The sequence below is a fragment of the Apis mellifera genome, linkage group LG9, assembly GCF_003254395.2.
Source record: "Apis mellifera strain DH4 linkage group LG9, Amel_HAv3.1, whole genome shotgun sequence".
In the NCBI taxonomy this organism is placed as follows: Eukaryota; Metazoa; Arthropoda; class Insecta; order Hymenoptera; family Apidae; genus Apis; species Apis mellifera.
The window spans coordinates 4,432,277-5,000,865 of NC_037646.1; the positions used below are offsets into that span (position 1 = coordinate 4,432,277).

The 568,589-nt window shown below is 34.2% G+C and overlaps 1 protein-coding gene and 4 long non-coding RNA genes across 15 annotated transcripts; 1 reads left to right on the forward strand and 4 right to left on the reverse strand.

The window, feature by feature from the left end:
* Nucleotides 1-32,155: 32,155 nt before the first annotated feature.
* LOC100576813 lies at nt 32,156-38,328 on the reverse strand. Its single transcript, XR_003305358.1, has 2 exons — nt 38,053-38,328; nt 32,156-34,315 (listed from the first exon to the last, which is right to left on the reverse strand). It is a non-coding gene; the product is annotated as an uncharacterized LOC100576813 (long non-coding RNA).
* Nucleotides 38,329-43,909: 5,581 nt separating this feature from the next.
* LOC411345 (neurotrimin) lies at nt 43,910-486,719 on the forward strand. Of its 11 annotated transcripts, none has more exons than XM_026443081.1 (12): nt 43,910-44,164; nt 229,715-229,896; nt 373,739-373,831; nt 394,059-394,162; nt 399,059-399,266; nt 400,615-400,770; nt 414,745-414,873; nt 417,634-417,771; nt 418,718-418,888; nt 419,715-419,786; nt 420,257-420,325; nt 428,505-433,149. In XM_026443081.1, exons 3-12 carry the CDS (start codon nt 373,810-373,812, stop codon nt 428,654-428,656), a joined length of 1,221 nt encoding a protein of 406 aa, XP_026298866.1. In that variant the 5' UTR covers nt 43,910-44,164; nt 229,715-229,896; nt 373,739-373,809; the 3' UTR covers nt 428,657-433,149. The 11 variants fall into 11 exon arrangements, with proteins under 11 accessions (XP_026298866.1, XP_026298865.1, XP_026298864.1 ...); XM_026443080.1 differs by lacking the exon at nt 43,910-44,164 and adding an exon at nt 44,383-44,623; XM_026443079.1 differs by lacking the exon at nt 43,910-44,164 and adding an exon at nt 44,838-45,082.
* On the reverse strand, nt 298,795-303,538 carry LOC113219020. The gene is made up of 3 exons (XR_003305374.1): nt 301,657-303,538; nt 299,914-301,347; nt 298,795-299,799 (listed from the first exon to the last, which is right to left on the reverse strand). It is a non-coding gene; the product is annotated as an uncharacterized LOC113219020 (long non-coding RNA).
* LOC102656350 lies at nt 307,705-310,779 on the reverse strand. The gene is made up of 5 exons (XR_003305373.1): nt 309,739-310,779; nt 309,485-309,658; nt 308,833-309,341; nt 308,493-308,747; nt 307,705-308,414 (listed from the first exon to the last, which is right to left on the reverse strand). It is a non-coding gene; the product is annotated as an uncharacterized LOC102656350 (long non-coding RNA).
* LOC102656483 lies at nt 419,105-421,052 on the reverse strand. The gene is made up of 3 exons (XR_003305375.1): nt 420,361-421,052; nt 419,676-419,861; nt 419,105-419,392 (listed from the first exon to the last, which is right to left on the reverse strand). It is a non-coding gene; the product is annotated as an uncharacterized LOC102656483 (long non-coding RNA).
* Nucleotides 486,720-568,589: the final 81,870 nt, after the last annotated feature.

Genomic DNA, 568,589 nt, shown 5'->3' on the forward strand with positions numbered 1-568,589 from the left:
GAATCGCAAGTGCGATCGATAAGGGAACGATAAGGCTATACGGAAACAAAGGAAAGGATTATACATACCTTATATATATATATATACACGTAAACGTAGAGTTGGGCGGAGAGTGGACTCGGCAACTGATTTAAATATCGATGATATCAATTCGGTTTGAAATGTACAAGTGGCCACTCCACGGGTAATCAAATTAATCAATTGTTCCTGAGACCTTTGAGGCCAAGAGTTGGTCGCAACAGATACACCGTCGTGTTCCACGGTAATAAATTCCTGGCTGGAGATGTCCACGGACGTTGTCGTATCTCTCTAAATATCAAAAGCCAATATTGGCGTGCTGCCTTCGGCTTGTATTCGTTTTTCCTTGGCGATTGCGGGGGCTTTTGTGTTTGAACAGCGGCGGCCAATCCTTCTAACCGGAAAAATTGATAACAAAAGTTAATTGACGATGCGATACAACACAAAAGATCCCCTCCCCTCCCAAGTGCACGGTTGCAGACTGAAAAGAATTGTAAGAATCGTGGAATATGAAACGCTTTATGCACTTCTCTTATCGGTTCCGTAATATCGATGCCTGATGTTTTACGCGTGTTGCTGTAGCTGATGTTTCGAAATGAAAGAAAGACAAAAAGAAGGAAGATGAAATTGGAATATCGTTATTCGATTAAAGTTGCAACTCGACACGACAACTCTTCTCTGTTTTCGAAACGATAAAATGGCTACCAATTTAATCTTTGCACGATTATTCTTACATTTCGAAATCACTTTGAATCGCTAAGAGTTGATGTTTAATTATTTGGATATAAATTTTTCAAACTGCTGTTATTTGATTAGATTAAGAATGGAATTTTTCAAAATAATAACATGTTCTTTCTCAATTCTTCAATTCTTTATTTAAACGAATTTTAATAATGTTTCCATGGAAATGATTTTTAATCGTAAATGAAACTTAATTTTCTCACTATTTTACATTGAGAATATTGAAATTTCTTTCAGGTTATGCGTTATCACTGCACTGTTTCTCTTGTTTCACTATTTTTCAAGTTTGTATCAATCAAATTTTAAAATCAATCGCGTAAATCCATCAATCCATTAGAAATCTTTCTATCACACATTCCGTTTATATTTCAGACATAATTTCTATCTGACCAAAAAAGTGAAATCTTTGAAATTCAATTTGATCCTTTTGGAAATCGTACAATTGAATCCTATGGAAAATTAAATTTCTTAATCCTCCACGTATGGTAGGTACGTAAGTACGTTCAAAATTGATATTGATGTGTGTAATATCGAGAAATCGATTAAAATTGTTTATATAAATCATTGCATTTATACGACATTGCATTTACGGATACAATTCGATAGACCTGTGCCAATATCGCGATATTACGGTACAATGAATACGTTTCGACGTTGATATCGAAGTTGCATAGCTTCTTCGATACTCGTCCTATAATTTCCAGACTCCGCAACTATGTTATCCACATTACAAATTTACATATCAAATAAATTATATCGAATAAGAGATGTTACGTCATTTATTAAACATAACAATTGAACGTTTAACGAGTTCAATGAGGAGAAATAATTAAAATTAGGAAAAACTTCAATGTAACCAGAGATTAAATTAATGTAGCAACTGTCTCTGCTAATTATTGTTCGATTAATATCATTTTCCATTTGCAATGACGATTGAAAATACGTCTTTCTTGAATCCAAATCATCCGAAAATATCCCAACGTCTTCACAATTTCGATTCCGTATCCTCAAATCCATACCTTGAACTTGATCCATGGAAGGAAGATAAGTTTAAATAATTAATGCCGTTTCTCGAATCTTGTAGTTTCGTTTCTGAATTGCATTCTCTATTTATGAAGCTCGAGTTACGCTCTCGGTACAGTTTCAATGTTTAAATCGCGGTACATAAGTAAACGTCGAACTTTTCTCGCGTGAAAACAAGAAGATATACGTTCGATAGAATCAATTCTCATTCTGAGTTAGATATCTATGCTGTTGGAAACAATTGGTACTCAATTCGCGAGTAGATTATCTTCTCATGATAATTTCTTGCAATTAATAAACGATTTGAACAATTTTGAAAGTTATTTTTATTCTCTGAAGCGCTGTAGAGATTCATTCGTTGTCGAGGCTCATATTTATTGCATATATGAAAGAAGAGACAGATATTTAGAAAATTTCTAATATTAAACGAATTTTAATTTTTTTTCTTCTTACCTTTTTCACAGATTGTATGCAGTAACGTTAACAATTTCACCACACTACTGTTTTCCAGTCTGAAATACTTCCCGAGAAGAAAAGAATTTACTTTGGATGAAGATAACGATGAACGAAAGTTTCGAAGCACTATATACCTAAAAAAAATTTGAAACAATCGTTAATTTCTTTTTCGCGTTACAAATAAAATACACTTGGAACGTGATATCGCAGCCATCCCTCGAAACAATAACGAGCTCGAGCTAGGAGGTGAAAGACGAATGATAATAAAAGGATGGGATGGAAAGGAGGGTGGGTGGAGGGAGAGGGAGCGGATGAGAAAATAGTAGTCCGTAATTTTCGAGGAAAGAAGATCGGTCAAAGGGTTCTCCAAGCCTGTGTTCTTCCGAGAGCTACGAGAAGCACGGCGATAGGGTCGTGAATCGACCGAGTCGGAGACTTGATGACACACGATTTGCTGCGACAGACCTCTAAACCGCGCATTCCTCCCTCTATCCCTGTGCGAGTTGAATCGAGAATTCGAAGATCGTCCACCCTTTTGTCTCTCTTCCTACATTGGTTTCCTTTCTTCCCGTTAGATCAGGACTCCTCCCTTCCCCCCGCCTCTAATGATAACGTTTCTTTCGTTTGGATACGTTTCGACTCGTGCGAATACAGGGTGATCAATCTTGAGTTGGCGATTCATTCTTTGCTCGAGATGTTCCTTGGATATTAAATACTATTCGAATTCTTTCTTTCTTTATTTTGGGAAATGTATAATATAAATTATCATAATAACGTACGGGAAACGGATGAATAGGAGGATCAAGTTCCATCTCTTTCGATGAGAATTCGCGTGTTTCTCCTCGGCGACAAATTTATTTCGAAAACAATATAAGTGAGTGAAACGTTCGTTCACACTCGAATCACGAAACTACCATTCCGTTAAAATTAATACAAGCTGCAATGAACCGGAGTTGTACACATAAATCGTCATGTATGCACACTTGACACTACTTAATTCCCGGTTGAATAATTCGTCTCCGTATCCTTGTAGTCGAAAACAGGAATAATTAATCGCTAAACAGTCGTTCCTCGGCCATCCCATTCATTCCACCACCCTCCTTCAAGAAGAAATAACACGAGGAGTCACATGACAACGAAATTATACAATACAGTTCCAAGATCTCTTTCGTCCTTCGTCTCCAGTTTTCTCGATCTTTCGAATTTCGCCCATTTCGAACTCCTTTCCCTCCCTCCCCCTCGTATTAAGCGTTAAGTAGACGACACGTAGCTACGTAATGGCTCGTACGTCGTTTCCAACCGTGGCCCCTCTCAAAGGAAGCCTTTTCTAGATCGTTGCAAGAAGATTGACAGTTGGAGGGGTGGTTGGTGGCGGAGGAGCGCACGATCGACCGTACGAAGAAACATAGATAGAAGGATATGGGTGGATCCAGATACTGGGAGGGGGCGACGAAGCTCGATCGCGTCGTCGATGAAGCGGCGAACCGACGTCGCGTTGTTCCCATTGATCGAATCTACGGGACCATGGCGCGCACACGATCCTCTCCTTCTGTACCCGCGGGGATTTGGCACTTTGACGAGTTCGCATCGAGCAAACCACGTCTGTCTTCCTCTCCTTCTCGCGTGCACGCGCGCACACGTGCACAGGGCGCAGGATCCAGGATGCATCGGATACGTGTAAAGGGTGCAGGATACTTCTTAAGAGGCACATTCGGTATTTTGGAGAGGAAGACGTCTTGAGGGAGAAATACGTGATAGGACACGCACGCCCTCTGTTTTTCCAGAGATATTTTCCATCCTCGAGGTGTATGAGAATCGCTATTCCTTTTTCCCCTTTTTTGGATTTCTCTTAATCCGATCCCTTTGACTCGTGGCGAGATGTCGAGGGACCAATTTTAAGTCAGTTTTAAGGAAATTTAGTTTAAATTGATGTATTGTAGAAATATTGTTAAATTACGAATAATCGGACGAAATCGTATGACGTTATGCCAATACTTTCATATGAATTTTTTATGGAATAAGTTTTACAAATTACCCGCACTTAAAAAAATGAAAAAAGAAAAAGAGAAACGATCGATTCCTTTCATCCCCATAAATTCCCCTCAAACCAAGAAAATTTCCCAACTCCTACAACAAATCACCTCAACAAATTCCAACTCGATAAGTGGATTTCGCCAGGAATCAAAGTTCTCCTGAAAGCAGAGGCAAAAAAAGGCGGAAAAAGAAAGAAAGAAGGGAAGAAAGAAAGGAAGAAAGAAAGAAAAATAAAACACGGGTATTAAACACGGGCAGACTAATAAGAAAAGTGAAAGATAGGAGCGAGAGAAGGCCGGCCAAAACAAATTTTTTTCGTCCACAATAGGAAATTAGTTCTGCGGGCGGGGGTTGGACGGGAAGGCAGGGGGATGTTGGAGGCCGCTCGACGTTTGGCCGGGCACAAGTAGATTTTCCCTGTGGTGGTTTGTCGTCCGGTCCGCAGGGAGAATCGTCGCAATTAGAGCGTTGGTTGCCACCGATGGAAAACCGGGTCGGTCTTTTCGAGGTTAGAGGACAGCAACGTTTCGCTGTTACGGGCGGATAACGATAGAAGAAGGGGTATCCAACTTGTGGACAATGCGAAACGATTTCCATCCCCGCGCCACAGCCTTCACCTCTCGTGGATCCAGAGGAATTCAGTCGTTCTCAATTCATTCGACATCCACGCCGGGGGATCGGCTACGCGGGGGATGAAAAAGGAAAAAGTTGGGCGCAGACGCGTTTCGAACCGAAGAGCTCGAGAAAATCGTAAAGGGGGAGAGCGTATATATTATTATTATGAGGAGGGATATAGGTTGATGATCGCTTGGATCACGCGCGTTTTTCCAATAACTATTGTTGGAGGAGTGTTGCATGCGTTGTTTATCTGTTTTTTACAGAGCGTGTGCGAAAAAGTATTTTGTTTTCTGAAAAAAAGTTTTTTGTAAAAATTTATTCGTCGCGTGGAAATATTATGTTGAAATTTAATATAAAAATTTAATATAGCTGGATTTAATACGACAATAGACACAATAGTAGTGTGTACAATAAAAAAAAATATATATATATATTAGACTCAATGAAATGTGATTTTTAAATAATTATATTTTTATGTGAAAGCAATTCGATTAAATTATTCGATAAAAGAGATATTCGCGCATTTATGAAAAATTTAATAATATACGTGAACGATATGTAAAAATATATTTCAATGGCCTGGATATCTTTTTTTTTTTTTTTCCCCCAATACGATCGTATTTTATTATACGTATAAGAAAAGTATTATATGATATTTCTTCTGAAAAGGATCAATCATTATATAAGGGTCAAATACGAATTAAAATACGAGAAATAGAAATTTGTATAAAAATCGGTAGTCTGCTTATAAACGGTGAATATATTCCTCGAATAGAGCAAAGTTTTCACGAGAAAGGTAACTCGTAGGGTAAATTTTTATTTGATGTGAAAGTACACGTCTGTTCAAGAAACGTATACGTAACAATGGGTGTATACGTTCGCCCTCAGGATATTTAATATCGCTTTTCTCGAATACGAAATATTGCACGTGGGTAGCTCCTTCGATGCTTTTAAATTTCCAATTTCTTATAACTTTAACCTAGTAGCTAGTAGTGAAATCACATAACGTTTAGTTACACAAATTCGGCATAGATTAAAAAAGCTTTCCAAGTATAATTTTGGAGACGTGTTACATTTGGCACGAGTATAAATTAAAAATGTTTTAAGAATAAGTATGAAGTTTTCAAGAAACTTGAGAAAGGATCGTGAGGCATTTTAAATCGTACATTTAAAATTTTCCTTACATTTGTCGACCTTCTAACAAAGCTTCCCAGGTGCAAAGGATTAAGACCTTGTTCGTACCAAAGAATACCACTTTTAGAAATACGGAAACTTCTTTAATCCCTTTATTTCCTTCGCACCGCGGTTATTATGCCTTTTCTGTAAAATGAAGGAATATTAACACGAATTTCTTTAAGAATTCTAACCCGTTAAAAATGAAATTTTCATAAATTCATATTCGAGATTCATTTCTTTTAATCGTCATATTTATTAATAAATAAATAAATCCAAGTGTATTTTTGTGATAAAAAAAAATCGATATTATGAAAATCGAATATAAATTGAAATCCTATAAAGAAACTTTCATTGCATTGTGATATTTTTAAATATCATACACAATTTTTCCATTTATAAGTGTATAAATAATTTTGAAAATATTTTCGCCAAAAATCTGGAAACATTATTCATTCATTCATTTATAAATCTGCTTTACTGCAATGTGAAAATATTTCTAAAGAATAATACAAAATTGGAGCACTTAATGGCGTTTGCAGAACGCTTTTCAATACAAGGGGACGCAAACACCAAAATATTTTAAAACGAAAAATAGATATTCGATCCACTTTTGCGACTCTCGTTGTACTCCACGCGAAAAAAATCTTGTATTCGTGCTGAAATAATTCAGATAATCGATATTTCTCAAAAATTTTTTACCAAAATTTCCTCCATTCTACGAAAACGACTTGTCTATGCTCAACACATCGTTATTCGAGACTTCTTATAATTTTCGTCATGCAGCCAGAAAAGAAGAGAGAATCTAGAAAAAGAACGCGTTAGAAATAATTGGAAATTTTCGTTTATATGAAAAAATTGATTTGTGGCAATAATGTATAAATACGAGAGTTGTATGTATAAATATTCTGCAACTATCGAACGGTTTATGTAATTTCATGAACAGCTCCTGTTAAAGTTTTCATTTTACCCGAGGTTTATGGACGGAAGAAGGCTGGAATCCAGCGAACGATAACGCGACGAATTCATGAGAGATTTATAGAAGCTATTGGCGAAAGGTGTGTACCGATACGGAAGAAAATATTTTAAGGATAAATAGGATGGATTGAAACCAAGGCGATATATCGTATAATTTCATCCACGAACTCTAAAATTAGAAAATAATAATTGTTATAAATAAATCATTCGTGTTGGTATAATGATGAATCGATAAACAAATATAAGAAAGGATTAAAAATAGAAAAATAATGTAAATATACTGACTTTTAAATCTTATAGCATTATAGCTAATGATTTAATCTTGTTGTAAAATATATATACTTTATCTTTGATAAATTTATCAAACATATCAAAGATACTTTACAATGATACGAGGAAAACAAGTAATTTTTCACATCGTTAACTCAAATCTCCCAAGGTACCGAATTTATCAGACAGAACTGTATCCATCATTATAAAATATCGCCATAATTTGCTCTTAATTATGTTTCCTCTGGGAGAACAAACTGTCGTCTTCAACTTTAATCACCCTAAAAAAAAAAAAAAAGATAGAGTATATCATTCGAAGACGAGGGTAGAATCGATAAGATTTCACGTTAAATACAACTTTTTCCCGCGAGACAGTCAATAGACATTCCCTATGTTTAATCTGGTCTTATCGTTGCGCGAAGTGAAATCGTGAAACCAGCTGAGATATCGTTGTCCAAGATTATAATTGGGCTTTTTTTGTTCTTTCAAAGCGGTCGATTCTATCGCCTTTGCAGTGGATCTCCTCGTCTGGATCTTCTTTGACCCGGCCTAACCTGCCGAGCTAATTCATCTGTCTTCTCTTCACGACGTTTCGAAACGTTGGAAAGGAACGATCAAGCGGCGGTGGCTAAGGTCGAGAGCTTTGAAGAGGTTTTCGAGCGTACATACTCGTCCGTATTGTGTAACGCTCGAGCGTCGTTGAAATTAGCAAATTTGGAGGAGGAAAAGTTGGTTGGAGTGTCGTCGTTTGTCGGTTGTTCGATCGTAGATTGAAAACTGAAAAATAATCATTGAAGGATGAAATTGGAAATTTCGAAAGTTGGAGAAACTGTAACGCGATTGTCGCCATTTCATATTGGAATACGATATTTGTGACAGTTAAACTCTTCTACGAGTTTTAAGATATTTATCTATGGAAAATTAAGAGAAATATTTTTGAACGATAAAAATTATGGTTCGAAAATATCGAGAAAAGACATCGTTACGTATATGTTGATCGAGATGTTGCAAGCAATAACGCGATTCATTTTCATTTTAGAGTTTATTACGTACATAGTTCGATCGGTTTTGGTTATCCTCCAAGAAAAACTGGCGTGCGAGTTTCGCGTGCAAGAAAGTTTTATTGCCACAAAAGGAGTTGAACGGCCGCAAACTGTGCACGTACGGGGTTTAAGTCGACAGTGGTTGCTGGTCAACTTGCTGTCAAGGATAGCGCCTTCGACGTTTTAGATTTATGATGTAATCCGCGCCGTTAGAAAGTTCCTTTCGTTACGGTAAAGTGTCATGCGATTGGTTAATACTTGAAGTCCTAACAATTGTGAACTTTCTAAACCGAAGTGGTGCATTGATGAAAATTTATGATTCTAGAAAGTTGTTTACTTGTCGCATTATTTAAATCTTGATGTTCCTCGAGCTGAAATTGAAATTATCTCTTTAGAATTGAATGAAGTTACAACGTAATTCATTCACGTTATTTATCGCGTAACGTAAGTTTGATTAAAGTTATTGAACGTAATTTAATTTGTTCCGATATATTATATGAAATAATCATCGAATTAATTATGGTAAAGGAATAATAAATACGCGATTATAATTTATTATTATTCCATCTCCCCGATGAATTATTTCTCGTAATATTCGGAATAAATAAATTGTCATATAACATAATCTGTACTCTTGCCATTTTATTGGCAAATATTATTTGAAACGAATAGATTCGAACGAATAGATTTAATGTATTAAGAAAATTATGGTATCATAGATTATTGATTTCATAATAATTGTTGCATGTTCATTGTTATCTTATGTAAAATATGTAATTATATTTCGTTTATGGAATTAAACGTCTAATTTAATGCTCGTTAATTAAATAGATTTTCAAAGTAGCAATATGTTAATCCGTGTTGATATAAAACACGGAATCAATGAATCAATGTGCTTATGATTTTCATTGTGCTTGATGATTAAACGTTAATTTTTGACATAAAAGGATTGAAATTGTTACCGGTTTTGGGATAATGACCGATCCAATTTATAAATCACGATTATTCGTAGAAATTCGCGCGTGTGTTCCATTGTACATGTACATTTACAATGTTTACGCCGGCGATTAAATTTCATTATATAATATTAATCGTTTTGCGGTATTAATATTTAATTCTAGACTGATTATTTATTATTTTATAATAAAATCTGTTTGAAATTATATATTATATATTGATCACTCGATAATTCATAATTTATCCTTCCTTATCGTAAATAAAATATTTAAATAATTCGTGAATCTAATTTTTAATTTGATATAACGCGTCTTTCTTTTTTATTTTTTTGCACAATGCATTTCTATCAATATAAATTTGCTTTTAAATAATATGATTTGATTTGATTGATGATTGATATGATTTGCTTATGATTTGATATCGTTATATCAATAATATGTAAAATATTTTCTAATCCGTAATAGATTTTAAATTTGTTATTAATCTGTTTTATAGTTGAATAAACAAACTGATTAATTCTCTATTTAATCAATCGATTGTTTAATCGTTTATTTAACTGTGAAAAACGGAAAAGAATATTTACTCGAAATGCAACAAGTAAAATATTTATAGATAAATATCCAGTTTATACTGTCTTACGTACAAAATCTCTATTCCATTCATATAATATTGGTAATAATACTTATTACCTTAGATATTTATCGAATTAAATAAAACAAATCTTTCGATACAAGATACAATTCTTCTCCACGGAAAAACTCAAACAATAAAAACCTTCCACCGTTGAAATAAAAATTCAATCCCACAAAACTTTCTCTAAAGAAACTTCTATGTAGAAAAGAGCATCCCCTATCCTCGGCTCAGCTCCCAGCTCAGAACCCATAGCCTCGAGTTCCCCCTCAAGTTCGAGGACACGAGATGATACTTTACTGCCTACCGTAACGCACAGGATTTCTTTTCCCTATTGATTCGTCAAGGATTAGGGGAATTGATCGAGTGGAACGAACGAAGGGGTGGAAGGCGAGGAATCGAAACGTCGGGTAAGGGGAAAGAAGTTAATTCGTCGATGGATGCCCCCGAAATAGCTCATAACCGCGTGGCGCGGCCGCGGATGAGGAGATCGGAGAAAACTGTTGGAAAATGTACGCGAAATCTTTAGCGAGCGATCGTAAATACCGCGTGGAAAATTCCTTCGGACGACAGCATTCGCCAATGTTGCTAATGTTACTCGATTGTGAATCCACCCTGCCGCGTCGAACACGTATCTTCTCCACGGCGTGCGGCCAACCTCTGACGAGCTATTGTACAGCAAGAAGGAAGGGAAAGGAGCAGGAAGAGGAGGAGAAACCGAGAAGTCGCGAACTCGATTGAATTCTTCGTCTCTCTCTCTCTGGTTAAATCTAATTTTTACAGCTACCGGTACCGAGCCGCCACCGTGTCCAAGCTCCGAAAGCTTCTCCCTTCCATCCCTCGCAAGATTGGTGAGAATCACGGAGATCCTGCAAGGTAGAAGATTGCCAGCCTTCCGAGGATCGGCCGGGAGGCGAGTTGGGAGTTATCGAATATCGAAGTTTTGAAAATTCCGCGTTGCCAGGAAAGTTCACTTGAAAACATAACTTATAAGTAAGTTGGGGAGACGCTTGGGGTGGGAAGAGTCGAGGAGAGGGGATAAGGGTGAAAAAGCAGAAGCGCGGAAGTCGGTTGGAAATGGAGATGGAAAAAGGGGGGGAGGGTTGGATCATTCGTCTACGCGAGACGGAAGTTAGGCCGGGCCGGGTACGAGGACAAAGTTTGGTCAGAGTCCAAGTTGCTAAAAGGAAGAAAATTTCGGAAAATGGGGATGGGGGCGAGGCGCGTGTCCCCCCCCCCTCTCTCTCTCTCTTTGGGTGACTGAGGGCGAGCCATTGAAGAAATTTAACGGGAACAGTGCACGATGCAACCGAATTCGCCAACTCGCGAAACACTTTTAAACGAACTAACGGGGCGAGGAGCGAGCTTCTCTACTTCCACTCGCTGACCTGCGAGGAGACAAAAGAGAGACAAGGTAAAAGGCTGTTCTGCAAGATGGACTCGCGCCGCAGTGCCGGGCGCCATTCGGGGATGGCTTTTTCCACGACTGGCAACCGTGTTAGGTAAGATGCCCCCTTTCCCCCAGTCATCTGTTTTCTGTTATGGGATGCGCGTCGTGTCACAGGGCGATGCATCGTAGTGTGGGAAGAGTTAAAGTTAAATCCTCTTGGTAGAGATTATTTAGATCGCGGATATACGCGTTTTATTAATTTAAGATGAGAAGAAGACGAAGAAGAAAGGGTATGATAATTGTCGCCCTATTAATTTTATTACATTAATCAATTTTATTATTTTAAAATACCGTCAAAATATAATTTATTTGCACGAATTGAGATTAAAGTTTCACAATTTTGATTGGAATGAATTGATAAACGTAACTTTAACAATTTTAATCGAGTTGAAAATTGAAGTTGCAAAGGAACAGATTGAATCGAGAATTGATTTAAACCAATTTTTGCGTATTCTTTCTAATAATATTTCGAACACTCGATATCATTCAATTTCCATGTAATAATCTTTTTTCGTGCATAATTTTTTTAAATAATAAAATTTGATCGATACGCTTTGAAAAATAATAAATTATATTTAAAACTTGATAAGAGGAATTTAAAAATTCCTTTTTTAAAAAATTTCATTTCCCTAAGTACGAGTACTCACGTAGCGAAATCAAGTGGGAATTATTTCAACGGGGAATGGAATGCAAACCGTGGGTGAAAATTCTGCAATCACATTTCACCAGATCTATTCAACGCCCGTAACTTTGTATAGCGAGGGGCAGTGTTCTATAGGAAATTCGCACGGACCTTTACTTTTTACGATAACGGGTATAGGAAAGTGGTTCCTTAACGAAGTACTCTATCGGGTTCCGTCCTTACTCGCGCCTTTACACGTAATACGGGACAAAACTTCGAAATTGCAGAGTTATCCCTCGTGTACGGATACATCTTTGGGAAAATCGACTTTGGGAACTGAAAGTCGAAGCGGTCGTTTCAGAGCTTACGCAAATGACTTCTCCCTAGTTAAATAATCCCACCGCTTTCGGGTGAAAATTTGGCTGAGAATTTCTTTCACGAGGGTGGCATATGTGGACATATCCGTCGAGTTCATAGGTGGTCATTTGCTGCAATAGTTTTTGGATTATGAATACGGAATGATGACTTTTCTTGTTATATTATTACTTTATAAAAATCTTGCTACAGATTTAGAATTAATTTAATTTATGAAGATAATTCGAAATATAAATAATGCAAAGGAATTATAAAGAATTTCTGAAGTTGTATTACTAAGTTATTTAATTGGATTTTAATTTGTGTCATAGATGAATTATTTCAGATATTATTCTTATTATATTCTCGATATTTTCTTCAAAAAGTTTTAAAATTAAAGAGTTAAGTGCACGTATCATAGTACTTAGAAAATTGATATTAAACTTCTTATTACCTCTTCTTATACAACTTTATTACAATACTTTGAAATCGATCGACCAAAAATCCTCGAAATACTCTGAAAGTAGCTTCAAGTATCGAACACTTTTCATCTTCTCTTTCTTTTCAGATAAAAAGGAATCTTATCGCGAATTTACGTCTTTCAAATCATTACAAATTCGTGTTCCATCCTTTCTCTCTTTCCCTTTTCCTATTCATCGATAAACATTCGACTCGAACGAATGCACATTGCACTTCGTTGCACTAACCGATAAAAATTTTATCAATCTGGTAGCAGCTTTTGAACTTTCCAAGCTCGGCAAGGATGTATATTTTCTTGATTTTGAAAATTCAAAGATTCCAAATTTTTAACACGTTTTAAAACTTACAAAAATCCCAACAATCCTTACAACTGAAAACGGACACGCTGCAATCTACTTGTTCTCGTTACTCTATCGCCAAATATCTATCGCAACGAAACCAAAAAAAAGAAGAAGGAAAAAATAGAAAAAAAAAAAAAGGATATCGATACTGCACCGATCGTGACGAGACTTCGCATGGGCGCAGCAATCCGCGAAATAGCGGCCACCGAGGTGGACATCGGTATCGGCTGTGTCGATTGACATCGTTGTACATCCACAACGATCGACCCGACACGGGTTACGGGATCCCAGATATTTACCTTTCATCGCGTTCACACGCCAATATTCATATCGAGCGTAACTGGCTGACCTATCGTTATTTCGGAAGAGTGGCGACCGGCCGACGCGGCCTCGAGTAATCTGGCCAACTCAACCAACTCAAACCCTCTCCCTCTCCTCCCCAACCGGTCACCGTTCCAGCCATCCGAGTGGCCACCATCCAACCGGTGCACGCGTGCACCACCACCACCACGTGTACAGCCCATCGGGCCAATGTTTTTCCCGGCCAGTCATAAATTGAATACTAATTGACACATGGGGATCGTGCTCGTTGTATTTCATCGTTGTGCAACTTTCGTCGCGGCCGGGCAGCGACGACCCATTGTGTTTAAACGCCGGCACATATGTACCGGGGATATAAATTTGCGGATAAATACGTACGACAGCCGGTTAATGCGAGCCGAGTGTGGGTGTAGGCCCTCCCTCCATCGTAATCCGAAACTCCACCTTTCCCATCTGAATCAATACCTACTTGTTTACTGGACCGTTGCCAACAGGATTTCATCGAAGCCCCCGATCGTCCCATCCTAATTAATTCCATCTTTTGTTATTGCTTGTTTCGAAACTGCGCCCTCGGTTACCTTCTGACGGAATGTAGGTGTAGATATACTCTGGAACGGACGTCGACTAATTATCAAAGTCTTCCTGTCTTTCTTCGACGTCTATGTCTCTCTTTCTCTCTCTCTCTCTCTCTCTCTATCTCTCCGGAACTCTGGCCCCGGTGTTTCCCCTTTGTTGGGTCAAGTAAATGAAAACGATAATCGAGAAGACCTCGCGAGAAGGCAAGTTGGCAAGTTGGTCCTCTTCGTGAACGATTGTACAGGGGATAATAATTGATATTCGAGATCGACGTGACAGCGGTTTTGAACGGTTCTCGAGGATACGAACGAAACGAACGATGGATGCGTGAATGATGATTTAATATCGTGGATTTAATGCGTTCGGGAAAAAGTTTTCGAATGGCGTTTCACGGATTGACGGGAGCCGCCACCGTAAAACTTTGAACGTTTTAAATGCAAATTAAATTATTCGGTTCCGGTTATTTCATAGAGCGTGGCGGTAAGAATGGACGTTTGAAATATTCAATTTTACTTTTAGTTTTAGAATAATTTGTTTCGAGTACTGTTTAAAGTACTGTTTAAAGATGCAGTAATTTATTATGGAAGTTTTTCTTTTCTGTATTATTTGAGAATGAACGATGGACACAGTTTTTTTCAAAAGAAAGAAAAAGAATATCCGTTTCTTCAAATTAATTGTAACGTCATAACATGAATAAATATCTCTATAGTTTGATTTTTATTCAAAATTTATTTATTCAATTCGAAAATTAAAGTTTCACGATTAGTATAATTCTTTTAAACGAATGTAAATAAACATCGATTGTGCTGCGTATATTATTTCTTCGATTTTCGAGGAAATTGAGAATATAATAACACGTCTTTAATCTCGAACTTATGAAAGAAAACATTATGATTTCACTATAATTAACTATAAACAGTTTTAGAATCCTATTACGTATTCGTCATATTTCATAGAAAAATAAATTGGAGAAAGATTAAAGACTTATAACTTTTTTTTTCACATGTAACTTCCATTTATTATTAATTGATAAATCGTTTCAGAATTCATATTATTAACGTTTAATTTACAATTAATCGAAGCTTTTAAATTTCATTTTTCGAACATGAATCATATTTTTCGTTTCATGTTATTTATCTTTTTCTTTCTTTTTTTTTTCTTTTTTACTAAAAAATATAACATAACGATGAAATACTGGCGATACGTTAAACCAATCCATACATCCACCTATATCGGAATATACTTTTAAAACCGTTTTTCCTAGAATTTGACAAAAAAAAAAAAATTGATTACATCTTCAATCTGTTTTCCTACACAGATATAACACTCTTCTCTCTTTTTTTCTCTTTCAAACGATTTATTCCATCGAAATTGTTACTTTTTAAGAGCTCGAGAAATAAATTTAAAATATATATATTCAACGATTAATACATGATATCCCTTTAAATGCAATCACACGTTATATTTAATACTCGACACTTCCCCATCCTGAAATGTTTAAATTATATTTACTTGCTCAAAATATTTACACGATCTCCAATCCATCGATTTCATTTCCCAAACCATACCTACCATATCGTCACGACAAGGTATTCAATTTTCCAATCGTTTCCACCAATCAATTATTTCACTTATCCCGGAAATCTTGTTTCTTCGAATCAATCCGCCGCGACACGATAGCCGTGTTAAACATTGTTAAACACCGGATCGATTTGCGCATCGAGATCTCGTTAGAACGTGGAGGTTAGGGGTCGCTAACGACGTCGTATCCCGGGAGGAAAAATATATAGGGGAAAGAGTGAAATTCCACGTCATTAAACCGTTTCGGCCGATACTATGATTCATGCGGTGGTTTCGAGGCAACCGTCAATCACGCAAGTGCAGCTTATCATTTAACTTTTCCAAGTTATCGATTTCCAATGATTCCGTACGGCTCCCCCGTAGGAAAGTTCCTGCCGCGTTTGTGTATCTAGCCTGGAAGGTCCATTGAAAGGAGCTTCAAACGAATCGACGATCAGAGGGAGGAGAAGCGTGGTCCACGAAATAAATCGCGATGTACGGGGTGTTTCATTCGTAGCTGCGGATGCAGTGTGAATTACAGCGGATACAATTCCTACGATAAAATAACTTTATGAAATATTTCCTCAAACGTTCAAAATAATTTTGAATTTATTTATCCGGGATACATATTCTGTCGTATATTACTCGTTGATCAGTGTGTAATTAATTAGGGAAGTACTGGAAGAAATTATAATATTTACTGTTACTACAATTATACAGCTCTCAATAATCTCTTTTTGAATCCAATCATCATCCAATATCTCATATTCAGACATATGTATCTTTATTTTTCTACGAGAAACAATTTCTTCAATTATCATTTCTCGTTGAATTCAATAAATATTTTTGATTCAAGGATACGGAACACCGTATACATATCGTATATACCATAGGCGAGGTCGGTTTGGAATTCGGATTGGGATTATAGGATTCAGGGCTGGCCGGCCTGTTGGTACGGATCACTTTAACCAGCGATAGGGATAATCGAACCGCAAAAGCGGGATGACGAGTGTACCTACCAGTAACGAGTTTGTCATGTCGCTTCCGCTCCGCGAGATCGGTTACAATTCTTTCTATTTTACATGGCCGGTTATCTATCTTCCGCATGGCGATCGCGCGTTTACCGCGTCGGTTAATTAAATCGTTTTTTTCGCCACTGAAATTGCGCAGTTCTGAAAATCATCGACCGGCTCCCGTCAACGTTACATGCTGCCGTTTATCACGTTCCAACAGAATGACACGTGTCACCGGCAAACGCTCGTCTTCGCTACAACAACAGGGAAGATATCGATTCGCGATCTTGTTGAAGGATTAAATAAAGTTAATTGGATGGAAGAAGTTGGATTTTGTTAAGAAAGACGTTAATAATGTAATCTTCCTCTACTTTGGGAAATTAATTAAGATTACTTAATTAAGATTGTAATGATTTATAGAAATTAATGGTGTCTGCTTTTCACGAGAAAATAATTTCTCTTTTCTTTTCTTGTTTTTAATAAAAATATACGCTCCTCCTCGACTTTCTTCCAGTTGTTCTTTTTTTGCGCAGTTTCCTTTATTGCCATTGTCGAGTACTAAAAAAACTTGAACTAAGAAACTAGCTTTACTCCACTCGTTTCGAAAAATTTGTATCCTATTGACTTTCTTCTAATTACCCATTAATGCGAGTTTGTGCTTAAATTTGAGACAATGTGTGATCTTAACGCCTCAATGATTCATTAGTGAAAGTGGCACGAACTTCTCATCATTGTTCTTATGTTACAGTTAATATTTTGGGATTAAATCGTTCTCTTATTTGCAGATGATTTGCGCAAATTCGATTGAGTGAGATATAAGCGCATCTGAATCTGAAATTTTTGATATTGAATAATTTATCAAATGCTTTTGTTTTTTAATTTTTGCAAGGAAATTATCTAAATATTAATAGGATCATTAGTAGTTACATCATAGTGTGATACCGTTAAAATGGACATGTTAGAACCGTTATAGGTACATACATCTTCCAAAGTAATTCAGTAATATCAGGAAGCTGAGAATATGTAATTTAGATCTGTCCGAACTTCAGAAGTCAAATTCATTCTCTTACACCGCCTTCCTTCTACCTTCAACATAAGAACATTAGTCGGTCCATGAAGTGGATAATTAATACATGTGTAAGTAACTTTATAATTAAATCATCGCAGGATAGATATATCGAGGAATAAAATTTTTTCATTAAAATTTACATTAAAATTAATGTAAATTTATAATATGTATCGTATTATTATTAAAGGAATATTTCGTAACAATATACGCCATTTTCGACGAATACTCTTCGTGAAATAGTCCATCAAAGAATATTTGACACGTTCTTGTTTTATCGGCAAATCATCGATATATGGGAAGGGTGAAAACAGCCCTCAAAGTTTGGGATTGAAAACATGTTTTTTTTGGAATATCCAGCGCTACTAGGCGGAAGGAAAAAACAATTTTTCCAAATTATATTCTCCTAAATAAAAAAAATCCAATCAGAAAGAGAATTTGAAAAAAAAATTTATTAATCTCAATATCATATGAAGAATTTGAATCTTTTTTTTATTTTTTTATTTATTTATTTATTTTTTTTTTTTTTTTGGTCTGTGCTACGTTAATTGATTTTCATAGAAATTTGTTTCCGTTATTCTTTTATTTTTCATTTAACTCTTTGATGCGCAATTCTCTTGCAATCTCCGCAAAATATAGTGTACTCGAACGTACACTGTGTAAAAGAATATTTATAAAATAAAAAAATGATGTTGTTTCAATCAAAACTAAATAATATATCGAAATTCCATTCAGATTAATCTTTCTCATATATATATATATATACAATACTCGAATATTTACATTTAATTATCGAACCTATAAAAATTTTCCTTCTCACAAATGGTGCATATCAAATAAAAATTAAAATTTTATTTTTTACTTATTTTTTTGGACGAGGTATTTTTAACGAGATCACAAATTCCTCTCCATTCTTCACTCCAGCACGTCTCAACATGGACGCATTTTCCTTTTCACCACGGTCCACATAACAACCAACGAAATAACGTTATTAAGAGCCGTTTTTCCGCAGGGTCGGACATACCGTTTCAGATGGTCGGCAGCCCAGCCTCCACTCCATTCACCGGAGAGTTATGATATTGGTTTGGTCGCTCGATTCCGGGACCAAAGCGTTTTCCATTACATTTACCTGCGCCAGGAACTTGGTCGGTTGTGCGCCTCCCGTTAGCGCATTACCTATCTTCTGGCGCGGGAGTAAACGGCCATAGTCGAGCGAGAAATCAAGAAAGCATTAAACTATTAGCTGGCAATTGGTGTGGGCGCTTCTGCCGTTCCAAACCATTTCGAGGATCGGCCTTTCGAATGCGATGTTTAATATCTAAAGCTCGAAACGAGAATTTCCAGCTGTCTGCCAAAATAGATCTGCAAAAGCGAGAAATCAACAGTTAGTAAAAATCGGTTGGCGGGAGGGAGGTAGTGATGGATATAAGTAAATTCGAACGTTCGCTTGTACGTATGCTTTTTCGAGTAAATTTGAATCTTCTATGAGTACTTTCTGAGGCGAAGGAGATACTTTAAAAGTAGAATGGAATATTGAATAGATTCGAAAACTTGATAAGTATGTTATCTTTCTTCAGTTTCTCTAGAAACATCTTCTCATAGTTCTGAAATTATATTGTGAATTATTATTAATTTAGAAATTAAAAAATTCTGTTTATTGTCTATGATATTGTTTAAATTTATGGAAACATTTATTTTTCCACGATTCTCCACACGATTATTATAAGAGGTTTGATTTATTCCGATATTTCTCGCTATTAATATTCGAGTCTTGCTGTTCTTTTCTCTCTTTCACTTATTAAATTTAATAAGAGATTGATCTTGGCAATTTTCTTTTCCTCAAAGGGAAATCCCTTTGGAAATCCTTTTCCTCACGATTGCCAACCAACCTCGATTCTGTTCCACTCTTGTTATGGATCCAGTCACGAACTACTCTTGCCCTGTTTGCTGGGGAATGCGCGGCCCTTCGTGCACGCGTCGCGATAAAGACGCCAGGAATCTCATGAATTACGAGTATCGTGGTGACAACTGTATCGGTGTTATTGTCCATCGAATGACACGATGCTTAAATCTTTGCGCGTGAATAGGCGTTGGGTGCAGGTGTTTGGTATTCGAGTTGAATCACGTGGAGGAGCCAATCGATAGAATTTCTTCTTCGGAATGCCGAAGGAATAATATCCTCGTGCTCTTCAAGGAGTGATCCCTGTTTTTGATATCGATCTGTGTACTTGTGAAATATATGTAAATGCGTGAGAAAAATATATTTTGAAACGCGGAATTGTTTGATTTATTGTTCGTTGTGTGAAATAAATACATTTATTTTTACTTTTCCATCGATGATCTGGAATTATTGTTTGATTGAATAAATACGTGATATTTAGGATAATTTAAGTTTGATAGATTTTTCTATTTTTCTTTTTCTTTTGAATACCTTTCTATCTTTGTCACTTGTGAGGAGAATACATTTCAATTTGGAAAATTGAAATAATGGAAAGTCTGTTTTGTGACAAAAAGATATTCTTTCAAATGATATAGCTATAAAATATAATTTCATATTATTATATTTTTATAAGTATAATAATATTGAACATTTGAATTTATATCTTTTAGGTAATAATAATGTGCTAGAATTTCATTGTATTTGCAATAAAAATTTTTTATCACTTATATTCTTTTATGATAATACGTATATTATAAACGTAGAAATGATTATATTTATTACATAAATTTATTACATAAAAAATATTTGTTGTATAAAAATAAAGAAAGTAGTTAGACGGTGCAATAGACATAAAATTGTATTATAAGAATATAACAAGTTATATAGAGATACTACATCATAAAGATTTGAAGATTAAAAATCTTCAAACGTTTTTTCTTCTTTTTTTTTTTTTCCAAAGATTTTCCTCTGGTGTAAAAATGAATTCTAACTTATATATCTCTTGAAATAATCATTTTCTGTACCTGTTCGAAATATATAATGCCAGATACCTTCCTCTTTTTAAATTAAAATGAATTGAAATATATTATAACATTTCTCGTGTTTCGTTATATAAAATGTTTCATATTCATTAACGTACAATTTATGTTTTTCACCTGATATATTTTTAATACTGTCATTTTAAATGATAAATCGTTGTCAAAAATTCGAGTATCGTATTCGATAAATTATTACGTCCTGATACTTATTTATATGTACGAATAACCAATGTAAAATGGTAATATTATTATTGGCAATTTATTTCGCCTCATTCTCTGCTCTGTATTGTATTTTCTATTCCGATCTTCTGTGCGGTAACGCAGATGTTTTTGGCATAATAATTTTACAATATCTTTTTCATAAATTTTCGCTTAAATTTCCCGGTGAATTGTATTCCGGTTATTTATACGAGCATTGTGATATTTTATATACATTCTTCCATCATCTCTCAATTTCTTTCTTTTTTTTTTTTTTTAATTTCTATATTTTAATTTCAACGCGAAATGATAAATTTGCCAATAAAAATATAATTTTGGTATAAAAATAATGTATCGATTATCTTCACTGAAAATTTTTAGAATTTTACGATAACTTTATGAAATTAAGGTAAATTGAGGTACGTAATATGTATGGAAAATATATTGGGATAATAAGGTTAATTTAGGAACGAGATTATGCATTAAAATTAACTTTAAAATTGTTCAAATACCGTCGTGAAATAAGATTGATTCGAAGTGTCAGAATTAATCGGAAAAGTGTTTCGAATAATTGTTCCTAATATCGAATAATTTAAAATGATATTACGAATTATTTTTATATAATTTTGATAATTATGCAAATCCTAGATAATTTGATAAACTGGATTTATAATAATAATATTTATGAAATATATACGATATATGGGTGATCTCACGTTTAATATCAATATTTTACCACGGGAAATTATTCCGTAAAATTCGCAAAATCACCAAGCTTCGGGATTTTTTGAAAAATCACTGTTTATCATAATCGTCCATCGATACACGGTTAGTGTTCTTGCTTTATCTCGACTGGGGGTGAAGTACATACATCAAAAATGTATACACGCGTTTGATGTAATGCACATAGCGGCTGTTTGAATATTCATGTTGCACGGTATGGAAATTGATGATCGTAAAATAGATAATATGCTTCTAGGCTTCGTTCCAATCCGATAGTTTAAATTGCATTCACGTCGGTGTGCACATTTTAAATTTGATAATTTTATCGCTCGTTCAATAATCCGTGATATTTATCCGGGACGCAAATATATTTCGCGTCACGTGTGAATTTTAACGTGTTAAAAATCCATAAAAAAAATTTGGCCACGTCCAGTTGGAAAAGTATTCGTTCCATCGAGATTTCACTGTCAATCAAATATTTGAAATCAATTGGTGTTTAAACCCCGATGATAAACGTTAAATAAAATATGAACACGTATCGGACGATGTTATAGAAACTAATGTATTGCTTTATACGTTTCAAGATTTATGCAAATATATAGTTTTTAACGTGTACGATCTTTGATCAAATATGATTTAAAATATTTATGTTCATTTGTCGGATATTGTAAAAAATATCGTACGTTTAAAATGAAATTCATGTATTCCGATATTAATGTTGTATATAAAAATTATTATTATCAGCTTTTAGCATTAATTTTATTAGGTTGATAAACTTTATTTTATTTTATTTTATTTTCACAAACAATATATTTTTTTTCACGAAACGAAATATTTCTCTATGAGATTTATCTGAATTGTCAAAAATAAAATAATTAAAAAATATTAAATCAATATTCGTGTGTATTGTTTCCAATAATTTTCAATTACCCGTTAAAAATATTTGGACCGTTAAAAATATTTTTCTCGTAATTTTTAATTTGTCGAAAAATAATAAATAAGTATCGTTTCATCAAAAGTAAGAATTTCATAAATTAATATTATCTCGCGCTTCTCGTCAAAATCGGTGCAACATTAATTTCTGAAGAGTTTTTAATTTTTCATGGGGGGAGAAAAGTAACGAGCGAGGAAAACATCGAAAGTAAAACCTGAACTTTTAAACTTTTGTTATATATAGCTTAATCACCCTTTGTTTACGTTAGTCCTTCTCTCCGGGAACCCTCGAAACAAAGTCTTAAAAGATGAAGTTGGGAGCTCAACAAATTTGGTGATACCTTCGCGAAGAAGTTCGTCGGGGCTCTAATTATTTGAACTCGTTTCGTGAGATACTCGAGATACCTAGATAAATTAAATAACCATAGATGAGAATCACGTGACTCGTGAAATCTTTCTTTCTTCTTTTCCTAATTTTTTTAAATTACACAAATATATATCATTTATGAAAAAAATATATAATCTATAAAAGTAATGTAACGATCTCGTTTAAATATCGTTTCACCTGGTTCACCTGCGTTTGAAAAAACTCATTAAAATCGGAGGGATATATGCTAACGTGATTCTTTTTTCTTCTTTCTTTTTCCTTTCCTCCTGTCTGATAATAATCCTACAATCAACATGCAGCCGTAGGTGAATTGAAACGTGAAGCTGCTTTGATTTCAAAGACCTCGTTTCATTTTTAACTTTTATCAAATCGTTCGATCTCTAACCAAATATATCCCGAAAAAAAGAAATCAAGAAATGATATTTCAAATAGTGGTTATAGCGTGGAAACTTATTCCGTTCTATTTCTTTTCTCTTTGGCAAATTATTTTCGAGTAAATGATTAAAGGAACGTTTTAAAAATATCCCATCCATTGATATTTATTTATAAGAAATATCGAAAATATTAAGAAGATTGAATAAACAGGCTTTGTCTTTCTTCTTAAGAAATCCTTAAGGATCCTCGTTATTAAAATTATTAATTTCTATTCATCATCCACGTTGAAAATTGCTACGTATAAAATAGATCAAAACGTTGTACTAAGTTTCACAAAAAAGAAAAAAAAAATGGGAATAAATCTTGGAATGATAGAACGAAAAAAGGAACATCCTGTATCCGCACTTGATACTCGTCTATGTAGTCTCGGTTTTGTCGTCGTTAGGTGTTCATCGCAGGCTTTATCCCGGAGAGGGGAAAGAAAAGGACGAAGTAGTACGTGGGCGGGGAGGCGATACGAGATACTCAAGATCTCGGCGGAGGTGCTGATGTCGGTGCGCTCAGATTTATCGTTTTCCTGAATCATGGCGACGTGGCTGTCGGAGGCAGTCTAATTGATTTTTCTGTCCTCTGCTCCCGCGCCGTTCAGAATTTTATAGCCTGGCGTGAAGCTTTTCGTTCGGCACGCCTCCCAGGAATACTCTGTAACCCTTCTGGGACCATCCTTCTCGTTGCCAAAGAAATTCAACCAACCGGGTGCCGATTTCTACCGGATGAAATATCGAACGTTACAGAAATGGATCGTTACTCGTGAAACGCCTTTTATTTCTACCAGACGAAGAACGAACTCCTTTGTTGTCGATAAGTAAAAATTAAGCATTCTTCCCTTTCGTGGGAAGAAAAATAAAAATAATTCTTAGATAGATCACTGATGTTGCAGATACATTTTCAAAATGATACATGTATTCCTTTTTTTATTTGGAAATGTGTATACTTTATGTGAAATCCTATATCTTAGTGAAGTGTATTCTTTCTGTTATACAGAAAAAATTTTTTGAGATTTGTTTGAGTAGAGTTATATATATATATTTTTTTTTTCAGGAGGTACTTGAGAAGAAGAATTAGACTGAATGGAAAAAAAGAACGGAAGATTTGAATGAGTATTTGAATATTAAAATCTGATTTATGATATTAAATCATAATTTTATTATGGGATAATTTGTGAAAATTTAAATATTGCACTATTTTATTTAGCCTTTTCTGACATTCAAGGAGATACCATATGGACGCGTCATCACTGATCTGTTCTTTATCAGTGTTAGCCATGTGATCCTTGCTGGTAATAACGTGACAGTTCCATGAATCATGGCTTTCGTCTCATGAATCGTTTCAAGAGGATTGTAGTAAGTACCTCTTTATTTAGACATGTAATGATTGATCGCAGATGATCGTAAGTTGCGTTCTATGTTATTTCTGAATAATCATTTATCCTTTTTTTAGAAAACATATTTCCACGATTTTCAAGTTTCTTCTTATCAAAGTAAACTAAATTAAATATATAATCGAATGGAAATTACTAGAACGGGGAAGGATACGAAACGTAAAAATTTTAAATTGGAAATTTTAAACACCAATGACATTATCAAATATCGATTAATTAAAACAAATGTCGATGAAAATCAAATCAGCCAAAATTCTTTGATTTACCAATCGTATAATTTTCGATCAAGTTGTACATTTAGTCCGTTCTTATATTAAACCTGCCATCGGTAATTGGATAGTCAGAAATCCAGCGGAACGTCATTCGTTTCAAAATCGAATCCTTTTGAAAACACCTCACGCGTAATAAACAGCACGAGCCAGTAATTCTTTTATGCATATGTCGCCACACCGGTTATCCCCGACACACGCGCCACGGCACACACACACACACACACACACGTAAATTCGCTTGCGCGTCTGCGTGTTGGCCTCCCCGACACCGATCCCAGGAATCGTCGGTGTACGATACACCACAACCTCGCATGCAAATTGAACGCGGCCTTCTGCAAATGTCGTGGTACTCTTGGACCGTTCGTTACACACGAGCGGAACGGCGTCGATTCGACGCGCTCTTTTTAGAAAACGCCATTGAAAATAATGGGGTAGGCAGACCGAACGAGCCGAAATGACGCAGCGTCAACGTTGTGCCCGATGCCGGGGACCGGCAACCGGAAACGGCAGCGTCGAAAACAACACGGACCGGTTCCGTTCGAATACGGTGAATGCCTCGGTGCACGTCACAGTCCTTTCGACAAAGGAGAAACTTGTCTTCGATTGTTGCTACTGAAGCGACAAATTGATATTTCAATCGGGGAATTTATTCCGGAGGAATTTCTGATTGGTATTTTCGAAAGGAATGGAAAATTTATCTTTGGATTCATTGTTTTTATATTTGAACTTCTCCATTTGTGGCAATTTTTTGAGAAAGAAGAAATTTTGACAGTTTAATATTAGCGTAATAAAGCGTAAAATAAATATTCTTGCTTCCTTTTTTTCGTTCTGGTTCTTTTTTAATTATAATAGAATTGATCGAGCGATCAGATGATAGTCGAATCATTCGTGTTAAATTTCATTATATTTAATTCCTTTCAGTTATATACAATATTCCTTTGTTTCGTAATAATTTAATTTAATTGAAACATCTATGATTCGTTATTGATCAATGATTTATGTTTGTTTTTGGAAATAGCTTGATATTGATCATGATAAAATGTTGCTCAGCCCGCAAAGCGTTAACCTCGGTTTGATGAAGTGGAAAATGAATACCGCACATCAACGATGACTGGAAATATTCCCATCAATTTCGATCGAACATTTGATACGAGGTAGTACCGTAATTGAGCTATAATTCAGTATAATTCATCATAATTTAGTATATAATTGCTTTAAAGAAGAGACGTATTATTTTGTATGATTACTTTAATCTGCATCAATTTTCCAATTGTATGAATGACAAAATCTAATCTATTATGGCCAAATTACGTTTCTTTTCCTTACATTTTTATCAAAATTCGAATTTTTATTTTTTTTTCTTTCCAATTAAAATTTAATTTCATTGATAATAAATACTTGTATAATAATAAAGTATTTTTAGCATCGATAAAGTTTGGTCCTTTCATCTTCTCGATTAAAATCAATTGCTTTTCCACGAATTCTGTATTACGTAGTTGTAGCATTCTGAAACCTAATAATTTGGACTTAAACTTCAAACTAATACCGCAGACGAAGGATTAACAAGTTCCCGTTTCAAATGCTCCTACAAGATGTTAAGTAGTTATAGAATTAAAGTCGTTTTATCCCTATTCGAAGTAATACATTGAACGATACAAGGAAATAAAAAATAAAAATCAGACATCGATTTCTTTTCGATTATTAAACACGTATTTATCTTCTCGTCTCTAAGCAATATCTCAAAATCTCTAAATAATATTATATCTAACTTAGATATAATCTTACGATCACGTAAACTTTCTACTCGAATCTTTGCAATCTACAGATTTATCGCCCTCGTTTTCCCCAAGGAATTTTCAGTAAATAGAAAATTCGTGTACACGAAAGAGAAATCGGTATACACGCATACCTAAAAAGTACAGAGCAAGTGTCAGAATCTTTTTGGATCACAAATTTAATTCTCAATTGATTGTAATTGTAGATCAGGTCACGGACATATTTCTCTTCATATTTTTTCCTGCAAGAACATTCCATTTCCAACAGCTTCGAGATGTGACACTAATTGTCATTTTCTTTTTCCCTTCACTATCGCGAAATTTACACTCCACCATAAAAAAAAAGAGGTGAAAATTCGATCCGCGTCACGCCACTTATGCGACACAAATCCATCAGTCAAGCGTTAAATTCAAATTTACCGCTCCTTAAAAATTCATCAATTTACACTCACACACGCTCATCAACCTTAGAAAGAATTTAATTTCACTTAATACAATTTACAAAATGCTTACTCGGCCAGACAATCCCTTCCATTAACCTAAAATTTTCCTTGAAATTCAATCTACGCTCGGAATAAAGGGTTGCCTACATTTTTCATGCGTCATGCACCGTTCGATTAATTAGTACCATGAAAGAGCACCTTTTTTCCCCCTCCTCTCTCTCTTTCTCTCTCCCTCTCTCTTTCTCTCCACTCAATGACTGGCCGTTCGACTTATTTTTCGTTAAGCTAATGTGACTCATGAAATCCCTGGAATTAGCGTATATAAGCTGGGACACGTATAGCCATCGTGCGCCTCCGCCCGATGAGGCCAGGAGATATACATACGTGCATCAGCTTTTGACGCGCATCGGTGTAAGCAGCAACCCTGATGGGTAATCGATTTTCATTAATGGACGTCGCTCGCGTAACACAGAATTTCAGCGGACACAGTCTCGACCTCGGCCTCGGTCCAAGGGAAAGAGACGGGGAAGTTCTGTCGCAGCGCGTGTCCTCGTTCAAGTCGATGGTGCATCATCGTATATAGGGTGGTCGCTTAACCTCATTTTTATTTTTTTCTTCTTTTTTCTTTTTCTTTTTTTTTTTTTTTAATCCTTGAAACATCGGAAAAAATATTATTCTTGGTTAATATATACCGTTCAGAATATTTATTCGTTTCTCTGGATATATTGGAATTTTTGAAAGCTATATTTTTTTTTTATTTTTCGAAGGAAATTGAAAAGTGTGAAGTTCGTAGATATCTAGAAGTTTATTTGTATGGAGAAGTATGGGTTGGATTATTTTGATTGAAGAGTAAATAAATTTGTATGATGATCGATTCTAAGAAAAATAATTATTGGATGCTAAAGATTAAGAGCTAGAAGTGATATGTGGTGAGAAATACTTGTTGGTTTGAGATTACTTCCACTACATTAAATATTTTCGAACGAGCAGGGTGAAAATAGGGAGGGTAGAATTCAGCAGAAGATTGTCCTCCATGGAAAAATAGTTTGAAAGTGCAGAATAAATATTTTCCTTGGTAACTTTACCTTCAAGGAAATCAAGTTTGAAAATTTGCCAGGTACACATACTCTTAATGAAGATACGGCTCGTGGAAAGATGTTGTAAAATGCAACTGCATTTACGTAATGTGTATTTCAAAATAGAAAGGAACTTGAGTGTAATTCAGTAATTAAGAGAGAAGACTTAATGCAAAATATAATGAACATTGCACTAAATATGAAAATGTCTTCTCTCTATAATTTCCTTTCGTGTGTTTGTTTTTTCCATTCATCATTGATAATTCTTTGTATTCAGTAATCATTACATGACTTTTTCGTAACCAATTGCAAGAAAATTAGAAATTTAACAATTGAATACTTTGGATCAAGAACTTAAGAGGATCCTCTTAAGTTTACATCCTCTAACGAAGATTTAATTAAAACGAAAGCTTTTGAAAAACTGGAAAAAACATACTGATAAATACTAAATATACAACTAAACGTTCCTACAATTTTTACAACGATTTCCACAATTTAGACATCAAATTCGACACGTGAATTTTTAGAGAGAAGTAACTGCACCCTGTTGGCACGTTACCATTGGTACCGTTGATATCGAGCACGTCAAAACTTCGTTTAACACTGCGGTAATTGAAAAACATTGTAAAAATGCATTGATAACTGGAGTTTGCCGTGAAACACCAACGACTTTTCGACTTTATCGATTTTTTGCCACGTCCATTTAATTTGTTATGGCCATAACTGCGGTGAACCCGTTAACATCGTGTATAACGAATTCAGAATGCAATATCGATTATCCGACAAGCTATCTGAAATCATTCCTATCCAAATAGTTATTTTGTATTTATGAAAGGTTTTACAATATCAAATTATTACTTGAGCGTGTTTTTCTTGTTTTTCTTGTCGTTGAAGCGTTATACAAATTTACTTCTTTTATGAGAAAGTGATATTAAACTTCTATAATGATGTATTATTATTTTCTTTTTTGTTAATATATTATTACATCCCTAGAGAATTATTTGGCTATAAAATTTTCAAAAATGACTGCAATAAGAATGAAATCTTCTGTGAATCTTTTTGACTTCATAAAATTAAATTTAACTCCTAACTAGTGTAATGAATTTGAGATAAAGGCACATTATTCTTTGATGAAAGTTTTACAATAAAGACAAAAATGTGGAATTACATAAGTTATAATAGTTATAGATTTCAATCTTATCAAAGAATATATTTACTAATATATTTACTAATGTATGATATAATATTCCATATTAATAAAAAGTTTATGAATTATTCGATTTTTAAACCTTAAATCTCAAACCATCAAGAATTAAAATAAATTTAAAATATCTAATTTCCCATATTAACATTTACAATTTACATTACATTTGAATTTTCCGTATATAAATATAACACCCAACTAAACGTATTCCTCGTCTTCTCGTTAATCATCGGATCGGATTGTTAAAACAAAAAAAAGAAAAAAAACTCGGATAAAAATGGACTTATCCTGTTTTCCACGAGGTATCCAACTTACAGACACGTTTCCACGTCTGTCGTCCCATTGAGTCTCGGCGCGGAATCGATTCCCGAACGTTTTCGCCACGATAAGCAAAATTATTCCAGCTCATGAAATTTTTCCTCGTTCGGATCCTGTCGCGATAATCCTTAAAGCGGAACTCGCGTTTGTCAGCCGGCAGATTTTGTTTGGCGGAGGGGGAGGACGGGGGGCCACGATGAAATTGCGGTTCCCGCCTAATCAGATTTTCGGAAAGGCGCGGATCCCCGCAGTCCGACCAATTATTCCCGACGTTTATAAAGTCGGGCAAGATCCAATTACGCGACTTACGATGCCCACGCCTTCAAGAAACCTGTCTTAAAGCAGATGTACCTGGCCTACAGGAATATTACATTAAATTTACTTCGGCAACTCTTCGATGTTTCACGCGAATTAAAATTTTGCGAATCTTGTGATTAATTGAGGAAACAGAGACCTTGTAAGGATGTAAGGGTGATGACGATTGGTTTCAATTTCGCGAAGAAACGGAAGCGACGAAAGTGCGAACGTAAATTAAAATGTATAGATAAATTACAGGTTTCAAATTTTGAAATAAATTTTAACATATATATATAGAACTTTGCTACAAATTGAAAATATTATTCACTTATGAATTTATGAATAATTTGCAGGAAAGTTTCAAATAATTTATCGCGCGATTCGAACAACGATGGATTATTAAGCAAACAATAATAGAGAGCATATGTAGAGGATAACAGGAAGAGGATCTTCAACGAAAAGGTCTGTTTTTCCGCATTGAAAAATCGAATATGTAAATGAGATAAACAGAACAGAGCAGCAAATATATAATGTAGCGCGGTCTGATGTTCGAAACGATAGATATCAAGTTTGGACGAAAAATCAAAATAAAAGGAAAGAGTTGAAGGGAATCTAGGACTACCTTTTTCGCGAAATAGGTTAAGTATCTTCTGTATCAGCGCTTTCTACCCTATTAATTTTTTTCCATAAATAAAACATTCGTTCTAAAAAAAAAAAAGAATCTTACCAACGTTGAATTGCCTCATTGTCCAGAAACGTGTGTCCAATTTTTAATTTAGAATGCAATCGCATCGTCGCTCTACCTCCCTATGTGTGTCTATGGACGTTCCTCTCTTTCCCCGGTCTTTTTGCAACTCTCCTCTTTTTTTTCTATCCTGGCCGTGTGCATGTAGCGAAAAGTGAAATGCCGCCATTTCAGAGAACGATACCTCTTTACGGTAGCCGGAACATTTGGGTCGCTTGGTTGGCTAGGCTTGATTTTCCTTCTTTTTCCTTTTTTCCCTCCCTCCCCCTCCCCCTTTTTTTGGCTCAGCTTTTATGATCCATCGAAAAAAAAAAACAGCACGCATATCTACGATGTCAACGAGGAATGCGCGTGTCGAGATTTCCAATTTCCCTTGATTCGTTAAATACGGATAATCCGGATACACGAATCGCTTTAAATTGAAGTCTAATTTATGTAGAAAGGAGAAATTTCTTCCGTGTTGCGCAAAATTTTCGAGAATCTTTTCTACAATTCGAGAGATTAATATTTAAAATTTGTAATTAATATTATTAAAGAATTAATAAATTTTATCGTTGAATAAATGTAATTAAAAATAATAAATATATGGATAGATACACGTTGTTTTAGCTACAATCTTATTTGTTTAATTCTAAATAATTATTTTGCGCGCGATGATGTATGCGTGTATTTATTTTAAATTAAAATAATTCAACAAGAAATATGATTTTTAATCGCGCTTCAAATTCTTCGAATTGGTTAGATTCTTAAATACACGTCCTTCCGATTATGTCTTGTACAATCCCGATAATGAGAGATCGAGTCTGAATGAAAATTTCATCCACTTGATTGACTATCCAATTTAGATTTAACCGATCAAATGCATCAAGCAACGTTGCAATCTATATCACGAAGCTTAATTAATCTAACACAGTAATTATTTAAACTGGAGCTTAAACTAAAACCATCGCATTTCCGAGACTGAACTGAGATCTAATAGAGATTAAACGAGATTTAGATCTCTCTTATTCTTTATCTATGCTGATAGTATTTAATGATACGATTTCTTTCAAATTGAAATATTCTCTAAGGAAAATTCTATTCGATCCTTAGCTTAATTTTCATTAGTTTCATAAAATGTTTAAAACTAACTACTAAAATTTTGAAAGTATTTAATACTAAAATAAAATAATTCTACATGGAAAAAAAAAATTTACTGCAAAATATTCAATTGTTTGAGAATCTAAATTTCTGTGTTATACAAGATAAAAAAAATGTATTCTTACCTGTATTATTATACTTCTGTACTAGCATATTTTATCTATTCCGAATAAAACAGATTAAAATTACTCCAATAGCCAATATCTTGATAAAAACTCGGATCTGGATAACTTCTCCCTTCCCCGATATCCCATAAAATCGATGAATTTTATTCCCATAAAATACATCTTATGCAACGAAACTTCAATTTCTCCAAGTTGCAAAGATATTTCAACGACCGTAACCCTTTCGTGTATACAACACGAGCCATCAAAAGGGATTGTTTTCCATTCTGACGCCGTTTAGTTTGCAAGTTGGCGAATAACCGGTGCGTGTGCCAACAGGGATGCGCGGAAATATTTCGCATTCGACGAGAAGTAATTTTTGAACGGTGGAGAAAGTTCGATTCGAGGGGGAAGAATTTCCGTTTGTTGCAGAATAGGAAGTTTGACCGATGGCTCACTGAATGGAAAATCGCGAGTCGATATTATGCCCGGGGAAGTCGTGATGCTTGGTGGACTATTTATGCAGCCGAATGTTCGAACATCGGCCGGGCAACGGTATTAGTGGACGCATAATACGTCCATGGATTCTCATTTCCCCCGTAGATGAGAGTTACACAAATTCGAGACTGCCTTTCATTGTTACTGGCAAAATGCCGAGCGCAAATAATGACTGAACATCAGCGGGGTTGCGTTTCACTCGACACTTCGTTCCTTTAATATCATCATCGTTATTATTATTACGAGGGGAAACGACATCCTCCCGAGATACTTCCGTAATGTATGTTTCATCGTTCCTTTAAGAAACTCTCTCTTTCTCTCGTCTTTGCTGAAAAATTGTTTAGATTTAATCCTTTAGAAGCTTTACTCGTTTGTTTGAAAATCTTGGAAGAATCTTTCTTTCTTATTGTATATTGGATGTCGTTCGTTATATAAAAAATATCGCGATTTTTTCCTAATTTTTGTTCGTTTCGTGCATCATAAAATTCTCTTAATCTTACGTCTATTTCTTATTGCTGTAATTGTACTTAATTCAGGCTTAATGTATAGAGGACCTAAAAAAGTGACGCCAACACCGTTTGACCCGATTTATCGAGAGGTCTAACAAAATTAGATCTATCGAAGGATCTCCGTTCAATTAACGACATGTAACTCCACAATTTATCACGTTCGATTCAAACAAATTTCCATTGGCAAATTAGCGAGAGTATTCCGTGATGTCTGGTCGAATTCTACGCATAATATCTTCCATATCTTCCTGGAAGATATCTCGGACGTGCAAGCAGAATAATTATCCTCGTGAAATTCTCAAAGCCCGGTGGTTTCGCTACGTCGAGTTCACTAATTATCCATATAACTGTTTTCGCATTAAGGTCGTAAACGTAGCGATTCTGAAATTTTCACGACGAACGCGATGACCATGATCCTTTGAAAAATTATCGGGCAAAGTAATTGTCGTGGCAGCATAGTCGAAAATAAGAGAGAGAGGGAGGAGGAGGAAGATAATAGGTTGGCGTGGAATGGGCCACGATGTCGCCTTATATTATAAACGATTCACAATTATTCCCTTTCTCGTCGTTGTCGGGAGAAACATCCGAACAATTTCTCGTTTGGACCTTTGCACAGCAAGCAGAGTCGACACCGCGAGTAACCAAGTCGGTTGGTATTTCTGCTCGAGATGATGCTGTCGAGGAAGGTCGTTAGACATTAACCCGGAACAATTATTTTATCGTGTTGGCTGGGTGCTTCATGCACTTTGATAAGTTGCTTAACGAGACGACGAATTAAAGTTCGTCTTTGTCCTTTGGCGCTTTTCGCTTCGGAAGCCACGGAGATGAGGAGAGCAATAAACGTGGCTTAAATGCGATGGAGTAACCTTTTGGAAGGGATGTTGTCGAAGAAGTGATAGCGAGACTGTTGTATTTCAAAGTGTACGTTTAATAATATTGAAAAAGGTATAACTGGATTTGGATACTTCTTAGCTACGATGAAATAATTTCACTTCTCATGATTGAATATCGATTGACTGCTGATCGTTGAATGATTATTGACTGATTATTATACCGACAAGTGACTGAATCACTCGGATTGATCACACGTTAACCATTCATTGATCAATAACTAATCGCTCACCGACCATTGAAGCTTGTAAACATCGGGCAATCACTTGTATAGAAAGCATCCTGAAATAAAAATCACAGATATTAATACAAATATGAAAAATTATTTGAATTAAATTGAAATACATCAATATTTTAATATTTATAATATGTTTCGTAGATTATTTTAATTCATTGTTAATAAAATATTGCATTTAATTTCATAATCTTACAAATGTATTGAAAAATAATACACACGATATATAATGTATAATCTACGATACATTTCTTTTTTTTTTTTTTGTATTATATTTAGCTTGTTCTCGACGTCATTTCGAAGAAATAAATAGAGAAACACATAACATAACAAAAGCTGTCATTCGACGGTTTCGTATCCGTGGTAAACGAGTACTCGCGAGTAGAAGTTTCGCGGACAAGAAGTGTACGCCGACTTCCTGCGCGAATCGGAAGCTACCACAACCGACTGCATTCCGCAGTTCTTTTTCTTAACGTAGACGCCGAGTTTCGACCGGCAGTGAATCGCCCGAGTATGTTTTGCGCGGCTTTGCGTTTTCGAACTACTTTAGATTTGGCAGACTCGACTATAGCGAGCAACTTTGAAGACCGCGAAACTTAGGAACAAAAGGTATTGCAAAATTTTTCGGTCCCGGAGCTTTTATACGGAAGAACCGTTACACTTCCTTTGTACAATCTCCAAGTATCCTTCGTTTCCAACTATTATGTGTTCTCGTGTACTTTTTATTTGTGTGTTTGTTTATTTTATTCGTCAAAACAAAGTGATTCGCCCAAATAACTTTGGTAGTGATTTTATTGAATTTTTGCAATCCATCTGAAAAATATTTTTCTCGGTCTATTATAGCTAATGAAAAAAAAAATTCATATTGTAATTGAAGTTAAGAGTTAACGATGGGTTTATTTTTGTTGATTTTGTGAAAAATTGTGAAAATCATTTATCGAACAGTTTAATGTTTTAATGAAATATAATTGTTAATAATAGATATATTTCTTTATTTTAATTGTATGTGAAGATTATACTTGAATCGCGGAAAATAGTAATCAATTAAAAATTATCTCTTTATAAATTAAAAAACACGAAAGTTACATAATAATACTAAATATTAGAATATTTAAAATGAAGTAAAATTTTGGTAAATATTCAACTCAAAATAGCTGACAAATTAGATATTGGTTAAATAAAATAATCCATCATTAGATATCATAATATCTAACAAATGTACAAAAATAATTTCACATCCCTTAAGATAAAAGATGCAGCATCTGACGTTTATTTGCAAAAATTCAATAAACTTTGTCTCGAAAATCATATCATCTGTGAATTATATTCAATGATATTTGATGAAAATTCATGGTTAAATATTTGCATACAAAGTAATTTGAAAAATGAAAATTACACACATCTGTTATGATCAAAGGAAAATTAATTCATTTAATTAAGCAATAATGAAACATCAAGAGCAGAAAGACAAGCGCTTTTAGAATCTATTGTACGCATTTGAAATCGATTTAGCATTACTTGGCCAGTCAAAGTCATTTGTCGATAACGAAACATTGAAAGTAACCTCCTTTTATAATCTCGTTACATATTTCAACTGTATTCAGTTACATTTGAGACAAAGAGAGTGTGCCTGCAGGTTTGCGCTTTCTGCCTTTAAAACAAACAATAGAGTAGATCAAACGTGCTGTGTAAACACAAGAGATAGAGTGACAGCGTTATAGCGGGAATTTATCCTTCAATGGCCTTGAGCTATCAGTTGATTTTACAGAAACTAAAGTTACCTGATAGAATATCAGCTCTGTCAGTTTGTTTTGCATTACAATGATCATGCATGAAATGAAAGTTTAGAAAATAGGAAATAAAAATTTTTATTTTTGAAAGCTGATTTTAGACAATGGTATTTGCACTCTATCTATGAAAATGAATTCTCTAATATCTCTAAATCTATATGAATATGGAATTTTATTCTTGAATACTTTGATTGATAATAAGTAACGTTGAAACTTTTTTTAAATTTTAAAAAGTTGTGAAAAATGAATAAAGAAGTTAGAGAGAAAATATTCAAAATAAATAATTATTAATTATATGCTGCAATATTACTATTATATATTTTATTTCTATGTTAAAATTCGATTAATGAAGAATTTATTATTCTCTTAACTATAAGAATTAAATAAGAATTTTGAAGCTAATTTGTAAATTTTTATTAACAGAACTTTTATATAATTATTATGTATATATTATTACGCAAATATATTTATTTAAATCATTTCAAATATTTCCATAATATCATAAAAAATTTAAACAGATTTATATTGCTCGAATTATTCTTTCCTCTATCCCGGAAATTCTAAAATATTTTTCTTCGTCCAATTTCGATTCCAATTTCTCTTTTTTCGCGTTGAGTTGTAATAAATAGGCAAAAGAGTAAATGATACATATCACATATTAATCATTGTTCAAGAAGGAAATGATTAAGGAGTAATCCTCGCGTGAAACGTTATATGAGAATTATTACTGAGAATTAATGATAGAAACTCAGTCAAATCGACCACGATTAGAAGATTCGGAAATTACGAGTCGGATAGCAATCGTTAACAATAGCGTGGATAATTGGATTAAGCGAAATATAATCACGGGAAACAAATATTCGAACACGAACGGGAAATGGTAGATGGAAGGACGTTACAATACTATTTCAGCAACGTGTAAAGGATTGTTACTGCAGAAAGGGGACAAGTAGCTGGATAGAATGCACGCTAAGCAAGATAGAAGGTAAGTTTGAAGTTCTCCATCCTCTCAGAGCTTGAGGAGAAACGACATGACTGGAACTCTACAGTATGTTCTGCAAACCCTATGGTGAATTTGTCTACTCAAGTCAGCTGAATTGAATGCAATCCGTTGTTTCTATTATTCTTGTTCATGAGATAGAGTGCTAGAATTAATGATTATTCATAAGTAACTTGTGATTCCTTTCCATGGATCCAATCGATTTTATAACTAAAATAAGCTTCGATCACATACAAAACACAATAATTAAACAAATTTAACTCTAATATATAAAATGCAGCAAAATAATGATGAAAATACTACTGAATTGAAATGACGCACTAACACCTGCCACAGAAATTTTTCGTACTAATATGGCGGCTATCTATTGAAAATTAGGCATCTTCGATTGGATAAAACATCGCGATATAACCAATATGGCGACCGTGCTATGACGTAGCAATCAAATGTACCTACGAACGAATTTTCGCCAAATTTCTTCGACTAACCCCTATACTACATAAAAAAACATTAAAAATTCGATGCAAATATACAAACCTAAGTTGAATTAGGACGATGCAGACAATGAAACTCCAAATTTTGAAATACGAAATACGAGCAGTCGCGATATCGAAAGTACGTACTCAAGAAAAAGAAGGAGAAGACGGAGAAATCACTGAATTCTAACGAAATATATAATTAACTATGGTCGAAAAACACAATAATTAAAGAAGTTTAACTATAATATACAATATGCAGCAAAATAACGACAAAAATATTACTGAATTGAAGTGACGCACTACCACCTGTCACAGAAATTTTTCGTACTAACATGGCGGCTACCTATTGAAAACTAGACATATTCGATTGGATAAAACATCGCGATATAACCAATATGGCGACCGTGCTATGACGTAGGAATCAAATGTACCTACGAACGAATTTTCGCCAAATTTCTTCGACTAACCCATATATTACATAAAAAACACTAAAAATTCGATGGAAATATACATACCTAAGTTGAATTAGCACGATGCAGACAATGAAACTCCAAATTTCGAAACACGAAAAACGAGCAGTCGTGATATCGAAAGTATGGAATCAAGGAAAAGAAGAAAAGAGACCGAGAAATCATTGAATTCTAACGAAATATATAATTAATTACGGACAAAAAACACACTAATTAAAGAAGTTTGACTATAATATACAATATGCAGCAAAATAACGACAAAAATATTATTGAATTGAAGTGACGCACTACCACCTGTCACAGAAATTTTTCGTACTAACATGGCGGCTATCTATTGAAAACTAAGCATCTTCGATTGGATAAAACATCGCTATATAACCAATATGGCTACCATGCTATGACGTAGCAATCAAATGTACCTACGAACGAATTTTCGCCAAATTTCTTCGACTAACCCATATATTACATAAAAAACACTAAAAATTCGATGGAAATATACATACCTAAGTTGAATTAGCACGATGCAGACAATGAAACTCCAAATTTCGAAATACGAAATACGAGCAGTCGCGATATCGAAAGTACGTAATCAAGAAAAAGAAGGAAAGAGACCGAGAAATCACTGAATTTTAACGAAATATATAATTAACTATGGACAAAAAACACAATAATTGAAGAAGTTTGACTATAATATACAATATGCAGCAAAATAACGACAAAAATATTACTGAATTGAAGTGACGCACTACCACCTGTCACAGAAATTTTTCGTACTAACATGGCGGCTACCTATTGAAAACTAGACATATTCGATTGGATAAAACATCGCGATATAACCAATATGGCGACCGTGCTACGACGTAGCAATCAAATGTACCTACGAACGAATTTTCGCCAAATTTCTTCGACTAACCCATATATTACATAAAAAACACTAAAAATTCGATGGAAATATACATACCTAAGTTGAATTAGCACGATGCAGACAATGAAACTCCAAATTTCGAAATACGAAATACGAGCAGTTGCGACATCGAAAGTATGTACTCAAGAAAAAGAAGGAAAGAGACGGAGAAATCACTGAATTCTAACGAAATATATAATTAACTATGGTCTAAAAACACGATAATTAAAGAAGTTTGACTATAATATACAATATGCAGCAAAATAACGACAAAAATATTACTGAATTGAAGTGACGCACTATCACCTGTCACAGAAATTTTTCGTACTAACATGGCGGCTACCTATTGAAAACTAGACATATTCGATTGGATAAAACATCGCGATATACCAATATGGCGACCGTGCTACGACGTAGCAATCAAATGTACCTACGAACGAATTTTCGCCAAATTTCTTCGACTAACCCATATATTACATAAAAAACACTAAAAATTCGATGGAAATATACATACCTAAGTTGAATTAGCACGATGCAGACAATGAAACTCCAAATTTCGAAATACGAAATACGAGCAGTTGCGACATCGAAAGTATGTACTCAAGAAAAAGAAGGAAAGAGACCGAGAAATCACTGAATTTTAACGAAATATATAATTAATTACGGACGAAAATCACACTAATTAAAGAAGTTTGACTATAATATACAATATGCAGCAAAATAACGACAAAAATATTACTGAATTGAAGTGACGCACTACCACCTGTCACAGAAATTTTTCGTACTAACATGGCGGCTACCTATTGAAAACTAGACATATTCGATTGGATAAAACATCGCGATATACCAATATGGCGACCGTGCTATGACGTAGCAATCAAATGTACCAACGAAAGAATTTTTGCAAAATTTCTTCGACTAACCCCTATACTACATAAAAAAACATTAAAAATTCGATGGAAATATACAAACCTAAGTTGAATTAGTACGATGCAGATAATGAAACTCCAAATTTCGAAACACGAAATACGAGCATTCGCGATATCGAAAGTATGGAATCAAGAAAAAGAAGGAAAGAGACCGAGAAATCTGAATTTTAACGAAATATATAATTAATTACGGACAAAAAACACACTAATTAAAGAAGTTTGACTATAATATACAATATGCAGCAAAATAACGACAAAAATATTACTGAATTGAAGTGACGCACTACCACCTGTCACAGAAATTTTTCGTACTAACATGGCGGCTACCTATTGAAAACTAGACATATTCGATTGGATAAAACATCGCGATATACCAATATGGCGACCGTGCTATGACGTAGCAATCAAATGTACCACCGAAAGAATTTTTGCAAAATTTCTTCGACTAACCCCTATACTACATAAAAAAACATTAAAAATTCGATGGAAATATACAAACCTAAGTTGAATTAGTACGATGCAGATAATGAAACTCCAAATTTCGAAACATGAAATACGAGCATTCGCGATATCGAAAGTATGGAATCAAGAAAAAGAAGGAAAGAGACCGAGAAATCACTGAATTTTAACGAAATATATAATTAATTACGGACGAAAATCACACTAATTAAAGAAGTTTGACTATAATATACAATATGCAGCAAAATAACGACAAAAATATTACTGAATTGAAGTGACGCACTACCACCTGTCACAGAAATTTTTCGTACTAACATGGCGGCTATCTATTGAAAACTAGGCATCTTCGATTGGATAAAACATCGCGATATAACCAATATGGCGACCGTGCTATGACGTAGCAATCAAATGTATCTTCGAACGAATTTTCGCGAAATTTCTTCGACTAATCCGTAGACTATATAAAAAAATATTAAAAGTTCGATGGAAATATACAAACCTAAGTTGAATTAGTACGATGCAGACAATTAAACTCTAAATTTCCAAACACGAAATACGAGCAGTCGCGATATCGAAAATATAGAAACAAGGAAAAAAATCGGAGGACCACTGAATTCTGATAAAATATATAATTATTCATATACAAGAAACAAACTAATTAATTAAATTTGACCGTAATATATAATATATATCAAAATAATGATAAAAATACTATTGAATTGAGGTTACACACCATCACGTGTCACAGTAACTTTTCATACTACAGTATAATAAGAAAGGCTATGGACATAAAGGTAAGAGTTTTTGATTGGTTGAAATATCATACTGACGAATAGTAAACATGAGTGACGTAACACTCATACATACTTTCAAACGAATTTTCGTGATATTTCCAGGGCTAGTGTTCTTCAGGAAAATATATTTAAGATTCGATGAAAATATACAAAACTAAGTTGAATAATTATAATAGGTATATATAGTAGGCCAGGAAACTTAAATTTTCGAAACACGAAATACGAGCAGTCGCAATTTCGGAAATATAAAATCAAGGATAAGAAGCAAAAAGTTCGAGGAACCACTGAATTCTGACGAACTATATAATTAATTATACAGAAGATATATTAATTAAAGAAGTTTGACTATAATATATAATATGTACCAAAATAATGAAGAAAATGTTACTGAATTGAGGTTGCATTATAACCTCTCACGGTAGTTTTTCGCACTACAGTGACATTGCGTATAGAAAGATCAACGTCTTCGATTAATTGATATATCGAAGTTTGGATAAATAAAACCGCACGAAGAATTGAAATTTTAAACATTTTTTCCTATTTATGCATTAAAATTATTAAAATATAATTAAACATACTTTATTCCCATAGCATTACAAAACATTATATTTTTATTATCATTTTTTTTTCTCTATAATATATTACATCAAAATTGAGTAATACCTCGATCTTTTTTTTTCTTTCTTCTTTTCCTTGATTCCATACTTTCGATATTTCGATTGCACGTATTCGTGTTTTGAAAATTTAGTCCTCGTGATCCACATTATAATTCAACTTAGATTTGTATATTTCCATCGAATCTTAAATGTTTTTTCATGTAGTATACGGGTTAGTCGAAGAAATTTGGCAAAAATTCGTCGGAGTTACATTTCATTCTTACATCATAGTACGATCGCCATGTTGATTATATCGATGTTTTATCCAATCGAAGATGTCTAGTTTTCTGCAGGTAGCTGCTACATTAGTACGGTAAATTATTGTTACAGGTGGTAGTACGTCACTTCAATTCAGTAGTATTTTTGTCGTTATTTTGCGGCATATTGTATATTATAGTCAAAATTCTTTAATTATTGTGTTTTTTGTCCATAGTTAATGATATATTTCGTTAAAATTCAGTGATTTCTCGGTCTCTTTCCTTCTTTTTCTTGATTACGTACTTTCGATATCGCGACTGCTCGTATTTCGTGTTTCGCAATTTGGAGTTTCATTGTCTGCATCGTACTAATTCAACTTAGGTATGTATATTTCCATCGAATTTTTAATGTTTTTTTATGTAGTATACGGGTTAGTCGAAGAAATTTGGCGAAAATTTATTCGTAGGTACATTTGATTGCTACGTCATAGCACGATCGCCATATTGGTTATATTGCGATGTTTTATCCAGTCGAAGATGCCTCGTTTTCAATACATAGCCGCCATGTTAGTAGGAATAATTTCTGTGGCAGGTGGTAGTGCGTCACTTCAATTCAGTAATATTTTTGTCGTTATTTTGCGGCATATTGTATATTATAGTCAAAATTCTTCAATTATTGTGTTTTTTGTCCATAGTTAATTATATATTTCGTTAAAATTCAGTGATTTCTCGGTCTCTTTCCTTCTTTTTCTTGATTATGTACTTTCGATATCGCGACTGCTCGTATTTCGTGTTTCGAAATTTGGAGTTTCATTGTCTGCATCATACTAATTCAACGTAGGTATGTATATTTCCATCGAATTTTTAATGTTTTTTTATGTAGTATACGGGTTAGTCGAAGAAATTTGGCGAAAATTCGTTTGTAGGTACATTTGATTGCTACGTCATAGCACGATCGCCATATTGGTTATATCGCGTTGTTTTATCCAATCGAAGATGCCTAGTTTTCAATAGATAGCCGCCATGTTAGTACGAAAAATTTCTGTAACAGGTGGTAGTGCGTCACTTCAATTCAGTAATATTTTTGTCGTTATTTTGCGGCATATTGTATATTATAGTCAAAATTCTTTAATTATTGTGTTTTTTGTCCATAGTTAATTATATATTTCGTTAAAATTCAGTGATTTCTCGGTCTCTTTCCTTCTTTTTCTTGATTACGTACTTTCGATATCGCGACTGCTCGTATTTCGTGTTTCGCAATTTGGAGTTTCATTGTCTGCATCGTACTAATTCAACTTAGGTATGTATATTTCCATCGAATTTTTAATGTTTTTTTATGTAGTATACGGGTTAGTCGAAGAAATTTGGCGAAAATTTATTCGTAGGTACATTTGATTGCTACGTCATAGCACGATCGCCATATTGGTTATATTGCGATGTTTTATCCAGTCGAAGATGCCTCGTTTTCAATACATAGCCGCCATGTTAGTATGAATAATTTCTGTGGCAGGTGGTAGTGCGTCACTTCAATTCAGTAATATTTTTGTCGTTATTTTGCGGCATATTGTATATTATAGTCAAAATTCTTCAATTATTGTGTTTTTTGTCCATAGTTAATTATATATTTCGTTAAAATTCAGTGATTTCTCGGTCTCTTTCCTTCTTTTTCTTGATTATGTACTTTCGATATCGCGACTGCTCGTATTTCGTGTTTCGAAATTTGGAGTTTCATTGTCTGCATCATACTAATTCAACGTAGGTATGTATATTTCCATCGAATTTTTAATGTTTTTTTATGTAGTATACGGGTTAGTCGAAGAAATTTGGCGAAAATTCGTTTGTAGGTACATTTGATTGCTACGTCATAGCACGATCGCCATATTGGTTATATCGCGTTGTTTTATCCAATCGAAGATGCCTAGTTTTCAATAGATAGCCGCCATGTTAGTACGAAAAATTTCTGTAACAGGTGGTAGTGCGTCACTTCAATTCAGTAATATTTTTGTCGTTATTTTGCGGCATATTGTATATTATAGTCAAAATTCTTTAATTATTGTGTTTTTTGTCCATAGTTAATTATATATTTCGTTAAAATTCAGTGATTTCTCGGTCTCTTTCCTTCTTTTTCTTGATTACGTACTTTCGATATCGCGACTGCTCGTATTTCGTGTTTCGCAATTTGGAGTTTCATTGTCTGCATCGTACTAATTCAACTTAGGTATGTATATTTCCATCGAATTTTTAATGTTTTTTTATGTAGTATACGGGTTAGTCGAAGAAATTTGGCGAAAATTTATTCGTAGGTACATTTGATTGCTACGTCATAGCACTGTCGCCATATTGGTTATATTGCGATGTTTTATCCAGTCGAAGATGCCTCGTTTTCAATACATAGCCGCCATGTTAGTATGAATAATTTCTGTGGCAGGTGGTAGTGCGTCACTTCAATTCAGTAATATTTTTGTCGTTATTTTGCGGCATATTGTATATTATAGTCAAAATTCTTCAATTATTGTGTTTTTTGTCCATAGTTAATTATATATTTCGTTAAAATTCAGTGATTTCTCGGTCTCTTTCCTTCTTTTTCTTGATTACGTACTTTCGATATCGCGACTGCTCGTATTTCGTGTTTCGAAATTTGGAGTTTCATTGTCTGCATCGTACTAATTCAAATTAGGTATGTATATTTCCATCGAATTTTTAATGTTTTTTTATGTAGTATACGGGTTAGTCTATGAAATTTGGCGAAAATTCGTTCGTAGGTACATTTGATTGCTACGTCATAGCACGATCGCCATATTGGTTATATCGCGTTGTTTTATCCAATCGAAGATGCCTAGTTTTCAATAGATAGCCGCCATGTTAGTACGAAAAATTTCTGTAACAGGTGGTAGTGCGTCACTTCAATTCAGTAATATTTTTGTCGTTATTTTGCGGCATATTGTGTATTATAGTCAAAATTCTTTAATTATTGTGTTTTTTGTCCATAGTTAATTATATATTTCGTTAAAATTCAGTGATTTCTCGGTCTCTTTCCTTCTTTTTCTTGATTACGTACTTTCGATATCGCGACTGCTCGTATTTCGTGTTTCGAAATTTGGAGTTTCATTGTCTGCATCATACTAATTCAACGTAGGTATGTATATTTCCATCGAATTTTTAATGTTTTTTTATGTAGTATACGGGTTAGTCGAAGAAATTTGGCGAAAATTCGTTTGTAGGTACATTTGATTGCTACGTCATAGCACGGTCGCCATATTGGTTATATCGCGATACTTTATCCAATCGAATATGCCTAGTTTTCAATAGATAGCCGCTATATATATATATATATTTGTGTATGTATTATTAAATAAATTTAATTAAAATATAAATTTTTAATTAAAAATATAATTTATATTGATATTGTTGAATTAAAATATATTAAAATTAATATAAATTTAATTAAAATCAATATTGTATATTAATATATCATAATATAATTAAAAGTTAAAATTAATATAAATTTGAAACTTTTTTAAATCTTAATTTATATTTTAATCAAATTTATCGTATAAATTTTGTTTTAGAATATTAATTTTGTTTTACAATATTGTATTATTATATTATAATATTATATTATAATTTTCTAATATAATATTATTATAAAAATAATATTATATTATAATATTATATTATAATTTTACAATGTAATATTATTGTAAAAATAATATTATGTTATAATATTATATTATAATTTTATAATGTAATATTATTGTAAAAATAATATTATGTTATAATATTATATTATAATTTTATAATGTAATATTATATTAAAAATAATAGAAAGATAAATTCTTTTATTTATATTTTATAATTTAATTGAAATTACGATCCGTCTCTTACGAAAGTTCAATACGAAATGATTTCTCGCCGCGATTTGGATTTGTATATATGTATAAGGTCGCAGTCGTCGCTTTGTATTGTATTGTATTGTATCGTGTCGCGTCGCGTCGTGTCGTATCGTGTCGTGTCGCGTCGCGTCGTATCGTGTCGTGTCGCGTCGCGTCGTATCGAGTCGCATCGTATATTTTTATGGTACGTCATTTAAAAAAAATTTACTCTTTGACGAAGTTGACGGTATCTTAATAAATAATTCATTCAAAATTAATATTATATATATTATAGCATTGAGGATTATTGCGAATATTTTTAAAAATTGATCTGGAATGAATTATTTGTGCGAAATATTATTATTTAACTGATATAAATTCAAGCATATATAGATTAACAAAATTTACAAAACGATCGATTCTATCGCGAGCGAATTCGAACAAACAAATAAAATAAGCTTTGCAAGCTAGTTATTGACGACTAACAAAATTAATCGGGTCACATTTGATTCTGAAAATTATCGCGATAATATTTATAACCATTGTTTGACATGTGAGTACATGGTCAAACAATCATATGTAATTTAAAGTGTTAAAGTTAAGTTTGGTCACTTATAGATGTGTTGTCTTGTATTGTGGCCTTTTAGATCGTAACATGTCGTCTGTAATATGGCATATACATAAATTCGACCGTACTTGAACCCTTCGGCTGCAAGTGTTACGAGTAGCCCGTGCTACGTGCCCATGAACACACATGTCGTAAGTTCTCCTCTGTCTTAAGTGGACCAAGTCGACCCATTATCTCAGTTTATGTCACCGTCTTTTATAGTTCAATATAGAAAATCCCTGTAGGATATAATCGAAACCATAGTGGATTTACTAATTGTACGCATGGAACTCAATAATCTTAAGCAACGATTGTATGTATATTTCTTCTAGATCATTTAATTTATAAGTCCTCTTTCTTATGATAAAATTATTGATTATTATGAAACTAAAAAACAAGAAAATAGAGATCAACTTTTTCATTCAATTATTCAGTATTCTGGCAGTCGATTTTTAACCTGAGATTTTATTCATTTTATCGTTTATGATAAAATGAATATCTTTAAGATTCTTCTTGAAATCTAGAAGAAATTGGAAATTTGGATAAAAAATTAGAGGTGTGTGATAAATGAAGTTGAATTTCAACTTGTGAACATTGAAAATTAATAAAAATTTACTGATAGCAAACGTGTAAAGTGAAAAAACAAAATGAATCTAATAATTTTAGTGCATGAATATAGATTTCCTCGTTTTCAAATTATATGTATTACTTTTCATTATTCATTATAGATATTATAGATTATAATCATTCATTATAGATATCGCGTTATAGGATGAAGTTTATGAATTAGATTTTTAATATTAGATTTCTAAAATTAAATTTATTTTAGATTTAATTAACTTCCAATTATGAGAAAATTAATTTACAATAATCCATTCCATTATTATGCATCCATTTATTATGAAATAAATATATAGATATTAATTAATTTGAGTTACATATTCTTGTAACAGAATATTAAAGTATAAAGTTCTTCTTTGTCCATATTATTCCATGATTTTTCTTCATTCTTGAAAAATCTGCATTTCTATCTAATTGTAAGTGCATAGATACGATATAATCTTGTGTTATTGGGTCGAGTAAAATTTGGAGTGACGTTGGAATATGTATCTGTTAAACAAATTATTTTATTCCACTTATACTGAAACTGTGCCACGACTAATTGAGAAGTTGGCGATGCGGACAATCGAATTTTTCAGCTAACGATTGCTTTGTTGGTCGTTTTCGACTGAATATGACGGAACATTTTGTTATGACGTAGAGATTTTATAATTTTACGAAGAGCTTTCGAACCATAATTGAGGATATTAAAAAGTATCAGCATAAAAATATTTATTTAAAATATCGCTATAACAAACAGACTATTCAAGGAAACATTGAATAATTTACAATCAAAAAGAGTTTCTCCTGATTATTAAAATCGATTTTCATTTGTAATCGAAGTTAATTTTCTCTTACATATTTTTAAATATAAAAATCAAAAACTTTTTGCCTGGAAAAAATTTATTATTAATTATTTAAATTAGACATACTGAAAAAATATTTAAATAACAAAAATAAGTAAATTTTATTAAATATTATTATATGATTTAAATTGAAAACATCGTAAATTGATATCGATTAATTAATACAAATTTCAATTAATTTCTTTCCTTTTAAAGAGAAAAAAAAAGGAAAGAATAAAATTCTGAATATTACGTTTATAAAAGAACTCATCAACGAAATATGAAAGAGTTAATTTTTTACCTTTGAATGCTCGTTCCCCCTTCCAAATATCCTTAATTCCACCGTTTTTGCAAAACATTTTCAAATTAGAATTTTGCACTCATCGTTAAAATTCATAACGTGTACGGCCTAAGGGTAGAGAAACTGTTCATAGTACAAGTGCAACAACTTGTTAATTTTCATTTATCTTTCGACTACGTTCCCCGTTGCTAATGAATGTTCCATGTCTGAACGGTAAGAATAAATTGGAACCATATGAAATTGGCACATACATTCCACAAAGGCAAAAGCTCGCGCCTCGGCTATAAACAAATCAATGGCTGACGGTTGTGTTGCATTACACGATGCCGGAATTGCCATCTCGAACAGTTTCTGTATTTACCGGTTACACGCGTCCTAATTATTTACACACCTGTGATTCACCGCGATATATTTTGTAATAAAACGCCAACACACCCTCCAATATATTTTCAAAAATAATGCGAGCACGGAATCTGCTTTGGGGGACCCATTGTATCGTTCGAGAAATCGATATCGATATTCTCCGCGTTTCCTTTTTTTTTCTCTCTTTCTCTCTTGCTTCATCCTTCTCTTGTACTTCATTTCGTACGTTACCCGAGGACATGTGCACGGTAAATTTTTTTATGAATTACTCGATTTGCGCTCAAGTGGCTATTGATATCCGATACGAGCTGCAGAACCCATTAAGACTTGAATCGAGCGTTAAGCACAGTTCATCGATTATGGTTGCTCGAATTGGATCGTAATGGGTTTGTCTTTTCACTTTCGATAAAGTTTTACAGATTTACGACAGAAGATAAATTGTATTCCGCGATTAAAGATTGCTTTATGATAATATTAGTTAATTTAGTTTAAAGTATCTTAGACTTTCATCATATTTGATCAGTATATTATATAAAGGAAATTTAGTATCGAGGAAATGGCAAGGGAAAATTTTATTTTTCTGTTTTGTCATTTCTTTTTACATTTGACAATATTTGTTGAGTGTACATATTTGTTGTACATGTTTGAATTTATGGGATCGATACTAATTTTGTTTAATCAACACAAATTCGTAGAAATTACTTTATGGCCAATCGTTATGTAATTTGGGAATGAATATGGCTGTTGGTTCCAAGAAATTAGCTACGCTTAATTAATTCGAGTACTTCTGGACAAGCTCCAATTTCTTATGAGACAAAAACATCTAGATTTATAATTCGACTTTACAACCGTCTCCTAATTTTCTTTTGTTATCGAGGACAAATCTAAGAGACTTCCAATTTAGAATTACGTAACGCGTTTGTCACAATGAAATATTTATACTGTTATCAAGCAGTTTCGTGTCTTGTCATTAGTCAACGTGTCGTGGAAAAAAAAATTCTCGTATTAATTTCTAAATTTTTAATTCAACACGCAACGTTTTATTATTATTTTTTCTTTATCTCTATTCTCTATTCTGTAACAACAAGAAATTATCTGATTGAACTTGAACGATATCTTGCTTAATGGAGTATGGACAGGACAGTGACAGGACTTGTTTTGATGACCGCCTCTCGTCACGCTGGCTGCACTTGAAGCTGCAAACGATGCATCAGCAGTGGCCATAATTCATTGGCTCCAGCAGGTGCATCCTCGTTTCCTGGCCTCTTCTCACCACGCATACACGGATCTCGCGACGTGGATCAACGCCGATATTCGCGGCGAGCTGAAAACTAATCGCGATCGAAGGTAACGGATGAGGATCCCTCGATATGCTGAATCATCCGGGATGACGTAGAAAGCTATCGGGCATATTATACATAGACCTCTTTCAACATCGAAGCTGGGATGACCGATGATATCCCTCTGAATTTTGATAACGCTTTGGAGATTTATTTTTCTGCATTCAGTTAAATGGGAGGGGGAGAGGGAGGGAGGGGGATCCATTTTAATTAGGATGGAAATTATAATGAACGAGGATTACATTTGTGTAATTGTAATCGATTTTTCAACGAGTTTGAGGAATTTATTTTTGGAATAAAAGTGTAGATTAATTAAAGAAATATATGATATTTTATTACAACGATACTCGCAGAAAGATATATAAGATTTTTTACGAATTGACGCGATATCGACATAATTAGATTGAAATTAATAATAAAAGAAATAATTATTCCATTCAAGTAATAAATGATCGGTGATATATAAACGTTTATATTTCATACGCAAATTGGATCCATTGAAGTAACGCGAAAAAAATATTTTATAAAGCTTGAAATGACATTTTAAATCGGTTGAAGTTTACTCGTATAATTATATATTTCATTGGAAAGTTTCAATATAATAAATCAATATTAATTTGTGAATTATTATAAAATTTACACATATTGAATCAATACTTCAAAAATTTCACGATTGATTTTTGAAATTATAGGTAAATAAATAAAACGGGGGGAAAAATAATAAATAAAAATTTTGTCATATTAATTATAAATTCATACTCCATTCACTGGATTTCTATTTTCAAATTTCTATTTCTATTTCTCAAACATTTTCCATCCGCTATAACGATTTAACGCGAAGAGGCAAATTAAATTGAGAAGACGAGGGAAGGATTAATGTAAATCGAAAATCGAATATTCCTGTGTTAGCCGCATTACAGGTAGAGGATGTGGGTTACGGTATTCAGTTCGTTACATTCGACCTCTTCCCATCGGCGAAGAACTATCGAACACGAAGGACTGTGTATACGAATTCCTCGCTTCTTAGAGATTTACTTTGTCTCTTCCTCTGCTAGTTCCAAGGCCGTTCATCTTGTTCAGTGGTCGTTCTTTCAGCGGAACCACCCCTCGAACCCGCCCTTCCCGTCGAGAACGTTCTTTAAACTTTCCTCTGCCTCTGCTAGCATTCACTTCGCATCGATTTCGACGTTCACGCCTCGATGCGTCTTCCTCGCCCAGGGATGTTACCTATCGTTCTGCCCTCGTATCCAACGTCTACGCGGTCGCGCCTCCAAAATGCCACCGTTCCAGGCCGTATCCCCCTTTCCACGGGAAAACTTGAAAAATGGCTCTGCTTACCGCGAAACTTTTCGACTACCATCGAATATGTTCTCGTATAAAGGTTACGTTCTTCGTGACAGCCAATAAGTATATACTCCGGAGTGATATGTGACTTAGATTTTGAGGCAATTAATTGTGCAGTCGATGAATTTAAAATCCAAATATTTATATCGTTTTTCCAGAAATTGTAGAATTGATATATGTGGTTGTCTAAAGTTTGTTTTGTAAATGGTCTATCATAGATTGAATTATAACGCGGAAATTTTCGAAATTATATTTTATAAGAGAAAACTTTATCTTGAAAAAAATTGCACAAATTCGAAGAATTAGTTAGAATTTTATTGTCAAAACGTGTAAATTAATATACGTAGTTATTTTAATAATTTAATTTGATTCTATTCTAATTTCTGTTTTCTCTTTCACGTAACCAGATTATAACGGTATTTCGAATGGAATTGTTTCCAAGATTTAACAATTTCGCGGAGAATTGCAAAATTATGAGCACGGTTAAAAGTAAAGCTCGTGCAGTTTCTTCCTTCAACACGCAAGGGAGTTATATCAAAGAAATGTAGGATTCCGGTGAACAGAATAGCACGTCGTATCCTCTATCGCCAATACTTGTAACTCCCTATACTTGTATAACTGTTAAATCTGTTCCTTCCTAATCTTTTTTCGTTCTTTCAAAAATTATTTGAAATAGCGAACAACACAAATCCGGATAAATTCTTCCTCAAACTTTCCATTTTCTTCTTCATCGCACAGCGCGATACTCGAGTACGAATGTACCCGAGGTTTGCTTACTTTTTATCGCAGAAACATTCCATCCAACACTTATTCACAGAGCTTATAGCAGTTCTTACGAGTAGCCATTATCACGGTATTCGCTATTGTAAATCGCGCGACGCGCGATTTATCGTCCCCAGACAGAACAATCGGTTTTTAACCTAGGGCAACCTAGCAGATATTTCAACGAGATAATTGAAACAATTTATAAGTAGTAGCGGGCTCTCGATTAATTCTCTCGTTTGTCAGGAACGCGGTAATAGTTCTAGAGGGGAAGCGTTTCGTTAAATCGGCAGAACGATCATTTCTCGACCTGGGTTGGGACGATAATAAGCCCTCCATTGTGCCGATCAATCGGTGGAGTCGCGGCCTCGTAAATCTCGCGCTCGCGTTATCACGAGTTTCACGATGTGGAGGAACGCGTGGGCGTTTACGGCAGGGACGTCGTCATTTTTTTGCTCCACGTGGATTTCTTTATGTGGCAGCATCGTAGCCCGGCTTCCAGGGGAATTACCGTGAACGGGAATAAAACGTAGAAAACTCGAGGCTTCATTTTTTCCCCCCTCCTTTCATCTTTTTCAGTCTTCTTCCTTTATCCTTTAACAACGTTCCACGTAGGTTTTCTACTTGTAAAGATAAAGTGTTTACGATTGCTTCGCTCTTATTGGTCTTTCTCTTCGAGAAAGAAAGAAACTTGGCTGGTGTAGAGATTTTGATGGTACAAGGGTGATGAATGATCGTGTTGATCTTTGATTGATATTAATATTAATGGTTCGTTGTTTTGAAAGATATTTTATACGGGGAAGAATATTAATTTTGTACGAATACGTGTAAGATAGATCTTCGTAGTAGAATAGAATTTTAAATAAATGTAAATTTGAAATCGTTTTATTAGTAAATAAAATTGATTTTTATTCATATTAGGACGTATATGAAAATGTAATTACTTCATGCTAAAGATTTAAATTCTCAACTTATTTCACAACACAACACAATTTACTTCATTCAACGATTTAACAATAATAAATTTTTATTATCTTCTATCTCGTGCAACACTTACGTTATAATGTATTATATACGTGTTTGAAGTTTGATGATAATGCAAATTGATTGCACAAGTTTTACCGTTATACATTCGGTGTACAAACTATCGTGTACAAAGATTATGTACCTACGCATTCGAGCGCGTTCTATGCTCTCAAAGTTTTATCGAAATCAAGATTCTCCGTGAACTAGCTTGAAAGACACTTTTACCTGACTTCCTGCTTTGGAACAGTATCACTTTGAAACGGTATTACGTTATGCATTTTCACGCGGAATTTCTAGCGATCTATTAAATTTATTTTTTAATATTCTCCAAAATTTGCTACATGTTTCTATTTTTTCTTCTCAAATTTTACCTCTAATATTCTTCAAACTTTTTTAAATTCTTTCAATTTCAGAGTAAAAAATTGTAATAACTTTTTAGATTGTGTGTGCATGTGCATAAAATGTTATACATTTATAGAAAATAAATTTCACATCATGTTATATATATTTTGTTCAATGTAATCGTATGTAGCTTTCACAATAGCTTTCTTGAAGAACTCTATGAATTAAAAATTATTGTACATAGATTGAATAGAAGTTGATTTTTTTTCAATATTTCATGCAATATTTTAAATATATACATATCAAATACAAAAGCAGCAAAATTTCATATGCACCAATCTAAACGCAATTATTTAAATTAAAATTCGGTCCAAATACCTTCACTTCATTATATCTTCTCGTTTATTTGTTAGATTATCACGATTCAAACTATTTGCAAGCTCTCGTTACGATCCGTATCTAATGCTTAATGGCGATTCGTTTCGTTTGCGATCCATCGCCTTCGCAATCTCTGCATAAGCGATTTGGGGGACATTTCCGCGCGATACGTTTTATTCGCACTGACTTTCCATCTGGCTTAACCGCTCGCAAACGCTTCATCGTAGAGCGCGCAATAAAGAACGGTTATAGTACTGGCACGTAACGCTTCTCTGTAACGATTCCAGCGGTTTGCTTGTCATCCGGCGTCTGCTTCGGCGGAAGCGGAACTGCGTTGAATGATGAGCGCGCGTTACAGGCGATCGTTGCGCCGCAACGGAAGATCCATAAAGTTGGCGGATATCGTTGTTCATCCCTGGAAATTGGAATCATTGTTTCGAGCAATGCGGTTTATTTATGGTATATAAATGATTCTAATTTTATAGAGTGTTATTGGATGGTAGATGATGTTTCTTAGGTTTGTAGTTGGCTAATTTACGGGTTTAATCTTTTAGAAAATACGCTAGGCGAAGTTTATGCATTTAAATTTAAATTATTAATGTATGTAGAATGATAATTATTTTTATTATTTATTTCCTTTGTCAATTCGCTCGTTTTCCTAAAGAGATATTCGTGAATTTTATTCTTTTTAGTAAATGTTTAGTGAAACTCCTTAAAAAATATTTACGAACTTTATATAATATTCATTCCTTATTTCCTTTATGGATTATGCTGTCGTAGTTTGTCCGGAAAAAATCAGAAACATTCTGTTCTTAACAAGTTTTAGAGAAGGGGAGAACGTTGCATTATTTTTATTCCATTAAAAATTTAAATAAAAATATTCAAAAATTGAAAAATGATATTTCTATTTATATATTTACACGTCGAATAATGGAAATTACACAAATATAATTTTCAACAAAATTAATAGGCAATAGTTTTTATTCAATTAACCCATCAGTTTAACTTTTACAGTTTATAACTTTTCTTTAACACCAATCGGTTTAAAATTCAACCTTCTTCAAACTCTCTTTAAATATGTATTTCACATCTTTTTTTCAAAAACAAATTCCCCAAAGTGTTATAAACGAAACTGCTTTCACCTACGGAGCGTTCTAAATTAATTTCCACCTACCCCCTCGTTTAAAATTCCTCAGGCTGTTTAAGAAAAAATTCTCTACCTCGTTCTCTTCCTTGTTCATCGAATTACGATTAAAATCAACGGCCTCGATCGTTTTTTTCTCTTTTCCGGCTTACTTGGCCATCCTCTCGGATCGAGAGGTTTCTTCTCCACCCTTTCTTGCATAAATCCTACCCTGGGAAGGATCTAAATTACCCCGCGTGCACGGTAATTACCGCAGGATTCGGCACCGACGCTGTGCTCACGTTGGTACACGGGTATAGTATAGGGGCTAATAACCGATCCTGTCCTCTTCTCCCCCACTGAAACTCCCGCTTGTTGGATCGTCTCCGATTTCTCACCCCCTTGCGGTCGCCTGTCTCTCTCTCTCCCACTTCTCCCACCCGCCCAAATCCCTCTTTCTCCCTTCCTCCGGCTGACTGAACGTGGTCAGGATCGTGATGACCCGCGGTTTCGAAGCTAACCGATGGCGATAACTCTAGGAAAAGGCCACGATAGATTTTCTTCCTGGTCCTCACCCGTGTCGTCATTATTCCCGCACCTCGTCGTGGTCAATATGCTCGCGTTACGGGCCAACTTTGACCCCTCCTTTCTCCCCCTCGACCTCCGCCTCCCTCCGGATAATCCTCGAAACTTTTATCGGATTCCCCGACATCGAGACACATGGACAACGAGAAAGTGTTTTTCGGTGTAAGGGGACGACTTGGAAGAACGATTGGAGATGTAGGAGATCGGTGTATCGTGGATAGTAGTCGTGGAATCAATTGGGGAAATTCAATACTATTGGCTTAAATGTAGAATTTTTGCAATTTATCATTGATTGGTATATTGATTGTAAATTTGAAGTGAAAGGAATTTTAAAAAAGTTAGAAAATCAGAAAGTTGAAAAGTAAGATACATTGAATTTTTTTGCAACAAATACAGGAAAATTATATAGAATTATATAAATAAAATTCATTATTAATTGTTTAAAAGTGATATTTGATTTATTATAAAATTTAAAAATATATAATGTTTTTAAATAAATTAAGCAAGAATAACATTAATAATATTAGATATCTATTAATAAACAATTAACTAACAGAGAATTACAACATAATAAAATTTCTTTTAAGAATTAGTTTCAAATCAATGATAAATTCTCAATTAATTCAATTCTATTTGAAAATTTCCCCATTTCTATCAATACTCGTACTCATAAGATTCGAATCTGGTTTAATTCGTTTGCTTGAAAATATCTCTTTCTTTTCTCTTCTTTGAAATACAAAAGGATTCGAATCTAATCTCCCAATGTTTGAATCTATTTGGTTGCATCACCAATTCTACCAATCCTTTCAGTCTCACCCATAAAAGTCACCTATTTTCCTGTTTACGAAAATCTCTTCGCGGTTATCCTTTTATTAATCCCCGTGACTGAAAGATCGGTCACGATCCGAGCCATTGAAATTCGATCACGCGATATATTCTTCACCACGGCGGGATTGGAAACACGACGCGGTTGTTTGAGTTAAGGCCGATCCCTTGAGGATGGATTATAAGCGCACGGGGAACAATGTTCATAGTTGTAGCACACCTTTGTCAACTAATTTATGCGGCAAGCTATGTGGCGCGATTTTCTTTCCATGTCGCTCCCGGTTCTCATTTGCTTTTTGAACTTGTTCCTTCCTTAATATCGTGGATAAGTATTCGTCGCGTTGTTAGACTTGTTGCATTCTTGTTTTCCTAGAAATTTATCACCATGGTAGCGAGATGGATGGGATATTGGATGCTTGTTGCCTTTGCGTGGAAAATTATTTGAATGAATGAACTCTTGCAAGCTGAAATATTCAGAATGTATAATAATATTGATTCGTGGTAAAAGTTGTCGATTGTAATTAAGTGATATATAATTATCAATGGAGTGGAAGAAAAATTATATTAAAGTTTTCATTATGTTTTTCATGTATTATTATTATTTCTTTTGAAATGTGTAAATATTTACGTTTTAATAAAAATGTATATTGATGGTTCGTTACAGGGTAAAAATTAATAATTGCAAGTAGATTTTATCTGTATATATAACGATAAAGCGCGTTAACAAAGGATACAGGTTCCATTAAGGAAGAACCTAAAACGAGCATGAACTTTCAAAGAAAAAGGGACTTTGAGTAAATTTTTTTCCTGCCGCAGCACTTACTCCTTTAACAATATTTCCACAGCTTTGAAAGAGAACAGAGATATCTAAGTGCATCCTTTTAACCTGCACATTTTATCCTGCGCGTCGTGTAAAAAGATACGTCGCCATTGTTGACGAGAACTCGTTCCAAACTTTTAATACCGATCAATCGAAATTTTATTGGAAAAAGAGAAAAAAAATTCGTAAGTTTGTACGATTTTTCAAATCGAAAAATATCAGCACAATTTCCATTTCGTGATGCCGATGATCGATCGATGATTTTAACGCGCGACAAATTTAAAATTATAAAAATATCATCGTTAAATATGATTTCTTTTCTCGAAAAATTAGAAATTCAAGTTTCATAAATTGAAGATTCGTGGGTTTTTAAAAAGTTTAACTTTAAAATTCGAAAAATTATTAATCTCGGAGCGCAGAATCAAATACTTTTTCTTCGTTCGACATCGAGATAACATTTTAATTTTCCGATTTCTCGCATCCAGCATCACCGTGACTAATCCGATATTAATGGATGCGAGGATTCAGAACGTCAAAGGGCAAATGAACGCAGGAAAGAGATATGTCACAGGATCTATGTAGGCATCAGGGCGAAAGGCGAATATAGAACTTGGCTTTCTGATTGCAGACAGCCCTGTGTATTAGACTCTTTCCACTTCTGTCTCAGATTCACCGGCAAAGCGTTATTCCGAGAGGAAATAGCTTCGTCTGTTCCCTTTCTTGCACTCAATTCATTCGACTCTCTCTTCTCCCTTCTTTGTCCTTCCTCCTCCTTTGTTTGTTCCTTCCTCTTCTTCCATCGCCCTGTCCTTCTTTGAATATCCTCCAAGATACAATAGGCCGTTATAATTAATACGAACAATGAGCCGTGAGAGATTCGCCTGTAAATAATTTAGCTACGTTCAAGTCTTCTTCCAATATCGACCGTATCGAGAGAGAGAATGTAAGCTGTTAATAAGATAAAGTATTTACGTAGCTATCGTGGAACGAAACGAGGAACTGTTCATTTTTCGATTTAATACTTCGAACAGATTGTTTTCGGCGTTGACGAGCTAACAATGATCTTGGATAGTATTCATTTTACACGACGTACTTACACGATCGTGTATTAAAAAGTTAATTCCACGAAATCTCCCTTTGAGAGCGCTCTCTAATGCTAATGAATGCATTAATGCAATATGCTCAATAAGCTTGCACAGTTACGTGCAATTGTCTAAATATTAGATCAGTTATAGATCAAGTAACCATGAATTTTTAATACATGAATTTTAATATTTGTCATTTTATAAAAATCTGATAGACGCGTAAGTGTACATTGTTCATATTTTTCTTTTATAATATATTCGATAGTAAAATGAATTCATAGTTACTTTTTTTATTACTTTATATATATCTTCTTTAAACTTTGTTTAAAAATTCTTATACAATAATAATTTCAATATCTTTTCGGATGAAAGAAAAATAGCAAATTGTAGGACGATTAAAACATCGAAATATCTGTCAACAATAATACCAAACTTATCAAAAGTTTGATTCAGCAAAAGTCATAACATTCGCAAAAAGGGTGCAGAATTCTGGAATAGAATTATATTAAATCCGGTTTATCGCGCGCGTTTTCAGACCTCTTCCCCTCTTTTCCTCTCAATTTAAAATTGATCAGACTCTCTCTCTCTCTCTTTCTTTCTCTCCTTTGAAACTCCCCCCTCGTTGTCTCGTTTTCGTTTCATCCGCCGCAAGAATAGCGGTGATGGAAACCTGCCGAGAAGGCGGCGCGATTACTTATTCCGTCGCATTTCTGTTGATTCTCCGCAGAATCGTGCCGGTATTCGGCAAAAGCAAGGGCAAAACAAATTGTATGGAAAGATGTAACAGTCCTTAATGGACTCGAAGGAAGAAGGGGGAGGGTGAAATTGCGCGAGAATCGAGGGACGGTGGTGACTTTAAAGTGAAACGTTTCTTTGGAAACGTTGCTGGTTGGGCAACGTTCCTGCTTTTCTGGATCGGCTGTTTTGCAAAATATTATTTAAGACGATGGCAGGTGGATGAAATAAAGGTCGCTGTGGATGATGGGGAGAGAAGGGTGGGATTGCAGGTGACAAATACACACCGTGAATCGGCTATAGAATCTTTGCTACAACCTCCGACCGCGCCACCCCTTTCAATCCCTCGATTTCCTTTCCGCCAGCCAGGGATTCTCTATCCAACCGCTAACTTCATTTAAGTTTTGATCCTTTTACAGGCTGCTCCACGCTAACTTTCCATATCGAGCATTGGGGAGAATACTTGGAGATCTTGAAAGGATCCTTCTTCTAGGAAGGGCGTGGCTGATGCTTTCTAGTGTGATGGGATATTGTAGGGATGGAGGGGGTTGAGAGGCGTGACAAGCTCGATAAATTATTAGGGATAGTATAGTTTGGAAGTTGTATATTTTTGTGAATTCGAAGTTTGAATAATTGTGCACGTTGAAATGGAAGTATGATTTTTGAGAAAATTAACTTGAAAAGTTGATATAGCGTATAATTTATCAGTGGTATGTAAATCGGATATGTATAATAATTGTAGAGATGTTGAATAACAAAAATTTCGAACTTCTTTTATTTTTTTTAATTAAAAAAGATATACACCATGGATTTAATTATTTTTACTTTAAATTAAAATATATTATTAGATTAAAATTTTGAAAAGATTTTTACAATGATTCGTATAAAGAAAAATTTTACAATGTAGATTACGTATAAGTTATTTTTATTAACGTAATTGTTAGTTTATCTGATTATCTTAAAAAATTCATATATATTGAGAGAGAATGGCCCAATGAGATTCGTAATAAAAATATTAAAACTTCATTGCAGATGTCACGAATAATCAGAATATTCATGTGATTACTTTACGTGGAATTTAAACTTGGAAAACGTGTCGCAAAGTTGCCGAAATTGTAACTCTAGTACTCGGGGAAGGTTATGTAAATGGTAGGATGGTTCATAGCTGGTTCTCGAAATTCAAGCATGATAACTTTTCATTAGAAACTGAACCAAAAAGAAAGATGTCGACAATGAAATGTTTTTAAGAAATATTTCTCTTGATGTTCAAATTCAATTACCGGGATCATTATTGAAAATAAAATTCATGACTTTGAAACATGAATTTTATAAACGAATTTATAAACATTATTGTTCGTACACAATTCATTAATTATTCCTCTAAGACTAATTTAATTTCGAAATCAAATTTGATCAAGTATACCTCCTTCTATTCTTCTCTCCCCTCTAAGTAAATAAATAATGAACAAATGTGACAACCTCCTGGAATCATTTGTTAAGCAGCCATTCGAATAAGTTACTTCTCACTTCTCACGAGCACAGGTTTTCAATACGATCGCTTCTAAAGTTGAACGATATTCGTGAAAGCGACTGCACACGGCGGGTGCTGTGGAAATGCAAACAGCTTGAATACCGTTTTCCTTAGAAGTTTTCATTGCAAATATTTCCTACGTTCGATATCTAGATTGACGTACTTCAATTGTATTTGCTTCGGATTCTGGCTACTTATTTATATTTTTACGTAAAAAGCGGGTAATCGAGAGTCGAGAAGAAAATAAGAAAAATAATGTTCTTGAATTTCTCTCTATATCGATCTAAATTATTTAAATCTTAAATTCTCTGTCATGCTTGCTTCTTCCTTTCTTCTTTTAATTTCCACTTATCATTTTCTACAATTAATTTATATTAAGCTTCGATATGAATATCCTATTTCTTTAGGAATAATAGTTCATATCATTTGAATTTTTGTATCTTTTCTTAACACAATTCTTCAAATTGTCACTTTATTTCGTAAAATACTTTTCTGTTTCTTTCAAATTTAAGAATTAATTTAATAACGAGGAAAATTCATTTTCGTTGAAATCAATTCAAAAATATATATTACGTCTATCAAAGCACACGTATTTCGTATTTCGTAAATGATAAAAAGCACAAAATCGAGTAAGAAGAAAGTGTAAAGAGGAGGAGAGAAAAAGAAACAAAACGCTGCATCTCGTTTCGACTAACCGGAATAAGTTATATTTGGAACAATTGCTTGTTCGATAGCCTGTTACCTCCTTTTCTTTTTTTCCTCTTTCTTCTTTTCTCTCCCCAACAGAAGAAACGTCGCGTCGTTCGTTCGCATCCATCGTCTGGGGTATACAAATTTCCCTAGCACTCACTTCTGAAATTCGCCAGCAGCGGTGCCCAAGTAACGTAATACAGAATCGCGGAAGTATCGGATTCTCTTTCCCCCAGGAGAGTTTAAGTTACAAATATTCTCTGTGTTCCGGCCCGGTTTCTTCACTGTCTTTTTACCGTTTCGCGTTTGAATCGAAGTAAATCGTCTCTGGTGCGCGAACAAAAGGGAAAACCGGCGCCTCCTGGATGGAAACGACGTTGTTTCGCCGGATGGATCGATAGGATTGAAACGCCCGTCGATGAAAGTCGACAAATTTTGTCCAAAAATAAAAAAAAGAAAGACAAAAAAAGATGAAGAAAAAAAAAATGAGGAAGAAAGAGAAAGCCGTGTAACACGATTGTCTCTGTATTCACCGATTATACTTTTGCTCCATATTTGCCTCGCGTGCATAAAGCATTTTGTAAACAAGGCGGCCAATACGGCGGGCCACTGTAGCCACTGTACATGAAAAAACAAGTTGCGTTTCATTGTTGGCGAAATAGTCGAAGGCTTTGAAATATGCGATGCACGTAGCATCGTTCGTTTATCCAACGTGTGCCGAGTGTCCCTCTCTCCCCCCCTTCCTTCTCCCTCCCCCCACCCCTTGTATCGATTTTCTTCGACGAATAGTCCTGTTTGCGGAAAATACCGATGGGATCAACCCCGACGCCCACGAGTATCAACCTGTAGGGTGCGCGTACGTGAAGAATTGACGCCGGAGTTTTGCACGCTTCCGATTTGCTTTGATATGCACGCCGCGTGGTGATTTGCAAAGTGATTCAAAATTTGAGAAAGAGAAATTTTTTGAAACGAAACTAAATATATATATATATATATATATATATATATATATATATATATATATATATATATATATATATATATATATATAAGATCTTTTTTTCGATATTATTTTCGAGCAACGTTTCTTTAAGATCGGTTTTAGCGAAGTAATATGATGAAGCAAAAAATGGTCGGATAGAAAGTATATATTAATTTTTGAAATTTATTTTTTTCTTTTTTTTTTTGGAAACGAAGGTATAAAAAAGAATATTACTTTATCATCTCGATGGAATTAAATCAGTTTGGGCTATCTAAAAATCTCTCGTATCATGCTTGTATTACGAAGTGTAACTCGTCTTGTTTATGTGTCGAGGATATTGGTAGATATAATAATTGAAAATGCAAAAGCAGAATTGAATAGATATACGATTATGAATTGTGAATTGTATGATAAACGATATTCACATGTTATTGGCAATAGATAAATAAAATTTTGCGTACACGTCGACATAGTTGTTCGCAACAGTTATTTCGTGCATTATTCCGATATAAAATTGATATTTTCAGAGAATTTGGAAAATTGGAAAAATTTTTTGTCCATTCGTTGAATTGTTTTAAAGTTCTTCCTGCAAATTCCGTGAAAAATTAATTTAGGAAAAAAAAAAAAAGAAAAAAAAAAAGTAAAACTACATTTAGGAAAAATAGATTTTCGTTGTCTCTGGATTTCTTTTCAGACTTTGTCCGAATGTTCTATTTATTTTCTGAGAGAACGTTCTCAAAGTCCTCGGTTTCCTTTTTAAACTTCGTTTTAGCTCAGTTTCCATAAATTGAGAAAAAAACTTGTTACGAATGAGAGCTGGTTGTTTGAAGAATAAGTCGAAAATGTGAGATACGCATCTTTCTTGACGTGAAGTCTCTTTTTACGAAACAAAGTATAAAAATCTTGAAAATTTCAAAAACAAGCGTGAAGTTTGCACAAAACATCGCTTCGTTGTAATTTCTCTTTTAAAAAGAAACTATGAAAATTTTGCATATTTCTATATTTTTTTCATGTTTTATATAAAACGTGTACATATATTTGAAAGTAATGAAAATAATTTGCACCTATAAAAAATAAATAAAAATATTTAATTTATTAATTTACATACAACGAATAAATACGAATTTATATTAAAAATTGGTTATTCGCGAGGTTGAAATTTATTTTCGACAATTATTTGATTTAGAGAAATGGAGAGAAGTTAAAATATAATTGCAGCAAACGAATAGATATTCATAATAAATGTATGCATAATTTTCACAGAAGCACAATATTCTCTAACAAAAGAATATAGAATGATTCCTTTGATTTTATCGTTTTTAATAATAGGATAAGCAATTGAATTTTAATTACAGAATCTATGTGTCGTTATTTATCGTATGAAACTATAATCATTATCATAAAAAAGTTGAAAGAAATAAACAAGCATTTTAAAACGCGCTGTGCTTTATTGGACGAAACGAGGAAAGTTTCGCGACAATAATAGTAGAAAAATACTTTCATCAAGTTTAAAATCATCTGTGTAAAACACATTGATGTTTCTCAGTGATAAAAAGAGATAATATACAAGCATAGTTTTTATTTCAAGTTTATAATACTATTAACGAGATGTGTTTGTCTAATTAAAATTTTTATTTTTGTATAAATATTATTAAATATTTTTGATCATTTAAACTTGAATAAGAAAAGCTCAAATTTAAAATTTTGATATATAACATATTGATTTTGATATTAAAATAATTGGTTATGTATTTTTATAGTTTCGATTCCATCTGTATTGAGAAGAAGACAGACAAAAATTATGCAGGAATCCGTGTCGCAGAGATAGTTCAAAGTGTTTCCATAGTTGGAATAGTTCAATTACTGAATGAAATATATTTAAACCTGCTGTATTAATTCCTTGTCTCTCATATTCAATAGTTTCTAAAACGAATGAATATTTATATAAATTTAGTGCTTCATTTTGATTTTTCTCTGCAATAAATAGAAAACTTAGAAGAAGAAATATATAATATATTTAATAAAAGAAAAGATTTCTTTCTGATTTTCTAATTTTTAAAAATTCGCAAATGAATTTTAATCGATTAATAAATCTGTAGAGTATTGATTTTCTTTTGTACGGTATTGAAAATTAACATTGTATAAAAATAAGAAAAAAAATAGATTCGGGTAGGATGCGATCGATTCTTCTCTCTTCCTACAAAATTTCCATAATTAAATTTGTAGGCAAATGCTGTGTCAACAATAATTTATACAGCAGATTCAAAATGCAGAATCCTTCTTCTGATAACTACCATGAATTAATGATACGAACACTCTGCAGGGACTAGCTAATGAAATCAAAAGATAGAACATGATCCCATGATCCTGCTCAATCTAAAATTTACAGAAATATATTTGGTAATATTATAGGTAGTGTTTATTAAATTATTATACGTGAAATTAATCGTTATCCTTACTTTATACGAATATAAAATTAATTTAACGCGACTTATTTTAAAATGATAGGCAATAAAATTAAAATGAAAAAATAGATAAATAACAATTCGAGAACTCTTCTTGAACTTGATTTAAAAATTAGGTTACAATGAAAATTTCTTATATTATATTTGAATGGAAATTCCATTTGGAAAATTTATATCGATTGTAAATCTAATTTCATCGTTCGAAAATATTATTCTCTATTATTATTCTCTATTTCAAAGATAAACAAAAATTAGTTCTTCAAAGAATGAAAACACACGTATGAAAACCAACAACATTTACAATCATCTCGCTAGATTAATATCGATAAAAGTATTTATTTTTATAAAATAAATTTTATTCTACACGTCATGGTCTAATACCTCAACGTTAAATTCAAATAAAAGACATGCCTCCACCAGAATAACAATTTTTCCTTCAAAAGTGGAGCTTCGAATTCTCGTTCGAAACGTGAAATTCGATTCATATCTCGTACCTCTTTGAAAATTCCGTGTTCGTTTCCTTTCATCAACCGCCGATTTTTTCGGCCGATTCGAAGGGATCGCACGAGATGCGTGACTTCTTTTCGCCCTTACGCTCACCTGCCATTAATCAACGATATATCAGATCGCGGTTTCTAAGGTGATAACAATTTGAAGAAGAAAAGAAAAAAAAAATATAACCCTTGAGCGAAACGCAAATATCGAATCGATACACCCCTCGATTGCGCGCGCATACGATATAGCCTTTCTCATTTACGCGTACGCACACGCACACGCCTTTATTACGCTTAAATATCGATAAATACTCGAATATATCATATTCCTCTGTTTACGCTTCGAAAGGACAACGAGCGTTACATCCATCCTTCGAAATCGATGAGGATCAGCCGGATGCTGTATCCGTGATACGTTTCTTGTTGTTAACAACAAACTCGATCGATATATGTGTCCATTATGCTCGCCCATTACGTCGAAGAATGTCAAACTGTCGATTATCCGAACTAATTGGGATTCGTTCGAACGCACGATTGTTTTGGGATAATTGGTCAGGAGGAATTGAATTTGTGATTATATTATAAGAATAAATAAAGGTTAGTTTTTTAGAAAATATTTTTTGATTTATATTAAATAAATCATCGATTGTGTATCTTCTTTTAGATATTTATATAGTAGATAATAGGATTTTAAAAAATACAATTGTTTCAAACACTTTATGAAAACAAGATTGGCATTAATACATTATGAAAATGAAGAAAAAATATATTAGATATGATATATATTATATATTAGATATGTTACAAACATCGTATCGTATATTAATATCGTAAAATCCCATAAAATATTTTGTTATTTCCATCATTGTTATTCCTCCTTTCGCCCAATTAACGATAGCTGATATTTCATCCTTCTAGGCGGCTAACACGAGGGGTTAAATCACCTCTCCCGTCAAACCCTCTCCATACCATCCCAACCTTTTTAACGAAGAAATACATACCGCGGCTAAATTCTAAAGTCACCGGCCGCCGCAACTTTCAACATGGATTACCATTAACACCCCCATTGTTCCACTTTATAAAACTCGTAGACGACTCTTTCAAACCGGTACAAAACAAGTATTCCATTTCCCATTCCCGCAATTTACCTCGATTCAATTTACCCCGCAATTTTTCATACAATAAACAGCAGGAGTGGGGAATTTAACGCGATGCACAATGACGTTGCGCCGTGGTCCGATTGTGAGACGTTCTCCATCTTCGTGGCCGTTCGCCCTGTTGTAATTCCGCGCCGCGATTAACAGGGCTCGCGTGTTTTTCGCGCCTCAAATAAATAAACTAATACGTAATTCACCGGTGTGCCGGCGGAGTGAATTATATTCTGAAAATAACACCGTGCTAACGATACCGACGAAAACCGCGCGGAATGGCCACAAAGGATTGTAATTTTAATTACAACCGGTGGGCTCTTTTCGCGTTGGATGTATGTAACGTGGAGGGACGTGACACAAAGCGGGCTCGCGCTGTCATCAGGCCGTCTATCGAATGTGCAGCGACGCGCGAGAGACCTGTCGGCTCTGGCTTTTTGAAATGCAAATTTTACGCCTATGCCCGGATATTTGCCCGTGTTTCGCGATAAACGCGCGTTGCCCGGCGCGTGCGCACACGCATCTTTTTAATGGATATGACTGGGCGCGGGAAACCACCTCGTATCCATTTTCTGCACGCTATCGGTTTCAACGTAAATCTTTGATTTTTTTTTCTTTTTTTTTTTTTTTGAAAACTATTTAGAGGGCTGCGCCGCGAAAAGCTAGCTATGGAATCATAGCGCTCGACGTGGATTTGCGTTTGAGTCAAATTTGACGACGAGTTATTTTACGAGAATTTATTTCACAGGATTTGAACACTGTACGTAATAATTCGTTGACTTGAAATTGAAAGAGAATTACTTTCGAAGAAAATATAATATTTTTTTCCACTTCTGAACTCGCGAATATCTCAAATTTAGATTCTATTTAAAAATATTATTTTCTTTTCATGTTTAAAATATTTATCATTCAATAAAACCTTTTTTAATTATATTTTATACATATTTCGTGATATTTTTACAATATGAAATGTAGCAATATCTGCATCTAATTAAATATATAAATATGTTCCGAATATAAAGGATTCTGATTCGTCAATATATATACTTGTTTGTACTCGCGATATATTTGATCCCATCGCTATCGAAAACCAATATCTATTTGCTATATTACCGATTTATTTTGGCTGATCAAACATACGAGGCTTGTTGATTTACAAGAAGCGATTCGTTAAACCCTCGGAATCACCATTAGGGAAAGAATGTCGAAGATAATTCGACGTTCGACGATTAATTGAACGACTTGTCACTGGGAAACAAAGATGAATGATTAATGAAGTATGTAAGCGAAAAAGTTGTAAAGAGGTGAGAAAAGTTTCAAGGGTCGCCTAAAAATTAAGATACGTGGCGTTAAGTAGAGCGTGATGAAAATTATGGGCTACTAAAAAAGAGTAAAAAGGTTCGTTCGAGATGCGAGTATATAAAAATATCGTTTTCATTGTTGATATTGCGTGATTAATACCTTTTTAATGAAATGTTTGAACGTGAAATTGTTTTTCTGTGGGATTTTGTGCGCTTGTATTATTTGAAATTTGAGATGATATGTATTTTATTACTTTTTTTATTTTTCAAGAATCATCAAACGTGAATCAAATTGAATAAAATATTTACAGACGTATAAACGTCAAATATTTAATTAATGCGTAAATAATATTTACAACTATACATGTAACGCGTTAAAAATGTGTAATTTTGTAAAAAAAAAATTGCTTACAATATTATATTGATCGTTTCAGTATATATATTCAAACATTTCATTAAATATATATAATGTCGATAACAAATTGTTGTTAAAATTGTAGGAACTATATTTGATTCAAACATTTTTCGTTTCTATTTTATTTGTTCTTTATTTTAGAAAAGTTTTTTGCCACTCAGATTTTCCGTTCTTAAATTTCTAAATAGAATTATCTCTATATATCTCTTTGTCGATTTCTTCTTTTCGAAAGATCTACAAGTTCAAATATTAACTTTTTTCTTCGTTATTAAGAAGAAGTAGATATGGATATGTATGGATGATTTAAATTTGAACCGCACCTGCGAATAAGAAATCTTTTTATCAATTACAGAGTATTCGTAAGATTTAAACCGATCAATGAGAATATTTCCAAATGTTACCACAAGTAGGGGAACTTTCGAGAAGTTTGATTTACTCGATTACAAAGCAAGAGGGATCTTTCTTTCCGATTTAAAATCTTGGGGATTTTCAATAAAGTAAATTTGTATTTTATAGATTTGATTTAACTTCTGTTGAAAAAAATGAAAATGAATATTTCTTTTCTTTTCATCTCTTCTTTTTATTTGCTTTTGGTATTAAATAGTTAATAGTTATAGAACTTCATATTATGTCTTAAAACTTCATACTATCATACTTAACTACTTATCACACTTTATATCACGTCACAAAACTTCATATTATCGTACTTATTTTATTTATATTCAATATTATTCAAATTTGCTTACGTTATTATCTAAAATTCTTAAATAAAATTTCTTCTTTCTTCTAAATCTCAATTGCATTAAATTTTTCCACGTAATTGTTACATGATCGTTCCCTAATTTAAATTAATTTAATTATCATTTGATTGATTGTTAGAAATTCCCTAATTCTCCAGCTAGTAAGTAGTCTAATAGAAATTTAGTGGAGTGAATTTCAAACGATTTAGAACCTAAATTTCAGGCAATATCAGCTTAGGAAAAGCTTTGAATCCCCTTAAATATACTTTAGTTGATTTGTGATTAGAAATTGAGCGAGTTTAATAGGTAATTATTGATAGAAGATGGGAAACTGATTAAAAACTAGCTGAAAACTTCTTTTGAAGCGAACGGGCATCAAAAGAAGAGATGTTATCTGAGTGGTTATTGATTAGAGATCGATTTTCTAAAAGTTATGAGTACTTTAGGGATGTATTCATTCGACGAAGACTAACGACCGATTGAAATCTTTCGAAAAATTTTATTATTTGATAAAAAAAGCGAATAAGCTGATATGAAAATTAATTTTTAATTGTGGAATTTTTGCTTGAAATTAAAGTGTGATGATTAATTGATAGAAACATCGTGAAAATTTCGAATATTGAAAATTGTTGGTTTTGAACAGAAAATTGAACTATTGGATTTTAGAAAGGAATCAATTTTCGAATAAATTTTTGTACAATATTTTTTATTCATATACTGTTCCAAAAAATAGAACAGTAATCTGGATACAATTGAATCAATATTATAAATATTTCATAACTATTGAATAAAACAAATGAAATTATAAAGATAAATTGTATCGATTACGAGCCATTATTCTATTTAAAATTGTAACATTTCTAAATTACCGATATCGTTGATAAATTATTTTGGAAAAGCTTCGATCAAAAAATCTGATGAAGCAAAATAGCTCTATCAATTTAAAAAAAAAAGAAAGAATTAATTTCAAAAACGAATTCGTCGAAATTGCGTATCACAAATATAATAATTACTTTCAATATTATTACTACAGTATCAGACGTAACATCACGATACATAAACCTATACAAATAAACATTTGTTGTTGTCATCGAACCATTCCTATTAAACCGATCGAATAAATAAATTATATACTCTCGTTTAACCATTGATTGGGACACGTGAAAATCAATACAACAAAAATATCAAAGTGTGCACATTGTGTATCTTCCTTCGTTTCAAACGTGTCCAAAACATCGTCGATGTCAAAGAGAAACTAAAACCGGACGTGAAAGTTCGAAGGTCGTATATATATCCGGCAAATCCGTTTGTCACGCGTCGCGATATATATATATATCCCACGTTTATCGTTAATTCGTTTGAAGGTGTATAGTGTATTCAATTATAAAGAACGTCGATTCGCCGGATCGGCGCAAAACCGTTAAGAGTCGGCGGGAGAAGTCGCACAGATTGTTTGGACGTATCGTATATCTCTGAATATAAATCCCTGATTTCCACCGGGGAAAGAAAAACAAGGCGAAAGGGGAGGAGAAGAGGGGAGAGAGAAAGAGAGAGAGAGAGAGGAGTAAAAGAGTACAGAGCCAGGACAGCTGGAAAGTTTTCCAATTAAAGTACTCGCTATCCGGTAGAACGATCGGCAGGCTCTCTCTACAAGGACCGTGTGCTCGGTCTCATTAACGCTTTTCCAAAGTGGATACAGTGGACCGAACGAAAATGGCGAAAAAAGGAAACGAGAGAGAGAGAGAGAATAGGGGGAGCGGTGACAAAGAGAAAGGAATCGAATCGGGTTTCACCATTTTTCTTGGCCGCAGCCATAAACTCTCAGATGGGATGACAACAAGTTCCCAACGTTCCCCCTTCCGCCTTCGAGATGGTTGGTAAACGTTTCGATTCCCATTGACGATCGGTTTGTATCGCGAGATCATTGATAGCTGGGGAAGGGGGGGGAGAAGGGAGGAGGTGGATAGGATCGGCCAACGGCCTACGAGCAATTTTATTCGAAATCGTCCGAGTGTTAAACTATGCCCGATTGAAAATCGATATTTCATTCTGGCCGAGCTCTCTGCCGTTCTACGGGACGATGGAGAAGATCGACAGATTTTTCTATGGAGTGGGTCAGCCCAGCGAAAAAATTTCTACCAAACGTGTACAGTTTCGTCTATCATTTCGGACGGGAGGGGAAGGAGGGGATTATGTTCGATCCGCGCGGGTCGAAAGGTCGGGGCGCTTCTCGCGGACACGTGAACGGTTTGGTTAGTTTTTCCGGCCAAGGAAAATGGCCCATGTCGTTCGGGGTAATCGATGGTGATGCATGGAATGCGATTCGACACGCTCCATAATCGTGTGCCTCGTCAAACTTGGAGCGTCGTTTATTAAAAGCGACGCGGAAAAGGGTAGGGAAAGGGGAGGGTGGAGGGGTGGTGGTGGCTCGTTCGGGCCAACTGGCGAGTAAACGAAACTTTCATCGAGGTTGAATGGGCGAACGGGGTGAAAAGAGAAACGAGTTTAAGTGATTTCAGTGATTTTACAAGTCGATGAGTTTGATCACCGATTGATCTTTCATTAAGGAAAGTGGATGGTGTTTCTGCGATATTTGATATTTATTTGAAATCGATGGAAGTGGAGTAGTTTCTTCTTTTTTTTCTTGCATCATTATTACTGATTACTTTTTAAATTTTACTCTATTAGTTCGAATTATTGTTTTTTTTTTTTTATTATATGAAGCAAATTGTTCAAATATGATGGAAAAAATATAAAAAGTTGTACGTGAAATAGGTAGTGTCAGTTGATAAATTTTTATAAGAGATTAGGGGAGGGGGTATACAAGTTTCTAAGATAATTTACATAGATATTTTGAGAGGCGAATTCTTTTCGATGCATAGGAAATGGGGCATATTTCTTCTTATGCTCTTCGATATATATGTACGTCTCTTGAAAACATAAGGTGATTTATTGTATCATATATCGATTATTCTTTGCCAATTTTATAATATGTGTTTGCTTGAAAATATTTAAAAAAAGGTGCAAATGTATATTAATTATTTGGAATTTATTTCATATTCTAGATAGTTCTTCAATTAAAATAAATTATTTTAAATCGTAAGATTGATAATTCTTATAGATGAATCTTATAAAATGATTAAATCATTAAAAAATTTGCATAGATTTATCTAGGAAATTCTTTGGTTAAACATCTCATTGTCATCTAGATTTAATTCAATTTCAATCAATCGAAGAATAGTAATAATATTTTGAAGAAATTTTGAAACAAGCTTTAAATATTTTCTAAATAGTTGAAAAAGTTGCACAACAAACATATGCTTTCTTCGAAATTCTTATTCGTATCCATATTTACAACTTACTTATAATACAATATAATGTTTCGAAGAAACTATGTTCGAGGAAACGACACATCTATCCAATTCTTACAAACTCGTGTATAACGTTCATTACAAACGTATTCATTACAAACAATATAATTGTATCTCGCATTAGCTTTACTACTCGAAAACGTTGTGTATAGAGCGCGTGTTTCGAGTAAACTTGAAACAATTGCGCATAACATATCAAATGAAACGTAACATTACATATGGAAACGTATTCAGCTAATATTTACAGTCCATGTGGAATCAAGCGTAACAGGTATTCGAATTTTCCGTGCTTTGTTTGATGACAAAACTACCCGGCTCGGTTGTCGACGTTACATTTTAACTTCGTAATGATCCTGCTTCCGTGTAAAAGCGTGGGTTAAAAAGCCTTTCACGATGAGCAACAAAACACGATAGAAAAAGACCTAATAGCAGATTATCCGATTATACAACGATACTTGATTGTTGATAGATTTACATTCTGTTTGCCGAGCCTCGTTTCTTCGAATTTCTTTGCACTTTGAATCTGCAACGTTTGCTCATAGCGATCGACTTTATATCAAAAGAAAAAAAAAGAAAGAAATTTATCTTCAATCGCGGTCAGCAATTTCTGGAACAAATTTTTACCAGGAGAAATCACGTGTTTACGAAATTTAAATAAAATTTCATCAAAAAAATTTAGCAATTTTGTCGACAATTTGTTACAATAAACAAGATGTGAGAATTAAACGAAGATGATGAAAGAAAATTCTTAAGAAAATTTATTCATAGAGTTTAAAATACATATATATATATATATATATATATCTACGTCGTGTATTATCACTTCCTTCGCAAGTATTATGAAACAATCTACTAGCAACTACGTCAGCGAGATCTCGACATTATCCGAAATAAAATCACGATTACATCTTCATACGGTTTTCTCGCGGTTACCGTGCATTTACAACTTCTCGCAGTTTCAATTCGCCAAGAATATCGTGGAAAAAGCACGGATCTTTCACAGCGAATTCCGCCGTTTTTCCATCCCCGTATCGGGCAAAAGAAACGGTTGGCCGTACGCCAGACTCGGCGTTTTTGAAGAACTCCAACCGTATATGTTAATTTAATACGTGAGATGCGATTACGCTTGATACGTATTTTGCGTGGCCGCGAAACACAGACGATCGTTTGAAAGTAAAATTCCACGTGAGAAAGATAGTGGATTTCCATTTACCTGAGTCGTCCAAAAAGATTAGGAATCTGATTTCAAAATCTTGGGGAAAAAATTCACTTTTTCGATACGCGTGAAAGAAGAATCGAATACGAGAAGAAATAAATATAATATTGATCATGGAATATTCTTTATGATTGAGAAAATAAATTGCCATTATGTATCAATCTCGAACGAAAAGAAAAAAAAAATTGAAATTTTTCCAACATTTTCTGGGCCACTGTGGGTCCATCATGAATATCGCGGCGCCATAAATCGAGCAGAATTTCAGCTGTAATTACGAATCTTCTACTCGTGCACTCCATCGTAAGATATTAACAACGCTGCCAGTCGTAATTTTTATTCGGGCGTATTTCCCGCCGGATGTATTATTGTCTGGCGCTCTTGTGCCAGGAAAATAGTGGCGGGCCAGGAGAGGAATTTACATGGTTTAACCGGTTTGTCCAGGCTGGCCGGTAATTTTCTTAATTTCGAGGTTAATGCAGCCACCTTATAACGTGTCACCCCTTCCACGAATAATATTTCAAGCTGGTTTTTCGAGCCTTGTCCCTCGACATTGCCTCGTGCAATCAATTATCTTCGTTACAGGCGCTCGTTATCGTTGAGGAGTCAAGATTCTGTGAACAACACAGTAAATTGTCGTATCTAATGTACGAGAAGGTGTTATTTTGAGATATCTTGTTATTTTATATTTGTTATTTTCACTTGATTTTTTTATAATTTTGCATTTTTTAAATGTTTGATATAAGGAATATATAATATAAATATTCAAAAAATTTTCTCATGTATTTTGAAAATTATTTTAAATGGAACTAAAGTTCAGAATAAATCTGACTAGATAATATGTAAAATCATCATTACGATAAATTAAGAAAGGACTCGTACAATAGAATGAGCAATGGGATTATAATTATTACCGCGTCAATATTACAAATATAATTATATATTTGTTAAAATATTTGGGCCAATATATCGCGTTTATTTATTTAAAAACGATACATCAATGTTAAACGACGCAGAACTTGGAAGACTTAATTAATGTCAAATTATTCAACGCGAAACAGGGCCGGTGTCTTGAAACTCGTTGTGGTCATATGATCGATAGGCCTTTCTACCTACGGGCACGTCAGTACGAGGTTGGTTGATGAGATTCCAACAGCCATCGCGGCCGTATCAGTGTCGAACCGCAACGTGACACGATGACTGGCAAAGAGGTGCGAGTAATTAGCTCCCTGCAAGGTATCTAATCCACCGCATGACTAATTAATTGTCAGAAGCTCTGTAATTTTCCCCAGTTTGCCATCCGTGTTTTTAAGCAGTTTCCTCTTAATCGTGTTCATCTTGCCACTTGCGTGCAACTTCTCTCGTTTATCTTGCTATCAATATCATGCTTCGATATACCTCTAAGAAGTTAATTCTCGGCTTAATGTTTTGGCGGTTAGCAAACTTTGGTGTAATTTTTTGCTATAATAATAAAGTAATCGCGTGGAACAGAATAGTTCTTTGATGTAATTGTATAATTGTTGGAAATAGTGGAATTTTTTGTAACCACAGTTCTGGGAAGAAATACGGAGAGAGATATTAATTTTTTAATAACGTATAGAGAAGAAAGTAGAAAAGTTTCAAAGATATTTCATCGAATATTTTATAATCTGTTCGATCTTTTGTATCGTACACGTTCTGGCAAGACCAGCAAATCAGATAATGCAAATCAAGCGAATCAGATGAACGAAATGAATCATGTTACGTGGATTGAGCATTTCAAGCCTAGGTTGGACACATCTGATATGTCAAGTGCATTAGATGCATCACGTGATCGGGTACAAGAGATACATAAGGTACAACAGGTACGTGAAGGATATTAGGCTACAATAGATGCATCTGCCTCTGAAATTCATCGGACATGTTGGCTTGAAATGAACTTTTAAGTATATAAATTGACGAAGCGTATTCCTTTAATTTCTTTTCTCTTTTTCTTTCAATATCGTGTCATTGTTTCGTATAACATTTTGTAATTTCTCTGTCATATAAATATTTATTTGCTAGTCATCAACTCTTCACTAATTTTCTTTCTAATTTTCGAATAGAATAACAAATATTCTTACAGTTGTAAAAATATTTAACATATTCCGTACATATTTTTCTATTAAGTTTTATAAATTGACGTAACGTAATTTATAACTTCAAACAATCAACAACAAACAAGTAGCATAACTTGTACTCGTAATTTACGTGAACAAGTTTCGAGAAGATAATTCAAAAACTTTTGAATATGTGTCTGCCCTATATATGGAGAAGTGACTTCTAAACTGCATATACGTTCTGAAAGATGCATTAAAATCTTTACAACTACAATTCCTCCCTCATTTTACAATGTATATATATATATATATATTAACGCGTTCCATTTATTTATAACAATAATCAAAATAATAAAATATAGCGAAACAAATGATTCATCCATAAATTTATCCACGAAATATATACAACGTTACACTCTCACTACGGCACGCGTGTAATATTTGTTCAGCGGATAGTTTCAATAGAATTATTCTTCTCTGCGCTGGGTCAGAGTAATCCCCAAAGGGACTGCGATGCAGCAGATTACGTCGATGGAAAAGAATTCTATTCAGCACGAGTAAAACAATTCATCAAAATACTGGGGAACAATAGATTGCGAATCGAAAAAAAAAAGGAGGAGGAGGAGGGAGGGGAGGGATCGCAAAATAAAGGCGACACGTTGGTGGCAGGTGAAAAAAGGGATTTTATTAACGCGCTGGGAAACAATTAGAATGGCTTCTCTTTTCCATTCTATTTAAAATTGGAAATAATGGTTTTTAACGTTTAGCTAAGATTCGGTATCTTTGTGTCGATAATTATAATTCGTTGAACGTTTCAAGAATGGAAACACTCGACGATATTTATTATGCGCGGTTTTTTTTTCATTTTTACGAAAAGATTTCGAAAAATTAAAGAAACGAAAATAAAATGTGAGACGTGTCGTTCAATTGTTGCTTTAACAATGATTAAATTTCAAATGAATTCTGTTCATTGAGATTTATTTTCTCATTCGTGGAATTTTTTTAATTACTCATAATAAAAGTAACACGAAAAAATTCTTAAATCGCGTCATTAAAATAGAAATTAAAATAGATTAACAATGGAAATAAAAGAGAGAATAGAAAATATGAATTTCTAAATACGTTCAGTTGATTTAATTTTTGTTTCCTCTAAGCAAAGCAATTAAATATATGCGTAATAAAATAGAAAATCTTTATTAAAAGATTGTGAGGAATTGCAAAACATGCATTAAAATATGCAAGTTAATAATATCTTGCTAATAAATATAAATAAATAGCATAAATAAATCATATTTTATATTCTCTATAAAAAATACATATTATATATCTTATACATGCATGAATCAACCCAGGATCTGAATATCTTAAAATTATTGACACTTATGCAAATTCACAAGCGTTTCATTAAAATAATTTTCTTAAAATCCTCAAAATCACTCGCGCATCGATACCTGTAATCATGTCTAGAACTCCCTAGTGATAAAAATTTACATTCAATCTACCGCAGAATCCACTCAAAAAAAGAATCTCTTTATTTTCCGCGTTCGAAATAGAAAATTTAATTTATCATAAAACGATAGACAGTGTCCGCGAGCCGTGTCCTCACGAACATCCATAAAAAAAAAAAAGAAAGTCTTATCAATGGAATCGAGTGGATGGACAAAAACGAGAATCACAACGCGGCGAGCGTGTATCGAATCTATACACCATCCGGTACGATCGAGGGGGGAGGGAAGGGAGGGAGAAATACCAGAGTTAGGGAGGGCCGTGCGCGCGTTCTACATCGGCTACGTGCTTGGAACGTCTCATGAGCCCAATCGGCCGGCTCGATTACCGTTGCATCCGAAGGAGGAGCGCCACGGTGGCCCTTAAATTGCGCCGATGAAAACGGCAAATCGTCGATATGATCGGTCGGCAGACAAACGAGCCACCCCATTTTCGTGTCCCCGATCCTGGCCACTGTGCCCTCCCTCTGGGGACGCGTCGCGGCACAAAAAAAAAAGAAGAAACACAGACACGTAACCGACGGGTTGAAAACGACGGTCGGAATGTTGACGGATCAAGCGCAGAAGAAATCCTTAATATCCTATTCATAGAGAGGCAAGCGAAGTTGACCCAGGCCCCGGGGGTGGTGGTGGTGGTGGATCGACACGGATCATCTCAATGCGTCCCCAGACAAACGTGGACGAGGAATGGCGGGGGTATCGGGGGGGTTCATCGGTGGAATTCAACGCCGTGCATCCGATGTAGGCGGAAAGCAGTCGACGTGCTCGAACGGGGGCAGAGGCACGCCGTCGCACTCCTATTCATGTTTATGGAAACTGGTCCATTTGCCGAGATCGCTGCTGGAAACTATCTGGCATAAGGCTTGAAACGTCCAGCCTCCGCCTCCGCGGTTCTACCCACGACTCGAGAACCAGCGTGACATCTCGTTTGGGGGAGGGAAAGAAGCTTACGAAGGTTGAATGGTGCTTGGCCGGATCTGTGCATTTGTTAGCTCATCCCTAGGGGATAATATCGTTCCTTTTTTTACTTGGGGAATATCTTGTTCGAGCGTGGCTTGATTTCCGCGTGGATGACTCGTTCAATGCGTCTTTTATCCGATGTTGCTGTTTGCCCGTCCGTCCGCTTGAATCGCGTGGTTGGAAGATGCTTGTCGATGGTTCGGGGGATGATAGGGAACACCTGTTTTTTTCGAATTACGAGCATACTATCTCGAAATTCTTTCGAAGACGCGGTGAAAATGCGGCTGGGAAGAATATATGTTGTTCTCTTTAAATTTAAAAAAAAATTATAGATAGAAAACAAGTGCTTTGATTTATTATTAATTTGAAATATTTAAATATATTGTAAAAATGGATAGATGATTAGAATCAAGATAAGGGTATGTAATAGTGACAAGGGATAGTATAATTTTATAATTACAATAATAAAAGTAGATGTATTGTTCACTTTTTTTTTATAAATTCATATATTTTTAACATTATTAATTTTGTTTTATAAATCGATACAATTTTTTACAATTTAAGCCAAACTATTCAGCTATTTAATTCGCAAATTACATTTGTCGAGTAGTTGAACGCCGATACGTAAGAGAATCAAGGTTAAATGAGGTCGAAGGTAGCAGCTACATCGAGATCATCGACGTAAATTATCCAAATGTTAGTTCGGTCTAAGAATCGATCGGTAGTAGCTATCGGGACCGCGATTACAAAGCTATATAGTCTCTTCCGAGTGGAAGTTGGGCCAGTGTGAGGCAACATTGCGGTCATAGGTTGTCTACTGGCTCTCTCGACGGTCTAATTAACACGACTAATTGACAAAGTCCCCTTAGATCTATCGTCTTCTCGACCATGTGGCCATAATTAGAAGAACATTTCGACATTAAATCGATATCGTGCCATCGAGTTTTATGCACTCTTGAACGTATGCTTTGCCATTGTGCTTTAATTAAGGGCTGAAAGAAGGATATGCAACGTGGAATTTTGATGAAAAATATTTCACTACCATGTGATTCTTCTGGTAAAAATATTTAGGTCATTCGTTTTATTATATCTACTGCTTTTTAAATTATCTTCTATATTGAGTATACTTATTTCAGAGATAATGAGTAGAAAACAAAATTAATGTTTAGATATTAATACTTCTTGAATGTTAGATATTTTGTTTCAATATGTGAACGAAAAACTTTTAAATCAAAAACTTTTATCAAAATAGATTACATATTATTTTATAGTTGGACTTTGAAGTGAGATTAATTATGCTTGTAAATTCAAATCTCTAAAATGAATTTATATGGGTATATCTTCAAACAATTTCTTCAATAATATCGGTTTTTATCTTAACTGCTTTCTCACAAATTTTTATATATTACAGCATGATATTATATATTGAATTCTCTGTGCGAGTTTTATGCATAATTAATTTTAATCTTAATTTGATATTATTACGTATAAAGAATATTGAGAGAAAATTTGTTTGTATTTCATTACATATTTCTTATTTCGCAAAGTTAATTATCTACGTTGCAAAGTTAATTATCTTTTCTATCTTTTATAAGATACTTTTACTACCATCTATATTACTCGAAATAACTTTATTTGATTCCGAGTTTTTCTACAGCAATCGTGGTAATTGCTTTTGAATAAAAAAATTCGAAATTATATTAAATTACAAACAAGAATTTTTATATATTTTAAAGATTTATAAATGATAATCATTTAAATTAAGAGTCAAGTAGAGCAGGATCATAGTTTACGTAATTTTTATTAGTCACGATAGATTAAATTTATACGCAACTTATAAAGTATTCCGAACTTCAAAGTTGCAAAGATTCCGAATAATTCCATTATAATATTTGCATTTACATATTAATGAAAATTTCTAATTATGGAATTCGAATATTCTTCGATTAATTAAATGCAAATCAAAATTTTAAAAATTTTATATCGTGAAACTTTAAATAAAAAAATTTACAATTAATCTTTCTTTTTTTTTTTCGATATTTACTAGTAGAATTTAATGGAATTTTATGTAATGGAATTTTTTAAAGACAAATTTTATTTATAAATTTTACATCTCGTGTAGAAATTTTGCATAGAATATGGTATTTCTAGATTCGTTTTAATTTACAAAATATTCGACATATTCTATTAATATTCTCGTGTCTTTAAACCAGTAGTTCTCAACTTTTGCTGCTTCAAAATCCAAAATCTAAAATCCACTTCTCGATATCCTTAAATTTTCTACAAATTTTAATGAGAATTACTAGTCTTATTATTTTTGGTATTACAATTTTAGCTATTTTTGAATGCTCTGAAAATTTGTTTTACGATAAAAAAAGATTTTTTTGATGAGAAGGTTAAGAACCATTATTCCATCTTCAGTTTTTTCAGTGCAGGATACGTATGCGAACTGCAGTCAACATTTCTGGTATAATTTCAGTACAAGAGGAGAAGAGAAGAGTTCTGTTTTTCATAACTTCGTGCGTTGTTGGCGACGCTTCTATTATCGCGCCCCCTAACAAAGCCGTAGGAAAAGAAATTTAATCACGCTGGTTTAGGCGGATTCACTCAAAAAGAATAAGCTCGCGTATTTGTCTTATCTGCTTATTATACAATTGTATAAAAGGAAAATGAAAAATGATATTCGTAAAAATTCTATCGTTTATTAAATTTACTTAATACGTTTTTTAATACACTGAGAATATATAGTGAAAAATAGTTTTGAAAAAATATTTTTAACCTTTAATTATTTTAATACGTATCCTTCTACGTATAATGTTTAATTATATTAATAAATTTGATAAAATAGAGTTTCGTATAATTAAAAGATATCGCAATCTTTTAAATACGTGCGTGACAGATATTTTGAAATATACGTATTTTAAGCAGAGTTTTTTAAACGAAAAATAAACCATTTATTTTTATTCAGATACAATTCTTTGCAAAATTAATTACTAATGAATCGATTGAGGTTATTTTTATAAATGGTCGAATTTAATAATACAGTTCCTGTATTTTCGAGGCACAAAATTATTATCTTATATTTTTCATCTACGTTTCACACCTCCTCCCTCTTCCTTACCACCCTTATTGCATTTTTACTTACACGTCAATCAATCGTCAGCTAATCATCACGACTTACTCGCACGCTCCTTCATTTCCGCTCACAGTTTATGCAGAATTACACTATATTTTCACGATTTTTATCGCGTACATTACAATAATTCTCACCTTTCACGCGAACTTCATTTTACGCGACTATATAGTGAAAATTGCGCGATAATAACGTCTTAATCAATGATTCTTGACGTTAACGTATATGCTTCTCATAATTTGCAGCAAAAATTTCACGTATATAAAACACGTCCCATATTCCACCATCAATTTATTACTAAAAATTTCTCGTTTCTTTATCTTGATGTACACGCTTAATTCGCTCATTTTCATATTTTTCTCTTACGTTTATTTAAAACGTAACTCGCTACTTATCCACTTGACGCGACGCGATTCAATTGTACTCAATTGTTGATTATTGAAATATCATTTCTCATCGAATCGTGGCAAACGCTCGTTCCTTCTGTCAATGAAGATTTTTTTTTAATGACTCGTATCATACGAATCATCGTGAAAGGGAGAAAGAAATAAGAATCGTCGCATATTTGTGGTGGTTCAAGGGGAATTTGGATTCGCGCCACGCCAGCCTGAAAGAATAAAGCTGTTCGCCTCTGATACGTACACGAGAATCCATTGTAGGAGTGAACGCTATTGACAAAATGAATGATGGTTATATGGCGCCAAACATCCCGTCGCCCCTTACTAACGCTATAAATCGTCTCACGCTGAACTACCGACTATTTTCAACCCTTGCCACGCGAATATGTTCCGCACTCCCTCCCTCCCTCCCTTGTCGCGTTATCTTCCACTCCGTTTAGATACCGATCCCACTGATCTTGCGATTTTCGAGTCTTTAACCGTGAGACGAAGAAGGGGTTGATACTTGGAGGAATAATCTTTTCGTACCTGACGCCATTCGTTTCCTTCGTTGACGGCCATTGCATTTTATAGGGCAATTTTATAGGATTCAATTATTGGTATTAATCCTTTTTCAATTCGGTTTTTCAAAAAGGTAGTACGTGTAGAAAAATTTAAAAAAATTTTCGAACTTTCATTCGTTTTCAATTTGATAGATGTGCACGTGAATGATTGATGAAAGTTTTTTTTTTTTAGGGAATAATGAATTTTATTTAATTTAATTTAATACAAAAATCAATCATTTTGACCGGTTTAATAGTTTTTAGTGATTTTTATACGTGAAACTTGACGTTTAAAAATTTTCCTGGTAATGCATATCGTATTTAGAATGAGTAAATGTGTAAAAGAAATTGAAAGAAACATATAAATAAGAGAAGAATATTAAGGAAGATATGAAAAACTGTAAAAGAGTCTAGTTTTATTAAAAAAAAAAGGGGGAATCCACAAATAAAGATTTATTAATATTTTAAAACTATTGAATATATTTATTATGAATATATTTATATTATTTATATCATGTCGTAGAAAATTTTTCACATCTCGCATCGTTGTTAATTTATTATTCGAAATTCCTGCAGGGAGCAGAATGCATTACCGCTTTAATAAATCCTACTTTTCCACAGAATTAAAATCTTAAATCTCTCTTCTATAATCTTCTTGAATTTAAATAATTTTGTGATAATTTATAATAACTTGGCCTAAATTTTCTAAACGATGTTACAAATAAATTTGAACAAACATTACACGGAACGAGCATACGGATTCAATTTATCACTCTTATTTCTTATTCGTTTATTACGATTAAATAGCTCGCGAAATAACTACAACAATAATAACATTTCGCTCGCCAGTAAGACTTTCTCACGCCACGTCGCTCCACGTTTATATCAAAGTCGAGACTTTGTTTGGAAACAAAGTCGTGGCACGCAGATTTCCCCTTATTGTTGCGCGTTATATTAACAATCGTACACACGGCAAAAGTACGTGGCCGTGGACGCATCGAACGCGTTCCGCTCTCGAATTAATCATCACCGCGGTATCGTGCGCGAAATATGCATCCATCTTGCACGCAAATCACCTTAATTGAACGTAAACAATATTCTCCGCCCCCGCTCATCCCGCGCGGCTCGCGGAGAAAAAGCAACGTGGCCGAAACTTGGCTATTCCGAGATTGGAAGCGTCGAGCTCGCCGATTTTCGCCCGCCGCGCAAGACATCCGGGGGAAATTGATCGAAAACGTTCCAAGTGGTATGTACTCGGCCAACCATACCCTCGATAAAACGGTAAACTCCGCCGATTGTTTAATTTGCACACTCTGTAGGCTCGGAGGAACGAGATTATTGAAATCATCGAAACGACCACGCAACTTTCGCGATATGTGTGTGTGTATGAGGGGAGAGACGGATCGATACACAGCGAAGAGGCAAAGCAAATACTAATCCCTAAGGAATTGCCAAGCGTATCGTCTGTTGCCGATGTTTGCCCCGTGGTAATCCTATACGTACGTAATATTTATTTATATCTCTATGCATATGTCGGAAAGTAACCTTGTACGCCGCGTTAACGTATTTTTATCACGGTTTCGAAACACTCCTCCTCCTCCTTTTCCATTAATATTTCTTTCTCTTCGTGTTTCTCTTCCCCCCTCCTCTAATTTTTCTCGCCGATGATCTCTCGTCGACTCTGTTCTCCGCCAAAGCGGTGTTTTAATACCGAAAGAAATCTGCCGCGTCCCTATCCATCTGCCAGATTTTTTTTTTTTTTGTATTCCCTCGCGGATGCGACGAGTACAGCGATAAAGCTACATTTTCTGGTGTATAATGCGCTTTCGAGTTGCGCAGGTGTGAAACGTGCATAATGACTCGACAACGACGGTGTACTTATAGTTGGACGACGAACGGGGGGGTGAAAGAGGATATATATATTTATGTTTTTGGAACATGGCGGTGTGTATCATTTCTTTCCTCTTCTTTTTCTGCAATAATATCGGTTTTTTGTTACTCGGAAGATATATGGTGAATACGGCCGCGTGAAAGGTGGGTCGCGAAAAAGTTTGAGCGAAGGTTTTTGTTGCTCTTTCTCTCGTTACTCTTTATTTCCTTTTCTTTTCGAATTGTTGTTCAAGTTTGAGTGAAAAATTTTTGTTCCCTTTTTGGTTTATTGCTTCCTTTTTCGATTTATTTTATTTGTTTTTTTTGTTTCCTTTTTCTTTTCAATTTGGATATCTCGATATTGAATGTGATTATCGTAACGAATTCAGGAATAATATATAATTATCGAGTATTAATATTTGTATAACTCTATGCGGGAATCTCGTTTTTCCAAACCGTGGTAAAATGCTAAATTCTAACAATAAAATTGGGAACAAAAGCTGAAGTAGAAATTTTATGAATAAATTTTTTTAAACGAATATGTTACACAAATAGCGTGTTTCATTCAATCGTTGTATATGCAATGCCGCTGCATTAAATGTTTTCGTTTATTCTATATCGTTTCGTGTATACCGCGATATAAAATATTGTTAACGCTTGTTTTATTATTTCGCTAGATTATTATATTCCGTTTTTTAATGGAACGTTATTGTGTTATAACTTCGATCGGAGATACATTGAAAAATACGTTGAAAAGCAATTATTTTTTTCAATTATTCCTGCAATTTTTAAATAATTATTACGAAATATCACTAAAAATTTTATCTATCGTCGAAAGCAGCATAATCGGCGTATAATATAGCAAGGTGTACCCTTAAATTATACGATACTTGATGCGGAAGACGATTCGTAGAGCTATCGATGTTTCCGGTTCGAGCGATCGAAACTGGGACAAAGAGTTTCAAAGTTCAGAAATTCTCACTGTACAGGAACCAATAGAAAAGCAAGCGAGTAATCAGAAGTTTATATAAGTTTTCTCGAATATTTGAGAATGGAAAACAAATTAATATTTGAAATTCTTCGAGAAATTCTCTTTAAACTGAAATTGAAATTTCAAAATTTCTCTTATACGTTTCACTCGATTCTTTAAGAAACAGATAGTCGAAGTAGATTTCATATTTTTCTGTCCTCTTTTCAAATCGTATCAATACTTTCACTCGAATACAAAAATTGTTAACGAAGATTTGATACTTTTACTATTTCTAAATTTACAATTTTCAATACTCTTTGATTAATTTTATTTTCTTCTGTAGCACTTTTAAAACAAGATTGATACGCGCGGTGTGGAATAAGTCTGGAAATATTCATAACGAGTAAATTATTTCATTTTTCCGTTAAAAAAGAAGTAAAGGGAGGGAAAAAGTATAATGCATACGTGTAATGGCACTCTCATCACTCTGTATCTTCCCATCGAAGGATGAAATACATTCGGATATTGGATAGGGGGGAAAAAAACGATCAGAGTTATCGAATATCGTGTACCATCGAAGGATGAAACGAATTGAAAAAGCTTTGCTGAATACGCGCTGACGCGTCTTAAAAGTATCACGATATATCAACATCAAGGATGCCAAAAACTTTGAATACACCAGCCACTCCGCAAGACGCGGGTAGAGCAGAAGTTTTCCTCACTTTCCGCCACCTATCCGCGCAAGAATTATTCTCTCCATTTTTCCTCGGGGAGCCGCGACGATAACGAAATAAATAAGCTAATTTTATCGTAACAACGGGGCCATTACTTTGGAAATATTGCGGCAGGGGCGGAGAGAAATGGCATTTAGCGAAAACACTTTACTCTTTTTTTCGAAATGTTCAAACTCTTTAACATTGATCAACCGGTGAGAAAGCAATATATCTTTGTGTTTAAGGACTCGTGAATACTCGTTGAAGTACGAATGAGAAAAGTTTGATTATTAATTTAAAAAAGATTGTTGAGTTGAGAATAATTTGATGGAAGAAAAAATTTTTACACGAATGTTAAGATCTAATGACTTTTTTATCTTATTGAAAAAGGAAATCGTGAATCTGACAAAATCATTTATCTTGATTAAACACAAGTTCCAAAGAATAATTTTATTCAAAAGAGCAAAATTTAATAACGCATCGACCATTAAATTTCCATTTCTTCGCTTATGTTAATTACACGGCGCTATCAGACTATGCTTAAAAATAATCTTCATTGAAGCTCTTCGCGGTAATCGACGATGCATATCTCCTCTCGACGTTGCATTGTGTCAAAAGCTTATCTATCCGACTCTTCTCTCGCGCCTGCATCGCACAAAAATTAAAAAAAGAGACAGGCTTTTCGCCTCTGAGAGTATGGAAAAATTGTAAAGAAAGAAAGAGGAAAGAAGAAAGAAATGGAAGAAAACGAAGCAAGAAAGAAAAATGTAGTGCATCCATCTACAACGCGTAGAAATAAATTTGATCGCCCGATTCGGCCGGTTGAACCGGAATTCTATCTTGGAAATAGCGATCAAACAGCCTCGTGCCAACTCGACCGTGTCCCCCCTTTAAAAAAAAGATCAGAGTCTAAGTGTTTACCTCGTAGCGCGTACGATAATGCGAAAGATTCGTCGGAGAAGAGAAAGAAGGGTTGGAAAAGCGTTCAAAGATTTTGACGTGGGCCCCTGTCAAAGCGCCAAGCTTTCTCGCGCACTCGTTCGAGGAACAATTTTCCATCTTCTTCGAATCCCAAAGTCCTCCCTGCACTCGATTCTTTCGAGACAATGGTTCGGTAATCTCGGAGAGGTCTTTCGCTTGCGAAACACAAGCGTTCTCGAGAGTTTGTTCGTCAAAGGAGTCCAAGGTCCGCCTTGCTCGCGCGTATTAATCGCGCCTTTGGTGCTTTTATGCTCATTAAGTTAGCGGAGCAGTCGTCACGGAGCTGTTAAACCAACGACCATCGCCAAGCACATCCACGGAACACGGGTTTCTCCCTTGTGCCGGGGTAAGACGATCGAGGCGAAACCGGATTCCCCGCCCGAGTTTCCTCGAGCCTACACATCGTTGGGCAAAGTTTATGCAGAGTATAAGGCTTCAAACCGAGACGCGGTTCTCCGTTGAATTACATTCGAGAGAAGAGAGAACAGAACTCGATTCCGTGAGAGTGTGCAACGGGGGAAAAAGGGAACTATCGTTGTTTTCTCGATGCTCGTTTGGGGAAGCGTATTCCTCGTTTGGGAATGATAACTAATTTAACGCCGGTATTGGCGTTCGTTTGCTCGCGCAAACCGTGAATACGTTTGAGGGTAAACTCTCTCCAGAGTTGCGTTCGAAGAGTAGTAAAATTTTTGGGGGTTTCTCTGGAGAGGGATATTATCGAAAGTTAACTTCTCTGGAGAGGGTGAAGGAACTATCGTTGTTTTCGATGTTCATTCGGGGGATGTCTCGTTTGGGAAATGATAACTAATTTAATTAGCATCGGTGTTTATTCCACGAACGAATGTATTTAGAGAGTGAAATTATCGAGAGTTGCCCCTGAGGATAGAAACAATTTTTTTTTCTTCAAAGTTTCACCCAAAGGGGTGTGAAACTCTTCAGAGTCAGCTTTAGAGGGGTAAAATTTTGAGGAGGGATTTCTCACGAGAGGAGTGAAACTATCGAGGGCTTTTGCTCTGGAGACTAAAATTTTTGGAGGTTTCTCCAGGGAATGAAACTCTATCGAGAGTTGTTGCTCTCCCGTCCATTTTAAACACGCTGATTATTATTTCTCTACACGTTGAAAATACGAAGAAAAATAATATAATAGAAATATACGAAAGTTTGATTTCACGGATGAAACACAATGGAATATTTAAACATATTGCGTACATGAACAATATGTTTGAACAATAATTTATTGAAACGCAGCTTAAAGTTTAAAACATTCGTTTCATGGACCTCAATGTACTCATAAATCGTCGAATAATTTTTCGTACATATTCCGTAGTAGAGAGTAATTCCGAAGAAGAGTGAAAATATAAAAAGATATTTTAATAAGAAAATTAGAAAAAAGGGGAAAAGGGGATCTCAGATTTCAACGTTAAAATTTTTATGAAAAATAATATTCAAAAAATTTATATTTTACTAAGAGCTTTCTTCTCCTCAACTTACACAATTTTTATACTTAAAAAGAAAACTCCTCCAAAAATATGCAGAAATAATAATATTTTCTATAATCTAAACACACTCTATCTCGGCATATACCGTGTTTAAAAATACAAATAGCTTCAAATTGAATACCGCATCGCTTTGCGTTGTTTTCTCGTGTTAAATGCGCACGTTAATCCGGATTATCGTTAAAAACAGAAAAATCCCCGTAATAAAATAAACCTGCATTCCGTGTAATTAGAGGAGAATAAAGTAAAATCATTGAGAGTGCAATGCAATCAAACTTTCCACCCCGATGCCGGCGATTCAGCTAAGCCTCTGACGAATAGAGGCAGATCTCTGTTTCTGTATTACTCTCTCGAAGTACTGTACGCCAGTCAGCCTCGTTCGAGCGTGAAACACGTCGCATCTGTAATTTCCGTGCAGGAACTCTGAACCTTCTCCTCACAATGTCCCCTTCTCGCGTTCGTTCCTTCCATCTGCTCGTCCTATTCTCCTGTTAACTCTCTCACGATTCCACGATTCGCTTGAGACACACGTTTCCCAAAATCGATAACGAATAGCCTCGTTTCTTTCGATTTTTCTTTTATTCGAGTCGATGCCTTCCTTGATCGTGATACCGGTGATCTCGAGTTTTTGATAAATCTGAGTTTGTACAGTAAGTAGAATTATGATATTAGAAATATTACGTACAACACGTTCAACTCGATGAATGGAAATATTTTCTGGAAAATTTAATTCTTGTCGACTTATTTGTAAAATTATATCGTGATAGTAAATTCGTTACTTTCTTTTTATAAGTAGATTATACATAATTATACGGTAAAGAAAGATTAAAAAAAAAAACAAGTTACGAATGCAAGGAACGAATTCTAAAAATTTTTATTTGGATATAATATTGTTGGTATATACGTATGAATTTTTTTTTCAAGTTACTCTTGAAAAATAGAGTCAGCATACCTTTGTAAAAGGGTATGTAACAACGATTTTTTTTTTTTTTTTTTTATTTGGTGGCAGACATAGTTAACTGAAAATTTATTATGCAATTTTAAAACAATTTGGCCCGGGTGCGTGAATAGCGGCTCGTTTACTATAATTGCGTGCTCTCAAACGAACAATAAATTCAAAGTGACGGGAGGTGGGTGGGCGGCCGATGTTTTTTAAACCTGCACCCGTTTAAAATGTAATTTGAAAGGGATTTGCGCGGAACGATCGTTCGAAACGCAGCTAATAATTCTTCGGATTTGTTGTTCTCGTGGATAGCTACAAAATTTTAGGATTTCAACTACTACATGCCAAATGTACGGGGTATTCAAATATTTGCCCCGATTATTTGGAAATAGTATTTTAATCGGTATTTAGTAGTGTGAACCGTTGCCTCTGGTACGTGTCATCATTCTCTCACGATATTCCACATTTGTGCTGGTCCCGACGTATAAAGTGTTATGAAAATGCGTGAAATTTTTGAATTGAAGAAAAGAAAAGGAAAAAAACATTATCCTTCGTTTAAAGAACATTGGAAAAATAACAAAATAATAAAATGTTCCTTTTTCTTTTTGATTTATCTTTCGACGAAACGGTATAATATTATTATTAAAATGAAGTGGTGTTAAAATTTATAGTTAGGAAAGTTAGGAAAGGGATGAAAGTATAGTTCTTTTGGTTTCGAATTTGTTTGAACAATATTAATAGCAGGATTAAATTTTCAACAACTTTTATCTATTCAATATCGAATGAAAACCAAGTTGAAAGTGGAATTGAATAAAACTACCAGTGAGTTTTGATTTGCTCCGAGACTTACTGATTATTTAAAATCCCGTACAAAATTGAATCTACCATAGAGAGGAAAGTCACGTTTAAAGTAACGCACGTAAACTCACTCCATTATTGCTGTTCGTAACAATAAAAAATGTTGGTATCTTAGATAAAGGGTAACAGACCTCGTGCTCTTTTCTACGTGGATTTTCCACAGTATTTAATACTGTCTTAAAACCAATTTATGACATCGTACACGTACCAGCATTGCGCCACTTTCATTTCAATGTATATGATATCGTTTTCCACTCAACGCGCGAATATTTTAAAATAATCGGATCTAATTTACAATTCTCGAAATGTAAACGAAGGATGAAAATTTGCAAATTCGTTGAAATGGTAAAAATATTACGGGGATAAAAATTTGCGAATAGAATGCGATGATAACACGAATGAACGAAATACGTAAACAAGCAAACGAATTAAAAGAGCGAAAATTTTGTAAAATTTAGCGAGACGAAGGTAAACGTATTAAAGGGGAAATATTTGCAAATTTGATAAAACGAAAGTAAACAAAGGAAAGGGAATTTTCGTCAAATTTAACCATGGTCGGACAAATGTTCCATTCGATTTCCTTAAATTAATGCGCCCTGGATCAAGTGTACGTATTGTACACACGCCACGAAAACCACGCATCCGTAACTTGTTTCCGGTCTACGTGTACTGTTTGGACTTCCTCGAAGGTACGATGAAGACGTCAAACGAAACGATGTGGTTTCACTACAATTGGAATTCCTAGGATCGTCTACCGCCCCATCTAACGCACCATCCACGCAAAAGGATCGTGGAATACAACTCTTTCTTTTCAGACTTTTGAATTTTATTCGAGTAAATTTTCTGTTATCTGTGAAGCGTTGTCGTGATTTTATATTTAGTTATTTAAACATTTTGTTAAAAATATATATAACGTGAAAAAATAATTTATCGAAGGTTTTGAAAGATCTATGACGATACGTTATAATCGATGTAGAAAATGTCACGAATATCTTTGTTGGGCTGGATTGATTTTCTCTAGCAGATTTTCCCATATAAAAGTATCCGCAGAGGCAAAATCCTTTAGCAATTTTTAACACTACACGAGATGTTTCAAATTCCTTAATAGAGCATATCGATCAATGTCTGTAAGGAATATATTAATGGAATATTTGAACACCTTCGATAAAATGTATACTTTATTAAAAAATTCGTATTATATTCTAAAATATTCCCGTGTATCTTCTTTTCGTGCAATAAAATATAGTACATTTTCGTAATAAAACAACAATAAAAAAAAATACATTAGTTTCTCAACTTCAATGGCGAAATACAATTTTTTAAAATTGTATATTGTCAAAATTGGGAAAAATTATCAAACATTTAAAAATAATAAAAACTATACCAGTGGTTTAATCGATATCGATAACAGCTCAATCCTGCATATGTGATGTATCCGATAACTTGCTCCTCACAACTTTGCTTCCAACTATTGTAAAGTCCTAAAGCTTGATCAACGTATTTTACCTTATCACTATACGAGCTATTTTATCGTATTAAATCGTCTTATGATAAGTGGTTCCTCCGAGGAAAAATTTGAAAAATTTCATCGAATCTTTGTGGATGAGAAAAAAAATATTTTAAATATTTTAAGTTTTCGTATATTGAATAGACATTAAAAACTTAATAAATACGTGGGATATCGATAGATTAAAATTATAATTACGATTACAGGATTAATTGAATTAATTAAAAAAATTGCGAGTGATCGATCGATGAAATTAATAGATAGATTAAAAAAAAAGAAAACGTAATTGATTTAATTAGTTGAATATATGTGGCTACTTTAATCGTCAATCGCGATCAACGATTAAATCCTACTTCGCAAATCACGATTAAATAAATCCTATTCTAAATCTGCTTTAATGCAATTAACGATAAAATATCTACCTCGATAGTTAATTGCAATTGAAAATTCAATTGTAATCGTTAATTATACATTGTTTAATTAATAGGTGTATTTAATGCAAAAAAGGAATAGATGAGTACAAATCTTTGATTTTAGACTTGGTGCAAAATGAATTATTTTACAACTTTTGAGTGTAGAAATTTGCACATTCGAATGATATGTTGAATTAAGAAAGCTCACAATTAGTAAAAGAGGGAAATATGGCAAACATATGGTCAAAGGATTAATTAAAAACTATGTGCGACATAATTGAACGTGTTAGAGATATAAATTAAAATTTGAGAGGGTATGTTTATACGTGTATAAAGTATGAGTCGTACGTGAGAGCGCACGAGTGTTTTAGTTAGCCCACTTGCCATGCGTCCAGTGTTTGTAGAATTAAAAATAGAGAGTTCGTGAAGAATAAAGAGAAAGAGCGTGTAATGTGTAATATAACCTGAGTCATTAGCGAAATGTACTTAAATTTATTAATTTATAATTTGGTAGATTAAAAAATTTCAATTATTAAATGAAGCAATAGAAATATTTGTATATTAACAATTTATTTTTTCAATTTTTTTTTATACAAATGAATATACAAATCATTTCTCAATCAACATTTCATTTCGTGATTCTGTATGTCAGATTCGTTTGTACGCTGAGTTTAAGTACTTTGGAAGTTGAGTAATTATTGATAAAATTATTTATAAGTCTAATAAACAATTAATCGAAGTAATTCAATAGCTTTTTAAATCAACTAATTCGAATTCATTAATATTGAAGCAAAAAATTAGTTTTTAGAGATTTATTTGAGTAAACAGTAGCTTCATAGTTGTAAAAATCTGTAAATAATGTTTAGCAGTATATAATCGTTAGCTTATATACAAGATATATCTGCTGGAAGAAAGAAACTGACAAAGAAGAAATATGGATTAGTAGAATATTTATATATTTCGCGAGAAAACTAATAATAGAAAATAATCTAGTACATTCAAAAAGTAGGAATTTATTTTTGCAGAATAAATGTTAGTAAAAAAATAAGAAAAATACAAAAGGATCCATTTAAAAATAAAATTTACTTTTAAAAATCTGCAAGAAACTAATTATAAATATAAAAATTAATAACAAATAATTTGAACGCTCGATGAAATATTTATATAAAACAATTATATAAAAAAATAAAATATTTTTAAAAATTCTTGGTGACGTTCATACGGTTGATAAATGAAGGTTTACAACAAAAAAAAAAAAAGAATCTTCAACGATCTAAGTTCATACACTTCATCAAAGTGTGTGGCTTATTCTCTAGCTTTTTTATTTTATTAATTGAAGAAGCGCTGAAAATACTTGAGTTAAGAACCCACGAACTTTTTCCAAGATACCTCGAGTATTGAAACCTTCAAACTCTTGAACAATTCTTTCCCTAGTCTTCTCTAAAGGGGATCTTTAATATTTTCTCAAGTAAATGATATTTCTCGTTGTTATTCACGTACAACTTTCATATATCCTATTATCATCTTAATATCGAACTTGCTACGAATTGAATTTTTATTTCGAAAAGGATAAATTTTCGATCTTAAACAAATTTATTCAATCAAAAGAGATCATAAGATCTCAGCATGAGGGTTCAGAAATTATACTGAACATCACAAAACGTGTCGTTGTTTTCGAGAAAAATTTTTCTACGTGCAATTAATAGTTTTTTCGTCTTCGTCCACGTAGTACACCATCGTGTCTCTCTATTTAAAGAATCGATTCAATGGTTGATACAAGAAATCTCTGTTCAAATCTAATTTCTCGACGTTCACATCGATAATTTACCGTAATGAAATCACATTATGTAGATCGTATATTATATGATGTATTACCATGGAAGATTGCCATCAGGATGCAGCGAGATGTAAAACAGTAATTTACGCCGATCAAATCAGAATGATCGATCGATGTTCCATCGTGTCATATTGGGGCATATAATTAACAGGGAGAACATAAGAGCAACGAGAATCCATTGACATTCCACTTGTTCAAATTCTGGGCTACGTAATTCGCGTATCTTGATTTCGATGCGAAATTGTCGTTATCATGAAATTATTGTATACATATATATATATATACGAATAATAATCGAATGATATAATAGATGCATAATTTCATTTTAATAATTCATGTGCAAGTAAAAATTGTTAATATCAAAATATGTATACACTACTTTCTTAAATATTATTAGGTATCAGAAATAAATTTAAAGTCTATATAAAAATTATTATTAGATCGTAACACATAATAACAGAAACTAAGATCCATAGAAAAATTCTACAAAGATTAGACTCGAAATGATTAGAAATCAACCCATTCCATCCATTCACGTATCTTAGCTTAAGAAAGAACAACAAATCCTCTTCGCCTCACCAAGCATCTAACAGAGGGGGATGGAAGGAAGTACCAATCCATCCATTTTACCAAGCATGGCTTACACACACGAGTTTCCGCATCGTTGAACGGGGGTATTAAAAGTCAGGCGACCGCGAACAGGGTGCTGCATCTGTCTGCCGTGCACCGCAAACAGGTAATCGACGCTGAATCCATGGCGGTCGATTGAAACACCCCTTTCTCTTTTTCTCTCTCTCTCTCTTTTCTTCTCTCTTCGCCCTCTCTCTCTCACTTTCGCCTATTGACCTCGTATTAAGCGAATTGCCGTATTTAGAGAATAGAGCGCGAAAGAAGCGAGGATTGAAAAGCAGAATATTTTGTCCGGTTGAACATCAGCCTCGATGAGCGCGCTTCCGCGTGGAAACTCGGTGGAACGAGAAGAGGCGAAGGTTGTTCTCATTGAGAATGACCACAAAACCTACACGATACACGTCGTTCCAGCTCCGTGGCTGTTTCCACGGTGTGCAAGTTTGCAGCTTTGTCTCGTTTCGAATTTCGCTCCGCCGTTGCTGATTGCCTGATGCGCTTGAAAGTGAAGTCTTGAAGTTACTTCTCTCTCCCCTCGATCGATGTAGTAATTCTGATTTTCGTGGGTATAATGGATATTGTGCAAGTGTTTTTTATTGTATGTGTGTGATATGTATGATTCGAATGGATATTGGAAAGTATTGTCGAATGATGGGAGGGAGATGGAAATGACTCAATGATTTATTTTAGATTAAAAGGAGAGTATTGATTTGAAAACGAAGCGAATGAAATTATTTAATAGATTCAATCAATAGGGAGATATTTTTCAAAGTAAACGGTTTAGATTGGTCATAGATATCGAATCGAATGATAAAACTTTTCATTTGGAAATATTTCAATGTGCAGTTTTCGTATACATAACATATCTAGAATATTTTAATATATAAAATAGTTTCGCGCACAAGTATTGTTCAAAATATTCTAGGAATTTTTACTATATATTACTAATATTTGCTACTCTTCGTGTAGCATTTGACATTCTATGAAATAAAGAAATTTTTTTTTTTTAATTTTGAACTTCTCTCTCCTACTATCAGATAGTCGTACAGGAATTCGCGTGTACATATTTAATTGTTACCACATGAAAAATTCGACAACGATATATCATAAATTTTCACCAATTTACCTTTTATTTTTGAACGCAATCTTTATTTTCCACATTACATCCGCGATATTTACTTTAAAAAAGTATCAAGTCGGAAAAAATCGAATATTTTTACAAGATTCGGGAGAATCTCGTTCAAATAAATACATTTCGTTCGAGTTCGAGAGTCGAATCCAATCGCACAGGGCACAATGCTCATAACGAAAACAATATTCGCGAATAATCTTTCAATCAGAAGATGAAAGAATCGACGCAAGCGTAAACCAGTTATACCAATTTGATTAAAAAAAAAAAAAAGAGAGAGAAAGCTTCGATTCGCGAGCGAACGCGTGATGCATGAAATAAAACGTTGCTGACCTCGAAAGTGGGGGAAAATAGGAAAAATGTCATGACCTCGACTATGAAACTAACGACACACGTTCTTCCTCGAATCGAGGCTTTGATACGAATGGATTAATTCGCCCTCTACCGTTGCTCTACGTTCGACAGGATTGATTTTAAATCTGATATGGAATCGGGAATCAATAGAATCTAATTTAAAGTAACGTGAATCGAGTTATTCGATGGGTTTGTATTATACTTATGTCGTGCTGGGGATACGTCACGGGCATTGTGCACGGACCGGATTAAAAAAGATTCGATATTTGGATATCGGTGGTCGTTGGTGGAATATGGTCGTTGATGCGACCGATACGATCCTCCCCTCCGTGTCTTCTCCACCGATGAGAAAGTGCGAGCCACGGCTTCTTGACCGCCGAGTTTTCTTGGCAAGCGTGCGCATCGTCCTCGATCGTTGGTCTGGAGTATTCTTGTGACTTATTCGGAATATCGCCAAGTGGATTGCGAACGATGTAGATTTATTCCGGGAAATGAGAAGAGAATCTTCTTTCCAAGCTTTTATCAGCGGTTTATCATCCTTTCTTTTTTTTCTTTTCTTTTTTCTTTCGACGTTGATGATGTCGTGTTCTATCTATTAGTATTTTAAAAATATTCTGTAAAATTATCTTATATAAATATTGTAATATTTTCTTAATCCTCTTAGAGGAGGAGGAAAAGGAGGAGGAGGAGGAGGAAATATTTTCGTATGCGAGCCGCTTGTGCAAATTGATTAATTCTGATAAACTTCTTCAATTATTTAAAAATAAAATAAATATCATAATACAAGGTATGCATTAAATTTAATTAAATATTGAAATTTTTCGTCTGTTTGGTTTAATTATCTTCCAAGACGTAGAGAAAAATAGACGAGTTTAATTTAACTTGTTAAACACAATTGACTTATCTAACGCGATACATCTCTATATTTCCTCGCGAATCCTTCCTTTCCCCAAGAATTAACAATTAAATTAAGAAAAAGATCTCAAGAGCAAGATTCTTAAAAAAAAAAGAAAACTTTCAATCTGTAAAAAAATTCCATTCCAACGTTCTTTTCAAAATCAAGGAACAAAAGCGTTTCACAAGCGTGGATGGCACACCGGTTGATAAAAAAGAAAAAGAAAGAAAGAAAAAAAAAGGGAGGGAAACATCCGCACTGGCTATGAATATTTTCCAATGGCGTAAAAACGAACGTATCCGTGCGCTGAATCATCGATGCGAATAAACGGGTCATCATCATCGGTGTTTCCACGCGTGCCCCTCCTCCCCCACCCGATCGATAGGATTAACCCCTTACGAGTCGAACTTTATTCCGCGTGTAATCAAGCTTGATTAACGATTACCGGCGATTAGTTCACATTAGTTGATTAACTCTTGTAGAGCATGGACGACTAAACGTGTACCGAGAATGTATCAGATGTATACAATTGTAAGCATCGCCGATTATCCGCACGCGTTTAGCAATTTCTCCCTGGACACATCTAAATCTTCGTGAGAATCGGCTATGAAACTATGCGTATAACTGTTAAACCATCGCGATGATGTATCGATTGTGACCACTTTCATCGGATCGGAATGGGGTCGTGTAATCATGATGATTTATTCGGCGAAGTTTATTCAACTATTTGTTGAAAATCTTCGTCGGTTTCTCCTCTTGGTTTGATTTCTTTTATCATATTCGTGGCTTTGGTTTTTCTTTTTTAAATTGGAATGTTTTTTAATTAGAAAGGATAGAAATTTTATTTTTCTACTTCTGTAGGAAAATTTTGATCAGATAGGATCGTGTGACGATCTCATTGTCAATATTTCAACTAACTGAAGTTTGTCGATATCGTGGAAAATTAGTTTTGTAAATTTGATCTTAATATGGGTGAGTTTTAATGTTGAATCGACTAATCGAGAATATTTTGAATGTTTGAGTTAATTAAAGTAATGAATTAAAGTAAAGAAATGAAAATTTAAAAATTAGTTTTTACAATGGGCGGAGAAATTTTAATTAAATTAAATGGAATATGTATTTAAATACGTGTATAGTAAAAATGTAATAACTGTAAGAATGAATGTTTGGATTGAAAAGAGAGATTTTAATTCACTTACGCAAGTTATGAACGAGAAAAAAAAAAGAAAATTGATTAATTGCTCTTTAACATCCTTTACCCATTATTACGTTCAAAATTTTACAATTATCATCAAAGAATCACAAAACTTCAACAACTCGTCTTTCGAAACAATTTGCATATAAAAATTAAAATATTGAAAGATTCAACCAATGGCAATATAAAAAAAAAACTACGTGGGAATCGCGCGATGCGAGGAACGATTGAATTTTCTTCTGGTAATGGCTCATTGAGCAGAAACTGTTAAGCTAATTCCACGATACCGGAAGCGGGGTATGATGGTGGAGCGAGAGGGACACAGGGCGAGAGAAAGTAGGAGGGCGAAGATATGAACGAGCCTCGGGCGTGAACTCGCAGGGAAAGCTTAGTGCCCGTGGAACGAAGTTAGAATCTGATACGAGGCGATCTAATTTCGCGATAGGATGGAAGTTCCGGCAATCATTATCGTGTTATACCGCGAATGTTTGATTGTGTACGGTCGGATCCTCTTGGGCCGCCTTCGCACCCGATCAACCCCTCTCTTTTGCGCGCGTGCGCGTGTACACGCGCGTGAGAATCGAAGGATCCAAGCGACAACTCAATTTGCACGCGTGCACAACGATAATAGTTTTAGTTGGCAACGTTTGGCAACGGCTCGCGACGTTGTTAATGGGTTAAATGGGGAAAGCGTATCGATTGAAAGTTGAAAGTTGACGTGACGTTGGGCGGGAAGAGGACGAAGAGTTGGAAGGTGGAGGTTGAGGGGGCCGTTTAGGTGTTGTGTATCGGTTCCCGATGGAACCGATTACAACAGGCGATCGAAGTTAGACTCGATGGGAGGAAGTTGCGTTTCGAGAGCGTAGAGGACAATGGTGTCGAAGAGATAACGAGCATTTGGGAAATGAAGGCTGGTGCAAGCGAACCGTGATTGATTTTGATCAAAGAAACGAAAAGGAGGGTTTTTTGTAAGAAGAGGATGCTTCGAAGACGAAAAATATATTTGAATTTTTTATTTGATACGAGGAACGAATGATTATTTTATTAATTTTAAACAGTAATAAAATATTGTTATCAGGATACGAGATGACTTATTAAATAATTCGAACTCTAAAATTTTTTTATTTCCAAGTATTTGCACAATTTATTTTAATCATGATGGATTATCTGGTTTCAGGATACGAGTAACATTCTAACAATTTAGTGTATTTGCCTAAATGTAGATAAACGTAAATTGTGCTGACATCACGTAAAGTGATGTTAACAATAAGTCGCTGCCTGCGGGGGGTGATCATTGGATACAATGCAATTGTTTGTGGTACTCAAAGGATGGAACGTAAAAGCAGCTTTGTGTTGTGAATTCGTAGTTTAAAGCAAACAGATCAGAACAACTGGTTTAGCGCAAAACACAAATATGTATTATAAGCCTAATACAGTGCGGGAATCATAGAAATCGTATAATTAGATTTCCTCAATTAAATTTGATCAATAATTTTGCTATTTTTGTTTTTTACGAAGAGAAGCGAGGAAAATATGGAAAGTTTACGAATGCTATTCAATGAGAAAGATACTTATATGAAATTATATGTTGAGCAGAAGTTGAATAGAATTCAGATATGAAATATTTAATCAAACGTAAAATCATTTTTTGCTTTTTGATTGAAATTTTATTCGACACCTTCTTATTACTTCACTTTAGAGTTCCTTTCAAAGAAAACCATCATGCTGATCGTATTTAAGAACTTTTAAATGAAAAAAAGAAAGTGTTTGTCAGAACTTTGATCAGATGGAGTGAAAAGACAAATAATAATCACAAATATACATACATTCCGATTTTGAAAACGCAACACAAAATTATTTAAAAATATAGATGGCAAAAAATACACACACAATATAGACTATTAAATTTAAAATTTCATCGCAAATAAATATTAATTCTTATACAATTTTTTTCCACAATAGTTTTCAAAAATTAATAATTAGTGATCATCAATTTTCATCAACAACGAAACAAAATCCTTATCGTATCGAACAAATCAAATCTTGAGAAGAAAAACTGATTGTTTAGAGTCCAAATGGAGATAAGATCGTAGATAAAAGGGAGGAGGGTTAATTTTCACAAGGAGCGAGAAAGTTTCGCGATCGTTTCAGAGTCTCGGCTCGTTTCCATATTCGAGAGTGAAATTCGAGAGAGGATAGCGGTGGTAGGATAGCGTAACTCAATTTATCTTGCTTCGTCTCTGACGACGAACAAAAGTTCTTCAATAATGGAGGCCAAATATCGAAATATTCGATCGATCATGGAAAAACAATAACTAATTTCTTCCTTTTTTTTTCACTCTTCCCCTTTTCTCTCTATCTTTCTCTTTCTCTCCCCCTCGATATTCCCACATCCCCAGGAAGTCCATTAGTCCCTCGAATCGTCGCCGCTTGTAATTCAATTTCACCTCGTCTTTTCGTGGCGAGGCACTAAAAATATCGGCCAAGAAACCATCCGTGGAAAGGAAAAACGGACGAGGAAAGTTTTGGGGGGAAGAGGAACGAAATCACGCGAGAGAGCGACCCATCTTCCTTGATACGTTTCGCGGGCACGCTCCTTTCCTTTCAATCTTCCCAATTAATTCACCTCCTGGGAGGTGGGGCGAGAGGAAGGTTAGAAGAATGCCTGACGGTCGTTGGAAAATGGAGAACTCAATTATTCGAGCCTCGGCGAAAATTCTTGCACCCTCGAAACTCTTCTCCCCTCTTCCGACTTTTCTCTTTCACGGGTGTACGCTGGTACCGCGCGGCGGTGGCATAGTAAACCGCGAGTTTCCCTTCGTTAGTCAAACGTTAATAGCCGCAAAAACCATTACTTGCTCTTCTTGGCCGGCCATTGAATGGGGCCGTAATGCACAGTCGTATCTAATGCGAAAGCCTTCGTGGATGGTGGCGGAGTTTGAACAAGGAGAAGGAGGAAGTGGAAGGAAGGGAAGGGGGCGGGGGTGGAGGAGAGACGTTTGGAGAAGGGACGGAGCTTTCCTCGGTTCATTGATTCGAGCCTCTCCGGACCAACTTTGTCCCCTTTCTCTAATGGTTAAACGGATAAATACGTGGGCGAAAATTGGAAATCGTCGAACTTCGGAAACGGGGGGAACAGGACGAGGGAGGCGAGCGGAGCGGCGACGAGCCGTTGATTTACGTGGAACTCGGAAGAAAGAGGAATTACGTGGCGATTCAAAAGAGGGGAGGGAGGGGGTGGAAGAAGGTATATTACAAGCTCAAGAAGCGAATCAACCGCGCGCGTGTGTGTGTGTGTGTGCTGCCAGAGGGGGAGGGGAGGGAGAGGTTGATGCTCGAGCTCACGTAGAGGCAATCGGTGTACCGTGCTGAAACAGCTATTTTCACGTGGGTACGCTTGATTGGATGAACCATAGTGACATCGAAACGTTTGGACGTCGTCCACTTGGCAAGAATGAAGGATCATAACAATTTTACTTCGCGATTAAAAAGGGTATCTCTTCCTCTCCCTCTCTGCCTTCTTCCTCATCAGGAGGGGAGGGGGATGAAGGGAGAAAGAATGGTGTCATCGATCTTTGCTCTAGCGGAGGCGGAGGCCGATGGGTGGGCAAAGGTGAGGTACATCGCCGATCAAAAGTTTTCGTACATCGATACCCCGTTTCCTTGGGAGAAATGGAGCATGGAACATTTGCTCGTTCTAAATAAGGGGGTGGAAAGAGGATCGTGCATACTTTGGGAAGATTATTATGATTCAGTTATATTTGCGTTGAATGGGGATATTGAAATAACGTTATCAAGTTTATTTGACAGGAAATATTTATATACTGATTTTTTTTTATTTTTTTTTAGGAATAATTTATATCGCAAAAATAGAATTTAATTTTACAAATCAACTTATCGATTAAAATATTCTCAGAAGAAATACGTGTGTTAAAATTTTCTGGACGTTACAGGGGATATATCATCGTTACTGATAAATAATTTTAATTTTTAATCACCGAATAAATACACGGTTAATTAAGTGAAATCTGGCAGATTATTCGTTCGTCAATTAATCCATTGATAAGTTCATGTTTCCATTACCGAATTAATAATCGAATGATTACAGCTGGTTATCCACATAATCGATAATCTATAGGTCAAAGTCAAAGTTAATACGCGTAAATGCCATTATTACACGCTGTAATTTCGCAGAAAGACGAAGAAAGAAACTATTAAAAATTATAAATTACCAAACTTTCGTCAATTGTCGATCTAACCGATCGTTTCCCCATAATTCTCCAAATTATATTCAACAATCGCGCAGCATGAAGCCATGAAACAAGACTTAAAAACAAGACGCAAAATTTAATTACGCGTTCTAATCCATCAAAGGCGAGGCAACGATATTTCACGCATAAAATTCCCGACATTTTTCATTTCGCCTCGCCATTTCGTATCTCCCATCCAGCAGGTAGCCAATAAAAAAAAAGAAGAAAAAAAAAAAGAAAGAGAAAGAGAGAGAGAGATCGCAAGACGACCAGTTAATTCGACCGCGCGCAGCTGGCAACCAACGTTCCACATAAATATCCGTTCGCGCGAAATTTCATATAACCGCTGAGATATTGTTTTAAAGATGGACACGAGGGTGTCCCGTGATCCATCATTTCTTGGAAAAATGCCTGGCCGCAATGGATACGATATCGCGCACGGTTATCTCTCAGACAATTTGCCAATTCGATGCATCGTCGTCGCGAGGCGTTAGTCTTCGCTTTCGCCGCTCGCTCGCAAATCTTCACGGCCCGTTCTTCCGTCTTCTCCTTCGTTTCCTTCTCTTTTCTCCCTATTTTCTCTCTATCCCCTCTCCTTCTCTACACTCCCCCGCTGGTACAACCGCTGCTGCTGACCCGTGCGGTTTCTCGCCTTAAAGATTTATTCCCTTTATAAATGAAATCCGATGTCCCGTGCTCCGCGGCCTCTCCTCCGTGATTCATGTCGTATCGCCTCGTGCGCACTCTCATGCTGTGTGTACTGTTTTCGAGTGCTGCGGAATATAATAGCCGCGACGAGTTGAATAGCCGTTTCGAGCCAAGGCCGCTTCGAAGTTGGACGGAAATCGTGGAGGAACTATATCGACACTCGCATCGGACACTCCCCGTTAACGAATAGAGAAATTTAATGTTCTATGTAGGAGAGGAAGCAGAGGCTTGGTGATCTACGACCTGTGGCCGTCGTGGTTACGATATATCGGGATGTGCTACTGTATTAATAGAACCGTGGGCTTTGATATACGCTCTGTAAGTTTCGCTTTATAAATTTTGAGGGTAAATTTTTTTTAATGTTGATTTTTTAGTTGTATAGCTAAGGGATAATTGGAAATAGATATGCAAATTGGAAAGAGTCCAATAATTATCAACTTTTGGGATGGGATAGTTAAATTTTTGACGTTTCTTATAATTTTGATAAAAAGGATAATCTATGATATATATATATATATATATATATATATATATATATATATATATATATATATATAGATAGTTATATCTTGAAATTAAGTATTTTTTTACATATTTGTTTAATAATATCGGTATCTATTCGACATTACTATAACATTATTATAACATAGGCAGGACACGAATCAGTCACTTGTCGATGAATATGTTAATCACCAGCTGCGAAATGCATAAATTTATTATCCACGGCCTGTACCGTCAGCGTGTCGCCATGGCAATTCCGGACATATTGCGTTGTTACAAAGTGTGACACCTTGTACCAGTGAGTGAGCTCATCAAGGGTGTGAACAACATGTTAGTTTGGTAAGCGATAGGCGTCACTCATTGATGTTGTAGTATCGTACAGTTAACGCCAAATGTCGATATCTGTCAATCGTTCATCGGTTACGCACACCTATCCACTGTAAACCACTTCGTATGACATGTAATTTCTTCCGTCGATCCGGATGATACCACCATTTTCCTTTACATAGTTACGAGTGTACGTAGTGGTTTCCATACATCAACGTGAATCACTAATTTTATCAAATAATAGTTGCTTGATCTTCTTATGATGATTTTTTTATTGACGTTCAAAAATATTATCAACTATTAGACTTAGATATATATATATTGTTTTCTAATTTATTTTTCCTTTTTTTCTATATTTTTCTTTTTTCTTATAAATTATTTAATCGTAGGGAGATTTATTTCATAGTGATGAGAACTAATGGCGAGAATACATTTTTAAAAAAAGTTTTACTCTCATTTGCATCCCTAATGCACGAGTTTATTTGAGAGTGAAAGTTATACCATACCCTCGAGAGTTGCATTGAAGAGTGTTTTTTTTTTTTTTTTTTTTTATAAGTCTTTCGTGTTAAAATTACCGTTGAATAGTCATTTTCAACGCGGTGAATCTGTGAAAAGAAGAGCAAGCAACTCTCCAAACTTTTATTCTCAAATGTATTCGCAGTATTATTCGAATGAATTATTATAACATTATTGAAAATTTGCATTTTTAACGCGATTTTCGTTCACCTCTGTTAGCGAATTAATCACAATTTAATTTATCATGGGTTCGTTATTGCAATTACAATTCAATATTTCTTTCTTTATTTCCTTCATACACTTCATAAAATCTGTTATACAGTTTTATTGTTTGAACTCATTTTAATAAGATCGAATTTGTATCCGAGCAAAATGGAAATTGAGTAAGCGTTAGTGTTAGATTAAGTTTAAGATATATAAATGGCATGATAAAATGTGGATTCAACTTGGTCAAGTAGTTTACATCGGGGTTAGATCTGGATCAACTCTACTACCTTAGTCTAAAGGGTTACATCTTTGGTTAAGACTAGATTAAACTTGGATTACGTTAGCTTCATTTTCTCTTTAAATAAATTAAATTCTACTCGGATTAAAATTTAAATTAATTTAACAGGTATTAATTGTTACTATTTATTGCTAGGGATATTCAATGATTATTCTAATTGTATGTTGATTATTATATATAAAGAATTGTGTAAGGTTTAGAGATTCAAATTTATCGCAAACGTTGAATAATTTCTTTGAAAATTATTTTGAAAGAAAAATTAATCGAAATAATACATATAGTATATTTTCATTTTATGTGCAATTTAACTTCACTATTTCATGTAGAAATATCCAATGATATTTCATCACAAAAACAGAGGAAACTGAAAATTGAAATAGAAGATTTCAAAGCTTTTTTCATAAATTGTCTCTTTGCAAGTTTTCAGTTTCTTTTTAAGCTTTTTTTTTTCCCTCTCTTTATCAAGCTTCGAGATTAATTCTAAAAGTTTATAAAAGTGCGTATGTTGTAAAAATCCCTGTACAAATTCCTTTTTGAATATTTAATTCCACTCTATATTTTTCGTTTTTCGAATACTTTCGAAACATATATTTTTTAACTATATTTTTGAGTTAAAATATAGACAACGTTTTAAAAAAATATCCTAGTGTAGATTTGTTACGTTTATTTTACGTTTTTATTATAAATCATGTTTACCGTTAGAATAAACATCATCCTTATAAATCATTATTAAAATATCCATTAATCTTCAATGTAAACAAATAATTTTCTTATAGGATAGATTTCAAACAACAAAATGTCAGAATAAAAAAAATTGTTTTAAATAAGCCAAAATATTTATATCATAAAGTTATCAAACAAGAGGAATATATTACAAAATGATAAATTCATATTGTTCTACAAATTTTATAGTTGAAATATTTTATAAAAGGGATGTGAAATATGAAATATGCGATAGAAAATGACAGAATATTAGTAGATTTATACGTTATATTAAAAATTCCAAAAAGTTTAAATTTCCATTGTACAAACAATTCGTTGTTAATTAAATTCTCGCTACATACAAATAATTTCTTATTTCACAACAAAATAAATATGCATGCTTGTGCATATTACGACAATTATATTCGAAAGGAATCTTTCTTCGAATCCTTATTTCCACTCTTTCGATAATTTTCATCCAGAGCTTGGCAACGACGAAATTAACGTTGTTTAAACGGTGATAATCCAGCTGGACATCTGACACGCGATCCAAATATATTCCATTTCCCCCTTCGACTCGGCGAAAAAAGTTTTATGACTAATATGCGATAATGTGCCATCCAATACATATATATCTCCCCCCCAAGTCTGATAGAATTGGAGACCCGTCAATACCAGCCGCCGCAGATGCCGAGTCGCCTTCATCCACCCTTCCAACCTCCCTCGCAGCCAACTTTCTTCCCTCTTCCCCAGAGCCGACCAAAACTTTCCTCCTTAGTTAAAGTATCAATATTTTTCGATGACGCGACTCACCCCTTATACCTGAGATGTTATTTTACCGAACGTTATCGATTTTCTTCATTTGTTGGGTGCCGCCATCCCCCTTGTCGCGCGCCCAATAAATCTGCGTGAAAATGGATACGGTTGTCGCGGTTTCGAAAATAAAAATATCGGGGCGAGAAGTAAACAAAAATATCTGTAACTGGGTCTGGTGGGAAGGCTAACTTTCTATCGCGTGCTCGGTATAATCGGTCCATTTTTCGCTCGAGAAACGCCACCCCCTTGGTGGCGCGACACTTACACAATCGTGCGCCTCAATTTGAGCAAAGGGGAATAAGAAGTGCGTATCGTAATAGGTGGACGTATTTTTGAATAACGCGTCTCGAGATTTATTTATTTCTTTTTCTTTTTTTTTTTTTTTTTTTCGTCGCGATGAAGTTTCGAGTCGAGGTTTTCCTCCTCGTTGGATATTCGTGGAAATGGAATATTTTTGGGTGTAGGGATGATTATAATGGCTTAAGGAAATAAAGTGGTGGAGTGGTGTTACGGATGAGTAATGTTGGAGTGGAATAAAGTAGAAAAATTTTTTAGCTTAGAAATTGGAAAATTGAATTCAACAGTTTTCGTTTAAGCATTTCTTTTCTTTTTTTATAATTTCGGTTTTGAATCATTAGCTTGTAATTTTTTTAAAGATAGAATAATATTTGTCTTGAAAAGTTAACGAGCTTTTAGAGAATAAAACGAAGAGAAACGATTTTTAAGCGGTTTCTGAATTTAACATACATATGCATAGATATAAATGCAGTTATGCAACTTGTGAAAGTGTATTATGCGAACTAGTTGCAATGTGTCTCCAATGTTGGAAATCGTGGGAAATACTGTTTTGAAGTTAGAATATTCATGGGAATTTGTAACGCTAGTTAATAATAATAAAAAAAAGAAGATATTATATTAAATTATTCGAATTATTGATTAGAGAAATGGAATGAAAGGACTCTAATTTTTATCATAAAGAAGATATAAAAAAGAAAAATATCAAAGCAATAACAAAAGATTCCCGATTTTGAAAAATAGCAAATCTCACGCAAATCTCATCATAAACCTAATTCAAGCATACTGTTCTTAACGTTCCACTCGATAAAATCAGGATAACGTTGCTTTCAAAAGACGTAAAACTTTAAAAAAAAATAACCCATCTCTTGTGAAACATATCTTTATAAAAAAAAAAAATGTAATCTTGGAAAAGTAATCAATTCATTTCAAATAAAGATTTTATTATAATATGATCTTCAGAGATTTAAATAAAAAATTTTGAAGATGATAAATAAACAATTTTTGAACAATTTTTATTTCAATTAGACAATGATCCAACATGAATATCATTATTAGTTACCTTGTCATCGATATTGAACATTTTTTTATCATTTTCCATTCATCTTCGAAAACAAATTCCAAACAAGATACCAGAACAATTTTATTCAAAATCGTGTCTCAAAACATTTTCGCCCTTTCAAAAATCCATCACGTTTTCGTTTTCCTTGAACGAGCTTATGGGTCAAGAGTTTCGTACGAGAAATTGTTCGCGGGGGAGAATTCGACGAATTTACAGCTCGATACGACAAAACAAGAGCGGAAAGGAGGAGTTCGTTGGCCGCGCGGATATACGTTGGAAGTAAACCAATTAATCGGCGGGAACTTCCGTGGAAAATCAGGAAACTTAACTCTCTCCTGCGTCTGTTCCGCCGAATCGCGAAGAGAGACCCCTCCCCCTCCTCGACTGCCAACGGTGGAAACAAAAATACCTTTGGCCTGAGTGAGGGGGAGGGAGAGAAATAAAGAAGAAGAAGAAGAAGAAGAAGAAGGGTGTGGGTGGTGAGGGTGGATCGAAGAATCGGGGGGTGGAGGAAGGACGACGATTGCCGTCGACATCCGGGCGTCGTTTGGGGGACGACGACGTCGGAAGACGGCGGGAATCGTAGCCGTGGACGACGATTCGAGTGGTGCAAACGAATTACGGCCGGGCAAAAACAACAAATCCGGTAATCTTGTTTCAGAGTCACCGGTGGAACTGTCGTAAGGAGAGCAAACGTTCCTACTACTTCTAATTAATTTCTGTTTGCCTGGTCTGGAAAGGATAGAGAGGCGTCAGAGGGCGCGAGCCGCGTTGGACCCTTTTGGGGAGGGGGGGATCGTTGAAGGGAATTGACGCGACCTTTGTTCTACGTTTTTCTACGAACCCTCCTCTTAATGCTCTGATGCGAATTATACGGATAGCCTCGTAAGATTCGTGGCACATTGCCGTGTGCATTTACCAAGGTTTTCTTTAGGAAACGGAGTCCTTCTGAATTTTGTGCCGTGTTCAGTTCTTTTTTTTTTTTTTTTTGCATTGAGGGGATTCGACGAGTAAGGGAATAGATGAGAAATTTTTGGAAAGTTTATATTTGTGTTGATTTAGATGCATTGTTGATCAAATTTTTTTTGGAAAACTGTTGATTAGAAGAGATTAGTCCATTCATGGGTCATATTTTTAAACAATGATATTAATTTTATTTTATTAAATTATATCGGGAAATGTGAGTTATATGAGTCTCAGAATCGATAAAAAAATTAGTATAAAGCGGTTGAAGAAATATAAATTTAGAATTTAATATTTCTTGGATCGATAATTAATTAGTATTGTAATTAATTAGTATTGTAGAATTTAACAAATTTTTAAAATTTTAAAACTGATCATTAAAGCACCATATTAAAAGACACATTGGAAGGATTAAACGTGTGACACCGGTATTAAAATATATAATTTATTTCATCCATTTTATATTAACTAGAAACGGGGTGTTGTACTTTATTGATAATTTGATATCAAATTTCCCGATGTCAGCGGAAAAATTTTATTGCGAAACATAGAGGAGCAGGAAGAAAGAAAATAACATCGCGTTTTTTTCTCCTCCCCGAAATATTTTACCGTATAATCGATGAAAAATTACGGAATCCAGTCATTGAATCAGTTAACCTTATTCAAAGCATTGAAAATGTCACATCAATGGAGGCTGTTTCACGCGAATACGCTTTTATGAACATGACATTTGATTTTTTCACATCCGATCATGCACCATCGTCGATGCAAAATGTGTCGCGACCAATTATTATTGATATTTTTATTCGCCGTTTAAAATATCGCTCTATCACATTTAAACAATTATGTATATATATATGATATGAACTTCGGCTTGTGTTTTAAACAGGAGGAAATTTTAACCGAAGTTTTAATGTTGTTCAATGAATATTGCTTTGATATATTCTGAAACATATTGATAAATTAGATAAACGCATAATTTTGTATTCCTTTACTCTTCGACGGCTTCTAAATGGGAATTTCATTTGAAAATAATCAATATATTATAAAATGATGTTTCATATTCGAGCATTATTCATTTTAATTGACGTCAGAAACATTTTATACAACAATATAAAAATTTCACTTACATAAGAGTTATTTCTTTTTTTTTTTTTTTGTATAATTCATCTTTGCATTTTTATACGATTATTATATTAAAGTTTACGACAATTTGCATTAACTTTTGTTTTAAATTACATTATATTCGATATATGATTATTCGAATATAAAAGTGGAGAACAATTGTCAAAAGAGACATCAATTCAAAGGTGCTCCTTTTTTTTTTTTTTTTTTTTTTTTTGCGAGTTATTCTACATTTGCAATGTGTACTTGCACAAACCTGGCAATTTCGGTCTGTTCTTTATGGAACAACTATCGATCAATCCAACAGAGCTCTTCATGTGTCGTTTGTGTTTGATAAAACGATTTAGAATTGTTCGATTCAAGCGTTTTACGTTGCAAATTTGAAAAACTGTCTATGAAAAAGAATGCATCGAATAATAACCGTGTATTCTCTCTAATATATTTAGATTTTTTGAAAAATGAACTATAGGTAAGAATGATCATTACATCGTTATTAATAATTGAAATAAATTATTCATTTATCATGTTCAATAATTAATCCTTTTCTATACTTTGAATAATAAATAATTTTAACTGAATTTTTCTTCCATTAAATTTCCATTTAATTTTTTTTTCCATAAAAAAAATTTAAATCTTCATGGAAAAGATTATTTCGTAGAATGTCTTAATTATATTTTAATCATATATTATGTGTATCTAGCAAACTGATATAATTTTCAATTATTTTAGAGAGAAACAAAAGAAGCTTTTACTGAGAATAGAGAAAATGTATGTCCCGCAATTTTCGTTTTTCCTTTAGTTTTTAAAACACGTGAAATTTGTAGCTTTCTATAGTGATATAGTATGTCATTTTTGTCATAGTTTTAAAATTTTAATTTTATGCTTACGTCCCGTCCATTGAAATACGAAACTTGAATACGTGATACTTTTCAACGAAATGTTAGAAGAAATAAATGAAATAAAAATTAAATCTTAAAATATTTCAACAATGTATTAAAATGTGTAATAAAATATATAAAATAACATAATATTATAAACAAGAGATATTTTGAAAATTTCTTTTTATCAAACGTAATACTACTTTTAAAATTTTCCAAATTCACATCATTTATTATAGAACAGTATCGAAAATATTCTAAAATCGATCTCTCAAAATTTTATCTGGAATATCTCTATGCAAAATATAATTCACAAGGAATTGGATTTCGATATTTAACATTTTAAAAAGAGAAAGATTATTAATTATACAAAGAAGAATAATATAAAAGATATATATTTCGAATATATATATCTATAAAGTAGTATTAATGCATTCTACGAATTTTAATTTTTCCACTTTCGCATAAATTTTATTTCATTTACGAATTCTTGTTAACAGAATATATTTCTTTCGAGAGAAACAAATGTACTTATTAAATATAGGTGTCATTGATAATAAAATATAATTTGAAATAATTGTCAAACAACCCATGGCGTGTAAAATGAACTCTTTTATTTTCTATAATATGTAGATGATAATTTAAAATTTTTTTGAAAACACAACATATTTTTACATATATGCTCTTCATTCACACACAATTGTTATGTTGTTTATTCGACCCAGTTAGTATTCGGATTCATCAACTTTTCTTGGAAATTCCAAATTTAAACAACTGACAGCGTTTGCTTTCTCAACAATAATTTGAATTTGATCAAATCGATATTCCTCTTTCAAGATCATTTTTAAATATCACTTCAAAATAAAATTTATCAATTTCGAAGCACGCACATCCTCTCGAAACTTTGGCTGTCAAAATTCTTCTCGTTCGTCTTCAAATCCTTTCCTCTTTTTTTTTTTGTACCGTGTCAATTTGTCGTATTACTTGCGACGTGCTTGATCCCATCGCTACAAGTCGCAGTCAGGATTTATCGGATGTCCCGCGTAACATATGAATGGCAAACTGCTCGTTGTATCATAGGGCTTCCCCGATAGAACGCTGTCAACAAAATGGAGGATGCAATTCGCGGTTGGGTATCTTTAATTTGTCGAGCACAACGTGACGCAACAACACGTGTACACGCTCGCAATCCCTACGTTATTGTAGAAACGAAAGCGCCCGATCCACCATACACCAGCTTGAATATTTACAGCAATGCAAAAACATTTTCGGCTTTTCACCGAGCTTTCCCTGCATGGACCGCCCCGTGCACATGGAAAACCATCCATCCAATCCTTCAATTTTTTTCCTCCGTATTCCTGATTCATCCGTTGGTAGGATGGAAATTCATTCTTACCAATTTTCCAGTTTCCATCCAGTTGCGCGATGTTAATTTTAAAAAAGTTGAAAAGGAAAGTGTGTTATTCTTTTCACAGAATTTACCACGTATCGTATAACATTAATCGATTAATCAAATTTAAATTCGGTTGAGTAAGAAAGTTTTTGATTTTTGATCAAAGAATCGACAAAGAGTGTTTCAAAAGAGAAATGAATAAATATCATCGTCTATTCCTAACCGACTTCGTTGTTTGTGCAATATTTATAGAAGAAATCCTGAGAATAAAAGTTAATTTTAATTCCAATAATTATTTCTCACTCTCGAAATTAATTAAAAACTTTTGAAAAGATTGTTTGACAGGTGAATGAAAAAAATAAACGTAAGAAATCAAGCGACTTCGTTACGCGTGTTGTTTGCATTATTTCTAATTACACATGCGGAATTAACCCCCCCTCCTCCCCCCGACAAAGATGTAAGCGAAGTAGTACGTGTTCGCAATTAAGCACAACTGTTGATCGTTTGATTTCCCGCTCGTAGGAAGTCAACACTCCTGTTCCGCGCTCGCAGATTGTCGTCGTTGAATTTTCAAAGGCAATTTACACAGCCGCTGGAAATCTCCAGGATTCACGAGCAAATTTGTGGAAGGATATTACGCGCCACCCGATAAGAAAGTTCAATAGGAACGATGAAACCTCGTGGAACGTTGTTAACCTTCGTTGTTTTTTCACCGCGTCGCCGCCGGAGAGTCGTTCCAAGATACTTTATGGAATTTTAAACGAACTCGATAGAAGTTGGATTCGAAAATGGAATGCTACACTGCCGTTACAGTGCGAGACATTGAGCATGTTGATTAATTCTGAGTTTTTAAATTTTTCTTTTTTCTTTTCTTCAACGCAGAGAAGTATCAGAAATCAAAATCGACGATTTAAAAATTGATCAAATGAATATTAAAAGAAAGAAAAACTCGGTAGAAAGAGGTTGCTCGAAATTTGCTCTTCGATAAAATTAAATCACAATAATTCTCGCAATATCGTCCAATAAATCACAACACAACGAGTATCTATTATTATCATCCACGAAAATTCCCATTCATTCGAATAATTAATAATTTCAAAGTTACCAGTTGTTTCGTAATAAATTCCCATTGTAATAATTTAATATTCATCGTGGAATCACGGAAACCGAGCCAAGATGATGCAATATTAAATATTTTCGACATGTTTCATTCAAGGAGAACAAAAGAAGGGAAAAAGAAAAAAAAAAAAAAAAGTCTCGAAACGAGACCGTCGTTCCCGTATTATAATCAATGGAATTGTCTCCACTTTTTTTATCACCCCCCATCTTTATGGAGTACTCGCGTTTAGCCGCGCCCCGAATATCGCATTTACAAGCATAATGAGACACCGTGGTAGGGATGAGATACAACCTCTCGTTTAACTCTCCATGGTTAAGGTTGGAAATATCGTTCGTTCCCGTATTTTCGATACGCGGCGCATCGGCAACGACGTCAAAAACTTGTAACTTGTCCTGGTAATGAGTTTCGATCCTGACAGGGGGAGGGGGGGGGATAATATCCTATTTATAATCGTTTGCCGAAAACAAATTAGCATGCCGTGATCGGTTAATCATGCCTTAGACAATTAATAATCGATATTCACAAAGTGACAAAGCGGTGTCGCGTCAGCCGGTGCAGGGTGCGCTGATGCGTTGACCAGAAATCACGTTGCACGACGATGTACTAGACGTTTGATGAATAATTAGCAATGGATGCGAGTAAATAAAGCTGGAGAGGCAATTAGCGGTTTTATATTAAATTGTACACCGCTATATATATTTATATTTAACGAATTATTTCGTTGTTTCGTTTTATACTTTTTTTTTTTTTTTGATTGGATTAATTTTTAGTAAGGGTCTCGCATTGAGAATGATAGTTTTAATCGAGATTTTACTTTTAATCCGACGAGTAACGAACGACAAGTCATTGGCACGTTATGAGCTACGTGTTATTGGAGATGAACGTCATTTCTAGAGCAGGCTCATCATCGAAGCTGCTTATCGTAATAATGTTATCTATAACATCCTTGTAATTAATTGTTTACTTAAAAATTTTACGTAAAAGTAATTTATTTCAAAGGAATGATTTCATATTTTCCAAATATATATTCTATATTTTTGGAAATATATAAATATATTAACTTCACTCATTGTCCTTTTAAATTAAGTAAACATATAACACTTGAAACATTGTCTTTAATTTAAATATAAATAAATATACATAGGTAAACTTTAAATTAAATTTTACCATTCATATCATTTTCCATTACAGGGGTACAATTATTAGAATCCCAACCGATGAAAATATCACGCGAAAATTAATTTAAAACGAAAGAAATGAAAAAGAAGAAGAAAAAATGGGGAATATCATTCGTGTTATCGTAATATTCATCTCGGTTATCTTTCCCTTTTAACACAGTTATAAAGAAAATTAACAGAGTAATATTCTTCATAATACATGGGAGAGGAATGGCGTTAATGAGTTACTTGCTCTTCTTCCGTTGTCATGGGCAAGCGACTTCGTTTCCTTGGTGGCCCGTGGAACCATTTTTTTTAAATGCATAAGCACATTAAACGGTGTACTCTCTCTTTCTCTCTGAACGATTAAAATCTTCCTTCGCTTTGAAACTTGAAACTGAGCTACGGAGAGATGAAAGTACGTGTTTCTTTTTTCACTCCGCTTCCGTTTTAATTGAAGATGTGAAATCGTTTTTAAAGAGCTGTCACGTACACGCGCGATCCGTGTGCTTAATTAAACACAACGTAAAATGTAATCCGGTCAAAAGTAATTTACGAAGAAAAAAAAAAAAATTAACAATATTTCATGTGATCAGACGTTAAAAAGTAGGGAGAGAGGATTAAATTTCCGGAAAATTTTAATACAATTGTTAAAAATCTTGTTGTCCAGCAACTCAAAGATTTAATATTCGTCTTAAGTCGAAATTCCCAAGTATTTTGAATATTCTCGAACAACTTTTAGTTAACTAATTGCGTGAAAAGTATCTTTAATATTGTGATATAACTAATGTAATCACTAAGGATTCATTCAAATTCATTTCTCTCTTTTCTTCTTCTTTTTTTACACCTCGAATCTTGTTGTCCAGCAACTCAAAGATTTAATATTCGTCTTAAATCAAAATTCCCAAGTATTTTGGATACTCTTGAACAACTTTTAATTAACTAGTTGCGTGAAAAGTATCTTTAATACTGTGATATAACTAATATAATCGCTATTCAATTGGATTCATTCAAATTTATTTCTCTTTCTTTCTTCTTTTTTTACGCCTCGAATATTCTATTTCAATCGAATCTCAAAACTTTATTTGAAATATTTATAAATAAACAAAATTGGGCCAGCAACGAAGCATCGAAACTGCAATATCCTCGACACTGTTTTTCATTTTCTTCCTGTGTGCTTTGCACGGAACAGGGAGAGGCGGATGAGCGAGCGCAAATTGCGATTTCCGTTTCTTGCGACGAGGGGACCGCCTCCCTCCCTCCCTCGCCTCACCCTCCGGGGTGGAAGCGGGGGCGTGAATTTTTTACCGATGGAACCGATACACGTGGATCGATAACGAAATCACGGGCGTGATAAGGGGGAGCAAGAGAGGGCGAGTTACGAAGGTTTATTGCCGTTTAATAGCCGGGCAATTAATTTACACTCGATGGTCGTTAGCCACGTCCTAGGAGGAATATTAACTTCAGACACTCTTGATACATGCACGTCCCGCCAGACATGATGAAAGACGCGCAATCTGCCGCCACATTAATGCTACTGTCAGATGGCCAGGTGCCGCTTGACCCGTGTAAATCGATCTCGGACTAAATTGCATCGTTAGCCACTCCATCGCGCAACTGCGTTTCGCAGAACGGATCATTTCGCTCGATTTATCCCCGTGATATTATAGTTTACCCGTTGTCATGTTGCTACGCGAGGTTATAACGACGACGCGAGGAGAATGGAACTCGATAGGCGTTGCCCCCTCCTTTTTTTCCTTTCCTTTTTTTTTTTTCGCGAAATACAGCGGTAAACGGTTAACCGCCACGCGGACAATGGAGGTTTATCGATTTAACAGTGAAATTTATCGTGTTGATGATTGCGTTGATAGTGCGAATGTACTTTTTTTTTTTTAATCGGGTTGGTAACAGGAGAAGGTTTGTTTGTGCTATTGCGCATTCGAATGGAATTGGTGGAGAAAGATTGAAATTGTCTTCTTGCGTCAGCAGATGTAACGAGATCGTGTTAATAAATTCTATTGTACGATTGTGAGTGATGTTTTATGGTTATGATGATCATTAAGGAAATATATAGAGTAAGAATTTTACATTATACATTATTATTATTCGTACAATCTTATTTTCACGAATCTTGGTTATGAGGTATACATATAGCTATCTGTTTAAATATTTTAAAAAATGAATAATTTTTACTTGATAACGATTAATAACGATTCACTGTACATTTGTTTCCAGAATGAAAGAGCAAAAGAACATTGGTCGTGTCGTATAACTTTTGCAAGCTTGAAAAGGTTTTAAAGTAAAACGAGACGAGATTGTTCGGCCGATACTTTGGTCGAATAGTTTGCATGTTTTGAATCGAGGATGGGATTGCGTTAAAGAAAAAAAAAAAGGAAAGAAAAGAAAATGGATCGGGCAGCGGGAAATTAGTAGCCATTCAAGCCGAGTTGGCACGTCATCCTCTTCGAGCCAATTGAAACGAATTATCGCGTGAACTTCCAATTGGAAATTCAAACCGGTGCTCAAGCAGGTTTTAACTTCCGTGTACTGTTCGTAGATTTCCCATCACGTAAGCCGGGCCGTAATTGAAAGGTTAAATGTACTGCCTGCAAAAAAAAAAAAAGAGGAAGAAAAATGGAGATCTCTATCTCTTTGTGCTTTGTCTTATCGATTATAAAGTTGTGCAGATGCTCTTGAAGATTCTTGAAGCTCGTCGAGATCGGATTATGGATGATTTCTTTTTTTTTTCTCCTTTGATTCTTTCTTCTCCCGCGATTTCTCTTTGTATTTCAAATTGTTTTTATCAATCTTCCGAATTTACATCTCGATTCATCATATAAAGATTGATTTTGTTAAGATGATTTAGGATTCGATTGATAAAAGATAAAAATATCATTGATAAATATTATTAATTGTCATGTATGCTTTCAACATTTTTTCAATAATCATTAGAAATCAAATGAATAATTTTTTCTCTTTTCTATGTACAAAAATTTTCGACGATTCAAATTCAGTCTCGAACTCGTTCGATTCACTCTTTTTTGCGAGAAAAAGAAATAACGAAAATACCAATGTAATTGCAATGAATGGGAAATAACAATGTATCCTTCTTTCTGGAAAATTTTTATATACGATTATGTTCTTGACCTGCAAATCGTTCAAAATTGTTCATACATGGAGGAAAAAGAATTCCTCCAGACTCGAGACTGTCATTGCTCTCTCACAATACACTTCTCCACGTTATTTTGCCGTAAAATATTCTCGATATCGGGGGGAGGGATGGCTCACCTCTTCACGGTTACTCTCTACTCGCTCAAATATTATTTCGAAACATCTACGTTGAATGTGAGTAGATTGAATCATGGCGACTTTCTTCCTGCACTTTTCTGCGTTTTACTACGACGTTTTCCTTCTCGAATATCGAATAACATTCGAGCTTCTTTTTGAATGGCACTGACGAGAGTTTCCGATTGCTGTTTCCTCAATTAAATTGATACTGTTCTTGGTCTTATTCAGAATTTTTCTTTTTATTTTTTTCTTCCCTTTCGAGAACTTCCTTTCGAAAATAGATCAAATATAGAGAGAATTCGAAAATTTTGGTAGATTTGGCACGATAGAATTGGATTGGAGTTAAAATGTCAGGGAAAAATACGAACCGTGATTAAATATAATTTTTTTTATAACATTTGTTCAAAGAATCGATGATTCAGTTGATTCGTAAACTGAAGATTAATTTCCAATTATTACTTTGACGAATATGACTAAGAGAAATAAATTGAAATTTCTTTTAAATATTGTGATGGATAGTTTATCTTCGATATTTTGTCAATTTTTGTGCGTTCTGTATGTTTAATCTCCTTGAATGTATTTCGCAATCTATGATGCAATTGGATATTGGATAAATGTAAAGATTACGAACTTTGTTTGATATTTCAAGCGCATATGTATAGATTAAAAAGAATAACGTATCTATACGTGTAATATTGTGACAAATTAAAATACGTTGAACAAAAATAATAAATTCAAATAAATACATTTGGCTCTCTCTTCGTGCAATAGATGCACACCATGAAAAAAGAAACGTGGAAAAATGGACCATGTAAAATAGAAAGCAAACACAGTTACTGCACGGTACATTGAGGAAAAAAAAAAAAAAATAGATTTAAAATGCTCGTGCAGGATACGCGTGATTTTCGCGACACTTCCTGCGAATTAATTAATATGTAAAATGTTTGTGCAACCGTGTTAAAGTAAGTAAAGCGTGTAAAAAAAAATAAATAAATAAATAAAACGCGTTTGAATAAAAATTCCATTTTTTTCATAGAAATTTCTTTCTCTAACGTGTAATTTATATTTATTGTGTGTGGATTTTTCTTTTTCATCTCACGAAACATGGTAACAAAAATAAGGAAATCTGTTGGAGGGCATGTATATTCAGATTACGAATTACATCCAGCTCCCAAGAAATTTCTTTTACAAGCGCTTCTAAGAAAAGAATTATGAAAACAGTTGAATTTAAATTGCATAACTATGCGTACAACTTAAAACTTTCCTTTTTTTTTTTTCTCACTTTTTCTCCATCCTTCTGCGAGGTCCAATAAAAAGTTAAAATCATATTTCAATGACCTACATGCAAAGAGGTTTAGAGCGAGTGTAAAAGACTTCCAGAAAGTATTTGGAAGATTATTCCAAGCAGAAAATGTCACATGAACATAGATCTTGTCCTCGGTACTTAGATAGTTGCTTAAAGTTTTAATGCCCTTATTTAAAGATCAGGAATTTCTTTCGTTACCTGTATTCAAGCTTAAATGAAAGCTTAAACTCGTTGTACACGAGTTGGAATTTCATGTTCCTCTACTTTTTTCTACTTCTTTCACTCAAATATTATATCGTCCTTAAAAATTATAATTATAATTATTCGATATTCATTACCTAAAATAAATATCCTTTATTAAATGTTAATAGGATTATTCGATTTCAAGTTTATAGTATTCAAATTCGATCATTCTCGAAATCTTGGAACACTTATAAGAGTTATACTTTTGATTCTTGATTCTTTCCAATGATAAAAATTTCCACTCAACGCCTAAGTTTTAAATCTTCTTTCATATTTCTTTATCTTCTTCTTCTTTTCACTCAAAACTCAAAATTTTGCAATTGCAGTGTACACGTTCCCTCCCATCACTTGCGACTATCGGCCAATCTTCCGGATAAAATATACCTTCCAACGGATACGGTGGTGGCCGGTTATTTATTTTTCGAGTAACAGTAATTTTTCAAACGCGTAGCAAGGCCGTCGGATAAACGCGCCAGCCTGTTTTTGACGCGGAAAGAAAAATACGACGTCGGCCTCGGACGTTTCTCGAGATCCACTCCAAGGAAACGGCGATAAGGATCTCGCAATTGATTTTTCTTCATCGGCGGAGTGGAGAGGATCCCGCTGTTTCGCCGTTTGCACCCCCATCGACGATGATGGCCTCGGGTTTTGAGGGTGGCGGATATCGGCCAATTCGGTGGCTGAGCCATTCTCTCGTTAGAATCTTGTTAGCAAATCGGTTTGAGTGTCGTTAGTCGGCCAGATATCTGAATCTATAATGATTAGATACGAGCAAGTGGGTTCGCGAGTTTCTCCTTCGCCGTGCATTGATTCGGCGAATCCGATGTTCGAGTTTTATTACAATGCTCCCCTTGGATCGTGGAAGTTAGTCGGTAATTGGATGATAGATAACAATGTGTTTGTTCTTTTCCAGGAAGATTGTGAAGAGGTTTGGCGAGAGTTAATGAGGGTTTGATAATTGAGAGCGAATTTACCGTGGAATTTATATAACTAGGTTATTATTATGCTTATATTTATATTTGTGCGTATATATATATTTCAGTTCTCAATGAGAATGCTCATAAGAGCATCGAATTAAAATATTAAATTGGAAATTCATATTTAAAAGCTCACTTATCTCGTTATCATAAATTTTGAATAATTTTTTAATGATATATTTGTGTTGTGTTTTTCAGTCATTGAGAATCGTTCATATTTCTCAAGCAAGAAGAAGTATTTCATGTTTTAATTAAATATAGACACGTTATTGTCAGATATATAATAATAGAATGATTGTGTGGAGACAGAGGCAGTCACGATATCATACTTTTATTTGTTTAATTTAATCTGAATCCATCTTAATCGATAATGCAATGATTATCCTCGCTAATCCCCACTCTGTCACGAGTAATGCGATTCGTCTTCGTCGGATCAGAAGCATAATCCGCGTGACGAGGCTCGATATTATATTATGAAGGAAACCAGATGGACAGAGAGGTTATATACATATATATATCTTCACGAGCGGATCGAGAAAGATCGATAAATCGGCCGGTCGCGCTTGAAACTTCCAAATTGGCCGAACTTGAATTTTACGATTTTATAGGAAACGCGTATGTCGAGATATCGAGCGTAACGTTTCCTCGATTTTCCTTTGCACTTCGTTTGAGAAATAGATCCGCCTGGCGAACGATGCAATTATCGGGATTGTTTAAAAGGGGCGCCATTTCACTCAGTGCCAAATTGCTGGCGTTATAAAACATGGAAATTCGAAGATCGCATAAGTTTTCCGCTCCAACTTGTACTGTAATCGGTTCGAAAGTGTTGAGAGGGTTCGTGAAAATTTCAAATTTATTCACTGGCCCGGAAATTGGTAGGAATTTGTAGGAATTTTAATATTTAATTTATTTACATTCAAGTAATATCGATTATTAAATAAAATTGTAAGATCGGTGGATGTATAATAATTTTATTTCAAGATTAAAAGAAACTTATCGTTCAATTATGTAATTGCAAATGAAATATTTTCAAATTCGAATGAATCAATCGTTTCTTTCTTAATTTAATCGATTAGTGTGAGAAAATGACTCGAAAATTTTAATTTTTATTCGACATTTGATAATTTACGAATTTTCTCTCGATACTATTGAATAATTCTGAAATGCAACTCCGCTTGAAGCAATAAAAATCATCGAATAAATAAAGTCTTTGCAATAAATGAATTTAATTTCAAGCATGCGCGTAACGCGATATTCTAAATTAATCAAAAATCAGAGATCAGGCAAAACAAATCGTTTCCATCGAGGAAAAAGACGATACGATCTCTCACGAAAAAGAAAAAAGAAAACATATATAGAAGAAGAATAAAAAGACGGGCAGAGCAATCGTGAAGAGATATTAATTAAACAGGAAAAAAGAAAGACAGAGAGAAATTATCTCAATTAAAACCATGTTTAAATAAAAATCTTTGAAATTGAAAGGAATAAACTCGTGGAAGAGAAGTTGCAAGTCCAACATTGGTTAAAAGAGTGAAGGAATAATATGGAACGCAGTGGGGAAAAATCCATTTCGATGGAAGATATCGCTTGAAGGAATTATTAAAATGGACAGGCTATAGGATATAGGGAAAAGGTTCGACTTGTATATCTTAAGGAAAGGATGAGCGCAGATACGTGGCGATATATCTCGAAGATTACGTGAATACATTGGCGGCGACATGGACGACAAGTAGACATATTGAAATATGTCAAACCTGCTGGATCGAAACGCACATTGTACAAAGTAAATTTTCAATAATGTCGGCTTAAGGAAGCTTCACTTAGCTTTCGATGAAAGGTAGGGTCAGCCTGGCAGACACGGTTAGATTATAGAGATGAAGTTCGTCTCGATAATTTATATATATATTTTTGGATAAATTGTTTTATTATATCGATCGTGGAAAGATCATGTAAAATTGATTAAATGTTTGAAGGAAGTAGAAGATTTATATTGGCGATTATTTTGCAAAATACTCACGACGAAGGATCTTGCTGGCGGCCATAAGAGATCTCGGTGTGCTATTCTAAAGTTAATGAGAAAGTTTTTAGATGTTATGGATGTTTTTACGAAAACGATTCATGAAGAGAAATGGAACTTAAATAGAAATTATTTCTTCGTTTCTCTTTAAGAGCAATTTAAATCTCTATAAAGATTTACTAAGACTACTTTATGGTAAAAGTACAATTCCAAGAAAAATTGCAAATTATAAATATATTATATTCTCTTAATTCTCCACAAGCAATCGTCGAGGGAAGAAAAGTTCCATTGTTAAATTTCTTCCAAAGAAACTTTCATTTTTATTCCAGAAAGTTTCAAACGTTTCATTTAATGATCGCTTTATTTACCAGTTTATTTAATATTTTATCATTTAAATGTTACAGGAATTGTTTTTAATGTCTACTTTCTTTTTTTCATATGCATATTAATTTTAACTAATTTAAATTTTTCTACAAACAGCGAACAACAGCGATTAATATATTAACATATCGAATTTTTCCTGCTTTATCGTTAATTTCATGGCTGTTAACCATTGTTGAATTGTTAATACGATTTCGAGAGACTTCTCTAGCGCTGTGTACGGTTTCAAGATAAATACCGTTTGAAATAACACGTAAGCTATCGATTTCATAAAATAACATTAGCGGGAAAGCTTTGTATATTTTTCTCCTAGAATATAATGAAAAGAAGTTTAAAGAGAAGAATCTTTCTTCGAAATATTTTTGCGGCCAATATTTTCATTGTAAATTCATCATGTAGGAAAATTCAGTGCAAGGAAAAACATCTTATTTAGAAACACATCTTATAAATAAATTTACGTTGTTTACTCCTTGAAATTGATTTTTGAAAAGGATATTAAGAATAAATATATATTTATTTATTAAAATTGTATATTAATAATTTAGAAAATATCTCGTTCGTAAATGACAAAGAATTAAAATATAAATATACAATTTTATATTTACAAGTGAAAAAAAATCAAACGTTTTTTCAGACAACGTTTCATCACACACGTCCCCTTTAATTTCTAATTCTCTCTTCAACTATCGAAATAATTAATCATATCAAAGTTCGTTCGATTATCATACGAAACAGCTATTAAATTCATTGCTCTTTCAGCAACTTCCTCTTCTCTTCTCGTTAGATTAATAGCGTTATTACTTTCGAATTAATCCCCCGCGAATAATGCTCGGCAACGATTAAAACTTTAAAGGCAATTGTGCATCCTTTTTCTTTATTTCGAAAATTGAATTTATCAAATTCTGACACGCAATTTAGCCCGGTTAAATTGATTTATCATCGGGCGCCGTGAAATACCGATACCCACCCGATTTTATGATGCTTTAACCCGGTGATTTTGCTTACATCGGGCTCAGATTGACGGACGGTTGAAAAATAATGGAAAAGTTTTTACCTATCTTTGTTTAAAAAAATAAACGTTTGGTAAATGGTCGAGATTATTTTTCGCGAAATTGCCACGGATACGGAAGGAAATATTTACCAGGAAAGAGGACAGAGAACGATGCGCATCGATGGGCTCGAAAAGGGGATGAAAGAAAAGAGGGGGAGGAAAAAAGTTTCATTTACACGGAAAAAAAAAAAAAAGGAAAAAAGAAAAATACGATGAATGGCGAGTTGGAAAAATTACTTTCGATTCGAATTATAACGTTTGGTACGTTTATGGTGATAACAGATGGACCCCTCCCTCCTTTATATTTTTTCAACCTTTACATTTAAAGTTCTTCCAGTAAAGAGAAATTTGCATAAAAAAGAGATCGTGTCTCCGGTTTTAAAGGGGGCTCTGTGTTATTTTACACTTTACGCGGCACTGTTTTACTCATTTCAAAATTTGCATTCGCCGACTTTATTCTCACCTCGGCTATGAACGATAAATATAAACGTTAATGCGGCAAGATGAAAGTGGATATTGTCTTTCGTTGACCGAGTTTCTCTCGTTCCCCTGTTTTAAATGTAAAATCGTTCTAGTTTTCTGAAACGGCGCAACGAGTTAATCGAGAGAATTTTGAAAAATAAAATGTTTTCGTTTCATTATATCGAATAATCTATCTATCTCCTTTTCTATCTATATTAAACTTAACCATCCCCCCCAGTTTCTCGTTGGAGTGGTATCAATTAAAATTTCTGAACGATGTCCTCGAAATTAAAGGAAATTCACGTTCACGAAGATTTTAACGACCAGCAAAATATGTTTGCAGAAAAATTTTCCAAAAGCAGGAAGAGAGCAAATATCATCGAACGCCAATTTAAATAAACGTAATATAACCCACTATATAACCCGCCATTTCTCGAATTGAAAATCGAGTCGAAGAATTAAACATTTTCTCCACTCCACAATTATCATTCCAAGCATATCCGATTCGTTCCTCTTCTAGTGTTCCCGAAAACTGGGTTCCCTCCGACATAATTGGCCCAAGTTTGCCGGGAAACATCGGACAATCCGAATTTAAGCTTGCCTGATCCCTGTAATAAACTTACGCTCGCATTCGTCACCGTGGCGCACGAGCCGTGGCGAAGGGTTAGGGTATTACCATAAGGGCGGCGCGAGGTATTTGTCTACGATGTGTAAACTGTGGATCGCGGTATGTGCTCGATGATCAACCACCCTTCTGAAAGTCTAATAGGTCTTTGTCGTTGCAGGTAGCCGGTTGCCAATGGCGACCGGATAGACACGAACGCCGCAGTTCCTTCATCCTCTGCCTACTCGAATTCGGTCTAGCTGTAGCGCATAGGAATGTTAGCGTGTCTCTGGTTTACCCTAGAATTCCCTTCCTCTCAACTGACAATGGGATTCGCTCGTATTATTCACCGGCTATCATCGAATCGAGCATCTTCTTTCTTTTCGAGTAGTTGTCGTGTCAAAAAGTTTCCAAATAGTTTGTTCAAGTTTGATTTTCGATCGAGTAGTTTAGATATATTGCCAAGGTAATATTTGAATTTTTCTTGTATCTTTGATTTTAATGAGTATCGAGTTTTATTGAGTGTAAATCAAAGATGGGAAATATGGAAAATCAAAGAATATGCAATTGAAAATATTTCAATTTTTTTACTAGAACAGTAATTAAAATCGTGTAGATTTTAAAATATATATATTTTATGGCTTGATAATGTTTCATTATATGAAGAATAGAATCATTGTATATCTTTCATAATTACGTATTTGGAAATTGAAATATATTCAAAAAAAAAAAAAAAAAAAAGTAAACACGTTGATGCTTTTGACGATATCGAAATTGATAACCAAGGGAAAAGAATTCTTTATTCTTCTTTTTCTTTTGTGATATTCGCATCTAGTCCATCTATATTAAAATTTTTATAAATTGAAATTGCTCTCAGATCTCAGGTCCCTGGAATTACGTATGTTACTTAAAGGCAAAAGTCTGTTTATCACAACCATTAATAACGTTCCGTGCTGTTCTCCTCAATTCCGAGAAGTTCCATTGTGTTCAAGAATTAATGTTTGATAGTAGGTCACTGATTGTTCGGATGAAAAGTGATTGCGAATTCAAAAAGAGACTTCCAAGAAATTGAGATGCTTCCTTCTTCCAAGATTCAGATGCTTTTAGAGATCGTGCCTTTTTGGTAAGACATGTCAGTTTAATCTTTCTTTATGAAAAGAATTTGTAAGAAAGTTTTGTTGTATGAAATTTTAATATCTGCTAATTATTATTATTAGAATATAAGTATAAAATATATATACTTCTTTTTATGGTGTCAAATCCATATAAAGTTATTTCTAAATTCTTTCTATGGAAAGGCTCTTTTTGTACAAATATTTGGAAGGAAAATTACCAATGTTATCGGAAGGAATATAAAGTTTTAATTATTAAATATGCGTTATAATTTAATAACTCACGATTCTAATAAGAAAATAAATTACACAGTTTCTATACAGAAGAACAGATTAATGCTCGCAATATGTTTTCAACGTTTTACTTATAAATTGCAATAAATGCTCACAATTACGTTTGTTCAAACGGCAAATTGCCAAAATTTTCATTGTACACTGGCAAATATCGAAACATATCGGCCACACGTGTTAGCCAGTGTAACCATTGCATTATTTCTTTTTCGCGTGGCGTGTAATTAACCTACTCAGTCGCTGCATTCATTGATAAATGAAAGCCATTTCTGTTTGCAAAACTAGCATTATTCAAAGTGCGCATTGTACCAGACGCTTGCCAAACTTCCAAGCAAATTCACGTTTTACATATTGTTCTATTTAAAATACGTTGTGCGTGTATCTTTTTTTTTTTTCCTTTTCTTTTCGAAAACGCAACAATAAATTAAGCTCAACGAGTGTACAGCATATTAACCGTACTTTAGACTTGTCGAATCGTTTATATCAGGGTTTTGCGATAAAATGAAAATTCGTATATATTTATATGTTATTTATATTCAGAAATATTTGATGTTTTAAAAATTTTTATTCAGAATTGATCATTGTTGAAGAGAGGAAGACAATGAATTTTATATTTCGATTGTGTAAAAACGAATGGTGTAAAATATATAAAGTTATTTAGGTAAAAAATCGAGCAATATTATATTTTTTTATTCTTCAATTTTAATGTATCCACAAAAATCATTGCAGTGATGATAAAAACAAGATAGATCCGATTATGATATTATGAATTCGAGTAATATTATATTATAGAAATTGCATATTGTAATATAATATCGAAATATTCGTATATTTTCCTCGTGATTAATAATTTATTTGCATGTTTGATTAACAATTGGAAAAAGTAATCGTATCAAGTTTACATATTATATTTAAACAGGCAAAAATTAATACATACAATAATTCAAAAGTATACAAATTCACGAAAGCTAATACAATTTGCTATTTTCTTCCATTCAGAAACAATTCAACCTCGTCTTCGTGGACCAAACAAATTATCTCAAACGTATCATAACACGATAAAGAACCAAGTCACGCAGAAAAGAAAATATAATTAATTTACAGAGAGACAAAAATCCAAAAATAATCCTTTAGAAATCTTCAGAGAATAATTCAAAGCGAAGACTAACAATCACATTCTCTCTACATCCGCAACCTTTCCACCTTTTTGTCTAAAAATCCGATTGATTATCAAAGCTCTCCAACGGAATTGAAGAATTGAAACAAAGAGAGAGAGAGAGAGACAAAGTTCTTGGATGAATAACAAAAAAGATCATTCATCCAACGAACACTGCGAAAGAAAGCAACGCGAGTGGAAATCTCCGATTGCTAATGAGAAGACTCCACAGTTTTTCCACGGTTAACACGAGCATTTAGGATCGGTTAACCTTAGACACTTTGGGATCTTGGTGTTGGATCTTCTTTAGAAAGCGAAGATGGAAGAATTTTGCATTGAAATTCAAATAAAGTGGCGGCACAACGATATTCAAGCTCGTTGCTGGGCCACTGCCTTCACCAACGATTTACCATGAATCTGTCCTGTACTCGAGCTCGTATTAACTGCGCGAAACATAAAGAGAGAGAGAAGGGTTGAATGGAGAACAAATGGATGGTTGCTCGTTGAATACGGTTGAATATCCTTAGACCCTTGACTGATCGCGCGACCAAAGAAATAAGGACTTTCGTTAAAACATTTCAATGGCAATTACATCTTTGTGATTATTAAACCGAACGAAAGAGGGAACGCATTGAGTGCGGTGGAAACGATGAATTAAGAAATCAAATTAAATGTGGAATCGTAAATCTATGTTAAGATTGATTTTATCAGAATATTATTAATAAGGTACGTGGTTCATTACGTTTCAGTATATTGAAATATTTTATAAGAAATTTAAGAAGTTTCTATAATTTTATTTTTATTACATTTATTTTCGGTTTGTAATGTGATTACTTTCAAGAAAATTAAACGAAGAATTTCTATGAGAGCATTTACTATGTTTCAAATTTATCCGGCCAATTGATTTCACTTTGAAGTACGTTTTTCCACTGCGAGAAGTATTCATGAAGAGTTCGAAACTTTCGCGTTTAGATTCGAGTCTGGTTAAAATTTAAAGGTACCGTTTCGTTTCTTCGAGCTGTTAGATTAGCCAAAAGTATTCCCTTTTCGATTTTTAATCTAATCTACTACGAATTTCTTAATCATTTAAAGATAGTCTTCATATGTATGTCCTATAATTATTAACACGAATCATTTTCAGATTCAGTCCTTGTCCATCACACTTGACAGAATTTGACACAAATAAATAAACGAATGCAAGAAACTTGAAAAAATATCTAAGACTTTATCACGATTTCAAAAAGCGATTTATCAAATCCAATAGTTATCAAATAGTTTCGAATCTGAAAATGTTCAGAAAATGTTGGAGGCCTTCTTTCCCTAGTGTTCCCTAGTACAAACGGGACGAGTTGCCGGATATAATGCTAACAACCGATGAAACGGACCATTACCAGACCACGATCCACTTTTTTTTCTCCCTTTGCCGAAAGAAAAGCGCATCCTGTGCACAGGTATTCCGCCACAACTTCGATCATACTCTACTCCGGAACGGTTGTGTGTCGGCTCTCGAAAGGGAGGTGGTCCGGGGTAGTAGTAGTAGTGGTAAAGTGGGACGTGACGTGCAACCAATAACTCGTCATGCGACCGTTCATAAAATGTAAATTGCACTCCGTTTCTACGCCCGGTCGAGTGATATTTACAATGGCAACAGAGACGCTTTTAAAGCTGGCCGTTGTTCGTGTTCCCTGGATTCTATATCCCCCATTTCTGTATCTCCCCGTGTTTGCTACGCCCCTTTCACGTGTATTGTTTACTGTTGCTCCAGCCACATTTCCTTGTGTAAATGAGTAACGATACCGCGTAACTGTCTCGTAATTGATCCTTTTTCAAAGAATTTTTTTTTCAAACGGGGTCGAAATTGGGATCAGAATTTTATGTGGGTATATATTTTTATAGGTATTCGACGAGTAGATAGGTCTGTAAATTTGAATTAATTATAAGGAAATAACTTTACGATTTGGAATGGAAAGAGATGTTATTTGTTTGAGAATTTTTTTTCAAGTTTAAGTCAAGTTATAATATATATATATATCTTCGAACGTAACTACGAAAGATTAAAATTCGGGGGATTAAAAGTTTTTAGGTCAGTCTTATGGAGACATCAATGACGTAAGGTGCTTAAAAACTTTGAGAAGCGAATCGAAGATCTTCTCTCGCTGTGAAAGCTTGAATTCTCGGGAAAAGAAACGTAGGAATTTCGATTTTTATGTGGTTAAATATTTAAAATCTGATGAATTAAGTTATAAAAATATAGAAGTTCGAATTGCGTATAATTTTATGCATTACTTAGATTCGAGATGAATTACAGATTTTCAAGATATCGAAACATGCCCATAAATTTGAAAACTTTTAACACTGTGATGTACTCCGACTCCACATCTTTTAAAATTTTTCCACAGGCCATTTGTCTAGTTTACTGGCACCGTTATCCATTAATCAATATTTTCAAAGCCTTCAAACTGAATGCATCATTTTCAAGTCAGTTTATAATCGTAAATTTGATCTTATGGCAAGATCAAAAGATGTAAGATAATAAAATGGACAAAGAGAGTGTCTTAAATTTAACCAAAAATTCTAGTATCTATCAAGCAAATATTTAATCTCAAGATATTATTACTTTGAAAAATAATTTTCAAAATAATAACAATCGAATAGATTTTAATCAAGAGGGGGAAAATGATGAAGAAATAATAAGAATAAAATATAAATATCTCGAAATATTGAACGAAATCAAATATTTCAAGAATTAATATTATTTTCCTTTTACCAATTCACGAATAACATATAAATTTTTCCAGAAACTTGCGTCGAAAATTTTTCGCCAGATTTGACTGGCCGAAACTTTATCATTTATCCAATAACCTCTAATTTGGATCTATTCTACAAAAGAGTAAACCCAATATTTTTCCCTCGACAACGGGGAGGGAACGTTTCCACAATTGGCAATTTGCAATTAACAATTTCCTTTGCGACGGGCGAAACTTTCGAGTGAAATTTTTATTTCGTAAAACCCGCCCCGGTTTGTTTATTACAAACGCTTATCGAACAGACACGCGTTTGAGTTGCAGTCTCCTCGAGCATGAAGAGAGGCAGAAAGAATCATGGCTCTCTCGCGATATACCTATCTGTACGTAACGTTGCTCCCTGCCTTTTCCTCTTTTTTACGACCGCTTTTAACGTCGTCTGCCGCTGATTGTACGAGAAAATGACGAGAACGTTTAGACTGCAATTATACCCCTTTATTTCTCGAGCTTGTATCTTACACACGCGCAAGATACTTCCAAACAGTTATTCTCGATTTTTATCCGCGGATATTTTACACACAGGAAGTGATTCGAGAGCGAAATTGTTTTTCAAAATGTTTTCCTCAATGTCCCCGCCCCCCCAAGTGGCGCACAAAGGCCTTTAGAAATATTGGCCGCGATATTTTATCGCGATCTCTCGGTTGCTTAAACGGAAAGTTCTTCTCCCGAAGAGTTATTCAAATGGCATGGCGAAGTTTGGAAGTTGTAGGTATTTCTTGTAAAGCGCTTGTAAATTACTGCGCCGCCGAGTATTTTACAGGAAATGCAAGAAATTGAAGAACGAGAATCTTCTTTTTAGAGAAGGGGAGGGGATGCAAATGTTCCTATTTGAATAATCGTTTATCAGGCTTCGAAGCTTTTACGTCAATTTTCCGTTTCAATTCGACGTTTAGTAATTTTTACTTGTTTCAATAATTCTCAGGTAATTGGATGATGGAAATTTCATTGATTTCTTTTTTTTCTTTTCCCTTTTTATTTCGACGATGAGTAATAACAGCTTCGATCTTTGTGTTCCGCGTTTCATTACAGCTTTATAAACCTACTCTTTTTTTCATTTTTTTTTCGAATTCATCTCGAAGAAGTTTTCAAAGACAATGAAGAAATTCCTCCTTAATACGCAAAGCGTTAATGAAAGAATTATCGTACTTGGAACGGTTCAATTATGAGATCCATGGATTCATGATTTTTTGTGTTGATTAAAAGATTATATATTTTTCTTTATATATATTTCTCAACTCTTGAGAAATTAAACTAATTACTCATCGATAAAAATATATTTCTCTCACTATTCTGTTTTCAACGAATCGGAATAAACAATTGTTCGCGTGGAATGGATGCATTAAACATTGCAAATATTGACTACACGATCAGTTTTGCTCCATCGGGTTTCTCAACGCTTCCTCCCTGCTCAAATAATAGGGGTCGTTTTTGAAACGGATAGATATGAAATAACACGGGCATCGATCACTGTCAAAATAAAAGGAGAGGTTCTTATAGAGCCGGTAAGAATGGCGGAACAACGTTTAATATAACTTGGACTTTCTTATCGAATTCCTTTCCTTGGAATGTGTGCACTGGAAACTGGTGTAAATTTATTTTGAATAGTTTTATCGTCGTTCGATATGGCCGCGTAATAGATTAGACTGTGGTCCGAAATTGACTTTCAAATCGGCTTCTTCCCATCGAGAGCCGCATAATTCAATCAAAACATGAATTTTGATCGATACGAATTCATTAAAATCCCTCCTTTCTTCCCGATGTACTTTGCGTACATCGTGTAGAATCACGCGATGGAGATCTATGCGATATTTATTTAAAGGTGCGTTTTATTGCTGTTCAGCTTTGATATATATATATATATATATATATATATATATATATATATATATATATATATATATAAATATTACTGGAGAGAGGGAGAATATTGAAATTCGAAGAGAAACTTTTAAATAAATAATTTGCAAACTCATACGTTCATGAATAAATGATGGAAATTTTCATATTTGGCAAGTATAAGCTATTTTTTACTCGTATCGAAATATATCGAGCTTCTGTCTGTGCGTTAGAGGGAAAATTTTGAAATTGTGGGAAACCAGAGTCGCGAGAAAGAAGAAAGTAGAGAAATATCGTATAAAGTTGCAAACTCTTAAAAGCTATCATCGAACGAAGTTATATGAAAATGGCAAATTTTGTTTCGGCTGAAATTTGAAATTCACGATAACCCTTTAAACGATAAAATAGAAAACTATCGAGTTCTTAATATCCTTTGGAAGTGGATAATAATATTTATTTTCTTTATTTTAATCCGAACAACCTTTCAAACAAACAAAACAAGATGGATCTATCATTCCTCTTAGCTCAACAAAATTTCAAACGAGAATTCTTCAACAAATTCTCGAAATTTCTCACATTTTTCTATAAATATTCTAATATTCTACTTGCCAATGCTGAAATTTAATTGTCACGCTTTCGTCAAAAATTATCCACCCTCCACAACTTAACAACACACACGATCGCGTTCTCTGCTTTGCTCGTCGTCTCATTTCCCTGCAAATATCCCAATACTTCTCACTCATCGGTTTAAATTTAACCTATCAAAAATTGTTTCGCGTCTGCAACTTCTCACATTCAATAATTAACTGGCATTTGACCGCGGACCCGTGTAAAATTATCGTGAAAATCACGATGTAGAGTTCATTGGCCTCTCGACACACACACATAGAGAAGTTTGAAATCGTGAAATCGTGAAATTCGTCTGGCTCCCGCGAGACCCACGGGGATATTCGTCCGTTTCTTCGACGCATCGCCAAGCGATATTCCCGTATAATATCTCCCCGATAGCCGATGATTCCGCTTCAGACGAAAATTAATGCAATGTATCACGGTGAAACCGAGTGGAACGTTGAAAAGTGCAAAAAGGAAGATGGGACGAGAGGAATCATCCGATCGTTCGCCGATTAAACTGAAAAACTCGTTGAATAAGTTTCGCGTTATATACGGGAGGAAATGGTAGCGGGGATATATAATGGATATGCAGATTGTGTCGAATATATAGAAAGAAGATGCGTACAAGTATGTGTCAGAACAGACGGATTTCAAATTTTTATTAATTTTCTTCTATTTTTTACTTCGAGAAGAAGATGTCGAGGATAATTGTACAGGAACTTGTATAAATTTCATTTGTTTAAAATTCAATGATGTATATCGAAAATCTTGACGATGAAGGAATAATTATTTTATTTCGTTGGGATTTATGTTTGGGATATTTATTTAATTGGAAATATTCTATTGTTTAATTTTAGTCGTTTAAATATATATATAATAATAAAGAGATAAAACTATGACAATGAAATATCATTATTATAATATTCGAAAACATCCTATTATTCTTCCTGATAATTAATCGAAAGTTCAATAGGATATTATAATATCGCGTTTAATTGCTTTTAATCGGAACGTTTCCTGGACAACGTTTGAATTTTATTTTAATACTTACGATTTAATAATGAATGGAAAAATATTATAATATTGAAGGTGTTTCGATCGGAATTTTAACATGTTAGCATCGAGTAAAGTGTTTTAATTATCAATGTATTTATAACATTTGTTCAAGAACAAATATAAGGATACATCTACAGGATGATGATTTATCCTATGCAAAAAGTAAATTAGAAATTATAGAATTGCAATTACGTTGTATGTATCTTGCAATCTTCATTTTTCAACATACATCTCTTAACTTTTCCACTTAATTTATCGATGGAAAACATTCGATATATATTAAAAAAATTTTCCTTAATATATAAAATGTAATGTAGAAATTACAAACTCGACAACGAAGAAATATTCGACACATAGGACAAATTGACCACGTTGAAAATCAGAGAAATCTATATAATACACACCCATCCGATAAATTTCACGGATACAATTCTTCTCATTCTCGGGTAATTAACAACTCACTCTTGTCGCAATTTTTCTCACGAAGAGAATGCAGAAGAACGTGACCGTGGAATCGAAGGGAGACAAATACTCTGATCCCGTTGACGATCAATTTCATCCCTCTCCTTTATCCACCGATCTCATCCGCCGATTTCTGCGGCAATAATAACTTCTCTCCAACTTTTAATAAACCTATTCCACACAGCCCAGTGTAAATACAAACTCGACTCGAGCGATTAGCGATCATTTTCCAGCTCGACCCAATCGATACAAACTCGTGGAACGATATCCAATTTAATAACTCGCGGCGTCGCGACGTGTATGTGTATATGTGCGCGCGTGTATGTGTGTGTACGACGGCTTTTATACCGCTCTGCAAAGTAATCGTTCGACAGTTTGCCGTGAGAAAGGTATTGTTCCAATTACGCGTATATCGATTATACACCAAGACAATTTCCACGACGGGGAAGAGGGGAGCGCGTGGAGCTTTGCGCGCGATAATTACGACCGAGTGTTCGTACGCTGTGAAATATGTTTAACTGGTCTGGTGGTGGGTGAGATACAAGGGGTGAAATAATTCCTCTCTCGAGCGCGCGGGATCGCCGTCGTTCCACGGCCAAATCTCTTGTCCCCTAGCCTCGTCACGACGACGATATGATTTCGCAGTGAAATGACCCACATTTGTGCAAAGAGGGAGCACGTATGTATACACGGGGGTGTTGGAAGAAAACTGGTGGGTGTTCAAGATTGAAAGAGGTAGGATTGAAGAAGCAAGTTTCAGTAGATCGAAAATCGTGTAATCATTTTGCGCGTGATTTCATCGTGTTTCATTCCCAAGCGTGATTCGAATCTTGTAAAAATGAAAACATCAAAAAAATAATAAATAATAATATTAAATACCGGCGAAACAAAATTAAACAAAATGTTTTTCTTTGCATCCATCGACGTCAATATACATGATCAATATAAATATAGAAATTTCGAGGCTTTTTACACCAATCGTCTTCCAAAAATACGGTTCAACGTATGTACGAGTCCTCGAGTTCGATATTTTCTTTCCTCTTCTCATCCCTTAGGGCAGAGATATGGTGGCAAATGGTCGTCGTGATTGCCGGCGTCGATAGGATATCCTTGAGCACGGGAATGAAATTAATGGCGCGCGAATGATACGGACACGCGAGGCACCCGGCGAAATTTCACGATAGTGTTATGCGACGAGAACCCTTCGGAGCACGTCCTCCACGCTTCCGGTATATTCCTGGCATCACATACCGACCGTTTCGTCGCACCTCGATGTCAGCTACGCAGCTACGGATACCGTGTATCTGGTTACGTTGTATCGCGTGCATGTATACCCTTCGTCGTGGAGAATTATTCGAACGATATAGGGAGGGGGAGGGAGGATACAATGGTGAATGCCAGATTTCCCGCGCAATTGTGCTCGCCTATTTTTCTTCTCTGTTTATGGGCGGTGGAGGATTCGTTCTGGTGAAATTGTTTGGTTAATTGTATTGGTTTTAGATGAAATAATTACATCGCGTGGTTGGGATCGAAATTATAGAGAGAAATTATATATATAGGAATATTGTTAATAAAGATGTGTTATTTGATGTATTAGACATCATTAGAGACTGAAAAAAGTTAATTAAAAGCGTAGATCGAGGTGTATTTTCAAGTTGAATCAAGTTGTTTTAATATAAGATGTTTGAGATTTTATCAAACTTGATCGATAAGTCCTCGTATAAACTTTCTTATCGTCACAATAATCTTTTCAAAATTAGAATTTCGTCGATGATGAGTCGTGTATGTTTCTTGTGTGTGTGCCCTTTTCTTGGCTCTTTTGTTAGTTTATGGAGGGGAGGGAGGGATGAGGCTCGACACCAGAAGGGTCCATATTCATGAAGGAAACACGGCCAAATAAGCATCCTACGGATGGAAATTTTCGACTAATTTCTGCTTCAACTATGATGCTATTTTATCGTCTCTTTTCCGTTAAATTAAAATTGTAGTTAACGACAAAATACTCGAAATTATTGTGTAATGGAATTAATTATTGTTCTACAGAGGATATTAATTAAAAATTGTTACTTTAAATTGTGCTCTAAATTGTTTTGCCAACGGTTATTAAGAATTCATTAATTACTCGAAATTGCTCGATGAATGCAGTCGTGGTTACGCTTTTCTAATTTAAATATAAACTTGAGCCTTGGGCGGAGGAGTTTCTTTGAATTAGATTTCATTCGCTTCGAACAAAATTAATATAGCGCGTCGATCGATAAAAATAAAAGAGAAATTTAATAGAAAATTAAAACCGAGTTTTTATTTGGAATTCGTGAGTTTTTCCAATTCTTTTTTTTTTTTCAACCAACTTTGAAATTCTCTCTCTCTCTCTGAGAGAAATAACGTTTGCTCGAGGACACGAAGATTTATCAATCAAATCAAGATAAATTTATTTTCTCTCATTTTATTGTTTCTCATTGCGACAAAGTGAAAGTTGCATTCTTTATTGGATTCTTTCACGTTCGGTCGATTAAATGCGAGATACAACTATTACAGTACTCTGTGTAATCTGATTGCTTTTAAATATTCCTCGTATACCGATTGATCGTCTTCGTAGCAATTTTACAATACAATTTCCTATCATTGAAAATAACAATTTCACGGGAAAAACGGGCTTTTACATTGAATCATACAGTAAAGGGATTATAAGTTGTCTTTTCTTTCTTTCAGCTTTTATTATTCACGTGTAATATTCTTTTTTGAACAATTATAACATTAATTCTTATCTTATTTAATGTATACATCTTTTATAATTCAATAAGATAAAATTTCATATTGTTCTTGTCCATGATATACTCCTCTTATAAATTATTTAGAAAATGCATTTTTGTTAAACAATCTTGATTGTACAATTTTTCTGTTAAAATCTATTTTCTTTCAAAATTAGATTACTTTTAACTATGAATACATTTCATAATATCCTTGTTTATAAATTTATCGTTCAATCATGATCTTTCTTTAGCCATTATCCATGACTTTTTTCCCTTTTTTTTCTTCTTTTTTGGTTAAAGAATTGGATAACGTTTAATTGAAATGTCAAAATCCTCTTTCCTCGAAAGATGAATCCCCCGTAACGAGTGTCTTTTTTGTCCTCGAGCAACTAATCGGGCTAACAGGCTCGTTCTGCGTTTGATAGATGTAATTACGGAACTTCCGAGTGTCGCGAACATTGTTTCCATCTTACTTCTGACATTTATCGCGTTGCTGTCGCGATGACTTTATCGAAGATTAAAAACTATTCGTCGTGTTTCGATTACAGGATTAACTTCGATTTACAAATATCACGAGTGAAGCGATTTGCTCGAATAATCAACAGAAAATGTCACGAGTATACAATACTTGTTCAATTTATATCAAAGTAGAGATTGCCAATCTTTTATTGTAGAATTCTAAATTTATCTTCGAATTTCTCTTTTTATTTTCATTGAAAAAAATAAAACCAAACACGGTATATTCATTAGAATATCAAAAAATCCCCTAATAAAATGATTGATCCAATTTTTTCCCGTGCAATTTCCGCTCTGCAAGAGGAGCTGACAAAGAGGATCACTTCTTGCATAGCTGAGGAAAAAAAAAAAGAAAGAAACTAAAGAATCGCCACAGTTTCTTACCTGATTGCATTCGCTCGACTATGAGTTCTTGTCGCTGGTGGGACGCAATCGTAGGCGAAATATATATATATATATATATATATATATATATATATATAAATATATATATATATAATAATATATATATAAAATATATATATATGCTTCACCCTCACAATCCCCATTTCCAAGGTTGAAACACGATATTCCGTATCAACGACGGGACCATTCACAAGATTGGCAAGTACGTTGTCGCATCGGCCGACACGAGGAGAAAGCTGAATGGCCGGGTGTGGGTTGGTGTAGTGGTGATAGTGGAGCATGCTCGAGGGGTGGTGTTATTGCGCAAAAATGGTCCGCCCCTGTCTTCGAACGACGCGTATCCGTCTAGTATTTTACGAGGAAATCGTGAGCACCTTTTATATCGGTTTACTTAGAGCCACGGTTGTTTTCGTTCCCACTTGCTGTCTCTTTCTCTCTCTCTCTCTTTCTTTCTCTCTCCCTTTTATGATTCGAACGCGATCGCTTTGATAATAAGTCGGATTTTCAAGTATGGGGATTTTGTTTCAGCTTAGAAATGGTTGGAGACGTTGTTTCGTAGTTATTGGATCAGATTCGAGTGATATGTATAGACGTTTCAATTATTTTGTTTGGTATTATTAGAGAATTTTAATTGTCAATTGTTAATTGTAGAAATTTATGATGTAAGGAGGTTGAGGATGAGAGTAATTTTATTCGATTATCGTTTGACGATGGATCATTGTTTTAAATTCGAATGAAATATCGAATGATTGTTTTCGAATCGTTGTAGAATTTTTTTAGTGTTTAAAGGAAGAAATCAGTTTTTTTTGTCAGTTTTCAGAATTTCAAGTATTTATCTTGTTCTCTTTGAATTTTAAATATTTAATTATTCATTAATTTTTACTCCTCAGTTTCAAAGGAAATCGTTCTGCTTACTTTCCAACATTTCTACTTCAAGAATTTCTTTCGTTTTCAATTTTCTTCTCGGTTCAACTCTTTTTCATAAACTATTATTGCGTAATCTTATTATTCCGTATACACGTAATTTCATTTATAAAACAACGAGGCTGAATCCAAGTGCAAATAGCTATTTCAAGCAACTCGTTACATGTTTTAACCCCTTCCCGATATGTACGAAACAACGTGTATCTACTTTACTTTCTGGGAAACGAGCAACAGGGCGGAGAAAACATAAAGGAAGAAACCGGGAACAAACCAAGGCAAGCAGTTGTAATCGTGCACGAAAATTCTACCTCTTCTTTGTTCAAATCGTCCAATTCAACGAGGAATATACACGCAAAATTAACTTGTCCCTTAACGAGTGAATTATATCAAGAATTGGATATCTTTAAGCTCGGGGGATTGTACAGAAGAAAAGTGGAATGGAATTATCAAAAATTTCGGATGGATAACAGTGAATGACTGTTTAAAAATATTTTTAAGAATATTTTATTCTTCCATTTATTCCAATTCAATAATCGATTTCTATTATATACATCGATTTATCTCAATTTTTTCCTCAGCTCCTAATTTTCTTCGTAAAGGATAACTGCATACGTAGACGCAATTAGATTAGAGACACAATAGGAGATTCCTATAATGTAAGCTTTGCATTACCATGTGGGAATGTGTTAATTAATTTTCGGACGGCCGATCCTGTGATTCATTTGTGAACCGTGCCACAATGTGTTTCGAAAATGGTTTCCCTGGCAAAATTCTACGATTAATAAAGTCATAAAAGAATTAAAATATTTGAAAGAAGAGAATAAATTAAAAAATATATTTAATTAATCTATGATCCGATCATTTGAAGATCAATTTTTATCCAACAATTAACTTTTGGCAAATATTTAACGATTAGAAAATTTTTCATCAATTTAATCTTTTATTTTTATTTCTAAAGGGTTGGAAATAATCGATTATTGATCTGACATTCATTATCTTTTTCAAATTATTAAAAAGTAATATTAATCAAGATGTTCGATATTTTATCTTAAAAGTATAATTAAAATAATCTAATTACCACTTAGTTATCTTTCTTTCCTAATTCTTAAAACATTAATAACAATTGAAGAATAATTCACGAGGAACGAGAATCATTTTACCTAATTCTAAGGTAATTTAAGTTAGAAATTCCTCGACTAGATTTCACACTCCCGTACAAACACTATCATTACACCCCGCTCCATCCCTAGATTCTCATCCACCCTTTCCTATTCCTCGTCCTTTATCGCCCCCCTTCTTTTCACACTGCCCTCCACTTCATCTCGACCCCTCCTCCCGACTCGAAGAGCCAAAAGTCTCCCGTGCCTTCATCCGTTTCCTTACACTGGCCGACATTTTATCACCAGCCCCATTACTCCACGAACGAGGCTTATCCACCTTTGGACGATTCGCGCGACTTCATCCCCGGATCCGCCCACGCCATTGTGTCTCACTGCTTGTTTACGGCCGAGCATGTAATTATTACGCGTGTTCCTGCGGTGTCTTACTTCGCCACGATGGTCATTGGCGGCATTTGTTCAATCAAGATTGCGGTCTGCTAACCCTTGCCTATGGATTGAATATGAACGGATGAGTATATACGAACGTGGGTGTACGTGTTTGTGTGTGACAGGTGTGGGCCAGGTTGTCTGGAATAATGTCATTGCTCTCAGGAGACGTATGTGGGTGTTCTATGACGCGTACAGTGGTTTACATCGCGTATAAAGGGTGTGTAGAAGTAGATTACGGTTTGGTTTGGTAAATACGAGGATTCATGATAGCGTTGATACGATAAATTCTCTAATGAGTTTGAGGACGTATTTTTTTTCTATTTTCTTAGCTTCTCATCCTCTTTATCTCTTCTCGTTTTATCATCAGTGTTATGATAGGATTAAGATAATAAGGAATCAATAAGAGAATAAAAGAGAAATGATGTGAGCATGGTGGATAATTTACCCTGCATGTATGATTTTATTATAATAAGGATGTGGTGATAACCTTTGAAAGATCAAGACGAGGTTCATGCATTTCGAATGGAAGGATAACAATAGCAGTTCCGGTAAAGAGAACCCTTGAATAAGACGGTACTTGTATTACATGAAAGATTCACATAACAAGGACAAAAATTGTGGCGATCCTCGTATAACACGTTGGGTCAATTGTGCGATTTCTATACATACGGTTTCCTCCTTTCACAATTCTTGAGGATATTATCATTGGCAAGTTGCGCATGATGTAAGAAGTAAAATATGGAAGTTATAATAAAAAAATAAATAAGAATGGCAAAGGAAATAGGCGAAGCTTACGATATAACGTTTATCAGAAGAAAATTTTATGTTATGTAACGATTATAATACGAATCCTTGTTGTTTCGAGGAAAAATTATTAAATAGATATAAATGAAAATTGATTTATTAATCTTTTAAATAATATCGCACACGTACGTTCGATCTTTCTACGATTTAATTTAAAAGAAAAAAAAAAAGAAGGTGAAAATGATTCTTTCCTGAAGTATGAAGAAATAATAATTTCTACTTTTTCTTAGCTTTAACAAATTCAAAGTCTACAAAGAGGAATAAAAAGGATATGTAATTACCTGGCAACTGCTTTTCAAATAACCTCTTTTCAACTTTATATTTTAAACTTCATTTCTTCTTGAATACACTTCTCAAAAGCAGACGTTTTAATCTAATCGTAACCAAGGTAAAATTAAAATATTTACTCCATACACACAATTACAACAATACAAAATTTAAATTAATTAACAAAACTCACTTTCTTCTTAAACGATTATAAAAAAGATATAAATGCAAATTAATTTGTTCTCTCCAAAAAAAAAAAGACACTTTCCAACGATACGAAAGAATCACAATCAAAACCCGATCTATCCTAAACTAACCATCGATCATTCAAAATTTCTTCATCGATACCGTCAATCCTAAAGCCAATAAAATTCGATCAATCCGACATCGACAACTCCGGAGACATCCCCGCGTGTAGTAGAAACAAATCAATGTAAAATTACATCACCAACATCCCCCTCCTCCCCAACAATTTATAGCTGGAAATCGACCGCCGATCCAATGTTTATGATACGAATAAATCTCGGCTTACGATCATTTCGTTTCCCCGAAAATTCTTCCCCGCCAATTCCCCGAGTTATTTCACGCCGATTCGCGTCGAAAGTGAAATAGGGACAGATTTGGAAGAGGAGGAGGAGGAGGTGGAGGTGAGTGACGCGTTTCGAAGGGTGGTGATAAGGATGGTGAGTCGAAATCGAGCGAGGAAAAAGCCCTTCCGAGGTGAAAATTTCCGACTGACTCCTGCTTTCCAGAGAGGGAGGGGTGGGAAAAGCTCTCTTTGACGCGATGGTGGTGGCATTGCGATTCGTGGCTATTTACGATAAAATATCGGGGATGCGAAGCCGCGGATGCGAAGCGGGCAAATGAGTGGCGGGCATTCGATTGAAAGCTCGATGCTTCACATGGGGATGAGGGGGTGAGGGTTTCGAACTCGGTCGGGCTTTAAGACGGGATCTGTGAAGCGTGGATTCGACCGATTCGACCATCTCCAATTACTAGGTATAGAGGAAGCCACGGTGGTAGGTAACACGGTGCTTCATTGATGCGAGGCTTTTATTTGCACGTAAATTGTGAAGTTTCTTTGATCGGGGTAACTGGTTGGAGAGGTATGAAACGTTCCGGTGATTTCGAATTTAGGAACGTGAAAGCTGGAACGAAAGTTGGAGGTTAGATCGTAGGTTTGATGATGCGTGACGTGGAATAATGGTGTAATATAAATTTCAATCGAGTTTCGTTTATTACAATTTTATCTTTATCACGGATTAATTATTAATCGTCGTAAATTCGTAATACAAATCGATTGACCATGAATGTAATATCACAATATAAATCATATTTGTACGCTCTTTATCATCTAGCAATAATATTTATCTTTTTTTTACGAATTACGTATAACCAAAATAAACGAATACGTAGAAAAATTTCTTCCTCCCCGAATATCGAACAGATAAAAACGCGCGTGCACGTTAATTTCTCAAACGGCGGAAAAATGAAATTTCATATGCTCTTGGTTACATATTCCGAGTATATGTATCCCGGGGGTGGAAAAAAAAAAAGGCCAACAAAAATTTCATTTGCATATTACAACCACCTAACCATACAGCGAATAATTTAATAGTAATTCGAGGCTGTCTAGTTTAGTGACCCTGGCTTGTACGCGAATTGTCGGAGTCGAGGGCGAAATAGCCGGCGATATGGTGGAGAAGGCAGGAATAATTCGGCGATTTGGGTGATCGCGCAAAAAGCGTCGGAACCGGCGAATACGAATAATGCGGGGGCGTCGACATTACAGTCGATATGAGATTGTTGAGCGTGAGCCAAGAATGGTAATTCTACGGGGGGGTTGGGCTAAGGAAAAGATTATTTCATCCCGCGAACGATTAGGATAATAATACGTCGCGGCGAGGGCTCCTCTCGTCCAATTTTTCCAATTGCCCTCGACAAATAAATTTCAATCGGCCGATATCGTAATTTTCTTCGTTCGATTATTAAGAAGACGCGCGTGTAACGTGTGTAGACAGTTCTTTTTCTTCTCTTTCTCATTGTATTTCCAATTTAACTCATTGGAAAGTTTTCTTATATTTCTCTCTTCTCAACTCTCGGATTCTTTTAATCTGAGTAATCTTCTAATGATTTTATATCTTTGATATAATTTAATCCAACCATTTCTTGTGTATCTTATTAACGTTATCTATTGAAATTAAATAACTTGTAATTTCGTGATTAACGTTAATAAATAATAATATAACGACGATGACGAATAATTCAAATGATACAGTTTGACGGTATAAATTTTGGAATGGAAAAATTTCGTTCTTTGTAAATTGATCTTGCACGAGTTGTATATATATACTTAGAAATATCAAGCAATGTTCGCACGTGTTAAATTGAACGTGACTTCTTGCACATGGTGGCGTGCAATCTTGCCGCCCGTTTCTCTGTCCATCCTTCATCCGAAATCCTGGAAAAGTGAGAAGCACGTTTTCCCACGTTAGATCTTGACAGGCTCAGTTTTTTAAGCTCCACGAGTCGTTCGGCTATTCCTTCTCGGAAGGCAGCTCTGCATAAAGCATCGAGAAACAGTTGGAAGGTGAAGGAGAGAAGACAAGCGAAAGTCTTAAAGCCTCGCACTATATACGGTTGGCCTTTTCAAATGACACGGCTTAAGCTACTCCTTTCCCCCTGGCAAAAAGAAATATTGCGATTATGCCTTTTCTTTTCCCTGTTTCTATCTTTCTTCTGAAAAGAAATTTATTAAATATTTTCCCCTATTATTGTAGATCATTCAGAAGAAGAAGATAAAATTTAAATGTCATTTTACTCGGTACGAATTACGGCAGAAATTAATATACGGATAAATTAAAATTTCAAAATCGAATAGAATGTAAAAGAGATGAATATTAATAACTTGGAACAATCGAAGAACTAAGCAAAAGATCGTATGAAGAAGGAGAAGAGAAAATGCAGTTGATGAAAAAGAGAATTTTTCTTCCTTCTCAATTTGATTCATGTTTGTTTTTGTTTTATTGATCGGTTGTATGTGTTCCACCTACGTCCACGAGAGAATCGTAAAAGAAAGTGAGGATCGGTGGTGAAGAAAGAATGTATCGAGCATGAAATGCCTGGAAGAATTCGTTGAAAGGCACAAATGGAAACCTCAACCTGATACGGTGAAAGGTAACGACATTCTGGCGAGATGTACCTCGACAATGTGCCTCGATACAATCTATAACGTGTATATACGTTCGATAACAGCGATAAAAGTCGAGCAATGGCTCAGGAAGACGGTGTATGGTAGGTATTCTAACCTCAAATCGTTTGAGTGTACCTAAACGTGTCACGGCGATAACGTAAAAAAACAAGATTGATATTCTCGTTTAAAGAGAAGCTTATAAATGCACTCATTGCGCTTATTTTACAAACTGTACTCTCTTGCGTTTTATTCCTGGAATGGAATAACTTGGAAGGGTTTCAAGGGAATATTCTTCCAAGAATTTTAGATTCATTACATTTATTGTATTATACGAAAAGAAAATATTAACTCTTTCGCGCTCGATTCAACTATTCTCGTAAAAATCTCCCAGGAAAGTAGAAAATAGAATAATCTTCTATTTCTTCCCCAATATTTCTATCGATGATAAATACAAAATTTGGAAAGATTTAATTTTATCTAAATTTTTCTTTGTAAAATTTCTCAATTTTGGGAAATATATGAAAGAATAAATCGTTTCTAATATAAATAAAATATTTCTCGAAATAGCGAATTTCTTTTTTTTTTATATTGAAATAAAAATACTTGATCGAATTGTAAAAATTCCGATTTAAATCTGTAAGCTTATTGGAATCGTACGTAACTTCAATACTTTTATTCTAATTTGTATAGAAAAAGATTTGCGAGAACGTGGAACACGCGACTAGAAAGATTAGGCGTGATCGGTGAAATTAAAAAAAAAATCATTCTTCCCTGTTCTTGTATCCGTGCGCAAACGTGGCTTCAAATAAACCACATTTACAAGAACAATTCAACGACGTTTTGAAAAATATTTTTCAATACCGGCAGAAATTCCAATTTTCCCCCCTCCCAAAAAAAAAAAAGTTCTCCGCGCGCTATCCATCTTTTGTTACGAATATTTTCCAATTTCTAAAGCCTGCTTTTTTTTTTTTTTTTTTTTTTTAATCAAAACAGGACAGAGATAGTTAAACGAGAATACCTCTACGCTTTTTCCTCATAAATTCGAAATTAACGTCGAACGTGTTCGATAGGACACGACACGCCGTCCAGAAAATCGAGGAAAATTAACGGGTAGTTACCAATTAGTCTCTTTAGAAGAGGGGCTCCATTAATATCAGCGTGTAAGGTTAAGCCGCAAAACCACGATCAGTGACCCACGATTATATCCGTCGTGGATGGTGCTCAAACAGATCTGGACAAAAGTTTCCACATTATTACAGAGTTTCACGATGTATAATTACAACATAATTATCCTTTTTATCGAGTTAAAAGAAACTAGCACAATGAAGATTCGAAACAAGAGAGGAACGTTTCATTATTCCATCATATACAGCCAGCTTAGAAATTTCTCTTTGACTATTCGTCGAATATCTGTGTGATTTTCGACGATTAAAGTAATAATTCCGAAAGTTTAATGGGAATAAATAAGATATTTCTTTATTTCGAATAATTTTTTTTTTTTTATATATTTTTGGAATTTATCTCGCGACTACGATCTCTCGTAATTTTGCATGACTTTTTCGCCGCTGCTCGATTCCGATAACTGGTTACCAGTATATCTTGCTACAGCGCAGGATATAGTGCACGGCCGTAAAAATCTGAAAACTGTCCTGGTAAAATGTTTGCGCAAGCATTATACCTCGTATCCATAGATACCTTTCCGCTCTATAGCATTGAACATTTAAATGTGTCTGGGTATAATAAAGTCTCTATCCTTCAGGAGGAATCGTGAATATCAGTTATGAAATATAATTGATACATTGTTGATAAATCATTGGATAAGAATGGACAAAGAAGAAAAATATAGCCGATTGAATGAAGTTGGACGAAAAGGAATAAGAATAAAAAATAAAATTTTCTTTAGATATTTAAATTAGATGGTCGACCAATCAGAACATCATTGTGTGAATGAAAATCTAATGATCTATGATATTCACGTGATTTTGGATACGAAAATTCATAGGAATAATTATTTTTCAAAAAAATATTTTGTAGATATCAGCTTATTTCGTTTTTGTTGTGAAATTTAAAACGATTTCTACAAGATCCTGTCGACGAGACAGCTCAATCGAATTGATCGCAGATTGAAATTGACATGTCTATTAACAAGGGATAAAAAAGAGAAAGTAAGACATTTCTTTCAAGACGTTCGGAAGCATTGAAAGAATTAAATTGTCGGCGACAAGTGTTTCTGTTTTATTCTCATCGACAGAAAATATCAACAAATATTAACAATCTTCCTCAAAAACTAAGATTAATCGCGTAGGATTCTAAATATAATAAAATCTCTATATTTGGTTATCGTATAACTGTTACAAATTTGATTAATTTAATTATTTATTATCGTTACAAAATTCCATAAAATACAATTGGCGAAACAAAATTAAAAATTTACTTTCAAACTTCAAGCTCAACAAATACATCCGTCAATTTTTAGTTTCACATGGAACAATCGAATGTTTCCTTTCGATCCGTGCTTTTCCCTCAGAAATATAAAAAATATAAAAAATACGGGAAAAGTGGCAGTATAATGGTACATTAAAATCAATTCCCGTGTTTTTATTCAACACCGACAACCTTTCCCTCAAAGGGGTTTAAGGTATACGAAATCGATTTCTCGACGGCACTCGTCGGGGAACCGCGTTGAATATACATGTTCGACGGCACCCGATCGACCTCATCCGCATTCTAATCAGCTCTTACTTCACACGGCCAGAAACAGCTTGCTGAACTTTAACTCGTTATCCTGGTCGACCGCGCAAATGCCGTGGCTGGTTTGGCAGCGTCGACCATTTCATCCGAACTCGATCGAGAATGCTTTTGTGACGCTGTCGAGAGAGAGAGAGAGAAAGAGAGAAAAGAAGGAAAAGAAGAAATATCTATATACCGATATCCATTTTAATTCTGAGGCATTTGCATAAACAAAGAGTGAGAAAGAGAGAGACAGAGAGTTTCTCTTAGAAGAGAAGGGGAATTTCGAGAGTAAAGAAGCGACGTTTGTCGATTCCCTCATCGTTATTACTCGAAGTGCGCCGTTTCGAATCGATGGATCGTGATATTTAGAGAGTTCGAGATTGTTGGAGAGACGTTATTGGAATTGTGCTTTGTGGAGGAGAGAAGGAGAAAGAGTAAAGAAAAAAAAGATGTCACAAAGGTAGTTTACTTTCCAACTTTTTGATCGATGCATTGTTGCATACCCGTTTCATAAATGTATCCTCTTAATCTTATAGAGATTGATTGCAATTGTACGTTATAAAAGAGGAGGAAAAAGAAAGAAATTAACTCGTCCAACTTCCAAAAATCGAATTGCCAAACGATTGATCCTCGCGTTTTCTTACCAACAAAATGTCCCAATCACGCAAGACACACTCGGCTACCATCTGAATACACGCGTTCATCGTGATCATCGATAATATCGTCAAACTTTGTCAGTTCGACTGACAGTTAGAGTAACTACGTTACGCGACGTAATAGACTCCGGTCGCTAATTCGACGGACTTTGATGAGTCTCTATGAAATTAGGAGGGGCTTTGAAAGCTAAGAGTAATTCCGCCCGGTTGCCCACTCCGCCCTCCCTCTCCCCCTCTCACGCTGCTGATGGAGAACTCGGCCGTTTCTCCCTTGGATTTCTGAAACTATCCAAAATCAACTGCTGCGACTGCGATCGCAAGAGGGTTGTTGGCTCTTCCTTCACCTCTTTCTTCTTCTCCTCCTCCTCTCTCCCTTCTTGGCGAAAGGAGAACGCGTCGTTAACAGCGGCCACGGTTTGAAACGCGCGGTTAAAACGGTTATCCAAACACCGTAAATGGCCGAGCAAGTAAATGGGGAGGCAGGCTACTGGTGTCGCGATATCACACCGCGTTATGACACCGTTGTTATAATCGTCACACCGGATGATAACCGGCGTCCGGTGGTTTAATTCAAATTGGGTTCAATTTTTCATGTCATCGAGATGGATGGTGTTATCGTAGAAATTGTTGGCCACGTTTGTTACGAGAATAATCCATCCCAGTTCATATTTCTCCCGCTAATCACGTTATTGCGGGTTTAATTTGCTCTTGCATCTTCGAATCGTATATAAGTTGTTCGAGTCTGAGGTGTTTTTTTGAAGTTTCGAATGAAGTTATTTCATAATTTATCGTTTCATAATTTTTTTTTTTACAAGTTTTCATAGTTTTTGGATCGTTGGGTTATTTATTTATTTATTTTTTTTTTTTTCGTTTGTTTCGTAGATCGGATTTTCAATCTGTGGTTGTAGTTAGTTTTTTAAAAATAAAATTTTTGGGATTGTCAGATTTATTTATTTCGATATATCGTATAGGATATTGGAATATTCTAGAATTTTTGATTTGCATTCGAATGTGAGGGAAAGGCTACTCGATTATAATTTTCTGAAATTAAAATAATTTGTTGCGGATCACTTAATCGATTCTCGAATAGTATTGATTTCTTTTTTTTTTTTTAAGCTTTTCAACATCCTTGATTATGTGATTTTTAATTGCTACGTATATTCCTGTGAATCTGTACATGTATTGTATGTAGTGTATTGTAAAGCAAACCGATCAACTTCATCAGATACAAACAACGTGTGTTACAAGCAAACATGGAATAGTGTCGGTGAAACGCGTAACAGGTATAAATCTATGTTTCTGTTTTCCAACAATTTAAAACAAGATGGATGGAAGTAAATAAACAATTCGTATTAATTTTTGCAATGTATTATTACGGTTCATTAAACTTGCGTAGTTTCTCTCACTCCTTTTTCCATACAATTTCGTTTCATATTAATTTTTTCTTTTTTAAACAAGTTTCTCCTCTTTTTTATTTAGATTAAAACACATATCACTTCGTCTGGAATCTCTGCAACAAATCCAAAATTTAAATATATTTCAATGATGACAAGACATGCTTGAAATATTCGTACAAAATTTTCATATACTTTCTTAAATACAGTGTCCAATATACTTTTATTATTAGTTATTTTGCGAGATCGAATTAAATTTAAACTCGTCGAACAATCGAATTGAACGAGCGTAGCGATGACATTTCGCATGCACGCCTAACATTTCCATATAAATAATCGGTGACAGCCGTTCAATCCCCAACTCGGAATCCTCATGCAGATCCCATAATTATTATTCCTCGCTGGTTTCTTTGGCCACTTACCAAGGAACAACTGCTAATTAATGCGACAACTTTGTAACACCTTGTCATCGTCACCGACAAACTTGTTCACGAGGTTTAATCTCGCCTCTTGAATATCTTTCCCGCTTCCCCTCATCGCGCCGATTATAAATCGAACCGAATTTCCCGCCGTGAAAATAGATCCCTCTCTCTCTTCCTCTCTCTCTCTCTCTCTCGCATGCAGTTGATCCCTTTGAGAAAGAATGATCATCGTCGAGAGTGGGTGGTCTCGAGTCGCCTTATATCGCGGCAATTACGCGTCTCATAAAAGTCCATTTCTGTTCTCGCCCCGGCGAGGAAACAGCGAGGAAAGTCACGCGCGCAATCGAGGTGGAAATGGGGCAAAGGAGATGTCACTGATTGCGAAACGGCACGGGAACGGGATAATAAGAACGAGAAAAGATCGTGTGACCTGATTTAAATTTGCGTCTTAAACTTGCGCTTATTACGTTCTTCAAGTGTACACTTTTGTTCGTAAATATTGGATCATCCCCCGCGTTTCTGAGGATTTTATTAAAATGATACGATTTCTTTTCTTAATTTAGTTAATAACGTTTTTATCAAGTTGAATGGTATATATATAGTTAATATTTTAGAGGAATTTCGTTTCAGTCAATTTCTCGATTCATTGAAGTGATCGAAATTGTGATGATCTTTAATGCTTGGAAAGTAAAGAGGAAGAAATGAACTTTCTATTTTGACTCGTTCTATTTTTGTAATGATAATTTTCGGTATATTTAAATTTTAATTTTTTGCTGACACGTTTCACGCCAATTAATTTGTCGATTTTATTTTCTTATAATTTGACGGCTAACTTTTGAGAAATGAAAGAAGACTGATTGCGAAACTTCACGTTCATCGCTGAGAGACAGAAAAATAACGAATGAAAATAACATTAACAAATTGAAAAGTTAAAATTAAAAGTTTAAACGGAAATCGAATTAATATTTTTCGAACGAACATTACGTTTCACGTATACGATCATTTCCAATTCTCTACCATTTCTAATTCTTCCTTCTCTTGCACAAAATATAATAACATAAATAAGTTTCCTAAATCCCGCTATTTTTCCGAAAAATCTTTCGTTATCGAGGTTGTTGTTACACTTTGTACGCACCCACACCTTCGAAACTGGAATACCACGATTCCACAAATCCATGTTTATGTATTTTCATTCGATTCCAAAAAAAAAAAAAGAAATCCAATTAAAGAAAGAGAGAGAGATTGTTCCATGGCGAGGACACGCACTAATACATGTATACACGAGTTTAATGGAACTTTAAACGAAAGAATCGAATTGCATAAATAACGAGACATCGCGTTTCAAAGCAATTAGAAACGTAATTCGCATTTTTGGATATATTTTTGAAAAAGTTAGTTTGTTATATCGTAAATCACTAAGCCAATATACAGAATGTTTCTCAAATAGAATAATTTCTAAAGGGTTAATAATTATATCCAAAAGAATTTCAAACAAAATTTAAATGATTTGGAAAACGACATAATTTGAAACGAATACGTACGAAGATCAATTTTATTTTTTTTTTAATTCATAAATTAATTTGATTCATCATGTTTTACAACTGAATCTTATAATAAGTAAAAATCTTTCTTTCAAGAAACGAATTATAAATGCATAGCTCTTCGAAACTATTTAACGTGAATTAAACAGTTTCAAATCTTTTTCTCATAGTTGAACGAAGAAGAAAATAATTTTATTTTCTTATTTTAAATAAAATATCTTGTACAATTTGCTCGCAAGAGATGCAATAATGTATTCAAGAGAGATGTAAGGTATCGATGTCTTCCTCTTCCTCCTTCGACTTCCGTCTACCCTTTTCTGGCCGAAAAATAACTGTGTCGTTGGCTTCGGATCGGGGCAGAGAGAAAGGGTGGCCATTTGGGAGCATGGAGGGAAGGAGAAATGAAACTACGTGGCAGGGAATTCGTACTTTTGGGAAGCCGCAAGCAAAAGGACTGGTGGGAATATCGGGAGAAAGGAATAGAAATGGGAATTTAGTTCAATCGAAAGGATTCTTATTAATAGTGGCCTCCACCCAGAGAGAAGGGTGGATCGCCACCAAAATGGAAAATTGCTGGCAAGTGGAACGCCGAGCGCGCGTTTAATTCCACGCGTTCAATCGATAAAAAACATAAATATATTTATTATATATTTTGAATTTCCCGCCACTAATGGGATACGTGATAGAAATTTTGGAACATTTGTGAAATTTGGATCTTTTACTTATCTTATACTTATCCTATTACTATTGGAAGTTTTGGAACACATTTTAATCATAGTATTTCAGTTATTTCGAAATTATCTCTTCTCTGTAAAATATTAAATATTAAAAAATATAATCTGTTAATTTTAAGGAAACATTTTCACTTCGTGTATTAATTTTTGTTTATTGCAATGATTTTGAATATTTATCAATTTTACACGACGAAATTTGTTAAGATTTATAGCGAAATACAATTTTCCTAAGACCGTAGAGATGTATCTATTCCACGTATGATGATAATATTTATATTCCCCTATATAGTTTATTCAGAATACGTAATACGTTCGATCAGATAATTTCATTTCATTTTGCCAGTTCGCCAGAATCATGTTCGCGCAGTGTCACGCGATTAAACGAAAAGCTCGCCAACTGCTAATATAAGTTGGGTGTAATTATTCTCTCTGTGGATGGAGATTGAAAGGACCGTCAAAATGAAATTTCACATCTATCATACCTATGTAAACAACGTGTGTATAATGAATTCCGCTTTCGCGACATATTTGCGCGCAATATAATTATACCGCTACATTGCCCGACTGTTAGTGATTAATTACTAGTTACCAACTCGTTATATTTAATTGTTCGTTTATTATTCACCGTTCTTAAACCGTTTAAATATTCGCATATACATATATATTATATATATAATATATATATATATATATATAATATATATATATTATATACGATATAACTTTCGTTTATTAATTTAAATCCATTTGCATCGCGGCCCTCCGCTATTAAACAACCCCCGGCGCTCGATAAAATTCTCATCGTACCGTCGAGACCTTCTCTCAAACTGTCCATACACGAGCCTTCATGAAAATTTGCCCTTCCCTCTGGAGAAACTATCTCTCTTTCCCTTTCTCGGAAAAAAAAAAAAATCTGCAAAATATGATAACAATATTCAAAAATAATGCAGCCAACACAGACAGACCACGTACACACACGTCCAGGCAACATATATCATAAAAAGTAGAAAAAAAAAAAAAAAAAGAGTCCATCGTGAGCGCGAAATAAATGCTGGCCAGTTTGTTTTTTTCCCATGGAACGTGCCAATATGAAAAAAAGAGGGGGGAGGCAGGCAGAGAGATGGCCGGTGGCAGGAATACTTAACTGCATCCGTTGAATATTCGCAGACACACACGGAGGGTTACCTGAATACTCTCGCATACCCGTCGCATTCGATATAGAATGCCGTATATAATATATGTGTGTCCGTGCACATACATACACACGCACACACACATACATCCACCGTATCCGGAGCTGTTCGGAAAAGGGACAGCGCACGGCTGTTTAAATTACTAAACTTTAAACTTTCACTCACGTATGCAAACTAATGCAAACTGGAGGCTTGTGGAAGGAACTGCAAACAGCTCACTCGGGAGTCCCTACTACCATCCACACTCTCGACACCCAGTCCCTCTCCAACCGGTGTGGTCCACCTTCTCTCCACCCCCTTGCTTCGCCGCCCAGTTCCTCCTAAAAAGCCTCTCCAGCCCTCTCCTGTGCGTCGCCTCCCCCCTCCCCCTCCTTCCGGCTGAGCCTCCGTTATCTATATATCGGGTGTCCTAATTTTCCTCCGTGTCGGGATCGAGCTTTCAACCCTTTCCTTGTGCTCGGCTCCCAACAGAGTTCTCGCGAGCGTTCTCGCTTAAGCCAAATGAAGAGCCGGGCAAAGCACGTCATTAAGAACGCGGAGTGGTATTCATTTCTACGGCAGGCTTTAAGGCGGCAGGTGAGACATATTCCTCGTTCCTTTGTCGTGCGTAAACAATCTGCTTGACTTTCCAGCTGGCGGTCGTTACGAACGTCATTAAACGGGGGGAGGGGGAGGGAGGAAAGGTCAACGATTCGCCCCAACGTGTCGCAGGCGTTCAACGTTAGAACGAAGAATTTCGCGATGGAGATGGAAACGGGGGATGATGATGATGGTAGAAGGATGGTGGATGCGAGCCACGATTTCGGCCACGATGCGAGCGGAATTTGGTGTGTTAACGAAGGTTGTTCGTGGTGTAGTTTGATTAAAGCGTGTGTGTGTGTGCGTGTCTTTTTTCTTTTTTTTCTTTTTTTCGGTTGAAACGCGTTACGAATTCAGTATGTGGAGGTTGTCGGGTAATTCGTATGAGAGATGTTCCCTGGGAATTTTATGATGTTTGTCATGAAAGTATATTGGATGGCGCGTCTTTTGATTATAGATTGATTTTTGCGTTAATTCTTTATGATTCGAGCAGCTTTCGTCGTAGATTGCTCGATGATGGAATCTTTTTGTAGAAAAGAAATTTTAAACAATTTCGAAGTGAAGAAAATGATAAATGATAGCTGTTTTAAAATTTTATTACATATATATATTTTGTTACATAGGTTATATTTATTTGATTGAATATTTTCTACTGTAATTCTTCTTTACTACAATTCTTATATACTCTGTTTCCAGAAGAGATCTTCGTGTTAATTTTTTTCAAATATCGATTAGTGTTTCTAACGTATCCTAACATTTTGGATATATTGAAAACGATATCGTGGTTTAAACGATAAAAATACAAAACTACATCCCAAACCCTTATCGTGGTGCTGCTTACGGACGTGAAAACGTAATAAAGACTTTTTACGTACATATAAATATAGATACAAATATTCACAAACATATGATAAAACGCGCAGATAGGTATCTTCACTTTTTCAGGCATCTTAAATACGAAACTTCTAACGGCAATCTTTACGAACTTGGAATAAAAAAAAGAGAAGAAGAAGAAAAAAGAAGAAAAGAAAAATAAAGATCCCCCGTTTCTTGAATCCAAAACAACTCTCGACAACGGTTCAATCCAGAGTTCAAAGATTCAAAGGATTCGCACAATCACCGGGAAAATCTTTCGAGCGATAAAACAGGGAACGAGAAAGCGCTTGGCGAGACTTCATTGCTTAAAACACAATCGAGCATCTTCTCGCGTATTCCACGCCGACTTAACGAACGTGAACGTCGAGGTCTGAATGCGCCGTGTCACCTTTCAACCTCGTTCCTCTCCCCGCATTAAGAAAACTTGGCTCTCCAAGGCAATTTGCTTCTTTCCTATTGTTTCCACTTTCACCGGTGTCTTCTAATCGTCTCGACAACCATCACTGATCATTGCCTCGCTTCTCGATCATCCCAATCCACTCCCCTCACTTCCATTCTCCCAGATGAACTTCCAGGGATCAACGAGGGTCAAAAATTCACCGTCCTGGCTCGATCGAGACGAGATTCAATCTCTCTGTCGATTCTTCTTCCTCCTCGACGAATAATAATCCGAGTTTATGATCGTGATCTTCTTGTACAATCGATCAACAGTGGAGAGAGAAAGAGAGGGAGAGAGGAAGAGGGTATGCAAAATAGGTATGCAACGCGGTGTACACGCGGTTGGCAATCTGCGGCGGCGACGATAAGTCAGCGAAATTATCGAGATTGTCTTTCGAAGTTGGTGCGCGGCTGGTTGCTTTGCCGGATAATTTACTGGAGACCGTAAGTAATAATCGATGCCAACCCTACTACTAGACGCTAATAAGGACGTACATACGTATATATGTACATATATATGTATATGCGTACACATCTATGCATAATACACAATACAGGCCCTGTTGCGTAATAGATGCCAGTTGTAATTCATTCTCGAAAGCATAAACGTCCTTATCTGCTATTACCGGCGAGATTTATCCGGGGCTGTTTTGAAAATTAAACGAGACTGCGGGCCTTCGTTTAGCCGGAGCTTACCAGTCTCTCTCGATATCTGAGCGCTCGTGGTAATCGAGAAACAGGGATCGCGAGTTTTGATTCGAAAAAATTTGTCGACGGTGCGGTAAATCTTTGGGTTTGAAGAGGAGAGGGGAGAATGATTCTGTCTGAGCGGAGTTGCTCGGTTAGGGTAAAGTAATTGGTTTTATTAAGTGGTGCTTCAGATTGGTATTTTGTTAATTAACAACACTGGAGGATTGAAAGATATTCTTGCGTTAATTTGGAATGATGAAACTGTACTTGAAATACATTTAAAATTTGGTTTAATTTGTTATTTGAGTTTTTAATATTATGTAAAGGAATTTTAGAAGATTGGAAATTTTATTATTTATATTGATTATGCAAAGACAATGTGTTAATTTATATTAACAATAATATATTTAATTTCCTGTTTCAGAAAATAATTTGTTTAGTTGAATCATTATTGGTTTCAGTAAGAAAATATTTAAAAATTGTTAACACGACATTTCGAATTTAATTTCTCTTATTAGAAAAATCATTGAAATCAAGAATTGAATATCAAGTCAAAATTTTAAAGATTGACACAAGAATTAACGATAGATTTTCAGCAATTTTAATTTAATTATACTTATCGTTACCACGTGACGATGCGAATCATGAAAGGGAGAGAGAGAGTGACTCTGGTACAACGCGAAATGAAAAGTTTTTTCGGTCGATGGAACACAGTTTGTCAGATAAAAAGTACGAATGCGGAAACGTGTAGTCCAAAAGCACGAGCAGAACTTTTTTGAACGGAAAACAACAGCCGTTTCGTAACAGGACCCAATATCGACATCATAGACGCGCATTGTAGAAACAGAGAGGAAGAGAGGCTGTATTTTTCTGAAACTACGCGTTGCTGCCATAAAGTGATCTTTATTGTCAGCTAGAAAAAAAAAAAAGAAGAAAAAAAAAGAAAGAAGGAAACGACAGAGAACTTTTAATTTAATACCAAACCGTTCCATTGGGTCTTATATCTGTTTCTAATGTTGTCTCGTTTGTTTTAATTAATTGAATTTATATGGTCGTGCTTCGTATTTTATATGGGAGTGTCCTTCGTTTATTTTTTTCTCAATTTTCCTAGAAATTTCTTACACACAAAAATAAAATTGGATGAAGCAATATTTTGAAATGGAAGGAGGAAACAACAGAAACGATTATTGGAGAATAGAAAAGGAATAGTTTCTATTAGAAAAATTCAGGGAAAATGTAGGAAAAATAATGATATTGTAAAATTGGAAATTTTAAAATTAAATACGTAATTGATTTTATAAATTCTTAATTCTTTTTTTAATTATTTATTTTTTTAACAATTTAATAGTAGTAAAATTTGAGTATTATGTGCATAGAAAATTACATAATTGACATAAGTCAAAAGACAGAAGATATTAATCATCATTAATACAAATTAAAAATGGGATACAATAAATATTTCTTTATTCCAAATTTATTCAACGTCATCAGACTTACTTTAATTAAACTTAGACTCAATTTTAAAAGAAAGATTGATAAATCTATGCATGAAATTATTAGTCTGTATCACTTGCAGATTCGTAATTATTTAAAATATATGGATACATTTGTTTCCAAGCTATATAAATATTGGAAAGGCTGTTATTAAACAAAGATTCAAACGCCCAACGTCGTTTCTCACAGAAGGACACGACGATACAAATTTGATATTCCAGAATTAATCATTTACCTTAGACGTTAGCTGCCATTCGAGAGAAGGAAACGAAAATAGCGTAGAAATTAATTTCAGGCCAAGGTATGCGAGTTGATCCTCGTTTCGAATAGAAGCCACGTACCTCGCGAATCCCGTGGCACGCGACATGGATAGATTAATGGCATCAACATTAATAATAAGGCCGTAAACTATTCATATGCATTACCGCCTCCGTTTCATTTCGTTCGTCACCATTTTAATTATGTTAATGAATCTTGCACCTTCCGAATACCCAGCTTGGCTCACCCATCGACGTAGGATTTTTTTAATATTCTGTTAAACGATTTAGAGTGAATTTTCACTTAAAATTGGAGGGGAGGAATTCATTCTGTTTCTAGTTCAATGCTGAAACATTTATTCAAAATGTTTAGTGAAAAGCAATTTTATTTAAATGTGAAGGAGGAGATTAATGAGGTATTAAGAAGGATTGTTGACCATTAGAAATATTATAATTTGTCAAATCAATTCTAATATCAATTGTGTTAATTATATAATTCAATATAGTATCTTTAGATTTATACTTTTGATTGTATACTTTAATTATGACAACTTTGAAGGGAAAAGTATTAAAATATTTTTTATTTATTTAAGATTTTTTGTATGAAATATGTTTGATATATTTTTCTTGATTAATTAATGTTCCCTCTTCTCTTTATTATATATCATTGTTAAATAAAATCTTCTATTGACATTCATTGGTATGAAAATTAACTATCTAATATTAAAATAATTAATAATATACATTTATAATTTATACATCCATTGGTATGGAAGTTTTCAAAGTTAAGAACGTTATTAAGATAGATTTTATAGTGAAGAAGTTCACAAACAGGAATCCCCTGAACGATCCTACATTTTGTTTTCCTACATACGTGTATTCCAGTGAAAATTATGATTAATAACCAGAACGAATTCCTGATAAATACAGGTGGTAATTTTTCGAAATGATTCACATTTCCATCGTTATATAATATAATATAAAAATTCAAACTTTTTACAAAATAATTCAACATAAAACAAATTCATTTTTGTATTTGAATCTAAGTTAATGCACAATAATTATAGACAATCTATTAATATAATCATATTTAAAAATAGTACAGAAATTTCAACATATATATTTTCCAAAAAAAAAAATTATACACCAAATAAATTGATAATTGATTGATCAAAATACGAAAATTAAATTGGAAAATTGTTTTACAAAGAAATTCGATATTAAGAAGTGATAAACGAAGATTCGAAGAAAAAATGTTTCGAGTTGAAAATTTTCCATCCCCTCCACGACAATGGCGCATAATTTTACATTTCACTTTTACCACATCCTATTCAGAATTTTAAACTACACGCCATGCATCTTCGGTCAGATGCTCCCTAAATCTCGGTTTTTGCCAAGGATGAGGTAAGTGAAAAATACCAGGCTAAACGGGCCACCCTGTTTCCAAAGGGCTAAGGGAACGTGCACACGGTGCAGGTTTAAAGTACCGGCCAAAATCTCGTTGGATAACACCTTCATAAATCACTTGACTAAGGTAAATCAAGTGATCCTTATAGATCGGCATCTTACATGCGAACTAGGTTAATCGATGGAAACGAATCATGGACTGTGTGCATCTCTTTTCCTTCTTTTTTTCACTCTTTCTCTCTCTTTCAGTGAATCAATCCACTGATTCATTTCCTGTAATTATCGTATCACTTTTAAAATGGATTGAGCTAGTATTAGTTAACAATATACTCATTAATTGTGCACTCATTAATGTATACTTTAAATAAACATTAAAATTACATTAGATATTAGAGACGTAATCTTTTAATTAGAATTTAGAGGTAAAGTTAAATTGTTATTTGAAATAATAAGAAAATAATTATCATTATAAAAATATGTATAGAAGGTTCTCTCATATGGTGATTTAAATTTAAAATTTGTTTTAATATATTTAAAATTAAAGTTATTCCATGTTACTCAATAATATTTTCCAGTGAAATCCTTAGTGAAGGGAAAAAATAAATTCAATAGAAATCTAACTTCTGACGAGTTATTAAAATTATCGCATCTCAATCTTTTTTTTTTTTCATTGAAATTAAAAATCTCTGTTTAAGAAATACGTGTTCACTAACTAACTTTGAGACTTTTGAAAGGAATAAATTTTTTTCTTTTAAATTATCGTATTCCGCGCGAAAAACACGTTATAAAAAAGACAAATTATGTAAAAATTATCTGAAACGACTATTGTAAATGTCGCCTTCCTTTTAATTGATAATCTACGAGTGTAAAAACCCGGTATTAAAAACCAAGAGATGAGAACTGTTTTTTTTTTCAACCGTACCTTTCATTATAAATCAATTTTATTCGTACAAAATTATTATTATTTTTTTAATTATTTCGTCTCTTATTCTCCCTCGCACAATATTAAAGTAAATTCATTCTCAAATTAAAATAATCTACAATATACATGACCGATAATTTAACGAATATCAATATTATAGGATCTCGTTATTTCAAGAACAAATCGAATTTCTCTTCTTTCTTCGTTCATTTAAATTTAAAAACAAAAGATTATTATTTACTAATCATTATCGTTGATTAATAAATAAATTAATATATATATTAATGTATATTTCGTCATTCTCGACGAAAACCGCAACACATAATCAGGAAACTTTTTCTTCCACTATCATTGCTTTCCTCTTTAGTTTCATCCTCCCTCCCCTCCCCATCCCACCTATCTCTCGCCAATATTTTGTGCAACTTTTCCTTTTTACCTGGCGGAACAAGTTGCCGATTATTTCCTCGCGAGGGAGTAAAGTCACGTAACGTAACCGATGAACCGAACTATTATCAATTTGAAGTTAAACGGAAACGGGGTGCAACGGCGGGGAATGCTCACGGCTGGCAATGAAAGTGGTTGAATTAAATGGCGGGCGTGAGGGGGTTGAATGGCACGAATTAAGATCGGTTACCGTGGAATATTTTCGAGGATAGCTCTCTCTCTCTCCCTCTCTTTCTATCTCTTTTCCGAATGAATTATTCATGACCTCAATGGCTGATTAATTGCACCCTTAAGCTCGAGGATTATCAAGATAAATGACGTCTGTAAAAAACACTTGTGGTATTAACGAATTCGATGAGATATATCCCCCTTGCGACAGTTTTCATCATTTTGTTTCAGGGGAAATTATTTACTCGATTATTGAGATTGAAAGGCTAAGTGGGAGGGGGAGGTGGTGATCGTACGATAATGGGAAATGATATATAGTGTATGTATACTCGTGGAGTGATAGGGCTCTTTAACGAAATTTAATTAAATTGATTGAAATTGAACCTAATATATAATAAGAATTTGAAAAGGGAGATTTGTGATTAAATTGACGTCCGCTCGTTTCGTTGTCTTTGTTATAATTTAATTCCTTCCTTTTTGTATCGAAATTTGCGAGGCAAAAAAGATTTCAAGAATACGTTTTACAAATTTAATTTAATTTATTCTTGATTGTTAGTTTTATCTTTTACGCGTATTACACGGAAAATTTCAGGCATGTTACGTCAATATTAAAAAAAATATTCAGATTATATATTAGATATTTAACAAATGATTCTAAAATATTCCAGGTCTTGGAAAAATAAAAAGGAATTCAATGATGATTGATCCTATGCGATAATTTGATGATAAACTCAACATCGAATTATCAGAAAGCATAGACGTAACATATTAACGTCACGAAATAACGTCTTAAAATATTCTTTAAATAATTCTAACGCTATATCTTTTTTCCTTACGATGTAACATTTATTAATTATATTCGAAAAGGTTATCTATCGACACGCGTATATATATATATATATACACGTCTTCTGATGATTCGTGTTCCGTGGTATTCAATTAGCAAGCAGTTTTTGCAGACAGTAATCAAATCGCAATTAAAACAGCGCTCGGAGCGAGAACTGCAACGCCAGAATTCAGGACGATTAAATGCTTACGAGCAGTATCTCACGGTGATTAACTTTTGATCCGCATCGAGTGTTGATTACAGCGCAGTGAGCATTGGTACAAAACGTTCATAAACGGGATAGAGCTCAATTATCGACAGCTTACCATCGGATTTCTACGTAGAATCGATATTTGTTTACGTTTGATACTTACATCGTACGGTAACAAATGTTATTTGTTGGAGAAAGGGAAAATTGGCCAACTTGTCGAAACAATATTCTGGATTTTCCAAATGTGAACGGCTTCAGATAACAGAGCGGGAATATCTCGTGATGAAATAATCGAATCCGGTAACGCAATATCGTAGTAATGCAAAATAAATTCGGATCATTTTCGATTAATATTCTTCGTGCACGTACAATGATTCACGTGTTTATTCTGAATTAGAAGAAGGAATAGAAGAGTCATTCAGTGTAACGATTAAATTACATAATATTCGTATTTGTAAATATGAGATAGGTATATAAGAGATGTATTTGAACTTATGAATTTATTGATATTTTCTTTCTTCACATATATCCTTAAATATTATCATTAATTTTATGTATATTTTCTTATATATATAAATACTTGTTTTATAAGTTTTTTCAAACCTGCTAAAAATTCAAGGTTAATATTAAATTACCTGGCAAATTATACGAAACCAAAGATAGATCGATTCCGCTATTATTAAATGTAAAATACAATGATCATTATCAATGAGTAATACAAGGCTAAATGTGATACAAGAAAATTGTGATAAAAAAAAAAATTTATTCGAATTGCCAATATTATCCGATTACAATTTACATTTTTATCACGAAAAAGATAAATAAATAATTAGTAATGTTGTATAATTCCAATATATTCCAGAATTCACTAATATTTTAAATAACACAAACTTTCCTTCATCGAGATTTAATCATTTCCTCCCTGATTTCCCATTTTCGTCGTCTTAATTGGTTTTCATAAAAGAATAATTACATTTTGTGTAATATATATTTCACAGCATGGTACACGGTTATCAGAATATATTCAGAAAAAGATTGTACCGTTATTTCAGAATAATCCGATTGTTTTTCCCTTAATTTCAGGTGGCACTGTACGGAATCGATCAAATAGAATAGATTTGATACATGTCAAATACGATAAAAAAAAAATATATATACATTATTCCAGATCCGTTTAATTTTCTGGACCAGGCTAGTCGTCAACGTCCACCCCTGTTTCTATTTAACTTTTATAGCCACTTAACCACGAAAACCTATAAACGACAGAGTAATTTTCCATTTGTTTCGGACAACCAATTGATGAGTCCCAGATTCTTCTTTGCGGTCCATTCTTTTATCTCGTACAGAAATTCATCGTATCGCATTGATTGCGGAAAAAAACTTGGTGACGAGACCATGATCTGTTTAAAGAATCGTTTGCCTCTCGTCACACATTTGAAATCGGTTATATAACAACTGTTTGTATAATTAAACTAAATTATCTTTATCGTAATTGCTCAATAAATTGATATCTAATGTACAATTGATTGGAATAAATTTATCAGATATTTATTCCACTTAGGATGATTAAAAATAAATAATTAAAGGTAAAAAAATGGATATTTATAAGAAATTTCGAAATTTGAAATTGATTAAATGTTAAAATATCATCAAAAATCTTTCGAAATATTATTTACATTGATGCGGAAATTGTATTGCATAATTTATTGAGCGAATACATTAAACTTGTTTGAGCGTATAATTATCTTCGTGCATACTTTTAAGATTTTTTTAGAAGAATCGAGTATTTTATGCAACATTATCTACGTCATCTCATCAAGGTTACAGGACAACGAACCATATATTTGTACAGTGATGAATACACGTATATCTAAAATAAATCTTTCGTTGAACGATGTTAAACGATATTTAAAATCATTCAATAATTTCATTTCGCACAATGGACATCAATTTCACTCGATTCGATTGCAAAAGTCAATTTATCATAATAACACACGTGTGTGATACACACAGCAGATTTGCAATTCCGTGAAAAATTATTTGGTTCACGTTTGACATGACATTGATTACTTGTTGTTACACCATCAATTTTAGTTTCGCCTATACAACACCGTACACGTGAACGTATTGTTCATTATACCTAATGATTTCTCTGAAATAGCGAGCTGCGTTCTGATTCAGTGAATCGATCAGAATTTCACGATGCAATTATGACCATTGATTGCAATTTTGCAGAAAAGATAGGAAATATATTTTCTCTGCGTAACGTGAGACACAGTCCTTGGAAATCCCCAGAACAGCCAACACGTCAGAGTCTTGACACGTCATCTCGAGACGTTCAAGGGGAATATAATTATATAGAGATCAAACTGGTTATCGAGATGTTTAAGAAACTTTTTATTAACTTCAAATTCGTGATCGATTATATCGTAAACGTAACTTCAACGTGGCTTTTAAAAATTCGTAAACAATTGTTGAAAATAATATTTTTCTTTTTTTCTTTTTTTTTTTTGATAAGCATATTTTCCGGTCACGTTAAACGTGTTTTATGCTAATTTTTCGATAATACTTTTTTTGAATATTATCACTTAATAGTTAAACGTAAATACTGAACGATATAATGAAATTTATGATACGCGTATCTATTTACGAGGAAATTATTTAAATTTCCTTTTACAATCTCCAAGTAGATTATTATAAGAATTTAATAAAAACACGCTAAAAATAGATAATTTAATAAAAAGTTTCAGTTCCTCGTGCCTGCTTTTAATTGAATTAATACGAAATTGATTGATCAAAAAAAGCTAATCTTATTTCTATTTCTAGATAAATTGCCTTCGATAGAATCGAATCGGTATGTGCTTATCATCCCTTTTATAAATACAATAACGTTTAATCAAACCATTCGAGCCATTTCATCCTTCCAATTCTTTCAAACTTCCTATCAACCTTCTATCTTTATCCATCCTTCACCTTAAATCGCCAACACGCTAATGATCCGAAACTTTTCCCCATCGCCAAGATATCTGGCATTAAAGTTCGAAAGTTGATAATCACTTCCTATCTACCGGCTGAGAAACCAAACCGAACCAACCAAAGAAACACATACACACACATAGACACGAGAATATCGACGCATCCGTTGTGAAAATTCAAGACAAAGGAAGATCCAAGACAAACGGAAAAAAAATATTAACACGTCTCTATACACTTCTTCATTAAAATCTAAAATCAAAATCTCGTCAAAGATATCCCTTTCGACTTCTCAACCTTCCTATCTTCCATCATTAATCGCATAAATTCTCAACAAAACAGGGTTGTCAGAGATTCTATTTATCGGCGAGAGAGCATAAATACGTTCTTTTATTTCCCCGAGGAGAAGGTTGGGGGAGGAATATCCCGGAAACCTCCATTCGGAAACGTAGTCCTCTCACGATCGGACCCGGCTTGGTGATCACCGTCTGCCTCGGATTAATCCCTTCCTCCCCCTGTCACTCCCCCTCGTCCAACGGAAGCTGATGACATGCCTACGGCCAGACGATGCCTCTCCATCGCCCATCCTCTCCATAACGCTTCTCCTCCTCCTCCTCCTCCTTTGCCTGCCACGATCCTTAAACGTTGGCCGCCGTAGATTAACTTTTGATACGCGACCCGCGAGCGCCTAGTCTCCGTCTGGCCGAGCCTCGATTCGCACGAGTTTGGGGGGGCCGTCGATCTCCTTGCGCCCCGTCGATTATCAAATTTCTATTAGCGAAGGGGAGAATTATTCGTTGGGGGGTCGTCGTGCAAGTTGGCAAGTTGGCAAAAGGCGGCTCTGACAGCTGCAGGTAGCTGGATAGAACAAAAGATCGGGCGCGAACGGAGGAGGAGGGAGAATAAACGAGGAGACGTGAGTGCCAAGTAATCGTTAATCTTGTTGCCGTGGAGCAAAGAGAGAGCGAGAGAGAGCCCTGCTGGGTGTAGATTTAATTTGAATTATGTAAAAAGTGTATCTTTCGAAATGGCTGGATTTTACGATTGATTATTTGATGGTGTAAATCGATATTGAATAATAGAGGGATTATTCGTCTTGAAGGGGATGTGAATTTTGGTTTTAGAATTTTTGTAATGAATGGGTTGTAGGTTTCTTTGATTCTTGCATACGAAATGAAGTTATCTTCTCTGTAAATACGAGATGATTATATTTCCCGGAAAAATTGTTGTTTGATGAATAGTTGAAAGATGAATGAGAATGTAAATGATAGGGAAAGTATAATATACAGAATCATGTGATCAAAATTAACGTGATCAATGGAATGTACGATACATGTTCAAATGACTTCACGGAAAAGCAGAGTTCTTCGTCTTTCGTCATGCATATTATTATTACAAATTAACAAAAACTTTTAAATTACTTCAACGAGAGAACGTATTATCTCTTTCATTACTTGTTCCTTTGGAAATTAAACGTTTATTTTTTTAATTTCAATAAAGAAGAATTTTTTACATAAGACGATGCATAAATAATCGGAATTACAAATCGTTTAATTCGTTATTCATTATTCATCAATTTGAATTTTTTTTTTTCTTTTCATGAAAAATTTCCACCAAGTAAATCTTAATCAAAATTTATAGAGATAACTCGTTCGCTTTGATTAATCGGTGTCATTAATTGAAATTCGAATGACGACTCTCTTCGACGATGCGGCGAAAGAAGGTTGATCGATGAAACGTTGCGAAACCGGTTCAGATTACATTCGAACGGAGAGAATACACGGTAACAAGTGCGATAAATTATTCGTGGTTTGCGTGAATTTTAGATCGGATTACTTTCTATTGTAACCCCATCAGAGTTTTAATTTCTTGATTTCTCCAGCTAATTTATGAGTGTCCTGGTGGCCATTGAAAATTTATGCGATCTCGCGTGACGATACAATGAGAGGCGAGTGACGCGTGAAAGAAGATAATTAATGCTCGTGTTTCTTTCTCATGTTCGTTATTATTTTCCCATTTTCCAACGAAATGGATCGAGATCCTTTAACAAACAATTACGACGAACAGAATTTAATTAACAGGATTTGATTCTCTTTAAATATCGTGCAACTTATTTTGCGATATTTTTTTCTTACGTTTAAAGAAGAGTTTGGAAATGTCTATAAAATTTTCCCTTTTGAACGTTAATTCTTCATTTATTCAAATTTGTTATTTCGATATATTGATAATCTTTTGGTAATGATAAATTTTAACTTAATTTTAACACGTAATACTTCTCTTCAATATTGACGAAAAATCTTCAATAAAAGGAAAATCGTTAAAAATATATATTTTAATGCGAAAATAATCCCTAATTTTAAACAATTTACAAATTATTAAATTTCAAAGAATGAACAACATTTTTACCTTTTTGGAATCGCAAAAGGACCGCCAAAACCATCTGCTCGCTTTTGATAAAATTAACATTGAAATAGGGAGATTATTATTAAATTACAAGTAGCTTGTTTATTTTCGTAATAACATCAATTGAATTATAATTAATTAACGTACCATGTATGTGATATCTGCAAAATTATAATTAAAAGCAAAGTCAAAGCATTAATTTTATCATAACAATACACCTAACTTAAACCTCTCATTTCCCCCTTTTTTTTTTTTTTTAATAATTCTAACCCGTGCTACTTCATCGCGCTCACAAAAGTCGGCGAGTTTCAAAAATTACGATAGGTGTACATTTAAACAGAGAGAAATTCGCGAAGGGGGGGGATGAATTGTTGCGGGTTTTGCGCGTTGCGTGGAGGAGATTTTTCGTCGCGGGGAATCGGCGAGAAAGGGCGCGGAGAATGATCGTCCTCTCGTGCCTTCGTGCAGCCTTCGTTACGATTAATTGCTATCTACACGCGATAAATCGCTGGGTTGGAGGGAAGAGCGGCGCAATGATAATGTAAAAGCACGGGAGGATTCCAGTTTCTCGTTGGGGGAGGGAGGCGTCGGTCATTGTATCGTCCAGGAAAGTTGAAAATTCTTTAAAATTATTGCCACCTGCCCTAACACCTGAGCGAGTATACAGCCAGATATACACGCCTCCGTCTCTCGAATTTCAGATTTTTAAGAGAGATATCCTCGTGTCCTATCCTTTGTTGAAAGTTTTGCGAAGTGGTAGTTTGTGCTCGTACTTCGTTTCGATAACGTCACGTAATGCAGCCAAGTTATTTTCTTTTTCTTTTTTTTTTTTGTCTGTTTTCTCGTTGCAGTTTTGAAAAAAAGATCGCGTTGGAGATACAAGAAGATTTTGAAAAATTAGTTGGACATTAGTTAAATGAGGTAATTTCAAAAATTGAAAACATTGGGGTTAATAATAGTTATTAGAGCAAATTATTTCAAAAAGAATTCATATTAATCGATGTTCGAGGATAGAAAGTTAGATAGTTTTGTTATAAAGTTTAATTGGATGTTTTCTCCAAAAGATTACTCATCTGAAAAGAAAAATTTCAAATTATATACACTTATTTTATGATCATTCTGTAAAAATTAAGATAAATAATGAAATATCAATATTTAAAAACCCAAAATTACACTACTTTCAGATTAATTCATACGTATAAAGTATCCATTAAATCACACACAAAAAGAAAAAAAGAATTTAAGCACGAGATCGTGTAAATGTTTCTTGACTCTTGAATGTTTCTTCATGTAAACGAACAAACTTCTCATACGCGTTAAACTCGCGCAGAGAGAAAGAGAGAAACAGAGAGAGAGAGAGGGAGTGAGAGGCGGTGAAAAGACGGAGATTACACAGTTTTGGAAAAGCGTGGGTGAATAAGGAGATCGTATTTGTTTCTTTGTTATCACGATTCGCGAAATTTTCTTCTTGGCCGGTGGTTGGATTATTCGTCCCGCGGAAAGTTTGAATTTAATTTCCCATCTGGAACAATGGCCCTGCGCCGCGTAATGGCGTTCGAGATTCGTGTGCTCGATTCTGTCGCGCCACACGATTCGAGGCTTTGTATTCTCCCCTGACTCGTATCCGCGATAAAAATGATATTGTCCTCGTGCTTTCGTCGGTGACCAGAGTTTTCGGGGAAAAAAAAAAAAAAAAAAGAAAGAAAGAAAAGAAAAAAAATTCACCATAGAATCCGAATTCAACGAGAAACTGCACCTTCGACGTAAATTTTTATAGCGAATCGTAAAAGCAAGAACTTTGAGGCGACCTTTATTGCAACACTATAACGGAGATTAAATCTTTCGTTGCACGACTATACGCATGCAGTTTGCTGTGCTGTGAAAGTTGAACAGAACTCGAAAATATCCTTGAATCATAATATTCGTTCGTTTAATGTGGTAATGAGAATTTGCTTGTAAATTCGCCTTAATGCGTATAGTGGATTCGAACATGGCGGATCTAGGGAGATGCATCGTACCAACTGTGGGATCGTAAATAACTCGTTTAGAAATTATGCGATGATGGGAAAAGGAAACGAATTTCGTGACGTTTTCCATCAAAATATATATTATCGAAAAGAGTATTAAATGTTGGAAAAGTTTAATTTTCGATGAATTTCAATCTCGCGAGCTAGTAATTTGATAAATATAAATTCGAATTGATTCTAGGAAATCGTTTTGTAAATGGATACGTGGATTTTGCGCGCAATTGCTTCCCGTTTAAAAAATAATTAAAAACTGATCCGCAACTGATGCGTTATGAATCTATTTTAATTATGGTGAACGTATCGTTGCGTATCGTGGCCGTGTTTTCGGCTTCCAAATAGTAGTACGCAGCCATTGTTGGTGCAATTTATGATCATGGTTTTCATTTTAGTCGGAATTAAATTTTCAATCGACTTCCCCGATTTCGACTGATAAATTATTGAATTATAAAGTAAGCGTTTTATCAGGCTTGCAGTGTTACCGTATAAACGATATACATACATATATTTAATATCCTTTCTCGTTGATGTTGAGTAAAATAAATTGCATGGAATATTCATGTTTGGATAATACTCAGATGAAGTTAATGCTGATGATTAAATTTCCATGATAAATTTGCAAGAATAATGCTTTTTCTTGAATGATTTTTATGATTTCGAAATTTGTATTTCGAATAATTAAAGGATTCATCCAGTAAAAAAGTAATTCCAATTTTTCATTTTCTTCAACAAAGTAATCAACTCGTGAAGTTGTTTTATATTTTTATGCTTGAAATCGGATCTGCGAACGTTTCAATCTCTCATTTTTACAAAATTAATATTACTTTAACGATTGCGAGAAAAACGTTATATCATTAGCTCAACATTCATTGTATTTCTGTGTTTAACATTTATTAATTTCTGCATCGTCGTGAAAATTGCATAAATTATCATAGCATGAATATGAAATCATATGATGCAAAACACTCGCTTAAACAAATGTAAATATGATGTATCAGCAGTATTATATTTTTTTTTTACTTTTTCATTATTTAATAGTTATCAATCATAGTTAACAGATGATGTGTGTCATCGATATTTCAAACTTAAAAAAACAATTGCCCCAAAAAAATTGATTTGATTTGAATGAAAGAGGTTAAACAAGGAATAATTTAAAGCTATAAACGATATTTTGACTTCTTGAAAAAGTGAATATAAAATATATAAAATAATATAAATTAAATAAATATAAAATATAAAATAATTATATCCTTTTGAAACAACTTACAGCAAGATAGAAATGCAATAACATTCTCGATTGTTCGTTTCGCGAGATACACTGGTCCTGTAATCCTTTGAATTTTCAATCATACTTTGCTCATCAGTGATATTTGAGAGAAATTCTATACAAAGGATAAAAATCTTTTAAATAGAAATTTAAAATATACAGAAATTAAATAAATGTTTCAAAGAAAGCTTTTTAAATCTCGATTTGAAATCTATTGTAGGCTTTAAGAATTAGAACAATTGTTTCTTACATGATAATTTCATTAACACATTAGTTGTAATTGATCCACCAAGCATGCTCTCTCTCACTTTTCGCATAATGATAGAATTATAAATCGTTGCAACGATCTAAAATATATTATTTCATATCCAATTTTAATCCTGCTGATCCAATAATAAAAAATGTTGATAAATATTAATGCAACGACAAATCCAATCGATAATTTTATTTCTTTCAGAATCCACGGAATAGCGAACAATTTATTAACCAAGAATGCGTTTTCTACTTATGATCACAAGCTTTAGCTTTCTTTGGATTTTGTCCATCCATACCTATCCAACAAATGGTATGAATATGATCTTGAATAGAGATTCCTTATTCTTTCCCGACCAAGCAGAATATGTAAAGCTCGCCATCAAATGTCCTGAGAACATGATCCTATGGCCAGGAACTCGTCGATGTTACAGAGAGGGTGAACAAGGTCCCTGCAATATCGATAAAGTTTTAACCTTTGACCGGAAACTGTGGAGACCTGTTTGTTCATATGCGGTATTAAGGGAATAAGTAGCAAGATTCATCGTAAAATAAAGTGTATTACAGATAACTGTTGTTACCAACTGGACAGAATTCTTCAAAAGATGGCAGCATATATCCGGATGTCTTCCATGAGATATTTTGAAAGATATATCTTAATCTAAGGATATAAACTTTTCATTATAATTTTATATTATAAAATACAAATAATATTTAAGGATTGTTAGTTTTTATTTTTATTGTTAGAAAATCGTTCTGTGATATGTCGAATTAAATAATCAATATATCATTAAGTCTACGTATAATGTTTATCGAATTTAAGAAATTTGTTTTGCTATATGATAATTAAATTAAATTGGATCATTTAGAAAATTAGATAGTTAATTGTTTATGGAATTCTGGCTTTACTTAATTTCAATTTGTTAAAGCTAGAACGTATCAGCTCAAACTTAAGCTTTGATTATTGGAAGAACTACTCAAATCCTAAAATTTGGGAAAGTATGAATCTTCTGATTGAGACTGATTAAGAGAATAGATCTTAAAAGGAGTGAATTTTAAATGAAATGATCATTTTTAACTAGGGATATTGTTTAACTTTAAACTTACATAGTGATACCATAATTATCGTTAATTTCCAAATATTTATATAACATTATGCCATATATTTTAAATAGTTTTTATGATGCATATAACTCATCTTGGAATGTTGTTAATCAGTTTGATTAGTTTTTATGATATAATTGAATTAAATTGAATTGAATTTTTGACAAGAACGATAAAAAAAGAAAACATATTATAGTTTAATATATTTTGCATTGTAATTTTAAATTATAATAAAAAAAATTGCAAATATCACATATATAAATTATGATCAGTATTAATTGCAATTAATAATTCATTTCTATATCTGATATAATTAATAAAATATTGGTATATTTATATTATATAATTAATTATGAAGTAAAAGAGCATATTACTTTTACGAATTTTTTGCTATTTATTTTTTCTAAAACTGTATTCTGAATAAGAGGAAAAAAAAATTACAAAACTAACAAAACTAAACAACCAGATAAAATTACAATCGATTATTTTGCACTCAAAAGAATTAAATGATATAGAGAGATGTATTGGATAACAAACAATAGTAATTTTTTTTTTATTTTTTTTCTAATCAATTTTTATTTAATCCATCAAAGTACATCAAAAGCACGTTTCAGATAGGTACAAAAGTGACGAATCGATCAAACTTTTAATGGGAAAATTCTAGAATTTATATTCTTCCTTTTTTTTTTTTTTTTCAGTTTTTTGTAAAATTGTGTTTAAATTGAGATTATTGAAAGTTAATTCTTTTATATAATTGACATAAATAGTTAATGAAATTCACACGAACAAATTTGAAGTCCTTGTATCTTGGCAATGATTGAAATATTAATAATTATTTCCTCTATTTTCTGAATATTTTAATAACATATAACATATTTCTGCATAAAAATCAACAGCCTAATAGTGATATTATTTTATTAAATATTTTTTAAAAAATGCATCATTATATATAATATAAATTTAGTTATTATTTTTATAATTAAATACATTTTTATAATTATGGAAAAATTTTACACGTGTGAATAATTTTTCGAATAAAAAGATATTTATTATTTCAATTGTTTTTTTCTAGATGTTCCTCATTTAAAACGTGCCACTTGTGATTAACATTAAAAGGAGAAAATTATCACAACATCGATGTACTCGTAAATGTGAATATCTTATTAATGTCAATCCTTTTCCATGAATTTATATTAAAACGTTTCACGGTGGTCTCGTTATTTTATATCGAAATATTTTATATCAAATATATGTCAAAAATGTAATTTTTATTTTTTCACTTTATTTTTCATCATTTATCAAAAAATGAATACAATCAAGCATAAAATATATAATTGATCCATAGAAAATTATCAGGAAATTATACAATTATAATTATAAATATCTTTATTATTTTTTTTCAGATATTTTAAAAATTTTATTTTTATTTTATTATCATGCCTGGTCCTCTATCCCTCTAATCAAATATTATCTCACTCGAATTTGACGCTTTACAATTTCTTTCCCTCTTATTTCATTATCGGACTACGCGTCCCGAATAACGAGATGTCTACGATTAACCTTATTTTAAGAATGATTGCTGCCGGATAATAGGCTCGATAATCTCATCGGGCTTTCGATCTTGAGTGTGGTGCGCGTACAAACAAGATACAATCGAGTTTACTCTGCACGATCCCCTGGCGCATTTCTATCTAGAGACAGCAATACCCCCGGTGTGATATAGTCTGATCGAAATGTACTTTCTTCCCTGGTACGATTAATTGTTTGCTTATTTTGTCCCTCGATCGAAAAATTAAGGGTAATAAATCAACGAATCGTTGTATGGAATCGCATTAACGGTATATATCGCATGACAGTTAATACCAAATGGGATAAATGTTTCTTTATTTTCTTTTTATTTCGCGTATTCATTTCATTTAATTCGATATAGGTACTAGTTCAATTTTTTTTTTCTGTGCAACGAGTTGAATTTTGAAACAACGAATTTGTTTAAATTTACACCGTTTAATGGAAAATTTTGTACGTGAATAATTTAACGAAAATAAATTCTTTGGGATTATTTAGAAATATAATTTAAAAAAAGGAAAATTTCTATTTTTACTGAAAAATTAATTATTGATTCGTTTTTTAAGAAGGAAGGATAGGGAATTTAATATTAATTATTTGCAGTAATTCAATTTAATTGCAATCTTTCTCTTCTAATTACTTTGCCATCGTTATGGTTTTAGAAAGTGAATGTGACGTATACGAGCTGTCAGTCAACGTGCGCACCTCATATTAAACCACGAGAATTCATGTAAAGGGTTAAGCTGCCACAATATTAGGTTTTATGAAAGGAAATCTTGAAACGAAAACGTGTTATATTGAATTATCTTAAACTGTTTATAATTAAATTATTGTATTTTTTTCTGTACTAAATTATAGATGTATTCGTTTAAATTTTTATCGTTCGAATGAAAGTATCTTCTTATTTACATCGTTTTATTAGACCATATATTCATACGTTTCATATTTTCACATATCAAAGGATATATTCGCCTCCACAAAATTATTAATTCGAGAGGCTACTATATTAAGGTATTAAAGCCAGAATTCTCTGTTATTTGAGCAACTACGGTTGGTACTCTATTTTATTGAAATTGACGTATTTACCGTTATTAAAATGAAGTAAATACTGCTTATTCAAATTATCGCATCACTTGTCATCAAATTTTCTCATCTTATAGTTTACATTTTAAATATATATTTGCAATTATTTTACAAATTGCATTTGAACGTCTATTTAAATACAAATTTATCCATTACTTAATTACATTACAAGTTGTTGTTGAACTTTACTGCTTTAGATTAGAATACTTTTAAATATTCTCTCAAGAATTTTTTTCATTTTAATTTTAAAATAGTATACCAATTTTAATTCTCAATTTTAATTCTTACCCAACAAAAGTAATATTTTCACTTTTGAAACGAAACTTTCTTTCACTCAAATTCCTATTATTTCTCATTTTTACTACCCGCGCTAAGAAAGATTTTTGAGGCAAATTCTAGATAGAAGACGCACAACTTCCCCTCGAGATCCGTATAATTCACGTATCGTGTGCACTCCTTAAATCACGCACTCCTCTCCACTCCTCGTTCGGCCTGCTGAATTCTCGGGATCCGAGCTTACAATCGGACTTTTCGCTTCGGGGACGCGGCGCTTTTTTCCGCCGCGGCGAGATTTAAATCTTTGGATTAAAAGGGAACGGCAAGAAATGTATGGAGATGTTCCTTCTGGCACGAGCTACCATCTCTACACCTGCTTATCCATTTGACTTGGTTTGCAGCCGGTCCATGATGGAATTTGTTTTCCGGAGGGAGCTAAATCGTGTGCAGATTCCGCCGGCCTGTGTTACGACCTGAAACAAATGTAAGCCATTGGATTACCGAAAAGCGGCGGTCGGACGAGGCACGAGGTGTTGCCTCGTGTTGAACCAGCCACTCCTTACCCGTTAACTCCTTCTCCTACACGGATGTACACTTGTCTCAATGATTCCAGAAAAATCTCGCCACCACGTTTTCAAAGTAACAATCAGCAGAATTTGTTTTTTCAATAATTGATAAATTAACTTGTTAACTTGTTAACTTGTTACTTTTGTATTTTTTTTGTAAACAGATTCAATTTGATAAAATCATATATTTTTTGTAACTTAGTAATTACAATTAACGATTACTTTTTCAATTTTCATTTTATAGAACATCAACAACAAATATATTATATCATTGACGTAAAAAAAAAATAGATTTTGTATTTAAGGAATTGAAATTGATTAAACGAAATTAATGTAATTTCATATCTGGAGAATTAGCACGTATAATCACGCGTTCGAATTCGTTTATTAAGCCGTTAAAGTCGGGGCGAATCTCCGCTCCGTACAAGGATTTATGCGGGGGAGGAAAGAAGTAGGGCGCTCACAATGCGATCGTTTGTCACGGAGTGCTGTCGTCGGGGCGGTTTTTATATCCTCGCATTGGCGACGACAACACGCGGCTCAACTCGTGGGAGGGGAGGCAGAGTTAACGACGGAAACTTAGTCGATTCCTTGCGCGAAACCTGTGCACTCTGCGAGATATCCCCCGTTTGACTAATACGATACAGGGATTCTAAGATTTATGGGACGTCTGGTCGCCGGATCATCCGATCGAGCGACCATCTGGATTGGAAAATGGATTTCGCAGAAGGTAACATTTCTTCTATTTTTTTTTCTTTTTTTTTTTTGTATTCTCAGCATTAAATTCAATAAATACTTGATGTTATATTACGGTATTTTAGATATCGTATTTTATATTTTTTGCGTGGCAAATATTTATTTTAGCGAGATTAAGTTAGAATTAAGTGGAAGCCAGTAATTGAAGCTTTCACAATATGGGTTTAATTCAGTATTATTTCAATGGCTATTAAAAACACAACGAACCTTTCTTTTGTTCAATATTCTTAGATATATATATATATACTTTATACAATTATCTATTATATCTGATCAATTCCTGTCATCCTGATCATTGACCTTCTTTTCTCACTTATCTTCTTCAAACAAATATTCCTTCAAACCAAATCAAACAATATCCTAAATTCCTCAAACGTTTGAACATCTCATTTTTTTTTACTTCGAATTGGTAGAAGGAAGGCGGGAGAGGTATCACCCCTTACATTTTCATCTTCTTTCAATCCGTATCGGCCATCACACGTTTCTCAACATTATAAGCACCGGTGGCAGAGACAGTTGGGCACACGGGCAAGTTAGGGCAGGCTGGCGCGCGAGGAGGGCCGCCTACAAAACGGTTGTCCGTGTCAAGTACTTATGCGCTTCTTTTTTGCTAAATACATTTCAATATCCGACGAGGGTGCGAGCAGTCCTTTCGAACGCTTTGTACCATCTTCAACAGCGACAAAGATACACGTATATATATATATATATATATACACGCGAGACGCGGGGGTGGATGAAGGAAAAGTGGGCGGAAAGGGGTAAAAAGGGCGACAGGAGCTGCAATATTCTTGGCTCGCATTGTACGTGTCCCATAAGTTGGCAGCCGAGCTCCCTCTCAGCGACAGCTTGACAGAACATACGCTCCTTCCCGCTCGAGAAACGTTCCGTCCTCCTTCCTTTCTAACCCCAACTTTCACCTCTTCCTTCCCTCCTCCTCCACGCGAGCTTCCTTTCGTCGAGCCTTCCTTTCGTGCTCGAAAATAAAAGTTTATAAGGTGCCGCCTGTACGTGTGCACGCGTCTGTGCGTGTATATGAGAAACATATACAAGCTCGCATGTATACATGTATGGAAAACGCGCGGAAAACTCGATATATATATATATATGTATCTTCGAAAACGGTTGGGTTGACAAGGAATGATCGTGGAGGAGAGGGATGAAGGGGGAGGGAGTGCACAGAATTGGGTGGATCAGGTTTGCGCAGAATGTGTGAGAGGGGAAGGAGAAGAGGAGGAGACCACGTGCAGAAATAACGTTCGTGTTTTTGATTTGAGGCACGTAACCGAACCACATTGAAATCAGATAGGGGCGCGAGAGAGGACGCTAAACTGGCTCCGGGGGTGGCTACGGCAAGCTTACTACGAAGGGAATACCTAAACCGGTCGCGGGGCTGGAAGGGGGGAGGCGTTAGACGGCCAGACACCGAACTGTGCGCGGAGGTGTGGGCGGAGAAGAAGGTGCGAGCGAAGACAGGCATGCGAAGGACGGGGAGAGGGTGGGTTAGACGGTTCTCACAACGGGTGAAACGTGCCACTTTCCACGGATTTTTCGAATAAATCGGCGGCGCGCGGAGTCCTCCTCCGCTATAACCGGGACTCTCACCGCTTTGACTCTCCCTCTCTTCCCCTTCCTCTCCTTTGGATTCGTGTTCCGTAATCCGGATGGGCCTGGCTCTCTGGGAAGCGAATGGAGTTTGGAGCAGTGAGAATCGCGGTGAGAATCGCGTATCCCGTGAATCAAACTGTTCCTTCGACAGATTATTTTGTATTCGTTCATCGAGTTCTTTTTTCCCTTTCTTCTCCTCTGCTTCCTTCCTCCTCCTCCTCCTCCTCCTCTTCTTTTTCTTCGTTTTGTTCGGAGAGGGGAGGGAAGGTTTCGAGGGATTGGTACTTCGACGATAACGTTTCAGTTCCGAGAAAGATTCTTCCCTTCTCCTCGGTGGATATCCACTCACCGAGGAAGAAATTGCTTCTCGGAATTTTCGCGCGTTTACGGGATCTTTTTAAATGGTAATAAAAATTGTTCGCGAATTCCTCGAAGCTCTACTTGGAATCTGTATTCGATGCTCGATTCAGTGAGTTATCCTATTTTTCTTTTCTCATTTTAATACCAGTCATTTCTAAAGATCATCCATAAATTTCGTAATAATTTTTCATGATTTAAAAATTGATCTTTATATACATATCTGAAATGTTTTTTAATATCTTCAAAAAATCGGGCGAACAAGATCATAATTCCGTTTAACAACAAAGTCGGAAAGGTAGACAGAGAATCTCTAGCTAGCGAAATTCGTAGAGGGGGCAATACCTTACCTTTCTTTCCGGGTCCGTTTCTCTCGCTCCGCTTCAACACCTTTTCCCCCATGTTCAATTCCGCCTCTTTTCTTCCCCTTCCCTTCGAACGCGCTTTGCGCCATATTTCAAACGTCATATTAGCAAGGACCATGCGTCTTCCACGGGTAAAATGTCTATGCTAGCGGCAGGCTTGCCGCCACTACATCACACTGGCTGGCCTCCCCCTCGGCGTATCGTGTCACCTTGCCAGCTCGCCACCAATTACACATTAATGCGACGTCGCGTTATCCGGAGACGATGTGCGAAACGGAAGGGGATAGGAGGGAGGAGAGGATCTCCAGAGACGATCTCCTCCCCCTCCCCCCTCCTACGATCTATATTAGTCAATTAACCTACTTTCGCCGGCGTCGGAACGATTCGATCAGGGTGGAAAGATAACACAACGTTTCCTATGATTCCACCCTCATCTCCGATCCGTGCAACCATCGGACGCCACGAGTTTCATTAGAAACGATATCTTGGCCCGTGGAAAATCTGTACGTGTCGCGTCGGTGAACCGTCGGATCGGTAAATTCCTTCCAATGTATTTTGCACGAGGGGAGGATATGTATTAACCCTTCCCGGATTGGATGCAAGAGATATAGGCGTTTGAAGAAATTTTTGTTCGTAGGCTTGCTTGAAACTATTCTTTTTTTTTTTTTTTTTTAAGAAAAATGTATTTTTATTTATTTAAGATGGAAGTTTGAAACGAAGGATGATATTCGAAACTTGAATAATTTTATATTCGGTTGTCTGGATCTTAATAGAATCGATTTTAGATACTTTATATGGAACGAAGCTTAAATCGTGATTCGTAATTCATAAGGGAAAGGGATTGCTCTCCTTTTTTTCCTCCTCGATACGCGAAGCAAATGTTGCGATTTACGTTTTACAATTTTTCTCGGGAAAGTAAAAGAATACGAAGATAAAGGAATGAAGATGAAGACGGATAAACAGCAAAGTGACAAGAAACTTCCTTTCTTACGTAGTGAATTTGCAGTTGGTTGAACGGTTTGAAAAATATCGCTTTGTCCCGTGGAATAGAAATATCGTTCTTCGCGGAAGAAGACTGGAATGAAGTTCATGGAATGATATAACAAAATGTCGTCAGAATCAAAATTAACTATGAAAGTTTTGTTTCATTTACTAAATCTCGCTTTGTGACAAATTCGAGATAAGTCGATATAATTCTTTCCCGTCGGCTCAGCAAAGATAATACAGAAGGAATAAAAGACAGGATTCTTGAAAACAGGATTTTAAAAATCGATCGACGAATCATTTCGTTTCAACAAATTATACGATAAATAAACAACATATCTATTTACCGATCTACCGATAATACTCTTTTGTCATCAATTTATAAACTTTTTTTAAAGTTATCTTTTTACAAAATCGATGACGTGGAAAAATCTGATATCCTGCAATGAAAGAAGAGAGAAGCGCAGGGGGGCCATTTTATTCTGCACCCATTCTACTGAACTCAGTAGAAATAGGCTTTGCTTTAGACGACGGATGGAGGTTAAACGTATTACGTGTATTTGTAGAAAAGTTAGGTCACTGCTTCCAAGAATTATTTCCCAATATGAATTCTCCCTTCTATTACACAAACTACCCTTATACTTGTTTCCCAAAATATCCATCGTATAATCGCCACTCTAACGATCATTGTAAGTAAAAAAAAATCTTCTAAATCAAAGTATCCCGTACGCGAAATTCTTCATGATTGTTCCCAAATCAATCGAAACTTTCAATAAACTCTTCATACATCAACGTACTCGAGTCGTTGCGGTCTATTCAGTGTCCATGATCGAGGAGGTAATTAACGTCAATCCACGTAACACCTCTCCCATTCCCCCGCCAAAGGGGTTAATCGAAACGATCCCTTCGAGGCAAGGGAGGGCTTTCCAACCCTCGAACGAAAACCCACTTTATCCGCGTTCACCTTTGATCGCGGGCGAGAGAGGAAAGAATATCGCTGTTTATACATCCCTCCCCCTCTCGTCGGGCCTGTCATTACGAGACATTAATATTATCGCGCGTGTAAACGTGATACATACGTGTAGTCGGCCGGGTACGTGTCAGTTACGTGTGTACCACGCACGTCACGAGCATCCAGGTGGAAACCAGGAGGGTGTCCGCGGGAGGGGGAGGGTGTATAGGGGAAAACTCTTCTCGCAGTAAATATTGTAACATCTGGCGCGACTCATACGAGTTCCGAGTCACGCCTCCCAGCCTCCTTCTACATTTCACACGTTTCACTTCTTAGATACTTCGTTGAAATACTGTCGAGGATCCACTGGGCTGCTTGCCGCTTCTTGGTGTGCACGGTCGATGGGGTGAAAGAAAGGGGAGGAGGGTGGGTGGGGATGCTTGTGTTTGTTCCGGTAGCTTCTTGGATTTGCACGAACGACCCTCTCCTCTCCTCTCCTCTCCTCTGCCTCCCCCCTTCACTAATCTCTACACGTGTGTCTGTGATCTTGGGATCACGTACGTGTGCGGACGATGCACGTTCCTTGCACCGGAGTTGCACAGCCGGGGGGGATGTTTGGGGTTTCAGAAAGACGGATCGTTATGTTAGTTTCGGATTACGGTATAAGATAAAAGGGCTTTCTCATTCTCGTCACGAGGAGAGGGAAGGAAAGAGAGAAAGAGCGAGGAGGACTCGGAGAGAAGGAAAATACGATCTGTCTTCTGGTGTAATTTTTAATGCCCTCGATCAATTTATAGTGGGATAGTGGGATTTTTTTTATTTTTCTTTCTCTCTTTTTTTCTTTTTTGGGGGGAGGAAAGGGAGGTGAAACAATTTATTCCACGCGCGCTGAGTTATCGATTCGATCGCGAGGCGCTCGAACGCACGTGGACGCCTATTTTCATCGCCGCCAATTATTGGTCCGCCCAAAAATTCTTAACCGTTTCCGCCGGTGTAACCTCGATTGGCGGATTGTATGCTTTTTTCTTTCTTTTTTTTTTTTGGTCACAGTTTGTACGAAACGTGCTTTATTGCGAAGAATTGCGATTGATTTGATAAAGGAAAACTATTATATTTTCAGTATTTCTCACATATGTTATTAATTTGCACAATTTTTATGCAAAAATAAGAATAATGAATTTCCTTTCCTTTTACTTGGATCAAATGTTCGAATCTCTTGATTTAATAAATAAGAATCGTATATTGTTATTGTAAATATTATAATCGAGCTCGAGTATAATAATTTGCGTTATTTTCGGACGAGGCGAGCGACGAATTTCGAGCGAGAAAATACATCTCGATACGTGGAATATTTTTCTATTTTCTGTTTGACAGCCGGCGGAGGTGGGATGCTGATAGCATGACCAAAGGCAAAGGGTAATTTACGTTTGCGTATTATTTCGGCATCGACGCTTCGAACGAATGAAATCTAGCCTCTCACCTCTCGGCGTCACGTCCAACCGTATCGAATGTTTGAATTTAATCTATCAATGAACGTATCCTTAAAACCAAGTTAAATATAGACAATTGGATACGCGGAATGGTATGTATGAGTTAAAACTAGCTAAGCAAATTAAGAGATGTACAGTTTTATCGTAATAATCGTCGATTCTACGATCGAATTTAACAAAATCTAATTTTTATTCGTGTAATTTGAATGAAAAATTTTGAAATCAACAATTTATTGTAAACTTACTTGTATAAATAAATAGGAAAGAATAAATAGGAAAATAATAAGAATACGCGGAAAACTATATAAATAGCTGTATTATATAGAAATTTTTCCAGATACAAGAATTAAATATACAAAGTGGTCTGCATGAATATGTAAGTCTCTACATATTCATCTCAACAGCTTCGTCAAACGCTACACAGTGTGCCAAACAGCCGTTACCGCCACAGAAACTCCAACTTTCTGTCCAAAGGATCGACGTTTTTCAGTTGTGGATTACGCGTTGAAAAAAAAAAAAAAAGAAAGAAAAAAAAATCACAGAGATTTAGCGAGAAAAAATTCGTCGACGAGTTGGATCGTCAAATTGATAGAATCAGCCGTCCACGAGTGATTTTTTCATGCTGATGGATCGGTTCTTTTTCATCCCTGCAAAATATGAACGATTAAAAAAGTGGAATGTTCTGTACACATCTCTCTATTTATGAATCCTGTCGTCTGCTTCTTTTGGTCAATAAGCAGAAAGCTCGAGACCGATATCGACACGTCGCCACTCATTGCAGACGAATTTTTCTTCTTCGATCCATGAAATGATCGATACTTGATCCTAATCAACATCAAAATCGAAGAAAAACTATCCAGAATATGAGCATATTCAATAGAAATTTTACATCAGAAGTTTTACAATCAATCGATCCTCTATTATTCCTCTATTGATAATTGATCAAGTATAAATCCTAGTAAATGATTTATCTCGTTAATTCTATATTTCCAATGACAAGCTTTCATTGTACAACTATACACATTCACTGTATCATTTATTGGAATGACACGTATCACGATTTCAGGGAGAACGAGTCTCTATTTCCCAATCCTTAATAAGGATATCACATTAAACATTGAAATTGGAAGCTCGAAAGTTTATATTTTGAGTAGCTATCGGCACTGTTCCGGGAAATGAACAGCCAAAACTACCAAGTTATTAGCCCACCAACCATTGAATGGCGACAATTCTGAATCGTTCATCCGTTCGTTTTCAGGTTCCTGTTTACAATGAGTAGGACACACCGCGTGAAAGTTCGTGACAACGCTTTTTTTCCCGCGCTCACGTTCCGTTGACAAAGCTCCACGCGCCCCCGTGGAAATTTATATTTACCCCGTGTTGACCGATGTTCCGCGCGAAGGGGCACGCGTTGTTTGCGTAAACGCAATTGGAATCTGCAGATGCGAACCACCTGCTCGAGAAACGAGAAAGATGATTATAAATCTGCCTCCTTGTTTGTTTTCGAACGTGTAAACAGAGGCGATGAAACGCGAACCCGCTCGATAGACACGCGTGCCTCTACACTCGTTTATTATTATTCCAGATCCAACGCGAGTTTGCTTGTTAGATAGAAATTTTGCGAGCTGGATAATATCGTGTCCAGGGGATGAATAACCGCGGGAAACTAATGTATATTCCTGTATATTCCTCCTTTCCTTCGAAATTTTATTATTTAACGATGAATCGATGTATTCGTCGGCCATCTTTCAAGATTCGACTCGATTTTAAATTCTTACAAAGTTCAAGTTTTGAGGATATATTCAATCAGCTTTAAGATACGTTTATCTTGGATAATTTCGATCAATTAATTTGTATAAAGTTATTGAATTATTATGAAATAATAGAAAATCATAATTAAAATTGATCGAGTCAATGGATAAGGTAAGGAATAAGCGAAGGAAAGTAGATTAAGGCGGTCGTGGTCAGTGAAATATGACAGCTGAGGTCAGACAGAATAATGCGAGAGTAGTTTAAGTGGAATGAGACAGTTGTTGGACAAGTAGAATAGTAATGGGTAATAGGATAGTGACATATACATTCTGGAAGTTAGACAAATAGATTAAAACAGTCGTGGTCAGACAAGTGGAATAGAAAAGTTACGGATATGTTAGTTGTAATTATATGGACAAGAAATATAAACCAACTGCAATCAGATATAATATATCATTGATATATGCATAAATTCTTAATTTTATAAAATTATGAAATACAGTATTAAATCATAATCGATAGAATTTTAATAAAGAAAATTTACTTTTGCTAAAGGCATGCTCTTTCTTCTATTGGCGAGCGAAAATTGAATTTTAATTAATTGTTCTGATTGCATTGGCGTTTAAACACCTTCGTAATAGCCGGAAATGCACATCGTAACGAAAACATTGTATTTAATTTCGCGGAGGTATAATGTTCAAATTACAAATTACGTATCGCAACAATCTACTTGCAACGCGTACACGTTTCCAATTGTTAACTTTTGTCCTGTGATATTTGATTTTCATCGCCCGATCCATACTCCTCTCTCGATTTATTAAACCTCCCTCACGCCTGATTCGCTCACGTATCACAATTACTCGTCCCATTTGAATGAAACGCTTTTAACAGCTGTTTTAACCGTGCTCAGGCCAACTTGCAAAACGTTTCGAACTCCATCGATTGTAATCTTTCCGTGTAATTAGCCGACTATATCTCGCTCTCTTACGAATGAAATATTTCGATTTCGGCCGAGAATTCGGGATTTCCCCGCTAATACTAATTTTAAGTACGCCCCATCTACGGAGAACTCTTAATGGACACGCATAAATCAGGGAAGACGTTCCCATTCCTCTGAAGAATATGCAGGATCGGGATTTCTCTCTTTAATTTCAATCGTTCCACGGAATTATGCGATCTGCCAACGTCCACGAAATTTCAGCAGGGAAGATTAAACGCCTCGGATAAAGATTGTAATTTCGATAATTCATTAACCACTTGTTTCGTTATCCTCTTCCCTATTTTCATAATTTTCGTAATATCTATTTTTGTAAGATACCTCATCATCGTGCTAAAAATATATACATTTTTCTTAAAAGAATATTATCCTTTTGAAAGAAGCTTCAAAGTCTAAGCACGTTCCTCTTGTTACATCTGAACCAATCAATGATTCATTAATTCCAACATTTTAAATATTACCCTCGTATTTATTTTCTTACAAAAAATAAATCCAAGATATAGATTTTACTCGACAAAAAGTTTTCACTCGAAATTTCTTTAATCCAGAGAATATTGGCGTACAATATATTTGCTCGCATAAGTATAACTCCGTTCAAATACAAATACGTTATCCTTCATATTCGAATCGATTGATATCGGCTAAATATTGCCACAGCAAACACGCAGCGTGCCTTTCCGTTAATTATACAGACTCGTATATACAATATATATATATATGAAGCCCACTTCCTAGAGGGTTGAATCTTGTAACCGTTTCCGGGACGGTTCACCCCGCGACTAAATGGCTCGATGCCTTCCAAAGAAGAAGAGAGGGGCCACTACACGGCCACGAGTGCACTCGAGTGAGGGTTCGGTTATCGAGGAGGGGAGGAGGAGGACAGGACAACGGGGGATGGAAACATGGGGTGATGGTAAATTGAAGAAAGATGGAACTCCTAACGAACGAGGCACGAGGCAAGGCGCATGAAGTGCCACTTGTACGCGCAATCAAGGGAGAAGTTTGCGGTGAACTGCATTCGGGGTATGTGCGTACAAATGAAGGCCAGAAATTCAAGGGATAATTTCCAGCATCCCTTCTAGGCAGCTCGCTCTGCAACAGGATCGCGGTAGCCAACTGGCGATGTTGTTCTCGTGACGTTTATCATTTGCCAGTTGAATAAACGGTCAGTGAATATATTAATTTGGAATATATTAGTCGATGGAATATATGTATCAAATGAGAAGCGATCGAAAAAGTTACAGGATGATGATCACTTGTTTTGAGATAAAATGATTGAAAGTTATTCAATCAGAAGAATTCGTCAAGAATTTTTTTTAGTAAAAAAAATAGTTATTTTAATTGGAAACGTGTAAATTCGAAGCCTTATTATATCTTACGATTAGAATCAAAGCTTTGAAACATAACAAAAGGATTATCTTTAAAGGATTTCCTTTATCAACTTCGATTGTGCTCGAAATTGTGTAATTCCTACCTAAATCTAAATCACACCAGAGGAATTCGTTCTTCGCGAGACGTAAGAACCTAAGTTGTACCTCTTCCGGGATTATGTCCACGTGTCGGTTGTTCATTAAAGAATTATAAAGGCCATTTCCTAGTTGTTCCATGGCCGCGATCCAACCGGGCACGCCCCATATGGGATTTATTAGAATTAGAAATCTGATGCTCCACGTGTGACTGCACGTTGTATATTAACATTAACGGGGCGGAAGACTACGAGGGCCATTTGTACGCGGGCCAGTGAATTACGTAGAACGTGAGAGGCTTCCCCAGGCGAATTATTAGTCTCATTATTACCTAGTTTCGCCGGGACAACATCTTCAATCGGCCGATTCTTTTGCAAAAAAAAAAAAAAGGACGAAATTACACGGTTGGTGTCACCTAACGATAAAACGTATTGAAAAAAAGGATTGTGTGAGAGAGGATTGGTATTTTATCGTTAAATACGAGGTGGCAAGATAATATTGGATCAAGTTGGAAAAATATATCGTAAAGATTTATTTAAAAAAAAAATCATGTCAGTTAATTGATAATCCTGTGATAACTGTTTCGATATTTGCACGATAATATCTATTAAATATAATTGATTGGAGATATAATTGTGCTCATTGAATAAGCAATATGTACATAATAATGGATTAAGATTTGAACTCGATGTTCAGTGTAATTTTTTTTTTTTTTTTGAAGAAAAGAAATATTTATTCGAAATGACACGACCTGTTTTCAGAAAATATTCAACCGTGAATATTGCACGTGTACTCGATAATTAAGATCGATGGTTGTTGCATAGAACATAAATGATGTTTGCAGTGCATCTGTAAATATAATCTAAATCTCAAAACGTGTATTTTCACATTTCTATCGGAACGCGTGCTTGTAAATTATCATCGTATTATCATGTTTACAGATTTACGTTACATTATGCAACTCATTTTGCGTAAAATTGGATGAAACAACCGGATTTCGGAGGAAAAGTGCTTTTATCTTTATAACACAATATGACTGCGCGCGAAACAACGAATTTTGAACATGTTGAATTTTTTTTCCCATATTTTTTTTTTTTTAACGTTAACGGAATAATTTGGAACGAAATATTAAAATTAAAAATGATTAAATTTTTTGGCCGAATCGATACGAAATTTAAAATTTTTTTTTCTTGATTTCTCTGTTGATTTCCATCACTTTAAAATAACGAGTTTTAGTTTTACTATATTTCTAAATCCGTGACATATTATTCACGATGATTTCCTATTTATATATATATATTTTTTTATAAAAATTCAATAGATTCAATGCTTTATTCGTATATCATAAAATATCGACTTCTTGCTTATATAATACCCATTTTTCAATATACCCTTGTATGTGCCGGTCGAATATACATTTTACATTATTCCGATATAATAATAATTTTGAGGAGCATAAATATTAAATAAATATCAGACAAATTATAATATTTTTAAAAAATTTTTAAATCAATAATATTTAAATATATTTTAATATTGTATATTCTTTCAGCAATATTCTTCCCTTGTTAAATCATTATCCAAATATGAGAGCTCGTAAATTAAACATACATGGATTTAATACCATACATATACAACTTGATAAATCCAATTCAGGTCGGAAAAATTCTTTCTGGGCGAAAAAAAAAAAATAAAAAAATAAAAAATAAAAGCGTAATTAGTTAGAACTAGTTTTTCTGGTTTCCCAATTATTTATTGTTTCACCTCCATTTAGCCACGATATTAGTCATGATCTCGCTAATTCACCCATTCTTTCCACACAGAGAATTTTACTTCACCAATTATACAACTTTCTCCCATTCTTTCCGAGCAAAGAATTATCCTGACAACAAGCCTGGTCCAACTCTAAATCTACCCTCATGTATAAACGTTATACAGAAACGTGACTCGTTGAAATTTTCCCTCCAAGAACTTGAACACATGAAATCTTACGAAATCACATCCGCCAATTACGAGTTAACAATCGAACTTGCCAATTTTCTTGAATCCAGTCGAGCAATCCACTTCGTCAACAAGAAAATGAAACACCAATCCACACGATTGAAATAAAGGTTACGAGATCGACGAAGTTCACGATTAATTTGATAGATAATACTGTCTTTGCAGATTTCGATAAGGGAGAGAGGACTTGTGTCGTGGTTGAACAAGCTCGAACATCAAGTCGAACAATTCTGTCATTCCCTTTCGTGATAGGACCCACGAAAGTCCTTGCCATCGACCATTGTGGAAAGAGAGAGAGAGAGAGAGAGAGAGAGGACACGAAATTCACAAGGGAATTATCGGTACTTGATTGCGCTTAATCCACAAAGTTTTCTCGTTTGACTTCGCCTCGACCTAAGACCCACGTCACCGGTTTTCACCGGTGCACGATTTTCCTTGTCGGGATCCCCCTAAACGAAGAATAAGGCCGAAAAAGGAGAAAAATCTATATGAAAAAGCGAAAGGCTGGCTAGAACCTCTTGCTAACGATGCTCGTTTGGTGGAATGTGTTTGCACACTTGTTACACCGAGTCTTCTCCACTCGTTTCCTCCACGTCCTCCTTCGCCTCCCCTCCCCTTACTTTCCTCCTCCTCCCGATTTATTTTTATGATTTCTTAACTGTGTTTTCTTAACGCGAGAAATATACTTCAACGATGAATTTTGATAGGGTATTTTAACAGGGAATAGCTGTGGTAATATCGAAAGAAGGGTGTTTCTTTGTATAATTAAGAGAATTGAAAGTATAATTCTTGGATGCGAATGATAATTATTTTCTGGATGTAGAAATAAGTAAAGAAATATAGATATATAACAAAATTTTCTCGGATTAAATCGAATTAAAAAGTATTTAATAATTCATTCGAAGATTTTGAAAAAGATGTTGTCATAGAGCAAGATTAATTATAATTTTATATTATCCGATATATTTCGAATGAATTATATTTTATTGTTTCCTAATTATATTATTTTCATTTGTCATCATGTTAGAAAATATTTATATTTAGTCTCGAATATCGGCTTGTTAGCGCTATTTCGAAATATCAAGATTCTCTGTGTACAGGTATTATAATAATCCCAATTGTCTGAACAGCCTACCAAATTAATTCCATTCTGTTTCACGATTTTAGTGCATTTCGTGACGTCTATTTCTGGGGTTTGCCTCCCTCTCTCTGTTTCCTCCTCTCCTCCTCCTTCCACCCTCTCAATTCATAACGCACGTATACGGCTCAAACTAATTTCAGGCAGAGAAGCAATGCTTCTTGCGACATAATTCCTACAGTTTAAATCCTTCGAGCGATATTTATAGGATAGAATGCACGTCGTACAAAATTTAAAGCAATCTTCGTTATTATTATTATTATTATAGCTTCAGGAATTTCTATCGTTGAAAGCAATAGACACATACATATATATATTTATTTTCGAATTAATTGTATTTGAAAGAAATTGATTTATTCTCTAATATCTTGTAAAAATATAATATAATAATTTTCTTTCTATTATTATTTTATTAATACGGTATTATCATTCCATAGTTAAATAAAATATAATTTTCATTCTTATTGATACGATAATTAACATCTAATTTGAACTCGTATCACATAGCTCAATTATCACATAAATAATGTCAAAAATTTCATTGAATTTCTCCAATTTCTGAACTTTCAAACTCTCATATACGATATTATCCAAGAAACTAAAAAAAATCTTACGAATTACCATACTATACGTTTCCATTTTAAAGAAACTCCTTTTCGATAATCTACGTAAGAGAGGAAAATCTTAAAAGGGAAAGAATTACGAGGATTAACCGCACTGCTAACACCCAGACCCCATACATCGATTATAAAAGATCCTGGAGATTCCTTCTGCATAAAATTCCCTTGAATCGCTCTTAAAGCCGATCTTACTACTCTTTTTTTCTTCTTCTTCTTTTTTTTTTACAATCCGTTCTACAAATATCCGAAATCTTCTTTACACGATGGCAAAGGAAGGAGGCGGCTTTAACACAGCCAAGAGTGTCCCTCGTAAGTAGTAAAGACACGAAAGAGAGAGGCACGTGGAAGGCAGGACGCATGCGTGTCGTGTTGCTCCTGCAGGACTTCGCACGACAAGTCAGTCTGCATCTGGACTCCGGCTCGCGTACATTTTCCGGCTGTGCATGTGAGTGACTGTAAACCAACTGTAATATCCTGGTGGACGACTATGAGGGTAATCACGCTGAATCAGCTGATGTTGTGGAGCTCGTTGATCGTCATCGTTGGAGCCGTTCATCGATCAGAAGGTGAGCGTTCGAAGAAGCCTGGAAAAAAATAAATTTCGAATAAAAATATTCGTCGTGTTTTGGATATAACAAGAAGAGACAGATCCTTAGAGATATCGTGAATGAGGTGAAACGAACGTGACAATCTTCTGATGTTTCCTTCTGGTATTTCGAGACGATTCAAGAGACGTTACATAATTCTGTGACGACGCGTGCTATTCGTGAATCACTTGCATCGTGTAATGGGAAAAACGGATGCAAGAATTGTGGATTAAGGATACTTTTGTTGTGCGCGTGCCGCCTGCACGCCATTCATTACGATTATGTAAATCCCCGGCCCGGCGTGCCGCTTTGAAAATCTTGGCGTGGAAAAGGATATTACAATTAATTTTCTTCCCGCGTTCCCCGTTGATGGCCTCCTCCACTATCTTGATTCATTTTGTTGAAGTGAGAGATGTAACTGCGTGAATGATGACGTGGCTCGCGTATTACGGTTTATTCCCCTTTGAATTTTGGTTGGAATTTGGACTTGGCACGATTGGATGCAAATATGAATCGTAGAGATATCGTTTTATTCTGTAATGTAATATTTAATATCGATGGATCAAGTTTGTTGATTTTATTTCATTTTTCCTTTTTATGAAATAATTGAAGAAAGGAAAAGATGTTTTCGAAATTTTGCTTCTTCGAATCGTAATAGAATTTGTGATTTTTTTTTTCTCTCTTCAAATAACGAGAGAGTGATTTTTTTTTTAATTCTGTAATAATTTATTCCATTTTATAAATTATGAGATTCTTTTATGAAAATTTTCTTTCATCAAAATTATACTTTAAAGTGAAGAATTATTTAATGCATATTGAGAAGCGGAAAAGTTCTTTCTGAATCTTTCACGTGGCCATTTGAAACTCCGAGTCAAAGTAAACTTTGACGTCCTGAAGAACTTTTTGCAAAGAACTTTCCACGAGGCTAGAACGAGGAGTCGTTCTAAATAACAACAAATATACTAGGCTGCTTGTACATGTAGGAAATTATGTATGATGTTTGAAGAAACATTTAATTTCATTTAATATATAGAAATTTTATTTACATTGGAATATACTTGAAATATATGTAACGTTCAATGTGATATAAATTCACAGAATGAAGTATAAATAAGAAGTTATTAAATGGAGATAGAAGAGTAAATTTATTATGATTATATAAGAAATATCTGGAAGCTAGATTAATTGATTTACCAAGACTATATTTTTTGATATACAAAATTCTTTCCTTCTCTACTGTATTATACGTGTAATTGAGATTCATTCGACTCAATAATTAATCCGACAGTTTGATTATCTTCATTTGTTCTATCAATAATACATAAATAGGCGAATAAATATTAGTCAAAATCATTTTACTATTAAAATTATATTATAATATCTATAAATTTATATTCCTAAAATTATATTACCATATGAACAATAATACAATCGAAATTAATTATAATAGATGCCATTAATTAAAATTAGGAACATATATCTAACATGATTAATTAACATAGGAATATATTTGCATAAAAATTTTTAGATACAAAATTATGATAATCAAGTGTACTCGTATTGCCATTGTTACGAATACATTCGATCAAATAATAAATATTAAGATAAGAAAAAAATATATTAATCAAATAAAAAATCCTTGATATTTTATACATTTTATCCAAACAACAGGAGCAATGGATTTAACAGCAACTTAGTTATGTCGAAGAGGAATAAAGATGTGAAATTTTGTAACAAAGTGGGAATGTAAAGAGGGGAAAACACTCACGAGAAGTCAGTCTATAACTTTGTGCCACAGTGGAAGTAGGACTTTCTGCGCCGTTGAACGGAATGGGTTTCCTAAAATTGCTATGAATGACGAATAGAATAATGCCAATAGAATTACAAGCTTGCAAGCATTCGTATTAAAAATTTCTCATTCTGATATCGAAATTAAAAATTAATTTATAATTCAAAATCAGAGATATTGGTTTATTAATATCTACTTAAGATATATTTATTGATATTATCAGTATTGAAAGCTATAATAATTTTGTCAATGTATATATATCAATTATATGATTATTGATCTGAGAAAAGAAGTAAGGGATTCAAACTGTTGCCATTTCTACAACAAATACAGAAAAATTACATCCATAACAGATATGGATGGTTAGTGCTACATTGTTCTTCGAAATTGGTCGTGATTTCTCTCCGGGGTAGCAACCCTCTGGAGAGTCAATGATTTGTGGTACACAAAGCTAGCATTGATTGACCGTAGTAACAGTGTTGTCAAAATGATCGAGAAATATAATTCTTTGTATAAGCAGCAATGCGTGTTATATATTTGTACAAACATATTAACAAATAAAACGTAAAATTTAATTACTTGTAATGTTACATTTGATGTTTCAATCAATTCTGAACTGGAAGTTTCTTAATTAAAAGAAATATCTGTTGAACGAGTAATAGCTATTCGAACAATTTGTAATTAAAATCTCTTTATACGTGTAAGAATAATGTAAAAAGTTTGAAATATTCTATTCGCGTAATGTACAATGTATTGTCTTTTGAATCTTAGATATAAAATATTTTAAAAATTTAAATGGAATGTGTGGCATTGTGATATAATTAACATAAAGAATAGATATGAATAAAATTTATCTAATCAACAATATTATTTTGAATAATGAATATTAAAATATGAAGACAAAGACGATGTACCACAACACCTTAAAATATTTAAAGCTTTAGAGAAATGGAGATAAAATGGTGCGAATCTCTAAAAAGAACGTGATAAAATGTACGAAAGAATGTAAAAAAAAAACAATTTGCATAATTTAGTGGCTAAAATATTCATAATTCATAAATCTTTAATTAAAATTCATGTAAATGTATTATCCATTTTTATTGGAATTTATTTGCATTCTTTTTCTCGTATTAATATGACAAATTTAATCGTTCAATTTTTTTGCAAAACATTGATTCGCATGATTCAATAATCATTCTTTCTTTAAAGAAATGATATTACTTTCTCCTCTTCCCTCCCTTAACTGAGTTTAAGACAAATTCATTTTTTCCTACATACTTTTATATCTCCTATTCCAATAAATAATTCAAATACCCATTACCATTCATCTTCAAATCTTTCAATTCTGAATAATCCTTTCTTAACATTTCAAACAACATTTTTAAACGAAAACTTGAACGAATGATTCCACGATTATCGATGCCTTTCATCAACTCTATCGAAAATTGAATCAAGATCCAAAAAAAAAAAAAAAAGAGAGAGAGAAAAAAATCCCAACAATTTCGAAAACTATATATTTCGAACGGCACGTTCACGGCCATAACAGTTTGCATCGAAACGATGAACAATTATACGAACGCCCACACTTTTTGGAAAACATCATTGTCCAGGATCGCGAATTATTATTTAGGTCACGTTTCGTTCGTTCGTTCGTTCGTTCGTAATGTTTTCAACAAACCCCCCCTCTTCCACCCCAACCCCTTTATCGGGGACGGGTTACAGGTTTCAAAGGAGCGTGAAAAAACAAAGTGCAATTTGTACGAGGATCGTTGGTCCCGTACATTGAAATTCATCGGTCCGAATTCTCCCCCAAACTTTTAAATTAAACCCTACCCCCCTTAAAAATTTCTCCTAATCCCTGTTTAAATACAACGTAGCCAAGAGATTTGCATAAATTAACGCCCTCTGCACGATCCTTTCCCCGAAACTTTTCGATCAACGTTAATCGATCGCGAGAAAGTTTCGAGGGTGAATCGTTCTTCCACGTTGTCCTTCCGCGTTGTTGAAGGGGAGAGGGAGGGGATGGGGGGAAGAAGGGTGCTCCTTTTGAAATATATAGTTCATAGGTAGGGACAACAGACTCGAAAAACAACGCTTTTTTGAGTTATCACCGGGAGAAAATTGAGACATGGGAGGAGTATCAATGCGGTATTTTTTTCGTGCGGTGCAATATGAATTATTGATATGACTTTTCTGTGTTCAATTGCGGGATATAATGACGTTTAGGAAAGCGTGAGAATTTTCGTATGAATAATGCATGAATAAGTATAAAAAAAAATAAGAATTATGGTAGAAAATATAAAATATGAGGAGTAAATGATGTAAATGGAGGGAAGATATAAAAAAGAAATTTGAAATGAAAGTAAATGGTAGGAGTATATTGTTTCGTGGCTTTCGAATATATATTTTTATATGATAGAGGAGAAAGAAATATTATTTTGAAAATATTAGAATTTCTGCTGTATTGTTTAACTTGTATAATTTTCTTAGAAGAATAGAATAAGTCTATGTAAAATTTTATTTTATCAATCTTTATCTTTTTCTACTGATAAATTTAATTATCCAAGTGATGGGTTATATAAATAGTAGCTTTTTGAAAATTTAAAAACAACAATCTGTGAAATATGGAACAGCTTATAAAATATATAAAATTCTCTTGATTATTATTTATTAAAACTTGTGACTATCCAATTCATCAAACGATTCTCTCAATTAACAAAAAATAATGAATGAAACGAGGAGAATGAAAAATAAATATATTTTACGTGTCATTGTCAATTTATATGCATCTTTTGAAAAGCTAATTTTTTTTTTTTCGAAGCAACGAAACATACAGTCAATTCGATCCGGATAAATAAAGAATTTATGCAAATTTCCGGAAAGAAAGTAAAAGATACGCGGCTAAGATAATTTCATCGTTGAACGAATGTCCCATGATTAATTAATATTCCGCTTTTATCAATGATCGAGTAAAACTGAAAGGGAAGGAAGAATGACTTAAATGGACGTCGCGAGCATAAAGCGGCGGAAGGATGTAATTAAAATTGGAACTCATAGAGACATAACGTGCGGAATTCTTTTCTTCGAAGGAAAAATTCGTTTCTTCGCGATCAATTAAACATCCTTTATAAATATACGTTGATTCATTCATTTGTCAGTTTCGTGACGTACAAAATAATTGACATTCTTATTATAGATTGTGTACACGGGATGATATATTTATCTATGATCAAATTGTATTTCATACAATATCGTTTGTAATTAATTTAAATTAAAAAGAGAAATTTGTTAAGTAAAATTTTGAAGAATACTTTGTATTTATAATAAAAAGAGATGATATTTTAATAATTGAAAAATAATAATTTGGATTAGAAAAATGTAAAATAATAATTGATATTTATTAATTATCTTCTAGTTTTTATAAATTTTTAGAATGGACGTAATATATATTGGATATTCTAGTTTATTTGAATGAACGAATGATCCATGTGTAATTATAATTTAAAAATATCTTATATAAAAAATTGTATCGTTATTCCGCGAATTATTTTGAAAATTCGGTAGCATTAAATTCGTAATTAAGCTGTCAAATATTCAGAAATAGGTCACATCAAAATAAAGCAGAAACCATCCAATGCAGTGCAATATCGATAATGCTGCAACTATAAATAGAAAGTTATAGAACCCTCTTCGAAAAAATACGGACGATCTAAAACTCTTACAAATAATCTAAAATTTCTTTCCTTCCCCACGAGTATTAAAGTATATATACATCGATAAATAGGAAAAATATTTAGATAACAAAACAAATTTCTGAATAAATAAATTTCACGTCTCGTCCTTATATTATACGTTTGATATACTCAGAGATTTATGAACAGTAGTACAACCGTACGATTGAGTCGTACGATCGAAAAATATATCCCTTCGATGAAAAATAAATTGTCTTTACTGTCTCAACATTAAAATTGTCAATAAAAACTTTACACAAGAAAATTATTAAAACTGCTATTACGAAAATAATTAAATACATGTAATTCATTATAAAAATTAATGTTATTCTTTCAGACAAAGTTCAAACAGGACAAAATCCATAGATAGATAGTTAATATAACTATAAGTTTATTAATTCTAATGTCATAAGTTAATTACTTCATTTCGCGAGAAGTCCTCCAATCTTCCAATTTATCACTCTGCGAACATATTATCCAACATTTTCGTCTCCATGGCGCGCTTAAATCCTTCGTAAAATCAACTAAAATAAATCAAAACAATCGTCGCGATAATTTCTTACTTTACATGGGGAAACTGGAATCCCTTAATTCTGCGAGTATCTTCTTCAATTTCTCTCTTCCCGCGCAAGTTTTCATCCCCGAGCATCTCTCTCTCTTGGCCAAAGGTTTCGGTGAAATCGGGATTAAAAGAAAGCCAACCTAATTTCACAACCTAATTCCCGGGGACACGACAATGCGAAAAGACTTTGAAACGGGGGAGAAACAATAAAACACGGCGGTGCTCGAGAGAAGGCCAGTCAACGCCAGTTTGAAACTTCATGTCACGGCCAGACCCGCTAATTATTCGCGAGCACGCGAATGAGAGAAATTCCTTTCTCTTTCACCATGAGCTCTAGATGTATACAAACGAGAGTCCAGGTATGCGGGGGTGTTATACAACGTACAGGCCAATTTCCATTGTAACACGCGCTTCTGTTATGCAAATAGAGACGCGTGTCGAGAGGGGGCTTCTTGCACGATGTTCGGCATCCCAGTTTTTCTGAACTGAATCGAAAAAGACGGGCAATGTCGCACGTTGACAGGCCTCGTCTTGATCCAATACAGTGTCCATTTCAACCCTTTCTTCTATAATTTGATTCGTTGTGATAATTGTTGTAGCTTGGATTTGTCTTTTGGATATTCTTTAATTCGAAAAGATAGATTTATTAAAAATTTATTTCCTTTTTTATCAGATTTTGAAATAGAAAATTGTGATTGAAATTTGAGGGAGAAAATTTCAGTGTTATGCTCACGTTTTAAAAGATATTGTAAAACATTTATTCATATTTCGCCTCGGTTATTTTTTATCTGAAATGTGAATCGTATAAACGTAATAAAAGTTACGTTTTTTTTAAAAGATACTCGAAAATCTATCAAATATGCAGGACCACTTTCCACTTTACGCACAGAGTTTAAAAATTGATACTTAAATGTTACGAAAATAGTCGTGGAGGAAAAAAAACGCTATTTATTGGTAGACGTGGTGCAATTTAATCGAAGACAACGTCAACATTTCGACTGTTGAGTTAATGGACAGAGAGGGAAAGAGAGAGGAAAAATGGAATGGAATGCATACGAAAATATTGGTCCATTTCGTTCGATTGATGGACCGATGGTAGAGAACGGTACAAATAGATTGATATAAAAATTTCCTTGGTGAAATTTGGTTAGCAAGGTGGTTTGGTCATCCTTGTGTGTATCGAAACGAGTAAAATTCAATTATCCTTAGAATTTACCCTGCAAATTTCTATCCATCCAGCTTCATGATTCATAGCGTTCGCAAATATTTGCCCGATATAACTGTTACTTTCCTCGGTGTGACTGCATTTTTGTCGAAACCCTGCTTTAATTGTTTGCATGCGGCCAATACGCCGTCGAATTCCAGATCCCAGAGCATCCGAACAAATAAATCTTGAAGAGAACGGTTAAATGGACAACGCTATTCAAACATATATGTGTGCAATATATTTTTCATCCAAATATAAATAAGTATCCTCTATGAGAGAAAAATATAATGCTTGTTAATAAACGTGAAAAAAATATTAAAACGAAGATAAGAATAATTTAGAAAAATTAATTTTTCCGTCGTATCTTTGTTTATTAATTATAAATTAATTTTGTAAAATCGATCGACATATCATATTCGTCAATTTATTAATTTTTAACTATAGATATTTTAATTTGAAGTGAATTCTTATAAAAAAAAAAAATTGAACATATATATATACATTCATGCAGTATTTAAATGATATTATACAAAAGCATTCGATCGATTACGATTGCACGGAATTCGAGCTTATCCCAATTGAAAAACAATTTACTGCAACTATTCCGGGGCTTTGATGTCGTGTCAGATACAAGACTCGATGGTTCGATAAAAATTTCATCGATTCGTTGATCCGTTTAAATGCGATGAACGCGACCGCATCGGTGCGCTGCTATTTTCGAAGCCGCTTAGAGATATAAAATACGGATCGAGCGAAATTCCCTAGAATTTGATTCATTCTCGTTAAGATATCCCCATCGCTTTCGTGTTTGATTTATAATAAAAAGATATAGGTTCGTTAGCTTTAATTTTACGTTATTATTTGAATCGCGGTATGAATAACAATTTAAAAATTCCTTCGAAAATAGAGAAGAATTGGAAAGATTTGCTCGTGAATCGTCAATCCCTTCGAATGTATTTTCTACGATTTATTATTTATTTAATATATCGTTCTTCTCTTTCCTCTTTTTTTTTCTATGAAGTCAAATATTAATAATAACGTACGGAAAAGATAAAGTTTAAGTTTAATCGTGGAATGTAACATTCAGAAATGAGATTTATTTCATAGGAAAAACTTCGTTATAAAATATAAAACTAATAAATACTTTTTTTCTATTTCATATCCAATATTTTACCTTTTGAATATTTTTTCAATCTTTTAATATAAAATTCTTGCGTAATAAATTTTAACGATTAAGATTAATCCAAAAAATAAAGAAATTAAAAGAATTTCTTCCAATGAAACTAACTCTAAGGAATGATTATTACTAGATATATCGAATTAGTAAATTTCTTTCAAAAAACCTTACGATCCCACGTAACACCATTCGTTCGTCCAAACGTTTTTCCAAATCGTTGCAATTATCTTCGAAAACACGTGCAACGTATGCGCAAGAAACATATTTCTATTTTCTCGAAAAAAAAAAGAAAGAAAAGGCATCCATAACTTTCCAGAGACGGAAAGTTTCGAAGGGAGAAACCGCATTGGATTTTTCTTTTTCATTCGTCGTCAAGATCAACAGGCGACTAAAAGAAAAACGAACACGACGAAACCAACTTTCTTAATAGACACGTAACCACGAAACGTTCGACGAAAATCATTATCAAGGTATACACATCGTGGATGAAAGTCTGGCGCGAATCGAACGGTCGTTAAAGTTAAATTGGCTCGCTAATTAATTTCCACGTGGACTCCCCCTCGTTTCTCCTCTCGGCTACAGACTATCTCGCCTTGTTTTTAACATCAGCTGTTAATCGCTGTTTTATAACTGCAATGAAGTGTTTATTGCGCGGGACATCGATCTCGGCCGGAAGTCGATTCGAATGTCACGGATGGGTCAGATAGGGGTTGTACGAGTCGTTGTTCCGTTCCTTTTTTTATCGTCTTGCAGAGTTTAAGGCCAGGCCGTGGACGCTTTCACGTGGAAATTAATTTCTGTTTTCACTGCGATGCTTGATAACGTGGCAATAACGATTAAACGAGGAAAATTTCCCGTTTTATGTCGACGGGGAGAAAAGACGGTGTTTCTTCGAGGGTGGTTCCTTTGTGAAAGTCATTGATGGGTCTTTATATTTTTTTTTTTTTCGTCTCGTTGATTCATAGATAAAAGATTTTTCTGACGGATAAATAAAGTATTTTTAATTTTTATTGATTTTAAGGGAATGTCCCTTAAATGTTATTTATCTTTGATTTGTATTTTTTTTCAAATATGCAGAGTCTTTAATCTGTCTCGTTTTATAATATCGTGTAACGGAGCAATGCTTTATGACGATTTATTGAACGTTCATCAATTTGTTTTTGGCGGAAAAAGAAAAAAATTCAATGACCGCGATCAACACGATCAGAATACAAAAAGGGGAAATTGCATCAAAGAATCTATTCAACACCACAATCAGCCACCGAAAAGTGTAAAAAACGTCAGTTGCAAGCATTGTTTTACGCGTTCCAGAATATCGACATAGTTACACGTTTCACGTCGAGTCCATTGAAACTTCACTAGAGGAGAGGTATTATTAGAATTTTTGTGTATTAAATAAACCGAGATTGAGATATTAACAAATTAAGTCATACCACAAAACATTTTTGAATGCCATCGATGCAATCTATTATATGAATAAAAATTAATAACAAAATTATACAAAGATATTTTAGGCTATATTTATTATTATTAATTTTTGTAAAATCGAGAGCATTAATAGAATCCAGAATGATCAATGTTTTATTATTTTTTTTTTAAACGTTAAACATGCTGTAGAAATCATAAATACAGGGGGCAATGCATGATAATCTAAGAAAATTATGTATGCACGTAATTATCGAGGTATTAATTTCATTATAATGGACATCGACTCTATGTCAGATACATATATATATGTATATATATTAAATATAAAGTGCAGAATAATCAAATGGGAATATTTACACCATCGCTCAATTTAATTACCCAATTTAAACTAAATTTAATTGACATAAATAAATTGATATCGGTTAACAAAATTTATAGCAATGTAGCAAAGGTTACGATATTTAAATATATTCAATATTTGGGAATTTCGATTATTGAATTACGATTACGTGGGACGAATAATATATTATTATTGCAATTATGTGTGGAATAACCTTATTCCGATATGCTTTTTATAAATAAATAATTCACTTATATCGCTGCTCGATATTTATTCACTTCGATTTAATTATCCAGAAATAATTCAGAATGATAATTTTATTTCGACTTTGATCGTTTCCATGAATAACAGATTTTTTTTTTTTCTTTTTTCAATTCATAAAACTAAATTTCGTAAACGTAAACATGCGTTTCTCTTTATTTTACCAGAGTTTATTTAAATTTTCTTCGCGATTCTTATTCAGAGAGGAAATCTTAAGAATTCTAATTAAGAGGGGAGATTCGTGGTCTAACTAACTCTGACTTTTTTTTTACTCAGTTGTTCTGATTCCTTGAAAAATTTCAAAACGACTTTATTAGTTATTCCTGGGTCACAGGAATGTTACTTTTATTTAGTAATAAAGTCGAAAAAAAAAAGAAAGAAAGGACTTGCAGTTTCATTAGACGATGAACGTAATTACATTTTATATTTGAATCGACAAATTTGCAGAAGGGTATGATTCTAAGACAATATAAATTTAATTATTAATTTTCTTTATATGAAGAGCAACAATTTATTTTAAAATCTATATTCTTTACACTGATCACACCATTATCTTAAATTAAATGACTTCTGAAGAAACAAATGAAAGCAGAAAGCATACTTATTTTCATATTTATTTTTCATTTTCAAGCAAATAATTTCCCAAATACTCATTTGCAAAAATAAGATTCTGAGCAAAGAAAAGCTTAATAATTTTAATCATTATTCCATTAACTATTAAATATCTATTATTATTATAAATTAAACTCAACAGCATTTATAATATTGACTCGTAATGAAATTGTAAAAAATGAAGTAATTATTAGATATTTTATACGATATCATATTAACACTAAATAATGTTTGCAATTAAAATTCATCAAATAGTGTCACATATCGTAGTGATAACAATTGCAAAAAAAGACTTGAATATAATTAAAAATAATAAAAATTACAAATGGCACGATAAATTATCACACTCGGTTTATCTGTCCAAGATTTCCCTTTCCATAAAAGGCAAACAGAACATATCCCTCGAAAAGACAAGACAGATTATCCGTTCGTAGCAATTGAGGAATCACGCATAATAACTCACACACGGCGGGACGTAGATACGAAGATCTGAAAGGGCGGGCCATCCGTTGCACCGGAACCGGATGCTCTTTGGTTAGTTTCTCGCTTTTGCCGTCTATAGTACCGGCCTATTGTTCTGTGAACGAAAGGCGACACGCAAACAGTACAAATCCTGGGTGAGCTCCAACAGTGGAAGAATGTCTTAAACTTCGACAATCAGCGGAAAGAACAGTCGAGTGAAAATATCGTTCTCACTTGGGAATAAAGAAATGGCAGCAAGTGGAAAAGATATAGATTTTAAATATCGAACAAACCTTTCGTTTTTAATCGTATTCAGTTTGTGGAAAATTAAATTTTTATGACGAATTTATGATTGATGAAAAAAGAAATGAAATTTAACAAAAATGAAACGTGAAATGAAACAATGATTTATTTAATAATTTCAAAAATTAAAATTAAAATTTCACGAGTGGATTTTGGATCACAAAATTGTTCTCCAAATTTGATTTTCGTTATTTTTGAGTCAAATTTGATCGGATTTTCAATCTAGATTCAACGTTCGTCAACTTGATCTCGGTTAAGATAAATCTAAATGTTTCACTCCTCTGATAGGCATTTAAATCGAACTTGAACACAATGGGCCATTTCTAACCTAATGATCTAATCCTGCAGACAATTCGTAATTTAGATTTAATGACTGTACCGTGGCTCAACCCTCTTGACAACCTAATGTGCCTAATACGAATTTAACGCTATATCATGTCCAACTAAATCTGGTACAGACTCAGCACCTTAGCATAAACTCAACAGGAGTTTAACACCTTAACCTCGACATGATTCTGGTATAATGTGCATCCTGCGTCTATCCTTACCTGTCTGTCATAGGTTTAACACCTCAACTAGTATAATGTATTCCAACACCTCAAACTCAAACATGACGTGGCTTAACACTCTCACTTCTAACGTTACAACTTTGAATATTAGTATTATATGACCATATCTATTCAACAACAAATTAACATTGTTATTATATGTTGACCAAAGACAATTGCAAACAAACCAAACATACATACAGAATAAATTTTCACTGCTTAAACATTTGTTCATTATTGCGATAACGAAACCACGTTGTTCAAGAATCTTCAATATTATTTAAACACCATTTTTATCTATTTTTTTATAAATATATGATAAATTTTATTTTTCCAAGTTATTCAAAACTTTTATCGAATTGATAAATTCCATTTTCATCGCTACGTTTCAATTACAATCAATGTTCAGAATTTAGATAAGAGATACAACACTATATAAAAGAAATTCCTTTTAATTCCATTCAATTAATCGCTTATAAACGCACATACCTCTCAACAACAATTATCTCAAAATCAAATGATAAATCCATCAAAACTATCCATCGTTTACAATCGCAGGCAAACGAGGCAACAACACCATCTCGAATAATTCCAAACTAATAATAGTCCCTTCTCCTTGTATCCGCCAATAGACAGATCAATCAATCACTCACGATTCAATCGATCCGGGCCAGACCTCGCCTCAATTAAATACAACTCCAGTACCGTTCTCTCCATTTATCAACAAAACTAAATATCCAACCGCGAGAACGAGAGAGGCCGCAAAAACCACTGTTAACTCTCTCCCTCTCTCTCTCTCCCCTGTTGCTTCCTCTTTCAATAAAACCATCGAGCCCAGGGTGTCTTCATTCCCGCCTCCGTTTAATCTCCAAGCAGCTCCAACCACGGGTACAAAATCTGATAACACACGGCTCAACCGAATCCTGGAAAGGGATCTTTATATAAAGCTCGTTACGCAGATGCGTGTATGCGTGTCTCGAGCAGAACGTGAACACACGTGGCCGAATATACGTACAGATATACGTGGTGGAAAGAAAGAAAGAAAAGAAAAGAAAAAAAAAAAAAGAAAGAGCCGTCACGTCCCTTTCGACGACGGGAGAAGAAGCGAAGGCAGTGAAATTTAAAGTGCGCAACCTTCTTCCTCCAGTGGTGGAAACTCGGGCGGGTGTAAAAGCGCCTCCCTCCAAGTCTCTTCTCGACGAGGTTTCTCGAGGGTTCTTCGTTCCACCGCCTTCCTCCACGCCACGTTCCTCGTCTTCGTTATAGTCGTCGTCGTCGTCGTCGTTATGGTGGCGAAGGCATAAGGCGCCGCTGTACTAACGTGACGTGTGTGACTGCTGTTTCACGATGAGAAGCGTTCAAAGTTTCCCCTCTCCCTCCCCTACGTGACACGTGACGTAGCTATGCAACCGCAACGCGCGTATTCATTATGACTTTGGGCGGGGGGGAGGAGCCGCAACACCCGCCCAGGCCGGGTGGAAATTATGCCCGCGTGTGTCTCTCCTTATGCCCCAATACCTTCGCTCTCTGCTCGCATAGTTACGTGACACGTTGAAGACGAATAACTGTTACGACGATAATCAGCCACAGTGAATTATCGGGGAATTAACGGGGTGGGATCTTGAATTTTCGTTCGAATTCGAAAGAAATGGGAGAGGATTCGTTCGAGGTTTTCGTAAGTTTTTCGAATTCGAAGGAGGAGGATAATTTTGACCTTCGCTCGCTTGCTCCCTGCTCGCATAGTTACGTGACACGTTGAAGACGAATAACTGTTACGACGATAATCAGCCACCAATGAATTATCGGGGAATTAACGGAGTGGGATCTTGAATTTTCGTTCGAATTCGAAAGAAATGGGAGAGGATTCGTTCGAGGTTTTCGTAAGTTTTTCGAATTCGGAAGAAGAGGATAATTTTGACCTTCGCTCGTTTGCTCCCTGCTCGCATAGTTACGTGACACGTTGAAGACGAATAACTGTTACGACGATAATCAGCCACCAGTGAATTATCGGGGAATTAACGGGGTGGGATATTGAATTTTCGTTCGAATTCGAAAGAAATGAGAGGGGAGGTTTTCGCAAGTTTTTCGAATTCGGAGAAGGAGGATAATTTTGACCTTTGCGGTTGTGGGATAGGAGGACGGCGGGGGTGGATGAGTTTGATCGATGACTGGCGGTGGGTTCGAATTTCTGGGGAACTCTGTTTGAGGAGAGTGATGAATAGTGATGGAATTGGATTACCTTTGTTTCGGGCCGTGTTGTTGTGGATTGTTTGTTGTAATGTTTTTTTGAGAGTTTTTTTTTTAAAGGAAGTGACAAACAGCGGTAGATTTGGATTGTTTTCGTCGCTGGAAATTTTCCGTTGTTATACTTTTCGAGAGATTTTTTTTTTTAATTTCCTTCTTTCGAATTCTTCATGAATTGGATCTTCAATAGTTCTTTTTATTTATATACTTTTTAAGAAGAAACGAATTTCTATTCCAGTTTTAAATTGATATCTCAAAGTAACCATTTATTTATTATACGTGTAATGGCAAAAATTTATATCTCTAATTATTTTTAAAAATAGAAATTCCTTTATTTAAAGAAAAAAAAAATAGAAAATTTTTCATAGATTAAGGAAATCTTGCACGCAAAGACATGTTTGAGAATATACGAGAAAATGGATGAAAAAATTCAAAATTTCCCCAGTATTTGCTTAGTTATCGTCGTATCAGGAAATAGCATACTCTCGGTTCGCCACGTTCGCCATACCTTCCCTCTAACTATCGCTTTTCGAGTTTGCCACAATACCTTTCGGAATTCACCAGTTATCCACGTTGTAGGATCTCATAACGTACATGTTCCTGCTCGCTCTACCATACGCGTAACATTCCCCTCTGCCAATGTAAATTCAGTTTTGCCACGGTTGGAGCAGCTTGTCATAGCTTACTACAACCTTGTACAACCATAACAAATAACACCGGTGTATTAAATCTTGACAACGGGGTTGTCAGTATAGCGAGCCATATGCGCGTTATTTTAACAACGTTTCCCTCTTCCAATCTACCGATCGCTTTGTCCCGACTCGTTTCGCTTCTTCCTTTATTTCTCTCTACGTGTGAATCCATCGGCGATATATCCGTGAAAATGAAACAATCGACGAATAAATAAAATTATTATAAAATTTTCACGTTATAAGAATGTATTTTCCTTTTGAAATTAATCTCAATCGAACGTTATAAAGAAATTTGATCGCTCTTCGAATAAAATATCTGATTACTGGTATTATATATTGAGAAGTGAAAGAATTCTGAATGATTTATCATCTACAGATATAATATACCGAAACGATATACGTATTATATCCTTCATCAATTTTTCAGACAAGCAAATAAATAATTGTTAACTATATTTGTATAATTTCTTTATATAAATACCATTATTAAATAAACATTAAATACAAGAGTATCGCTCTTCCAAATTTTTCGATCAAAACTCGATTCACTCGATCGTTGCTCTTTTCATTAACCAAATCTACAAATCTATCTGTCCGGGTTCAGAGAACTCGGCTGTCTCATGCATTTCCCCTCTTTTCCCTCCTCTATTTTTACGCCCAATTGTCTTTTTCACTCTTGAATCGTTTTCTCTTCATCTTCACGGACGTAGCCTCCTCCCCCTCTTCCCTTCTCTTCCCTTCGACGGTGCTGAACGTTAATCACCCAGCAAGAAGATCGATCAGCGATTAATGAGAAACGTCGACGGGTTGGAGGTGGAAATTTACACGGTTCGCGGTGGTGAAAAACCGGTTCTTCCCCTCCTCCTCTCCCTCCTCCTCCGCTCTATCTTCTTATTCTTCCTCCTCTTCTTCTCCCCCCACGTCTACTTCAATTGATCGATCCAGAATCCTTGCCACCTTTTGAATCTATCACCGGTTGGTAATGGGGCGTTAGAAGTCGGTGTATAGAGGAGGATTAGCGCGAAACCCGACTGGTTTCTCTGTAATTCACATTAATCTTTGGGGCTGTTGCCGATCGAGTCGTTTAATAATGCAGCCGGCAGGATTATCGTGTCATCGAAATTGCATTCTGGGAAGAGATGTGTTCGAATCGACGACCGAGCTTGAACGAGAAATATTCGGATAAATGTAGTTCGTTTATTTTAAAGTAATGATGCGCTGGTTAAATTTTACGATAATTCCCCTTTGAGTTTTGAACGAATTAAGTGAATTATTGGTAAATTTTTAAAAAACTGGAATGTTTCATTTGTCTGAACGCTTGTTAAAATTATTATTGTTAAATTCAAAATAATTTCACCGATTCTTATGGATTATTCTTAAGGTAATAAATCAAAAATATTTTTTATCATAGATTATATACATTACATACTTTGTTTCTATGTAAAGTTTTTTTAAAAAAAGAATCCTTAGAAAATTGAATTGGAATCTTTACTTAAATTTATCGCAGGAAGGCTAATGATCGTGTAATAATCGCATTGTCGAAGTTATGAAACGCATTGTCATTCCAAACTGTCATTCCACACTATTAACCGTATCACTGAAATTGTCCGATGAACTGTTATTTGTGCACGATCAAATGAGCAGCCTGTATCAACTTTGCTGGAAAACATATGCCATCCATTGACGTTATCGTTTGCATCAAAAGCCAGTAAACCAATCGATTTATAGGAACTAAGTTCCAATAATAAAATTTATCGCAATTAGGATATGATTTAACGCCAATAAACGAAGTTATATTCGATTGTGAGATAATCCTATATATCTGTCAATTCATATAGCTTTCCAACCCATCATAAACTAACTATAATATAGTCGTACGTTTGAGTTTAGTTTCGAAATTGATCGTGTTTGAAAAAAAAAGTTTTTTTTATCGGCAAGTAATACTCAAAAAAATTAAATATCAATTGATATTAATTTACGTTTTGATATTCGATCGTGTGTTTATAAAGAAAAGTAATAAATCCGATGAAATATTCATTAAACTTTTTAATTAAAAGCTATTTCCATGTACTTTAATAAATTTTCTTTCAAACTTCTTTCCTGCTTGATAAGTGCCGTGCACAAGTTCTTACACAAGCGATCTTATATATACAAGTTTACAAAATTTTAATTTAAACATACTTCCTCCGCAACCACGAATAATTTTCCATAGTTGTTTCTTCGATTGTGAATTGTAGTTGTTTTTTTTTTTTTATCAAACAACTTAATTCCAAAGTTTGCTAGAAATTTATTCATTATTAACCGGGATTCTTTCGTTCCTTCGAGATGAAATTTTCGCATAAATCAAATCAAATGGTATCGTAATAAACATTTTGTATACAAAATTCAGAATAGAATATAATGTTAAAAAATTAATATAAATAATGATGCACATTAATATTTACACATATTTAATTGACAGATTATTTGGATTAAAAAAAAAGAATATATTTTATCATCCATTCGAATGATTGCTCGTTCAATCCTTCATCGATTTTGGGATCGATGATCATCTACAAAATATATTTGAGAAATTTCAAGCATTTTAATCTTGCTCGTTTTATCCGACGAGGTGATTCAGATTTGCTCGTGATCCACGATTAAAGGCGAACGGTCTAGCAACGATCTTGAAGAGAAACTTAGCAAAGGTATCTCCTTTCTTCGGCAAAACCGGGAATTCTCTCCAATCGAATCGATCCAGAATTCGCGCCACTATCGAGATCCAGTAGATTTCGCACGATTCTCTTGTCTTAAATGGCTTCCTGAATGGGAGACAGAAGCATGCATTTCCTAAGATTCGCGTTGAATGACGTGCCAAAGACGTTCATAGACATCTGACGCGTTTATTATAGTCTCTTAATAGATGAGCAGCTTAACGATTCTGAAATAACTTGTAACTCCTTTGGATCGATTAATGCATAATTATTGATTCTGAAGTTTTATTCTTCTTCAATCGAACAAGTTTCTTTAACAAAATTTAAAAAGATTAGTTTAAATTAAATTAGAATAACTGAATTAGTGTAAAATGTATCGAAAAATAAAATTTGCCAATTTAAGATTATTAAATGAGCAATGTAAATTTTCTTTCGAAATGTATATATTAAAAAGATAGAAAGAAACTGAAATAATATAATTTTTCAATCTCTCCATACATCTCACAACATATCCAAACTCGGAGAAGAATCAATCCAGCATCCTGGAAGCAACGACAAACTTGGCAAACAACCCGTCTACTCCTTCTCCCTTCGTCTCTTCGTTACAAATATTTCACCGATCCGAGAGTTTGATATCCCCGTTGTCCAGACAGGAATCTAAGACACGCGTATTCACATTCCCCACCTGTCTCGATACCGGAGAGACACATATACCCTCCACTGCCTTCTCTCTCTCTCTCTCTCTCTTTCGAGCACAAACGTATAAATCTATTACCGCACGACGACATTCGCGTGGTTCACGAGAGAGTAGGGTGATCACAGGAGGAAGAAGGATACGAGGAGAGGGACGGAGAAGGGGAGGAGGACGGGTGGATGCAAGAGAAACCGATTTGGAACGGGGCAAAGCGGGACCGAAAGAGATAGGAAGGGAGGGAATTCATAGGGAGAAAGGGAAGGAGAGGGAAGCGGAAGGAGTACACACGGTACACACAGAGAGTCGGGTCTCGGTTTTCCATGTTGGCTGTTGTTCAAATGGTCTATCCGACGATAAAAAGCGATGCACGTCTTCCCCTGGAAATCCTCTACTTCCGCGAGATTCAAACGCGCACAAGCCCGAACGTGTGGGCGGGGAGGGGTGTGCGGAGTGAATAGAAAGCTCGACGACCCATCGTCGAAGCTTTTCGCCCTCTCTCTCTCTCTCTCTCTCCGTTTGTCCGTCTCGCGCACACGCGCACCCCTTCCGTATCCATTCGAATGCCGCGTCCTCGGCCGCGTTTCTCTTTCTTTTCCTCGAGCTTGAATCCTCGAGCGCGGCTATCTCTCGATCCGTCTCACCCTCCCCCAAAAACCGCCCTCCTTATCTTCGCGTCCGATGCACCCAGAAGAAATGTGTTTGTATTTGGATTCCGGCCAGATAATCTGCGGCAATAAATTTCTGTGTGTACAGTGCTATGTGATTGGTTTTATCTCTCTTCCAACCGGTATATATATATAAAACTGAGGTGTATATAGTATCGTGTAGCAAAGCGTGGCGCTGTAACCCTTTATTTCCACCCGATCCCGGTGCCGATAGATAGAGGCGACACGGAGTGGACACGGAGTGGCACGTGGCCGTGTTCTGTGCGGTTCTGGTCGGGAACGACTCGAGCCACCTAGCCGAGAAATCAACCCCTTAATTCGTTTACCGCGTGAGAATCCACCGGATCTCCCCTTCCGTCCGTGCAACGGGGGTATGTCTGGAATCGTAAACGTGCAATCTCTCTCGCGCTCTCTCCACGGTTCAACTCTCAACGATTTGTCCCGCGCTTTGGATAGAATGGAACGATATCCTGGCCCTGTTTCGTTTCTATTTTTCTTTTTTTTTTTATATATATATATTGATTTATATATAACATTGAAGATATAGTAATAAAATTTACAAGTATCTTTAAAAGGAAAGGAAGGAAAGTAGAATCTAATTAAGTATTTTGCAGATCAAAGTCGAAAAGCCACACTCCTTAAGAATTTATTCATCCTCGAAAGCAATCTGTCGTTCCATCATCTCACCCTCAATCACGCTTTACTCGAATCTTCCGCGAAGAAAAGCGACCGGAAGACAGGCTGAAGATAGTTCCGTTTAATAAACATGTAAATGAGCGGTAAGAAAAAGGCGTATTTCGCCGATAACAAATTAGGAGAGGCTCTGTGCGCAGTATCTACTCTATCTTTTATTTCATAAGCTGCTCGAAATTGCACTAGTCTCTTTTGAAATGACTGGCGCGTGCACAGGATCCGCGAATAATTGAACAGCGATTGCTTTTCGAATCGATCTATAGTTTTTTAAAAATAGCATGGCACATTTGTTGATTGGATATAAACGGGCTCTTAAAATTTTAAAATATAGTAATTGCTTACCGATATATGAACCAGTGATAGTACGAATAATTATTGTGAAATATCGATTTTGTAAAATAAAAAATTGATAGAATAGCAAAAATAATTACAGGATAAATATGCTTAATAAAAACAGAATTTAATTATTCTTTATTATTGGAATACTAAATTAAAATATATCTACACATTGTGAACAATGTAATCCTTCAAAGACAAAGATTTCAAATTTCGTTTATCCAATTATTTTACCAACTTTACTCTAACTGACGTATTAAAATCAAAATAGCAACTTTCAACAGGAATTCGCAAAATCGTGAAAAATTGTTTGGAAAAAAAAAAAATTCCAAATTCTTTCCGATAAAGGACATCGGAACGGCGACTGTTATTATACCATAGGGGGTTATCGATCCCGTGTCACCGACGGGACAACCGGAAACCGGTACAATGATCTCTCGGTGAGGCGGGCATAGTTCGAGTTCTCCCTGTTTGCAGATGGGTTGCGGGGAAATCGCATTATTTACGAGCTGCACAATATATATATAAACACGCAACACTGTTCACTTGGATTATTCGCATTCTCGCGGCGTGGTTCAGGCTGCTTATCGTCTAGCACGGCCCGGCCTAGCCAAGGGACCACATTGAGGTAAACGCGAAGGCGGATTTACCGAGGCATGCTGTGATCGTTAAGCCCTTTTCGGCGGAAGCTGCTTATGCAGCTTCTCTAAAGGTACCGAGCTAATATTTCTTTAGACTCCCTCCCTCCAAAGACGTTCATTTTTAACGTACACTCGATAGAGGGGAGGCTTAACGAGAGTTTACATGTTGGCACGCGTATAAACGCGAGGCGAAACAGGAGGGGTGGTTTCAATGTTGGGGGTTTAGTGCGTTTTATTTGAAATTGTGGAGAGATGAAGGGATAAATGATGTAACGAAGTATACGATTTTGAATTTGAATGGAATCTAAACGTGTTATTTTTATTGATTGCACGATAGATTTTAAAATTATTAAAGAAGAATAAGAAGGGTTGGAATTTTTTTTTAGAAAAATTATTAATTTAGCAGAGTGTATTTTAATTAGAAGGCAGAGATTCGCATTCGTGGAATATTTTTAATTTTCCTTTGCATCCCGTTGATAATTTAACGTGTGGTACGATTCGAAGGTTTAATATTTCCGCGTGAATTTCAAGTAATACAAAGGATATAACTGTAGCAAAATTGTAGTAAAACATGCCTGATACGTGCAACTGGAAACCGAGAAAAGAAACAGGTAGAAACAAGTGAGACGAGACCGTATTCCTATTCAGACACGTATATGGCAATGCAGTGGGAATTATTTCTTCTGAATTTTTAATAAGAAAATTTTATGAAATATATATTTATATATATCATAAAAAATTTGTTGTATTAAAAAATACATTTCATTTATATTTTTTATGGATGTTATAAATTAAAGTTTATTTATTTCCTTTAATATTGATTTTTAAGATTTTAACGTGATTCTTCAATTTTAATTCCTTTTATTTATGCACATCACAGAAATATCTCCTCGTTTATTAAAAAATCTTCTAATGCAAAATACGTTTTCCCAATTAATTTTCATCTTCGTGTTTTCAAGTTCATTCAATTCCTTTCAATCAGTAAACTTTCATTTAAATTGAAAATAACAATGCATAAAAATCAGAAAGAACAGAATCAAAGTCTGTCTTACGACACAATAACTATTTTTAACCAATTTGCACAACTTTCGTTCATTCTGAACTAAAATAAAAACATTCGTCATTCACCCAGCATAAAACCTAGCAAAAAAAAAAAAAAAAGAAAAGAAAAAAACGAACAAATTACCAACAATAAACGAACCAAGGATAAAACCTTCCTCTAACCTAATCAAACAACTTCTTCCATCAGCGTAAAAGCAACAAACGCGATGAAGCCGAGCGACAATCGGACGAATCGTCGAGACACTCGGTAAATTTTCCAACTTTCCCAGTACTTTTTTTTCCTCTTTTTTCGAATTTCCGCGTTAAGCAGAATCCCTCCCATCAAACAACCCCTCCCTCCTTCCAGGATGTTCCTTGGACATCCCTTGGATCTCCCTTCCCCTCGAGAGAAGCGCAGAAGCGTCTGCAGAATGCAACTGCCTTTACATGCTTACGGGAAACGCGTAGGCAACAACACTTACCGTGGATATATATCTGGATGAAACTCGAAGCGTTTTAGGCAAAGTGTATTCAAAGTGGCCCGGGTGAAGAAGTTCCTCCCCAATTCCTATCTTGTTCGTTCTTACGCCGCGATCTGTAGGCGCCGGCGGATGTTGGTATAGCCGGAAACGTTCGCTCGTCGAACCGGCGGGTTACACGATGGAGCCGGGGAAAATTGATGCCTCGGATCGACCCGATGTCAGGATCCAAAGGAAATCGCCCCTCTCTCTCTCTCTGTCTCTATCTCTATCTCTTTCTCTCCTTCTCTCTTCCGCTCGAGTTCCGCAACGTCTCGATGCATACAGCGATTTCTCGCGCGATTATTCTTGTTTTCCTCTTCACTTATTTTTATCTTGTTGTTAATACGATAAGATGAATGCGTTAAAGATTATGTAACACGTGGAGGTATATAAGAGGTTTTCGTTCAATTTTTGTTTGAACGATAAATCGTTGAGATGGATTGTAAATTTTTAATTGCATTTTTGTTTTTTGAAAAAATTATAATTATGCCGTATTTACGTTAATCTTTCGGGAAAAGGAAATTGATGCGTGAAATCAATTGGCATCGCAGATACGATCGAGTTTCGCTGTCACGATGAAACATATCTAATGGAAGATATGTCATATAAGTAAAAGAATATTTCCACGACGAGACAATTATGAACGAAATCAGTGGAATTATAGAGGTAATTCCGTTTTATGGCCCATTCCTCGCGTAAATATACAAAATGACGGTGTCGCGATAGCAGACACTTTGAGTTGTTGGCCACCATCCAGTCTCGAGTCGAAATTACATTCTTGGATCCGAAAAAACGGAAAATAGACACGCGCCACTAACTTCTCTATTAAGTGGATTCCTAACGTGGAGCATAATAGTAACATAATGCCAACTTTACTCTCCTCGATTTTACATTCTCTTGGAAGATGTTTAACGCGCATTCATCATAATTATTACGAGACGCGATATATACACAAACGAAGCGAAATTGCGTCCTCCTTGGATTTACTCTTGGTTCCTTCGCGTGAACAATGATTCAACCGTTGGCTGCACTGTTATTAAATGTATTATCCACGCGTAAATCCGTAATTTATTTCGTTTCGAAAATAGCAAGAGATATATCGTAAATATTCCTTTATTCATATACATAAGCTGGGAAGAAAGTGGATTAATCTTACTATTCAGACTGTAAACAGTATTATTTAAAATTGATTTATATCAATCGATTATTGAATAACATTTATTAAAGATATTCAATGTATGATCTAATTTCATTCAAAGATGTACAATGAATCACTGATCCTCGCGATCAATTAAAAAAAGGAAAAGAAATAAATATTAAAAATTTACGGAACGGAAAGATTAAACAAAGATACCGTTACCATAAAACACACGAACGAGCCGTGTTTCTTAAATCCTTTGGTCCGAGGAAAAATGGTCGAGATCTATGTTTTACCCCCCCCTCTTCCATTATTATTTTACCGTTCGACGTACACACGTACGCGGTACGTGAGGGAGCAAACCCTTTTACGTTTCCCCTTTCAAGCTCGATTCAAGCCTTCCCCATCTCGCGCTTGGACAACCGCGCGTTTCCCGCGCCAATAATGGCCAAGGACAAATCATTTTCGCCCCACAGCCATTATCGCCATGGGATGGAGCGTCGACATTCGCCGATATCATCGTCTTCGACTGGGACTTCCGGCCGTCGGTAAAGAGGCTTTACCCCCTGATTGAACAAGCTCTAAATCGAGCCCTCCTCCCTTCTCCCCGGTCGAAACGAATTTCTGCAATGGGTTCGAGAACGCGGCGGCTTCAATTTCGTGCCGTATTATACATATATATATATATATATATATATTCGCTTGTGTTGCCAGATTACTCGTTTCCAGGGCAAGATATAAGTCAAGGGGAATTACGTGTACCCACGTTGCTCGCGGGGCAATCGAGACAAATATAAGGAACGTCGAGATTAGAGGAAACGTATGGGCCGGTGGTCTCGCGAGCTAGTTTCGCCTCCCCCGATAGCGAAATAAATTTTTCCGGCCGCGGGTTAACGCGGTATGGGTAATAAGCTACTTTTCATCTCTCTCGCGGTGTCCACGTGTAATATTTTTCGTGCGAGTGGGCAGTTACCGGTCGCTCTCGATTACAGATTACGTTTCCGCGATATTGATGCTGGAAAATGGGGTGGAAGCGTAGTTTATCTTTGCGAATTTTTTTTTTTCAATTTATTGAAGTTGTTTGAAGCGTTTTATAAAAGTAGAAGATATACGACGCATTTTTACGCGTCTAAATTATAGTTTGAAGTTGTTTGAAATATAGTTTATTACGTGAATGTATGATTCATGCATATTTTGTGAATTTTTACATCTTACGTAGATCGAAGATATACGATATTTGTGTGTGAGTTATGATGTTTGAAGTGAATTATTGCGTGAACGATTCTTTTGTATTTTTTGTGAATTATTATTGAAATTTTACGATATCGTTTAATGTTGTTTTTCAGGAGAGAAGGAAAGGAGAGCATTTTTATTATTGGATTTAGAGAATTATCAATCCATAATGCACGTTTTATCAATCGCCTGCGATAATAAATATATCGGTAAAATGTACGATTACGTTTAATATTAATTGAAAAATTAAAACGTATGGATTTCATAGAATCGTAATTAAACGCGAATCGCTAAAAAATATCATATCTTTTTATCGTTGCAATATTAAATAACAAACTCATGTTTCCAAGATAAATTGTGCAGGAAAGCGAACAGTAATCTTGCTGTACCTTTTACCGCACAACGTACGATGTACATTTCTTATTCCTTAAAGTAGAAATCGCAGCAAACATATTAAATTTCGCTCTCGGAAGGGAGTACAATTTCATTGCGACTTTTGCATTCTCTCCTCCGTACATTCTTTATCAAAATCCTAGAGTAAAATTTAAACCACCTCGTTTCACCCATTCAAGTCACATGTAACGCAATAATACCCTTATTGCAATTTTCGCGTCGATATTAGATCGAAACAGTCGATAGTCGTGGCTCAGATTTATATGGACGATAAATCCTCGTTTATGGCACGAATAAACGTCGTATCACGATTGAATAAGATACCGAAATGCAAAAATAAAAATCGATATTGTTACGTGTGATTTATCGCTATTCAAAAATGAAGCGGATCGTATAATTTCCTTTATGAATCACGGAGAAAAAAAGAAAGAAAGAAAGAAAAGTTTGGAAATATTAAAAAACATTCGAAATAATAGAGCATAAATACACGACGTAAAGATGAATAACGAGGCTAACAAATTTAGATGAAATTTTCGACTGTAATGTGATGATGAAATAACCTCGTAAAATGTAACGCGGTTTACATTTCATTCGAGGACGGGTGCATCAGTGTTTCATATTCACCGATGTTTTCCTCTCAATTTGGCGCATTCAAATTTCATATGTTCAAGTATTCAACCCATCCAAGTGTTGATATTCAGATATTTACGTGTCTTTCGAAAATATATATATTATTCCATTAAATATTAAATTTCGAAAATATTCTTCCCCAATTAAAATAAAATATATATTTCGTATCCAGTTAGTCAGTTGTTGCAAGATAATTTATTACGAGATTGTTAGCAATTGATCACTCGAAGCAACCGTTTTCTCCGCTTCGAAAATTATGCAGATCCGCCAGATCGTTCTCTTGGCTTGATGGTCCAAGGAGGACAAATCCTTAGTCGATTACCACCCTTACTTAGGGTGGTTGGCCAAGAACGGGGACCGAAATAGATATCCAATCAGCATTAAGTAGACTACTAACTAACTACGCTTTATTTAGAAGGAATACGTATAAAACAAATCAATTTTATATTAAAACTATTACAAACGTATTCTTCTTTTCCTTCTATCTTTCTTGCTTTCAAAATCATCGAAAGCAATCCATTAATAATTCAATAACCAAAAATTTCTCTTACCAAGAGTTTCCACATTCTCATTTAACAAACATTTCCTTGAGACACGCCTAGATAACTAATTAATTTTTCCCTCATTCAAGGAAAAGAATCTTCCTCCTCCCTCTTCTTCTTTCTCCCAAAAGCCTCTCTGCCTCGATGTATCAACGTACTCTCGAATTCTGAAAAATTTCTTCGACTATCTTGTCAACAAGATATCTATCTCAGGATGAAATTACACGGTCGACTTAGAGGACTGCTTAGGAGGGAAAGGAGACTCGTTCGGACGAAAGGTCATGGGGGATGCACGAGGTGTTAAAGGGGAGGGAAGATGGAGGTGGTAAGGAAAAGGTGAAGTGGTTGACGGCGGGGGATGGACGAGCAAAGGGGTACGCGCGCTCGATTAATCTCGCAATCTGGATGGAGTGGCTATGATAGACTCCCATGAATAACTCATGAGCGGCGGGGTACCTGCTTCCCATAGGGACATTCGCGTATAATTCAGCCACTTCATTTGTCCTCATTACTATGCCCGATCGTTACATAGAGCACGATTTACGGAGAAGAGCTTCGCTCTCCTCTCCCCTCCCCCGATCTTCTTCCCAGCTATCTTCTCGAGAGATACACAAGATGCTTGCACGTACACAGGCACACGTGAACAAAGACAAGCGCTATTGGCAGAAGGGAGGGCACGAGTTGTGTGCGGCAACTAATGAGGTAGCGATCATCGGGAAGGGTTTTGTAAGAACGGATTAGAAGTAGTAATCGGATCAGGCGGAAATCAGCTTAAACCTCTTGGCGATGTATATCGCCGTGATCGGGTAATGATAGTAGATTAGGGGAAGCGCTAGCTGGAAAAGGCTGATGCCTTTGGAACCAACGCATTTTTGTCGAATAACGATCTGTGATCTTTAAATTCGCGGAAATAATTCACAATACTTCACTGAATATTAAAATTTTACATTGAACATTGAAGAATAGGAAAAAAATGAAGTATATTTTTGGAGATTCTTTTTTCTCTCTCTCTTTCTTAATACATCGATATATCTTCACGATCGACGATATTATTCCGATTTGCTCGCTTAAAAAAAAGAAAAAAGAAAAAAAAGAGAGAGAGAGAAACGTTTCCCGGATGACAGATGAAGAGGTTTGGCGAGTGGCAAATGAGAACGTATCGGCCTCCAGGGTGGTATAAAGAAATTTTGCACGGCTATCCCTGCATGGAAAAACGGGGGGAGGAAGAGGGGGGCGGATGGAGGAAGAGAATCGATGGGTTCCCGATAAATGGGGATATCAAGCCTGGGGAAATACGCATGGGAGATAATCCTGAAAATGAATTTTCTCGGCCGGCCGGATAACATCGGCGAAGACATTGTACGGTTTGTCGCTGGAATGGGAACGTGGGAGCTCTCGTTTCCGACCAGAAAGGAGGGAGAGGGGGAGGGGAAGGGAGGAGGGAGGAGGGGAGAGGGTGAACAACTTCAGGAAATTACCACTTCGTAGCTACTTTCTCATTAAACGCAATGAGATTTTAAACTTCATAATTTCTTTACAGCGGTATGAACTTTTTTACCTTGTTTGCGATCTACCGTTGCTTCTCGATATATACAGAGAGAGAGAGAGAGAGAGAGAGAGAGAGAGAGAGAGAGAGAGAGAGAGAGAGGCGCCGCAATAAATGGCATAAACGAAGGGAAAATGATTTTTCCAGGGGAAATAAATCGGGAAACCGTTCCCCCGATATTCCGTTTGATTAAACGTAAAATATATTTTTATCTTAACGTAACTTGTAACACCGTTCTCTTCGGTTTTTAATTCAATACCGATTTAAACACCGTGAAAACGATCGAGTTTCGAATCTTTTTGAATTCGATGATTATTAAAAACGTAATGATAAGCGATAAATTATATATAAGTGTGTAATTTTAAAAGATATTAGAAGAAATTACGTTTTAAAGCGAGCATCTTTTCGTTGAAATTTGTCCAAAAATCAGAATTTTCTAATCTCTGTTCCCTCGAGAATACAATCTTCTCCTATATTTAATTGTCATAATTTTCGAAAATCGTTGTCTCCATTTAACCAGTTTTCTCACAATATTCTCACGCTGGACGTAGTTTTTGCACGCGCAAAAGCGCAATATTACCGCCAATGCGGTTCTCGCTCGACAAAGTATTGAATATGTAGCACGGGAGAGCAACATGGTTGCGGTTTGACGTAATTTGCGCGTCGTGTCCGCAAACGTGGCTTCAAAGAGTTCAGATATTACGGGGTAAATTACCATGTAAAACCTGTCCGGGCCAAGGAGCTGCGTAGCTGGAGCAATTACACCAAGACGGCAACAAGATAGAAATTCCCTTGTTAATCGGTGAAGAAATCGCTGGAAGATATGAAGAGATGAAAGTTTTTCTCCTTCCCATGTTATAATTTTTTGGAACGAACTCGATGAGAGAGAAATTCTATGGAACCGTAACGTTGACTTTTATCCACGGCTTGGTTCACGGTTTATCGAACGGACGTGTTCGATTCAATCGACTGTTTCTATCGATTAACCGTTTCATTTGGAAGCGCGCACACTGTACAACAGATGCAAGAGATATTACTTTGAGTTTTTTTTCCTTTTTTCTTTTTTTTTTTTTTTTTTTTAGAAAAAAAATTGAAACGAAATCGCAGCAGCGCATTTTCCTTTTCTCCCTTTTTCCCCCATTTTTCCCCCCTTTTTTTCGATTCTTTTTTTTTCTTCTTTTTTTTTTTTTTTTCGATTCTACCAGTTTCTCTCTTTACTTTCTGCCGTTATCGAAGGCATCACAGATCTATTTGCGGTGCCTGCAGCGAAATACAATGTACAGCTTCGCTCTTCAGAGACAAAATGGATTTCGCCTATAGTGGAAACGATAGGAATCAATATTGTTCTTCTTTCTTTTTTTTCTTTTTTTTTTTTTTTTTTTTTTTTAGAATGATGATACATCGATATCCAAATATTTCCAGATAGTTTAGTTCGATGTTGATATTCCCCGCGTTTTGCGTACAGATCTATGCCGGGCTGTTAATACCATCGGCTGCTGGCGGCGGCTGACAGGGATAAATTACTATAGAACTGTAGAAAAATATGAATCCATCGATGCCTCTCCCTATAACTATTTTTCTATCGATATTTAAACCGACGCGACGTAAAAATCTTCAACTAAATCGAAATTAATTGGATCGAGTTATTTATAAGTTCGTCGAGAGGTGATAAATTTATATAATATTTTTAGCATTTAGTACGAAGCGTGTAATTTTTATTATAAATTAATATAACGTTCAAATAAGGAAGAAAGGATGGTCTCTCAATCTGAAGCAACTATGAAACTGCGATTTATAGAAAGATGTAATGGAAATGTGAGAGAAAGATAACAAAAATAATATGAAAATTATCAAATTAAAAATGTGTAATAAAAATAAACGCAAAAAATTTACAAAAATAATTAAACTTTATCTCTAAAGTCGAAATAACAAAGTGTATAATTAAATAAGAATGAAATCTTGAATTTTCATGTAATGAACGCGAAAAGAAATTAAAAATTTTATCATCAAAATCTATTCAGGAACTAGAGGAAGTCATGCCATTGAAGTCACTTTTTGATTTATCCCGATATCTCAATCCGTTGCCGAGATATAAGGATTCAAAGTGTCCATAGCGATTGACGTAGAGCAGAAAAACTGAATGGTGGCGCCATCTATTGACCGATATATTTTTTCTCAGCGTAGTACGCATTTCCAGGAATCGCGTCTGCCGCTTATCTGGAATTTGGTGTAGGTCAGTTAGGCGAGGTGCGAGCGAGAGGTCCGAATAAGCGACAAGGATGGAGATAGTAAGCGATTAAAAATTACTCTTTCCTTTACACGACGATATCTCGGCAACCGGAAATCGTATCGGAAAAAATCAAAAAGCATTTCAAAGAGCAAGCTTCCGCGCTTCTAACGATCTCTGATTCATTAACCGGAAGTCGTTGCTTTCGGAGTTATAGCGGTTCAAAGTTCTCCTAATTTTAATAGGGTTTAAACCCGTTTAAAACGAATGGTTAGAAATCACCTCTTTCTTTACACGATGATATCTTGGGAACCGGAAATCAAATCGGGATAAATGAAAAGGCGTTTTAAAGAGTAAGATTCCACGATTCTAGTGATCTTTCATTCATTCATTGAAAGTCACTATTTTCGGAGATATAACGGTTTAAAAACTTCCTACTTTTTAATCGAATAATAATGTTAGAAAGATCGATTTTTAAGTTTGGATAAATCATTTCTTAAACTTTTAAACCTTGCATAACATATATAATCAATTAATAAAATTACAATAATTTTCTACGTTGAAAAGACAAGAACAATTACACCTTTTAATGCAAGGTGTTAGATTCGAAGGTGTACAAAGCAAATGTAATTACGACACAAGATATACATGATGTACAGAATATAGAAAAATAAGATAAAACAGATAATATTCAATATATAATGCCAGATATTACAATTTATCTTACATAAACTCAATCGAACCATTATCTAACGTATAAATATATTTATATATGTTACTAATACTATACTAATTATATTTCGAAATATATATATTCGTGTAATATCATATACGTATAATAATACATCGAAGAATGACTGATACAAATAACATTGCTAAATCATCCGAGGAACCAAACTTTCGCCGCTGATTTTTGGGCATTTATTATTAGAGCTTAAAGCGTCGACAATGCCACCAGGTATTACGGAAAATTCCTTCTGAGCATCGATGATCGATTACTTCGCGAACATGCAAACGAAGCGGAGAAATTGTCCTGAAAAGAGGAGAAGAAAAGGAAGAAGAAGAAAGAAGAAAGGAAAGATGCGTGTATGGGATGCGATATGCAAATGGTGTCATCTACGTGGCGATAATACCATAGTTAAGGGAAGTTTTTGCTAAAATAAATTGAAATAATCAATTATTTGAACTTGGAAAAATGATGGAACAGGAAAAGATCTTTTTTTTTTATACTTTCTTTTTTCATTTATACTTTAAAAAACGCATTATTATCAAAACACGACAATGACGATAATAATTGAATTCCTGCATGAAAAAGAATATTATTCGATCTTCATTGATTTTAATTTGATGAATTAATATCAGACAAACATTCAGAGGAAAGAAATTTTGTTTTCTCTTATTATTATTGTTATCATTTTCCCCTCCACTTATGTGTTATCAACGTTTATTTCCTCGATTAAATTTCTAATAATATCATCAATATGTGTTAATTTATGGAATCAAAGGATGACTTTAAATTTTGAAGTACAATAATATATACAGAAATATATTTTCACACTTGAATAATTATCCTATTAAATTAAAGGCAAGTGTTTACAGTTTGCTCGTTTCAAGTTTACTTGCTTTCAATGGTTAATTCCATTAACGATTTTACTTTTAAATTAATCAACTCGATAATTTCAACGTTTTAAAAGTTACAGCCGGTGGTTATTTTAAATTTTCAGCGAACCACTTCAAACAAACAGATGCGCGCGAAATGTTTCCTATTGAAATATACTTGAATATTTTTACGAATCGCTAAAACACAAGTTTGTTGCAATTTGCTTGTAAAACACTAATGGCTGAAGCGAATTTTTTCGCAAAAATGTACTTACAGTTTTTCGATACTTTTTTTTTTGAACATCATTAACATTAAAATTCTACAATTATCTACAATCGCTAGTGAACAATTGCGTGTTATTAAAATTCTTTTGGAACTCGTAATAAAATTACAAGGAACAATATTGAAATATTCGATAAATAGAAAAATAAATCTTTAAACGAAGTTCATTGCACGTTTAAAAATAAAACGAATAATTGCATAAATAACATTCAACTCAACTTTTCATAATCTGTAATCCCTGTGAGACGATTTGAATCGAGATAAACTTGCTATGCTTCGAGCAAATAGAAAGATGGAATGGAATTTGAGGGGAAAAGTGCAAATATGTTCGAAGAACATACTTCAAATTGTAATTAAATTAATTAATCAATCATCCTTATTATTAGTTGATTAGTGGCCGATAAATATTTAATTAGCTGTCGATCATCCTGCCATGGCCGCCTCGATTTAAACTTTGAAACTAACATCGAGGATTGGTCGAGTGTACTAATGAATAATGTATATTTAATCCGTGGAAAATTAAATTTTGTATGCTGATGCACGCGTTTAGCCGTGAATCATTTCAAATTCATAATTCTCTAATACACAAAAGATTTCAAATTTGAAAGGAAATTTTTAATTAATTACACGTATAATTATAAACAAATTATCATAACAATAGGAAACCAGAAACAATTCGTGAACTTTCTATTCGTATTTTAGAAAAGCTACTATTTTAAGAAGAACGAAACGAAGAATAGAATTTTACCACTAATATTAACGTTCCCTCAAAATTATTTAAAAGTTATTCCTTCCCTCGTCTATTTATCCTAGACGCGTATAAATGAAAAATAAATATTGATCGATCGAAAAATTTCAAACGAAAAAAACTTTAATCCATCGAGTAAAAATTAAAAATATATATCAGAATATCCTTCTTCTCTTTTGAGGAGAAAAAAAAAAAGAATTAATAATATAAAATATGGGCGAGAATTTAAAATTTTCGAAACTCGTGAATATATCACGATCAACTGCACACTTTTAAAATATCCAGGGTGGAAATAACTTACACGTTCGAATAATACGGGGCACGCGGTATAAACGATAGGATAACGGCGGGCTAACGCCATTAGCGATCACTCCACACCGCAACAGCTTGCAACAGATGATCCTGGCCGCTCTTCTAGATTAGCAAACAAGGGGATTGCAGCGCTGCCACTTATCTCTGTGTAAGTGCACCATCTATTCGTCCGTCAGTCCACCGTGACTCGGTCGATTTTCGCTCCCCTGGAGCTAAATTAAACGGTGGGCCGAGCAAGGAGGGAAGGAGGGGAAACGAGAGGAAGCCGTTCGTTTCTTCCGTGGCTAGTTAAAAAAGGAACGTTTTCTTCCCGTCACCTTTCCCTCTCTTCTTCGCCCTTTTACCGTCCTCCTCTTTTCTCCTCCCAGATTTCAAGCCTCGAGGTCCTTCGAGGGAACAACAGCAGGCATGGCAAAACGATGTTTTTACCCGTGGAAATGTCACAGTCGAGGCTCATGCCCTTTGATAAAACGCCACTTTTAACTGGCTGCTTTTATTTCCCTTGGTTTTCCGACTCTTTGCTCTCACTCACCCTCTTTTGTGGAATTTTGATGGAACCCGAGAAGATTTACGAGAAGCTTCTTTCACCTTGGCATTGGATTCTTGGCAATCGAGTTTCTAGAAGTTTTTAAGAAATCTCGAAAATGTTTTTTCTTTTCTTTTTTTCTTTTCTTCTTCTTTTTGAGAAACAACGTTCCATAACACGGAACGCGTTCTTTATTACCACAGTTTTTACAGTTTATACAAGCCTCTGAAAGCCTTGGATCGCGTTTGATGCATTGGTTTCATTTTGGGATTGGATTGACGTGAATGATAAACGAGAGAGAATGGAGAATGGTTCTACCGGGGACAAAGAGAAAGATGGATGTAAGGATGTTATATTGTGGAAATATTTTCAACGAGAGAAGAATTTCATCGGGGGGAGGGGGCTTCGAGTAAAAATGAAATTTTTAATCCAAGATATCATATTATATATTTTATCATTTTCTTCGTCCGTGTATAATAATCAACATTTAAATTCCTTCACCCTATCAAATTACCATTAAGAATCCCTCTCGTTTCCATTTTATTTATTATTATATGATATCAAACAAATGGATTGAATTCAATGACCGTGTCTCCTCCCGTGACTCGAGCAATCATCTCCGCAACACCTCCTAGAGAACGATCCACGATTTAATAATAATAATAATAACAACAATAAGAAAAAAAGAATTCATCCCGATAATTGGATTCTGTGTACGCGACGATATAATGAGGTTACATTGATAAAGCTGCCGCGAGCTAGGAGAGGCGAGGAAGCGAGAAAGGAGAGACTCGTCATAGCAGAGGGATGCGAGAGGGAGCGAGAAAAGAGGGACGAGACCGCACACAAGGCGGAAGGGGTTATCGAGAGTGGCGCGGTGATCCAATCATCCCAAGACGCTGTCATGAAATTGCCTCTGAGCTCTATTCTATCCGCGTGGCACGGCCAATTGCCCGCCCCTCCACAACTCTCGAAGAAACTTTGCTGCATTTCGGATTAAGTCGGCCGGGCTTAAACCTCTCTCTCTCTCTCTCGCTTTAGATCTAGACATATATCTCTCTCTCTCTCTCTTAAGAACGTAACAGTCCTCGAGGAGAGTCTTCGAGTCTTCGCGAACTGAACTGAAAAGAATCGTCCACCTCCGCCATCGAATCGACGGCCATTAAACACTGAAACTTGTATCGTCGCCCACCAAGGAAAAACCTTAAACCCCGCATAAGAAATTCTTCGTGCCTTTCCTACGAATCCTTGGATATTCGAAACTTGTCGTCGAAAATGCTCGTCGATGAATTATCGTCCGGACGAACGTCTGTTTCCGTTTAACGCGCGATGAATCTTGAGATTTATTATCACGGGAGGGGATGAAGATTCTGTCCCGTTTAAATTCCGAAGAAATAATCCATTCTCTGAACTTGGATAGAAAATTATCGGAACGAATTTGTTTGCTCTCGTCGAAAATTAAAAAAAAAAAAAAAAGAAAAATTCCACGCCGTATAAATTTTTAAATTTTTATACACGTTTTGATTGCAAACACGAAAGATAAACACGAATATTGATCAAATCAACTTTTACACAATTTTTATATCGATCCATCCCATCGGCTATACAACACGCGTCCATTCTTCCTCCCCAGCGTTCGAATAAAATCGATCGCTGCACGAGTCGGGCTGAAAATAAACCACTAATAGATCATCCGAGTTATTAATTTTCAACTAACCAAGCCGCCGGGGCTCCCTCGCCTTCCCGACGTGATTTTCCGCGCGGAAAAGGGCGCGGGATATTTCCTCCGGTCGTCATTTTTTCCGGCTGATCGAATTTCTCGTTGGCCCCGCAGCTCGTTGCAGAATAACGAAAACGTTATCAATTACGGGGGAGAATCGGGGAGCTGTTCTCATAGAAAATGCTTCAAAAGGAAAAAGAGGGGGAAAAAATGAGATGGATCGACTCTGATCAGACATCAAAAAGAGAAGGGGGTTGTTCAATGGAGTAGTGGTCGATCGAAATTAACTGATTCGAGATCGAGTGATAATTCAGTTTCGAGGAGTGGCGACCAGTCTTTTCGATTCGCCAGCGATGACAATAATTATGCTGTCATCCTGTCTCGAAATTTGTGGCTGCACGCGTTATGGAATGACTGTGGTTCTAATAATGTGGGGACGATTGCGTGTTATAACTCTGATGGATTTGTTGCCGATTAGATTTTTATTATTTATATAGTGAGCGATTAAAGTTATGAATATTAGTATGGAATAGTACGAGTTTGCTTTATTTTATTTATAATTATAATTATCTTTCGTTGGAACTTATTCGTAAACAGAATTTTAATTAAAATTATATGATAATTATATGAATTATAATCTGTTGATTGAAATTTGAAACAATAATGCTGAACGAGATTATTATTAATTTTTTTTCTTTCTTCAAATGAATCACAATACTTGTAATAATTATCCGATCCTGTTAACAAGTTTATGGGTCGGAGGGTGAAAATGGCGAGATCTTCGAGCAAAGTGTTATACTTGGAAGAATGGAATGGGGGAAAAATACGCGTGCAAGGGTTAAAATGGTTGAACACTTACACGAGAATGTGTTTATGCATCGAGAAGAGAGGTATACTTAAGTAGTACTTAAGGTGAACAGAGCGCGTTGAGAGTGGAATTTTAGAGAGAATAACGTGTGCAGTAAGATAAAACGAACACTCTGGAAATATGTATAGAGAGATGATGAAGTGTGTTTGAGAGTCGTTTCATTGAAAGTGCAAAGAAAGAAAGTGAAATATATTTCAATTATCCGGTAAATTAAAAATGGATACCAAATTTCTATTGAAATTACAATTATAATATCTTACAGACATAGTATTATTACTTAAAAATAGTTTAAGAAATATTCGTTTATCAACGATTAAAGAATATTTAAATCTTGAAATATATATTTCTAATTTTACAATTTATGAAAAATCAATCTATCATCTCTATCTGTTTATATCTTTATAAAGCCAACTTAAGATATATGTGTATTAAAATTGTACAACAATATATATTTATATTATACCTACTATAACGTTTCATAATTTTTTATATTTTTATATTTTCTTTTCAAAAGTCACAAAAATTATAGCTCCATATTTCTTATCGTCAACGTTTACAAGCCCTAGATCTTAACGTCGATTACCAAGCAAAAAACCACCCCCAACACTCATCCAGCAACCTGACCGATTCAGTTATCACACGAATGTAAACAGAGACAAATTATAAATAAGGCGAATACGATGAACGACGAGAAATCAAGTCGGTGAATATTATTTACACGATATTCCGTTTTCGTGACTGATTGCAGACACTTTTCTACTCGGTTCCCATCGCGTGTATCTTTATGGCAGCTGTGAAAAACGATCGTAAACGGTGAAACATACGATTGCACGGAATAAACGCAATGAACAGTTGGAATGGTCGATACGACGATCTCTTTTCCATCGAATTTATTTCGAATTTTCCTTTTCCTTTTTTTTTTTTTTTTTTTTTTAATCTTTGGAAACTACGTTTTCGCGTAAACATTTCGATATTAAGTTCACGATACATGCGAGATACACGGGACTTTTATAGTTAGCATAAAACGTGGAAACAATTTATTGGTCATTGTAGAGTGACACGTTCTCTGTGGTAATTCTGGAAACATTAATTGCCAGATATCGATAACGAGCATTTCGATTTATCGTGTTTACTCTGTTTTCTCTGATATGGTTAAATATATGATTAATGTTACGGATTAAAGGATATTTAGTAATGATTTTTAAGAAAAATGATACGTAAAATAATCTTTTTTCAAAAATGAATTAAACAATAATTAGTAGTAGCAAAAAGATTTTCAAATTTTTTTATTTAATATTTTGATGTTTAGTTCTTTATGTATGGGAATTTAAAGTTGCTTTCTTTAAAATTATCAACAAATGTGAAAATATAAGAGTTTGTTTTGATTTTACGATTATTTATATTTTTTATTCGAGTAAAAATATCATTTATAAGAGAAAAGTTTTGTATAACAAAAAATTACGTGGTTTGCAGAAACAATGAACATAATAGAAATTAAATATTTTTGCAAAATTATAATGTTTCATTCTGGTCGTTCTTCAAAACTTTCATACAGAATAAAAAAAAAAAAAAAATTACAGAACTGCAAAAATATAATGTATTTCCTATTCGTCATTCGTTCACAATTTTCAATTCAAAATTTTTCCTAAATGAATCCTTTATCATAAATTAAATATTTCACGTTCTAATAGAAAATTCACGAAATATCTCATTCATAGCATTAAATATGACATTGTAAAACCGAAATATCTTATTTTCAGCAACGAAATGGTTAAATTTAAAAATTGTTAGAATTATTGAAATAGGAAAAATTCTCTGCTAGAAAATATTACGCTTTTGAAATACAGTGGAAAGGAATTTCCAAATCTCTTTTGTCACGTTCATGCCCAAGAGAAAACTCTTCCCGATGTAAAACGTTCCAAAGATATTCACACCATTTCCGAATATTAGATTCACACTTTATTCGATGTTTTTCTCAATTTTCCATCACATTACATTACACTTTCGAATTCTACAACTTGTTTATTTACCAGACATTTTAATATATAAATATTAGATAATAATCTGTCTGAAATCAAAATATACACGTTCAAAAATTAGCAATCTATAAATTTATCATTATAATAAATTGTTATGATAAATACAAAGATTAAAAATTATATTAATCGTAACAAGTTACGTTGTATTAATACAAAATTAAAGTGATCGAAGTTTGTGTTGCAAACATTATAACGAGAACTAATCCGTTATTCAATTTACCAAGTTGGTGAAATTCATAAATTATTCTTCTTCTGTTTAAATATTTCAATTTGCAATTGTTTGGATATCAAGAGACCTATTTGAGACATAATTGTGGTCTTCTAGGGATGTAAAACGTACTTGCCACTTCATATTCCCAAGGGTATCGTGTTACACAGCATTTAAGCATAACTCAAGCACCTCGTTAAATTCTTTCTACCGTGTATAACATTTTGGAATTGCTGGAATTAAATGTTATTCGTGCGAGTAAATGTTGCGTTGACTATACCAATCTAACGCATGACACATTGAGTTAATTTTGTATGATTAATGCACGAAACACGCACGCGATAAATGAACAACCAGCGTCCGTGGGTTATCCTCGTCAAATTTGTTATTAACCAGCCCATTTGTAAAATCCTTTGTATATCAAAATTCTATTAAATTTTAAACAATAAGAAGCGAGAGCAAAATTACGAAACGCTTTGCAATCTCTTTTTTCTTTTTGTAAATTTTAAACAGATCTAAAAGGAAAAGGAGGAAGAAAGTAAGGATTGTGGAGTGATATAAAAATTGAATTGTCATTGAAAATTGATATGCTCAAAAATAATGCATGGAAGTTATGGAAAGCAGTTCCAACTTTATCAAGGCCCAACTAAATTTCGGCTATAAATTATCAACTTGAATAGAAGATCTATCCAAGCCCTGTGAAAATTCGCTCGAAACTTTTTCAATTACTTTACTTGTGCATTAAGCAACTGGTTGTTGTAAACGTTATCATCGGTTTCATAAGTTGTATAGGCTTATCAATTCGTGACAGAACTATTTTACAGAAGTTTTGTCTGTCACAGTTAAGAAACAATTCTCCAATAGTTGATCGTTCGAATATAATTATTTAAGAATTGTCCCTTATATAATAAACGATTCACGAATGATATATTTTCCTCTTTTTTAAAATCGTAACATTTTAGAAAAATAAAAAATTCAATACAAAATTGTACAAATGTGTTATTCATAAAAATGGAGAATATTTTGAAATTGAATTTTAACATGGAATCTATATTTTATCAAATGCCATTTCATTTTTATTCTACATTTATAGTGAAAGTATTTTTATTGAAAAATAAAAAATATATATATATATACCTTTTAAATCAAGAAAAATGCTCCACGTGTAAAATCATGAATAATATAAAATCATATAAAAATAGATGAATTTCAGAATGAAATTTATATTTTTGTTTTATCAAATCCAGGCATCGATTTCACATTTCTAACAAAAGAATTCCATTCCAAACTTACTTGATTTCATGCAAAAAAAAAATTTACATAATCGATCGGTACACACGTTGAGATTCTAAACCGAAATAAAATACGATAAAATCGATGCGTTTCTAAATTAATCAACATATTCACGAGAACTACTGGAAACTTCACGAAACAAAATATTCATATTTTTCAGGTAACGCACAGATGATACATTCGGGACGATACAAGTTGGCCAGTTGCCTCTCGCCGAACAGGGTAAAGAGAGAGCAAAGTGCCAATCCTCGATCGACCCGCACGCCCATTTACCATCGATAATATAAGACGAAGAAACCGAATGGACACGATTAAACAATCATCGATATATCATCGCACACGGTACGATATATCAGCCGTTCAAACAACCACCTTGGAACAGCAGATTTGGCAAAAAAAAAAAAAAAGAAGGCCAGGAAATAGATTTTCATTGCCCGCCACGGAACGTGGACGTGCCGTGCATCGTTGAATTCTCCAGCGAAATAATTAACTTAACTAAACGCCATTATGTAGAGTACAATGCTAAATAGTATAATTGACTTAAGCGAGAGAGAGAGAATGGAGGAGGAAGTGAGACGATGGAGGAACGTGGACGATGGGGGAGGGAAAGAACGAGCCAAAAAGGGGAAGGGAGACGGGTACTGAGTGTTACTTTTTCACTTTACTTTCATAACTGAAACCGTTGAATATTAATGCCCACGGCCACGGCGGTACTTGGGAGCTTCTTAGCGCGGCGAGAAGCGGCCGCCCCTGTGAAATGGAAATGAGAAAATTATAAAAGTAACTAGATAAATTGTGAATAAAGACCATTATTGATACGCGATAGCCGGCCTCTTCTCGAGGCCGGTGATATTAAACGGTTGATTTATCGCAAGGGTGGATCCACACCCCTCGGCGAAAAATATCGACGCACGCACGTGAATCGTTCGCGGATAGGTTTAGATTCAATTTTAGATTGCTCTATGAAAATCATAATCTGGTGGTGGGTGTGCCGAGACTGTTACATTTCCTCCCCCGTTCGTGGAAGATAAGGAGCTTCAGGATCGGTGACGACGATTCGATTAACGGGGATGCTAATTTTAATTTGCACGATGGTTGATTGATATCCGGTATCGGGGGGGGATTAACGAGTTCGCGGCAGAGGATAATTGGTGTTAAACGTCTTTGAACGGAAGAGAGATGTTGGAATTTCACGTTTTTTTCTTATTGTCGAAAGGAAATGAAGGTAACGTTAAAAGTATGTAATTGTAATTGTGAAGATATAAAGTAATTGAAAAGAAGAATAATTTATTTATAAGGAATAAATAAGTTGTAATTTTAGAATTCAATTTTGTTCAAAAATAAGTCACTTTAGTTTACTATCGATAGTTTTTTATTGGAGAGATTGGAAATTGTTTTCTTATTACGATAAAGTATGAAATTGGTGTGTTTTGCAGTTACATAATTTGCGTTTTTTAATCGTAGAAGAATTTCATTATTTCAGTTCCACGAAAAATAATATTTTTTTGCCGGAATGTATTAACCGGTTACGTATTATTAACGTGAAATCCAATTCGAGTCACTTGTACGTATAATTATTTTGCAAACCATTTTTCTTCAATTAACGAGCTCCACGGATGGAGAAGTGATATTTATCACAAAATTTTAATTCACTTTTTTTTTTCGAGACCAATTTCAAAATCCTATTTCGTGGTAGAAACATTAATTTAGGATAAACACTGTGTATTGTTCATTTAAATTCAATCCGTTTAATCTATACGTTTGTAAAATCTTGTTAAAGAATTAATCGAAATAAAATTGCGAAATTAAAAAACTGGCACGATATATTTTCTAAAATATCATACATTATTCATACTAACTTAACAAAATTATTAAAACGTATATTAATAATAATATCGAGAAGTGTTTTTTCGAAATTTGTCGAACAATTACAAGAATCGTAAGAAATCAGCTCCGAACACTACTTCAACAATTAAGCTCTCCCCTAAAATATTCCTGACCAGTCTTCGAGACTAATATATTCAGGAAAAATAAGAGTGGTAGGTTAAATCAGGATCTTGAACAACGTTAATCCTCAAACAAACGTGCCACTGTTTGCTTTGTCCAGAAAAGAACAATCACTACCCATTTTCCTCTTCCACAGGATCCAACACTTGAGCAAATACACTCGATCTTGATGCATCGATCCTAAGCTGAAAACTTAACCCAACTTTTCCTCCCTTCCTTTATCACATCCAAGGTATATCAAGTTTCACGAAACAACTTACTTAACTTATACGTACCGCAAGGCTCGATAACCTTCAACGTCGTCCATTCTCTTCCCAGAAATAATCACTTTCATAGAGAATCCTTTATCCTTTTTCATTTATTGATCAACAACGGCTCGTATCTCGCGTCACATTCAACAACTTTCAACATCCAACTATTAAAACAATCCATCCAATTCTTGCATCCTCAACATTCACCATTTTGTTTCCAATAATCACTTTCATAGAGAATCCTTTATCCTTTTTCATTTATTGATCAACAACGGCTCGTATCTCGCGTCACATTCAACAACTTTCAACATCCAACTATTAAAACAATCCATCCAATTCTTGCATCCTCAACATTCACCATTTTGTTTCCAATAATCACTTTCATAGAGAATCCTTTATCCTTTTTCATTTATTGATCAACAACGGCTCGTATCTTACGTCACATTCAACAACTTTCAACATCCAACTATTAAAACAATTCATCCAACTCTTGCATCCTCAACATTCACCATTTTGTTTCCAAGATCACTCTCATCTTCACGAAGAAAATTTTTTTCTTACTCTTCTTAGTTCAAAATCTTCAGATCTGCAGAAAGAAGAGAATTTTTCTTAATCTCTTTTCAAAGTCATCGATAGAAGAAGGACGATGCGAAAAAGGTTATGAAATGCTAGATCGAAAGAAGGGAGTGGACGTTTGCACGCCAAGTTTTCAAAAAAAAAGTTTGAAAAAGGGGGCTAAGAAAGCGTCGTTTCATTGGTCGAGTAAAGACCGTGACACGGTGGCACAAGCCGCCGCTATTACCAGGTCGAGGAACGATGCGGTTCCGCCTTAATGTGCGGCCTGGATTTATCTGGTAGTAATCAATCGTGCGGGTGGGAAACGAGCGGATTACAAGGGCGCAATATTTATCACGTCAAACGGTTCATTTGCATGATTTATGCCTCGTCGAACGGCGGAAATGTCGGATTATTTATGCGGAATTCGTGGCCGCATACCTCTTTCCGCGCCGCATAATGATCCTGAATACCGCGACGATGGAATTCCCTCGTTAGATCCACTTCGAGACGTTCGAGGACTCTTTCGACGGATTTTTTATGAATTGGATTAAAATTTCGCCGAGAAGAATTGTCTCGAGGGGGTGCATTGTTGATGCGTTAGATTTGATAATAATAATTATGTGCTTTTATGTTGAAATTTCAAATTTTCTTACTCATAATTCAATATTTTTAATATTGCGTCAAGTTAATATTCCTTGAAAGTGAAGGTTTGTTTCTTAAGAATTATTAATTGAATCGTTATTGATCAAGTTTTATAGTTTCTTTTAATTATAAATTTTTTATGAATTGTAATTATTTAAATGTTTTTTTCATATTCTTCCTATAAAATTATTATTGGAAAATTTAGAAATTGAAAGGTTTGATTCAAAGTTTCATTTCTTTCTGCCAAAATTGATCTTGCATCATGTTGAAAATTCCTTTTTTTTGAGTTCTTAAACTTGTTCAAGCAGCAGGTAGAAGCTTCTTTCGGATAACATTCAGTTTTCTGAATGTTGCATGCGTTTACACAAACATGGCACGTACATAGCTCTACGATGCAAAGATATTGCAGCATAAAAAACCAACTTAGAATCTAGTACTTCTTATCAGAAATTTAACACATCGTCACATCGTTAAAAAAAAAAATCCAAATCTTCTACCTTTGGATGAAACGTTTAATTTTTTGTTTATGGATGAATGGAAAAAGTTAGTAAAATATTAATAATAACAATTCTTCAAATAAATTTTTTTTCAATAAAGAAAAATCTTCGTTACGTAAATATATTACAAATAAAATTAATTTCTCTAATAGAACGTATTCATCTGTAGCGAGAAATGTTCATATAAAACATAAAATATTTTTCTAATCCTGCAAAATTTTAAAAAAACTCGTTTCTATATTGCTCTTTAAAAGCATGATATTTCACTTGTAACACGATCCATAAAAAGAAACAAAATTGACTAAAAATAAAGATAAAATATTGATCATATCGAGTAATACTTTTTTCTTATTCGCCAGTATTTTAAAGCTGGGTCACATTCCTCTTCGGGAATTCCAAATTTGAATCAAAACTCTTTCAGTCCGAATCGAATTTAAAGGAATCGAGGAATGATTAAAGCCGTACATCTTTATTTTTGATACATTTATATTCGTCCAATGGTCGAAACCTCGTACTGATTCCGTAACGCTAATTACATCAAAGATAATTCAACAGGGGAGATTAAAATAGAGCATCGTGGATATATGATAATGATCCGATGAACGATTACGCTAATAATTACACTCGCATAAATCGAAAAGTAAATTGGAAACGCGTACTGATTTTGCGTGGGGGAGTTAATTCCGCCTGAATAATCGGAGATTAATTATGATGTCACGTATGTGTATCATTTGCAACAGATTTCGCGCGCATTAAGTTGGTAATTTACCGATATATTAACCGGTATTCCCAATCTGTTAATTTCATCTGGACGAGGGCGTAATTAAATCGAGTATCCTTCATTTTTTCGAAGATCGAAGAGAAGAGAAGAGTGAAAAACGAGATAACAAGGGCCAAAGTAATTGCACAGAGGACATCTAAGTTAGGAGATTGAATTTGGCCAATGCCGCTTCATAGACAAAGATGTTCGACTTGAACGACTTCAGAATTTGATAACGACCGTGCAGAACTTCACGAAGATCTCTAATGTATGCATTTATTGAATATTCCTATCCGAAATCGAATCACCTAGCTGGTAAAAGAGAAATACGAAATTAGTTTATTATTATAAAAATGATTTTGCAATCCAATAAACTAATATTATTGATACAATTTAATACTAATGAAAGAATATTTAAAAAATTTGCAAAAATTGTTTTGATAGTAATAGTACGAAGCGTGTAATTTTTGTTATAAATTAATATAACATTCAAACAAAAAAGAAAGGATGAAGCAATCTGAAGGAACTATGAAACCGCGATTTATAGAAAAATGTAGTGGAAAAGATAACAAAAATAATATGAAAATTATCAAATTAAAAATGTATAATAAAAATAAACGCAAAAAATTTACAAAAATAATTAAACTTTAGTCTTTAAAGTCGAAATAACAAACTGTATAATTATGCACGAATGAAATCTTGAATTTTCATGTAATGAACGCGAAAAAAAATTAAAAATTTTATCATCAAAATCTATTCAGGAACTAGAGGAAGTCATGCCATTGAAGTCACTTTTTGATTTATCCCGATATCTCAATCCGTTGCCGAGATATAAGGATTCAAAGTGTCTATAGCGATTGACGTAGAGCAGAAAAACTGAATGGTGGCGCCATCTATTGACCGATATATTTTTTCTCAGCGTAGTACGCATTTCCAGGAATCGCGTCTGTCGCTTGTCTGGAATTTGGTATAGGTCAGTTAGGCGAGGTGCGAGCGAGAGGTCCGAATAAGCGACAAGGATGGAGATAGTAAGCGATTAAAAATTACCCTTTCCTTTACACGACGATATCTCGGCAACCGGAAGTCGTATCGGAAAAAATCAAAAAGCATTTCAAAGGGCAAGGTTCCGCGCTTCTAACGATCTCTGATTCATTAACCGGAAGTCGTTGCTTTCGGAGTTATAGCGGTTCAAAGTTCTCCTAATTTTAATAGGATTTAAACCCGTTTAAAACGAATGGTTAGAAATCACTTCTTTCTTTAAGATGATATCTTGGGAACCGGAAGTCGTATCGGGATAAATGAAAGGGCGTTTTAAAGGGTAAGATTCCATGATTCTAGTGGTCTTTCATTCATTGATCGGAAGTGATTATTTCCGAAGTTATAGAGGTTTAAATTTTGTCTAAATTTTGATCGAGTTTTATTCTTTATTTTATCATATGATCTTTGAAATTAATGATACGTGAATATCAACGAGATCTCATATAAAGTGTAGTTTCGCGCAACGAAGCGGAACGTATTTTATCGCTTCGAATGTCCAACTTATTTGACGTTGACACTCGAGATTGTGAAACAGCTATAGCATTAATCTGTAATACAATGTGGTTGAAATCCGAATCTAGTTACGACCACTGTGTAGTGCGTGCTGCATATAACACTGTCTAGAAATTAGTAATAGAACCACGCAGATACTATGTTTCAGGTGTGACGCGTAAAATTAGCCGAGTAGCCCGCTAGCTTTAGGAGATTTTTCATTCTTACCTCGAATATAAATCCCCTTTCAACTAAACCTCTTGCCTCGGAGGCTCCTCCATATTTTTTTTTCTCTTTTTTTTCCTTTTTGCTATTTTTTTTTTTTTTGGACAATTTATATCGTTGAATTTATGACATACATACGTCTACCTGCCTCCCACGCAACATTAAATCTTAACTGCTATTTTTGAAAATTTATTTGAGAAACTCTAAATTGAAACATCAAGATCCATTGAATTGTCCGAAAAAGATATATTTCTACATTTTTATGGATAAAAATATATCTTTCGATTGATAATTTGTGATTGGGAAGTGATATTGGTAATCAATTAAATAATATATTGAAAAAGCAAAAGAATAGAAGAATATAAAAGATAAAGTATTTTTATAATAAAATATTTAAAAACAAATATATATAAATATTTTAATCAATCCGTTATAAAATAATATTTATTACTATAAAATAATATTTAAAAAAATCTACAAATATCCCAATTTTATGATGCATATTTCACATCCAATACATTTCCTCATACATTTATGGATTAAATATGCGACAGGAATAAATACCGCGTTTAATGTAAAAAAAATAAAATATATCAATAAAACAATCTATAAAAATATCCCTTTTATCCGTTTTAAAACCTGTAATTAATCCTCATACCTCAAAATCTCTCAGAAACGTACAATTCGCCAATAAAAAAAAAAAAAATAAATTACATCTCCCTTCCTTTCACACGATTCACGTTCATTCACATCCGTCTATATCTTCCTTCTATATATAATAAAATCGAAGAAACGCCTCTCTTTATTTTTTCTTTTTCTTCACGAAACAAAGAAGAAATCGAAGCTTGCAGCAGAATGATCGATGCAACTCGACAGCGATCGTCCATCAGCGAACCCTCATTAAACCACCTCTCCGATAATAAGCTACGAAGCCACGATCGCTTATCTCAGATTTAGTGTGTCCTCTGGCCCCGGTACAGAGGCTTATCGAGGAACCATCGAGCCTTTCTCCCCGTCGAATTCCCTCTTTGAACAGTCTTTTCTCCAGTCTTCCTCCTCCCCTATCGCGAAATCGTGGAATCTCGATCGTCTTCTCCCGCCCTCCTCGATCCTTTTTCGATGACTACCCCCAAAATGGAGGGGGGCTGCAACGATTCGCCCAGAAACAGAGATAACAAGGGGCTGAGAGGGCCAAAACATCTTCCTCCGCGGCCTTCTTGGCGCTTCGTTATAACGTCGTAACGACACGTTTCGTGTCGACACGAGGGCTTGAAGATTCCTCGTAGACCGCGGCACCGTTTCCTTCCTTCCTTCTCTCACCCCCTCCTCTTATCACACCCCCGTGCCCTAAATTCCGCGCTACAATTCCGCTCCTCCGTTAAGTAATTTGCTTTCGTGATTGATGCATCCATCGATGGAGCATTGGGCTGCTTCCTTTCTCGTATATTGGGGATGCGATAGAGGAGGCTTTGTTTGGCATATCTGACGATAGAGTTTGAGGAATATATTATCCTTTTCTTTTCTAAAATTTATTCATTTTAGAAAAATCGTTGTGAATCATTGTGATCGTCAAGAATAAAGCAAATTTAGAAGCAAATTGTAGATTTAATTATTGTTTGATGAACTATACAATGATTATTGTACGAATTTTTTCATCATTATTGTATATTTAATACAATCACAATAGAATTAATTCAAATTGAAATAATTATTCTTAGAAACACTCTTCCATCCCAATTCCACCGAATTTTCTTCTTTCCTCTCGCATAGTATGCGTCTCTCATATTGTTAAGCAGTCCACGCAGTCATCCTTCGGAATAATTCACGGAGATTGGGTTAATCTGTGTGCCTAAGTGATGAGGCAGGTACACGTCGGTGTCGAAACCTGATTTCAGAAAGAGAGATGATAACCGCCCCTGCTGGTGGTTGTACACACTCGAGTTGGAACACACTGGATTCGTTAAGCAACGGATACGTGACCACCCGGATGCACCACCTTTTGGGGAAAAAAGGGGAGAGACGAAACAAGAGAGAGAGAGAGAAGGGGCAGAGCGTGGAAAGCAGAATGCCACAAAATGCCACAAAAGCGCGTAAAATATTATATGGGCCCGGTGGCACTGATTGGACAGGTCCGATGGCACACGGGCAGAGAGGCACTGTAACGCGAGATACGTGCGTGGATCAAAGAATGCGAGTATTTCGGGGCGTAGTATGCTTAAACGCGGTTATGTCTCTCGTTATAAATATGTACCTGTGTGTGTATGTGTGCGTGTGTATACATATTCGTGGGGAGGGTGAGGAGGAAAGGATATATCGACGTCCAATTATAATCCACTCTCGTGACACGGGATTCGGTTACTCTGACGAGCAGACATCCGTGACGCGGCCGGCTTTGCTCGCCCACTCGTTTCCCCGCGCAATGACATAACGATGAATAATACATATTATACGGACGCGCGATAACGCACGTCGTATTTGGGATTTCGAGGAAGGTGGGGGGGAAATTTGTTTTCTTTCTTTGAATTTTGTGGATTTTTTTTTTGAGAAGGATAGTTGGTTTTGTAAGATAGAGGGATGTTGAGTTAGAATTTGAGAGATTTGATATTTGATTGTCTTTGAATTTTGTTTGTTTGTTTGTTCTTTGACAAGATGATGAGTATTTGAATGAGATGTTCAATTTTCTTTTTCGTTTCTCGAGAGAAATTTTTATTATTATTATTATTGTTATTATTGTTATTATCATTGAAGCTTCTTGATTGATTACGGGGTAGACGAAGGTGATCGGTTTCTGTCGCATGCGTGCACAAGAGACGCGATAGATAATATTGTATTAAAGTAGCCCCATCATGTTTGTCAATTTAATACTGCTATGCCGTGTATGATGACTTGATCGATGAGCGCACGATACGTTGAGTTGTATTACTTTACGTAATAACACTCGAAGATATGTATAAGGGATCATCTTTGATGGAAGTAATATCCAATTGAGATAAAAAGAAAAGAAAGATCGTATATAAAAATTTATTCTGTATCCTAACTTTTATCCTACAATGAAAACGAAATTGCAAGAATTCTCCAAAATTATGTAACGAGTTAACAATACTTGAAAAAGAGAGGAAAAAAGAAAGAAGGAATGGAAAAAAAATTCTTTTGAAAAAGTCGACAAAAATTGAAAACATCGGCCAATTTTTAAACAAAAGAGACGCGTTACCCGATGTCGACTCGGCGATGGATTTCACTCCATTTTATTTTCATTTCAGATGTAATTTTAAAAAAGTTTCCGCCATCCGAAGTCGCGGAAAAATTGCGAAATGGCAACAAGCGGGGAGCAACGTTATCCGATAAAATAATATAAAACGCGGCTGCCATGTTGAGTGCAACGTGCATAGTTGGCGCGTTTTTTAATGCATCCAAACCCCTTCCCTTTGTTGCATCGCGACGTACCGTTCAATTCGTATTAATGGGATAAGATAATGCGTTTAAAAGATGGCCAAAACGTTCCACGTAGGGCGATAAATTTCAACTGCAATCGCGCACGATGTAAATGGACCGGCGGTGGGCCATGGAAGTCGATGGAACTGTTCCTTAATCGCTCCTGAGGAAGTTGCGATTTAAAAGATCGAAGTAAGTTGCAATCGTGAAGATGAGACGCGAATACGTAAACAGTGAAGCTCATTGTTATAAAGAGAGAGAGAGAGAGAGGGGAGAGAGATAGAGAAAGGGAGTAGTTCCTTCAAATTCTGCTCGAAGACCGTTTATTTCGGTTACGTTCGTTGCATTATTCAGAAAACAAAAAAAGGAGGAAGTGGCGAATTGAAGTTTACGAATTTGCGAGGAGGATTAATAAAATGAGGGAAGCGATGTTTCTGGATTAATATTGATTAATTGGACGAAGGAGAAGAGGGATTTTTAAATGTTCTATTTACTTAATGACGAATATGGGGAGTAATGGAAAGAGAGGAAAAAGTTTGTGCTGCATTTCTTCGTGAGTTCTGTTTTATTGCAATTAGATTTTTTATCATACGCATTTTTTTTTATATGCATGGATATAAAATTAATGTTTCTGCTTTATATAATATTATTTAATCCATAGTTCTTTCTTTCAAGCAATGAATTCGGGAAATAAAAAATTCGAAGTTCGGATAATATCATTAAAAATTAAAGCATGGGAACTGGGCTCGACATTTTCTTGAATGCTTTTAACCTTTTTGGATAAAAACATCGTTTTTTGGGATGACAAAGCCTCTACTTTCTTTGCAAAAATAAATATTTTTCTTTCTAAATCGACGTGATCTTTGCAGTCAGAGTTCAAAAGACAAACAACTCAGAATAGAACGGACAAGAATAACGCATCCGCGATCCTGTTTCTACAAAAAAAAGAAAAGAAAAAAATCACTCTTTACTCCCTTCTCCGGTGAAGGGAAATTCTATTAGGCGAAGAACACAGAATTCCTCGTGCTTTTAATTTTTCATACCGCAACTGGTACTTTAGATTGAAGTATCTTATCGCTTTTTAACGTGCTAATGGTGTTAATATTTATATTTTAAAATGTTTATTTTTCATTAAAGTTTCACTGTTTCTTTGAATTAATTTTTCATTTTAAAGAAGAGAAAAGAATACTGTTAAGAGAAAATTTACAGAAAGATTTGGGTGTACTGGATTTGTTGTAATATAATTCAGACGAAACTACTGTATTTGATACATAACCCAGAAAACAATCGCGAATACAATGGCAGTCGATAAAACACACAACACATACATATTCAACATTCTTTTTTCATGTTTTATCTGAATAAAAACTCCTCCACTTTTTTTTCTTTTTTTTAATGCATATTGAATATTGAAAATAAAGGCATCGTTGACTTTGAAAGGCAGTCATGTATCAATTTCAAAAATTCATATCCATATAACAATAAGTATCAGTTCTTTTGTATATTTTTTCAACACACTTTAATCGTTAAAAATAAAGGCTTTCAAAGATTCAAGGATATCGATCCTTATTTAAAATACACTAAAAATTTTAAATCTCCAATTATTCTTAAAAAATAAAGATATTTTCTCAAAATTTTAAAATACTTTTCTATACAATAAACCAACGAATGATAATAAAATAATAAATTCCTATCGTTCAAACATCAAAAAAAAAAAAAAAAATTTCTATATTTACTCATCCCCACGATTCTTCACCCCTTTTATCGAATTCAACGTCAATCGTGGTATTTACAGTAAATCTGCACCAAGATAAAGGAAGGGGTGAATTCGTTTTATCTGCATCTCTTCGTTCCTTTCGTTCCTAGTGGTAACATCCGATTGTTGTATTATTCCTGTGTCGCTTATCGACGTGCTCACCCTTCTCGTTCCCTATCCTTTGCGAGGTAAGAAGCTGAGGGTTGCGTGGATTAGAGACAGTGTGTATGCGGGCCCAATCTCGGTGGAAATTCAAGACGAGAGATTCCGGATCGGCTTTGCCATAGTTGGAAATTACATTGGTGTAATCAGGCTTACCCTTCGATACGATCTTGAAATGTATGCCGTGTTCCTTGGATTAATGCAACGTTTACGAATATAATAAAAATCGTATTTTATTTATTATATCTATAATATTAATGGATAAATTTAATACAATTTTCCCGAATAAAAATAATCTCATTTCAACTTCATTGAAAAGCCAAATACTTCATTCAATCGAATAAAATAAAATTAAAAAAATAATAATAAGAAACTGGTATAAAATAAAGAGACCTGTCCTCTCTTTCTCTCTTCTTGCCCTTATTGTTAGCCATGTTTACAGCCAAGTTCGCGTTTCAAGAGCGCGAACAGGCCGGCACCGGCGTTGGCTCGACGTAAAATGCGAAATAGGCTGGCCCCAGGCGGTACGGTGACGTGAATCGCGTGACTCCGCTCGGTTCGCTACGCTCGCTCGCGAGAAAACCAAGCGGACGGATCCCTCCGCGCACACAGAACACTCACTCGAGGACTTTCTTCGAGTTTACTTTCTTTCTTTCTTTATTTTTTTCCTTTCTTTCTTTTCCATGAAAAACTATCCCTCGCTGCCCCTTGTAGTCTCTAGATATTTATACCGTCAGCGCCTACCGGCGAGCGTTATCGAGACAGCGCACGCAATTCCGCTGGGACGAACAGGTTGGGAACGCTAACAAGGTACCCGCCAGTTGTATCGATACGGAGGGATGCTCATTTGTCGCGGTGCCTACACGAACTGTGTCGCTAATTCCACGTGAATCTCCTTCGAAGACAGGAGATTTTCTTCAACTCGAAGATGAAGGGAGTTGATAGGGAATCGCTCGAACTGAGCTTTCCTCCTGTTGATTTAAGTGGTATTGTTGTTTTTATATATTATTATATATTTTATCATGATTTAGAATGTTGATAGATTAAGAGAAAGTGTGTTTCTTTATGAAACTGTGTGAATTTTTGTATTTTAAGGATCGATTGTTTATGTAATTGCTTATTTAACTTAAATTTGTATTCGTATGAGTTATCTAGCTTGGATTAATATATTTTATTGGGAAAAAAATAGAAATTCAAATTGAAATATTTTATATTAACAATAAGTAAGTTGAATTAATGTTTGGACTTGGATAAATAAGATAATTTGAATTATCTTATTCGTGTTATATGAATAATTGAATACAGCATAAGGTAATGTTATTTTTTTGAAATAAAGATAGAATAAGATGATAAAAATTAGACGGTTAAACTTAGAAATTTCGTACAATTCGCCTCACAATATATTCGTATTCGTTACTCACTTATATCTACATGAATATATAAGAGTTGAAGATTCGGAGGCTTTGAGAGTTGAAAGTCTATTCCGCTTCTCAATAGCGATTGACGTATCATAAACTTACAAGGGAACGTCAAACTGAAACTTAAGACAATGTTCCTTCATGGTATATACTTGCTCGTGCCCTGTAGCGAGCTTGTAGGGGATATATGTAAAATTCAGACGATGTCTCAGAGTTTCTCGTTAACGTTTTCATCTTTTCGATATATCCAATGAAGGAGACTATTATAATCACGAAAATTTCAATGTTTCTCTTGTCAATTAATTTACAGATGAAATTATTTGTTATATCCTTTATAAGATGATTAAAAAATTTGCAAAATTTGTTTCGATTTTTAATTTTTTCATCTTTGAAAAGATATTAAACAACAATTAATTTTTTATTAAGATATATTCCATCCACATATTTATACCAATTATGTCAATTAAAATCTTGAATTCAACAGATAAAAATCTCTTGGAGCATAAAATCCAACAAAAAAGATCACGATCAATAAACAAAAATTAAACTAGAATTTTACACTATCCACATTTTAAATCTTAAAAAAAGTCATTTTTCCTTAACAATATTTGAAAAATAGAAAACTATTAAAAAAGTCATTGTACAACGAAATCCTCGTGCAAAGTTTATTTTAACGAAAGTCTCTTCTCTTTTCAACAAACTGCCTCCTTTTGATCGCGGATCCTTCTGTTTCGAAATTTTTTTCTCGGCACAAGCGAGGTGATTAATGCGCCGATGAGGAACATTTTTAAAAAACATAAGGTCGAATTAGCGACGTCTTGGCAATAGCCGAGGAAATTCCTTTTTTTTTGCAGGAAGTCGACGTTCCGTGCGCGACGGAAAGCAAGGCGTGGTACCGATTGCGTTTCCTTTTTTCTGCAATTAAACTCCCCTTGTTTCCATTCCCTGCTGGGGCCCATTAAGGTGTGGTACGACTTAAGCACACACTTACATTCCATTCTCCTCTCCCTCTTTCTGTCCGTTCCGCCTCGCTTCCTCCATCCATCCCTCGCCATTCTTTTCCATCCCTCTTTTCGGTATTCTTTTCTCGTCGAAGGAAACATCGATCTGCATTTATTAAGATGTGATTTGCATTGAAAGCATAGATCCTTATGGAGCTGTCGGAACATCGAATCCTCCTTCTCCTTTTCTCCTCCTCTTCTTTCTCGCTTCTATCCATCTCCCCCGCTTTTATAATTCTTGAATGTTGTTGGATGTAAGTTGCGTTTCCGAGCAAACGAGTTGGAATAGTTTTGTGTAACGCGGATGAATTGTACGGTTTTCAAATTGAAACGAGGAAACTTGGGATGTATCTAGGTCGGCCTGATATCTTTCCCCCCTTTCCTCCATTTTTTCTTTATTATTTTCTTTTTTTTTTTTATTTGTTCCCTTATTTTTGTAATTCGATTTCAAACCGAGATGATATGCTATGCATAGTTGATTATGCATTGTTTGTTTCGGGATATTCGAAATGAAATCGACGATGTTCCAAGAATTATTATATCGTTAAAATGTAAATGTATATCGTGAGATACATCGAATAAGAAATTCGATAATATTTTAAATGCAAGTGATTAGAAATTTTGATGTGGCTCAAAATATATTAGAGCTGAATAATTAAAATATAAAGATATATAAATATAAATCATAAAATGATGAAATGAAATTATATATATCTATTATTCTTATAATACATTAACATAAGAAAATACTTATATATAGAGAGAATCTTTATTTAAATTTTGTAAAAATTTTAACTTGCTAATTAACAATTACAATTTTATTTAATTTCGACATTCTTTGAAATCACGTTTTTCAAATTTTTTTCCTGATGAAAGCGCTATTTGTCTCGCCAAAAAATGATTGAACATTACAAAGCACGACGAATTGAAACGAAGGGAAATCGAAACACAAGAGAGCTGACACTTGGGGGCATCGTAAACGGCATTTTAATATTCTACAAACTGAGTGAATATCGATGAGATTCTCGACAGGGTCTTACAATATTCAGGTTAAGGGGATTCGATCTTGTAGGCAACTTAAAGTCGTTCCAAAGAAATACAGTCGTTTAAGCGTAAGATGGATCCTTGTCCGGGAAAATCGAAAAGATCCTTGGATCAGCTCGTCAAGACATTCTAATCTTTCTTCATGTGTACGATATCATTGATTATAATAATATAATGTTATTTTCATTGAAAATAATATTAAATAAAAACTAGATCGAGTTCTTATTATTATTGTATTTATAAAGAGAAGAGAGTTCTTTATAACTCAAAAAATTGTAAGGAAATAAAAGAAAAGAACATTTATTCTGTTCACAAGCGATTTCAGAATAGCATTAAGGCGAGTAATTAACTGCACAAAAGTTGGAATTCTTCTTGTCACAGACTTCACGGCATATAAAGTGAAATGTACGTACAAAAATGTAATTTAATGTTTGTCAAAGTTCATTCCTATGCTATCGCGACAATTTTCTAAAAAAAGAAAATTTATTAAGCTAGAAATATAATTGAAAATTAAATTTTTAATAATGAAATTACTAAACTAGAGATTAAAAGTTTTTTTTTTATAATTTTTCTTTAATTAAATAAATTACCAATTATTTATAAAAATAGTATAGATCTTTTGAAATTTGTATTTATATTTACAAAAAAAAAAACTCCTACTCTTTTTCACTTTTTCATTTATTCATACAAAATAGTATCATTAAAAAGTTTCGATTAAACGTTTAAACATTATGGACTTGTTTCCTTCTTAATTTCTCAGTCGATTTTAACGCGTCTTGCAGAATAATTCTAAACTGCTTTCCATATCTACATACAAAATGCAAACACGATCAACTTCAAAGTACAGACAAGGCATTTAATTTACTTAATCTCCATTTGATCTCCGTCTATGTTTTATTTACGATTTTACTTTAAGAAACAATTCTATTCATTCGTACATCGACTATACTGACATTTTCATTGCAATTTTCTTGTCATCGAATGAGTATACTCCAAATAATCCAAACCCAAACTTGAATCTGAATTATTCTAACATCGAAATTTAAATTTAAATCCAGATTCTTATTTCCTTACATGATTGAATTTAGACTTGAAATTAAATTCATTAACTCGGATCTAAATCTAACCTAATTATCCGTATATTGGAATTAGAATTAAAAAAATAGCTCTGAAAGGGCGAAAATAAAGGACGAAGAAGAAAATAACAAGAAGGAGAATTAACAAAAAGGAGAAAATCGGCGAGAAATTAATTCCACCAAGAAACTTGACACCAACCCGAGACCGCAAATAACGCTGGAAGCCAATAAAGCATCAACCTACATATATATATATATATATATATATATATATATATCTTCCTCCATCTGAAAACATTTCACGAAGCCCGTCTAATAATTTTTGGTCTCCTGTCTTCCCGAACGTGTTTTCCTGGACGAGATGACTCTGTCCCACGACGAACCGACCACGCGATAATGACGTGCTCCTTAACAAAGGAGGATGGTTTTCTTTTTCTCGCGCCTCTGGCCGCTCGAAATGGAGGGGAGGAAGAGGGAGAGAGAGAGGAAGGATCCAACAGATCGATTGTCAGACCGCAGGCTGTTAGAAGTTTAACTAGGGCGTGTATAAACTCTGCTCACGCAGTCGTCAAGCCGCGCACCGAGACCCTCCACAATGAATAAAAGATGCCACTGTTAAAGGCAATCCAACAGCTCTTCCCGAAGAAGCTGGCCATCTATCCTCTATCCCCTCCCCCTTTCCTCGTCGATACCCTCGAGGGACGGCCCTTCATACTCGAGAAATACCGGAACCCCCTTCGATCCCTTCGATCCTAGCTCGATGCCTGGTCCACTGAAAATCGCATGCCACGAGGAACAATTCTCGGCAACAATTCCAACTTTTCTAAACGAGTTACATCCCCCTTTAATGAGGAAACGAACTTTTTTAATGAGAACCGCCTTTTTCGCCGTCTTCTTCCACTCCCACTTGTCCGGCCCCTTTCCACTTTTATCGAGAACGAACGGGGGAAGGGGCATTCTTTTGAGGGAAGGGGCGAGGAACAAAGGCGAGAGGAATTTCGTTCGATGATTCCAATTAGCGTTAAACCGTCCTGACAGCTATCTTTTATCGATTCCGTTACCATTCCACGATCACGCGATAGAATGCAGGGCTTCCGTCCGTTCTTGGGAGATGACGATGATCTGACGGGGGGGAGGAGAGATGATTGAATCGATTGAAGTGATTGGAAAAAGGGTTATTTAGAATCGAAAAGGAAATGTTGCGTACAATAAATTAATTTTGAAATCTTTTCAGATATTGGAATACGATATAAATTTGGTAATTTTCTAAAATTATTTCGATACGGTATTATTATATTCGTAGTTTAAATACATATACGATCGGTATACGATCAATCACCAATTATATATATTATTGCATGTTTACGTTACGAGAAGTTCACTTCAAATTGACTTTAACGGAAATTCAATCGCGTTTTCGATAAGGATATATTTGGAATTAAACCCTCTCCTCACAACGATACTTGTGATTATATATAAACATTTATTTATTCGTATCGTATCGGGTAACGCAAAGAAGAAAAAAATGATTTAAAAACAAAATATATACGTAAGTGATACGCGTTGAAATTCTCTCTGCGAATTTTCAAGAGTAATTTGAACGGAATCATCGCCAGTGAGCTATTTGTTCCGTTGGATTTACACTATCGACGTAATCAAAATTTCCTGAAAACGGTCCGATCCGTTCAAATTATCGAGTCGTAACAAATTTCACGAGTAAACATTTTACCGATGCGTTAAAACAATGCGTCCACTGTAATACCTGGATTGCTATTATCGAGAGAGGAATAGATGTATATCGTCCGCGAAACTTTTTTACTCGTATCACGTTTTCTCCTACCGCAATTTGTTTACCGCCCGATAAAAAAAAAAAAGAAAAATCTTTTGTTCACGCGCGTTTCACTCCGCGAAGAAAATGAATATTGAATATTGAATTGTTTGGAAAACTCGATATCGAAATCCAAGGAAAAATTGGAAAGTAATACTAATCTTTGGAACTAGAATTCGATCCTATCTTCCTCCAGATATTCTCTCTCATTGATTTTTCCAACAATGAATATCCTCGAGTAATTTGATTTTTAAAAATTTGGGATCGTTTGGAAAATTCGATATCGAAGTTTAGAATAAAAAAAAGAAAGAATTATTTATTTTTTTGACTTTAACAAATTTTTAAGTACTTGCTTTTATCATACAGAAGATTTTGGACTCGTATAACATTTTCTCGATCGAATGAAAATTCAGCAACGATCGTAAAGATTTCCGTGTTTCAGGTGACTCTTGCGATTCGCGGAGTGAATTATAGGCTCGTTAATCTTAATAAATTGCTCGTAGCAATTGGGGAAACGAAGAATTGAGTAATTGGGCCACAGGCATCGATCATTTTCACTCAATTTCATCGAAAAACGAAGAAAACGTTTCTATTCATGAGCGGCGGGGATATAGCAACTAGGTCACGCGCTGAAATTTTCTAAGCTGGAATCTCCGCCATGTAAAGTCTGCTTAAGCTTTAATCCCATTTTCTCTAATGTCTGGAGGAATGGTGGTTAAATAATTGCGCGTCTTTTACCATAATATACATTTATTAATCCACCTAATCTTTCGTTCTGATAATTCTTCCAATAAAAAAAAAAAAAAGAGGAGACGAAGAGAATCAAAGAATAAATATTCCAAAAGTGAAAATAAATTTCCCTTCCCACGAAACCTCGCCTAATTTAAATAACAAAAAATAAAAAAAACATTACCTCGAACGATAAAGTCGGGGCAGCTGCATCCAAGACAAATCGGCGATCGATCGAAGGATACGCATTCCGCCGCATTACAACGAGGAGGGAATCGAAGAGTTAATAGCGTCGGTAAATTATTCCAATCACTCGATAGATCCCATAGTAGCCGGTTGAACGATCGCGCGGCAATCGGGCCGGCATTAATAACCCGATTGATTTGTCTATCGGGAAGAAAAGCCCTGAATCAACGTCTCCGCGCTTTTTATCTTCCTCGTCCCGGTATCCTCCCCCTCCCCCTTCGTGAAAAACGTGAAGGAACGATGGAGAGGAGGGGGGAGAGGGGATGGACGGAGCGGGGAACGACGCGCGGAAGGTGGAAAATGGTATAGATCGATTTGGTCAGGGGAAGGGTCAAACCAATAAAATCAAACGCGGCTAATTCGTTTAATGGCCGTGACCCAAAGCTGGCTATTTATTTAGAGGGATGTATATATATATATATATATATATATATATATATATATATATATATACTATATCGAACGATCCTCGAGATACCCAAGAGCTTGGCCTCGGGCTGGCTAACTGATGATCCGCAGTCACGTTCACGCAAACACGATTGCCGCGCCGATTTAATCTACTCAGATCCTCGAAGGAATCTTTTATGCTTGCTCCGCTCGCTTGCTTCCCCAACGATGACCGAATTGCCTCGAATTCTTGCCACGGGACGGGAGAAAAGGAGTGGATGGGAAGAGAAGATTCGATTTTGCGAATCACGGTGAACAATCCCCTCTCCTCTCTCTCTTTCTCCCCTCCCATTCTCCCCTATCCTTAAAAAAGTATCTCGGGAATTATGCGGAATCGAAATGTGGGGACCGTAACAGCTCGATTCCGAGCAATCGAGTCCCTGGCTTCGGTTGACACGCCAACGATTGTGCGTGTCTCCGTTTGATCGTGCCACATAAGTCTTTGTGACGAGAGGAAGGGAGGGAGGGGAGTGGTATGGTCAAGTTAAACGGGGACACCCCGTGCCATCCTTGCCTCGGGATTGATGACCGGGGCGGAGATGTTTGTTTCTGGGGGGGGAGTAAATATTATGATTAGAGGAGAAATCTTTTCCAGGGATCGTATTTCTTCCCGACGTTTCGACCACGTTTTTCGAAATGTTTTCTCTCTTTTAATGGGTGGAGGGAGGGAAGGATACATATTTTTGGCATTCTGTTCGAACGAATATGATGTTCCTTTGGTTGGTGGAATTCGATAGGGTTGATTTTTGTAATGGAGGAAGATATGTATTTACGGAGGGAAAGGATTTAATTTTGTGATATGGTATTGATAAATTTTTCCATATTTTCTCTTTTATTGTAATATCGATAAGGATATATGTTATTTGAATCATTTTTATAATTTTTGAACGTTTGTAGCTAGTGTAATATAAATTGTAGAATTTCGTTTCTCGAAAAAAGAAATAATAATAATAATAATTTATGCAAATCTGAGTTAAGTTCATCATTTCGAAACAAGGGCGCATAACATTTGAAATTTAAAATAATACATCCCTCCCCTACGGATATTTCTTTCTCGTTTCTCGACGATGAAAAATACGATGCACGAAACGCGAAAACGAAAAAGTTTGGAAAATTAAGCATTTGAACGTGCACGAGTATAGTTCAGCTTTCCAGATTATTTGCATCAACCGAGTTTAAAAAAAACCTGGCAGCCCGAACACTTTATATATACGCTCGTCGCATAATGGTTGCACGCTTGAATTTTGTTTCGCATTTCGTCATTCTATTTAAATGCTCGAAAGAATGTGTATGCATAAAGAAGAAAAGGAAAAAAGCATTCGCTCGAAGGATTATTTTTATATTCGTGCAAATATACGTTTCCAAGGAAACGAAATTCGATAAAAAAATCCCTCGACTTTCCTTCGATCTATCTTATTCTCTCGTTGAAGACACTTCCAGAACTGTCTTCTGGAATATGATAACAATTCTAAAAATATCCCAAATAATAATTTCCCTCGAATTCAGAATTTTTATTCCCTCCATATCTTATCATCCCTATTAATCCAAGAAATCCGATTGAATTTAAATTCTTCCCCTCCCCAATTTATTACGAACTACTTCACGAACTCGTATATATTTCCTACGCTTTGCTCCATCAATTCTAAAGTTGCCTGGCAATAATGGGTGCAAGTTAAGAAAAAAATTTTTCAGCCTGTCCGCTCGACGAGGCCCCCCTTCCAACCTTGTGGAAGCGCATTATCGTCAAGGGTTCAACCAGTGTAAACTCCTGGGGTTGCACGTGCAAATTGAGCACGACTTGTTTAACATGGTCATAGGACCTGGCCGGGGTCGTGCTCGGATAAGTCGTGCCCCTTGTTGCACCCTGCGTGTATATACGTATACGTACACATCTCCTTCAACAAGTCCCGTACAAGTCACGTCTGCGGAAATACAATCGTTGATTTAATCTTGTGGATTTGGCTAGGTGTCTTGTGTATCCAACGTACCAAAGATCGCGCGCCTCTTGCTCCTCCACGGCTCATTAGTCGACTTGTATATCTACCCGCGCAAAATACATATTAATTTTATAAATTGTAACTCTATAAATTGTTTTATATTAGATATATTATTGTGTTGATTAATTCAAATGTGTTAAATATATATTAAATATGTCAATTATTTATATAAATGTATCGCGATATAATTTTTTTCATATAATATATATTTCAATTGTACTGTTAGGTTTGTAATATTATGCATTATTTATTTACATGTAAATATATCAATTCTATAAATTTTCTTCCTCAACTGATTTGATGATGATTATCTAGTCTGCATAATTATAGAATAATTTCGAGAAGAACGAAGCTGTTAACTTTATCAAGATTCCGAAACAAGGAACAATCGTGGGAAACGAAGAACAGAGGCGAGTCTGTTAATCAACTCGGTACAACGTCGATCGCGTTCACGTTTAACGGTTGAAACGCCAAAATTGTTTCCGCTCAAGTATCAAAAGGCTATACACGGTATCGCCGCGTTATATCGGCGGCATAAACGATGATCGTGTTTAGAAATAAAGCAGTTGCTCTGTTCCGCTTCTCTCCGCTTCATTTTGTGGTCGAGCGATTCAACCGTTGAGAACAGAAAAGATATTCGATTCTTCCAGATCGTCTGGCATCACAGCAATTGTCATTAAATTATTCTGCGCCTTTACTTTGGTGAAATATCCGGTATCGATGTTGTCGTGCTTCGTTTTCCGAACCACGGCAAAAAGAGATATTATTCTCAATGCTTTCTCTCCCTCTCTCTCTCTCCTCTCTCTTTCTCTCTTGCCGTTGTTTGCAGGAACAACCGCTACGAGCGTTCGTGATCATCGAGAGTTGACTAGGCGTAAACTAACGGGGGTTGTTCGTGCAAATTGAGCACGTTTAACCTGCTGAGAACGCAATACCTACTCACTACAGAAATGTTCTTTCTTCCATTTATTACTGCTACTTTGGTTTTGAATAAATCTCGAGCAGTTCTCAGTATTTTTACGTTTTATCATAAGTTTCGAGGCTGAAATACTTGAAGAAAGGGGTTTTTTTTTTTCTTTAACGCGAGAGAAAGAGTGATTTCGGTAAGCAGGCATCGAGCTGGACAAAAATTCAAGCCGTTGTGTTTGAAATAATTATATTTCGAAGTTGGGAATGTATTCGGTATTTTAAATATTGCAAATGTAATGGAAATCCTTTATGTTTGAAACTTCGCGAGCCGAGAATTGGACCTTTCTCAAGAGGGATGTTTAAGATAGCTTCTCGATTCGAGAGATTAAATCTCGAGCTTTATGAATTATGGATATCGAATGAATGTTTTATTTGCCATCGTCTTGCTCGACCTGCCGTCACGTTTGTACGGCAAATATAATATTTCAATCATCGAAGATTAATTGTAAAAATATAGACAAGGCGGAAAAAAAAGGATTAGAATCGTAGAAGGTAAATTTAAATGGTCGAAAGGTTACGCTTCTTCTCGAAATCTTAGTTTAAACAACAACGTCCGCATCGAAGATTCTCCTTCCACCCTCCCGTGGATAGCCCAGATTTCCTCTTTCCTTGGCGAAACTGTACAAAGTAAGTTCGAACATTCCGCGGCCAACCGATGCCTGATGAGTTTCCAATTTATCTCGTGATCCATTCGACAGGTTTTTGGCGACACGGATCACCGTGAACAGAAACTCCATTAAGAGACGTGCCGTCCCCGTCCCAGAATCTAATGTATTTTAATGGAATTCTTGGTCCGGTCGTTTCTCTTACGCCACGCTTGCCCCCCTCCACGTTTGCCGAGGGGATGAGCATTAGCGGAAAAGTTAGCCAAAGTACCGCGACCCGGGGTGCAGCTGTGGCCGGTTCGCACGCGGTTTTTCCTTCGAACCAGCGGGTTAACGCTTTTACTTAGCTTAACGTTCGTTAAGGGAACAGCTGCCGCTCGCCACCGCTGGAAAACGTCGTCGATGTTTTCTTTTTCGCGTACCAGCTTCTCTCATTTGGAGGGGATCTTCCTCTTTCTTCCTCTTTCCATAAATATAACCCCGTTGCCGCGATCCGTCGCTTTAATCCGGCACGAATAAGAAGAGCGTGATGGAAATGTTACGGACGTTTGCCGAGATTTTTGCAAAAAATGTGGCAAAAAAAAAAAACAACCGTTAATGACAATTATCGTCCTTTTATCGTCTGTTGAATTTTGGAAAATTTAAAGAAGCTTGAAAACTTTAAAAGCTTTTTAAAGGGAAGGATTTGAGGAGGACGTAAAGCGTGATAATGTTTTGATTTTTAGTTTTTTAAATAACGATAAAAAGATAACGACAATCCTCGTATTTCGTAAAATGGAGATTTAATGAAAGAAGTGTGGTACTTTTTTTTTTTTTTTTTTAGAAAGCTTTTTAATTTTGATGATATACACGGGAAAAGAATTTTAATATTATACATAAAATACAGTCGAATCTCTCTGAAACGGTTGAATATTAATTATTTCAACACATATTTTTCCCTTTAAATCTGATAAAATATTAACACCGATCGTCTCTTTCGCAATGTCTCTACCCACTTATAATAAATTCCATGAATTAACAAGTTAAAATTTTTACATTATAGACTAATGTATTAAAGTTAAGACATTTCATTGAATTATAATTTATAGATCAATTTGCAGAAACGATTCTCGAATAAAAATAAATTTCGAACGAAATTTAAAACAATTCCTCGATAGAATAAGCCCTCCGCTTAAATCCATGTCGGCTCGTTTCGTTGAAAACCTTTTCCAGATTAACCCTATACGTTACACCGCCGAGCCGACGGTTGTCCGGATTTCCACGTCCGGCCTGTCTCTCGGGCCTGCATTATTTAACCGACTCCCTCTCTAATTAACGAATCCGCGGTTGTTTAATTTCACCGGCGCGTCATAAACGCGCGCCATGTTTAGCGCGTGCACGCGCCACTAACCGCCGAGCATTCCGATAAATTTTGGCCGCGATTAACTTCCACGTTATCAACTATTGTTCCGCGCAAATTGATTTTGATATTTTGAGCCTGCATATCGTCTTTACGCGGGAGTATCGAGTCATCGAACCGAGGCGATCACTCGTTCATCAATCGACAAAGACTTTGGAGAAGATATTTCGTCAATTTTTTTTCTTTTAAAATAACGGAGAAAGTAGTAGGAATTTTTGTGAATCTTAGGAAATTATGATGTTTGTTATGTATTGTGTATATGGATGGTGATCAATTAGTTTTGAAGGTATATGTAACGATTATTGAGATACGATATAATTTTATACTCGATACTATAAGGATTAATTTTAAATTCATGGGGGAGGAAAAAAGAAAATGAGACGAATTCATGTGAATTTTGGAAAGCACATTTAGCTGGTTTTGGAATTTAAAATCCTTGAAGAAAAAATGTAATTGCAGTTACTTCTTTCGCGCTTGCAACCTAACCCCGGATTTAACTCAGGCGTGAAGCCCTAATTGGGGTCTGAATTTAAACAGATTGGAAAGAAATTGGTGAGATAAATTTTGCAAGTTTGTATAATAGAGAAAGGATTTTAAGCAAATTTGGAAAGCTAACATTTTCAAGTTATAATTTTCAAGTATATATTTTACATTGTATCTTTGAAAAAATTGATATCTCTTTTACTTTATTAATATCAAAATATACTGAGTATTCTTTCTCTCTTTTTTTATATATGTTAAAATTTAATCAATTTAACAAACATTTGTTTTTTTTATAATAAATATTCCTATAATAATAACAACATAAATATTAAAAAATAAAAGAAGGATATAATACAATTTAAATAATTATAAAATACTGAAAATTTTGCAAAGCAGTTATTAATTAAAACATTTATCTAATAAATAAATAGTTCATAAGTAGATAATCATTAAGCAAGTAAGTTTGAGACAGATGGCTGTCATTAATTACCTGACGATAGTCCATGATATTGACCTGGAGGTTAATTACTCTTAAGGTTGATTAACTGCTCTTCTATTGACTAATGCTGAAAGCTTAATTGCGCCTCAAGTGTTTGACATTTAGATGATTATTGACAGGTGATAACTAATCTTGAAGTCGAATGATTAAATCTGAGAATTGATCGATTCACTCACAATATAAGTTTCTGTAACTTTATTTTTTTAAATAAAATAAAAAGAAATAAAAATGATTTTCATCAATACGAAACGAATAAAACTTTAGTCTACAATATTTACATGGAATATTCTTCAAACATTTAATTAACATAAATTAATTTCTATTTTGATTAAGAAACTTTCGAGTTTCTGACACAGTTATTTGTATTGAAGAGAAAAGGGAATATTCTGAATGTTCAAGTCCTTGTAAGTTATGATCTAATAAAATAATATCAATTATAGAAAAGGTATTTAAATTTGTCAATTAAAAAATAATTATGTTCTATTTATTTTCTAATAAATGTTTCAAATTATTTCATAAAAAAGTTTTGCGAATTTTTTGGAAATTGATAGTAGAATAGCAAATAATTGCGTCGATGAGAAATGAGAAATATTGATAATGAACAATAGTAATTTATCATCTAATATATTTAAACTTTTTAAATTTTTAAATAATTAGAAATAAATACAATGTTCTTGAATTATTCTAAAATTAGAAATTATGTACAATTTATAAAACATATATTTTATAAGAGAAGGGTCAATATTAATATCATTAACAGTAATGAAGATTTGTATTTATTCGTGGAATAAACAATATAAATATATAATTATTATATATAAATATATAATATATATTAATATTATATATAATATATATTATATATAAATATGTATTAATATTATATATAATATATATTATATATAAATATATAATAATTATTTACTTTTCAATATAAATTTCTTATTTTTTCATTTGTATTCTTTTTAAAAAATGCGCCATTACAATCGAAACTGCTCGCGATAGACAACTCGAATATATCGATAATCAGCGCCACCACTCATGGCGTCACGTCGATGAGAACTTCGCGGATTTAGTGCACAATTCAAAATGGTGACCTGTAGACGAAATTGGTGTTTATAACAGTGAAACGTAGTGAAACGAGCGGCATTAACGGTTATAAGCGATTCAAATTACACCAGTATATAGATGGGCACCTACTACAATCAGTGTGCATCATGTACAATTACATGTGACTCTGGCGTGTGCAACCACCGATTAATTTATCGTTCCATTATGAAATATTAACCTTCCAATCGGCTACTTTATTAGAGTTTATCGCGTCGACAGGGCTTCGTAACTTTACACCTCGAGAATAATAATAGTGCATTATAATTTGGTGAAAGAGAGATAGAGAAGGATTGTAAACAGGACATTTCAAAGATATTTTGAGCAAGTATGCATGAGTAAATGAATTGAATGCATGGGTGAGTGAATTGAAATATTAATTCTTTTATTTCTATAATGGCTGATATTATACTATATTATGTATATTATATTATATTATCATATTAGCTGTCAGATTATGAGGTTATGTTTGAACTATCATTATATTTAATCTATTATATATCTATCTACTGTTTCTATCTTGTAAGATAGAAATGATATGAAAAGAACATTTTTGTTTTAAACAATATATTTAAAAAGTTAGAAGACTATTTCTTTTAATCGATAACATTGGAAAATTATCAATTATGTATAGCTTATAAATGTACATGGTACTATTAACCTTCTATATTTATGTATCTTTTTTATTCATTTTTCTTTCATAAATAGATTATATTGAATGAAACATCAATATTTATGAATGGGTTAACGTAATAAAAGAGAATAACATGATAAATTTCTTTAATTATTATTTTTTCAGATGTTCGGAATCATAATAAAGTTTTGAAAGAGATATCATAAATTTGACGAGTAAATTGGAAACTAAATTAACAATTGTAATATTAAATAAAAGATACAAATAGTTTATTATTTGTATCTTTCTATTTCTATTTCTTGAATAAGTACTTGTTCAAATATATATAATATATCTCAAAATGTTTCGTGAAATACTGTTATTATTCTAATTTCTTTCTTACTTATTATCAGAAATTTTACTTTTGATTTATGAAGAAATTGAATTATATTGTATCATGCTTAATATGAAAATGATTCAAAATAAATGTAAATGTAGTAAAATGTTATTACAAAATAATATATCATAGATAGATTTTGCATCTTCAGGAAATTTATAATGTCTCTTTCAATTTCTTTCCTTCAAGTATTTTATAATATGTCCTTCAATTCCTCTTCATGCTATTCGTACTCTCTTCAATTTCAATTCCATTTAACATTTAAATCATATATTGATGCTTATTTTTTCTATATGTTTTTTACACTTCTACATCTTTATTATTATATTACTTCCTCCTTAATTCCTTTGGATATTAATTTGTTAATTCTATCTCGTCGTTCTTCCAATCATATCTTTCCAATTATCTACTAATTGATCCAAAAATTCAAGACACGTGGAAATCTGATACATAAGCAAAAGGATACACCGTACACGCAAACAAAATGATATTTTTTTCACAGATCAATATCTCGGCCAGCAGCTATCCCGACTAAGCGAATATTTAAGAATTCATTATTCCTTCTTGCCAGAGGTTTACGGGAGTGAAAGCTAAGGCTCGTCCGGGATCGAAAATCTCGAATAAGACGAGCCATGCATTATAGATACCCATTCAGAGCACCGGTGGATAGTTCGTAACCACGTTGGCACCGGAAGAGCCTAGTTTGGTATACCCTCAGCCGGTCGAAAAAGGAGAGAGAGATCGAACCTATCTTCCACAAATAGAAGTGATACGGAAAATCGGTAAAATGGGAGAAGAAAAGAGAGATTAGACTTTCATGAGTAAAAGTGACGAATCGAAGTAAACGAAGAATAGAATGAAACAGTAGAAAGAGAGGGGAATGTAACAGAGAAATCGAGGAAAGGCGAGATTAGATCACTTTCTACAAATGAAAGTGGATACCGAGAATCGAGAAAATTGAAAGAATGGTGAAATGAAGAGGCGAAAAGAACGCACAAATAATTGAATGATCGAAAAATGAAAAAGGAAAGGAAGGGAAGGGGAACAGGATCGAAAAAAGATAGAAAAGGACGAGAAGGGAGGAGAAATACCTACGGTGGTATGGATGGTGAGAAAAGATGGTGTGGCATGGCAAAAAGAGAGCGGAAACGTTGGGTGGGGGTAGGGTAGAGGGTTCAAATGATTTAGCCCCGCCGTGGGGTTAGATCCGCAATTTCGTTTGAAACATTCATGAGAAATATCCCTCGTCTAGTACCGCAGCTGCACCGTTTAAAGAATTGCGCCACGCGGTCGCGACCGTTTACTTATCTGGATGGCTTCCTCCTCGGGGCTTCCACCCACTCTTGAAGAAACCAGGGAAGAATGTTTCGCCCGCATAACCGGATCTTTCTCCGCGGCCAGGCCTTACGAACTGAAAAAAGAAAAAAAGAAAAAAAGAAAAAAAAGAAAGAAACGAAAAAACGCTCCCGGCACTCTGTGGATGCTGGCGATCTCGCGGAGGGAAACAAAAATAAAACAAGCCTTGCCGGATTTCACGGTCTTCTCACGGCCCAGAGAAATTCCACGCGCGACTTCTCCTTTCAGCAATCCCTCTCTCTGTGTATTTCCTCCTTTACTTTCTATTCCATCTTCATTCTCAGTCCCTCGACGAGCTTTAACGAGATTATGGATCAACGTCAATTTCTTAATCGAGTGACACGATCTTTGATCGTTTAATGCTATTTAACTTCTTTTTTTTTTTCTTTGTCATACACAAATAGATTATCATTGGAGTTGATACACTTCGCGCATAAACTTATAAGGCGATATATCTTCATCCTCCCGGTTGGATTAATAAAAGTTTTAACGAAAGATGCTTTTTGTTTTAAAAACTTTCGTTTTTCTCTTCCATGTTTTGCTAAAACTCTCGTATATTTTTCTTCGTAGAATTTTTTTTCATAAAATTGACGTTCTTAACAAAGTATTTCAAGGTTATATATAAATTGGGGTAAAATATATTTTTTTTGACAGATTAAAAATCACATTGACATTCTTCTTTTTTTATTCGCAAAATAAGATATCATCCTGCGATTCTGCGCCAACCATCGCTGACAATTCACGAGCCATATCGTTTATCGGATTTGAATAATCGGCGAACTGTTCGTTGCCAGCCCTCTGTTAGCATGCAGACGGTCAAACTGATTATTCCATTCCGTATGCCGGTCGAATAATGCTAATACGTCCGGTGTACCTGTATGTAATTGTTACCAAATATTTGCCCCGGAATATTGGAACTTCCTGCCGGTTTAATGGGGGAACGATCGTTACAGTTTCCTTGACGAAACTTTAAGGTTGCGCACCAGGACGGAAATTGCGTCCCGCTCGTTCTTCTCGATCGAAAATGGGCTTATTAGCGTGAAGTGTTCCCCAAGTATTTTCGTCCTTAGGATTGGTAATTGGTTTCATAAATATAGAGGAAACTTTTCCACCCTCCTCGTTTCTTCTTCAGCCTATTTTGAGCGTATTCGTAGGATAGTAGAGTAGTAACATAAATATCGAATGTAAAGGAGTTTGTCTTGATTCTTCTTTCTTTTTTAATTCTATTTTTAAACATTTTTGCGTGAAAAATCATTGAATTGGAAGAAAATGTATAAAAGTATCTTGTAATAGTTTTTAATTTTCTAAGAACTTCTTTTATTCTTCGTTGAGGAAACTTGATAAAGGCAAGATTGAATTCTTAAATAAAATATATATATATTGTTCCAGAGTAATAAGTTTTCTTTATCTTTGAAAAGTTTGATATTATTCCAATATTTGACGTAAATTCGCTGAAAATTAATTTTTTTAACATTTTGAAAAATTTTTGTTGAAATAACACGTTTCATTTTTGTAATTCGAGTATTTTTTTACGTATTTTATACGATTGTGCGGGGTAAACGAATGTATTTGGTTCTTCTCTTAGTGAAGTTTCAGGAGGAAAGATTACTTCGATCCGGCTTAGGTGATTGAGATGACCAAGACCGGAAGGCTCCAAGGTTGCAGCCATTTTTCTTATCAAATTACCCTTAAACCCTTCGTTTATCCCGAGAAATTATTCTTTTTTCGATGAGTTTACTTGTTGCCTATATATACTCTAACGAAAGGAACCGATTTATCGCAGGTAAGAGTTCTATTTAAAACGGAGAGGAGATACATAATAGCAGTTAAAGGGAAATGAATTCTTAAGGAAAGAAAAGTCTCGTAATGTCGTTCGATCTTCCACTGTAAACTTTCTTCAAATTTAAGTAAGAAGATAAACTTATTGGATCTAAAATCTATTTGCATTTCCTTCATATTATTACACTATTCTTGATATACAAAATTACAAATTAAAATATTTCTCTTCTTTTCTTCATTTATAATTTCTATTAATATCTCTTCTTTTACAAATTATAATAGTAATTTTTCTTTTTTTATAACTTCAGAGTAATCGTTTGCAAAGAAAATTAATTACACAGACTTTTGTTTCCTTTATCGATTAATATTCTTATTGCAAATAATTCACAAAATCACATCTACCTATTGCATTCAAATTCTTCCTCGTCGATCGCATCGATCCTCCCGAAAACGAATACTATCCATTTCGAAAAAATCCCGATTCCCCGATAAACAACGATCTCGATCTTGGAAATCGGTTGGTGTCGATTTCACGGTCGGCACGTGTGGTTGAACCCGGCCGAAATTGGGCGAGGCGGAACTTGCGGAATTTTCGATGAACTGTTGGAGTGGGCGGCCGAGCGGAAACGAAAGATATTCGTCTATTCGAAGAAGAAGGAGACCGTTGTCGACATCGGCGACGACAGGATCCATCGAGTTCCGCTGAATAACGATAGCGCGCGGGTGTAACGGGAAAAGGACCTTAACATCGCCGGTCGTTGGCGTGCTGGCCTCGTCCATACCGTCCTCTATTCAATTATCGGTCGTTCAGCACTCTCCGCTCGTGCGCGCTCGTACAACCCTCGTGTTACTTGGAAAACGCTCGAATCCTCTCGTCTCGCCTCGAACGAAAACGACGTCGTTATTTTTTTCCAAGCCCCCCGAACCGTAAACAGTAAGCTCATTTTTCTATTCCAGATTTCGATTGCTTCTCCTAATAATTTGTTTTGCCAGCTTGAAGATTGCTCGAGATCGACAGAGTGATAATATCAGGTAGTTTAAATTTTCTTTCAAATATTAGAAAATATTAGATCAAACATCTGTTTGAGAAGTTAAGATAACCTAGTTTTATTAAGTTTTACTTCTCCGTTTCAAAGAAAACATTTCAATTTTATGATATAGATTTACAAAAAAAAAAAAAAAAAAGATTCCTAATTTAAGAATCTAGTTTACTTATACTTAATCAAATATTAATTCAAAATGCAAAGGATGTTTGCTGTTATCTCGCGCACGTCACAAATTAATCATCAAAGTCCCATCACTTAAGAGTAATGAATAAATTATTCAAACACGCATTCGATCCTTTCCAAGGCAAGTATTTCGCCGTATTCCTCCCCGTGAAACGTTATTCCTATCCTCAAGAAATTCTCCTTTACGCAAAGTTCCCCCCCTCCTTCTCTCATCGTGCGACAATTGAATTTCTTCGAGCTCGAATTACATCGACGCTCATCACATCGAAGAACAATCCTTTCGGAACAGGTTTCCGCAAATTCTGTCGCGCCAATACGAAAAAAAATCCTACGATGTTTTCCGCGACGAGACCATCCTCCCCGAGAATCCTCCCCTGTCTACGTGGGGGTGGCTTCTCCAGTGGCCAGGATCGCCGTCCATATACAACAGCGAGCCAGACGAGCGCAATAAAACGAGAGAGGAGGGGTGTTAAACTTTATTGCGGAAGGGGGGAAGCTTGTTGTCCCCTCTCGAAAAAGGCTGTTATAACTTTATCGTAACGCGATGCGATCGAATTCTTTCTCGCGGACAGCTTTTTCGAGCCGCGAGACGCGATTTATTCGTGAGACGCGCGCAGAAAGAAAAATTGTCGCCACGATGATGAACGTAAGAATCTCGTGGAAGGATCGTCTTAATGGTTACGTCGATACGCGTCTTCAATTTGATTGAATATAGCGAGGCTAATAATCGAGAGGATGTGCATTAGTGTATAATTGAATCGGTAAGTGCTTTCATTTAGTCATTGTTACGCCGGCAAAATTGGAAAAGCTCTGGAAACTTGTGTAATCGTTGTCGTTCGAAACTGATGGGCTTTTTTTTTTCCTCCCTCTTGTGCGTAGTGTTTTTTTTTTATTTTTTTCTTTTTTTTTTATTGGGAATAATAGGCGGTATCGATCGATGCGTTGAGAGATACGTGATTTCGTTGCAAAAAATGGGATTTAAAATCTCGCGAAAAATTATTTTAACAATGAAAATTGTTGTGCATATACATCGTTATACGTATACCGACAATTTAATCTCGCTGAAGTTTTTTTTTCTATAAACTTATCAAGTTTATGAAAACTTGAATTTCTCTTTCGAAGTTTAGTGCAAAAATGTATAATTATATCAGATCAGATTTGACGATGAAATCAAGTTAATTAGGTCAATTATTTATATTGCATATCGATTGTTTTGTAGAGTAATAATTGGTCAAAGATACGTGTTATAGAAATTTACAATATGCAATTTAAATATCTTCGTGCTCTCTTCCAGTTCCATTCCGCTTATTTTATCGTAATAAAGAGTATTTTTGATTTTTGCAAATTAAAAGAAAAAGAAAGTACGCTCTTCCTATTGAATTCGATCTCATTGAATTAAAAATTATACAATAGGATGTTATTTTCTCTGCTTTGGCTTTTGTCTCATCTGATAAAACGTATGTTTGTAATTTTTTTTTTTTTTCTCCTTTTTTACGTCCGAATGAAGCAGTATTATTGCAGTAACGTTGTTACATGAATAGAGATTGGAAATGGAACGCGAATAAAGGAGAGAAATATTGTGAGAAAAGTAATTCTGATATAAAAACGTTTCTTGTAATATTGTATCCTTTGAAAGTTTTATAACACCAAAAGCCAATGATATTCGTCCCAGGGAATATGTTAAAAAACAATTCTGCCCGATCGATATTACAAATTGTAGAATTGTAAATTGTAAAATCGTTGCATAATAATGGAACAAATCGATCGTGTTATTTTTTTTTTTCTTTTATAAAGAAATAATGCTTTTCATAATCGGGATATACATTGTTTTCCAAGTGTGAATAAAAATAAAATTTTTGTAAATTATTTTGCACAATTTTTAAAAATTGAATTCTAATTTGTATTGTAATGCAATTTTAACTTCATTTGCATGATAAGATACAATTCCATAAATGCGGAAATCTAATCAAAATATGTTATTACACAATTTGCCTTGTCGAGACTCCTAATTGAATCTAAAATAATTTCATTTAAGAGAAACAGAAAACATTTCCTTTTTACATGTCCATCATCTATTATCATATCCTCTTATCTCTTTGTTGAAACTTTTAAAACTTCCTAAGCATTTTCTTATTTTTTTTCAAAATATTTAAAGTTTATGCAAGCTTGAAAAAATCTTATATTATAATTTTATAGAAATTCACAGACATTTTATTTTAATTCATTTAAAATATTACTTACAAGGGAAAAAGAAACTTCAGTTTTCTTCAGAGAAAGAGATCACTACAAGAATATAGCAAAAGGAGTTCGATCGTTCGAAATAATTTTTATTTATTTCATCGTTTTCATAAAAAAAATCCTCGTGAGTACAAAATTTAATTACAAGATCCAAAACTATCGACTTGCTTCATGACCATTAACTAATTGCATTTTGCTAATTACTCGCAAATCCTTCCGTTTCCACTTTCGCAACTCTGTATATACCGAATACACGATCGTAAATACCTCCACTTTCGAAGTGCCTTCGGCTCTTCTCGTCTTTTCCATCCTCTTCGCCATCCCTTCCTTTGGCTATTTCTGTCTTCACTTGTCAGGAACACAAATAAAGACTTTGGAATGGTTAACTGGCGAGGAAGATAGCGAAGAACGAGTACGCAAGAACGATCATCGCCATTTCTCCGCGGATCTTCCAGCTTGAAGCTTTAATGATTTGTAACTTTTATTAGGGAAGCTCTTCTTATCGGGTTTTTTCGTAAAAAACAGAGACGAGATTTTGTTTTGAGAAAAAAAAGGTTTGAAATTTGATAGACAGTCGCGAGGCCTTTCGACATCTTGAAAATGAAACGATTCTTTGAGTTGAGTTTAAACTATGTAACAAGTTGTACATACAATTTGTTAAAAGAATAAAAAGGAAAATTTTATGCAAGCTTGCTATATTTTATTTAAATATTTTTTGAGGAAATTTTATGAAATTCTATATATTCGTGAAGGTGTAAAAGGATATATCATGTAATATTAATAATTCTTTTTGTGATTGACAAATTTGAAGAGGTTAGAATGCAAAGAACAATTTTCACGTTAATGTATCTTAATATTTATGAATTATGGAAGAAGTTAATTAGATAAAAACATCTGTGATTAATGTTATTAATATTTGATACACAATAATGCTTGCTAGGATTACGGATAAATGATTTTAAAAATGATATATGGATTATATGGGATAAAATTAATTTATTTTAGTCGAATAATTATATTCGTTTATAAATAGGGGATATCGGAATAAACGAAGATAAATGATCGTATTAGCAAAAAGTTTATAATTGCTTTGTCGATTAATATCGTCCATTTATATAATGTACGATATGGCTACATTGTAATTTTATAATGCTCCCTTCATTAACGTCCATTAAACAACGGATGCAAAATGGGGAATGCTGCAAAATTATTAAATAACGCATAAAGTCGGAAATTAGATTTCCTTTTGAATATATATCGGGTTATCTCTTTAAAAACAAAATGTTTTAAACATTCACTACATAATACTTCGCGTATTATTCCTGAAACAATATGAACACATTCCAATTTCATAACTCCTCTTTCATTCTCTCTTCCAACAAGTATCGATAAATTTTTAGTCTCCTATCAAGATTTCCAATCAAAATTCTCATCCTCAAAAGATCAGCAAATCATCCTTTAAAAAAAAAGAAAAGAACCCATAATTATTATTACCCCATTCTGTTTCTTCCGAAACAAATCCGAATCTCCTCTTTTCCTCCACCCCCTCCATCATCGAGCAAAACTTGATGGACGTGGGAACGTGACCTTTCGCGGTGTGGTTTTAGCTCGATTCGAAATAAAATGCATTGGGAATTACCCCGTATATCCCCGTGTGCTCGCCCAAGTGAAATATTTCCTATCGTTCCACGAGATTCGCGGCGTTCTCTCGCGCGCGTGTTACCTCGTGGGAGCGAAAGTTTCGCTAAAACGTTCCCTCTGATAAATCTTGTTTACAGATGGGCAGGCTCAGGTGATGCGTGCACTTGGACTCGTCAAAACTTAAAGTACGAGCCGGGATAGAACTTTCGAAATACACGGGAGACCGTTGCGGGTACGTGGTTGCCTCCGAGGCTGCCTCCTCTCTTCCCTCCCCCAATAATTGTCAAAAACTGGCGCGAGGGATGCGTTGGGAATAGTAACACCTGTATATCGGTAGGCTGTCGCCGATTCTCCGTGGAAATTATCCCCATTATTCGATATACATTGTACAGGGTTTCTCGTTGGATCGTTAACGAGATGTGGGAGGGTTAATTCATCGTTTGATTGATGCGTTGCGCCGGTTGGTTGTAAATTCCGTTATACGGATTTTGCGGAAGGGTTAACTTTATTATTGATGTCTCGATGTCTCCCTCCACCTTGATTTCCGGGTCAAACTGTTGAGCTCGAGTTTTGACAAGTCGTGAAAGCGGCGATGGCGCGGGGAAAGTGGGAAAGAAAGGATAGATATGGAAATGAATGGTAAGGGAGAGAGGTGAATTTTGGAAAAAATTGGGATTGGATGAATCGAAGATGGAAGAGAGTTATATATAAGTTTATATCCATTGATTGATATAGTATTAATAATTATAAAATTCATTGGAAAATCAGAATTATTTTTATTTTAGATTGATAGATTAATAAAGTGATGAAAACTGAATCAATTAGAGATTATTATTTGTCCAAACGAGTAATTAGATTTTAACGTTTGCATATTATCGATGCTCTCAAGAAATTTCAAGAAACGAGGGTTGAAATTACTTTCCGTAGAACGCGAATGTAATTTCATCATGTAATAGCCGTGAAAAGACACAGTGAATAATTTTAGTAGTCACCAGGGTATTCTGCTCTTCTGAGCATTTCCACGACGAGAGGAACGAACGAGTGGCCACTCATAACTTGAACGTAAATGACCTCGTTGTTGAAAATATCGATTCTACTTACGACCTGTACCCGTCTATTCTCACGATGACATTTTTTTCCTGAAAAAAAAAAAAGAAAGAAAGAAAAGGAAAGAAAAAATGGTCGAAAAGATTCATAGCCACGCGTATCACCCATTTTCGTTTCAATTCGTGTTACGATTAACTTCGTTTCTCGCAAAGTGGTCTGCTTCAGACAAATTATAGCTCTTTTGATTTTCGAAAAAAAAAAAAAATGCCTTTATTATATAAATTTTAGGGAATTGTCCAACGAGAATTTTATTCACTTCGTGTGAAATATTTGCTCTAAAAATAAAAATAATATTCGATTAATATAATTAAATTACTAATTATTCATTAAATTTAAAACAAAAGAAAAGGCGTATTGAAAATAAAAAAATTTTTAATAAAAATGTTTATATAACGATAAATCATTTGACAATTATCTTCACGAAGGAAAGGTTAAGAAATAAATTTTTAATTATAGAAACGATTTATCAATAATAATTTGCATAAGGGAAGATTGGTGGACTTGCTAATAACACGACGAAATGCATTTGCAATATTGAGGAAACATATCGTCAAAGATATTATTGATGAATGCAGATGGTAGATATTTCAAATTGAAACACTTGATTTCTGGAAAGCTTATAACAAAGTAAAACAAATTAGAGAAATGATGTGTATTGAAAATCGATCCTTCTAGATTTGCTCGAGTTAAAAAAGAAGCAATCTGTTTTATTAATTTCTTTTTATCCCCGAATAGCGAACGGAAATAACTTTGATCATCGAACTTGTTCTTCGTTAAACATTTTCTTCTGTTCTTTAAAAGCAGATACGTGTTGCGAATACTTTAAATTTCATGGTCGCAATGAAAGGAAACATAGAAAAGCGATAAGATACTGGCAAAAATTGAAATATTTTGGAATAAATATCTACAAAGAAATTTGTAAGTTGAGAAGAAATTATGAAAGATATGGGATAGAATTTATTTCCGTTTCAAAAGGCTCTAAACAATTTTCATTTTCCTTATTCGAATTCGAACAAGAAATTTTAATTCGTTAGAATTAACAATGACAAACAATTAGCAGAAGTTAGGAAAAATTAGAATCAAATGAATTGGTTACTTAAAATGGCGAGCAGATTCATTATTGCGAATACATAGATTCTCTCTTCGAAATAACTGCTTGATATACAAATTGCTATTTTTTTGTTTCGCGTTTCTCTTTCTACGTATCCTAAAAAAAAAAAAAAAAGAATCAGATTCATGTTTGTACTTTGGTAAATATTTTATACATTCTTTTTCGCTTCCCGTATAATAACGGTGCATTATTGCGAAATTTCCGCCATGCCAACGATGATTTATGTGCTTTTAGAAGTAATTCTCTTCTGAAGTTATATCAATAACATAATTCGGCGCGATATTGCAACCAATTTTTTATATTTCGTGACAGGTGACCGCGTGTCACGAGCACACAGATTTATTTTCTTCTTCTTCTTATTATTCACAATAAGTATCATTCTTACGAATTCTCTAAATATAATACTTGAATAAACGCACCAACATCCATCAACCATAATAATTTCCGCGTTATTTAACACCAATCCGATAAAAGGAACACCTTTGCTTTCGAACAATATATTTCCAACATCGTTCCCAAGTTTTCCAAAGTTCAGCGCGATATTTATAATATATATGTCCATAAATCAATTTCCACGCATTTCACTCTCACTCGACCTTCCATACATCACATTCAATATATTTTCATCCGTACTCAAAAAAAAATACGTGTATTCCTTTCCTTCGAGACTTAATATCTCTCCTTAAAATTGCACGCACGCGCCCTTTATTCTCAGCAATAAGCCGGAAACTTATATCCTAACACAGTGAAAATCTTGCTCCTTAAGCCTTGTATTCCAAACCCAACAAACTTGGCGACAATATCGCCCCATCCCGATACAACTTCGCCTTGAAAAGTCTTCGCCCTCTTCGCCTATCCATTAAGATGTTTCTTTTTGTCTTTTGTGAAATTTCGTTAGGGGACGTTTCGTGTCACGAACTTCGTGTAACGAACGGTCGAGAAGTCGGGAATCGAGAAAAATAAGGGGTGGAAAAGTTGGGAGGGTGGAAGGAGGAGAGGAGAGGAGAGGATGTCGAGAATGTCCATCTCTCAATTTGCATTTTCAGCGTTTCGCCTGGCAAATAACGAGTTCATTACGCCCCTCATCAGATATAAATGACATATTTGATTTTCGTCGTCGCCGCCGGCATCGTTTATAAGGCGAGAGCGTCGCCTTCCACCGTTCCATCCCCTTAATGAGAGGCTCGAGAAGAGAAGGATCGAGGATCCTTTTGTGATCCGTGATCTATCCGTAAATCGAGAGACATCTTGTGCATTAACCACCTGCGAACGTTAATCCTATCCACGACTCAGCCGGATCTCAAACCGTTCGAGAGATAATTTTCATCAGTTCCACCCCAAGATTTCGACCCGTTTGACGACTTAGACGTCACGTGAATTGGAACGTATCGCGGTGACGGGGCGTATGATTGTAATTCACTTGTGAACCGATGGATTATATTCGATTATTTCTTGGGAACTTCTTGATTGTTTTTGGATAAATGAGTTGTGATGGGTTTTTTTACTTTTTTTAATGGAATTCATATGGATAATCATTTATTTGAAATTTTGTTGAAATTGGTTGTGTGGAAGGAAATGAATTAGATTCTTTTTTTTTTTTTTTATTGAAATTTTAGAGTTTAGGAAACTGCATATAAATTTCTGTATTTTTTATTTATCGCGGAATACGAAGAAAACTGTGATTCATCGTAGCGAAAGATTTAATTTTCATTTTTCGGAAGTATTTTGAACATCTGCATGTTTATTGATTAATTTTGTAATTTTATTAAATAATCTGGGTCTGTTTTCGCGATATATTCTTCCATTTTTATTAATTTATTATTGTAAATATTTTGAATATATGCATATAAAGAAATTTGCGATTCACTTCGGTGGAAAATTATATATTTAATTATTTTCGTAAATTTTTGAATATTTCAATGTTTGTTCATTTAAAATATGACGCGATATAATAAATTATATTATGTCCTGGTAATAGTGACGAATTTAACGAAGATTGGCGTATAAGGTGTATACGTATTTCTTTTCTTCTCCTCTAATTTGACTTATTTGTTTTAAATAATTAAAAAATTTCAATTTTTCATTTATATCAAACGCAATATTCTATTTCTATTATCTAAAACTTACGAAATTAGTACAAAGATATTAAAAATGCACGAACGGATGCGTTTTAATATGAACATTTTCACCCTCTAGAGTATTTTAGAGGAAAAAAAAGAATACTTTTTCCCCAGTAGCCTACATATTACGCGCTTATCGTATAAAGGCGATGCACACTGGAAGCGTTAGCCCCCTTTTCAACTAAGTTCGTACTCGAGTTGGTGAAAAAAATCATAGAGAGAAAGAGAGAGAGAGAGGAAGGTTCATCGACCTGTGAACGTTTGAATAACTTCAATACGTACATACCGTGGCAGACAATAAAAACCGAATACGTCGAAAACTGAACGGGCAAACAAGGAAATAAATATTCAACTGCATTTTGCATGAAATTACAAAGGGACCGTTTCGTGTATCGCGCAGCAAACCGCCGTACAACAGAAAATATGACGCGATAAATATTTACGGGGTGATCTTTAAAAAATTTACGAGTCATTTTCACACCCAACGAAATATTCCTTTTATCGTTTTCAACCCCTTTTCCTTCTTCTTCTTCTTCTTCTTCGCACTTTCCTCTTTTCTTTCCTTTTTCTATTTCTCAAAATTCACAGAGTAAATTGATCGATGTGGATTTATGCGCGTAACTTAAATTTTTTAAGAATACACGTTCAGGACGATTCCGTTCTCCGGAATATATCCTATTCGTGCTCCTTTGGATCGAGTGTTCTCATCGTCTCTCTCTTGATTTTTACTTTATTTCTCTCTTTATCTCTCTCTCTCTCTCTCTGTCTCTTTCCACACCCTCGCCCCCTTTCTTTCCGGGCTGCTCATTTTCGTTCTCACCCAGTTGGTCGACAGGACGTGCTTTCATCGTTCCACCACTGTTGAAAGAAGAGTAATGACTCAGCGAGATTCTCAACGATCTAAAAGATTTTCGTTCGGATTGGCATCATGAAAATTCGTTCCATCGCTAATGACGAGCACTTCACCGATTGCTATTATCTTCCATCCGTGTACGCGTACGTACGTGACGCATTATTACTAGCCTCTCTCTCTTCTTCTATTTTTTTCAAGTAATATGTTTCAGCTAGTGAGAATTATGAGGTCGGGGGAGAGAAGGGAAGGAAAGAATTCTCTTTGCGAGAATTGAATTTTCGAAACGAGATATAAATGTAATGATGAATCCTGGAGATCGGGATGCTATATTTCACTTATACTCTTTGAAATTTGGAACACTTTTTCATAAAATGTAGGTCTAGAGAAAGAGGAAGAGAATTCAAATTGAAAAGAATGAATATTGAAAGGATTAAGGGAACATTTTGCCCATAAAATTGATGAAATTTTATCTTAAATTCTTTAAGCAATCATTTAAAACAATAATTAGGGTAATAAGTATAAAAGAATTATGTGAATGTAGTATAACAATGCTATAATAATTTAATGTAAAAATGATGGAAGATTCGAGCCAGTGAATAGTGAATCTTTTAATAATGAAAAATAATTTTTAAGGGATTAAGAATAGTAGGAAATATAAAGATATTCTTGTATTGAAATTTTTCAAAATTTTTCTCATAAATGTATACAGGATGTATTTAATAAAAGGAAATTAAGATTATTAACAGATATTTATTAATCATCATGTTAATATTCTTCGAGTTTCAAACGAATGTAAATATTTTTATTAACTAGACTTTGGATATTTCGTGCCTTTTTGCATTCTCTGGATCTTTTAAATTTCACATAATCTATTTAATTTTCCATAAATTTCCACGAACTTTCTTTCTCAATCATCAGAAGAGATATTAACGAGCAAAATTCAATTCACCTTGTAATAAAAAGTATTCCCATTTATCATCATTCAAAAAACCCATCCGTCGACAATAAGAATCGAAGAACTTTCTCCTCCCCTTCTCCTCTCGAAAAGAAGGGGGTGAGAAAGGAGGAAAAATTGTTAACTGGAACGTAATGGAGTGAACAAAGAGGGACGGAATAAGAAGTAATTCCACTACTTTCTCCCCCGTTACGCGTGGCAAAGCGCAACGTTAGCATCGGCGAAACAATGGAGTGGCTTTTCGAAATAACCGTTCCGCCGTGGAAAATGGGATAGAGTGAAATTCTCCCGGCGATTTTTCACCGCTTAACGTCACACTCATGCGAGCTCGTGCATTAATCCGGGCCCATCCCCCTTCAGGGGATGGTGATAGTTAACCGGAAGTGACCACGAGTGACATCGTGGATCCTGTTATGATCCTTTCTCTCTCTCTCTCTCTATCTTTCTATCTCTCTTTACCTGTTTTCAACTCGGAGGTCAGCCTTGATCCGAGCTGACGAAATGGAATACGTGATGAGCGTTCCGTTCGCTTGCGTCGTCTCTCTCTCTCTCCTCTCCGAGCTGACCAAACCGGTCGATTATTGGAAATCGATGGTATTGCGAGAATGACGGGCAAAGTGAGTGTACAATGTAGAAAAAAGTCAAAATCGTTCGAAAGAGTTGGAGAAAAGGGGGAGGGAGAAATCGGTTGACGGAGAAATCGAGGGGAGGGGGAGTGTATCTCAAAAGTCTTGGAGATGGAAAGTTGAAGAAGGTTAGTCGTTTCGTTGGAAGAAGAGACTTTTGTGTACCTGTATGTGTGTGGAAATACGAGGAATCGTATGGACGGGTTTGACAGAAGTCATAAAATCGAGTAAATGAATTTTAAGATGGGATATGCTAGTGAAAATATTACATGTATTCTACTTCGAGGAATTATTCGATTTTCAGGATTTCAGGTGAAGGAATCACAATTATTTTTATATCTATGGATATTTGAATCTTTCTTAAAAAATTATAATTTCACGTGCCTCGTTTCTCAACTTAATTGTAAAATTGCAAATAATTTTTATCATGTATCTACGTATTATAAGATAATCACTATTATAAGATAATAACCTAAGCAACATTTTACATTTATTCATATAATTGCTCGTAATTAATCTAGGATTTTTACAGAAAAAAGAAATCGCAAAAAAAAAAGGAAAAAAGGATACCTTCACGAATAGAATTATCAACGAAGAACGATTGATTTTCCAAATTTCTACCGGTCGAATACGCAAGCCAACAATTCTGAGACACCCAATAGAGAGGGTTCCCACTTTGGTTAAACCTCGATTGAGGATAAAGCGAAAAAGGGGTGGGACGAGAGAGGAAGGGGGAGGTTTGAACCGAGGTGGATGGTTGCCGGGCTCGACGTCAGCCGATATACATCTTCGAGATCCGATAAGACAGGATAGATATGTTTCACGGCATCTTACCTCTTTACCCGCATTAAATCGAATGCCAGGGTATTCTCATGCATGCCAATTCCAACCCTTGGCCTGCCACGTAACCCCGCCACCTCCGCTTTTCTATCTCGACTCCGGCCGTGATTTATGCGTTAACGTAAATATTGTTGCCGGCGAGATTCGAGTGGCCGTGTGAAACTGCTGTACACGATCAGCGCAGACGCTGTTCCCACCTGTTTGCCAATGCTACCGAACGTTTATCTCGGCCAAAGAACATTTCTCTGGAAAGGGAGTGGCTCTTCACGCTTCCGATCGAATCGATTTGTATCGGGAATTAGGTATTTTTTTTTATGGATTTATTTGGCGAGGGAGCAATATTCGAGAAAATTATCATACTATGATATGTAAATTAAGGCAACAAACAATATGGTTAGAATAAGGGTAGCAAATTTTGAATATAAATTATTTAGATGGATAGATATTAGATATGTTACTTATTCGAGGTTTTTAATGCATTATCTTGGTCCAATTTTATAAATATTTGAATGAATTCCGAATGAATTTTTAAGTATTCGTATTTTATACTGTGGTTGCTATATTGGCTGGAATAGGGTTTGTCGAGTGGTACTACATATTACTGGCGGTATGTGGATAATTCGTGTTATGCATTCTATGAAATTTCTTCGTTCCAAACTTTATTTCTCTCAATTCTGAGTTAGTACGAGATAGTCCAAGTGAAATGTGGACAGGAATTATTTTTTGAGAAACGAATACAGATACCATAACTATTTTCTTTAATTTTTTTATATATTATAGGAAGATTAATCTTTTGATAATAAATCTTTTATTATTAGGAATAAAGAATTGATCTATTTATTTTTTAAATTCTTATGTACACGATGATATTAAAATTTGTTAATTTTGATCAAAGATTGAAAACTATTGTACTAGTATGCATGACAGAGAATTGAATCGAGATTTATTCGCGAAGAATGTATCCATTTCGAATATTTTGGAAACAAATTGTACGACCTTGATACAAATTTCCTGCTATTGAAAACGAGCTTTCTGTTATACCTGTGAATAGTCATCTTCTATAAAGCTATTCAGTCAGCAGAGAATTCTCGTTGAATGAACTTATGCATTGTGCATTGATAGTGACTGAGCAAGTAGATCAGCAAATCTGCATCAGCTTTTGTCTTAAATTGCGAATTTTGGCAAACTGTTACGTCATTCGTGTTCCTCTCTATAAAATTCAAATGTAACTCTTCTGAAATTTTCCTTGAAAGTTTTCATTAAAAAAAAAACCGAATTGATTTGAATATTAATTTCAAAATTAAGAATGATTAATAAAAATTTTATCAAAATTCTAAGGAAAACAATTTAAACAAATTTACATATCATTATTGAGTGCTACATGGAACTTTTCTTGATAGTTTTAAATTCAGATTGATTTAATTTATTTAATTCATATATATATGTATAGTTAAATGTATGTTCAGACATTTAATATTTTTTAATGTGGCTTATATATTCCTGGAATTGTATACTGCTAGAAGTGTGACACTTGTGGTTGTTACATTGGCCGTTTCTTGCGGAAATTCCATTTGTCTCTTTCATTAATGGGAACATTTCGAATTTTTAGCTAGTTTTCGCTTGGTTACCTTGCCTCCATAATTCAAATTATATGTATGCATGCATATTACGTAGAAATACTGAAAGTCTTTATACTTAATCCTCGAGTTATATAATCCATGAATTTAATCTTCTGCGAACATTTAAATGTTTTAAATAAAAGTTCCAGCTTGTAAACAAAATTTATATGAGGAATTATTGTTTTTTGTTTTTTTTAATAATATTTCATATTATTTCATTTTAATTTCTAATGATAGATACATATTTACTTTTTTTCTTTGTAATTAGAATCTTTTCTTTTTGCTAAAATAAAAAATAATATTTATGCAAATATGTAATTTTATAGGAGATGTACAATTTCTTACTTCCTTTTATTAATTATACATTTTTTTTTTAATGATCTTAATTTTCAAAGTTATTTATTTATTAATTTAAACGTTAATTAATTATTTTTATAGGAATAATTTTATCATCAATGCTTTTCTTGAATAAAATTGTAGCTAGAGCTAATTTCCTTAGACGTTTAATTTGTTGTTGCTAATCTGCTATTTTCTTGAGTCGTTTAATTACAAAAACTCTTCGTCCAATCGATTATTATTTCATGGGATTGACATTTCAAACATAGCTTCATATAATAACAAAATTGAAATTTCAACGAAGAACATAGAATTTTTTTAAAATAATATAATAGTATATTAACTCATTTGTTTTCTACATAATCATATCAACGAATATTCTCACGAATAATATTATTAAACTACAATCCTATTTTCCAATTTTACACAATCGGTATCCATTATTTAAATAAACATTTAAAATTTAAAAACGTGCATACATACTTTCAACTTTCTGTCTTTCAATTTCTGACGATATCCACTATCAGAGAAATTCTTTTCCAAGACACCTCCTCCTCCTCCTTCTCCTCCTCCTCTTCCAAAGGTATTCGAAGCGGCTGTAACAATCGTCGGCGAAGAGCGCAGAGAGTGCAGAAAGGGGTGGAAGAGGAATCAATCGAGTCGAGCTCTCTGCAGGCACAGGCGGAGGCGTCCGGGTAATGGTTTTCTCATTCGAGGAATTTAAGTCACGTAGAAAAAGTATTTGAACGGTGTGAATTAGCATTCCGTAGGGTGTCCGGCCTGGGCGGGCGTTTCGACAGCCGGAGACAATAGAAAAATCAGTCGGTGCAAATCGATTGGCAAATAATGTCCGTGGTGCTTTTACATCAGGAATTAACCGGGGAGGTGGACGCCAGAGGCCGCCAGAGTCCTCTCGAGAGAATTCCCTTCCACGTGTTAAAAACTCATCTCTTTATTATTTTTCTCCCTTTCTTTCTTTTCCACTCTTCCTCCCTTTCTTCTCTCTCTCTCTCTCTCTCTCAAACGTATGCACGAAGTCGATTTCGAGCCGATCGTAAGCTGCTCCTCCTCGGATATTCGGGAGCAGCCATCAGTCGTTCCCCAGATCTTCAAATCGGCGATAAACTCGAGGAAATTAACCGGGCCATCAAATTGTACTTTGTAGAGAAGTTCTCATTGGCTTCGGGACTTTAAATGTCCAACCTCGCGAATTACGAGCCTCACGGGTCTTTAACTTCCAAGTAATTCGTAAATTTCTATCGCTTCACCCTCTGTCCAAACTTCATTGCGCATGGGCCCATCGTCAGCCTCCTTTCTCTTCTTCTTCTTCTTTTTTTTCTTCTTTTTTTTTTGGAGGGGTGTTAGCTTAATTTATATTATGGCACACAGTTTTAATCTATAACGGAATGCCGGCTATAAGCGGCGTCGACTTAAATGTGGTAATGGATTTCAAGCGACGATTTATGGTACGATCGGTGGTTAATTGCTACCATTTGCACAGGATTAATCGTTCCACCGGTAAACATTTATAGTCTCGATTTAAATTTACAGATTCGATGGCGCGAATTGGTTTCTTTCTTTTTTTTTTCATGCATGATGAGAGATCGAAAATCCTCCTATGCTCTTATGGATATGGAGCTATTTTTTTTTAATGGAATACTTACTTCGAGGGAATGAAATTAATTCTTGCTGAAAAAAAATATTTAATTTAATTTTTCAACTCTTAAAGTAATATTCTTATTAAAAAAATAAACTAGCATGTATAATTTTAATACAATCAATTAAAATCATGATCCATTTTTAAGATATTTACGATTTTTGTTTCTCATTCTACAAGAAAATTTGGTAGATTATTGGATTAAAAATTCAAGAAGAGATTTATGAGACGATTAATTTTTATAGAATCGATCATATTTGTTCGACAACGTCATAAAATTTACAAGATTCAAAGACTTTATCTTTTTAAAAGATGGATCGGGATGAAGAGCGCAAAAGTATCGATAAATTTAAACGTAGCGAAGTTTATAGTTTGTAAATCCTTGCATAGCATAGCTGAAGGCTGTTTAAAAATTTACCATAATGAGGCTTAATCACGCAGCATGTCGTAAACTTGTTGAGACTCGTATACCAGGGAATAATGCATCAAGGGGGGGTCCCACTGCATGCTAACAGCCTTCTTACTTAACAACCAGTTTACCAAGCATGTTCTAAAAACATCTTCCTGATGTTACGAAATTGTTTTTCTACATACATAGGCATTAAAGAAAAATACTTACACACGTAATAATCCTTTTTCCTTGTAAGAAACATTGCCTTATATACTAACAATAAATAGAAATATTGTGTGAATACGATTAAATTTTATTGTATAATTAAATATTACTGAAACAAAGGAATTGTGAATTAATTATAAAAGTTTTGGAAATGTGATTCAATTAATCGTAGTAATCGTTACAATTGTTAATCGGGATGGAAATTAAGGGAAGCAATTGCAATTTGAAAATCTCAGTGACAAGCCCTATTATTATTACGTTACATAAGTACATATACACGTGTTGTAATCAATCTATGCGCAGATTAGAATGATAGATAATAGCTTTGAACATCTATGATCCATTATTGTTCATATTCGCCCGTCCTATCCAAATTCATTCGCATTGTCAACATTTACATATGCCGGTATTGTATTTATCTTTTGTTCTGCAAATAATGTCGTAAATCTTTGTGCCTGATTCAATAATACGCCTGTCACGAGGAAATTAGGTTATCACCCATTCAAGAATAATAATACACACTGATAATATAAGTAATAATTTTTCTATTCGTAACTTTCGATTTATATCTTTCTAATTCATCAATTTTATGAATGAAGAATCAAAAGTGTAATATAAATTTTCGATATCTGATTATTAATTTCATCATCGACTGTAAAAATTGATTAATAAGAGTGAAAATAAATTCAGTATTTTTAGACTTCTATTTCTTCTTTATTTTAGATTTTCAAATATTCTGAAATTGAATGATTCATTGTAGAATTTTTATCCGAATCATTATATATAATTCATAAAATTTGAATTTTCTTTAAGATATAATCGAATTAATATATTTTTGCATGAAGAAACGTTGGAATAAACAGTTTCTGGATATGTTTCTTAGCAATCGTGTAAAATCGAACCTTGGCTCGTGCATTTACTGCATAGTATTTGATGTTTCAAATCGATTCGTTGATTACTATACCGCTTTGTATATCTCTCTGTGTATTTGAAACTACAATTGGCTTTAAGCCAACCAAGGATCCCCAGGATGTGTGTGTTGTACAGGCATGTATCCGGCGATTGTTTGTGTTTCTTTTAAATTTCGGATGAAAGTAGCCCTGTTTGACGACTACACGAATACTTTATGCTTAACAAGGTGAATGAAAAAAGTTACAAAAGTAGATATTCATCCTGTAAAAAAAAAAAAAAACTACGATGAACCTCTTTTTATACGTATAAAATGCAATGTTCGTATGAAGAGCCATTGAAACTTCTTGTATAAATTGTATGCTCACTTGACGAGTCTCAAAGTTTCTACTTTTCCATAGAAAATGAAAAGTTGGGGCAACGAAGTCTTTTTTTTTTTTTCTACATTTAGTTTCAAGTATAGCTTAAACTTTTAGTTTCATTATAAATTAAATTTTCACTTTGTACGTAAAGAAAGATGATAAATGCAATATGAATTAACTCGTGGGACAGATCGTTAAGATATTGCCATACCATATTGATATTTTTATTTGTTGAAAATCTCTGAAGGAAAATATTATCTTCAAAGTATAACGTGGGAAATATAATTGTAATACGATAACTGTACGACGAGTTGAGAAAAGATACACCACGGTATCGTTGGATAATTGATGGAGAATGGAACAATGTACCGTAATAAGTCGAATGGGTAAGCTCGATTTACTCGGAACAGAAGTTCGCATTTAATATAAATATCCGACATAACATTCTTTACATTGTAAAAGATAAATTCCTTCCCGCTCGAGAAATTCCGAGGGTAAAGCTTTTTCTGTTTGCATTTAATTTCTTGAGCAATTCATTTGACTGCATAACTTCCAATTCGATAACTTGTGCCGGTTTGTTTAAAAAATCATCCCGGTATTCACGAAATAGAGAATATTGAATGATGAAAATGTGCTTTCAAAAGAAATATAAGGAATATACATTTTTTCGTATAAAAATAACCTTAAGATCGATGGAAAAAATATTTATTTTTATACGTGTATAAAATACTTTACCAACGATAAGATTCGTGCTTCACATATTACTCAAAATTACAAATAACTTCACTTATTATCTAAAAATTTAAACACGATCTTTCTACTGATATTTATACGTACGTCAAAGTATTTCCATCCAGTGTAAGATTCAAGAGGAGCGAGATAAAAATTTCAATCTTCTATACGGATTACTTGGATTCCATCTGAAAAAGATTCGATTTTTAATCGAAGCGAAAAGTCCAGGCGAATTAGCGCCTGAAATTTTATTTTTCATTTCATTCGTTGATGGGGCGTCTTTAACACGGGCCATCAATTATCGCCACCAGCCTTGCACCCGTTCCACGAGGTGTAACCATACAATTATCGAGGGATTTGTCGAACGTTTAACGCGCGGACATCCCGTAATCCGCGCCCCAACGGCGTAAAAAATTAACCGGCGGTAATTCGCATTTATTTTACACGCTGCCGAACGAAATCGAAGCCCCCCGAAATCGTGCATCGTCAAGTCTCGCTGTGCATTCGAAAATAAAACAGTGGAACGGATGGGGGCGCGATCGGGCGAATTTTCGATACCGCTTTTATCTCTTCAATCGCCGCCATTGTCGGCCGTTTGTTTCACAGGTTTTTTTCCTCCCTCTTTACGTCCTCTCTTTGTTTCCCCGTTGTCGTTTACAATTTATATTTACACCGTTATCGCATTTATTGCTTAATTTGTATTTATGTTAATCCATCATTAAGGAGGTGGCTTTTGGCTCCTTTTTAATCCGGCAGATTTATTAATTATCGTGGGATAGAGTAGAGGTGATGATGATTCGATTTTGAAATGGATTGGAATGGAATGGTTTTGTGTAACGTGGGCTTTATTGAGTGGCATTGGTATGCGGTCTATGTTTGCGCGGGGTTGATATGAATATAAAATTTACTCGCTGATGAATATCCTACGTATATGGATCCAGGTATATGCTATCTGTTTTTGAAGTTATGTATGCCAAATTCCTGTAAACGATCCGCCTTTTTAATATACATATATTTCGTTAACGTTGACGAAGTTTACGTGATTGATCAGTGGGGATTATAAAATCAACTTGCACAATAATTTTAAGGTTACGTTAATATACTTCATTCCGTGATCCAATATAATATTTCTGTTGCAACGACATCTATGGAAAATCTATTTTCAAGTCTTTAAGAATTGAAAGTAAAGAAGTGAAACATTCACCCTTAAACCCCATTTCCAAACGTAAAAAATTCCAACGTCCACGGAGACTTGACGACCGTAATCTTATTCACGCACAACGTCATCAAAAATTCAAGCATCGGGAGAGAGGCAAATAACGAGCAATGAAAATTGAAGGAGATTAAAAGAAAGCCTGTGACAGGGGCGGGGGCCTGAGAAGAACGTGAAAATTCGTCTGCTGATTTCCGCAATGTCCCGGGGGATTATCGCCATTGCCGTGGCTAGGATGGTGCCTGCGGTGATTACGTCGAATGGATATGGGAAGGAACGAGTCCAATCTCAGCATCGCGCTTCGATGGGCAATATCAGTGGCTTATCATCCACCCCTCCCCTCCTCCTCATGTGCGCGCGCGCGCGTGAACGTTCCATAATATAAATTCGCATACTCGTTTGACGAGACGGCGGATAAAACAAGCCGAGACACCGGTTTTACGTCCTCTCGTGAAAGGGAGGAATTAATTATTCGCGATCTGGGGTTGAAATATTTCTCTTGCTGAATTTTTCCTCTTTGGTTATCGTATTAGGATATTTTTTCTTTTTTCTTTTTGTCAAAGATTAGGATGGAAAAATGCGAAGAGGAGATCTTTTCACTCGATCGTTTTACTCAGGTTCTCCGATTTCGATGGTATTTGCAAGATGAAAGGGAGGATTTTTTTTGTTAATTTTTTTATGTTAATTTTACATCCTTTTATCACTTGTGCTTTTCTTTATTAAAAATTATTCGTTATTATCTTCTTATTATAATTACAAATTCTTCTCTTTCGTTTCGTCATTTTGGCGATGAAAAAATATTGAAGTATTTCTATCTCGAAAGATAGATACAGAAATTCTATTTCAAACAGAGTTCTATTCTTGGATAAAATAATAGTTCTGTAATCTTTTTGACACCGTGTAACAAATGAATGGTGGATAACAAGGAAATAACGTTTTTTTCGTTAAAATTTTAATTACAACTTTGCCTCTCAAAGGATCGCAATAACTCGTCCTTTTTCGCGAAATTTTATTTTCCACTCCCAAGCCGCCATATTTTTTTCCCTTCTTCTCTCCTTCCTTCCCTCCCCTTCCTCGCTCGTTTCTTTTATTCATCGCGATGGAAACCGATGAAACGTCGTTTCTCTTTCTGATTTCGTCCCAGCGAACAAACAAGCTCGTTTTTTTGTCTTTGGTCACGATAAGCTCTGACGAACGTGCTGAAACATTTTAAACGATTTCATGGGAACCGTACGAACGTCGCTTTACTACTCTCATTCCGTTTTCTCTCCGAGTGAAATAGACCTTCCATGGATTTTTTCTTCTTTTTTCTTTTCTCTCTCTCTCTCTCTCTCTTTCTCTTTCTTTTTTTTCAGTTTTAAGGATCAAACGCTTCGACAAGTGCGCGTATTCCGATTGTAAGTCGATGCGAATTTATAAGTTGATCCTCCCAGACAAATGGTCGTAAATAAGCGCGCCAGATCTTCAACTACCGCCTCGTTTTCTCCTCCTTTATATCGAAACTTTGCCAACTTTCGATCGCGCAGCTTAGTCAAAGGCGATAGTCGTCGCTACCTTTTCGGTTTTTATTCAAAACTTGTTAGTTATTACATCAGAAACTCTTGTTCAAAGAAACAAGAGTGTGATACTTTGGGATCTGTCATGTATCTGCAAATTTATTCAGATATTTATCTTCTCTGTTGTGTCTCCTATTTTTGACTCAATCTTATTTTTCTGTGTATAGTTTAGAAAAGATTTATTAAGGGAGAAGCATTGAAAAGTATTTATTTTTTCAAGTTTCGTGTGAAGCATACATTCTTATTTTCTTCCTCCTCTATTCCTAAAGTTTCTTATTCGTGAGATTATAATCTTTGAATGTTGCAGCAACGTTTCTCTCTTACATTTAACTTGAAAAAATTGAACTTTGTGCTTTTGAGTTGTTCGAAGAAATTTTTCTTTCATAATTTTTCTTCCAGCTTCGCTCAATAGATTTGTTATTCAGTTTGTCTTAAAGTATTTTCTTGCAGCTTCTTCTGAATAATGTACTGACATTCTCGTTGGGATACGATCAATAAGTTTTGAATAAATGCATTCTTCAATAAAGTATTTCAAATTATGTGAAAGACAAATTATAGATTGAAAGTGATTCAAACTGAATGCAATATTATATTGTATTGCATTATTGTTTCTTTGGTCTTTCTTTGTTGTTTATTAAATTAAGAATCGAATAGTCGATTCTTCGATCTTCGTTTGATCTGTCATATTATTTATATGAATCGTACAATATAACGTAATAATAGTATTGCTTCGATACATCCAGGTACACAATGTACTTTTTACAATACATTTATCAATTATTTATGGATAAATTTTCATTAAATTACGAATTAAATCACGAATATTCTTTTTTCCCTCGAAATTAAATATGCAAATGTGTACATTTATCTAAAATGTATTAAAATTATCATTCGCGTTCTTCTTTATTCTGAGTGATGGTTCGTTAATAATTGAGTTATACTACTGCGCCTGTCGCGCACGTTTCGTTTTTCTTCGAATCACTTAGAGTCATTTTAACTCTCGTTGAATGTTGGTGAATGTTAAGTGTTTGGTAATGTGCTTCTTGAGACGTTTCATAGAATTACATGACATCACACACGAATGTGAACGTGAAACGTGTAGTAGTCGAATACTCGAGGAGGAATTCCAAATTGCTTAATTTAACGACCTAAGTTTGTATCACCCTATATAACGGTGAATCGTTATTGAGTTAAGGCTTTCATTCCATTTTAGAATCAGCATTAAAGGCAAGCGTAACTGTGTTCTTAGTCTTTTCTATTTGCATGATTTTCCTCTTCCTATTTCCGGATACATTCAAATTCGATTAAGAATATTCGATTGTTAGATAATGTTTATTTTATTTGACGAAATTTTTTAATCTTATCATGATAATCGGATTGTATTTTTCTTATGAATTTATATTATTTGTACGTGTAAATATAGATGAGTATTTCATAAATTTTTATACATACGATTCGTAAATTTTTATAATTTTTAAATTCCAATAAATAAATATTCACTATTCATAACATTAATCTTCAAAATATATACACATGTTTTAACTTTGATTTAGTTACAATTTTTCTACAACATATTTATTACAAATTTAAATTTTATTGAACCGTAAATTTATAGTTAATTAACGATAGAAAATATGAGAGAAATATCGAATTCATCGAATTTTATTTTTTTGTTTCAAATTTCAAAATAATTGAAAATCTTCAATTACGTATTTTATTTATCGCAAAAATTATATTTACTATAAGAATTTCATAATAATCAACAATTCATTTTCTTTCTGTCCATCAATTATATTCTATCGAAAATTAAAATTTGAACAGATTCAAAATTAATTTCTTTCCATTCTTCTCGTGTATTTTATTCATCGTTTCGAAATTAAATAAATTTCTATCGTTTAAAATTTTTAAAGTAGTATTTCACACTTTTCCTAATTATATTAAAAAAAAAGTTATCTCTTCAATTCAATTAAATTGTCTTTGAAATAATAATTTCGATATCATATTTTAATTCCAATCGTTTCGATTTTTACTTCATTTTATAAATTCCATCAGAAACGTTTCCTCTTTAATTCTATCGAAACGAAATCACTTCGCATACGTTATAATCGTGATGGAAGATAATGACGAGCGGAAAGTAGATCGCTTAAAATGGTGTCTAGATGTTATGAACGAACGATATATCGATGGATTTCACATCGAGCTTGTCGAGATACCCGCCACGTACAGTTCTTTCCTATCCTGCGCCGATACGAAAAGCTCGTGGATTCCGAGAGTTCGCTTCATAAGGTTCGACGAAGACATTTGCGTTCCGCTTCGTTGCCCTCTTCCCGCTTCAATCGACGAGCAGAAAGGGTCGAAGAAGATCTTGGATGCTTATAACCTCGAACCTTGGAGATGCGCGCATCAAAAAGCGGCCGGTTCCTCTATCTCTCTATCCGTTGTCTGCGTAAAGAGAAAACACAGATGATCGCGTTGAATTCGTTTTGTCAAGTAGTTGTTCTCCGGGATATCGATGCTTTTGAGAAAAATACAGCGAGACGATCTCGAATGTTTGCAGATTCCGTTCCTACAAAAAATCAGAAAGAGAGAGAGAGGAAGGAATAAGAAATATTTTTTCTAGTTTTTTTAGGATCTCGTTTTGGCTAAATTAAATTTGGAAATATTTCATACAATACAAGTGATTACGATGAATTGTCGGTAAGAGGTTTATATTTTTCGAGTATATTTTTAATTGGATAATTGGATGGTTTTTTAATTAATAATTATAGAAACTATTGAATCTAACGATGGTAAATTTTTAAAAATCCAGGATGTCGAGATATTGGATGATTGGGAATTACCTTAATAATTATTGGAGATTTCGATACATTTTCTTATAAAGATCATTTTTATAATATAATAAATAATAATAAATGATCAAGTTCCTCAAGTCTCGTTTATTAGAAAATTCTCCTGCAAAAATGAAAATTTATTTTTATCATGGTCGTCTTTTAATTAGGACTAGTAATTTCATCTACCTTAAGCTCTTTCGTTACCTTAATAAATATTTCAATCCGGTGACAGAATCCATGTATTCTTTATTCGAATTTGTCTTTTTATGCGTGTATAAACTTTTAACATTGTTATTTAAATCTAAATCAGTGTCAATTCTACGCTACGCGATGAATATTGAAATAATACGAAAACAATAAATTAAAGCAATTTCAAGACAAAGTATACGCAACAATTAAAATATACATTGAGATAATTGTATTCTTTTTCATTCGAATTTACAATTTATGTAGAATAAAATGAAACGTAATGCGACATACTGTACGTTTTTCACGTTAATGAATACTATATGCATTAAATTCTTAAGTTTTATCTTCGTATACACGGAGAAAACTCGGTTTGCGGAAGGATAAAGCTCATTAAACTGCACAAAGCTTTGCTCTCTCATTTCTTTTGCATCCATGTAAATAAGATACAATTTGTCCTCATCCCGTGCAGTTCGATATTTTCAACAACGCTCTCTAAAATCCATATTTTGAATTTACTCGATCGAATAATTCCTTTTGTAAGAAGGAGGGATGAATCTTTTATCCAATAATTCCTAAAAATAATATCAATTTCTAAAATTCTAAAATTATTATTTTTGAACGTATCTATCTTTAGAATATCGAAGAATCTTTATTTGTTTCACCTTGTTCGAGTTTATATTTTATTTTTCTTCCATGTACATTGATTTTTTTTATAGTAAAATGTAAATATTTAATCAATTATTTTAATAGAAATCTTTCGAATGAATCTCATTTTCTATAATTATACTATTTCCATCATTGATTAATAGAACGAACCAAAATTAATTACTTACGATAATTAGTAATTACATATTAGTAATTACACATTATGACAGTCAGCATCTAAATTAAATTAATTATATCTCTTTTTATATACTCCATAATTGCGAAACATTATAACAGGATCAAATGGAATCATTCGTTATATTTTTTAATTCTCAATTCCATTCAACAGAAAATATACTAATGGAAAGTGTACTAATTGAAACATAATCACTCCTACTATATCCAACAATTCAAAGCACCAATTGGAATTATTTCAACTTTTTTGTGTACACTTTTGAATTTTCCTTTATTAAATTCTACAAAATTCTAAAATAAATCTCATTTTTTCGAAACATTTGTCATAGGTCATTCAATTTTGATTCGGATAAGACAATTGAAAAACCTTCGAGGTTTTGAAAATTCTCTTCCTTTAAAAATCATTTCATCAGAGAAATCCCTTCTCCGTTCATTTATCACCTTCAATCATCAATCCTCATCGAATCCTCCGACAACCTTAAATCTCCATTTTTTTTTATGACTTTTAACTACTTCCCTCACTCGTTTCCCTCCGTTGATCGAGGATTCGTTCGTTGTTAACCAGCGAGTTTTCGCATTTTCTGCAATCTTCTGTCCCCGCTCAGAAAGTTCTCTATATCCTATCCTCCGTTGACGGAGGAGAGGGAGGAGGGGAGGGAAAGGTTTTAAAGGATTCGAAATAGGATTACGCTCATCGATCATCACGCGCACCTGTATCTGCCTTAAGCGGCAATATTGGAAGCGGATTTTAACGTCGGTTTTAACGGTACGTATCGCGTAATATTATCCCGGTATTAATAATACCGATAAATCAACCGTCGTGAGAATAACGTTCGACTTCGGGCAACGATATTCCGTTGGTAATTCGACAGGATCGAATTGTGCGCAGTGGCACTCTTGGGATACCGTGTATACGGTGTATAGGTGTATCCACACCGTCGTGAATGCTATATTTATATAGAATAATACACGTGGAAATCGGTTGTGTGTAATTAAGCTTGTTACGAATGCATATATTTCTGGAATTGCTGAGGATAGAGTTTAGAGTATTGTATATTTCTAACGTTGGTTCACCTGTGTTGCTTCGATTTGCATACGTCGAGTGTCACGATGAGAGTATTGGTTTGCGATCGTTTGGGATTGTTTCTGGAAAAAATATGTAAGTAAGAGAGTGTTTAATTTGGGAAATTAAAGTTTAATGGGGAAAATTTGTTTGATTTGTTTCAAGTTTTATCATTCTCTTCGCAACGTGCTGGTTAGAAGAAGAGTAAGTGTAAATTAGGCTACGTAAATCTTGGCAATGTTTCAGCTTTGTGAGTTTCATTTGAAAGAAGAAAGATACCTGAAAGTTGAAATATTTCAATGTATCTTATGTGAGAAAAGAGACAGATAAAAAGTGAATTACGTTACGAAAATTTCTTAAACAAGAAATAATAAAGAAGGAATACATACTAGCAATTATAATAAAAATATCAATCAAATCCATTTTTTAAAACTTTTTCGGATAATCGTATCCTCTCAACCTTAGATTTTAAAAAATTCTCTCTCAATCGTTCTGAAACTCATTTGAGACAACTTTTTATAATATAATTTCCACGATACATTTGTTACGCATCATCCCTTTTCGCATTATTACCTTGCAAATCATCACACCTTCCTTGTTATTATATCTCTTTTTACATCATTACACGGAAAATCGTCTTTCAACCAAATAATGAACATCCCTCCCTCCCCCTCTTCTGTCTAAAAGCAGCCTGTATTGGCGTTTACCAGTGTCTGACGCGCATCGAGACACGAAATGCTCTTCGTGGAGGATATGACATCGGGATGAAAAGAGACGAAATTGCGAGAGGGTGAACGTGGGCTATAATGATGTACTTGCAGGATACGCTCGACAAGGAGATTTAGAGCTGCGGTAACACTTGCACGGTGGTCGTCGACTCGAGACGTCGCTTCTGCAAGAACGCAATCTGTCCCCACGATAGTTTCTCCACGAATATCGTGGCGGAGTTGTCATAGTTGGGCTGCGCATACAGGGGTATCGACAGTTGGGAAAACCAGTTAATTACTACTTAAATGTACTTAAACTTGGCCAGGAGTTCGGTTTCAACCACCACCTACGAGAAACTGTTTTCCTCGTTCGATTGTAACTCGATAGACGTGTTACGACCGTGTTATTTCCATCGTCGCGCGAACTATGAAGTTCATGGATTGATTAATTTGGAACGTGGCTAATTGATTGGTCGTTTGTCGAATTATCGGGTTTATTTATTTCTTGGAGGTATCGATTCTTGTGCTGATTTTTCTTCAGGGATCATCAACAGTCTTCTTAGGCATCTGTCGAACATCCATTATCTAAATATCTTAATATCTGAACATTCTATTGTTTGAATTGTATGTTTATACTTACAATGTAGAATAAAGGAAGCTTTCACTTCGTGAACAAAACAGACGTAGAAGAATCTATTGTGATATCGTGTAAAGTAGATTTCGAATATAGATGTGGAAAGTGTAAGTAGATAGCATTGAGACGTCGTAGAGTGGTTTCAATTCGAGAAAAACTGAAACAAAAAGGATATTGTTAATAATATTTTAAATTTTAAAATATTAGATACATAGTTGATCTAAGAAAAAAAGAAATGTATGATAAATCAAGGATATATATCAATAAAATTGATATTGTATATAAAAAAGAATTTGAATTGACTCCAAGTTTATACGATCTTCGAGGATGAAACTTCAATTTCATTCGACGAATTACTATTTAATCTTTGCTCGAGATTCGTGTTTATTTCAGAATTATAATTTTTAACACGAATTTTTCACCCATTTCAATTCTCCTTTCCATTTACAACCGAGAGAATACGTTTCACGTTGCGCTAATATATGTACGTACACTGCATTAATCTAGAGTTAATAGCTCGAAACAGCGAAAGAACATAATAAAAGCACATGAAAAAGTACATTGATCGAAGCGTTTAATTGCAATCAGAGCCGGTCACGTTACGACTACGACTGCACACCGGGGCACGAAATTATTCACCATGGAATTCGAATAAACGGTTGACGAATACGCATGACTATTTTCCATTGTGATTCCGGTAATTGTTCGCCAGTTCCATTGAACACATTTAACTTTTCAAGACATTATTATGGCCAAAATGGCGATACCGATAAAACAGCCGTCAGAATTTTTCTCCAACTTCTCGAATTCGAATATTTCCTATCGTATTTCTCCTTTTCTCTCATTTCAACAGCTTAATTCCGCGCACAGTTTGACAATAGTTCAGGCATCATTATGTCCAATATTTTTATCCTAAACGTAATTCATTGAATTAAATGTCGTATCTTGCCTACTTGTACCGTTCTAAGGGAGTAATTATTATAAATTAAAAATGGCACACTCTTTAATAGTATTTTGAAAATATTCAATCAGAAAATTACATGTCCTTCATAGAAACATAGTTACGTTCGATGTATCTTTTCCTTATTCGAATTCAATGTTCATCGGAAATTATAAATTATAAATTATAAATTCTACCCTCACATTTCCATAATTTATACTCCTCTTCGTTCATCGTGAGTAAGTAAATTAATTAATATTCTCATTTTCAGCGAGACTACATACATCCACGTATACATAAGTATGAAAACGAACTTATCAATTCCTTCATCGATAAATAAAAATTGAACAAAATATACACACAAGAACTTTAAAACTTTATACTTTTTCAATTATATCTGTAAAATTCGAATGGAATAATTATAACCCAAACATTTAACAAATCTTCTGCGTTCGATTTAAATTTACAAGTATAATACATACCCCTCCTCTATCACGTTCTCATTTTTTACCTTTCCTCCCCCGAAAGGTATATCCCACCGAGATCCATTCTCAGACAACTCCTAGGAATCTACTTACCAGACTTCCGACTTCCGTCTGTTTAGATCGAGCCACCCCTCTCAGGGGGTAGGCGATTTACATATCCTTTGCCCCTCCCTCGTTTTCCTCCCTTATATTATTCGAATAGATACACCATTAGCTCCCTGTTCGCACCCCTTGCACACGTGCTACCCGTAACTACAACCCGTACAAACCCGTTTCCGGCTCGCTTTGTGTCAACCGAGCCGAGGCGTCGATATCGCGGGCCTCGACGTCAAGTTTCTGGGCAAATTGCAGTCTCTTACCTAAATCATGGGCCGAAACAATGGCTAATTCCAGGCCACGCTTTCAACCCCGCTTCCGAATCTATCGGCCCACTTAGCCGCATTGCGGATCTTCCATTTAGGGTTAGGCTGGTTACGTGTTCGCGGGAGCCTCATTCACGCGCCATATATATATATATGTATATGTATATGTGTATGTATATGTACATATACACTGGAAAATCCTTGATTTATCTTCCTACGCAACTGTAATCCTGGGAGGCGCAGCAAACCGTCCAACGCAACGAGGCTTCCTTATCTTTCGCCCACTGTTCCTGGCTTATTTCCCTGGCTTTAAATCAAAAGTATTGGCCGGACACCCTTCCCCCCCCTCCGTTGATCGGGACACCTCTTTGGGTATTATGGACCCTTTAATAGTCGTAATGGCACGAGAGTTATTTTTCATTTGAATGGAAAGGGATGACGTTGGATCGTTGGATTGGAATTTTTTTATTAGATTGGAAAAATTGTTGAGATAAATAAAGGGATTAATTTGGTTGTTTTGGATTGATTTTAGGTTGAAATTTTGATGGAATTGGAAAAATGGATCGTTTGGATCTTGTACATATTTTATTTCGTGTGTAATATTCAATACGATAATCCTTATTGTGAATATATTGTATCGTGGAATATGTAATACTTGAGATATTATCTGTGTGATTTAGAAAGTATGTAAAATATGTTATATCAAATCGTGTTATATAATCAACTTGGGATCCAATGTGCTAATTGACTGGATGTCTGAGGAGGAATTTAGATTACATTTTAAGGGATGTAAATTAAAGAAATTTAAATAGATTTTAAACATCGTAATGTTTAAATATAGAAAATGATGTTTGGAAAGTGAACGGAGCCCGGAGTTTAACTGACAAGACAAAGATGATGAACGTAACTTTTCCTTGGGAGCTCATTTTTCTTCGGAATTATCAGAGGCTAAGAATTCAAAGAGGCATAAAGTAACTTCGCCGTTTTCATATTCAACGTTTAATACCCTGTTCTCCAGGCAGCGAGTTATTTAAAATATAAAGGATCGCAATTTCCTCGAAACGATTTCCACGTTAACTGTTGTCCGATCCTTAATTATTCCCGTTCTTTCATATTTTGCGGAATCTGTAGCTAGTTGTTTGTGATAAACGAGTTTCATGATTGACTTTTAGCTTTCTGGATGGAAGAAAAATATAATGAAGGGAGAGTTGATTGGGGTTAATTCAATAAATTTAGAAATCGATAATATTAAAAATAAATGGCAAATGAAATAAGATCCAATAATAATTTGATAATTATAAAATAGTAAAAAAGAAAATCGTTGATACCATGAAAGAGAAAGAAAATAAATAATGATATTCATTTATTTTGTCAAAACTTCATATCTCTAATCATTTTTCTTCCTTTCTCTGATGAGCAAAATTTTTAAACAGGACGAACATTTAATTTATCAACATATAAAAATGAACGAATATATGTAAATCAAAGTATCATCTTGTAAAATGCGATTACATGCAATTCTTGGAAATTTATTTGATCTCTGATTCAGAGCTTGGATAATTTTTCTTTCTCTTTCCTTTATTTTTAATACATGGTGAACAGTGATTAGCGATGCAAACAACTTTGAGCAAAATATTTTCCCTCGAAGCTGTTTTAATAAGAAATATAAATAAGTATCAGGGGATTCAGGTTTTTTAGAATGGTTATGAGCGGCGTATAAAATTACAGTTTACTTGCTCGCGATTGATTGATTGAATCCATTGTGGCACGATGACGTAAGAAGTATCCATGTACCAGAATTTCTCGATATACTGGTATATTATCATCCATTGTGCGAGCTCTTAGCATTTTTATTATGAAGATATTGTATAGAATTCATTCATCTTCCCTGATACATTCAAGTCATACAATTTCTATAATGCAGTTTTCTTATTTAAAAATTGTATTCACCATCCGTTTTTTGAAAGTAATTTAATCAAAATAAAATTTAAAAATGGGAGGAGGAATACTCGAGGAAAATTCGATCAAGATTTTATTTAACAATTTTTCGATGAAAAAACTGTTTTCAAAGAAATAAAAACGGTTTTCCAGAACAATAATTCATTAGGCCTTTACATTATACAGACCACATCACAACCACAAAATAGTGTTTGCCTCATGAATTAATATGGAACCCCATAACGGTACTTACACGGACCACTAACTGAAATCAATTTCGATGATCATCACGAATATCAGCCGCAAAATTCATCATAGCTCGATGATACACTGTCCACTACTACCAAAAATTTCTATTCCTACGTTATTTTTATTTTTTTGTTCTCGAAAATTTTGTTATCGAAATTGATACAGTTTTCACGTAAATCTATTAAAAAATAGCGTGCGAATAAAGAAAATCTACAACGATTCTATTGTATTAAACCTCATTCAAAAATATATTAAATTTCAACACTGCTTGACGATTGATAAAAAGCTAGTCGAATAACAGTGGGCGTTGATACAAATGCAAAAAAAAAAAAAACACAAAGAAAGAAGACTTTTTTGTCTTCGATCTTCTTCTTTTACAGATGACGTGGTGGTCTTTTACAGATAAGTGGTCAGGTTTATAAAAAAGTTGGCAAATATTTAATAATTGGATAAAAGTGGACGAAAATTAAAATTCGTTAAATCTCTCATTTCATAAAACACGATAAAACATCCCTAAAACTCCGAATCAAAACTTTCGATCGAAAAAAATAAAGAATCGTTCCGTTAAAATAACCAATTTCTTAAAATAACCTAGCAATAAATTTAACACATGTTAACGTTTTAAGAATTTTACGAAACCAAATTTTTGTTTCGAAGACCAACTTCGATTTTCCATTACGATTGTGAAAAAAAAATAACAAATTTTAAAAAGCGACGACGGTGTACAAATTCGACGTCCCAGTTAAAATTTGAGGGAGGCACAGACGAATCAACAATTTAACAGAGGGAGAGAGAGAGAAAAAGAGAGAAAGTAAAAAAAAAAGAACGAGAAGAAATTCCAATTTCACAGTTAGTTATCATTCACGCGCGCCTCGTTTCAATTTCCAACCCTCCTCCCTTTGCGGGAATCATTCGCGGGAATAACCGATCCGACTATTTGGCAACGATGGTTAGATTTAATGTCGCGAATATATAGAAACGAAATTATGGAGTGGACCTCTCCTCTCCCCCTCCCCTCTTCTCTCGGATAACAAACAACGGCGGCATCGTGGGTGGAATTGAAAATCGCGATAGACACCCACCATAGGCACGCCATATCCATACGTACGTGGACGCCCGACGTCCAACTCGTCACCGCGAATTTTTTGCATTCGTGTGTGCAAGTGGGCCATTACGGTGTCGCGTAAATGAAGCTGCACCGGGCGGCGGATTAACTTTTATTTTGCGTGAAATAAACGGGGGGAAGAGGGGCGAGAGCGGAAACACGGGTAAAAGTTTCCAAGTTCCCTTTCGCCTTTCTCTCTCTCTCTTTATCTGTCTATCTGTCTATCTATCTATCTATCTCTGCGCGCACGCTATCCCCCGCGATCGATGAATTTTTCAACTGGCAACAGTCGTACGAGTTTAGTATATGGCCGTGCGCGCTCATGGGGCATTAACTTCAAAAGGGTCATTCGCGCGAGCTAAACAAGCACTAAAAAAACTCGAGGCTCGTTCAACACCGCGTTCAACCGGTCGTCCCGGAAAACGCGTGGAATTTTCACCGTGAAACTTTTCCCGCGTGGGCCTCTACCGTCTTTCTCCACCCGCGTCGTTCCTCTTTCTCTCTCTGTTCTACGTGTATATAGGCATATATGTATATGTGTATATATATATATATATACGTAGGCGCATTGGTCGTGGGTGCGGATGCAGATGGGCGTTCCGCATTTTGTCGTCCAGCCGCGAAATCGTTTCGCTTTAATACCCCGTTCAAAATTCGAGGCTGTCGGTTCCCTGGAAAGTACGTCGCTTTAGATGGGACGCGGAGCATAATATATGCGGACAAATGCGACGAAATCTAATGTTTTCCCCTCCCCTCCTATTTCGCATTGAACCCGAAACAAATGGTAACGCGAAACTGGAATGATGGAAACTTTTAATGGGACGTACCGTGGTCGATCGATGTGCTTCCTCTTGGTTTCTATATTACGCGATTTCTTTTTATCCTCGTTGGAAACGGTTATGGAAATTTCGTCGCTGTTTTTGTAATTTGCGCCATTCATTATTGTACTTCTTATTACGTAATACTTTGCGCTATGCCAGTTTTATGTTAATCGTGAGTTTATCTATAGATCAATGTAGTCATTTTATAATTATTTTTTCAACAGTTTCATTTTTTTTTCTTCCAAGAATCTAAAACAGAAATCAATATATTCGTTATAATCAATAATTCCTCTTAATCAATAATAATTCATCAATGAAGAATGTAAGATGAAAATCAATACGTATTTCTATCCTCCCCTTAACTCCAATTAATAATTCCCTCGCAATTTTTTTCCTTCTAAGATGAAAATCGATACTTCTTTTCCCTGTCTAACACAATCGATAAACCCTTTCCAATAAAAACGAAAACCCAGAAGCCAGCAGGGAGGGGAAAAGAAGTGTGGCCAAACTTGAGACAACAATGGCCGCGCGAGATCACGGGACAATGAGAAGGTTGGATGTTCGAGTTAATAAGGAAAAATCGTGTGCACGGTGAACGGGCCAGGTGTCGACGACGTCGCGGCATTACTCGAGAACTAATTGCCCTCGTATTATCTCCATCCCCTACCGGTTCAGCCTCGTAATCAACCAGCCGCAAGACCTGTCTATCACAGTCCTCCAGGTGGCAGTGTTGTAATTTGCAAGCCGATATCGCAACAACACCGTGTTTACCGTTACATCTGTCAGGCTAATGGACCCAGATTAAGGCTTAGCCCGTTATCGTTACCCCCGAAGCGTATCAATGTCTTTCTAGCCACCGTTGTCGCGGTTACCCTCCCTACTTGTCCACGTGAAATCCTGACTGACCTGTTAATTGTAAGCCCGCGAGCCAACACCGATAATGGTGCTGTTTCTACCGACGTCCCTGTTAATACGTTCCTTGCTACTGTATCAGCGTTGCGCCACCTAACACCCCACTCTCCCGCTGATTTTCAGTTTGGCAAGGAACTGCACTGGCTTTCTGAATAATGGGGGGTGGAGCGAGTGGCGACAGGACGGATCGAACGAGGGTATTTTGATATTTGGGAATGTGATCGCGCTGTGTGTGTTCGCGTACAACCGTAGGTTTTTAATAAATGTAGAAATGTCTTAGCGTCTTTATTATTTTCTTTCCTTTTTTTTAAATAGAAAAGATTAGAAGATATATATATTTAAGAATTGGAAGATGGAATTCTCTTGTGAGTAGTATAATTCAAAAGATTGATATATTCATATATCAATTATGTCGTTTATTACAATTAATATTATCTTTGTTCGAATCGAATGCAATTCTTAATTCTTCTATTTTTATTATTTTCTTTCCTTTTTTTTTAAATAGAAAAGATTAGAAGATATATATATTTAAGAATTGGAAGATGGAATTCTCTTGTGAGTATAATTCAAAAGATTGATATATTCATATATCAATTATGTCGTTTATTACAATTAATATTATCTTTGTTCGAATCGAATTCTTAATTCTTCTATCTTTATTATTTTCTTTCCTTTTTTTTAAATAGAAAAGATTAGAAAATATATATTTATATATATATTTAAGAATTGGAAGAATTCTCTAGTATAATTCAAAAGATATATTCATATATCAATTATGTTGTTTATTACAATTAATATTATCTTTGTTTCGAATCGAACGCAATTCTTAACTCATAAAATATCCACACGTCAATTGCCCGAAGCGAAATCAAAGTTTGCTACGTGAAGGTAATATACAGGTATGTGGCCGGCATACTACTTCTTCGGATCCAAAGAATCCAACAATAATATTTTATTTGCCGAGAAAAAAGAAGGACAAAACAATTTCCACAATTTAAGCGTCACAAAGTTATTGGTTTACTGGATATTCTCCGGGGATAGAAATGTATACAGGCTAGTTCTACGAAGTATAAAATAAATTTATCGAGCTGTTTTCCTTTTTTTGATATTGGCTCATTTATAATGATTTATTACACTAATTTAAATATACGAAATATTAAATATCTTTATTATTTCTTCGTAAATTTATCGAAGATAGAAAATTCTAATTGATCTTTCATTTCTCGATTACATTCTTGAGAAAGATAATACATTGGGCATTACGTGCACGTATCTCTACATTGTTTAAAATAACTGTAAATGATATATTTATCTCGTTAATTTAAATTTACCATAAATTTCGCGAATCGACAAAGCTCGAGGAATATTATTTGAAATTCGACAAAAACAATACACTCTTGTATTCGATATTTCTTCAAAGAAGTTCAAAACAAGCACTTGCAACGAAATCAATACAACCATTATTTGATCCTTGATCATAATATTTGCTCTGTCGAAATAAAGAAAAAATATTTGGAAAGTATCAAGGACCATACCGATAAAATTAATTCTGTGACGTAAACCCACATAACGAACCATTTTAACCATTTCTTTCGAGAACGTTTTACCCATCGCGAAAAAAGTATGGCACGACGATGGAAAATATCGGGTTATCATCGACGCACCATCGATCCATACAGGCGTCGTAAAAGTGATATCACCTTCAGCCTTATTACGTCTGTTATCCTTCGATGCGAAGGGATGAGAGGCAAGGGATGGTGGCCGCCCCGATTCCTCTCGATCGTTTCTACGTGTGCATCGAGAAATTCCCATTCTATCTATCTTCCTTCCGCGTGTTTGCCTCGATTTTGTCTCGCGATACGTGCATGAGTAGCTGACAATGTCGGATCTTATCTCGATGCAGTGGGAAAATTGATAATGTCACAGCAGATTTTTGTAAAATATTGGCATTGCGCCGCGTTTAAATTCCGAAGAGCCACTCGTTTTTTCAATCAATCATATAGAAATCTTCAACGCCCCGGTAATCTTGATCCTCTGGAGATCGAGCTTTGTGGGAAAAGTTAAATGTGGATATTATCGATGAAGATAAATTCTCACTGTTGTATCGATTGTTAAAATTGTACTTTTTAACAAGTACAATTTCCCGATAATTTCGAACGTTTTATCCGAGCGTAATTCATTAAAAAGTATTCATTTCTTGAAAATATAAGTTTTGCAAAAACAATCAGGCTCGGAAACAATCTGTTTTCAATCGAGTGGAATATTAAAATTCATTAAAATTTCATAATACGAACACGCACAGCGCTAAAACGGAATAATCCGTGACACAAGTTACGTGCCATCGAGCCTCGAAATTTTCATTAATTAGGATAATCTAATATCCGGCAAGCGTTTGTATTAATTATACGAAATTTGAATTAGGAACTATTCGTATCAATTTTCGAGGAAATTACGATTCAATCGCGAGTTCAAACGCGGTTATTGGATGAGTATAACGATAAATATTGCGATATTAACTTAAACGTAAATAGACAGTTCCGATTAAATCCGGAAAAATTGTTATTATTCGCAACGAAATAATATTAACAATTCCCAATTACTTTGCACGTGAAATAATTAAAATTTATCTCGCGATGAAGAAGACAGAAAGTTAGATTTACACCCCCGTGGAAAACTCTGTGCGTCTCTGCGAGTGTGGAATATTTCTACAAATATATATATATATTTCTCGCGTGTGTGTCTGAGAGCAATTTGCGATAACACCGTTTTAATACCCCGGAGGCGCAATCTGTGAACTCAAACAACCGCGGTTACATCTAATCGATGGAAGACGAGTACGGACATGCTATCTGTTTACAGTCAAACAGAACTTAAATTCCTGGCCACGATTTCCGGGATATTCGTTTATAAGGGCTTAATAAGTGCTCGACCCATCTAATTATGCATTGGGTATCCAAACGAAAATGGATTCGTCCAGCCCGGTTAAAAGAGAATTGATAAAAGGGGCGAACGTATAAACAGGGGAAAAGTTCTCTTCGCCAGATTTAGATTACGAGGAGGATTTCGAGAATGATGTTAAACTTTTTTCAATCGATCAAAGGGTCGAAGAGTCAAATCGTGCAGATTAAATCGTGCATCGATCGAGAAATGTATTTCATTGCGAGTGTAATATCTTTCTTTATTACGAATTTAAATATCGAAGAAATTTAAAAAGTAACGAGGCAATTTATGCTCGAACGTTTATAATTTTTTTGAGAGAAAAATTCGATCGCCAAATGCTTCTTTGATATGAATAAATGTACGAAAAAGAAGAGATAAAAGAACTGAAAGTATCATTTACTTATGTAATATAATATTTTGCATGCTAATTGAGACTGACTCTTGATATATAGATTCTAATTGCTTTTTACAATTCTTCAAAACTCTAATTTAACTCTGATAAAGAATCGATAAAGAACGATCATAAAGTCCGACAAATAATCGAAGAAATTTTATTTGCATCTTCCATTATGAAATTTTCTTTTCGAAACGTTTGGGTTTGCAAAAGCAACACACGCGGCGTGGAATAATCACGTTTACAACGAGAACCTTCGGGCGACAACAACCGTAGCCCGGTTACGTTGTGTTTGCACTCAATGTTTGGCGTTTGATTAAAAGTGTCGTCGATAAATCTCAATTATCGCGGGGAGCGCGAACACCAACGTCCGGCGAATTTCTGATTAAATTGTCGTGGGAAATATGCGAAATTAGCATTAAATGCACTACACCCTCCCCGTAATTGGTATGAAAACCAAAAATATACGATCGGCCGCGCCGATGCGAGCATTAATGAAGTCTGCGAATTATTGCGTTTTGTCACGTCCACGTTCAATTGTCATTGCGATAAAACGAAATATATTTATTTATCATCGCTTCATTAACCACGGTCACGTATATAATACAAGTAAGTTGAATGGGGGAAGAGGGACACGCGATACGATCGTTGCCCTTTTTAGGACGATGTAATAATAGGCAAATTGTATAGGAATTTGTTATATCTGGAAATCACTTTATTTTATTCTCTTATTGTGCTTGGAAGACGTTGATACGTACAAATGGTATTTTTAAAGTAAAATAGGTTTTCGAATAAAGAGCTTTACGGATGGATAATATGAATTTGATTGACGCAAGAGAATATGCATAGTGATTATGATTAATCGTAGAAAATGTTTTAATATCCGTCGCCATTTCTTTTTTGAAGATGCGAATTTATGAATAATAATAATAATAATTTGTCACATCGGTGGGATTTCGTGCGATAGAATAGTTATTGCTCATCTTGTAAAAATTTAATTTAAAATTTAATCTATCAAAATGTATTATTTTGTCGTAAAATTGCACGTTCGTTATTTCGAAGAATTATGTATTCTGAAAAATCTGTCAAAGTCCCTTTTTTTCCCTTTTTTCATCTATTTTTTTATTTACCAGAACGCTCTTTCCCGTTATTTTGTTATACAATTGACATTCAGCTTTAAAGATTACGTAGTAAACGTAATCTTCTTAACGTAGTTTCGTGTTCCTTTTCATTTTGTTGTTTTCAATAAATTATGAATGTACGAAAATTGAATTATTCCTCGTAAAAGGAACGATAGTGAATCTGTAATAAATAATTTGAACAAAAGATAAAGTAAAAAATATATATTCGTCTTCGAGAAAAATAACGCGTCAGTAAAAATTTTGAGAGTAAATTACTATATATTTTGTTGCTTACTTAACAACTTGGATATCTAGGAAGCTTTTAAAGTCTTAAAATTCCTCAGAGCGTCGAAGATCTTGCACATCTTTAAGACGACGTAAAGTTTGAGATATTCCAAGTTTAAGATTCTTACTCTATTAAGCAGGATAATTTTCTTCCCCTCCTACATATATACAGAAAAAAACTCGAATATATATCTCTCTGATAAATTCTCTCACACGCGAGAATTTCGCAAATTTCATAATTTTAATGAATTTTAAAAAAATAAACATTGATCAAATAATATTATTTATATTTCGAATCTTTTTTTTTTTTTTTTAAATATCAATGCGATGTGATCCGTCGAACAAAAGTTTTTGCGAAGGGGTTGTCAATCCTCAACGAGATCAATTACCATCAAAAATATCGGGAAAATATTTTTACGTCATGGTCAATCAGGCTCATTGTAACTCTATTTTTGAAACAATATTATTCTTCCAGCTGCTGAGCGTGACGTGACGCTCGAATATGCTACCACTGTACGAGAATTAAAATACATTATTAATATTTACATCTGCGTATAGTTGTAAATCCATTATTCAACAGTGTTCTCCCGTCAATCTACTATATCTCGCGTAATAAGATTTCATTATTCGAGATCATATCAATAATCAACCTCTGTCACTTTGACAATTTCGTTAATTTTATTCACAAAATCAAACATCTTTGCTTTCCAATACTTTTCATCCCTCTGTTCGCATACCATTTGCAAAATTGAAACGTCAATTGTTGTCGAAAAAACCAAATATTCTAGAAATTTTAATTTTTTTAAAATTCGACTCCTTCTCTTTCGCCTCAGGGATGATATCTCACAGTATCAGCCTATTATTCCTTTCCATACAGCGACGCTGCAATATAAAACACGGATAAAAAGAAAAAAAAAAAGGATAGGATTAGCCGAGGCACTCGACGCGAGTATATACGGGTATCCTCGTTATTCGGACGACTGCGTCACAATGGCCGCAAGGCGATTATAAACTAAAGCAATTAATTATAAGTGGTCTCGCAGTATAACGACTTCATGCTGGAAATTCCGGCCTCGAACGGTGGAGAATACCGCGAATATTTGGTTTCCCATGAAACGCTTCAAGAACGGCCGCGCCTTCGTCTTCCGGTATGCGGTGAAACTGCAGTTCCCTCCCTTTTCCAACCCACCCCCGCGCGTTCTTTTCATCCTCCCGTCTTTCTTTCTCTCTCTTTTCCTCCTTCTTTTTAGATCTCCATTTATCAATTACAACGAGCCGGGAGAAGGCGGGAATAAACCGGTGAAAAATCCTATTATCGTGGAATCCTTCGTCTCTGCATTTATTTTGTTTCCATTTAACTTGCCGCGATGTCTTACCGCCAATCAGATGTATCTGGAATATCGATGTCTGTGGTGTGCTGAGTTCGCAATCTTTCTCAATCAACCTGGAAAAAAAATAATAAGTTGTAGTCCAAAGTTTATTACACACAGTGTTTGTTTGATTAGTCGAAAGTTAAGCGATCGAATGGCGATCCGGATAGATTTTGAAGGGAAGAAGTTGATGCGCTGGAAAGGAAACGAATTGAAATATCAAATTTGACCGGTTCAACTTTCCAACGAAACTTTTTCGAACGAAATAAACGAGCGATTTTTACCAGAGAGCAAAATTCCCGTCTGGAAAAATCAACTCCGTTGAAAAAAAAAAATGTTTAAATATTTAACGTGGAGATCCATCAACCGCCAGTAGAACAAACCTATCAAGAAAAACATTGTCCTCCTCCGGTTCCGCAGAGTTTTACATAAATAATGAGAAAAGTAGTGAAGCACTTTGCTCGACACTCGTCCCGCAGAGAAGGCCGCAATTTCTAAGGTGACAGTTCCAGTCCATCGAACAGAGTCGAAAGCAACTCTGTCCCTTCGTAATCGAGCCATTATCCTCGAACATCCGATTAAGAAAACGCACGTTTATCTCTCTCTCTTCTCTGGAACATTCGTGGAAAAATTATGTTTTGTCGTTATTAAGTTTTCAGGATTGGGGGAGGATTGGATTCCTCCTCTATCCCTTCTATAAACGAATTTCCTCTCGACAATGGCCTCTTTATAAATCTTGGTATACTATTGCGAGATTGACGACGATAGGGATGTTCGTAAGGAAAGGAAATGGAGATGGTGAAACGTTGGATAACCGAGATCCCATTCAAACCTTTGATTCGGTTGTTTCTACGATTATCTTACGGTGCACGTTGAATTTTATCCGGGTTTTCGGAATAATAACTTGGAATTCGAACAACACAGCGAATATTTATTATCGATTTTGTAATTTATTATAATTATTTTGGTATGGATATACTGTTAATTAATTTGACTGTTAATATTTTCGGTCACATGGGAAGATATGCCATTTCTATTCATGCAAATTATTCAAATAACAAAAGTGTACATTTCCAAAGTCCATTTCACTCCCCAACGAAGAGGAGAGAAGCGTTTCGACGAATCCAAAAATCACCCTTCCCTGCATTAGCAATACTCGCAAACAGAAAAATCGCATAAACGATTTCTACGTTCCTTTATCATCCGTATCATCCAATCTTAGTACCTCCGCATTGGTTCTTATTGAATTTCAGAGTTCAGATATTGGCTTCCTTTCCGACTATATATATATATATATATAGAACAAATGTAACCTCCTCCTTACAAAATATACAGTTTCGTCGAATAGAAAAATCGAAACTTCGTTCATACTATATGTACTCTTCGAATAACAGAATAGCCTAGTTATAATCATCCACGAATATTTCCAAGAGGAGAAATAACTCATAAAATTCGCGAAACTTCTTCTCGAACATCCCCTCCTTTCTTCCCAATCGATTTCAACGCCAGAACTTCTCTTTCATAGAGAGAATTCGTCGCAATTAAAACGATACTATGAATCTAAACAATAAGAAAATAAAGGATTAATATTTAAGGAAAGAAAGTAATAAAGAAATAAAGTATAAATAACGAGAAATGTTCAACAAACTTGCTGTTGTCGAAGAACGAAATAAACTGGCTACTTGAAACTTGGCTCAAGACGCAGAGCGCGTATTAATTAACGTAATCTGCATCGAAAATGATTATCTTCAATATGGTCAAGACTACTCTCGTTCAAGAACTCTGTATGCATCGATGTTTACCTCGTTTCCAACTTGGGAAGCTAGCTAGTCAACTTAAAAGCGGTTCCCTCCGGTCTCTTTGAGTATTCCACGTTCTAACCTGATTTCATCGAGGATGGTAGCGGGTTTAACGCGGGCTGCCCTCCTGATATCGGAGTATAACTTTAATGAGGTGACAAAGATGATGCGTCCTTTCCCCCTAAGACGTCAATTATGGCTGTTGTTCGACGCTCGTGCAATTAAACATGCAAGATCAGCAAGTGGTAGGAATCATAATTCGTCGAGATCAAAGATTTAAGAAATTTGGAATTTATTTATACTTTTATTTAACAACAAAAATACGCGATCTTTCTTTCGAAATATCTCGTTTAAGCAAAGTCGAGTCGAAGGGAATGATACTTCTGCGTAAAAATAATCTCGAAAGTAATAAAATTGATATGACCTCTCATTACTTTTCTATATCTAGTTTAATTAAATTAGAAACATCAAGGATACATCATCACAAAATAGATTCTTCGCCCCGTTAGATTTATAATTTAAACAATTCCAAATTTATTTTGATTGTCAGCTCGGATTGGTGGATATTCTTTAATGTCCATTAATTGTCACTATAATAAAATATGCATCGCTCCGATCAATTTCCACGATTCTGTATCACGGTTCTAAAAACGGTTTCCATTCCGAGTTTTCAAAATTTTACAACAACTTTTAGATCATTGTATCAACGAGATATGGCGTCGACGCGGCACGGATCCGTTTATTTTATTGTTTCTTTGGCTTGTCTTTCTCGCCAAACTGCGTAGATTTCTTTTACGTAGATTCGGAGATCTCCAGAGAGAACTGGATAAAAGGAAAATGAACCCTTCGACCACACCCATCTTTTCACATGGCGAGACGTTCACCCCTCGCCCAGAAATCAGGTCTGGGAATCACGATAATCTTGTTCCTCTCCCTTTCTCTTTTTTTCTTTTTTCGTGAAAAGAGACTCGTACACCGCTCGAAACAACTTTAAAAAGTTTGTATCTTGAAAGAGAAAGAAAAGAATCAAACGTGGGGCGTGATTTTTCGGGATCGTCTTAAGACTTGATAAACAACCGATTTGATTGAATCTGTCGTTTTGATAAATTTTGTTCAATTTTTCAATTCTCAACATTTTCTTAACACAAAATTCTTTTTTTTTTCTTAATCGAATTCAAATGATTAAAATATCAGATTCGTGGAATGTATTTTATCGACAAACGAAGAGTTAGATTAACCAACTTGTAAATAATTCAGGGAGAAAGCAAGATAAGATCTGAGTTATTACTGAGAAATTAATTTTAAATGCAAAGGATTAACCGTCAGATTGAATCATTCAATTATGGATTATCCTCCGTTATTTATATCATTGAAAAAGAAATAATTTTCGATTTCGAGCGAAGATTACTCCTCCGTGAAAAGAAATATCGCTACAAGAGATTACACGTTTAATCACGATTAATGGGACGGTGAAAATTCGCAAACGCGACGATAATATATTCACAATGTTGACGAAGCGGCCCGCAATTGCATAGAATCAAATGACCGCGCTCGTCCACCGTAGATATGGACCGCTTATGAATACGTAATGAGTGTACTTGTGTTTATGTATTTGCGCCAGCCTTAGAATTAACGAAACACTTCGCCCCACCAGTGAAATTTTTCGAAATTTGAATATCGAGTTGATTTTTTTCCTCGATCGAGTTTATCGTGAATAGAAGAAATGATATGAATATAATTGTGCGAATAAAAGAAATATTTTATATCGTAGAGAATATTTTGTAGAGGAAGATGGAAGAAAAAAGAGAGAGAGAGAGAAAATAATGGTAACATTTTCTTCTTGGACGTGTTAGTGGACTCATAAGGCTACCTAAGTCTTAGACATTGAGATATTGGACTTGTGGTCAGGGGATATATTGTGTTTTCTGTGTGGATTTTTCTGATGCTAGTGCAGAAGAATTTTCCTTTATCGCTCTATTCAAAGAAGATAGATAGATTTCTTTAATTTCGTTTAAGAAAGACAGAAAGCCTCTAATTTCTCTCGATTCGTAGAAAATGTCTCTTTTTATATACAAGGAAATTTCTTGATGTTTACTCAAAAATAATAGTAATCTTTTAATTTTACACGAAACTGAAAGAAAGTAGAAGATTCATATTGAATTTCATTCAAAGAAGGTAGAAACTCTTTAATCTTCCATCAAAATGGAAGTAAAAGTATCGTAATTTTTTTCAAAGAGGGATAAAAATTTCTCTTAAAGAATATACCTATGAAGCCTTTAATTTTCCATCAGAAAAAGATAGATAGAAACATCGTAACTTTTCTCAAAGAGATATAAGAATTTCGAGATAAGGTAGAATAATTTCTCGTCAAAAGATAGAAATATAGAAAACTTTGCTCGATCCATCTTCAAAAAAAGAAAATAATAATCTCCCAATTTCACGCAAAATTTCTAAAAAAAAAACATTTTTCATAAATAAACAACTTCAAACCTTATCTCATCTCAAATCAAATCTTGCAACTTCCCTTCACGCCCTTCACACCACTTATGAAACGCCCTTTTAACGTCCATAAACGTCCACGAACGAAAGCAGGGAGGAGGAGCAGGGGTTCGTTTGAAGTCGTTTGTAACTTCCCCTTAGCGAATCGCGAAGAACTGATGCTCCTGAGAGATCCGAGCCGTTACGAGGGAAATCAGGCGTGACGTGTGCACTCCGCCCGCAAATCTGCCGGTTGATTCATTCGGGGCACGAGTTCCGGAAGCGTCAGCTTGGAAAAGCAATTATTTCCCTTTAAGCTCCGTCGCATCGCCTCGACACTCGGTTGTGTAAGTCGTGGTCGCCTGGCTTTCCTCTGGACACGCTCAAGCCTTGTTTATTCCATCCTCGTGGCCTGGTCTCAGAAACGGCGTCCCCTTTCCCTTCTTGTAGCGGACCTCTCGAATCATCGTGGTTCAGACATGATGTTTCGAATGAGATTGATCTCTGGTTCGAATAAATGCGTAGTTTCGAGAAGATGGAAAGAAGAATTTGTTGTGTAAAATTTGTGTTGGGCTATGCTCTTTCTAAATATTCGTTCGTTGATACGCATTTTGTTCGTTTGGAAATGATTTTAGAAGTTTCTTACCACTATTAACGATGAAGAATCTTCCTAGCGCCATCTAGCAATGGTTTTCTTTTTCTGTTCTCCAAAGGGAATAAGAGAAGGTATTTTAATGGCACGTAATAACGATTAACAGAAGCTGAAACAGAAGTATAACGAAGATTATCCCACAAAGGAAAAAATCATTTTCATAATTGGTTTCCAAAGTACCTTGAAAGTGACAATAATGATATATAATTTTATTGTCGTGTATGCATTGCTTTCACCTCTCTTTTGTCATCATTATTCGCTATAATAATCGACTCTAATGAAGGACACAAGCGGCGTGATTAGGAATTTCGGGTCGATCTGCATGCCCAATTATTCTTGATTCGGGGGAAATTATGCGGGGACGAAAGTTTACCTTAACAATTTGAATCGCTTTAACAAATTGAATAATTCTAACGTGTGGCGCGTTAAAGGGATTGTACAGAGACATTATTTTAATTTTGAAAAAAAAAATCGAAATCGAATAAAGGTGAAACTAATTTATCTCTTCAAGGGATGAAAATTCACTAAATACAAATTAATATATTACCCGTTTAAAATTAAAGTAATATATTACCTTCCAAATAAATCGATTGCATTTATAAATATTCAGGGGAGGAGCATGGGTCAATTTATCATTCAGCTTGCCGATATTTTAATAATTTATTAAAACGCGCATCACGTACATTTTAATCCGAAAAATTAAAATCCATGTGTTTAAAAATCAATTAAATCCTTCTAATCTTTGGTTGTTCATAAATTAAAATTGATCCACAGTATATCCACCTCTAACCACGGTTTATCATTTTTTCTCATAACAGATCATAGATGCATAATTACGCGAAATAAATTACGAGAAATATTTAATAGGGCCGGTTATGCATCACGCATAACCGAGCGAGACGAATTCGTTTTCTCGACGAGCCTTCGCACGCAAATTTATTCTGTACAACGATCGTATTACGTTGTACTCCAATTTTCGATCGGGCTACTATAAACAGGTTTCGATTGAATTCGAAACGTTTACCGGGCCGGACATCTTCGGTCATTGAAACGTGTAATTGGTTTTGTATGCTGCGCCGCTATACGGAACGGAACCCACACAACCCTCCCCCTCCTCCCCGTTACCGGTTTGTGATTAACATATGCAATGCGTTGAAACTCGTTTAAACATCGTGGATTACACAGTATTTTAATCATCCGTAGGTAATTTGCGTGCAATATCAAAATGCTAATTCAATTCTCGGTACATGATCCCGGAATTCTTGAAAATCCAATTTTCTATAGAAGGGTGAAATGGTCCATATTTATTCGATGGTTATTAAAGGTTGATCAAAGCGAAAAATAATGATACGGTTGAGCAACCATTTGGAAAAAGAAAACAAAATTTTCCATTAATTCTGTTCTGTGAAAAGGATCATTGATTGATTTTGTTCAAACGTAACAAATTTTTTTCATCTTGATTTATTTTGTGTACTGTAATTGTTGTTCTATAATTTTATTGTTGATTATAATACTGTTTCTTTTTTTTTTTGGAGAAAAATAGTTCGATTCGAGAATATTTAGAATTTATGATATATTCGAAAGGTTAACTTTGAATCCAAATTTTCGTTCTATACTCTTTAATTTTAATTTATTCCAATTATATCTTTGACGTGTATCTTCCTCGATAAAAATCAATTTATCTCTGGGACAAAATGATCAAACAAATGTTCGACAAGGATGCAAGCCTCGCCGAAACTGGCTAAAATATTTTTAATTACCGCGAGAAACAATGACAATCACGTCATTTCGTGAAGCTACTTATTCCAAATTCAAGCATCACTTCTATTACCATTCGCAATAACTTTCTCGCGCGTGAACTCGGCGCCACTCCAGTTAGCAAACTATTTTCCAGAAACTGATTGAATGGAATATTTTCGAAATTTTCCACTGGTCATCACCCGACGCGCATCAAAACTCTTCATTATAAACTCCAAACGAACGAGAATTTCTCGAGTGCTAGAGAACGTCACACGTTGAGAATTCATTCCTTCCCCTTTTTCCCACAATCGTAGTTTCTACTAGTCTCGTCCCTCGTTACGTCCACATTTAGCGATCCAATCGAATATGTTTAACACGTAGCAATGGACGTATTTTCATGCAGTTTCCAATTTGAAGAAGAACATTGGTGAGATGATCGAGAAACTCTTTTGCAGAAGATATTGATCGCTTGCTGCAACGATGATATTTATGCAGTCCAAATATTTCTATGTATAAAAATATTAAAATTGTTCAATATTTAAAAGCTTACGTGAAAAATGTGAATCATTATTGTAGTGATACATTGGATCTTTTTAATATTTTTTTTATGAATTTTATAATATATAACATTGAGTTTCATTTATTCATGCTGTGTATCTAATATACTTTTTAGAACTTGGATAATTTATTTTTCACTTTCCATTTCTTATATAAACTCTCTTATCTTGATCATTTTTCAACATTTTTAATTTATGATTAAGTAGATTACAATAATAACATTTCCATTTTCAAACATCTACAATCTCTATAAAATCATCAATGAATAGTATAAATGTGGATCCATTTTATCAATTTTCTAACATCAGAAATCATCTCAATTTCCAACTTACAAAATCTCTGACGAATCTGCTCGCACGTCGTTTCAAGTCCTAAACAATTTCTGCCATCACCATGGTTACACGATGTGTCGCAGTAACGAGCAATTCATGATCAATGGAATCTCTTACGAGGCAAGTTTTACGACGCGATCAAAACCATCGACGCCCTCTCTCGTAACAACTCTCGCCTTAGTCGTCCCGCGCGTTACGCAGCGTCCCCATAACCGGCGTCACAGTCGTAACACCCTCGTGACGCCGGTTAAGGAACCGGCTACACACATTCTCGAGGCAGGCCAACGACGCTTTCGACGCGTCGCATGCGAGAAGTTGAACAACGTTCACGGTTCGCACTAACGAAGTTGCCAAGTTTTCTCGTTTGTGCCGCTCTTTAACGTCTCGCTGGGCCACGTTAGGGCGTGTAAAACGCGGCAAACAACGAGGGCAAGGAACGATGAAGCTTGGTACTGGTTGGAACCGTGACTGGCGATCCCCTTGCTCCAAATGACAACCCAGTTTCATCGCTGTGTTTATATTTGCAATAACAAGAAGGAGAATGGAGTCTAATCGTTCGGATATTTTACACGTTGAACGAGTATTCGTGATATTTATAATTAAGCAATCTACTAGATATGAGGTTTATTAATTATTAGGTGTTATTGCTTACTCGCTTTCCTCTTCTTCCTTGCACAAAGAGAATTTTTCTTGCTGGTGTAACATATGTTTCCTCGAGATTTGGGGAGGGAAGCTAACTCTCTACTCAACCATTTGCATTCACTGCAGGCATAACAGGCACGAGATCATTCTTCTCACAGAGGGGAATTTCAGCTAACTATTTTTCCTGCAAAAAGAATTTTTTTGGAATCACAGATATATATATATATATGTGTGTGTGTGTAATCCAGCATAACCTAACTTAACTTTTTTGTTCGCATTTGCATCTCCAGGTTCAGTGAGATCACCGATTGTGTTACTTTTCCCACTGGTGGAAATTTTAATCCTTTCATTATTTTTCCCTCGCTGTTTCCACGAGGAGAATCATTCTCGTACGTTTCCTTCGAAATTCTTCCAAGTAATCGAGTAAAATTTAGGAATAAAGGGGCCATAGGATTCCATTTTCCACGATTTGACTTATTCGTCGAGCCCGACCGGGACCGAGCTTTCGGTTGCCACTTAGTGAAAATCGAATTACGCGCCTTTCACCTTGCACCTCGCCGCCAGGAAATGAGCTTCCAGCTTCTTGGGGGATGAACGTTTTCTCCAAGTTTCGACGTTTCCTCGATCGTTCTTGCTCTTATTTTTTCGCGGCGTCGAGGGGCAAAGAGAAAACTTGGAGAACCTCGTTGAACGATGATTATTGTATTTCGATTCGACAAGGGTCGGTGGATTCCGTTTGTTTTGAAATTATTCCTTGTATTTTTATGGACTGTTCTTCGACGATTGATATCGAAAAATTTTGTTGCAACTATTTGGGAGACGAAGAATGACGTAAAAGATGGATAAAGAAATGTTTAAATATTTCGAAAGAGCTTTCTAAATTAAGGGAAAAAATGTGGATTCTCGAATACTTTGATTAGCAAATGTTAAAGGTTTGTTTCATCCACAATATTTATTCATAAATTTCACACGAAGAACAAATTTAAGGAGTTTTTATTTAAATCGATTTCGAAACAATCCAATTTAATATCGAAACAAATTTCTTTGAGCCATTTTCCGCTACACTTACGTGTACACTCGTTGTATACTCGGTAAAGACTAATCAAAAGCAATCGCGCAGCGCCGGTAAAGTTAAATATTTAATGTTTCCAAACCACTTTGCGCTACATATTTCAAAACTACAAAACATCGTACGAGTGCGGAGGTTATTTAATTATTTCAACGCTTTATCTCTTCCACTTCTTTCGTGCCAATTAAATAATATTGTTTTCATAACATTGAACGTAATAATCATTTTCAATTCTCGCTGGCAATTGTCACTGTTTACTCTAACAATTATATCGATTACAATATTTTCGATTCGAACACGTACAAACGATATTTTCTATATTTTATAAATTATTTTTTTTTTAAATTAAATTCTTTGATTTGTTCTTCGATTGTGCTAAATAAAAATTACTAATAATTTCATAAGAAAGAGATGAGCACATATGAGATTCTATTTGGAGAAACGAGATAAACCTCTTAAACCTGTTTAAACTCTTTAACTCGCGTGAATAATCTCTTATTTGCAAAAGAATTTGTCTCGCTCAATTTATTTTTCTACTAATTTCATATTACGTGTAATTGTTTCAATTTTTAATTAATATTGCAAAGTGATTAAGAAAAGATATTTCTGTGATAAAATTTTGAATTTTTGAGGAAAAAAAAATATTGAATATCTTGTTCGGTGAACCTCATTTTGACCAATATCCGGTGTTAAAAGTCAATTAACCATGGCACGTTGGTGAAACATAAAAATTCTTCAGTTTCCCGCGCGGAAAGTTACACTTTTCGTTCAGCTAGTCCGGAAGTTAGCTAGCCTTTCTGTACTTTCATTACCGCTAAGATTAATCTACAGTTGAACTTTGTTCATTAATGCGAGATCATAAAAGTTTGACCGATTTTCATCTTGCAGCGACCAACGGATCAAAGAGTGCTTTAATTTCATTCTACACTTTTCGTTGATACATGCAAAAAAAAAAAAAAAAAAAAAGGAAAAAAAAACTCGATGCATAACTCGAGAGCGAGAGCATTTTATTTTGCATGATTTATTTTATGGATCATTCACATTGAAACCGAAATCGTGTGTGTACTTTATGAAACTATACTTTGGATTCGATGAATCTTTTATTTGTTAATGAAAAATCAATGTGATAGCTATTATCGCGTCGAGAATGGAAAGAGTGTTGTATAGAAAAAGAAAAATCGATAGAAAATTGTTCAACGTTTCGAAAATTCGCGTTGGAATTGCAAGCTTCGGATTGTAGAATTTTTAAAGGAAGAATTTCCCTTCGATATTGATTTATGTTAATTCGACGAAGCGAAGATTGCACGTGTATGCGTAGAATTATAATTATCATTGATAAGAATTATCGGAAATTTTAAAACGTTAGATTTAATCGTCCATTACGATTTCATTTTTTTACAATCTTTTGAAAATGTTGTAAATACTCATGTTGAAATGTTTGCGGTGAAAATAGCTTTTGGGTTTTTTTTTTGAAAAAAAGAAATTCGAAAAAGTATATATTTATTAAAAATATAAAATTCTCTGGTTCTTATTTGAAAGTAAATGTCCGAATAAATATTTATTCTTTTAAAATAAACAAATAATAGCCATATTTATTAGTTTATCTTCCAACATTTTCGATTCTCTTATTTATATACGATTGAAATTTAAATTCAGATACGATGTAAGTATTCACTTTGAATTATTCACTCAATTTTTTTGATGTTACTATTAGATTGATACGTGAGTGTGAAATATCATTTTTTTTTATAATTATTTATTTATTTTATGCTTTAACGTATACAATTAATCTTGGAAGTAATGGTGTTCTACTAAAATGTATGAGATATCGACTCAGTACCGATACAATTGGTCTACAAGAGATACGCAAATTACATTGTCTAATATAGTAATAAATTATCTCCCCAGTGTATACTTAGATGCATAGAATACGTGTTACAACATCGATATTTTATGTAAATGTGCAATAAAATGATTTCCTATTAGCCATTGGTATCGTATATTTCGAAGAAATAGGAAATAATTGCATATATAAAATATTGCTTTTCGATTTATTAAAAAAATTTATAAAATTATCCTGAATGCAAAAAAATATAAGGAATGTAGAACAAAAGATAAAAACCATATCAAACCACCAAAATTAAACATCTATCATGATATATCTTCGTGTAATTCAATTAAATTCTATTAAAATTAGAAAAACTTTGAACCGTTATATCTTCGATGATAATAACTTCCGGTCAACGAGTAACGATTATAAGAAGCGTGGAATCTCACCCTTTAAAACACTTTTTTATTTATCCCGATACGACTTCCCGTTCCCGAGATATCATCGTGTAAAACAAATATAATTTTTGATCGTTTACTTTAAACCCCATATTCCTATTGAAATTAGGAAAAATTTAAATTGATGTAACTCCGAAGATAACGATTTCTTATCAATGGGTGAACGATCATTAGAAGCGTGGAATCTTTCTCTTTAAAACGCCTTTTCGTTTATTTCGATACGACTTCCGGTTCCCGAGATATCGTCGTGTAAAGGAAAGAATAATTTTTAATCGTTTACTAACGCTATCTTTGTCGCTTATTCGGATCTCTCGCTCGCACCTTGTCTCACTGACCTATCCCAAATCCTAGACAAGTGACAGACGCGATTCCTGGAAAAACGTAGTACGCACTTTCAAGAAAAATAGATCACTAGATGGCGCCACCATTCAGATTCTCTATTGTCTTAAATGCTATGAACACTTTACATTCTTATATCTCGGCAACAAATTGAGATATCGGGATGAATCAAAAAGGGATTTCAATGGTGTAATTTACTGCATTTTTTGAATGGATTTTGATGAGAAAATTTTTGATATATGTTCACGATTTTGACGTGAAAAATTGATGAAATTTCATTCGTTTATTTGACATTTCAAATGATTACAATAGTTGATTGCCATGATTTAAAGTTTCCTCGCATCAAGTCGTTTTTTTTAGCAATGCGGTTAACTCGGTATGTCCGAGATTGAGATTTCTTTGAAAAAAACTTTTCATTCGCGAGAAGTTTTATTCTATTAAAACTTTTATTAGTTCGCGGAGGGAAAATTTGATACGGATGTTGAACAATTTATAATTTTGATCTATTTTTAGCTGCTATGAGTATAACGGGAAATTGTAAATAGTAAAACATAAGTTGCGGATAAAGAAAGATATAAAAGTATAAAACGTATATTGAAAAAGGAAATACAATGTGATTTTTTTTTTATTTCATTTTTTGTTGATACGTAATTTCAGTTTATCATATTAATGATATCGTTCGAGATTAGTATTAACTGAGAGCAAACACTGTTTTTCAAATATTTTTAATCAGAGCAATTTTAATTCCGCATTGTATTCCATTTTTTTTTTTTTTCGTTAATTTTATACATTTCTATATCATTTTTATCCTCTGAAATTTTTTTTGGTTAAATTCTATATAAAGGGAGATTGTTATTTTTATACCGGATTCCTGCAGGTAAAATTGTCACGTTATTATTATTGCGTGTTAAAAGCTTTAATGAAATTACAAAATAAATTGTTTCAGATAAATCTTTTTTCGGATAAATTTTGAATACTTATTGATAGATTATAATAAAATAACACGTTTTATTATTAAAAATCAAAACTTACTTCGTGGTTTCCCGTTGAAATTTATAATATCGTTTGAAATAATAAAACAATTAGAACCGATGGCCACACGATAGAATTCATCAAGATTTTATTTGATCAACGTTGAAAGCTAATTCTCTTAGAAAACGTATTTAATGCGCGGGTTTTCTCATTGACTGCGGAATGTTTAATGTATGATGCCTTTCTATCTGAAATTCTGAGGAAGCACGCTGAATTTAGATCCACCGATAGATCTTAAAATGTCTGCACCTAAGATAAGAGTTTTCTCGACGAGGACCACTTTTTTTTTCCCCCCCTCTCCTCCCTCTTTATCCTTCCAATGCGAAATGTTATCTCGCGTGCTTTTATTACAGCATTCTCTCCACGTAAACCTCAAAGCTCAAAGAATTTCCTGGCAATCATGCTTGAAAGATGCATTAACATTCTTGTGATCTTTAAATTTTTAACTGTTGCATAAAACAAAATGAAATAAACCAATACCGGCAAATTTTCTCACATCCATCTCTTATCTTGGAATATTTATACCAGAAGAGTTATATATTTTATAATTTCTAATTTTTCCATATAATAAAATCTTGATAAGTTATATGAATATTAATTATATCTTGAGTATACGTGATTTATTTCTGTTCCATTAGAAAAATTTGATAAATCTATTTTTCCTATATACGTTTTCTGCAATCGTAATGTTATTTTCTATTATCACAAACGTTCAGAGAATTATTGACATAACTAATTAATATCAACATTATTTACAACAATTACCTGTATAGAACGATAAATTGCTTTTCGAAGGGTCGCATATTGAACGTACGTGAAAAGCAGAAATATAGTTGGATTACACAACATAAATGTAACGCCTCATTAACAATTTTTACTTTTACATTTCACTTTTGAAGTTTTTCCTTTCCATATGTATCAAAATGAACTCGGCTCCTGAAAATTAAATTTCAATTAAAACGAGAAATGGCAATTTGATGCAATTGTGTTTAATATCCTCAAAATTCACGTGTCATAATACTTTTAAAACGTAACTATGTATCTTTTTTTCTTTCTTTCTTTTTCTGACGTTTATTAATCTTATAATAATATTTTCACACATAATTTTATATCAATTCTCGAAGATTTGGTATTTAAAGAAAAAAATAGCTTCGATTACAAATTCTTATCATCCTTAATACTGCGATAAAATTGTAATTATATAAAAAAAAATATACACATACCATTTTTTGAAAGAATAACTTATCATTTTCTATCGGTCCAAATTCCAAACAGATGAGGGACGAGCGCGTGACAGAAACTACCCCGACTTGAATTCGCCGATCGAGGCGAGCGCTGGATGGGTGGGAAAAGGGGTTAAGCACGGAGGCAGGCAGGGAAAAGCCGGCGGATGAGTTGGAAAACACGTCTCGCATCCGGTGCCGTCACCTTGAAACCATCTCTTACCGGTTTACGAGGCCACCCCCTCCGCGAAACTTTCGCTACACTCGCACTCAAAGTCATTCTTCGAAATAGCGCGATGCAGAGAGGTGTAATGTCTGTTACACGAATACGAGGGGAGGGGGGGTTTATGACCTGCACTACTTCGCATCCCGCGATCCCGAAAGACGTGAAACGTTTAAACTCTTCCTGAAAAACCTTTTTCGAATGACTTTCGACCTCGGCGAAAAGAAAAAAGGTAGCGATTTTTCAGAATCACGAATCCTTTAATTCCATTTTAACGAAGATCGAACAAGTTTTTTTTAGTAAATTTAATTAAGATACAATTTATTAATAATTGGTATTTAGATTTATTGATTCATTGATTATCAAAATTGAGTTATGTCATAGTTGCATGGATGGTTATTTGGAAACATTGTGTGTCGTCGACGATAGTTTGGAACTAATAGCTAATGGATGTAACAATAGTCGATGCTTATTTAGGTAACGAATAACAATAATCATGTTATGTAAATGGAATGGAAGTGAAGTAGAGTTAATTTTGGTTGAAATTGGGTCAAAGACCCAGATTGTTCGAGGATAGAACTCCTTCTCTAGAACGTTTCCCCATTTTTTCTTCTCTTCTTCTGCAGATTAGAATACACAGGATTACGATTTTGATTTTCTAATTCATTTCTTTTTTTACTTTTAATTTAGATGAACAACAGAATGTACATGAATGTACAAGAAGCGATTTGAAATTGGATCCTTGTAATTTTCTCTTATTCCATAATTGATTTGATCTTGAAACGAAGGGAATCGATGATTGATAAGATATTGATTGACTTGATCGATAGTCTGTTAAAAGAAAAAAAAAAAAAAAAGAAATCCTGTGCAAATTTTCCCGATCTGAATCACGAATCTAATCTAACCATCCGACAGGGAAAAATCCTTCTGGTCGATCGACCGAGGAAGTGATTCCGTGATATTTTTATTCGCCGATATAAGTTGGAAGGCTTGATCGAAATCGTGAGACCCCGATTCCTTTGAACGTGGATAAAATTAATAAAACGAAATTAAGATCAGAACGAAAATATTAATGGCGTATTCGTTGTCGAGCAGGTAACTTAATCTCAATTTAATCCGATACGATAAATTCTCGTATAATTATAAAGATACCGTATTTCGTTCTGCTGAAATTAAATTGAATATATACTCGCAAAAGTAGAAGAAACAATGTCCTGAAACAATGTTCAAAATCATTTGATGCACGATTCAATTTTTCAAATCCATAATAATAATAATGCAATAATTGCAATAATTAATTTTGTTACCCAACGTTAGAATCGAGTGAAATTATTAAATTTCAAACCTAAAAACTTCTATTTGTTACAAATTTCAGTTCAATCCTTCGTACGTGATACTTGCAATACATTACTCCACCAAAATAATTAATATTATTAATATCGGTACGCGAAAGTTGGGAATTGCACATCAACTTCCATTTCCAAATATTTATCTCCTCGTTCGCAAATCTTCACTCCAACACTTGCAATCACCGTCGAATCACTCCGCCCCGTCCCGAAATAATTAATTCCTCCCCCCTCTTGAAACGGTAACACGGCCGAAAACGATCAAAACCGCATCGATCACGCGAAACCCGATCCGCGCTATATAACCGACGCTCCGAAGCGAGCATCGTGGCGGGATCGTGTGTCCGTGAGGAGACAGGTTGGAGCGGCGGCGTCTATCAATCCTAAGGGGAAGTTTCGCGGTTGGATTCCTTGGGGCAGTGGTGGAACCCGTGTCTACGTGTGTTTCTCGCTATCCTGGGGAAGCGTGTCTTTCGTACGAGGAAGGCGGGTCCAAGGGTTCGCGATGGCGGAGGGCACGTGAGCCCCGACGGGCGCATGCGAACCAACCCTAAAGCTTACGGCAATCGAGAAAGGATCCCTCTCTCTCTCTCTCTCTCTTGCTCGCTCGCTCGTTCAGCGCCATCCACTCTCTCTCTCGCTCGAGCCTCGCCGCTGCCTCGACCCGTTCTAGCCCCCTCGCGTGCCAGTCTGCACCGAGATTCCGGCGCGAATCGTCCTTTATTCGTCGCGGCGTCACGCCAACTCCTAGATGGATGTTGCTGAACCGCGTTCTCGTGTCAGCGATTTGCATCGTCGCGCGATTCCTCGCGGTCTGTCCAGCCTTCGTGGAAGGTCAGTGATGAAATCTCGTTCGAAACGTGTCATTTTTTAAAAAGAAAGAAGGAAAGAAAGAAAAAGGAAAGGGATATCACAGGATTTTACTTTTTACAACTGATTCCGTTCGAGTGGCACGTGTAATTCGGTATATAGTAGAGTATATGTGTGTGTGCGTGCGTGTGTGTGTGCGTGGGTGTGTGTGTGTGGAACGCGGTCGTTGACGTGCCTAGGAGCGAGAATCTACGTATTTTTTCGTGAACGTAGTAGTTTGAAAGATGTGATCGAGTTTTTTTTTTGAAGTTTCATCGTGTTCTGTGACACATCGTAGAGATTTGTTAGAACTGGGGTATATTTCGATCGTGTTCTTCTCGTGTGTCGTGAAATGTGAATTCCTCTTCGTTCTCATCGATTTCGTTACTAATGAAAATCATCGAGATTCGAGGATTTGCCACGCAAAAGGATTACTAAGGTCTCGACTTAGTTTGGACTTAGTGCATTGAATTCGGACGTGACGCAGGGGAAACAGTGTTTCAGGGGGTGGAGATGGATATCACGGTGTTGTTGTTCACCTGTGTTTTTTTCACCAACGAGGCGTGCAACGACAACACGCGTTTGAACGCATATTTAACGCGGCCCGACAGAGACGGTCTTTGATGGGTACAGCTATTTCCATGCGGTAAATTAGGATAATTTGTTCCCGCGTTTCACACTCGTCCGTTTTTTATTTGTATCCCCACAAACCTGTACGGCCAGTGAGATGTAATAATTACGCGAGCTTTTCAATTTGCCTGAAAACATCTCTCGACGTTCGTTGCGGAATAAATCCTGCAGTTCTCATTTGATCACTGCTTCGTTTAATCTGGAAATGAGAATAATTCTTTATGGGAGAAACGTTCGACGAATGTTTTAAAAAATTTAAACAATATTTTTATACAAAATTAACTTGAACGAGTTAGAAGAGTATTTTCTGATTCTTCAAGAAGTTATCAAATCGTCTTACCAATCGTGAAAAGGCACGGAGAAAATAAATAATTCAAAACATAATAATTTTATCATTTCCACAGTGATTGTAAAGAATATTGGAAGAAAAATTTTGCTGTCAAAATTGATCTCTAATCCTTCTTAATTTTTTCCTTAAATTTTATTTTTCAGTGACATTCAAAGAGATTATTTTTGAGAACCACCTGTGTGATTTGGACCATTAATATTTTTTAAAACAAATATATACAGATAAAATTACCTTTTATGCATCAAAGATATATCCTAGCGAGAAGCAGGCTGTATAAATTACATATGTTATTTTTAAATTTGTACGAGATACTCGATACGTTTTTCTTGCATCTTAATCATTGATCGACGTACATTTCTTCTTTAATATTCTTCCCAGATCTTTCATCTTGAGCGATGTGAATTTTTAAATATCCTCATAATTTGAAATTCAAATCGATTCCTCCATTTATATTTATACGAAGAGACTCGATTCCTCGAATGAAAATAAAAATTTTTATTCGACAATTTTATGAATGGAGCCGTAAATAATATTTTCAAAAATGCAATTGCAAATGAAATTGAAATTAACGATACACGAGTCTTCGTAAACGTAACATATTCTTCCTTTCGATCTAAAAGAAACATTCTTGCTATATTCACAATGCATTAAATTCCTGTCTCTTCTGCTAGGATCATTTGCATATTATTTTACCTTCGTTTAAAAAAATCGATATTAAAATCAGGATACAGCACAGTTATTTTTATTTCGTTCGATTTAGAATCATTAAACGTGTAAATGATCCGGGAAATATTATCTTCTCGTTAAGAACAAGTTAGTTTGCGTTCGATATTACATAGCAATACGATCCCTTGGCAAACTTCGTTGCTATACTATCACGAGACATGCAGACTGTTACACGCCGGATATCTCACTCGTGGTGAGAAGGGATATCTCTGAAAGGGTGCTGGCTCCACGAGACTTTCCTCTCGTCGACGCGCGATTATCCCCCGATATCACGCTGCATTATTTATCCGCCCCCATAAAACCGTCGAATTTTCGGGAAGGCGAGAAACCCTCTCCCTCGGTGGAAGGCAAGGAAACTTTTGTCCGTTATCCACCGGGTTCCGCCCTCCGACAATAAGAAATGGAACGGAGGAGGCGACTGGCTGCGAAGCTTCCACCTTTTTCATCGTCCCTTTCCTTCTTCTTTTTCTTCTTCTTCTTCTTCTTCTTCTTCTTTCCTCCCTCGACCCATGCTCCCCTACTTTATTCGAGCAACTTCCCCGCAAGAACCGGAAATCTGTTCGCGCCGGTTGCCAAAAAATCGCTGGCATCGTAACGACGCTCATTTAATTTCGGGCCAACAAATGCTACTGAATGTATCTTCCATGCCAATGTTCTTTTTCTAGCTTATTGTTCGAGTTTCAATGCGTGCAACGACGATGCATTTTTTTTTTCTTCTTCTTCTTTTCTTTTCTCTGCGGAACGATTAAGTCAATCGATAAATCGACGTGAGTTGAATCGAAAGGGGATGAAAGAAGAGCGTTGATATCTGATGGTTATTCTAATTTTTTTTTTTTCTTTTTGGATGTATGTGCGGGATTTAGACAAAATGCCTGTTTCGGACTAATGACCGATGCATCCAATATAAAAAGATATCGTCGTTGAATATTTCATTATATTTTTTAATTAATTGTATTGGTCAATAATTGAATACAGGATCGTAATGCTGTATTTAAATGGGAAGAAATTAACGAAGGAAAATTAATAATTATTAGAACAGGATACAAATCGTGTAAAGAAAGACTACTTACCTTTTAAAAATACATCAATACCTTGTATAAATACTTAACTCGCTCGCCAACTTTATTAAGGGCGTGGATACTACCCTCGTGTATTTTTTAACGATCAAAGAATCCAATTCTATCCCTTCAATCTCCTCTATCGATCCCTCTAAAGCTACGCCCTCGCGTGAAAGGAAGGAGAAAAAAGGAAAACCCTATCAACTCACTCGAAAAATTCCGCCAATTACATCTCATCCCGAAACCCGTGCATAAACTAGCGATTCGAGCTAAGACCCTCGTCGAATTAATGCGAATACTTTCCCCGGCAGATTCTTGCCGATAAACCACCTTTTAGCGAGCGCGCCCAGCGTTATATCGCCGCCATAAATTCCCTACACTTCTTCCACCGTGTGCCATCTTCTTTGGTAATAAGCTATCGTATAAAGTGTGTCCCATACCTATCTTCGTCCCTGCTCTCACTTCGAGTAAACAGGCGCTCGATACTTTCCTCCCCCGAGGAGGTTGCTGGAGCAGGAGAAGAAGGAGAAGGGGGAGCGGGTTGTGTTCCACCGATAACCGACAAATTTTTTACTGTGGGCGCTCGAAGAGAAAATCCGAGAGGGAGGCCACGCAACGATTTTTAAAGCGAGGCTCCCCGAATTCCGCCCCGTAAATCTGTGCAGGGGAGGCCGAGGACTTCACGGTTGTATAGATAGGATAGATAAGGGGATAGACAGTACGGATAGGGGATCCCTTTTGGCCTGTTCACGCGCGTGTATGCGCCATTATAGAGATTCCGAGAAACGATTCTTTCTCATTCCTCATCTCGAGCGTGGACCGTTTTCTCGATTAAGCTTCCTTAAGATTCCTTCGAATGAAAATTTTTTCGATCGATTCTAGTATTGTAGATCGAAGATTGGATTACTGGATTTTCAAGGATTTTGTTAGGCCTGAAACATTTTTAATGTTTTTTCTTTAAAGTGTAATTTAAATAATTTTTTAAGTATATTTTACGTTACTAACCTTTTCGCCTATTGATGAATCCTGATTGATTTTTGTGTAAATTCTTGTAAAACTTTGGATAAGTTGCTTTTAATTGTTGGAAATTGAGGAAAGGCTGTCATCTTGATAAAAATAACGTTGATCTAACTATTGTGATCAACGATATTTCATCTCTTCCGCCATAAATAATAAAGTCGTTTAAAATGAAGATTGCAGGGGTGAGAAACAGTCAGGTATAAAGATTGGCGTAGATAGTGTGTATTGCTGTAGCTTTCAAACCGGTTGTCTTATCGCAAATGGGACGATAATAAGATTTTCAATCTTAATATAATATTTCAAATGTGAAATATCCAAACATCGAAATTTGGAAAATATCAAAATAAACATAATTAATTGTATTTTACACTGTATTGTATCCGACTCAATTTCTCGATAAAATCATTCACAGTGAAGTTGTATTCACACATAAAAATTCCACGTGTATTGCAACAAATGCAGATTTTCCAAATTGCAGCCACGATTTTATTTTATGCGTGAATTTGAATTGCTTGGAAATTATCACTGACTTCGAATGCATACGCTTTTCCAAACACGTATTTACATACGTATATACCTATCCTACGTGGGAAGCTTTTTAAATATAGAAAAAAATTTACAAAGTTCCTTTCGTTACATTCCTCTTAATTTTCAATTACAATTCTATCCAAATTCATTTAAACTTTTATTAAACTTTCAATTCGTTCAATCTTTCAAAAACTAAATAATCATCCCCTATGAAATTTAATTTCTATGAATAATCGTTGATTCTCATTCGCTCAATAGTTTGATCAAGTTGATAAATTTCATTTCTTTGTCACGATTCAACGATATATTAATATTGGCAATGGAAAATCCATCGATACTCGTCCCATCCTTCGTTTTGCAATGCACATTAGTTTCACTTTGTCGGGAAATTAGGCTACTGTGATTGAGTGATCTGAATCGATGCACAGCATTGTTCGCAGAATTCCATTGTAAGCATGGCGCGCAGACCGGTCATTAATATACAACACGCCACAAGGCGACATTCAACCCCTAAAATCAGGCGAACGATCTCTTGCTAGCAGGATATTGATTGATCCGTTGAAATAACTCTTCGTTGCCGGCCGCAATAATGCCGACTTAACAATCCGTATACCGATCCGAGATTTATGATTCGCTCGCCCTTGACGAATTTTCGCCACAGAAATTATGTCCCCTCTTCGCGGACATTCGTTCTCCATTAATTTGATTTCAATCTCTGATTCGATGCATCCGACTCGTTTGCCACTTTTATTAGATTTCGGATCGAATGTGTCCTTCTGAGAACTGATTTTTTTAATACGACGAAATTGGATAAGTTAAAGTGGGAAAGTAATTTTGTGAAAAAAAGAAATAAAATGAAATGAAAAAGATGAAGTAATTTAATCCTAAAATTAGGATCTTTTGACGAGAGATATTTTTTACAACTATATAATTAAAGTCCCAGTAAATTTTTCCGTGCACTTTGATGATTTATTTTAATTGCTTTTGAATTAAATTGGAAAAGATTTTTTTCATTTGGCCATATTTTTTACGATACTCTCGTGGAAGAGGAAATAAAAAATTACGCGTAAATCGTAAATCAGTAATAACGTAAGAAACAACAACCAGTTAATTCCGTGATAGATTATTATGAAACTTTTTATTTAGATTTTTATACGGCGGAATAATTATCCCATAGTTCCAATTAGTACATTAAATATCATTCACGGAGTTATGAGATGTATAAACGTTAAAATTACCAAGCGCGTTATACCAGAATTAATTTTATTTTTAGGCGAACGAAGATGAATTTAATAGCCAGTATTATATATATATATATATAATAAAATAGATGCACGCTGAAAGTACATTTTCGAAAATTGTTAATTGAGATACATACGTTCACGCTTATTATCACGAATGTGTGGATTATCACGGCCGATTATCACCGAGGTTTGATTAAAATTTACAATTACGATCCATTTTCTCGTTCTAAACACACGTTCACTGTATTATAGCGTGTATATATAGCCTTCCAATGTCTGGTAATTGTTATGAACGCGGATAATAAATTTGTTTGTTATCGATAACAAAATGAGAGAGAGAAAGAGAGAGAGAGAGACGATATAATGAAAGGAATTTTCATGTCCGTTGTTTTATCAAACTTGTTGACAGATGTTTTCGAATAATTACAGATAAAGGCAAAGGCAATTTTCTGCAAAAATTTACCCCTTCATCGCCAAAGTTTCGTATCATTTTTGCATCAATTATGTATGTATTGTGCCGTGTTTAATTCAGCTTGTTGCTCGTTATATATGGCTAATTTAATGGATCAGCGTATATGTCGTATGGTATTAAAGCCTTTTTTTTTTTCTTTTTTTTTTTTTTTTTTTTTTTTTAGCAATTTCATTTCTCGTTATTTTGCAGATCAAAGCGTGCACTTGCGTGAACGTATCAATATTTCTTTGACACGTTTCAATTTTCGTGACACGGTCACTTTTCGCCTCGTACAAAACGTAGAGTTAATCAGATTCTAGCTGCGACGTGATGGATTGTAATTAGCATATCATTAAATTACCATTATATCGAAGATATGCTACACAATTGATATACAGATTCGAAAATTTATGAACGATAGTGTACGTGTAATATTATTTAATAGTTGAGTCAATGATTGATGACAGAGAGTTTAATGATATCAATCATTGATTTAACTACTGAATAATCACATACATTATGTATATGTAATATTCCTCTTGTATTACATTGTGAATTCTTTGATGTGTATTTTTCATAACATATTTTGTTATAAACGAAATGTATATGTGTAATATACAAAAGTTACATAAAATTTAGAAACTTATTCAAAAATTGGTTATCTATATTTGTCAATCCTTCAAGAACAATCTAGTAAGAGGGATTAGAACGCGAATATCGCCCTAGATTATTACTAAGACGATGATTTCTGAAGTTGTGCCATACGTATCACAAGTACATGACTTCTGTAATCTTGGAACTTCCGAGTTTTTGAACTTCGAAATTCTGGAACTCGCCAGGATTTTCAACAAACTTTGGCCAGCAAAATTTCAAAACTTTGCGAAACCGATGTAAAAATCACGTGGTTAAAAATTATCTGTAAAACGAAATCGTACTTTAGAAAAATAAATTCGAGACAAGGAAAATAATAATTTAATTTAACTTAACAAAGAAATAAAATTATAAATATTGATATTGATTTTATAAAAATCTAGATTCTAGATATTAATAATAATAAGTCGAAAGGGAAATTTCAGGAAAATAAAAATTATTATATATACAAAGAAATTTTGAACCAATATTTTTGGTATTTGCCACTAATCTAATTTTAAATTTTAATAATTATTCGTAATTATGAATCAATATTTTAACCCAGACTTTATTAATTATTCTTTATTATGTATACATTTCTATCGCAAAAGAAACGACAGAAACGATTCTCGTTTACTTAATTAATAACATTAATAAAAAATTACCTTTTTCATATTCTTCTCTCCTCATCTATAAGGATCTACAAATATAAATATTCTCTCGATATTTCTTTATCACGGCTTACATATCCTTAAACGTCTGTAGCTAGTAAAAACTGAATAAAAGTGAATACGTTTTCTTCACGAGAGAGTGCTTTTTAATTTTCGCTCCCGTTACGGTAAATAAAAAGAAGCGGAGGCAAAGTAGGCTCGTTCGATCTAAAAAGGATCGATATCGAATATGAAACGGAACGTGGAGACGTACGTGCGTGTCAAAGATAAGTCCCTGGCAAAGAGTTGAACGTTTTCAACGATAAATCACACGATCGACATTTACCATTCCATATCACGGATATATATGTATGTATATATATATATTTTTTAGCTCGATTCGTGAAATAGACTACACATCAAACGTTTAAATGTTTACTGGGCAAATACAAAAGGGAAGGAGAAAAAGGTGTGTGCAGAACAGAGTGAAGTCAGAGTAATTTTACCCTCCCACGGTTTGATTTTGAACTCCGTTTGTTTTCTTGCATATCCAAATTTAGCCTTGTGGATTGGTTTCTGGAAATCGATATTCAAGTGTTATGTGGGGATTATATAATACATTTCTTTGTTGTTGAAGAGTAATAATAAGTTTGCCAGAGATTACTTTTTTCTTTCTTCTTATGCAAGATCTCTTCGTGCATTGATGGTTATATAAAGGAATCGATATGGAATATCATCATTGAGAGAAATATTCGTTAGAGTATAAAATGCTAAAATTGTCGTGAATAATAATTGTTATTATTTTCTATATATATATTATTGCACTATTCAGTAGATTTAAAAATTTCATCTTTCTTGAACGAATAAACAAATTTTGTCATTTTTTCTTAAACGAATTTGAAATATAGTTTCTCCTTTAATGTAATTCCAATTAAATTTGGATCTATTAAATCTTTCATTTTATTTTTCCTCTGACAAATCTTCTTTTTATAATTACGTTTCCAATTAGATAATATATTACTTATTTCATCCTGATATCAAGATGGGAATTTCAGAATTAAATTTGAACGGCTATTGGATTTTAAATATTTAATTAAATCCAATTTATCGTAATCGACTTGAAGACGATAGTTCTGCAACAAGAAGGTGCCAAATAATTAAATTATTAATAAAATTCGTTATCGTTCAAAATTTGTAATAAATCATGAAATACCGTGACTGAATTTTTATTTTCAATGTCCCAATTCGATCAATTTACATCATTTATTCATTCTATTATCAATTCTTCAAATATCAAAGGATGCATATCATGCATCGATCTTCCAAAAATTCATGCACTGTTAAATTCTTTCATAAACGCAAACCTCCTTCGAAATCCAGTCAGTGACATCCATTGCACAGCACATATATATGTATGCGTACACATTTGACTCGACTAAATTAGAGATTGTACAACACAGGGCAAATTTCATTTAAGCGGGATAGCAACGAAATTTTCGTCTATATCGCGAGCAGCACGAAACCATTCAACGAGGAGGCTTTCATTTTCACCCCCTCCCCTATCCTGTTCCGTGTTTATCTAATTGTACACAGCTACCTCAGCGACTTCTGAGTTGCGTTAAACTTCTTCTGCTGGTAGTTGGCGTGCATAACGACCAAAAGCTGTCTGGAAACGTTCGTGTCGTGTAAGCAACGAATGCGAATTCTCTTCCCCGAGTTATGGCGTCCATCGTGTCTTTTAAGCTGCAAAACATATCGAAATATGCTCGTTCAAGGAACGAATATGTACGTTAACTCGTGCATGTTTAATTCAGAAATTCTTTTCTCTATTTCGTTCACGAGTTACTCTTGATTTGTTTATATTTGTTAAAATTAAATTAGAACAAACAGCATTGGATTAAATATCATTTTTGTATTGAGATTGGAATTATTTTCAGACTAACGATTGTTGTAAATTTTTCTAAAAAGAAAAAAAAAATATCATCGATGCAAGAATTATTTTTATTTTTGAAACAGGTCTCGGTAATTTTCGAGTTGGAAATTGAAATTTCTGGATCGATACATACTCTCATTTAAAATTAAAACCGTAGAATTCTTTTCTACCATTCTTCATAATTTATTCATTCAAACTTATAATTTCTAACTTTCAGTTTCAATTGGTTGACTTCGTCCAACTTCATTCATATAATCCTCCGAATGATAATATCCCAAATACTCGTCGTGAATTCTAATTTCGATCCTTCACAATAGATGCACAAAAATTCTTTTCCACAAAAAAATTCCAACTAATCCTCCTCTCTCGTCCTCCAATCCTCCAAACTCGTCCTAAAAAAAAAAAAAAACTTGAAAGAATCTAGAAAAGAAAAGGAAAAAAGGGGAGGGGAAAATCAAATTCAGAGAGAACCAATTACACGAAACACTCAGGTACACACTCTCCTCTCTCTCTCTCTCTCTTTCTCTGTGCGCAAGGGTGCATTAGCATAATCGGGGGGACGGGAAACGAGCATTATTACGCGAATACTCCTCTTTATTTCGGCTTGTACCGTGGACAAATGCGACTAACGTATCGAACTTCCGTCCCGGCTAATTTATGGCGTTGGGATTAGGGGAGTAGAATGGCGGAGGGTGGGGCGGAAAATGGCAATTCTGCAGTGCGGGTATAACTACCCTTGCCGCCCTTCTCCGTCGACCGAATCCTGGCCGAAACGGGTTCCGAGACGCTTAAGAGGCGGACGCCTCTCCTCTGACCACGGTGAAATATCACCGTTAAGAGAAAGAAACGACGCCTCTGTCCCCCCGCAGGGCTTGGCAAAAACAGGGGTAATAAAACTCGGCCCGATGTCCCTACAGGGGAAGGAGGGGGGATACGTTCGAACGATTACCTTTTCCACCCATGCATGACTCCAAGTCTCGAGAGTGGGGGAGATGGTTCACCCCTTCCTTCGTTTAATGCTTTATTTTCAACGTGGATCACGTGGTGTGGCTGTTGCTTGCTAGGGAGGGGGTTATTTGAAGTAATGACGAGTTCTCGAAGCCGATTCTTTGCAAAGTTTATAGAGGGAAGGAGGGTTGGGATAGGTTAAAGATGGAGAAAACGTTCTTGTTGGTCGAGTATATATATATATAGTTCTGTTAAGAAATATTCGAGGAAATGGTGTCCCAGTTTTTCGAATGTTTTAAAAAACTTGTTCGTAGAAATCGAGAAATTTAAATTATATTGTTGAAACGCGAAGTTAGCGGAAGAAGGAGAATTGAAATTAAGGATGAGCCGCGGTGAGGAATTGATATATGTATATTAAGGGATCTTTTATTATTGCGATGTCCAAATTATTGTAAATATAAAATTTATACAATAATTTAAAAAGTTCTAGTTTAAAAGTAGATATTCGAATTATTTCAAAGTTTCTTCGTCAATTCAATTTCCAAAGAATAATTATTAATCTGTTTCTTCAATTCCTTGAATTCCTTTTCTTCATAAGAAAAGAAAGAATGCGAAAAATTGTAATGTAATTTTTAACGGTAAAATTCTAATGGAAAAAGGAAAAATATTATTTTTTCACGCTTCATGTTTCAATTGCTGATATTTTTCGCCCGTTCTCGTTCGTTATTTATAAATTTTGAAAAGTTCGCGTGTTCCATATTCGCGTTGTAAAAAATTTCACGCGAAAAAAAAAAAAAGAAAGAAAAGTAGAATTAAATAATGAAAAATTTCAAAGAGCGGAGACCACGCGCGCTCCACATCGAGGATAATTGTTAAGTCAGGATAAAAAACACCACAATTACGGACAAAAGGAGAATCATTTGGCATAGATCGTACCGTATGATATTACATCGCGATATACACGAACCTTTAGCCATTTTCAACTATTGTATTTCATCTACGGTTGTAACACCGACTTATTTCCACGCACATACACACACGATCACACAGAGGTGGTTATATATGGTTTGATGATTATGCGGTCGAAATTATTTATTCTCACGATCAGTGTTATTCGCGTGCCATTGCATCACCACCTCTCCATTGTAATAGTGTACATAGAATACATAGCAATGCGGGATAGCACGGTATAATTTAGCTGTATATATTGAACATGTTTCTCGCGCTTTGTTAACCTCCGTTCGCGGCATGGGCTCCTGTTTCTTCACATTTTTTTCACTTGTTATATATTATCGAGCGAACGAAAAAGTTTTCGATGTCGACGATCTGATAATAAATATTCTTTTTTTATATACAACTTAATATAAACGTCGTTTTACACGTCTATTTCTCGACATCGTGATAATTATTATTTTATACAATCTTTTCAAACCGAATTTATGAACAATTTTAATAATTATTATTTCGTTTAAAATTTATAAATATATATATATATACAAGTCGAAAAATAAATTTATTCTGGAATTTATTTGTATAAAAATAAATACAGAAGAAATAAATACGAGAAAATATCGATCGAATTATTAGAGAAATTTGATACCAACTGGAAATTGTGTTCCAGTTGTTAAATTAAAATCGTTGGTTGAATCAACATCTTAATGATCGATAAAATAAGGTAACGTAATACATTTTCTCATCTTAAGCTTAACCAAGACAGGCCAATTATTTATTAATTCTGGGAAAAACGAGATTTCTTGTATCGATTTCAATTAACTCTTTCGACCTATGAAAGCCTATACCCGTCAAGCAAAATCCATTCTCTTGATTTATGAACATTTCAGGTATTCGCATGCATCAAACAAAATTCCATTGTTGTAGTTTTATGTGTATGCTTATGTGTATTCAACGCGGCCTATAATGATTTCCTTTCAGTAAAAATATGAGATTGCACTTTGAAAGGGTATTTTCGCGTTTATTTTTGTTCGAGATTTTTATAACGGGAACCAGAAGTGTATGGAGCTCGTGAATATGCTTCATTGATTCGGCCTGTTAACGAGTTAACTCGTCATCCGGCTTGTCTATAGTTCGAATCTGATTAATTGCTCGGCCGGTGACTCACTGCTTTTTAATACGTCACTACCTGCCATTAAATAATATATATACGCGCCCATTCAAAAGTTTCGTGACATTTATTTACTCGAAAATTATAAAAAAAAAAAAAAGGAAAAATTGGATAAGCGATGATCATTATTAATCGATACACCGTACAATCAAAATATAAATGATATTTGATATTTTGAACGATAAAGAATGAAAACAACAAGGAAACACAAGGCGTGGAAATTTAATATTTTTACCATGAAACGCATGCAATATTAAAATTCGCGTATCGCGTATTTTAAAGTTTGATTTTTTCGAAAAACATAGCTTGTTAAAAACGAGAAAGTTTTATTATTTTTTTTTTTTCTCGGTGCATTGTGCCGACTAAAATTCAAAATTATTAATGACGCGTTAAAAAAAGAGTCAAAAAATTTCTTCCAACGCGCAAAATTATCTTTCATCATCAGTCACAAAGTATTCTTACGTCTTTAAAAATTCTTTAAATTCTCTAATAAATATATGAATAATTTTTGATAGAAAGAGACTAAAGCTATGATATTTCGAAGAAAACTTTCTAAATTTCCGTCTTACTTAAATACAATATCCTTAAACAATATTGTTTAAAATTTCAACGAGATTGTTAACCATGAACGTGTTAACCAACTGTGTTACGCTATAGAGTTTCAGAGTTTTCCACAAACTGGCGATCTAACGTTATCGGCAAGATTCCCTTCGCGCCCCTTTAGAGCAATTTTCCAAGGCAAACTTGATACAAACTCCAAACGAGAATACTATCGCCACATTACAACAATTTTTAATTTTCCCTCGAAGGTAAAACTAAACCAAAACTGAACCAATTCTTTTTTCGTCCATACGTAACAAGTAATTAAAACATACTACAATCACGATCTTTAATATCGAAATTTTCCTCTTTTTGTGCAAACCAAAAGTGTGACACTCAATATTCTTTCAATGTTTTACTTAATCAAATAATAAAATTACACTCCATTTAATAACTGCTTAAATACATAATTTGAATGTCACCAAGAGAATAGAATAGGATAATTTTTCATTTCCTTTAAAAATTCAAGATCATTGATATTTTGCATTCTTGCTAAACTACCACTATCAAAACACATTCATAATATCTTCTAAACAACTATTGATTCCAAAAATGAAAATTAAACACGAGATTAATCTCTTTATCAAAAGTTCCTTCCTTCAAAAAGAATTTTCCCTTCTCCCTCCTTAAATAAATTTAATTTTTGACCCGCAAAAAAATCGCTCCTATATTTAATCGTAAATTACACGGATGATGATCGATGTGTCTATTGTTCGGAGCGGTGGAGAAAATTTCGATCGCCGCGTGAGTTACTCGAGGGGCGATCGTTGACCCAATGGATGAAGCGAGCCAGCTGCATGATAACCGATTAAAGAACGCCGCTACTCGCGTTCGCTGTACGAGATTCAAGGAGATTTCTTCGATTGCATCGGGGGACGATAATTGGAGATTGGCTCGCGACCCAGCCATCCTCCAGCATCGTTTGATGTGGCGGTGATGGCCCCAGGGCGCTTTCGTTTCTTCTGTTAGCCGATCCGTAGACAATGGCGGGATGGGGGGGAGGGGAATTGATTTCACAATCGGTTTGGCCGCCCGATTTATCGTTGATCGAACGATTATTTTCGAATCGAAGACGAGCGCTAAGGAATAAATGTAATGTTGTAGGTAAGGAATGGATCGAATGAGATTCTTAATGCAAAATTTGAAAAGAAAAATGTAAAAAAAAATGTGAAAGAGGCAAGCAAGTATTTGAAGAATGAGAGAAATCTTTATCTAAGTAACTTTATTTAATTAATACGTTCAATGGGATATTAAAAATCGATTCTTCGATGATAGATATTGATTTTCGATAAGTATGGGGGGAAAAAAAGATGAAAAAGAGAATTCCAGAGAAGAATTTGTTCAATATTTTTTTCTTCTTCTTTGACTAATTAATTAGTATTAGAAGATTGATATAAATTTTCATTATTTACAATGTTGAACGTGCAAGAGTGAAATAATTAGATTCTAATTGAACGAAATTCATTTGAGAGGATAACAAAGTACAATACTAAAGATTTAACTAACAAACCGCAATCGGTTTTAACAACTTTCACAGCTTTAACCGACTTGAACAACTTGTACGGATTGAAACATAACCTCCAACAGACTTGCACGTATACCAAGAACTGACTAAAACAAACTTCAACTGACCACTGCGCTTTTCAATCTTATTGCATTGTTCATTCATTGTATATTTATTCGACCTCATCAGGAAATTCATTCTCTTCACTCGAATATTTGCAGATTTAATTGAAAATACATTCCTAAAATAATAAACAATTTACGCAGTCTATTTTCCAATTTAGACTGCAGTTTATCATCCAGAATCACGCCTTACATTTCCGTCTTACTTTTATCCAAACATCCTATATATCCTGGAAAAATATGATTGAGAGTAAGTGACTCCATCAGGATGAGTCATAGTGCAAAGAGTGAGAATGACTAAGAGGGATGATTCGATGAAGGATGAGACTACTAAAACCTTCGCCCATCCTTCTTTCACTCACCATTTCAAATACTTGATCTAAATAATAATTCTCTTCCATACATCCGATTAAATATTCATCAACCTCTCATATACTCAAACATTCCTTGCTCTTGTTCCCATAATATAACTATCCAAGCAAATTTCATTTCCATCCCTCCACCTAAAAAGATACACGATTATTTATATAAACTTTCTCAAACACTCGTTCAACAATATCCTGTCTATAATTACCCAATTCCAATACAAACATCTTCATCCTCTTGAATACCAAAAGTATACAAGAACTTGACTCACTCTCCTTAATAATTTACCCAATAGCGCCGTCAAAAAACCGGAGACCAGCGCGTCTCAATGTTAAAAACGGCGCCCCTGGAGATCTCGCCCACCACTAGCCTAATTCCCCTCGAAAACAACGGACATCCCTGCGCAAACAACGGAACATTAACCGCGCCGTGGATTTCCATCGCAAACGGGGGTCGGAGGGGAAGTAATCCGCAAAACGTTGACCGGCTAATTGCGCAAAGAACGATGCGATCCAAGATACGTGGGCACGCGCAGCCACGAAAGGCACAAAATCCACGACACGACAATGCAACGAGCCCTGTCGTCGTTCAACCCGCTCTAAAACATCGCCACCGCACATATAAACCCTGTTATATCCGTCGCGGTGTGCCGAGAATCGGGGCAGCAAGGGGAGGGGGATGGTTCCCGGTGCCAGATTGCGCTAATTAATGCTAATTGCCCGAACTAATAAATAACTGCATGAATAAACATATTCGTTGCTCGAATGGTGGGGCTTGGAAGTTCGTTCGGAAGGGTGGAGATTTCGGGAGAGCGGGGGAGAAGGGGGTTGTTAAAGCACTCCGCACGCCACGAGATAGTTAAGTAATTAATTGTTGTTTTCGCGATACGATGTTTGTTATTTGGCAATTTTGGTTGTTGACGGATTTAAATAATTGATCGTAATACTTTTTCGACTCGTTAAAATTCTTTGTATTAACTTAGATATTTTCTCCTGAATTTGATCACGCAGAAAACGTGTACACGATAAATTTTTGTTAAAATAATTTTCTTCATTTCAAATATTGTTTCTCGAATCTATGAAAGCTAGTGACACGCGTAAATCAATATATCTGTCTCGAAATACGAATCAATATCATGCATCTTGATGCATTTTTACACGAGATGCAACTTCTATCCGTGAAAATTTCGTTTGTGCAGGATACTTAATTTAAAAAAGACCGAGGAGGGCCGAACAGAGAGAGAGAGAGAAAGGGAGGGAGTGGGGAGGAGAAAATGGGCTAGGGGAACTGGCAACGAAACGTATGCGCCGTCAGGCGTGGAGGTGCAAGCACGCTACACAGTATACGCTGAAATATTCATCGATCTCGGTTGCGGCAATTACGGTCCGCAAAACGAAGCCGTTCTCGTGTGTATCCCTGGCCACGCTGGAAATTTATCTGTACGAATGAACGCGCCATCCCTGCTCTGCGGCCATCGTTCGACCTCGTTCCCGCGAGTACCGGGCCTGAAAAAAGAGCCGCGGAAGGTGTGCACACTCTCGTCCTCCTCTGTTTGTCTATGGAAAACAGGGGAATTCTCGAGGACGAAAGAATATTGCGGTGCCTCGTGCATTTGACAGGAAGTTTGGTGAGAGAGAGAGAGTGAGCGTGGTTAGAAGAGGTGGGGGATGATGAAATAATGATGATAGTTATTGACATGGAAAATTGTCTGGGACGGAGTTCATTTAAGATGGGGAAATTAGAGGATGAAAACATGATTTAAAATTTATTGTTAACTGTAATTTTAATATTGAAATTGGACGAGATTGTATATAGAGCATAGTTGGAGGTACTTTGTATATATGGGATTTCGTATTATTTTAATTGGTTGTTACCAAATTATATATTTTTTATATTGCGCGTGCTTCGAATATTTACACGTAAATGACATAAATACTGATGTTTAAAATGTAATGAACTCGTTAAATCTCGTTTGATTAATCAATGTAATTGAACCCGCATCGCTCCATTAAATAAAAATTCAATTTGCTGATGATTAAAGGACTATCGAATTAATTTAGAATCTTTAACGCATCATTGATAGTATCCTTGTAAACAGATATTGTTCCATGAATGAATATATTTATTCCATAATTTATCCTAAAACTCGAGTAAATTTTAGAAAAATTAGAAAAACTTTGAACCGCTATATCTTCGATGTTAATAATTTCCGGTCAACGAGTAACGATTATAAGAAGCGTGGAATCTTACCATTTAAAATACTTTTTTATTTATCCCGATACGACTTCCGGTTCCCGAGATATCATCGTGTAAAGCAAACGTAATTTTTGATCGTTTACTTTAAACCCCATATTCCTATTGAAATTAGAAAAAATTTAAATTGACGTAACTCCGAAGATAATGATTTCTTATCAATGGGTGAACGATCATTAGAAGCGTGGAATCTTCCTCTTTAAAACGCCTTTTCGTTTATTTCGATACGACTTCCGGTTCCTGAGATATCGTCGTGTAAAGGAAAGAATAATTTTTAATCATTTACTAACGCTATCCTTGTCGCTTATTCGGACCTCTCACTCGCACCTTGTCTCACTGACCTATCCCAAATCCCAGACGTGTGACAGACGCGATTCCTGGAAAAATATAAGACGCACTTTCAGGAAAAATAGATCACTAGATGGCGCCACCATCCATAATCTTCATTGTTTTGAGTGCTGTGAACACTTTAGGTTCTTATATCTCGGCAACGGATTGAGATATCGGGATAAATCAAAAAGTAACTTCAACGGGATGGTTTTCTCTTTTTTCCGAGTGGATTTTGATGAGAAAATTTTCAATTTCTTTACAAGAAAATATTTGAAATTTGCAAATATTTTAGCATTTTATGCTAAAATATCAATGGAAAGTTTTATTTTGTATTTTTAAATGGTTATTCTTTTTTGTTAAAAAATAATATTTCGTTAAAAAATATTTATTGCATGAATTTTGATACGTATATCCAAGTTTCATTGCAATTTAAACTAATAAACGATACATGGCAATAAATACAAATATCATTGGTATAGAATAATGTTATTTTCCAAATAGCGCACAAGCACGTTCCGTTGACCGAAAATTGAAATTTCACGCGATAAAATATCGGGATAAAAATTCCTATCCTCTGGGCGTTGACTTCTCGTACCAGGAGAGAGAGAGAGAAAAAAAAAAAAAAGCGTAAATGTTTATTCGATACTTGACTCGCGCGGATGGAAATGGGAAAACGCGTTACATCGAAACGAATGCAATCTCCGATGACGTATCTCAGATAAGTAATTTACCACCATAAGCGATTCTCGTCTACGTTTCGATTCTATATTTATCGCGAATACAGGGGGGACGAATTTAAAATTCAAATACGAGAAATCAACGTGAGTTATGGCGTTCCACTTCCATTTTTCACTTACGCGCGAGTTAATCACGATGAAAAGACAAACGACATGTTCGATAGAGGAGTGAAATATCTTTTAAGCATGTTAATTCAAACTTTAAATTTTATCGCTTTATCGAAAAATAAAAATATACGTGAATGAATATTCTTCGTGATCATTTTACAGAAATATTTTTAAAATCATATTCTTTTTTTTTTTTTTTAAACACGACGAATACCTTTCGTTTATTCGTCTGAAACTTTGAATCTGAAAGTTTGAAATTTATTCCGATTCATTTCTTTTCAAAAGTTTCACAACGACGATTTAATTTGATCTATCATTCATTTGAAAAAATTACAACAGAAGTAGAAACAAAATATTTTTATATATCATGACTAATTATTTGAAACTGGGATAAATATTTGCTGAGCTAAAATTTCTCTGTTGATGAAATAAATTATTCTTTTTTTTCACTGCGAATCCTACGTTAGTTATATTGTTCGTGCATCATTAAAAGTTACAAAAATTAACAAATAGACAACGAAAACGGAATCATTGGAAACGGTGAAGAGTGAAAATGTTTAAAATTGTAGTAAAAAAATTAATTAATCACGAACAGTAAGAAGTAAAATTTGTCGTTTCATCGACGATTTATTTCGTTCCACTATTGTGACGTTATTCTAATTTTTCGTCCGAAATTTATCATACCTCCTCTTATTTTCATAATTATTCCAAGAACGTTCTGTGTGCGGCTTATACCTTGCACAAATGCATTGCTTTTAATACGAGCACCAGGTAACATGCTTTTGTGTCTCACTGTATTCAAGTGAATTACACAATTATCCTATTATACAAGTATAACAAGAAATAAGAAATTAAAACTAATGATAATATAAAAACATTGTAGAAAATACTATCACTGAAACCTATTTTTTTCCAATTAATAATAACGTTAATTTTTTTGTATTATATAAATTTTATTTACAATAATTTTTTTATCCAAGTTGGACAAAAAATAATTGTAAATAAAATTTACAATCCAATTTTTGAAAGCGATATATAAATATTACAACGGTTACAGATTTATTCGAGTGGAAATTCGTTTGAAACTTACGCTTCGTGGTGCGAATCCATGTAACGTTTCAATGAAAACTTGAGGAAGTTCCATAACGTAACTATGGGCGAGTATCAATTGAAAGTAACAGTCACGTAAACTTGATACGGAGACCCATGTGTTAATTCCAGAGAAGTTTAATGGGGGATAAGTTGAATAACAGAAATTGAACAACAACAACAACAACAATGATTAAATATCACGTGGAGATAGAGATGGAGATCTCGTGTGTATACATTTCACGTGTGATTGCCGAGTTTATAAATCGCCCTGCTTATATTTGGTCGGTGGTTTTTATGTGTCACGTTTCTGGCCAGAGAGGGGATCGACTGGTATCCCTTGGGATAGGGTAGCAGGGTTGTAAATCGCTCGGATCTACGCCCTTCCAGTATCGTGTCGAGAAATCTGGCCATCTCGAATTATATTTAAATGAACGAGCTACTCCCTGGAAACGAAATTTATACGTCAGTGAAATTCTCTTGTTAATATTTAATTATTTAAACAATTATAAATATTTTTATTAATTAATTTAAGCTTCTTGTATTGCACGAGTTGATATTATTATTATTCTATATTTAACTTGCTGGACATCTTTGAAACGATAAGAAAAGTAGTAGTGATTTTTATTTACAATTTCATTTTCTTTTCAGTTTCTTTTTCTTTTTTTTTTAATTTTTGTATTACGATACATTTTATATGTACATTATTTCTTTTACACGTGAAAATAGTCTAGATAATCGTGTTATATTATCATAAATAAGTGGCAATAGTGTACCACGACTACGGTTCATTGAAACAGGTGGTCCAATTACGTGCATTTAATCTCGGAATTCAAGCACGCGGCCGGTTTTTCTAACGTTGCGCCAGAATTCCACTTTCTTTCATTTCAATATTATCTCGTTTTCCTTCCTGGAAAAATTGCAACGATTAAGGTAAACGCTCTCTCTCTCTGAATTAAGATTTCGTCACGCAACAAAAAAGAAAAAAAATACAATTGTGCACGCAATAGGCGTGATAATTAACCCTTTGTATACTGTGATATACTTCTATATCAGGGGTGAAACACCCTCTAATATGAAATATCGCGTAAATATCGATTGTGCAATGCAAAACAATTTTTACACCTGCATAACGATCTCTAAACTTCAATTTTGAAAATTTAAATCCAAATTTTCAATCTTCAACAATACTACCCGACTCAATGATTCGAAATCTTTCGTCATTGCACAAATTATCCATTGAAAACAACTATCTATAATACTTTTCTGTAATACAAGAAACATTACCTCACCCTGCATTGATTTTAAAAAAGATAACTTTCCAATTCTCGATAAGAGATTTGAAGCTTCGCCTCAAAATACTCGAGTGTAATATTTTATTCGCAAAACTGATGATGAAACGAGGAGTGTCGACAATCAGCTAGGTACCCAGTCATTTCGAAATCCCCTGAAACAAATACAAATACAAAGTGAAACGTTCCAAAGAGAGATTTGAAATCTCTCGTTGCAGTTGGTGCATATATGCGTGTTAGCATGGAATTCCATGTATTCTAATGTAATGGTCCTCCGTACGAGTGGACGAGTGTTTGTAACGGCATTTACGGGATGCAGGATCCCCTCTTTCTCTCGCCTCGACCGAGTTGCAAGCTAACCCCTCTGGGAATAATTCCCCTGCATAAGTCGGTGGCCCATATATAAAAAAAGTTAGAGCCAATTATGGTCGAAATATTTCATAAAAGCGCGTTGAAATCACTATCTGCCTCGCAATAGCTTTCAAAGTACTACAATAGCGGTAGTAATTAGAGACTCATCCCCGTTGTGCGTACGTGATTACCATGTAATAATTTCTGTAAAATTTGCTCCGTTCTCACGCGCACGATCCCGTTTCGTTTATTTCCCTAATTAGTACGATACCGGTTGTTTGATTCGTGAATTTATCTCCTACATTTTTTCCCTCTTCTTCTAATTATTAAATTTCATACTTTAGAATTTTGTTGTCGAGATTATTTTATTTATTATTATTGGAATGTTTGCGCAATATTTTTACGAATATGATGTCGTCGAAGAAAATCATTACTTTATAAAGAACGCACAAAATTTATAAAATAAAGGAAAAATTTTTATTCCTAAAATTATTTTCCAATATAAAACGAAATATTAAAATAAATTACTCACGTTGTACGAGAGAATATCAATTCGATCCTTCAGGTTCCATCGTTTCCCGGGGAAACAAATTCAACCCCGGGCCAAATACTTAAAAAATATCTTTCGTTACAACCAACGCGCCCGACAGACAACCCACCCCGAAATGTTTTCCACGTTTCGCTCGATATATCAAATTCACGGCCACGATTCAATTCAACGAGCGAAATCCCGACGAATCCGCCAGACCACGTAGGGACTACCCTGAAACGAAGCTACAACGTTTCAACATAAGGGAAGTTGAAAAACCCGCGAAACGGATGATTCTCACCCTCTCCCTCTCCTGTATTATTTATATCACGACGCTCCCAATGTTTTCAAGAAACGTTAATCCCTCGCTCATTTCTCAACCCCTTCATTTCTCCCCTCCTCGATCTCCTCACATTCGAAACATCTCGTGTAATTCGGCCGGCATTGGCCGGGCCTTCAGTTTTCAGATACGCGCCGTCTCGCGGAAAACGGTTTTATTCAAAGACTGGTGGTGTTCACTTAACAATTTACCCGATCTTTAGAAACGCGGTGCAACACACCGTGAATGGGATTTCGGGCATCCGCACACGGCACGTCGGATGAAAAGTGCGGGAAATCAAGGAAATAAAGTGCTTGTCGGCGCGCACGCACGCACGTTTTCCCTCCGCTAGAGCGCTGGAAAAAATAAAAAAATAAAAAAAGCTTTCGAGACATAAATGCGCGCCGTTAGCCCGCCGGGATTCAGCCGCGGATTCTATGCTATCCGGTTGTACGAGAAAGAAAGAGATATGTATGTGTATATGTATATGTAGAACGAATACCGTTGTCGTTACTCTCCCCGAGGAATTTTTGTTTTTCACGGATCAGAGTGTTTCACGACAAGGCACCTATCGAAGATATTTTTTCGATGAAAGAGAGTTTTACATCTCTTCGAATGGATTGGATATCTTCGTCGTTTAATGGCTGATGGAATATCGGCCATTTTTGTGATTATTGGTATAAATTGTGTGAGGAAGGGTGAAACAGCAAGAGGATTATTTAAAATAACCCTCAGCTTGGTTTTCGAATTTTATTTTATTCCATTGTCGAGAACGGATAGAGATGATCGGTTCTTAAATAAAAGCATATGAATTTTATTCTTTAGAAGAATTAAACGTGGCTGCGCATTCCTCGTCGAAAGTATTCGATATTTTGATTTTAATCTTGCTTCCATTGTTAACTTTTACAAATTAATCTTACCTGAAAAATTAAACAAATAAATTATAGTGATGGAAGAAAGAAGTTGGATCGAAGGATTTGTAAAAATTGATAACAATTTTACCCAAGTTCTCCTTTCCTTTTGAATTTTTATCATCTCACGTTCTCCGACAGATCGATAGATCTTCTTACCAATCGAGGGCAAAAGAGGGAAGAGGAGAGAGCCTTTTAGTTTGATCGCGGGCTGCAGTCTGATAAAGATCACTCCGGCCAATTAAGACGAGTCTGTCGAAGTAAACAGAGACTACCAGATTTAGCGATACTGCAGGGATTTGTCTCTTTAAATCAGCCCCCCTTCCCGTGACGTGAGTTTGGAGGAATACATCCCGTGCACCAACTTAAAGAGATAAAGTGGTTGTTCCCCGACATCCGGGAGAAACAGCAGGTTTCAGATTCGATATAGCGAAATAGGAACACCGAACCATTTGTACCAAAGACTACAATCTACTTACGTATATTGCACGCCAAAGGTATTGGCAATCGTTTGTAACTCTTAACTGTCCGAGCTGAAATCTCCTGAATTCTTCTTCGGTTTTACGGTGCTTGCTTATCTTAGAAAATCGATCTTTGTATTGAACAAGTAATAAGATGTTTCACCGTTGCTTTGTTAATTTTCTTCTAGTTTGCTTATAGGATCGTTTTTCATCGTTGTTCATCGTTTTTGTACTTTAATTTCTTTTCTTTTTTTTGATAATTTGTATGTTTTTCATCGTTGTTCATCGTTTTTGTACTTTAATTTCTTTTCTTTTTTTTTGATAATTTGTATGTACAGAAGATCGTACAATTTGATTACACGCTTTGGATTGTTAATCGTATCGAATATACTTTGCTAATTTAATTCGAAATAAATGCTATAAATTTTATTTAATTTTTTTCCTTTTTTTTTAGATAAAAGATTTCTTCTTTTAACTTTTTGAAATCTTTTAGGAAAATATTGATTTCAAACTTTTGCGTAGTAAATCTGAAGAACGTATTGCAAATTTTTAAAATTGTGTTTTTTGATTTGGTTCATATTACTGATCTCAATTAATACACGGGCGATTATTTTCTCCGCAAAATGCAACAGTATTTTCAAGGGATACTCTTTCACTACGAATTGTTTTTTATGCTCGAAATCGATGAAACTTTATTTAAGCGGTAACATGTGTTCGTGACCTGAATACATTTTTGGTTTCTTTTTACGAAGATTGTGAATGCAAAAAAGTGGAGAAATAGTAGTGAAAAGCTTTGATTATTTCACCACCTCCGTATCACTTTTTATTTCATTTTAACTAACTTTTATAACCATATTCTTTTTGATATATCCGCATACATTTCAAAACAAAAATGTGAATTACGATTTCGGCCATATTGTGTAGAAACAGGATTTTTCAAAAAGGAAAAAAATAATAAAATAAAATAAAATGGGAATAACTTTCCATCTCTACCAACAATTTTATCTTTCTTAAAAATTTCACAAAATTATTCCCTTGTATTATCATATTTCACACAATCCAAATGCACAATATCTCACTCATCTATTTCATTCGTAAATGTTTCGTGATACAAAAGCACCTTCTCCACTTTTCATCAAACTTCTTCAACGACAAAAAAAAACTCATCCTCCTTCATCGCAAGAAAATGATTCGTTTCGAAACGAATTCCATTTCAAAGAAACGGTTAAAAGACGACCGAATATTCCTAAGGAGAAAGCAAGAGGAAAACGCGAGCATGCCAACGATGCCGCACCTTTGATCAGCGGTGAAACGTAACAGCACGAAAGAACGATTCAATTACGCCTGTCCTCCGTAAACTATTTCCACCCACACGCTAGAACACAGCGCCGGTATACCGAGGGAGGGGGAGGGAGAGAAACGTTTGAATCCACTATCGCGATGAGCGTGTACACCGGCAACCTGTAACGCTCCCCCGAGGTGTTCCAGAGAGGCGACGAGCTCTCAGCTCTCGGGGATTCGACTTAGAAGGGTAAACCGAGCGCGACGAATATACACGCGACACCCTCGCCTCGTGATTCTTCGTCTACCACGACTTTGCATCTCTACTGGTACACCGACGAACCGTCGACCAAGAAACAAGGATTATCCTACTCGAGTTGGCTCACTCGGAGAGAAAAAGAACGATCGAGAGATCAAACGGACGATAGAAGAGAAGAGATGATTCTAAAATAGAGACGACTCTGAGCGTGCTAATGATCAACGTGATACCGCTTTTTCTTAACTGCCTTCCAGCAATCCAAATCGTAAATCCAAATATTTATTCCAAGATAATCCTTCTTTTTCATTCAACGTTGCGAAAGCATTGACAGGATTATCAACAAACAAAAATTTGTGTAATCGAATACACGATATGTGTATTTAATTACACAGGTATTATGATATTTATGTACGATGTTTCTTCCTGAGAAACTTGAAATTATATATTATATGAGAAATCTAAACTTTAGTCTTATGAATTTAATTGTGATATATCGAAAGAATATATCCATTCTATCTTATAATTACTTATAATTAAATTGTGAATATGTAAAAATATCGTCCATTCTTTCTCACAATCGATATTATCCGGAAAAGCATTAAGATCCATAATATCGATGTTCGTTGGAAAGGTGTGATGGAATAAAGGAATTAAATTAATTAAATCAATTAATTTAATTAATTAGGTGAAAGGAGCATTAATCCAGAATAGGTAGAAGAGGCAGGGGTTGAGTTGGTATGAGAAAGGACTGGTCGAATTGGGGTTGGGTGAGGAAGAAGGATCGTGGAATGGACGAGAAGGGGTGGAATGGAAGGAGGAGGAAGGCAGGGGGAAGGATAATGCAGCCGCGATAAAACTAAGCCAGCTAACACCAAGGATAAAAAGGCACGAGGGTTGGACGGTTGGCAATGTCACCAAATTGCTCGAATATTTTGCACCCCTCTTCTGAAGGATAAAGCGAGGACCATCGTTGACCACCACCATCCCCTGATAAACTTTCGGTTTAAGGAATGCGATCCCAGTTTTATTCGACTTATGCTCCTTGGAAAACGGTCGATGGATTTCGTCTCGTAACCCCTTTCCAAGCAAAAGGGAGGCATGTCTCGCGTTTTACGACCGGCTGTTAAATCCCAGCGACGCGACTCGCTTCTTCTCTCTATATCATTCTTTCATTTTTTTCAAGGAAGGAAGAAGAGTTGTTTGTCGGAATCGAAACGTACGAGTGGTCTTTTTATTTTCGATCTCAATAACAGGATGCAAATGTTTCGTTCGCAGTTATTAGTTATTCGATCACGAGACTCACGAATTAATTAACTTCAATCGTGAACAAGCATTGGCTACTATAATCTTGATCTCTAAAAAAAAAAAGAAAAAAATGTTAAAGAATCGATCAAAATTGTTCGATAAAAACTATCTCCTCGTTAAGAAAAAAAAAAGTTCTTCTCCAAATTACAAAAATAAGAACGACGAAAATTATGACGCGTGCCTCCATCTTTGATTAAAACTTTCTATAAACCGGCGTATTTCCTTCCCCCGTTCTCGACACCTGGTGTTTGCCACGTTTGCACGACACTCCAGAGATTCGTCGAAATTAAAACGGCGCGCGGGGGATCGGGGGTCGTTCCCAGTAAACGGTACCTATCCTCGATCGGCGAAAAGTAGTCGCGAAACGGCGCGTTTCGGAATGGCACGTTCGAGGATCGACGAAACCGATCGCCAGAAATTGGCCATCGTTCCCCATCTTGCCCTATTCGATCGAATACACCGCCAAATTATCCACCTTTATCCAGCGTCCAGGTGTGCACACTCCTGATTGGCCCAAGAAGCAGCTCCGTATCCCGCTCAAAAGCTGTTTCCATCGCTGTTTCAACCACCTCTCTCTCCCCCCTCCCTCTCCTCCTCAGTTGCTTGTAATTAGTCCGCCGTTGATGTACTTGTGTAGGAGGGGGACGAGCGGATGTATACACTCAGGATGTTATAAAGTCGTTGTCGGTGGCACGGGTTAAAGGTTAATTACACGCCGCCGCGTGTAACACGCCTCGAGGCCACCGTTAAACTTTGGACACCATTGATTTGTGGCGTTGCCTTCTCCTATGAGAAATATACGTACTTGCATGTACAGAGAGGGAGAGAGAGAGAAAGGGTTAGTGTATAGGAATCGACCAAGTCCCGTAGAGATCGTATCGGTGATCCAGGAAATTCCTTGTTCGCCACGATAATCCAACGAAACTCGAAAACGGATTTGTCCTTACGAGCCGCGGGGTTCGGGCGCAAACTTCGCTACGCGTTCGCCACGAAACACTTGCCACACTCGGGTATCTTGGGAGGGAGTTTATCCCGTGGCTAGGTAAAGCCAGCACAATGCCCGTGAAACGATCATACACACATCGAGTGGGAGAGAGAGAGAGAGATACCGCCCGCAACTCGTTAAAGATATCGCGTCACGGTTTCGCGAAAAGCGACTTTCGTCGCGACGATCGTCGATGGTGCTCGCCGAAATATTTGATCAAAGTTCGCCGGCCTCCTGGCGCGAGTGTGCCACGGAGAAATTGCTTCCGGAGTGTTTGAACGCCGAGGTTAAACTGATCTCAGCTCGCTTCGAATAATTAGAACCGTACACGTCCTCTCGCTCGCGCCGCTAAATATTTTGGAAACGTTCTCGCCGGAATTAGACGCGTACACGCGTACGTTTGTTTATTGTCGGCTCGAGGATTCGTGGAAGGGCGTTGCGTCTCTCTCTCGCTCGATGTTTTGTTTCGTTATTACCGATTATTCCCATTGATTGATCCGTTTTCAAAGAATTTTATTTATTTTATTGTATTGTCGTTGTTATTATTATTATTATTATTTCGTTTTTGCGAAGATGAATCGTTTGAGAGAGAGAGCGGAATGAACGAGATATTTTAGGATTAAATATAAATACGTTTCACGTTTCACACTTTATTAATTGATATGCGCTTTTAATATTTTTTATGGACAAAGAAAATGAAAGGGGAATATTTAGAAGCAAAGAGCTCTTGATGGCTCTTTTTCGTTGCCATTCTTTTTTCCCTTATCGATCGTATAAAATATTACAAACAATTTCTTTTATTATTCTATACTTTTATTAATAATAAAGTGAATTTTCTTTAATTATTAAACGATCGATTGATAATTCTTATATTTCGAAATCAAAATTTGATCGAATTTCTCTATAACTTTTTTAAACATTTGGAAAGACGTATTTGATTTAAAATATCCATTACTGAAAATAAACGACGATAGTAAAAAAACAACAAAGAAAATAATATTTTCGCGGAAATGTTTAAAAAAAATAACGAAGAGATATTTATGATCGAACAAGAAAGGGAGAAAGAAAGAAAAAAAGTACCGATCTCTAAATTTCTCTAAATTTTGTTATTTTCATTCTTCCCTCTCCCTCCTCTATCCCGATGCAAATGCGTGTACGGTTCGTTAGAGATCAAAATCTTCTTTCCGCAAGGCAAATTTCATTAAAACGAATACAAAAGCTTGAGTCGCATAAGAATCACAAATATATATATATATATATATCGAAATGGTTCCTTTTAAACGAATAGGATTATAATAAAGCAGGGATCCGACAGACGGAGCATTTCCGTATATCCGGAAATTAGCTTATCATTTAATTACGCGGCTTTCAACGGGGTCCTCCTTCCTTGTGCAGATGTGCCGAAGGAAAGGCAAATGGAAAATGTTGTCTTTGAAAAAAATCTCGCGTCACATCCCAAGGAAAATTCTTTATCCGTCAGTCACCGAGCCGAAAACCGTATTTGCCCTCTCTTCAACCCAACGTTTGGCAAGCTTTCGTTCCTGGCAAACTTCGTTTCCCGTTCCTGCATCCACTCATATTTATCGAACTGTATCTCTCCATCTTCCCATCCCCCTTTTTTTTCCTCTTTTTTCTCTTTGTTTTATCCGCACACCTCTTTTACATCGATATATTTTCACGCAAAGATAAAATACGTGCGAGGGGATACACTACTCGTTTCGCAATCTATATTTCGCGTTTCCATCATGTTGAGAACAGTCGGTGGAACAGAAGTTTCACTAGTGTCGCCATTGCTCCGAGAGAAAGAATTCGAATGCATAAGTACGTTCCTCCGTGAAACGTGCTCCATTTGCAGTTCCTATTTCTTAACCTGTTCTCTCGCCATCTTCGTCCAAAGTTTTACGGCATGTCTTCAAATTGTATTTCTTTTTCTTTTTTGTTTTTGCTTAAATTGTAGAAGTTGTTCGTTTTGTGAATTGCATATTTTTATTGAATAAATGAATCTCAATGTGTCGATCATTAATTGATACGAATTCGAACCTCAACTTATTATTATCTACTCCAAAAGAAAGAAAGGAATAAAAATAGATGGTCGAAAGAATTAAGAGGATTAAAAACTTGTGTGTCAAAAATAAGATGATTGATTCTTCCTCCTCTTTCATAAAAATAAAGCTAAAAAATAAAGAGAAATATCTCGTATCGATATCAAAGTTAAGAATCCATCGCAATTGTCTCATGAAAAGAAATTTCAATGCATAAGTACGATCACGGAAAACGTGCTCCAACTGCAGTCTCCTCGTTCCCCTTTCTGTTCACCAGTCTTCGAAAATCGCGGCTATAACCAGCTTTTTCCAATTTCCTGTATAAGGAGTACCTTTTCCTCCCTTTTCTACGACCAGCTTTTCCCACCATCGCTCCCTCCACCCTCGCCTTTGTGCGAAGAAAAGACTGGGAGGGGAGGGTAGACGCGAGAAGTTTTAATCAACGAAACCGGCGTTACCTAATGTCGTAAAAAAACCGGGGCCGCGGTTTTAGCTACTGCGATTTCATTGCGCCAAATTCGTTAAAGGAAATTTATTCATTCGGAAACGATGGCTGGTGTCCGATCGATAGTCGGTTAAATGAAATTTTCACCGAAGGTTTCACGTGTGTAAAAGTGTACCATTTTCTCGATTCGATATTTGATTAATGGGCAATTATTAATTATGTAATACACAGCCGACTTTGATGGGTATATGAAGTATTCAAGGATGTCGAATATTTTGAACAATTTAGAAATTCGAATCGATAGTCTGATCACGTTCGTTTTTATGAATTCTTAAATTTTAAGAGCGAGGTGCATGTGATTATTAGTGATTGATAATAAAATTGATAGCAGAATAGAAACTATTTGTATATTTTTAATATCTACGAGAATATTAGAATCTTACTTATTAATCCATAAAGTAATCTAGAATAAAAAAAAGGATATAAACATTTCTCGCGTCTTTTTCTTCGACAAACGATATTAAATCGATACGAAAAAAATCGTGTACAAGTATTCGTTCTCATTTTAAAGAGGAAACGTTGTATCATGAGAAAAGATGATATCCATTGATCAAAGAATTTACGTACATCCTCGCCAAAGAGAAATTCGAAATTAGCAGAGCACAAATAACAACGGGACGACTTAATTAAAGGCGGATTATTTCTCAATAACTGGTTCTAACTCTCGATACCAGGGACAAGAAAGAAAATTCTGGAAATCCTCTCTCTCTCTGTGTAAATGGATTTAGCTGCAACGCTTAAAATACCCTCGCGATCGTGTCTCGTTTTCGCAAAAGGAGGTGGAGGACAGGTCATCCGGAGTAGAGGTCTAACGACAGAGTGACCGCATCCTGGAACAAAAACAAGCCGAGAAGTGGTAGATTTGTATGTATATATATATATATATTACTACTGGTGGAGGGGTGGTTGTTAGGACAAGGGAGAAATGTACGGGCGGACAAGGGGAGACAGGGCGAAAGGCCAGGGCGAAGGGATAGAAAACAAGTGGGTGCGCGATAGTGCAATCTTCCGGTGGTGTCGCGTTTTCCGGCTGGCCGATTCCGCGCTGAGCTCGGCTCTCTTCTCTTCCACCGATCCTCAATTCCCTCATCCTACGTTCTCTGCCCTGTGTTTCTCCTCCGCTCGCAGGGAATGGCCGATCCTCCTTGTAGCGATGGGATCAAGTGTATGGCAAACAGGAATGAAACAGGAATAAGATCGAATATCGATGGTGGAAGTAGACTGGAATATTTATAAACCAAATGCGTTATAAATTATTCGATGTGGATAATGAAATGAATTTATATAAAATTTTGTAAGATCAAACTTACTTCTTTTCGAAGATTATCAATAAATTAATTATTATAAAAATTCGAAAAGAGGTTTGATCTGCGAAACTTTTATTTTTTCCGTGCTTAAATTATTGAATAAATGAATTGTGAACTTGATCCCATCGCTAGTTACCACCACCATGTGCCTGACTTCTGAAACTCGAGTCCAAAAGCGCACCAAGCATCCTGGGAAAGCCTCGTCAGCGAGTGTGTGCCGCCTTTAACGGATCCACACCGCAAACGTGGCCGATCCTCTCGTATCCTATACCCTCTGTCTAGGTCATCCTCTTTTGCGCGGCCATCCGTTTCTTTCGTGGTCTGAACACGAATCAGGGTTATTGTGCACCCTGCGAGCAATGCGACACACACACACAGAGCAAAGGATACACAACTCACGACAATTCGATCCCGCCTTGACGAATGTGCTTCTTCCTTCGTGGTTTCAACAACCCCTCACGCGCCCGCCGAAACAATGGATGCCCTAATGCTGCGACAGCGAACCTCGCTGACAACGCTCAACGATCCTGCCCGAGCCTTTGTCGTGGAACGACTTGCCGGAAAGAAGAAGGCCACCGTTAATGTTGAAACGTTGACGAATCTATAGGGGAGCTTTGTCGCTAAATTTCGGCAAGAAGGATTTGTTGGATTTAGGATCGATGAATTTTCCTCCGATTTGTTTGTTTAGAAGTTGTTTCGAAATATGTAGATCTCTGAATCGTGGAAGAAACTTAAATTTTTCAATATTTAGAGAGAATTTAAATGTTAAATTTTGATTTATTTGACTGAAAGATCTCATCTCACTTTAGGATCGATGAATTTTCCTCCGATATGTTTATTTAGAAGTTGTTTCGAAATATGTAGATCTCTGAATCGTGGAAGAAACTTAAATTTTTCAATATTTAGAGAGAATTTAAATGTTAAATTTTGATTTATTTGACTGAAAGATCTCACTTCACTTTAGGATCGATGAATTTTCCTCCGATATGTTTGTTTAGAAATTATTTCGAAATATGTAGATCTCTGAATCGTGGAAGAAACTTAAATTTTTCAATATTTAGAAAGAATTTAGATGTTAAGTCTTGATTTATTTGACGATGAATGAAAGATCTCACCCTTATCAATTTCACATCAAAGTATGTATGGTACACACGTTTAATAAACTCACTTTTAGTAACAAAGAAACATTATATTGGATTAAATTTAAACTTACGTAGAACATTAACTCGAATTATTAAAAATGAATCAAGAATGTACATTTGTATTTCAATTGTTCACAACAATTCAGATCAGATCCACGAATGCACAATTTTCTCTATCGTTATTAATATAATAATCAAGTTATCCTTTATTATAGACAAGCACTTGGTTAAAAGAGAACAGAGGAAAAAGCGTGGTCGTGATGATTTTTTCTGTTCACGAGCGTTGGTTGCCAGATTCGAGAGGGGGTTGTGAAGCGGTCGAAAACGAGCAGTCCGACAAGCGTGAAAAGCGAGAGCCGTACACATTCGAGGGTTGGTCGTTTTGACGAGCATCGTCGCGAGAACATTCGTACGCTCCACCGCCGCGTCGAGCATCCCTCCCCTCCCCGACATTACATTGCAAATGCACATTATCTGCATAATAATCCGCAGCACGTTTCACGCCGTCGTGAAAGCGGCAACGTTACCCAGGACGGTTGACGAAACACGGGGGAGGGGCAGGCCTGATTATTAGTTGCGTTAAATTGTGGCAAATTGGAATCAAAGTTTGGGATCTAATCGAATCCAAACCTGCCATTGTTGTTATCAGTTTGCACGCCCCTCTGTTCGACGATGTACCCATGAATTTGAAGATTGGAATGGCGTCGTGTCGCGTTATGAAACTTTTCTGATTCGTTCGCATCTGATATTTTGAAAATTGTCGATGATATTGAAAATACGTATTTTGATTTAACGATATACGTTTTATAAATTGATGCATTTAATACTTTTCGAATTGTCAATAGTATTGAAAAATGTTTTACATAAAAGGTAAATGGTTCGATGAAAATGTAACATTCCGTGAGTAATATTTTTTTTTTTTCTTTTTTCACAGATCAATGTGGGGGGAGGGAGGGTCGTATAGTTTTTTTCATCCATTGATGGATGAAACTTGTTATTTCCCATAAATTTTCAGAGCAAAAAATAATTGTTTTAGAAATATCCTGCAAAATTCAAACGGTAAAGTGAAATATTAAATATCGCTTTTATTAATAGAATATCAATATTTTATGAAAATACGTGAAATTTCCTTTGTTAATAATAATTATGTAATAAATTGCGATCGAAAAAAAAAATAATAATAACGGACGTTTTTAACGGATTTTCAAATTAATTTTCTAAAAGAAGAAAAGCATTTTGAGAATTTAAATTTTATCTCACTTATTTTTTCATTATAAAAATAATCTAATAAAAAATATAATAAATGGAATATTAAATATAAAGCGAACGGATTAAAAGAATTTATCAATTTTATCAATTAAGAACTTTCTATTTTGAATTCATTGTTCCATGAGATTTGGTATTAATTTAATAAAAATTTCTCTCTTTGATCTTTTATCAGAAAATACTTTTTGCACTTTTTTCTTTTTTTTTTTTTAATCTTTGATATTTCGTATTATAGTCTTTAATATCCTATCAATAACATTATATAATCTTCTTTTGATAGAGGCCAGGTTTTGCCGTTGTTGTTAACGAGGTTCCTGAAAAACCAATACTTTTTTTCTTTTTTCGATCATATTGTTATGTCCTAGCCATTTGTTGACACCAGACAACGTTTGAAAAATGGTTCTATTTTTTCACGAGAGAACAAAGGAGCACAAATGGAGACAATGTCAATCAAGTTCTTTTCATATAACTCATACGCCGACAAAATATCAAACTTTTCTCTTATATATATACATCTCACCTTTTAATCATTTCGCACTTGAAAAATCTCTGTAATCACAAGCCTTATTTAATTAATTCATACTTATCCCATTCTCAATTTAACATTTGTTAAAATATTACTCCAACATTTAATCCTTCTCATTTATAAAATACGCCTTTCATCAATCCTTCCTTACTCACGATACAACCAAAAAAAATTATTAAAAATGAAGCACACTCAATTTCACTCACCTCGCGAGAATATCTTCACAATCATCTGAAACATCTCTCTATCGAAATTCTAAAATAACAAAAAAAAAAAAAAATCAATCTCTGTATAATATACTGACCAATTAATCAAGATGCTTTTCCACCGTATTTCAACTCGTACACAATCAAACTTGATATACCAACAGGTCCTCGGTTTCCACGGACAGTTTATACGTATATACGTATATCCACGCATATACGAGCCCCGTGTCGAACACCAAGATCAATATCCGGATGATATCGGTGTCGTATCTGTACGAAATTGCGAGCAAGGGCCGCGTTAGCGAATTCGGATTTCACGTTACAATAAATTGATAACGAAACCGGCGGAGGGTTTGGGGTTGGATCTCCCCGCGGCTGGTTGGGCAAATGCGATTACGGGCGTAAGCAAACTGAGGAATTTGTGCAGAGAAGAATATAATTGGCTCAACCTCGATAATCTACGTCTACGTCTCGTTGCACGAGAAATTTCCTTTAAATCGTCGAGTAATTGCGCCGACGATTTGAGTCACGCAATTTAAACGGATCGTGTCACTATCTCGTTTGAACCCTCGTGTGGATGATAACAGGGGTGATAGTGTTTAAGAGAGATTGTGTGTTTGATTGAATGGAAGATTGTGATAGATTTCTTCTTTCTTTCCTGTTTTTTTTTTTTTTTTGTTTGGAAAGGAGAAAGAGGAAGGATGGGGAAATGGATATTGGAGAATTGTATTTTTGCGAATTTTTTCTTGTATTCTTATTTTCATTTGCATCTGAATTGCGGTAAGGGGAAAAGAATGAAGAGATTAATTGTCTTTTTGAGATTGATCGTAGAATCGAAAATGAATGTTCTTTTCACGTTGAAAAATATTTAGAGATGTGGAACGAGTATCTATGAATTCTGTTTTTTACGATACAGTGTTATTTTTTTTCCTTTTTCGTTTCATTTTCATTTGAATTTGCATTTAAATTGTTCGATAAATAGCGGGTTTCCCTCTCCCTCTCTCATTCTTTATTTCAGAAGTGATGAAGTAGAAATAATTTTTTTTTTTAAAGTCTATGATCTTACAGTATAAATATGAGAATTCTTTTGATCCTCGAACGTACGATACTTTTCAATCGAATAAATTATTAATTGTTATCAATTTTTCAATCACTGTGCACATCTTGTACTTTCTTACTATCGTATTTTTAAAAAAATCGCGCGTCAAAATTGATAAAAAAAGAAGTAAAAGCTGATGATACACGCTTTATTATCTCACGCGAGAAAATTCTTCGAAATCAAATCGACTCGAGATCAATCGTTTCGTCATACGTAAAATCGTGGAAATAAGAGGAGCGATCGATATGCCGTTTGTAGACGGAATTCGATATTTTCCAGCCTGTTGAAGAGACGAGAGAACAATTCGTCGGCTCGTTTAAAAGCGTGCAAACGTTCCCCGCACTCGCCCTTATTATTATTCCGCTCGACTATCTTGTAAAGCATCCCGGCCTCGTCTTATTCCGCTTATTTATTCCTCTAAACTGATAACGGACTAGCGCTAATCCGAACACACTTCTCGAAATTGCCTTGCCCTCCTCCCCCTCCCTTTCCACGACACGAATCCGCGAGCAATGATTTTGATTAAGCATCCGGCCTCCACCTCTCCCTCTCCCTCTCCCTCTCCTCATCCGCCATACTCGAGGGCATTAAATCAACTCGCGCCGTGGAGAAAAAGGAGGAAAGGAAAAGGAACAAAGCCCGGAGGACTTCTGACTGTCCTCGTGGAGAAGTTTTGTTGGGCCGGGGAGAATAATGACGGGGTTCTTCTTCGGCGCGAGAAAGAAAGTTAGGGACGAGGCTGGTGGCGGAGATAACACGATGGAATTCCAACCGTGTATTTCTTCCCGATGGGGATGGATATTTCGCGTGTAAACAGAATGATATCGGTTCATTAGATCGAGCCGTTTCGCCGTGAAATGAGGGTGATTTGTTATTAACGCGATCTCGAAAATAAAGATACAGGGGGGATTGATTTACTGATATTTCGAAAATAGAGAATTTACAAAATCTTGATATTTCATATTATTCTGATAATTTTTTTTTTTCAATTATATTAAAGATTTTTGTTGCTTTGAAATATTTATTATTATTTTTATCTTGTCAAAATGAGAAGTGAGTTTGTAAGGAACTTTGCACTTTGTTAGAGATTATTTTTAAAATAAAATATGTAATTTGACAATTTAAAAATTATTGGATTTGTTAAAAGTAAAAATCGAAGAAGAAATTGTAAATCTTTGGAAATGTTTAAGAAAAATTTAAAGTTTTTCCTGGATATTTTTTAAGACGAGGTTAAAACCTGTGCAAGCTTATAAATCAAAGTGTCAATACAGTAGGAGTGATAAATTTTCAGCACATTACTTGGAAAAAATGAGGTATCTGGATCGAAGAACATCATATAGCGTAATAAATTTCATTTATCGTATAATCAGTAAATTGTAAATATTCTTAAATATGTTTAAGACAAATCAATAAATTATTGATATTGGATTATTTCATATCAAAGTAATCATGATATAGAAATCAATTTTATTTTGTAAAAAGAATATCACTAAAATTATTCAGATAAAAATAACGCTCTCAACGCTTTAAAAATGTCGATTTCAACTGAAGATGTTTGGCAGAGAGAATATAATGATGTACTTGAAACACGTTGTACGTTTCAAGTAGCAAATAATGTGACATTCGTAAAATTATCACAAATGCATTTTTTACTTATCACTGAACAGTTATTATTAAAATCTTCTTTAAAAGAAAAGTAGAATGTCTTCTAAAAAAAAATACAAAAAAGAAATTTAAGAAAATTTAAGAAAATTAAGACTGTGAATTTACAAATAAGAATAGAAATAGAGAAAATCTTATCTTTATATAAGAATATTTATATTATATTTTTGATATATGAATATTTTTAATAATATAAATAAATAGAAACGAAACTTTTTACGGTTAAATTAGCTGAACTAAAAAACAAACATTTCCTTACTCGTACACTCGCCTACTATAAATGCAGTAATCCCATCCTGTTTCTTGCATCTCCTCTACAACAAAAATTACGCCCTGTCCTCACAAATTACCCCAATTATCCGCAATTGGTTAGTTTGCACAGCGTCCCGACCAACCAACCAAGTCTAACCCCTTAACCAACTGGCATCCCCAAGCAATGGCATAATGAAATGCATTTGATGCCCTCGTCTTCTCACTTTCGAGGCAGGAGACCGTCGAAACTGGCATATAGAAAGGTCCTTTGTGATACCACGACCCAACCCGAGGGCCGAGGTCCGTGTTTGCCAGGGGAAAAAGAAGAAAAGAGCATACGCGTCCCTTCTTTTTCCACCGTCCAACCCTCTTATCCCCTTTTTCTGTTTCCGCCCCAACCCGTTTCTCTCGTTTGCCCGCAAGAGGTAGAAACAAGAAAGGCAGTCGGCGGAAATATTTCGACGAATCCCCGGACGCATACGAGACCTTCTTTTCGCGAGAATTCCACTCCCAGAGACGTGTACTTTTGTGCAGAGAAGGCGTACGTGGAACAGAGAAACGTAGGAAACGCTTGTACTTGGAAGCCACGGGGCCGACACAGGTCAGAACACGGACGGGGGCTACATCCACGGAATAATACACGCGACATATGAGCACTGCTCTTACACGACTCTCCTGACGCTCGCTAACTCATGAACAACTTACTGCTTGCCTCTCCGAGACTCATCGATGTGTTTTTCGCCGTGTTCGCAGCCCGATGAAATGACGGCAACGGTTGTTCGAATGATTTTTCATGCCTGTGGTTCGAAAGTTGTTTACTCGCTTCGAACTGCTCCGCGTTGTGGAACGAAATTCATTCCAATTTTGATTATGCTTCTTTCCTAGTGGATATTCGAACGCTGGAGATGATTAATAAAGTACTTTGTTTTTCTGATATATCGAAAGTAATAGTATTTGAAATGAAGATTCGGAATTTTAGTAGTGACATGGCATACAGTTATAGATAAAAGTTTTTTTATTTCATTTAAGTCATACGTTTGTAAATTTCATCGTGCTTGTTACGTTTTGTGGATCACAATCTGTTTCTAACAATTATAAATTTGATGAATATGAGTAATCCAAAGTGAGTAATCAAATTTTGTATCGATCAATACGAATCATCTTATTTATTGAGAAGTTTGATCCGTTCTTCTGGACATTGTTGTAATTATTTTATTGTAATTTATTGTAGAATTTTATGGTGTTGGGATATATACCCAAAATATTTTTGCGATCAAAATGTGTGCGTGACAGAGGGAAGATTGCGAGTCGCGAGTATGGTATGCATAATGAAGAGACAGATGAGCGGAAACAATGTTGGAGAGGATGATTTGCTTCGTAACTACAGAGTAGTACTACTAAGTAGTGCTTGCTACAAGAGGATTCCCGAATTGCTAACTCTCGCCTGCGGCATTGAAACATCATCGGGCTCGAAGTAATGTCTTGTAATTTGAGGATTTCGACTTTCGTAACACGACCAGGCTTTAATTTCTTAATGCATCTCCTGGTGTGGTTGAACGTTCATTTGAAACGAAAGAAAATCTCGGGGCCGCGCAATCGCGATAATTAATTGAAAAATGTGCATTAACAAGTAGAATCTTGCTCTTGGAAAAATTACGCTTGAAAAATTTTCTTTCAAACCGTAATTAGGAAAGAGATCGTAAAACCAAGTTGAATTGCGTTTCTACTTTGAATTTCCAATAAAAAAAACAAAGAGAGAGAAATAATAATAAAAGACCTGGGGAAGATTATCTGGACTATTAACTTTGCGAAATTTTCTGCTCCTTTTCTTTTTTTTTTTACAGATTGTACCTTCATAACAATCATAATATCTCATAATTATTTATACAACCGATTAATTACGCGAAATTCTATAATAGTTTCACGCTTATTAATAATTCATGAATTAGTTATCCATTACATATGATTGAAAATTAAAGTAAATTAATATTTTAGTAATAATGTTTGATTGTATTAATTCCACGATGAAATTCATAAATTTTTGAAGCTATTTTAACGATTGACGAGTTGAAAGTTTAAAATTTTATCGCAATGTCTTCCGACATTTCAAAAATTCATAAAATTTAATTTTTGCAACAAAGAATATTTCACGGTGTTTCGTAATAACGGTAGTAACTTGTGCCTTCATATAGATTTTGCTACACATATATTATACATTGAATACGAAATACATTGTATTTCAAATGTAAGTTACAGAAGGGTGATACTCCGCTACTGTTCGTATATTACATCAGAAGCTGCCACACGGGCTCAACGGAAACTCGGGAGCGTTTGCATACTGAAAAGTTTTTGTAATATCGCAAATGGATCGCGATGTCGAAAAGGTTAAAAATGTACTACTGATTTAGAAGTATGGAAAATGTTATATTAAAGTATGAGCAACTTGTCCGAACTTTCGATATAACGCATGTCATTCAAAAAAATTTCTATTTCTAATGATATATATCATTGATTTTGTCATTTTTCTTTTGTTGGAAATTTTTAAGAAATTATCATTCTCTTGAATTTTTGATGAAACAGTATATCTTCGATTTAAATAGAAACATTCTTTTTTATTAAGTTTTTCAATACTTAATTTTTATTTGACTCATAACATAATCTTAAGATTTATTCTTCAAAAACTACGATTTAATCTTTGTCAATTCTTCGATCTTGATCAGAGTTCACGAGTTCTTCTTTATAATTCCCAACTTTTGAAACTTTTAATATTCTTATGGTTCAATTTGCAGATTTGTCTGAACTTGTGATATTTCAAAATCAATAAAAAATTTTCACAAATATGTATAATCATAACTTTCTTCAACGAATAATTTGCAACTCGTATTAATATTCAACTATTAAGTTTGAATATATTTGTTCGAATTCGATATTCCATTATAGATTCCATTATTCAGACAGAAATTAATATAATAATAATCTTCTTCAAATACACAACATCGAATACACTAGATAGAAACTAATATCCCTTGTCAGAAACATTTCTCTCTTTAAATATATAAAAATATATTTAATATAAATAAATAAATAACAATTGAAAATCGTACATGTATAAATAACAGAAAACAGAGATCTTCTTTCCAGAAAACAGAGATCTTTCTTGGCGACCTCCTTGGGGAATCCATGTTTATATATAAAACTATTATTCCAACCTTTAACCTTTAGACGATTGCAAAACCACTATGATGGCTTCAGCTTTAAGAACTTTATATACCTAACTATTGACCTTTTATGACTTTAATCTTCTTACCTTTTGAACACTTACACAATGAAAATATTAAACTCGAAATACCTCTCCACAATTTTATCCTTTCCTCTCACACCCTTATCCACCCTTCGAACAAGGAAAATACGAAACCTATTTCTCAGACACTTTTCCTCTTCACGCTTCCCTCTCGACCACAACCAAATTTGAACCTAACTTCACCGTACACCTCATTACAAGTTTTCCTATCGCATAACACGACCAGTCGAGGCGCACAAAGAGGCCAAAAGTGGCAACCCAAACCTGTCATCCGGAACTTGCGTGGAACAATTGGCGTCAGTAACGCGATAACCTTGTTCCACGAGAGAAGGGAGGAGAGGAGGAGGGAGAGAATCCATGTTCTCTCCATTCCGCCAGGGTTGGAATCGGCTTGTGTGTATCGGTGCAGGCAGATCGAGCGGGGAAAAATTTGAAATTGGTCGTTAAGCCGGCACCGCAAATGCATTTAAGCGTCGGCCGCTGTTCAAGAACCCGTTCGAGCACCGTGTCAATATAAATGTAAATGTCATTGGGAGGCGCGCGAGCGCATACATTGACGGTCTCTGGAGGACGATTGCTCGCGGAGAATATTGCAGATGGCCGTGTGGGACGTCCGCCGCAATTGAATTGCCCTTCGGATTGGAATCGTATAGAAATGTGCACGGCCTGGCGCACTTTGTTTCCGCGTATCGATCGTTTCGCTCTGCGTTCGGGTATCGTACGACCCAGGTATCCGCGGCCGCGTCAAAGAGCGCTTTTCATCCGGACCGGTTACCATTTTGTCGCGCGTTCCATAGCCTCGCGATAACTCGATCCGCGCTAATTCAATCCGATGTGCATTACATGATCGAGCGAATAAATCGGGGGGGAAAAAAAAAGGAAGAAAGAAAGAAGGAAGGAAAAAGAGGGGGACGTGCGATTTTTCGCAATTTGACCACCTTTCGATTTTCAATTTTCAGGCTTTGATTATATATTTCGATATTGTTGATCGTTAATGCACGAAGGATGTCCGTGTTGCGATATTTTTTTATTATATTGTACCATTGTACAATATAATAAGAATTTATTTGATTTAATGACGATGCTTTAATCCGTAAATTTGAATTCTCGATCGAACATTTTGCTTAACTTGAGTTTCCTAAAATATAAATTGTATTATTGATTTAGAATTGGAAATTTTGAAAGTATAATACCTGTTTATTTAAATTATACTTAATTTAATCGAGTTTCGTTATCCTCTAATCTCGTAATCTTCCACAACCATGTGGAACGTAATATAAGAAGTAATCGCAAAAATTAAGAGACAGATTTAATTTTTGAAAAGTGAACTAACGAGGACAGAAAGCAGAGGCTGAAATCCCGTTTCTTTAACCAGTCGAGCTTCAAATTATACAAACTCGACTCGAGGTAAACAGCCCTCCGCTTTTGTGCTAGATGGCCACTCGTTTTCGAAATAAATGGCTCTTCTTCATAAACAGCTTCCAGGATCCGGCAATTTGAAGCAGTAGCTCTTAAAAAGAACTGCGCTCCCACTTCCGGTCCTGGTAAGGAGCATCGTTAGAGTTTCAACAGTGGCATAACAAGAGAATCTTAATTAGCGACAAATGTTTTACCTCTCGTACGTTGAACATCGTCTTCCCTCGTAACTTACAATTACACCAAACAGTTTTCCAATTCTAAATTAGCTTATCGATCATTGGATAATTGCTTGAAAAATTGATTAAGAATAAAGTAGGCATAAATTTCTAAGAATAAACCTTATATAAATTTACAAGAAATAGTTTTTTCTTGATGAAAAAATTGTACTGCAATTGACTCAAGTTTAATTATATTTAATGAAGTCCATTACACGACAATAAGATTTCATATTCAATATCTTTGAATATTCTTTGAACAATCAAATTATCGTCGCACCAACAAATAGAAATTTGTTTCAATCCCACGGTAATTCGAAAAAATAATTGAAAAACGGTTCCGTCTGTCTTCTCATCGACCAAGCACTTTTAATAAACGTAGGGGGATAACTCCGTGACTTATTATCCTTGTTACAACCTCATAAAGTTCCCGATCCAACTTTAAAAAAAAACCCTACCTTCTCCTTCCGTTCCTCCACCCGTTTCCTCTCATTTCCCCCAACCACGCCAGCCACGCACGGAAGTCGCGTAGAAGAACCGGAAGGAGGGAAAATCCCCGCGATTTTTTAATCTTTTCGACCACGGTACACCACGCGATTCCATTAAATGTTGCCGCGATCGATGTTTCCACCCGGCCGGTTTTCCGCCACGTTCTATCAGTAATTAAAAGGGTGAGAACAGGATGGAATGGAAAATACGACGTTGGCCGCGAGCCGGCCCCGGTGTGAAATATGAAAGCTGCTTGAGCCGAGGCTTTTTCCAGCCGCTTATCTGGGGAGCTTTACGCGCGTTATTCGATTTTCGCGTGTGTGCATTGTTCGTGGTGTGGCGGCGGAAACAAAGCGTTATCTTTAAGCCGAAACAATGTTCCTCTCTCAATCCGCGCATGAAACAACTGGCTGCAGCCATCTGCTCGAATCGGTATCATCGATCACGTGTGTGATGTATGCCCCGATATCGACATCGAATCCCTTTTTAACACAGACGAATGACTGCCGCTCGATGGAACCGTGGAGATTTTTTTTTTCCCTCTCTCCTTTTTTTCCTTTTTTTTTTTTTTCCATTCCAGAGACCGAGATCTCGCCGCACGACTGTGGCGTTTGCTCGGTCAGCGAGCAGGGGAATCGAGCGCTCGATTTACATCGGGCTTACTATCGATTCGACACCACCTCGACCGCCTTTTGCCATTCGACTCCTGCCTCCGCCCGACCGAAACGCACTGACTTGAGAAAGTTATCAGGCTTCGACCTTCCGCATTCGAGTACCTCGAGACCTCGATTGAATATAAGCTAGGTGAATGAGATTTTGTTTCAATGTTAATTTTTGATATAACGTTATTACGTGATCGTTGACGATTAAACATTCGTGAGTTATCGTGAATAAAATTGTCTGGAAATCGAAGATTTTTTTTTTTTTTTATTAAAATTATTATTTTGGTAAATATTTCGTGCAAGCTTGATGAGATTGAATTAAGATCGAACATTTTCGTTCTTGTATCAAGTATTAAGTAATATTTTACTCCTAAAAATATTTCATTCTTCTTGATGGTATGGGAATAGATAATAAATCGTAAGCACTTTGTAAAAGAAAAGATTCGTAAAAATCTTTAACTTTATCGTGAATCTTCGTGGTTCTTTTAAATCTGATAATTCAGAAAAATTGTTTCAAAGCACGAGCAAAAAGTTGATATATAACTTTTAAACAGCAATATTTTAAATCTCTTCTGATAACTTTCTCAAATAAATTGCGGAAATCTTGGTTCATGCAAAATCTTGCTTCGCCCCTCAAATTTTTCCTTTATCATTCCGTAAATTTTCATTCGAATCTTGCATAATAAACGAAACACATGCCATAAATTATCGACACGTCGCCGACATCCTCTCCCCACTCGAAGCCTCGTGTCTCTTTTTTCTCAAGAAACAAAAGGAGCCGCCGCCCTCCTCCTCCGAAACGCGATTTAACCCGCCCGGTTCCGCATTATCCACGTATACAACCCCTTTCCACACCCTCCCTCCCAGTTAAGAGCGCACGAAGAGACACAAGTAACGGCAGCAGGAGCCTTTACCCGGCGTGCACGTGTACAAAACCTCGATACAAGGGTGCTAAACTCACCGCAAGGGGGGTGTCTCTTCGTTCTAAAGTTGGAAACTTATACGAGCACCAGGCTGTGAGAGGCACACTCGGTGGAAGAGGGTGGAGCAGAGAGACAGAGAGAGACAGAGAAAGAGAGAGAACTGCCTCACTTTGATCCATATTTTATTTAGTCCGCGGGGTGAAAAAAGAAAAAAGAAGAGAAAAGGGACGCCGAAAGAGGGAACTTGGTCGCTCGGACGGTAGAGGGTTAGTGGCACAGGGAATGGCCGACAGAGGGGCAGCTTAGGGCGAGAGGTATAACCGTTCTCGCACTTTTACGACGGCCACGGTTAATTTGCTGTGCAATTGCCACGTCCTCGCCCACCCTGCTATCCAATTTTTGTTGTTCACGCCTCGAGATTTCGCCCTTTTTATTCCTTTCGCTACCTTTACGTACGTACCACCACGTGGCGTATCAAAGTATAACTACACACTGTTGGAAAAAAGAATTTACATCTGATATCGGAAATTCGAACTTTAATGAAAGTTTTTGTCACGTGGATAATTCTTTCGTTAATCCATTCCAAGGGTATGGATGAAATTTTCTAATATAATCGATAAACCGTGATCGTAAATACTAGGCCAGTATTTTTGACTTTAATTTTAGCAAAAAGTTGGAGTCGAATAACGCGTCACGGATCAATAATTTATTTTGTATTTCTAGAAACATTCGTTCTGTGCAATTTTCCTTTTAAATATCAATAATAATTCGACAATAATTTTAATTCAAAGAACGATCGCATCTTTGACACGTTCCTCTCTGCAAAATTTGAAACGTTCGACTCGTTTGGTTGCAGATATTTATTCCACGCACATATCGTATCCTCGGTTGATCCGGCAATTTTCCTCGTTCTTGCTCTCGTTACCTACAGAATTCGCTCAGTTTGCTCCGACTGAGAAGAGTCGGGTATAAAGAGAGAAAGATTAACACGGTTGAGCGTAAAATTAAATTTATGCTCCTGCAAGTTTCCCTGTAATATCCTTGGTCCCCGGTGGCCCGTGTATCCGCGCATTTGCGCGACTTTGAGTTATCAAAATAAGTCGAGGATGTAGACGAGGTAAACGGTAATTCTCCCTTTATTTCTCTCTCTCTCTTCCTCTCCCTTTATAATACTTTTTTCTTTTTTTTTTTTTTTAGAGTTTTGTTTCGAGAAAATAGGGATGGAATTTCATAATTAGATACTTAATTATTGTTCAAGTTGAGCTTCGGTAATTTGTCTACCGTAATGTGGAAGTATTTAGGTATATACCTGGTAGATTGCTTTAGTGGAGTAATAAATTTTACTCTGTCTCGCTATATATAAGGATGCGTGGATACGACTTTGCATGTAGCACCAGAATTTTTTGCAGGATATTTCATTTTTTTCTTTCTTTCTTTTTTTTTTGCCTTTATCCGGTCCTAGAACGAATTACAAATTGTATTAGCACGATAATAAATTTGATAATACGATAAAATAAGCTAGGAAAAGTTAATATAAAGAAAAATCATAACATTCCGTTGAGATGTATATAAATTGTAAAAATAATGCCGTAAATTTTATTTGTGAAACATTCTCACGATTTATTATCGCGTTTCTCTATTTCATTATTTTTGTGACGAATATTTCTTTTCTCTCCTCTCTTTTATCAAATATTTTTCCTTCCCAATCTTTAATCGCACCATAATCTCGTTTTTCCGCACTTGAAATTTATTTCACTTTTATTCACATTTTTAATGATACATTTTTAAAAAGAAAAAAATATCATCGAGCTAGAATTTACGTTTAAACAATTCCTTAAACGATCGTACCATTAAGGCTGATATTATCGGAGGACGGAATACTTTGTCATCATGTTGAAATTAACACGTGAATTCCCGCTTTGCTTTCCGATAAGATTTCACTAATAAATCACGAGCTGCATCGCTATAACTATTGAATCTAATTAGCGCCAACTTCCTCCTTTCGTTAGTTAGCTACCCGACAATTTTACCTTGCCATTTGTGAGTGGAAATTTTGCAAGAATTACTATCCGCGCAAATAGCGGTGGAATCCCTCGCGGATCTCGACAATCGGAGCGGAGAACAAAAGGTTCTCTAAATAAACGCGGCTTGCAAAAGGAAAAGAACTTGGGGCTTGTTGGAAAAGCGGGTTTGGACGATCGCACAATGTTCCACGGCATTTCATCTTTCAACGATAGATAAAAATCGATTCCCTGATACTCCTTTCATCTTCTTTCCGTCTTTCGACTTATCGTTAGGTGACTCGACGATTTTAAGACGTCGTTCCCTGTGACAATGTATGAGTCTCCGAGGATTTTTATAGATTCTATTCATCATTTCTTTTCCTCTTAATTTTCTTTTTAAAAAAAATTTGAGAACGTGAATTTCGCAATTTTTATTATCCAAGCAAAAGATTATATTATATTTCGAAAAAATTTTTTGTTGATCTAATGCTTCCATTCGAATTTACATGTACTGTATCATTAAATGAGAAATGTAAAAATTTTGATACGAAATTTTCTTAAAAGATGTACGTATATTATTTTAGAAATAATTCATTTTAATTTTTGTTTTCGAGTTGCGATGAATATTTGTGAAAGAATTGAAAGAAAAGTATTTTTTTTTTTTTTTAAGTATATAATTATTACTTTTGTAATAAATCAATATGGAATCAATCAATTTTCCGTTCTGGAAATACGACCATTTTAAAAGCATACATTTGAAACGTTGATCCATACATACGATTTCTGCACTTAAATCCCATTCTCTCCATCGATTTTTCCGATATTTACCGCAGGATAATGTTAGAGTTTTATATTTTCATATTTATGGCAGATAGTGACCAATGGATAATACTATCTATACAGCGCAGCATGGAAGATAATTTTCTCAAATGGGTATCGGTTTTCGATAGATTCGAGAGATTTGCTTCGAATACGGATGATGATGAGATATCGAACTGCTTTGAAAGTAACGATTTGATAATAGCTCCGAGAAATACCTCTTTTTCTGATAGAATCGGAAAATTGATGGACTTATGTCCATGTAAATATTTAACTATATCGACTCGAAAGTAACGACTGTTTAACTTGCAGCTAAATATTTGTATATATAACAGGATTGAATGAAATCATCTTCTTCTTCAAGCAGTCTAATCTATTATATTATCTTAAATTTTCTCCACCTTGTTTGGCACTCAATTATTTATCATTCACTTTCAATGAAAGATTCTAATTCTACGATGAAATTTTTATCATTTAACTTACTTTCTCTTGCGATACCAAATTTATATTTCTTCCTCATATTTTTTTCAATTCTTCTCAAGAACTTCTTTCTCCAAATCGAGGAATATATAAGGAAAAACAAATATATTATTACTCGAAAATTCAAATAAAATTTATACATTATATACTCACAATGAGAAGTTGGAATATTAGCCGTCTAATGGAAAACATATTTCACATTTTCTTTTGCAATTACTTGCCATTCTCCACAGTAGGGCAGCACACTTAGGGAACCAGACAGAATTTCCCTCTTCGTTTTTAATTCCCCTTGAATTTTTATCCAGGGATGCCAAGCCACCCTTGAATTAGTTAAAGAGCCTATCGGAAAAGTGGCGACAGACCGGAACGAAGCGACTCTGGGTTAAAATACTCCTCTGGGTTGTGTGTATAAAGCTGTATTAGGCGTTCGTCGAATAACAAGTTGCACGGAGACTGCTTCGATCCTACGGGAATTTACGTATGGTCCATTCAACGGGACAAAGTGAATAAACAATGCGGGGAAATTATCTTCCAGCGATTCTGATTACGTTGATTAATATTAGGAACGCGGAGGCCAATTACGTGTTGAACTCCATGCTCTCTCTTTCTCTCTCTCTTGCTCTCCTCGTTCTATCGTAGAGGAAATTCAGCTCTTTTATTATTAGAATAATGTTTTATTTATTTTTAAAATTTTTCTTTTTTCCTTGAATGAAACGAACGATAAATAGAAATACGTAGTCTTTATATTGTTCCATATTGTTTCTTAAGACATTAATGATTGAAACAGTTTGTGTAAAATCATTTTCGAAGATGGAGATGGAGATTGATTTTCTTTGTGCAATAAAGAGATATTTAAATTAAATTAGAATCTCGTTTTGATGAATTGTCTTGAGTTTCTATTTTTTGGACAATTTAAATATGGATTCTCTTCTCCGTGATAATAAGTTATGTAGCACAGAATTATTATGATATTCAATATATCGAAATTGGGGAACGTGAGAAATATAGTTATAATTTTTATGAAAAGTTTATTATATAGCATTGATATTGATTGTTAATTTAGCTTCGTGGTGGGATTAAAGACGGTATAATAATAATTTTAATCGTTAACAAGATACAATTAAAAGGAAGAAAAAAAAAAAATAAAATAAAATAAAAAGAAAGAATATCCTTTCTAATAAGGAGAATTGTACCGTGATTAAATTTAATTCCCCTTCCTTCTGTGAAATTAAACGTGGCGATCGCGTTAATGAGACGATGCCTTATTAAAAATATTTAAATTTTCCACCCTAAAATTTAAAATTTAAACAATCCCGTTATTAGTGGAAAAATCGTATGTTAAAGGGGTGGTGGATTAAACGTAATGAAGAAGAAACGGGGAATTATACGTAAGGATGTTACGCGTCCCCGGATATAAATTCATGAAAGCAATTTTGTATAAGGACAGTTGAAAATTGGGCGCATGAACTACTTCCCCTCTCATTTATTAACCAGAAAGGGGATCGATCGGGCTGCAATTTTTACGGGTCGTTTTTCACGTGGAACATATTGTCATCTGTCCATGTCCGACGCAGAAAAGGGGGAGGGAAACTTAGGAGGTCGGCTCCATTGATAGCGAGGCCATTGAAAAATTAAAATGGTTTTAGAAACGTGTCTTTTTCAAACATGTCAGTGTAATACGAGCATAATTCAACGAATATTTTTCTCCGACATTTTACATTCCTCCGAGTTTAACGATCTGAAAATTTTGCATTAAGTGAATAATACTACGATGAAATTAAGTTCATTCAACCGGAAATGCGCTTTGAATGTTAGAAGATTTGTAAAATTTGAAATTTCTTCTCTTCTCAATTTTCAAACAAAAAAAAAAAAAAGGAAAGGGAAATGTTAAATTTAAATGTAATTATAAATTTAATTTCAATTTATGAAATTGACAAAAAAAAAAGAGGAAGAAAATAATACGAATGCGAAATAAAGCGAGCAATTTGATTGAAACTTCGTTACAGGTTCAATTTTGTTGATAATTATATTTGAATAAATGACCGTAGTTTATCATTATAACAATTTGTTGGAATAATTTTTCTCTTATTGATAATAACGAAATGGTTATTGAATAACATCGCGAGCGATATAAATTGCGTCTTGAAAAAAAAAAAAAAAAAGAAAGAAATAATAGCTTCACGGCACGGTATTTTTTAATTGAATATTTCGTCTCTTTTCTTTTTCATACCTTTCTTTAATATTTTCACATACTCGTATCGAAAAATTCGTAGAAGAAAAATGTTATAGGAATTTAACGAGATACGTCAATTTTTCAAGTGTGTCATCGTTCTTCTTTTCACTATTTTTTTTTTCTTCTTTTTCCTCCCCCTCCCTATTTCTTTTTTCTTTCTCGAAATATCCCTTTTTCATCGTTCCATACCGTTGATAAATAGATTTAGCCAGATTCATCTCTCGATACGAATTCGCGAGGTAAAGACAAATCGATTTTGGTCCCACGTGACTCATGGTTTTACAATAAATATAGACCACGATCACGACAGTTGCCCTTATGTCGTTATATTTCTTTTTTTTAATAAAATCGATATCGGCTTTACGAGATCTGAGTGGAAAAATAAATTTTTTTTCTTCCTTCTTTGTCCTTGTGTTCGGAGAAAAGATATGGCAGTGTTTTTAATGGAGAAATTAGAAGAATAACAATCTGAAATTTAAAATATAATTAAGAATTGACGGATATTAAAATATTAATATTGCATAATTTTCCTTATAATATTCAAATAATTTGTAATTCCTTTAGTTTCATAGATAAGGTAATAGAAATTTAAATTTAACTAATACCAATTAACAATATTGTCTTTGAATTAAGGAAAAGAAAGAATCATCTTGATATTTGTATTAAAATAAATAAACGTCAAAGATCAATTAATTAACTTTTAAAAATTCTTTGATCGTTTAACTCGTTCAACAGGTTGGAGATCACTGTTCTAGAATATTTATCTTATTTATAAATGTAGCAAGAAAGTGATAAAAAGTGGAGAGCAGAGGTTTAATCTATCCTTTCAGTTTAACAAATTTTCGCTAATACCACTTGGCTCGCAAAAAGTTTAAACGGCAGATTACAAAGGCCGGAATTAAAACGATAAAAGTGTGTCAAACTTGTTAAAGATGAAGAGTTGGGAAGTTTAAAATTCGCGCGTCGCGAAGAAAATATCTCTTTCGCACGTGTTAACTTCACCATTTGCAATATTCTTGGGAAACTACGTTTGCGCATCGTGACACACGGGAATATTATCCCTATTTCTTGCTGGTTTCCTTCATTTTCCGAATATTTCGCGCAAACTTGCGCGGAACAGCATGCAAATGAGCAACGTAAGATGATTAAAAGCTCTTTCGATGCGCTTCAAAATTTACTTCAAACTTCGTTCAACGCGTGGCAAATTTTTAACGCGTTATCACTTCTTGAATTTCACGTCTTTTATTCTCGAGAATCGCAATATTGCTGCAAAAATTTTCTCGTTAAATATATCTGCAACGAGATATCAATATTATTGATATTATCGATCACAATAAATTACAATACAAATTTTAAAATATCATTTGATAATAACTCACCAAATAATAAAAAATTTCTCTCTTTCTTAAACCTGTCCAGGATAATCATCCACTAACCAGACATTTAATTCCAGAAATAAAAACAACAATCTTCTCTTCTTGTTCTCAAATTTAATACGCTTAAATCAACCACAGAATATCAATCTTCGAAACGAAAAATATAAATAAAAAAAAAAGAAAAAAAAATTGAAATCCATCTTCTCTCGACACATGTGCGCGTAGTGAAATAAACACCGAACGTGTCCAAACAATGTACGGTCAAGCCCCGAACGGGGCGAACGAAAACATCCCCTAATTCTCAGAAATAACAAGAATCTGCCGTGTGCACGTTGGAAAATCCGCCCGCGTTTCGTTTATCAAAATAACCGCGTCCTCGTCGTTTTCTTTGCATCAGCATCGAAATGAAGGATCTCGCGTAGGACGGGGTAAAAAATAAGAACGAGGAGGATAAGGCCGTGGTGTGCATTGACACTTTACTCTAAACACCGGCCAATAAGCCGTAAAGTAAATTTCACGGTGGTGGATAGATTGGGAGAGGGGGGCGGGTAAGCCAGCCAATCCTGCGCATAATGTACATACATATCCGGATCCGATGAAAAGCTGGAAGCTGTTTCCCGATTGCGTACAACATCGGTCACAGCCCAGATTGCTCCATTAATCGTTGCCTAGCCAGCCGTGATATTATCGTTTCGTGATGAGAGCGCGTCCTAAATAAACGCCGATATATTATTAGGGTTTGGTTGAGACAGTGGTTAGTCGCTTCTAGAAAATCTTTGGCGAGGAAGGAAGACGAGGGGAAAGATGGAAGAAGAGTTAATTCGAATTCGTAATAGTCTGATATCAGGGAAACAATTTTTTTTCATTTACATCGAGAGAAAGAACTTTACTTTACCTTCGTGAGAAGGGGAATGAATTAAATCATTTATCTCCATCGATTAGTCCATCTCCTTCATCGTGATAAGATTGAAATAAATACTCTTGCACGAGAGAGAATCTCGATGGATCATATTACTAAGGAAAGAGAGAGAGAGAGAGAGAAGAAATGTAAGAAGCGAGAGAAAGATATATATATATATATATACACATCGTACTCGAATTCCAACAATGAAAGCTTTTCTTAAGAGTATGGCGGCGTTCTCTCGCCGTCACGACTCGACGCTGTGACTAATAGAATTCAGTTACCCGAAGTTGGGGCGTAACTGAGAAATTTGAAAGCGGGTTAGCACAAAGGCGGCTTCAAAAATACGGGTAGAACCGGGGCGTGCTTACACCGTGGTGAACGAGAAACGTCATTGTTTCGTTCCCCGGTTTTCTGTGGTTCCTCCAATTCCTCTCCCCCTCCCTCTCCCTCTCCCTCTCGATTTCAACGAAAGCTTTGACGAGTTGGCTGACTCTGACGCCCAGAGAGAATACCGATTCCTCGAGTTCGTCAAGTTATCATCGAGGAATGGAGGGAGGGAGGGAGGAGGAGGATGTTTTCGTTGATTATTTACGACTGGAGAGAAAAAGGTGGTAGGAGGCGGCCAATGGCACAGGAAACTTGGGTTAACTTCCCGATCCCTATGGCGGAAGTCCGCAAATTGAATTTTTGGTGTCTCGCCGCACCATCACTCGAAGACTTCGTGCAGAATTCGAGATTATCCGCGACAGTAGCTGTTCCTCGATAAGTGTTTGAAGGCGGTGGTAATTCCTTGTATGAATAGTTTGGGATCAATTATCTAAATATATCCGCTTGTTTTAGAATTTTTTGAATATTAATTTAGACAGACCTCCATTTAATCACGAGTCGAATTTCACTTGAATATGTTTTAACGAAAGCTCTCTTGTTATATCCTTCATTGATTCGATGATAATATTCCTCAAGTTATTATATTTTCATCAGCTCCTTTAAAATTTCACGTGTACAGAAATTCTTTTTTGACAGCAAAACTTTATACGATATGGCTGCAAGGATATTTCATTTTCCAATGAAATAATTGCTCGTCAAATATTTAATTTCCTGGAAATATAATTGATGCAATTTTTTCTCCATAGCTCTTAATTACAGGGAAAAAAGTGTCCATCGGTTCTTTAATTTTAATCAGAAATATTACCATCTTCTTAAAGTCGAATATCAAAAGGGCACTTCAGCCAGGAGAAACGGAGTAAGCTTTTAAAAGCGACACGTTCGAAAACCTTCGACCACCCAATGCAAACAATTGTTTTCAACTTCCATTGAAATGTCCCTCGTTCCTCGTCATGTTTGCTAAATCCGTGTTCGCGGCTAATCCGAACAGGGCTCAGTCCGAAAAAACATAGGTAGCTAGTACGTCATGTAGCCATTGTGTGGAATTTGCAACCGAACTTTGCAAATCGTACACACGAGTATCGATATATACACACAGACTCGACAGGTGAAACGTATTGACAACGTATCAACTTCCGCTCGGAAATGTAATGGCGTTGTACCAACGTTTGAACAGACGAATTCGAGGAAACACTTTCTCGCTCGTTTTTCTTCTCTTTCTTTCCTTCGAATTTCTAAAATTCAAAAAAACAAATAATCAATACCACGTGTCTCTGTATTTATATCATTAATAAAAGATCTTTCAACTACTTGTCAATTGTAAATTTGTACATTAAATTTTTCAAAATGCATAAGATTATAATTTTATTTATCGAATCAATTGAGTCACGAATTGTCTTTGAATCATCAAAGATTGGATCGATCACAATTTACAATAATTAAAAAAAAAAGTTGGGGTGGATGAAAGTAATACACATTTCTCCCTCGTTAATTCCCCAAGATTATAGATCGTCGGGACAAAGATAAACGATAATGCCGGACAGTAAAGTTTGCTAATTGCCGACACCTGAATGCAAGCGATTATGGAGAAAGTTTTTCCATCGGGGACTTATATAATCTTGTCCTTATTGATTTAAATACACCTTCGTAAAATAGGGATTGCTCTTAAAAGCCCGACTTTCCACGGGGCCAATATGAACTTTATCTTCTCAAATTTCGAGGGAAGGAAACTTCCCTTCTTCAAAGTTTACATTACGGTGCTCAACCCCGTACCCTTTGTTTCCCGAGCTTTCATTTTTAGTTATTAGCAATTCGCGTTTCCCCGCGATGAAATTATCGACGTTCCTCGCGATCCCGGTTTATTTTTAAATAACTTACTTAATATCCATCTTCCGATTTCGAAACATTTCGTACGAATTTCTATTGTGAACCGTGAAATTTCTAGATATCCTTTCTTCTTTTTTTCTATTCAATAATCTATACAAAAACAAACACTAAGACTTGTCAGATGATTCTATTTTCTTTTTTTAATTCGAATTAAAAATTATATTAATATTTATTATTGGTAACTGGAATTTATTGGCGCATAAAGATATACTACATTATTAAATATTATTGAAAATTAAAAGCGACGATAATTTATTAGAGCGTTACATACCGATGCAAATATTAACTCTACCCTCTTATTAAGGAATATTATTTAAAAATGTTACACATTCGTGAGAAAACGTCACGCGATCTGATTAATGTAATACTTTAATAAACCGTTGTTGGCGTGTACCGTGCCTAATAAAGATATTGGAATGCAAGATATCCTGGAAATACGTGTATATAGACGAGGTTTTGAACAAGTTCAATTGCACGCTGCATCCGTGGAAAAAAAATGACACCGCAAGAAGTTAGTTGTTACCGCACCATGCAATATTCCTATTTGCCACTTTTTCCCTAGTTTCGCGGAGAAAGTCTGTCCAAGTTACTAAGAATTGCGGCGTGCACTTGTCCTCACGGAATATCGTTAAAGTTTCGGCCATAGGTTGTCGCGATTTCGCAACTTTAAATTATCATTTTAACGCCTGAAATATCCGGCGAAAGGAAGAGGCGAGAAACTACTTCTTGCTTTGATTTTAATAACTTTTTTTCGGGGATGGATGTTACGTAAAAAATGGTCGCAACGATCGCTGTGCAAAGTTTAATTAAAATTCGAGATCCGTGTCGGGGTATTGTAATTGCTTATGAATTATAATTCGTGATAGAGAATTATATTTTTCGAGATGGGGGAGAACGATTTATGAAAATGGAAGATGAAATTATTATATAAACGATAAAATAATTTAATTAGAATTCGAAATCGTTTATTATTAGGAATTATAATTGGTTATGGATTCCAACTTATAATGGATGATTGTATATAGCTAGTTAAAATGTAGAGTTGGACGATTAATTGGTGTAGCCATTAAGTCAATTTCTTTCGTCATTTATCTAGATTCAATTTTCAGTCTCACGTGAAAATAATAATTCACCAAATGCGATTAAAAAATTTCGTTACGTTATATATTTTGCATATATGTGCAAATTGATTTAATTGGATTTAGATCAATTCTTCCCTTCTTATTTCTATATATTTAATCTTAATCAAATATCAAACTTAATATTTTATTAATTGCAAAACAATTAAAAGTTAGAAACGAGAGAAACTTTTCAAAACTTTCTAACAAAATTGTACATTTTCTAATTAAATCTATCATTATTTATCACGATACTGTACACACGAATATAAGCTCGTCTGATTATCACTGGTTATTTCCCCTGAACGACGGCCCGAAATGAAATCCTCGTCGAGATATTCGCGAAAAAGTGGTTTCATCGATATAATATCGGTCTGCTTCATTAGGGACCCTTTATCGAGATAAGGATTCATTTAAATTGTCGGTGGAATTTCGGCTTGGAAATCTTGGGCTCGGATCAAGAAAAACGACAAAAAGCTTAGAGCCATCGGAAGCCATCCCTTTATCTTCGAGAGCACCTAATTTACCGTTATGATTAATCGTGGCCCGATCTTTAATGTTCCCGTTCCCATTGTGCCTTTTTCAGGACGGCAATCGAGGAATCTGGAGATATTGGGGCAAATATCGGGTCACCATCACGGAACGCAGTATGCATCGATGTCGGAGAATTACAAGAACAGTGAGTATTAAGCTTATATTATACTTCTTGTCTCGTTTCTTAGAAATGATTGAAACTAGAATATATTTGAAAGTTTTTTTTTTCTTTCTTTTTTAATTAAAAAGTAAATAAGAAGCGAACAAATTTATTTGTTCAAATTAATCAATCGTGTGTATTTGTATTATTATTTTTTAATTTAAATAAAGTGTTGATATCAATGAAAATTTATTTCACTTCTTTTGAAGTAATAAATGTAATTCAGATGGGGAGAATAATTAACGATTAAAAATTGTGCGATTTAATTAAATCTTAATTCTGAACATTAATAAATAAATATTGAAATTTATTACGAAAAAGAACATTCTAAACCATTCAATAAGATTTATTTATAGTTTCAACCAAGTCTTTAAGCATTCTTCTCGGATAAAGAGGATTAAGATATAACGATAAAACGATAATACATGTATACAATTTCGTAAAGCCTCTTGCTAAAAACTTCTGACCGTATTATCTGGCCCAAATAATAGCTAATTAAAACGTTTTGTAATATTTCTAATGAAATGACACGTTTAATACCTCCATACCATACAAAGAACACGAACTTAATGAAATGAGAATACTTGTTACACCATCTTATGAAAATTCCACGGATTTTAATAATTCTAATAATTCTAGAAACAAGATTATTTCTTTACGATATAATTTTTCAATCTCTCTTGACAATTTTTAAAAAAAATCAGTCTCTTCTTTCCTTCGAAAGAAATCATCGTCCCGATTTCCAATTCCAATGATTTCCAATCTTCGTTCGTTTGAAATTCCCGCGAAAAACCGTTGACCAATGAACAAACACGCACAGTTTTCAGCATTGACCATAATCCAGCCTGAAATCAGTATCCGAGAACAGCGAAATCTCGAGGGATTAGCATGATAGAGATCACTTCCTCCTCCCTGTCTATTTCTCTCTTTCTTCCTCCTTCCTGAATGTTGAAAATCAGGCGCGATGAACGTGCAACATTTATCGTCGTTGCTGTTGTTGTTTTCGTTAAAAGCCGAAATAAAATGGGGAACGTGTTTTCGCATTGCGTTAACGACTGTGCTACACGAGCCAGATCAAATGGACCGTTTCACCTGACATTTCGTTGTGATTGCGAAATAACAACTCTCCCCCGTTATGGTCCCTGTCTATCACTATTTGGCCTCCCCACGATTTCGAATTAACGAGATGTTTCGAGAAGTTCTCGTTGTTTCGGGACGGCTATTTGAGGTTAAACAATTGATTGGTAAAAGACACTATCGAGAGAGGTGTTGGTGGAATTGGTGGTTTTACCGATATTCCAAGATTCGAATGTAAACGAATCGAAGTGCAGAATTTGATCGTCTCTGTTGGGATACGGCCTTACGAGAATTAAAGGAAATTTAAGATGATTCTGAAATTACGTTGGTATTTTGGATTTTGGTTCTTCGTTTCATTCTACGATTCTATTTTTTTATTTTTAATTACTCGTTTCGATTATCGATTCATTTCTGAGATTAATCAATTTATAATCTAAGATTTTATTTATTTATGTATATTTTAATTATTTATAAACTGTGCTTTCACAACGGTAACATTAATTTGTTACTTTATATTAATTATCTGTTTTTAATTAAACTTTTCATCAAACTCTGTATTTGTAAATTAAATACTTACGATATTTATTAAATCTTTGATTAAGAATCTTGTATTCAATTGCATTATCGATGCAATTTTTTACGTTTTCATAAAAGGTTCGAATTCTTCTAGAATAAACTCTGTTTTCGAACATTTAGTAAATTCGTTAACCAATTATTGGTTAATTTATTCGATTATATAGAAGCACGCTTGAGTGTCTTTTTCTTTATTTCGATTTCATTCGATTCACACAGCGTAGCCTCTCTTTTATCCGAGCAAAATGGAAAATAATCTTAACGCATGGATTCGCGTAAATGTTTTTGCATTGTGCAAAAGAATTGTGGAAATTGCACGAAATCTCGATATCCTGTAATATAGGAGGGAGAATTTTACCACGATTAAATCGAGGCCTATAATTTGCATAGCCGAGTAAAAATTTTAATTTACGCCTTGAATTCGTTCTCTGTTTCATCTGTTTCACAAGTTTTTATAGAATAATCGATCCTCCCATACGAGGTAATGGCAATTTTAGTTATTGGCGTGTATTAATGGAGATATATATAAGAAAATTATTTATAGTTTTATATTTTTGTTCAATTTGAGATTTAATAATTTTATTTTTATCTAAAAAAAAAAAACAATTAATTAATAAATATATAACAGTGTAATGAAATATAAAAGTAGAGTGAGAATAAAATTGAATAAAATTTAAATATTAATATATATGGATTACGAAATTGTCAAGTATATTTAAACAATTTTTAAATGAAAAACTGCTTAGTGAATTCAATCTATAACCCATTATTTCCTATTTCCTTTACTTTAAATTTGAAGATTTAATAAAATCAATAGAAAACATAATAATATTCCAAACCTAAAAATTAAAAGGAATAGTTCAGGAATAAATAAACGAACGAAAATGAAAAATTCAAAATTACGTCGAATTATTCGCGTGCAATGTGATGTAAAAAAAATTTTTCAATGAAGATTAAAATTGCTTAAATAAAGAAAAAAAAAAAAGGAAAAATGATTCTACTTCTCCAATCGTAGCATAGAATTTATTTAAAGTATCTATTGCAATCTCTTTGAGTCGGGCTGTTATCGAATCGCGAGGGTGCACGGCCGTATCAAAATTCCAGGCATATCACGATATATCCGATAAAGTATGAAAGGCAACGTTCATTTCAATATCCCGTCGTAAACATCGTCGTGGCAGTCGACGATCGATAATCGTGGAAAAATCGGACGAAATGCACTCTGTACAATCCTCGATGCCGAAGAAAAAGTGTATCATCCGTGACATGGAAGCCAAACGAAATTCCTCTTACCCTCTTTCGCTTGTCCTCCACGATATCAACGGTATTGTTATCTTTTTTTTCTTCTTTTTTCTTTTTTTCTTTTTTTTTCAGACATTCGCAATTAACTATACGATCTTTTGTTCTACGAAATCTCTGAAACACAATGCTGTTTCTTTCGTATCTCGAGCACAACGATCTTCTTCGTTTCTCAATTTAATGATTCATGAAATTCTGTCGACTCATTTTTAATTCGTACTGCTATAAAAATATTAATATAAACGATATTTATGTTTGTTTCTTGACAAATCATTTAATTCAATTAATTATAATATTTTAAATTATTGTATGATATACTTTGTCACTTTCAAAATTATTACTATGTCTATTATCGTTATAAATACTTTTTTTCATATGTTTAATTTGTGAAAATCGATACGAATTTCAATAAAATTCCTAATTATTCTATGATTAAATATCTCTATCTTATCATTAAAAACTTGAATCGTCATTGTATCTCAAAATTTTCCACTATACATCAAGTTTAAAAAAAAAGAACGATAGATTTTATCTCTCGGAACAAGTGTAAAGAATCCAATAATCAGGGAATTCCGATTTATGGAGCGAGCAACGCGCTTAAATCACGATATAAAAAGTCCTCCTCCGCGAATGAATCACGACTGTCGAACTTCAAAAAAAGTTTTTCATTACGATTTACCTTCCAGCCAATCCCTCCCTTCCATATCTCTCCTATACACCCGTACACACTTCCTCTCCAATTTTTCAAATACCATTCAAAACGTTTCAAAATGTCCCGAGGCTGCCTGTAATCGGTTACAAATTCGAAAGAAAGAGTCGCAAGTTTGGAACAAGCAGCGCCGTCAATCATACCTCCCTTTCCAGAAGGAGGGCTCGTTTTTCTTCGATACCTTCTTCCCTCTTTTTTCCTCCCCCCTCGAAGAGAAGTTACGCTCCATTATTCCGTCCGTGCATTTCCTTCGTCCCTCAGGCTCGTTCGCGGCGAAGGAGGAACATCCTTCTTCCCCTCCCCGTTTCTTTCTATTTTTCCACCGTTTTCCACCTCCGACTAATCAACGTGGCAACCAGAAATCCCACGATATGACCAATTTCGCTGCCCAGCAGCGTTGCGAGCTTCATATATTCAACGTTAAGCCGACATTTTCCACCCTTCTTCGCTCCTCTGATAATGGAATCCGCCTTGAATTCCACGGATACCATTGCCACGAGTCTAGTTACCTCGAACGATTTCACGATTGCCCGTAATGATTTTATTACGGATTGTGGAACTGCTTTTTCAAACGATTCAATATTAAATTGTTAAATTGTGGATTTCTTGAAATACAGTTTTTTTTTTTTTGTAATGTAATACGTATTCTTTTAATGAAGATCTATCAGATAATTGATCATTTAGATTAAGCTCTAAAATTCATTCAATTTTCACGATATTTAATTTTTATAGATAAACTTTTTTTTGATAATTTTAAAATTACAGGAATTGTAAGATTCCCTGGCGGAAAACCCCGAATTGGAGTCTTCATATCTTTCGCCAAGGAATTCCTTCTTCTTTAATAATCATCACGTAATTCAGAATATTCCATTGTAATTTTCGAAATTTATTTAAAAAAGTTTTATTACTTATAATATATATTGATTTACTTTAAAGTCTTTATTTATATTATTATTGTTGCATATTGCCATATTAATTTTGTCGTAGCAAGAGAGCTTAGTGGAATTTCTTTATATTATGAATGTTTTAAAAAATAATTAATATATTTATGGTGGTTGAATCGCAAAAACATAAGTTCGATTACAGCACATATTTTATGCGGTGTATTGATCGAACGCGTAACCCAGATTCCGGACGAGAAAGCGGAAACTTTCCTGGGATTGAATTTTCGAAAAAAAATTTTAATTAATCCACGTCAACGGCGGAACTCAATTGTACGTTTGCAAGACTTTTAATTAGTACCGTGAAAGTACTGAATAATACAATTTTTGCGGTTCGTTTCCATTCTAATCAAGCGAATTATCTTTATTTTCCCAATAGATTATCATGATTAATATATGAATCGATATTTGATCTTGCTCAATATCACACGATAACAATGTGAAACTGTGAAAAAGTAAATGAAAAAGTATAATGGAATTCGCTTTCGTTTTAAAAATTAATTCATAATATTCAGATTACATTCCACTATTATTTTTTAATATGAAATAAAGATTGAAAATCACAATTGATAAATTATATTCCACGTCATTTACAAAAGAATAATATTTTTTAAGTTCAATACGCTTTATTAATCCCATAAATGTCCTTTTGCTTAATTTCTCAATTAAATAGATTCTCATTTTTTAGAAGAAGTTTTTAACACAAACAAAATTTTTTTTCAACTCCAGGATGTAGAAAAAATAAATTCGAAGATCTAAAAAATATATTTAAATCAGTATTTTGAAAAATCATTTCACTATTTTAAATATATAAAGAATATTTAAATATTAATTACATATCAGTAATCTGAAGAATAACAGACTGTTCTCATTACGATTTCTTGTTCATCGGTCGAGCTTCGAATTATGATGAGGCAACAAGGGGAAAATGTTTTCATGGCAACATGACTCTCGAAAAAAATTCTAATTAACCCTTGTCAACATCACAGACTGATTATACATGTATCTGTTAATTAATAGTCACCAGTGTTGCGAGGGATGAATAATGTAATACTTATGACCCGTTAGCGTGTTAATCAGCTGGCCGTCTGACGGATGTGGTACCAACCGATATGGAAACGTTACATGCTTAGATAAGCTTGGAAGTTGACATTATTTGATGAGTTATTCTACGCTCGTAACAAGACCAACGTAACATCGGAATCGCGTACATCTGGAATTGAAGTTTGAAGTTCAAGTCATGTAGAACTGTTATTTTAGAACCGAGTTTGATTAATTATACAATTTCGTGTCAAGCTAAATGATCGTTTTATCCCACTATGATATGCTCGAATAATGTGTCGTTTTAAAAAGAGTTTGAGTATGTTTGATCGAGTATTTAGCAAAGAGATGAGAGTAAATTACGAAAGATTTTATTTTTGGAGATATTAAAAAGATATTTCAAACGTTTCTTTTTTAATCGTTACATTTTTTTAATATTTTATGGAAAATGGATGCAACTCGTTATAAATTAAATTTGAATAGGATGAATATTAATGTCAATTGAAAAATTAATGTGAAGATTACATTTTTGCAATATTATTATATATTTATTGTAATGTAATTTCGATTAAGAATTGATATCCCTTCTTTTTTAAGGATCAATAGAAATATTTGAACTTAATTTTCCATTAAACCTGATTTACCTTCATAAACCGCGTTAAAGCGTTTTATTATTGTTAACAAGCTGTGGAGAGAACTCGGTAAATCTTTCTCTTATTCGCATATAGGCCGATGTATTTTCAGCGGCCTTAGAAAACATTGCGAGGCTAGAAGTGTGTGTACCTGAAAAGCGGCTGCTTTTGTTCCAACAAAAGCATTTCAAGTACTTTCACGCCACTTCTAGCAACAGAATGAGCAAAACGTTTGACCATGTGCTGCTTGTCGCACAATAAAAACAAGCATTTCCACAACAGAATTATGATACGTAATTATCGCATCTTCCACTTAATAATAATTAACACTTTTTCTAAATAAAGTATTTACATCCGAGTAAGATTTTAATTCGAATTCTAAGAATAATTATACGATAATAAAAATACTTATTATATTTATCATTACATGTATATTTTTTTTTATTTTTCGATTCATGAAAATATCACAAATTGAGATTTCCATTATTTCCTTTATGTAAAGTATCCATATGATAAAATCTATTTCGATCTAATTCTATCACTAACCATGAAATCATTTAATCTTTCTTTTTTCTTCTTTCAAAATAAAGAATTTTAATCCGTTAAAGTTCAAATTTACTCGCGATACACTCAAACCCATCACTAGCTATGATAAAATTATTATATTCTCGTTATTATTGCTACCACGCGGAATATCGTGCGATCAGAAAATGAAAAAAGTGCGTGATAAGGAGATAAGGGACAGAACTAGCCCTAGAGACCATTGCTTGAATCTTCAGCCAAACGCGATCGTGGTAAGTCGCATTTCGGAGACGAAGTGTCTGAGCGTCGCTATGAATATGAATGAACCGTCGAGGTGATATTCCAAAGCGCGAAATAAAATAATTTCCACCTTTGCAACCCTACTTTGCTGTTTCACGTTTTCCCAAAGCACGTGGGATTACGAAGGCACGTAGGAATAGTGATGGTGTTTGGTGAGCGAGGAAGGGATGAATTCGACGGTAAAATCACGTTTCTCTGGATTTTTGTGGAATTATCATTGAGATATATTTTAAAAAATTTTGAAATTTATTTTTTTAACGTCAAATATATTACGTTACTTACGGTGTTTAAGATTTACTTTGTATAAACATGTTGCTGAAATTTATTTGGAGAACTGCAATGCATTTTATATTATATTTTATTGCAGTTAATAATAAGCTAAATAAATAAATGAATAATCTCAATGAAATTTCCTACAAAAATAATTGTAATCATAATGGATTAAAAATTTTGAATCTAGGAGTTAATGTACATTTTCGTGATGCTATATAGGGTGATTCAATAATTTTTACTCCATTATTTTTATTAAAGATAAATTTTATACGTATATGATAATGATATTGATGATATTTTATATATGGAAAATTTTTAAAAAATTTTAAATTAAATATCTTGCATATCATGATACTATTTACATTTAACTTAACTAATTACAGTAAACATCTCGCAACTTTGAATCGTGATATTACCGAAGTTCTTAGATATCCTTCGCATTTAGTATCTACTGCTTTCCGAAAATTGTTCTGATCAGCCTAAATTGAATTTGATCCGGGTTAGATTAGTTAGACAAGATTGGTAAGTTACGTCAGTTTGACATGGGTTGGGCCGGTTAGATAACTTTTGATCACTTATACCAATGCAGTATATTACATGGTTTAAAATTAGCTAGATTAATCATGTGACTTAATATTTCAAAATTTGATTTTGTATTTTATAAATTTAATTTCATTCGTCTTTTTTCCTTATTGAATGAACGGATTGGTTGACTCCTTTACAAATTCTTTTGCACATTGTTATAGTTGCATAGACGTTGAATCTTCTCTTAACTCATAGAAATATTAATGAACAAGTTATCCAAATATCATTAAAACAGAAGCTGGGAGAATTTTTTCTGTGTTTTAACACATAAAATGTATTTTCAATGTCACTTTTTGAAGTAAGTCAGGTGATTTTCTGACATCAAACATTTCAATTAATAAGAAGAAGAAGCAATAACCAACTTCCACAATCCTTATTTTTTAAAAATGAATTCTTTTACAACAAATTCCACTGTTCATTCTATCTATAAATCCTTAACAAAACTCTTAACAATTTTTCCATGATACACCACAGATACTCTGAGAATTATCGTTCGAAACTTATTTAAAAATAAGAAACAAATCAAAGTGCCTCCACTTCGAACCGATTCCACGATTTTATTACTTCAATTCTTAATACCATCCATTATTTATTCGTAGGTTAGAAGAATATGCGGCGCGTTGAAAATGGCCGTGTTGAATTCGTGGGAATGACAGTTGGTAGGGAACCATTGAATAGTTAAGTACTAAGTGTTAGTAAACGTTAAGTACAGAGCAGTGTATCGGGGAATACGTAGTACGTATTCGGGTTCTACGTTTCCAAACCCTCCCTCCCCTCCCTCCCTCCCTCCCCCTCCTCGAAATCTCGTCTGGATATCACATTTAAATGGCACTTATTTACCCGATGGCTAAAGTGACAAGTCCTGTTACTGCTGCGGTGAAGAACACGCCGTTCTCGTTTCCTTTGGACCCTCTCTAAAGCTTCGCTTCCTGCCGCTATTATCCTCCTGTTCACTCTTCCCGATGGGTTTCCGTTTTCCTATAGCTGCTCCACTTGCAAATCGCGGTCGGCGCCAGGGAAATTGAATTAGATTTAACGCTCATAATTGTCCACCGATGGCCGTCCCTCTTTAGTTAATAGTTTCTATCTTATAAGACGGTGGTCGCCAGATTGATGGGGAATAATCGTGAAAGAGTGACGAATAGGGGTGATGAATAGAGAGGATTACGTTCGAGAATGGTATTTTAATTTGTAGACGCATCAATTTAATAATATTGTTCACTTCAAAATTATTTCAATATTAAATATATTTAATCAATTATCCAACATTATCATTTTGCATTTCGTGAGAGATTATGGACAATATGTGTCATCTGTATCTTATTAATTTCTATTAAAATCTTTTAATCGTGTCATCGATAGTATGTTACGCACAGATAATGAATTTTAAAAACAAATTGTCTGAGATCAATTAATCAATTTTATTCTCGATGTTGAATATCCATTTATATCTCCCTCTTGAAAATCTCAAAATCTCTTTTCATCCCTTGAATCATTAAATCCAATCCCAAATAAAGTTATATCTCCGGTATATAAGACGGTTCCTTAATCTGACGTCAGTTCGCAACTATTGTTCTTCGTTTTCGCCTTCGCGATACATATCGCAGACTACGAGACAAATGAACCGGAAGTTCATTAAAATCAACGGCGATAAGCGGCCCATGCTAATTGCATATTGATAATTCGCCGGCAAGGGCTTTAAGGATCTTTGCATAAATCTCCAACGACCAAGTCCCAGACTGTTCCTGCCCGCGTCGCCGTATTTCAGGATCAAATTCGACGGAGATAAAATATATATTCGCAGCGCGGCAGGGGGGGTGGCGATAAATCAGGCAATAAATGAAAGCCCAACGAAGCGAGGGAGGCCAGATAAAAAGAAAATAGGGTAGGGAGAAGAAAGTGGTGGAAGGAGGTCGGTCCTCATTATTTCTAAAAGCGTTCCATAGCCGGTCGCTCACCGATGGGAGGGATGTTTTGCGGCGGTATATCCAACCCCCTTTAAACCGCCGACAATGAATGCTTGACAACTGCGAATCGTCGCCGAGGGCGTGTATTTTAAAAAATTAAACTTCCATTATTATCGAACAATTATGATCCTTCATCCTTTTGCCTTCGATGACGGAATTGGATATCCTTTTTTGTGTTGCTGGTTATCGATACACGAAAGTTAATGATCGTTTCCTGGATGAGTTTCCTGAGAAGACTTTTATAAGGAGAAAAGTAATAATGATCATTTTTTTTTTTTTTTAGTTTTAATGTTATTTATAGTTATTCTATGTAACAGGAAACTTGAAAGTTTTATCTGGTTATTTTGGTTGATCTTCTACGTTTAAAACTATTGAACAATCTTTCTGGAACTCTCTTGAAATGTGAAATTCCATTACAATTGAGATTATCCTTTCATTGTTAAAAGGAAAGGTTTATTTTAGAAATTTTTAAAAATTTCTTTGACCATTTCCTGATTCTACAATATTCAAAGTGTATTTTAAAATTTATTTCTCCATGTATAAATATCACTTATAAATTAATCGATTAAAAAATACCAAATTACTTGAATGTTGCAAAAGAAATCCATAATGACTGATCCAAAATTCCGTCCCATTCAATTCAACTACAAGATTCAGCAGGATTTCGTCCTCGTAATCACGATAATCTTTACATAACCACCCTGTATGGTGGTTTAAATCCCAAAAGCATCCCATATACGATCGATTAACGCAAAGTTGCTGGACTTTAACTTTCAACTAACCTGTATCAAGTTGAAGCTTCTTCTCGAAACATAATCTTTTCGACAAGCTCGAGAGCTTATCCGGGGACACAAGTGAGAGGAAAGCTCATGACTTTCATAAGTCTTTGTACGTTTTCCCCGTGTGGAGAGGCAGCCACGCGTACGACGTCGCACAACTTGTTAAAATTCCATCCCGATTTCGGGTCCAGAAAGAGGGGAACCGGAAAGAAACCGTTGCCAGCCGGCCGGATAATCTCACGGCACGGATTATTGGGCACGTTCCGCGGCAACTTCCTTTCCGTTTGCCTCGGATAAACCAATAAACTCTAACTTCATTTAAGAGTAAAACCTTACCAGAGCTCTGTTCGGCTTGCACGCTGATTTTTGCTCGTTCGTGAGATCAACTTCGCCGTCTCAACGAGCCGATTAAAAGTTTCCCTTGGAAAAAAAAAATAAAACAACTTTTGTATCCATATCGCAGGCAACGTCGATCAAATTGGACAACAATTATTATCAAGATTGTGCCTTTCTCAGATCGTTATTGTCCACATTTATTGCACAATGCATTTTCGAGCTGCGTTATATAATCGTTTGCCGAAGGGTTGAAAGAGAAGGTAACGAGAAGGGTGTGGAGAAACTCGATAAAACGAGTCGAATGTTCAATGGAAATAATTGATCTTTGAAAGTTTTGATTGATCGGTAACTTCGGATCAATTTTATTGGGTTTCGCTTAATTTCTTGCTTTGTGATATGGAATTGTTGGAAGTTATTTGAAGACCGAGCGCGATGAAAGTCTCTATTTGCGTCGACGTTCAATTTCAACGTCGGTGGTATAATGTTTATTGTAGTGGATTGAAGATGATTGATGTTTAGTCGCTTCTGTCTTTTCTTTTTTTAAATTATTTTTGGTTGAAATTAATTTATCTGTTCCATTTATTAAGACTAGCTCTATTATTTTCGTTCAGGTTTTATAATTCATTGAATTATTACAGAAAGTTGCAAATATTCAAGTAATATCTGGCAATAGAATTTAACTTACACAACTGCATACTTTTGCACTATTGGTAATTCTCTAAAAGTTGTTTCCATATTTTAAATTTCTGGAATGAAAATTTATACAACGTGAATTAAAATGCACGAGCAAAGATATACAAAAATACAAAGTTTCTTGTGAAAAACATTTATACGTTAAACCACATAATTTAATTCTTTCCTTTTTTTCCATATCTTGATAAACGTCATTCACATCCACCAGAACCATCTCACACTTTCAAAAGTTCACGTGTGCCTGTTTAATACAATCAATTTGACGTAAAAACCGCGAGCTCGTTTCGTCGAGGAATAGGAATCGAGGAGGAGAACGATGTCGGCCGTAAAGTTGGCCATTCCCGATTCAAGAATGTTCTTCGTGGTTTCGTTTGAATATCGTACAGAGGTCTTAACTATTTTTCGAACGTTTCCTCTCGCTGCCTGGCTTTCGTTCCGGATCAAATTCCTACGAACGATATTCGTTGGAAAACGGAGCGCAGAACAATCGGGGACGTTATCTCGCGGAAAATCTTGCCTCGTCGAAGCAGCGGCCAGATGAGAATGGTTGATTCGGCCGGTGAACCCACCTCCTCGTCGGCTCCTCGAAGAGAGAACAGTTTCAAGAACAGCGGGTCCGATCTTCGTCTGCACGGTCTGCAGTTCATTGCGGCGCATGAATAAAACCGTTCCCCGCGAAGGGATCCTCTGCAATTTTTGCAATAAAATTTTACAGGTTTTTCTCCAGAACTTTTTACGTAACGATCGATCGGCGAGAGTCGAAATTTCGTTATCCGTCCAAGCTTTCTTTCGTTGGGAAGGAACTTGGCATGGATTAAAATGTTTAATCCATGTTTTTTTCTTCTTCTTGTATCCTTGTATTTGTACAGCAGCTTTCTTTCGCGTTTGAATGTAGATTAGGTTGGTAACCTCTGTTTCGAGAGTTAGGTTACACGCCTTATCTGGCTGCTGAACCGGGAAGGAATTGAGGTTATGTTGCTCCTGACGTTAACACAACGACGCCATCTTGTTTAGTTATATAATTGCCATGAGTTGCAAATAGATGTAAATCAAAATGGAACAATGTTATCTCTGTTATTTCGCGTTCTTGCTCTTTATCTACGTTTTATCGTCTCGTGCATATATGCCAGGTTTACGTAACCTGGTTCGAAGCTGACAATTATAGGTTATGTAATGCAAAATTATATAAAATTATCTGAATTTTGAATCGAATTCTATATACGATCGATGATGAAATAATAAAATATAAGTAACGATGTTTTTCAATATATTTTAGATACGGGATAAATAAAATAAAATAAATCTGTTTAACAAGCCAATAAAGCGCTTCAATCGCCTTAAAGCGATAATAAAATTTCAGCAAAGCGTTTCAGGAAAGAGGAAAGAAATTGGTAAGGAAGGAATTCTTGCACGCAAGCGTCGACGAAAAAGTGACGAAGGAAAGCTTTGCCAATTAGGGAACCTTGTTTTCTTTCTCTTTTTTCTCTCTCTCTCTCTCTTTCTCTCCATCCCACGAAATATTCTGACTAACGACCACGGTGTCTAATGCTAGACACTGATGCTGACAAGAAAAATAGGAAGGAACACTCGAATCCATCGAGCATTGGATCACCTTTTAAGCAGGGGAGACTTTTTCGAAATACAGGTGTGGTTTTTAAGAGATGGCCAGGATTGATGAGAAGAGTTGAGAAAACATTCTAGAGAATGGATAGTCTTGAGGCGTTGTAGTTTTCAGAGGAGCCAGATCTTTAATTTTCTTTAACGACAAAGCGAATGTTCAAAGTGTCTTTAAAACCCCTCTAAATGAAGTCGAATTCAATATATATCTCGGATAAAATGAAAAGATGTCTTTGAGACGTTGTGTAATTGGTATAAAGAAGTGATTGTAATTTTCTTTTGCAATTCAAAGGAATGCTTGGTTCGATAAAATGATTTACACCTGTTACGAGTAAAATTTCATTTATCATTCTTGAATAATAAATCGTCGAATACTTGTATATGTTGAATATATTGAAATACTTTGTCGATAGATCGTGAAACATTCAATCCTTTAATATCGTATACGTAAAAGAAAAAACGATATCATGAAAATAATATCGCTAATATTTTTATATATAAAAATTTATCTCTCTTCCCCTTTTCCATTCATAATTTGATCCTACAATTACACGTGCACGTGTTATTAATACACATTTTCTATCTAGAAAAATTTCCTTTGAATAAAGGAGAGGAAAAATGAATTTCACCGTAATCCAAAGATGAACTATTCAATTAACTGGAAATATTACCTGTGAGCTTTCAATATACGTCCACAAACTTAATTATCAGAATTGTCACGATATCGATTCTTAATATTACTCGTCTCTCGACAATATTGTTGTGTACCGTGATTGGAAGAATTTGTAACAATAATATTATGACTCGAATCTAAAAAAAAAAAAAAAGAAATAAATAAGAAAAGGGATAAAAATTAAAGAATTGGGAAACGAGAGAATTGAGAAACTGGGAGCCACGTAGATAGAAAACTAGCAAGGAAATAGGAGTATTTGTTCTGAACCTTCAAGTACTCGAGATTCCAACCAGCGCAATCAGAGATCGTAACAATGACGTATTATGTCCCGCATTCCTCATTATTCTCTCTCGAAAACGAGAAAGGGAATCTCTTGTACCCTTTTACGGTATCCAGAATCACGGAGTAAAAGCATATCGAGACGAATGCCGTGTATCCACGTGAATCGATATCCATCCTCGTTTTCCTCGTGTCTCGAAAATGAACGGTTTATATCTGCATACATGCATGTAAAAATTATTCCAAATTGAAATCGTTTATAAAATTCTGAAAATCATTGTAGCTCCCTCGTTGTATAAATCTTGAATGAGTGTTATCGATATCATCAGGTATGATAAATATTCATGATTATGCAATTTACACTGCATTATTCCTGGGGGTGACAAATACGGGGGTGAGAAATATTCGATTAAATAATTCATTTCCTTTCCACCATTTCGGTTACTATTAATATTTTTTTTTAAATTGTCGCCATATATAATACGACGTGTCTAAATGTTAAATTATCGTATTTGTAAATTTCTTCTATCTTTAAAATAATTTTTTTTTTAATAATAAAATAAATGGAAGAATACATTGTCCTTCCACGACGTTTAAAATATTTTAATATATTTGGTACAAGGACAGATGTACACGTAATAATAATATAGAAAAAGATATATATATATATAATTTTCAAACACCGAGTTCCAATGATATTCAGTCATATCAGAATTTCGGAGTTCTATCATGAATTATGAATTTCGAGTGACTTGAATAACGTTCTTCTACTTCTACCAATGTAGTAATATAGAAGTTGAAATATACACGGTGCCTGAAAACGAATTAATCATTACGCTATTTTGAAACATTAATATTTCCTATCTTTATCCTGCATTTTCGAATGCATCAATCAATGCTCTTATCCATCTAAGATATTTTAAACACACACAAATTATATCGAATATTCGTATAGAATATCTTTTTCCAAAATACGTAAACCAATTGTTTATACAAACAATTAAGAAAGATAAATAAAATTTTGGGATTCCTTCTTTTTTTTTTAACATCTTCCATTTCCAACGAGAGAATCAAATTTCAACGAAAGCGTAATTATCAATCGCATCGTTATTATCGTCGTCGAGTTATACCGTTTACTTTATTCCGCGACGCGACGCAACATCCTCCCCTCCCATTCATCGAACGAGCATTGTCGCCGCGAAATATAACGTGTACACAGATTTACCTTAATCAAGGCCTGTTAATCAACTTGATAACAACTTCCAGGAAACGTGTTTACGAATTCTGGCCGCCACCGCAGCCAATCCCCGGGCGTACGATCATTACCGCATTGTGCGTCGATGAAAGATGCCGCTGCAGCCCCCGTTAATTACCCATCCTTTTTGGCACGTAACAGGGATAACCGGAGAAGGGGAGGAAGGGTGTTAAAGTAAAGTCTTGATGGAGTTTCCGTGCCAAAAATAATCCCCGATTCATAAGTGGCTATGTTTCAATTAATCCTCCGATTATTCGAATGTATTCATCCACAAATATATCCCCTTGGACGCAAATTTTCACTTCTCTCTCTCTTTCTCTCTTTCTTCATCTCGATATAATAATATAATTCCTTTCACATCGTAGTCTTCCCCTTCTTGACGGAGAGGGTTTCATCGACTTCATCCGAGATATTATTAAAAACGATGCTCATTCAAGATTTTCATTACGATAACAAATAAAAGAGATCGAGCGTTCATTCACGATATTTTGCTTATTCGTTTCGTTTCCCTGTTACATTGAATTCTGCGTGACGATTCAAGGGAGAAAAAAATGAAGGAATCGTTGTGAACGTGAAACGAAGTATGGATCTTTATCATCGAATGATTATTTAAATTCGAGCAATGGATCGGAAAATTCGTTGTTATTAGTGAGACAGGATCCACGTTCTTCATAATTTCATTGTCTGCAACAATTTCGAAAAAATATGATTTAGCAAAGCCAAGTGGGAGAGGTTCGCGACAGTTGTCTTAATTAACTCGTTACGGAAGAACGGGTAACGTGATATTACCACAATTCTGTGATTCTCTTCCCCTTTGCATAATGCCAGCGCTAGTGTATGTAACGTAATATTTTAACCTTATTGTTCAGCCCCTTGTGGGTGAAGGCACAAAGGGATTAAACGGAGCACCGTAACCTTCGCGATTGCAGCCTGGCAATTAAGAGGAGAAAAATTGGAATTCGCGGGAAGGGGATATTTTATCATCGATTTTAATAATTTTAATCTATTTTCGGAAGCGAACGACACGCTTTTAAGTGTAAATTTATCGTATATCGCTAGTAATTTTAATTACACGCTTCGAAATATTGCATTTCGGCTTCTCGATAATATGGGATAGAAATGTTAATAGCCTGAGAACTGAGCTCGGATTTTCCATAAACCTTTGTATCATTTCGATTTAATAATAATGTGGTAGTGTATGATTAAATTGGAACACACGCCCTTGTAGTCTGTTCTCGTTGCAAAATACTCACTATTTCTCATATTGGTTAGGTGAATATTATCGAAATAATTGGATAATTTCGATTTTCGATATATTCTCTGCTTCAAAATGGATTAAAAATACACGCTGCTCTGGTGTTGAGGCTAATAGCGGGAGAGGCAAAGGTGTAATTTGGGTTACGAGTCACGAGATTATTATAAATCTTACGTACGTGATAAATGTATCAGCAATGGTAATTAGAACGTTGAGAAATGGAAATGTTAATTCTCTATTTCTCTCTATAATTTCGCCAAGACTGATGTACATCATCTTGCACAATTCCCTTGATAGTCATTAATCCAACTCAAATAGGTCATCTTACACTAAGTAGTTTGCTACCATAAACTATAGTTAATAACCAATCGATAGAGTTAATAGTGTCAGTAATAATTAAGATGGAGGTGTAAACATCATCTTCTATAATATTCAATCGTTCCGGTACCTGAAATTTGAAATATATTAGATATATTGAACAAACTATATTTAAAAAATTGTAGAATAAAAGAAACGAGATTAATTATTCTGAAAATATTCTTATTTAATTTCACGTTATGTTAACTACCATTAAAAAATTGGAAACTCATCGAAAAATGTATATAATCTCAAAGAGAACCGTCCCCTTTGAGAACATTCGATCACAAAAGGAATGGAATTTTCATTTTTCCTTTCATTTTCCACTTTCGCATTTCCCCTAAGCGGGCAAACACGCACACTTATCCTGGTTTGAAAAATGATTTTCAATATTGGCGCAGAATACATAGGCGAAATTACAAATGAACTTGTTCATCTCTCGGTGATTGAAAGAACTCTTTCTGTGTATCAATGTCCTATGTGCGTGAAAGCGTATGCATCGGCCGAAAGGAGATCCACGAAACAGGAGGTGGCCACGTTGATGAATTGAAAATATCGATTCCAAGTCTCAATGGTACCGCGTATTGTGCCAGTTAGAATAGAAAACCTGTTGATTTTATGAAGAATGCTTTCGAAAGAATAGCAAATTCGATGGTGCTTCGTTTTCGTCAATTCGGATATTTTGTTATCGAGAAGAAAAACGTTCGAATCGAAATGCTATAATAGGATTGTACGTTTTATATTTAGAATCCAGTCACTTCTGGTTAATCGATTATTCAATTATTTTAAATTCAGTTATTCAAACAATTCTTTTTCTCGAACATTTTCAAGTTTAATGGATATTGTACAGCTATTTAATATGATCAAATTAATAATTGTTATCAATTGTTTATTGTTTATTGATGAACAGCATTCGAAAATTCCACCTGAAACAAAATGAAATGATGAAATTAGTAATTTTAATTCATTATTTCGTATTTGGAATTTTTTAAATAAAAAGAATGATAATAAGAAATTAAAAAGTGATATTAATTGATTAATTAATTATCCTACAAACGAAAGCTTCTAAAAACTTTATATCTAATTAGAAAGATAATAAATCAAATACAATTTTCAAATAAGTAAATAAATTGTTCAAACTCTATTTTTTTTTCATCGCATAAAGAAAGAAGTAAATTTATTTACTTGTTCAGAGAAAATTAAATATTAGAATCTATATTCACCAAAAAAATATTAATAATAATAATAATTAAAGCAAATTAAAATAGAACTTTTAATCTTCAAGATATATTTATCACAAGATCTTAAAATAATTTCTTGATCTCATTGCAAAACTGATAAATCAATTCCACGATATCGATCTTCCTTGCCAAGGTCTCGAGGAACGGAATCATCCCTCGTTGAAACGACAATTCTATTTATACCTCATCAGTGAGGCCGTTATTAAAGGGAGATAATAAGCAGCGCAATTTGTACAAACATATGCCCGACATGAATTACACGAATTATTCGTCTTCTTCCTTTCTTCCCCCCCTCCCTTTCTTTCTCTTTTTATTTCCGGTGTACTCGCGTTGTAGGTGTCATAATTAACGTGGTGTACCGCAGTCATAATAAAGTATGACAGATGTAATTAACGGCGTCCCTCGTTTCACGTCCGTTTGAAAAGAGCTGAAAGTAACTCGTTCTTATCCACAACCACCCTATCCGCCCTCCCTCCCCTCCTATCCGCTCCCCATTCTCACCCTCGCTCTCGTTTCGTCTTGTCTACCACGATTTCTCGTTCTCCATTGGGTCTCCATTCGCGACCATAAATAATTCAGGTGCTCGAGACGTCGTAAAGACATTAACGAAGGTAAAAGCTTTTAAGGGCGGCCCTACGTTCAATCCTGAACTCGTTATGCCCCTCTCGCGATAATAACTCGGAATCTCGGCCGGTTTCATTGTCCAACGATACGCGATATTTATGCGCGTTTCAACCGATGAGGAGTGAACCGTGGTCAAATCTGAAATTTGATACGAAACGGAGAAATGTTAGTCTCGGTTTTGGGAGACGAGATTTTGGTTTTAAATAGATCAAGTACGTGGATATTCGGCATTGAGAGATAATTTGATATGTAAGCTGTGAAAAGCTTATAGAATTTTTTTGTTTTGGAAAAAAGAAGTAATTGAAATTGTCGAGAGTAATAGAGGAAATTGGTTAATTTTTGAACAGATGAATGCTCGAACAGGGTGTTGTATATATTTGAAAATAAATCAGGAGGAAAATAGTAGAAAGTTTTATTTTCATGGAAATTGAATTTGAAACTTGTTAAGTGCACATGAATTTCAATCATCCTAATATATATTACACGAGATGGTTTTGAATATAAAAATAAATCGTAAAACAAATAAAGTAATAATATTTTTTTCATTGTAGATTATTTTTTCGAGAAAAATCATGTTTAAAAATTTGTCAAGTACACGAGAATTTAACAATTAAATTATTTTGTTACTAGACTACGAATGGATATTCAAATATAAGTTAAAAATATAAAATAAAATGTTTTCATTTAAAAACTTGTTTTGAAGATTGGAAAATTCATCGAGCACACGCATACAATTTTCGATATGCAATTCTCGATATACAATTCTCGACTAAACTTATTTTTCAAAAAAAAAAAAAACGAACATTTAAAAAAATATTAAACATTTATAAAAATTATTACATCACTAAATAATTAATTTCTCATGAAATAGAAATATTTTTGTGTAAAATAAAATTTATAGAGAAAAATGTAATTAATGAATAATGTATTATATGTGAAGCGATGAAATTTATATTCATTTAATAATTATTAAATGTGAAGAATATGTTTATATATGAGAGAAATAAATGAAAAAGTGAAAAAAAATAGAAAGAAATTAAATGCTAAAATATAAAAGTGAAAGTAAATTAAAATCCATTCGAAACTTTTTCTTTGCTAAGTAATTATTAAATATTTTTATCTTTTGAAAAAATTAATTTTTCTACAAACATATAAGAAACAAATTTTTTAAATTTATTTTCCAGACTCAGACTTACCCAGGTTCGCTGAGGAAATCCAGAACGTGACCGTGAGCAAAGGTCGAGATGCTTTGCTAGCCTGTATAGTGGATAATCTACGAAACTTCAAAGTAAGGAAGAAAGATCTTATTTAATTTCTCATGTACGATAATTTATTACGATAGTTTCGATGCTCGATATTTTACATATCTTCACAATTTTGAAGAAATTAATAGAGAACGTTGTGTAACGTAACACAAACTCGAATATTTTTACTTGAATCGAGGATATTTAATTTGAGAAGTGTAATTAATGGAATCGGCTAATGTTTTTTAAGAAAATGAGACAATTATAGCGTTAACCTGTTCAGTACGTTTTAAGTATCACGTTTAGAGAGCTCTTTTCAGCCATTTTCAGTTTCGAAATTACGGTGCTCCATTTTCACAATAGAAAATTACGCTGAAAGAACGTGACTTGTAAAAACAAGAATAAAATAGTTTCATTATAGTTGTTTCGTTTGTATAACGCGTAGCTTGGGAAGCAATAATTTTCGTTTTATGCGAGCATTTTTTAGATAAAACTGAGCAGAAATGTGCGATTTTTATGTATATTACGTGAAATAAGATAAAACTTTTCCACGATAAGATTAATTTCTCTCGGATTCACGATGCTTTAAACCAGATGAAAATTCGGTATTTTAACACTTACTTAAAACTTAATTCCAAGCAGAAATAAAAAATTAAAAAATATAAATATATGCTCGTCGATATTTACGAACCTCGTATCCAAGGATTCACGTTTCACCCTCCCCCATCATTTCAAGAAGAACAGAGCCACAATCCTGAAAATATCATAGCAAATAAATAAAGAAACAATGATACAATTTTTGTCAAAGATAAAGATCAATTAGATTCACCAGATTAATTAAACTTTTTCCACCAGAGAGACAGCCTTGGTCCAGCATCCTCGTTACACACCCTGTTCTCTTGACAAACACCATCCCAGGTATCCAGTCAAACGATCCTCTATCCACGTACAAATAATCCGTCTCCGAGGAAGTTCGTTATTAGGCAAAGCTTTTTTACGCTCCGCTTAAGAATTTCGCACGCGAAGGGAAGCGGAGTGGAGGAGCGGATCGAGTAATTCTAGCCGTGACTCGCAACAACGTCAACTTCAGCCGGCTGCCTCGTTCGTTACGCCAATGGAAATACATCACGGCTAGTGTCACGTTGAATTATTAAAGTAATATGGTAACGACGCCGGTTCACACGATCCCTCTCGGCCGATCCGGGCATAGTCTGCAACCGTAAAGAAGCATCGTGCCTCGTGCTAGCAACGGCCGCCAACGGGGGTTGATATTCCCCAGACAGGGCTAGCAGGGAACAGGAAACACGCTCCTGCGGAAAAATTATCGCTGGCCCGCTTCTTAACGCGGCTGGAATATCGTAATTTTCCACGTGGTGTCTGCTGGATTAATAATTTTTCGTGAAACGTAACGCGTGATACGTTCTTCAATTTTCAAATATTTTTAAATTTTAATTAGGGGGAGTTTGACGATTTGATAATTGGAATTTTTTTGTTGTCGGCATATTAGAGACTTTGTTGAGAATCTTGGTAATTTTTTTTTTTAATTTTACAGATATCCAGATTGTAATCCAGTAAATGATATAATTTTTAGAAATTGTGTAAATACTGTCTTATTCGAATATTTCTTTATTTTAAATAATTTAAGGAAAAATATTCTGAAGGAATTTTCACCAAATCTTAATAGCAATTACTATATTCAAAATTTTCAAAAGAATTTTTCTTTAATATATATTTTTTTATACATACTTACAAGTTCAAGATTATTTCAACATCATTAAGATGAATTTCATTTCTTTTGTAATATTCAATTTGATCAAGTATTTTTTTCTGAAGATATATATTAAGATATATGGTATATGGTATTGCTTCTATGTTGCATACTATCTTGTGAAATAAAATTTCAAGTTCCGGTCGTTCGACGACATTTTATCCAATTTGATGTTAAAACGATGTATAACTTCTATTTTCTTAACTCCACGCGTATCTCAGCCACCGAGAAGCTATTCTTGCCGTCTTCATCATCTATTTATATTATTTTACTCGCAGGTTTCTCATTCCATTTTCCCCAACTTTCCATCCTCTCTCTACAGTGCAATCTGTGCGCCTGGCATATGCAGGTCAATGTACATACTTACGTATACAACCAAAGTGAAGGCATTATGAGATGAAAGTAGGAAAGTGTCGAATAGTGCAGTAAATGTTCATCCCCAAATAACCTTAAATGCTCAAAAGTTGTAGCATCTACCTTTCGTAATTACCCACCAGTTATTAATTACGGAGGATGTTCAAGTTTAAGTCGGCAATGTGTTGTCCAATAGATGTGACATTAAATTATGCTCAATTCCAACGTGTCTTGTTACGGTCTATCTCGTGTTAAATTATTTTCCCATCTCTTATTTTTTTCTTAACAAACGATCATTATAAAATATCACGAATTCATCGATTTATCAAATTTATAAATTTTATTGGCAAACGATGAATAGAAAATTCAATTTCTCGATTTATTATTAGAATTATTATCAGATCAATATTTTTTCAAAATATTTTCCAAATATTTCTCTTAAACAATCCATTGAATGGATGAATGTAGCAAAATATCTCCACGCGTGTTTTTCATTTACATATTTTAATCGAAAAGCGTATATAACTCTTCGTGCATGTTAACAAATATCCAATATCGCAATATGAAGCCCCCATAGAGTTTCATCGTATTTTCATCTATCCTCAAGAGATCTCGGTCACATTGGAGGCTTAGCGACGAACGAAAGAAAATGGGGTAGATTCTAAGCCTTCTTATACTTACCCTTCTATTCCCCTTCTATTCTCCGTGAAAGTTTCCAAGATCCACGGAGGATACGGAATACAAGGCAGCCGGTATATTGGATTAAGCGGGCGATAAGAACGAAACGATGTTGTATAGGGTGTCCAAAGCTCCGCAAAGGGAAACATCACGGATCGTATAGATGGTAGAATGTACGCATGAACGATTCTATAGACGGAATTATGCTTTGGAAAAAAACTTGATCTCTCTCTCAACTTCTTTCCCATCAATTTTCGTGCTTCCAAAGATCGATGAATAATTCTGTAAAAAGATTAATTGGTGGAATTAATTTCGGGAAAATTCGATTTTTATATTCGATAACCGAAAATTATCCGCAAAATTCATTCCCCGTTATGCTCGATGGCATATATTTTTAATAATAAAATTTCGAAGTTGAAATTTATGCAGATTGAAATGATGCCAAAAATAAAGGAATATACAGATATCGGTGTAAAATTTGATATATCACGTAGAATTTCATAACGTGAAAAATAAAGATATTTTGTAGAATATTTTCATGTAGATACTTTTATGAAGGATTAAAAAAACGATAAAACAATTAAGCTCTATTAAACCTCGATTTTCTTGGTAATACTGTAACCTACAAAATATTGCGTTAAAGAAAATACCAACATGTCGACGTCGAACGTAATAAGAAACTTCGTTAATCATTTTCTTGGTTTTCTATAATCTCCTTCCTGTTTTTAAAATCAATTTTCTTTTCTCGATGTACTTATGAGATAAAATTTGTTTGCAACGAAGAGCAACAATTATGTATAAAAAGTAAAGCAGAGATTCTTAAAGATTTTTTTCAAAAAATAGCAAATAATTGCAATAAAGAGAATTTAAGCAAATCTTGATATTCTTTACCCCTGAATTTGAAATAATCATTATCCCAGTTGGCATTATGTTGTTTACGTAATCCGTATGATATTCCTCATACTAATCTCGCGTAACAAATCTCCGTGTCGCTATTCCACGAACACTCACCGATTATGATAAGCCTTTCCTCTGCATTTCCACGAACCGTGTTTGATTATTAGCGGCAAAGCTTCTTACGGAACGTGCACGACATGCGACAACGTCAAATCAACGAAGCTAATAAATTATTGATCCGAGATATTAAAAGTATTTTAATGGAAAATATATAATAATTTTTGAAACTGGATTCATACTTTCCATTTCTCGATATATCGTATCGAAATTGTATTATATTCTTGCCAATGTAAGTTGTAGATAGTGTACATTGAAGTTTATATTTTTTCAATATTTTTCATCTCTCAGAGGAAACCACTTTTAATTACGTTGCTTCTAAGCCGTGTTATTAAATAAGAATAGTCTTTGAAACTTCTTTATACTTGAAGTGCCTTCCATCTTCTTTGAACAATAATTAAAATACATTGAGGAACTGTTGCGTAGAGATTGTTAAAAATTTAATAGAGTCAAGAAAAATGACTGAAAATGACGTTTAAATATCTCTGGCAAGAAAATTTTTTAATAACCTAAGTAATGAAGCTGATATTCAAGTGACGAAGATAAATGGTTTTCCCTATAAAGTATGTATAACTTTCCACGAGTTTACTCCCATTACGAGTTTCCATTCTCCTCGCAATATTTTCCTGGTGAAATGTTAAATGTTAAATATTATATAAACTCGTTGAAACAATAGTTATATTAAATTCTTAATTAAATTTCTCTTCTAATCCGTTTCCTTAACATAATACTTCTATCAATTTTTAATTTAGAACTCAACACAAACAATTTTAATATAACTTATTTATATTTTTTGTAAAGTTTAAACTTCTTACAAAAAATATTATTAAATTCATCATTAATAGATTTCATATTTTATATGTTAAAATTTGTACAAATTAAAATTTTTAATTTTATTAACACTGCAATAATAAAATATTGCAGTATATATAATATATTAAATATGTAATATTTAATAAAAGAATATTTTAATTTTATATATTATATTTTATATCTAATGGATAATAAATTTCCTATCTTTATTTACTATAAGTATTAAAGAATTTTCCATTGACAATTTACCAATACCGATAGTTTATCTTATGCAAACTTCATATATATATATATTCATATATGTTTGTTCTAGGTGGCATGGGTGCGCGTCGATACGCAGACTATCTTATCCATCCACCATAATGTCATCACGCAAAATCCACGGATCTCGTTGTCGTATAACGATCACCGTACATGGTATCTTCATATAAAAAAAGTTGAAGAAGTGGATCGTGGATGGTACATGTGTCAGGTGAACACAGACCCGATGAGAAGTCGACAGGGTTATTTGCAGGTTGTAGGTACGTGAAATATCGTTAAAAAAAATTCTATTTCGAAATAGAAAAAGAAATAATAAATCCTAAGATTTATCGCTTAAGAAGAGCAGAAATTTTCTTCTTCTTTAATATGATAAATTTTCAAGAATGAACGGAATAAAACGGATTTTGAGTGATATTCATAACGTAAGAACGTCGGGTTATTATTAAAGAACATTTATTATTTGTGAAAAAAAAATGATATATGGAAGTAATTAAAAATTTGTCAGAAACGTAACGTTTAAACACCGTAAAAGCAATTAAGGGGACCGGCATTAGTCAGCTCGATTCAGTTAGTCTTTGAAGCAATTAGGTTTCCAGTTAGTTGTTAAACTGGGTTAGGAGTCATCAAGCTTCCGATATTCAATCAACAAGCAAAGTACTTAAGCTTCCACAAGATTAGCGAGAAACTAGCCTCAAGTTAAAAGGTATTAGGAATGCTACTTTTTTGTATTATCATAAAAAGATGAATTTGGAAGGAAAGTTAAGAAGTTTCGAAAATTGACTTTAGTACACATTCAATGCTTGCATACGTTTAATTTTCGAAATTAAAATAAATTTTTTTAATTATATTCCTTTTCAATTGTAAAAATACAATTTGGAAATATCAATGAAATGTTTTTTTTTTTTTCAAAAATAATATAGTTTTATGGAACATTCACTACTTATCATTTATATTAAAAAAATATCGAAATAAAAATTTAATTATTAATTACAATAAGTACAATAGATTTTATGAAATGAAATTCCAAAGTTATTCTAGTAATTTTCAATATATTAAAAAATAAAAATTACCAGAAATATTTTGTATTGAAAAATATAATTTTAAAATATATTTTAATTATTTGACGCTTCGAATATTATTTGATTATTAATATAATCCAATTATTTAAATTTAACAGCGATTAATAATAAACAGCAATAGCGAGGATGAATAATAATACAATTCACATTTCTCTTTATCTGGATTAAATATCGAAACTCAACAAGAATGATATCGATTTCGGTTATTGTTATCAATTTTGGTTTATTCTAGAAGCGATATGTATGTATAATTAACAGCAAAATTTAGATTTTGCTCGCTCCATTAGGCAAATTCTCCCTGCGCAAAGTTTATCATTAATATTACAGATATAGATGAAGAATTTATCACTTGATAATATTATTTATTAGAATATCCTAAATCAGCTACAAAAAGAAATAAACAAGTTCAAATTGAAAAGTAAACTTATTAAATTACCATTGATCTCGTTCATTACTTGAAAGTAAAGTTTGTGGAAGAATATGAAAGACGATTATTCATTCGATTTCGCGCGTCCTTTTGCGTTCGCAGTGCCACCTTCCATTATCACGAAGGAAACGAGCACGGACATGGTTGTCCGCGAAGGTTCAAACGTGACATTGACGTGTAAAGCTTCAGGATATCCGGAACCTTACGTCATGTGGCGGAGAGAGGATGGGAAAAACATAAACTACAATGGAGAGAGCGGTGAGTTTTGATTATCAATTTTTTTTTTCTTTCCTCTAATTTTATGAAAGTATAAATAATTTTGAAAAGTGAAGCTATTTTAATTATAAGAATAAAAATGAATTTACGTACTCTTCAATCGTTATATTGTTATCCTTATAAGTTATGAATTGTTATTTGAGTTATGAATTGCAAGATTTATAAGAGATTCTAAAATTTCATTCGATATTGGAATTTCTCCCTCCCTCTCAATTTTCGAAACAATTAATAGCAATGTTATACTCGAATCATTATGATACCGAAAGATAAACGATTAATTATACCTGGAAAAAGTGTGGGTGTGAAAGTGTTATTATTACGTACATCAGATAACGGATTTTGCTAATGAATCGATTGACATTTTCATTAATTACGTTGGACATAATGATTCAGTCACGGAGAATTGTTAATTTCACGCCAGGGATTCATAATTTTCGCGATAAAATGAGATCTAAATTTGATTCACACGATGTATTCAGTAAATTAATGGCAAATAATTTAATACATTACTAAATTGGTTTCGAATTGATGAGGTGCCAATATCACGTTTTCCTTTCGCCTATGAAATATTAGTTACGGGAATCGTTAATACATTTTCATGCAAGATTTAAGATTAATTTATATAATATTAATTTATAATTAACATTAAGATTAACGTTTCGATATAACGTTTTAATATATCCCCCTGTTAATAATATTGTCGTTTGGGCAAAAAAATTTCATTGTTTAAGAAAAAAAAATAGGAAACGTATTTTCAAATATATTGTACAGAATTGTATCGAATCTTACGGATATTTGACATTCTTTTGATCGAATCAGTTACGTGTACGATTCAATTTTCCATTAATTTTATCCATCAAATATGTTTTGTACGTTTATAATAACAAAACGAAGTAAAAATGAAAAGTTAATCAAAGTATTCTATTACACATGATTTCAATGATTAATTATTACGAGACTGGCTGCTGGCTGGCAATCAAAACGTAATTATTCATGGATACAGTGTATATCTGGCTCGTATAGCGAAACTCTCGTGTGAAATGTATTCAAGAGTTGAATCGTCGTTTCCGGATAGTTCTCAATTCGACAATCGATAGTCGAATGGATACAGGTAGCGGAGCTTCGCACACGATATCGCTTTTTCGTATGCAATGCAAAAAAAAAAAAAAAAAAAAGCAAACGACTAAAACGATTCTTCTTTATTGTGTCGAAACTTGTACGAAGTTTATATTCACTTTACTCGTATTCAATTCTGACATTCATATACCGACACGCACGTCAGAGCGTATAAAATATTCCCCTCGAAACTGAGAAATGATATTATCAGACTCAAATGTAAATTTTATCTTAAATTTATGTCCCAATGTAACGATGTGTTAAGAATTAATTTTAGTTTTATTTCATGTTTGAAGGAAAAATGTAATTTAAAAATTATTTAATATTATAGTTGTGTTATAATAAAATACGAAAAAAGAAAAATTCATATAGAGAAAATAACAAATTTTCTTTGACATTTATTAAGCTGAATGTTTCTTTCTTTTTTTTTTTTTTTTTTTAATTTTAACTGAATTTGATGAATTGAAAAATACTTTCGTGAAAACATTTTTAATTCTCGATATTGTTGAGAATCTAGTACATTTAAAATACATTTGACAATAAACAGTTTAGCATTTATTTTAATTTTATATAATGTAGATTACAACAACGAATTCTTTTATTTTGAAAATAATCAGTGGTAAAATTTGAAATGATGAAAATCCCTATTCCTCTGTTTCGTCGTTTTCATTTGAGATGAAAATATTGATTTCGAAAAACAACATATTCTTATGTTGTGATATATTATTGGAAATTTATTCATATTTGATTATTCATTAACAAAATAGCGGCGATGTACAAACCATAATTCATTTCATGGAAAATTATGCATATATTTACATATAATAACAATAACAATTCCCAAATATTTCTAAATAAATAAATATCAATTTATGAAATTATTTTTAATAGAAATATTTATAAAACGTTATTATTATTTTTAAAGGATTTTTAATTACTGAATGCTTTCGATAAAAAAAATTATTAAAAAATTTAATCGTTATTACACATTATTAACAACTGGATGGAAAATTATTTTAATGATTGATCAAATATAAAATATATTTGGATATATTATGTAGCATCGAATAAAATTTATCGATAAACAATTAGAACGTAAAACGTTATCGAATATTGAAAAAGCGGGATATTCGTAACAATTGATTAAATCATAATCTCCAAATTTAATAATAATCCGTGATATGATCACGTTTTTGTGATCGGATGCGAATAATTATCTGTAAATTATTATCTTGTTAGAAATACAAGATTACATTCGAAGAACACATATTCGATGTATCACTTGCTTTTGAAGTTTCGAGTTAGGAAACGTTGCTTCGTACACCGGCAATTGAAATTTGTGCTGTGTCGGGAAAACAGGCTGTTCCAGAATTCCCTTAGCTAAATTGGTTTCAGGAATTGCGATTTCCAGAGCAGCTATTAATATAACAATAAGCAATGAAACCATTCTTTGGCTGGAGTTTGGATAAAGTTAAAAATTCTTATTACCAAGGATTAACAAAGATTCGATTTTCAATCGATATCACACAAGTGAAACTTTCATTTCACAAGTGTCGCAAAATTTCGCAACAGCACAAATTGAATGGAATTCGATCGGGGTCGGTATTGCCTTGCGAAACGAGTGTTCTTCTCGCATTACCGGAAGTCCTCCGGTTCGAAAAGTCAACGCCTCGCTATATAGCAAGCCGACACTCCTGTCGATAAGTCGAAAGCTCGAGGCGCGGCATTCCTTCCCGGCCTTAATCAATAAAATCCAACGAATCGATACCCCCTCAACGTGACGCAACGGAAGTTTACCAAGGTATTCTTCAGGCTAGAGGGAGGAGAACGTTTGATCGTTGAGCATCGTAAATAATCGATTTGCTCCGGTTGTCGTGGCGCGCTTCTCTAAAAATATCAGTTCCGCTCTGGGAGCACGGCCGTCTTGGCGCAGAGGTCGTCTCGATCGATGCTAATTACTTTCTTAATTACTAATTATGAAGGGTGTGATAGGCGCGACACTTTCATTCTCTCTCTCTCCCTTCCTCCGTGTACTTCTTGCCTCTTTTCTTTCTGCAATCCTCGTCTCCCTTGCAATATATAGAAAAAGAGAGAGAGAGAGAGAAAGAGAGCAATGGATAAAGATGTACAGGATAGAGGGACGTCAGACAATCTGTCCGTTCCAAAGGATTTTCTCAATATCGGATAAAGGCCGGATTTAATTTCTGCTCTAATTTAAATTTTCATTGCCCTCGAGGCATACTCGGCTTCAGACGCTCAGACGAGGCTTTCGAAGCTTACGCCTCGCCCTAACTCCACCGTATAAACTGTCACTGATAAATATGTATGCCTCGAATCGTTGCCGGGCCCTGGGATAAAAATCCACCGTTGCATTATATGATCTGGCCTGTTCAAACCGGCCATTAGCGGGGTCGTGGAGATTAATGTAATTCGAGGGGAACTATTGTTGCGAAATTCTGTTTAACTTTTTTTTTTGCCGTGGCAACTCGTAGAAATAGAGTTTAGGAGGGGATGAAATATAGGATTAAATCTTTTTCATCCCTTTTTGATAATGAGAATTTTTCCACAATGGTATATTTTTAATCGAATTGGAATCTGAATTTGATCGAAAAATTCAGTTAAGTAGAAATTATTATTTTTAATAATTTATTGTTTCCTACGAGTTTTTCAATTTTTTAATTTACTCGTATATATTTTAGAGGACAGTTTAAATTTCTTTTGTATATAGAGGAATAGTGAAACAAATTCTGTTCGATCAATAATTCTCTGAAGAATTGATTAAAATAAGAGAACGTGGACAATTGAAACGCTTTGAAATTTATTCTTCATCGCATAATTTCGACATCACGTTAATTATAAGAATTTTTCAAAATTCGTAACGCTTTTTTCAAACACTCGCAGAAATAAATTTCATCCACTTTTATTCCATCTCCGTCGAATTATCGATACTCGGCTCTCAATCAACGTCGATTTCCGTGTTTCCACGTGAATCTACGCATAATTACGGGAACTAGTCCCTTCATTATGAACGCGACCAACCATTCCATAAAAGCACACCGATCGAAACGCGTGAAACACGGTCCACTATTCATGAAAACGGCAATCAATTTGCAATGCGGCGGCGAGCCATCAACGGCTTATGAGGAGACGATATCGTTCCACGATCGTGTATCGAAGGCTATCTTCGGCCACCATCTGCCGCCGTACCGTGTCATTCGATAGGCGTAATTGGACAAAATATCACGATTGCAAACACGTGCTGTTCAAACTGTCTGCTTGGTAATGTGCCGTCCTTTGAGACTCGACAATTTCACTTCTCCAACGCCTGGCTTCTCGTTAGTTTCACGACTTTATTATTCAAGAAAAAAGGTAATTTTAATAATATTTCTATGTATCATTGTTCACAGTTTGGATAGTTTCGATAAAAGTATAGAATATTTTGTAAATACAAAATGTTATTCTCATAGAATGAATTTATCGTGAACAGTAGTGTACTGTTTATCATTTGAAATTGTATGTTTATATTATATTATATTAAAGATAGAATTCCTATTCAATACAATTTCAACTTGATAATTATTCCGTAAGAGATGGGAATTTAATGGTTTAATTTAATGAATTACGCGGTAATACTTGATCCGCTTTTAGTTTCAGATTTCATTTTAGAAGAGTATTATGATTAATGAATAATATGCATGGATTATATATTGTGTGTAACAAAAGATTAAGTCAGATATAATTTTTATTAAAATCTAAATTTCCACTTCGTGAACTCCAATCTTTAAAAAAATGTAAAAACAAGTTATTTCTAAGAGAAATGATTAAGAAAATTTTTAATATTTCTTTACTTTTCGATATTACAATATTCTCGTGTTGAAAAATTTAACAAATATTTGTATCGACCGATTTACTTCCCCACACAGAAATTTATAAGAATTATGGCAATGCGTAATCCGATTATATCGAGAAAAGAATTCGACCAAGCCATCACATCCACTTCGAGGCAAAGATTAGGAACAATTTATAGTGTTGGAATGTTGTACGTATATCGTACGTGTATCGCACATACCAATGCTTCTCCCCTAGCTTTTCGTACACAGAAGTGAAAAAGAATGTTGAAGAGAAATGAAAAAGAAAATCGAATTTTATAAAACGCACGAGCCATTCCTACTTCCAAAGAATGGAATCGAGACACTTGTGTGTACGGCCAAGGAAAGGAAGATTTAACTCCCTCCTACGATTGTCCGAGAAGCTGATAAAAGAGTGAGTAAAGAAAAAACAAAGAGAAATATCTCGAATTGGGAGAGGAACGCTGGAAAAAGGGATAACGAATCGTTGGTACTCGTATTCGGGAAACGAAACGTTCGAGAGATGTTTACTTGAATTTTTTACAGAAATTAATTGCGGAGATGGATACCGTTGCATAAAAGGTAGTGAATATTTAACAACATACAAAACTCCATGTACAAATTTATTTTTCGAGTTTTGGAAAATTAAAAAATATATTAATCGAAGGAATGAAATTGGAAAGAAGAAGTACATCGAATAAAATATAAACATCTTAATAAGTAATTTACTTTGCAAAAAATTGTTTTTGCATAAAAATTTGTAATGAATAATTGAAGAAGCCAAGTCTTCATAGCAAAAATATAAAACAACCATTTTTTTCATCTTTCAAAAGTATGTAGATATAGGAAATGATGAATATATTAATTTATAAATATTTTTTCTTAATCTCTTTTACAAAAACAAAAGCCAATATTGTGTTTTTATACAAATTGGAAGAAGAAGTGAATATTTGTTACGATTTAAATACGGAGAAATTACAATATCTCGTTCCAAATGAAAATTTCCATCTCCATAGAGAAACTGTATGTTCATCGAATTTCACAACATTTCGAAGAAATTGAAATCCTTATATCAGTAACGTGATCCAATAAACGGGATCGCTTATGGCGGCAAAACAACGTTCCTCGCAATAACAATTTGCCTAACGCGGGGAAAATTATTTCTCCTCTCGTTCGAGAGGAGCGTTATGAAAACGGATATCGAAGAAATGAAAGTGTACGATGCGTAAAGGTTAGAAAACAGTGGTAATCAATGCCGGCATAATGCCGGTTGAACGTGTCTACATCATTGTCTACGATCTTCTTCGAGCGTTTCTTTTTTCCATCCCAAGTTTTACAGGAAATTGTAGAGAACGTGGCAAAAATCGCGACACGAAGACAAAGATATTTCGCGTAAAACTCGTTTGACGATGCAAGAGGACGCTCAGAAATCTTATTTACTGGAAATATTATTTCTTATAGGTATTATCTCTTCTTAAATATTCCTCGGGTATCCAATATTTAATTTCTTCTTTGTAGAAGAAAGTTAAAAAAAAAAATTCCTCTCATAATAATTTTCTATAGTAATATTTTAGAAGAAAATGTATAATCGATACATTACCTAAGAAAATTAATTCTTTTTCTTCTTTTTCTCGCAATAAATCTTAAGAAATCTAAAATTATTTCCTCTTTAATGTGAAATCTTCGCTTTCAAAAATTGTATACAATTCCACATTTTTATATTTTATATTTTCCACGCAACATTTCTATAAATATAAAATAAAATGTAAAAAAATTCCTATTCCACATATTATTTCCATCAATGCTACAATTTTTGCCGGTATATATCGGGATCAAAGTAACACGAGACGACCGGAAAATCGGGATCTAAGAACGAATTCTTGTTCCGGAAAAGAAAATAAAAGAGGGGAAGGGAGAGAGAGAGAGAGAGAGAGTCGCGTGGTGGATATCGATATAGGCGGTACGGAAAATCGAATCTACGCTGTACTCGTTTTACGCGCAAGCCTGGCATCAAACGATGAGGAAAACTGGCGGCCAAACTGTACCGACGTCGATCCTCGTAGACGAGCTTATCTTGTTGCCGTTTGAGGGTTCCTTTGTACTTTCAAAGACCAAGTCGTTGCTACAGCCGTGCAACTTCGTGAACAATATTGTCTAGCAAATTTTGCGTTTCAACCCCCTCAAGGAATAGATTCCAATTGGCTCTCCGCGAGTTTCCTCTACTTTTCCTTCATCAAAATCGTTCATCCCCTAATTCGCGTGGGAAAATGAAGGAATAAAAGAGGATATTGAAGAAATTAAATCCCTTTAAGGGTATTTGTACGATTGAAAAAGGTACGTGTTACTTTTTTCTTTTTTTTTTTTTTTTTCAAGTGTAAGATTTCTTAGCGCGGGTAGATTTTTAGTATCGAAGGATCGAATTCGAGGATGGATTTTTATTTTGAAGAAAGATTTTTAAGATTGGTTAAATTGAGAATGGAGCTTTGAAAGTTGTGCAATATTATATATAATGTTATTTATACGAGATATAATCGATACGTTCATTTGGCAAGTTCATTTAATTTTCATCGGTTAGTTATGATTTTTCGTTCGGTTAATAGGATTTTACGTTCGTATAAATAATACTAATTTTCTCGTAAATATATAATAATGTTTTAAATCTGATGAATTTGGAAACGAATTCGGAAGCGCAACATTTGTATAAGTCTCGTTTATTTGGTTGTTTAATCGATGCAATATATATATATTTTCATTGCTATAAAATATTATAACAAAGATAGAGATAAAATTCGTATCAACTTGTTTGAATTTTAGTGCAATTTCGTTGAAATACGAAAAAGAAATTTTATTCGTCACGAAAAAAAAAAATTGTTTGTGCTTGATAAAGTAAACATTAATAAACTACAGTGTCCATCGGTAAAAATTTACATCTCCTTTGTGCATTGAAGAAAAATGCAATTCTCAGTTTCCTCAGAACAATCGCGTGCGTAATTTTTCATTGTTGAAAAATTGGGAAAGGATATTCTCTTCTCTGGTCCAGAGAAGAATTGTTTGGAAGTCTGTCTTTATTTATTAATGGTAAGAAGAAGCTAACCTTAAAAAATGAGCTTTCGTAGTCGCATAAAGAGAGTGAAACTAGGAAATTGTACAATATTCAGGGTCCCAAAGGCACTGTTGCTTAGCTTTGTCTTTTGCTGATAAATAACTACCAGACTTTGTTGGAATAAAAGAATTCGAAAAGTGGAGTATTCTGTAAAATATTGATTAAAATTCGATGATTTATAAATAATTTTCTTCGAAAACATCTTAATATTCTTTAATAAAATATACATAACAATAAATTATCTTGAATAATTTCGAATAATAAAAATTAAAAATATGCAAACGAGATGTAAATTTAAAAAGAATTTATGCTCTCTTTTTCAATCGTTCCAAGATCAATAGCAACTATTTATAATTTACAATTTTAATTCTAAAAATGAAAATTCTAATTCTGTTCACAATTTTTAAATATTCATCATATCTTATGATCCAACCATTGCATAAAAATTGTGATATTAAAGAATCTTCAATCTTCTAAACTATTCAAACCTAATTAGGAACATCATAAATGTCACGACAACCTTTCTGCGTTAAAGGTAGCCACCACCTTTACTCTAAAATTGTTCGAACTGTTTCAAAATAGTGGGAGCAATTGGTCTATAGAATGAACACACAGCAGAGACATTAGCTGAGACGATCGTGGCTCGTTGGAGGATTTGGTCGGAGGATGAATGTGGCCGGGTTATCTGGCGGTAATAACGCGAAAAAGGCTACTTAAGGGTGGAAACGAGGGAAAAGAAAAGAGGGGGATGGGATGAAATATCAACGTCCAGGCCAGCCGCTTATGGGGCGGAATACATCACGTACTAATTCCTAAATAAATAATAATAAACTAAATAAATAGGGTAGCTCACTTCGTCTTCGAGGAAAGCTGTCTGCTTATTCTTAAAGACGTTAAGGAGCACGCGGAAAATGTTATGCAAAGTGGCGGCGAGCATCGACGTTGAACGGCCGCTAATTTATTCCGCGGTTCTTTTTTGCGCCCCCTCTTATCTGCCGTCCGTTTAACATTCAAACGAGCTGATGAGCTTCGAAAGACACTGCGTTATCGCGTGCAATGCTCGCGTTATGATCTTATGAAAATTTCACGCCTCTCCTTGCCCGAGTAAATTGGGATTCGGCGCTATTTTTTCGAAGCTAATTCGCTATTTGATTTGGAATGATTTTTGGCAAATGCAAAAATGTATCTTAGATTTAATTCTCGATCGAGATACTTTCTGGAAATAAGATTCGCGAACAATCGAGAGATTAATGCAATAATATATTAATCAACTAATTGAATCGATAATTGAAAGAAAACTGAAATTTACTTTTCACAGATTTGATTTTCAAAAAATCATTATTAATTAAAAATTGATTTACTAAAAAGAGACGCACAATCCTGTTATAAATCCTGTTATAGTTTAATTGACTTATATCATACTAACAATAAAATCTCTAATTTTAATTCATGACATTTAAATGGAAATTTTTAAAGATTCTTAAAGATAATCACTATTTAGCATTGGGAGAATTTATAAGAAAATAGAGAAATAGAAAAATTATCCTAAAAGACCTAATCTCGATAGAGAAAACAATAAATGTTTTTTTCTAATATAAAAGACGTTACAATCTAATAGAAAAAATATTATATAAAACTCAAAATATTCTAAACAATAGCACAGCATATCCAATCCAAAATATCCAAAATAAGAATTACAAACATTAAAAGTGACTATCTATTACCATATTTATAAAAAACTTTTACGATCAAAATTTTTAATTTAAAATAAAATTGAGAAGTGTCTCGAATCTATCATTTCGCTCTCACTCAACAGTATTTACATCGTTAAAAAATAATTGGCCACAATCTCCATTAAATCTGTACCACGCAACAGATTTATCCCCAAAATGAAATTTCGTCGAGCAATACTACATCGTGATTTCCCATTAAAATGGAAACCTTTAAAACTTCCCGTTAAACAGATGAAAGGATAGTTGTGGGATTCTCCAAAACTATTTGATTAAAACTCTGGAAAATGGAGAGACATCTCTCTTCATTGTTTATGGAAAACAATGGATAGATTTGGCGTCTGGTCTGACAAGCAGATTCGCACCATCTTCTCGCACCATCCCTTGAACAGATTTCCTTCCTTTCATCGACCTTCACAGGCCCCCATATTTTTCCTCCCGAATGATAAGAGTTTCGAGTCACGCGAGATAAGCTCGTACAATCGAGGACGCAGTTTCACCGCCACGGCGCGTTCTCTTTTGTCGGCGATTAGGGTGTATTGTGGCGTTGTTGCGGGGAGGGAAGTGTTGTTAATAAGTTTTATCTATTTGATAAGGAAATAATAGGAGGGAAACGGTAATAACGAGACTTTATTACCTGTCGCGATTACTGGTATCAAATTTAGATGGAATTGGTGTACAGTAATTATGAAAAAAAAAGTATGAAATTATTATGCGTAACTCGTAATAATTTTATATTGATTTTAATCAATTGAAAAAAAGAATGTGTTAGTAAAAAAGAGTTTGGTTATTTTATGTGCAGTTTGATTATTATAAGTTTGTTCTATTCGTTTATGATTGACTTATCTGACCATCGGATTGTTCTATCACTTTAATTATTTGTGTATTTCATTTAACGGATTTCGTTCATTCACTTATCTGTTTGATTTATTACTCGAGCTTATTTCACTTGGCCAATAGTGATTGATCTATTCCATTATCTAACTATTTTCGGCCCAGTCATCGATATATCTGATCCTTGACCTGATCCTTGCTGGAATTAGATTTCCCTTTTCCATCTACAACGCGATCGATAGAAAATGTATAAATAGTTTACGACTATCAACGACTATCTGACTCGACGAGGCAATATCGCACAAAGGAGGGTAATAATAAAGGAAGTTGAAAAAAAAAAAAAAAAAAGAAAGAAAAAGAAAACGATTGTTGAGAGGAGAAAAAAAAAACCTATATCTCTGGGGGAATAACGTAAAACGTAATGAAACTCAGCCTGTTCGCGTAAATATGCAAGCATAACGTTCAAAGGAACGTAAAAGCGGACGACGATTGCAGACGCGTTCCAATAAGAGGGTGATAATAAAACGGTGTACCTGCAGATCGCTATTTTTATACGCGAAATTATCGTGCACGTTTCCCAGAATTCTTGGCGAAACAGAGGGCAACGGGGGATTGTAAATAGGTTCCGCAGGTCGTTTCAAACTGGTCGTGAGTAAATGTTGGGGAGCGATGGAAAACCAATTGAACGTTTTTCACGGGTAAAAGGTAAAAGCGCATTGTATCAGGAGGAAAGAATTGTTGCTACAATTGGCGGAGAACAGTAACGCGAGGGTAATGGGATGGTATAAGAACGTGGAATTCCTCGAAATCGAATAATACCCCTTCAATGTATCACGATCATTGCCACGGCTCATGCATCTTCCGATAAATTCTTTCCTCTCCCCGCCTTTCATTTTAATCCTTTCAACGGATAATTTGCTTTGTCCTTGTTATTTAACGCGTGATCGCGTTTACAAGTGGTGTAGTAATTTTGTAATTTCCTTTAAAAATAGAGAATGTACACAGCGCGCTTTTATCGTGAAAAATTTTAAACTAGACTATGGATGGCTTTTATAGAAAACTTGGCGAAACGCGCATAAATTACTTTTAAGGATTAAACGAACGTTGTAAACCGCGTTAAATTTAACAAATAAGTTAATCAACTCTATTAAAGCTAAAGTGAAGCTTTGGTAAATGTAATGGAGTGTCCCGCAATTCCCTATAATTACATCGTACACGTATATAACAGTATCTCTCCAATTCTATATTTCGATTGAATTGCTTGAACGTACACGTACGTGTTATTAATCAAAATTAGATATTATCTAATAATAATATGTTCAATTTCACTTAACTGCGTTATCAGTGAAACGGGCAGAACTACATGATAATTCTGTAACGTTACAACGCTCCATATTCGTAAAATTATCTGGTTACTTTTTGAAGAAAAAAAAATAGAAACATTAACTTATTTTTACATAACGTAGAAACAAAAAAAAATGATCCAATTCGCGAAATTGAATATCCAAAAATATATCGTTATCAGTTCGGTTCATTGGAATTTTATTGTCTTGGCTTCGAACTTTCCGTTTCGATATTTATTAGAGTGGAGTGGAAACCGGAAACGGGACTATTTACGTACTATTCGCGCGCGGGATCTCGTTTTGGTTCGCGTGCATAATTCGTTGGAACGGATGACCGAGCACAGCCGCAAAATACGGTAAAAGTTACAGGAAAATGTGGAACGCGGAAGTTTTCCAGGTTTGTGCGACTGGCCGGAATGATAAATCGTTTAACGTAATTTAATTATATGCCCGATGTATAGCGGAAGCGGTGAATATAGGATGGAATAAATAATTACTTTCTATGACAGATATTAATGAGCCGTGGCTATAGATGCATTAGAGAATCAAACTTCGAATCTTGAATGGACGATACCCGATATCGTTGTACGAGCAATACTCGCTCGTAAAAAGTTGAGTGGTTCAAGTGGTTTGAAATGGAATTTCGTTGTAATAACGAACGTGGTAATGAGTCTAAAAAAAACAAAGAGAAAAAATTAAAAAGACGTTTTAGAACAGTGGGGAATATTTTTAAAAGATGGTGAAAAAAAATTATCAGATAACGTTGAATTTTTTTTGAAACGAAATATTCCCACAATACTTTATGCATTTATTTTTTGATGGTATATACTTTAGAAACATCGTATATCTCCTAATGAGAAACTTTCCTCGGCATCGAGCTGAATTAAAAATATTTTACGTTTAAAAAGAGGAAGAGCGTTCCAAGTTCATCTTGAGTAGATGGAGGTTTCGCGATGCCTTCTGCACTTATAAATTCGGTACTGTCAAAGTAGGTCGTCTCCTCTGAACTTTTAGCCGAACTTTCAACCTGGAAACTTCGATTTCTCCACAAATAGTGTTACGTCCGAATTTTCACCGATTCGACTTCACCGAAGAAACTTATCCATCCAGAATTGCACGATTTAATAAAAAATTAATTCTAAAAAAAAAAACACGTATTCCAAAAATTCTGTCGAATGAAGGAAAAAATTAATTTATAATAAATATTCAAACCATATAAATTTTCTATATTCTATATCTCGTCCGTGTAATAAATATTTAGTAAATATCTTTTGTTTGAAAAGATATGAGATTTTTTCTTTTTATATAGAAAATAATGAATATCATTATTTATTATACAGTTTCCATTATAAATTGATTGAAATGTTACGTATCGAAATTATTCGAGCGACGTATATCGATTTTTAAAGTCGATAGAATAATTATGAGCTGTGGTGTATATTAATAGCTCGAAAGTGACAGAAACATTGAGGTCGCGATTTTAAAAGTTGCTTATTGGGTCGTGGAATATTTGAGAGATGCAGCAATTTAAAATTTCGGTACTCATCTACCGATTTTTCTAAAAAAAGAAAGCACACGTGAGAAACATTCATTTTTATTAAAACGAATGGAAATTACGAATTAAACGAATTATAAATATTTCTCGTACGAAAGAAAAATGCACGCTGCAAAGCGAAAAATAAATGTATAATTTATATGTATTTCTCTTTATTAAAAATTAATTTTTAATAAAAAAAAAATTTAGAAAAATATCATCGATCATCACTTAATATAAAATTATAAATCCTCTAAGTATCCTCGAATATCAATAAGCTAATAATTTCAAGCATTTTCCTTTCTGCGATAAATAGATACTTAAATATTGACACAAGGATTAATGAAAATCAATTGATGAATCTATTTTCCCTCTTAAAACACGAATTAATTGTATACACTGGATTTATACACTGGAAACTCTAATGAAATATCTGTTTGTGTTATAGTGAATGTCGTGGATGGCGAGGTGTTGCACATCGTGAAGATAAGTCGATTGCACATGGGAGCATACTTGTGCATCGCTTCGAACGACGTTCCACCGCGAGTTAGCCAACGCATATCTCTTCGCGTGCAATGTGAGTATACTGAAATATTCCTATCATATATTCCTCAAATAGTGGAGGAGCGGCGTGTGTGTTTATTGGACTGCTTTATATGCATGTTAATCCTAAACTGCCCCGTTAAATTTTGTGAACGTGTTATATTAACTTCATCCATGCGTAAACCCTTCCCTCCCTTTCGAACGGGAGCTTTTCAAAAACTGCATTCGTGGAAAAATATTTGAAGTTGCTTGAATATTTATACCGTCTACCGCTCTCGTTTCTCGCGATTTCGAATATATTTTTGAATAGAAAATTTTTCGAAACTGTTCGTGTCAAATTATTCCTCATTTTTAATATCGTTTTTTATTATCGTGTAAAATTTTCTCGCTCGATCGTTCCATTAAAAAGAGAGAATGAAATTTATATCGGGATTTATATTGGAATTTTTTCCAATAGGATAAAACAATTTGTATCTCGTTAGCATACACTTATAACGACTTTTATTTTGAAATAAATTCATTTTAAATGAAACTATACTTCTTTTCTGATAGGATATAATAATAATAATTGCAACTTGTCATTGATTTTCCAAAAACAAACGAAATTGGAAATCTTGGCTTGGAGAATCGTCCCTAAAAATGTTTGAACATTTAGTTGTATATAATATAAATGTATATAAGAATTGCAGAACAATTATTTCATCCATACAAATTGTTTATTTATCCAAAACGTCACTGACACTCGTATCAGTGACGAATTTCAGAATAGATAATTCCGAAAATTTGGGAAATTTGGTCCAAAGAAAAACTCAATTACAGCAACGATGATATCTTTGATGATAGATAAATAATTTTGGACGAATGATAAGAATAGTACACGATACTTCGATAAAGAGTAATTGTTCTATTCTACGCGATGCATTAGGTTGGTTTTCGACGTCTCATTTAGCCAACGATTTACAACCGACCACTTGACCCAGATATGCTCGATGTACCTAGATCCGTTCATCCCCCTCACGGCCGTCACGTTCATCCAGTTTTGGGGTGCGAAACGCGTTTCCGCCCTGTCTTTTCCGACACATTAGCCTCCGTTCTACCGCATGGATGGACACGAGCGTTTAATAATCGACCGATGAAACGTGAATTACCGTCTTCAAATGGAAATTTTTCATCGAGAATCACGTATTATTCACGTTTAAGTATTTGTCATTTTTTTAATCTATGTAAAAGAATAATTGGATTTGAGATTTTGATTTTAATCATTTTAAGTAATTGTTAAATATTATATTTTTACATACTTGTTGTCCCGTATATTTTCAAAAATTTTGATACATTATTAACATATCATGATTGATAGAACAGATATTTTAAAAAGTTTCTACAATCATCTGTAAGGTTATTCTATCATATCGTTTAACTTATTTAATAGTGAAAACTTACAGTTTTGAACGTAGCTCACGTATCCAATCAATATCATCGATGAGTAAAAATTTTTTTTCTTCCAAATTTTTCGCGTCAGATAGATAACCATTTGAAACTCCTTCCAAATATCGGTTAATGGTTGTCCCAATATCAACTCGATAATTCAACAAAAATGTCAGGAGAAGAATATCGAGTGGACGACGAACGCCATCTAACAAGAGTGATATCGTTCCGAATACTACATGGTGGTAGTAAATTGTGATTTACGTTGGTTCGTAAAAGACGAAACTATGACACGATATTGCGGCCATGGAATATATTTCTATATTGATCTCGAAGAAGCAAACATCGTATAACAATCGAAAATTCGAGAGGAATGTTTTCAAGGAATTTCACGGAGTCATGTCCAAGTTTTTTGAGCGTACGAAAACTTTATACAGAATAGAAAAATGAAGAAAATTAAAATATAAAATATAAAGATGATTATGATTGATTTATTTCATTCGTTTGACTATGATTAACTTGAATTATTTGTCTGTCTATTATTAATTCATTTGGATCATGGATTGATTGATCCACTTCTTTTTTTTTTGATCATAATTATTTAAGTACATCTCGTACTTAGTCACGTGCTTAAATATGGCATACTGGCCTATTTTTATTTGTCTGGCTGATTGACATATATCACTTATTTGATTAGACCTATCTGGTTTCACTTGATTGATCATGACTAATCTATCCCATTTGTCTAACTATTATTGATGTATTCTACTTCTCTAACCATTGCTGCAGTTTATTCTGTTTGTCTAAATTAACATGCAATTAAAATCTATTGAAATAGATTTTATTTTATTACTTTTTAAATATTTTTTACGATTATTTCTTATTACGATTTATGAAACTGATTATTAGCTTCTTAATTATATTCATGAAATGTAACTATTCGCTTAATCAACGTTGATGTGACAAACATATCGAAAAGTTATAACGAAATTCGTTATATAAGTTAGTGGATTTTCTAGGATTTACAGAATTGCAAACAGAGAGTTCTGATGCACTAGATTACGCAGTTCGAATAGTTCTAAATTTGGGGAGTACAAAGCGTGGAAAGTTTCGTCGCTAAAGTTCAAAGCTCACCTAATCCCAAAAATTGATCCAAGCTATTTCAAATATCCGCCTTTTCGATTACGTAATTTCCTTATTATCTGGATAAGTAGTATGTATTTTCGTTTTATCAATGAAATTTTCACTCTTGAGCAATATTTCATGAAAAGAATACAAACAGGATATTTGAGATTATATTTAAATTATATTTAAATTAATAATGAAAAGAGGAATTAAATATATCACGTTACTATTTTTATTGTTGCAGTTCCTCCTATGCTTTCGATACCAAATCAATTGGAAGCAGCATATATTGGACAAGATGTCACGTTGGAATGTCACACAGAAGCTTATCCTACCTCGATTAATTATTGGACGACCGAACGTGGCGACATGATTGTCTCCGGTAATTTTAACTGTGATACAATTATATTTATACCTGTGATAATGATTATTCGCTACACGAAAAGAACAAAATTTTCTGCACACAATTCTTCTTCGAAGAGAATTCTCTGTAAGAATTTTGAAATTTTTATTTGAATTTGAATCAATATAGAAAAATAGCTTGAATTATTCTAATAAAATCGACTATATTTTTCTTTATACTTTTTAAAAATCATTACTAAAAATTATTTTAAATGAAATAAACGCAATCTAAATTTATAAAATATTTACCAACATATTTACCAAATTTATTGCTAATTTCAGTTTTACATTTATGAATTATATCTTGTTGATTATCTTCTTAAAAAGTACTTGAAATTTTGTTCTTTGCGCAACGGATATCCCCCTTTTATGTTTTGAAGTTTTAAAAAAAAAGTTATGTCGATACCATAAATGTATTCTCAGGAACTCTTCACAAAATATCCTTTACAAAATTCCAGTTGAGGAAATACTTTGCTATATAGCATTCTTAAAAAAAGATGATTCATCTACGTGATATAATACTTTATTATATTATATTTTTTTTATTTGGTATTCAACTTTATATCCTTTTCCTAACAAACAAGAAAAAGTAATTAATATCGTTTTATTTAATTTTGTAATAAAATAAAATATTAAAAATTTAACTTTCCTCGATATTTAAATTCTCAAATAAAATTCGCGATTCAAAATAAAATTGTACAATACAAGAAATCGCAGTCTAGTTATTCAAACAACTGCGTGCGCGTTCATTTTGTTTGTTTAGCGATAAATTTCGCAGGACACACGTTTCAAATACACACGTATCAAACACGAGAAGTATGAAATATTCACTGCAAGCACTGCTTCGTTCAATATGCCTTGGCGTTTGTCCTTCCATGCATAAACTTTTTCAAACTGGAAAGAAGAACGTGGTTTTATTTGCCTAGGCAATTACCATTCTATTGCAGGTGATAAATATGAGGCGGTGTCCACCGACAACGGGTACAACAAGTACATGATGCTGAAGATTAGAAATGTCGGGCCGAGGGACTTTGGCTCGTACAAATGCGTGGCACAAAATTCTCTCGGTGGAACTGACGGGGACATTAAATTAGATGGTGAGTAATTTCACGTATAATTTTCTCGTGCATCGCTATTTATTTTTTTGTAAAATTTGGATATATTAACCGAGTATTTTAAATCTTAGAGAAGAGAGAAAGATAGATAGATATTAAATTAAAAAATTATTATTTCGTGTTAATTTGAATTATTATTAGATTTTTAATTAATTTTGATATAATTAGATGCAACGTCACTGCCAAATTTTTATTCGATTGTATTCCATTTGAATTCGTTCTCGTATTCAATATGTTATTTGAAAAATTAAGTAATTTTTTCTTGAGGTATATACGATTTTGTATTGAAAAAAAAAATAAATAGATTTTCAATAGATTTTACGGGAAAAAACTCTTATCGTTACCACTCGATGGCTATCGATCGTTTGACGAGGTCAAGCGTCCTTATCTTTTCAACATGGCTCGTAATTGGCGATTAAATTTACGAAGGATATATTTATCCCTTGAGAGAGTATACTTTTCCACCTCCTTGGACGAATAAATTGGCTGAAATTAAAAGTTTAACGAGATACATCGTAATGTCGATATGAATATATAGGAGGGAATTTCACTCTCAAATCTTTTCACTTTTGCGATATATTTGTATATGCGAATCTTGTATATTATCAAGAAATTATAAATCTGTTTAAAATCTTTAATTTAGAAATGAGAAATAAAGTAAAAAAGGAAATGGAAAAAATGTATTATATCTATTTTACAAAAAAAGAAGTAATTACAAAAGAAGTAAAGATTTGAACGTAAAATATTTTAGTGAATAATTTATACTCACTAAAATATTCAAACTTCTTTTCATCTTTTCCTTGAACAGAGATTCCAGCACCATCTACGACGTCCACGACACCGCCACCCTATCACGTGACTACATCGATGAAGAAGAACGGTAACTAACCTCAAATTTATCGGGTATTCAGCCTATTTGCGCTATTTTTTATCCCACCAAATCAAAATCACCACACTAAAAAAATACACGAATATATTAAAATGGAGAAAGAAAAACATTCGTCTTAATCAAAATTCTTCCGAAGAAAGAACAAGAGGAAATATTAAAAAGAATTAAAAATGAAAAATTAGACAGAAGTATATTCTAAGAAAAAAAAATTAAAGAAAAAAAGGAGAAGAGAGCGAAAAATTAGGCAGAATTAGCCGAGCGTTTAATTTTCATTTTTTATAAAACATCGCGCGCACACACACACACACAGATCTTTGCACAGATACTACTCATCCGTCCACCCTCCTTGCTATTTTTTCCCTTCATCCCCTGAAGCAAGGACATCTATTCCCGTGTCTCTCCATCTCACGATTCATCATAAAGCACACCATGTAAAACCGCCTTTGTGTAATGCATTTTAGGTAGAAACGGTAACAAGAAATTACGACAACGACCTATCGACTACGAGGTCGAGGAATGGCGAAATCCAGGTCAGTAAATATCTATTTTAACGCGGGCCGCATACCTCAGGCATTTCCCACGACGATACACCCTGGTGGCTGCCTGTTGTACCGCTTCGTTCGAGTAATTAGCGTAATTAAAACCTCGTCAACGGTGCACATTCGAGGTGGAGAGATTCTCCGGTGAATCCACTAAATTGCCAATGTTCGGTGATCCCCCTTTATCCGTGAACGAATTACTTCACGTTACTTGGCTCCCTTTAACTGGCCGGAATGGATTTCAGAATTACACTTTCGACGACACTGATTTTACCGATCGCTCCTCTGGTTTCTGCATCGATTCCTTCGCTCTTATTTTTGGCCTTTTTTTTTTCCTTTTCATCTTTTCTTTTTTCTTTTTTTTTGTAATTTGACTGGATGTGCGTATAATATCGATTTCGAGATTCTAAAACAATATTAAATCGAATTTAAACAGTGATAGATCAAAAATTTGAACGATTGATTAAGTTTTATTTAGGGTGAGAGAAACTTTTACAGTTTCTCTATTCTCTGTTCTCTATTTTTTCTTCTTTTTCTCTCTTAATTTGACTGGATGTGTGCATGAAAATATGTAAATATGTAATTGTGGGAACAATTTTAAAATTGTATAATTTGCGGGGACAATAAAATTAAATTTTCGATCAAAGACTCAATTACTGTTACGTTTAGATTTAATTTTCTTGCATTTATTTATCTGATAATTTAGATTCTTCTTATTTATCTTCAGTTTAAGTAAAAATTTGTATTTATATTTATAAATTGATTTAAAGGAAAAGTGAATGAAAGAAATTTAAATAACATAACAGAGATATTTTGATTAAAATTAATAAGAGATAAAAATGATATTGAGGAGAGAAAAATTTAATTATTGTCCAGGAAACTTTTATAAGTATAGTAAAGTTAAAACATGACGATGAAATGGAATGGAAATTTTCATCTGACAATTTACTGGACGAAGAACGGAATAGAGAGTTGTATAGACATTGTTGACATTAGTTTGCTCGATTCTGAGTCGCAGGGAATTTGTAATCCGATTGTCACTGCAAAATTGATTTTCACGAAGTTACTAATTAGTTTCTATCCGTCAAACGTCGAAATTTTCTTGCGCATCGAACTTAAATGTTCATATATCCATTCGTGAAGTTCAAATTGAACTGGAAGTATTTTTCAGACGCGCCAACTCGAGAGAAACTTCAGATCCAAAGATATCAACAATCTAGTTGGCACTAGTATGAACTTCTTTTTCACCGCTCAATAAGTGCTTTCACTTTGGTTCAAGAGTCTTATATCAAGAATCCCTACTTTAGCTGGTTTATTGATCGAGAGAAATCGTCAAAAAATAACGAAACTTTTAACTTTTATTTAAAAAGATTGGGAATTACAATAGCTTTCAGTGTTTCATTTTCTCCAAACTGGAAATTATATCAGAATCTATCTGGATTAAAAAATTCCAATTTGTAGAAAAATTTTTGAAATTATTTTAAAAAATTCACGAGCTCAATTAAATTGATTTAAATATAAATTTAGTCCTTAATAATATAGAAGAATGATCTTTTCATTTTTTTTCTATTTAATTTACATACGATATTTGCATATTATATATTGTTTTATTAAATTCATTGATTTAATTTTCATTTAAATTGCAAAAAAAAAGATATGAATTTAATAATTATTGTCCAACAGATTTTTAATTATTTTAGAAAAGAAGACGGGAAAAGGAATTCCTCTTGAAATAGGGGTTGGTTATTTAAGTCGGAAAACGAATTTTCCCTACCGTTTTATTTTCTTATAGCTACCAGTCTGATTCGAGGCGGTGCCGTTTAAAGTATCGCGTAGCTTATGAATATTAAACGTCGTAATATCTTATGAATACGCATGAGAAGAGCAATCCAGCGAGTTTAACTACCGTTAAATTTCGAATATCGATTAAAAGTCTAAATATTCCACAAGGAAATAATGCATTAATGTAGAATTACGTATGCACTAAGTATGTACATTAACTATGATTAAGAAAGAAATAAATTTCTTTGATTCGTTTGAATAATTTCTTTCGAATAATCATACCACGTAATATTGATCCACGACTGATGACCATTCACACGTTTCATTTCTAATTCTTCGTCATTAATTGAAACGGCATAAAAATATTAAAAATTAATTAAACAATCACGGTATTTCAAAGTGGTACCGCGAGAAAAAAATCAAATTTTCTGTAATTTTGGTTTCAAATTAAACCATTAATCGATGTGTTAAAGCATAAATCACCCTATTTAGAATCGATTCTTTTTAAACTCTCAAATTTATCAGAATATTCTCACAAAACATGCGGCATCAAAAATCGAAGAGGGTCCCTTATAGATAAATATAAAAAAAAAAACAATCGAAAAGCAGCGAAAAATGCAACAAAATTTAAAATGGCTGTGCATATTGACGAGAACACTTGTATTGAACTTATATTGCAAAAAAATCTTTCTCATTTCTTGGAAGAATTTAATAAGAAAATTCTTGCCTCTATCTCGTTCCCTGTCATCATATCCACTTTCTTCCCTCTCCTCCCTAAAATCAAACAAATCGATATTTGAAAATACCAATGACAATTAATAAAACCGCGTGTAAAATAAAACGGAGATAAAACGATATCAACGCTGCACGCCGATAAATTTGCAGCAAATGGCACGGACGTCAAACTTCTCGAATTCAATTTCAATGACTTTGTTGAAAGATTCCTCGGGAGTCGGCCTCACCCTTTTCTCAAAGTTTACTTTCAATTAATGAAAAACGAGTTTCGTTTGACCCGCGGCCATCGACCAACCGTCGAAACCGTGGAAACGTGCCACCAGAATTCCACCCGTTTCTTTCCAACCCCTTCCTCCCCCCCTCTCTCTCGCCACCATATCCGGACCCCTTTGTTTGCCTCTTTCTCGCCTTCATTTGTTAAATCGATCGACACCCCCGCACGTGCACCAAAGTCGAGGCCAGTGGATGAATTGATTCTTATATACCGCGCGAACTTTTATGATCTGTATTCGTCGAGACCTCGATCGACACGGCACCCCAATCCACCCCTCGATTCCAGAGAAGCTTATCCTAATGTCTGACGTGACGGAGGAAAGTTTGGACGAGCGTGTATCGATTCGATTTTCGTTCAAATCGCTTCGATTGGAAGGTAATTTGAAAAAGGGGGGGAGGAATGATTTATTTTGTTTTAAGGATAAGATTCGATCGAATGAATTTGTAATTGATTTATGATTCTTCAAATTAAAAATTAGTCTATCGTTATTATAAAGTTATGTCTGCTGCATGTTAGATTGAACAATAAATTTTTCTTGAGTTTATGAAAGTTGTGCGATAATTCTAAATTGGGTATATTTTCGATAAAGTTAATGAAAAATTGAAGAATTGATTTTTTAAATTACGTTCTTTGAAAGAAAGTAAAAATATTTTACACGAGAAGTCATTATATAGATTTTAAAAAATTAAAAATATACGCGTATATTTGATTGAAGAATATTGAAGATAATTAAATTGGTAAATATAATAATATTAATAATATTGATTAAAGAGAGGTATAAAAATTTATTATTTGACTTCATAATATTATATGATAATATTTAATCTTCTTAATAATATTATCAATAGTTGCTCTTTCAATGAATACCGATATTTTTCTTTCGTTAAATAAACGAGCTAAATTATTTAAATTAATAATAATAATAATTTTGTTCAAGTTGTTTCTACGGTTGGAATGTTTAATAACTTTCTATATTTATTCGTCAGTAAACACTAATATTAGATGAACCAGTAGAAAAGTTATACTCAGAGATTTCAGAATATTTGATCGCGTTTATTTATCAATTAAATTAAAATCAAATTTGTTAGATATACGCATATAATTTTAATCCTTAATGGAGAAAAAATTAGCATAAAACACATCGTTATTCCAACTTTATATTGAATTTTCTATTTTTAAATTAAACATATCGTCCAAGCAATCGCAAATTTCGTTGTTTCTTTTTCTAAAACTAAATATCTTTATCCCCTTTCTTTGCTTCTAATTTCTTCTTCCCTCGAATAACATGTTCCATCATTACTAAACATCAAATCAAAATCAATCTAATCTCGAAACTTGAAAAATTATTCTCATTAATCCATTTCCAATAAACACGGAGTCAGCAAAACCAGAAAATTTGCAAAGAATAAAAATCCTAAAAACGCGAGTTCCAATAATTACAAGTTTCCAAACAATTATTCCCAATCTGGTTTCATTCTAGATATAAAGTTTGTTTAATTGGCGGTCGCGTGATAGAGGCGATTGGCGCGATTCTGTCACGGAATCGGGGGCAAAGGAAAGAAACGATGGCGAAACAGGGGCGGTGTAGAACCGGTAAAGACGTTGTTAAAGTGTTGGAAAACGGTTCGTCTGTCGCTGTCCATGCGGAAAGTCACGTAGCGTGGATTTTACTCGTAGGTGGGAATAACTTTTTCCCGGGCGGACGTGCGATTTCGACGTCCCTTTCTGGGGAACGAGCCAAAGCGGACGCGGGCGAACTACTCCTGAGGAATGCTGTGAATTCGCCACGACTGTTCTTCGTTCGTTTTTCAAATACAAAAAAAAAAACTTGCTAGTTTCGCACCGTCTTGCGTTCTTATACGTTTTTCATCTTTTATTTCCTCCCCCAATAACAAAATTCTCGTTAAATAACGATTACCCCTATTCTTGTTATCAAGAAATTTCTTTTGAAATTTTGTGAAAAGAGAATTGATTAGAAAATATGAGATGTAATGTAAACTATATTCACAGAATTTTGAACTTGGAATATTTTATTTAAATATTGAAAGATTCGTAAGAAATTGTGTGATGACATATCACTGAAGAAGAAGCAATTCGAGATCAATTTTCTAATCAATAATTACAAAAGTACTGATAAAAAATTCCATAGAACGAATTTTGTATTATTCTTTAAAAAGTAAGGTATCAGACGATGAACGAAAGGAACGAGAGATCAAACCGTTTCGATGTCCGTTTTACGCGGGGATGTTCGACAGATATACGTTTCTGTCTACATATCAAACAGCTCGCTTTCCATTCGCGCGATACCTGTATGCAGATCGAACTTGGTGTCGGGTTAACAGGGGTAAACGTACATATGTATCGACTTCTTCCCCGGTTGATATTCATGTATTCATAGCCAGCAACATTACCGGATTTGTATTAGCGCCACAGGTGGCGGTGTTGATCCAACGTGGATCGGTCTGTAAAACTTAGAACAACCGGCCAATCCAATCGAGTGGCGAAATTGAACGGGGAGAAGAGGAAGATTCGTGCGCCGTTGAAAAGAATCGAACTCGCCGTTCGTAAATTACGTATTTATTGCGACGAGAGATCCGCCTGATACGATACCCCGGGGAATAATTTAATAAATTGTTTCCCCTCCCTCCCTGCCATATCGCGATCCATCAAATTTCACGAAATCTCGTAATCTCCAACGCCATATGCCGCCATCTTCCTTGACCGATTCACCTCAACCGACCGATTCATTCAGCCACTCTAACGTTTCCCATCTGGACACGAATATTCGGGAGATATTTTTGCATCCAATTCTCCATTCAACAAATATTTTGATACGTTTGATGGATTTCACATTATACGATGTCAAAATTAAAGTAGATTTTAATTGTAAGTTAGTTACTCTTCAGATCACGAATAATTATTCTGGTGGAAGTTCAGTGTTTTCTAGAGTTTTTTTTTTAATGAGTTATTGTGTCGTAGGTTTATTTTTATAGGGATGGATTAATCTATGTATCTTTAAAATTCTAAATTGATTAATAAATTGAAAAGTTAAATTTATTTTGTAGAATTAGTGAACAAGCTTATTCGACAAGCTTGAATTAATTCAAATTATTTTTAGAATATTATATCGGGCTTCGAAGGAGTATAAATATCTTCATAATTCGTGACGCATTAATTTTATCAATTATTCCATCCTTCCTTTCACACCGTTCCCTTCAAAGATACTGTATATATAATTAGAAATTGTCCGATCGATCGTTTCTTTTAGAGATATCTTCGAGTCAGTCGGATTTAACAGGCTCCGGATGATATCTAATGGAGTATAAATTTATTTAGTCTTCCGCTGGCGAGCCTTTTATCTCATTAAAAAGGGATTTGCGCAGACCAAATATCCTAGAGATTCCGAGAATTTGGTCGAATTTAATTCCGAGACGCGGAAGAGCTTCGAGCTTCCGCCCTCCATTCGTATTATCCGTAACTCCTTGTATTTATCTTCTCTATCCCAGCCATTCTCATACTCGCTCATATATATTTTTGTTGTCGTTGAAAGATCGACCATTTTATGGGACGATCCTCTTGTATATCTAAAACACCATTCATTTTGTTCTTTCGAATGCCAGATGTACAATTTTAAAAAGTGTTTTTAATCTTTAATCTTTTTAATTTTGAAGGATATTGGAAGCTTTTTTTTCACACTATTACACCGTTAATTTAACGATTTTTGGATTTTTCTTTCTCTTTCAATGAAATGGAAAATCTGGCCAGAAAGTTTGTGTAAAAATAAAATAAAACTCTTCGAAACTGTTCAATCGTGAGCTCTTTAAATCGCTCGTATTATCAGTGGTTAAACACAAGCATTGAACTCGAAAACAGTTTTGCGAACTGGAAATTTGCCTCCGGTTAAAAATAACACAAGGATATTTACTTTTACAACAGAGAATCTGTAAACAATGGCTCACGGCAATTCCTTCTATTTCAAATTGAAACAAAATTTTTCCTCGTCCATCGTCCATTCTAATAAAATCCAATAATATTCATGAAATGAAAAACGATTTCTTATTTATTCATTTCTTTCCTAGATTCTGTACATTTCTAAATTCTCCATTAGAATTTAAACTCTACACAATCGAATTCTTTATATTCTTTATCCAAAAATGCGACACTAAAATCTAAATTTCTTGAATATTACGTATCTAATATTTTTAGACTCTAAAAATCATCAAAACCAATTAAGAATTCCTAAATTCTACATTACAACTCAAATTCCTTGGAATTTTCAATACAAAATTCAATATTTCCTCGAGCAATTTACACTCTCTTCATCTTTATCGCTAAATTCCAATCTTTATTCCCTCGTTTTTATTTAGAACTAAAATCCTCTACTACTACTCTCGCGGCACAGAAAAGAATTTCCAATCCCTTTGTACACGATGAAAGTAAGATGAAAAGTAGCCTTTCTTGTTTTCCCCTTTTACGGGCACACGACACGTTCCCTTTTCCTCCTATTTCGTAAGATGGCGGCGTTACGCGGGGATCGTTCCCACGGCGGCCATTGAAATTCGGACTTAACGGCGGTACGAATTGGTTTCGCGCATTCATTCCCTATGAAACTCGAATCACCGTCGCATTGTCCGGTCGAAATCCTTTCAGAAACGCTATCAGCATTGTTCGCACGATCACCATCCAAACCTTCGATTATCCGGCCTGTGCATTATAATCGAACGGCCCATTATTCGAGCAACATGTACCTCGCCCGTACACGGCCTTTGTTGTACACTTATTTCCACGTGTTCGCCACGCCATACCCCCTCCCTCCTTCTTATCGTCAAGGGATTCCAAAGTTAATTCCGGTTTAGGTAGGAACGGTTTAATGCGATACGAGAAAGTAACGATAACAATGCGGCGATTACGCGGAACGAGTGAATTTGTCGCATTTTGGTGGCTTAAAATTCGGTCACAATAGGGAAACACCCGACCTTTGTAAAATTAGTGTCGCGAACGATTGTCTTTGAATACGCGTCATTGTTGGCTACCGTTTCAATGTACGTATTTGTCGAACACGTTTTATAGAAAGTATTGTTGGAGAGTAAGTTTAGTCGATTTCTCGTGATTAATTCTTGTGATCACTGTGTGGAAAGAGATTCGAATGTATTTCGATCCACTTATGAATTATCCTTAACTCTTTCGTTGCTACAAAAACTGTAAAAAGATCAACATCCAAAGGATCGTTTAAAATTTATTACCTTTCTGATTCTGTAATTAATAAGATTAGAAAAATAATGTAAATAAAAAGAGAAAAAAAGAAAGAAAGAGAGAGAGAGAGAGACAATTTCACACATACTGGACGATTCGTGCACAAGTAGATGTGTTTGCTTGCAGATTATGACAGAAATTACAATTCGCCATCAATGAGGCCGCCAGGCGAGCTTCCGGTCGACGCTTTAAGTCCGGGTGTCTCCCATCGGGCTCAGCTCGTCCTTCATCTTTTGGTGAGTCTGCTGTCACTGCTTCTTCCAGCCATCAGAAGGTGATTCTCACGTCGCGGGAACGGGGCTTCCAGTTCTAGTGTTTATTGGACGGTGACCAGACCGGAGGCGGCTGCTACCAGTTTCCGGTACGCCGGCTCCGGCTGGATGATGGACGAGTGCGACGAAACAAGGCGCGCTTGAAATTATTTTCATACTAAACGTAGACGTATACAGAGAGCAAAGAAGATATATATATATATAATATATATATAAATATAAATAAATATATATATATAAATATATAAATACAAAAAAAAATATAATATGTTGTGTAAGTATACTTACAGTGAGTATGAAGGAAATTCTTAGGCTTTTATTGAATGACGATGATTTTGTGGCGCGCGACATCTTTGCATATTCGAGGAAAAGACTTCATCCTCTCTCGTGATGCGAGATTTAGAAAATAAGGAGGGGTGGGATGGGGAGGGGAATGGAAAAAAAAAAAAGAACTTTTCGTATCGACTAGACGAATTTTTCTGATCGCGAACGAGAGGATTGATCAGCCAATGTTTTTCAGTCGGTTTCATCCGCGACACGTCGATATATTCCGAGAAAAGGATTCGAGGGTTGTGTCGTCTCGTATTACCGCTTTAAATGTTCCCGCCAAAAAACGAGTTTTATAATCAAACGTGTGTCGCGCGAATTCTTCTCGAGGCGACTGAGAATCATTGGCGCTGAAAAGAAAAAAAAGAGTAGTTTCGTTAGTTTCGTAAGAATGCGCAAGTTGTCCGAACCGAAACGAGAATCGAGAGCGTTTCGAATTTCTTCGTTTCGTCTAACCTACCCGTGTAAATATCATTGATTTTGATAAATCTTTGAGATTCAGCGTTTCTAGGTATCTCCTTTCCGATGTGAATCACTCGCGGTCTCATTTCATTGTCGCTGTATCGTTCGCGTTGCTTGACGAACAAAAAAGAAGAAAAGAAAAGAGAAAAAAAAAAGAAGAGAGGAAAGAAAAATCACCCTTTTGTATAACACGCTCCCTTCGCGAGAATAAAACGTTCATTCGTTTAATTACCATGAAGGAACAATTAAATTGTCCTTGTAATAAATCCGAAAAACCGACGAGATGACAGAGTACGTAAATTCATTCGGCGAGATAAGAAGATAAAGAAGTATTATTTTCAGACGATTTTACGTACCCTTCATCTGAAAAAACCGATCTCATTGCTCGTTAAACGAACAACCAACAAGACACTCTTGCACTCTGATTGAATTAATGTTATTGGAAATTGAGAATTTTAAAAATAACCAATATTAGATTTGATTGGACGAATTTAATAAGACGAAGCTTTTCATAAAATAATTTTGAACAGCAATTTCAAATATTTCAAAAGTTTTCCAATCGATCCAATAATTATCCAATTTCATATATCGTCGTCCTCGTTCTTAATCTTACACGTTCTATCTTATCTTTGAAGAAACATTTAAGATTCATAAAATTCAATATTAACATTAATTATACGATTGCTTTCTCGATGAAATTTTTAATTATTATGATAAATTTCCGATGTTTGAATCGATGAGATATATTATTTAATTAGAAGAAAAAGAAAATGAAGTAAGAATCGTTAAGAACCAAGTCGACGACGTAATCTACATAATTTTTATTTCAATTCACCAATACTATTAATTTTAAAATTATTGTGCAAGAGGATCTAGCGTTATTAACATTCCTCATCGGTCGTCCGCGTTACACGACTACGCGATGGATATTAGTTGTACTCTAGTCGAGCGAACAAGGCACAACTGTATTTCGATACATGTAATAATATATACGTACGCATGAAAGAATAAATGAAAGCATAACTATAACATTATACACATGAACATATACTACATATATATATCGAATCGTAGTTGTGTTGGGATACAAAAGCGCTCTAAAGTTTCATGATGATTAGCTATTCGATTGGCGAAACCGTGCATGCACTTGATGCGAAAACGCTAGTCATATATATATATATATACACGTAACAAATAAAATATGGCGGACGCGTTCCAGAAATGCGATTACAGTACTCTCTCTAAATAAGACTCCTCTGAATTAAACTTATTTTATTTCGAACATTTTTTCACCACACCATTTTCTCTGAAGAATTCATAAAAAAGGAATGACTTTTGTCACAAGATTCGTCATAATTTCATGACTCGATCTTATTCGTGTGATCATTCTGTAATGTAATTACAGATGATACAACGATTATAATATTTCATCGAAGAAATTGTTACAAATTTAATCAAAGAGAAAAAGAAGAAACGTTAAAAAAGTTTTTTAAAAGATTTCTACTCTCTTGAAAAAAAAACGAAGGTTTTTTTTAATATAAATTTTCCAACTAAAAAACGACTCTTTAAATAGAACCGCGGATGGAAAGTAGAAATTTAAAAAGCAAGTTACAGCTTTGAAAGTTTGTGCAAATTTTACTCGCACAGGCTATTGGTAGAGATATTATATTTCCTGGAAAAATATTTTTCTTCGGTATCACGATCAGTTTAACACACTTAGCGTGGACGTACCCATTGTATAGATTCCTTACCTAAGAAACATTTTGCGATACATATATCAAACGGAAGTGACGTATTCAAATCAAGAAGACTCATACGAAACGTTAACCAATTGATTCAAATCCATCGCTTAAATCGATGTATGCATTACAATATTTTTATTTCTACGATATAAACCCACAACGTGTACAGCTGCATCATGAATCTTTTTCTAAAAAAATATAGAAGATGAAAGATAGAAAAAATAAATCAAGTAAATATTTTATATCTTCACTAAAGATGTTTATCATCGACGTGTGCAACGATTTTAAACTTGGTGCATTTTTCGCCACTCAACAACTGTTTCTTGCATTTATAAAAATTAATAATAATAATAATAATAATTGATGTAATAACGTCAACGGCGCTTTTCGATTTTTGGTGCCGCATTGAGAGTATTTAGAGGGAGTATTGTACGAAAAAAAAAAGAAAAAAGAAAAAACGAGCGTTTTGCGTGTCACCGCTTGTATTTTTAAAAGCGGATAAACGCCGGTATAGGTTGATGATGTTGCGTAGCCCCGAATCATCGATCGGACGGTGTCTTCGTACAAAGAGAGCTTCGTCGTTTCAGTTTTAATTATGCATCAGATACATCAGTGGGAGATCTGTCCTCCTATTACGGCTACATAAATATATGTCGACGACAATATTTTTAGCTTTAACGAGACTTAAAGTAGATTTAACGATCTGTAGAGCGAATAATGCAAGAGGAAATTCAATTGAACCGTGAATGCAATTTTTGGATAGAATCCATGACCCATTTTTCTTTCGTGTATTTCATTCTACATCAACTTCCTGTAATCTACTTGATTCGCATAGTTTCGTGTAAATACTAGAGAAATAGGAAGCTTTCAAAAATATTTTGTAACTATATCTATTTGTAAACGGAAGTTTCCCCAAGTCTATTTCGAGTTTCGTTCGAGTCTATCGTGAAAGTGGTAGAAAAGGTTAGGTATGCTGCACTCGAGGAGTATCGAATCATCCATCTTTATTGGAAAATTTATAAACGTTCGTCGTTTCCTTTCTTAAACATTTTTCTTATTTTTGGAAACAATCCTTCGATCACTTGAAAAAATATATTGGTAATAAATGATAAAATGGATTAAACATTTTTCTCCTAAAAATAAATTCATCCTATTTATTTATATTTATTTAAATTACCAATACTTGATAATCTCCAATTACAAATTATTAAAAATTCATTTATATATAATCATTTTCAGAAGATTAAAATTTAAAGACTTTTCAAAAATTAATTCAGAATTGATAGAAGAAAAAGTTCAAGTTTGCTATAACATTTTCAATCAATCAAACAATTTTGGAATCTTTCTCCATAAAATTTCCATAAAAGATAAGTGATTCGAAGCTCTGTCGACGAACTGTACGTTTAAAAAAAAAAAAAAAAGAAAATCAACGAGGCATTCAATTTTAGAATCACGTAATTCGGAATTCGATCGTTGCACGAACGATAAAGAAACGCGTCTTCGCCGATTGATTGTTCTGTAAATATTGTAGATACGTTATGCTGTGATCAATACGAATCGTCGTCTGTTAATCGGTGTGATGATTCGAGGCTGCGAATTGTTAAAGCAAAGTGCAAAGAAAAATGGCGAGTGTTGTGAATAAGCGTAATAATATTAATAAGCGACCGTACGAAACGTTATGGCGATGATCGTGTGAGAACATCGTTCAGTAGAAGATGAAAAATGACGAGAAAAAGAAAAAAAAAAAAAACGAATCGAGGCTACAGCGATCATAGATATGTCGTATTGAATTATTATTATATTAACGTTATTAATGTATCGTGCCCGATAGTTTCACTATGTCGTACAGTAATTTTTAATTGGATTTACGGCATCGAAAATAATCCGTGGAACGAGAATCAGGCGATAGATAGTGAAATTGTCGGTCTGAATATCTTAATAAATCGAATACATGACTGCCATTATAAATTTCATTGTTCATTTATTCATTGATTTACATTAAACGTTTTCAACTCGTTCATCATTCTTGCGTCTTTCTTTTGTTACTTTGAACATCTACAATGAAATAACTTGATCAAGTTTGAGCATCTTTTGATTTTGATAATAGAAGAAAATATTCTATAAAATGATTAGCTTTTTTGTTTCTTTGAGTAGAATTTGATTGAAGCGATCAAGTTATTTTAATCACTATTGTACATTAAAATAGTATTTTCATTTAATAGAATATCGAAAGATTTATAGTAAACTATAGTATAGAGTGAAGAGCATGGAGGAATAGGAGGTAAGTGTTTATTAATTCCCGTACTTAATGCATGTATGATACGTACAAAACGTGGGATAGAGTTGAGATGTAAATCAACGATTGAATTTTTATTTTCATCCCCATACCTTTTTATTACTCGAATAAATTATTTACCATATATATATAATGATTATAATTAATAATTGTCTTTGATTTCATTATTAATATCATTAATACAATCAATGATCAATTTTCATGAAGATGATTCAATTAATAATGAGATATTCTTACGTACAAATTAATTTCACGTATCAATGATTGAATACGTAAATACAATTAAAATTTTATAACGAAAATATCGATAATATTGAAGTTAAACCAAGCTTGTACGATATACTAAAAACCTAACACCATAGAATGAAATAGAATCAAATTAAAAAAGTGAAAAAAAAATTATTTATTCTCGCACAAAGACAAAAACTATTAATCAATCGACCAAGGAAATGATTAAGTTACAAAACTCGTACAAATGGAATACAATATTCTATAAAATCTGCTTTTTTGCTTTTACTGACTGACCTGCAACGATCTACACTATCACTGCCAACTTACAATTCCTTTTCACCGTTTGTAGAGCAAACGGTACGGGGCGCAATAACAGTGGAGGAGCGAGAGGAAGAGAGAGATAGAGATGGATGGGGAGAGATATATAGAGTGAGAGAGAGAGTGAGAGAGAGAGAAAGAGAGGAAGAGGGAAAGTGGTAATGGTCTGCATCGAATCAGCCCTCGGAAATTCACCGTCCCGTAATAACGTAATAATCTTTCGAAACTCCGTGACGTGTTGTAATGTCCCTTGAAATATTGGATACGCGCGAGTAATTTCCATCTGTAATGAAACCGATATGCAAATGAGATAACAAGTTCGATTGTCTACATTTCAACCCACAACGTGTCCAGCTAATATCCAAGCTCGGCAGAACGTCTCTAATAACGCGTGTCGTTGCTTTCCACAATAATGAGAATGATAAGGTGCATTTAGAGGATGAACGTGATGATTGCTTTATGGGCAAATTTTTATTAATAATTATATATCTATATGCGAATCATCCTGATTATTGTTGGAGAATAATTGATTAAATCTTCTTGTAAAATTGATTAAGGTACGAATATTATATTGTATGTATTATAAAAATACTTGTTCTTTTTTTCTACTTTTCTAACTATATACACATTGAAATTAAACAATAATATCTAATATTAATATGTTTTGTAATATAAGGAGAAATTTATTGTTTTTATTCAAGAAGAAGATATTGAGTTTGAAGATTTTTTCTTATTATTTATTATTTAAATTTTCTAGTCTGTATAGCCTGTATCTTTAAATTAGGCTTTTCGTTCTGCATTTTTGTACTTCGAGATGAAACGTATAGTGTATAGAGAATTTACAATGTATATTCGTTAAGGCGAAATATTAATTTTGCAGTTATAAATAAATCGATTAAAAGCACAGAGAAATCCGTTCATGTATTAATTTCTTGTTTCAACAACATATAATCATACGTACCACGTATTTCATACACACGAATTGCCACGTTGGTAAAAAAATTTCACATTTCAACGATTCTTGTTACGATTTCTTGAAATTTCTTTTCCTACCATTATGTTTGTTTTCTCTTTTTTCCTTTTTTCAACGATTTTCATAATAGACGTGCAACGAACATTTTATTCACTTCCTTTTTCATTTCTTTTTTTATCAACTTTCTTATTAGCTTCAGCCCCGCTACGTTTTCTCCTCCTTTGCTTTCTTTTTCATCGTTTTGAATCTAATTAACCTTTGAGATAGATGCTGCCTGTATAGATAAGAATAATTATCTATAAGATCAACAAACAACGGCTCAAAAAAAATCCACCAAAACACAATTTATACAATACCGCCATTGTTCGATTGAGAAAGCAATCCTCTACAAAAAGTATAATTAAAAAACGATTAAAAGATCAAACTATCATATGAACATAATTTCACACGTGTCAACAACTCTTTATTAACGAGAGGGATACGTTAACGAGGGAAATTCGAGCTTTATTCATCATCGACGTCACTGTCATTATCGTTTCACAGGTTAAAATTAAAAACAACCACCCCTCTCCCCTATTATGAACTGACCGCAACACCAATTCAAATTTATCAAAACGACAAAGAGGTTTTGCGCGAAACAAAAGCAAAAGAATAAACCGGAAGCGTCTATCTGGCTTGTCCGCGGGACAAATTTATTATCCGCGCCACCGACGATGCAAAAAGTCAATTACATCCTCGATTAATCGATCGAACGCTCCGATAACCTCGTGCAAGATAAACGTTCATAAACGCAACCCCCTTGGAAAGGAAGGGGTGAGAATTCTCTCCTTCTTCCTTCCTTCCTTCCTTCCTTCCTTCCTTCCTTCGTCCCTCCTCTTAGTCACATCCTTTCATTGCTTTTTTTTTTCGCAAAACGCCACTTCAACAATACCCTCAATCGATTTCTCTCGCGAGAAAGAGAGAGAGAGAAAGGGGAGGGGAGGGGGAGACAAATGTCTCACGGTTCCTTGCTCGTGAACTTTTTTCCAACGAAGACACGGAAAAGGTTACAGCAACATCGACGCTTTTCACAGCTTCTCCCCCTTTTTCACCCCCTTGTTCTCCCGCTGTTTTTCCACACGCCATTTCCTTTTGTCGCGGCGATTTCCGCGACCGTTCTCACCGACCTCGCGCTTTCTTCCCCAGATTTCTGTAAATCGCCGGATAACTTGTCGCCGCGAGCTGTTCGATTACGCGCGAAACCACGGTTGCGCTTTTTTTTTTTTTTGTTGAGAAGTGGATGGAGAAATGGATGGAGAAATTGTTGTTTTAAAATTTTCCGCCGAGAGATCGTTACTGCGAATGCTGGCGTTGGTTTGAACAATTATTAAACAATTATTAATTTCTGATATTTGTGAAAATCGTAATCTGTATTCAGATTGAATGAAAATTCGTTCGAAGAATAAGTCAAGATTTTCTGAATTTTCTGAGACGTTGTTTTTCTTTCTCTCCTCTTGAAAATATCTTTGTTCAAAATGAAGAATTTAAAATCGATGATAATTTAATCTCTAAGCTTCGAATTACGTAAGTAAATTACGAAGATTAGAAGAAAGATCTGTATGCACGATTGTAAGATGACAAAGATGCGAGCATAGAAATAAGCAAAGGGGTTATTTATCACTGGGGTATTAGCATTATTTATGCTCGTTCAATCTGTACGTGCGTATATTAGCCACATAAATAACAAACAATGGGGCGTAGCTGTTCTATTCGTTAAAATGACACTTATGCATATTCATCCTGTTCGAGTTCGAAATTATTATTCGCGGTTTCATTTGCTTCTATCATTGTTATGCGATAACAACGATCGTATGTGTAAACATAGTGAAATTACACTCCATATATACGGATTCCGGAATTATTTATGCACTACAACATTGAACTACAGAGCTTAATTCCCGTATCGAAATTTTATTTATTTATTTTTAAGTCGAACTTAATTCGTTCTTTTAATAAATGGAGATATATGGCTGCAAACGATGTGTTCGATTATCCGCAATTATTATATATATATGTATTGTAACAATTCTTAACTATTATTTGTTACACTTTGTATTAAAAGGATTTATTTATAATAAGATTTTAATTGTCTGTATTCTCTCCTGCTTTCTCATCCTAGAAAATAAAACTATTTTTAATTCGTCTTATTCGGAGTCAATGAACCAAAAAACATTGTGAATTTAACACATTACGTATAATTTCTCCTCTTCGTTATTCCTCCAACACGAATTACATAAGAAGAAGCATACATACGTGTGATAATATCAATATTGTAAGTTAAATCACGAATCTATCCAACCAATCTACGAATCACTTGCATGTTACTTTAACTTCCAAACAATAGACATTAAAGAATTTTATAAATAAGCAATCACGTTGAACGTTCCAGACGTTCTCTACCTCCTCCCAAAAATTTCGAACAAATATACAATTCACAATTCCAAAATCATTCAGAAATTATGCACGCCACGAACTCGATCGACGCATCGATCGATTCTCCCAGACACCATTGCCCGCGCCGTTCCGAACAAAAGTGGTCGTTTGCGAATAGTCCCCATTTTTTTCCCTCTATTCCCTCCCCTCCCCCTTTTTTTTCTCTTTTCCCTTTTTTTTTCCATTATTCCATCCATGTAGCGATCGCAACGCCACACGCGACAAGCCGCATAAAGCGGAACGCTTCGACCGCGGTCGCGAATTTTGGCAAACAGGCACTCCGTGCGTTTCATTTCGCGGTTATTTACGGCCCCCCGATTTTGCAAATCCGGCATTTGTTCGGCCGTTGTATCCCGTAAACTGGCGATTGTCGCCCCCCCCCCCCGAGCGTGTAGTACAACGGCGTAAACGGCGCGCGTGCACGCTTCCTCGGAGCCAGAAAATCGTTGTCGCCTGCTGGAAGGGTGAGCAAGAAAGCACGGCGGTGGAGTCGGTTTGGGGGCGGTTTGGGAGCAAGTGGTACGGATTTCGAAGGAGCCAATCCATCACGCGGGAGGGGGAGGGGTGGGATTCTATTCAGTTTTTCAGAACTATCGGAAACATACGATCCGCGGGAATCGAGGGATGATTCATGAATAGGATGACAACCGTGTCTGACAAGGAACGACCGTTCACCACTTGTGCGGCCGAAATTGTTTTCGTTGTACTGTCCCGGTTCAACCGATTTATATCTATCGATATTCATCGACGTGTGCAATATTTGTAGTATTTTTTTTTTTTTTTTTTTTTGTATAGAATCGAATTCGAGGAATTTGACGTAAGATTTAATTTCTTTCTTTTCACTTCGAAGCAATTTATTATTTATTTTGAAAAATCTCCAAGAAATATTAAAATTATTATATTGATTGTGCATTGAAAATTTCATTCAAATGTTTCAAGAAGTGGAGAAATTTCAGATTCGAAAATCGATTTTTCCAATCAATGTCAGGAGATAGATTGTATTGTATCAGGAATAAGAAAGTTAATATACTCGAGCAGCGTCAAATTGCCTGCAAGGAGAAACAGAACAGTTAGGGAATACCAGTTACTATTGTTGGAATTAGCAATAAATGTTTAAGGCCAGGATCAGGTCGACGATGGCGACTGTGTGTATCGACTGGCACGAAACTACGTGGTAGTCTAACGTAGCCCGCTCGTATCGACACTTCTCGAGTTACTAATTATGGGACATTACTGACTTCCGAAAGTTAGTAGTTCTCCATTCGATCGTTCCTTTGTACCCATTATCGGTCGTACCTGACATTCTGAAAACCAAAATTGATGCTCTATCTGATTTAATAACGTCGAAATTGACTTAGAACTTGGTATCTTTGGTTTCGTGGCAACCAGTTACACAGCGGCCTTGGCGCCACGCTACCGGAAGTCTTTGAGAAACGTTAGTTGATAGTTTAAGAGGACTTGCGCGAGAAATTGAAGTGGTATTACATTCTGAATCGACGCATCAAGACACGTGGAGAAGTATTTGTAATATTTTCTACTCATATTTTTCTGTATTTAAATAATTATTTTCAAATAATAGAAATTATATTTCTGTTCTTCTTTCTTTTTCCGTAATTTCTTTCTATCTTAAGGTAGTCCCAATAATTTATACGATACAAATAAGATCAGGAAAATTCCATAGCTCAAACTGAAACGAAAACAATGAATCAAATACACGTGTATACGATAAATTTTTAAATTCAATTTTCTCGAAAACGAAATTTTCTTATTCCTGCTATTTTTATCTTATTTCGAATCACGGAATTCCTCCGATCCCCATAAATCGTGGTATAACTTTGTATCTTCACATTTTCGTATTAAAATATTGAAAAAAAAAGGAACAATCTCATCAAAATCTCACACTTTTAACTTTGTTTGTTTCGTTGTGCAAATAATATCGAATAATATATATTTCGATAATATCCTCGTGAACAATCGTAAACAATCGAATTTCTCTTGAAAGAAGACCAAAATACACGAAACGCGCGAATAGAAACGCGTTATCCTTTCGAACGTAGCCTTGGCGCAACGCATACATATTTTACGTTGTTTGATGATCCGAAAACATCCAATTTCCTGCGAAACGGAAACGATGGAAGGAAAAAAAAAAAATAAAAGAAAGAAAAAAGATGTACGCACGATACACGACGATGGAGGGATATCTGTCAATACGTTATGTTTGTCAATCGATCGCGACACGCTTCGTGCACAGTACAAACAACGAAAAAGAGATAAAAATCATTCTCTCCCGATTTTTGCGATCGGTGTACGTGCCTATTCTTCGCTTTCTCTTCGATTGGTTATTCTGGGGAAAGAAAGAAAAAGAAAAAAGAAAAAAAAAAATAATACGACGGACGGGGAAATGTCTTATGGTTTTCGGATCAATTCACGTCCGCCCAACGAGGGAACGTAATCTCGAAAGTGTCTCTTCTGGTCCTGTGGGAAAGACTTCACTTCACATCTCGTACGTGGGTGTACACAGCTGTGCGAGCATCTTAACTTCGTCCCTCTCCACGCGCTTTCTTCATTCCTCTATGTTGGCCACTGTATAAGCTCGTGTCACCGTGTTCGAAACTTGTGAAATTAGACGAGGATCTACGGTATTTAGAAATCGTGTTAAATGATTGATCTCATCTACGAATCTACGTACGTTGTTGAAAATATTGAGAATATTGTTGAAAAGCTTGGATATTAATTGAGATCTATTGAGAATTTATCGTTGTTTGAAGTAGATAAGAGATTAAATATCAGCAGAAAATTATTGGAAATATTATCCGAATCGTTGGAAAATTATTTAAACGCGTAAAAAATAAACTATTATTTGTGAGAAATAATGGAAGATAGTAAGAAATAGTTAAGTGATAGGAATGGGAATGGGGAGAGCATCTGGTTAGAATACGGTTCGAATGGTTTTATACACGTGGTCAAGGAAAGAAGTACAAATTCAAAGTTGGCAAAGTGCAATAAGATTCTACTACAATGCCCCATTGCAGTCTAAAATTGTCCTAGTTCGAACGTATCTCCTTTTCCAAGTCCAAATGCATTTCGTACAAAGTTACATGGCCTGTTAACGCTAACAAGACTGGAGCAGCGAAGAAGTGGAGAGGACTTGTTCAAAATTGAATCGTGTTCAAAATTTTTCCAATATAATTTGATTCAAATTTATTAGAAATTTGTGCCAATCGATTAAATCGATATTTTATATAATTATAAAACAAGTGTTATGCATAAAATTGAAATACAATATTTCAATGAAGTTTCTTATTTTTTCTTCTTATTTCCTCGATTTATTCAAATTTATCTTTTAACAAAAAACTTATAAATCTTCAAATTCGAAATCGTCGGAATAATGAGAGCACACCAGAATCATTTCATCTTATTTTGAAAGCTTGGATCTCCAATTCAGTTTCTGGAAATAATTTTTCTTTGAACGTATACCAATCTGTATAAAATTCTAAAAATATCGACACAGTTTCAACTTCTCAATCTTCTCTATCACTGTAAAAATTCACTTCAAGCTCGTGATATAACTTCTAATCTTTATGTTTGGTAAAGTTTAGATGTAAAAAGTGTGGCTACGATCCTTCAAATTTTTCCAAAGTTCTTTCGATCCTGGAACAAAGTTTCGAAAAATTTTTGATGCACATCCCATTTTGTATTCTTTTGTACGGAACAAGCGTGTCAGCAAAAGGGGAAAGGAGTTCATATTTCACTGGTAGATTCGACGCACGTTAAATTGCACATCTTGGGTGCGAATGAAGGGTCAAAAATTTGTCTCCCCTAAAAGCAATTTTTCCAAGTCAAAGTGGGTAGATGATGAAAGCCGGTGCAAAAAGCTAACTTTGAAACCTAGAATCTATTGCATAAAACAAGCTGTGTAGTGTGATGAGCTTTAAAAAGTGGTAGTTTTACAATCCAAGTTTACGAAACAAATTACGGTCAAATTTGGAATCGTTTCGGGCGTTTTATCGAATTTTCCCTTTTATTTTGTAAGTAGATGCAACAAATGTAATTTAACGCATATTGAGAATTATTTGATCATAATAAATATACAAATTATTATAATCATTTATATTAACGAATCTTCTTGATAACTTCTCCCTTCATTTTACAAAAATAATTGAAATGTATTTATTGCATCTTCAATCGATTTTTCATTAAATACATTAATGTATTCTTTTTTTATAAATTTTTAAAAATATTAAATAATTTCAAGATATCTGTCACCATCAATTAATTCAATTAATCAAGCAATTACAAAAATTTAACCAAAACTTCAAATTATTTCTTCTTCATCGATGAGACGAGATTAATATATTGCAGTTCTTATTTAAACTCTTCGCTCAATTGTTTGTTATCTTCACGTTTCTTTTATCAATTAATCGACAATCCCGATTATTCACAATCGATTCGAAAAACACTGAAACAGCGTCACGTTCTCCCTTCAAAAAGGAGAAAGCATTAACGAAACCATAACAAGGATCAATTATACCAAAGAATTATCCAGCAGACGTGCATTTCCATGTAAAATTCCATTCACACTTTTTCCACACACACTCTCCGCCACCCGGGAAAAGAAGTAATCCACAACGTCAGACTTTATTAAGCCATTAATCTCTTTTTACAGTCTCCACTCCCCCCCGTTCTTCAATCCTCTCTCCACGGAAACACACACGCACACACACGAGCCGAGGACTCGCATGACTCAGCCCAACTTTCACAAATATAATGGTCGAACGTTACGAATGATAATATAATACAACCCGTTGCGTGTAACGCGATTCAAATTCCGGCATGCAAAACGGGTGGAATAATCGAAAGCGGGGGAGGTGAGAAAAACGAGAAAATCGGGGGAAGGAGGAGGAAATAGACGGAGTTATTCCCTGAAATATGAAGCGCGGCCGAGCAGCTGACGTTACCAGAGACCATGTCGCATTATTTTCGTAGGCAGCGATGCGCAAGTGGATTCTCTGTAGTCAGCAATAAGCACGATCCTTTTTTTCCTTTTCCCTCTCTTTCTTGTTTTCTTTTTTATTATTCTCTCTCTCTGTTTTGCTCCATCGGTAGGCCCATCCGTTAGAAACGAGAGGTGGCCTCTCATACGTCAAAAAATCCTATTATACCGCGCTGATCCTCTGTCGACGAAATGGAAGAGATCGGCGGACGAGTCTGGTCTAGTTTTGTTCGCTCCTCTCCTCGACGTCGCTCATCGTCTGGAATTGAATCGTTCTGATGGGCTCTCGGTTCAAGAAGGAAGTTGTATGGCGAACTCGTGCCAGTTTCTTCTCGCTTCCTCTTACGTTTCATTTCCTCTCTCTCTTTCTTTCCGTCTCTCTTTCGTTCCCTTCTTTTTGCTTCTCCTCTCCGTTCTTTTTGGGACGATCGGGAGGGATGGAGGAGATCGACAAATTGTCTTCGACGAACGATTTCGCGCTTGAAATGGCGTTATTAACGTGAATAAGTAACGATCTAAATGCACGAGAAGCCTGTGGATTCGACCGTTTTTGGATGGATTTCAAATATTTATATATATAGCGAATATGGGGGTGTGCTCGGTGATTTAATTCGGATCGCAGTTGGCTTTGATTTCGTCGTATCCGCGAACGTTTTAGCTTGGTTCGAACTGTGTAGATTTATGAAATTTTACGAGGCTCATGCAGAATGATAATCTCGTTTGAAGACGATTTTGGATGTTTCCAATTCGATAACTCGTTCCAGAAACAATTTATTATTTCGATATTTTGATTGGAAATCGACAAAAAATACTCGATTTATTTTCGTAATATACTCGTTACACGAAATATTATTCATCTTATTAAAATTAGAATAATGAAAAAAACGAAACTTCAGAATCTCTCTCGAAACGTTAATATAATCGAAAAATCAATATTTTCTTCTCAATAACAATTTTTCAAAAAAATCAATTCCCCGGTATGTAAAATACGAAGCAACGAGAGAGAGAGGCCACAAAAAACTAAATCCGATTCTTATTAATCGAAGCTCGATCGATATCTTGTAGCTTGTATTAGAACACTGTTGCATTATTCATGCATCTCTGACCGAAGTATATATTGTAATAAAAAAAAGAAGAAGAAAAAAAAAGAAGGAGAAAATAAAGAAAATCGTGTATAGTTTCATTTCTTTTCCTTCTGCAGGATCTTTATCGCCCCTGGCCACCATCATAAATAAATTATACCCGCACAGGGGTTCGCGCTCGTTTCCTTCTTCGTTTTCGTCGAGGGATTAAACTCCCTCCGACCTTATTTTTCCTATCGATGATTCTACGATAAATCCCAACATCCTTGTATCTTAATTAATCCATCGAAAGAAATTGTTATTTCGATGTAGAATTTTTTATATAAAGGATATTATTTGGAATAAATTGTAACAAGAATATGGAAAGAATATATTTATATGTAAATGTTCATAAATATTTTTATCCTTATTAAAATTTATTTATAAAACATGAATTAAACGATATATTCATTGTCCAGATTCATTTAAAATTTATATGGATTTTTATTTGGATAATGAAAATAATACAGATGTATTTTTCTAAATTTCTTTGTATAAAAATGTAAATGTATTCAATGTATATTTGCGAACGATTTGGACTAAACGAGACCGATCGACTAATTGCATAGTTTGAAACAAGCCATTAAATCCTATTTGAGAGATCGAGATTGCTAATCATTAACGAGTAACTTAGTAAGTGGATCAAGATGAGGTTTGCCAGGCAAACTGATAACATTTTCTTATCGGCCAATTATATTTGAAAATATTGTTCTATCCTTAAATCTTCTCTCGTGGATGTATCGATATTTTCTTCAAATTGTTTATTATTAAGAATGAGGATTTTTGAAAATTAAATCAATCTAGAAATAATATTTATTGTTATTCGAACTTTTCCTATATTTTTGCGTAATATTAATTTCCAAGTTTCAGTTGATATTTAATCCAAAGTTGTGATGAAACTTGTTGTAAGTACGCATTAAAGAATAATTAAATGATTACCATATTTGATACGCGACATCATTGCGCACGTTATTGATTCATCGGATAATTTACTCAGTTAATTATTTTTTATTCATGATTACACTAATGAATTTCTGATTGAATTAATACAATAATCGTGGCTGTAAAATAAGCATCCCGATTGCACGTATATACGTTATATAACAATTATCCGATTCGTTATTTAAGCAGCATACTCAGGATTATTATTCTAATGAGAATAATGAACACGTGTTGTTAATGTAGAATTTTAATACGGATTCTCGTTAATTATTACGCAATTCACATATATTTGCATATGTTTAACGCTCTTGGATAACAACATGACAAAGATGACCGTAAACTTAAATTTTCCAATAAATTTTGTCTTCGATTTCCAAAATCGATCTGTATTTTATCAAATCCGTATTCCCTTAAATATATATTCCGAACATGAAACATTAAACGTGAGACGAAATATTTAACATATTCTTTTCTAATATTCGTGCAAACATTTCTCTAATAAAACATCTCTCACATTTTTTCCAACATCTTCAAATACTTCTTCCTCTTAATAATGAAAACATAGCTCTCTTCTTCCAGCACAACCAAGAAAATTACACATCCGTCACAACAGCAACAAGTGCAAAAAGAATCGCGACCAATCGCGGATGACTAACTGACCCAATTGTCAGCCCCCCTCATAACCACTTTCCTCCCCTCTTGGAAAGGGATTTAATCCCCAGGTGAATCCGCCGCGTGGCTGCCTCCGCCAAGGAGGCGTAAATCAACGTTTCACGCGAATATTCCTCCCCTCCCCTGCTCGAGTGAGTTTCGGAACACCTTGTACACGTTCGCGATCGAGAAAAAAAAAGATCTTGGAAAGTTTATCGGCGCGGCACGGTCCGGCCGAGCCAGATGTCGCGAACATCCATGTTCCCGCCGATTCTTCGACAGTTCCACTCTGGCAATTGCATATTAAATGCATCCCGTATTCCCTCCACCCTCGTATTCCTCCTCTTGGCTCTCTCTCTCTCTCATCCCCTCGCCATTTCGACTACCCAGTATCCGTTAGGATATCGCGATGAAATACGGCCAGCCCATAAGAGAGAACCGCCAGCGCGAAAATACTATCGCTTTCCAATAGTACGTTAGCCGAATGGAGAGAGAGCAGGAATATTCGAGGCTGTTCTCGAGCACGACATGAACGAAGAAACGGTCCGGGGCCTCCCTCCGCCGAGAAGATCGGGGAGGGAGGGGGTGGAAAATAAGGGAAGAAACGGGAAATATCGTCCGCTTTTGCGGCGCTCTCCCGGCCATATGGTGACCTGCGTATATCATATTAGAAGCCAATTTTTAACTCGGTGGGGGTACATTTCACGCGAAACTGCCGGGTTATAACCGGTCCGCGGCTAAAAATCCAATGAATTGATAGGGAGGAGGGTGGTTGTTGGGAAGGGAGGGGTGGTGAGAAGGCGTTCGAATGGTCTTTCGAGAGGGGAGAGGAAAAAAAACTGGCGGCCGACTTTTCTTCGGCTTCTCCTGACCGAAGGGGGGGAAACGACCGCAATATCTTAGGGTGGAAAGTACACACGGACTCCTCTGGTGGTGGCAAAGAGCCGGTTGCCTCGAATAAATCTCTCTCGCTAACCCTCCACCTTGTCCACCTCTACCACCTCGCTTCGTGATTTTTTTCGTTTCTTTTCTTCTTTCCTCGGATCCTTCTTCCTTTCCCTTTTCATTACCAGTATTATAAATATTGTCTTTGAACGCGACGTTCCTTTTAAAAAAAAAGGAATGGCGCCTCGATCACGATTGCTCGAGCTTGGCATCGTCTTGTAATTCCGTGTTTTCCAATCCTTTTTTCTTTTCGGCTTGTCAACTCAAAATTAAAAAAAAAAAACTTTAGAGTTTTAATTGAAAGCGAGATGAGAGGGTTTTTGTTAAAATTTTTATAGAATTGAAGAGATAAGGGGTAACGTTATTCAAAATTATTCTTCTTATCGAGCTTTTTACTTCATTAATCGTATCAACGAACAAAAGGATAACAAAACGCTCGAAATGAAGATCCAAAAAAAATACTTTGTCACTGGATGGAATTTTAATCAAGTCCACACGTCACTTGGAGAAATTAAAAAGTTCGAAATGCGTTTCACAGGCAACTCGAGGTTGAAACTGAAACTATCCTCTTCCCCACGATTCTCTCACATAACCTGGCAGTTTGTGTACAAATGCGTGTAAGAAACAGGGTTGATTCCTCGAGATTTCTTGCGTTGGTACCCGCTCGAAGAAATATAATTACGAATTATAGCGCAACACTTTGAATTAATATATGTCTAAGTTGAAAACACTCCCCTGTCTGCTATTATCCCGTGTCTTCGGTCTCTGTTCGTTAATTACGAACACTGGAATGAATTTTGGAGCAAGGCTAAAGTAAACGTGGGATATTCGAAGATCGCGGGCCAAAGATAGAATTATTCGATGATTGAATTCCCTGCTTCGAGATACCGATATATTCTGCACGAGATATTCGAAATATGGATGAATTTCATTCTAAAAAATATACAATTAGTTAGTTTTATCACGATTTTAAGATCAAAGTAACGATCTTATTATTAAAAGTATTTTAAAATCCTTATTTTTCTAAATACCGATTATTATTGGGGGATTTCCAATTCTTTGAATCCTTTCAGAGTGCATTGTTGTTGGCTGTGATATCTAACAAGCAATAAAAAAAGACTGTATATTTTTTCGAGACACGTTGTCTAATCCAATTTACCAACGAATTTGTAGGATTTGCAAAAAATACTGACAAATTCAATATAAAAGCCACGTGGGACAAACAAGATCCTGTGCGGGAACACGACTTGATCAGCCAATCCTCCAAACCAATATTGGCGTCGGGTTTGTAACCCTATTCCTCCGACAGAGAAATTCGTCCAATCATAGGTTTCGACACGCGGTCAACTGTGGATGGACGCTGGCCTTATCCGTGTCGTTGAAACTGTACCTAATTTTTCTAGACAAGTTGACAGGACAGATACAGTTATTCCATGTTCACTGCAAAATATAAAGATGAAAAATTATGGTTAGTGATATTTCTATACGAATTTATATTGTAATCTGTTACGACATGCTGAAAGACAATGAATTATTAGAAAATATTTGGAGAAATTTATTTGTAAATTTTCTATTTTTTTTCTTTTTGGAAATTTTAATAATTTAAATTATTTTTTTAGTATCGTGTAATCAAATAATATTTTATTAGATTAATTATTATTATGGGAAAGTATTTCATTCACGAGTGAAAAATTTTAATTGATTATGTCTTTTTAGGGATAACATAACGTGTAATTATCGAAAGCACTAAATCATATTTTTTTAATCTTTCGATACGTATCTCTGAGGTATTGAGGAATAGAACAGTTGGCCATCATCCAGAACATATTTTCAAATTTACTTGATATATCCTATCGTGCTCTATTTTGCAATTGTAGAGCAGTATAAATTTTCAAAATATATGTACGATTATTATAAAAATATTTAATATTGTACTTCTATTTTTATTTATAGTAAAAAAAATTCCAATCCTGGTTATTAAGAATATAAATAGTTTCTTATTAAAAGTAATAATAATAAAATTTTCATTCATCCGGAAAAATGAATTTCTGAAATTTTAATAACACCAAAGAAAATGAAAATATTTCGTGTATTCGTAAAATTGTACACGAGTTATAACTGTGAAGAACGTATGAAAAGTATTTCTCTTATTCTCTTGCTTATTCTTATTCCGTAATAGAATATATAAAAGAAAAAAAAAAAAAAAAGTAATACAAAGATAATAATACATCTACCTGGAAATCCAATTTCACAGTTCAGCGCTGCTCGTAGTGTTGCTATCCTTCCAGCTTAATTCTCACGGTGTTTAGTTCCCGCTATAAATTCGTCAAGTCAATTAAGCGTTAAAATTCTTGTATTCCTTGTCTTAAAAAAAAAAAGAACAGACATTATCAAATTATATCCTATTCTTATAATGAACACTCGCCTCTGATATCTTTAATACCTAATAATTTTAATATTCTATCTTAATATTTATGCAAATAATGATTGAACGATGTCAAACAATTGAGAATTTAATTATAAAGAATGATAATTTAATTTCAAAGAAAAATTTTAGATAAAAATACTTTATAAACCAAAAATCAAGTATTATTCTGTATCTCAATTATACAGAAAAAGATAACATCTACAATTTTCCCTGCAAAATACTATATTTAATTAATTTATATTAAAATTATATTAAAATTTGCTACGTGCTAAATTAAATTCTTTTGCAAAACATTATATTTTGCTATACATTATATTATTTATCACGAAAGCAAAATGTTTAAAATGTTAAGGATTATTCAAAAATGAAGGGAAAAATTTTTTGTTTAAACTTTCCATTTTTTTTTTTTTTATAATCAACAACACTTTGTTTCATACTTTGTTTCAACAGTTTGCGTGAACCAATCGATCTCGCGTCACATCACCGTTATGTTATTTCACAGTCTGGAATTCCAGTTACCTACTTACCTAGAGGCGCGCAAAGAGTAACGAAATGACGATGGATCGATAGCTCGACAACCGAGTACCCACCACCTACCCCTTTTCTTCGTCGGCTTTACGTAATTCTCGAGGCATTGTTCACGGGACTCGGCTTCATAAGAAGTTAATAACGCTTCATTTGCTTGTGAACCCCATCGCGCGAGAAAAATTGTTCGCATCACGGGATAAACTCTCGTAAATCAACCGTGTCGTTGTGGTTGTTGCAAATTTTTTGCTTTTTATTCGACTTCTTTTTATGCGTTAATAAAAATTTTTTACGTTCGTTGTAGAATATTCCTCCATCTGTGATTATTCCATCGTTGAAATATAAATATACTTGAGAGAGAGAGAGAGAGAGAGGGAGAGAGAGTAAAATCCTTGAGAGAATTTATTTTTCGTTGGGTGGATGATGCATTGAGAGTAATTATCTGAGAGTGATTGCTACTCTCGACTAGTGTCTATTAAAGAAAAATAATTTTCGAGAGCAACTCTCGAGAATTTCACTCTTATATTCACTTCCTTAATGAGCACTGCTGAGAATAGAAGTTGCTGTCGAATAGTCATTCTCGATGCAAAAGTGTCCATTTAGGAAAGATATTCTTGAGAGAAACTTTCCAGGATTTTATTGTCATTCTTAGTCAGACATTAAGCTTTACTTTTGAAATTAAGTAGTGAATTAAGTCATATTATATTGCAACATTGTCTTATATAATTTCTTTATATGAAAAAGATATAGAATACTTTCTGTAAACAGGTTATTTGAAAATTTAACAAATTGAAATAAACTTCCATTGTTTTTCTCGTGAAAAATTTATATTTTGTTTTATCAAATGTTCTTGTATTTCTCAACATCTTTTAAATCTTCAGTTTTTAATAATTATTTTCACTTTTTAATTCTAAAACTTTTTAAAATTGTCCTTTATGATAAAACGTTTTATTTATTATAATTGCAAAATAGTTGCTTTTACATTTTTATAAAATTTTAAAATTTATAAATAAGTTATAAATGCATTGCGAATGTTTATGCATTTAAAACGTGTCAAAATATGTAAATGTAATTTATGAAATATGAAAATGTAATACGAACATATGCAAATAAAAAGTACATCAATATATGTAAATAATATGACGTGTAAATATGTAAAAATGTTATAAATATGCTATGATAATTTTATCTTTCTATTTTTCCATTATTTAAACATTTACTGTTTTTATTATTTAAATTATTATTTCATCGATTGTGATTTAAAATTCAATAAATTATAAAATTTGAACGATAATGTTTTTCTATACCAAACGTAATTAATCGATAATTATTATTAATCAATTCGTCTATTTAATTATGCAAAAGAATCCCGCTATTAAAATTTCAATATTTATAAAAATTCATCAGTTTTCACCTATCGTTAACGCATCTTTCAATAAAAAAAAAAAAATTCCAAACAAAAGTTTTAAATATAACAACATCGTATAAAATTTTCATTAAAATTTCCCTTACTTTTTTTTTCCTGTTTTTTAATGCAAACTACAAAAGATACCAATAGATCTTCCATTACACGTGGCTGATGAAAATACCAAAAAACCAGTCCGAATGTAACATAACGTAAAAGAAAATATAAATAAATATTATTCGACGTGACGTCGCGCGTTGCGACGCTCGTTAATCTTCACTAGATGCGTCTCTCTAATGATGAGAATCCCTCTGTTATCTCGTTGGCCACCCCCCATGAGCGCACTCGGTCTCAAATTAACCATAATGAAATAACGATCTCACGTTCCCAACGTCGAGAGGATGCTGACAAAACGGTCTCGAAGCTCTGTTATCTTAGACAAAAGGGCCACCGAGGTTGCAGCGATATTACAAGGAAGTGACAAAATATATCTTAAAAAATTCGTAAAAGTTGTGCAACTAAAGCGATTGTTGCCAAATGAAGCGACGATTCTTTCGTATTCTTTATTTTTCTCGATTGGTGAAAAACTTGGAACAAGATATATATCTCATCTGAATAAAAATCCTCCAAATTTATACAGAATTTTCTTTTCTGTGTTTAGAAATTTTTTAACTGATGAATTTTGAAAAAAGAAATAATACACATGGCATAGCGGTTTTAATACAAAACGTGGTAAAAATTTCAATAAAAAAAATTTGCATGCTATTAATATAGATTACGTGTAATTTTTAAAGTTAAGTTCATATACACAACATGTTTTCAACAAAATCCTTTGGTTTGAATCCTATTTGTAGTTGATTATCATTTCAATAAAAATCTCTTCATAAAAGATTTTTCTTTAAATATTTTATCCACCATATCTCAAACATTCTTTCATTCCAGGATAAATCCAAAGAGTTCAATCTTCAATATTTTATAATTTTCCTCTTACAATTTTAAAATTATACTTCACAACCAGGAAATTAATATTATATAGTAATTTCATCATTCTTCGAAAAATAATGTTCACAATTCAAGATAGATGAATTTTTCCTTCCTAAATAATTCTTCCACCATTTTCATTTGCATATATATAAACAAGAAGAAGTGGAGATTCGTCGAGGAATCCGTATTTTTATCAATCTCACGTTTGATCCGCTTTCGAGCCAGGAATTACGAATGCTATTTGAAACCTGGTTCACCAAAATCCATGGAGCGCGTGGCATAATTGCTAATTGCTCGTTAAAGTTCCAATGTGCTTCAAAGATCGCAACCGATCATCGTGGAACATGAAGTTGGTCCTCTGGAGAAAAGTGTGCTCGTCCAGATAGGCCGTTGATTGCATTTACAAAGAGCGTTGGCGCGAAAGCAATGACGCATCAAGCTGCATAACCGCGTGAACGCAACGAGTGAACGTAAATTCCGTGAGAAGGTGAGGGTCCGCAGGATTCCCTCTTCGTAAACTCGGATTTACCGTTAAAATCTCGCCAACCCCGTGTATCCACTTGTAGCTGACTGCGCTCTCGATAAGCCAACGGATAAATCGATAGCGGGTTTAATGGTCAACGTGTCAATTTTGATGCAGACAACGTTTGTGAAACTCAAAACGGTGCTCCTTCGAGCGATATTTTTCGCCGCGATTCAAGATATAATGATCGTTGTTGAAATGTATAGTTTTTTTTTTCCTTTTTCTTTTTTAATTACGAATGAAAATCAAAATCGACTATGCATTTCTATTATATATATTTTGTAATATCGATTGTGCGTTTTTGTTATTGTAAAAAATATATGTCCATAAATATTTTGTGTCGAAAATTGTTCTATTCCATCAGGCCATTTCATATGGAAATCAACGTCGAAAATCACTCAGTGAAAATAACATTTGTACAAACAACATCGTTTTGTACACGTGTGTGTGCATGTGTGTATGAGTGTATGCGTGCGTGCGTGCGTGCTTTCTTTTTTGGTCCACTTCACGTAGAACAAAGCTCGCGATACGCTTGGAATTAGAATTACGAGGTTCATTTTTGCGCAGTAATTCAGGTTTTTTCTGCTTTGCGAAACACAAATCAGCGGGTCACGGTTTCTTGATTCCTTGCATTCGCATTCATTAAAACATGGCGTCTCGCAGCAGCGCGTTCATGTAATTTTAAATGCTTCAGTGTGTCGTAAATACTGTATTGTTACGTCGTCTACGAATATTTATCGCTATAAAGGAAAAATTAGAGGGAACAAAGCAACGTGTCATTGTTATTTTTGTATCATTTTCTGAAAAACGTTTCTCTAATTTTTCTAATTTTTTTTTTTTTTTCATTATCATTTCGAGATTTTTGTTTTAGGTATTGTATAATAGTTTTCGAAAAAAACGAACGTGCGTTAAATATATGGACAAATGTAAATTTATAAAATAAATATGACTGATATTGATATAGTTGCTCGATACTCGTATGATATGAATCATATTTTTATATGCTATGCATATGTAAATGCTCGTTCCTTTTTTTTTTTTAAATCATATCGAGAATTTATATAGCATTGTTTATTCATTGCTGCTCAATGTTTATTTGTCGATTTATTGCTTGCTCAGCTTAAAAAATAGAAATGAATTTTATTGTGGTTTTATACGTTCCGTCTAATTCGAATATTTTAAATACATATCTTCTTAACATTGTTAACTTAACTTAAACAATTTCTTCTTTATGATAAGATATTCTTTTTTCTTTAAATTGTTTGTTAATTGAATTTATATAATTCGTGGTCATAAAAATTGTTGTTCTTGTTCTAAAAATGTTCTAAATTTTTTTTACATCCTTGTTTTAAAAGTCATCAGCTGCTATGTCATTGCAAACAATTATCATTTCGTTGTTCGCAATTTTATTCGAATTCGAAGGTAATTTTTCATATTTTTCATCCATATTATGCAAAGTTCGATGAATCAATTATGTATGTTGTATATCGTTGGAAATAATGTTACACTGCTTACTGAACTAAATAGATAAGGATCTATTTGGGTACAGGGTGCCTTGTGATATGCTTCGCTTGAAGACTTCATTTGATAACATTGTTTCCCAGTTTGAATTATTTGGAAAGTTAGGAAGCGTTGTCGTGCACGTATGAAAGGTTAATTGATATTAGTTGAAATACATCTCTCTTTATGAGTTAGATTAAAACATTAAAGCGTGACAGTCTGAATGCAAATTACAAGATGCATTAATTGACTCGTATTATCAAGAAAATGGACGATAAATTAAAATTTTTCAAATTTTTCTCGATCTGAGTTAGAGTTTCGTTATACAAAAATAATGAATTAAAAAATTCAAATTGAATTAATCGAATTAATTACTTTTTCTCTTTGAAATCGAGAACTTTGGTTACTGTAGTTTCTGTAACTTCTTCATCCGGTTTGAAAGTTCTGTCTTAAATTTCAAGCTGCATTAAACATTGACTTTCGACGTAATAAAACGTGATAAAGTAACCAAGCCGAAATATACCAATTTTGATCCGAAACTTTCACGGTACAAAGTTTCAAACTACTTTCTTCGAATATCGTGTAGATACGTGTATATCGAATATACTTTTCAACAGCAAGATTGAAAAAAAAAAAAAGATAATGCGCGACAATTAAGCTGATCTCTTCTATATTGCACGCAAATTTCATTCATTATAATTCCAAATAGGGATTTTCATATATAAAAAGTACAGCCCAATGGAAATTCGCAAAAACTTTCAACACGAGGGAATTTCGCTAATGAACTCAAACTCATCCCTAAAAATCTTTCTATTGCTTTCAAAATTTAATTCACAGTACTCCAATTTCCACCTACGTATCCACGACCCCCATTTTTCGATTTAAATTTCTACAAATTTCATAATGATAATCTTCGTGTATTTCAATCCAATTTAAACTTTTATAGAAATCTTCGGAATCCTCCAAAGATCACGGCGTTTTTTCACCCCCTCTCTCCTATTTCTCTCACACGAGCAAATTCCATTCCGTTCCATTAAAAATTTCGAAAACACAAATTGGCGGGGAGTGGATTAGGTTACAATTTGCGCGTCGTTTCGACTATCTCCCATCCATTCCGATCTTTGTTTCGCAACTGCCGCGTTTCTCCGCTATTTTTCTAAATTTTACGGGATTCGGGACGAGGTTAGAGTGCGCCGCAGTTTCACTTCCCGCGTTCTCTATTTCTTTTTTTTTTTTTTTTCCTCCTCCCTCTCTTTCTCTCCTCGTGAAATTTAATGCTACGCTTGGACGCTTCTGTAGCCGCTATTGCTGAACGCGCTATTTCAAGTTATGATTACGTGCACGCCGCAATTTCCACCTATCCAGCTTTCCTCTGCATGAATTTCGATATACGTGCCGTAGGTTTCCCGTTTAATTCCGTGTACACGGATTTTCCCCCGAATTATTTGGCGTGAGTGGAGGGAAAAAAAAGAGAGAGGGAGAGAAAGAGGAACGGGGAGGAAAACTAATTGTTACTTCCCGTATATATCGTTTGTTTATTTTTTCAAAACACGAAAACACCTGTCCACGAACGGAACGAGGAATTTTTTGTAATGTAAATTTTATTTCGCCGTCGTTGCTGCATTGATTAAAACGGTCACGGTGCGTAACGATAGGCTTGGCAATTTTTACGCAGTCATGTATTTACGAGGGTATAATAATCCAATAGTGCCTCGCAAATTTATCCCAGTTTGAGAAGATTCCTCACACACGAACTTATATATTTAATATTTTCCAAGATTTCCTGTAAAAATTAAATCATACAGACTACTTGAACACGACACGAAATTAATAATACGTTTATTTAATTTATATCCCTATTCACGAAATTCTTCTCCAATCACCGATCCCCATCATCGACACCAAATGATTTATTCCGAATAATCCCTCTCTCTATATATATATATATATCATCAAAAACCCCTACTCAACTAACAGCAGATTAAATCACCGCAGAAACACAGCCACTCCATTACCAATCTCCTCCTACCGAACGCCTCGACAAGATCGCAGGGAACAATCGCGCCAATCGCGACTTCCTCTCTCCTCTCTCATAATCCGCTATCGCGTAGAGCCGAGTTAGCCCACTCGTCCTATCTCCTCTAATATCATCGCGGCCGATCTCTCTCGAGGGATACTATCGAGGCGAGGGAGAGGATATTTCCACCACCCCCCTCCAGTTACGGGGCGTTCGCGAGAAAAACGGGCCTCGATAAAAGCGCCTCGCGCTTTCCTCGCCCTCGATAACGGCCTCCTCCTCCTCCTCCTCCTCCTCCTCGTCTTCGAATCGTGTTTACGGGAAAAAGGAAAAGGAAAGGAAAAAATAAAAAAAACTTCCAGTCGTTGACAGACAAAGATCGAAGAGATACGTTGAAGAAAAAGAGAGAGAGAGAGGAAGGGATCAGAGTTGCGCCAACGTTCTCTCAAAGAGAAGAGACAAGATCGAGAACGCGGGGATGCGCGCAGGGGTGAGAAAAGTATTCGTCGGGATTTAAAGGAACTCTCCTAGCGGAGAGGGTAACTTTCTTTGTCGGATGCAATGCGAAAAGAATGACCGGGCAAGACCCACGGCGCATCGAGATCGAAAGTCGAGGAGGGTGGAGGAGGGGGGAGGGGAGCGTTGAAGCGGTCCGACGATTCGGAGAACGATTCGAAAGCCACCTGCCCCCGGACTTTCCAACTATCCGTTAAGGTTGGTGCCGGCCTGGGTCAGGAAACCACCAGCCAATTTCTTTGAGTGCTGGTCATCGTCCCCTGTGTCCCCATTGTGCTCCTATTGTGATCGGATATCAGCGTTATTTTTGCCTGAATTGCAGAACGTAGTTAGGCCGCGAGCGTGCCTCCTCCGGATTCCGTCCTGTCCGGATAGAAGATCGAAGGAAATAAATAGAAAAATCTATATGGAAGGTTCGTATTATATTGAGATGTGATTGAAATGGGGGAATCCAGAGTAATATTGTCGCTTGCAAATGTGTTTAGGACGCTTTCTTGATCCCGAGAATTTTGTTTTCGGAGGATTGAAGATATTGGATATGGAAATGTTGCGTTGAAAGATTGGAAATTTATCGTGTTTCAATAATTAAATTGTTCGTATATTATCCATGCAATTTATGGAATATATCGAAGAAGATGATTCGTAGAAAGTTAAACGATAAAATAAATGGATCGAAAGAACATTAGAGAGTTAAGGAGATTATTTTCTTTCTAAATTATTACGCAACGTGAATTACTATCATCTCGATTTAAATCACTAATGAATAGTTCACAGCGAATCGATGATTTCGAGATTTGTTTAAGAGGATCGTGTGAATAAAACGCGGGGATTGCGGAGAGAAACAGCGCGCAAGTTTTACAGCCGCACAAAGCAGGCAAAGCGGGGCAAATTGGCTTCGGCGAAAAGTTTAAGAAGCACAAGAAAATTTTCTAAAGCGTCAAGATGCTCAACGGGGGATGCAGGGGAAGAAGATCCTATATATATATACGTAAGAAACGAGTCTGGAAGGCACGAAAAGGAAGACGCGAATCTCGTTTGGGCAAGGAAATATAAAAATGTCTCCAGAAACGAAGGAAATATTATTCCTGAAACTTTGGTAACGTGACGTAAGATACAATGGACAGATGGAGGAGGAATCATTCATGATCAAAATTTAAAGGATGAACAACGAGTAATTTATCGAACACGCGGAGAGAAAATTGTATAATCGAATTGTGCAATTTTGTGATGCGAGAATAATGTAAAGGATGAGAATTTAAATTACAAAATACTACCGCGAAATACTTTCTCCGTGGTTAATCAGTGACGCGGTAATTCGACTTACAATTGGATCTCTCCTTTTGGATTAAACGACCGCTCTCGTCCCGCTGTTGAATTTTCATTTGGCTAAATTGAATGGATAGGAATTTTTAAATCGAGTTAAACGTTTCCAAAAAGAGATTAAAGAGTTTTTTGTTACTTACTTAACTTTAAAATCTTTGGATATTATTTTATTAATATCCTCAATACCTTTACGCATATTTTATTGCAAAATTTTCAATATTCACACATTTCTAATATTGTGAATAGATTTAAAATTCATGAAAAATCACTAAAATATAATCGTATCATTCTGCTCGAATACGTCCACTATATAACATCAAAAACTTTTCCCTAAACTTTCTCAGAAACGTCGTAAGTATCGCATACCCAATTTTCAATCAACTTCACAATCAATTTAGATCTTAGAGATATAAAGACGAATCAGGTGCCGAGCATCCTCCATCTTGCCACACGGCTTGATCTCACGGATCTCAAAAAGTTTTGGGGAATCGCCCGGAAAGTCTGAAAATGTCCAACCGAGAAAGAGAGAGAGAAAGAGCAGTTGGATAAGAATTACCAATCGATCTACGCCGTGGCAACTCCCTCAGGTACTTCCGAGGCGGTGGTGGTAGTGGCGGCAGGCCCTTTCTTCGTTTTTCTTGGGATGGGCGGTGGGTAGCATTAGCGTTAAGAGCAATAGAACAACGTGGCTACAGAGCGTGGCTTAAAGCAACCACCCCCTCCGGGCCGTGCCACGCCACCGGCAATGGTAAGAGCGACAAAAGCGGGGAGAGTTGATTAATGGAAGGAGTAAAGTCGTCACCGAACAACTCTGCCTGCCGAGCCAGCCGATCCTTCTCCTCCCCATCCCCTGTCACCTTCCTCAACCCTTCCGTCTTTGTTTCCGTCTTCTCTTTCCTTCCAACTTATATCCTCGCCATACACCTCCCCTTCCCCCCATTTCTCGCGTAACTCTTTATCCATCCCGTTCTAACTACGAAAATATCAAGATCGACGAGGAAATCACGCCATGCCACGGCCGACTTTTAGAGCAATAATCTTCGAGGCACGGAACATTCTCTCGAAGAATACTTAGTAATCCTTCTCTTTTCTAATACTTTCGAATAACCTGAGAAACAAATAAAAGGAATAAATAAATATTGGTGTGAGAAATTTTTAAAAAGAAGAGAGAAAAACACTTACGCGCGAACGATGATGATCCGAACGAAATTGTTATCGAACTAATCTTTAAATCAAGACGATCCAAAAAGGGGTGAGCAACGAGAAGACAATGGGAGGAATCGTCGCGAAACGCGCGCAAGTTTCTCCTTTATCGCGGGCAGAATATCTAATCGCGAGAGAAAGAGACATGGGTGTCGAGATCTGAGGAGGGGGGACTTTGGAACGTCAGCCGTTGTCGAGGAACGTGCCCCCGAATTCCGGCTACAGATCGAACTCGACGTGAGCTCGACGTTCGCCTCCCTTCTATCTCTTGCATCGGATACATTAACACGCCGGAAAAGTTTGCCTGAGATGCGATTTTCGTTTCACTTTCCACCTCTCTGGAGAAGTGGTACAAGGATTGGGTGGAGGGATGACTGGTCGCGTGATCGCGGTTCTACTATCAGCACCGTCACCGTTAACACCCTGTGCAACCAGCTTGTACGTAAGGCTTGCTGAAACAGACACGCTCGGCCCAATCAATTCAACGTCAAAGTTACCCCTTTAGGAAACTGCACGCTCCGGGTTCTGCGTTAGCCAGTCACGCCATGACGAGCTGATTTGCCTCGAAATTTATTTTCAACGCGTCGTGTAAATGCCACGAGCCGACGCGAGTACATGATTGGTGAGTTGTTGATAGAACTAGATGCACGGTAATGTCGTTTTTTTCTTTTGGATTAGCTAATGGAGAAAATTCCGCGTCCTGTCTTTGAAATTGTTAAGCTTTTCGAATATACTTTCAAAGATACTTTTGATGTAATCCTTTAACTTGGAACGTTTCAATGAAAATTAAATTATAATTTATCCTTAGAAATCTTACCAATTTAACTTTAGAATTCCTAAACTTATTTAATAATCTTGGCATGAATGGTGATTCTTTCGGAAAGTTTCCATAAAGATTAAAACAATAAATTCAATGATTTATTCATTCATTAAATCATTGAAATTTTTCTCGACGCGTGATGATAATAAATAGCAAAAAAATCCTTTTGTAATGCCTTCGATGAATAATATCTTTGCTCATTCACGATAATAGAAATATTCAGAAGAAATAAAAAAAAAAAAATATCGAAAGCATTTTACGAGATGTTCCAAAACGTATTAAGAAAAGAGGTTCATTGGTGGATTTTATGCAGATTTCGCGCGGATAAAACGCATTTTCCACGAATAAATATCATGGTTTCTTTCGTAATACGAGATTTTCAACTTCGAATACACTCTTACGCAAGTTGGAAGCAAGGGGAGAAAGATGACGTTTCTTCTGAGAATAAATAGTACGGGAACGGTACAACGATACCCGAGACCTTGCAGTATTTTTTCAAGCTTAAAGCCGTGCTTCTTGGCGAATGGAAAATATCACGTTTGAATTAATATTGTCTACGATGGGATATGTTTACGCTCGTTGGTAACCAAGCTGGCGTAAATCATACGACATATCTGATGTAAGCTAAGCTAAACCTCCTTGATCCAAGACTTACGTATCTAGTTTACACCTAGCACAAGCAAATTTACCTCACGACGCGATGTACCTAATCTACGCGATTCAAACCCACTCGACTAAATGTAGATTTAACTTATCTACTCTGCATCTAGCTTTGGTCCAACTTGGCTTGTCAAGACCTAATCGTCATAACATGAATCCAACGTTAACTTTGGATATTCGACCCAGCCAATTTATCAGTCTATCAATTCTTGGTCGAGATATAAAAAGATTAATTATCGAGCTTTTGAAAAAAGTATATTTTTTTTTTTTAGCGAATCTTTCATAATGAATTGTTTAGATTCTTAATATGCTTTGAATATTTCTCTGCATCATATTACTTCTACATCTTGGTATTTTATTAGATCATTTATAAAAAAGATTTTCGACAAAAGGATTATGTATCTTTCATTTTATATATACATATATAATTTTAATAATATTTTCTACATCTTTTGTACATTTGTACATTGTTCCTTCTCAAATATTCAACGAACAATCGTTCAATGGTTCTAAAATAAACTCAAAACGAAATCTCTCATTGAGAAACGAATCTATTTACAATCTAGCCCAATAACAATCATCTAATAACCATTCCCACGTTGTACCAATAACCACTCGTCTATTTCAATTTTTAATCATCAACCTCGATTCCAACTTATAAAGTTTCGCTTTAATTCGAGGAGGAAGGACGAAATATCGAGAAATTATTATTTTCGCGTATCGAGAAACTTCTCGATTTTCACCTGTCGAAACTTCAAGTCCCGGTCTCGTAATTCTTAAACGTAGCCGGGGCCACCGACCGGATAAATCAATAGAGCGCGATATTTATCGTATCCTCGATATTTCGTGGCCCCCTTTATCCCGAACGGGTCAAGAACGATAAATATTTATAGGTAACGCGTCTCTAAATATTCACAAAGATCGTCGCGCGTACCAATCATCGCCAGCAACGATGATTATTATATTCAAGATTCATCTCGTCCACCTAAAACACAGACACTACTTTTTCGCCACTACCATTGAAATTGTTGATTTTTTTTTCTTTTTTTAACGATACTCGATCGACGAGAGGTTACTCGAAAGAGTCGTCTCATTAATTCGGTACGTACTTGTACACTATCCGGAGAGACAGAGTGGAAAATATTGGAAGAGGAGGGGACGGGAAAAGGGAGTGAGTAATCGAGTGACTCGATATAATTTTAATGAGTTCCTCGATGACATGAACACCGATGCAAGAGGGAGAAAGAGGGAGGGAGAAAGAGGGAGGGAGAAAGAGAGAGTCGACATCACGATCGAATATCGTCCACGACGAAGTAACGAACGAACGATGGCATCCGATGCCTTTCGTTTTGAGAATAGCCGGCTTGGCTTAAAAGTGCGACCGGAAAAACCCAGGGGATAATACACTTCCGGAAGTTCCTCTCCGCCTCTTAGGCTCGTTCCCCGACAGCTCTACGATTTTTCCGCCCAGTCATGAATAGCAACGAGTGGAAAAACAGGAAAGTTCAGACCGCGGCCAACTTTCCCTCGGCTGCGAGTTTCTTCTAAGCTGTTGCTTTCCGGTTTCTTTCTCCCTCCCAGTAACGAAACGAGATATCGAGAACTTGGATCGCATCGATTGTTTATAATTAATCGATGAACGAAGAACATCAATAAAGAAAGTATTAGACGAAAACTGTGCTACATTTGGAATTGGGTGATTCACTTGGTGGAAAGGGATCGATATGCTAATAATTTCTTTAAAGGAATGTCTCTCTTTTTCAAAACTAATGTTGGATAATCAGAATTAATGAGATCTATATCTTTCTTAATTCACAATACATAAAAGAATCGAGGATAAATTTGAGAAAGCTTTCTAGACTGTTATATTTACGATTCAACGAAATTCGCCCATCTCTAAGATGGATCTCCAGAATTATAACAATGATTCGATTTTATACCATCAGGTTCAGCTCTGCATCCTTGCCGCAACCCCTTCCTTTATATAAATAATAAAACCAATACAAGAGAAGAATCGGTGAACGCGATACAACGAACAATCAGTTATAATTGAAACAATTTTCAATATCCACGCTCACATATATAATAAACAAAACCCTTCTTCCCACGGCTCGAGAACTGTTGAGCGGCGGGCAAAATCCCATTACCTCGTTCCAGCGATCAACGTTGACAAGGAGGGGTTCGGCGGATCCGTGCCTCGTCACGCGGAGATTAATCCGTTTCATCGTCCCCGTTAATAATTGTTGCGGAACCGAGGCATTTTTATTGGACGGAGGACAAGTGTTACGATCGGTAATCGGCTTGATTGCATCGTCATTTAAAAAACGCGACGTTTACTGCATTCCCTCGGTTCGCCTGGGGGCGAGAAAGGGTTAACACGAGGCAGGCCGATGGTAGCGGTAATGTGTCAACGAGCGAGGCTGGTCGAGGTTGGTCGACGTTTTTTGGCCAGGCCAAAAAGTAAAACGCTCGACAAAACTGCCCTGTCGCGAATCGAATCGCGCCAACCCTACGCGCCAGTAACCAGTCGACAGCCTCGACTTTTTAAAACATGCCACCAGGATGAAATTCCCTCCAATTTAAATAGTTACCGGGGGCCAGACACCAACACCGACACGCGTTCACGCAACCAAAAAGCCCTCCCCACCACCAGCTCGTTCGATTTAACCCTGCGCGATTTTAAATCAACTTGATTTAAGCTTTTCCTCCGCTCCACCACTCCACTTTTCGTCCAATCCCTTTTTCGCCATTCTTCTAATTCCAGCAGTCATCTGAATCGTGCCTCTGCTTTCACCCAATTCGTCCAATCGTTATCTTCGTCGCTTTTCGTTCTTCTTTTCGTCACTGTTGTTAAATGTTCTTTTTCTTTCTCCCTTTTTTCTTTCGTTTCTCTCTTCTGACTTCCATTGTTTCGTTCGTTGTTTCTCGTGATTCGGGTCGATCGGCCGGCAAAAACACGTCGAAATCGATCTAACAGCGGTACTTATTGTGCAGCCCCCAGATTGATTGAGGGTTACGTGTGTCCGGGGTAGAGTGCGACGGGGGAACATTTAGGCTAATCGGTTTATTGGACGTCCGAGCCTTTTAGAAGTGTTCAAATTGTACAAACAAGGGTGAAAGGGTGGAAAGAGTAAGCTGGACGGGTGGTGTGTATCGATCGCATCGGCGGATTTCGCGTCACCACTTGCGATTTCTCAAATTGGTTTCTCGGCACACGGCCGCGTGATGGCGTTATTAGAGAGAAATTGTGCGTTCGTCGATCGTCAAATTGTTTCGTTGTCTAGGTTGTGAAAGGTTGAGGTTATTTTCCTCGTCCAATGAATTGTATGATGGAAATTGTGATTTGAACGATGTAAAATTAGAATATCGTTAAAACATTCACGAAATGTTGGAATTTTTTTTGTCGAATACGATAATTATTGCAGTAATAACAATCCAAGAGTTTTTATTTCTGTATAATAAAATTCTATAATTTGTAATAATTCGATCGATTTATTAATTACCATCATTACGCGAGAAAGTAAAATTAAATTTTATGCTGGATGAGGATACTCGAAATATTATTAATTAAAGTAAAAATATGAAACCCTTCCCTTTTGCATACAAATATTAACTTTAAATTGATGTTAATTAAAAGAGCGAACACGAAAAAGAAATTTCAAATAAAGAAGATCGATCCCAATCGTTCATTTTATGATAGAATTATTAATTTTTCGGGGTGCATTGAATGCCTTCCTATCGAAGGCAAGGGATAAAAAGCTTCTACCAACGATTTATTAAATTGTTCCTCCTTCTCTTCGATAATTGATCAAATTTTTATCAAACGGTAAGTAGAACTGACTGTCCATAAATCACAAAAATTGAAACATTTATAAAAAAAAAGATCTATAAATAAATAATAATAAAAGAACGCACAAAGACTATTTAATCAATTCAAGAATAATTCATCCATATTCTCTCTATTTCACCAACGAAATTCCAACGCTTAAAATTTTCACGGAAAGAAAGGAAAAACCCGAGAGAAAAAGATCCTGATGAAAAGCGGCGCTGGGTTTGATGCAGCGATTCAAGACGCCCTTAACTTCCCGCGAACGTGTGCCGGATACAGGAAGAGATTCCTCGAGCAGGCCGGCCAACGTATCACCTGTTCAGCGCAACGTCTTCAACCACAATGTAGCGGCAATTTAACTTCGTACATAACCGTGCGTGTTGCATACGAATTGGGTTTGCAGGCAACGCAACTCCACAAAATGACGGTGTGGAAAATGAATAGCGCCGTTTGGATCACGACCCTTAAAATCCATAGAGAGGAACAACGATGAAGCGTGTCAGTCGGAGAAACGGCGCGAGCGTGTTACGTTCAACGAAGATTCCAACCGATGCACATCCATGTCTCCTCCTGTAAGCCCTCGGTTCCCTTTCATCCACCGCGGTCGCCGCCTCTCTCTCTCTGCCTCTCTCCCTCGCCGTTCCTCGTGCAATGCAATTTCAAATTAATTATGCATCGAACTACACCGGCCGTAGGCAGCCGTCGAGTAATATTCCGCCAGTTCACGCCTTCGTGGCCGAAAGAGGCAGCTAATAAACCGGCATCAATTAGCCGACACGCTATACCCCGTACACGATATCTGTGGTATCCCGAATTAGGCCTGCCCTCGGCGTACACGTGTATTACACACGCGTGTGGTGCCCACGGATCGTTGGAACACAGAGGAGATTCTCCCTTGTGTCGCCATCGGGGTCGAATCTCAATTTTGACGCATTTTGCCGAATCAACGCCGATAGATTGACAGGCGAACGTTCCCTGCCGATCGCTAATACGGGATATGAACTATCCCGTATCAAAGTAGAGGCGGGTTTCCGGGACAATGTTTCCTCGTTCGCTGTCTCTCTCTCTCTCTGTCACATCGGTAATTAATTAATTCAATTTTATCCTTTGTACGAATTCACCTCTGCTTTGGCCCCATCGTGTCATTGTGGGCTTATTTACGAGCTCGTTTACGAGCTGGTCCGATTGGAAGGCGATACAGTGGAAAATAGTTGCCTTCTCGATAATCGATTCGCGTGTCGAATGATATTCTTATCGAATCACAACGAGCGTATGATTTTTATTGAGCTAATGCTCTTTTCGTTCATAATTTTTAATATTACTTTATTTCGTTTCCTTTTTAAGAAACAACGTCGAATCGTTCTTCAGAACTTAATATATAAGATCATTTTTCTTTTCGTCGAGATTCATTTTTAAAAGAATGGATCCATCTTCAACGACGAAAGATTTCAAGCGTTTAACTTTGGAACAAGTCTTCGGATCGAAGAAATTCTACGCGTCACGAACTCGGGAACAAATAATAAAAAAAAAAAAAAAGTATGGCAAATCAATCCTCCGTGAAGTTTCTTCCGAAATCGAAGGGAATCTCCTCCTCCATCCCAGGCAAGACAGATATCTGTCTGGGGTTGTATAAATTTATTAATGAAATATATCGTCGTATCCAATAGTCGGTAACACGTGTGCTACAAATTTTGACATCTGATAGCGCACGGTTGGGTGAGGGCACGTGTTCCAACGAAAAGGGAGAGAGAGAGAAAAAAATAAAATAAAATAAAATAAAAGACAAGGGCACATTCTGGGTGTAACTAATGGAGAACGCTTCGCACGTGCTATGACGGCTACAATTTATCAGAACTTGTTTGGAGTTATTTTACGAGTTAGGTGGCATGAAACGCTCCTTCCTCGAGGGTACGTGTATAGTCGGAGAATTGATCCCCCGTTATACCGCTTGATTTCGCTCTAAATGTATTTCACGCTTGAGTCTTACATGTTTTACGATTATTACCCCTTTATTTCTCGTCGCGACTCGTATCTATTTATTCTTTGATTTATTCGCCGAATTATTGCCTATACAACCGCGTTTACGTTGGACGGCTAGAGACATCGATTTTCGAACGGGAGTGTAAATTTGAAACGTTGCCAAGAATAGAGCGAGAATGCTACGCGATAATTTTACTTGGACCAGCCATCTCTGGTACGAGCTAATGTGTCTTCCGTTAAGTCTCGGCTATTATTTCCGATTTTTAGAAATACATCTTCCGATTTATATTATCTTCGAGATATTTCACGTTCTTTACGTCGGTACCGTTCGTTTTGTTACCGTGCGTTTGTTACTGTGTGGATAAAGTAATTTCCGAATTGTACTAAATTTGAATTGCATATGTGGAAAGATGAACTTAATTTGGTTATATGCGCAGAAATTGTTGGTACAATGGCGATGGTCTCGTATTGGACGTAATTAAAACGTGAACGAGGAAATTTGCAAACAAAGGCGAATCTTAATATGATTAATATGATAAACAAAAATATATGAAATGATTTTTCTTTTTTAGACAGCCTTATATCTATTTTTTTTTTTAATTTAATCCTATCTGTATAGATTTCTCACGATTCTTCTTTGTTTAAAATATTTCAAAATACTAGAAAGAAGAAAATAGAAAATTCCAATCATTTATCAAAGCTGCATAATTGAAACTAATATTTTCTATAAATATCCTACTATTTACAAATAAAATTATTTGTCTAAATTCTCGTATCACTTTCCACAAATACCACACAAAGTTTCAACAATCTAAAGTCAAACAGATCAAATTCAAGCCAAAAAAAAAAAGAAAGAATGTCTAATTCCAAAAATCGTTCCCACAAATTTTGAGTATATAAACGAAGCTGTTATCGCATTCGTTCAGTTTCTTGAATGAAATCAAATCACCGCACGTACAATACGTGATCTTGCGAGATTATTGCACGCTCACGAAGTGCAAAGCCCTCTCCTCTCCCTCTTCGTGTTCAACCACTCTGATTCTTCTTCCCTCCTTATCCCTTTTCGAATACTCGGCTATCTTATTTCGATTTTCATTACCTTTGAGGGCGTAACCCCACCAACGGGAGATATATGACGTGCTCCTCGCTAATCCTTCACGCGAAGTAGCGTGGAGAAGGATCGTTTATCTGGGAATGCAGCTAATCCATCGGGCGGCCAAACGAAAAAATAAAATATGTTTCGTGAAAGCATGATGAATCTGGGAAAATGTTTATCTTAATACATCATCCTTCCCTAAAGTCGCTTATTTCTCGGATCTGCCGTTTAGAACGGTCGTTAACTTTCGAAATTGTTTCCCCACTTCTTGACAATCTTGATACACAACATCCCCATTGTCTTTTTCTTTCTTTTTAATGAACGTGAATTTGCAACATTTCTCTTTCTTTTTCTCTCTCTTTCGTTAAAATTGAAAGTCGAGAATTTTCACGTATCCTGGAACAGAATCGTACGTAATGTTGCGACGTTTGATTGGAAATTTCAACGTAGTTGAAAGATTGAAATTGAAATTTGTTCAATTGCTCGCACGTTGAGAGAAAAGGATGAAAAATTATATATTAAATATTCGTTCGAAACGCGATGGTATAATAATTTCAAAACTAACTAAATATTAATTGTACACTTATCGATCAATTAAAAATGATGCATTAAGAAATGATGCATCTTTCCATTATCACGTTTAACTCGTATTTCTTCAACGGTGATGATCATCGTCTTTCAACTTATAGATCTCAGAACTGACTCATGATCAAGCTCATGAGGTATGGTGTACATCAATAGGATACGGACAATTCCTCGTGGAAAGCATCGAATCATGGAACAATCGGTCATATCAAACGGTAATTTCGGATCCACGGCCAAGTTGTTGGTTTATGCGGCCATAAACCTTGCTGCGGCTCCTCATTGTCCACCCAGACTGGTGGCGACTGCCACGGAGGACAATGTATCCTGAGGGCACAGGATCGCCTTGCGCCCCGAGGTCGCTGCTATGCGATCCTGTCGACACAGGGAGGATTAACGGCGCCAGCAACCCATGTGAACGGATCTTACTCGAACGTGTGAGAGTTGGAACACGTGGTAGGCCCTGCGCACAGACCACCACGGTTCGTGACGAACTTCCTCGTAGTAGAGGAGATGGTAATGGAAATGGTGATCTCATAAGCGTCGACCGTGATTTTAAAGTGAATAATCGCCCGAGAGAACTTTTAATATTCCCTTTAAAAGATACACTTTTAGGAGGGCGAGAAATTTATGCGTGGACGAGTTGCCTCGCGATTTTCATCGGATTTCAATGGATTCGTTTGAAATAAACTATTTATCTTATCTACATTTACTTAAAGGGAAAAGAAAAATAAATAAATCACTCTTTCTAATACTTCATAATAATTTTCTGTCGAACGGATGAACAAAATTTCACGGAATGAAAAATTTCACGACGATATCCTTATTACCTTTTATCGTAATAAAATCGAAACAAGAATCACCGTGTCTTGTTCGCGTCAATTGTATCGATCAAGCAATCCCTACGACCACTTCGCGAAAGCCAAACAGGTATAGAATTACATCGATCGAAACAGGGGCAAAGAAACTCGTCGAACCGAATGATCGAAATACGGATGGTTTCGAGAGAAATGGCATGGAATGCGGAAGGAGTGACCACTAAAGAGATGAATATGAAGAAGGATGGAGAGAGAGAGAGAGAGAGATGGATATCTATCTAGTTGTAGCGGAGAACTGAGCCGCGTGGGACAAAGGTGCTGTTCACCCGTGTCCTCGTGTCCAGGTGCGTGCACAGAAACTCTATCCATCCCAGTCCCTCGTCGGTGGCCACCCTTCTCGTCCCGCGCCCTTCACCCTGCAACCTCTCTCCACCTCGCTTCTCATCCTCCTCGCAGAAACCCTCCCCTCTCTCTCTCTCTCTCTCGTTCAGCGGACCACTTCAATTTGCATTACGTCCGACCGCGCATAGCCGAAGGATCAATTAAATTTCTATTAAGCCGAGCAGCCTTTTCCAAGGCTGCCAAGGCTTACCACCAACGCACGCGCCATTTATCGAACGGATTATCCGCGTTGTCTCGAGTGGCCTCGAATTATTTATTTCGCCGGCCGCGAATCCCCGAAATTGTTTTTCTTTCCTCGTAACTAATCACGGAGAAACGTGTAAACAAGAAGATTTCAACATTGACGGATAGGAATCGTTTGTCAATGAAAGAAAGCTATTTTTGGAAAACGAGATTCGAAAAAGAATATTTTTCAGATAGAATTAAACAAATTGAATAGATTCGAAACTTTACTATGAATCCTTCGTTCATTTAAGATCTTGATTATAAATTATTAACTTCGAAAATAACTATTCTAATTCTTCATTTTACTATTTTTAATTGATCAATTCTATGATTATTATTTTTAGATAGATTTTTAGAAATTGACAAGTAGACACTCGTTACGAGATTCGAAATCAATCTATCAGGATCGTTATCTTGTTTTAAAATTATTTTTATCTCTTCTTCATATATATATATATATATATATATATATATTGAGATCAATCTTTTTGCACGAGATTTATAAGTTAATGTATATTTAACTTGATCTCATCGTGACCCGGAAATCGGACAGGAAGTGGATCTTGAACGATGAGGAAGGGATGCGAGAGGAGATTAAGCGGGTTACGATGTTACCCTCCCTCGTTTTCTTTGTGGATTAATCGAGAGGGGTGTGGGTTTTGTGAAACGCGTTTTTGTTTTTAACTTTGAAATGTGGGATTTCGAAGGGGGGGTATCGAAAAATATCCAGTTTGAAATTTTTAGCCGATGTGTATGGCGCTTTGTTTGTTGGGGGATGGATATAAGTGGGGTGCGGTGGATAGCATAGACGCGAAATAAATTGAAATGATAGATTAGTTTCTTGTTGTATGGAACTTCGTTTTTCGGAAAAATAACCTCGAATGTCGATCAAATTGATTGACCGAGTAATATCTCGATGCTCGATGTATAATTGTTCCTTTTATATTTTTAAATATAATTATATACGATCGAAACATATTTTTCGCGTGACGAAAGTAAATTGAAAAATGATCGATAGGAAAACGATAAGTTACGATTCTACAAATAAATTATTAACTCTACTCTTTACTCTACGCGAGATTTGTAACGGAGAATAATTGCAACGAAAGAAGCAATTCGTTGAAAAAATTAGTTGAATTATTAAAATATCAATAATTAATTTATTAAAAAAGTATTAGGAATTTTTTAAATCCATCTAATTATATAATAAATCGTAATCAAAAATTATGAAATAAATTAGAAAATTGTTGCGAAGATTGCGAAAAAAAAGTCACTCTATTTCGCGTTTCAAACTATTCAATATTCCTGTCCTAGAATTTATATTATTTGAATACTGTAATTTAATTATATGCACATTGTTGAAGTAAACAAACATGACGTTCATAAGATAAGTTAGTATTATATTTCCTATGCACGAAAGTTCTAAAGCACTTAGAAACGACCAACAAACTATTTTGTATTAAAGCACGGTCAGACATGCTAAATTTAAACTTCAGTTTTAATGTATATACAACTACTTATCTTGTTACGTGTTGTTTATTATCTTGAATAATGCATTAGATATAAATATTTTCGCGTGAGAAGCTTTAAACACTTGCTAAATTCAAATTGATGATATTAAATCTTCTTATAAATAAATCCAAAAATTTATATCATTAATACAACGTTTGTTGATTACATTAATATCTTTTAATATCATCCATCCAAACGTTTAAATACACTTTTATATTATTTCTCCTTTTGAAAAGCGTTTGTAATTCTGTTTTAAGGCAAAATCAAAATTTCAATTTCTTCGAGAAAAATGATTTTCTTTTTTCGTATTCATAGCGCTTTAGCATCGCGCATTCGTCATACCCGAAATATTAGAATAGCAGATAGGGGCAGCAATAACAAAACGAAATTGAGTGACGTTCGAATCTGGATAATATGAAACCTGCCACGAAACAATAAAGCACAAAGCGAAATTGATACGTTGAACGATATTTGTGCGATATTTCTGCGTTGAATCTGAACGTTTGAAATTTGAAATCATTTTGTAAAATTCGTTTGTTTCGTCGAAATCGTTTTACAATAATATTTCGTTTTGTTCCGTTGAAAAATATTTTACTAAAAAAAAAAAAAAAAAAAAAAAATTGTAATTCCACTTGCATTAAATAACAATATAAACTCGAAAATAATTATCGCCATTATTGCGCAATTGAAACCATGTTAAAAATGCATTATATCGATCGTTAAAAGAGATATTTTGCTCTTTTCTATAATAAACGCTATGATTAAATTAAATTCAATTGAAAATTAAATGAGATTATTCGAATTTTGTTAACACGACATTAATAAAAGATAATGTTTTGATATAATATTTTTAAGTTGATAAATTAATTTAATTTATGGAAAGTAATTTTATATTTTCTATTTCACACGAACAATTTTATATATCGTCATTTAATATATCTACAATAAGTAGATGAATATCATATCGATATCGTTTCTTTTTTTACAAAAAATCTCGATAAATTGAATAATTATAAAAATCCATATCGATTTAATTCCACCCAAACTTCATACTACTCTATACCCATCGATTATATTATTTATATCCCTCATGATACAACGCATCACGAACAAATGAACGATTACCAAACTCATAGCAATTCGCTTGAAAATCCATCGCGCAAAATTAATTTATTATCTATCAAAAAGAATTAAAAAAAGAGAGAGAGGGAGAGGGAGAGAGAGAAGGAGGGCTATAGAAAAACAAAATCCCTTTCAAAGCGTATAAATTGCATATTCAAAAGAGATCAATCAATATACCCGAATATAAAAAAAATCTCGGCAGAATAGAAAAAAAAAAAAAAAGAAAATCAACGAAATACCAAGTAGTTTTGCGAATCGAGTTTTTTGAATCGAGAATAAATTTTAATTTCCAACTTGTATCTCGCGCACACACACACACACACACACACACACATGACTCGCCCGATATCAGAGGCACTTGGTTGGCATTTCGGTTAAGCGAATTCTCGTTTATGGAATATTATTCGATATTAATCTCCTGGGAACTTTATAACGCGTAAGAAGCGCAATCTGCGCCTGGCCGCATTTGCTAAATCAACTGCGGATTAAGATCGTAAATCAAAGAGATTTCGAGCGGAATCGAGACTGTGACAAAGAGAAAATTGTAATGGGAACAAAAAAAGAAAAGGGACATTTGGGAAGAGACGATCGAAAAAAAAAAAAAAAAGAGACTTCGACACTTTGAATATTACAAACGAACTACATCCCTGGAAATACATACGATTCTTATAAATGATTCAATATATGTGCTGCTCCCATCTGTCAGATGATTTTTTTTCTCTCCACGATTCCGATTGATTTTATTATCCGGATCAACCGGATGTCCAAGAGGATCGGAATCGAGTTTTTCGCCACGCACGGACAGGGTATAAGTTCTTTTTTCTCGTAGAAGCTTACTTTCGATACTCCTCGCTTTGCCGTCGCGTCGTAAATATATCGGTTTTCCCCCGTGACACCATATGGTTAAGATTTCTATCTTTTTTTCTTTTTTTTTTTCATTCGAATTTCGATAGGAATAAATATACGATCAGACGGAAGAGAATACGATTTAATTAAATTATCGTTGCGATTCTTTCTTAATCCCACGAAACGTGATTTGAATTCTTTCGTTGAATCGTGTAGCTTAAAACGAATGATAGATAAAGGTATAATTAACAGAGATTGATTAATTTACTAATTCCATCCAGTGTTAAAAATTCTGAAATGATTCTAAATTTTAATAAAAATCGTGATATTATCGTTAATTATACTTGATATTTCTAATTCACTAACATTAATAAATTATATCGCGAAATTATAATTATGAATATCGTAATTGATGTATAAAAACGTTAATAAGCGTTGAATAATGCGTAGACAGGAGAACGTTAATAATTTTAAGTAATGGATGTTGATCTTTCGGAGACAGATCGCTTTTTAACTGTCAACATTGATCAACGCGTTAATTTTAATATTTCGATTTATATCTCGCTCGATAATTATTCATCAAGTTTCTTATCATTTTTATTAATCGTACGATTAATATTTATATTTGTCATACTCGATTCCTCGTCATCCCTATTTACCCACGTTGAAAAAAATCACATAGATAGAACTCTGCAACTAAAAATTTTGACTGGTAAAAATTTAATCGCAAATCGACTGTAAACAGATTGCCAATTACCTCACAATCGTGACAAACGATCCTATCACCCTCGCAATCTCGACACGTCTCACCTTCCACCAATTCAAGATAATTATCTAAACTCTCCAAGGAACTTTCCTCGCCTTCTCTTCTTTCCTTCCTCTCAATCCCGTGGCATGAAAGGTTAGCGAGCATCGCACCACCGACACTGTTTCTCGCCAACCTCGTCCGTCACCAGGGAGAAGAGTGAACGGATACCGGGGCCGTGTATATCCGCAACAGCATCCTTTACCGGCGGAGGCCGCAATTCGATCACGATAATCAGGGATTACTCACCGACCTGGGGGAGGGGGGCGCCAAGGGAGGGCGTGGAGGGCTTACCACCTCGTTCCCTTGAAACGCGGAAACGTAAAAACCTTCATCACCCGTCCAGCCCTATGACGGATCAGCCCTGGCGAATAACCTTTTTGCCAACCTCCCTTTTACCCCCTCCCTGTGTTTCACAAGCGTAGCCTCTTCACAGACGGCAAGACACCGTCTGAGGTGGCCATATGGCGTTACCGATAAAAACCGATATACCGTGTCGTTGCCAAGGATTCATACTAAGTCTCCTGTGGAAGAAGAAAAAAAAGAAGAAGAAGAAGACACTTTGATCGAGGAAGATACCGTTTTTTGATTGACGGTCGTGTGGTGTAGATGTAACAGTTTCTTTTTTGGAACAAGGTATTCGTCGAGTGAATAAAATTTTATTTAAAATTGGAACGAAAATAGGTGTAGATGTACCTTTCAATAGCGTTATTTGGGGATGTTAATTGAGAGAGTTGGTTTTATTTCTTTTCGAAATTATTCCTTTTCTAATTCCTCTTCTCGATTTGGGTTTTGTCGTGGAAAAATTAACATTGTCAAAGAAATCACAAAAAAATAAAAGAAAAGAGAGAAAAAATAAAGGAAGAATATTTTTATGAGAAAATTCACTAAACTTGCAAAATAATTATTCCTTTATCATTATTATGTTTTGAATTTTTTTCTGATATGGAGACATGTATATTTTTCAACAAATTAATAATAATTGTTGCCATTATTTTAACACGTACATTATAAATGTAATTAAGCCCTATATTATATCACATGAAATTTTATTACCGGTATAAATTAATATTAAAAAATATTGCTCCATTAGCAAGTTCGATAAAGGAAAAATTATTGTTGAAACTTGTTAATGAATATAAATGGAAGCTTTCGTGTATATATCTTCTTATTAAAGTGGAAGTATTATTACATCGTAACATTTTTCCTTTGAAAAATGGTGCAAGACTAATTACCGATCGTTTTGCGTTCCTGCACGAAAGTTTGCGTGGCTACGATTTCGTATCTGCAACTTTTCTTTGAAATTGTATCGATTGGATAGATATGTTGCGATTCGACAAATGGAGTGCAAAAAACACGACGATTCCTTGCCTAAAAAAAATACAACAATTATAAACTCATCGTAATCCTGAATTTTCAACTTCAAATAAAATTACATCTATTTAAAAATTAATTACTTTGAAATCTTTGGATATTATCATTTACAAAAAACTTCATATATCAATTAACACAAATTTAAATTAAACAAATACATTTTCTCAATTATATGCAAACTCTAACAATAAAAAGATCGATATCATATTATTCAATTCAAAAATCTTAATTTGATCGATCCAAAATTTCTATTTCAAGGATTAAACTAAATACAATTAAATAAAATCTGTTTAGAAATCAATTACTTTGATATCTTTGGATATTATCATTTAAAAGCTTCATATATCAATTAACACAAATTTAAATTAAACAAATACATTTTCTCGTCCTCAATTATATGCAAATTCTAACAATACAAAGATGGATATCGTATCATTCAATTCAAAAATCCTAATTTGATCGTTTCAAATGATTCCAAAATTTCTATTTCAGGGACTAAACTAAATACAATTAACGTCAATAAATACCGACGAGATCGTTACAAAATTAATGGACGGACAACGGGATCAAGCGCGGCAATTGATGCAATTAATTCGAGCCGATAAAAAGTGTAAAAGAAAAAAAGGAGAGAGAGAGAGAAAGAGGAAAAAATACTCGTCGATTTATATTTCACTCTTCCGGATTGTCCATGCATTTTCTATAAAAAGTTTTGCTCCTGACGGTATGACCGCGGCGGATGCAATTCGTTCTGCGCTCGTGCGCTCGTTCCACCATATTTACAGGACTTCTGTCTCTGATTGGCTGACGCGCGTGATTTATCGGCGGTGTGAAAAACGAATATCTATCTATCTATCCACCTACAAACCCCTATAGGTCTTTTTCCCTCCATTCAAAAATAACAGTCGTTCCAGCTTGGAACTATGTCAATTCGTGGATCACCGTCAAGCGTGAATCGCTTTAGGAAATTAACTTCTGTCTGTTCACGCCGCCGCGCGCGCCAAATTCGATTACGATCGATGTGAAATACGATAACTACTCCCTTTCCCTGTAATCAACTTCGTCCGGATGTATCGCGCGTGATTAGCAACTCGTTCCAATGAAAAATAGCGCGAGCATTCGATCTCGTGGATGGATAATCGCCGGAAAATACGTTTCTTGTTTTTCCGGTATCGCGACCAAACATCTCAATTATCCTAAATTCCAACTCCGATAAAATCGAATCGAGGATCGTATTCTCCGCAATTTCGAGCAAAAATTCCGATCCCGCACTCCTCTCCTCCTCCCGAGCATAATTTACACAGGGAACACAGTAAATTACCACCACGGGAACAGCTTTCAATTTCCATCGATCAAGGAGGTGCTGCCTTTAGGCTAACGTTATTCCCGTATTTCCCCTCGGCTCATTCAGGTACGTAACACCAGATCGTTGGTCGTCGAGCACCCTTCCGACCTGAATCTTTCAGCGGGCAAATGCGTGGAACCGTCGTCGCGGAGGGCGGTGAGGCGATTACAATTCAAACACCTTCCCGTCTCAATCTCGGCAGGCGACGCGGTCGATAGACTGGCGTGACAAATGAAACGCGAAGGCATTACTGCCTACCCTGCTGCGCGCACCGCCGCCGAAAACAACCCTCCGAATCCCCTTTTCCCCCGACAACCATCCCCTAAACTTAGAACACGCACAACTCGTGCAGAGTTAAAAATGCGCGACGTGACTGCTGACGCGTTCGATCGCCCTCCCGTAATCGATCTTTGATTCCAAAAATCTTTCCTCGCCTCCAGAGAACGTACGCGTCTCTCTCTCTCCGCAAATCCTCTCTTTCTCTTTTTATCTCGATCTCCCTCTCTCTGTCTCTCTCTGTTACTAGCCATCACCCCTCGATAGATAAAGCTTCATCCGACGTTAGGTTGGTATCCCCTCACACCACCATTTATACACGATTTTTCCCGTAATCGCGAACATCCATTTACGAACGGGAGCTCCTTCAATTTCTCGTTACCCTCCTCTCTCGCCCAACTCACTCACTGCCAGGTCTCACCACCGCCCCCTCCCACCACCTCTCTCTCTGCCCACCCAACGCCCTTTTGCTATTGATTTACGACGGCTATTTGCAAGATCACGCCGGCCGCGTTAAAACTTTCTACAACTGCACACCATGCCACGCCTTGTGTCGTATTCCTCGTGAGAGGAGAGGTGATTACGTCGAGTCATCGTGAACTTTCGTGGAACCCGTGGAATTGGACGGTGCCCAGAACCGGCTGCTCTCCCCTTCTTCTCTCGTAGAATCGAGCTTATTGCGGTGTAATTTCTTTTTCCCTCCTTTTTACTCCTTCTTTCTTTTCGGATACTTTGGGAATACCTAATGGAATATGAGCTCCTGAAATATACTTTCTTTCTCCTTCTTTCTTCTCTTGTTTCCTTCGATTTGTTAGGTTATCATTATTCCTGTTCCGAGGAATGGATGTATCGCGAGGTATTCGAAACGAAGAATTGCCAGAAGAGACTACTGAATTTCGTTAGAATTTAATTCAATTTAAAGCAGCTTCACGATTAATTCAATTCAACTCGTCTCTTTTCCACAACGCAACATTACACTCTTTTGAAACAGGATCTTATAATTAATAAATTAACCCCTTCGAGATTGATTCTTCAATACGATGTTACCGCATGAAATATTGAAAATGGAAATTAATTAAAAAAACATTAATCGATTATTATTCATCGTTACTTTTCTATTGCTGTCGAGATGAAATTACTCACGATCCAATAATTTCTTCCTTTCTCTCTCTCTTTCTTTCTCTCTCTCTCTTCTTTCTTGGGAATAGAGATCGGTCTTCAAAGCCCGATTGTCTCACGGGGCGAATTTATTCGGTGGCCGGAAAAAAAAGTTTCGTCTTTTTTTAACCACTCGGGCGGGACCCAGCGAGCGACCCCGTGTCGTCGAAAACGATTTTCGATCGTCGGTCGAATACACAAGCGATTGCCACGCAAGGAGACCGAATGCCAGCCACGATCTGAAACGCGTTCTTCGTCGGGATACTAAATCGACGCCGCGGGACGAGAATCGTTCCACGTCAAGATTTGTTTATTTGTCAAATTATCCCGTGCATCCTTGATTAAACCAGAACCTTTCTGGGAAATTCTCGTATCGATATAAAATTCAATTCAACGGTGGACGATCTCGCATTGAACGAGATATATTTACATATATATATAATTATTGGATCGAATCGTGCATTAAAAAATTATTTTCGTACGTTCAAGTATTTAAAATATCGGTGGCATAGAAAAAAAACATAGAGAAAACACACACTGGATCAATTTCCAAACCATAAAAGGCCAGTATCGAGGATTGATCGTTTTTTAACGGTTTGGTCGAGCGGTTTGAACGAGTAACAACTGTTTGACATGTAGATGGAAAAATTGTTTCTGCATCGGTCCATTGATCGATCGTTCAAAGCCAAGTGTTGACTTTCTCCGAACCGAGCGATTGGGGATGAGAAGAGTTGTCGGAGAATATTCTCTCGAATTAGCGGCGGGTGCGTTCATATGCGTGTTCCTTTAAGCAACAGGCGTTTTAACCGGCTGTCAAGTGGGAATCCATTCACGAGTCGACAGTGCTGAATCAAGTGTGCACTCGAGCCACGGCTGCAGGCTACCTAGCTAGCTTTTGGTACACCGGTGACGTAAATGGCCGTGCCGGCTCAACACCGGCTTCAAAACCCCGCCTCTCGTGATTTCGTTCCGAAAGCCTTTCCAACCTCTGCATGCTGCTCCTCGATCCGCCCGTTTCAACGTCATTCAACGCGGCTCAACGTATCGATGCACATCTTCCACGTTATGCACATTAATGGATGTACATTTTGCATTTTCATTTCCATCAATTATCGGCATTTCAATTATTTTAGAACCGCGAGATACGAGATATCGCGCGTATTAAACCCCGCCGATTATGTTCCGTTAAGGTTTTAACGAGGTATACAGGGTGGTGAGAAAATATAGTTTTGAATTTTGAAGGAAGATAAGATGAATGAAGGAGGATGTGTGGTATTTCTGTGGATTGAAAAATTTTCGAACGTATAAGCTGTGAAGGTGTTAATTATTTTTTTTCCTAACACGTTTATATAGAATCAAATCTGAGCATAGTTGGAACGATACGCGATGTTTATTTTAAACAGTAACATTTCATAATGTTATTTTGATAACAATGCTTTTAAATATATTTTATAATTTTATAAGGAATCGGAATAATTTTATAATTCGCCGTATCTAACTTTCGATACGAATCCTTTTCTCTTTTTCTTGCTACCTTATATATAATAATCCCCGAGATTTTCCATATTTTCTTCTTTTTCCTCGTCTTTTTATCACGCCTTGTCGCAAGCGGAATTACTTCATAATGCACCGACTACGACGAGGAAATATCGAGGATGGTGCGATTGTTATTCAATAATTATCGCATCAGTGTCGGCGAAAAATGTTATCCGGTGAAACGTTGTTGTTATTATTAGTTTCCGATACTTCGATACGCAAACTCGCTTCCCGCCACGCGAGACCAACCGAAAAACGCGGTATAATTGCGAAATGGATAATCGTTACCGAATATGTCCGAGTAATGGGCCAAAGTATTTTCGAAACTGTTTTGAGAGAGCGGAGCTGAAAATATCGATAGGGGATACTATATGCATTCTGCTATAAAATGCAAAAGAATTGTGAAATAATAAAATTTGGTAATTATTCGCCAAATATTCGCGGTATCGAGAAATTTCATTGTATAATATCTGTGAAATTTTTCAACTAATAATAGATTGTTATAAATTTATGAAATATTAAATTTGTTTTATATATTTTAATCAGTTTTTCTTTTTATATTTGAAGTCATTTCAAGCTCGTGATATCTGTATTTTTTTGATAAAAAAAAAGAAAAAAAAATTAGCTTTAAAAAGAAAAATTCGAAAATTTTTTCTCTCCACAGAAATACTTTCTTAAAAATAAAAATCGTTGAAATTATTATTTTAAATATATTTTTCATATTATTGAAAGATAAATCTCAGATCTTTTTAATTTGAAATTATAAAAGAACAAAAAATGATACATATATCTAAACTTGATCTCGTTTAGGATCTAAGATTCTGTTCTGGACATGTATCTAAAGCCAAAAAAAAAAAAAAGAAGAAGAAGAAGAAGAAAAAGGAAGGAAAAGAAGTAATAAGGAAGAAGTTAAACGACGTAACGAGATTTATCTTTTTCCAACTTTTTCTCTTCTTTAACCAGTATAATCACGCAAAGCGACGAGCTCGTTTTTCAAGTATCTTACACTAATACTTTCACACGCGGAACGGAGAGAAGAACCAATTTACTAGGTAAAACGTATGCAGTTCCATTAAAAAGATGAGTGCAATTGCACTTTGTAGATATATACCGTCATGCTAACGAAAAAGTGCGGTCATAGAAAGATAAACCTTGTTATTCCATTTTACTTTATCCTCTGCCGCTCTTTTTTTTTCTTTTTTTTCTTTTTTTCTTTTTTTTCTTTTTTTTTGGCTTCGACCAGACGACTGGTACGTACGACTCATTCCAATTTCATGACTCACCCCATACATGTTTCAATAAGCGTATAGATCTTTTATGAAATTAAAGAAATTGGTTCTATTTTTTTTTTCTTCAAATTTTTCAATTTCTTTCTGTTTTACATAATAATACTTGTTTTTGTATCATTTTTTCCCCTTTCACGTTTGTCATTGATATTTGACGAAAGAGAATAAATTTACAATAATAAAGTGACATTTTAAAAAATTGAAGAGTATTAATTTTCTTCACTTAAAGTACATCTATTTTTATATCTCTTTGCAAATATTTCATTGTTAAAACGTATAAATATTCTATGCACTTTAATTTATTTCAAACAAATTTCTCGTTCCTTTCTGTCGACTTTCTCTATTCAAAAATAATTCACTCCCAAGAAATTTTGAATATTGTGGAATAACGTCGATTTATCTCGCTTTGAAAAAAAATCCCGAATCCCTAATAATTTCCTCTTGAAAAATCACAATTGCTCGTTTATAACGAGCGTAAAATCGCGCGAAATAAATTTACAACGGATTTCCACTCCACACTTCCGACCATTTCCACCAACGCTTAATATCGCAACATCGCATTTATCAGCGAACTTTTCAATCCTTAAAGAGACGTATTACGACACAACGCGTCCGCGTGAAGAATTACACGTAGAGAGATCGTGCGTTGGATTGAAACGGTGTTTAACGACGATGGTTTCGCAGATTTCTTCGCAAATTGCGGAAACGTCAAAAGACAGATGCAATTTAGGGCGCATTCACGCGTCCTCGCGTTTTATTTAAAACGAGATCTTGTCCTATACGCGTTCATCTCGGTTTCGCAGGAAACGCCTGTTGCTCCCCAAGAATCACGTTCGTCCGTGTAATTTTTTAACACCGTAACACGGATCCGCCGGAAGCCGAGGATCGTTCCGCTATGAAATTCTTTTCACGTTTACGCCGCCGTTCTCAGAGCCGCTTTTTCTCCTTCACCGATCTTCGACAGCTGGCAACAGCTGTTGTGAAAGACATTCCTAAAAGAAATACGAAGTTATATAGAGAGAGAGGAAACGTTGCTCCATTCCTTTTATCTTCTTCTGCGGATTGCCCGACGATCCACGGCTGTATTAATTTTCCATCTCGACAGTTATTTATTGTTTGGGGACTGCGTTATCAAACGATTCAATCTTCGTATATCATCGTATCCCATTTTAATTGTATTATTATTCTCAGATATTCGTGATGTATAAATTTGATCCGTTATATTTCTGTATTGTAAATAATTTAAATTATTATTAGTTATTGTAATTATGAACTTGTGTATGTTATTATAATATTGCGATGTTTTTTTATCTATTTCCTTTAAATATCATAATATGTTCCGTTTTGGATATTTTATATCTCCGTTGCATCATGTGCATTCTGTAAATTCATCTACGTTTCAATTTTTCATCAATGTTTTCAGAATTTTCTATATTTTATTTATTTTGATATTGATTATTATTATATGTCAATCTATAATGAAAATAATCTAAATTATTAATGATTTATTTGAATAACTTAATAATACTTTAAACATTTAAAAATCTTATTCAATATAAAATTTAACAAATATTTAACAATTATATTTTACTTCAATGTTGTTTATTAAATTAAAATTCATTTGTCGATTTCTCCTTTTTTTGAATTTTTAAGAAATACTTGGAGAAATTTCGTAAACTTTCTACACAAATATATTGTGAATTCTGACGCATGTACATCATATGTGATACCAGTGATCATTGCACACGTCCTTAATTTTCAGAAACCAAATCCGTGAAATCCTTTGATCCGTCAGTGATCACCTACATTCATGTGGGCACGCGATAATTGCTATTGGCAAAAGAGCCCCAAGTGTTTCACATGTGATTAGAATTCGTACTTTTGACCACGATATCGACTATAAAGGATGCAATGGTATTAATTCCTCGTCAAACATGGTATCCCGTTCATCCACAATCACAACTAATGGAATTTCTGCCGTGTGCCATTTCATTTCCACATTTTATTTTGTTATTTTACTTCCCCAAACAATTTGCAATATTAAATTCACATTATCATTCTCATCTATTAATTTAATCTCTCTAGAGATTCCATTTTTCAAATATATAAAATCATAATACCTCTATATATACATTCATATATACGATTCTCGTGATATATTAAATGAAATTACTCTGAATCATATTATAAAATGTGCAATCTTCGTTTCTCGTTAATTTTTAAAGCTAAAAATTTTATCAACTCCATCCATAATTTCTCCAAAAGAATCTAAAAAAAAACAGTCCAACAAAACCAGATACTCGGATATCACCGGTTCATTCCATTTTTCTCTCTTCCTATCTATCCTTATCCATAGCAATGTCCAAATCAATCATCGAATCCAAACGATTCGACTGATCCGATCAGAACAATCTTCGTACGAACGATCGCCCTTCCAAGGAATCCTTCTCCTCGTCCACGCGCGTCCACGAGAGCCGATAAACTTAGTCCGTAATAAAGAAGCATTATAACGCCTCGCATAAACATGAATCAACCGAATTGACCGAAGCGCACGCTCGCTCGATTCTCGCCGCCTCACCGGAAAGTATTACGTCTCATAAACTGAGAGAACACTGTGTATGCAGGCTTACGGCCCCGCCGAGGAGACGGCTAGGCAAGCAGACCGGAGATTTAGTGAGATCTTAGGGTAAAGTGTGGATATTGAGGGTATATCACTCACGGGCTGCGGTTACGACACCCCTCGTTGCCTCCTCCCTCCCCCTCCTGTTGCCCGACCAGCCCCACGGTTACTTCGACCCGGCCTCCTCTTGAGAAACATCAGCCAGGTACACACCTGCAACGGCAGGGGCCAAATAGGGACAGGGTTGGCCGGACCATTTGCTTGTGTCCGTGCCATTAGTAACGGAGGGTGCAGCAACATCTTCGCCGGTAATGCAAATCGGAAATCCGCCCACTCAATTACACCGATGCGGTCCTAATCATGCGTGCGTCCAGGCACATGCTGCAATCAATGTCCCTTACGGCTCCTAATTCGGCGAATGATGAGAATTAGATGGAACTGCCGGGGCCATTTCCAGCAGGGATGGACCGATGTTCGATATTCCGACGATTCTTTATTTCGATTTCGAATATTTCGGGCAGAGGGGTGGAGGATTGATCGGAGATTGATTTGTCGGGGAATTGGTATTCTTTGTGTCGTTAAACGGATAATTTATTGGGTATTTCGGTTTTGTTTTTTTTTAATGGATCATTATGAACACGAGAAATTGGTGAAATTGAAAATAAATCGTGGTAAAAAAAAAAAACGGTGGAAATTGGAAAAATTGATATGTGCGTTTTACGATGAAAATGTTAACAAATGATTCGTAACAATTTCCGTTTTGCCGAAATTTTATAATAATGTGATTGCGGAATATTATTACGTGTATTCTGGATCGAATATTGGAAATCGTTCTTTTTAAATTTAGATTACAAATCGCGAAAAAATGGAACGATGAATTTTTGAATTTTATTATTTCTATAAATTCAATAACGAAATGCGAGTTGGGAAAGATCAATTTATTTTGGTTATAAATGAGTTTGAAGCCGGGAATATTGAAAATAGAAATTGGATTATAATTATTAATTAATTTCCGATGGATGTCCTTATTATGTTTAATGATTTAACGTTTTTGAAAATGAAATTTTAATTAATAATTTTATGATTAAGATATCATTTTACACGGAATTCCAAAATTCATATATATATATTAATAATTTATAAAAATCATGATCTATTTTTGAGATATCTGTAATTTTCGAATATTTTTTTCTTTATTTCATAAATATTTAGGATCAAGAGAATTTAATCTTTAAGAATTTATTAGCCGTTCTTAATTTATTCTTCGAAAAAATTAAAAAACGATAAATTTAAAGTATAATTCTTGAAATAGAATTATGCATAAACGATAAAGGAAGTTGAAGTTTTTATCATCCTAACGAATTCATTTACGAAGAATGACCGATATTTAAAATCGTAATAATTGTGGACAGATGAAAATATTAATTAATATGAAATACAAAATAATGAACTGGAAATTTATCCAATACGGATAATGTTTTATTAAACGGGAATATTTTCTGCAATCGTTTAAATGTTAATCTAAATATATGTTAATCTAAAAACGAGTTGAAAAGTTGAAGAATATAACAGGCATAAAATGTTTTACAGTTAATACCGTTAATGTAAATGCGTGTATCGAAAATATATGTACAGAGGTATCGGATACATCAATTCGAGAATTTAATTGAAATTTCGTGTCACTCTAACAATTTACACACCGACGTATGAATGAAAATTTAAATATATGATTTTAACTCAGCCACATTAGCGTAATCTTTTGCACAAACGTAATAATATACATTTGATGAATAAATTTTATGGTTTCGTCGTTAATTTGGACATTTCCAAAAGTGAAACTATTAAATTTAAAAGTTAAAGAATTATGGATGAATCGTCGTTAATATTTTTCTTTTGATATCTTCTTAACGACGTTTATTAAAAATATTTGTAAGATAAAACTATTACCACGAAATTACATTTATAATAGACGATCATTTCTCATCTTTTTGCTCAAACTCAACCGAAACGACAATACCCCTCTCCTTTCATCTCATCCAACTTTCGCTGCGGTCGATTTTTTAATCGAAAATTCCATCAGTTCTACATCGCCGCAGAAAAATTTCCATTTTTTTTTTTTTTTTTTTTTTTTTCCAAAATTTCTTCCCGCATTGACTGCAAACAAATAAATTTACCTCTAACCTCAATTTCCACCACCGAAATAACCATCGAACAAACTCGTTGCTTTTCGATGCACAATCAGTACCGTTGCAATTTTCGATTCTTCACGTTTCAACAAACATTTAATCAACTGTTTAACCCATTCAATCCACATTCCTTTTTTTTTTTTTTTTCACAAATATTTAAACCATACTCGCGTCCCCAATTCTCTCATCCCTTTTATAAAAATCATAGAATCCGTTTATCCGTCCAATTCATCGTGTCGTCTATTCCTTCAAACAACAAACTAATCATTACGAGACAAACGATATCCTTAAAAATAAATTCCAAAAATATACGTTCAATCTGAATTTTTCTCCTTCTATTTTTCCAGATATTTCATACTCAACCACCCAACGATTAACGACAACGAATACGAACCGAGATACTCGATTATACACGTACAGAACTCCAAAGACGAATATATCACAAGATCAGAGGGGCTGAAAGGAGAGTCCTTCCACTATCTACGCTCGCCATTCGGAAACGCAGCTCCGTCTACTAAGCAATAATTACCAGGAAAATCAAGACGGATACGCTTGCCAGGTATATCTGCCGGTATCCCAACGGGCCCGTCTTAATTATGGTAAGGCGAGCCGGACGGTAACGAATGCACGGGCGGGATCCAGCAAGCGTTTATAGGCAAAGGTGGCGGTGGAACGCTGTGCAAACTGCACACCAGGGGTACCCACTAATAGGAATTAGCACCAGTAGCACAATACTCTCTCCGGCGCGATATAGGCCAGGATCAATCAAATCTCCAATACCGTGGCGAGCTTCTCGATGACTACGTTTACAAGGGAGACCGCGAGCTCATCAATCCGAGCCTGCACCGAGCCGAGTCGATATTGGTTTCCTCGCTTGCATTGTTATCGTGCATCCATCCAACCAACGTGCCACGACGGCGGCGACGTCCACGACAGAAGGGGCGAGGACGGAGAACGTGTCGGCGGCAAAGGTCTCGGAAGGAGCGGACACCGGAAGAGGGGACACGTTGAAAGAGAATCTACGGAAAGATATTGAAGCTTGGTATCGCGACGCGGGGAAATATACCGAAAGTCTTATCAACGTTGTCCATCTCCCAAGAACGGTCCCGTTACTTCTGGCAGAGCGGAGGGACATTTATTTGAACGAAACTTTTGCTCGTGATCCTCTTGGCCCATTTGATTTGTCTGCGATGTGAATTTTTTTATTATTTTCCCTTTTTCTTTTTTCTTTTTGGATAGAGATTTATGGAGATTACTTACTTTCTTTCGTTGAAATATTTTTAAAAAGTATTTATCGTTGGATTTTTTAATAGATAATCGATAAATACTCGTCTTAAATTTATGTTACTATAATAACTCGCGCTTCTCGTTAATGTTTGAAGCGTAATCAAATTTCATAGACGAGCGATTATTACCTTATGAAACTTAATTGATGCAACAATTTCAGCAATTATGTTTGATCAGTATCATTGTCGTATTGTTACTATTAATTTATTATTACTTATTATTGTTATTTATTGTTAATTAAATTTGGCCTCTATAGAGATGATGTACTGTACCATAAACGAATCACTTGTGTGTTAAATTTTAACTAAAATCATCGCACTTTATGAATGTTCAACAGATGTTTAAACAAATATATAATGAATAATAGTACTTACACTTTAATTCTAAAATAAATTCCCGAACTTCTTAAAATATTTATTATCAATGTAACGAATGATAATTATAAAAAATAGTAAAGCAAGAGATTTTCTTCTCATATATTTAACAATAATATGAAATGTTACGCGAGTTTGATTAATAAATTCGAGAATGGAAGTGTTGATGGTTCCAAAAAATGATTCTCACAATGCACTCTTTCTAATCTCCTCCAGATGAATAGCCACCTTCGTTAGAAAAGTCGGCTAATTGAAGCAGCTTGATTAATTAACGCGTAATTAATGAATGGTTGAATCTAATAAGAAGGTTGCGGTGTAATCATCTGGAAATTTATCATGCGCGAAAATAAGCAAACTTTCGACCATGAATAGGGAAAAGAAAAAATTTCTGCAGAGATTTTCATTTTTTCTTTTATGTTGACCTCCTTAATTTTTCTTTTTCCTTCTCCTTTTTCCCTTTTCCTTTTCTTCCTTTTGTATATTTCTCTCACCAGACTGCGAACATGGAAAATTATTTTATATTCGTGAACGCGCACCAGACAACACTTTATTTTCTCTCGTTCGAATATTTAAGAACGTAATAGCTAATTCCCAGCTTGTTTGCTTTCTGTATTATTCTCTCCTTAACAAACTCATCAATGAGAAATAAATTCGTTCTAAATGTTCTAACATGGTCTCTTTATTTTCCTTTCTATATAAACGTTTTAAACCATTTACTATTTAAGTTCGTGTCGCAATATTTAGAAATACAAATTTAGAAAATTTATATGTTACCCTTGCAAATAATTCATTTTAATTCGTGCATTTGTACAAATAAAATTATCTCCTCGATTAAAGATAATATTGTACCGATCGACTTGAAAAGCAAAACCATTTTCTATTTTTTCTATCCGATATTGTATTCGAAAAATCCTTGTATTAAATATTGCTTCGCAACAATAATAATCCGAAGACAAACGTCGCGGCAAAAATTCGAGAATTCGTGGGATCGCGACTTCAACTTTGTCACGCGTGACGGAGCGGCTGCCCGTCAGACTTTCAAAGCTGACTCACAAACTTCGTCCATTTTTCAACCGGCTCCGGAATCGTATTCCCATTGTCCCGGACAATTTCGTGGACAATCTCGTATTCGACTCGTGACGCTGCAACATTAATAGAACCGCTGTGCTAACAGCGGTCGTCCGTTCCTGGCGGCGTTCAACTCGTGCCGGGTAGAAAGTCAGCCGGGATACGGATTTTCGAGGCCCTTGGCCCCGCTGCTGTCGAGTGCGTTTATCTTGTTGAACCTACTCGTCGAAAGCTTTGCCAGGACAAATTAGCCGGGGGCTAGACTTTCGAGATTTCCGAAACTCCGAGACACATGGGCCCATCCGTTTTCCTCCTCTTAAGAGAAACGGCCAAGTTCCCCAAGTAACTTGTGCGCATCTTCTTACACGCGAGAAGGAACGTGGTGTCGTTCTAAAAGAATTATAATATAAGAGAGAGACTGAGATAAATTACGTAAACGAAATTCCCCCTTTCTCATGCACTTTGACCATTCTATTTGCATATTCTTCCATCATCATTCATCCTATTTCCATGTTGGTGAAGTCTCTCAGACTCTACGCAACCTTAGCTCGATCTTTCTTCTCCGTCTCACATCCTGTTTCTATTATTTATTCTCCCTCTTTGCCTACGAAATATGCGATTGATTATTCCAAACGAACAATTCGATATTTTATTTTGTACAGTAGTGCAACTAAATTATAAAGCAAAGTCCATCCGATTTCGAATCAGGTTGCGCAACAGATCTCCTTTCTTCTCGATGATGGAACGAACAATGCCATCAAAATCCCATTCCCACATTAGCCACGTATCTCTGTATAAAATTCTGTATATATCTTTCGATAGTAGAAATTCGAGTAGAAGTCTCGATGTTTCAATATCGCTCGTAAATTTAACGGTGCGGATCTTCTATATTATCGGATTCGTGTGCGCCGTTTCTTGGAACCACCGTCCCACGCCCATAGTTTCCAGACTTGACAGCGTGATGGTAGTACTTGGCACGGTCTTTTACATGGCCGATCCACAGATTCGTGTCGCGGCGCATGTACACGAGCAAGACGTATACATCGTTCGGTGTTCGTTTGGCGTGTAAGAGGATTTTCGTGTACCCGCTTGGCGGAAAGCGGAGCGTGTAAACTTTTTCGTCCCTTCCCTTCCGCAACGACGTTTTTTTCCTTGCGTGCACTCAAAGTGCACAGGAATCTCGAGTTCAATTCGATACGATTTTCGCGCCGAGTTTGACCCCGTATCGGTCACCTTTATAATCCTGATTAAATCGTGGCTGTAAAAGTTAACCGGATATAAATTCTAATCGTTAAACGTTTGCCAAATACGAGCACGTATTAAGCCCTTTGAGTCCAATTTCTCTCTCCGTCGAATCTTTGACGATTTTTTTCGTATGAAACGATTTAGAATAAAAATCGTGTCGATTGTTTCTTGGACAAAGTGGAAAATTGAATTGAAATTTTTATCATTGTGGACATTGCGAATCGAAACGAATGAAATTGGATAAAGGAGTCGAAGAAAAAAATTTGTTGTAGTTGAATTTGTCGTGTTAAAAGGGATAAGAAGCTCTCGATCGATCGCGTAATTTAATTTTCGAAAGAGAGATTTATTGTATTTGTTAGTGGTAGTTTGATTAATTCCCTTGATGGTTTATCGTTTTCGAGTGAAAGTTGAAATAAATATAGGGTGGTATTGAAATGTGCAAGTTGGAAATCCTGGAAGTTTAAGTAGTAAAAAGGATAAAAACTTCTTGATCAACATAGAACTTAAATCCAGTTTTCTTCCAAGTAAAATTTAATTCGAATAAAGTTCCACCAAAAATGTAACCGGATGGCGATAAATTAAAGTTACGAAGAAAGATCGATTTCGAGGAAAGTTGTCGTTCGAAGAAACGAAAGGAGCAAAATTCTCCTTATATCAACCACGTTGTTTCAATTGAAAATAATCGAAATGAATATTCCGTGAAATTGGTTTAATATAAATAAACCTTTATAGAGATTCGCACCGATCGAGAGATACATTTTTGTAAAATACACGTGGAATTGGAAATTCGTTTCGCGATTAGAGGCTTTTGAAAATGAATATTTTTATTCTGGATATTTTCAATATTGCATATGTGTTCTGCATATTCCACTTAAATAGCGTATAAACGAGTCTCCATTGTATATTTCATACATATTTAATACATTTATTTCGTAAAATCTCCACCGTTCCGTGTATATTATATTTATCCTCGATAAATATTTGCCCGTTTCGGATAATCGTTCGACAATTATGCACGCATGAAACATCGATCGGCACAGTGAGAAGTAATGAATTGTTCGCGGTATTGAAGCGCTGGAATCCATGGGCCAAATGTTTACAATTTCTTTTCAACTTGTTGCTAACGGTGTTTAAAAAAAAAAAAAAAAAAAAAGAAAAATTGAACCCAGTTCGATTTCGCGTAACAAATTAATAACTTCAAACTTTGTTCTTTTCTTTTTTTTTCTATAATATTATTATTATCTGAAATTTTGTCGCAATATTGTCCAATCCAATTCTTCCAACTTCTTATGCAGTTACACGACTATGATTAAAAATACTTTCGTATCGATGATTCATCAACAACCCGTTTGTAACAATCATTGATCCAATCTTGGAAAAGTAACAGACTCGTCACACTTGTTCTCTTCTGTTCCAATATCTATAATAGTGGATTAACTTCTGCCGCGTGAAAATGTATAATATTGCAGAAATTAGGATACAAAGTACTTTTTCGATTAAAGTCTACTTCAAAGTCAAGAAGTTTCTTAAAGAAGACCGGGGAAGATTTAACGAGAGACTGAAAAAGAACCTTGGAAGACTTAAACGAATTTTCAAAACTTTATTGCATTATATTTTAAGGGAATTGTGTTACGTGCTTCCTTATGCCAATAATGTGCAAAAATTAAAACAAATTTAAAGGACAAACGGTATATTAATAGTTTAAGTCGAATGGAATATACCACTTGTTTGATCATAACCGTTCTATTCTACTTTTTATCTCGCCGCAACTTATATATGATTGTGTTATTTCACTTGTCTGATCACAACTGGCGTATTCCATTTATCCGGAGATGATTGGCTCACCATAATCGTAACTGACTCTAAAAAAAATATTTATAATTAAAATTATTTTCACAATTAAATCGCATTAATAAAAATATGAAATTATTCTCGATTAATAAATTGAGACACGATTTATTTCCTAACAAAGAGAGATTTCCATCATCCTCTTCTGATACCAAATAATTATATCATTCCGACGAATAACGAAATACAAACGTTCCTCTATTTTCGCCAAATTTCAAAGCCGTTTCGTCAAGCATTAACGAATTTAGCCGTGATACTCGAAATTACGGTCTATCTCCACCCTTATAAGAGACCTGCTAATGAAACGAAGGTTTGCGGGGCGTGCAGAACGATCATAAATAATAAACTGGGGAATATAATAGCGCGATCGTCGGAATTCCTCGAGCATTAGAGTTTCGAAAGCGCCTTCGGCCCTAAATCGATCGAACTTTTTCCAGGTCGGTGCATATTTCAGATGGCACCGATGCCAGCAGATAGGATACACGTAATGGCCGGGCATGTACATGACGGATTGCAATGCTCGTGCATTTCGGTGAGATAGCGTTCATTAAAGAAATATATAGCCGGTATTCGCGAGATAGATAAACATACAAGTGTATTAAACCTTGCGAATAATTATTCGAATGATCAACGAAGTCAAAAATTATATACACATATTTCTTATACATTATTGTTTTGATCGTTTTACGTGCTCGATATTCTGTAAAATAACCGACATTAATTTTAATAACACACGATTGCGTTATCAGAAATTTTATTTTCGAAATTTAACGATCGTTATTAAGTACTTACGTACAAACTATCATTATCACACGATTTAATTTACTTGTCAATATTTTATCAATCGTCAAGCTAATCTCTCCAAATAACGGCTGCATAACTTGTTCACCTATGAATTCCAAAAATCCATTACACATCCCCAACCTGCGCTAGGATGAAATTAAAATTCCTCGTCGTTCGAATAATTATAGCCACTGGTATGTTCGTACGAAAATGGTGACTCTTAGATAAAAATTAAAAAAAAAAAAGAAAAGAAAAGAAAAGAAAAGGAAAGGAAAGGGAAGGGAAAAAAGCTGGAGAAGAGGAAGAAAGAAAAGAAGTGAAAAAAAAGAGGAGAGGAAGATAAAAAAAGAAAAAAAAAGGAACGAAGAGGAAAGAATCGCATACCTCTCCCCACTGTTAGCACAGTGGTGCATACCTATTTGCGACAGTTGGTCCGCTGCCAAGATTGCTGATTCCCCGCGGCTATCGTAGTACCACTGTTCCACCTTTTTCGGCCGAATACGTAAATCTATTGTGTCGCCAACGACGGGGCGCATATACGCGAGCCAAATACTCCACCGTGTTCCGTGGACGGCCTACGTCCTCCCTAGATTCTCTCTCTATCTGGCTAGCTCTCTACCTGAAATATTTCAATTTTCCAAAAATTTCCACCCTCCGTCCGGCCCGACCAGCCAATCCAACCCCTATACGCCGTTATTTCGGCCAAACGAACGCAGGATGGCTAACGAATTGTTTTCCACGTTCGAAAAGGAGAGAATGGATTCGAAGACAGAACGTGGGGAAATCGTTGGTATCTTTAAATGAAAGACGCGCCTGTGTGAATTTTCTACAGATAGAGTGATGATTTTCGAAATGGTTACCAATTTGGAAATAAATCGATTAGGAAATGAGAGCAAGTTCCATGTTGAAGAACCGAACCGCTGGTATATTTGTTAGCTTTAAATTATTAAAAAATAACGTTTCCAAAATTTCAAGACATTTAAAATGTATTTCTATATTCGTTTATAGAAATGAATAAATTAAAGAAAAATTCTAAAATTTCTAAGATTCTTTTTCCAATTAAAAATATTTACTTTTTTCAAGATTTATTCAAACAAAAATTCACAAATAAATTATTCTTTTCAAAATTAAACCAATAATGGAACAAATTTATTCTCTATCGTTTATGAAATAACAATAAATATTTATCAAAAATTTCAAATTTTTCTTTATAGCTTTCCAAATATCTTTCCTTGCTAGAACTTTCGAATCTAATGTTCGAAAACCGAATGGATCGTAAAAACGTGAATTATTATTATTATGATTATTATTATTATTATCGTCTTCCTTTCTTTCGGTCCAGACGAGACGAAAGAAAGTTCAAAAGGTCGACGTTTGCATTCATTTGCATCCGTGACCGAAATTTATTGAGTTCAGAGAACTGGAACACGTGCAAAGCAGTTCCAGCTTGCCAGTTCCGGATCCTCGTTTCTAAACTGCGCTACTACGCGAGCCTGTTCGCGAAAAATTGTGCATTTTGAGGGAATACATTTAAACCCAACTCCCATCCACAAAATAATTAACGGGAAAACTTTTGACTTTCGAATTTGATGAAACCTCGTTAAAAATTGGGAACAGTGTTCACAATTGAATTACATTTCGGATGGGATGGAAAAATAGACGAGAAAAATCATTCGAAACATTTATATTATTTTATAATATAAATGATGAATATATTAAGAATAAAATTTACGAAGTTGATTGTAATAATAAATTATAGAATAAATTTGTTCCATTCGTTGGTTTCAATCGATTTAGATTTTTTTTTTTTTTTTTAATAAATCTCGATCTTGGAATTGGAATACCATATTGATATACATATTTTACGAAGCGTCCTTCCATTATAAATTCTTTACATAATTAATCATCGTGGATTATATTCATATATTCATATGAATATACATTACAATATGCGATTAGAATATATAATTACCGACAATAACCAGCGATTGATCGTTCGACAGGATGAAATATAAATGCAAAAATGAAATCAAAAATAAATATCTAAATTATCCAATCTTTCATCCAACTCTCAATTCTATCATTCCTCTAATAAAACGTTCGTAAAAATTTAATCTCCACAATTTCCACGATTAAACCTCTCTTCAAACTTCGTTAACAATTTACAAATCGTCAACAATTTATTAAAAATCACTTAATTGAAATTCGTCGACGAAAGAATAAATCCAAAATTAAAACAAACTCTAAATCTTATATTTTTTTCAACACGCAACCAATTTCATTCCCTCGAGAAATCGTTACGTTCCTAAATTTAGAACGTATCTAATCAAGACGTTCATCCTTGTAATATCGATCGCGATGGCCAAGAGGGATCGAGGTGGTAAAATCCACAAGAAGATTTCCTCCTCGCGTCGTTCTTTGCACGTATTGGCCGTGAACCGTTCGACTTACAATGCCAATGAAAATGGCCCCGAGTTGCGAAGCCGCAAAGACGGTTCGACGCGAGGGTGGGCCGAAAACCACTCGATGGAAGGTCATTCCCGAGGATCTCGAGAATGTGCGTCCCCCTCTTTCCTCGTTTCCTCTCTTTTCTTCCCCACTGAGGAGAGGCCAAGGAGGAGGACGAATAGCTTAGATAAATGCACGGTCTAAGAGGGGCACGAGAGAAAAGGAAGCACACGATCGAAACGTAAAGCGTTACGGTCGAGGGTCGATTATCCGAGGCAAAAGGGCAGAACGTGGCTCTGAAAATTGCCGTCACGCATAATCGATCCGGGTGAAGGCAGATATTGAACGGACGGAGGATGGAGGATGGGGCTCTTCCTGGTACGGATTTAATTCGTTAATAGGGATTGAAAATAAAAGGAAAATCGATTCAATAACAATTCATTTTTGTAAAAATGGAGAAAAATAGTTTTCGAGATATTTTTTGATCGGGGAGTAGTTCGAAGCGACGTTATTATTTTACGAATTTTGAGGAAAATTTATCATTGTTTCCTACTATTAGACAATTTTTCCTTTTCATTGTATCGATTTTTAAATTACGTATTATCCAATTACCGTTTATTCAAGTGGAGACGATGCTTTGTATAAAAATATTGTATCTTTTATCACTCCACTGTCAACTTCATGCTTTGCACATCTCGCTTTACACGCTATACACACCTTATATTTCACATGTTTCACCTATCATGCTTTATATACTGTATCTCAAATTTTATACTTTCTGTATCACATTTCTTATTTGTCTCTTCTGTAAATTGCAATTTATTCAATAAAAAAAAAAGTAATTTTGCGAAATTATTTCATAGAATCAATTTATTTTACAAACGTAATTAACTAAAACTAATTAATAATTAATGAATTATGAATTTGGAGAATATTTCCTTGACAATTGATATTATATTGGTAAACATTGATATTATAGTTTGAATTTTATCCAATTTTCAGTAACTTCACTCTTGATTTCGATTTAATATTGAATAGAATTAATACATAATCTTATTTTTTTGTAAAATCAAATATTATAGATCCCTCTCGTGCCTTATATATATATGCATAAAATTATAATTAAATTCGATATTTAATTAAATTTCGTGCTAAGCTAAAGCTCGATAATGTATTATGTTTAATCATTATTATTACCACATTTGATATCTGAAAGTGAAGCAGCTTAAATATTGTCCCATTCTAGATACTATTTCCACGTTTTACATTATCAGGGTCTTTGCATTATCAGTCTATTTTCACGTTAATAAATTACGATATATTACAGCATCGAATTTCACCCGTATCACATTTCCAATAGCTCGTTTATTTATGCGTTTCGAAATGTCGTTAAGAATCAATAATCAACATCGTCGATATTTGATAAAGATCAAAATATTTATCGAATCATATTTTTATCGAGAGATCATTCGAATTTATTTCGTCTCCCGATTCTTTTAAAAAGAAATTATCTATTAATATTTACTTATTTATTTCTTCTCCTTTGCCTTTATTAATTCTTCATTTACAATCGTAGATTTCAGATTGAATCCCTATTCACAATTTATTCCCCAATTTGTTATCGTAAATTGTCATCCTCTCTGTCAAAACAAGAATTAAAATATATAAATGATCTTAGATCTCAGATATTATTATTCATCGATATTAATATCCCTCAAAATTTTTGACGACTAATTTTTATATGCCCCTAAAAAAAAAAAATAATAAAAACTAATTAAAATGAAAAGCGAAAAGTTGAAGAAATAAATTTTACCCAAATTCCCAAAGACGATTATTCGCATTCATCGAACAAAGCGGCTCAGTCTGCGCCGGGAAAGCGACCAGTAGCAAAGAAATCGAGGGAAATTGCTTCTTTTTCCGGTTGTCACTCAGCTTTCACCCAATAAGTGTCCAGCGAGCAGTACGAAACCGAGGACTCGGCCAAACTAGATCGAAGTTGATTCCGGCGCAGACGAGACCGGACTAAAACGAACGACAACGAGATTGAATCGGGTAGGTGGAGATGTTTAACACGACTCAGTTGCCGCACCTGTACGCAGAACAACCCCTAACGAAGTAAATATGAGGGAATCGGATAGATCTCTTGGAATAGAATATCCGGGCGGTGTAAGATGCAACCCACGTAGCCAACATGGGGCCAAAAAAAGAAACAAGGGATGGAGAAGAGGTTTCGAGTTTCGAGCCCGGGCTTTTACAATATCCATGGCGAATCCCCTTGTATTCACCTTTCCTCGCGTTAACCCTTCCCCCTCGATTCGTTTTACTCGTTGCCCCTCGCCTCTCTTCCCTCCACCCTCCCTGCTTACGCCTCTCGTGTTTTGTGCGGGGCTTTCAAATGCTCGTGCGCTCGTTCGGAATGCGTGAAATCAGAGAGAAGATTCGAGACTTGAATACCCCCGATAAAGAGGATATTTGCAACATTTCGGTGTAAAAGTTTTTCGTATCGGAATTATCATACTATTTCTTTCTTCGATCGAAGGATTTTTTTTTATAAATAATAATAATTATATTTTGAAATTTCTCGTTGGAATATTAAATTTTCCAGATATGTCTTGGAATATTGGAAATTCTGAAGAATCACGTTTTTAAAAATATCCGTGACAATATTATTAATAACGATCAAAGTTGTTGAAAAATTATACAGATCTCAATCGATATCTCCCTGAATTATTTCATTCCTTTTGGATAATATATATCTGCGAATTTTTATCCAATTTGTAAAAAGAAATACGATACTTTTAATAATTTGTAATCTATCTTTGGAAAACGAAAGTGAAGAAATCTAGATACTAACGTGTGCAAGACTTTTTTCTGCTATGAAATCATTGAGATGGGGATAAATGAGGGGAGAGCGTACTTTGTGGCGAAATGTTCGACCACTTTAATCACGGAAAGTGCTGATCGAAGGCCTCGGGACCAATTTCCAGTGTATCCTCTTGGATGGAGCTTACCGATCAAACTTGAACGATAAATTGTTCCGCGTTGTCCTTGATGCCTACGATTCAAAGGAGAATGCTTTCTTTTAAGGATAAAGCTGTGCACGAGTCATGACTAAACGAATTTCTCTCTTATCCCCGCCACTGTTACAAAAGAGGATGAACGAACTGTTGGATCGATACAACTACGAGATTATAATCTAACGTCTCGTAATAGAAAAAAAACAAAAGCAGTCTCGTTATATTAAAAAGACCGAAACAAAATTAAAAAGATTTTTAAGAGGATAATTTCCCGATTATTAAAATTATGGAATTATTGTAATTTATAATAATTTAAAGATAACACGTTACGCGATAATGATTATGTTTTCTTTTTTTCTCTCTTCTTTTCCCCTTTATAGGAAAAACGCGTATCATAGATTCTCGGTAGAAAGAAATTGCTTAAAGGAAAATCGATAGGATAAACGTAATCTTCTTTAAAAAATTTAGACTTTACGTTAGTTTCGTGTAATCTTTTTAGAGGTAATCCTCGTGTTCCTTTTGCCGCACAGGACACAGCTTAAGGATGTAAATTCCTCTTTTCAACGATAGACGCTCGGCTGCGGTGGTTGCAAGATTGAAAAATCACTGCTTTCACCGTGTTTCCATCGTCAATCCTTGAATTTCCCGTCCTTTAACGCCCAACCTTCGCGAAAGACATCCAACAGATGTAAAAACTACGCGAGATCCACATTTATTTCGCTTATTTTTGCATGCAATGAAAACGCCGCTAACCAGATTTCTTTTAAAATATTTTCTTACAACGTTTAATGTAATTTTCAATCTTCGTTATTTGAAATTTCATCTTTTTTTTAAAGATTGGTTGTGATACCTGCTCATTATTCTCTCACACTACTTGATCACGACTATTGTATTTTACTCGTTCCATTTATCTTGTTATATTCTACTTCGTCCGGCTATGAATATCTCTTCCTACTTATCTAACTTTGAACCAAATCTGATAATAATTCTTAAATATTCTAATATAATTTTTCAATAATTTTATCTCTACACTGTCATTCGTAATTTAATATTTTAATTATGAATTTAAGATTGTACATATCACTATATTGCTAGTAGAAAAATGAATGGATAATGAAGGATATCAATAAGATTCAATCCAAAATATGTGATGCGAATAAAACATTAGAGATTATATCGGTTATATAGAAATTAACTGTAAAGGGGCCGTGTTTAGGGCACACGCCTGGGAAAGGTAATCGATTCCAGGCACACGAATTACTGCCGTGAAGTTTACGCAACTGCCTCGTTAATTTGGCAATGTCAGTACCACTTGAACTCTGAATTATTCCAGATTCCATAGACTGATTCTATTTATCACGCGTTTCCGCGTTTGTGGATCCAGCAATCGCGCGAGTCTTCGCATCGTGACATTTAATAAAATAGCGGAATAATTTAAGTAATGAATTAAAACGGAAACGTTTCGTCCCGATCAATATGAGTACAATATGAGTTGCAAATTGTCAATTTTATCTAAAATTCCTTTTCGAAATAATTTATCGTTAAATCCTCTATAACGAGATAACGTTGTATTAAATTAACGAAATAACATTTATTTAAACAACTATTTCACTTTACTTATTTAGAAATATTACGTACCGTTTCAAAAATATTTTTCCTCCTATGTATATCCAGTTCAACGATTTTAAACGACGAATTATATCAACAAAACCACCTAAACATTAAATTTTCCAATTAAAATATTTCAAAAGAGCCACGAAGACAATTTATAATAAACTTCTTACCAAATCTCTCAACGACATATCGTGGCTAAACGTACGAAACGGCACGTGCGACCTGTCTCGAGCACTTCAACCTCTCTCTCTCTCCCCCTCCCCTGCCAACAAAGAAAGGAAGTTACATTCACGATTATTCTTATCCCGTTTTCGTCGCGGTTGCAATTCCGACGGCGGGTCGCGCACGCATTCGCGCACACGTTATCTCGTTCCAGGAAAACTCCCCTCCCCCCTCGTTGGAAATCCGCCGTACATACATACGTGGCACGTAACGATGCAGGAAAGTTACGTCTGCACGCGGTCTTCCGTTTCCGAACCGCACACGAAATGTAGCCGAGCGACTCGCGCGGTCCAACCGAGCGGAATTTCCAAGAGGTAACTGCAGCACGAACACACCGATTGCGATCGTAATCGGTGCCTACCGATGGCCTCTGTCCGTCTCGCAACCTCTCGAAAGGGCAAAGAGTAATTCGCTTGGTGGATTGTTCGACTGGAGAACCGTTTGAAGGTGAAAGAATTGGACCGGAAACGGACGGGGGGAGGGTGTCAGAGCTTTTGATTATCGATCAAAGAGCATTTTTCGGACGTGGAGATTGGATCGATTGAAAATTTGCGATTTGATTATGATTCGAAGCGTTCCATTCTTCCCGATGCGTGGATAGATTTGTGATTTATCTTATTTGTTCGTGAAGGAATCGTATAAGTAAAGTGAACATTCGTTAAATTTTGATATTTCGAAGAATATTCGGAGAATCTTTGGTAATTTAGAGAGTCTTCAAAATGTTCGAGATGTTCAAAAGCTTGCAAGACATTGTAACGACGGTTTGTGAAACTCTTGCAAGTTTCGAAACTTTCTAGAGCCGTGAACACGCCTTCGAGAACTTTTACAATCTGATACCAAAAGTACCAGATGTTTAAAAATATAAGCAGTTCGAATTTACTGTACTATTAAAAAAATCTTGTACAAATCTTAGAATAATTTTTCGAATGCTACGAAAAACTTCCAACTGTTAAATGGGAAACAAAGAGTTTTAAACGCGTTAAAAGCTTTTGAAAGCATTTCGATAAATTGGAAAACTTAATCTTCGTTTAAAATATCTTCAAATTTTAAGAACAATCGGGAAAAATGTACTTCGATAAAATAAATTAAAATGATTCGGGTGTAAAAAATTTATCATAAACCGAAATATTCCTAGTTTTCATCATATACGTTTCAATTTTCCGATTCGAGACATATTGAACCGAATCATGCTCTACCCTTATCTCCCCCCTCCTTTCCCATCTTTCAACCAGCTCTTTCATTCCGGCACCGTACATTTCCAAAGAATACCAGTTTTCCAATGCGTGCGTCGTCTGGTATGATACGGTATGCTCGTTCCGTAGCTCGAGATCTCATCAGGAAGATCCAGAGGGAAGATTCGGAATTAAGGAGGACGAAGGAAACGGAAGAAATTTTAAGCTCGACTGCGTGCAAGCACCGACGGTTCTATTATTTGAGAGAGCTGCTTAACTCGCGAAAAGTAATTATGACATTTTCACCGGTGAAATTAAAACTTGATCGATTAATCATCCCCCCCTTCCCCGTCGTTATAATCGCGACGACATTTGCCTTCCAATTTTAATATTAGCTTCTCACGAAATTCCAAATGAAATAGTTTCGGATTTAAACAACGAGATAGAATCTCTTGAAGATTATACTTCTATTTCTCTTATCTATTAGTCTACTCCACTCGATATAAAATATCTTTGATATTCCTGCTTTTATCTATTTCTACAAAAAATACTAATAATACATATTTCGATAAAGCTATACGATGTATAATATAATTTTATCAAAGATTCACTAAAAAGGAAAGGAAAAAAAAGGAAAGATTTCCGCGATCTTATAAGATTCACTCGAAACTCAGATGCGTTCGCAGCAATTATATCGTCTTCAAGATTGAAGGAGTATTGCTGTTAGCAGCAACAGCATCGTCGTGGCGACAATTTACCGCGACGTCGCGCACGACAAATTAATTCCCGCGTTGCTAACCGCCTAACACCTTGTAAACTTCGGGATGATTAACTACCTTAACTGTGCCGGGACAATAGTTAGGACAGATAAGGCTGATTCGCGACCCACTCTAAAGTCTATCCAGATCGCAAAATTTCATTCTAATCTAAGGAGTCTCTAATCGAATCGCAAAAACGTCCTTACACCTGTGATAGACAGACAGCAATTTTTAACTATCTTGCAGTATGCATTGTCGAAGGAAATCATGATAAATTTGATTAAACTATTCGAGGATAATTGTTCAATAAAAAAAGCTCTTGCTCGAGAAATGTGATAATTGAACTGGAAAAAATAGACGAAAGAATATTTAAATATTACTTTATCCTAAATATAGAAAGTTAATAAATGAAATTCTATACAATTTATAAGGATCACTTTTAATCAGTAGTTATTTTAAAATGAGAACTTCATAAGATCGAATTAGGAAATTTTTAATCTATATTATAAAGAAATTGATTAAACTAATTGATCTTGAGAATAATCACCACGTTTGATAATTTCGAAATAATTATAAATTCATTCGTGATATTGAATAATACATCGTAATTGAATTTGAAACAAAACGGCACTTTACTAGTAATCTTGCATCTTTGTTCCAACCTATTTATTTATGTATTTAATTATGTAATTATTTCGCATAATCTCATTGAAGTTTCACGAATCGTTATGCTTCGTATAATTATTAAAGATATCCAAAGATACGAAATTAATACAATATGCAAAATACAATATGTAAAATATCCAAAATGAAATTTCTATTGTAATACATTAAATTAATTATCAATTATAATATATATTAAAACTAATTATTAATTTTAAAATGTTTAAAATAAAGAACCTTTGTATTATTTATTTAACTACAACACATCCAAAGTAAAATTTTAATTTTAATTGCAACCAGTGCAATTGTTTCTTTATATTCGAATCGGAATTTTCATCGTTCACACATAAATCGAAATAAACGAGCTAATCCAAACTATAGCTTGTGTACATAAAATGAATCGCGTCAACGTATACAAAATATACAAACGACGAATCCTGAAATATGATACATTTAATTTGCCATCTTTGTGGCTTAACATTTGATGCTCGCAATTTTATTACTTGATTACCATCTTAATCTCATTATCTAACGTGGTGATTATACTATAAATAAGAATAATGACAGCAATGAATAAAATTGGATTCTATTTGGAAATAAGAATGGAAATTAAATTATAAGTTTTCGAATAACTCAATCCTCGAACAGTTCATCAAATGAAGAAATACAAAAGCAAAGGAGAAGAGTATATTTTGAACATGAAAATTTAACTATTTGTGGTAAAAAAGTTAATGTTATTGATAGAGATTCTACCTAAAAAAAATTACTTATTTTCCATTGAATTTAAATAACGTATTTAAACTTAGATACCGGCATCTTTCGATATTCTTTCTCAAATCTTATTTATCCACTGACTTTTCTAATACCAACAAGTACCGATAAATAATAATACCTTGTGTAATGTTATTTAATTAAAAAACGTTTCGCGTAATCGTACAATTACATCATTCATAAAACACCACCCGAAGCGCGACGAATTTTCACATGGGAAAAAAAATCTTCGAAATGGAAAATCAGAGCGCGTCGATGCGAAAAAAAATGATATCTGATAAACTCGCGCAGCAATAATTACAACGGATCGTTGGTCGATACGAATCCTCGAATCAATTGTACGTGCATGACGACGGTCAACGATCGGTCGGAATCACGATCCTAATGCAGTTTTTCAACGCGGCCAAACTTGGGCAAGTATAACGTCCCGAATCGGTCGGCCTATCACGGCCGGATATTGCACGCGATTCAGCCGTTGGCCCCGAAAGGGTTCGTTTCGAATAGAGAGAAGCGGTTCTCGATTTGGACGAGATTAAAGCGATTTACCGAATCAGAACGAGGTAGAGTTCTATGAGAAGGGAGAGGAAGCGCGGATTTTCCGTGGAAATCTGCAGAGGGCCGCATTATTTTGTGACCGGCTGGTTCGCCCGCCCATTGTGCGGCATTATACGGATAAAAGCTCTGCCCGTGTAGGTATAACGGAGGGATTTATTACGAATCGATAACTCCGGCCCTTGTCACTACTCTCCGATGAAATGTTTGCCCGACGCCCAAAAATAAATTCCCTCTTACACGATGCGTGAAAACTTGCACGGCACTGTCGATACTCTGCTGCCCCATCGGATGTTCACTTTCCCCTCTCTCTCCCTCTTCCCCCGAGTTTTTCGTTCCTTTCGCTACCTTTTGTTTCGTTGTCCCGTTCTTTTTTTTTATTTTTTCATTTTTTTTTTTTTTTAATCGTTCTTTAGGAGAAGCGAAAAATGCGAGATATCTTTTTTTTTAACGAATATTCATAGGAAAAGTGGGTGAACGAATGTGATCGCTTTAGAAAAATTTGACAGATAATTGTAACTTCGAATAAATTTCGACGGAGCGTGTGAGGGTTTTAGAGGAGAAAAGAACCTTGTGAAATACTTTTTGTAATTATAAACTAAAGATTGAAAATGGCACATAATATATGAATTGAATTCTATGAGCTGGATATATTATTGTCACTAGACGAGATAAATACGTCATTTTATTTACCTTATTGTCGATAAATTGTTCAGGAAATTGGGTTATAATTTTTGTTAATAGGAATTCCGCGACAAGATTTATATCTCCCTGGTATCGAGAATGCATAACAATTTTTCATATGAAAGTTATTCGATTTGAGAGAAGACACTTAATAAAATATTTAAAATTTTTTTATATAAATTGTTATATAGAGAGATATCGATATCGATATATTTTTATTATTAATTTCTTTTTTTTAATACAGCTATATATTTTTCTCATTGCCAATTCATTTCAAGTCGTATTCAATAACGCGTATGAAAAGTACGTTCGAATAAAAGTTTATCTTTATGGATATCGTTGGCAAATGTCAAAATTAATTTCGAATTTAAAAATATTTTTATTTGATATCAATAAAATTTTCAATATAGAAGTATAATATGAACTCTTTTTTTTTTTTTTTAAATCTTCTCTATCGAATCAAATAATTTTTCATATAAAAAAAAAAAAACTTAGAGAAACGAACACGAACAAGGACCAACTTTTACACTTTTGCATTTATCATAATGAATCGACCGGGAAATTTTTCGTCGAGAAAATTTTATCTTTAACTCTCCGTCTCCGTTCAGAAATTGAACTATTTTAAGAATTCTGCGATCTCAAAAAGCATATTCAGAACGCAATGCTCGAATATAAGGTGGGGCCATCGATACCGGATGCATTTTATATTCTGAGAGAAAGGAACTTTCGGTAGAGAGCGGCGAACTTGAACGTAAATAATCCAATGCGCGTATTATTTCGCCCAGACTGTGCCTTGAGGTTGGACATACTGCTTTGAATAACTCACTTCAGTCACAAAATTACTAGAGGTAAATTTCTAATAAAATGGTGCCATTCTTTTCATCGTCGTTTCCAACATGCGCGAATCTGGAAATATTACCTTCCATAGTGTTCACGTGCAGATGAAAGAATATATGAAAGACATATATCTTGATGAAGAAATGTTTTAATACTTGAATAATTTTTTCGACTAAGTTGAATTCCGAATTTGTTTACTAAAAAATAAATAAATAAATATTTTTTATTGATAATTTTTTGCAGAATGTAATACGTAGAAGAATATATATTACGTATTTTTATCTCAAAATATTGAAAAATGTGATCGCTTCACGAATAAATTACTTTACAATTTTTTCGAATCAAAAGAATTTTATATTAATGTATTATAATTAATCATTATTCATTTTTAATAATACTCTTCTCCCTTAATTACTTGAAATATTCAATATTTTAATATTAAAATTTCTTTCCGGAGCACTCTCTTAGTCCACTAACCCACTATTCTATTATGGTAATTCAATTTAAATTTATTCCTCCGTGAAAACAGGACTTCTTTTGTTATTACTTTGATACACTGTCAACCATATTAGGAAACACTTAAACTTTAACCCTGCGAAAGGCATAGTTATGAACAGGTCTGCTTTTTAAGACACCGTAAGCTTAGCACGAACGTTAATGTACCCTGTTTAACGTTACCCCCATTACACCCTTAATGAACACTTTTCTTCTCCTTATCTTGCCCGCCCTGTCTCGTTTCTTCGTCTCTCTTTTTCTCCCTCTTCTTCCCTGCATCCAAGGATTCTTAAACTGGCCAAGATATCGATGCATTTCGTTGCAGTTACAGTACGCTCTCCATTAGCATTTTGTTTCCCCGGGCAATAGATACTGGAAATTCCATGTTCCCCCTTGTAACGAGATTGTCTCGTTACTGATATAACAACCAATTTCTTCCACTGTGTTTAAGACAGGTGATTTTTTACTTTCAGTTAATTAAAATAAGGAGACGTGTATTTCGAAATGGAATTGAAACTTTGTAGGACTTTGAAGGAATTCGTATCTATATGTATCTTACAATTAACTGATTTGTGCTTCAAAAAAATGTTATTAGTCCCGTAATTATAGATATGAAATTTGATATGTTTTTATATTCATATTTTCATCTATTTTTCTATTATATTCTTCATCATTTATATGTAATATGATAGGTAAAAATTTAATAATATTTCGAAATAATAATTTATAAATTCTTTATAAATTATCTCTCGAAGGCCAGTCAAACTTTTTTCTCATTTCTCAGGTTGTACGTACAATAAGCAATCACTAAATTCAAAAGACCCGTGCGCTCAGAATTAAACTGTCCAACTCGATGACGGATATAATAGAAGACTCGAGAATTTCGCTTAAGCGAAAAGTTTCGAAGTGATCAGGAAAGAATCGTCGGGAAATCTCAAGAGTATCTACAGCCGTCGGGCAACTTGTAGGATTCCGTGTCATGGATACGGACATTCGTTGAAATCTTGGCCCCAGCTCTGCGCACTGAGCCGCGAATTGCCATGATAAATTCATAGGCAATTCTTATGCGGGTTGGAAAAAGGAATTTTCTAGGTGGTCATTCTTTCTTTCTTTCTTTCTTTCTTTCTTTCTTTCTTTCTTTTTTTCTTACTTGTCCTTGTAAAATTTCTATGACGTTCAGAGAACACGAAACAAGATCAATAATTTGATGATTCCTTTCGTGGAAATAAAATAAAATCGAGGAATGAAATATCCCGGTTATTCCAATATAAAGCTAATTAAAACTTAAGTTAATCGTTGAAATTTCTCTTGTCAATACAGTTTATAATAAGTTTTAAAACGTTTCACAAAATTCTTCTTTCAAATGTCCTTCTAGTCGTGTATCTTCTTTGTATAAAAAGAAAAACCAATACGTTTCCAATCGATAATTGATGAAAAGAAACGTATCAATTTCCTTGATCTTGGAAAAATCTGAAAAATAAAATAGAAATAATTATATTTTTATATTTAGTATACAATAATATCGAATCAAATCTCGATATCACAATTACTTTCAATGTTGTGGCACCAGTCCCATCACGAAACTCGACGAGAGACAGGTCCAATCCCCGTGTAAATTAATCACTCTTAGCGAGGACGCATTTATCATGTTTTCTTGAAAAGTCTCAATCCCTTCGGACGTCTTAACTGTTACGGGTGAAACTACTTTCTGATTTCTACGATACGAGGGGCCTCTAAACAAAGAGGCGCAAGATGAAATGGAAACGGAGGACAGGTAGGAAGCATTTTGTGTGTAACGGATGAAAAACTGACGAGGACGAGCGGTTACCGAAAGCCTGGAGGTTTTCAAGTGGACGGTGCACCACCTCTCCTCTGGGAACGGTGATACAATCCGAGCTTTGCTGACAGTTTTCTCGCCTCAACCTCCACGAAAGTATCTCCTCCAGTGTCTTCCTTCTCCTCCTCCCTTCACCGTCCCTTGTTTTCTAGCGATGGCCTCAAGATGCTTCGAATCGTATCCGATGTGTGTCCAAACTTTGAAAGTATAATAGAACGTGTGGTACGTGGAGTAGATGCATCACATGGTGCAACAGAGATTTTGATGAGACTGCATGCAAGCAGTGTTCGAAAAACTGGATATTGGAAACACTTGGTTTTCGAGAAAGTATTGGATTTTAAGTTAAAAATTAATTGACGAGATTGTATTCGATATCGCGATATTAAACGATATTAATAGACTTTGTTCTTTTCTTTTTTTTTTTTTTATCTGTATTCCTTTTACTTCCAGGGCCATCGAAAGACCAGTAAGAAGGCTTTTACGCGGACAATCGAATGTAAGCGTAGAATGGATTCGAAAGAAGGAGAGAGCAAAAGGAATCACATTTCAGCAGACTCATTGGCAAATGGATTTATCTAACACCGTATTCAATATATCTAGACATCCGATATCCCAGCACGGAATCCATTTACACCACGAAACTCCACGAAACAATCTCGTCGCTTTAAATGTTTTCAACGATTTCAACCGCAAATAATTTAAAATAATCGAAAAAAAATGGATAAATATATATCGTTTTAATTAGACTTAATTCCCTTACCTCGATACATTCATGGGAACACGTTACCGATTCCGAAACTTGCAGTTATTTCACTTATTTAACACCGTTACACGATCCAATTTCTGAAGAATTAAACCGGTTAAACTTTCCCGCATCCACCCAAAACATATTAACCCACCTCAAACTTCATTTTGAGATTACCAAAACCACCATAAACTTTCAAGCACTTCATTCCTTTCAATCTTTCCAAATTGATTAAGAGCACGTTCAGCGAGATTTCCAGCAACTCGAATCCTCCCCTCTTCGTACGAGTCGAGTTGCTCGCGAACGTGCAACAAAGAGATTCCGAGAGAGCGCTAGCAGCACAGAGCTCCCCGGGTATGGTTGGCCGCCGAATCGTTTTCCGTCCTCCTCCATAACCATCCAACTGTCTGCGCTCCCCCGCTCTCCTCTTTTTTCCCGGATACACCGATTCCACGCGGCGCTACCTCTTGCCGCACGGGAATCCCCCCTGACACGCAGAATGGATGACTCGAGAATTTCATCTCCTAGCCTTTTCCTCTTCTTAGCTACCTTCTCTTTCTTTTTTTCTTTCCTTCTTCTTCGTCTTCCTCTCTTCTCTCTTTTTCTCTGTGGAACTGCTCGGAGAGAACGCGACAAACCGCTTCAAAATCGACGCGTTTCTTCCGGAGGTTTTGTTCTCTGTTAATGGGGATATCGGGTAAGCCACGCGTGATAGAATTCCTGGATCCCAACGTTTCCAACGGCATTGTCATCAAAGTTAGATGAGAAACTGATACCGAGCTGTTTCATCGTCGGTATAAGCTCCTCTTCGTTCGACCTTGATGAAGGGAGCGCCATCCACACACTGCCTCGCCCTAAACGTTTACGCTCGAACATCGTGAGCGGAGATTTATACGACTGTGTGCGAAGAATAGGATGAATATTTTTCGAGATATCGAATTATTCGGTTCGCATCTGATCGAATTGCAAATTTCCTTTATTAATATTTTTATAGAATATTGCTATATCGATTTATTTATACCCAAATTTTCCATATAGAAATAAATTTAATCGTAGAATAATGGAGCAGCAACTATCTCAAATATATTCCCGAATATTAGAGAATTCAATGAATATATTAGACAATTATTATCCTAATTAATTACGAATGAAAATCTAATTCACAATATGGATAAATACCATTTTATTAATTTCTCTTTTCTCTACAAAAATTGTCTCTATTCTCTATTCTAACTAAATAATTGGATCTCATCATTGTCTTGTGACGGATAAACAAAAAAATAATAAGAATCTACGCGTACACAAGCGCGTGCAAAATCGCGATTTTCGTCGTATCTGTATTACCTTGAATTTTTGCGGAAAGTACGTTTTTGTCCCCGAAATGCCAGCTTGCGACGATGTTTCTTGCCAGCTCTGGCAGCTAATAAATATTTATAAATCAGCGACGAAACGTATTCGTGCGAATGATAGATCCGCGCGGGCATTTATGCGGGAAAGAATGAATCTCCGGACCAATGTCACTGGAAATGAAATCCATTTATTTCCGATATCGGGCCGAAACAGGGGAGAATAAAATGACCGAGCTCGAAGGATGCGCCGATTCGTGTTTGCGCAAAGATGCGTCGAAAATCATCCTGATCATCAACGTCACGTACGATGAGGAATAAAAATTTTTCATTATTCGTATCGCCAAAATAATTGCATTAATATAAATTTTGTAAAAATATCGCGTACATAAAGCAACTTCATCTTTTGATTCAGAATTTACATTTTTTTTTAAAGACTTTAATGGGATGTGATCGAAAATATCCGAAATATTCATTCTTACGTAAAATCAATAAAAGAAACGAATCAATAAGAATTGATTTTTCCACTCAACTTTTGTTTAAAAAGAATTTCAATCTAAAAAAAATTCCACAATAATTTTCCAACCGTAAATAAATATTGCTTAACTTTCAAAATTAATCTTTAACGACGATCATTATCCCTCCTCCTCCACTTGGATCTTCGAAATCACGATCACACTACTATCATCGTCCGACACACGACCAACACGTACTACTTCTTTCCCGACAAACGGCAAATTTTTATTTTCGCAACAGCGAAAGCACAGAGCGATTATGCATAAAACGAGATGCCCGTTTAATTCAGACCGCGCAATCATAACGACCACCACGCGGGAATTTATTGCACGATCATCACGGCTTTATCGAGCTTTTACGTTCCCCGTTCGCGCGTGGTTGAAACCGATATGACAGTGTAAGATTACGGGGGGGATGACTCTCCCAGCTTGAAGCATTGCCAATTTCGAACGATACAAATGGCAGCTGCACCGATACCGCCCAAACGTTCGAACGCGCGCCCCGGATTTTGTAAATGTCCCGCGGTATTCCGTCGAATAAAGAGGATACGTCGACGGCCGCGTCGTTTCACCGCGAAAAAGTCTACGCACGTTGAATAAATATGTGTGCATGCAGCAGTTGGATGCATGGGAAGATGAAAGGAAGAAAAGAAACCGCTTACCCTGCCTCTCCCATCTCTCTCCCCCTGCCCGCCTGCCTCTTTCTTTTAAGGGAACGTGATTCTTCTTTTCGCGACGTTTACGGATAAACGAATTGCGAAAAACGCGATGTAGTCGAGAATTTTCGTATTAGAAAGATAGATTTATATATCAGTCAGTTTTTAATAAATAATAATAATAATTCTTTGTATTCGTTTCTTTTCGCGTCTCTTTTCTTAAGATCGGAATTATCGTAATTACGAAAGTAAAATATTTTCTTCTAGTACCAATTATTTCTAATTTATATATATATATATATATATATACGTATATTTCAATTATTTAATATATTTGTTACTTTCGTAAAGTTAACCGATACCCGAATGAAAATAATTAATCTCGCGTACCTTATTTTCTAAACTATGAAAACGAAAAAATTAAATATAATAATAATTGAAATTAAAAAGAAAAGCTCTATCGATGTTTATCATGGAACATTAATCTTCTTTATTACCTAACTTTGGCAATTACTAATTGAAATTTTTATAAAAAAATATATCACGATTTTTAATTAATCAAAGTTAGAAAATTGAAAAATTTCCAAGACTTTTCTTTACTCGCGTTATACGCGCAAATAAATGTAAAAAATAATCGTACGTTTCGTAAGAAGAACGTAGGAAAACGAAATTCGCTAATTTTGTCGAAGCGTAATTCGTGGCGCAATAAATCCAGTAACATCAACGATGATTAAACAATACATGGTTGCGCGTGTAAGCGGGAGCTTAGATAAGCTTTAGGTTAAGTTCGTGCGCCAGTGTTCGTGCGCTAGAGATTTGTGTAAATTTACCGTCTCCTAGTACTCGCACATTCTCCTTGATAGTTAGTGATTTGCATTACATTATGTGTCTGCACATAATCGAAACGTTATACGCATATGTATGTAAGTACCGAAATGGAATTCATTTACCGCCAGTGAAGTTACCCAGTTTATTTTCCGATTAAATTTTAACCTAAATTTATGCAAAGAGTAGATATTATATTACACCACGGTATTATATCTCGGTCACATTTTAATCAATTCAAAAGCTCGGCTCACTCTCTGAGAAAATTGTAAATAGATAAAAGTAAAAAGCGAGAGAGAAAAAGAGAGAGAGAGAGAAGCGAATAATATAGAACCTAGACACAAAAACTTAATTAATAATAAAAAAAGAAAAAGAAAGTGTATTCTCAAAAATTTTAGAATATCTAATATATTTATTCAAAAAAAATCTAATCCCACTTTTCATCTTATAATTTCTCGAAAATCTTATCAATAACGACGATCTTGTACGAATTATACTTCCACATTTTGCTAAAAGAAAAATTCCAATCGATTCAAATTTATCAGTTATAAATATAATAAACAATATATAATAAACAAAAAAAAAAAAATAGAACGATACCTGTATCACCCGCCAAATATAATATTCCACAGCTATCACCATCACCGTTCGAACTTCCTTCTCGAAAACGGATCCCCCCCACGATCGAAAAGTTCTCAAGCACGGGAGGTTAATTCGGGAAATAATTCCAAGTGTCGCGTGTGCACTCTAATGTTTAATTCAACCGTCGATCTTTACTTTATGAGAACGAACCGGGCTTAGCATCGCATCGCCGCTCGAAAAACTTTCCGCCAAGTTGAACCGTCTTTTTCCCCGACGCGGTTATCCACGAAGTATTAACACGGATCGTAAAGTCGAACGTGCTCGCCCAGCGATATAAACGCGATACGTATCCTGCAGAAGCCACGGGCTAAGAGAAACGTGTGGAGGAAGGAAGGAAGGAGGAGAAAATCGGAAAGAGAGGAAAGAAAGGGCGGAGAGAAGAGGACCAGAAACGCTCGAGAGGAACGAAGGAATCACAATGCGGGTGCATCCGTTCGAAGACTTAATAAACCGATTTAATTAAAGCTGCAGCAATTCGCGAGCAGTGGAGGCGAGCAATTAGTGGCAGGAACAGAGGAAGAGGCGAGACTGCTTTGGCGAGTCCTTCCGTAAATACCCGCAATATTGATTCCCAATTCCTTAGCCTGATGTCCATAATCCGTGACTATTACACGCGCAGACGAGGCGTAATACGTTTGCCGATCACAGGGATCCTTGGCTGGATATTAACGGGCAAATGTAACTCTCTCGGTTGGTTGCTAAGTGAAAAAGTAAATTAAAGTATCGTTATTGTACGTTATCGTTGCTCGTCGATATAGACAATTCGATTGTGAATAAATTTTCGTACGTGACTCTATTTTTCTATTTTTTTTTTTAATAATATAGGGAGGGAACAAATGGTTCAACTTGTCTTATGTAGAATGATATCTGAATATGATTTCATTAATTACATTTATATCGTAAAAATGATTTTAATATCTCCTTTAATCTAATCTAATCTCGTGTCTAATTTAAGCGAGTCTTTGATTGTCGAGATGAATTAAATCATTGTTCAAATAACGTTTACGGATGTCAAAAAAATTTATCCTCTTCTATTTTTGATTTTTAACAACTTCGTGGCATTCCATTTGAAACGATAACGTAGATATTTGATAAAAATGGAAAATTGGTAATCGCGTGATAGTTCGGTGGAAAAAATATTGGAAGGAATGTAAAATATTCATACGGGTAATGCAATAACAATTTTATGGTAGATATTTAATAAAAACTAATACTTTTCAATTATAAGATCAATCTATTTGTCATGAATTCACGCAACGTTCAAAATTAATCTCGAATTTATGTCCATCAAACAATTTCCGAATCCAATATAATACTTTTGTATATTTTTTTTATTTTTGTCTTTTTTTTAAGCTGTAAAAAATAGTTACACGTTTTAAAGAATAAAAATAAAGAATAAAAATTTCCAGTTGAAAATTATGGATCCAAGTATACATTTGAAATATTTGAAAACCAGACATTATTTTTAATAGCGCAAAGTGTATCTTGTTTTGGAAATTATATTACATTCCATTCAATACTTTCACAATGTGCTCAATCTCGAAAAATTCTCAAACACGATAATTTCACGATCGTATTATAAATCTTGCAAGCATCAAGTCCGAACGTACCGTTGAAATAAATTCATACCGAACCTACGACCTTCCAAATTGAATTTTAAAACTTGCAGACTCGACACGCTCGCGTCATAAATTCGGACGAGCGTAAAATCTATACGCTTTGACTTTTCAACGTGACCACTGGGGGATGGACAATCTACGCGGTTTTGTACAATATGATTAGATGCTAACAGGTGCTTTCAAATCGATTCGAGCAAAAAGTGATAATGGCAACCGCGACTGAACAAACGGCCCTGTAAATGCATGCCATATTGATTCTTAATCCTTTGATTCGATAAACGTAATCCCGCGTATTACGCGAACGGCCAGAATACCACTACGAATCTACACTTTCCTAATCATATTGCGCGTATATTGCGAATAATAACCGTGCGAGGTGGGGATGAAAATTCATTTCATGTCGCAAGCCTATCGATAATTCTTTCGCATTCGAATATTTTCCAAACAAAATTTCAAAGATGATTTCACGCGCTTCGTCTCGTAATATTATCGGTTTTAAAATCCGTGTTACGAATTTATCGATTGCGAGTCACGATTTTCACGCCGCGTAATAGTTTCGATCCTCCCCCGTTATTCGTTTCGAAATATTTATCGTGAATTTTTATCGACGAGTTTTCATCGACCAATATATGGGGACAATAATGCGATTAATTATTTTTATCGAAAAAATAATTCCAAAGAATTTCTAGAATGATGAAATTATTTATTAAAGCAAAAAAAAAATAAATTCGCGGGCACTTTGAGGATCGGCCGTTATCAATTTCGAACATTTCGCGTACATTTGCGAATTTTGATAAAATTGTGTCCCTCTGAATTGTGTTTCCAGGTGTGGTCATGTAAAGCGAAGAACTTTTGTTTTTTTTTTTAATCGAATTGCAGTTTTAATGTCGTAGAAAACATATGAGAATGTTCTATTTATTTCTGGCCAATATTTGTCACGTTCTATAAATAAAGACAAAAACATCTGGGAAACAGCTGTATATTTCTGCTTTTTTTTTTAATTTTACGAGGTAAATTTGTACACGCTCTTTCTTTTCTACGAATATTGAATTTTAACGACTTGTTTGCACAAGATATCCCCGTTTTGTAATCTAAAATATATTTCCTGCTTACGAAAATTCAAATAAACATACAAATAACAAATTTTATCATTTGACGAGAAGCTCAATGGAAACATTTTAATATTAATCGCAAAAGGTTAGGGAAATATTGCTGCATATTCTCGCTTTTTTGAACGAAATGGAAATATTTTCATTCGTTATTTGTAAAAAAAACTGCTCCTTACATACGTAAAAAATATTTTTCCCATTACTCAAAATAAAAGAAACATTTTTTTTTAACGAGAAATTTATTATGCATTGGGAATTACCTTCTATTTTTATTTTTTTACAACTTTTTCTAATTTCCATATGTTAATTTAACTAGTTTAATTGAACTTTGAAGATACCGAGATGATAGAGAAGAGCGGGTCAAAGCAATTTATAATGGCGTAACTTTCCACGATGGATGATTCCTTAATGACAACATTTTGCCAGACGTTCCAATTTGAAAAACCGATCTTGAATGTTTTTAAATTTATCACGACGTAGACTAATTAGATGTAAAGGAAAAAAAAAAATCTCCAAATATTTATTCGATTTTAAAGATCGAAAAATTTAAAGAAGCCTCGGATAAGATTAAAATTTAAATTCAAAACAAATTTGAATTATAATTTACGACAATACCTTTTAATCATAAACCTTTTCGTTAGTAGCCAAATAACGTAGATTAACGTAAGCTTTCGCAGATTAAAATGATTAAATAAATAGACGAAACTATAGGGAATTTAGATTAGCGATCAATATTTGAACAGATACTGGAAATTTGAGCGAATGAATGTTTGATGGAATATCTATTCTTAACTCGATTCGATCGAAAATTGATGAATAATGTCAAAGGACTCATTGTTTAAGTGTATCAATTCGACTTTGTTCGTCAAAATATTAAATTAAATCGATCACGCGAATTGAGAATCAATTGCATACGATGACACACCGAAATATTCTCCAACGAAATATTTAATTTATCCCTATCCTTTTCCAATCGCGTCAAACAAGAAAAAAAAAAGTGTCGATAAAATTTCAAAATAATAAACTTCTCGTTTCAAAAAAAGAAAAAGAGACACGAATATCCAATACGATACTTTTTTCTCTAAATAGTGTACAAAAAGAAAGAGCATTCCCTTTGGTTCATATCTGGCACGCAACGTAATCGGTCGGTGTCATCGCCGGCTACACACAGATATACATACACACACACACGTATGCAGATTTCGCGAGGGAAACCAACTCCCGTGCCAGAGATTAGCGTGCAAAGTGCTCGAAACTCGTATAACATTACTGCTGGATGAGACGTGGGGGGCTCGATGTCCTCCCCAACCCACGTCCGACTGTGCGCGCCAACGGTGTCGGCGTCGAAGGTTGTCGGGTGTCGAAAGAGAACCGAGACTAAACAAACTTTCCGTTGTCTGCTACAAGAATGATAATGCGGATGCCGTTCGGCACGTTTTGGATTAGGTTTCGAGAACGATGCCGCGCTGCGAGGGACAAGGAAGAAGCGAGGAGGCGCGAGAGGAGGCGAGGTTTCTCGAGTCGATGAGACCGAAGCTTCGAAAGCTGTGTGTGAGTGATATAGTATATATATATATAGAGTAAGAAGATTGGAGGAAAAGAGAGCGAAAATGAGAGACAAAGGGATGGTTGGGACGTACGCGAGACGAGAGGAGGAAGGATTGAGAGGAGACGACGAGTTGATATTAGGTATTTAATAGACAGCTCTAGGGAGTTGCTCGTCCGTGCGAGAACTGAACCGTAATGTTAGCACGCGGCGGGAGGGATTTCTCATAAGCTGACCTCGCCTTCGCGGAGAATATAGTGGGAGGGTGTGGAAGGGATGAAGTGTGCGAAGGAGGGACTTGTTCTCAGACGAAGTGAAGCCGATCTCGGACGGTTAAGTTGTCGGATGATGGCCATGCCTCGATATAGGCGAGTTAAATCCTGGTGGTAACGTTACCTTGGCCTTTTGTGGCCGACCCGGTGGAAAAAGAAAGGGGAGGGGATAACTCGAATCTAAGTTTTCTCACGGCTAAACCCCATGGATTACGCGACGCTTTAACTTGGATGGGATACCCTTCCTCGTTTCTCAGGTGTCGTTCCCCGAGTGTCGCCATATTGGACACTTTCACGATGTCTCCGCCGCGTATTGTGCCTGGGCCTCGTCGCTCTTATTAGAAAGAAATTTGATATATCGTCCCGGTGTTATATTGCAATCTTGGTGGTTGGTGATCTTGGTTGGACGGAAATGAAAAAACAAGAAGGGTTGCAATGTAAAATAATGGGTTGGAACAATTTTACATCAATTTCTTTTCAAAGATAAATCGTTAGATTCATTAGATCTTTATTTAAACTCCATTTCTTCGATCAAAAAATTTTGATTTTGCACGAACAACCGCGAAAGTTTTTTTATGAGAAAAGAAATCAAGAGTGAATAATGTCTTGATTTTATTTAGAAATTATAGGCGCTTTGTTGGATTTTTGTAAAGGAAATTTTCGAGCGAAGGAAAAATGATCGAGACTTAACAACTCGGAATATCGTATTTGAATAAAGTTTTGCGCTTGTCCAAAATATTAGCTTGGCGGAGGATGGATATATTACAATGGTAATGAGAGATTTAACACTTGAGGATTCTTCTGTCTTAACTACGGGTTGTGTAAAGTTCCAAAAGCTTTCGTAAGAAGGGGAGAATAGGGAAAGTGGCGAGATTGTTTAGGTTGAAATACGTTTGTTTAAGCGGTCGAGAAGATGAAAGTAAACGTGTGCTATCAAATATACGGTAGAAATCCTTAGGAAAACGTAATTACAGATTGATACAAATCTGTTCATTAAGAAGAAACCTGGAAGCGTTAATTATTTACTTTAATATGATAAAATTTTAACAATTTAACATTGTATCTTTCTACGTTCAAATATGACCGAATAAGATTTAAAAATCGTTTGAAATTTTGAAATTTTTCTTCGAGATAATAATCAGAATAGAAATTTCCTCATTACGATGTTGTACATATATATATATATAATCACAATTAAAAAAATATATTCCGTATCAAACGTACGACAATTAAATATTAAAAATTCGTCGAGTATTCTCGAATTATTACGGCGTTTCATTCGGGGTCAACAATAAAGGCGATATTAAAGATTCACGGGGATGCAGAGAAGAAATATCGACCCCACGGGTACAGAGTTTTCATAAATTTCGACGCGATACACTTCTTAAAAATTTGTAGATGAATAAGAGAAATCGAGATGAGTATCTTTCTCTTAAGATAGAAACGTCCTGCTACTTTTACCGCTCCCCTTTAATGAAAATTTATATTCTCCTTAGGCTGCTAGGTGTTATCCTCCTTCTCCATCTTTTCTCATTCTCTCTCTCTCTCTCTTTCCTCCTTTCTCTTTCTCTCGACACTCGAGATTTTTCTCCGAGATCTCAATTCTCCATGGTTCGTTTCGAGATTCTTCCACTCTTTTTCCACCCCCTCGCCCCAACGAGTCTATCTTCCCTGCGTCTACTACGTTTCCATTCCCGCCACCGTGCACTAACAATATGCCAAATGCATATTCAATTTTGAAAATCTACTGTGTTCCCGCCGAAAGAAAACTTTTATAAGCGAATCGGATCCCTCCCCTCCCCACATAAATTTCAAAGCGAAGAGTAGAGTTACGCTGCTTGGATTCGAGTTTCCATCTCTCGGAGGATCTCGTCTCGACTCTGCCCAGTTTCTTGACCTTTGTATTACTACGGTTTCTTAAAAACGCGATTGTGAAGATGATAAAAGTACAAAGTACACCGTTCCATCGTATTCGTGTTTCTACCATTTGCATTCCAGAAACGTGCTTACATGTATCCGTTCGATGATCGAATCGCGTTTCGAGGGCAACGTTACAGCGAAATTTCTTACATACTTTAAAATATTCCGTAAAGCTAAAATTGCAACCGATCTAAACAATCGATTCTTTCTCGATTTCATTACTCGAGTGTGATATTTCGAATATCCTATCTGATCTTTTCCTAAAAAAAATACCCAATTATTTTAAATACTCAATTACTTTACCCATCATTATCTCGTTTCGCTGTCATAAACGAAGGAAAAATACCTATACACTCGAGACAGCGAACAGAATGTCACGAGCAGAGGAAACGCGTTGGTCCCGGTTGGTTTGACGGGGCCTGTATCCTCCATTCCCAGCCACGTTCCACGTTACCTACAAAAATGTCCAAAGATATCCGCTTCGCTGTTCCTCTCGACAAATCCTATTAAATCCGCCCACCACGGTCCACGGGGACGATGGCAACGGAGCGCGACGCTAAGCGCGGGTAAGTTCGACGAAATAGCGCCGACTCGAATTCAACTAGGCGCCGCGCCGCGGCTCCGTTAATGGAACGATTGTCTCGAAAAATATTCATTCGAATTGACGACGGGCTTGCCCACGGCGAAATGGAATATAATTAGAACGAAGGGAGAGAGAGAGAGAGAGGAGGGAGAAGCGATTGCATTTAGTTGAAAGAAGAAACAAGAAAGGGTATTGTGCGTGTGCACGCAGGTAAGTATTGAATGCAGAATTTCGACAGAGAGTGTGATTAAAAGCGAATGGAGTGTTATTTGATCGAGAAGAGTGAAATTTCATTTTTTTTTTTTTTAGGATTCGAATCTTTCGCGAAAAATTTTTCTTCTGAAACTTTTACGGATGTTGGAAATTGTGAATTCTCGTTGTTCGAATTATTCGCTTTTTCAAAATGGATTCGCGGAGGTAATTGGTTGGTATTTTGGACGAGTGTGGTTAATTGAAAACAATTATAATATGCATATTATCCGAGCATGAAAAATATAAATTATAATATAAATGCAATGTAATATTTATTTGACTTGATGTTTTATTTATTCGCAATTTTTATTACGTGAGATACAACCGAATCGCGCAGTATAAATTATTCTTGCCGATATAATTGTCCGTGATGTTTATTAAAATTAAAACAAATATTAGTCGTGTTCGTTTACGATGACGATTAATTGCAAGCGCACGTCGCGTGCATAGTTGGCCACGTTTTTCGTTTTTATTAACTAATCATTATCAAAAAAAGAACCATTGTAAAAAATATGCAAAACAGAATTCCAGAAAATAGATAAAGTGCTCCGTTCACGCGATGAAATTTCCATCTCATTACATTTTCACACTTCTTCGAACAAATAACCCTCGCTTTCGCATAGTCAAAAACCTTTTTTTAAAATTCCTAATAATCCTGTTTAACATAGCGACAAAATGCATCATTGATGACAACAAAAGGCCGATAAAGGAATAATTAGAAAAAATTTCGTTTCGCGATCGTTAAAGCGTATTTACTTATTTATTCTTAACGTCAAAATTATCTTTGATATATTATTAACGTCGATATCGATATTATCATCGATATTAAACACATAACATCGGTCTTCGTGATTATCTTATAATCCGATCAATTCGTGATTATTTCGGCCTAAATAAACCATACACGAATACGAGCATCAAGCTAGATTATCGACTCGAAAGACAATGAATTGAAAACATCGTCGTCCCGATCATTATTAAAAAAAGTTGTCCAATTAAAAGTTGGATATTAAGAAGACTACGAGACTGTCTAATCAAAGAAAAAGATTCCTTCTTTCTTGTTCAATTAACATGAGCCGAAAGAACGAAAATAAAGATATCGATTCATCAAAAAGATACCAAGATAAGACTTTTTAAAACACGATAATTTCATTTTCACACCTTTCCTTCCTATCTACATTTCCAAATTGAATAAAAGTATTAAATAAATATATGAAAATAATTCCTTCCGTCTCTTCCTACACAGAATGTACAGAATGTACAGAATATTAAAAAATTAATATCAATAACCACGATAAATGACACGACCCAGAAACAATATCGACAACGAATAAAATTCTGTTTCACCGGAGACCGACTTAAACAAACTACAAAAATTAAGAATCATAAAATAACAGATTCTATCGAAATTTTCTCTCGTTCTCGTTCAATTCATCTTTAGAAAACCAATAGGGGAACGTATTTGATATTTAAACAAAAACAAAAACAACCGCGGCCCAACGAGGTGGATGATCGTGGAGAATAATTCGGAATCGGTCTAACCAGGTCTCCCTCCCCCTTGGATATAAATTACCCCTGCCCGATTGAACAGTCGCCTCTTTACTTACGAAGGGATGTTACGAAATCATCCACCGCCGAACTCCTCGAGTTTTCTCCGTTGATCCGCAATGATGTCGGGATGCCGGTGCATCGAAGTTGCGATCATTCATAAAACATGAGTCTCCCTCCAGCCGGATAGTCCATAAATTTTCAAGCAGGTACGCCTTCATTTTCCTCGCCGAGAAACATTCGACCCCCTCCCTCCCTCCCTCCCCTTGTTGATCGATAAAAAATAATTACGACCATCCAGAGCACACTTGATTTCCGTCCGAGGGTAAATAAGAGAGCAGTCTGCTCGGCTCGACATTAAGGATCATTCATCTTTTCTCCGTCAAAGGAGAGAGAGTGCATGGTAAACGAATCTCTTTTCTCTTCATTATATGGCCCTCTCTTACTTTACGAGCTTACTGCCCAATCGTACCGACAATTAAACGTAGCCCGGCTTTGATCTTTCGTAATATCGCGAAGCTCGAGAGAACGATTCCGATGTCAACAGCGGCGCGAGGAGAAATAAAAATCCGCTGATAGTTTCGAAACGAGTTTTGAGTGGAATGATCGACGCGGAATTTTGCTTGTTTAAAATTGATCGTTTCGTCGAATCCCTTTAGTTAAGCCCGCGAGATGTTATTGTGGGGGTAATAATTAATTTTGTTAGGTAATAAAATTTCGATTATTCTTCCAACAGGGGATTCGTTACTAATATATTTATTGCGATAGGGAATTCGTAACGTTGCTGTATATATATCGTATCTCATTATCATCGATATATCGGATATATTTGATTACTATTATTGAATAATCTGTTGTGATTTAAATACATTTTGGAAAAGAGGGAAATGAAACAAGAAAAAGCGAATAAAATTAGAGAGAGAGAAATTCTAATTTCTATAAAATTTCGATTATCTAGTTAAATATTAATATTTGTGAGGGAGGAAAGGAGGAAAATATCAAGTTGTTAATACACGAAATGATCGTTGAATAGGAGTACGATGAAATTTTAAATTTAACCACAGAATCTCAAAGCACCGTCATTCTTTCATAATTTCCTTTATACAGTAAGATTACCGTGCTATACGTGGACATGTGAGAAATACGGGATTTAAATTTCACCATGCGGGTACAGTTCACTTGCAGAAGAACATACACGTTACAAAGTCGCTTTAAAAAAGTATGACAAATTCCTTTCAACGGTGTGAGACATGTGAGAAATTCTGAAAATGTTTCAGGAATTTTATAAACGCGATAAGCAAATATTAAAATCAAATCCACTTTCTATTACTATTAATTGAGAATAATTAATCTAATTAATTACAAATACAACTTTACAACTTTTCAATTGAAGTTAAAATATTTATCAAAGTAGCACTTCTTAATATGCTTAAGCTATCATCTCTCCGAAGAAATTTCAAACCATCTAAAATTATAAGAAGATCGATAATCCAACCGTCTCTATATCAAACAAATTTCACAAAATCCTTCTCTCATCGCCAAATCTTACTAACAATAACCCAACAATCGATCTTTTCGTAACACCATCCCTACACGTCTATAATTATCTCTCAAGATAATAAAATATGAACCTTTCATCAAGCTCGAGATTAAGATTAATCCTCGAGATACACCGATAACAAGTTCCTCCGAGTTACAACACTCGTTTATCAAAATCTGCGATACTCAAATCAGATCGCACGTTTAATCATATTAACGAAATCTCTATCGATCGAGAGGAAGAGTCTGACAACGATATTCTCTTTCTCGAGGATCTATGTTTTTTCTCCCTAAGAGAAGATAAGAATGCATCGAATGGAAAAAGAGCGACAATAAGGATCAACGAGCAAAATAAGGTGGAAGAAGAGAGTCGCTGAGACCCGAGAAGAGGGTGGCGAGTACAAGAGTCGTGCAAATACACGAAAGGGAAACGGATTTCTGCGGTACGAGTGCTTGGGGCAAGGAGATCCTTGATGTACGAGACGTTTGTTTCGCGAGTCAAGCAACGACAGTTGAATCAGAGGGAAAGGAAAACCGAAAGATCGAGCCGGCACTTTGCGTTTTTCGCGCGCGATAAATCCGGCTTCCTTCCGGCAAAGAATAAGGAATCGAGCTTTGATGCTCTATCGAGAGCGAAGAGGGAAAAATACGTTTAATTTTATCCTGCTTGATATTTTTCTAAGCTAAGCTCGGGGATTAAAAAGTTTAAGCATCTCGATGCTCGCGCGAGATCCGTTGGCGATTACGGGAGAAAAATTAAGAGAAATAACGAGTTCTCGCCGAGATGTTCTTCTACGTTCCAACGTTTTAACTCCAAATTTCAAACTTTCGCTCCACTTTCTCCTCGATATTATTATTCTTTTATCTCGTATCCAAAGTTATACGGCTCGAGCCCTATTTTTAAATAAAAATCGATATTCACGGAAGATGCATCCTCTGAGACGTGGCGAGCGCGCGAACAGAAATTTTCTCACGGATGAACGCGAGTCGTCCACGTTGCAAATATACCGTCGTCGAGGACCTGAGAGAAAGAATTATTAAGCGACGTATGAAAATATTCAACAGCAGCTGCTTACGGTGAAATGGAAATCGCGCGGATTTCTCAAAGTGAAAAGCGGGCGCTGCTTGGCCTAGGCCAGTAATATACAAACCCGGGTCTGCGGCGAATAATGGGGCAAAAGCGCGGTTTTCAACGAGGCATCGAGGGCTAGGTACCTGGAATGGGTGCAAGATAAATAATCCAGGGTTGAAATAAAGCCGTGGTCGCGATCTGACCGAAAAAAGGGCCAAAGGGAGGATGCTGAGGATGTAATAAGGTGCATCGTGCGAGCAGAATAAAAAGATCATCAATTATCGCGCCAAAGGGGAGGCGTTCGCCTGTTTCAGCCCACGAAACTCGTGAGCCATCCCGCGCGGAATATTATTCAGAGCATTAGGCGTGCTCTCGACCGCGAACAATTTCCATAAAACCGCTATCTGCCATCTAAGACACCGTGGCCCCGTCTCTTCGCCTTTCTATTACCATCTTTCCACCCTTTGTCCACGCAACTTTCTCTCTACGAGAGATCCGAAAGCTTCTACTTTTCTCACCCTCATATTTCACCACTCGCGTTTCCCTCTTTGCCCGCGTCCCTCTTTACTCGTCGTCACCCGCGAGGTAAAGGATTGGCCGCGTGCGTGATCATCTACGAACACATCGTTTATGCTTTCGCCTTCAAGGAATTCGTAACGCCATCTGCGCTTCGTTTCTGCTACGTTTGCTTCTCAACGACTTACGTGTGGACGTGTTTGCTTGCTGGCGATGCACTCCAAAGATCACGCGCATACGTGTGGCTTTTTATGGATGAACCACAGACTCTCGAGGCTCGTGGTTAAACGCGTTTTATCATTTCTGGGATGTTTTTCTCTCAATTATATGCGTCCTATATTTTGCATCTTGGATATTTAATTGTCTCGATTTAACGGAAATGTTAAATTAATTTGCGATCGAAGGAAGGAAAGAGAGAAGAAGAAGAAGAAGAAGTATGGATAACGAATGTGTTTATGCAAATTGGAATTTTTATAGACACAATTATGGAAATAAAGTTTGAGCGAAGACCTATTTTTCATCCTTTATCGTAATATGATTAATTACTCTATTAATAAGAATATAGGGGAGGAATCGATGCTGAATAAATAATTTTAAATATCGTTATATTTCAAATTTAAGCTAAACGCGGTTTAAAAATTACTTAGTGAAATATAGAAGAGAAACAGATATACAAAGAATAAATGGCAAACTTTTATTATGTTCTCTTTGAAAGAAAAGAGATTTTAAGAATCCTTCTCCTTTGCTTACTCTTTTGCGAACACTTAAAAAGCATCTTCATTTATTCCTAAATTATTTCATTTAATGAATTATTTGAAGTGATTTTATCCTCTCGAAATGTTGACAATTTCTCTTTGCTCGTATAAAAGGAAAGTAGAACGTCCAATTATAATAGAATCAAGATATTATAAATTACGACAATATAATCCTATTCAATTGCATCATTGTTCTCTCTAAATTACTACATTTCCATTATCACTTCCTTTTCGAAGAAATCGATCGAAAAATTTGCAAGTAAATTAAATCAAAGAATAACAAATTATGTACGCGCTGCTTCAACCAAACTAACTAGATTTATTGATCTAGAAAAATTAAAAATTTGATTCAACTACAAAAAATTGATATCCTAAATCGACATTTCAAAATTTAATTCTCGTCATTCACAGCTTCAAACCTGATTCAAACTATTATCATAATCTAAACGAGAAATTAAAATTATTCGATTCTATATATACGCGATCCCTGTCCCAATTTTAATCGATCCAAAAATCCAAACATTTACAAATCCCAACTAACATAGGGATCATCACTGTGATTACATTTGACAACTACAAATACTCTCTACTACTAGAAAATTAGAATTAATCTAATACAATTGTCAGCTTTGTCAGCTTTGCAGCTGTTTTCACGAAAATCTGTCGATAATCGGCTATGTGACCCGTTTGCGCGCGGCCACGCGTCTACTGTTCGATGACAATGTGTCCCCATGTTCCGTGTGCAACGGTTTGCAACGCTGACAGCCTGTTATCCATAAGCATGTTGGCCTAACAGGCGAAGTAATTTCGTTTCGCACGGTTCGTATCGGTCCCCTCGCGACTAGACCGCTAATGCCGTCACTGGGCTGTTATATTTTTAAGCAGCTCGGATCTAAACCTGTTAAGCCGAGACCTCCCGCAATCGCTGCCCGATATTCAGTTGCCCGTGTCGAAAGAGGATAAAGGTAACGCGATGCGATCATTCCATGATTTAAACGCGGATAATTGCGATTGGGGAAATTGTAGCACCAACGCGACGAGTCTCTCTCTCTTTTCCTAATTTTTTTCTCTTTACAATTTTTTAAAAAAACTTTTACGATGGAAATTCCACGAATATCCAATTTAATTTTGAATTACGTTTTTGAAACTTCGTTTGATTTCGATCCGGATAAATTAGCATCGAGACGAGGAGAGAAGATAAACGAAATAATTCTTCCCTTTCGTCTTTTCTATTATCACTCTCGATATATATTCCTCCTCTTTTATATTTCTTTTCTTTTCTTAAAAAATAAGATTAAATCAAATCGAAAAACTTTTTGATCAACGCGAGATCCGAATAAATTTTCGAATAATTAATTAAGATCCAATCATTGTATTCAAATTTCGTTTTCTTCAAACTTCGATTCGCTCCGTATTCGCATCGATTCACGCGTGGATCATCATCTTACAGAATTTATCACGAATCCTTACAACCGTAGAATGCTTCGCGAATTTCGTTTCAGGCCGGCCCTGTTTAAACGATCCTCGAAAATTCAATGGCCCTCCCTCCCTCCCTCCCTCCCTCCTCTCTCCCCTCGTTCCTCCGTTCAATATTCGCTTTCGAAGAACATTACATCACCATCTTGGTGATGGAACAAAGAAGAAGAAAGGAAATGCAAATTTCGGGATCGAACACCTAAAACCGACTCGCGTTTGCCAATATGTTGGTACGGCGGAAGGCAGAAGAAGGTGGGGTCGGACAATTTATCCCTGGGGGTGTCCCGAACAAGAGTTGCGATTTCGAAGGAACGAGATCGAAGGCCTGCTCTCCTTCTCCGCGCTACCTGGCCCCGATGTTTCCGCAAACGAGGCGAAAAAGGATACGCCACGACCCATTGGCTGATATACTATGCAATGTTATTCCGGCCAAGGGTCGGGCGAAACATTCAAATATGTATTTTAACGTGTCGACCGAATAATCCGTTTACTTTACGAATTCCGCGCGGGGTAAGGTCCCCCCTTCCCTCTCCTCCCTAACGCGTGCGCTCATCCACGATCGCTAAAATTGAATTGTAAATCCGGGAGCACGGTAGTAGAATTCTGGGTGTGAATTGCTCGTCGACACTTATCACTGTATTTCGTTTTGTTAAGAATTTTGGGTAATAGAGAAGAAGAGTTGTGAATTTACCCCAGTTTGTTTTGTTGTATATACACGAATGAATTTTTTTCCGAAAAAAATTCCTCTTTTCTCTTTTTCTCTTGAAAGATATACAATTGTGATTTTATTTTTGTATCTAGTGGGTTTATAGATATAATCTATTTTGAAATCGATGCGTTCAAATAATACCATCCCTGTGTGGACGAATTAAAAAATATTAACGAAGAAGTATGACAATATCCAATTTGCAAATTGGAAAGAAGAAATATTATTTGAGGAATTGAAACTAAAACTAAATAACTTGGAAACACCACGATATTACACTGATACAAAAATTAGAATATACCTCTCTTTAATACAATTTATCATTTCTTTAAAATTTGTGCAACAATCAATTGTTTAACATCTTGACACTCAAAAACCTACTTCTATCTACTCACTTTCTAAATTTTTCAACTATTTCCAACGATAAATCTAAAGTTAATCTGAAAAGCACTAACTTTAATCAAAATAAAAAAAAAAAAAAAAAAAAAGAAGAAAAAAAAAAAAAAAATATTTGCGGAACAAATCAAACTCAGATTGGACAGCGGAAAAACACAATCGGTGCACAAATATAACGAAAATTTTTCATCGATTCAAAGGTTAATTGAATTTCATAGTTCGAGGAAGAAAAACGAACACTGTATGAAATAATCGCATTAAAGATATTTGTTCGAAAAATAATTTAAAAAAAAAAAAAAAAAAAAAAATATCTGTCGTCGGATCGTCTCGATGTTTCCCCCCCTCCACTTTAATTACATCGTCTAAATATCAATTCAGCCCGGGGCGCATCACGCGGCGGAATAACCATAGAAACAGATAGCAAAGACCGTCAGTGTAAAATTAAATTAGCGAGCCTTCGGCAAAATGTGGGTTCGAGGTAAGAATAACAATTCGTAAAAGGCTTTTCGTCGGTGCACTTTATATATCGGCCTGTGTGAACCACGTGTACCTGTGTGTATACCTATATATGGATCCTGGTTTCGGAACTCTCTCTCTCTTTCTCTCTCTCGTGTATCAGCTTTGCGATAATACGATCAAAGGATAACCTCGCGAAACATGTTGGTTCAAGAGACATCTATTTTGAAAAGAGCGCGGTATTAAAATCAAGATTACCTCTCTTCTTTATATTCTCTTCTATTCTATTTCCATCCTTTTCTTTAGCTTGGTTTGGTTAGCCATTTTCCTTTGAGAATAATCGTTTCGAAGGATAAATTAATTCAGAGACGCGGTATTATTAAGATCGGCCGAGAAATTCACGAAGAATCGAAAACAATCGTTACTCTCTGCGTTAAATATTATATTTACAAGTAATGGAGGAGTTCGTTGAAAAATGGGATACGATATTGTTGCGAGAATAACTTCTCCGATGAAGTAGTTGAAAAATACTAGTTGCGATATTCCTCGAAATGTTTTATTATTTTTTAAAATTCGGATAGAAGTTGGATTAGAAACGCGCGAAGAATTATGAAAAATCCACGGAATATCTTACTATCACTAATCCCAAATACAAAGAGAAAATTAATACGACTACTTTCATTAATCTCGCGATTTTCCAATACGACCTAGTTTCGTTCATTAGCTGTTCAACTAAGAATAGAAATTTCAAATTATTATAAATAACATCGATTTACTAACCTTCTAACCTTCTAAGCAACAATATTAAACGATATAAAAATAATGTTACAACATTATTATTCGTTGATTCTTCGAAAAAAAAAATTCGAAAATTTTCTATTTTATTAATTATTTAATTTTTGATTTCTTATTTTCTCTCGCCGCGATCATTTATCCTTACTTAACCAATTCTATCAATTATACCGCCTAAAATCGATTCAACGTGGCTAATACACATGGAACGCGTATACGTTTCAACATCTCATCGGTGGATTCACGTGGCGAAAACAAACAAGCCGATAGTTGAACGTCAATAGCCATGATCCGCTTCATTTCCTTGAGGAAATAATCGGCGAGAACAAGCGGTGGGTTTAATTGAGATTCAAAGATGGCCACGTATTTACTATCGCGCGCTTTAACGTTCCAAGGATCGTTTGTTTACGAGGCTTCTATGAGTGAAGGCCAACAGGCTTTGTTATCACAGCTACTTTCGTTCCATAACCGTCTAAAGGGATTCGCGGCGATGATGTACGAGCTGGCTTATGGAGGAAAGCCCTTTTTTCCCCTTGTTACTTGAAAGTACTCCGCCAACTTCCATAATAATTCTTTCCCAAATATCGTTATTGTAACAGGCCGGCCTGTTCCTCCGGATGTCGATCTTCGCAACTTCACGAGCGTCAAAAATGAGATGAAATATGCAACGAAAGAAAACGAAGCGAATAGAAATGCACGTTGCGTGTAATAATTCGAACGATAAAAGTTTGTTTGGCCATTTTCTATTCTTAGCACAGAAATAATCAACTGTTTCAGTGAAAAGCTTACGTTTTTTTTTTTTTAATTCTTTGTTACTAAATAACAATTAATTTTATCTCATGTCTTCAAGATGATTCTAACGAAATTGACGAAACGAATAAATTCAATATTTCGTTAAAGTTCCAATAAATAAGAAACTGTGAAATGTTTTTCGTATAATTTTTAAAAAATTAATTTAGAAAGAACATTCTTTTTAAACATAAATTGATGAATACCTAAATATACATTATTGTAAAGAAATTACGAATTATCAGAATACTAAATAGAGATAAAATTCGTATATATTGAAATTTTGAAATCCTAAAACTAATAATAATTGATTAGTGACAATTGTAGCAATTCTAAATTATTATGAAGTTAAACGAATGAACAGTTGAAAAGTTCTGTCACTTATGTATTCATTCGATAAAAAGTATTGAAATGAAGTGATTCAGAATCAATTATTTATCGAGCTCAATTCGTTTCATAGTGACATCTGACAAATACTGTCTAAATCTATTGAACATGGTTCCATAGGTAAAGAAGAAATAAATTAGCCCAAACAATTTCTATGAGCACCATCATATGGTAAATTCTCTTCTTTTATATTTCGCCTAATCCTAAATAACCAGCAAATAAATTGAAGATACAGAAGAACATATTTAAGTACTAACTAGATAAAAAAGTCGAACAATAATGCAATGTACTTTAATGGCTCTAATTCCTAAGATCATGTTACCATTTCATGACACTCGCATCCTTACCAACAAAACGGAATCTCCAACTAGCGACATCAAGTAGAAGATGCTGATACTAATGCCAAATTTCTAAGTCGGTAAGATAGTTCAATATTATATTCATAACATGATTAATTTATCACATTAACTATTATCTAATCTAACTATTTATGTAATCTCGTATCTTATATCCTACAGATAACAAAAAACAAAAATTTCTTTACTGGAACCAACAAAAAAATTCATCTTATTATAAAAAAAAAATTATGTACATATATATCACAGATTCTCAATTGTTAAGATTTCAAAAATCAGAAAAATTCAATTCGCAAAAAACTAAGCAAACAACATACGAAATAAATAAAAAACAAACCTAACAGATATATAAATTACGTTTCAAAATAAAATACAATTCCATTACGAGATATCCTGATCTAAATATTATCAATATTATGAACTAACACATATACGAATAAACATATAAATATACAACACTCATGAATTTTTCTTATAACATTGATAGTTATATATATTATAATATATATAATATAACTATAAAACATTGATAGTTTTGCAAAACAAATAACAAAAATCCTAAAGGAAAGCCTAAGTAATAAAGATAAACCTAAAGGCAAAAATTATATTCTACCATAATCTAATTATATCTACGTAATTCTATACAAGAATCACATACCATATAATATATCAATATTTTATACATTCATTGTCACGAAAGTATAAAATATTAATAACTACAAGCTTGAATAAAAAAAAGCAACACTACTATTATCACTTTTATTCGAAGCAACATTACCAACATTATATTACATTATAATAATAATATATACATATTATTATATAACATGAATATATTATATTATAACGATAGTATACATGCAATCGCAAATATATTCTACTCGAAGCAACACTTCCATACGTTATCTCATATTTTAAAAAATACATCCATCCATAAATTTGATTAAATTTATCCTAAAAGCAATTTGGCTAATACGATTTTTAAGAAATACCAACTCGAAATAATCTCATTCTAATGTTCTAAATGTCTAAGTCCAAAAATAATGTCTTTCTACAAAAAATGATCTAAACTCGTTTGGGGAGTCTATCTATGGAAAAATCTCAATCAAACAACGAGAGGTAAATGAAATACGAGTATGCTTCCATTAGTTATCCACTGAAACGAATTAGAAACGAGTGAAATTAGATAAAGGACAAGGTAAAAATTATATACTTACTTTTGAACCGATGATAAAACCACGTTTTCTGCATACATAGTCCGGTGTTGAGACTTAACCTATACCTGAAATCAACTCATTTAGAAAATTAGTACAGAGAAATAAAAAAAAAAAGAAAAAAGGAATAATTAAAATAATACAGAATAAAAAGATAAGTTTTATAACGAACATTCACGATCATCGATACCAAAAAACTTATATTCCAAAAATCTTTAAAAGTAAAAAAAAAAATTACGTACACGTTACAGTAATATTTTCTGCAAACGCAAAATGTGACAAGGGATGCTGAAAAAGAAAACAATTTAGTAGCCAGAAGGGCCACTAATACAAAAATATCTTCCACTCGATATAAACCCGAATAGCAAACCGATATAGTGGAATATTCATTTTACATCGCAACACTATTAAACTAATACTCTTTTTCGCGAAAAAGAAAATTAAATCGATCGCGAAGAGTGCATTGTTATACTTATCGAATTATTAATGAAAAAGAAAAAAAAGAATAAAAAAAAGAGTTGAAAAATTCCCGAAAATAATCAAATATTTACGCAACGCTACTATATGCACTCAAATTTAAATAAAGCAATATAGATAGAAAAAATCCAGTGCAGCCTCCTTAATGACTGCCTGGTGTAATCACTCTTGTTAGCTTTTTTAGCCATTAAAGTGATTCAGGAACAGGAACATCAATACCTCCACACTATTGGTGGAAGAAACTTGGGCAATTAATATTCGCAACGCTACTTGAACAAACACGATTATTTATCAACGCAACGCTATTTGTTCCGTTTGACTAGAAAAATATTATTCATAAAAAAAAAAAAAATAAAAAAATTTATTGATTGTAATTGACACAAATTTTAATATTACTTTATAAGAAATAATAACGAATTATAAGAAATTCGCGATATCTTTTAAAACGCAACACTAAAGCAAACGCGATTGTTATTTATTCGCAACTCTAATGCAAACCGTAACTTATTTATCGCAACTCTAATGCAAACCGTAATTTATTTATCGCAACACTAATTGAAAAATCGCGATTGCCCATTTGTCCATGATGATCGTACGTTGGGCCGGAATGCACATCGGCCAAATAAATACAACTACTACACAACACACACAACTACTATTCTACTACTACTAACTACTACTGCTACTGACTCTAAACGAGCATAATGACAAAGTAGTAACAATGACTTCCCATTCTGTGGACCCAAACAAGATCCAAAAAATGAGAAGCCATTCGTTGCAGCCCCTCTTCGTGACAGTTTGTCGAGGCCTCTTCGGTCTTCCTCCTTCGGGCGCAATGCCCGCTGAAACTTAAATCTAGGCTCGAGACTCACTAATCGTAAACCAAAAAAAAAAGAAAAAAAAAGTCTAAATCGCGGAAACTGATGCACATGGACGACTAACGATCATTGATGACCATTGTCCGTACACGTGCAGAATCTCGAGCGCAACGTTCGTTTCGAAACCAAATCGCGACCGCGACCGCGGAATTCGAAAAATCGAAAGCAAAGCCAGAACCGAGTGATCGGTCGATGATCGCTCGTCTCAGCCTTACACTCGTCTTTCAAATTTGATTTCCTGAAACAGATTGTCACGCGAAAACGCGCCTACCCGACCAGAGACTGTGACAATCTGCCCGGCCCTACCTACTTATAATTAACATTCGCACCAGAAAGTATGCTACCTATCCTACCTAACCCTATATTTAAAAAAATGGCAAAACGGGCACACCAACACATTCATTCCACGATTCTCACGCATAATGCTCGGGCGCAAAAGCCTACACTAGGGAAAGCGTCCCGGGACACCTCCGACACCCGAGCTTGGCACGCTACTTTCACACTCTAACTTTACGTACCATTTTCCTGAAATCGACTGACGATGGCTAGCGACCATTGCGTAAAACGCGATAAAAATATTTTAATCGTACTTGTAATTCTATTTATCATTGAAAAAAAGATGATATTAATGAATTAGATAATAGAAAATTTGATAACCAACATAATTATAATTTGCAATTAATTTCGTAGAGATATATATAATGTAATTTCATAGAGATATATATAATGTAATTTCATAGACATATATATAATATAATTTCATAGACATATATATAATATAATTTCATAGACATATATATAATATAATTTCATAGACATATATATAATATAATTTCATAGACATATATGTAATTTCATAGAGATATATATAATATAATTTCATAGGAAGTGTAATAATAAATACGATTGGAAATTGTCATGAAAATTAGTAATAATGATTGAAACGATAATCGTAACCGACGCAATTCCACAGCCTAACCACACACACAAAATGTGGAAAATACGTCGTGCACGATCACTAACTCATCGTCAGTCGCTGAAAAATTTGCATTAACTTATCGACTAGTCGTCATACCCATCGCCTTTCTCTCACCCAAGTAGCATCTGAGCACGTGAGCGAGATCCTGGCAATGGATACGGAAAGGGTTAAACCTGAAAATCCTGAGCTAAAAAGAGTTATTAGAATATCTAACGAGCTAATATTCTGTAGTTCAAGATTCAACTTTGATAAATTTACTTTACAAATTTAACTTTACCAATTAATTTTATTTATAAATATCAATTAAATGATTAACTGTTAATAATATTTTAGAATATATCAATATGTAAATATGCGAATGACAAATAAGAAATTTATTTATGAAAATTTGTAATAAATATATATATCGTTATTGATAATAAGAAATAATTAAATTTAAATTGAAACATATATATGATGAAATAACCTCAGGCGATCTCTTCATCGAAGCATTTTCGGAAATACAAAACTAGCATTCGAAACGTCTTGCTCCGATTCAGAAATCTACCTGTCGCGAAGTATCTTCTTCCACATGAAATTTCATTTTTTTACGAAAAGATACAATATTTTTTTATATTACAATGTTTCGAAACAAGGTTTGTAACGAAGAAATCAATAATCGAATGTTATCGCGAAATCGAGGATAAAATTAATTATTGTTTATTGTAACGAAATAAAGGATATCCGACTTCTCCGCTAAAAGAAGTTTCATTGAAAATCGTTTCTATATTTATCCTTTCCTTCAATAATGATTGATTTTCATAACTGTATATTTATACGATTGTTTCGCTTCAATTTTATAAATGATTATAACCGAGATATTTTCAATCTGATTATTCCTCGATCAAACTAATTATTTATTCTAATAACTAGATATGTTATATTAATATTAATTATAATGTTATTTATACAGAATTAATCATCAATGTTATCTTAAAAACGCGACGTGCAAGAAGATCTATCCTGATCTAATAAATAAAATACAAGACAAAGAGATGTTACTACTCACGGGTATGATAATACCCGTGGTCACTATGCTCGTGCAAAATCTACGTATACAACCAATCACCCGTGTCGATCTGGACCTTTCGCCCTACGACATGATTGAGTGATCGGAGGAACATAAATGCATGCGACTCACCAACAGATGCGAAGAATCTACCATGGCCTGCAGCATGATGTCGAGTAGTCATCGGAAAGTGGAAACTGTAACGAAACGTGGAACACCGTTGAAATACGATACTGATTGTTTGAAAAAGATGAAATAAATAAAAAATATATAAAATAATTACCTCTTCGCGTGATGGATGACCGCCTTATTCTCTTGAGCACTGACTCTATCTTATACCGAAAACGAATATTATTCGAAAAAAGAAAAGAAAGAAAAAAATAAATAAATAAAAGACTACTAACGCGTCCGTTTAATTAACAATCGGCGAACAAGCACTGACTCTAATTTCGCGATTATCATAAATAAATTTAATTACAACTATTGTGTTTTAAAATATTAAAAAAACTATTACGAAGCAAACACTGAATCTACCAACCGCATTGCGCGCGGTCATAAAAATTCTCTGGAAATAAAGTTGTATCAATAATGGAAAGGTCTATAGAAAAAGAAGTAAATTGATCTCTTTAGATTTTCCTTCTTTTTCCTCTCCCAACATTTGTTTCAGAAAATATTACCCTTCTTTTCTTTAGACCACGTTATTAATTTTTCACGAATAAAAAATTTCCTATATGTATAAAAGATTGAATATATATTTTTAATTATTGTACAATATAATATTGATATTTGTCGTGAATGTTCGTTATAAAAGTATATAAAATACCTTGAAATAAATATATTGTATAAATCACATATATGATAAAATAGAATAAATAAAAAATCAAACTTCTCTTTGAAAAGGACGATTGACGTACATATTGGAATTCTTCCCGTCTTTGAAGTTGGACTATTAATCTGAAATAACTTGTATAAAAAAAAAGTAATAATTTTCAATTAACGTACAAAATGTTTAAAATTGACCTCGTGAAATAAAACCATAATCGATCATAAATTCCATCTTAAAAGTCTAAGTCATAATGAGTTGAAATTGTAATCGATGAAACTGTGTCAAGTAAATTATGCTAAACAAAAGCGAAGAAATTATTACCGAAAAATTGCCAATTATAATAATGAATCCATAATTGAATAATGATTGATTGAACGATAAATGATATATAATTATAAAAGAAAATATGCGCCTATTACACAACAAGTAGATCGCGTACTACGAGAAAGAAATTTCTAATCACCACGAATATCGATACACATTAATGTGTCGATTATTTCGATTATCGAATCATGAATTAAGGAAGGGCGTATTCGGCAAACCGAAAAATGTCGAAAAATGTCGAAACGTGTCGAAACATATCGGGCGTCATATGGACGCAAACTCCCAATTTCTTGGAAGAGCTATATTATGAAAAAATGTCATTAGCCTCGAGCAACGTAACATAAACAAAAAGGAAAGAAAAATACGTAAATATTACAATGAGACACGTGCATTTAGAAATGTTATTTAGAAACGCAATACATATCACTATTGTGATTTATCTCGACGAAATAAAATTAATTTTCTACGTTCATTTCGATAAAAATGGATAAAAAGATTATAGAAATCTATTCTATAAATCTTTGTTAGAAGAAACAACATCAAACGTACCATCTAGAAATTTATCGCGATTTATTATGTATGTATTATAATCGTGTATGTATGTATCATTATTCGAAGTTATCTCGACGATCAAACGACAATTTTAACGAACGAATATCAAAACTACAAAATAAACGTGAAAGAAATATATTAAGATGAAGCAACAAGTGAATATCGGTTGAACGAAGCAGGAACTACCGATAGCACGAATAACCTCGACAATGGAATATATGATCGATGGAAAAACACAAAATACTAATTAATTTCATCGTTAGAATAATAAATGGATTAGAAATAAACAAAACTGATAATAATTTTTAAATTTGAGAAGAAATATGAAGACAATTACTTACTGCGTAGTTGAATTAGCGAGACCGGTTGCGATCACACGTCCTACCATGATGATTTTCCACAGGAGACTGACGCCAGCCACCTGCTACAACTTAAATTGGCGTTTTCTGATTGGCTGATTGTTCTAAGCCAATTCGATAATCGAAATCGCGCGAAAAATTAAAGTATTTCACGTTATATTTTTATTATTCTAATTAAAAATATATTAATTTATTGATATATTACTATTTTTAATTGTTAATATTTTTATTATTTATTATTCTATATATCCGACTTCTATATTTATGATTCTTTATTAATCCAATTATGTATTGATTTATTTATCGATTATCGATTTAGCGATTATTTATTGTCTAGTTATGTATATATATCCTTATTCGTTTATTATTATCTATAATCTAAGTTTTTTCGCTTTAAATTACAAAATTTATTTTGATACGGAATACGCTTACAATTAACTTAATTAATTAATATAATTTATTAATTATTCTATATATATTCTATATATTAGTACCTGCAGTCCAGTCTATCCAATTAATTAAAATAATCAAAAGAATTATGCAAAATTTAGACTGGACTGCAGGTGTGCGTAGTTCTTGGCTTGCCATCGTTTTCCGAACCACCGTTATTGATAACGTATATATTTCAAAATTTTCTAATAAAATGTATTGTCAATAAAATATAATTTTGTATAATTTTGAAAAAAGAATTTTTAGAAAACGATGCCAATTACCAGGTCTCACCCAACGAGGAGGTGACTACGCATCGAGACCCACCTAAAACTAAAAAGAAAATATTATAATTAATGAATTTAAAATTAATAATTAATAATTAAGTTAGAAAAAATATAAAACATAACTAGACAAATAAATGAAAAATAAATTTATGACAAAAGGATATAAAACATATAAAAATAAGTATTATAAAATAATTTAAAATATAAATTATATATTTATATACATATAAATTACAAGGATCTTTACATTGATCTTTACAAAAGTTTTTTACATTTTTCTTTCTTCAATTCTTCTCGCAATTAATCTCACGTTATCCAACGACGAGGCTTAAATCTAACTTAATCTAGATCTTAATGCTAAATCTTAAATCTACGATTTGTGTCCTACTGGCATCATCCATATCAAAGATATGCTCCTATTTAATATAAACGATAATAAAATAAAAAAAGAATTGTTAGATATTCAATCGAAATACAAATGCCTTCAATCATTGCAAAAAAAGGAAAAAAAGAACAGAAAAACAAGCGCAAGAAGAAATGTAAAAACCCAAGAAAGAAAAATTAAAGAAAAATTAAGAAATTAAAAATTTGAATCATAGGCTTTATCACAATTTATGTCAATGGATTTACGAGAATCACCAGACAGATTGATATTTACTAGTAGAAGATCTAGTAGAAGAACGACTTACGACTTTTGACGACACAAGAACGAACAAAGAATAAATCCATGACCATCAGAATCGATTTACAAGAATGACATTCGACCACAAGACTTTATTCTCATCAAATACCAAAAATCATAAAAGCCTAATCATAAAAGAAGAAATCGAAAGAAGAATAAGAACAATTTGATTTTATTAGAGAAGAAAAGAAATAAAGATATTGAAAATATTTTAATTTATCGTATGTATGTAGGAGCGTATCTTCATATGGAATATGCTCACAATAAATATATAATTTAAATATCTATCTTAAATTATATTTAAAATTAAAATTTAAATCTAACTTTAAGCTAAAACATATATATCTCGTGATGACCCGTGAATTTGAAAAATGAAGTAGATCTAAAAAAAAAAAAAAAACTCTGAAATATATATATATAAAATCAATTAAATGAAACATAAATGAATTCTGAAAATCTGAAATCTGAAAAAAAAAAAATTTAATTATATTTCACATAGAAATTTCGAATATTTATACAACTAATTTAAAAATAAACAATTAAAAAATAAAAAATACTGTATATATAGACAAAATTAATTAAATTGTAACATAGAAAAAAATTTAATTTTAATTTTGATAACGAATAATTATTGTAATTCAAAGAAATGAACTGAATTTATATTAATATATCATAGTAAGAATATTAAATGAATTAATATTTTTACTATAATCATAATGATTTTAAATAATATTACAAAAATTAAAAAAATTCATACGAATAAATTTTTAAACAATATTTTTATAAACAAATGCTTCAATATTCAGGGACGCTGAAAAGAAATAGCCAAAAGAGGCTATAAGGTAATTTGGTGATCCAAAAAAGGGACCACACTTTTGCAGTTCTTGTAACTGCATTTGGTGATCCAAAAAAGGGACCACACTTTTGCAGTTCTTGTAACTGCATTTTGTGATCCGGAAATAGGACCATTTCCACATTTTATTAGTGGAAGAATTATGGGCATTTTATATACGAAACGCTATTTTCAAAAACGCGAAAATTTTTTAACGCAACACTAATTTCAAAAACGCGATCATTTTTTAACGCAACACTAATTTCAAAAACGCGATCATTTTTTAACGCAACACTAATTTCAAAAACGCGATTATTTTTTAACGCAACGCTACTTTCAAAAATGCGATCACTTTTTAACGTAACACTACTTTCAAAAACGCGATTATTTTTTATCGCAACGCTACTAAATTTAAAAATAAATTTAATATAGACAATACTAATAAGAATACAAATAAATTGGAAACTAATATCACTATAATTAAAACTCGAAACAAAAAAAAAAACATACAAATTTTTAATACTAATTTTAAAAAAAATTACATTTCATTTATATCATTTATATTATTAAAAAAAATCGCGATATCTTTTAAAACGCAACACTAAAGCAAACGCGATTATTATTTATTCGCAACTCTAATGCAAACCGTAATTTATTTATCGCAACACTAATTAAAAAATCGCGATTGCCCATTTGTCCATGATGATTGTACGTTGGGCCGGAATGCACATCGGCCAAATAAATACAACTACTACACAACACACACAACTACTATTCTACTACTACTACTACTACTATTACTACTACTACTGACTCTAAACGAGCATAATGACAAAGTAGTAACAATGACTTCCCATTCTGTGGACCCAAACAAGATCCAAAAAATGAGAAGCCATTCGTTGCAGCCCCTCTTCGTGACAGTTTGTCGAGGCCTCTTCGGTCTTCCTCCTTCGGGCGCAATGCCCGCTGAAACTTAAATCTAGGCTCGAGACTCACTAATCGTAAACCAAAAAAAAAAAAAGAAAAAAAAAAGTCTAAATCGCGGAAACTAATGCACATGGACGACTAACGATCATTGATGACCATTGTCCGTACATGTGCAGAATCTCGAGCGCAACGTTCGTTTCGAAACCAAATCGCGACCGCGACCGCGGAATTCGAAAAATCGAAAGCAAAGCCAGAAACGAGTGATCGGTCGATGATCACTAGTCTCAGCCTTACACTCGTCTTTCAAATTTGATTTCCTGAAACAGATTGTCACGCGAAAACGCGCCTACCCGACCAGAGACTGTGACAATCTGCCCGGCCCTACCTACTTATAATTAACATTCGCACCAGAAAGTATGCTACCTATCCTACCTAACCCTATATTTAAAAAAATGGCAAAACGGGCACACCAACACATTCATTCCACGATTCTCACGCATAATGCTCGGGCGCAAAAGCCTACACTAGGGAAAGCGTCCCGGGACACCTCCGACACCCGAGCTTGGCACGCTACTTTCACACTCTAACTTTACGTACCATTTTCCTGAAATCGACTGACGATGGCTAGCGACCATTGCGTAAAACGCGATAAAAATATTTTAATCGTACTTGTAATTCTATTTATCATTGAAAAAAGATGATATTAATGAATTAGATAATAGAAAATTTGATAACCAACATAATTATAATTTGCAATTAATTTCGTAGAGATATATATAATGTAATTTCATAGAGATATATATAATGTAATTTCATAGACATATATATAATATAATTTCAGAGATATATATATAATTTCATAGAGATATATATAATTTCATAGGAAGTATAATAATAAATACGATTGGAAATTGTCATGAAAATTAGTAATAATGATTGAAACGATAATCGTAACCGACGCAATTCCACAGCCTAACCACACACACAAAATGTGGAAAATACGTCGTGCACGATCACTAACTCATCGTCAGTCGCTGAAAAATTTGCATTAACTTATCGACTAGTCGTCATACCCATCGCCTTTCTCTCACCCAAGTAGCATCTGAGCACGTGAGCGAGATCCTGGCAATGGATACGGAAAGGGTTAAACCTGAAAATCCTGAGCTAAAAAAAGATATATTAGTATAATATTTTCTTCTACCGGGCTAATACTTTTTAATTTATTTGAATTATTTCAAACTTTATTTTTCTAATTTAAAAAAATATTAATTTTAATATTTATTAGGCAAAGAAAATTTGAAAAAGAAATTTATTAATAAAAATAACCTCAGACGATTTCTTCATCAAAACATATTTAAAACGAAAGCAATATTCAAAACGTATTGCTTTGATTCCGAAATCTATCTGTCGCGAAATGTCTTTTTGCACACATAATTTAATATATTTTCGTTAACAAGAGAAAATCAAATAGAAATTTTATATTTCATCTTAAAATTGAAAATTTTGATTTGAAATTTACTAAAAATTTATTATTATGTGAATGAAATGAAAAATAAAAACATTTTTGTTTTTAATATTATTGTTTTTAATATTTAAAAACGCGATGTGCAAGAAGACCTAGCCTAAACTAATAAATAAAACACAAAATGTTACTACTCACGAGTATAATAAAATACCCGTGGTCATTATGCTCGTGCAAAAATCTACGTATACAACTAGTCACTCGTGTCGATTCGGACCTTTCATCCTACGACATGATTGAATGGACCAGAGGAATTAAAAAGCATGCGACTCACCATTAGATGCGAAGAATTTCTATGGCACACTAGGAAGTCATCATCGTGTAGAAGGATGTGGACAGGATGTCTAACAAAAAAACGAAATATAATTATATTTAAAATATAATTGAGATAATTTACAAAAATTAAATTTAAAAAAAAAAGGAAATTCTATTAGATTATAATGTAACAGTAATAAAGATTGAAATGTTATAATGATAAAAATTAAAAATCTAATGATTCTATATCGTAGTAAAGAATAAGAAATTTTTATTTTAAATAAAATAAGATATTTACCTCTTCGCGTGATGGATGATCGCCTTATTTTCTTGAGAGAAGCACTGACTCTAATTTCGCGTTATCCATTAAAGGATTTAAGAAAACTATTACGAAGCAAACACTGATTCTAATTTCGCGTTATTCATTAAAGAATTTAAAAAAACTATTACGAAGCAAACACTGATTCTAATTTCGCGTTATCCGTTAAAGGATTTAAAAAAACTTTTACGAAACAAACACTGATTCTAATTTCGCGTTATCCGTTAAAGGATTTAAAAAAACTTTTACGAAACAAAACACTGATTCTACTGATCGCATTGCGCGCGATCACAAAAATAACTTATCATTAGAGAGGGGTGGATTAGAAAAAGAAGTAAAATATTTCTTTGATATTTTCCCTTCTTTTTTTTTTTATGAAGCATTTGTTTAAGAAAATATTGCTATATAAAATATTATTTGTTATAATTATTATATCTAATATTTCAAAATATTTATGAGTTCTATAAATTTAAACTATTAATTTAGAAAAGTTACATTACGATTGTTCGTTATCAAAATTTAGATTATAAATTTTAATTGAAATTATGATATATTGCGAATTATAAATATTCGAAATTATTTGTAAAATAATCAAAATGCTATAAGTAAATTAAGTATAATACAATGTAATATATACATATAAAAATAAGAAAAAAAAATATATAATTGAATTAAAAAAAAAAAATCTGAAACATAGAAAAAAGAAATTAGTGTAGTTCTTAGCTTACCATCAGTTTCCAAAAACTAATATAAAATCTTTATAATAAAAAAAAGCTTCAAATATAATTTCAAATACAATTTTAATAATATAATCTTTTATATCTAATATATTTATAATCAAATAATATAAAAAGGAAACTGATGCCAATTACCAGGTCTCACCAACTAGGAGGTGACTACGTCGAGACCCAGATATTAAAATTTATTTATTTATTTATACTATATTATAATAAAATTAAGAAATAAATATAAGAAAAATAAATAAATAAATAAAAAAATATGAATAGATAAATAAATAATTGAAAGAATAAATGAAAAATAATTTGAAAAAAAAAAAAAAAAATATTTAAAAAAAATAATATGTAAACGATTAAATAATTAAAGCAAAAAATAAAAAATAAATTAAAAAATAAAATGAACAAATAATATATTATATATCATAGCAATATTATAAATATTAATTTAAAATAAAATTTATAATATTAAAAATTATTTATTATGTTAAACAATTTAAATTAAAATGTTATAATATCGATCTACTCCTTAATTAAGTTCGATAAGAAGTGATCGTTCCGTCGCGATTTGCCTTGTATTTATAGGACGCGAAAATTTACGAAAATATACGTACTCGCCCGATCGTTTCAAAATCGAGTTTTCGAATATAGCGATTAATAATTTCTGAATTGTTAAATTATTATTATTAATTTATGCATCTAATAATTTATTATAAATAATTACAATGCTAAATGTAATAATTAATACATATATATATATATATATATATATATGTATATATATATATATGTAAGTCATTTTTCGAAATTATTCCAAAAATCAAACGATAATTTTTATAAATAAAAATCAAATTCATAAAAGAAAATTATAAAAAAACCTATATTAAGAAGGAACAAGTGAATTCGAATTCGAATCAACGAAGCACAAAATGGCGGCGGTTATCTTGACGAAAACGATTAACGGAAAAAAAATAGAAAAAAAATCGAAATATTAATTAATTTCAACAATATTAGTAATAAATAATTATTATCTAAACGAAAATGATAGAAATTTGTAACTTTTATACCGAAATATGAACAAAATCACTTATTACGCAGTAGAATTTATCGAAGTATACGACGAAAACGATTAACCGAAAAAAATTGAAAAAAACCCGAAATATTAATTAATTTCGACAATATTAGTAATAAAAAATTATTATCTAAACGAAAATGATAGAAATTTGTAACTTTTATACCGAAATATGAACAAAATCACTTATTGCGCAGTAAAATTTATCGAAGTATACGACGAAAACGATTAACCGAAAAAAATTGAAAAAAACCCGAAATATTAATTAATTTCGACAATATTAGTAATAAAAAATTATTATCTAAACGAAAATGATAGAAATTTGTAACTTTTATACCGAAATATGAACAAAATCACTTATTACGCAGTAGAATTTATCGAAGTATACGACGAAAACGAATAACCGAAAAAAATTGAAAAAAACCCGAAATATTAATTAATTTCGACAATATTAGTAATAAATAATTATTATCTAAACGAAAATGATAGAAATTTGTAACTTTTATACCGAAATATGAACAAAATCACTTATTACGCAGTAGAATTTATCGAAGTATACGACGAAAACGAATAACCGAAAAAAATTGAAAAAAACCCGAAATATTAATTAATTTCGACAATATTAGTAATAAATAATTATTATCTAAACGAAAATGATAGAAATTTGTAACTTTTATACCGAAATATGAACAAAATCACTTATTGCGCAGTAGAATTTATCGAAGTATACGACGAAAACGATTAACCGAAAAAAATTGAAAAAAACCCGAAATATTAATTAATTTCGACAATATTAGTAATAAAAAATTATTATCTAAACGAAAATGATAGAAATTTGTAACTTTTATACCGAAATATGAACAAAATCACTTATTACGCAGTAGAATTTATCGAAGTATACGACGAAAACGATTAACCGAAAAAAATTGAAAAAAACCCGAAATATTAATTAATTTCGACAATATTAGTAATAAAAAATTATTATCTAAACGAAAATGATAGAAATTTGTAACTTTTATACCGAAATATGAACAAAATCACTTATTGCGCAGTAAAATTTATCGAAGTATACGACGAAAACGATTAACCGAAAAAAATTGAAAAAAACCCGAAATATTAATTAATTTCGACAATATTAGTAATAAAAAATTATTATCTAAACGAAAATGATAGAAATTTGTAACTTTTATACCGAAATATGAACAAAATCACTTATTACGCAGTAGAATTTATCGAAGTATACGACGAAAACGAATAACCGAAAAAAATTGAAAAAAACCCGAAATATTAATTAATTTCGACAATATTAGTAATAAATAATTATTATCTAAACGAAAATGATAGAAATTTGTAACTTTTATACCGAAATATGAACAAAATCACTTATTACGCAGTAGAATTTATCGAAGTATACGACGAAAACGAATAACCGAAAAAAATTGAAAAAAACCCGAAATATTAATTAATTTCGACAATATTAGTAATAAATAATTATTATCTAAACGAAAATGATAGAAATTTGTAACTTTTATACCGAAATATGAACAAAATCACTTATTGCGCAGTAGAATTTATCGAAGTATACGACGAAAACGATTAACGGAAAAAAGTAGAAAAAAAACCCGAAATATTAAATAATTTCGACAATATTAGTAATAAATAATTATTATCTAAACGAATATGATAGAAATTTATAAATTTAATAATAAAATGTGAAGAAAATCACTTACTACGCAGTAGAATCCTTGAATCCTTGAATCCTTGAATCCTTGAATCCTTGGAGCGACGATCACACAACCACTCACTATGACTTCCCGCACTAGACTGACATTCGCGCGCCAAAATGCTATTAGATGCCCTCTGATTGGCTGAAATCGTAAGCCAATTCGATAATCGAAATCGATAATCGAGAAAAATTATGTATTGCATAATATATTTTAATTATTTTAATTAACAATATTAAAAATAATTATTAATTTAATTTAATATTAATAAATTTTAATTTATTAACTATTTATTTTACTTTTATATTTTTATTTTCTTATTAATTTATTTATTTATTGATTTATTTATCGACTTTCGATTTATCGATTATCGATATATTTTAACTAATTATTTATTTATAGATTTTTTTATACAAAATTATTTATTTATTTCATTTTTATATATTTATTTATTTATTTGTCTAGTAAATTTTTCATAAATAAATTTTTTGTTCATTTATTTCTAACCTATTTATATAAATATATAAATATTTAATTATTTTATTTATTCTTGTATATCATTTATTCACATATTTTTCCATTTATTTAATTATTTCAACATTAATTCAATTATTTGCTTAATAATTTCTATTTAGACTTTTTTGTATTATTCACATTCTCTATTTATATCAAATTATATATTCACATATATTATATATTTATATATTTATTATTTACTATATGTATGAATCAATTTATTTATTTATTTACTTCTAGTTTTGTTTAATTATTTATAAATTTCTATAATAAATTCACTTATAATTAAAAATATTTATAGACTTCTGACTTTGTTTATTTATACACAGATTTACATTATTTATTCAATTATTTATTCATCCATTAATCTAATGATTTACATTTCTGTTTTGTTCATTTATGCATGCAAGAAATAATTTCTTTATTTATTTAGTTCCTTATTATTTATTTATACATTTCTCTTCTTTATATTCATATGTTTAGTAATTCACATGTAGACATTATTATTGACATATTAATTATAAAAAATATTATGCAATTCCTATACTTAAATTTATCTATATATTAATATATATTAACACATAAATAATTAAATAAATAAAGACATAAACAAATAATATGATGCATACATAAATTAATTAAACAAAAATGTGTAGAAATAAATGAATACATCCAATGAAATGAATGAAAAAAAATGAAATGCATCAGGAAATGATCAAATATTATAATTAAATAATAATCTCAATAATGTAAAATGATGAAAAGATAAAATGATGATAAAGAAAAAAATAAAACAAAGAAAACTCACCAAATATCAATCAAAGTATATGCAAATAAACAAAGAAAAAAAATACATAATTTGTTGCATGCATAAATGATTAAATAAGAAATGTGAAAAAATAAATTATTGGTTAAACAAAAGAACAAATGATTAAATAAACAAAGAAACAAGGAAATAATTTGACACATCCATAGATTAACTAAATAAAAATGTGTAAAAACAAATTAATACACCGATGAATGAAAAAAAATGAAATGCATCAGTAAATAACCAAACAATGTTATCACAATTATATAAATATGTAAATTAATTATAATTTATGTAAATAATGTAAATTAATATATAAAGAAAAAAATAAAACAAGAAAACTCACCAAATATGAATCAATATATATACAAATAAATAAACAAAGAAAAAAATAAATAATTTGATGCATGCACAAATAATTAAATAAAAAATGTGAAAAAATATATTATTGGTCAAACAAAAGAATAAATGATTAATTAAACACAGAAACAAGGAAATAATTTGAAACATCCATTGATTAAATAAATAAAAATGTGTAAAAATAAATTAACACATCCATGAATGAAAAAAAATGAAATGCATCAGTAAATAACCAAACAATGTTATCACAATTATATAAATATGTAAATTAATTATAATTTATGTAAATAATGTAAATTAATATATAAAGAAAAAAATAAAACAAGAAAACTCACCAAATATGAATCAATATATATACAAATAAATAAACAAAGAAAAAAATAAATAATTTGATGCATGCACAAATAATTAAATAAAAAATGTGAAAAAATATATTATTGGTCAAACAAAAGAATAAATGATTAATTAAACATAGAAACAAGGAAATAATTTGAAACATCCATTGATTAAATAAATAAAAATGTGTAAAAATAAATTAACACATCCATGAATGAAAAAAAATGAAATGCATCAGTAAATAATCAAAAAATGTTACCATAATTATATAAATATGTAAATTAATTATAATTTATATAAATAACGTAAAGTGATGTATAAAGAAAAAAATAAAACAATGAAAACTCATCAAATATCAATCAAATCTATATGCAAATGAATAAACAAAGGAAAAAATAAATAATTTGATGCATGCACAAATAATTAAATAAAAAATGTGAAAAAATAAATTATTGGTCAAACAAAAGAATAAATGATTAAATAAACAAAGGAACAAAGAAATAATTTGACACATCTATAAATTAATTAAATAAAAATGTGTAAAAATAAATTAATACACCCATGAATGAAAAAAAATGAAATGCATCAGTAAATAACCAAACAATGTTACCATAATTATATAAATATGTAAATAATGTAAAATGATGCATAAAAAACAAAATAAAACAAAGAAAATTCATCAATGTGTGAAAATATATAGAAATAAATAAAGAAAAAAATAAATAAATAATTTGATGCATACATAAATGATTAAAACAAAAATATATAGAAATAAATCATTAGAACAGTGAGTTAATAAATTTATAAATAAATAAAGTAACAAGGAAATAATTTGACACATTCATAAATTAATTAAATAAAAATGGGAAAAAGTAAATTAATACACCCATGAATGAAAAAAAATGAAATGTATCAATAAATAACCAAACAATACTTACAATAATTATATAAATATGTAAATAATGTAAAATGATGCATAAAGAAAAAAATAAAACAAAGAAAATTCATCAATGAGTGAAAATAATAAAATATACAAATAAATAAATAAAGAAAAAAATAAATAAATAATTTGATGCATACATAAATGATTAAAACAAAAATATATCGAAATAAATCATTAGAACAGTGAGTTATTAAATTTATAAATAAATAAAGAAACAAGGAAATAATTTGACAGATCCATAAATTAATTAAATAAAAATGCATAAAAATAAATTAATACACCCATGAATGAAAAAAAATGAAATGCATCAGTAAATAACCAAACAATGTTACCATAATTATATAAATATGTAAATAATGTAAAATGATGCATAAAGAAAAAAATAAAACAAAGAAAATTCATCATTGAGTGAAATAATAAAATATACAAATAAATAAATAAAGAAAAAATAAATAAATAATTTGATGCATACATAAATGATTAAAACAAAAATATATCGAAATAAATCATTAGAACAGTGAATTAATAAATTTATAAATAAATAAGGAAACAAGGAAATAATTTGACATATCCATAAATTAATTAAATAAAAATGTATAAAAATAAATTAATACACCCATGAATGAAAAAAAATGAAATGCATCAGTAAATAACCAAACAATGTTACCATAATTATATAAATATGTAAATAATGTAAAATGATGCATAAAGAAAAAAATTAAACAAAGAAAATTCACCAAATATAAGTGAAAATATATTCAAATAAATAAATAATGAAAAAAATAAATAAATAATTTGATGCATACATAAATGATTAAAACAAAATATATCGAAATAAATCATTAGAACAGTGAGTTATTAAATTTATAAATAAATAAAGAAACAAGGAAATAATTTGACACATCCATAAATTAATTAAATAAAAATGCATAAAAATAAATTAATACACCCATGAATGAAAAAAAATGAAATGCATCAGTAAATAACCAAACAATGTTACCATAATTATATAAATATGTAAATTAATTATAATTTATGTAAATAATGTAAATTAATATATAAAGAAAAAAATAAAACAAGAAAACTCACCAAATATGAATCAATATATATATACAAATAAATAAACAAAGAAAAAAATAAATAATTTGATGCATGCACAAATAATTAAATAAAAAATGTGAAAAAATATATTATTGGTCAAACAAAAGAATAAATGATTAATTAAACATAGAAACAAGGGAATAATTTGAAACATCCATTGATTAAATAAATAAAAATGTGTAAAAATAAATTAACACATCCATGAATGAAAAAAAATGAAATGCATCAGTAAATAACCAAAAAATGTTATCATAATTATATAAATATGTAAATTAATTATAATTTATATAAATAATATAAAGTGATGTATAAAGAAAAAAATAAAACAATGAAAACTCATCAAATATGAATCAATATATATACAAATAAATAAACAATGAAAAAAATAAATAATTTGATGCATGCATAAATGGTTAAATAAAAAATGTGAAAAAATAAATTATTGGTCAAACAAAAAAATAAATGATTAATTAAACACAGAAACAAGGAAATAATTTGAAATATCCATTGATTAATTAAATAAAAATGTGTAAAAATAAATTAATACATGAATGAAAAAAATGAAATGCATCAGTAAATGATTAAATAAAAATATCATAATTAAATAATGATCTCAATAATATAAAATGATGCATAAAGAAAAAAATAAAACAAAGTAAATCTCAAAAAAACTCATCAAGTATGTATCAAATTATATACAAATAAAAAAATATATATACAAATATAAACAAAGAAAAAAATAAATAATTTGATGCATGCATAAATGAATTAAATAAAAATATGTAAAAGTAAATCAATAGACTAATGAATACATAAGTAACTACAATACATAAGTAACTAAATTAATAAATGAATAAATAAATAAATAATTTGTTACATACATAAATTAATTATACAAAAATATATAGAAATAAATTATTAGACTAATTAGATTTTAATAAATGAAAAACATATGATTTGCAAAAATAAATAATAAATAACCAAAGAAATGACTAAGTAGAAAAAAAAATGATAAATAAATAAAGTGATGCATAAAAAAAATAAAACAAACAAAATTTACAGAATATAAATGAATAAATATATAAATATATAAATAACAGTAAATAACTAAACAAAAAAAAGAAGTAATTAAATAATTTGATAATATAATGAATAAATTAAACAAAAATGTGTAGAAATAAATCATTAGATCAGAGAGTTAATAAATATATAATAAGTAATTAAATAACTGAAAAAATAGAAAATTATTTGTTTATTTTTTTGTATATTTAGTTATTTATATATTTATTGACTCATTGTTCTAATGATTATTTTTACACATATCTATTTTGTTGAATTATACATGCAACATATAATTTATCTATTTATGTTTTTTATTTATGTATTATTATTCAATTATATTTATTTATATACTTATGCATTCATATCTAATCATTTTTTTTTATTTTATGTTTCTATCTGCACCCATTCCTGCGTTTAAATTATTATTTTATTATGATATTTCTATTTGGTTATTTAATATTTATTAATGCATTTTATTTCCTTTTCACTTACTTATCTATTGATTTACTTTTACATATTTTTGTTCAATTTATTTATGTATGCATCAAATTATTTATACAATTATCTTTTCAGTTATTTAATTATTTATACACTATTTATACATTTCATGTCTTTATTCATTCATTTATTTATAGACTTATTTCTACACATTGTTGTTTAATTTCTTTATATATATATCAAATTATTTGTTCATTTCTTATTTATTTATAAATTTATTAACTCACTGTTCTAATGATTCATTTCTATATATTTTTGTTTTAATCATTTATGTATGCATCAAATTATTTATTTATTTTTTTCTTTATTTATTTCTATATATTTTCACACATTGATGAATTTTCTTTGTTTTATTTTGTTTTTTATGCATCATTTTACATTATTTACATATTTATATAATTATGGTAACATTGTTTGGTTATTTACTGATGCATTTCATTTTTTTTCATTCATGGGTGTATTAATTTACTTTTATACATTTTTATTTAATTAATCAATGGATGTTTCAAATTATTTCCTTGTTTCTGTGTTTAATTAATCATTTATTCTTTTGTTTGACCAATAATATATTTTTTCACATTTTTTATTTAATTATTTGTGCATGCATCAAATTATTTATTTTTTTCTTTGTTTATTTATTTGTATATATATATTGATTCATATTTGGTGAGTTTTCTTGTTTTATTTTTTTCTTTATACATCACTTTATATTATTTATATAAATTATAATTAATTTACATATTTATATAATTATGATAACATTTTTTGGTTATTTACTGATGCATTTCATTTTTTTTCATTCATGGATGTGTTAATTTATTTTTACACATTTTTATTTATTTAATCAATGGATGTTTCAAATTATTCCCTTGTTTCTATGTTTAATTAATCATTTATTCTTTTGTTTGACCAATAATATATTTTTTCACATTTTTTATTTAATTATTTGTGCATGCATCAAATTATTTATTTTTTTCTTTGTTTATTTATTTGTATATATATATTGATTCATATTTGGTGAGTTTTCTTGTTTTATTTTTTTCTTTATATATTAATTTACATTATTTACATAAATTATAATTAATTTACATATTTATATAATTATGGTAACATTGTTTGGTTATTTACTGATGCATTTCATTTTTTTTCATTCATGGGTGTATTAATTTATTTTTATGCATTTTTATTTAATTAATTTATGGATGTGTCAAATTATTTCCTTGTTTCTTTATTTATTTATAAATTTAATAACTCACTGTTCTAATGATTTATTTCGATATATTTTTGTTTTAATCATTTATGTATGCATCAAATTATTTATTTATTTTTTTCATTATTTATTTATTTGAATATATTTTCACTTATATTTGGTGAATTTTCTTTGTTTAATTTTTTTCTTTATGCATCATTTTACATTATTTACATATTTATATAATTATGGTAACATTGTTTGGTTATTTACTGATGCATTTCATTTTTTTTCATTCATGGGTGTATTAATTTATTTTTATACATTTTTATTTAATTAATTTATGGATATGTCAAATTATTTCCTTGTTTCCTTATTTATTTATAAATTTATTAATTCATTGTTCTAATGATTTATTTCGATATATTTTTGTTTTAATCATTTATGTATGCATCAAATTATTTATTTATTTTTTTCTTTATTTATTTATTTGTATATTTTATTATTTTCACTCAATGATGAATTTTCTTTGTTTTATTTTTTTCTTTATGCATCATTTTACATTATTTACATATTTATATAATTATGGTAACATTGTTTGGTTATTTACTGATGCATTTCATTTTTTTTCATTCATGGGTGTATTAATGTATTTTTATGCATTTTTATTTAATTAATTTATGGATCTGTCAAATTATTTCCTTGTTTCTTTATTTATTTATAAATTTAATAACTCACTGTTCTAATGATTTATTTCGATATATTTTTGTTTTAATCATTTATGTATGCATCAAATTATTTATTTATTTTTTTCTTTATTTATTTATTTGTATATTTTATTATTTTCACTCATTGATGAATTTTCTTTGTTTTATTTTTTTCTTTATGCATCATTTTACATTATTTACATATTTATATAATTATTGTAAGTATTGTTTGGTTATTTATTGATACATTTCATTTTTTTTCATTCATGGGTGTATTAATTTACTTTTTCCCATTTTTATTTAATTAATTTATGAATGTGTCAAATTATTTCCTTGTTACTTTATTTATTTATAAATTTATTAACTCACTGTTCTAATGATTTATTTCTATATATTTTTGTTTTAATCATTTATGTATGCATCAAATTATTTATTTATTTTTTTCTTTATTTATTTCTATATATTTTCACACATTGATGAATTTTCTTTGTTTTATTTTGTTTTTTATGCATCATTTTACATTATTTACATATTTATATAATTATGGTAACATTGTTTGGTTATTTACTGATGCATTTCATTTTTTTTCATTCATGGGTGTATTAATTTATTTTTACACATTTTTATTTAATTAATTTATAGATGTGTCAAATTATTTCTTTGTTCCTTTGTTTATTTAATCATTTATTCTTTTGTTTGACCAATAATTTATTTTTTCACATTTTTTATTTAATTATTTGTGCATGCATCAAATTATTTATTTTTTCCTTTGTTTATTCATTTGCATATAGATTTGATTGATATTTGATGAGTTTTCATTGTTTTATTTTTTTCTTTATACATCACTTTACGTTATTTATATAAATTATAATTAATTTACATATTTATATAATTATGGTAACATTTTTTGATTATTTACTGATGCATTTCATTTTTTTTCATTCATGGATGTGTTAATTTATTTTTACACATTTTTATTTATTTAATCAATGGATGTTTCAAATTATTTCCTTGTTTCTATGTTTAATTAATCATTTATTCTTTTGTTTGACCAATAATATATTTTTTCACATTTTTTATTTAATTATTTGTGCATGCATCAAATTATTTATTTTTTTCTTTGTTTATTTATTTGTATATATATTGATTCATATTTGGTGAGTTTTCTTGTTTTATTTTTTTCTTTATATATTAATTTACATTATTTACATAAATTATAATTAATTTACATATTTATATAATTGTGATAACATTGTTTGGTTATTTACTGATGCATTTCATTTTTTTTCATTCATCGGTGTATTAATTTGTTTTTACACATTTTTATTTAGTTAATCTATGGATGTGTCAAATTATTTCCTTGTTTCTTTGTTTATTTAATCATTTGTTCTTTTGTTTAACCAATAATTTATTTTTTCACATTTCTTATTTAATCATTTATGCATGCAACAAATTATGTATTTTTTTCTTTGTTTATTTGCATATACTTTGATTGATATTTGGTGAGTTTTCTTTGTTTTATTTTTTTCTTTATCATCATTTTATCTTTTCATCATTTTACATTATTGAGATTATTATTTAATTATAATATTTGATCATTTCCTGATGCATTTCATTTTTTTTCATTCATTTCATTGGATGTATTCATTTATTTCTACACATTTTTGTTTAATTAATTTATGTATGCATCATATTATTTGTTTATGTCTTTATTTATTTAATTATTTATGTGTTAATATATATTAATATATAGATAAATTTAAGTATAGGAATTGCATAATATTTTTTATAATTAATATGTCAATAATAATGTCTACATGTGAATTACTAAACATATGAATATAAAGAAGAGAAATGTATAAATAAATAATAAGGAACTAAATAAATAAAGAAATTATTTCTTGCATGCATAAATGAACAAAACAGAAATGTAAATCATTAGATTAATGGATGAATAAATAATTGAATAAATAATGTAAATCTGTGTATAAATAAACAAAGTCAGAAGTCTATAAATATTTTTAATTATAAGTGAATTTATTATAGAAATTTATAAATAATTAAACAAAACTAGAAGTAAATAAATAAATAAATTGATTCATACATATAGTAAATAATAAATATATAAATATATAATATATGTGAATATATAATTTGATATAAATAGAGAATGTGAATAATACAAAAAGTCTAAATAGAAATTATTAAGCAAATAATTGAATTAATGTTGAAATAATTAAATAAATGGAAAAATATGTGAATAAATGATATACAAGAATAAATAAAATAATTAAATATTTATATATTTATATAAATAGGTTAGAAATAAATGAACAAAAAATTTATTTATGAAAAATTTACTAGACAAATAAATAAATAAATATATAAAAATGAAATAAATAAATAATTTTGTATAAAAAAATCTATAAATAAATAATTAGTTAAAATATATCGATAATCGATAAATCGAAAGTCGATAAATAAATCAATAAATAAATAAATTAATAAGAAAATAAAAATATAAAAGTAAAATAAATAGTTAATAAATTAAAATTTATTAATATTAAATTAAATTAATAATTATTTTTAATATTGTTAATTAAAATAATTAAAATATATTATGCAATACATAATTTTTCTCGATTATCGATTTCGATTATCGAATTGGCTTACGATTTCAGCCAATCAGAGGGCATCTAATAGCATTTTGGCGCGCGAATGTCAGTCTAGTGCGGGAAGTCATAGTGAGTGGTTGTGTGATCGTCGCTCCAAGGATTCAAGGATTCAAGGATTCAAGGATTCAAGGATTCTACTGCGTAGTAAGTGATTTTCTTCACATTTTATTATTAAATTTATAAATTTCTATCATATTCGTTTAGATAATAATTATTTATTACTAATATTGTCGAAATTATTTAATATTTCGGGTTTTTTTTCTACTTTTTTCCGTTAATCGTTTTCGTCGTATACTTCGATAAATTCTACTGCGCAATAAGTGATTTTGTTCATATTTCGGTATAAAAGTTACAAATTTCTATCATTTTCGTTTAGATAATAATTATTTATTACTAATATTGTCGAAATTAATTAATATTTCGGGTTTTTTTCAATTTTTTTCGGTTATTCGTTTTCGTCGTATACTTCGATAAATTCTACTGCGTAATAAGTGATTTTGTTCATATTTCGGTATAAAAGTTACAAATTTCTATCATTTTCGTTTAGATAATAATTATTTATTACTAATATTGTCGAAATTAATTAATATTTCGGGTTTTTTTCAATTTTTTTCGGTTATTCGTTTTCGTCGTATACTTCGATAAATTCTACTGCGTAATAAGTGATTTTGTTCATATTTCGGTATAAAAGTTACAAATTTCTATCATTTTCGTTTAGATAATAATTTTTTATTACTAATATTGTCGAAATTAATTAATATTTCGGGTTTTTTTCAATTTTTTTCGGTTAATCGTTTTCGTCGTATACTTCGATAAATTTTACTGCGCAATAAGTGATTTTGTTCATATTTCGGTATAAAAGTTACAAATTTCTATCATTTTCGTTTAGATAATAATTTTTTATTACTAATATTGTCGAAATTAATTAATATTTCGGGTTTTTTTCAATTTTTTTCGGTTAATCGTTTTCGTCGTATACTTCGATAAATTCTACTGCGTAATAAGTGATTTTGTTCATATTTCGGTATAAAAGTTACAAATTTCTATCATTTTCGTTTAGATAATAATTATTTATTACTAATATTGTTGAAATTAATTAATATTTCGATTTTTTTTCTATTTTTTTCCGTTAATCGTTTTCGTCAAGATAACCGCCGCCATTTTGTGCTTCGTTGATTCGAATTCGAATTCACTTGTTCCTTCTTAATATAGGTTTTTTTATAATTTTCTTTTATGAATTTGATTTTTATTTATAAAAATTATCGTTTGATTTTTGGAATAATTTCGAAAAATGACTTACATATATATATATATACATATATATATATATATATATATATATATATATATATGTATTAATTATTACATTTAGCATTGTAATTATTTATAATAAATTATTAGATGCATAAATTAATAATAATAATTTAACAATTCAGAAATTATTAATCGCTATATTCGAAAACTCGATTTTGAAACGATCGGGCGAGTACGTATATTTTCGTAAATTTTCGCGTCCTATAAATACAAGGCAAATCGCGACGGAACGATCACTTCTTATCGAACTTAATTAAGGAGTAGATCGATATTATAACATTTTAATTTAAATTGTTTAACATAATAAATAATTTTTAATATTATAAATTTTATTTTAAATTAATATTTATAATATTGCTATGATATATAATATATTATTTGTTCATTTTATTTTTTAATTTATTTTTTATTTTTTGCTTTAATTATTTAATCGTTTACATATTATTTTTTTTAAATATTTTTTTTTTTTTTTTTCAAATTATTTTTTCATTTATTCTTTCAATTATTTATTTATCTATTCATATTTTTTTATTTATTTATTTATTTTTCTTATATTTATTTCTTAATTTTATTATAATATAGTATAAATAAATAAATAAATTTTAATATCTGGGTCTCGACGTAGTCACCTCCTAGTTGGTGAGACCTGGTAATTGGCATCAGTTTCCTTTTTATATTATTTGATTATAAATATATTAGATATAAAAGATTATATTATTAAAATTGTATTTGAAATTATATTTGAAGCTTTTTTTTATTATAAAGATTTTATATTAGTTTTTGGAAACTGATGGTAAGCTAAGAACTACACTAATTTCTTTTTTCTATGTTTCAGATTTTTTTTTTTTAATTCAATTATATATTTTTTTTTCTTATTTTTATATGTATATATTACATTGTATTATACTTAATTTACTTATAGCATTTTGATTATTTTACAAATAATTTCGAATATTTATAATTCGCAATATATCATAATTTCAATTAAAATTTATAATCTAAATTTTGATAACGAACAATCGTAATGTAACTTTTCTAAATTAATAGTTTAAATTTATAGAACTCATAAATATTTTGAAATATTAGATATAATAATTATAACAAATAATATTTTATATAGCAATATTTTCTTAAACAAATGCTTCATAAAAAAAAAAAGAAGGGAAAATATCAAAGAAATATTTTACTTCTTTTTCTAATCCACCCCTCTCTAATGATAAGTTATTTTTGTGATCGCGCGCAATGCGATCAGTAGAATCAGTGTTTTGTTTCGTAAAAGTTTTTTTAAATCCTTTAACGGATAACGCGAAATTAGAATCAGTGTTTGTTTCGTAAAAGTTTTTTTAAATCCTTTAACGGATAACGCGAAATTAGAATCAGTGTTTGCTTCGTAATAGTTTTTTTAAATTCTTTAATGAATAACGCGAAATTAGAATCAGTGTTTGCTTCGTAATAGTTTTCTTAAATCCTTTAATGGATAACGCGAAATTAGAGTCAGTGCTTCTCTCAAGAAAATAAGGCGATCATCCATCACGCGAAGAGGTAAATATCTTATTTTATTTAAAATAAAAATTTCTTATTCTTTACTACGATATAGAATCATTAGATTTTTAATTTTTATCATTATAACATTTCAATCTTTATTACTGTTACATTATAATCTAATAGAATTTCCTTTTTTTTTTAAATTTAATTTTTGTAAATTATCTCAATTATATTTTAAATATAATTATATTTCGTTTTTTTGTTAGACATCCTGTCCACATCCTTCTACACGATGATGACTTCCTAGTGTGCCATAGAAATTCTTCGCATCTAATGGTGAGTCGCATGCTTTTTAATTCCTCTGGTCCATTCAATCATGTCGTAGGATGAAAGGTCCGAATCGACACGAGTGACTAGTTGTATACGTAGATTTTTGCACGAGCATAATGACCACGGGTATTTTATTATACTCGTGAGTAGTAACATTTTGTGTTTTATTTATTAGTTTAGGCTAGGTCTTCTTGCACATCGCGTTTTTAAATATTAAAAACAATAATATTAAAAACAAAAATGTTTTTATTTTTCATTTCATTCACATAATAATAAATTTTTAGTAAATTTCAAATCAAAATTTTCAATTTTAAGATGAAATATAAAATTTCTATTTGATTTTCTCTTGTTAACGAAAATATATTAAATTATGTGTGCAAAAAGACATTTCGCGACAGATAGATTTCGGAATCAAAGCAATACGTTTTGAATATTGCTTTCGTTTTAAATATGTTTTGATGAAGAAATCGTCTGAGGTTATTTTTATTAATAAATTTCTTTTTCAAATTTTCTTTGCCTAATAAATATTAAAATTAATATTTTTTTAAATTAGAAAAATAAAGTTTGAAATAATTCAAATAAATTAAAAAGTATTAGCCCGGTAGAAGAAAATATTATACTAATATATCTTTTTTTAGCTCAGGATTTTCAGGTTTAACCCTTTCCGTATCCATTGCCAGGATCTCGCTCACGTGCTCAGATGCTACTTGGGTGAGAGAAAGGCGATGGGTATGACGACTAGTCGATAAGTTAATGCAAATTTTTCAGCGACTGACGATGAGTTAGTGATCGTGCACGACGTATTTTCCACATTTTGTGTGTGTGGTTAGGCTGTGGAATTGCGTCGGTTACGATTATCGTTTCAATCATTATTACTAATTTTCATGACAATTTCCAATCGTATTTATTATTATACTTCCTATGAAATTATATATATCTCTATGAAATTATATATATATCTCTGAAATTATATTATATATATGTCTATGAAATTACATTATATATATCTCTATGAAATTACATTATATATATCTCTACGAAATTAATTGCAAATTATAATTATGTTGGTTATCAAATTTTCTATTATCTAATTCATTAATATCATCTTTTTTTCAATGATAAATAGAATTACAAGTACGATTAAAATATTTTTATCGCGTTTTACGCAATGGTCGCTAGCCATCGTCAGTCGATTTCAGGAAAATGGTACGTAAAGTTAGAGTGTGAAAGTAGCGTGCCAAGCTCGGGTGTCGGAGGTGTCCCGGGACGCTTTCCCTAGTGTAGGCTTTTGCGCCCGAGCATTATGCGTGAGAATCGTGGAATGAATGTGTTGGTGTGCCCGTTTTGCCATTTTTTTAAATATAGGGTTAGGTAGGATAGGTAGCATACTTTCTGGTGCGAATGTTAATTATAAGTAGGTAGGGCCGGGCAGATTGTCACAGTCTCTGGTCGGGTAGGCGCGTTTTCGCGTGACAATCTGTTTCAGGAAATCAAATTTGAAAGACGAGTGTAAGGCTGAGACTAGTGATCATCGACCGATCACTCGTTTCTGGCTTTGCTTTCGATTTTTCGAATTCCGCGGTCGCGGTCGCGATTTGGTTTCGAAACGAACGTTGCGCTCGAGATTCTGCACATGTACGGACAATGGTCATCAATGATCGTTAGTCGTCCATGTGCATTAGTTTCCGCGATTTAGACTTTTTTTTTTCTTTTTTTTTTTTTGGTTTACGATTAGTGAGTCTCGAGCCTAGATTTAAGTTTCAGCGGGCATTGCGCCCGAAGGAGGAAGACCGAAGAGGCCTCGACAAACTGTCACGAAGAGGGGCTGCAACGAATGGCTTCTCATTTTTTGGATCTTGTTTGGGTCCACAGAATGGGAAGTCATTGTTACTACTTTGTCATTATGCTCGTTTAGAGTCAGTAGTAGTAGTAATAGTAGTAGTAGTAGTAGTAGAATAGTAGTTGTGTGTGTTGTGTAGTAGTTGTATTTATTTGGCCGATGTGCATTCCGGCCCAACGTACAATCATCATGGACAAATGGGCAATCGCGATTTTTTAATTAGTGTTGCGATAAATAAATTACGGTTTGCATTAGAGTTGCGAATAAATAATAATCGCGTTTGCTTTAGTGTTGCGTTTTAAAAGATATCGCGATTTTTTTTAATAATATAAATGATATAAATGAAATGTAATTTTTTTTAAAATTAGTATTAAAAATTTGTATGTTTTTTTTTTTTGTTTCGAGTTTTAATTATAGTGATATTAGTTTCCAATTTATTTGTATTCTTATTAGTATTGTCTATATTAAATTTATTTTTAAATTTAGTAGCGTTGCGATAAAAAATAATCGCGTTTTTGAAAGTAGTGTTACGTTAAAAAGTGATCGCATTTTTGAAAGTAGCGTTGCGTTAAAAAATAATCGCGTTTTTGAAATTAGTGTTGCGTTAAAAAATGATCGCGTTTTTGAAATTAGTGTTGCGTTAAAAAATGATCGCGTTTTTGAAATTAGTGTTGCGTTAAAAAATTTTCGCGTTTTTGAAAATAGCGTTTCGTATATAAAATGCCCATAATTCTTCCACTAATAAAATGTGGAAATGGTCCTATTTCCGGATCACAAAATGCAGTTACAAGAACTGCAAAAGTGTGGTCCCTTTTTTGGATCACCAAATGCAGTTACAAGAACTGCAAAAGTGTGGTCCCTTTTTTGGATCACCAAATTACCTTATAGCCTCTTTTGGCTATTTCTTTTCAGCGTCCCTGAATATTGAAGCATTTGTTTATAAAAATATTGTTTAAAAATTTATTCGTATGAATTTTTTTAATTTTTGTAATATTATTTAAAATCATTATGATTATAGTAAAAATATTAATTCATTTAATATTCTTACTATGATATATTAATATAAATTCAGTTCATTTCTTTGAATTACAATAATTATTCGTTATCAAAATTAAAATTAAATTTTTTTCTATGTTACAATTTAATTAATTTTGTCTATATATACAGTATTTTTTATTTTTTAATTGTTTATTTTTAAATTAGTTGTATAAATATTCGAAATTTCTATGTGAAATATAATTAAATTTTTTTTTTTTTCAGATTTCAGATTTTCAGAATTCATTTATGTTTCATTTAATTGATTTTATATATATATATTTCAGAGTTTTTTTTTTTTTTTTTAGATCTACTTCATTTTTCAAATTCACGGGTCATCACGAGATATATATGTTTTAGCTTAAAGTTAGATTTAAATTTTAATTTTAAATATAATTTAAGATAGATATTTAAATTATATATTTATTGTGAGCATATTCCATATGAAGATACGCTCCTACATACATACGATAAATTAAAATATTTTCAATATCTTTATTTCTTTTCTTCTCTAATAAAATCAAATTGTTCTTATTCTTCTTTCGATTTCTTCTTTTTATGATTAGGCTTTTATGATTTTTTGGTATTTGATGAGAATAAAGTCTTGTGGTCGAATGTCATTCTTGTAAATCGATTCTGATGGTCATGGATTTATTCTTTGTTCGTTCTTGTGTCGTCAAAAGTCGTAAGTCGTTCTTCTACTAGATCTTCTACTAGTAAATATCAATCTGTCTGGTGATTCTCGTAAATCCATTGACATAAATTGTGATAAAGCCTATGATTCAAATTTTTTAATTTCTTAATTTTTCTTTAATTTTTCTTTCTTGGGTTTTTACATTTCTTCTTGCGCTTGTTTTTCTGTTCTTTTTTTCCTTTTTTTGCAATGATTGAAGGCATTTGTATTTCGATTGAATATCTAACAATTCTTTTTTTATTTTATTATCGTTTATATTAAATAGGAGCATATCTTTGATATGGATGATGCCAGTAGGACACAAATCGTAGATTTAAGATTTAGCATTAAGATCTAGATTAAGTTAGATTTAAGCCTCGTCGTTGGATAACGTGAGATTAATTGCGAGAAGAATTGAAGAAAGAAAAATGTAAAAAACTTTTGTAAAGATCAATGTAAAGATCCTTGTAATTTATATGTATATAAATATATAATTTATATTTTAAATTATTTTTATAATACTTATTTTTTATATGTTTTATATCCTTTTGTCATAAATTTATTTTTCATTTATTTGTCTAGTTATGTTTTATATTTTTTTCTAACTTAATTATTAATTATTAATTTTAAATTCATTAATTATAATATTTTCTTTTTAGTTTTAGGTGGGTCTCGATGCGTAGTCACCTCCTCGTTGGGTGAGACCTGGTAATTGGCATCGTTTTCTAAAAATTCTTTTTTTCAAAATTATACAAAATTATATTTTATTGACAATACATTTTATTAGAAAATTTTTGAAATATATACGTTATCAATAACGGTGGTTCGGAAAACGATGGCAAGCCAAGAACTACGCACACCTGCAGTCCAGTCTAAATTTTGCATAATTTCTTTTGATTATTTTAATTAATTGGATAGACTGGACTGCAGGTACTAATATATAGAATATATATAGAATAATTAATAAATTATATTAATTAATTAAGTTAATTGTAAGCGTATTCCGTATCAAAATAAATTTTGTAATTTAAAGCGAAAAAAACTTAGATTATAGATAATAATAAACGAATAAGGATATATATACATAACTAGACAAATAAATAATCGCTAAATCGATAATCGATAAATAAATCAATACATAATTGGATTAATAAAAGAATCATAAATATAGAAGTCGGATATATAGAATAATAAATAATAAAAATATTAACAATTAAAAATTAGTAATATATCAATAAATTAATATATTTTTAATTAGAATAATAAAAATATAACGTGAAATACTTTAATTTTTCGCGCGATTTCGATTATCGAATTGGCTTAGAACAATCAGCCAATCAGAAAACGCCAATTTAAGTTGTAGCAGGTGGCTGGCGTCAGTCTCCTGTGGAAAATCATCATGGTAGGACGTGTGATCGCAACCGGTCTCGCTAATTCAACTACGCAGTAAGTAATTGTCTTCATATTTTCTTCTCAAATTTAAAAATTATTATCAGTTTTGTTTATTTTCTAATCCATTTATTATTCTAACGATGAAATTAATTAGTATTTTGTGTTTTTTCCATCGATCATATATTCCATTGTCGAGGTTATTCGTGCTATCGGTAGTTCCTGCTTCGTTCAACCGATATTCACTTGTTGCTTCATCTTAATATATTTCTTTCACGTTTATTTTGTAGTTTTGATATTCGTTCGTTAAAATTGTCGTTTGATCGTCGAGATAACTTCGAATAATGATACATACATACACGATTATAATACATACATAATAAATCGCGATAAATTTCTAGATGGTACGTTTGATGTTGTTTCTTCTAACAAAGATTTATAGAATAGATTTCTATAATCTTTTTATCCATTTTTATCGAAATGAACGTAGAAAATTAATTTTATTTCGTCGAGATAAATCACAATAGTGATATGTATTGCGTTTCTAAATAACATTTCTAAATGCACGTGTCTCATTGTAATATTTACGTATTTTTCTTTCCTTTTTGTTTATGTTACGTTGCTCGAGGCTAATGACATTTTTTCATAATATAGCTCTTCCAAGAAATTGGGAGTTTGCGTCCATATGACGCCCGATATGTTTCGACACGTTTCGACATTTTTCGACATTTTTCGGTTTGCCGAATACGCCCTTCCTTAATTCATGATTCGATAATCGAAATAATCGACACATTAATGTGTATCGATATTCGTGGTGATTAGAAATTTCTTTCTCGTAGTACGCGATCTACTTGTTGTGTAATAGGCGCATATTTTCTTTTATAATTATATATCATTTATCGTTCAATCAATCATTATTCAATTATGGATTCATTATTATAATTGGCAATTTTTCGGTAATAATTTCTTCGCTTTTGTTTAGCATAATTTACTTGACACAGTTTCATCGATTACAATTTCAACTCATTATGACTTAGACTTTTAAGATGGAATTTATGATCGATTATGGTTTTATTTTCACGAGGTCAATTTTAAACATTTTGTACGTTAATTTGAAAATTATTACTTTTTTTTTTATACAAGTTATTTTCAGATTAATAGTCCAACTTCAAAGACGGGAAGAATTCCAATATGTACGTCAATCGTCCTTTTTCAAAGAGAAGTTTGATTTTTTATTTATTCTATTTTTATCATATATGTGATTTATACAATATATTTATTTCAAGGTATTTTATATACTTTTATAACGAACATTCACGACAAATATCAATATTTATATTTGTACAATAATTTAAAAATATATATTCAATCTTTTTATACATATAGGAAATTTTTTTATTCGTGAAAAATTAATAACGTGGTCTAAAGAAAAGAAGGGTAATATTTTCTGAAACAAATGTTGGGAGAGGAAAAAGAAGGAAAATCTAAAGAGATCAATTTACTTCTTTTTCTATAGACCTTTCCATTATTGATACAACTTTATTTCCAGAGAATTTTTATGACCGCGCGCAATGCGGTTGGTAGATTCAGTGTTTGCTTCGTAATAGTTTTTTTAATATTTTAAAACACAATAGTTGTAATTAAATTTATTTATGATAATCGCGAAATTAGAGTCAGTGCTTGTTCGCCGATTGTTAATTAAACGGACGCGTTAGTAGTCTTTTATTTATTTATTTTTTTTCTTTCTTTTCTTTTTTCGAATAATATTCGTTTTCGGTATAAGATAGAGTCAGTGCTCAAGAGAATAAGGCGGTCATCCATCACGCGAAGAGGTAATTATTTTTATATATTTTTTATTTATTTCATCTTTTTCAAACAATCAGTATCGTATTTCAACGGTGTTCCACGTTTCGTTACAGTTTCCACTTTCCGATGACTACTCGACATCATGCTGCAGGCCATGGTAGATTCTTCGCATCTGTTGGTGAGTCGCATGCATTTATGTTCCTCCGATCACTCAATCATGTCGTAGGGCGAAAGGTCCAGATCGACACGGGTGATTGGTTGTATACGTAGATTTTTGCACGAGCATAGTGACCACGGGTATTTATCATACCCGTGAGTAGTAACATCTCTTTGTCTTGTATTTTATTTATTAGATCAGGATAGATCTTCTTGCACGTCGCGTTTTTAAGATAACATTGATGATTAATTCTGTATTAAATAACATTATAATTAATATTAATATAACATATCTAGTTATTAGAATAAATAATTAGTTTGATCGAGGAATAATCAGATTGAAAATATCTCGGTTATAATCATTTATAAAATTGAAGCGAAACAATCGTATAAATATACAGTTATGAAAATCAATCATTATTGAAGGAAAGGATAAATATAGAAACGATTTTCAATGAAACTTCTTTTAGCGGAGAAGTCGGATATCCTTTATTTTCGTTACAATAAACAATAATTAATTTTATCCTCGATTTCGCGATAACATTCGATTATTTGATTTCTTCGTTACAAACCTTGTTTCGAAACATTGTAATATAAAAAAATATTGTATTCTTTTCGTAAAAAAATGAAATTTCATGTGGAAGAAGATACTTCGCGACAGGTAGATTTCTGAATCGGAGCAAGACGTTTCGAATGCTAGTTTTTGTATTTCCGAAAATGCTTCGATGAAGAGATCGCCTGAGGTTATTTCATCATATATATGTTTCAATTTAAATTTAATTATTTCTTATTATCAATAACGATATATATATTTATTACAAATTTTCATAAATAAATTTCTTATTTGTCATTCGCATATTTACATATTTGATATATTCTAAAATATTATTAACAGTTAATCATTTAATTGATATTTATAAATAAAATTAATTGGTAAAGTTAAATTTGTAAAGTAAATTTATCAAAGTTGAATCTTGAACTACAGAATATTAGCTCGTTAGATATTCTAATAACTCTTTTTAGCTCAGGATTTTCAGGTTTAACCCTTTCCGTATCCATTGCCAGGATCTCGCTCACGTGCTCAGATGCTACTTGGGTGAGAGAAAGGCGATGGGTATGACGACTAGTCGATAAGTTAATGCAAATTTTTCAGCGACTGACGATGAGTTAGTGATCGTGCACGACGTATTTTCCACATTTTGTGTGTGTGGTTAGGCTGTGGAATTGCGTCGGTTACGATTATCGTTTCAATCATTATTACTAATTTTCATGACAATTTCCAATCGTATTTATTATTACACTTCCTATGAAATTATATTATATATATCTCTATGAAATTACATATATGTCTATGAAATTATATTATATATATGTCTATGAAATTATATTATATATATGTCTATGAAATTATATTATATATATGTCTATGAAATTATATTATATATATGTCTATGAAATTACATTATATATATCTCTATGAAATTACATTATATATATCTCTACGAAATTAATTGCAAATTATAATTATGTTGGTTATCAAATTTTCTATTATCTAATTCATTAATATCATCTTTTTTTCAATGATAAATAGAATTACAAGTACGATTAAAATATTTTTATCGCGTTTTACGCAATGGTCGCTAGCCATCGTCAGTCGATTTCAGGAAAATGGTACGTAAAGTTAGAGTGTGAAAGTAGCGTGCCAAGCTCGGGTGTCGGAGGTGTCCCGGGACGCTTTCCCTAGTGTAGGCTTTTGCGCCCGAGCATTATGCGTGAGAATCGTGGAATGAATGTGTTGGTGTGCCCGTTTTGCCATTTTTTTTAAATATAGGGTTAGGTAGGATAGGTAGCATACTTTCTGGTGCGAATGTTAATTATAAGTAGGTAGGGCCGGGCAGATTGTCACAGTCTCTGGTCGGGTAGGCGCGTTTTCGCGTGACAATCTGTTTCAGGAAATCAAATTTGAAAGACGAGTGTAAGGCTGAGACGAGCGATCATCGACCGATCACTCGGTTCTGGCTTTGCTTTCGATTTTTCGAATTCCGCGGTCGCGGTCGCGATTTGGTTTCGAAACGAACGTTGCGCTCGAGATTCTGCACGTGTACGGACAATGGTCATCAATGATCGTTAGTCGTCCATGTGCATCAGTTTCCGCGATTTAGACTTTTTTTTTTCTTTTTTTTTTGGTTTACGATTAGTGAGTCTCGAGCCTAGATTTAAGTTTCAGCGGGCATTGCGCCCGAAGGAGGAAGACCGAAGAGGCCTCGACAAACTGTCACGAAGAGGGGCTGCAACGAATGGCTTCTCATTTTTTGGATCTTGTTTGGGTCCACAGAATGGGAAGTCATTGTTACTACTTTGTCATTATGCTCGTTTAGAGTCAGTAGCAGTAGTAGTTAGTAGTAGTAGAATAGTAGTTGTGTGTGTTGTGTAGTAGTTGTATTTATTTGGCCGATGTGCATTCCGGCCCAACGTACGATCATCATGGACAAATGGGCAATCGCGATTTTTCAATTAGTGTTGCGATAAATAAATTACGGTTTGCATTAGAGTTGCGATAAATAAGTTACGGTTTGCATTAGAGTTGCGAATAAATAACAATCGCGTTTGCTTTAGTGTTGCGTTTTAAAAGATATCGCGAATTTCTTATAATTCGTTATTATTTCTTATAAAGTAATATTAAAATTTGTGTCAATTACAATCAATAAATTTTTTTATTTTTTTTTTTTTTTATGAATAATATTTTTCTAGTCAAACGGAACAAATAGCGTTGCGTTGATAAATAATCGTGTTTGTTCAAGTAGCGTTGCGAATATTAATTGCCCAAGTTTCTTCCACCAATAGTGTGGAGGTATTGATGTTCCTGTTCCTGAATCACTTTAATGGCTAAAAAAGCTAACAAGAGTGATTACACCAGGCAGTCATTAAGGAGGCTGCACTGGATTTTTTCTATCTATATTGCTTTATTTAAATTTGAGTGCATATAGTAGCGTTGCGTAAATATTTGATTATTTTCGGGAATTTTTCAACTCTTTTTTTTATTCTTTTTTTTCTTTTTCATTAATAATTCGATAAGTATAACAATGCACTCTTCGCGATCGATTTAATTTTCTTTTTCGCGAAAAAGAGTATTAGTTTAATAGTGTTGCGATGTAAAATGAATATTCCACTATATCGGTTTGCTATTCGGGTTTATATCGAGTGGAAGATATTTTTGTATTAGTGGCCCTTCTGGCTACTAAATTGTTTTCTTTTTCAGCATCCCTTGTCACATTTTGCGTTTGCAGAAAATATTACTGTAACGTGTACGTAATTTTTTTTTTTTTTACTTTTTAAGATTTTTGGAATATAAGTTTTTTGGTATCGATGATCGTGAATGTTCGTTATAAAACTTTTTATTCTGTATCGTAT

Coding starts and splice junctions, on each gene's coding strand:
- LOC411345 (XM_006559902.3), top strand. CDS start 189,510: ATGAGGGTAATCACGCTGAATCAGCTGATGTTGTGGAGCTCGTTGATC. Junction 394,163..399,058: donor ATAATCTACGAAACTTCAAA/GTAAGGAAGAAA, acceptor TGTTTGTTCTAG/GTGGCATGGGTGCGCGTCGA. Junction 399,267..400,614: donor GGGTTATTTGCAGGTTGTAG/GTACGTGAAATA, acceptor TTGCGTTCGCAG/TGCCACCTTCCATTATCACG.